The sequence below is a fragment of the Mesoplodon mirus genome, assembly GCF_964341445.2.
Source record: "Mesoplodon mirus genome assembly, chromosome: 16".
Classification (NCBI taxonomy): Eukaryota; Metazoa; Chordata; class Mammalia; order Artiodactyla; family Ziphiidae; genus Mesoplodon; species Mesoplodon mirus.
The window spans coordinates 46799903-47376618 of NC_138992.1; the positions used below are offsets into that span (position 1 = coordinate 46799903).

At 39.6% G+C, this 576716-nt stretch overlaps 3 protein-coding genes, 1 long non-coding RNA gene and 6 pseudogenes across 10 annotated transcripts; 5 read left to right on the plus strand and 5 right to left on the minus strand.

Annotated features, from left to right (window-relative positions):
• Nucleotides 1-89402: 89402 nt before the first annotated feature.
• LOC309792157 (receptor-interacting serine/threonine-protein kinase 2) lies at nt 89403-119454 on the minus strand. The gene is made up of 11 exons (XM_082601514.1): nt 118858-119454; nt 114701-114854; nt 112150-112305; nt 104131-104288; nt 103023-103072; nt 101809-101970; nt 97400-97485; nt 94374-94457; nt 92949-93042; nt 91211-91366; nt 89403-90173 (listed from the first exon to the last, which is right to left on the minus strand). Exons 1-11 carry the CDS (start codon nt 119028-119030, stop codon nt 89836-89838), a joined length of 1611 nt encoding a protein of 536 aa, XP_082457640.1. The 5' UTR covers nt 119031-119454; the 3' UTR covers nt 89403-89835.
• Nucleotides 119455-119501: 47 nt separating this feature from the next.
• Nucleotides 119502-124380, plus strand: LOC309792158. The gene is made up of 4 exons (XR_014291611.1): nt 119502-119800; nt 120023-120065; nt 121014-121201; nt 123540-124380. It is a non-coding gene; the product is annotated as an uncharacterized lncRNA (long non-coding RNA).
• A 14422-nt stretch (nt 124381-138802) lies between these two features.
• LOC309791991 (uncharacterized protein) lies at nt 138803-370823 on the plus strand (the record flags this gene model as incomplete). The annotated part of the gene is made up of 6 exons (XM_082601201.1): nt 138803-138845; nt 140382-140548; nt 142016-142274; nt 144770-145057; nt 147526-147812; nt 370262-370823. The coding sequence occupies 6 exons, from the start codon at nt 138803-138805 to the stop codon at nt 370556-370558; spliced, it is 1341 nt and encodes a 446-aa protein (XP_082457327.1). The 3' UTR covers nt 370559-370823.
• Nucleotides 152176-155517, plus strand: LOC309791803 (dipeptidase 2-like; annotated as a pseudogene). The gene is made up of 8 exons: nt 152176-152350; nt 152567-152889; nt 153216-153342; nt 153647-153776; nt 153997-154138; nt 154440-154509; nt 154630-154806; nt 155185-155517. The product of its transcript is annotated as a dipeptidase 2-like (transcript).
• Nucleotides 167776-169657, minus strand: LOC309791804 (3-hydroxyisobutyrate dehydrogenase, mitochondrial-like; annotated as a pseudogene). Its single transcript has 2 exons — nt 169544-169657; nt 167776-168812 (listed from the first exon to the last, which is right to left on the minus strand). The product of its transcript is annotated as a 3-hydroxyisobutyrate dehydrogenase, mitochondrial-like (transcript).
• On the minus strand, nt 177264-179582 carry LOC309791805 (PWWP domain-containing protein 2A-like; annotated as a pseudogene). Its single transcript has 3 exons — nt 179559-179582; nt 178341-179065; nt 177264-178219 (listed from the first exon to the last, which is right to left on the minus strand). The product of its transcript is annotated as a PWWP domain-containing protein 2A-like (transcript).
• On the minus strand, nt 268274-347826 carry LOC309791806 (uncharacterized protein; the record flags this gene model as incomplete). The annotated part of the gene is made up of 8 exons (XM_082600914.1): nt 268274-268356; nt 268523-268625; nt 269025-269059; nt 270743-270786; nt 301466-301509; nt 314201-314410; nt 317612-317694; nt 347654-347826. 7 exons carry the CDS (start codon nt 347824-347826, stop codon nt 268585-268587), a joined length of 630 nt encoding a protein of 209 aa, XP_082457040.1. The 3' UTR covers nt 268274-268356; nt 268523-268584.
• On the plus strand, nt 297115-299254 carry LOC309791807 (serine/threonine-protein kinase 35-like; annotated as a pseudogene). The gene is made up of 2 exons: nt 297115-297212; nt 297573-299254. The product of its transcript is annotated as a serine/threonine-protein kinase 35-like (transcript).
• A 28775-nt stretch (nt 370824-399598) lies between the features above and the next one.
• On the plus strand, nt 399599-403065 carry LOC309791992 (dipeptidase 2-like; annotated as a pseudogene). The gene is made up of 8 exons: nt 399599-399908; nt 400206-400447; nt 400774-400900; nt 401193-401322; nt 401544-401685; nt 401987-402056; nt 402177-402353; nt 402733-403065. The product of its transcript is annotated as a dipeptidase 2-like (transcript).
• Nucleotides 403066-415073: 12008 nt separating this feature from the next.
• LOC309791993 (3-hydroxyisobutyrate dehydrogenase, mitochondrial-like) lies at nt 415074-419212 on the minus strand (annotated as a pseudogene). Its single transcript has 2 exons — nt 419201-419212; nt 415074-416107 (listed from the first exon to the last, which is right to left on the minus strand). The product of its transcript is annotated as a 3-hydroxyisobutyrate dehydrogenase, mitochondrial-like (transcript).
• Nucleotides 419213-576716: the final 157504 nt, after the last annotated feature.

A 576716-nucleotide genomic window follows, 5' to 3' on the forward strand; every position in this document is an offset into this window, starting at 1 on the left:
AATAATGTCTACCTCAGAGGATTATTAAAAGGACTTAATATTTATGTAAAGTGGGTGATAGCACGGGGCTTGGAACATTTGAAATGTCCAATAATTGTAGTACTTTCCACAGATATCTCCCAAAGATTAGTTATTAAACTTCCAGAGCCTTGGCTTTCATGCTAAGCTCTGTGTTGCAGATATCTATATTTGTAATATCAGGAAGCAGACTCACATGATGTCTCAAGCTTTTTGAGAAAGACAATTCTGTCTCTACCCTCTTCTCAAATGGTCTATTGTAGCCACAGCTGCTTGGCTTCTTCTCCGCCTGTCAGGAGTGGCTTGGCTAATGGAATATCATGTGCACTCGACCCTGCTCTGTGGAAGGGGGGGCAAATGCCTGCCCCCAAGAGTTCTCCCCCACAACACCCATCCTGTTGTGCATGCTTACGTGAGAAACTGTTTGCTCTCCATTACAAATAAATCCTAAGTGCAAACTTCCTGCAGCACAGGTCTGGGATATTTTATTCTATGTCTTTGCTTACACTCAAAATTACCTCCCCCCCCCAACCGTTTATTCTCTGTTTCTATCCAAAATTTACACATTCCTTTAACTATGCCTTTTCTGATCAACCCATCTGACAAGAGTTCTCCCCAATTCGAAGTCCCTAACTATTCATTTAGCACATATAATATTGTGTAGCACAGTGTATTACTTTTCCATTTTTTTCCTGTTTATAGTTTATCTCCTGAGCCACTGTCTCAGCTCCAGTTCTGGCTATGTAGCACTTCTCAAGTTGGTCTCCTTAAGCCTCACTTATTGGGCTTCCCTGGTGGTGCAGTGGTTAAGAATCTGCCTGCCAATGCAGAGGACATGGGTTCAAGCCCTGATCCGGGAAGATCCCACATACCGCGGAGCAACTAAGCCCGTGAGCCACAACTACTGAGCTGGCGTGCCTAGAGCCCATGCTGAACAACAAGAGAAGCCACTGCAGTGAGAAACCCCTGCTCCCGCAACTATAGAAAGCCCGAGGGCAGCAACGAGATCCAACGCAGCCAAAATAAATAAATAAAATTTATTTTTAAAAAAAGTTAAAAAAAGAGAAAAGACTCACTTATCTCAGCTGTAAAAATCCAGGATTACCTGCTATTGCCACCTTTTGTATCCCCATTGCACTAGGCCTTGCATGTAGTAAATTCCCCCCAAATTCTTAGTAAATACTTTAGATCGATTGCAAAGATTCACTGTTATGTACTTCAGAAGCACAAATGAAGAAGACTATATAAAATGTCAACTAGTATCCTAAATTAATTTTATTCATCTGCTGAATGTGCTATCTTTTTTCCCCTTACACTGAGTTTGTTACAGTTTTGCTAAAATAAAGTAAAAGCCTCTTTTCTGGGCTTCCCTGGTGGCACAGTGGTTGAGAGTCCGCCTGCCGATGCAGGGGACACGGGTTCGTGCCCCGGTCCGGGAAGATCCCACATGCCGCGGAGCGGCTGGGCCCGTGAGCCATTGCCGCTGAGCCTGTGCGTCCGGAGCCTGTGCTCCGCAACGGTAGAGGCCACAACAGTGAGAGGCCCGAGTACCGCAAAAAAAAAAAAAAAAAAAAAAGCCTCTCTTCTGTATCCTCAGCCTATGTTAGGTCTAAAGGAAGAGATAAGAGATCATTAGACTTTTTTTTTTTCATTAGACTCTTGATGAAAGTCTCTAATATACCAGACAACTAGAGCTCACTAAAACAACAACAACCACCACATGTTATATATAAAAAGATGTTATATATAACATATATCCAGAGATTACAATGTGTCAGGCAGTGTTCTATGCTCTTTAAATATATAATTGTTATAATTTGCACAATAACCATACAAAATAGGTAGTGCTGTTATTCCTTTTTTATAGATGAAGAAACTGAGACAGTTTAGGATACGTGCCTCAGATTTAGAGCTAATGTGATAGGTTGAACAATGGCCTCCAAAAGATGTTCATGTTCTAATCCTTAGAACCTGTGACTGTTACTCTGCATCAAAGAAGGGACTTTGCAGATGTGATTAAGTTAAGGATCTTGAGATGGAAAAATGATGCTGAGATATCCAGGTAGGTCCAATGTAATCACAAGGCTTCTTTTTTTTTTGTTAATACTTGTCTTTTATTGAAAATATATAAAAGCAATAGATGAGGCACTTATTTGGGAGATCAACATCAAACTCATAACATCTCATTCCCATTTTATATATAATATATATTTTTATTGTTTTTATTTTTTACTTTTTTAACATCTTTATTGGAGCATAATTGTTTTACAATGGTGTGTTTGTTTCTGTTGTATAATATGTTTTTAAATTGAAGTATAGTACTATATTGTGTTAGTTTCAGGTATACAGCATGGTGATTCATATATATGTATATATGTATGTATACATATCCATATATATTCCTTTTCAAATTCTTTTCCCTATAGGTTATTACAAAATATTGAGTATAGTTCCCTATGCTATACAGTAGTAGTAGTTATCTATTTTATATACAGTAGTGTGTATACGTTAATCCCAAACTCCTAATTTATCTCTCCTCCAACCCCCTTTCCCCTTTGGTAGCCATAAGTTTGTTAGCTATGTCTATAATCATAAAGGTTCTTAAAAGAGGGAGGCAAAATGATCAAAAGCAGAAGAAGGAGATGGCACAATGGAAGCAGAACTTGGAGAAATGCACTTTGAAGATGGAGGAAGAGGACCATGAGCCAAGGAATATAGACCATCTCTAGAAGCTGGAAAATACAGGGAGATGGATTCTCCCCTGGAACCTCCAGAAGGAACGCAGCCCTGCCAATACCTTGAAGACTCATTTTGAACTTCTAACCTTCAGAACTGTAAGATAATAAATTTTTGTTGTTTCAAGACACTAAATTTGTTGTAATTTGTTCATCAGATAGGAAAGAAATACACCACACATATATTTAGTCCTGAGGGACTTAGTCTGGAAGTAGAAACAGGACAAAACTGAGGGAAAAAAATGTACTTCTTAGAGATGCTAAAAGAGAACGGGCTTACTAAAAAGGTATAAACTCAAAGGATTCGGTCCAAGGAAAGAGTTCCATGACAGGCATAATTTCTAGACATGGTTCTGTCGCTGGCTACCTTTCAGATGTGAACAGATCACTTTCTGAGCTTAGTTTTCTAATCTTTAAATTGAGAATATTGTACTAGTGTGACTTGATCATAAAGATATTATTAACAAGTTATTTGAATAGGTAATATATACACACTCATTGTAGAGAATTGAAGAAGTTTACAGTGAAAATTAAATCTTTCTCTCACTTCTTGTCCTTAAGGTGTCCAAGTCGCCTTCCCAGATGCAATTGTTGTTACTCATTTTCTTCAGTATCCTTTTAGAGATATTTCATGCATTTACAAACATATATATATATATATATATATATATATATATATATATATATGCATGTTCTTTTTTTATCATACAAATCATAGCATATTAAACACATTGTCCTTCACCTTGCTGTGGAGTTAATGAATCACTTGGTGATTATTCTGTAGGATTCCATATTAGTATGTAATGTGGTTCCTCTTTCCTTTTAATAGCAGTGTATTCCATTGTTTCAGTGTACCGGAATGTATTTAACCTATTTTCTGTAGAGATATTTAGATTGTTTCTAGTCTTTTGCTATAGTAAACAAAGGTGCATTGCGTATATGTGCTCCAATATATCTGTAGGATAAATACATGAAGTTTCTAGGTGATAGCATGTATTGATTAAAAGTTTGATAAATATTGTCAAATTACACTCCCAAGAGGTGTATTCTAGCTACCTATTGTTATGTATAAAACCACTCCAAACTTAGTGACTTAAAACAACTATTTATTATTATTATTTTAAATAAATAAATAAATTTATTTATTTATTTATTTATGTTGGCTGCGTTGGGTCTTCTCTCCTGCACATGGGTTTTCTTTAGTTGCATCGAGCGGGGCTACTTTTTGTTGCGGTGCATGGGTTTCTTATTGTTGTGGCTTCTCTTGTTGTGGAGCACAGGCTCTAGGCACACAGCCTTCAGTACTTGTGGCACGCAGACTCAATAGTTGTGGTACATGGGTCTAGTTGCTCTGCTGCATGTGGGATCTTCCCAGACCAGGGATCAAACCCATGTCCCCTGCATTGGCAGACGGATTCTCAACCACTGCACCACCAGGGAAGCCCTAACCATTTATTATTATCTCTCACTGTTCTGGGGTTGATGGGCTCAGCTGGGTAGTTCCTGCCTGGGGTTTCCTATATATTTGCAGATATATGGCTGTGAGGGCAGAGTTGTCTGAAGGTCTTTTCCCTTTGTCAACAAAAATATCAATAAACAATCAATAATAAGAATAGAAACGAGTTTTATGATTACTCTGAGAAACTGCTCCCAGGGAAGTGTGGTTTCCAGCAGTTTTATATCTTGTCAGAACAAAGAACATTAAACAAGTCAGGGTTACATTTCTTCAAGATTTCAAAAAACAAAAAACAGACCAGCATATACATGGCAAGTCAGTATGGCCTTGGTGCCTGGGAAGGGAGTCTTATCATCAGAGCAGTAGCAGTATTGGTGTCCCAGGGAGAGAGACATTTAATCTTTCTTCTTAACATGGACATTCTTTACTTTAGGTCAGTGTATTCTTTTGTCTAATAATTAAAGCAGATGTACAATTGATAGACCACAAACTGGCTATTTTAGTTAGCATAAATTTCAAGTTAACTCATGTATAAGCCAGAATGACTTCCCTATATCTCAGTATGTGAAATTTTCTTTTTTCAGTTCCCCCCTTTTGATCGTAAATCTTTCAATAGAAAGCACTGATGATCAAAATTTCTTCCTCGAGGCGGGGATGGAATTTTTGCTGCTCCGGCTCCATCTTGTTCCTTGGTGCTAAGTCTACCTCTTTCCTTTTTTTGAGGAATAGAGTTACCTAGTGAGTCGTGGGGGGAATTAATTTTTTTTTAATTAAAAAAAATTTTTTTATTGACTGTGCTGGGTCTTCATTGTTGTGTGCGGGCTTTCTCTAGTTGTGGCGAGCGGGGGCTTCTCTTGTTGTGGAGCACAGGCTCTAGGCTTGCGGGCTTTAGTAGTTGCAGCATGTGGGCCAGTAGTTGCGACACACGGGCCCTAGAGCACGTGGGCTTCAGTAGTTGCGGCACACGGGCTTAGTTGCTCCGCGGCATGTGGGATCTTCACGGCCCAGGGATCGAACCCATGTCCCCAGCATTGGCAGGCAGATTTTCAACCACTGCACCACCAGGGAAGTCCCAGGAATTAACTGAGTGTAATGGATAAATACAAAGATATATTGACAGGGAAGAATTTCATTAGCTATACATTTTATCAACCATATTGAATTGTCACACAAACATTGTACGTGAGCTTTTATTAGCAGTAGACTTGAAGCAAGTGGTGATACACATCATGAGTAGCTTGATAGCTGGGAAAATAATAATAATACATATTATGAAAATGATAATTATTTGTAAAGCAGAGCAAAAAAAATTGCCTCTTCCTGAAGGGAGTCACTAAACATGTCATTGAAAGGGTCAGTTTTTCTTTCACCTTGTAACCATTTTGCTTTTGAGACATTCTTTCTAGGCGTGTCTCAACTTCTCCAGAGGTATTGATATAAGTACAACAAGTAGTATGAGCAATAGCACAAACACCTCCTTGTTTATCCAGCAGAAAATTTAAGGCAATTCTATTATCTAATACTACTTGGGCTAAGGAATTTAGGGATGTCTGTTGTACTGTCATGCTTTTTTCAGTTTCTTTGGCTATTTAACCAATGGTAACTGATAGATTTCTGAGCATAATCCTGCTTACATATACTCCTGCACTAGGAATTAAGATTCCCAAAAGACTTTTCCACCAGGTATCTTGGTATCCTGATAACATAGATCTTTTAACTCTGTAATGGGGAGAACAGGAGGTTCATCTGTTTCCCTGTATATAGCTAATGAGATAACATAATGTCCCAATAACCATAAACCTCCTATTTGCCAGCTGTTAGGATATTCATGTGCCCATCCTTGGGAAGGTGGATCAATTCTAATACCATATATGAAGACAAAACCTGGGGGAGCACAAGTGATCCTTCCCAGAGTACTCTCATCGATAGCCTCATTAATTGGAAGTTTCGTTAATATGGTTAATTAAACCATGGGTCACTTCTCCTTCAGGCTTTCCAAAATCCATCTATATGGTATTTGATATAAGGGAGCTGCTGGCATAATTTACTTGCATTTTGAAATACATTTTTTAATTAAGAAAGGGATAGAGCAAGGGGGTCCTAGGGTAAGTTGTGCTAGGTCTCAAGGACTGAGGATAGTATCAGGGAAGGGCTGGACATTTTAATATGTTGAAGAATTTGAACCTGAAAGTTAGGGCAGAGGGAGGTTGGTCTAGGTAAGTGGTTGCATTAGGAACATCTGAAAAGTTGGTGACAGGGATCATAAGGGGCTTATTTTGGTCTTGTATTGATGGAGGAATTTGATGACAGATCCAACAATTGGTTAGATTGCCTCCAGTAGCTATACTCTGTGATAGCTTTACTAAGGAATTTCCTTTCCATCCTGAACACTGGGGCAAAAGTACAGTCAGGGGTAAAACAATAACTTTAAATTTTGATAGAGAGACAGACATTTGGTAAATAGTAAAGGTAGATTAGTAGGCCTGGTTCCAACTCTTGGGTTAGCTGTCTGGTACTGCTGTCATCTTCTTCCCATCCTGGCTTGATGGTGTCGATCTTAGTTTGTCGAAGCCGGTGTTAGAAGTAATAGATGAAGTCCATTCAGGTGGAGGGGTCTGCTAAGTGTCCTTCCATCTAAGTTAGAGAGTCCTTTAAATTATATTTTTCCAGTGTGCATAATCTCCTGGGTACAGGTCATGGGGCATCTGATTTTCATCCAAAGATAGATTATTGTGATCAGCTTCAGAAACAAGCTTAGAATAACCTTTTACTAATTCAGTTAAACTTTACAATAATGTGACATACAACAAAAAAGCATCTTGGATGTAGATAGTAAATACAAAACCTCAGTATATATAAAACATCAAATCCACAAAGTCATATTATTGAAACAAAATTTCTCTCTCTAAATTATCCTCGTTTTTAAAAAATAGAGTCAAATTAAGCTGATTTGTTTGCAAAATTAGTCTGGTTTCAATATACTTGGCCTGATTATTTACATAAGTGTAATTGATCATATGGGCTCTTTAGAATTTGGCTTTGCTGGAACCTTTCATAAGGGATCTCAGATTGAACTTTTAGGTAACACACTTTTTTTTTTTTTTTTTTTTTTTTGCGGTACGCGGGCCTCTCACTGTTGTGGCCTCTCCCGTTGCGGAGCACAGGCTCCGGACGCACAGGCTCAGCGGCCATGGCTCACGGGCCCAGCCCCACGGCATGTGGGATCTTCCCAGACCGGGGCACGAACCCGTGTCCCCTGCATCGGCAGACGGACACTCAACCACTGTGCCACCAGGGAAGCCCAGATTGAACTTTTAAAAAGCCTCTCTCAAGGCCAGGAAAGCCATGCCATTAGATTCTACCTGCAATACCTGCAGATTTAGGTGGATTCCTCTCTTCTTGAGTTCCAAAATATCTTGAGGTTCCTACATCTGCCAGGAAGTGGCCTTATTTACTTACCTGGAAAGGCTGTTAGGAACCTAAGAGCTTCCAAATTCTGAAGGGATCAGGCAGAGAGAAAAGAAAAATGCTTCAATTCTGTTTACAAAGGTGTAGTTTACCAAATTGCCGTAAGTCATAATGAGCTTAAGTGAAAGGTTCCCTTATCTCTGAAAAACAAAGATTAAAAGCCAGTAATATTTCAGACAAAAAGTCATAAGAAGTAGAATCACATTTATCAGTTCATTCAATCCTATGTTGTTAATTCTTGTTTCGTTTGAGTCCAGTTTTTCCATTAGTTTTGTTGACCTTGCCTGATGATTGAGGATGATAATGACTGATAATTTCAAGAAGTTTGTGAGGGTTTTTGTTAAGGTTTGTATGATTTATCCATTGAAGTGGGTGCCTTGATCACTGGAGATTGTAGAAGGTATACCCCAAGGGGAAAACACATTTTTGACCATTTCTTTTTTCATTGTAAATGCATCAGTCTTGTAGCAAGGGAAGCCTTTAACTCATCAAATAAAAAAAAATGGAGTTTGCCAGAGAGCCATCATAGATTTCCCATAGCCCTGACTGTTTAATTTACAGCTCTTTATTTACTCATCTTAATAACTCTGATTTAAGAGCAGACTGTTGCCATGCTACAAGGACATCAGGATGGCAAAAGTCTGACAATGAGGGGTTAATTTTTTTTGTAGAAGCAGAATAGACTTTACATGTGCCATAATCTTACAGATTCTGTTTTTGCTGCCTTTGAATGAAAGTAGGTTCAATCCCTTTAGTGTGAGACTCAATTTTGATGACAGATAACATTTTATGCCAGAACATATAAGAATTTCAGGAACTCCATATAATTTCTGGAACATCTATAAGATATATTTATATAGACATAACTTAAAGAGGGCTTAATGTTACCTTTTATTTGACAATGTTTCCCCTATAATTTAATCTAGCAAATAATTCTAGTTAGTTTAATACTTTTTCTGAGATGCCTCACAGGCCCTGTGAAGCATCCCAAAGTTAGCTGGATGTCAGAAGAACTTTAATTAGAATTTGACATTCAGGAGTTTGTCAAAAATTTCAAAAAATTTGGTCAAATAGAATCATGTCATTGTGAAATAATACTTATTCACTCAACCAAGGTAAGAAAAGATTTTAAAATCAAGTACAAATCACTTAAAGGCAAAGAAATTCACACGATCTGTTATTAAAAGCAGCATTCCAAGAAAATCTTGTTTCCTTAATAGCGAGAGAAAACCAAATTCTAGTCTTGCAATAGCTTACTGTTAATTACAAAATTCATATATTTAATTAACTTCAATCTAATCTTAATCAATCCTGACCACATACAAAATTCCTTTATTTCCCCAACAAGTATATTTCCATTCTTTATGTCTTCTATCACCAACAATATATATCCTACTTTCTTTACACACTGAAATGTTTCCCTTATTATTTTAGTAGCTTTAATTACATATTGTAATTTTTAACCCTTAAAAACCTTAACAAAACCAAGAAACAAGTAACTGAACTGTTTGTTATATCAGCATTTTCTGATTAACAAACTTAAGAACATATTCCATAACCTCTAAATACATTTTTCTCATAGCATAATTTCACTTTTATGTGGTACAAGATGCATGTTTAATAAACCCAAACATCTATAGTTTCCCTCTGGTAAGAAAACAAAAATAGGTAAACTTAGAATTATTCAGCAATTAATGTTCCAATATTTTATACTAATTAAAATGACCTAGACCTTCAATGAATTCTCATCATTTAATTTAGCAAAACTCTAAAGTTTTAAGTTACCAAAAATCTGGAAAAACTATTTTTAAGTAGACATTTCTAAAACATAAATATTCCCAGTGTTTACTCAAAAGCTTTTATCCCATACCAAGTTAATTTTCTTGTTGACAAATTTTCAACAGATATAGTATGAACTTACTGACTTTCAGTAAACCCAGGTATAATAAAAGTACTATACTTAAAGTTGATGATTCTAAAGATATGTCTGTATTAATTAACAAACTTAAACAACAAACTTAAACTAATTTCGATACCAGGTATTAATTTAATACTGAATATTCTCCAGATCACATGAACCTGAAATTTATTTAGCTTAGTTTCCCTGTAATTAGAAATGTTTGGTTTGTAAGCACTTACTTTTCTTTAAGCCAATTAAATAGAGCTCATTTACAGGTTAACCTCAACAGTATTTTCCAAAGACAAAGACACATACTGAGACATACATGTATCCAGACAGACAGAGATCTCATAGCTTCATCTTAAAATTTAATTTAGGGAGTATTATGACCAGGCCATATTACAAAGGAAAATAATCTTTTTACATTTCATTGCTTAGTAACTGAAAGCAGTCCAATTCTGGAGAATGTACCTCAAGGGGCTGCATTCAGGAAACGAATTTGAGTTTCCCATAGCTGGCACACTTACACACAAGACGAATGCAAACATACACACAAAGAGCAAAATCAAATTCCTATGGGACAAAAAAAAGGGTAGGATTAAAGACCTAAATGTAAGGGCAGACACCATCAAACTCTTAGAGAAAAACATAGACAGAACACTCTATGATATAAATCACAGCAAGATCCTTTCTGACTCACCTCCTAGAGAAATGGAAATAAAAACAAAAATAAACAAATGGGACCTAATGAAACTTAAGAGCTTTTGCACAGCAAAGGAAACCATAAACAAGACCAAAAGAATGGGAGAAAATATTTGCAAATGAAGCAAGTGACAAAGGATTAATCTCTAAAATTTACAAGCAGCTCATTCAGCTCAATATCAAAAAAAAAACAAACAACCCAGTTCAAAAACGGGTAGAAGACCTAAATAGACATTTCTCCAAAGAAGATATACAGATTGCCAACAAACACATGAAAGAATGCTCAACATCATTAATTATTAGAGAAATGCAAATCAAAACTACAATGAGGTATCATCTCACACCAGTCAGAATGGCTATCAACAAAAAATCTACAAACAATAAATGCTGGAGAGAGTGTGGAGAAAAGGGAACCCTCATTCACTGTTGGTGGGAATGTAAATTGATACAGCCACTATGGAGAACAGTATAGAGGTTCCTTAAAAAACTAAACATAGAACTACCATACGACCCAGCAATCCCACTACTGGGCATATACCCTGAGAAAACCAAAATTCAAAGAGTCATGTACGAAAATGTTCATTGCAGCTCTATTTACAATAGCCAGGAGATGGAAACAACCTAAGTGTCCATCATCGAATAAATGAATAAAGAAGATGTGGCACATATATACAATGGGATATTACTCAGCCATAAAAATAAATGAAACTGAGTTATTTATAGCGAGGTGGATGGACCTAGAGACTGTCATTCAGAGTGAAGTAAGTCAGAAAGAGAAAAACAAATACCGTATGCTAACACATATATATGGAATCTAAAAAAAAAAACAAAAAACTGATCATGAAGAACCTAGGGGCAAGACAGGAATAAAGAAAGATGCAGACCTACTAGAGAATGGACTTGAGGATATGGGGAGGGGGAAGGGTAAGCTGTGACAAAGTGAGAGAGTGGCATGGACATATATACACTACCAAACATAAAATAGATAGCTAGTGGGAAGCAGTCGCATAGCACAGAGAGATCACCTCGGTGCTTTGTGACCACCCAGAGGGGTGAGATAGGGAGGGTGGGAGGGAGGGAGATGCAAGAGGGAAGAGACATGGGGACATATGTATATGTATAACTGATTCATTTTGTTATAAGGCAGAAACTAACACACCATTATAAAGCAATTATACTCCAATAAAGATGTTTAAAAAAAAAGGTAAAGTACAACTATTTTTCCTTCCAATTTTTTCCAAACAAGGATCTCTCTGTTTAAAAACAAACAACATGCAAATGGAAAGATAGGGAATCATGTCTGCACGTGTCATGGCAATTCACCTGGCAAATGGAAACCCAAAAAGAACGGTTGGAATAAGTTAAATTTACTTACTTGAGTTCAAAAAGCCTCTTTCCAGTTGTTTTCCTTGGCTTGAAGTTCTACCAACTAACCCAAGGCCAAAGCCTCAGGCAACTTGGGCTATGTTTTTACTTCAAGGACATGATAAAAGTTAATGTCAAGCTTTCTCCTAGGAGTACTTTTTTCTCTCAGGGTCAGAATTTTGAAAAGATGTTCTATCAAGCCAGCTGTATTTTATTGTGCATGCAAAAATCAGTTTTGGAATGTCAAAAAAAAGTTTCATCTTGGCCAAGTTAAGGTTAGATAAGTACTTGCAATAATTGGCTCCATACCAATTGTAGAAGCTAGCCAGAGTTCCAGTGGGGGCTGACTGTCTGGGAGCTGGGAGGTTTTAGAAGCACAATCTCCCATTTTCTTTTAGTTTTATTTTATTATAAAGTATAAATCTAAATTTCAATTTCCAATTTTAAGCTACATAAAAAATCAGCCAACCCAATTCACTCCAAAGTTCCTTCCAGGCCTTCCTGCCTGGGAATTCCCTCTAGGTCCCTTGCCTAGAAATGCCTTCTAGGTCCTCTGCCTAGGATTTGTATTGGTACCCCCTTAAGACTCCAAGTCTTAAGGTAGCAGCTCAAATAAAAGTCATGGACCATCACTTAATATAAGGAGATCCAGATATCAGGGAAAACTCACTGAATTACGTGAAGAGTGCTCTGAAACCAGGGGGGGGCTCAAGAGGTCCATGCTTCCCCCCTCCGTGTGCTCCCCAACATGCAGAAAAAAAAAGGAGGTTCATTCCTGGTACCAAGTACCAATACAAAGTAGACTCCAGGTGACCTCAGGTGGTTTTTTCTGATCTCCTGCTGACTACACCCAGTAATGTCGATGAAAATAATCAATAATAAGAATAGAAAAGAGTTTTGTTTGAGCCAAACTGAAGACTGGCCCAGAAGCCTGCTTCCCAGATACTCTGAGAAACTGCTCCCAGAGAAGCATGGTTTCCAGTACAGTTTTATATCTTGTCAGAGCAGAGAACATTAAACAAGTCAGGGTTACATTTCTTCAAGGTTTCAAAAACAAACAAACAAACAAAAAACAGACCAGCATGTACACAGCAAGTCAGTATGGGCTTGGTGCCTGGGAAGGGAGTCTCATCGAAGGAGTACAAGCATTAGCATCCCAGGAAGAGAGACATTTAATCTTTATTTTTAACATGGACATTCTTTACTTTTGGTCAATGAATTCTTTTGTCTAATAATTAAAACAGATGTACAAAGTATGTTTGATAGGCCACAGACAGGCTAATTTAGTTAACATAAAATTCAAGTTAAGCCAGAATGACTTCCCTATATCTCAATATGTGAAAATTTCTTTTATCAACTTACATATGTGACACTTGGTCTAGGAGGACCTGGCAACTGGGGACAAAGAATTTTCAGACAGCTTTTATCTACCCTAATGTAGGGCCAATCTATATCTCCTCCTCACCCCCAGCAATATATTCTCTTGCATAAGACAAGAATGGCAGAGTCCATCTTGATAAGTTAAAAATGGTATCTCATAATTTTTATTTGTTTTTTATCTTATTGTGAGTGAGGTTTAACATTGTTTCATATGTTTAAGAACTATTTGTATTTACTTTTATGTGCATGTCCTCATAACTGCTCTCATAATTTTTGCCCATTTTTCTATGAGTTTTTAGTTAGTCAAGAAATAAGGTTGGTGGTTTCATGGAATAGGCTCCATTGGCTGGTGGGGAAGAGAGAGAAAGAGATGACCGTGGATCAGCTGTGCAGAAGGAATCCACTCTTCTTTGCACTGTCTGTGAAAGTGACAAGGCCTAAAAAGAAATGGCTGAATGTTTTGATTTATGGATGCAGACCTTTGTGCAGGCAGCCTTGTAAGAAGGTTCAAGTGTCCCAGACATGTTGTAGAAGCTGCGAACAGCCACAGACCTAAAGAGACCATGCAGTAAGGAACAGTGGACGGATGGCATCTGGGCACATGACCGATTCCACCCTCAGTGCTTTGGTCTTCTGTAGGATCCAGTAACTTTGGCTTAGCAGGTAGTGAGGTAGGCAAGATGTAGAAACCCCTCAATATGACTGAAATTAAATTTTCTGCCAGCCCTGTAGAATAGGGACTCAGAATATAGAAAATTAAATCATATTTCTTGCCCACATGAGATGGTGGACTTGTTAGTCCACAATCACTTAAAATCTACAAGTCTTTTCATTTATTCAAGAAGTGTTTTGAGTGCATGTTTTTTGCTAGGCATTGTGTTTGTTACTGTAGACACCATGCTGAATTAGCAGTCAGGTTTCCTGTCCTTGTGATTCCAACAGGCTAGCAGAGTTAAAAACATCCTCATACAATGAACTATATGATTACAATAATGAAAAATACCATGAAGGAGAAGTGAAAGGTGTGATGAGACATTATAATAGAGGCCTAATCTAGACCAGGGTCTCAGGAAACTACTTAGAAAAAAATGACTCTGGGGGAGGGGGCAGCTTTTCAGAAAACATGTTCAGAGGGAAGTAAATTTCTTGAATTTGAGATTGATGGGGGGGTGATGATGTACTTGGACAATGTTTCATAAAAAGTTATTGAGGATGTAAAAGAACACATTTTATTTTTGAAATAGTAAGTTTTTGAAAAGATTAAAAGGTCTTAATTTCTAAAAAATAAGAAATCAAAATGTAAGAAAAAATACAGTTGTCATGCAAAAAAATGAATCTGCAAGAATTTTTTAGCAATTTTTTAATAGCCAAAATACAAAAACTATCTAAATATCCAACAGTAGTGAGTTATTTAAATAAATATGGTACAAACACAAAATGGAATACTATTCAACTTTTAAAATGTTGATGTAGGTGATTTGTTGGTTGGTTATATGAAGAAAAATGTTTATTAAACAAAATGAATGATATCCTGTTTTTTGTCAAAATATTTAATAAAGAATATATGTTAACATAGAAAAATAGATTATTTCTGAGCAGTAAGGTGATTTTCTTCATTTGGCATGTCTGAATTTTCTAATTTTTCTACAAAGCTTTATACCAAGGGAAGAATGATAAAAGTGCATTTTGACAAAAAATGTTGTGAACAAGCTTGTAATATTTTGGATATTAAAAAGTCTTGGTGGGGGCTTCCCTGGTGGCGCAGCGGTTGAGATTCTGCCTGCCGATGCAGGGGACACGGGTTCGTGCCCCGGTCCGGGAAGAACCCACATGCCGCGTAGCGGCTGGGCCCGTGAGCCATGGCCGCTGAGCCTTCGCTTCTGGAGCCTGTGCTCCGCAACGGGAGAGGCCACAACAGTGAGAGGCCCGCGTACTGCCAAAAAAAAAAAAAAAAATCTTAGTGGGAGGTGCTTGGGGCTGGGGATGAAGGAAGTAGCCTTGGAGGATGTCACGTCCATGTTCAGATTCAATTCCTTTCATGAGAACAAGAAAAAAGACTTTTTCTGGGCTTGTGAAAAAATCAGCCTTGTGAAAAAAAATGTGTGATGTTAATATCCTTTTCATTCTTATTTACAAAGCTCGTTTAATTAAATTATTTCTATGAGGCCTTGAATTGTCTTTTATTTTTATTCAAAATCCCTCAGCTGCAGGACTTGGTAAACGTTCACTGTCTTCTAAAAGTCTCATCTAATGTTTTTCTTTTAAATAGCTTGAGCCTAAAGTTTAGTGACATTTGGCCATAAATGGAGGTGACAAAATAAAGGTCTCATTTGTTTTTAAAAAATGTATCCATCATAAGAGGTGTACTTATGAACAGTTCACACATAATAATAATACAGACTTAAAGGTGGAGCATCATCTGAGGTCCAGATCCTATTCCTGAGGTTACTGTGCTGACCACCCTGTATAGACTCTCCTCCTGAGACTGTGCTGAAGCACATTTCATGCATCATGTTCCAATCTTTACTCATCCATTCCATTTTGGACCACTGCAAAGAGCATGCGCCATTTCAGAGGGGCATTCAAAGAAGTGTATGTGTTATTTTGACAGTGACATCACGGACATGAAGGTATTTATACTTGCCCCACATACAGTGAAAAGCATGAGAGTTAATGCTTTCAGTCACTTTCATTTTCTAGGAAAAATAATTGTGTTGGTTTGTTTGGAAACCCCCTCAAACGCAGCAAAATGGGAGGCCCTGTGATTGCCCATATGCTGGACTCTTTTAGAATACAAGTTAAGTGCTGAGCTCCCTCTAGTGACAATAATATAGATACAGTTTGAGAACTGTGACACTTTTACATATTTTGCAATTAAATTCAATTATTTTTAATTTCATTAATTCAATTATTTTCTATTCCTCAGTAACAAAAGCTATGTTTTTTCCTACCTTATCCTGCTGGCTTAATGGAGTCTAAATTCCTTGGCACGTGCCTAAAATTTCTCAACAATCTTCCTGAGACCCATTTTTATAAACTTAACATGCTACTTCTTTGAATATAAATTCTCCACTGTTTCTAAACTGGTTTATTCACTGTCCTCAGACATACTCTTATCTCTTCTACCTCCTTTTTTCCTGCCTTTCTTCCTTCCCTCCCTCCCTCCCTTCCTACCTCTACCCCTCCTTCCTCCCTTCCTCTCTTCATTTCTTCCCTCCTTCCTTTCTTCCTTCCCAGACTGGCATGCATACCAACCACCCCTCTTACTATCCTTAAGGATTAGCTCGAACTCCACTTCCTTAGCGGACATTTAGCTCAAGGAAATTATTGTAGAGCATAAAGTATACTATATGAATTCTTCAGTAACTAACTTAAAAATATTGTGTTGTGCAAGATTTGGGGCATCTTAAGCAGAACACACGTAAGGTCTTGCCACTGAATGGGAGCAGATGTATTCTAGCTCTCTCACCCTCCCAATTACTCCTGTGGTGGGAAAAGAATGTTGGCTTACTGCTCACCAGAGTTTGCCTGGTTAGTGTCAAAATATTTCCCAAGTCTCTGATTTTGCCAAAAATAATAGGCCTTGATACTTCTGTGACATAAAGAAACATTTTAAATTTTTCTCATGTTTAATATAGGGAAATTTAGCATTTAAAATTAAGATTGTAAAAATCACCAATTTTTATTACTGAAGACATTAAAAGGAGAATTTGCCCTCAAAATGTAACATAATGATTTATGCCTTTTAACTTTTTAAAAGCTCTTCCACATCTGTCATCTCATTTCATATTTCCTACAAATTCACAAGAATTATTTCTCAAATAGTCTTTAAGTGACCAGGAGTGAGAACTGGAGAAGCATACTTAGCTTTCTCCTTTCTATAGGTACCAGTGAGCTACTGACTAATGGTCCTTTCATTGGGTCTCTATATGAATCATTATTCACTTTGAATGGTCTAAGGAAGGGCTTGGTTCAAAATCTGGGTTGGATTAGATATCTCTGCACCTTCTTGATTCTTTTTGCTATTGTTTAACAAAGATGTGGGGTATGGGCAGAGGAGGAAAGACATAGGAAAGAAGGGAGACAGCTCTAGATTCAGGAAAATATGATAAACACCAGAAAGTGTGGAAACTAAGGACATTTTGAAGGAAAGAAAGGGAAGTGCACAAGTGGCTGTCCTCAGTGCTGGGGGTCGGGGGGTAGTTATCTGGGTGTTGTCAAACCTCTAGGAAAGAGATGCAGTTCCTCCAATACTGCACACTCCCTCTCTTGCTGCTCTTAATAGAGGGTTGATTTCAGGGAGAAAATAATCATGTATTAGATATTAAATAAAGGGAAAATATTCTTCAGAAAATTCAAGAATATACAAGATCATATAGATATTCATCAAACACCTATTATATGCCAGATTCTGGGGATACAGTTATAATGGACACAACCCTCAAGGAGCTTATAAGTCAGTGAAAGAGCTTATAGGTCAATGAAGGACAATAATAATAATAATAACCATTTTTTAAATGCTTACCCTACGTAGAACTTGTTTACACTTGACATTACTTAATCCTCACAACTCTATGATGTGGTCAGTATTATTTTCACTTTATAGATATGGCAACTAAGGTACGAAAGGTTAAGTAGCCTGTCTAGAGTTCCACAGCTGGCAAGTGACAGAACTGGAAATTTGAATCCAGGGAGTGGAATATCAAAACCTTTGCCTTTGGTCTCTTTTTTTTTTTTTTTTTTTGCTGTACGCGGGCCTCTCACTGTTGTGGCCTCTACCGTTGCGGAGCTCCGGGCGCGCAGGGTCAGCGGCCATGGCTCACGGGCCCAGCCACTCCGCGGCATGTGGGATCTTCCTGGACCGGGGCACGAACCCGTGTCCCCTGCATCGGCAGGCCGACTCTCAACCACTGCGCCACCAAGGAAGGCCTGGTCTCTTTTTATCTCCCCAAACAGTGCTTCACTGATACGAAGGAGGAAAATATTATATTGAATGCTTTTAGTGTACCAACTTTGTAGTGAGTTCTGTGGATACCTAGTGTGTAGGATTCACCATGAAGATGGAGGCCAATAGATAGTTATGAAGCAGTTGTAATAAGTGGAAGTAGACATTGACATAGGAGCTTGGTGAAGGGGTTGGTTAGGAAAAACCTCTGTAAGAGTTGATACCTGACCTGAGGCCTGGTAGGTGAGTAGGGACCAGACAAGTAAAGAGCAGAGGAAAGTGCCTTCCAGGCAGAAGAAGCTGGATGTTTGAATGCTTCAAAGAGCACAGTTTGCTGAGAGAATGCAAGTAATCAATATAATATGAGGCAGGGGCTAAAGTACAGACTAGGAGACTAGAGAGGAGAGATGGCAAAGCTGAATAGGCCAAGGCCAGATAATGAAGAATCTCTTTATTTAATATTTAATATTTAATGTTTTACTGTTTCTATAAAAGTGAAACATTTATTTTTTGAAAAGGATTTCAATATTGTACTTATTATAATAATACATCAAAGTACAAAGAGGTAAGTAAAAATCACCTGAAATCTTCGCAATCTGAGATTACAACTGTTGACATTTTATTGAACACCCAGCATCTTTCTATACTGTGTATATATATATATATATATATATATATATATGTAATTTTACGTAAGTAGAATTATACTATGCACATTGTTCTGTAACTTCCCTCCTTTTTTTTTTTTTTTTGTGGTACACGAGCCTCTCACTGTTGTGGCCTCTCCCCGTTGCGGAGCACAAGCTCCGGATGCTCAGGCTCAACGGCCATGGCTCATGGGCCCCGCCGCTCCGTGGCATGTGGAATCTTCCCGGACCAGGGCACAAACCCGTGACCCCTGCATCGGCAGGTGGACTCTCAACCACTGCGCCACCAGGGAAGCCCACTTCCCTCCATTTTTATGTCAATGATGAGACTTGGACTTTATTCTAAAGGGTATACGTGAACGATTTTCAACAAAAAGATAGCATAATAATATTTGTAAATTGAAAAAACATAACAGTATTGTATAATGTGAATATGAGGCAATATGATGGCAGGAATACCATAGAACCCAGGGAAGAAATGATGATGATATGAACCAGGCAATGGCGGTGGACTAGATAAAGGGATGAATTCAGATGGTACAGGAGTAGGCTCAGCAGTCTCTGTGACTGTGGGGATAGACTTGTGAAGTGTGGGAGGTGCTGAGAGAGAGAGAGAGAGAGAGAGAGAGAGATATCTCCAGTGAGTCCCAGGTTGCTGGCTAAGGACAATGTATAGGTATTAGCACCAGTAACTAGCAGTTTGGAGTGCCTGTGGCATGTTCAATTCAAGAGAACAGATAAGCATTTAAATATACAGGACTGAAGCTCAAGGTACAATTCAAAACTGAAGATAGAATTCTGGGCCTATTATCAATGGTTAAAACCAAGACAACTGAGGACTGAACACTAGGTGACACCAAAATACACAAGCTCTGCAGGGAACTTTGAGTAGAAACTTTGTTTCACTCAGTGTTATATTCTCAGAACTGCCCCTAGCACACAGCACGCTCAAAAATGTTTCTTGAATGAGTAAATGAATAATAATAAACATTTATTTCTATTTCAATTGGGAAGCTTCTTATTGTGGCAGCATAATGTTCCACTGAGTAAATATATTATACCTTGCATATCCATTTTCTTATTTTTCCAGTTATTGATAGCTGTATAACAACCCATCCCAAATTTAGTGGCACAGGAAACTTCTTTGTTATGCCCACAGATTCTGTAGGCCAGGGATTTGAAAAAGGCACAGAAGAAGGCTTGTGTATTCTCCAAAACATAGGGAACCTCAGTTTGGAAGATCTGAAGGCTGGGAGCATCTCAAAACTTGTTCACTCATTTGTTTGGCAGTTCATGCTGGCTGTTAACTGAGACCTCACTGGGGCTGTCCAAGTAGCATCTTGGGTTTCAAGAGTGAGTGTCCCAAAAGAACCAGACAGAAACTGTATTGCCTTTTATGACCTAGCCTAGGAAGTCACAAGGTGGCATTTCTGCCATAGCAACAAACCAACTCAGTTTTAAAGGGAGGGAACATAGACCCTACTCCTCAGTGGGAGGAGTGTCAAAAGTCAAAGTGACATTATAAAAAGACCTTGTGGGATAAGAGCTATTGTCATGGTCATCTTTGGAAAACACAATCTGCCACAACTCTCCTGTGTTCCTCACTATTTGTCTATTACTATAGCCTTTTCTCTATAGCTCTCCTGTCAGCCATGTCATAATGTCACCAACACTAAGCAGGTAATAAACTAAAACCTCCACTTTGTTCCCCAATGAACAGAGAAGCTAGTTATTCCCCTTTCATCTCATAATTTTAAATATAGGCTTTGTATTAATTACCATTAATTTTAATTACCATTCAATAAATATTTATTGAGAATCTGTCATTTTCAAAATATCCTCTAGGCAATTGGGATAGACTGAATGCAGTACAGAAAAATGGTTCTTTCTCTCAAGAAGTTCACAATCTAGAGGAAAAAATAATTAAAGATTTCTATAATAGGTGAACACAAACTTCTAATAGCTTTTTGTTCTATCAATCACTGGTAGGATATAATTTGTTTTCAGGGTACTGAATCTAGAAAAATTTTATTTACTAGCTTGCTAGACTCCAGACAGACACACTGCTGGCACTCCCAATCTACCAGTCTCATGATGACCTCTGAAAAAAGGAAATGAACTGACGGAAGCATGACTTGTGCTTCATGAGTTCATGCTGGCTTGGAGTGATCACTGCTTCCCTTTTTTCCCTCTTTTTAAAAAAAATTATTCTAATTTGCATAATCTTAAATACCTTCTTAAATGCTTAGTAGTCATCTGTATTTCATTTTTTTGATAGGTTCAGAATTCCCTAGAATCTCCCTGAAGATACTAATATGCTTATTTTAGCATTTTATTCTGTGTTCCTATATTGTGTTTCCTCAGGGGTTAGACCTGTTTATTGAATTCAGTGCTTTTCTTTCTGCCTTCTTGGTTGTTGATGATTCTTGGTTGTTTGGTCATATCTGTAGGCAAGATCCTACCTTGATGGTTGGGGAATAAGAATTCCTGTTTGCCTGGCTGGAAGCTCAAGTTTGGATTAAATCAGCTTCGACTTAAGTAGTTGTGTGTGACAGAGGGAGGGTGGGCTTTCTTTAAGATGTGAATATGGTTTGTTCCAAGGATATGAAGCTCTCTTTTGCCTGCAACAAGGTGCTGATTCTCTGGATCTGTTGTTCATTTTGAGTCTCTCATGTAAAAACTTTCACAATTCACTGCCTAGGGCATAAGAGTTCTGCCTTTGTTAGTTACCTGGCCCCTGCCGAGGGCTCACTTCTTCCTGTCAGCTTCTGCTTATTATGATTATAAGGATTTTGCAGAATTCTGCTGGGACAACTTGCATTTTTGAAGTTCTCTTTCATGGGTCTGGACTTGTGGATTGCTTATCTCTGTTGTATTTTAGCATCAATATATCCCAGGACCAGGAATTCCTTATTGTTCTGGTTGACTATCAGTAACCCCCTTCTGAATTTCCTAAAACTTTTTTTAAAATTTAATTTTACTCTTCTTTTAGATTTCTATGGGTTTTTGGAAGAGAGGTAATTGCATGTACTCAGCCAGCTTTGGTGGGAAGCCACTGATTCCCTTCTATGGTAACCAGTAGAGAGTTCTACTGGGAATCACAGCAACCTCTCCCAGCATGTGGTTTCTAGAAGACAGTTTTTTCTTTGTTCTAAAATTAGCACATGCTTATATCCATGTATCTTACATCTTTCTCATTCTCTGCAGGTTTTCAAAGATTACCACCAGCAGTCCTTTGCCGACACTGACAGCTCCTTTTAGTGCTCTGGAAAGTATTTCATGGGAACATTGAAAATGCTAAATGGTCTTATCATTCCTCACCTATTCAAATGGACATCAGCTCTCTCTTAGATGTGCTTGTTTTGTCTTTTTAAGTGTTGGAACTTTTCATTGAAAATCTTTTTCTTGATTGGAAAGAAGAAAGTCGTACAGAAGCTGTATAGTTCTTTTTTTCCATGCCTGCTAAATATTACACCATCATCACTAAGAATAAGGAATCCCCTTTGTCTTTATTATCTCTGACCTTTAATTTTTTCTCAAGGATAAACTCATTTAAAGCTTTGGCATTTCTGGCATTATTAATAGAGGACTGGTCATAACTCTAAATTTGTTCTTGATTTTGTAACTCTGCTACTATTTTTTGTACCTGTTCTTTTAAAGTCTGAGTGTTTGAAATGATTCCCTGCACCATGTCAGCAGCTCAGGGGCAATAAAAGTAGAGGGAGAAACTAAAGGTCGGAGAATAAGAAGTAGGAGTTAATTATTGGTGATGAAATACAGGCAGCGTGAATAACAAATTCTGAAGAATTTGCTGGTAAAATATCCCATATATAATAGCTCCCCTGCTGAGGTTGTGGATTCCATCTGTCACCTCTGACCTGTGTTGTAATAACTCTTTTCCACTGACAAGACATGAATGAGTCATCTAGATGAGTCTTTTCATCTGACTTTCATCATGTACACAGTGTTTTACAGATTCCAAAGCTCTGTCACGTATGCTATTGCATTTAAATTTCCTTTCTATTTTTATAACAATTCTTTGAAAGGAAGGAGGGGGCTAGTAGCCAGGGGAGAACTGACTGTATTTTCAGGCCCAGAAGAAAGAGCTGAGAAGGAGAGGTGAAGTCATCAGGTAAGAATGTGCAGCACGTGCCCTCTTTCCTGGCTCTTCTTCTGTTGTCTATAACCACTCTTTCCCCTCTTTGAAACTCTGTCCTTGGTTTCATTAATACTATACTCTCTTGATTTTCATCTTACCTTTTGGGCCCATCACAGTGTCCTTTGCTTGCTCCTTTTCTTTTCATCCATTAAAATTTGAAATCCTTTTGAAAAAGCAAAAGCTTGAAACAGCCAAAATGTTATTTTTTAATGGAACTTAATTAACTCAGAACATTATTTTTGCCATGTGAGAATTACTTGTAGATTATTCAAAATGAAAGCTGGAATTGGAAAGAAAACAAAAGGAACCAAAGGTCTAGAAGGGTTAAAAATGTTCTGAGATAGTCCTTGACAATTTCAAAATAAAAGTGGTTTCTTAACAAATGGTAGAAATACTTTGGTGCTTTTATTAATTCATTTAGAATCTGTTGGGAGGAGACAAGATAGCAGAGTAGAAGGACTTGAGCTCACCTCCTCACAGAAACACCAAAACCACAGCTAACTGCTGAATAACCATTGACAAAAATGACTGGAATCTACCAAAAAAGATATTCTACATCCAAAGACAAAGAAGAAGTCACAATGGGATGGTAAGAGGGGCGTTTTCATGATATAATCAAATCCCATACCTGCTGGGTGGGCAACCCACAAATTGACAATAGTTATATCACAGAGGTTCTACCATAGGAGTGAGAATACTGAGCTCCATGTCAGGCTCTCCATTGTGGGGGTCTGGCATTGGGAGGAGAAGCCCCAGAGAATTTGGCTTTGAAACCCAGCAGGGCTTGAGCACAAGACCTGCACAGGACTAGGGGAAACAGAGATCATATTCTTGGAGGGTGCACACAAGGTTTCATGTGCACTAGGACTCAGGGCAAAGCAGTGACTCCATAGGAGGCTGAGCCAGACCTATCTGCAGGTCTTGGAGGTTCTCCTGGGGAGGCAGGGGTCAGCTATGGCTCACTGTGGGGGCAAGGACACTGTTGGTGGAGGCTCCAGGGAATACTCATAAGTGTGAGTTCTCTCAGAGGTTGCCATTTTGGCACTGAGACCTGACCCTACCCGAAATACTGCAGGCTCCAGTGCTGGGATAGCACAGGCCAAACAACCAACAGGGTGGGAACACAGCCCCACCCATCAGCAGACAGGCTGCCTAAAGTCGTCCTGAGTCACAGCTACCTCTAAACACACCTATTGACAGGGCCATGCCTACCAGAGGGACAAGTCCTGGTTCCACCCACTGGTAGGCAGGCATCAGTCCCTCCCACCAGGAAGCCTGCAAAAGCCCCTAGACGAAACTCACTCACCAGGTGGCAGACACCAGAAGCAAGAGGAACTACAAACCTGCAGCCTAAGAAACAGAGACCACAAACACAGAAAGTTAGACAAATGAGACAGGAGAGAAATATGTTCCAGATGAAGGAACAAGATAAAGCCTCAGAAGAAAAATTAAGTGAGGGGAAGATAAGCAATCTGCCTAAAAAAGAATTCAGAGTAATGATAGTAAAGATAATCCAAGATCTCAGAAAAAAATGGAGACACAGATGGAGAAGATGCAATAAATATTTACCAAAGAGCTAGAATATTTAAAGAACAAACAAAGAGAGAGGAATAATACAATAATGAAATAGAAAAACACTAGAAGGAATCAATAGCAGAATAAATGAGGCAGAAGAGCAAATAAGTGAGTTGGAAGACAGAGTGGTGGAAATCACTGCTGTGGAACAGAATAAAGAAAAAAGAACAGAAAGAAATGAGGACATTCTAAGAGACCTCTGAGACAACATTAAATGCACCAACATTTGGATTATAAGAGTCCCAGGAGAAGAGAGAGAGAAAGGACCTGAGAAAATATGAAGAGATAATAGCTGAAAACTTCCCTAACATAGGAATGGAAGCATCCACTCAAGTCTAGGAAGCACAGAGTGTTCCATACAAGATAAACCCAAGGAGGAACATGCCAAGACACATTTTATTCAAACTGACAAAAATTAAAGACAAAGAGAAAATATTAAAAGCAACAAGAGAAAAGCAACAAATAACAAACAAGGGAATCCCCATAAGGTTATCAGTTGATTTTTCAGCAGAAACTCTTCAGGCCAGAAGGGAGTGACACCATATATTTAAAGTGATTAAAGGGGAAAACCTACAACCAAGAATACTCTACCCAGCAAGGGTCTGGTTCAGATTCAGTGGAGAAATCAAAAGCTTTACAGACAAGCAAAAGCTAAGAGAATTCAGCACCACCAAACTAGCTTTACAAAAAATGCTAAAGGAACTTATCTAGGTAGAAAAGAAAAGGCCACAACTGGAAACAAGAAACTATGAATGGAAAAGCTCACTGTAAAGGCAAAGATGCAGTAAAGGTAGAAAATTGCCCACACAAATATGATATCGAAACCAGCAACTGTCAAAAAAGGAGAGTACAAATGTAGGATATTGGAAATGCATTTGAAATTAAGAGACTAGAAACTTAAAACAGTCATGTTTATATATAGACTGCTATATCAAAACCTCATGATAACTGCAAATCAAAAATCTACAAAAAAGGGCTTCCCTGGTGGCGCAGTGGTTGAGAGCCTGCCTGCCGATGTAGGGGACGCGGGTTCATGTCCTGGTCCAGGAGGATCCCACGTGCCGCGGAGTGGCTGGGCCCATGAGCCATGGCCGCTGAGCCCGCGCGTCCGGAGCCTGTGCTCCACAATGGGAGAGTCCACAACAGTGAGAGGCCCGTGTACTGCAAAAAAAAAAAAAAAAAAAAAAAAAAAAAAAAAAAAATCTACAAAAAATATAAAGCAAACCAAACACAACTCTAAAGATAGTTATCAAATCAAAAGAGAAGGGAACCAATAGGAAGGGAAGAAAAAACACCTGTAAAAACAAATCCAAAACAATTAACAAAATGGCAGTAAGAATATACATATTGATAATTACCTTAAATGTAAATGGATTAAATGCTCCAACCAAAAGATATAGACTAGATGAATGGATACAAAAACAAGACCTGTATACATGCTGTCTACAAGAAATCCATGTCAGATCTAGGGACACATACAGACTGAAAGTGAGGGGATGAAAAATGTTATTCCATGCAAATGGAAATCAAATGAAAGCTGGAGTAACAATACTCATATCAGATAAAATAGACTTTAAAATAAAGACTGTTACAAGAGACAAAGAATGACACTACATAATGATCAAGGGATCAATCCAAGAAGAAGATATAACAATCATAAATATATATACACCAAACATAGGAGCACCACAATATATAAGGCAAATGCTAACAGCCATAAAAGGAGAAATTGACAGTAGCACAATAATAGTGGGGGACTTTAACACCCCACTTTCATCAATGGACAGATCATCCAGACAGAAAATCAATAAGGAAACACAAGCCTTCAGTGACACACTAGACCAGATGGACTTAATTTATATTTATAGAACATTCCATCTGAAAGCACCAGAATACACATTTTTCTCAAGTGCACATGGAACATTCTCCAGGATAAATGCTGGGCCACAAAGCAAACCTTGATAAATTTAAGAGAATTGAAATCGTATCAAGCATCTTTTCTGACCACAGTGTTATGAGATTAGAAATAAATTACAAGAAAAAAACTGTAAAAAACACAAACTCTAGAGGCTAAACAATATGTTACTAAACAACAAATAGATAATTGAAGAAATCAGAAAGAACTAAAAAAATACCCAGAGGCAAAAGAAAATGAAAACATGATGATCCAACACCTTTGGGACACAACAAAAGCAGTTCTAAGAGGGAAGTTTATAGTAATACAATCTTACCTCAGGAAACAAGAAAAATCTCAAATAAACAACCTAACCTCACACCTAAATCAGCTAGAGAAAGAAAAACAAACAAAACCCAAAGTTAGTGGAAGGAAGGAAATCATAAAGATCAGAGCAAAAATAAATGAAATAGAGATAAAGAAAACAATAGGTAAGATCAATGAAACTAAAAGCTGGTTCTTTGAAAAGATAAACAAAATTGATAAACCCTTAGCCCGACTCATCAAAAAAAGACGGAAAGGGCTCAAATCACTAAAATTAGAAATAGAAAAGAAGTTGCAACTGATACCACAGAAATACAAAGGATCAAAAGAGACTACTACAGCAACTATATGACAATAAAATGGACAACCGGGAAGAAATGGACAAATTCTTAGAAAGGTGCAATCTTCCAAGTCTGAACCAGGAAGAAATAGAAAATATGAACAGACTAATCAAAAGTACTGAAATTGGAACTGTGATGAATAAACTTCCAACAGAACAAATGGGACTTAATTATACTTAAAAGCTTTTGCACAGCAAAGGAAACCATAAACAAAATGAAAATAGAATGGGAGAAAATATTTGCAAATGAAGTGACCAACAAGAGATTAATCTCCAAAATATACAAACAGCTCATGCAGTTCAATATAAAAAAAAGAAACCCAAATCCCCCAAAAACAACAACTCCCCCCCAAAACCAAAATAACCCAATCAAAAAATGGGCAGAAGATCTAAATAGACATTTCTCTAAAGAAGACATACAAATGGCCAAAAGCACATGAAAATTTGCTCAACATCACTAATTATCAGAGAAATACAAATCAAAATTACGATGAGGTATCACCTCAAACAGGTCATAATGGCCATCATCAAAAAGTCTACAAACAATCCTGGAGAGGGTGTGGAGAAAAGAGAAGCCTCCTATTCTGTTGGTGGTACAACAAATATGGAGAACAGTATGAAGGTTCCTTAAAAAGTTAAAAATAGAACTATCATATGATCCATCAATCCCACACCTGGGCATATATCCAGAGAAAACCATAATTCAAAAAGACACATGCACACACCACAATATTCATTACAACACTATTTACAATAGCCAAGACATGGAAGCAACCTAAATGTCCATTGACAGAGGAATGAATAAAGAAGATGTGGTACATATATACAATAGAATATTACTCAACTATATAAAAGAACAAAATAATGTCATTTGCAGCTACCTGGATGGACCTAGAGATTATTATCTTAATTGAAATAAGTCAGACAGAGAAAGACAAATATCATATGATATCACTCATATGTAGAATCTAATTTTTAAAATGATATAAATGAACTTATTTACAAAACAGAAACAGACTCACAGATTTCAAAAACAAACATATGGTTACCAAAGGGGGAACATGGGACAAAGTGATAAATTAGGAGGTTGGGATTAACATACACACTCTACTATATATAAAATAGATAACCAATAAGGACTTACTGTATAACACAGGGAACTCTACTCAATTTTCTTTAATAATCTATATGGGAAAACAATCTGAAAAAGAATGGATATATATCTATATCTATATCTATATCTATATCTATATATATCTATATCTATATCTATATCTGATTTACTTTGTTGTATACCTGAAACTAACTCAACATTGTAAATCACCTATACCCTAATATAAAATAAAAATTAAATTAAAAAAATTAAAAGGCCAAGAGACATAATAAAATTTGTGTTTTAAAACAGCAGTATGCTGTTAGCAGTAAAAACATTAATATATTGTCATGTTTCTAGTATATCTGATTTGGGGAAAAATATATGACAGTGTATGTGAAAAATCTAGAATATATAAACCTTAATACAATCTACGAAAATACCATTTCATAATATTACTGTACCTCATTTTCATTAAAATGATGAAAATGTGAATTAAGAAAATCACTTAGCTAAAAGTAGGTCAATTATCAAAACCTAATATCATTTTAACTCAAATTAGTGTTTGTTCAGTGAATGTTCTATATCATAATGAGATGTACAAAGGAAAACTCAAATTTGTGGAAGAAGATGAAGCGATTTTTAAAAATAAGGAAATTTAGCTAATTCCATTATGTTTTTGACTCTTCCCAAACTGAAGTAATAGTTTGTTGTCTTGAAACATTTACTATGAATAAAGAATAAACAGATTCCCCCCAAAAAAGTTTAAAATCTGTTTAAACATATTTTTAATTGTATCTTAAAACATTTTTGTTACATTGAATTACTGAATACAATTCAGAATAATAATAGCCATTTGTAAATAAAATTAGGGAGTCTAATTGGAAATTCCAAGAACTACCTGGATATGTGTAAACAGTCGACAATTATCTCCCTACCACGTCTTGTATATCCATCTTATTATTGACATAAAGGGGTCAGATCTGGAAGGTCTAATGTTTGTATCTTTGCTAACTCTTAAAATTTCATTTGAAATAAATTTTATTGTTTACTTTCCATGGGCCATTTAGCCACTCTGGTTAACTTTTTAGAGTGAGTGTAGGGATGGGAGATCGGAGCAGATGTGTGCGTGTATGTGTATAGGGGGAAGGTCTGGGCAGGCAGTGGTTGTAGTTTCAGCCTCTTTCCAAATCTTGACCAGTTCTTTCAAAAAAAGATGTTATTGTTTCATCAGGAAGAGGGGAAATAGTATAAATAACTTAGGGAATCCTAATCAATACTTCAAAAAAATTAGAACACATCTTTGTAATTGTGTGTTTTTTTATAATTAAAAGTAACAATTTTTTCTCATGATGAAAGTTATCCATAATCACTTATTTAATTTAGAAAATATAGACAAGCAAATGGAAGAAATAACACCTGTAATCCCATTACCCACAAATATCCTTTGTATATCCTTCCATCTGTTCTGTACCAAAATGTATCATATTATATATCCTATTTGTAACTTGTTTCTTTCACTTAGTGGTATTGTTAATATCCTTTGATATCAGTAGATATTTATCTAAAACATAAAATTTGGTAATCCTCAAAATTCTAGCTTTCATTACCTTGTGACTGATAAAATAACCTTCAAGGTCATTCATATACCCTTGAATAGGCTATGAATGTGTTCACATGGTCATAGTAAGTTTTTTGTAAAATTTGCAGAAATAAGATATTTTAAATTCTTTTTCGTAAAGAGAGGCCTCCCCAATTTTATAAGCTTCAGGTCTTACAAAATCTGCATCTAGTGGCGAGTCCTTTTCTTCTTCTGTCAGGTCTCACAGAGAGGAGGATATTTATGCTGAGACTTGGGACCCATTTTTTTCAAGAACATTTACACATCCTTTTAATTAGATTAGCTTTGCAAGAAATTGAGAGTTCTTCATAATGAAACACTACTTTTCAAACTATATAACTTTGTAGGCTATCTGTGTATAAATCCTGAAATTCTTTGCCTGCTATGGATAAAAGTCTGTGTTTTACTGCTGGTTAATATGATGAATAAAACAGCATTATGAAGCTTTATCTCTAACCAGGATTAAATACATAGAAACTTTATCTAGAACCAGGATTAAATACTTGTGTAAATATATACATGTACATATACATACAAATACTTTAAAATTTTGTTTAAAGGCATTTTTGCTTGGTAACACTCTAATAGTTCCATTAACTTAAAGTTCATAGATTTTACATGGAAATTAGAGAAACAGCTATCCTGATTTCTTGACCCTTTCACAATGATCTATAAGAAATTATATAACACTGATTTTAAAAATATGCAATTTAAGACTTGTCTAGCAAGCACAACCCACAGATAGTAAAACTGATACTTTTCACAACTGCAGAAGTACACATTTGAATGACACAGAAGTTACCAAATTTAAAGGTCATTGGTGTACATCTTGAAAAACTAATGAACCTTTCATCAACATAATGCAATTTTTACTAAGCTTCAATATTAATGGCACTTTTGAATAAGCCTAATTTTTAAGAGGTATATGTGTGTATATATATATATATATATATATATATATACACACACACACACACACACACACGTATATATATAAAACTTGAAATGATGTGCAGCAAAATAACAGTACTTATTTTTGTGCTTATCTGTAGTGAGCTTATTCTGTAGTTATCTGTACCTGTCCCACAGTATGAATGTGCTACTTAAATAAAGATATAATTTTTATGTTTTCCATACTTTCTTATTTAACCTTCCTTTTTCCTAGGCAACCTCGGATATAATACTCCAGAACTTTATTGAAAATATCAGGGCATTGTCTTTCTCATAGTTTCTTGGTGAGACTTCCGAGCAATTGTACTTCTCCCATGTCCTCATGTCACTTCCAGTTCTCTCAGTCAACTCTGGCCTTGGGGAAAAGAAGCAAGCATGAGAACACTGGGATAAGCCGTGACATTTCTCCTTTCATTGAAACACTCAACCTCAATCAGCTGTGTCTTCTTTGTTTTCACACCTCACCATGGAGCTTTCTCTGTCTTTCTTATTCAAAAAAGCAACCCAAGCTGACACATGAGAGTCCAGAGCAGGCAGGTTTTCTCCTTTTCCTTCTAGGTGATAAGTTTGGACTTATGAATTATTGTTAAATGTAACATTCCCTAGTCTCTAAGAGTACAAATTTTAGTCAACTTCAAAGAGTTAAGTAAAGCCTATTAATTAAGGAAGTGTCTAAGGTCACATTACTGGACAAAGTCAGGAATAGAATCCATACTCCAGTTATAGTGCTCCTTCCTCTAAATCATAATGTCATGGATGTAAAGCCTAATTGAAGAACAATAGCCATGACATACTCTTGGTTTACTCAGAGAAGTAAGGAAAAATGATAAAGCATGTGCCATTTAGTTCTATCTAAATGTTCAATATCCTCGTCTTAAAAGATTTCCTGAATGACAGCTAACACTCCAAGTTGGATGATTCACAAAGATTGGTAAACAGCGGTGTTTTTAAAAAATGCCCTAGGGGTTTTCATAGAAATTTCTACTTTCCTGAAAGGCTTTTATTTCCTCATTTTTCTCTTTCTGCCTGTATATACATGCAAATTCTTCTCTTCCTACTCTCTGCACAGAAACAGGATATCTTGAAAGAGATAACCTAAGTGGAAAGGGTCACAGTTGCTATAAATCAAGACTAGATCAGTGAAGTGGAAACCGGCAATGTCATTTTTGTTAGTATTAAGAAAACATTAGCAAAAGAAACTGATGTTAGTTTACTGTGAGCTAATAAAGCAATAACTACTTGAGGGTAGACCTGTAGTTTCATTTACTTATTTACTTTTATGATTGTAGTACAACTTATTAACTTTTTGTTAATGAATTCTTTAAGATCATAAATATATGCCCTTGATATAGGACATCTTTCTGCCCAAATTATAGATATTGAGTGAATTTTCATGTAAAAATAAAGAAAAAAGGTATAGATCCAAAGTATCTAGTAAAATATTTTTAAAATTCCACCAGTAAAATAAACCAACCACAGCAGAGAAAGGATAATCACAGTATTAAAAAAAGAAACTGATGAACAAACTAGGAAAGTTCAAGCCATTTTAGAAAATGGCACATGATTGTAAATATCCATTGAGTTCTACTTAGATTTTTCTTCTCTTTTTTCTTGTGCACCATCCAAATCCCTTAGGCAACAGTAGCACAGTAAATGAATGTATTTTTTTTGTTGGAGCTACAACATACACAGAAAAACAAAACATGGGAAATCACAATAATGACACACAATTTGGGGAAATATTTACTCTAAATATTGTTAACTATGACTCCAAGAGGCATTCCAATGGAGGTTTTCCCCATCGTACTTTAGAATATGGCAGACCTTTTATTAAAAATTCCAAGGAAAAAATTCCATTATTTTTCTTTGGGGAAAAAAATCCATTATCATAGTAAACTTATTGTACATAAGTTATTCCATCTCCCATCTTACATGGTAAAATTTCCTCCTTTCTCTTTGGAAGCAGAAAGAATCTGGTTATCACCTTCTGTAAATATTTAAGTTTGTCTTTAGATAAAGGCAGAAAAATGAATAGAATCACATTCCTGAGCCATAGTTCAAGACAATCATTTGCCCTGAAAGACGTTAAACTATTTCCTTGTTTTAAGTAAGAACATATGACTTATCACTTGAAATGCACAGGAGTAAGTTGTCACATTTTCACTCTGATTATAAGAATCATCCCACAGTTCCCTGTATTGAATTAATATTGACATTCATAAATAAGATTAACAGTAGATATCAAAACAACAAACGATTAACTCTATGAATAGGCATGTAGAACTTATTTATTGTTATTCCCTGTTGTGGTCATTAGCTAGAGTTTGCTTAGCTGTAAAAATCACAGGTAAAATGTGTATTGTATTTCATGGGATAAAAAGAATGTTTCAAAAAGAGTATCTTGGGTTAACTCTCCCAGCACCCTGTTAGAAAAGTATTATCAGTCCCATTTTTACTGATGAACAAAGCCATTCCCAGGGAAGGTAAGCAAGTAGTGGAAAGAGGATTTCAACTCATCATCTGGACTTCAAACTATAGGCTTTTTCTACAATTCTTCTTCCTTCCCTCCTTTCCAAAGTTTTGTTTCTATCCTCTCAACCCTTGTCATTTCCAATTTTGAGGCAAATAAATTATACAAATACATTCCATGATGGTTATTTCTAGTTTCCTCTTTTGAATATCCTCAAAGCCCAGGGGGAAAAGATGTTTCTGATCAGCTTTTTCTATGTTACACAACCTTTCCTTTCCCCCTAACCTCAAGGAACCCCACAAACAGACTTTAAGAGATGAAAGTCTTTTTTTCCCCTCATCTATCTTTTCTCCTCCCCTTTCTCTGTTCTGGTGTTGGAGAAGAACCTGAGAGCACATCCTTACAAACACTTTTCTTTTAGTATGCCATTTTATTTTAATTTGGTAAAAAACAAGTAATATAAAATGTACCCTTAGCCATTTTTAAGTGTACAGTAGTGTTAACTATATTCACATTGTTGTGTAAAAGATGTCTAGAGCTTTTTCTTCTTCCAAAACTGAAACCTATTCCCATTGAACAATTCCCCATTTTACCCTCCCCCTCAAGCCCCTGGCAACTGTTTCATCACTTTGACTACTCAGCATTATGTCCTTAGGGTTTATCCATGTTATAGCACGTGATAGAATTTCCTTATTTCTTAAGGCTAAATAGTTTTCCATCATATGTATATAACATTTCATTATTCATCTATCAATGGACATTTGGCTGCTTCCACCTCTTGGCTATTGTGAATAATGCTGCAGTGAACATGGGTGTGCAAATATCTTTTTGAGATCCTGCTTCAACTTTTTTTGGGAGGGACTTCCCAGGCGGTCCAGTGGTTAAGACACCACACTTCCACTGCGGGGGTGTGGGTTAGGTCTCTGGTCAGGAAGTGAAGATCCCACATGCCGTGCTGCCCGGCCAAAAATAAAAATTAAAATAATAATAAATTAATAAATAAATAAATTCTTTTGGATATATACCCAGAAGTGGAATTGTTGGATCATAAGGCAATTCTATTTTTAGTTTTTTGAGGAAACTCCATACTGTTTTCCATAGTGGCTGCACAGTTTTACATTCCTACCAGCAGTGCCCAAGGGTTCAATTTTTCTACATCCTTGCCAATACTTATTTTCTGTTTTTATGATAGTGGCCATCCTACTGGTTCATTGTGATTTTGTTTTGCATTTCTCTAATGATTAGTGAGAATGCCCTATTTTTTTAAATTTAAAACATTTTTTTAAATTGAGTTATGTATTATGTGTTAGGCACTGTGTTAAGTGTTTTGTATACAAGAGCTCATTGTTTTTAAAAGCCATCCTATGGCCTAAGTGGTATTATCTTTACTTGATAGATGTGAGGAAACTGAGAATTAGAGTTTAAGTAATTTTCCAAAAGACAGAGAGCTGCTAAATGATGAAGCCAGAATTCAAAACCAGGTCTGGCACCAAATGTCATATTTCTAACCACTGAGCTGTTCTCTCTCTATCTGCCTTTTGCTTTACCCATTAATTCCCTAAGGTAATGTTTGGTAATTAGCACACAGTCCTACACAAAAGAAAGGGAAGGTAACATTCATTAAGTGCCCATTTTGTGCTGGAAACATTGTATTTATGCTTTCAGATGTGTATGTGTGCATGTGTTTCAGAGGGAAGTGAAAGAGGGAAGTCCTTGCATTTAACACGTAGGAGCATTTACTCCATTATGCGGTTAACACTGTAAGCCAAATAGTTCAATGGGAAGAAAATTGATTTGGATTTCTTACCATAGTCTTTGTAAACTTGAAGGTCTTTTTTTTTTTTTTTTTCTTGGTAAAATATACTCACTGGTAAATATACTCCAAGAAGTTCCAGAAAGGGAAATTCCAATCCCGATTAAGTTTTTTGTTGGTTTGTTTGCTTGTTTTATGAGGATATATTTGCTTTACAATGTTGTGTTAGTTTCTGCTGTACAACGAAGTGTATCATCTATATGTATACCTATGTCCCCTCCCTCTCGGACCTCCCTCCCACTCCCGCATCCCACCCATCTAGGTCACCACAGAGTGCCCAGCTGAGCTCCCTACACTATACACCAGATTCCCACTAGATATCTGTTTTACACATGGTAGTGTACATATGTCAATCCCAATCTCCCAGTTCATCCTGTTCCCCCCTCCATGTCCACATGTTCATTCTCTACATCTGTGTCTCTATTCCTGCCCAGAAAATAGGTTCATCTGCACCGTTTTTCTAGATTCCACATATAGGCGTTAATATACAATGTTTGTTTTTCACTTTCTGACTTACTTCACTCCGTATGACAGACTCTAGGTCCACCAACGTCTCTACAAATGACCCAATGTATAGAGAGGGAATATCACCAGGAAGAGGGTACATAAATAATAAACTAAAGGAAAGAAAACTTAGCTAGAGATAAAAGGAGAAAAAAAAAAGATTATGTAAATATAGGAGCTATGAGTTGCCCTGTTTTCACTGACACTTACTCTTTATTCCACTAGCTCTATTTTCCCAGTGTAAAATGCTTACAACTGTTCCCATATATAGTCTACCTGTTGTACTCCACTGCAAGGCTGCATATCATATTAGTGATAAAAACAATGGGTCAAGAATTATAGATTTGGGGGCTTCCCTGGTGGCGCAGTGGTTGAGAGTCCGCCTGCCGATGCAGGAGACGCAGGTTCGCGCCCCGGTCTGGGAAGATCCCACATGCCGCGGAGCGGTTGGGCCCGTGAGCCATGGCCGCTGAGCCTGTGCATCCAGAGCTTGTGCTCCGCAACAGGGAGAGGCCACAACCGTGGGAGGCCCGCGTACCGCAAAAAAAAAAAAAAAAAAAAAGAATTATAGATTTAGTTTCGCTTGTGTAGTGACAAATTCAGAGCTGACTGTGACATTAAAGATGACCCTAAACCCAGGAAAATTGGGCCATATAAAGGTTTGACTCTTAACTGTCTAACCCTCAATACTGAAATCTTTAGTGCAATCTTCATTTGGTCATGAATAGCATCAAGAGAATGGGAAACTAAAATGATTTTATCTGTGCCTACATTTTTTTTTTTTTTCAGTACGCGGGCCTCTCACTGTTGTGGCCTCTCCCGATGCAGAGCACAGGCTCCGGACGCGCAGGCTCAGCGGCCATGGCTTACGGGCCCAGCTGCTCCACGGTATGTGGGATCTTCCCGGACCAGGGCACGAACCCGTGTCCCCTGCATCAGCAGGCAGACTCTCAACCACTGAGCCACCAGGGAAGCCCTGTGCCTTACATTTAAGGGACACATTGCCTCCCACCCTCAGTTATCTGGATTGAAATAGATTAAGATATATTACTGCAATGTTATAAATTTGTAACACCAATTATAAACAAAAACATCTTTAAGACAATCTCCCAATAAACTTATAAAAGAGGAAATAAAAATGACTGTTGGTATTTATAATATTCACTGAGTGCTGCCAATGATGCAGGAACAAATAACCTAGTTACTGCTTGTAGCCAAACATGGTATCATCCACAGCCTTCTATCACTAAAGCAAGGGGCAGTGTAGTAACTTGGTAATATATTTTGTATCGCAGCCTTCAGTGTAAATTTGAAAGACAGAAACAACAAGCCATGTTATCTTAGCATTTCTAAATTTTATACATTTAGAATGACTGAATTGAAATGAAACTACTGAGTATTTTAAATGCTGCTTATATATTCCATATCACATCATCCAGAATCATAGCCATCTGTGAAAATTATACATAGATTTATTATTCCATGTCATTGATCGATTTCATCTGTTCTCTCTACAAATATTTTTTCACTCATTTTCTTTCTTTTCCTCTTCTATATGATTTATTATTTCCTTCTTTCATACTCTACCTCTCTTAATTAAATTTCTGAATGAAACTTCATTATACTTTTTTAAAAAGAAAAATGGCTTATGATAGCAAATAAGAATGCAGTGCCAGAAAACAAAATGAGAGCCGTGGCTTCTCTAAGCACTTGATTTCTATTACTTAGTCTTTTAGTTAATTTTTATGTATCATTTGCCAGGAAGAATGTATAGTTATCAAGTCCTGCAAAGCACTTAACAACACAGTAGCAGGTTCTGTTGGTTATTTCAATGATGAGATGTAAAAGTTAAATCTAAAATATAAAGTGTGTTGCAAAGAAGGTGACAATTTTTTGAGAGTTACTGACTTTCACATGAGTCAGAAATTGCAATAGAATTTTTATAACAAATGAATTTCAGTAAACAAAAAATTGTTCCTATGAGATAGAATTGGCACTACTGGTATTTCTAGTTCACAAATGAGAAAACCTTAGTAAGGTTAAAGGACACGCCCAAAGTCATATGGTTCATTAGCAACTAAATGTGACTGGAAACAGTATTTTCATATTCCAAAGTCTATATTTGACCCAACATACTGTGTAATTAATGCTATATTGTATTATGTTATTTTCATTTAAATATTTTGTCATAAATTATTTCTCTTATGTGGCTATCATTTTTATATGGATATCATTTTTATTAGCTATATAATTCTCCATCAAATTGATGAATATTTTCTTTTGTTTGATTTTGCTCTTATAATAAAGATATAGTGATATTGTCACATACATCTTTACCTTTCTGTTAAATTTTATCCTTAGGATAAATTCCTAGATATGTAAGTGTTAAGTAAAGAATGATTTTTTAAAATTGTCTTTGCTTCTGATAAGTTATTTCTTTTATTTAAATGATTTTCACAAGAAACCATATAAGTAATGCATAAATATATACTAGTTGAAAAATCCTTGAACAACATAGTGAGACACCTCCTAATAGTGTATATTTTACTTATTCTGGTTGGCTGTGGTCTTTCAGGCTGTGTTTTCCTTATGTAAGTACATTAATCCTATAATGGAGAACCTGACATGGAACCAGTCAGGTTCTGACTGAACCTGAAGGAATAATAGTTAATGAGTTGAAAGATGCCTTCTACCAAAGATACATCATAGCTACCTTACCCCACCAAAAGAAAGAGTATATTACACTTTATACATTATAATGTTACACAGAAGAAATTTTAAATTATTTGGTATAATTTTCTAGGATTTCACAATGAATACATTTGCAATGAATGTAGTCATGTTTACTATGTTAAGATCCTTTCTTAAGGACATTTAATAATGTAGTTCCTCATGGAGATCTTCATCAGCTCAGCCTTTAAGTTTTCTACTCTGGAAAACCCTTTAAATCTCATTTCTCCTGATCATGAACACTCCTCAGCATACTCACTCTCATAATGGTTATTCATTCATTTATCCAACAGATAATGCCAAGTCTTCTAGATGCTGAGAATGGAGCAGTATCTAAGAGACAGATAAGGTCTCTGTTTCCAAAGGGCTTACAGTATTGTTGAAGGAGAGATAGGACAAAGCAGATAAATAGACATTGTTAGGTTGTAATAAATACTATGAGATAGTAAAACAGGAAGACAGAAATGGTCTTGGGCAGTAGGTTGGGGAAAGAGGGCTGCTACCTTAAGGTAAAAGATCTGTCCAAGCTTTTGAGCTAAGACCTAAAAGCTGAGAAATAAGCAGTCTAGGGAGCAATAGATGCAAATTCCTGGGTAAGCAAAATATTTGTCCTGTAAAATAGAAAGATGGTCAGAGGGACTGGAGTATAGTAAATGTGGCAGGAGAAGGGCTTGTAGAAATCGTCAAGGCCTGATCAGGTTGGGCATAGTGGGCTGTGCTAAGAAATTTGGATTTTATTTTGTTTGCAAAATCAACCTTACTTTGGAGGTTGTTAAATAAGAGAGTGAAATGATGTGCTTTATTTTTTCAAAAGACCATCTGGCTGCTGTATGTCTAGTCCAAAGTCAATCTTCACCCCATCTCGTGATGACATCCAGTGTCTAGCACATACTAAACGCTGAACAACTAAGTTCAAATTATTCACTCTAAGTCCAATATCTTCTCATACATAATTTCTCCTTGTTAACTGTCTCTTTTCCCCACTCCACTGACCATAAGGAAGATTACTATTCATTAAAGCTCATCTAGAGCATTACTGTTCTGGGAAGCCTTCCTAACCTGCAGAGTTGAGTGAAGTGCCCTCCTCCATGCAGCTTTTGGATTCTGTGCTCACTTTGTTATAATACGATCATGCCTTTTTGTAATTGTTAGTTGTTGGATGTCTCTCCTTCTATACAATGCTTAGCAATGCTTGTTTCTTTTTCTCACTTAATCTTCAGGGACTTTTTCAGATGACATGCAAATATTCTGTTCTATCTACACTGCCTTTAACTGTCAGTGTATTTCATCATTTACCGAACTTTGAAGCTGAATCTAGGGAAGGTGGTCTCTCTAAAGAATCTTCCTAGGTCACCCCAAGCCCTGTACCCCTTTTACACTATTATAGCTACTCTCTAGACAATTCTTATTTTGCACTGATAGTTGGCTTCTAAATACCTCCAAATTAAAATTGTTTTTTTTTTATTAGACATGAGTTCTTTGAGGAAAGAATTGCATCTTACCTATCTCTGAAATCCCGGCCTCTACTGCTATGTCTGCCCCATAGTAAGTACCCAATAAGTGGTAACTATTATGAATCTGAGATTCTTAAAGCAGTGATCACTGATGTTTTCCATAAAGACAAACTACATCAGCATAAAAGATATTAAAATCCTCCATTCATAGTGTTTCCAAGAAACAAATATTTTTCAATCAGAAAATATATTTTTATCTTTGCAATGATTCATAGAAATCAATCTTCCTATGTGAAAAACTGGATAGGATAGAAACTTTAGTTTTATATATTGGAAAAAACATATAACCTCTTTTTAATAGTTGCTAAGAGCAATATATCTAACTTTCACCTAATCGGTAATGATTTTTGTAATGATGTTCAAATGTAAATGCAAAGAGATGAGTTTTCCTAACTGTGAGAGGGATTTTTGTAATGATGTTCAAATGTAAATGCAAAGAGATGAGTTTTCCTAACTGTGATAGAGGGTCCATCCCTAAGACTTGGAAGGGCAAGAAGGGCCAAAGAGACTGAAATGAAAATTAGAATGCTCACACGAAGATAGGTCTTTGTGTTTTTTATTTTTATTTTTGAACACATGGACAGCGATAATAGGAAAGTAGGAATTCAGCCAAATGAATGTCTGAACTGTCCCCTGTTTTGGTTAGAAGAGAACTAGCTGAATGGTCCCCTGGGCAAGAGATCAGCATCCTTATACCCACTTCCCTTTCCCTCACTCTTGCATTCTTAAAGCAACAACAACAACAACAGCAAAACAAGTAGAACCGGAAAGGATAATGTTACTGTAATCGGTGCGCAGGCAGAGGAGGATGAGAGTTCCAATCGTAGTTATTCAGTGGAGGAAAAACAATGCTGGTCTGACCATACTATAATTAAGGTTACAAACTCAAAACTCTTGAAACCCTAAAAAGAACACAAGAAGATCAGAGGTGACCTTGCTGCCGACCTGACTGTTCCATCGAAGGGGAGCGCAGAGGACTTGAGGAAAGCACGTGTTGGTCCAGAATCCACATCCTGTTTGTCTCTGGTAAGTCTCTGGTCCAGAGTCTTAGGTCCTTCATAGATTAAGGAGCTTTAAGATGCTGCTCTCCTCTGGAACTCAGCAGGACATAGGCCCCTGCACTGCTTATATTAAAACTGGGTGGACATGTGTTACTTTTGCCAGTAACGGTTTCTGTAAGATACACGTAAGACTTAATTACGATGAAGAGAAGAACAGGGACCAGTGTGAATCATTCCGTGATCATGTTTAAACTGCAGGGGAGATGCCCTTATTGTAAGACCACATAAAAGAGCCTGAAAAATGGGTGTGAGGGATGACAGGCTCCAGCTGTCATTGGCTAGATGTTCTGCAAACACAAAAACTGGTATTTCTAATGTAAATATGCATGGCAAGAAAGAAAGAGAAATTTTTAGGTGGAACACATAATGAGGTACTTCTTCTTCTTCTTTTTTTTTTTTTTTTTCTGATTACTCCAGAAAAACCAAAGACCACACAGGAACAAGATAGTAGAACAGGAAATCCCCTGTACCTGCAATTTTGTTTAGTCACTTATTAATAGGAGTAAGGAGAAGGGTGGCAGACAGGAGCAAGTGCTGCCAGCTAAGATTTAATGCAACCACTAAACAAGAAAACCAAGAGAAGATGAAAAATTGGAGCATAGTTATCTTTCACTGGACAGAAGCGGATCTCATTCACCACTAGCAAAAGGAAGCATGATGAGGTGGAAAGACCATGGAAGCTGGAGACAGAAGACATGACTTTGAGTCCTGAGCTCTGCTACTTACTATGATCTTGGATAAATCTGGTAGGTCACTTTGAGCTGGTTTACTCAACTCAAAGAAAATAATGATGTTATCAGCAGCAACAGTTTTACAGCATGTGCTATAGTAAATGAGATAAGATTAGCAAAACTAAATTGTTATTACCATTTCAATAAAAATAGACTAAACTCAAGTGATCATGGGAACTGCTCCATCCTTACAACTCACTCTCAAGTTAGAAACATTTACCAAAAATCTTCTTCCAAGCACACCCACACTCTAATCTCCTCTTCTCTCTTTGTAATTAGTTTACAGAACAGCTTTCTGATTGCCCACCATTATTCTAGTCATTATTCTAGTCAGCTGTAGGCCAGCTAAGGTGGCCAATTAGGGAACTGAAGTAGACAGACAGATGGGAATTTCAAGTACTTTGGGGAAGTGGGTGTGTATTACTATAGATTTTTTTTTTCCCTGGTACGCGGGCCTCTCACTGTTGTGGCCTCTCCCATTGTGGAGCACAGGCTCCAGACATGCAGGCTCAGCGGCCATGGCTCACAGGCCCAGCCGCTCCGCAACATGTGGGATCCTCCCGGACCGGGGCACGAACCCGTGTCCCCTGCATCGGCAGGAGGACTCTCAACCACTGCGCCACCAGGGAAGCCCTACTATAGATTTTTCCCAGCCTGTTTTGCTGTGCTCATTAGTTGGCTTCTTTCCCTTTGGATTCATTTGTATAGCACTTTCCACATTTGTACTTGCCTTTGCAGTTATCCTGACCAACAACTATGTGCAGTATGTGATATTACTGAGCTGCTTTCCTACAACCTGGAAAAGATTGACTCTTATTAGAGTCCATTTCAAAAGGGCCACATTCATGCATAACTAGTGAAAGACAAACTTGGCTAAACAGAGTCCCTATTTTACATTTGAAATCCCTGAACTAGGTTTATGGTAAAAACAAGACCAAGAGGTAATCAAAAAGGCTTGGCTGTTGTTCATTAGTGCCACTGAATATAAGAAGCTATTAACTTCCCTTAGCTCTGAAAACATCAACAGACCACAGCGATTTGATTTCTAACCTGGATGTCATAATGAATGATGAGTTCAGTTCACTGAAACAAGACAAGGACACTATAATAAAGATTAGCCCTGAACATGGCCAAGGACCTTATTACTAAATGTCTAGGGTAGGGAAGTGGAGGTCAGGGAGAAAAAGAAAAAAAAATGACTTTTAACACTAATCTTGAGGTACAGAGATTTGGAATAAAATGGAATGGACCTGGTGGTACCTAAGAAACTGCTAATTTGTACAGATTATATCAAACTTTGTCCTGTGATTAAGATCCCTGTGGTTTGTGTAGAGAATTACCCATGAACTCTTAAGTTAGCTAATAAAACCTAAAAAAAAATTAATATATTCATCATACATGTTTACAAACATTTCTCTAGATTCAGTTCCCCTTAAATACCTAATGCTAAATTTGTAAAGGCTGATTCGGCCAACTGTACTGAGGCCTAATATTAGGCCTCAAAATATTTTTCTTCCTTCTTTTTTTCTTGTTTTTACAGGGAGTTAGAGTATCTAGAAATGTGTGGCAGTTTGGGAATCAGACCTAGGGATATCTAATCTGGAGTGTTACCAAAGGTGGAAATAAAAGGTTAAAAAAGAATAAAAGAGTAAAATCAGATTATATATTAGGATATTGTGGACACAATTAATCCCAACACAAGTCTTACTAGACAAACTTCTCAGATGAATTTGTTGTAGACACAATCTTAGCTTGTGGGGCACATATTAGAGCAGTCAACTCAGGCCCCTTGAAAACCATTTACGTTACAGATATAGTTACATAAACATAACTGAAAATTTTCTGTCTGGTCCCTAACCTTGGCTATGAGCAGGTTAGACCAGGAAATCCTATACCTATTTTTGTGGCTCCATCTTAACTTGCCATAGGGAATGAGAACCACTACTATTGATGTTGCCTGGTCTGCACTGTGTGCTCTTTAACTGATAAGTATGACAGTAATTAGTATTTCCTTCTGATCTGTAGTTAGTGCAACAACAATAGTGGAGAATGAACTTTGATTATGATGACAAACTTTGTTGTAAACTTTCATGTATTAATTTTCTTAATTCTCACAATGCTCCCATATTATTTTCCTCATTTTTTTCTAGCAATGAATCTGGCACAGAGAGGTGCAAATTGATCATAGTTATCCTTAGGAAAAATATCTCAATGAAGGCAAAGAGCAGTGGACCATTTCAAATTTACCACAGCAACAGCCTCACTAGCTAGGAAAGAAGGCATACCTAGAATGACAAAATAAGCCACATTTGTCAGCAAATAAATGATGGTCATGATAGGCACAGACACAGAAATAGCCAATGATAGATTCCTAAAAAAAAAATGTAAAAGACATTTTACTGTTTGAACATTCAAAAAAGAACCCAGGATTATAAGAATTGCATTCAAATAGAAGATTTTCTTTTTGGTAGAGATGGTGATTCTCCTCAGAGTTTAGAACAGCTTCTCCAAGATATCTTTTCTCTCTCTTTCTCTATAATCCATTAAGAAACTGTCATCCTGAAATAAACTGATGTGGTCCTTCTTTTGAAAAAGTCAAGTATATTCACTTTTCCTATAGCATGTTTACAGCTACAGAAAAGTCATTTAGCTTCCCATCATAGAAAATACATTCCATATCCTTGCTAAGTGATGAAAGAAGAAATTCTGAGGCATGAACATGCACCAGGCAAGATTTTTGCCCTCATAATCTGAACCCAATGTTATGGCTGTGAACATGTCTCATAGGTGGCAAAAAGGAATTAAGGTTGCTAATCAGGTGAGTTTCAGAAAAAGATATTACCTTGGATTATTTGGAGGAGAGTCAGGAGAGAATGAATGTATGAGAGGGATTCTACTTGTCCTTGCTGGCTTTGAACATGAAAGAAGGGGACCATGAACCGAGGAGGTAGGCAGATCTTAGAAGCTGGGAACAACCCTTAGCTGACAGCAGCACAAAATGGGGACTTCAGTCCTACAGCTTCTAGGAACTGCATTCTGGTAATAAGCTAAATGGGCAAGTAAGTGAATTCTTCCCTAGAAGCTCTAGAAAGGAATACATTTGCTAGATTTTAACCTCATGAGATCTGTGTCAGGTTTCTAACCTACAAACATATAATAAATAAGCAAGCAAACAAACAAATAAATAAAAATATATATTAAATAAAATAAATAACATATAAAGTTTGCTTTTCTATAGTATGCTATGCCCAAGTAGTGCCATAGAAATTGTTGAGGAGGAAGAAATTTTCCTCTACCCTTGTAGGTTCTTCTGGCTGGTCTAAGAATTAAACTGACCTGAGACAGATTAGCAGGAAAAATCAAACAAAATTTTAATAACATGTTTATGTGGGAGAGACCCAGGAAAACTGAGTGAATCACCCATATTGCCAAAGCTCTCAACTTAAATACTATCTTCAGCTAAAGACAAAAGAGGATTTTGGGGGTAGTGGTTTGGAACTTCAAAGGAGAAGAAGGCAATTGACATGGAGGTGGAAAAGTAAATCCTTGGTAAATAAATATTTGCTGGGCCATGCAGAGAAAATGGGACACAGAATACATGCTGATCTCTAGGCCTTGCCTACTCTCTCCCACCAAATCTAGTTCTGTTCTGGGAACAGAACCTCTACCTAGAACTTCAGGCAGCTAATGAGGGAGGTTAAAAAAAAAAAAAAAAAAAAGACTCCCCAAGTCTTCTGTTTCTTTAAAAAAAAAAATCAGCCTAAAGTAATCCATTTTGGGGTAGGAAATTTTGCTTTTCTACAAAATCAGCATGGTTATATCTCAAATAATGTATGTTGAGAGAAAGCCTCAAATTGCAAATGTATATATTATGAAATGATACGTCTATGGATATACTCTATATGGATATATCCATATGTCTATGGATATATATGGATATATGGAATAATATTTTTTTAAAAATGCACGGGACAATTAATATTTGCCTCAGGGTACTTTTTTACTCTGGGAAGAAAAAGGTGGAGGTGATGGGAGGGAGATAAAGAGATGGGGATTTAGTTCTATTTATAGTATTTTATTTCTTTAAAAATGTCTGAAACAAATATGGTGCCTGGTATGTGTGGTACATGGAGTCTTTATTATATTCTGTACATTTTAGATATATCATAATTTGAAAAACAGCAAGTTTTCTGGGAGATATTAACAGATCTAAAGAATAAACCAATTAGAATGGTGACAGAGGGTCAGAGAAGCAACTGTTGCAGTCTCCACTCTGGTATTTCTTGGATGAGACAGTACTCAAGTCTAAAGCCTTGATTATGTTTTCTCTGTTGGATCAGAAACCCTTTATTCTGTGTTCTTTTGTTTATAATTCATGTTTCGGCACAGATCTGACTATTGGAAAAGAATATATTACTCAAAAATCATGGAAGCCCAGCGATATTTCTATTTCTCATCCTTAATGAATAAATTGGTAACGCATTCTCATTTTATTTAACAGTCTTAGAATCTGTGTGTACCCATCTGATGGATGGATCCACTCTCAGGTTAATGCCAAGATCCATGTATGATTTTATAAAACTGAACGCTAGAACCTGAAATTCAATACGGTAGTATAAGAACACCGTGTCAGGCCATTTGGGAAATAGCCAACTGGCCTTCTACTGGCCATACTCTCAGTTCAACTTGTGTCAGTTTTTTTCTAATTTCCATATCGTGTTTAGTGAAGATTTTTCACCCCACCTAAGGCCTGACTGTTTTTTTGTAGACCTGTACATTATGGACACTTGTTTATGTTTTGGTTTTTCCCTTTTATCCCTAATGTGATCTCTCCTTAAGGGCAAGAATGCTTCTTTAAATTTTTTTTTTTCTCCTTTAAGAGTTAAATATATGTTTGTTGAAAAAATAATTTTGTGAAGGTTTTGGGTTAATTTGGGTGTATCCGAGTTTTGGGTGGCACTCATTTTCATGACTTAAAAGCACATTAAGGGCTTCCATGGTGGCGCAGTTGTTGAGAGTCCGCCTGCCGATGTAGGGGACACGGGTTCGTGCCCCGGTCCGGGAGGATCCCACATGCCGTGGAGCGGCTGGGCCCGTGAGCCATGGCCGCTGAGCCTGCGCGTCCGGAGCCTGTGCTCCGCAACGGGAGAGGCCACAACAGTGAGAGGCCCGCGTACAACAACAACAACAACAACAAGTACATTAATAATAAAGAAAACAGCTAGTACAATCGGAATGTTTTTAAAAAGTGGATATCTTACAAAAGTAGCAAGCTCATAAAAAAAGGTAGATTCATTACACAATGGTATTAATATTGACTTTAGACCTATAAATACCAATTCTGAAATGCTCTTTCATTGAATTTTTGATATTGGTAGATCCTTAAAAATTCCACCTCAGGACCACTCTCATTTAATGGCTGAGAAAACTGAGACTTGGCATAGTTTCAGTAATTTTCTCAAGTGGCTCTCAACTACTAGAGTCAAATTAGAACCTAGGGCTCCTAACTTGATATTATAGTGCCTTTTCCATAGTCTGTTACTATGGTGATTTTTTCATACATATCTAAGATTTCAAAGACTTGCATTCAACATGGTGAGGCAGCTTCTCAAGGACAGGCGCATGTCCTCTTGGTCTTTGTATAGCTAATGCTTAGCGTTGTGCCAAGGCTGGAGCCAGCATTTGTCAAATGAAAGGTTTAATGAGTGTCTTTTCTGGGTAACCTTGAGAAAATCACTTCATCTTCCCAGTTCTCATTTCCTGATCTGTAATGTGTTAACAATACTTGCCTTATTTATTCCGTAGGTTGTTTATTTTTTAGCAGATATTTATGTTTGTTTATTAAGAAATTATTATAGTGTTTCAAAATGGTAACTTTATTATGATATATATACATATATATCATAATTACCATTTAGGAAAATATATTTATATACATTGAAAACATATATATGCATTGCTTTATTTAATATATTTTTCAGTTACTATTTTAAGACTTTATATGTATAAATTATTTATGTATTTATATACCTGTGTATGTCTAAATATATATGTATAAAAGTATATTGTTAAATCTTTTACTGCAAATCATTACATACAGGTACATAAGGAGTAAAGGAGTATTTTTAGATCTTGGAGTTTTTTTGTTTTCTTTTGCTTTGTTTTATTTTTCTGTAAAATGACTAAGCTATTTTATGCCCCAAATTGTAGAAATTCTTTTTGGTCACAGACAACTGTTGGTGCTTTTTGACATTCTCTAAAATCATGTTTTAACAGATTCCTTTTACTTTTGAAGGAAAATTTGTTTCTAATAATCATTGTTAATTGTGTATTTTGACAAAGTTGCCTGCAAATATTTATCTTTAAAATATTTATGACATAACTTGTCTACTTAAGTAAATATTCTTGATTTTGCCTATCCCAAATTCAGACCTTACAGTCAGAATAATTTTAAAAAAACCTGTTAACGATGTATTTTATGAATAAACTATATTTAGATTTCCTAAAATGGCCATTAGGTAACACAGGCAGATTTTGATGATTAAATGAGAAAATTATGCTGAAAAAGCTACTGAACACTGAACAGTTAGGTGAATTTACTTTCTTGTGGTCAGTACATTTCATAGTGACTACATCTGAGACTCCATAATATTTTCTTTGAACTGTGATATTAGTTAACTTAAAGCCTACAGAACATTCTAGCTTAGTCTTTAAGAATTATATAGCTGGTTAATATTCATGTAATATAGTAGTTAATATCCATTTAACTACTCCGTGGGTATTTAGTGGTTGTTTATTTACTTACATATGCCTAGCTTCTGATTTTACCTTTAAAAATGAAATAGCCACCCACAAATATAATTAAGATGAGGCTCAAGACCTTTGCATACGTGGAGATATCCTACACCGTAGGGCCCCACTTCACAGTCATGCAGTAACAAATATTAAGGTTTCTGTAGAGAAAATTAATATAGTGACTGAAATACAGCATTATCCTAATTGCCTCACAGGAAGAAGTTCTTGCAAGAATCGGTGTTCAGGAAGAACTCTCAATAAGATAAAAGTCCATTGCTTAAAAAACAAAAATCCTTTACTTAAGAAAGTGAAGCTACTTTCTACTGATAAAGAAATAGATGTTACATAGTAGTTTATACACTATTTTTATTTTTTCTACCCTTCCTTACCCTATGATTTGAGAGACTTGTTGAGTTCTGAAAATGATCCTAAAGTATGTATAGAGTTAGGTCCCAATGTCTGATCTGGATCTACCAGTCTTCTTTTCTACTTATGTGGAAAAAATGAAGTCCACCCTGTTGCACAACTCCAGGCACACCATTCACGTGGAATACATCTCTCATTTTCCTATCCTCGTACTTTTGCTTATGATGTTTTCTGCACATGAAATGCTCTATTGTATATGCTCTTATATTTCTGTTTGTCAAAATCCAAACTTGCAAAGTATGTCTTGATAGTCACCTTCTCTAAGAAACTTTTTCTGATCCCTAATTCAAATGTGAGCTCTCTCATCTTTGAAATATTATAGCACTTGTTTATACTTTTCTGATGGAATATCATTTTTGATTATGATTTTATATGTATTTTATACTCTCAGTAGAATATAAGCTAACTGAGCAAGATTTTATTTCTATGTCCCCACAGTTTTTAACATACAGAAGATTCATAACTGAATGGAACAGAACAGAATCAACTATAATTATATAGTTATAGTTTAACTATAAACTGTCAGTAGGTGATGAACCTGAAGTTACCAGTTATTTTTGATATAATTTATATGTAAAATTGATATGAAATAAATGAATGCAACTTTCAGGGAGATAAAAACCTTAAGTTAAAATTTTTAATATTGGTTATACAGCAGAAACTAACACACACTGTAAAGCAATTATACTCCAATAAAGGTGTTAAAAAATTTTAATATTATCAGATAAACAAATGGCCACTTTCCACAAATAGATTGGCCCTCGGCTAAATTTGAAACATTAGGGACTTCCCTGGTGGTCCAATGGTTAAGAATCTGCCTTCCAATGCAGGTGACATGGATTTGATCCCTGGTCAGGGAATTAAGATCCCATGTGCCGCTGGGCAAATAAGCCCGCATGCCACAACTAGAGAGAAGCCCCCGTGCCACAATGAAGAGCCCGCACACCACAACAAAAGATTACCAAAGTCAGATGAGACAGTAAATCCGTGAAATGTTTCCAAGATATATGCATAGCTTGCCCTGACTTCTGGATGGAGGATCCCAACTATGCATAACATAAAACCCCAAACAGTGAAAAAAAAAAAGGTCCAACAATGACCCAAATAATCAGAGAAAGCTCAGCAGAGGCACTATACATAAGAACCCTCTTGTGGGAATACAAATATGCCTGAACCAACCATATGCTCCACTATGAGACAGATGCCATTCTGTACAATAAAGTTCTATTTCATTTGGACTTTTTCTTCTTGGTGAGACATGTTTACCACAGCATATAGAAAAATGACCAGCCATTTTGTGCTGGAATCACACCTGTGGGTTGAAGAGGGGGAGAAAAATATGCTATTCATAAGATGGTACAAGAAGATGGCAAAAAGAGTTCTTGGCAACTGTTTTATCTCCAAAATATATCTTGACTCTGCCACTTCTCTCCATGTTCACTGCCAAGACCTTTGTCCACGTCACACAGCCCTCCACCTGAACTATTGTACTGTAATAGCCTTCTAACTAGTCTCCCTTCCTTCATTCTTAATTCCTTAAAAATCTGTATCTGCATGTAGTAGCCTGTGTGACTTTTAAAAATTCAAATCATTACATGACTACTCTTCTAAAAACTCTCCATAAAGTTCCCTTTGCATTTGAGATTATATGCACACACTCCTTCCCATGGCCTATACTGGGACCCAGAGTAGGCCACCCCAAAATATGTCTCAATGGCCTGTTGGTTATTTTGAATTAAAGTTATTTAGAAAATGGCTGATGCAGGAGGAGCACTTTGACCCTCTTCTCTGTCTCCCTGAAAGCAGGAAATAAATCTCTCATGGGAAAGGTTTTCTCCCTGCATCTGAAGGTGGAATCCCTTATCACCAGAGATCAAGGAATTCAGGGCAGAGAAGCCTGTATAAACAAATCTTTTTACTTCTTTACTAATTTGCTACCCAAGCACAAACTTTGCTTAAATTCCTTACTAATTAAGCACTTAAAGCCTAAGTTTCTTTGTTCTCATAAATTCATTGTTTCTTTTTCTAAAACATATAAATGCTGCCTGCTTTGGCCACTTCTTTTGTCCCATTTCTATGAGACCTCTGTGCACTTGATTAAAATTTGTTTCTTTTCTTATTCTTTCTTGTGTCAATTTTATTATTAGTCCTGCCACAAGAACTCAGGAGGGGTAGAGGGGGAAATTTCCACCTCCTTGACACTTGTAAAGCCCTGTATGACCTTATTCCCCACTACCCCATCTTGTATACTGTTTCAGTCACACAGACCTCCTTCCCATTGCTCAGAAAAAGCCATGCTCTGTCCATCTCAGAGATTTTGCATTTCTTGTTCTCTTAGACTAAATGGTCATATCCTAGCAAGGCTAGTTCCTGCTTCTCATTTAGGATTCAATTTTGATGACACTTCTTTATTAATTACTCTATTTAAGGTAAGTCTCCCCTGCTAACTCACTATTACTACTTCCTCTTGGTCATTAAAGCTCTTATAACAATCTGTAATTATTTAATATATTTATTTTGTTGGTTGTCTTTTTACCCCACTGAAATGTAAGCACCCTAAGGACAGATATTACACCTCTCCTTATTACCATTGATACTACAGGACCTAGTAATAAATAACTGAATAAATATCTCTTGATAAATAATACTAATACCCTCACTTCACATCAAATCTTGTGTTATTTGGCTTGATTTTTCAGCACAGTAAATTTAATCTGAATTTTCCAATATCTGCACATTTTCACCATGCTGTGCTTATATAGACAATGCATATTCATCTCTTTTGATAATGGACTAAAATATTTGTAAAATTGTCCAGAAAACTGATGATACCTGAATACAAGAACATTTTAATTTGTACTGAGGCAGGAGGTAGATGGGCCCCTGGGTGAGCAGCTGGAGTCTGTTCCTTATGGACTGATACTCCAGGATGAAGATAGGAGAGGCTGAGACCTGCCCAGATAAGAGATGAGAGACCACATATTCCTCATTCTCGAAGTCAAGGAGACCTTCCCAACTAAAAAGCTCCTTGTAGGTCAAAAGGGGAGTGATGTCAACCTACCCATAGGCCTCTTCGCCAGAATCCATCTTGGCTAAGAGATGTGGGCACTCACGGGAGTGTTACCGAGTCCAAGCTCGCTCTGCTCACCACACGACAGGCCAGTAAATCAGAGATGAGCTGTTAAGGCAAGGAATACGACTTTATTCGGAAAGACCGAGAAGATGGCAGACTAGTGTCTCAAAGTAACCATCTTACCGGGGTTTGGATGCCAGTTCCATTTATAGCACAGAGAAGGGGAGGAGATGAGGAAGTAAAGTAAAAATATCTGCAAATATCACTTGGAATGGCCAACCTAGGGGATGGGATGTGTTAATTTCTTCTTTCTTGCAGCCATCCACAGGTGGACAGAGTCCTGATGTTTCCCTGAAGAAAGCCACTTTGGTTTAACGTTCAGGCAGAGGGGCAGGGTCCCCCAAGGAAGGCCATTATGTATAGACAGTATCATTTTAGTGAACAAAAGCAGCAGAAAGCAAAGGTTAAAGTAAAAGAAACAGATCCAATATATAGTCAGATTTGGCTCTTCCCTGTAACAGGAGGGTCCTGAGATGTACCAAATACGAACTCAGAACCAGGAAAATCAAAATGATTGGCCAAAGGAAACCCGGAAGAAATGCCCCATATAAGTGATTTAAACTACCACGAGGGTGCGACTCTCTCTCTGAGTCTGCCCATGTGTCTATCCACACATACTGTACTCTTTTTACTCCTAATAAACACTTTACTTGTTTCACTAATTTTATATTTGTGGGAATTCTTTTCTGCAAAGCCAAAGGGCCAGGGCCTTGTCACTGACCACTTGTCTAGTGCCTAGGATTTGGAGCTCTCATTGCCAGGGTCCGACCTCAATCTCTGGCTAGGAACCAAAACCCTGCTTTAAGCCACTGCAGGCCAAGGCACCTGAGATCAGTACTATTGTCTGATGAGTAATATTATTTTCGGTTTGAACATACAATATGCTTTTAATTTCATGTCCTGTGCAAGTTTACATTTTTAATAATAATACTATGCTATTTACTCATGGTCAGCTTAAATAGTGTTAGAAATCTTTCTTCTTAAACACCATAGTTTTCTATTACAAAGAAAATATCTGTTCATTGTAGAAGCAAATTTAAATACAGATAATTTAGAAGCTTAAACAAAATAACCATAATCTCAACACATAGAGATTATTATTATTAATCTTTATGAATGTTCTAAGTACATATGTAATTTATAAATTTTGAATTGCAGTGTATAAATTTTAGGAAACACAATTTTCACTAACTGTATTATCTCATTGTAATGACATTAAATATTTTTCTATAATTCCATGTTAATGATATATACATATTCTATTATGAAGAAATGCCATAATTTATTTAACAGTATTCAAGAAATAGCAATTTGAGCAGGTTTGTGGCAGGCATTCTGATAGGCTCATTGAAAGCCACTGTGAATAAGACGTAATTCTTGTCCTCAAAAAGTTAAAAGTCTAGTGGAGAACACAGACCAAGAGCTAGGTAATTGCTAGACAAGGAGCTAAAACTGTGAAAGAGGTGGGTTTATTTGTTCCCTATTGATGTTATAACAATAAAAATTTATTATTTTTCAGTTCTGGAGGCCAGAAGTCCAAAATCAGTTTCACTGGGCTACAGTCAAGTTATCAGCAGAACTGGTTCCTTCTGGAGGTGCTGAGGTGAGAATCAGTTTCCTTTCCGTTTCCAATTCTAGAGCTGTATTCTTTGCATTTCCTGTCATTCTTTGAATTTCCTTCATTCTCCTTCCTCCATTTTAGAGCTAGCAGCATAGCATCTTCAAATCTGTCTCTGCTTCCTTGGTCACATATTCTCTTTCTTCTGTAGTAAAATCTCCCTCTTCTTCCCTATTTAAGGACACTTGTGATTACATTTAAGACCATCTCCAAAATCCAAGATAATCTCCCTACCTCAAGGTCCTCAATGTAATCACGTTTGCAAAGTCCTTTTTGTCATTTGAGGTAACATTCACAGGTTCTAGGTATTACGATCTGGATATCTTTGGCAGTTATTATTCAACAGTGGGTAAAGAGAGCTAGGGGAGCACATGAGAAGAGACTTACGCCTAGGGTCAGGGAAAGCTGGGTGCAGTGGTAGATGTCAAAGGTGAGACTTTTCAAAAAAGTCTAGATTAGCCAGTAAAGGGGAACAGAAGAATGTTTTTTTTTTTTAACTCCTTTATTGGAGTATAATTGCTTTAAAATGGTGTGTTAGTTTCCGCTGTATAACAAAGTGAATCAGTTATACATATACATATATCCCCATATCTCCTACCTGCTGCGTCTCCCTGACACCCTCCCTATCCCACCCCTCTAGGTGGTCACAAAGCACTGAGCCTGATATCCCTGTGCCATGTGACTGCTTCCCACTAGCTATCTATTTCACATTTGGTAGTGTAAATATGTCTTACGCCTCCACCATCTTGAAGGACCCCCCAGAATGGTCTTATTAAAGTAAAAAAAATAAGAGAAAGTTGAGGACCAGAGGACAGCTGGCATATATGGAACTGTTGATAATTTGGGTGGATCAAGTTGAACAAGAAGAATTTGGAGGGATGAGAGGAAGGAAAGGAAAGCAGAAGCCAGAATTTGAAGAGCTTGTATCCTGGGGTAATGGAAAGCCAACAAAGTGTTTTCAAAGGTGGAGGGACAGACCTAACTTGTGCTCTAGAAAGATACCTCTGGTTTCAGCTTGGAAAATGTATTGGGGAAGAAGCAATCATTCATGCATTCAATATTCAACAAATATTTTTTCAAACTACTAGGAGATGGTAGGCCCTAAAATACTTATAAGTCAGACATGGTTCCCACCTAAGCATATGAAATCTATTTAGTGGAGGCAAAGCAAAAGATAATAAATAGTTAAACCAAATGTTTACAGTTTGAGAAATGGTTCAAAAGGAATACATGCGGTGATGTAAGAGAGCCTAACTGGGAACCATATTTTATATATGGTGCTTAGGGAAGGCCTTTCTGAGGAGATGAGAGATGAGCTAAGATTGAAAGAGTGAGAAGATGCCAGAAGATTGCTGTCAAGAAAGGCACTATTTGTGAAAGAAAGAGAAAGGATGCCAGTGAACCCCAGTAGAGCCAGCAAGAAGGCTGTGTTAAATGAGCGCAGAGAGATCAGCAGACTCAGACCTTGTAGATTTTTTTTCTAAGCATAATGAAAAGTCATTGTGTGTTTTAAGTCAGAGGGTGACTTGGATGGGTTTACTTTTTAAATATCAGATGAGTATATAAAGAGATGCATTTGATCTGAAGTATGATAATTAAACGGGGATGGAAAAAGTTGTCAGATTGAAAATATATCTTTGGAAATAGAGTAGACAAGACATGATTAGTTGGATATGAATGATAGGGAGTTCAAGAGTAGAGGGAGGAGAAGGCAAGGGAGAGAAGAATAAAGCTTAACGTGATAGATGGTGGTATTATTTGCTGAGATATGAAACATAAGAAGGAAAGCAAGCTTGGGGTATGTGTTGTAGTGAGGAATGAAAAGATCAGTTTGGGAATGTGGAGTTTTCTGAGGAACATTCAAGTGGGCGGGCCTAGTATGAAGCAAATCTGGAGTTTAGGAGAAAGGGCTGACTTTGGGAGTCATTGAGGTCTAGATGACAATTAAGACCATAGAAGGGGATGAGGTAGAACAGAGAAAGGATATAGAATAAGAAGATAACAAGGCCCAGACTGAATTGAGTAAGAACTTGACAAGGAGAGGACCAAATGTAGCAGAAAAACTAGGGACATGTGGTGTCACAAAAGGGAAGAGAACCATTCATAAAGGAGAGAATGGTCAGCCACAGCAAATAGAAGAAGGACTGAAAAACTTCCCCTGGATTTAGAAACTCAGAGGATGTGTTAGTGTTTTTTGGCAACAGAAATTTCAGGGGAGTGGTTCAGACAGAAACCAGATTAACTGGGCTGAGGAGTGAATAGAGAATGGCTAGGGAGGTGCAAAAATGAGAATTGCTATAGACAGTTCTTTTAAGAATTCTGGCCATAATTAACTTAAGCTGTTGGTGGGAGTGTTAATTGATACAAACTCTTAGGAGCGAATTTGCCAATATTTACTAACACTTAAAATGTTCATATTCTTTGATCCAAATAGTTCAATTTCTGGACATAATATTTACTTATAAAAGTACAAAAGTAAATATACCTTTTCACATTGTTTCCAAGAGCAGAAAGTTGGAAAAATTAAAATGTCCTTCAATAGGGAATAGAATAAATATTGGTACATTACATAATGGAATATCATATAGTGGTTTAAAATAATGATGTAAATTTATAAGTACTGATATAAAAATGTTTAAGAAGTAAGTTTCAGAACAGGATATGTAGGTTTATGGAAAAACAAAATCTGGAAACCTAATACTAGACTGTGAATTGTGGTTATTTTGGTGGGGGTTAGTGATCATGTGTACTTTCACTTTGTATACTGTATATAACTGTAATTTTTAATTTTTACATTATTACTTTAGAAAACAGAGGGAAAAAAAGGAAATCTGGCTGTAATGGAAAGAGGAAGGAGAAAGAGAGAGGTAGAGGGAAAGAGGTAGATTAAAAAAAATATGAGAAAGTCCTGAGCCGGTTTAGTTACTACTGGAAGGAGCCTGAAGAGGTGAGTGGTTGGAGCAGCATGAGAGGAAAAAAAGCACTCCAACAAGCTGGAGGAGAAATAGAGAAACAAAAAAATTATTCTTAGAAGGAGGAAGTGTCTCTGTTAGCATAATAAGAGAGTAAGAAGACAAAAAAAAAAAAAGAGAGAAAAAAAATTGTGGTTTCCATTCAGTAAAGAATTGTGTGAGTTCTTACCTAGTAGCATGGAGGATCATTTAATGATATCCTCTATTATTTGATATTTTTATGTTTCACACTTTTTGTTGTTTTAGGCCAGCATTTCTCAAAGTATGACAATGAGACTCCCTGTGACACTTTCAGGGGATCAGACATGTTTTCATTATAATTCTAAGATGTTATTGCATTTCTTACTCTCACAGAGGAGATTTCCAGAAGCTACATGATATGTGATTTTGCAACTGATTAAATACATATACGGGAACCCAACACATTTCTATTTATCTTCTTTAAACATTAAAACATTTGCAAAAATGTAAAACAATGTCACTCTTCTCATCAATTATTTTTCATTTTGGAAAATATAATTATTTTTCATCAAGAAGTAATGGGCATATTATTGTTATTTTAAAATGATTTTTTCCTCAGTTTTAATTTCCACTATAGCAAATACTATGGATAGATATAATGCCATATAAGCAAAAGGCCTTTGACTCCTCAATAATTTTTAGACAAAGCCTCAGTGAACATCATTGTGGCTTAATCTTCACACACACCTATGATTATTACCTTAGAGTGATTCTTGGATATTGAATTACTGGATCAAAAAATGCACAAAAGCCTAAGGAGACAGGACTAAGTGTAATGTGTTATTCTGGATGAGATAATGGAGCAGAAAAAAGACATTAGGTAAAAACTAAAGGAATCCGAATCAACTATAGACTTTAGTTAATAATAATATATCAATGTTGGTTCATTAATTGTAACAAATGTATCATACTAATATCACATGTTAATAATAGGGAAAGCTGAGTACATGGTATTTGGGATTCTATGTACTATTTTCTCATATTTTCTAGAAATCATAAACTATAGTAAAAAGTAAAGTCTATTTTTTAAAATGGAGTATATTAGGCCCCTAGGGCTGCCACTAACACATTGCCAAAAACTTGGTGGTTTAGGAACAAAACAGAAATTTATTCTTTCATAGGTCTGGAGTCCAGAAGTCCAAAATTATGTTGTCCACAAGACCACATTTCCTCCAAAGGCTATCGGGGAGAATCCTTCTTTGCTTCTCCCAGGTTTTGGTGGCTCCTGGCATCCTTGGCTTATGCATACATCACTCCAGTTTCTGCTTCTATCTTCATATAGCCTTCTCCTCTTCCATCTGTGTCTTCTCTCATCTTTTATAAGGACACCTTGTCATTGGATTTAGGGTCCATCGAGTCAATCTAGGATGGCCTCATCTCAACTTTCTTAATTTAATGACATCTTCAAAGATCTTTTTTCCAAAAAATGTCACTTGCACAGATTCCAAGGGTTAGGTATTCAACATATCTTTTTTTTTAAGTCCACCATTTGGCAAAATTCACGAAGCAATAATAATAATAAAAAAGAGCATTCTAGTCAAAAGCTGGGGAATAATGCAAAAATAATAATTTTGGTTTTAAAAGGTACAGTCTGGGTCCTTCTTTCTGAATGTACTTTGCCAGCTGGGCTCTTTGCCTCTGAAGACCACTCTGAAATCGAGATCACGCAGTGTGTGATATGCATGTAAAAGATCTGGGAAGGGTGAGTGGGCTGTCAGGGATTAAAAAGACTAAAGAGACTTGTGCATGTGTCTGTCTTGTTTCCTGATGTACCTATATGCTAAGTCCTTGAACAGTGACTGGCACACAGAGGATTTCAGCAAATTTTGTTTAATGACTCAATGATGTGTCTGCCACCCTTTGGCATATGTATCCCTACATTTATCTATCTATCTATCATCATCGTTTTTTACTGTTCTGTATATGTGTATTTTCCTCTACAACTAGAATATAGGTAACTTGAGAACACAGGTCCACATTGTAATTCTTTCTAGGCTGCATAGTCCCAACATATAAATTTCTACACAAGGGGTCCAATAAAGATGGATTAATTCTGATACCACCAATGACTGATTTGTCTGTGGGTCTTGCTCATAGTTGGTATTCCCCCTTTTGGTTGGGATGACATTTATTTTAGTGTAAAATAATACAATGTTGGGTTTCTTTATAGCAGCTGCTCAAATATGTCATCAAGGATTTTGCAAATAAAAGAAGAAGAATCTATTTAGTAATAGAAAGGGTTCAAGAGCTGATTAAGGAGGTCAGGTGGTTCTGCTGTTTGATTCAGCAGAATTCTTCCTAGAATCTGCAAATTAATATCTGGGTGACCTAGGGAAAATCACTTACACCTCCATAACCTGTCCTAATCTCAGTTTCCTCATCTATATTGTGGGGATAATCATAGTACTACCTTCCTGGTGTTTTCAGAATTAATGATATTTGCTAAAACATTTGATAATGTAAGCTTTGTACAGAGTAAGCAGTCAAAAAAATTAGCTGCTATGTTATTCTTTTTTTTTTTCTTCTTCTTTTTTTGCGTTACACGGGCCGCTCACTGCTGTGACCTCTCCCATTGTGGAGCACAGGCTCCGGACACGCAGGCTCAGTGGCCATGGCTCACGGGCCCAGCCGCTCCGTGGCATGTGGGATCTTCCCGGACTGGGGCATGAACCCGTGTCCCCTGCATCGGCAGGCGGACTCTCAACCACTGCGCCACCAGAGAAGCCCTGCTATGTTATTCTTAACCATTCCACTTGAAAAGACCATCTCTCTGCTAATCATCTCTCTCACATTTAAATCTCTGGTCTGGTGCTCTTTCATGATTTCCAGACAACTGCCTACTTGATATCTTCAAATGGCTGTCCAAAGTCTTCTCAAATTTATTATATCTGAAACAGATCTCTTTATTCCATTCCCCCAAACCAAGCATTAACCAAAACCAAATCAAATCAAAACATAATTTCTTCCTATTCTCTTTCCTATCTACTAAACTACTCAAGTTCAAAACCTAGTAGTAATCCTTAATTCTTCCCTTCCCTCATATATAATCCATCACTAAATTGTATTGGTTCTAACTCTAAAATGCATATTGAATCTATTCATCTCTCTGTCTAAACTGTCCCACTCTAGTCAAGGCCTTCTGAGGGGAGTCTCATTCTTGCCTCTCCCCTCCTCCACAATCTACTCTTCACCGGACCATCAGTGGGCATAAATTTCTCCTTAAAACTCTTCAGCCGTTTTCCATCATGTTTAGAATAAAATTAAACTCCTAAATACACTTCAGGTTCTGGACTGTATTTATCCTCTGACTATCTCATACCACCCTTCTCCATATTGCCCCCAGCTCTTCTTTTTGCCTGCAAAGCTCTTCCTCCACTCATCAGCATGGCTGGCTCATTCTCCTCCATAGTATTGCATCGTGAAGTGCCACTTGCTAAGAGATGTGTTTCCTACCATCCCAAGCAAATTAATTTTTTCCACCTCACACTCAAATTCTTTCCCACGAGACCTTGTTCATTTAATTTTTAACTCTGTTTGTAATCTGTAATTGTCTTTTGTTTGTTTGCTAGATCATTGTTTCACTCAGCCAGGAAAAAGTAATTTTTTTTGAGGTAAAGTCTTCCTCAAAATAACATTATTTGTACATCGTGAAATAAGCAGCCCAGTTTCCTTGCTTTCAAAAATGCCTAATTTTGTTTAATTAGTGTCAGGACAAATACAGATATTTTAAAAAGGCTTAATTCTCCCTGTTGAAGATATTTCCCTCCCCTCATTTTTTTTTTTTTGACTCAGAACATTTACTTTAGAAAACAGTATTGTAAACATTTTCTTGTCTCTTTCGAATGTACATAAATCCTTTTGGAGACTAAATAGGCCTTTGGTAACTATATAACCCAGAAATGTTTTTTCTGAAGACCGGGGGGCCATCTCTTAGAAATGTAATCATCAAAGAAGACTGTGCCCCATTTCTTAGTTTCTGTGAAAGGGTCAGGGCCTAACTTGGGGGAGGGGAGACACATGGCTCCAAGTTGCAAAACTATCTTGTATCATAAGATATGAAAAGTTTATTCTTCCTCTGGAAATTAGCTAACACAGCTAACAGAGAATTAGCTAACACAGAAGTTCATCCCAATTTGACCAGGTGAGTCTAGGATGAAATATGTATGACAAACAGTGCTGTCAAGTCTTCTTACTTGAGAACTAGTTATTGTTTATCTTGAGGAGGTGCATGAATAGGTTGTATCTGCTTGGCTACATAGAAGGGTAACATTTATTTTTATCTTTTAGTGAGTTGACTGTGATGCCTATCACATTGTAATTTAATGCTTATTCAATAAATAAACTTTTATTTCTCTATTTCTTTTGTGGAAGAGAACTTCTGGGCTGGGAAAATATTTTGTTTTTAATTATATTTCCCCAACATCAGTAGTAAATATACTTCAAGTTTAAAGAAAAATTTAATTGTTAAGTGCTTAACAAAGTAATATCACGATTGGCAAATAAAATTTCTAGTTAACTGATTTTTAAAAATTCTAATTGTCTTTAGTGGTCATACAATACACTCAGGGCAATTTTCAGTGTTCCAACCAATTATCTTTTCTTTTTGCATTCTTTGATGGAAAATACCTGTGCAGGTCTAGCTCCTTGATTTCATTTGTGAATCATTAAAATAAACAAAAATGATTCATAATATCATTAGCAAAAGTTGCTTTTGAATTAGTGACAAAATAAGCCTTCTAAGGTAGTTCTCTTTAAAGAGCATATTTACTAGTAAATAGATTAATACAGATATAGCTGACATTCTCCACATTTGCTTTCATCACAGAAATATGTTAGACAGTTGGTTTTCTTCATTTAAACCAGTGTAATTCTCTTTACACAATGACTGTGGCAAGAATGATAATATGACTTCTAATGGAGAAAAGGGAAGTAATCTAAAAGAAGTTTTATGTTGATCAATGCTCAGGAAAGAGCATATTTCAGATAGACATTACTTTAGGAATAAAGTAACTGGGTTATCTCATAGTACTTTGAAATACCTTGTAGGGGAGGAAGAACTTTTCCTCGATCTTCTTAGGGTCCCTGGTTGGGCCTGAACATTAGACTGACAAGACAGTTTAACAGGAGAAAAGTATATAAATTCTACTAATTTTTTACATATACATGAGAACCTTCACAAGAGAATGAATAAGTGAGCAAAACAGGGATGTTTCATACCTTTTAGACAAAAAATAAATTTGTGAAGAAGTGACAACACAAAGGGGTTTGGGCTAGGGGTAGTAAATGATGAAGAGAGATAAGGATTAGTTTAACAATATGTGTTTGTACAGATTTCTTGGCCCCAAATTCCCTGTCTCTGGTGAGAAGCTCTTCCTTCCTCCTGATACAGGGAGGATACATTTAACACGGGAGTTTTATGACCTGTTTTAGCAAAGAAGGGTGAGGAAGCCTTCAGAGTGACCTTCTGCTGTTTTCTCAAACTCCTTCAGCTTAAGATATTTTATATGCCAAGATGCTGTATTTTAGAGTAGTGTGGCCTGTACCCCATCGGCCTAAATACAGAAGGCTTTGAAGTCTGCATCTCCTGCAGGTTCAGAATCACAAAACTGGTTTTTTCCTCTAAGTACAATACTTCTGGAGCGGAAAATACTCCCTGGAATTATGCTGTCAAAGACAGAAGAACCTGTAATAGAGGACATTTCTTCTCCAGCAATTCTATTTACTCCCCAAACTGTTACCAATATGAAAGATGAAACATTTATTTCTTCAAAAAGCCTTTTCCCCAATAAACCTGTGTATCAGGAGTGACTTTGTCTATTATGCTTAGGAACAAGATACATCGATTTATGTTTCTAAATTAATTAAACCGACTCAGGCCCCTACCTGATAGGGTTGGTGGGAATTCTGAATCTTACTCTTTCTTCAGGATCCTAAAATTTATGCCCAACCTGGCAGGCAGAATAAGGAGAATGCACATGCTCCAAAGACCATACCTTTAACCTATGGTACTCACTGTCCTTCCACTTGCTCTTTCTGCTATGTGCTGGTGCTATTGGGTACTGGTCCTGCCTGACCTGGACAAGCCCAACTATCCATTCCTATCCTCTCTCCTGCCCCAAACCCCCATCCTGGTTCCTCTTGAGTGCTGCACTTGCAAGGGTCCAGTCTTTTCATCCCAAGAAAACTTCTCAAACCACCATCTACCCTCAGAGCATCAGGAAAGCTGCTGCTCAATTAGAGCTGCTTTAGGACTTTCATAGGCTTCTCCATACATAAAAATTATTTTAAAATGTATATTTTACAACTGCTTGCATTAGTTGTTGTTGTATTCATTTTTTTTCTCCTAATTTTAAAAGAAATTAAATTTAAAACATTTTCATGGACCTTAGGCTCTGAGCCTTTTTCGCTTAACAGATAAGTGGGCCAGGTTCCCAGGACTAGTTTCCACCTTCCTCCCTTAGGGTAGATTCAGCTCCATTGCTCATAATGAGCCTAAAATTCTAAACTGTTAACTCACTTCTGGGAATAGAAGAAATTTAGAATTTTGAGTCATTTAACCTTTGTAGAGGGCCTGGGTGAAATATCTCTCCTTTGATTGTGATAAGGCTACCTCTCAATAATAGAGACAATTTTTCAACCTTTTATCCCCCTTACCCCTTTAAACTTTGTGCCATTCTACTAAGGGGCAGAGGTGGAAACAAAGGTGGTGGTCATCCTGCCAGTTAGAGCCCTTCTTAGTGAGTGCATCCTTTTTTTCAACACTTTGAGTGTTGTAAACTACTTGGAGAATGCTTCAGAAACAAATATGAGAGAGGGAAGGTAAGGTGAGAGAGCTCAGTGATCTTAGTGAGGGGAAGAGACTTCAAACAGGAAATGAAAAGTACTTGCAGCTATTCTGTTGATAAGTTCTCTCAGGGTTTCTGAATATCTGCAAAATAGAATCAACCAAAGGTGATGGAAGTTGGAACTTTGGACTGGTTATCGACCATAACAAACTACCTAGGTCAGTAGTTGAATAAGAAGTGGTACAGTTTTCAAGAATGAACAGTCTCTGGATTATTATTTTGAGGATCCTAGTTTAAAAATTTTCTAGTTTTTCTATTTCATAGTAAATTCTAGTTTTAAAGATATATCCACTCAAATCTCTCTAAGAGTATTATTTATACTTATTTTAAAATTGTCTTCTGTTTAGTCTTTAATTTTCTTAATTTTTTAAAGATAAATTAAATTAAACTTGGGGATTCTTTATACAATTTGTATCCTTAAACTGTGAGATTTTGGTGGCCGTAATGTCTTGCACCTAGATTTTATAAGCAGGGCCTGAGCAATACCATATTGTTTCTATGAAAGGAGAGGAGACATGTCTCTTTTAATATTTTAATGTACTCCTTGCAAAAAAAAAAGTTTGCTTACATTGAAATACACATTTATTTATTTAGTTTTGGCTGCTTTGGGTCTTCATTGTTGTGCACGGGCTTTCTCTAGTTGCGGCGAGCGGGGGTTACCCTTCGTTGCAGTGCGCAGGCTTCTCACTGCGGTGGCTTCTCTTGTTGCAGAGCACAGGCTCTAGGTGTGTGGGCTTCAGTAGTTGTGGTGATCTTGGAGATGCAGCAATAAGTGGTCGCATGAAGTGACATCTTAATTCCCTGCCCTGGAACTGAAACTGGTTAGCCTGGATGAAAACCAGGAGTCCTAGCCACCACACCCCCTGGCTTTTGTCCACAGTGAAAAATGCATTATTCACAGAGGCAAAGCTGTAGAAACAGGTACAAAGTTTATTATTAGAGACATAGCACAACAACAAGTGGGAGAGCACACAAAGAAACTGTTTGTTTAGTTAAGATAGAAGCAAGGCAGAGATGCACACCCGGAGAGAAAGGGTGTGGGCATCCTCCCTAATGAGGAGGCATGCAGTAAACAGGTGGTTAAGTCATTTATATAGGGCAGTTTTTCCCGGTCTTTGTTTACCTTTGGCCAATTATCTGGTTTCTTTTTCCACACCTGATCTACCTTAGGACCCTCCCCAACATGTGTGTGCAACTTTTTTCCAAGATGGATTACAACCCAGAGGCGTATGGGACGGCCTTAGCATCACATATTATGGGGTGGTGCCCCCTCCTTTTTGGCCCCCAAGGAAAATTTCTGCACATGTGCAATGTTTCCCTTGCCCCAAGGATGGGAAATGTATGACCTCTTGATCTTTTAACAGCGTTTACCCCCTCTCTGTCCCTGCCATAAAAGTGTCCAATGTCCAGTTATCTACCCTATTTCTGTTGTTGTTTCTTATATCAAAGTGCAGATCTCGAAATATAGACAGGAGTCTGGTCATAAATATGTAGTCTGGAGCCCGTTTGTCTCTTTCTTCAGGACATGTAAACAGGGAGCTGGTAATGAAGGTCCAGCCTGGAGCTCATCTTCTTCTCACCCCAGGAGGTGTGAACAGGAGGAGGCCAGATGTAAATACCTAGCTTGGAGCCCATCTATCTCTTGCCTCAGTGACATGTGGTCTCAGTAGTTGTGGCTTGCGGGCTCTAGAGTGCAGGCTCAGTAGTTGTGGTGCATGGGCTTAGTTGATCCGTGGCATGTGGGATCTTCCTGGACCAGGGCTTGAACCCGTGTCCCCTCCATTGGCAGGTGGATTCTTAACCACTGCACCACCAGGGAAGTCCCTAAATACACATTTTAGATTGAAAAAACAAGCCAATACTTTAAAACTGACCTGGACATAGAAATTATTTTGATTAAACTTGTAGATTTCATATTCTTTATGATAAATAATATGTAAACACTAAATATATTTCAATTAGGTTCATTAGTGACTAGATGAATGGGTGTACCTAAATAGTGATGATTAATTGAGCTTTGTCAAGTTAATGGGAGGAAGCCTGTGGCATTTTCCAGACTTTGGCCCAGAATCACTCAACATTTTATTTAGTAAAATGAAAAGTTGATGGATAAAATTACCAAGAGCAACTTTGTGAAATTTGTGGATGAAAAGCTGGGAGATTCCAGATTTAGGAATCAAAACTATATTGAATGACTGGAACTAGGGATGAAGTTAGAAAAATTAATTTAAGAGAGATAAAGGCAAATTGTTATATATGGGCCTAAAAACCCAAGCAGAAATAAGGCAAAATAGCATAGATATAAAAAGACAAAGGATTTTTATGTAATATTTAAAAATCAATTCAGCAATGAAATGTGACTGCTAAAAATAGGTTTTTAACTATAAGGGAAGAGATATCCTAACTGTGCCGGTAAAACCTAACTAGATTAGGAGCATTGTGTGCAGTTATGGGTACCACACTTTAAGAGGAATAGAGATCATGCCTCTTCTTAAATAGCCATTGAAGGAAAGAGGGATTATGTTGAAGCAGGAAAAAAAAAGTCTTCAGGAACAGGAGTTGCTTGGAAACATATAAAGGGCTGTCATATGGAAGAGAGATTAGATTTATTCCATAATCTTTTTTTTTTTTTTTTTTTTTTTTTTGCGGAACGCGGGCCTCTCACTGTTGCGGCCTCTCCCGTTGCAGAGCACAGGCTCCGGACGCACAGGCTCAGCTGCCATGGCTCACGGGCCCCGCCGCTCTGCGGCATGTGCGATCTTCCCAGACCAGGGCACGAACCCGTGTCCCCTACATCGGCAGGCGGACTCTCAACCACTGCGCCACCAGGGAAGCCCCTCCATAATCTTCAATAACAAAATTCAACTGAGTAAATTTTAAAGATCTAATTGGTTTTATTAAATGATTCATAAGTCAGGCAGCATCTCATCTAGTGACTAGAGAGGGGCTCCGAAGGGCTACAGAAAGGGAAAGGTTTTTAAAGGTAGGACAAGGAAGTCATAAACAAACAAACAAAACGATTGTTTTGGGTGAGGTCATTTTCCTTTGGGGAACAAAAAGGGTCTACGTAGCAGATTACCTCACTGGTGCTGAACAGATAATTCCATACTGACCAGTTAAGATTACATTCCTAGAGAAGGCTGAAACTGCAGTTAGTTTAGGTATTAAGCCCCAGTTTGCTGATGTGAGCCTGGGTCAAGTGACTCCATTTTGGGCCTGTGGTTTTCCTTTTAACAATACTGTTCCAAGGTTTGGACCAATAGATACATACAACAGGGAAATAGATTTTTAAAATCAGTATAGGTGTTGGTGTCATCGAAAAAACAATTAATCAATAGTCAATCTAAGAAAGAAATAGATAACTTTATTCTAGTCAAGCTGAAGATTATAACCTGGGAGACAGTCTTTCAGAAAGCTCTGAGGATTGTTCTGTCCATTAGAGGTGAAAGCACAGTTATATAAGCTTTTGAGACAACAAAGCAACATACTGACAGTTTACATAGTCCAACAAGGCAAAAAGTGGATCATCATGACCCCTTACAGGATTGAGAAAGGAATGTTATCTTCTAAGGATAACATTCCTATCCTTCTAAGGATATCTTCTTTGCTGGCCCCAGGAAGATATTGCTTGTTTTTGGCAAGCAGGCATCCCTGTGTCTTCTAAGGGGATCTAATAAATGTATAATGCAGATGTACAATGCACACTGCAGAGGAGGGAGTAGTGGCTTAAAAAAAGGCAGAGAGAGAATTTTATGTCAAAATTTTCTTGTCCTGCCTTAACAACAATTTTATTTCATATAGGAAAGAACTATCTGATAGAATGGTCTGGAGATGAAATACATTGCCTCGATAGGTAATAAGATCCCCCATCATTAATGAAAGTTTTTATTCATGATACATGTGTACTTAACATCTTCACTGTAGAGGAATTTGAGGCATATCTGAGGCATAATTTTTCCTTTCAACCTTAGAAAATTGTTAATTCTGAAACCAAATTTAAAATGATTAAGGACAAAATTGGTAACAAGAGTAGAGGCACTGTAGAATAATTTTTCAGGAAAAGGATTAGAAAGGAAGAACAGATCAAGTAAAGGAATTTTATTTTTAAAGAAAATCCGGGTTTTGGGGAAAAAAAAAAAAAAAGGTCCAGTGGAGAGTGAGAGAAATGGCAGGAGGTAGTTTGGGAAGTAGGCTCTATGAAAGATGGGAAGTGCAATTTTAGAGAAGAAACACATTTCTGAAACTAATGAGTTGCTTGTGAGAATGGATAAACATGGAAGTTTTCTGATTCTCCTGTTCTCCCAATTGGTCCTAATTTTTCTTCATAAATTAGGAAATTAAGTATTTGACTGAGGGGGCTGAGGGTGGGCAGAGGATTAATGACAAAGGAGGGAAATATAAACCACCCCCTACTGCTTGGTACTGTTGATTCAACAACCTAGTCTTTCATAATTATACCAATTTCTTTAGTATAACTTTCAGCATAATTTAGTCTTGCATTTTGTCTTGTCCCACATCAGCTCTGCTTTTCTGCTGTCATAATTCATTTGTCCTTTCTGAAGTTCTTCCTTAAAGGGCTGAGTTGTAGATTCTAATCCACTGATCTGATTATCATGTTTAACGTGAAGTGATCTTTCCAAAATGCAAAATATAACTAAAATTGTTTTAGGAATTCAAGTTGGGTGAAAAAGAAAGTAAAAATTTTAAATTAAACCTCAGTTCTGAGATTACATTCTGAAGACAAGTGTGGCAATCAGACATAAGGAAAACAGATCTGTGATCTAAAGAGAAATTATTTTATGCACAATTCTATCCTGTTTCTTCTAAAAATTCCTTTTTATTGAAGTATAGTTGATCTACAATATTGTGTTACTTTCAGGTTTACAGCAAAGTGATTCAGTTATATATATATATATATATATATAATATTTTTATTTATATATAAATATAAATATATTTATATATAAATACAAATAAATATATATATGTTTTTGATTATTTTCCATTATAGTTTATTACAAGATATTGAATATAGTTCCCTGTGCTATACTGTAAATCCTTGTTGTTTATTTTATGTATGGTATTGTGTATCTGTTAATCCCATACTCCTAATTTATCTCTCCTCCGCTTCCCCTTTGGTAACCATAAATTTGTTTTCTATGCCTGTGAGTCTGTTTCTGTTTTATAAATAAGTTCATTTGCACTATTTTTTAGATTCCACTTATAAGTGATATCATATACTATTATTTACGTTTTTCTGTCTGATTTACTTCACTTAGTATGATAACCTCTAGGTTCATCCATGTTGCTGCAAATGGCATTATTTCATTCTTTTTTATGAGTAATATTTCACCATATATATACCACATCTTCTTTATCCACTCATCTGTTGATGGACACTTAAGTTGTTTCCATGTCTTGGCTATTGTAAATAGTGCTGCTATGAACATTGGGGTGCATGTATCTTTTTGATTTAGAGTTCTTGTCTTTTCCAGATATATGACAAGGAGTGGGATCGCTGGATCATATGTACTCTATTTTTAGTTTTTTAAAGAACCTCCATACTGTTTTCCATAGTGGCTACACCAATTTACATTCCCACCAACAGTGTAGGAGGGTTCTCTTTTTTTCCACACCCCCTCCAGCATTTATTATTTGTAGACTTTTTGATGATGGCCATTCTGACCTGTGTGATGTGGTACCTCATTGTAGTCTTGATTTGCATTTCTTCACTAGTTAGTGATATGGTGCTTCTTTTCATGTGCCTGATGGACATCTGTACACCTTCTTTGGTGAAATGTCTATTTAGGTCTTCTGCTCATTTTTTGATTGGGTTTTTTTTTTTTTTTTATTGAGTCGTATGAGCTGTTTGCATATATTGGAAATTAAGCCCTTGTCAGTCACAAAATTTACAAATATTTTCTCCCAACCCATAGGCTTTCTCTTCATTTTGTTTATGGTTCCCTTTGCTGTGCAAAAGCTTGTAAGTTTGATTAGGTTCCATTTGTTTGTTTTTGCTTTTATTTCTTTTGCTTTGGGAGACTGACCTAAGAAAATATTGCTAAATTTATGTCACAGAATGTTTTGCCTATGTTCTCTTCTAGTAGTTTTACAGTGTCATATCTTATATTTAAGTCTTTATACCATTTAGAGTTTATTTTTGTATATGGTTTGAGGGAGTGCTCTTACTTCATTGATTTACATGTGGCTGTCCAGCATTCCCAACACCACTTGCTGCAGAAACTGTTTTTTCTTCATTGTGTATTCTTGCCTCCTTTGTCAAATATTAACTGACTGTAGGTGTGTGTGTTTATTTCTGGGCTCTCTATTCTGTTCCATTGACCCATATGTCTGTTTTTGTGCCAATACCATGCTGTTTTGATTACTGTAGTTTTGTAGTATTGTTTGAAGTCTGGAAAGGTTATGCTTTCAGGTTTGTTCTGTTTTTTTTTTAATTTAAAATCTTGTCTTTCATTTTTTAATTTATTTTATTTTATTTATTTTTATTTTTTTTATTAGTTTCTGCTTTATAACAAAGTGAATCAGTCATACATATACATTGGTTCCCATATCCCTTCCCTTTTGCTTCTCCCTCCCTCCCACCCTCCCTATCGCACCCCTCCAGGCGGTCACAAAGCACCGAGCTGATCTCCCTGTGCTATGCGGCTGCTTCCCACTAGCTATCTACCTTACGTTTGGTAGTGTATATATGTCCATGCCTCTCTCTCGCTTTCTCACAGCTTACCCTTCCCCCTCCCCATATCCTCAAGTCCATTCTCTACTAGGTCTGTGTCTTTATTCCTGTTTTACCCCTAAGTTCTTCATGACATTTTTTTTCTTAAATTCCATATATATGTGTTAGCATATGGTATTTGACTTTCTCTTTCTGACTTACTTCACTCTGTATGACAGATTCTAGGTCTATCCACCTCATTACAAATAACTCAATTTCGGTTCTTTTTATGCTGAGTAATATTCCATTGTATATATGTACCATATCTTCTTTATCGATTCGTCCGATGATGGACACTTAGGTTGTTTCCATCTCTGGGCTATTGTGATTAGAGCTGCAATGAACATTTTGGTACACGTCTCTTTTTGAATTATGGTTTTCTCAGGGTATATGCCCAGTAGTGGGATTGCTGGATCATATGGTAATTCTATTTGTAGTTTTTTAAGGAACCTCCATACTGTTCTCCATAGTGGCTGTACCAATTCACATTCCCACCAGCAGTGCAAGAGTGTTCCCTTTTCTCCACACCCTCTTCAGCATTTATTGTTTCTAGATTTTTTGATGATGGCCATTCTGACTGATATCTCATTGTAGTTTTGACTTGCATTTCTCTAATGATTAATGATGTTGAGTATTCTTTCATGTGTTTGTTGGCAGTCTGTATATCTTCTTTGGAGAAATGTCTAATTAGGTCTTCTGCCCATTTTTGGATTGGGTTGTTTGTTTTTTTGCTATTGAGCTGCATGAGCCGCTTATAAATTTTGGAGATTAATCCTTTGTCAGTTGCTTCATTTGCAAATATGTTCTCCCATTCTGAGGGTTGTCTTTTGGTCTTGTTTATGGTCTCCTTTGTTGTGCAAAAGCTTTGAAGTCTCATTAGGTCCCATTTGTTTATCTTTGTTTTTATTTCCATTTCTCTAGGAGGTGGGTCAAATAGGATCTTGCTGTGATTTATGTCATAGAGTGTTCTGCCTATGCTTTCCTCTAAGAGTTTGATAGTTTCTGGCCTTACATTTAGGTCTTTAATCCATTTTGAGCTTATTTTTGTGTATGGTGTTAGGGAATGATCTAATCTCATAGTTTTACATGTCCCTGTCCAGTTTTCCCAGCACCACTTATTGCAGAGTCTGTCCTTTCTCCACTGTACATTCCTGCCTCCTTTATCAAAGATAGGTTGACCATATGTGCGTGGGTTTATCTCTGGGCTTTCTATCCTGTTCCATTGATCTATCTTTCTGTTTTTGTGCCAGTACCACACTGTCTTGATTAATGTAGCTTTGTAGTATAGTCTGAAGTCAGGGAGACTGATTCCTCTAGCTCCGTTTTTCATTCTCAAGATTGCTTTGGCTATTCAGGGTCTTTTGTTTTTCCAGACAAATTTTGAAATTTTTTGTTCTAGTTCTGTGAAAAATGCCAGTGGTAGTTTGATAGGGATTGCATTGAATCTGTAGATTGCTTTGGGTAGTAGAGTCATTTTCACAATATTGAGTCTTCCAATCCAGGAATATGGTATATCTCTCCATCTATTTGTATCATCTTTAATTTCTTTCATCAGTGTCTTATAATTTTCTGCATACAGGTCTTTTGTCTCCTTAGGTAGGTTTATTCCTAGATATTTTATTCTTTTTGTTGCAATGGTAAATGGTAGTGTTTTCTTGATTTCACTTTCAGATTTTTCATCATTAGTATATAGGAATGCCAAAGATTTCTGTGCATTAGTTTTGTATCCTGCTACTTTACCAAATTCATTGATTAGCTCTAGTAGTTTTCTGGTAGCATCTTTAGGATTCTCTATGTATAGTATCATGTCATCTGCAAACAGTGAAGCTTTACTTCTTCTTTTCCAATTTAGATTCCTTTTATTTCCTTTTCTTCTCTGATTGCTTTGGCTAAAACTTCCAAAACTAGGTTGAATAAGAGTGGTGAGAGTGAGCAGCCTTGTCTTGTTCCTGATCTTAGTGGAAATGGTTTCAGTTTTTCACCATTGAGGACGATGCTGGCTGTGGGTTTGTCATATATGGCCTTTATTATGTTGAGGAAAGTTCCCTCTATGCCTACTTTCTGCAGGGTTTTTATCATAAATGGTTGTTGAATTTTGTCGAAAGCTTTCTCTGCATCTATTGAGATGATCATATGGTTTTTCCCCTTCAATTTGTTAATATGGTGTATCACGTTGATTGATTTGCTTATATTGAAGAATCCTTACATTTCTGAAATAAACCCCACTTGATCATGGTGTATGATCCTTTTAATGTGCTGTTGGATTCTGTTTGTGAGTATTCTGTTGAGGATTTTTGCATCTATGTTCATCAGCGATATTGGCCTCTAGATTTCTTTCTTTGTGACATCCTCGTCTGGTTTTGATATCAAGGTGATGGTGGCCTCGTAGAATGAGTTTGGGAGTGTTCCTCCCTCTGCTATATGTTCGAAGAGTTTGAGAAGGATAGGTGTTAGCTCTTCTCTAAATGTTTGACAGAATTCGCCTGTGAAGCCATCTGGTCCTGGGCTTTTGTTTGTTGGAAGATTTTTAATCACAGTTTCAATTTCAGTGCTTGTGATTGGTCTATTCATATTTTCTATTTCTTCCTGAGTCAGTCTTGGCAGGTTGTGCATTTCTAAGAATTTGTCCATTTCTTCCAGGTTGTCCATTTTCTTGGCATAGAGTTTCTTGTAGTAATCTCTCATAATCTTTTGTATTTCTGCAGTGTCATTTGTTACTTCTCCTTTTTCATTTCTAGTTCTGTTGATTTGAGTCTTCTCCCTTTTTTTCTTGATGAGTCTGGCTAATGGTTTATCAATTGTGTTTATCTTCTCAAAGAACCAGCTTTTAGTTTTATTGATCTTTGCTATCATTTCCTTCATTTCTTTTTCATTTATTTCTGATCTGATCTTTATAATTTCTTCCTTCTTCTAACTTTGGGGGATTTTTGTTCTTCTTTCTTTAATTGCTTTAGGTGCAGGGTCAGGTTGTTTACTTGAGATGTTTCCTGTTTCTTAAGTTGGGATTGTATTGCTATAAACTTCCCTCTTAGAACTGCTTTTGCTGCATCCCATAGGTTTTGGGTTGTCGTGTCTCCATTGTCATTTGTTTCCAAGTATTTTTTGATTTCCTCTTTGATTTCTTCAGTGATCACTTCATTATTAAGTAGTGTATTGTTTAGCCTCCATGTGTTTGTATTTTTTACAGTTCTTTTCCTCTAATTGATGTCTAGTCTCATAGCATTGTGGTCAGAAAAGATACTTGATACAATTTCAATTTTCTTAAATTTATGAAGGCTTGATTTGTGACCTAAGATATGATCTATCCTGGAGAATGTTCCATGAACACTTGAGAAAAATGTGTATTCTGTTGTTTTTGGATGGAATGTCCTATAAATATCAATTAAGTCCATCTTGTTTAATGTGTCATCTAAAGCTTGTGCTTCCTTATTTATTTTCATTTTGGATGATCTGTCCATTGGTGAAAGTGGGGTGTTAACGTCCCCTACTGTGAGTGTGTTACTGTTGATTTCCCCCTTTATGGCTGTTAGTATTTGCCTTATGTATTGGGGTGCTCCTATGTTGGGTGCATAAATATTTACAATTGTTATATCTTTTTCTTGGATCGATCCCTTGATCATTATGTAGTGTCCTTCTTTGTTTCTTGTGATACTCTTTATTTTAAAGTCTATTTTGTCTGATATAAGAATTACTACTCCAGCTTTCTTTTGATTTCCATTTGCATGGAATATCTTTTTCCATCCCCTTACTTCCAATCTGTATGTGTCTCTAGGTCTGAAGTGGGTCTCTTGTAGACAGCATATATATGGGTCTTGTTTTTGTATCCATTCAGCCAATCTGTGTCTTTTGGTGGGAGCATTTAGTCCATTTACATTTAAGGTAATTATTGATATGTATGTTCCTGTTCCCATTTTCTTAATTGTTTTGGGTTCGTTATTGTAGGTCTTTTACTTCTGTTGTGTTTCTTGCCTAGAGAAGTTCCATTAGTATTTGTTGCAAAGCTGGTTTTGTGGTGCTGAACTCTCTCAGCTTTTGCTTGTCTGTAAACGTTTTAATTTTTCCATCAAATCTGAATGAGATCCTTGCTGGGTAGAGTAATCTTGGTTGCAGGCTTTTCTCCTTTTCACTTTAAATATGTCCTGCCAGGCCCTTCTGGATTGTAGAGTTTCTGCTGAGAGATCAGCTGTTAACCTGATGGGGATTCCCTTGTGTGTTATTTGTTGTTTTTCCCTTGCTGCTTTTAATATATTTTCTTTGTATTTAATTTTTAACAGTTTGATTAATATGTGTCTTGGCGTATTTCTCCTTGGATTTATTCTGTATGGGACTCTCTGTGCTTCCTGGACTTGATTAACTATTTCCTTTCCCACATTAGGGACGTTTTCAACTATAATCCCTTCAAATATTTTCTCAGTCCCTTTCTTTTTCTCTTCTTCTTCTGGAACTCCTATAATTCGAATGTTGGTGCAACTTAATGTTGTCCCAGAGGTCTCTGAGACTGTCCTCAGTTCTTTTCATTCTTTTTTCTTTATTCTGCTCTGCAGCAGTTATTTCCACTATTTTATCTTCCACGTCACTTATCCATACTTCTGCCTCAGTTATTCTGCTATTGATCCCACCTAGAGTATTTTTAATTTTATTTATTTTGTTGTTCATCCTTGCTTGTTTCATCTTTAGTTCTTCTAGGTCCTTGTTAACTGTTTCTTTCGTTTTGTCTGTTCTATTTCCAAGATTTTGGATCATCTTTACTATCATTATTCTGAATTCTTTTTCAGGTAGACTGCCTATTTCCTTGTCAGTTGTTAGGTCTGGTGGGGTTTTGCCTTGCTCCTTCATCTGCTATGTATTTCTCGGTCTTCTCATTTTGCTTAACTTACTGTGTTTGGGGTCTCCTTTTCACAGGCTGCAGGTTCGTAGTTCCCATTGTTTTTGGTGTCTGTCCCCAGTGGCTAAGGTTGGTTCAGTGGGTTGTGTAGGCTTCCTGGTGGAGGGGACTAGTGCCTGTGTTCTGGTGGATGAGTCTGGATCTTGTCTTTCTGGTGGACAGGTCCACGTCTGGTGGTGTGTTTTCGGGTGTCTGTGGCCTTATTATGTTTTTAGGCAGCCTCTCTGCTAATGGGTGGGGTTGTGTTCCTGTCTTGCTAGTTGCTTGGCATAGGGTGGCCAGTACTGTAGCTTGCTGGCCGTTGAGTGAAGCTGGGTGCTGGTTTTGAGATGGAGATCTCTGGGAGATTTTCGCCGTTTGATATTAAGTGGAGCTGGGAGGTCTCTTGTGGACCAGTGTCCTGAAGTTGGCTCTCCCACCTCAGAGGCACAGCACTGACTCCTGGCTGCAGCACCAGAAGCCTTTCATCCACCCGGCTCAGAATAAAAGGGAGAAAAAGTAGAAAGGAAGAATTAGTAGAAGAAAGAAAGAAAGAAAGAAAGAAAGAAAAGAGGGAGGGAAGGAGAGAGGGAGGGAGGAAAGAAAGAAAGAAAGAAAGAAAGGAGGGAGGGAGGGGGGAGGGAGGGAGGGAGGAAGGAGGGAAGGTAGGAAAAAGAGAAAGAGAGAAGATAAAGTAAAATAGAATAAAGTATGATAAAATATAATAGAATTATTAAAATAAAAAATAATTATTAAAAAAACTAAAAACTAAAAAAAAAACAACGGGCGGATAGAACCCCTAGACAAATGGTGGAAGCAAAGCTATATAGACAAAATCTCACACAGAAGCATACACATACACTTTCACAAAAAGAGAACAAGGGGAAAAATATCGTAAATCTTGCTCTCAAAGTCCACCTCCTCAATTTGGGATAATTCGTTGTAAAAAGAGGAAAAGAGGAAAAAATCTTAAATCTTGTTCTCAAAGTCCACCTCCTCAATTTGGGATGATTCGTTGTCTATTCATGTATTCCACAGATGCAGGGTACATCAAGTTGATTGTGGAGCGTTAATCTGCTGCTTCTGAGGCTGCACAGAGAGTTTTCCCTGTCTCTTTGTTCTCACAGCTCCCAGGTCTCAGCTTTGGATTTGGCCCCGCCTTTCCATGTAGGTCGCCGGAGGGCGTCTGTTCTTCACTCAGACAGGACGGGGTTAAAGGAGCAGCTGCTTCGGGGGATCTGGCTTACTCAGGCCGTGGGGAGGGAGGGGTACAGAGTGCGGGGCGAGCCTGCGGCGGCAGAGGCCGACGTGACGTTGCACCAGCCCGAGGCGCGCCGTGCGTTCTCCTGGGGAAGTTGTCCCTGGATCCTGGGACCCCGGCAGTGGCGGGCTGCACAGGCTCCCCGGAAAGGGGGTGTGGACAGTGACCTTCGCTCGCACACAGGCCTCTTGACGGCGGCAACAGCAGCCCCAGCGTCCCACGCCAGTCTCTGGGGTCCGCGCTTTTAGCCGCGGCTCGCGCCCATCTCCGGAGCTCCTTTAAGCAGCACTCTGAATCCCCTCTCCTCGCGCACCAGGAAACAAAGAGGGAAGAAAAAGTCTCCTGCCTCTTCGGCAGCTCCAGACTTTTTCCCAGTCTCCCTCCCGGCTAGCCGTGGTGCACTAACCCCTTCAGGCTCTCTTCCCACCACCAACCCCAGTCCTCTCCTTGCGCTCCGACTGAAACCAGAGACTCAGCTCCCAGCCCCGCCCGCCCCGGCGGCCGAGCAGACAAGCCTCTCGGGCTGGTGAGTGCTGGTCGGCACCGATCCTCTGTGTGGGAATCTCTCCGCTTTGCCCTCCGCACCCCTGTTGCTGTGCTCTCCTCCGCGGCACTGAAGCTCCGCCCCTCCACCACCCGCAGTCCCTGCCCGCGAAGGGGCTTCCTAGTGTGTGGAAACCTTTCCTCCTTCACGGCTCCCTCCCACTGGTGCGGGTCCCATCCCTATCATTTTGTCTCTGTTTATTCTTGTTTCTTTTGCCCTACCCAGGTACGTGGGGAGTTTCTTGCCTTTTGTGAGGTCTGAGGTCTTCTGCCAGCGTTCAGTAGGTGTTCTGTAGGAGTTGTTCCACGTGTAGATGAATTTCTTGTGTATCTGTGGGGAGGAAGGTGATCTCCGCGTCTTACTCTTACGCCGTCTTCCCCCAGCTCCCAGCTTTGTTCTTTTTCCTCAAAATTACTTTTGCAATTCTGGGTCTTTTGTGGTTCCATATAAGTTCTAGTATAATTTGTTCTAGTTCTGTGAAAAATGTCAGGGGTAATTTGATAGGGATCACATTAAATCTGTATATTGCTTTGGGCAGTATGGCCATTTAAACTATATTAATTCTTCCAATCCAAGAACATGGTGTATCTTTCCATTTGCTTGAATCATCTTTAATTTCCTTTATCAATGTTTTATAGTTCTCAGTGTATAAGCCTTTCACCTCCTTGGTTAGGTTTATTCTTAGGTATTTTATTTTTTGATGAATTGCTGAGATTTTCCCCTTTCCTGTAGATTCTTGCTTTTTTTCTATTTAGAGAAGACCATTCAATATTTCCTTTAGGATAGGTTTAGTATTGCTTTATTCTTTTAGTTTTTGTCTCTCTGAGAAAGTCTTTATGTCTCCTTCTATCCTAAATGATAATCTTGCTGGATAGAGTACAGTATTTTAGGTTGCAGATTTTTCCCTTTCAAGACTTTGAATATATTTTGCCACTCCCTTCTGGCCCACCAAGTTTCTGTAGAGAAATCAGCTGATAGCCTTATGGGGGCTCCCTTGTAACTGACTCTTTGTTTTTCCATTGCTGCCTTCAGAATCCTCTTTTTCATCTTTAACTTTTGCCATTTTAATTATGATATGTCTTAGAGTACGTCTGTTTGGGTTCATCTTGTTTGGGACACTCTGTGTTTTCTTTACCTGAATATCTGTTTCCTTTTTTAGGTTTGAGAAGTTTTCAGCCATAATTTCTTCAAATACAGTTTTGACCCCCTTTTCTCTCTGTTCTCCTTCTGGGATTCCTATTATGTGTAGATTGACATGCTTTACTTATCCCATAGATCTCATATGTTGCTTTCATTTTTAAAATGTCTTTCTGTCTGCTGTTCTGATTGGGTGGTTTCCCTTATCCTATCTTCCAGATCACTTACTCATTCTTCTGCATTATTTAGTTTGCTATTTATTGCCTTCAGCTCAGTTTTCATCTCAGCAATTGAGTTGTTTAATTTTGATTAGCTCCTCTTTCATATTTCTAATTCCTTGTTACAGTGATCTGCATTTCTATTGATAGTCTTTCTTAATTCCTTCAGCATTTTTATTACCTCCTATTTGAACTTGGGGTCTGGTAGACTGGAGAGGTCTGTTTCACTGTTCTTTCAGAGGATTTCTCTTGTTCTTTTAATTGGGAGTAGTTCCTCTGCTTTTTCATTTTACTTATATTGCTCTGACTCTATGAATTTAAGAGATGTTGAAGGGCTGTTTTTATGTGGGAGCAACCTCTGTAGACTGTATGAGTCCAATATTTTGGTGTGAGGGCTGTTTTTAGTGTGGATGCTTGTCACATCTTTCCTCAGGGTGTGCTGGCCCTTGTCCCCTTGATAGAGGGTGTGACTGGTGTCATGGTGACCAGTGCCTGCAATGGATGTTGCGCAGGACCTCCTCTTTGCTTTGTGGCTGTCACAAACCTGTTGGGGGCAGTGTCTGCTCCCCAGTTGTTGGAGTAGAAGCCTCCAGATAGAGTTCTAAGCTGTGGTGTGATGTAGACAGGACTGGAGGGCTCCCTCTGGGAAAGGAGCTGCTGTGTGTTCTCTCCAGGAGCTGTTTGCTAGTAAGTGTGACTCTGCGATGCTGCCTGCCACCTGGTGTGCACACCAACAAAGATCACCATTGCTGGTGCTGCTGTCCGTGGCCACCTCCACTGGGGGAGGGCCAGTAATTGGCTTGGAGGTTCTTTAGGCAGGCGTGTGCACTCACAGAGCCACTGGCATGAAAACCTGCAGAAGCTGGTCCCTGTGCCCACTGTGGGAGTGCCAGTAATCAGCTCAGATTTCAACCTGCCTCCATGTGTTCACACCCACAAAGTTGGCAAAACCTTCTGTGACTGGCACCCCGCTTCACTGTGAGCAAGCTAATGAGGCTGCTATGGTGAACCCATGCCCCACCCCTCCCTTCCTGTGTTGACAATGGGGCTTCTATAGCAGACCTATGCTCTGTCCTGTGCACAACCCAGGTTGCAGCTGGGCCACACTCCAGGCCCTTAGGCTGTTTCTGTGCAGCCAAACTGAGTCCCCTCCCTGGGTCTGTCTGCTGAAGCCTGAATATCAGCACTGAGTAGCTGTGCACGCCAGCAGGTGTGCCTCTGGGGCAGGGAAGTGTGGCGATGTGTCACGGACTGTCTGTGCTGGTCTCTCTTTATCTTGCAGCGCTGTAAGCCAACTTCTGCACTCTCCTCCTGAGCTTCTGAAGCTCCCTGTCTGTCCTACCAGACTTCCCAGCCAGTGAAGGAGGTTCCCAGGGTGAGGGAATCTTTCTTCTTTCACAGTTCCCTCCCAGGTCTCATCCTGATTCCTCTTCCTCTCCCTTTTCCCTTCATTCTGCCTGGTTATGTGGCAGTCTTACTTGTAGCTTAGGTTGTATGAGATTTTCTGCAAGCTTTCAGTAGGTATTCTGTGGGAATTGTTCCACATGTAGATGTATTTTTGAGGTATTTGTGGGAGGAGGCAAGTTCCATATCACTCTACTCTGCCATCTTGATCCCCTCCTCTATGTGTTTCTTAAAACAAACTATAGCATGCATAATGGCCTGGAGAGTTTGTTAAAACAGATTCCTGGACTCACTACCAGAGATTGATTCAAAAGGTCTGTTAGGGGCCATGAGTTTGCATTTCTAACAAGCTCCAGGTGATGCTAATGCAGCTGCTCTGTGGACTACTCCTCTGGGTAGCACTGCCTTAACATACAGTGCAAAGAATGCATTAGCATTACCTATTACTATCTAGTTAAAAAGTAGATTATTATAAAATTTTAGGCCCCTTCTTAGAGTGATTGAACCTTAGTCATTTTCTTATTAATTCTATTGTTCGTATTCATGTATACCACCTATAATTTAGTACTTCATACTTTAGTCTTTTTATTTGAATATTATAAAATGAAAATTTTATATAAGTAGAAAACCAGTACCACTTGTTATATGTAATTTTCAAATGAAATATTTTAAAAATTATAAAAATTCCTACTATTTTTCCTGAAGCCTAGTCTCTTTTTCTTAACAATAAAGGATGGTAGCACAACTGTAACATTCTGTTTACTTAACTAGATGACTCGATAAAGAATTACAAAGAACTTCCTTTGTGACTCAAATGTTAATTTAGTGCTGTTTGTCTGGATACTACCTAAAACAATCCCATCTACTACCAGCTGTATTCACATTACATCCTGGGAAATGTGATTTCAAGGAAACATCTTCCTCCTCCCTTCTCCAGCTTTCATTCCACTGAACCATTCATTAAAGAGATATTTAGAAACTGTCTACACCAGGCCCTGTTCTATACAGACAGGTCATACTCAGAATACCTTGTTGCACCTTCCCCTAAACATCACTGTGTTATCAATTACTGGTATAATGAACATTGGTTGCTGAGACTGTAACAATTCTACTAATGGCTGAGAGCTCATTGTAGATTCATCTTGATCCTTGTCATCATCTTCTTCATTGTACATTGTTGTTATTTGTGCAGAAAAATTTTGCAGAGCTGCAATGACGGATGACTGCACCTGTGCCTCCCTAAGTTATGGAAGAAAGTGGCTGGTATGCATGGAGCCATAAGCATACAGACTGATTGGTAATCTTGAGTTTTTAGATCTATGCAGAAAATGAAAAAAAAGGGGCAAAGTTCACTTTATCAATCCAGATACCACATCATCAAATGATAAAAGTCAATTTCAAACCATCAAGATTCAAAACACTTAAAAAATTGTATAGAGAAATGGGTAAAGCCTCCAAAAGATTTTTCCTCCCATTTCCCAAATTAAATCTTTATCCAAACACTTTAAAAAATAAGACATAATAAAAGATAACTCACAAGCTTAGTTTCCAACTTTCCCTAGAAATTTCCATATTTCTCAGAGACACAGTAATGAGGCACCACAAGTCCAGCTCCAAAATGGAGATTAAAATACTTATTTTAATAAAATATTTAATTGCCTGAATGCCATCTAGTCATTTTACTAATTTTTTCTTTTTTCAAACTGTGGGTCATACTGTATATCCCAACTTGAAAACTTGTACTTTCAAATTTATCTTGTATCACACTTTTTGCTGACACTGCTAATAAACATTTTCAGAAAAGGGCTATTATTATTTGTAAGTTTTCACATTAGTGACATAACACACTAAACAAATAAAGAACTCACACTGTATATTATTGGTGTGAAAGAGTTAAGAAAATGAAAAAAGTATCTCTGATAATATTATGTGGCAATTAAAATGAATGAGTTAAGCTTATATGTGATCTAGAAGGCTGCACATGATGTACTATTAAGCGCAAAAATCAGGTTGCAGTACGATGTGTTATAAGGATGATAATATTAAGAAAAGATGCATCCCCAAATGGGCATATATTTATTTATTTATTTTTAACCTTAATTTTTTTAAATTGAACTATAGTTGATTTACAATGTTGTGTTCATTTCTGCTGCACAGCAAAGTGACTCAGTCATACATATATATACATTCTCTTTTTTAAATATTCTTTTCCATTATGGTTTATCATAGGATATGTTTTTTTTTTCTTTTTAACATCTTTATTGGAGTATAATTGTACAATGGTGTGTTAGTTTCTGCTGTATAACAAAGTGAATCATCTGTATATACAATTATCCGGATTTCTCCTCCCACTTGTGTCTCCTTCCCGCTCTCCCTATCTCACCCCTCTAGGTGGTCACAAAGCACCGAGCTGATCTCCCTGTGCCATGTGGCTGCTTCCCACTACCTATTTATTTTACATTTGTGAGTATATATAAGTCCATGCCACTCTCACTTTGTCCTAGCTTACCCTTCACCCTCCTGTGTCCTCAAGTCCATTCTCTACATCTGTCTCTTTATTCCTGTCTTCCCCTAGATGTTTTAGAACCCCTGATTTTTTTTTTTTTTTTTAGATTTCATATATATGTGTTGGCATATGGTATTTGTTTTTCTCTTTCTGACTTACTTCACTCTGTATGTCAGTCTCTAGGTCCACCCACCACACTGCAAATAACTCAATTTCGTTTCTTTTTATGGCTGAGTAATATTCCATTGTATATATGTGCCACATCTTTTTTATCCATTCATCTGTCGATGGACACTTAGGTTGCTTCCATGTCCTGGCTACTGTATATAGTGATGCAATAAACATTGTGGTACATGACTCTTTTTGAATGATGGTTTTCTCAGGGCTTATACCCAGTAGTGGGATTGCTGGGTCATATGGTAGTTCTATTTTTAGTTTTTAAAGGAACCTCCATACTGCTCTCCATCATGGCTGTATGAATTTACATTCCCACCAACAAGAGGGTTCCCATTTCTCCACACCCTCTCCAGCATTTACTGTTTGTAGATTTTTTGATGATGGCCATTCTGATTGGTGTGAGGTGATACCTCATTATAGTTTTGATTTGCATGTCTCTAATGATTAGTGATGTTCAGCATCCTTTCATGTGTTTGTTGGCAATCTGTATATCTTCTTTGGAGAAATGCCTATTTAGGTCTTCTGCCCATTTTTGGACTGGGTTATTTGTTTTTTTGATATTGAGCTGCATGAGCTGCGTGTATATTTTGGAGATTAACCCTTTGTCAGTTGCTTCGCTTGCAAATATTTTTTCCCATTCTGAGAGTTTTCTTTTTGTCTTGTTTATGGTTTTATTTGCTGTTCTAAATCTTTCAAGTTTCATTAGGTTCCGTTTATTTTTGTTTTTATTTCCATTTCTCTAGGACGTGGGTCAAAAAGGATCTTGCTGTGATTTATGTCATAGAGTGTTCTGCCTATGTTTTCCTCTAAGAGTTTTTTAGTGTCTGGCCTTACATTTACATCTTGAATCCATTTTGAGTTTATATTTATGTATGGTGTTAGGAAGTGTTCTAATTTCATTCTTTTACATGTAGCTGTTCAGTTTTCCCAGCACCACTTACTGAAGAGGTTGTCTTTTCTCCATTGTATATTCTTGCCTCCTTAATCAAAGATAAGGTGACCATATGTGTGTGGGTTTATTTCTGGGCTTTCTATCATGTTCCATTGATCTATCTTTCTGTTTTTGTGCCACCAGTACCATATTGCCTTGATTAGTGTAGCTTTGTAATACAGTCTGAAGTCAGGGAGCCTGATTCCTCCAGCTCCGTTTTTCTTTCTCAAGATTGCTTTGGCTGTTCGGGGTCTTTAGTGTTTCCATACAAATTGTGAATTTTTTTGTTCTATTTCTGTGAAAAATGCCAGTGTTAGTTTGATAGGGATTGCACTGAATCTGTAGATTGCTTTGAGTAGTATAGTCATTTTCACAATGTTGGTTCTTCCAGTCCAAGAACATGGTATATCTCTGCATCTGTTTGTATCTTTAATTTCTTTCATCAGTGTATTATAGTTTTCTGCATGCAGGTCTTTTGCCTCCCTAGGTAGGTTTATTCATAGGTATTTTAATTCTTTTCTTGCAATGGTAAAAGGGAGTGTTTCCTTAATTCCTCTTTGAGATTTTTCATCATTAGTGAATAGGAATGTAAGAGATTTCTGTGCATTAATTTTGTATCCTGCAACTTTATCAAATTCATTGATTAGCTCTAGTAGTTTTCTGGTAGCATCTTTAGGATTCTCTATATATAGTAGCATGTCATCTGCAAACAGTGACAGTTTTACTACTTCTTTTCCCATTTGGATTCCTTTTATCTCTTTTTCTTCTCTGATTGCTGTGGCTAAAACTTCCAAAACTATGTGGAATAATAGTGTTGAGAGTGGGCCACCCGCCTTGCTCCTGATCTTAGAGGAAACGGTTTCAGTTTTTCACCATTGAGAATGATGCTGGCTGTGGGTTTGTCATATATGGCCTTTATTATATTAAGGTGAATTCCCTCTATGCATACATTCTGGAGGGTTTTTATCATAAATGGGTGTCGAATTTTGTTGAAAGCTTTTTCTGCGATTGATATCATCATATGGTTTTTATCCTTCAGTTTGTTAACATGCTGTATGACATTGATTGATTTGCATATATTGAAGATTCCTTGCATTTCTGGGATAAACCCCATTGATCATGGTGTATGATCCCTGTAATGTGCTGTTGGATTCTGTTTGCTAGTATTAGGTTGAGGATTTTTGTATCTATGTTCATCAGTGATATTGGCCTGTAGTTTTCTTCTGATTTGACATGTTTGTCTGGTTTTGGTATCAGGCTGATGCTGGCCTTGTAGAATGAGTTTGGGACTGTTCCTCCCTCTGCTATATTTTGGAAGAGTTTGAGAAGGATACGTGCTAGCTCTTCTGTAAATCTTTGATAGAATTTGCCTGTGAATCCATCTGGTCCTGGGCTTTTGTATGTTGGAAGATTTCTTCTTTTTTTTTTTGCAGTATGCAGGCCTCTCAACTGCTGTGGCCTCTCCCGTTGCGGAGCACAAGCTCCGGACGCACAGGCTCAGCGGCCATGGCTCACGGGCCCAGACGCTCCTCGGCATGTGGGATCTTCCCAGACCGGGGCACAAACCCGTGTCCCCTGCATCGGCAGGCGGACTCTCAACCACTGCGCCACCAGGGAAGCCCTGTTGGAAGATTTTTAATCACAGTCTCAATTTCAGTGCTTGTGATTGTTCTCTTTATATTTTCTATTTTTTCCTGGCTTAGTCTCGGAAGGTTGTGCTTTTCTAAGAATTTGTCCATTTCTTCCAGGCTGCTCATTTTATTGGCAGGTAGTTGCTTGTAGTAATCTCTCACGATTCTTTGTATTTCTGCAGTGTCAGTTGTCACTTCTTTTTTTTTTTTTTTTTCTTTTTGCGGTATGCGGGCCTCTCACTGTTGTGGCCTCTCCCGTTGCGGAGCACAGGCTCCGGATGCGCAGGCCCAGCGGCCATGGCTCACGGGCCCAGCCGCTCCGCGGCATATGGGATCCTCCCAGACCGGGGCACGAACCCGTATCCTCTGCATCGGCAGGCGGACTCTCAACCACTGCACCACCAGGGAGGCCCTGTCACTTCTTTTTCATTTCTAATTCTGTTGATTTGAGTCTTCTCCCTTTTCCTCTTGATGAGTCTGGCTAATGGTTTATCAATTTTGTTTTTCTTCTCAAAGAACCAGCTTTAAGATTTAATGGTCTTTGCTATCGCTTCCTTCATTTTGTATTCATTTTTTTTTTTCATTCTTCTTTGTCTACTTGCTTTAGGTGTAAGGTTAGGTTGTTAATTTTAGATTTTTCTTGTTTCTTGAGGTACGATTATATTGCTATAAACTCCCCTCTTAGAACTGCTTTGGCTGCATCCCATAGGTTTTGGGTCGCCATGTTTTCATTATTTGTTTCTAGGTATCTTTTGATTTCCTCATTGACTTCTTCAGTGACCTCTTGGTTATTTAGTAGTGTATTGCTTTGCCTCCATGTGTTTGTATTTTGTACAGATTTTTTTTCCTGTAGTTCATATCTAGCCTCATAGCATTGTGGTCGGAAAAGATACTTGATACGATTTCAATTTTCTTAAATTTACCAAGGCTTGATTTGTGACCCAAGATATGATCTATCCTGGAGAATGAGCACTTGAGAAGAAAGTGTATTCTGTTGTTTATGGATAGAATGTCCTATAAAAGTCAATTAAGTCCATGTTGTTTAATGTATCATTTAAAGCTTGTGTTTCCTTATTTAATTTCATTTTGGATGATCTGTACATTGGTGAAAGTGGGGTGTTAAAGTCCCCTACTATGACTGTGTTACTGTCTATTTCCCCTTTTATGGTTAGCATTTGCCTTATGTATTGAGGTGCTCCTATGTTGGGTACATAAATATTCACAATTGTTATATCTTCTTCTTGGATTGATCCCTTGGTCATTATGTAGGGTCCTTCGTTGTCTCTTGTGATACTCTTTACTTTAAAGTCTATTTTGTCTGATGTGAGAATTGCTACTCCAGCTTTCTTTTGATTTCCACTTGCATGGAATACCTTTTTCCATCCCCTCACTTTCACTCTGTATGTGTCCCTAGATCTGAAGTGGGTCTCTTGTAGATAGCCTATATATGGGTCTTCCTTTTGTATACATTCAGCCAGTCTATGTCTTTTGGTGGGAGCATTTAATTCATTTACATTTAAGGTAGATATTGATATGTATGTTCCTATAACCATTTTCTTAATTGCTTTGGGTTTGTTATTGTAGGTCTTTTCCTTCTCTTGTGTTTCCTGCCTAGAGAAGTTCCTTTAGCATTTGTTGTAAAGCTGGTTCAGTGGTGCTGAATTCTCTTAGCTTTTACCTCTCTGTAAAGGTGTTAATTTCTCTGTTGAATCAGAATGAGATCCTTGCTGGGTAATCTTGGTTGTAGGTTTTTCCCTTTCATCACTTTAATTATGTCCTGCCACTCCCTTCTGGCTTGCAGAGATTCTGCTGAAAGATAAGCTGTTAACCTTATGGGGATTCTCTTGTATGTTATTTGTTGCTTTTCCCTTGCTGCTTTTAATATTTGTCCTTTGTATTTAATTTTTGATAGTTTGATTATTATGTGTCTTGGAGTGTTTCTCCTTGGATTTATCCTGTATGGGACTCACTGTGCATTCTGGACTTTGATTATTTCATTTCCCACATTAGGGAAGTTTTCAACTATAATCTCTTCAAATATTTTCTAAATCCCTTTTTTAAATCTTTTTCTTCTTCTGGGATCCCTATAATTCGAATGTTAGTGCGTCTAATGTTGTCCGAGACCTCTCTGAGACTGTCCTCAATTCTTTTTATTCTTTATTCTTTATTCTGCTCTGTGGTAGTTATTTCCACTATTTTATCTTCTAGGTCACTTATCTGTTCTTCTGCCTCAGTTATTCTGCTATTAATTCCTTCTAGAGAATTGTTAATTTTATTTATTTTTGTTCATCAGTGTTTGTTTGCTCTTTAGTTCTTCTAAGTCCTTGTTAAGTGTTTCTTGTATTTTCTCCATTCTATTTCCAAGATTTTGGATCACCTTTACTATCATTACTCTGAATTGTTTTTCGAGTAGGCTGCCTGTTTCCTCTTCAGTTGTTCGGTCTGGTGCGTTTTTACCTTGCTCCTTCATCTGCTGTGTATTTCTCTGTTTTCTCACTTTGCTTAACTTACTGTGTTTGGGGTCTCCTTTTCGCAGGCTGAAGGTTTGTAGTTCCCGTTGCTTTTGTTTCTTCTCCCAGTGGCTAAGGTTGGTTCAGTGGGTTGTGTAGGCTTCCTGCTGGAGGCAACTAGTGCCTGTGTTCTGGTGGATGAGACTGGATCTTGTCTTTGGTGGGCAGGACCGCGTCCAGTGGTGTGTTTTGGAATGTCTGTGAACTATGATTTTAGGCAGCCTCTCTGCTAATGGGTGGACTTGTGTTCTTGTCTTGCTAGTTGTTTGGCATAGGGTGTGCAGCACTGTAGCTTGCTGGTTGTTGAGTGGAGCTGGGTCTTAGCATTGCGATGGAGATCTCTGTGAGAGCTTTTGCCGTTTGGTACGACGTGGGGCTGGGAGGCCTCTGGTGGGCCAATGTCCTGAACTCGGCTCTCCCACCTCAGAGGTTCAGGCCTGACACACGGCCAGAGGACCAAGACCCTGTCAGCCACTCGACTCAGGAGAAAAGGGAGAATAAAAAATAAATAAAGAAAGAAAAAAATAAAATAAAGTAAAATAAAAAAATTAGAAAAAATTTTTAAAAATTCAAATAAAGTAATTAAAAAAAACGGACAACCAAACCAAAAAACAAATCCACCAATGATAAAAGCTGTAAAAAGTATTCAAAAACAAAACAAAACAAAACAAACCAAAAAAATGGACAGACAGAACCCTAGGACAAATGGTAAAAGTAAAGGTATACAGACAAAATCACACAAAGAAGCATACACATACACACTCACAAAAAGAGAAAAAGGAAAAAAAATATATATATATATATATAAAGGAAGAGAACCAAATCAATAAACAAATCTACCAATGATAATAAGCTCTAACTACTAAACTAAAATAAACATAAAACCAGAAACAAATTAGAGGCAGAAAGCAAACACCATGTCTACAGTTGCTTCCAAAGCCCACTGCCTCAATTTTGGGATGATTTGTTGTCTGTTGAGGTATTCCACAGATGCAGGGTACATCAAGTAGATTGTGGGGATTTAATCCACTGCTCCTGAGGCTGCTGGGACAGAGTTCCCTTTCTCTTCTTTGTTTGCATGGCTCCTGAGGTTCAGCTTTGGATTTGGCCCCGCCTCTGCATGTAGGTCACCTGAGGGCATCTGTTCCCCGCCCAGACAGGGAGGGGTTAAAGGAGCAGCTGATCAGGGGGCTCTGGCTCACTCAGGCCGGGAGGGAGGGATAGGTATAGAATGCGGGGCGAGCCTGACTGGCACAGGCTGGTGTGACATTGCAACAGCCTGAGGTGCGCCGTGTGTTCTCCCAGGGAAGTTGTCCCTGGATCACGGGACCCTGTCAGTGGTGGGCTGCACAGGCTCCAGGAGGGGAGGTATGGATAGTGACCTGTGCTTGCACACAGGCTTCTTGGTGGCTGCAGCAGCAACCTTAGTGTCTCATGCCCGCCTTTGGTGTACACACTGATAGCCGTGGCTTGCGCCTGTCTCTGGAGCTCGTTTAGATGGTGCTCTGAATACCCTCTCCTTGTGCACCCTGAAACAATGGTCTCTTGCCTCTTAGGCAGGTCCATACTTTTTCCTGGACTCCCTCCCAGATAGTTGTGGATCACTAGCCCCCCTCAGGCTGTGTTCACACAAGCAACCCCAGTCCTCTCCCTGGGATCTGACCTCTGAAGCCTGAGCCTCAGTTCCCAGCCCCCACCCACCCCGGCAGGTGAGCAGACAAGCCTCTCTGGCTGGTGAGTGCTGGTAGGCAACAATCCTCTGTGTGGGAATATCTCCACTTTGCCCTCTACACTCCTGCTGCTGTGCTCTCTTCCATGGCCCTGAAGCTTCCCCACTGCCCACCCCATCTCCACCAGTGAAGGGGCTTCCTAGTGTGTGGAAACTTTTCCTCCTTCACAGCTCCCTCCCAGAGGGGCAGGTCCTGTCCCTATTCTTTTGTCTCCGTTTTTCCTTTTTCCCTACCCACGTACGTGGGGAGTTTCTTGCCTTTTGGGAAGTGCGAGGTCTTCCGCCAGTGTTCAGTAGGTGTTCTGCAGGAGTTGTTCCACGTGTAGATGTATTTTTGATGTATTTGTGGGGAGGAAGGTGATCTCCACATCTTACTCCTCTGCCATCTTGAAGGTCCCCCCCGGGCATATACTTTAAATATGAGCAGGAAGAAAGGGATAGAATGATACACATCATGCTGTTAACTTTGATTGTTACCTTGGTTGTTACTTGAGGCTAGAAATAGAAGTAGAAACACATGCTCAAGGATTAATTTTTTCTTTATACACTTTGTATTGCTTATCTTTGAAACAATTTTCTAAATAACTCAATAAATAACATTTAAAAGTTTCTTTAAGTCTTCAGAAAGTCAAGCATCTTAAACAAGTAATAAATAATCCACAAAGAAAGTATATGTGAAAATAGTTCCCATGAGAAACACATGAAACCTGAAGACGCTGTTTTGTACAATAAAAATATAATTATTATGTTGAAAAAATAGTTTCAATTAACCAAAGAGACAATAAGAACTATGCAGCAAAAATCAAACTTTCTACTGTATTAATTTTAAAAATACTGTAATGTCATGGAAGGAGACTTTTATCTGAAGAAGAAACTTCATTAAAGTTTCTAATATTCATATGAATCTCATAAAAACATTATCAAGGCAAAAGAAATATAAAATACCCTTTTATGAACTGACTTTTCTTCTTGAAAAAGAGTTACTTATAGGTTTTTCTTGTGAAATAAATTTAAAGATGGAGATTGAGAAACCACAAGTATTTCTGGGTAAGGTTGAAGACCCATTTGCTTGTTATCTTTCAATTTTTGTACTATAACTTTGGCAAATTCTTCTCCTTGGATGTCACTAGTATCCAATAATTGTCTGACTTTTGAGGTCCTTGTAGGTTTGGTACTAATGAGTTCATAGTCCTCCTTCATGATCAAATCCCTGGATAGGAGGGCATCTAGAGATTGGTTAAGGCAGGCTTCAGTCATTTGGTTCACAATATCTTCCCTTTTACTCTGGATCCACTGTTGGGTTATACCAGGCTGAAATTGCTCTGTAGAAAAGCAAGGGATGACAAGTAAGAAGGTGGGGACAGATTTATAGCTATGAGTAAAATTAGATGAAAAACAAAATAATAAGGCATAAAGCCTAATTTTACTATGATTGTGCTCATATGGAACACCTGTATTTTGAGGGATGCTATTTATTTTCAGGAAACATTCAGATATTTGGGTTATCTCTTCCCTTTCCCTGCAAGAAAAAGCAGTGCATTTTTTTTTTTTTTTTTTTTTTTTTTTTGCAGTACACGGGCCTCTCACTGTTGTGGCCTCTCCCGTTGCGGTGCACAGGCTCCGGACGCGCAGGCTCAGCGGCCACGGCTCACGGGCCCAGCCGCTCTGCGGCATATGGGATCTTCCCGGACTGGGGCACAAAAATGTGTCCCCTGCATTGGCAGGTGGACGCTCAACCACTGCGCCACCAGGGAAGCCCAAAGCACTGCATTTTTTTTTTTTTTTTTTTTTTTTTTTTTTCCGTACGCGGGCCTCTCACTGTTGTGGCCTCTCCCGTTGCGGAGCACAGGCTCCGGATGCGCAGGCTCAGTGGCCATGGCTCACAGGCCCAGCCGCTCCGCGGCATATGGGATCCTCCCAGACCGGGGCACGAACCCGTATCCCCTGCATCGGCAGGCGGACTCTCAACCACTGCGCCACCAGGGAGGCCCCCAGCACTGCATTTTTATACACTATAAATCATGGGGGCAAATGTCACTTTTTCTCAGGTTTTTTTTTTAAACATAAAGAATACCTGCATATTTGATAAACAAAAATATATTTACCTTTAGTAACATATTAAGTCACACTTCCTCTTAGCAATCCCTCCCTAGATAGATGTTCATGGAATACCATTTTGGCCTATTATTACATATCAACACTCATGTCTTCAGGGATTGGAAGTGCTTTCCTACTTATGGTATGTATATATCATACTGAAGAAATAAAGACAAATAAAACATCGTATAGCAAATCTACTGAACATATGGTTGTGAGATAAATGGCATCATTTACAAAGTGTCTCATAGTATATATTTACCTGAATTTCCCTCCGCTGAGAGTGGATTTATTATTGCTAAAGAGCATGGAGCAGCCCTGTGATCACAGGATATTGCTCTTTGAGCCACAGAAATGTTACTGTCACAACTGTGATTTACTGGACATTGACGCATCACAGAAAAGTCTTGAGTTTTTCCTATAAAACACAACATCTTCATTAGGGGTAGAATATTCCTTAGCTATTCCTATTAGCTAAAATATGAACATTCGGTGTCTCTTAATTTTTCACTGCATAAGCTGGTTCATAAACCTAATTCCACAAGTAAATATTTTTTAGAAAAAAAAGGTTTATGCTTAATGTTTTTACCATATTTCTGTCTGTCCTATGTAAATTATAAATCATAGAATTTTACTTCTTCATGTGGTACCATATTTTTTCTTCTGTGTCATCTTCCTCCTTCTGCACTTCAAATGTGTCCTCTGAATTTACATATGATGTTCTACACTCTCCTTTGGTAAACTTATTCAACCTCAGGGCCTCAGTTGTCACCTCCCTTCCCAAATCCATGTAATTAAATTTTCTGTCTTCAGTGAACCTCACATTTTCAACAGCTCAAATTAAAAAGAAATTAAAAACTTAATTATTAATCTTAACTTTAAAACCTGTTTCAACTCCTATTTCTGTTAATAGCACCAATGTTCTTCCAGCTAAACTTGTTCAGCTTTAGCTTTTTTTCTCTCTTCCTTCCTGCAAGTGAAAAGTGTGTCCTCTGTAACATCTCTCACACTATTCTCTCCTTCACACTCTGGAGCAGGTCTCATAATCTCCCACCTGTAGTACAATAATAGACCAATAGTCTCCTAACTGGTCTCCCCACCTTGAATCTCCTTTTCCCTTCCAAAATATCCTACATATTCCAGCCAGGATAAATACTCCTAAAGCAAAAAATTTTATCATGTCACACTCTTGTTCAAAAATTTGCAGTAATTGTTCCCTACCCAAGCAAAAGAACCTGAATGGCTTAGCCTAGTATTAGAATTCATCATGATATGAGCCTGAATGGCTTAGCCTAGTATTAGAATTCATCATGATATGACTCCACCCTCCTGATCTTTTATTACCTTTCATTCACCCTCTTCACCAGCTAAACCCAACTACTCACTGTTCTCTGTTTTCTTGCTTCTTTGCCTCTATGCTGTTCCTTTTGCCTGGAATTCCCATCCTTTATAACTATAGGTCCAACCTTCAGCCAGAAATAATTTCTTCATGATGATAACATGGTGTAGTTGTGACATGAAAATATTTATCAAAAAGACCTGGCTTCGAATCTTGATTTGCCAGCTACTAACTATGTGATCCAGAAGTCTTGATCTTAAGAATCTGTAAAATGAGGAATATCTCCCTCACAAGGTTGTTGTGACAGTGTTTTGTAAAAAATGTTACTCTTCCACTATACTACCATAGTTCTACATCCCTATATCTTTTACAGTGCATTGCTCTTTGTCTAATATTATGGTGACTTAGAAACATTTCTCCTCCTTACAAGAGATTTTTAAAAATATCTTTCTGTAGTGTCTAACATAATGCTTTTAATACTTAAATATATTTGTTTAACATCCCACTACTATCTTCACATCTTTAGACTGTCACTTTTAAAAAATGAGTTATAAATGCAAATGAAAGACATGTTCCATACAAACCATGACTGCTTGCAAGAATATGATCTTGAAAGAAAATTGAAAACTTGCAAGTAATACTGACTGAAAAATTTACATACTAGATAAAAAATCATTGTCTTGAGGAGCTGACAGGGACCTTGAGGTTCCAGGAGAAACACTAGTTTTATAGAGCTGAGAGGATCCACACGATTCCTAAAATAAATAGAAGATAAATGATTTAGGTTAATGAAAAATCATTTTAAAAGTTATACAGCTTTAATTTCTAAACAGTTCCTGCTTTTGGCTTATTATAAACAAAGAATCAAAACTAATACAAATTACACTTTACAAAATTAAACACATATGTGAAGTAACAAAAAAGTGAACTTGATTTCTTTATCAGGTCAATTGGATGGGTGGGGCAATAGTTAAATATATTAGAAATCTTTTTTTTTTTTTTTTTTTTTTTTTTTGCGGTATGCGGGCCTCTCACTGTTGTGGCCTCTCCCGTTGTGGAGCACAGGCTCCGGACGCACAGCTTCAGCGGCCATGGCTCACAGGCCATGGCTCCACGGCATGTGGGATCCTCCCGGACCGGGGCATGAACCCATGTCCCCTGCATCGGCTGGCGGACTCTCAACCACTGCGCCACCAGGGAAGCCCCAGAAATCATTATTTTTTCAATATTTTGTACAAAATCTGAGAGACTCTGTCCAGCTTATGAGAAATTTGAGATCTGCAGCTCTGATTACCTACTGATTTAGAGCACATGCCTATTCTCAATGCCTCAGGTTCCTTCAACATGGAGGAGTGGGAATACATGGAAAAAGTAATATAGAAGTTGGATCCAATCCTAGCTCTGTCACAGAATTATTACCTGAACTTCAACAAGGCATTTAAATAATTTGGCTCTCAGGTTCTTTTTCTGTGTATTTATCTAAAAATGAGCATGTATGGGCTCAAAGATCCAATGATGAGATAGTGAATATAAAGGTGATTCAAAGACTACATACTGTGTTTTAAGATTCATTTTGAAGGTATTATTACTTTTCTGAATCTGTAAAGAGAACATATCTTATATATTCTTAAAAGAAATCATTAATATGAAATAATTCTGAATGAATGCTACTAAAGAAATCCTTCTTTTTGGATAGTCACACAAATGGCATTTTTTAAAATTAATCATTGTAAGAGGTTAAGAACAAGGCAGGTATTATAGCTTTTTTACATTTGAATAAGAAGGTATAAATATAGTGGCAGAAGTGTACCAATGATTTGTCTATGTACTACCCTGGAACACCATCCATTACATAAAACAAGGACAGGGACAGAAGTCAATGCCCAAGAAAGAAAGGACTGTTGATTTGATGAGATGAACAATGAACTAAGAATCAGAAGAGCTGGATTTAAAATTAGAGATTCCCATTCTAAAATCCTAAAACCTCCCTGGACTTTAGCTTCCCATCTATAAAAGAGTGAGATAGACTAAATGATTTCTCATATTCTTCTCACATTTTGAGTTTAATCAATGTAGTTATTTTTACCTCCTGTGGACAATAATTTACAGGTATGTTCGGAGATAACTCCATTTTCTTCTTGTCACATAAGTGAACGGCACTTAAAGCACTCTGTAATAAGAATGAATATATGTACTTGAATTAGAGATAAGTAGAAAATTATATGAGTAAAATACAATCTACTTAACATATTTTATATGTTTATACAAAATCAATAGAAAGAAAATCTCAATCAGTTGAGAATATAATATCTAACTTAAAGGTAGAGATAGTGTAGAATAGGGGAAATAACTTTAGAGACACAGGCTTTGAATCCTGCCTCATATTAACTGGTTACCTTGAGCAAATTCATCCTTTAAAATGGAATATCTACATGCAGGATCATTCTAGAGATTGAGATAATGAATATAAAGTATCTGGTTCAAACTAGGTACTTAATATATTTCAATTTGTGTGTGTATCTATCTATCCATAATTATTAAGCATTTACTATAATTTAGGCACCATGATTCTAAGTACTATTATTATTTTTATTTTATAGATAAGAAATTGAGGGCTGGACTAAGTAAAGGAGGCAGAGTGCCCTAATGGAATGATGGGGGCCAATGAGATCTGGTTTAGATCCCAGGATACCTGTTTGACTTTAGGCATGAGACTTAAACTTAGTTTACTTATCTGTAAACTGGGGATGAGAATACCTATTTTGCAGGATTACTGTAAGAAGGATTAGAAGTAGTATATGCAGAGGCCCTAAGATTACTTTGTAAGCATTCAATAAATGGTAGCTATTAAACAGATAATTTATTTAAACGCTATGCCTTTGTACTAAAATTGTTTAGTGATCCACTCCTGTCTCTTTAAGCCAGACTTGGATTAGCTGCCATCACTATTGAGTGATTTAAAAGCAAAACCATTAGTCTGCTTTTCTTCCCCAAACCAACATAACATCAAATGCTATACAGAACTTTAGAAATTGGTGGGATCCACACCCAGCCCTTCATTATTCATACTTAACAACTGTCTGCTCCATAACATGTCTAAGAAGTTTTAGGAGAAAAAAACTACTATTCATCTATGTATATAATCTATGGGGCATAGTACTTTACACACAGCAGTCCAGTGGACATTTGTTAAATACATTTTTATATGAACCTTTAAAATTCATCTTTGGATCCATTTCTGTTATGTAAATTGCTTTTGTTCTTTTAAATTTATTAAAATATTTCTTGTTATACAGTATCATTAATTACTAACATCACTTTTCATAACCAAGTTAATGATAATTCAAATTATTTATGAACTAGTGAGTCAGTCCCTAGAAAGAAATAAAACGACATATCAAATAAAACTTTTTTTGATTCAGTTTTACTGCTCAAGACATAAGCGATACTATCTGTGAAAACAGGAATTATAGGAGCCAGTTCAAAGAACTGAAAAAAATGTAGGAAACTCAAACAAAACAAGTCACCCTAAATTGTGATCTTTGTTTTCAGAAATTTATGAAAAATCTTATTATCTTAATAAATTTGTATTCTACCCTTGGCCCTGCCATTAGTTAGCTCTGTAGAGTGTTATGTGACTTACCCTATACCTCAGTTATCTCATCTATAAAATGGAGATGATATTCTTTCCCTAACAGTTTTACAGAATTAATACAAGGATTTAAAAAAAAAGAAAAAAATAATGACAACTCTGAGTGAAAACAATACAGCAACTTAAAACAGTGACCAAAGAAAGTAATGCTATTAAATGATACTCAAGTATTTAAAAATATACACTAAATTACTTTATTTAAGAAGCAAAAATTTCTCCCCCAAATTAACAGTTTTAAATATAGATCCTAGTATTTAAGTTGGTTGGGGACAAAAAAGGAACTGAATTGGTTCTCTTCCAGTTCAGTTTCTTATAACCAAGAAAACAGACCCTTCTATCCACCTCTGCTTGGCAGAAGAGGAGAAAGTTGTGAAGAGAGAAAAGGGAACTGAAAAGACAAAGCAAAAATAAATGTTAACAGAAGTTTGTATCTACTAAGAAGCAGAGAGATTGGAATGTTCTGAAAAAGACTACCTACTCAGAAGCAGAGAAGTCAATGAAAACTTATCAAAAGATTAAAGCACAGTTCCTCCTTAGTTCCTTAAAAAAACTCAGGTACTAATACTGCCACCATCAATTTTAAGTTTGGTTAAGGGCAGTTGTTTCCTTTATGCACTTCCCTTTTAAACCAAAGATTATGTTAACAGATCCAGCAAACTGCAAGAGGCAAGCAATGTCATTTAGTGATAAATCAATTGTAGATTATGCCTGTTCACAGCCTAAGACATTGGCTAATAAATGATGGTTTTTATTATCATATCTCAAATGCAACTTAATGAAACCCAGAAAGTGTTAAACTAGGCTAACTTTGTCCCTAAAGGACTGTAGTTGCTTTCTAAACAATTTTTCATAGCAGCAAGAAAACCTTGCAGTAATGGGTCCCTTCAATTGTTTTTCTGAGCTACAAGAGCAGAATGAGTAAATAAGACAATTGTTCTAGGTAATTCATATCAACAGCTACTTTGGTCTATGCAACATGGAGTGTTTGAGTGGGAAAACGAAAAGATATAAACAAGCCATAGAAAATACACATTTGGGCCTCAATTATTAATAAAAATTCTACAGCTTAACTTGGCAATAAAGTGCCAATAACCCAGACATCTTTTACTCTCTATATATCGAAACTTTAGAGAAATAAACATAGATTTAAAACAACAACAACAACTGTAGTAATTTAGGGCATTAACTGTATACAACTGGCACGCATTACACGTTTTAAATTTACATTTGCTATATGAGAGGTCTGAAAATCCCTTTGAAATCTGGAGGCAGCTGTTTGAAAGAAATGGAAAAGTTCTTTGGTGACAGATTCAAGACAGCACTCATACTCTCTGATAACTACTGCCCCAGGACTGTAGCTAGTATCTGTGGAAGGTATGTAGAAAAAAACTAAATTAAACTAAACTAAAACTCTCCATGATTTAACATTCTAATTTCCAGTATTACATTTAACAATTTACCTTTGTTTTCTTTAGTTGAAGAACAGCTTCAAGAAAAGTTATCTCTTCAAATGTTCGCAGAACTGGTTCAAGTTCTATTAAACATTCTAAATAAGAAAAATAAAATGAGTTCAGGTTGCTTATAACCATTAAAATGAAAAACATAAATGCTAATATTTAACTGATAAGACCCTAAGTAAATTTTCCCCCAAACCGATGACATTCAACTGTCTTAAGAGCATTTAGTACAGGCATAAAGATAGACATATCTAAAGATAGATCAATGGAACATAATTCAGAGTCTAAAGCCCTTACAAGTATTGGCAATTGTTTTTTGACAACTTGCTAAGGCAATTCAATGAGGAAAGGATAGTCTTTTCGACAAATGGTACTAGGACAGTTGGATATCCACACAAAAACAGAAAAATTTAGATTCTTACCTCACAACATACATAGAATTAACTTGAAATGGACTATGCACCTAAACGTAAATATAGGTGAAAATCTTCATGACCTTGAGTTGGGCAAATAATTCCTAGATATGGCATCAGAAACAGGATCCATAAAAAATTTTTGATAATGGGACTTCAAAAAAATTGAAACCTTTGGCATTTAAAGAGATGCTATTAAGAAAAACAAAAAGACAAGCCCCAGAATAGAACACTTTTACCTATCATGTATCTGCTAAAGAACTTATATCTAGAATATAAAAAGAACTCTAACAACTTAAGACAAACAACCCAATTTAACAATGGGTAAAAGATTGAATTTCACCAAAGGAGACACACAAATAGCTAAAAAGCATATGAAAATATGCTTAAACGCCTTTTGTCATTAGGAAATGCAAATTAACACTACAATGATGCATCACTCCATACCCACTAAAATAGGTATAATTAAAAAGACAGAAAATAACAAGTATTGACAATGATGTAGAGAAACAGAAAACCTCACACATTGCTGGTGGGAATGTATCATGATGCAGCCACTCTGGAAAACAGCTTCGCAGTTTCTTAAAAATGAAAGATAAATTTACCATACGACCAAGCAATTCCACTCAGGTAGTTACCTGAGAGAAATGAAAACATATACGTTCACACACAGACTTGCACATGAACAGTCATAGCATCATGATTCATAATAGTCAACGAGTACAAACAATCATAATTACCACTATTACTACAATAATATATGGACCTGTTGCTTAAGGGAGAGGCCAGGGCTCTAGATATAAAACCGAGCACCACTAACATATAGATGGTATAAAAGCCATGGTCTGGTCTGGATCATCTAGGGGGAAAGTACAGATGGCAAACAGTAAAGGACCCGTATTAGAGCTCTGAGGCATTCCAACAGTTAGAAATTGAGCAGAGGAAGAAAAAAAGAGATAGAGGAAGAAAGGATAATAGGGAGTATGGTCTCTTGTGTCTTGGAAGCTATCAGAGGGAAAGTTTCAAGGAGGGAAGAGTCAGCCATATCTAATCTGCTGAGAGGCCAAGTAAGATAAGCAGTATTTTCCAAAATTGCCATCCTTGGTAACGAACAAATGCAGCTTTAGTGGAGATATGAAAACAGAAGACTGATGTAAGTTTGTTAAAAACTGAATTAGAGATGAAGAAGTAGAGACAATAAGTATGGACAATTCCTACAAGGTGTTTAGATCTAAATGGGAGTAGAAAAATGAGGTGGTAGCTGAAGGATGATATGGGGTCAAGAATTTTTTCCTATATAAAGATAGGATATAATAATAGCATAGATCTGTATGACAGATGAACGATCCAGTAGACAGGCAGAGATTGGCAATGCAAGAGCAGAGAGAGAATATAAGGAACAGAATGCTGGAGAGAGTAAGGGAATGGCATCCAGAGCACAAGTAATACTGTTTACAATTGCATAAGAACACTTTTTTCCCTCTGTAAAAGAGATAAAGCAGGAAAGACAGGTCAAGTACAACTAAACTTATAGATATGGTAGTGGAACAATGAGGGAGTTCTCTCTCATGGTTTCTACTTTCTCAATGCTCAAAAGAAATACAGAACATAGGGTGTAGGAGGTTTAAGAAGGGAACATAAGGTACAATATGCATTACCCCTGTCTTCTCTTCCTAAGTTCAGAATCTATTAAGAAAAGCCACACAATAATGATAGATGATGATCAAAACATCACCTCTATTACTGATAAAGCTAATTGGAATATGTCCCTTTTTAGATCTGTAGCATATGGGCTTAGTAATACTTTGTCCCTTCAGTTGACAGTTTTACTCACTCAGCTACAGGCCTCACCTGCTTCCATATGGGGAAGCACAAAATGTGTGCATCCTTTAGGCAAGCTTACTGCTAAAAGGAGGAGAAAACTGAGAAGGGACTAGATAAGTACACTTGCTTTTTCTCTAAAACTAACAAATGAGGAGGAGGAGTGCTTAGGGGCAGATAGGACCTAGAAATGTTCCTCCCATGCTTTCCTTCTTGGGGATTGAAATGGAATTTCATCTTCACTTTGGAAACATGCAGTATGGGACTTACGCATCTCCTACAGTAGTACAAGATGATCATCTAAGTCTGTAATTCTCAAACTTTTGGGTCTCAGAAGTCTTCAAAATTATTAAGAGCTTTTGTATATGTTGGTCATATCTATTGATATTTACTACATTAGATTAAAACAGAAAATTTTAACACATCAGAGTATATGAAAACACATTCCATTATCCGTTGGAGCAATGATATCATCATACTTAATTTAGTCTCTGGAAAGATTTTTCCAGAGGATGAGAGTAAAAAGGGAAAATAATACCTTAATATTTATTATTTTGAAAAGTTTTGATTTTGTGAACCCCTTATAAAAGTCTCAGGAACCAACCCCACCTCCAGAGGTCCCTGCACCACAACTTAAGAACAGGTGATCTATGAGAATGGAATAGTAGATGTATTTGAGAAACATAACAAAATTGCTAAGTAGTGTTTAGTGCCTAGTTTTAGCCATTAATTTAAAGAGAAACCAATGAATTCCATTTCTGGCCAAGATGAAGCAACAAGGACCAATTCACCCTCCTGCCTTAAACAACCATTAGCCAGATAAAATGCATGAAACAGTGGTTTTCAAGACACTAGATATCAGGCAACAAAGGACAGTGATCTCTAAGTGATAGGAAACAACTGAGGTCAGCCTGACTACCCAAGCTTACTGCCTTGGGAGAGTTTCCAGCTATACTACAGGGTAGGGAAGTAAGGCGGGGCCCAGGGGAAGCTCAGAGTTGAAGAGACAGGGCTGGGAGTTAGGATAGACAGAGGCACATAGAGTTTATAGGACAGAGCACCAAAGAGGAGAGGTACACAGACAGAGAACTCCAGAGATCCGCAGAGCGCTCCTCTCAAATATTCAGCAGCACTGATCAATGCAGGATGTAGAAGTCAGTAAGCCAAAAGGCATTGCTCTGCAATGAACAATAGGGAAAAACCAGGAAGTTTGTAGAGAAGTACTGCCTAATGGCATGATCTTCAGAAGAGCTAGAGTCTTTAGGGAATGGAGAAGAAATTACAGTTTGGAAGTGGCACTGGGGACAAAGGAGATATATATTGGGTTGGCCAAAAAGGTCGTACAGGTTTTTGTAAGATCTTATAGAAGAAGCCAAACAAACTTTTTGGCCAAGCCAATACATACATACATATATATACATATTTATACACATACACACACACACACACACCCCCTATTACATGGCTCTGGGAGATAAGAGATAAAATGTTAATCTATTATTATAGCAACTTTTGATTTTTTTAAAATACAATGCTGATGAGCATTAGATATAAGTTTTGAATGGAAAATATATTTGTTTTTTTTTAGTTGGAAAGAAGATTCCCAGTCTACAGCTTGTCTTTTCATTTTCTATAGCATCTTTTGAAGTGTAAAATTTTTCAATTTTTTTGAAGTTCAATTATCAAAGAATTTTTTAATAGGTCTTGTTTCTGATGTCATATATAAGAGCTCTTTGCTTAACCCAAGATCATGAAGATTTTCTTCTATGTTTACATTTAGGTGATGATTCATTCTACTTCTGAAATAAATCTTAATTCTATCTGATTTTTCGATCTCCAGGATTGCTCTGGAAATTCTACTCTTGCCCTTCTCCAATCAACTTTATACATAGCAGCGAGTGATATCTCCTAAACTTAAATTTAATCGTTATTTCCCTGAAAAACTCACTTTAATGGCTTTCCATTGTACTTGGAATACATTTCTAACCTTTTTATGATAGTCAACAGCCTCTCCTTACCACTTCAATCTCACCTCATAAAATAAAAACAACTTTGAATTAGAAAAAAAAAACTTTGAGCTTGTCATCTAACTTGTGTAGTTGTTCAAGGAATATTTTATTTACAGAGTATTTGTTATTTTTGTAATTCAAAAGGTCCAGATTAAAACTGTACACTAACTTAAGAAAGACGGTCTTTCATCTGGATTTTGCGCCCATCCACTTTCTATTAGAGAGATCATAAGTGCTCGATGAGGTATATCAAATGGCAAACTTTCTTCATTAGTGTCAGGTCGATGTCCTTGTGACACACTATACATAATCTGCAAAGGATTGGTGACTTCTGTCAAAACAAATATATTTCATTCATTAGAAATATATTATGATTTAATATATTAAATACATTCTAAAGCCAACCAAATGAACATGAGGGAATCTTAAAATCTTAGGAATAATTCATGACTTCCCTTTCTGTCAAAGGAATATTTATATCCCAGCTATTGCCAGACTTGCTGCCTCTCGTGGGAGGAGTTTATATCTTCACCTCTTTTTTTTTTTTTTTTTTACGCGGGCCTCTCAACTATTGTGGCCTCTCCCGCTGCGGAGCACAGGGTCCAGACGCGCAGGCCCTGCGGCCATGGCTCACGGGCCCAGCCGTTCCGTGGCATGTGGGATCTTCCCGGACTGGGGCACGAATCCGTGTACCCTGCATCAGCAGGCGGACTCTCAACCACTGCGCCACCAGGGAAGCCCTATCTTCACCTCTTTAATTCTGGGCTTGGCCATGCGATTTTATTTGGCCAATGGAGTATGAAGAGAGCAGAGTAAAACAGAGCTCAGCAGAGCCGAGCAGAACCTAGCAGAGTCCAGAAGGGCCACAGCAACTAATAACCCAACGTGAATGAAAAATAAATGTTTAGTTTGTAAACTACTGAGATTTTGAGGTTGTTACATAGCAAACTGACCTAAATGAACCTCAAAATAAAGAGACAATATTATCAGAAAATTTGAAAAGTATTCTTCAGTGTTTGCTGGTCTTTAGAAGAAGCACTAGTTAAATTTTTATACAAACGATTTTATAGCTGGAATGAATCTTAGAAATAAGAATTCAAAATTCTTATTTTACAGATAAAAAAAATGAGGACTGAAGAGATTTAGTGGCTTATAATAGAGTTAATTACTATCAGAACAAGAAGAATCTACGTTTTTCTGATCCTTAATCCAGTAGTTTCCAACATACAGTGGATTCACATTTATAAGTTGTTGTTTTTCTAGTGTGTTTTCCACAAAATGACTGTTAGGCAGATTTAAAATAAGTGATCTTTATTCAGATAGTTCTGAGTATGACTTACCAATATGATGTCACCTAGAATAAGGAAGTCAAAGTACACTTACCTTCAAAAGGCTGTTTTCTAGATAAGACTTCCCATGTGATAACTGCATAGCTGTTTAAGATAAAAATATACATATAGTACTTTATAAACTAACTATTCATAATAAACTAAAATGGTACTGATTTTAAATGCTGACTGTGGAGATACCATTTTTTAAAGTAATAATGTAGTAAAATGCTGCTTAAAGAATCACTATATAGAACCAAGATGATGAATATTCATATAGTTTTGTTTTGAAAGGGAATTATTCAATTTGAAAAATTAGGAAATAACTGTAATAAAAACTTGAAGTTATAGGCAAGGATAACTTGTGGATGATTCTTTAACACCTAGATAAGCTATGCCCTTTAATTACATGATTCTATTATTCACACAAAATAAAAAGCAATAAAAAAGGCTGTCTCATGTAGCCCTATTCTATTGACTCTTTTTCTGGTGTAAGTACTGTCTCTTTTGGTAGTGTTAAATGTTAATTGCACTGTTTCCCTCCCCCATCAAGGTCACATATGATAAAAACCCTTGAATATTATAAATTGATAGGACAATAAGGTATGCTTTAATAATTTTTAAGGATGTAAAAGTAGCTTAAGGCAAGGCATCAGGACTTCCCTGGTGGCGCAGTGGTTAAGACTCCATGCTCGCAATGCAGGGGGGTCCGAGTTTGATCCCTGGTCAGAGAACCAGATCCCACATGCATTCTGCAACTAAGGAGCCTGCATGCCGCAACTAAGGAGCCCACCGCCGCAACCAAATAAATAAGTAAATAAATATTAAAAAAAAAAAAGCAAGTTATCTTTATTTTCATATTTTTAACTTTTAGTTTCTTTTTTGGCTGCACCACACAGCTTGTGGGATCTCAGTTCCCTGACCAGGGATTGAACCTGGGCCACGGCAGTGAAAACCAGAATCCTACCCACTAGGCTACCAGGGAACTCCCAAAGCAAGGCATCTTTTATATGAAAAACATTAACCACTGTCTCTAATTTATTTTCACCACACTTATGAGAGAAGCATAAAAATCATACTTTTAAAATGTAGCTTCAAAATTCTGATTGATTAATCTTGTTTTTTAGACAAGGTTAACTCTGAGCAAAAGTAACATGCTGTACCTATATATATCATGCTTGATAGTAGCCCTTGATTTTTGTCCAGGTTCATAGTTTTCAGGTGGCATATAGATAATTGTCCCTCCTTCCGGTGCAGATTTACTACTTCGTGATTGTGAGAGGGACATCATGCGCCATTTTGATAAACCAAAATCTGCAATCTGGAAGGGAAAAGAGTAATTGAATTTTTTAATTTTCCCTTTAAAAAAATTCAAGAATTGATTGTTTTTGTTTATATTTATTATATTTAGACATGAGACCAGAGTAAATGCTATATATATTAATGTTTTACTTCTATAATAGTCTATTAGTTTCTTAACAAATTGGATTCCATAGTGCTGAACCCAACAACTCTAAAAGCAATATAAACTGACTTGAAGTTCAGCATAATATTACAAATTTTAAAAGAGACTAAGTTTTGAAAAATTAAACAGAAGTATTTTTGCCTTTTATTCTGAATGAGTATATACACTTCACTTTTTGTGACTAGTAGCTTTATATCACGTGCTTTCAAAATTTACCTATACCTCAAAGAACTGCTAAACTACTCATATCTAGTACAATTGTCACTGGGTATTGTTTACAACTCAGGTTTATATGCTCTTATTTATAATGTGCTAAAAATAGTATCCTTAAATTTTGAAATAAGTAAAATTCCAATATAGTATAACTCATTATTATGTGATTTATGCCTACCACTAAAAGAATATCTGTTGACAATAGTATAGTTAGCATATAAAACATATTTATGTCCATGACAAGGAGTGCCTAAAGCATTATCAGTGACAAACATTCTGTATTTTTGATATGTCCTTTACAGTTTTACTTCACTTGTAAATTTTGTGCAGATACTATCAATACACAATATCTTATAACTAAGTATCTAAAACGTTCCAATGTTTTTTTTTTAAAGGGAGACAAAAATGTAAGAACAGAAACAATATTTAGTGAACAAAAGAGTATAGGAAAACTTTGAAGACATTTAATTTAAATCACTTAGACCTTCACATGGCACAATTTAGGAGTCAACAGAGTGGAATGAGCTCCATCCAGCACGCCACTTGTGGTTCAATCATTTAACTCTTAAAATGTTTACTAGTTTTAAGAGAAGAAATAATTTATTTAGTTTTAGATGAATTTGAGATTAAAACAAAATTATGGCCCCACTCCAAAAAGGGAGGGGGTAGCCTATATGACTCTTTCATACATTATCATAATAAAAGGGTAAGTCTAAGAAAAAAAATTAGAAAAGACCAAGAGGAAACATGGTGCCACTACATGAAGATAAGTTGGATTGATTTCTAAAAGCAATATAATATGTGTTCTGGAACATGGGTTCTAGAGCCTTGATTACTTAGATTTACATTCCATTTCTACCCCTTAATTAGCTGTGCAACCTTGTACAAGTTTTCTAATTTCTCTGTGCCTCAGGTTACCCATCTTTAAACTGGGGATAATAACATAACACAGGGTTGTACTGAGAAAATTAAACTAGTTATTCTAAGTGAAGCACTCAGAACAGTATCTGACACATAGTAGATGACCCCTGTGTGTTAGTATTATTAATGTTTTGTACATGGGAATAAACCTCTAAAGATTGCTCTTATTCATAAAATACTAACAAGCACAGTACATAGTTTCAGGGCCTTTAATACACTTTGAGGTGGTATTAAGACTCTGGGGAACCGTATATCCTACTTACTTCTACTTGCCACTACAAACTCTTATTCCTCCCACTCATTCTCTAAAAGCAAAAACAGTACTCCAGCTGCACATCTGCTAGGATAATAAGCATTACTATGAGAAGCAAAGTTTATTTCTGTGCCACAGTGAGAAATGTTAAAAAAAAAACTGGGATGTGGTCCATCTTATACCTGACCCACAAATTGCAAACTACTGGGCTAAATACTGGTTTGAATACAGTGCTGGAGAAAATGTATTTTGAGCTTGCTTCCTTATGTGCTCCTTTTACTTCACCTAAGGTCTTCATCTATGTTTTCAAATCTCACCTAGAAAACCTAATCAGAATTCCCTTTATCAGCTAATTTAGTTTGGCTTTCACATGGAACCATATTTCTCCCCCTTCTCTATTACAAACACCATATACCAAAGACACGATTCATTAAATCTGGATCTTCCAGAGAAGAAACAAAAGTGAAGAATATGATGAGAGGAATACAAGTTCCATGATTTCTTGAGGGTCCTGATATCATTCAGCAATGAAGACAGAGAATAGGAACTTTTCTATTCTATACAAGATCTTAACATGCATTTCAAAGGTAAAGGTCCTTTTTAGCTAAAAACGATGATAAAAGCAACAAGAATTTACTGTATTAGCACAGGAAACTATATTTAGTACCTCAAAATAACCTATAAAGGAAAATAATCTGAAAAATATATAAAACGGAATCACTTTGTTGTACACCTGAAACTAACATAATATTGTAAATCAACTATACTTCAATTTAAAAAAAGATTAAAAAACTAGAGGAAATTAAAACACACTATTCATAAAAATCATCCATAATCTTATTACCCTACCGGAATAGCTATTTTCATTTATATAATACTATCCATGTCTGTAAAATTATAAAGTTATCAGTAAGAAGCTATGAGGAATAACTTCTAAGTATTCTGGTTTCCACACATAATGGACAGAATAGTTGAGAAATCAAACATGGTACATATAAATATTTATTTCAAATAAGCCTACCACAGGTTCATTTGTATTTAAGGTGCACTAATTGATACTGACTAGCAGATAAACAAATTGAATGTATTCTTTTTAAAGTAGAAAAGTCCTGGTTGATCTTAATTGGTAGTAAATGTTTTTCTTTTAGATACTATGTTTCTGGTTAGCATTCCAGTATAAAAATTTACTTCAAAAAGCTGTAGCAAGGTGTGTTTCCATTTAATTTCATTAAGTATTTTAAAAGATTTTTTGCACTTCATTTAAAGGCCCTTCCAAGAAGATAGGTAGATCAGGTAACTGTTACTTTTTCATGAGTCACTGATAAACTTTGACTTTTAAGGGACATTTATAAAATAAAAAGTAGAGACACACAGGATGCATATAAAAGAGTGTCATAATTTATAAGAATAGTATTAGAAAGGTCACAGTTTTGTATGTGCTAAAGCTAATGAAAGTTAAAAAAAAACACACACACAAAGCCAAACTATTTTAAATTCTATTTATTTCAAAGAAAGACCATGGGTACCCTACTGATCAATGAAAAAGAGAAAGTAGGGATCATCATCACCTATTACTTTGCTTCTGTTTTCTCTATCAAGAATAGTTTCTGGACTGAGATGAAGAAAATAAAGTCCAAGGAGGTTGAAAAGTACAAATCTCAGGTCATTTTACATATATTTCAGGTTTAGTTAGAATACTTGCAAATACCTCCCTGGTGATGGAGAGGTATTACAGGATACGAGAAAAGCAAATGTCATTCTGACTTTTAAAAAGGGAAAATAATATTGATTTTGCAAATCTATATATTGGCAGAGACTATCCTTAATCCCAGGTTTAAAAATTTAATGAAAGGGTTACTTTATGAGTAATTGATAAAAGAGCCAGAAAGAACTAATGAAAAATTATATCAGCCCAGTGATCAATTTCAGACCTCATGTGACATATCCCAAGTACTTGGGATGTCTAGCACAACACTGTTGCTCCACAAATACTTAATAAAGGAATGACAGACTTCACTTCCTTTTTTGTCAGTAGTACTACTGTCAAAGAGTAAACGTTAAAACAGTTTGTATATTATAAAACATTCTGAGGTACTTTAATAGTATCCTTGACTATTAAATTATCAGGCCTATTGGGTATATATAGAAGATCTGGAATTCATTCATTTGTTCATTCAACAACTACTTATTGAATGCTTCTATACGGCATATGCTAAGCAGGTGGCAGTGAATAAAACAGACTAAATTTTAGTCTTTGTGAAGCTTATTATATTATAATTGGGGGAGACAGTCAATAAACACATTAATAAAAAATGTTTTGTAAGGTGGTGAAAAATACTGTGGAGAAGCATTAGCATTAATCAAGGTATGAGGATACAGAGGAACTAGGTGGGTTGTCAGGGAAAGCCACTCTGATAATGAGGAAGGAAAGGGAGTAAGTCATGAGCATGTAACAAGGAAGAATAAATCTGATTCCATACTGGATCTGTTTCTTTTACTTTAACCTTTGTATTCTATTGCTTTTGCTACAAGTTAAGAATGTTGCCTATAGCCTGAAATCTACAAGACAGCCCATTCTCAAGGCTCTGACCTTTAAGGGTATAACACTTTTCTATTTATACAGAGATAAAAAGTTACAGAACAAACAATTACATTTGTCTTGTTGGAGGTTTACAGGAACATCAATACCTGACCTACATGGACTGCTGCAAGAACAAAGGATTCCAAGAAATTTGCAACAACCAACCACACTCTCTCCCCTTTTAGTCTGAATTCTAGCTTGGGTAAGGTGGTTCTTTGGGACACTAGTCACCATCTTCTTGGTCTACTGGCTTTCTGAATAAAGTTGCTATTCCTTGCCCCAACACTTCGTCTGTTGATTTACTGGCCCTGTCCTGCAGTGAGCAGTATGAACTTGGACTCGGTAACAAGGACACCTGGGAAATCAGTCAAGCAAGGACTTTTGTAATATTCTAATGGAAAAAAATGGAGAAATATGGGCTGTATAACAGCTCTTTTAGGAGTATCCCAAACAAAATGAATGCTTATTCTCCAAAAGTCTTAATTATTAAAAGGATTGATATTGACCTGAAGGGAGGTTTTCAGACCATGTTGTGTAGCTCTGATTTGAGCTCTGTACTGCTTAATAGTTAATCATGACTTGAAGATACAAAAAATCAGCTAATTAAATTTGAAGGTGACACAAAGCTGGAGGACAAAGTTAAAAATCCTTGGACTACAGAAAAAACATTCAAAAAGGTCTTAAGAGCTGAAGTTATCACCCAAATCTAACAAGATAAACTTTGATGATGTCCAGAAAATATTCTGTAAAGTACATGACAAGGTGACATGACTTAAGTACCAATACATTAAAAAAAAAAAGAAAGAAAACCTCTCAGTGCTTTTTGCTGACACTGAGCCCAATTTGAATGTTGTTATAGGACTGCCCCCCAAAAGACGAATTAGTAAGGAACTATGAATATGAAGTAAAGTATTTAAGACGATTCTACATTTATCACACCACATCAAGGGTGTAACTGAGCAGGACCCTATGAGGCCTTCCTGGGATAGACCTGCCCCCACCCATATCTTCTGCTTTAGTTCCTCTCTAATGTACCTAGATAATAGTATCTGATGCATATTTCCTGAGTTTTTCAGATGCTAAAACCACCACCAAATGGAAGAAATTATCTACTTGATGATCATGGGCATGTAACCCCCAGACCTTCTAGCACCTAAGGATTGACCACCATCAACCAATCAGAGAATTTGTGCAAGAGCTGACCACATACCCAAGGTGTGCCCCTTCCTCACCTTGCCTTTAAAAATGCTTTGCTGAAACCATTTGGGTAGTTAGGGTTTTTTCAGCACGAGCTACCTCTTTTCCTTGCTTGGCCCTGCAATAAACCTTTCTCTGCTCCAAACTCTGACATTTTGGTTTGTTTGACCTCACTATGTGTTGGCCACACAAACTTGTGTTAGGTAATATGGGTATTTTGTTTAGTTCTGAGGATCAAAATTTAAGAGAGATTTAAACACAGATGCATCTAGATAGCACCTGGGATTAAAACCTATGTAATAAGGAAATTGGTTGAATAAACTAAAGATGTGTATAAGGGAGAAGCATATGTGAGAAGTAGGGGGATTATAGCTAACTTCAAATCTCAGAAGCGCTGTCAGGTGGAAATAAAATTGGACTTTGAACTCACTTTTTCACTAGGACCAATGAGTGGAAGCAACAGAGAAGGAGTTTTGACTGATCATATAAAAAAAAGTCACAGTCATTCACTTATGGATCTTAAAGACTCTCCTGTCACAGGGTAACTGCCTTGGGAGATGAGGGATTGTTGTAGTGAGGATTCAGGGGACCAGCTGGTTAGGGGACTAGAATAAGTCACTTCTACCTGTATGGTTCTATAACTGATGTAATAGATTTGTCTCTTTTTTTTAAACAGTATTGAGGCAGCAGCTTGCTTCTCTCTTCCTTTTCCTTCCATTTTATTCTAGGGAGAGGAAGTGCCTTCAATAAAGGTTTATTTTTTCACTTAACTTTTCTCACACTTTTTATATTTATTTTTCTATTGTTCCAACTTCCTTATTACTTATTTGAACATTTTTGGATACTTATAATATTCTTCAATTACGTATACTATTTGAAGGAGTGTAGCAAAATACTATGCAAAAATAAAGTGAGTTACATTTAGTATTAATTTCTCAGCAACTACTTTTTATTTGCTGTCATCAGTTACATATAGGGTAACTGAAATCACTACTCCTCTGGTGCCTTTAGGTATCTAAATCTTATGCTTTATGCAAAAAATTAATTCAAAATAGATCACAGATCACAGATTTAAATGTAAAACATAAAGCTATGGAACTTTTAGAAGATAACATAAAAGTAAATCTGCAATACCTGTGGCTTCGTGAAGAGTGCTTAGACATGACAGCAAAAGCATGATCATAAAAGAAAAAAAATTACAACTTTTGCTCTGTGAAAGACCCTTTTAAAAGGATGAAAAGAACAAACTTTGGATTGGCAGAAAATTTTTGCAAACTACATATCTGATGAAGGACTTATATCTAAAAAATATACAAAACCCTTAAAACCCAATAGTATAAAAGCAAAGAATCCAAGTAGAAAATGGTCTTAAGATATGAAGAGATGTTTCACTGAAAAGGATATAGAGATGGCAAATAAATAAATAACAATATTCCACATTATAGGAAAATGAAAATTAAGACCATGGTATATATCACTATACATCTATTAGAATGCTAGAATAAAAAAACTATGATAATACCAAATGCTGGTGAGGGTGCAGAAAAGCTGGGTCTTTCATACATTGCTGGTGGAATAAACAACGGTACAGCCACTGTGGAAAGTAGCTAGGTAGTTTCTTAAAAAGCTAAACATATGCTTACCTTATGACCAAGCAGTTACACTCTTGGGCATTCATCTAGGAGGGATAAAAACTTATGTTTGTTCAAAAAGTTGCACAGAACTGTTCATAGGATCTTTATTTTAATTGCCAAAGACTAAAATTAACCAAAATATCTCTCAGTAGGTGAATGGTTAAACAACTTTTGTACACCCATACCATGGAATACTATTCACCAATGAAAAAGAAACCAACTATTGACACAAGCAACAACTTAAATGGATCTCAAAGGCATTATGCTAATTGAACAAAGCAATCTCACAATATCACACACTGTATGATTCCATTCATATAGTATTCTCAAAATGACAAAATTATAGAGATGGAAGACAGGTTAGTGGTTGACAGTAGTTAGGTATGACGGAGGGGAGAAGGTATGACTATAAAGGGGTAGCATAAGTGATATCTTTCTTGTGATAGAGTAGTGCTATATCTTGATTGCTGTGGTGGTTACACAGATTTATACATGACAAAGTGATACAGAACTATATGCATGCATTGTACCAATGCCAAATTCCTGGTCTTGAAATAGTACTATAATTATATGTGATGTAACCACTGGCAGAAACTGAGTGAAGGGTACATAGGACTTCTTTGTATTATCTTTGCAACCATCTATGAATCTATAATAATTTCAAAATAAAAAGTTAACAAAGGTATACTTGACAATTTAAATTAAGAACACAATGACTGTATTTTGAACCATAATTTTACCAATGTCTGTAGTCTAGGAATAACTAACTCACTGCAGCAGGAAGAAGTGGCACTGAATTAGGGGCTATGGAAAAGGCAGAGATTAAATTGGCAAGATAGAAGAAATAACTAAAAAGTCTTTAAAACTATTAAACACAAGGAGGCAGATAAGCATTTTTTTTTTAAAAAAAGTAACTACCTTAACATGAAATTCATTATCCAATAAGATATTCTGAGTCTTCAGGTCATGATGAAGTAGAGGAGGATTCATATTGTGCAGGTAATTTACACCTAGTGCAATTTCATGCAGAATACGAAATCTTAATGGCCAAGGAACATCAGGATATTCATTTTTCTTCATATATATGGAAAGAAACAAAACTAAAATTAGTGGCCAAATTTATTTCCACTTAGAAAATGAAATATTCCATGAGGAAATATAGTATTAAACTAAATATCTGGTATAACTAAATTCAGGGCAAAAGATACTCATTTTGTTATATAGTATCAATTTGACGTTATTTAACATCCTTGTATCTTACCTTCCTCAAGTTTTAGAGAAAATAATGACTTTACAGTACTGATATTTCCTTTTAGTTTATACTGGTAATGCAACTACATGGTATGGGGTGTTTCTTCAGTTGAGACAGTTTTAAATTATTTTTTATCTGTATAATACCCAGACATATATTTATACTCATACCCATCTTCCCATTCTATGGCTTCTATCAAATAACTTGTGCCCATGAATGTGTACACACACACACACAATTTGTTTCTATTCAAAATTTATATTTTAAATTTCCTATTAATATAAAACCATACTTGATTATGGTGATAACCACTGCATCAATTAAAATTATGACCATAATATATTTACTTACTAAGCATTAATACTTCATATTTTTAAATCATATATTTACTTGCATTTCAGCTTGAAAAATTAGCATTTGGGAGTTTTGCTTTTGTGAAGGAGACAAAAATCATCTTCATTTCTAAGTATATATAACATAGAAACATTAAAAATGTAATGTTTTCTATTTCCTGGTACTTACAAGTGATAGTCATCTGAACTTTCTTAAATGTTTTCTGAACATAAAAGTTAATACAGCTTCCCAGGAGAATGAACATACTCAGAAAAATTAGATAATTTGGGAAAATCCAACAATGAATCATCAGGGACCATGCCACTGGGTACATTTTACTAAATAATATGAAAAAGTAGGCTTCCACTGAGCTCAAAACTGTTCTTAAGATTTTTTTTTTTTCTGCAAATGGGTCAGCTTATAGTTCACTGATTAACTTGGCAGGGGAATGGCTCAAAATACTTGTCTTTACATAGTATATTGATTTTTTTCAACAATCTTTTGTGAGGTTGGGGGAAGGTGCTTCAAGATAAATCCTGACCTAATAATACAGGACACCAAAAGAAACACAAAACACAAATGTTCAACATTACTTCCTCTTGTATATACAGATTCCCATCCCCGTGAGTAACTGAATCTTTTAATATTTAAAAAGGTAACTTTTTCTGAAAATTATATAGTTTAAAGAAGTAACGAGGCCTCTCTGCAGTATAGTGCTATATGGAAGCTTTTGATCATGGAGAGGAAGGTAGATGAGTGCTCACTATGTATTTTATGATTCCTTCCAGGAGTTAGCAATCCCCCTGTAGCAGGCTCTAGAATTTCTAATGGGCTCCAAATTTGGGTACCAGAGCATCTACTGGGGTGCTGGGGTATGGGAAGACAACACTAGAACTTATGTTTATACTCATTTAACAGAAGGAAACTGTGTTTAATTAGTATTTGTATCTTACTTGCTGTGTTGGTTACACAAATCTTATACACTGACACTAGTTACTTTACTCTGCCCTTGTTTCAGATGGTCCTGTCACAAACAGAATGTGTTGTATCCTGAAATAAAGAGGAAGCCACTCCATGAGTGGTGACAGTGGCACCTATTCTCTCTTGTTTGCTTATAGAACACTGTGATGTGTCAGAATTTAGGAGTGTTCAGTAACTAGATTTTACAGATTATGTTACTACTCAGTTTTAACTAAAGCACCCCTCACAAAATAGACCGAGTTCTTTAAAAATATTTCTTGACAGAAACTGCAGGCTAGAGATAATCTTAGTAATATGAGATCAAGCAAACAACAATAGATGAATACACATATTTTGAGAATGAGGACACCCCCGCAACCGGGCCATGTTTGTTTACCGATGGGATTCACAATTAAAGCCAGATAACTGATACCTTGAGAAAAGGGTACATGGCTCATGCCATTGTCTATTATTGGAAAAGCTCATGTATTTGATACTCAGATTTATTTGGCCTATTAATTCAGAACTTTATGAACTGGTATTATTAACATTTAATTTGAACCCTAAATTGTCTTTAACATAAAATGAAATCTGGCTTAAACTAACAATAAATTGTATGGTGTGCAGAGTTTATCTTTTCTCTCTCCTGTTCCTCTCCTACATATATATATACGTGTGGATATTAGAATTCAGTGTAAACCTCAGGAACAGTAACCTAAGCAAAATAATCTAGGTCACTTAGAATGCAGGGTCTGACTCCAAAGTATTTTTAACAACACAAAAGAAGCCATAAATGGTGAAATTTTTCATTATTCTTATTTTGATTCATCTATATATCCCCAAATAATCTGATCATTTGTAAAACCAAAGCACTATATAGGTTGAATAACAGAATTATAACCACTGAAAATGTATAATACTTACCCTATGTAGGAGTTCATTTAATGATCCATTTGGCATGTATTCAGTAACTATTCCCAAAAATTCAGGCTCATTGCAAATTCCCAAAATTGGAAGAATGTAACTAAATCTAGCTTTGTGTAAAATTTCAGCTTCTCTTAAGACATCATTTCTTTCACTAAAGAAAGAAAATGTATAATTATTTCAAAGTAATGAAAAATATACAATTATCATGCCCATAAATAGTAATTAATCCTGGATTTTTTCATTCATTAGCTTTTGATCTCATGTAAATTATGCAGCGTCTCTTAGTTTCTTCATGTTTAAAGTAGGGATAACATCTACCCTATATATTCCATAGGTCTGTTTAGAGACCAAAATACCTGTATAAGCCACTGACAGAAAAAAAGTGCTACATACAGATTATTATTGTACTCTTCCCAGAAAAGGGAAAGAATACAATGTTTAAGTTTATAAAGTCTATCTATATTAGAATGATAGGTGCTTGAACTAATTACATTAAGTTTATGTTGTATTTAAACGATCAAATTTGATTAGACTGTTATATTAAATTTTATGGTTGCATACCATGTAAAAATTTTCTAAATATCCTGAATATTAAAACACTTAACTGTTGTCAACAGTACTTTAAGGATGGATAGAATTTCAACCATTGGAAAAAGGGCATCCAAGATATGTGGTCCCTCTCCAAGATGGGAGAGATTTTGCCTTTCTTTTTCATCTGTGTAACCCCAGGATCTGGAACAGTACCTGGCACACAGAATTTGTCTAATAGATGTATATCAAATGAACTCAAGGAAGTTAAAGTACAGGATATATCTGGAAAATGTTTAATATGAATCAGGATGTGTAACAGCGTGTGTAAAGGGAGTGAAGGTGAATATAGTAGGGTAGGGCCTCATCTCAGAGCCTTAAAGCCAGGTGAGAGCATTTACACTTTATTTGGTAGTCACTGAGTTGTGACTACAGGTCATTGAGCACAGGAGTGACATGAGTGGAACAAACTTTTAGGATGATTAACTTGGCAGCAAGGTGTAGGATCAGCAGAAGGAGGTAGAGTTTGAAAGCCAGGTGTTAGAAGATTATAATACTAGTTAAGATGTGAAGCAATGAGAGTCTGAAACTATAAAGGTTGCAGTGGAAATAGAAAGAAAAACACTAACTGAATAGAATAACCAGGCTCTGGTGGCTGACTGATTGACCTGATTCACTAAGGGAGGTATATACATATATATATATATATATGTATATATGTGTGTGTATGTATGTGTGTGTGTACATATATATGAAGGGAACTGGATTTGTCATCAATTTTTACCATGGATGATTTGGTATTGGTAGCAGCAGTAATAGAAAGAGAATTGTCTCTAGGAGAAGCTTATTAGGTAAGCGATGATGATTAGTTAGTGCTTAAACCACCCAAGCTCTTGATGAATGGCTGCTGAAATAAGAAAAGCAACAGACATTCCAGACCAGACTATGAAGCCTCCTTTAAAAACAAACAATAAGCAAAATAAAGCAAAAAAATCTTAGTCATCTATGTTTTGAATAGGTAATATACTTACATGTTTCAAAATTCAAGAATTACAAGAATGCATAAAGAGTTTCTCTCCTTCTCACTGCTCTTCAGCCACTTAATATCCCAACTGTGAGGCAACCAATTATACCAGTTTGTGAGACCTGCTTTAAATTAAATTTATATTTCCTAAGCTGAAACAGGTCTGTATTCGCCTCATGAAATGTAGGTCAACAAGACAGTTATTGAGTAGCACCTTTGCCGGGAAGGTTCCTGGATACTCTGAGAAAGAATTATTGAGAGGGCATGCTAGGGGATATCTTAGTGATACTTAATATACTAATTCCTCCTCCCATTAAGAGTATGATGTATTCTTCCTTCTCTTATGATCCTATTATGTGTTGGCCACTTTACTACAGTTGGTTTCATCATCCCTACTTTATATATGAGAGCACTAAGGCTCACATAAATTAATAATTTCTAATGCTCATGCCAACAATAAGTGGCAGATTTGGAGTCAGATTTGAATTGCACTTGTGGGACTCTAAAGCCTTTGTTTTTTCCACTCACTGCTTAATCAGAGAAGGAAAATTCTTGAAGTCAGATTTCAGGAAGAATGAGTGGGAAAACAGAAAAAGCCAAAACGGTTTAAAAATAGGTTTTTATATTTTAAAAAATAAAAATGTAAAACAGCTTTTATAGACATACTACCAAAATTACCCATAGCAAATTTCAGTTACAAAACAGTTACACTGTTTACACAAGGTATTTGAACAACCTATCAGACTCAACTACTCAAAAGGAGTTGGGAGATTGTTGGGGAAGTTCCACTCATTGGGCAGAAGTCAGGTTACAGAGAATAATTCACCAATCACTAAAATAAGAACATGTTACAGCACATAAACTTATTTTTCTTTTGTGATCTCAAAGAACAATGCAAACATTATCCACACCAGAGCCCAAGAAGTCCATGTATCTGTTATTCCCACGTTATAAGTGAGGACATAAGACACCCTGTGAGTCAACTGCATAGCCCAGTCCTATGCTCAGACTACATAAACACTGCTAATGTTAACATTCTAGGTAACAAGTGGAAGAAAAAATGTGATGCAGTAATGCCAGAGTGTTGCACTGGTCCTTATGGCTTCTTTGATGGCAGAATTAATTTCCTACCCAATTTAGTGAAGAATTTTAGATTATGAAATTGTTAATGAGCACGAAAGGGAACTGTCTTCATTTCTTGGCCCCAAATGGCACAAAACGTAGATAAATTAAAATCTTGAGAAGCAGCATCCAAAATGGGAGGATCCATCTCCTTTAAAATACCTAATGAGTCCATCAGTGCTAGATTTCCATATATTTTAATAGTTGATTCTAAAATACATCTACCCTCTCTAATCAACCACCACCCTTCAAAGTGGACTACATACACATACACATAATTTCCCAGTAATTGCTCCACAGAATTCAACACCCATGGTAAATATACCCTGTATATCACTAAATCAGGGTTATGGTACACAAAAAGCGGGAACAATTTCTAGAGGTGTCTCAAACTTACTGTGAGATCTAGCCCATCCAAGCCTGATAGCAAGACAGCAAATAAAAGCCACAGGCAGATGAAAGTCAATAACATTAGCAGGGCTGAAGCTGAGGAATTTATCTGCTGTTGGATACTGACAGCCTCTGGCTAATCAGGCATCTAGCATGATGTATTTTCACTTCAGATATAGGGGGAGGAGAGGAGAATGTTGCAATCACGGATGTCAACTCACTAAGAACTGAATGCAGGGCCTAGTTTAATTCCTATTGGAAGGAAAATACACAAGATTAGTGACTAGACTCACTGATTAATATATATGGTTGAAAGGTTTTTCTGGAAACAGGAACTAATCTAGCCTTCCCTTGAAATCTGGACATTGCACTAAAATTGTTCCAGGTTGGGAGAGACATTCAAAATTTTTGGTCATTTAACAGCTTTCTGATTTCAGTTTATTCTTAGCAAAAATAATACAAGTTTCCTCTAGAGACAGGCTTCCTTCCCTGTGACGGTAAGAGGAGAAACTAAATTGAGTTTGATATCTAAACTTTCATGCCTACATGTGTAAACCAAAAACAACAAAAAGCCCAAACCAAAACGTCCCAGACTCTAGAGCAGTGCTGTTCAATAAAAATATAATGTGAACCACATATACAATTTGAAATTTTCTAATAGCCACTTTAAAAAAAAAGTAATAGCCATATGTGGCTAAGAGCTACCTATTGGGAAGTGCAGCCCTAGAATTCGACTTCAAAAAAAAAGGGGGGGGGAACAAAGCAAACAAAACCCAATTTCAATAAAGAGGACGTTTAGAGTTGGGCTGTGATTGCTGATTTGTGGTGTCTGGAGAAAGGAGGCCCAGGAGTAAGAAAAAAAGGAGAGGGCAGTGAAAAGAAGCGTGATTGCTGCATCTCCAGAGAAGCCTGCTCTCCCCACCATGTTAGCCCAAGCGTTGAACGGCTGCCTAGAGGTGACGAGGTGTGCGGCCGATCCCAAGTGGTCACCGTCGCTTGGGCTTCAGAGCCCGCTTGCCCGGGGTTAGAGCCAGTGGGGTGGGGAACGCAGATTTCGGGGCTCCGCGGTGGAGCCGCCGGGGCGCCCTACCTGTCCAGCAGCGGGGTGTGAATGTGCAGGTGTTTCACGGCCACCTGAACGCGCCAGTCTGCGTGGCGGGCAGAAGACACGGTGCCGGACGCGCCGCGGCTCAGGCAGCGCAAGTCGGCGAGCTTGTGGTACGGGATGGTGGGCAGGGCGCTGCAGATGGCCTCCTCGTTCATGGTAGCGGGTGGCGCGGGAACTCAGGCAGCCGGTCGATTCCGGAAGTGCCCGACGCTCCCGCGGCTCCACCCCCTGCGCGAGCCCAGTCGGCAGGCCCTACAGCCTGCAGGACATTAGGTCACGAGGCCGTCCATTCTCCGCGCAACCCACGCCAAGCCGCTGCTTATCCGGAGCCGGAGCGGACTCTTCTCTTCTACAGACTGGTCAACTCTGCGGCGGCGGGGCGCACAGGGGAGGAGCTTCCTCTCTCCGACCTGGCCCTCCCAGGCGCTGCCAGCCACCCGAGCCCGCCTGTCGGAGCTCCTCCCTCCCCAGACTTCTCAGGCGACGTCAGCGGCGGATGCCGAGGCGGGGATGAGGGCCGCTGGCCCGCGATCCTCCCAGCAAGGCTCCGGCCTCGGCCTGAGGCCCGAGATCTCCGCCTTGTGGCGCCCAGATGACGTGTGCCACACTGGCGGGGCTCGGGCGGGGGCTTGGGAGTGGGGAAGTGAGCCAGGGGTGCTCAATTTGTCTTCTCTCCCCCCAACCCAATAGGTTGGAAAGGTTTTCTTTTGGGGAAATTTCTTCTCCGCAGCCTCACACCCAGTCAGCGGACCCTCCCACCCAGGAGGAATCTCCTCTGGTCCCATAGGCGCGTCTTCCGGGAGTCGCCAAACACCAGAGGTAGCGGGGTGGGTGCGGCAGCTGCCTTTTCCTGACTCCGCGCGGAAAGCCCTTTGAGGGTGTGCGGTGGTGACTTACTAGAGCTCCGCACTTCTCAGCCCAGTGAGTCAGGTAGGGGTGTAGATTCACTTGCTTATCTGGACTCCAATCTAACCTCACTTGCAACTACTTCAGTCGTGTGGGGGTGGCTGATAAGCCCTGTCAGAGTTTAATCCTGTCTAAAAGTTCAGATGTTTAGTTCCTGTTGAGTGCTTCTCTACTAGGGACGTATTTTTCTGACTCTTTTTTTTTTTTCTCTCTCTCTCTCTCCTGACGTCCATAATTACAGAGATTGAAAAGTAACCTTGAGAGAGTCCCTCCCTTGATTCCAGGTACGACTGCAAACATTTCTTTCTTATAGATCTGGGAAGAATGCGGTGTTTAATGCCAACCAAAAAAGACTGCAAAGATCTTTTTACCTTAAACAAACACTTTTCTACACCTGAAATGACTCTTTTGCAAAGTGTGGTGCAAATATTATACACAATACCAAGTCCATGTTAAGCATTTAATGAATTCTAAAGCAAAAGTAATAGGGAATGCCTGACTTCAATCAGGGATTTCTGCCTACAGAAAATCAGTGCTTCCTGTATTTTTGTATTGCCTGAAATGAGAGTAGCAGTGTTACAGTTTACAATAAATGGAAGCTGTAATGAAAGAGTGTGTTTTAAAATTTGATAATTTAAAATAAAATACTTAGCTTTAAAGATATGGTCTGATAATCTGTGGTTCATTCCTTAATAAGCTTTCTGCTACAAAAAGTGCTCAGAAAACTTTTCCCATTCATTCATTCTTCCAGTTAGTTTACAAACTAAGAATTCTAGAGAAAGAGAACAAACATTAAGAAGGGAGGAAATGATCAAAATAATAATTCAAGAATTTTTGCCAGGACCAAAAGACAAAGATCTTCATATTTAAAGGGCCCACCAGCTACCCACAGTGAATGAAAAAGGACCTATGTTAAAGCACACCATTAAAACGATCAGAACACTAAGAATAAAGAGAAGATTCTAAAAGTTTTCAGAGGGAAGAAGCAGGAAAAAACGGATGGGAATTAGAATAGCTTTGGGTTTCTCAACAATAACACTTTTATGCTAAAACACTACAGTGAAATTTCAAGTTTTGTAAGACAGTAACTTCCAACCTAGAATCCTATAGTCAAACTATCCATCAAGTGTAAGAGTAGAATAAAAACATTTTCACATATACAAGAATGAAAACAGTTATTTTCCATCCATCCCCCTTTTCTTTTTCTTTTCTTTTCTTTTTTTTTTTTTTAGGGAAAGTTACTAGAGGATGTGCTCCAACAAAACATGAGAGCAAGACAAGAAAGAGAAAGACATGGGATCCAGAAAAAAGGACCAGGAGAATGTGAAGGGAAATGCCAGGGTGAAAGATATGTGGCAGAATTAGAGAGCAATCATTTTCACTGGAGAAGAAAGATGGCAGACTCCAAGAAGAAAGACTGGTTAGTGTAACTGAATTTATTTAGATTACTAATTTTGAGTATTTGGGTAGTTATATTGATAGATGTTTGATAGATCTAATGAAATACATGATAAAATTTGAGAGAGAACTTAAAAAATATAAGCAAGTAAAAAAAGGAAGCAATTATTAATTCCATGAAAACTAAAAATTTGACAAGAATGGAAACAGCGTTTCTTCAACTGTTCTGTGGTGGTGAAAATTTTAAGACTTTTTAGAGCTTCTGAAATACTAGTATATTGTAAATCTCAAAGGAGAGAACATGCAGCATAGAGCACTATAAAATTTATTTATATTTTTAATTACATTACTTTAAAATTTTTAAAAATTAGTATTCACATGGTTCAAAATTTAAAAGTGTAACAGACAGATAATTCAATACAAAATTAGGCAAAAGACCTAGATACTTCACACAACGGTATATCTAAATAGCAAATAGCAAATGAATGTGAAAAGGTTCTCGACATCATCAGTCATTAGAGAACTACAAGTTAAAACCACAGTGCAATATCACTACACAAATATAAGAAAAACTAAAATTAAAAAGAGAGAATATAGCAAGTGTGCATGAGGTTTTGTAACATTGTACATTGTAACGTACATTGTAACATTTTGTAACATCTTGTACATTGCTGGTGGGAGTGTCAATTGGTACAATCAATTTTGCAAACTGTATGGCAGTACTATTAAAATTGCAGATATGCAGATCCTCAGCAATTCCTTGCCTAGGTATATGGACATGCATATGCATATACTAGAAGGCTCATAGTAGTGCTATTTATAATAGCTTCAAACTGGAAATTACCCAAATATCCATAAACAGTAGAATGGGTAAATGATTTGTGGCCCATTTACACAGTGGAATACTAAACAGCAATGATACTGAGCAGTGTGCAATATTGATGAATTGCACAAATACAATACTGGATGAAAAAGCTGGACACAGAAGAGTATGCATTTTATGAGTCAATTCCTATTAAGTACAAAAATAAGCAAAACTAGCCTATGCTTTTAGAAATCAGGATAATGTCTACTCTTGTAGAGTGGTCATAGTGACTAGAAGGGACATGATGAGGCCTCTGGGGTGATAGAAATGTTCTGTTTCTTGATCTAGGACCTAGACTCTTGGTGCCAGTTACATTAGTATGTTCAGTTATGAAAATTCTTTGAGGTTACACAGTGTGCACTTTTCTGTATATATATATGTTATACTTCAATAAAAGGTTAATAGGTTGAAATACAAAATAAATAATATATGTGGGTGTATATTATGTCTCTTACTTTTATTTAATTAGTATTACAGTATATACCTGTTCACCTTGCTTGTCTTTCACTTAGTAGTCTATTTCAGATATCTTTCCATACAAATGCATAAAAAGCTTTCTCATCATTTTTTTTTAAATGATGGATATGCCATAATTTACCCCTCATTAGTGGACACTTAGCTGGTTTTCACATATTTACTATTACAAATTATGCTGCAATAAGTAATCATTACATATGTCATTTCATACATGTGCAAGTGTATCCATATATATGTCCTAGAAGCTGAACTGCTGGACAAAAAAGTTCTGTTCATTTGTAATTTTGGTTTGTATTGTTGAATTGACCTTCACTGAGCTTGTTCCAGTTTTCTTTTTCTGCAGACAAATGAGAGTGCTGTTTCTCCACACACCTTCTTTCATTTCTTTTCGAGATAGATAGTATAATGTTGATCTCCTGATTCCTGTATTTCAGTGCTTCTAAACTCATTTAAATGCTAAGATTCTTTTGATTGCAGACCTTCTAAATATCTGGCTTCAATTTGTTTATCACAACCTCAAAGCTTTAGCTTTCATGATAGTTTCACCATTATACAGCTTAAAATATATGTATTCTTAGTGATATGTACATTGTTTAATTAATGCCCATAATGAATGGCTAATGACAGAAAACCTAAAGAATACTGATGCTAAACTACATCAACTAAATGAGAAACAAAAGAAATGAGAATAATTATGCAAATTAGGCTAAAAAACAAGCCTCACACCTATATGTTGAATTCATCTATTCAAAACTCTGTAGAATCATATTAAGTCATATTTTCTATTTACTGAGAATAAAGGTTATTTATATCTCATGTGCTATTTTAGGGACATGGTAGCTTGAAATGGCATGCTTGAAATCTCTCATAGTCTGTTTTTTGTTTTGTTTTTTTAAGCTTCAATGCCTTTTATTCCTGTAAGTTCTTTTTATTTATTTATTTTTCTAATTTTATTTTTTAGATTAATTTTTATTGGAGTATAGTTGCTTTACAATGTGTGTTATTTTCTACTGTACAGCAAAGTGAATTAGCTATATGTATATATATAATGTCCACCGACAGAGGAATGGATAAAGAAGATGTGGTATATATATACAATGGAATATTATTCAGCCATAAAAAGGAATGAAATTCGGTCATTTGTAGAGACGTGGATGGAGCCACAGACTGTCATAAAGAGTGAAGTAAGTCAGAAGGAGAAAAACAAATATCATATATTAACGTTTATATGTGGAATCTAGAAAAATGATATAGATGATCTTATTTGCAAAGCAGAAATAGAGACACAGATGTAGAGAACAAATGTATGGACACCAAGGGAGGAAATGGGGGGGGTGGGATGAATTGGGAGATTGGGATTGACATATATACACTATTGATACTATGTATAAAATAGATAACTAATGAGGACCTACTGTATATAGCTCAAGGAACTCTACTCAATGCTCTGTGGTGACCTAAATGGGAAGGAAATCCAAAAAAAGGGGATATATTTCATAGTCTTTTAAATTAGAAACAAGACAGAAAAGTTGAAAAATAAACCACTTAAAAAGTACAAATACAAGAATTAAAAACATCTCATATTCTAATTTTTTCTATTTATTGGTCTAAAAGCATCTGGTAACCATTGGGGGTAAATGGGTAAAGGATATGTGGGACCGCTCTGTATTATTTTTACAACTTCCTGTGAGTCTATTATTATCTGCAAATAAAAAGTTTTAAAAAGTTGTATCTGGGTGTATTAGTTTCCAGGGACTGCCATAACAAAGAACCACAAGAATTATAAAAAGGTATGTAAATGAGAAGTAAGGCTTCCTGATTCTTCAGATCTCTAGTTCACCTCCCCTAAGACAACAAGTAAATTTAACAAATATTATGTGCCATAATACTAGGTGCTGAAAATACAGGGATAACAAAAGACACATGGTCTCTATTCTTAAAATGCTTTTAGTGTTCTAAGGGAGATAGAACCTAAGCATACAATTACAGTAGAGTGTGGTAAGTGTTCTGATAGGGAAGTCCAGGGCACACTCAGAAATTAGGGGAAAGAAGCATGCATGGTAATTCAATGAAGAGAGGTAAGGCAAACTGCCCAAAGTCATAGAGATTTTAAATTACAGAGACATGATTCCTGCACACGTCTATTTGAATTAAAGGTCATATTCTTTCCGGGAACTGCTTGCTGTATCACTGGGGTATTACATTTTCAGTTTCACTTTATATGATGTCTCAGGAGAGGAATTTAGTAGCAAGGGGGAATTCCCAGCTACAAAAAGATAGTGATGGACAAAAATTTATTATTAATGGGCATTTCATGGGAAATTCCATTTTCTTTTGACATTTTACTTGGCAGGTTTCCAAGAGTGTGGAAAGATATGTTACCAGTAGCTCAGTCTGCATTTAAAAATTTTAGCTCCTGGGCCTCCCTGGTGGCGCAGTGGTTGAGAGTCCGCCTGCCGATGCACGGGATACGGGTTCGTGCCCCGGTCTGGGAGGATCCCATATGCCGCGGAGCGGCTGGGCCCGTGAGCCATGGCCGCTGGGCCTGCGCGTCCGGAGCCTGTGCTCCGCAACGGGAGAGGCCACAACAGTGAGAGGCCCGCATACCGCAAAAAGGAAAAAAAAAAAAAAAAAAAAAAAAATTTTAGCTCCTGAATTAAGCAGGATATTTTGCTTTTTCAAATGTCTTCAGAACTCAAAATCATTTTCTCCAGCTGTCACTCCTAGCTTGTAAGCAAAATATACTAAGATATATTTTTTAGGCAATACACACACACAGAGAGAAACAAACACACACTTTTTTTTTTTTTTTCTGCTTTAGGCAGTGACTATATGAAAGAGATTATAAGTTCAGTACCCTTTTTAGTATCCTTTTTTGGGCAAGCATAGACAAAGTTGTGGAAGAAGGCAGAGCTTTTCTTATTGTAGTAGCCAATATAGTCTAGGTCAGGAGTCCCCAACCCCCGGGCCGCAGACTGGTACCGGTCCGCGGCCTGTTAGGAACTGGGCCGCACAGCAGGAGGTGAACGGCGGGCTGCTCCCCATCGCTCTACATCGCGCACCATCCCCCCCACCCAGTCCGTGGAAAAACTGTCTTTCACAAAACCGGTCCCTGGTGCCAAAAAGGTTGGGGACCACTGGTCTAGGTCATAACAGCGCCGGCTGGTGCAATTTGGAATCGGAAACATGACTGAAACAGGGATCCAAAGTCAGCAGCTGAACAGATTGCCAGAGAGAACTCTAAGGTTTATTGGGAACTAAGGAACACTCAGGAAGCTTCTTTGACTTAAGTTTTATAATTGTAAAAAGGAATAGAAATGTCTGCCCTGCCAGGGAAACCTTGTTGCACAACTCCTGCCAAGGACACTATTCACACTCGGGAGGTGCCGTTCACGTGGAATACGTTATGAATGGGCCCCCTAGAGTCGTGCAATATGGAGGCCCTATAGCCTACCTATCTCCCAGGATTGTTCTGAGAGACTCAAGCTGTACAATGAATATAAAAGAACTTTATAAGTTATAAACCTGTCAGTCTATGTAAGTAATAATAATAGTAGTTATTTACCTGGCCAGCTCTGCCCTTCAAGCAAAACATTCTTACCTCGTTTAAGAAAGAGAAAAGCGGGGCCTCCCTGGTGGCGCAGTGGTTGAGAGTCCGCCTGCCGATGCCGGGGATACGGGTTCGTGCCCCGGTCTGGGAGGATCCCATATGCCGCGGAGCGGCTGGGCCCGTGAGCCATGGCCGCTGGGCCTGCGCATCCGGAGCCTGTGCTCCGCAACGGGAGAGGCCACAACAGTGAGAGGCCCGCATACCGCAAAAAGAAAAAAAAAAAAAAAAAAAAAAAAAAAAGAAAGAGAAAAGCAGCCCTTATTAGCTGGGAGCTGGTCTGCACTCCCAAAGACTCTGTGGCATTCTCCTGTACAATATAAACACTTTCATAGAACACCAACCTCAGACAGGACTATTTTGTCACTGTAGTGGAGCAAGAAAAAATAAGACCACTTCATTATCATGTTTGAACAGAGAGGTAAAAACATTGCTCAAACCACAAAAATGAGCAAACATTGCCCTTTCCTGGCTAATAATGAGTGCCTGCTTCTTCTTTACCAGTTATAGCTTTATCTCAATTTCATTATTCTCACTGTCTAAATATAAACTATTAAGATACATGATCAGAGAATCACTCCTGCTTCCAGACAGCATCCAATGCAGGGAAGATACCCGTTTCCTTGAATGCTCCTCAGAATCACCTACAAGAAGTCCAAATCCTATAATAAATTATTTCTAACATCCTCTTACTGAGATGTCCTGATTCCTCGTGGTACACATAACTCCTGCTTGCAATGAGTCAGTAAATCCAGATTTATAGAACTACAGATGTGTTCCTGGTGGTCTTTGGATAGAGGACATTGGCAGATTCATAGAGCAGTTATTACCCAGCTTGGAGCCCTCACTGTCTGCATTTCAGTTAAAGAACTGGCTCCTCTAACTTCTCTAGGGACTTATCTATGGTGTAGCTTGTTTTTCATAGCCCAGAACTCCTGAGGAAGAGATTCTGGTTGGCCATAATATCACCCTTCAAGTCCTTTGTGGATTATGGGGATATGGACATGAGGTACTGAATTTCTAAAACAGCAACAACAACAACAATATCGACAACAGCAATAATAACTAAGGCTTAAAGGTTAAGAATCCGCCTGCGAATGCAGGGGGCACGGGTTCAAGCCCTGGTGCGGGAAAATCCCATATGCTGTGGAGCAACTAAGCTCGTGCACTACAACAACTGAGCCAGCTCTCTAGAGTCTGCAAGCCACAACTACTGAGCCACAACTACTGCAGCCCACGTGCCTAGACCCTGTGCTCCACAGCAAAGAGAAGCCACCGCAATTGGAAGCCCACACACCGCAACAAAGAGTAGCCCCCGCTCGCCGCAACTAGAGAAAGACCGCGCAAAGCAACGAAGACACAATGCAGCCAATAAATAAATAAATTTAAAAAAAAAACAACAAAAAAACCTAACACTTATATAATGCTTGCTACGTGTCAGGGACTCTTCTAAGCAATTTCCATAGAGTAACTCACTTAGTACACCCACACCATGCAATAGATGCTATTATCACTCTAACTTTGCAGATGTAGAAACTGAGGCACAGAGATGTTAATTACTTGTGTAAGGTCCCACAGCGATTAAGAAGCATAGGCAGCAATTGAACACAGGAAATTATATTGCTGTATTCTGAATCAGTTCAACTGTTCTCATGAAGTAATAGAGTACTGAGAGATGGAGTGTGAATGATTTGGCACCACTCAACACACTTTTATATGAAGAGTTATTTTATATGTGAGCAAGGATATCTTTTAAAGAAGTTCAGTCTAGCAATCTTAAAGTGTTGATGTGTCTCTTTAATAATAGTGTCTGTTACGAATAATTTAAACTTTATGGAACTAATTCCATTGGCTATAATTTTCTTTTTCTTTTACATATGAACATTTAAATTTGGCATTTATTGACTGTATATGATGTGAATGGCTCTTTGGGTAGTATGGGACACAAGCTCTACATTGCTACCTACAGAATAAATAAGCTCTACACTGCTATCTACAAAAATGATGACTAAAGTCTTTATATACATCATGATGATTTGTCTTTATATACATCAATTTTATCGTTTAGAAATCTTCCTTATTGTAATAACTTGGAATTGGAATATAATTGGCATTAACTGATCTGATTCTAGCAGAAAAATATGGGGCTTTGGCACCCAATGGAGTTAAAAGTCTCCTTCTTCATTAATCTATGTGCATGACCTCTTCGGTATTTTGTAATCTCAGTGAGTCTCATTTCCTTCATCTATTAAATAGTGAAAATAATACTTTTCTTAAGGGTGTTAGGAGAATTAAATAGGATAATGTGCATTAGATTATACCTAATAAGTATTAGTTTTCTTTCTCAAAGTAAAATATTTGGGCCTTGCCAATTTTAGTCTAAGTGAGAATTATCGACTTTATGATTGTCAAGATTGGCTTATGAATTAGTGAAAAATGACTTTAAAACTGTGTAGCCATGCTGTTGTTTCAAATGTGCTCTCTATGCAGACATGGGCCATATCTGTTTTGTTCAACAGTGCCTAGGACAATGAAAGTGATAATAATCCACCTACTATCACCTTAGGCTGTGGAAGGATGTTATGGCCAGTAGAAGACTGCAATTCCTGGGTGAAAAGCATGCAGAATTCTCTAGTGTGCTCACTTCAAGTTTTTGTTTTTTCAAAGTTACAAGTTCATTATAGTTCACAAAGGTAAAATTATGACAAAAGTACCAGATTTTAAAAAATCTTTGCAGCCAATATTCTGATAACTCTCTGTATCTAAACTGTATCTCTAAACTCTTAGACTGTAGTCTAAGTAGCAGTAGTATTTTCTTTCACCTATTTAGAAAATTAAAATGTTATTAAAGAAACCATGTATAACTGAATATGTTGGAAGGAAGATATTTTATTTCAAGCATAATTAGGTATTAACTTAAGTTTATTCCTTTTAGTAGATTTAGTGAAAACTTAGTCATCTGATTGAATGAATATATCAATCTTCTTTAAAAACTTATTATGAAATAAGTAGATGAAAGAAGTATTAAAATTGAAATACTAACTTCTCACACATAAAAATGTTTTACATTCTACCAAATACAATATCATTAAGACAAGCTTGTGTTGTAACTATTATCCCTATTGAGATATCATGGGGCTAATAAATGATATTATAAAGGCAGGACGATTCCAAAGAGAAAGGGAAGAAAAAAAGATGAGCTACTATGTTACCAAACCTACAAGTCAGGTAAGATACTCCTCTTCCCCTAGGAAGGAGTACTGGCCTGATGAGGGAAGGGGAATGGATGGTACAGCGAGAGCCTGGGTATGTTATTCCAGTGAAAGAACTCCTCCTGGAAGAAAATACCTGGAATGAGGGGATGGTGGTAAGTGTTCTCCCCAACAATTCCCATTTTAAAGATAGGAAAACTAAGTCTAAGGGTAGATTGACTAACTTCAAGTTTTACAAGTAAAAGGTGATAGAACTGGGAGTAAACCAGATGGTTTATTTCAGGTTTATCAGAGGGCCCTTATTAATGAGGTACACAATATAGTATCCTAGAATCACAGTAGAACCAGGACCTATACATGTAAAAGTCAGAAGCGAATATCATAAATTTGCAGCTTTCTTTATATTTGCTTTGTGATGAGGTAATGAACTTATTAGAATAAAAGCATTGTATATATTTTTATTTAGTGAGTACTCAAATGGTGCATACATCTGAATTAAATGCCTGAAATATCTCAGGTATTAAGAAGCTATCATTGGAGACGTAGCAGAGTGTACATATGTTTATGCACACAAATATTTAACAGAAACACTGTAAAGAGGTTCAATTATATTCATGCTGAAGTATGGAGGTTACCAGAGAGTTAGTGAATGAGGAATTGAATCACTATTATTTTGTAGAGTGTAAATGATTGAGAAAAACTTACAGAAAGAGGTGATCTGAAGGTAAGTTCAAAGGAGAGAATCATTTTTAGCTGTTTCCAGAGAGTTTTTGGTACATTTTAGAGAGGGCTACAAAATCCAAGAATGAGAACCATGTCCCACCAGGACAACTGGTGGGTCTGCATGTTGCAAAGAAGCAATAGCATGGTGAATGAGGTCTGTACCTCACTACACTCTGGGGCAATAAAATGTTTTAAGAGTCAGGTTCCATAATATGAGTTTGTAACATCTTATCTATAATTTGTGGGTATATGGGCAAAGGCTTGGCCTTAATCACACATATCAAAACACATTAACAAGATCATGTTTGGTTTTAACCCCAGTCTCTATTTTAGTACCTGCATTGCTTATCCTTACTGAAACTTGCTTTCCTCATCCGTAAGGGAAGTACTTTATGAACTGTGACATATTAATTAATTTTAGTTTTGAATCATGGCTCTTCTTTAAGGTTTTCTTTGTTCTAGTTTAGTGTCATTTGAGGGTGAACACTGGACAAGGCACATATAGAAAAACACAGGGTATTTCCTGCTTTCCAGGGGTTTTAGGAAAAGAGAACAGTTTTTAGAGGCTTAGCACTTATTCCACCCTTGGATGTTTCCCTACTAACATGGTTTCTAAAGTTACTCATCTGTGTGGAGCTCAATAAATATTTCTCCACTGACTAACATAAGACAGGCAGATCAAATAATTAGATGTAACACTTTCATTCATACAATATAGCATGTTATCTTACACATGAAAATTGGCAAAATGTTCAAAGAGTAACCAGACTGGCTTTTAGGATCTAGCTGTGTCAGTCAGTTTTGGTTTATTATCTCTCTCCTCTGCCTGCTGTAACTTGTATTTATTTATGTAATCTTCATGTATAACTTCTAAACTGTAAGAGCTAGACACTATGGCTTTGAATGGAATGAAGTCACAGTATGATTAAGGAATTGTTTTCTAATGCAACTCTCCCTAAACCTCAAAACATTTGAATAATTCTATAGTCCTCCATTTGTCTCAGTTACTGCTCAGAGCACTCATGCAGCAGGTTGTGTGCCTAGGCATTATGGGGTACTTGCTTTCACTGTTGAGCTTTCTGACACTACCAATAAAACATAGATTATTCAGAAAGTACAAAGGTTCAGAATCTTCCCAGAAAAACGTTGATGAAGTTATTTCATTAATTAGCTCTTAAAAACAAAACAACTGATAACAACAGGATACCTACTGATTTATGAGATAAAAAATTTCCTTTGAAAAGATAAATATTGATGCCAATACAGTGGTGATGAAGTGGAGCCTAGGGTGTGAGGATGAGGCCAGCTAGCAGGCATTGTCTGAGTCAGGACCTTGAGCTGGGTCAGGAGGTATAGACCTTATAACTCTATTATTGATCATTGATCCTGGGGGTGAATGACAGCATCCTGTGAGATTTCTGAGTCAGTTCTGAAGTAGGTTCTCATTCAAGTTGGGCAAACATGTAAGAGCAATATATAATTGCTTGGGCACCAGCCCAACCTGGAGTTGATGCTTAGGATGAGGTAGGTAGACAGAGACTAAAGGATCAATTTTTTAAACCAATGAGAAAATTGCTGAAGTTGCTCTACTCGGGGCAGGCGTTGCGCGGTGCAGAGTACAACTGAGGAGTGGTTTATCTTTAATTCTTAAGTGTGCTAAAAGTAGATGTGTAGTTTTATTATATGGTATTTTGGGTCAGTAATGATAGTCTTACATACATGTATGCTTCTATATGTTACTTATACATTATATATATATTACATATATGTATCTATATATTACATTAGTTCATACATGTACATTGTATAAAATTTAGAAGAATCAAAAGGGGTATAGTGAAAAGTTAGTCTCTACCCCTTTCTATGCCTCCCAGCCACCAATTTCCCTCCTGGAAGGTGAATTACAATTGCCAGTCTCTCACTTCCTCCTTTCATGCTCTTCGTTCTAGCCGATTAATCTCCCCAAGCCCAAGGGCTCCTGCTCAGAAAATTTCCAGCTTCTGCATTTTCCTGTCTAGTTAAACTTAACTTTATTTACCTATCTTTCAAAGCCTCAATGCTTTATTTTTTCTCCTTTAATTTCTTTTTTCCAGATCTCCTAACGAGCTCCCTATGTCTCATTCCTACATGTACTTGTTCTCACTTCTCATTCATGATCTTCTCTCTTCTCTAGTCTATCTGAAATTTCTGCTTCTTTGAGACTGAAGTCAGACCCTATTTCTTCTGACTGCTCCACCCACCCTCATTGATTTCCTTCTTCTCTGAACTCCTAGGCATCTACAAAGTGGGTTATGCTTCAGTATCCCAAAATGATGCCAAAATATGTTAAATAAAATATTAAGTTGCATTATTTGGCTGGAACTATATAAATCCAAAGAGGCAAAGAGGTTAGCTCAAAGCTATCAACTGTTACAATTATCTTTGATTAATGAAAAAAATTAACATACAGAAGTTTTCAAAATATGGTTCTTGGGGGGAAAGAGAAAAAGGAGTACTTGCTGGGGAGAAGTTGCAAACCACTAAATGTACACACATCTAGTACTTAACTATGTAGGCAAGTGGTTGAGAGCATGATCTTTGAAGTCAGGCACACCTAGGTTTGACACTATCTGATCTTTTGGAGCCTTGGTTTCTCAACAAGGAAATGAGTTAGCAAGTAAAGCACTCAGCACAATGCCTACTGTACAGTAAATGTTCAATAAATGTTATGTGTTATTGCTGTTGTTGTTAAATCTTATTTGCTATTCTTTAAGGTTTGTCTCCTGTGTTGGGCAGAATAGTTGACCCTCTTCCCCCTCCAAATGTCCACATCCTAATCACCAGAGCCTCTGAATGTTACCTTACATGGCAAAAGGGACTTTGCAGATGTGATTAAATCAAAGATATTAAAATAGGGAACTTATTCTGGATTATCAGGTAGATCCAGTATAATCACAAGGATCCTTTATAGATGGAAGACAAAGGCAGAAGATTCAGGGAAGAAGAATCAGTGTCAGAGTCGCAGTGATTTGATGTGAGAAGGAGTCAACCTGCTGTTGCAGGCTTTGAAGATGGAAGAAGAGCCAAGGAATACTGGCATCTAAAAAGAAGCTGGAAAACATAAAGAAAGGGATTGTCTCCCAGAGCCACCAGAAAGGCTTTTAGCCCAGTAAGATCTGGTTCAGATTTGTGACCCCTAGAATTGTAAGATAATAAATTTGTGTTGTTTTAAGCCACTAAGTTAGTGGTAATTAATAAAGCATCAGTAGGAAATGAGAGTACTTCCCCAGCTGAAGACCAATTTCGTAAAGCTCATAGTGTCCAGAGTAGTGTGGGATGGGAACATAAATGAATAAATTGTGTTTACTGAGGGTTCCAGAAGAGAGGCATAGCAACTTGTAAATTGCCCTTTATAGTGAAGAAGAGGAAATCAGAGTTAGCTACAAGCCAGGTCTCTTTCTTTCTTTCTTTCTTTTTTTTCCCTGGAAGGACAGTTTATTATCTATGACAGATTTCTTATTTAAACTTTTCAAAACATTCTGAACCTCAGCTTCAATCATCACAATTTGGTATATGTTGGAATGGCAGCAGAGGATAGTATTTACAAGGCAAGAGAGAGCATTATCATCACACTGGGAGGGGGCAGATAGTGTTAATTGGAGGGGTGTGGTCAAAAAAAGCCACATTCCCAAAGACTCCTGGTAGCCTGGGTGAAAAGAATCTACTGGTTTTGTCAGTTAGGAGATGACTCATGGCATACATTAATGAAAGCAGCTTCATTCCTGTGATTGGACAGAACTCTATGGTGGACAGAGGAAGTGAGGAAGTCCTTTTCCTTTCTTTTCTTTCTCTCTTTTTTTATTGGAAAGTATTTTGTCTAATGGAGTGATAGCTAGATGAGGTATTTTATAGGAGGGCTGCTTTTCTATTATAGAATAAAACAGTGTTATTGACCAACTCGGAAGAAGTTCGAGTAGGAGATACTGCAAATAGCGTGAAGAGACAGAAACAATAGATAGAGCCTGATTCTAGCCAGCTGTGAATGACTGAGCAAAAAACAATATTTGTACCCACATAAACCTCTTAATGCGTTCATTTTAAATGTTTTGGGGGGACATTTGGGTTTCCCCCTGAAGAAATGAAAAAGTGTTGGGTCTCACCCCCGCAGCCACTTCCGCCAGCCAATAAGTACCTGTTGTGAGGGCATTTCTGTTGCTCTGAAATCTTGAAATAGATAAGGAAAGAAATTGTATCAAGTGTTCACATGGAGAGATGACACGCAGTGGGCGCCAGAACCCTGTCAGGCGGGGCATCAGGGCTCCGGAGAGTCTCGCGAGACGTCGCCAGGACGACGCGAGGGCTCGTGGCTGCGGTCGATCGCCAGCGGGACGCAGTTGCTGCGCCGAGTCCCGCCTGGGCAGAGGGGCTGCGAGGCCGCCCCTAATCTGTCCTGTAAGTTGTCTGGGGTTGGGACGCCTTCCTTCAGGCCTTTGTGCTTATGTATCTCTGCGTGACCTGGCTGGGGCTGCCGGTGTGGTGGAAGGGGTCTGCCGGCAGGGTCGGCGGGGGTCAGGCACGCACAGGGCCTGGCGGCCGCTGTGGACCTCAGATTGAAGGTGAAGCCAAAGGCTTCGCGGATGGGACTTCACGACAAATATGGGGGTGCCGGCCACCGGAGCCTCCTCTAAGACATGGCCCCGCTACCTGTTCAGGACCTGGTAGATGCCACCCGGCCCGCGGTGCAGACACAGACCTCCCCAAAGAGATGGGCGCTTGGGGCAGGGCTGGTGGCTGGCGTGGTGTAGAGGTAGCGCCCTGGTGTGGGGACACTCAGGATGGATCCGCGCAGAGTCAGGTCTCTTTGTAAATGTGGATTTCCATTACAATATAAATTTAAAAAACTGGGGAAATTCCCTATCTCACTGCCCGGGAAAGATCCCAACAGGCAATAAATTCATCTGTACTCCAGTCAGGTTTTCCCCCTAAGTGTCCTTGCCTCCCTTACTTCCTGCCAATTTACATGATCAGTAATAATCACTATCATGCACTGGGTGCACAGTCTGTGTCAGGCATTGTGCTAAATGTTTGTACACATTATCATGTTTATTCCTCACAAAATTCCCATGGTGGTTAAAAGAAATGTAGTACCTTGTTTTTCAAAGTTCAGGTCATGAGTCTCAGTGGAAATTGAAATCAGTTTGGTGAGGATTGACAAGCAATTTTAAACAATAAAATACGGTAGAAAAATACCAGTGTACTGCATGAAATGAATAAGTATATTTTCATAAAATTTGGTTTCAATTATACATATAAGAAAGACTCAAGTTATAGGTGAGTCTTAATTGATAAAATATATATGTATTGGGTTGTGTTGTAGAGCATATTTATTTATTTATTTATTTTTTTCTGTGGTACGCGGGCGTCTCATTGTTGTGGCCTCTCCCGTTGCGGAGCACAGGCTCCGGACACGCAGGCTCAGCGGCCATGGCTCACGGGCCTAGGTGCTCCGCGGCATGTGGGATCTTCCCGGACCAGGGCACGAACCCGTGTCCCCTGCATCGGCAGGCGGACTCTCAACCACTGTGCAACCAGGGAAGCCCTGTAGAACACATTTCTTACTATGGGTGATAGTGAAAATATTTTATATTTTTATAAAAAATATAATATACTTTATTAAAAAATATATAATATATATATTTTATATATATAGTGGGTTACATGTAAAAAGTTTTAAATCCACCAGTAAAGTGGTTAAGAGTACAGGCTCTGGCAAAAAGGTTACCTCGGTTTAATCCTAGTTCTTTGTCTTACCAGCTCTGTGATCTTGAGTGGATTACATGTTCTCTCACTTAGTTACCTTGTCTCCTTGGGTCTCACCTCAAAGGGTCTTTTTGAGGATTAAATGGATGAATGTAAGTAAAGCAGTTTGAACGGTGCTTTAGTAGCAAACACTCAGTTACTGTTACTTTCCCAATGTTACCTGGTTAGCAAGTGGCAGAACTGGGCAGATTCCTGTTCTGTCTGATAAAGTTTAGTCTTGAGTTTGAAATCAAAGGTAATTTCAGGCTAACCTAGGTGTCCCCTCAAAACAAACAAAGAACAAAATAAGTGTCCCTTTACAAGAAGTTACCAGCAAATTAAAAATATGGGAACCCTTATCTTCTCAGAAAGTTGGCCTATGTTGGCAGAGTCTTGTCTCTGAGAGAGTACAGGTTTCCTGTCTTGTTCTGCTCTGAGTTACAGGAGAAGAATATGTGGAAGGCACTAGGTTGTTTGACATATAGAACAAACTGGTGATTCACATAAAACTTTACCATAGGATCACTGTATAAATTATTACATCTAAAAGGAATCAGGTAAAGGAGGAAATCCTGCAAGAATCTGGAGGGAGGCCTTCAGTCTAAAAGTTTGTGAGATGACTGGTTTTGTTATTGGTTGTATTTGTCTTTTGGTTTTTTCTGCTCTGTTTCCTCCCTCTGCTCCAGCAGGCAGCTGAGGCATTTTATCAATTCCTTAAAAAATTTTCTGATGCTACCTGGTGTTATGTGCTTTGAGTGTTGGTTGAAATATAGAGCCAGGCTATACTGCTTTCATAGGCTCTGAAAATTTAAGAATTTAAGAAGCTAATGAGTATCTTAAGTTATGTGTAAGCCTTAGTTGCTGAAAATTATTCTGGGCCTTTAAACTGCTGGTTTTTATATTCAGCTAACAGACAATTTAAAAATGAATTCCATACTACTTCCAATTTGCTTGATTGTAGAGTAATTTTATATCTAGTTAAGGTTTTGTTGGAATATGTCTTTCCAGATTTTACGATTTGGGAAGTGTGTAAATCCAACCTCTCTACCAGGATCTGGCAGGGAGTTAGCAGTGTTTTGAACCATCAGGGAAAGGAAGTAGATACATTCGGCACCCTGCCCCATCTCAACACATTCATTTTCTCATCTTAGTAGTGGTAATCTTTCATTTGTTATTTTGGTTTGAACGTTGTTTGTAGCATATGGCCCTAATGCCTTAGAGCTCTAAGTAGAAGGGAAAGTAGTGCTAATAATTCCCTGATGGAGACGTACCCCTTCTTCCCCCACTTGTTTGTTCTTGAAGGATATGATTTCTCTTTTATTATTTATTTATACTTTTTAAGAGAGCAGTTTGAGGATCACAGCAAAAATGTGGGGAAGGTACAGGAATTTCCCTTATACTCACTGCCCCTGCACATGCATAGCCTCCCCTATTATCAGCATCCCCCAACCAGAGTGGTTCATTTGTTACAACTGTTTAACCTACATTGACATGGCATAATCACTCAGAGTCCATAGTTTACATTAGTTTACATTACAGTTCATTCTTGGTATTGCACATCTCACACCAGTCAGAATGGCCATCATCAAAAAATCTAGAAACAATAAATGCTGGAGAGGGTGTGGAGAAAACGGAACACTCTTGCACTTCTGGTGGGAATGTGAATTGGTACAGCCACTATGGAGAACGGTATGGAGGTTCCTTAAAAAACTAAAAATAGAACTACCATATGACCCAGCAATCCCACTCCTGGGCATATACCCTGAGAAAACAATAATTCAAAAGGAGTCATGTACCAAAATGTTCATTGCAGCTCTATTTACAATAGCCAGGAGATGGAAACAACCTAAGTGTCCATCATTGGATGAATGGATAAAGAAGATGTGGCACATATATACAGTGGAATATTACTCAGCCATAAAAAGAAACGAAAGTGAGCTATTTATAATGAGGTGGATGGACCTAGAGTCTGTCATATAGAGTGAAGTAAGTCAGAAAGAGAAAGACAGATACTGTATGCTGACACATATATATGGAATTTAAGGGAAAAAATGTCATGAAGAACATAGGGGTAAGACAGGAATAAAGACACAGACCTACTAGAGAATGTACTTGAGGGTATGGGGAGGGGGAAGGGTAAGCCATGACAAAGTGAGAGAGTGGCATGGACATATATACACTACCAAACATAAAATAGATAGCTAGTGGGAAGCAGCCGCATAGCACAGGGAGATAAGCTGTGTGCTTTGTGACCACCTAGAGGGGTGGGATAGGGAGGGTGGGAGGGAGGGAGACGCAAGACTGAAGAGATATGGGAACATATATATATGTATAACTGATTCACTTTGGCATAAAGCAGAAACTAACACCCCATTGTGAAGCAATTATACTCCCATAAAGATGTAAAAAAAAACACTTGAACAATTGTGGGTTTTTTTTTATGTTTTAGTTTAAATTTTATTTCCTGCCCCCATACATCCATTAAGCCCCCAGGAGAAGGAAAAGGGGATGTGACTAGCAATGGAGAGAAACTTTCTTCACAACAATGGCCATGGCAAGCTTAGGCACTTTTGGTGAAATCTCTCTGGGAAGTACTGGCAGAGGAATAAAAGGCAAACTGACACAGAAGTATTGCTTGGTGTGCATATCCAGACTCTGCCTTCTTTCTCATCTCTTGGTGGCAGGTGGGAAGAGGAGAAAAGGTTAAACTTTTTTATAAACTGGCCGAATAAGCTTATAAAATCCTCTCACTATCTCTGCGTAGGTTCTAGTCTCTGCAGCACTACATAAGCTTTGCCCAAAGTAATGAACAGTTGAAAGTCAAATGTAATACTTCAGCAAACAACTTAAAAATGCTTGCACACTGGAAAGGATTCAGTTGTAGAGAACACAAGTGGACCCAGAGCAACTTTTGCCAAAAGAGAATATTGTGCTCAATGTACAGCCATAGCTCTTTTCCATATGAAGAAACAGAAGGATAAAAAACTTGGTCAAAATCACACAAGTAAGTAGGACAGAATCTGGTCTGTCTGTCGTAAGGGTTGTGTTCTTTAACGACCAGGCTAGCTTTTCTCAAATCTGATTCATGCATAGAATAACTATACACCTCTGTTTGCCTTGAATATTCCCTGTTTATACGTATGCCTGCTGCAGTTTTTAATATTTCCCACTTTGACTCCCAAAAGCAACCGAGAATACACAATAATTTGGTCACTCTATCCATGGACCACTGTGGTGGGACTGCCCAGCAAGCTTAAAAGTGCAGCCTCCCGAGCCCTACTCCAGATCTAGATGTTTTCTTAGGGTTGGCTCAAGAATCCAGGTACAAGTCTTTTTAATGCTTTTGTCAGTCTCTTGCTCTCGTAAGTTAATAAACCATTTATTCTGCCTTCCCCAGATGCCCAGCCAGGTCCTGTTAAGGTAGGAGTCCCCCCACCACATCAGAGGGATGCTCCCAGCCAAGTAATCTCTGGAACCTTGGAGAATCTGAATGGTCTCATGCTGGCCCACCTGCCATGATAAACCTCCTCCAGAGCATTCCGCTTCACATTTTACATTCTACCACTCCCAAAGGCAGTCTGCTCCAATGAGGCCTGACTTCCTCTGTCCTAAGGAGCACCCGCTGATTCCAGCAGTTTAGGAATAGAAGGTGCTGTGGTTCTCAACCACGGTGGTCCAACTTCTAAAATGGTAGTCGAAGCAGTCTCTATCTCCTGGGCACATCGCCTCTGCCACAGCCCCATTAAACGAATCTCCCATCTTTGCTTTTTCAAGGTCGGAAATAGGGAGTCCCCTCCTAAAGAAGGTTCTCTCACATTGGCACATTATCAAAGGCTATCCCAAATGTTCCTTCCTGTGGGCCTTATCAGGCTGAGGGCAAACTTGTCACTTTCTTTTTTGAGTCGGACCAAATGGTCTTAAAAACACCTATTCACACTGTTGACCATGTATTTCTCGAGGGCTCCTGTTCAGCATTTATCTCATCCTTTCATGGTGGAGAGCGAGAGGATTCTAAAGCTTTTTACTTCTAGGGGAGAGGGGAGTGTAGTGATTAGGTTGTCATTTTGTATTATGTCCTTTTGTCATGAATTTGTTTTCAATTTCATGTTCAAATGGGCCCATCATTCCCACTTTCTGAGGTCATTCAGCACCCTCATGTTGTACCTTTAACATCTCTCTCAGTATCACTTGGAAATGTTTGAAATGGCATGAGCTTGTCCTCACATTCTTATCAGCTGTAAATCTGGAGCACTGACATGAACCTAACCATTGAGCGGAACACCTCTCCACTACCTGTGTAACACACGGTAGGCCCCCTAACCTCTTGGTTTTTTTGTCTCCTCAGTTGTAAAATGATGAGGGTGCTATGAATTTATATTTGGGCAGGACAAGGTGGAACCGAGGTTGTCTTTTCTCTTATTCTTCCAAACTTGAATGTCTTCCCTGTCTTCCCCGTGGGTCCAAATCTCACTTGTCCTTCAGGCCCACTGCCAAGGAGCCTTCCCTATTTCCCCAGTCCACACAAATCTCTGCCTCTTAGGGTCAGTGCCCTACAACCTAGCTGTCTCTTACGTTAATCTTGCCTCTCAAGCCAACCTCAAAACGTGGGTCTCTCCTGCCAACCTGCTGCCCCTGGGGCTGGGCCAGCACACCGCCACGCCACTCGTGGGGTGTCTACTAGGCTACGGCATAGGCTGGAAGGCCCAGGTGTGAGGGGCCAGGCAGAGTACCTCTAACTCTACCCTGTTCTCCTCCACAAAACTTCCCCTTCTCCTGAAGCCTGCCGCTCAAGGAACAGGTTCCTTATATGACCTCACTGGGTAGTGATACCCTCACAGGCCTTCTCACAGTTCCATGTCAGGGTGACTATTGAAACGTGCTGCCCTCAGAGAAACTTGCCTACCAGTTATCCACCAGATACCAATCTGTTTGGTTTTCTGAGAGAGAATTTCTCAGCGGATAGTGGATATGTAGTCTAATCTGTGCTCTGTTCCCTGGGTGGACAGTGCAGCACGTGCACCCAGACCGGGCATCTCTACAGGAGGTATGGTGTACACACAACCTCACTGGGCTGGCACATGTTCCTGTGGGGCTTGCCCACCACATACACCTGAGCACTTTCCCAGCTCTAAGTAATACTAGTGACCTGGGACACCTTCAGTGACCCCCAGTGCTCACTGCTGAGGACAAGTCAAAGGTCATCCCTGGACAAATGTGCAGGACAGTTCTGAGCTTTATAAATGTAGCCTTCCCCTTTGGGCTACAGGATGCTTCCATTCAGACCCTTTCCTGATTGGCCTCTTAGCTAAAGACAAGTCCATTTTTTATTGGCAAATGGTAAATGGAGCAGTTTGAGGAAGAGGGCCACTCTTGAACTGCTCCTTCAAACCCAGGCACCTGTGTGTTGTTATGTAGACGTCTATATCGGTCCCTTCAGACACATCCCATACTGAGTTGCTGGGTACTAGGGGAGAGGGTGGTGCCATATTGATGGAAAGACGGGAAGAACGAAGGGGGAGTGATGAAGTGCTAATGAGACTGGAGGGCTGAGGAGATGGTGTCCCAGGAGGCTGGGTTGATGTGAGCCTAGACTTGGTACCCACAGCCCGGTTCTGAGTCTCCTGATCACTCTGCCTCCGTATTTGGCCTTGTTCTAATCTACATAAAAGTATCAGAAGGCTAGAGTTCATTGTGGTAGCGTCAGGCAGTATAAATGGGGCCAAAGAGGGGATGCCAAGTTGGGCGGGGTTCTTATCCAATTTATATTGGATTATGTTTTTCCAAAACTTGAAAGACATTTCTATTAAAGCGTCAGAAGTGACAGACTGCAAGAAATGTTTTGTCTGTTGTGGAAGGGAGAGATGGAGAGGATCATGAATGCACTTACTTTCGGGTTCTACTGTTTTCCCTGGAAACGGTGAAGAGACTTCCTCATCTGCTGTAGCCATAGGCTCTAGGGATTGCTTTTGCAGCCAGTGTCCCTTCTCTAGGGACTCATAGAGGTGATGGGCCAAGGCTGTGTTCTGCATGTCAGGTAGATTAAAGGTTTTCTTCAGCCAGAAACTGGGAGAGACATGAGAGAGGGAAATTCTGGCAGGAGAGTGTGCACAGCAGAAGTGACGGACCATTTCTGATTTTCTTTGCAGCAGCAGTGGCTACCGTTTCGCCTCCTAGACCTGGTCACTACCATGTCCTCTACCGAGTGTGTGGAGAAACGCAGTTGGGCCGGCATGGGGAGACATACTGCTCCGTTGGTGGCTACTGGGCCTACGGGGCTGTTCCTTTGGCCACGCCAGCCAAGGTGGAAGAAAAGAAGCCAGTCCGCAGACGTACTCCCAAGACAAAGCATGCTCCAGAAAGGGCGGACAAGACCTGGGTTGCTCCAGACCCCAAATCCGGCGATTGCAGCATTCAAGCAGCTCAGGAATACAAGGTGCTTTGATTCTCAAGCAGGGTGGCCCAACCTCTGGGCACATCCCCTCTGCAACAGCCCCAGTAAACGAATGTCCCATCTTGGGTTTTTCAAGGTCGACAACAGGGAGTCCCCTCCTAAAGAAGTTTCTCTCTCATTGGCACACTATCAAAGGCTGCCCCAAATGTGATTCCTTCCTCTGGGCCTGATCAGGCTAAGGGCAGAGTTGTCTCTTTCCTTCTCTGAGTCGGACCAACTCGTCTTAGGAACACCTCTTCACCCTGTTGACCATGTTTTTCATGGGGGCTGCTGCTGAGCCTTTATGTCATCCTTTCATGGTGGAGCGCGAGAGGATTCTAACGAATTTTACTTCTAGGGGAGAGGGGAGTGTAGTGATTAGGTTGTCATTTTGTATTTTGTCCTTTTGTCATGAATTTGTTTTCAATTTCGTGTTCAAATGGGCCCACCATTCCCACTATGTGAGGTCATTCAGCACCCTCATGTTGCACCTTTAACATCTCTCTCAGTATCACTTGGAAATGTTTAAAATGGCATGAGCTTGTCCTCACATTCCTATCCGCTGTAAATCCGGAGCCCCAACATGAACCTAACCATTGAGCAGAACACCTCTCCACTACCTGTGTAACAGTGGGTAGGCCCCGTAACCTCTTGGTTTTTTTAAGTCCTCAGTTGTAAAAATGTGAGTGTGCTATGAATTTATATTTGGGGCAGGACAAGGTCGAGACGAGGGTGTCTTTTCCCCTATTCTTCCAACTGGAATGTCTTCCCTGTCTTCCCCGTGGGTCAAAATCTCACTTGTCCTTTAGTCCCACTGCCACGGAGCCGTCTCTGATTCCCCAGTCCACACAAATCTCTGCCTCTTAGGGTCAGTGCCCTAAAACATAGCTGTGTTTTACATTAATCTTGCCTCTCAAACTAATCTCAGAATGTGGGTCTCTCTTGCCCATCTCCTGCCCCTGCGGCTGGGCCAGCACACTGGCACGCCACACGTGGGGTGTCTAATAGATGAAGGCATGGGCTGGAAGGCCCATGTGTGAGGGGCCGTGCAGAGTACCTCTGCCTGTACCCTGTACTCCTCCACAGAACTTCCCCGTCTCCTGAAACCTGCCCCTCAATTCACAGGTTCCTTATATGACCTCACGGGGTAGTGATGCCCTCACAGGCCTTCTCACAGTTTCCATGGCAGGGTGACTATGGAGATGTGCTGCTCTCAGAGAAACTTCCTGACCCTTCCGGGTAGTTCTTTCCTTGGTAAAAATTCTCCACCAGCTACCAATTTCTTGGTTTGTCTGAGAGGGAATGTCTGACCGATCTCCTATATTTACTGTAACCTGTCCTCTGTTCCGTGGGAGGGCAGGGCAACACGTGCACCAATACCAGGCATTTTACAAGAGTCATGGTGTACACACAACCTCGCCTGGCTGCCACATGCTCCTGTGGTTCTTGCCCACCAAATACACCTGAGCACTTTCCCAGCTCTAGGTAATACGAGTGACCTGGGACACCTTCAGTGACCCACAGTGCTCTCTGCTGAGGACAAGTGAAAGGTCATCCTTGGACAAGTGTGCAGGACGGTTCTGAGCTTTATAAATGGAGCCTTCCCCTTTGAGCTACAGGATGCTTCCCTTCAGACCCTTTCCTGATTGGCCTCTTAGCGAAAGACAAGTGCATTTTTGTTGGCAAATGGTAAATGGAGCGGTTTGAGGAAGAGGGCCACTCTTGAACTGCACCTTCAAACCGAGGCACCTCTGTGCTGTCATGTAGACGTCTATATCGGTCCCTTCAGACACATCCCATACTGAGTTGCTGAGTAGTAGGGGAGAGGGTGGTGCCATATTGATGGAAAGACGGGAAGAACGAAGGGGGAGTGTTGAAGTGCTAATGAGACTGGAGGGCTGAGGAGATGGTGTCCCAGGAGGCTGGGTTGATGTGAGCCTAGACTTGGTACCCAGAACCCGGTTCTGCGTCTCCTGATCACTCTGCCTCCGTATGTGGCCTTGTTCTAATCTACATAAAAGTATCAGAAGGCTAGAGTTCGTTGTGGTAGCGTCAGGCAGTATAAATGGGGCCAAAGAGGGGATGCCAAGGTGGGCGGGGTTCTTATCCAATTTATATTGGGTTATGTTTTTCCAAAACTTGAAAGAGATTTCCATTAAAGCGTCAGAAGTGACAGACTGCAAGAAATGTTTTGTCTGTTGTGGAAGGGAGAGATGGAGAGGATCATGAATGCACTTACTTTCGGGTTCTACTGTTTTCCCTGGAAACGGTGAAGAGACTTCCTCATCTGCTGTAGCCATAGGCTCTAGGGATTGCTTTTGCAGCCAGTGTCCCTTCTCTAGGGACTCATAGAGGTGATGGGCCAAGGCTGTGTTCTGCATGTCAGGTAGATTAAAGGTCTTCTTCAGCCAGAAACTGGGATACACATGAGAGAGGGAAATTCTGGCAGGAGAGTGTGCACAGCAGAAGTGACGGACCATTTCTGATTTTCTTTGCAGCAGCAGTGGCTACCGTTTCGCCTCCTAGACCTGGTCACTACCATGTCCTCTACCGAGTGTGTGGAGAAACGCAGTTGGGCCGGCATGCGGAGACATACTGCTCCGTTGGTGGCTACTGGGCCTACGGGGCTGTTCCTTTGGCCACGCCAGCCGAGGTGGAAGCAGAGAAGCCAGTCCGCAGACGTACTCCCAAGACAAAGCGGACTCCGGAATGGGCGGAGAAAGACCTGGGTTGCTCCAGACCCCAAATCCGGCGATTGCAGCATTCAAGCAGCTCAGGAATACAAGGTGCTTTGATTCTCAAGCAGGGTGGCCCAACCTCTGGGCACATCCCCTCTGCAACAGCCCCAGTAAACGAATGTCCCATCTTGGGTTTTTTAAGGTCGGCAACAGGGAGTCCCCTCCTAAGGAAGGTTCTCTCTCATTGGCACACTATCAAAGGCTGCCCCAAATGTGGTTCCTTCCTGTGGGCCTGATCAGGCTAAGGGCAGAGTTGTCTCTTTCCTTCTCTGAGTCGGACCAACTCATCTTAGGGACACGTCTTCACACTGTTGACCATGTTTTTCACGGGGGCTGCTGCTGAGGCTTTAGGTCATCCTTTCATGGTGGAGCGCGAGAGGATTCTAATGAATTTTACTTCTAGGGGAGAGGGGAGTGTAGTGATTCGGTTGTCATTTTGTATTATGTCCTTTTATCATGGATTTGTTTTCAATTTCACGTTCAGATGGGCCCACCATTCCCACTTTGTGAGGTCATTCAGCACCCTCATGTTGCACCTTTAACATCTCTCTCAGTATCACTTGGAAATGTTTGAAATGGCATGAGCTTGTCCTCACATTCCTATCAGCTGTAAATCCGAGGCTCCAACATGAACCTAACCATTGAGCAGAACACCACCCCACTACCTGTGTAACACTGGGTAGGGCCCTAACATCTTGTTTTTTTAAGTCCTCAATTGTAAAAATGTGAGGGTGTTATGAATGTATATTTGGCACAGGACAAGGTCGAGACGATGGTGTCTTTTCTCTTATTCGTCCAAAGTGGAATGTTTTCCCTGTCTTCCCCGTGGGTCCAAATCTCACTTGTCCTTCAGGCCCACCGCCAAGAAGCCTTCCGTGATTCCCCAGTCCACACAAATCTCTGCCTCTTAGGATCAGTGCCCTACAACCTAGCTGTCTCTTATGTTGAACTTGCCTCTCAAGAAAATCTCAGAATGTGGGTGTTTCTTGCCCACCTGGTGCCCCTGGGGCTGGGCCAGCACACCGGCACGCCACACGTGCGGTGTCAGTTAGACTAGGGCATGGGCTAGAAATCCCATTTGTGAAGGGCCAGGGAGAGTACCTCTGCCTCTACCCTGTACTCCTCCACAAAACTGCCCCTCCTCCTGAAGACTGCCCCTCAAGTCACAGGTTCCTTATATGACCTCACTGGGTAGTGATACCCTCACAGGCCTTCTCACAGTTCCATGGCAGGGTGACTGTTGAAATGCGCTGCTCTCAGAGAAACTTCCCTACCAGTTCTCCACCAGATAGCAATCTGTTTGGTTTTCTGAGAGAGAATTTCTCAGCGGATAGTGGATATGTAGTCTAATCTGTGCTCTGTTCCCTGGGTGGACAGTGCAGCACGTGCACCCAGACCGGGCATCTCTACAGGAGGTATGGTGTACACACAACCTCACTGGGCTGGCACATGTTCCTGTGGGGCTTGCCCACCACATACACCTGAGCACTTTCCCAGCTCTAAGTAATACTAGTGACCTGGGACACCTTCAGTGACCCCCAGTGCTCACTGCTGAGGACAAGTCAAAGGTCATCCCTGGACAAATGTGCAGGACAGTTCTGAGCTTTATAAATGTAGCCTTCCCCTTTGGGCTACAGGATGCTTCCATTCAGACCCTTTCGTGATTGGCCTCTTAGCTCAAGACGAGTCCATTTTTATTGGCAAATGGTAAATGGAGCAGTTTGAGGAAGAGGGCCACTCTTGAACCGCTCCTTCAAACCCAGGCACCTGTGTGTTGTTATGTAGACGTCTATATCGGTTCCTTCAGACACATCCCATACTGAGTTGCTGAGTAGTAGGGGAGAGGGTGGTGCCATATTGATGGAAAGACGGGAAGAACGAAGGGGGAGTGATGAAGTGCTAATGAGACTGGAGGGCTGAGGAGATGGTGTCCCAGGAGGCTGGGTTGATGTGAGCCTAGACTTGGTACCCACAGCCCAGTTCTGAGTCTCCTGATCACTCTGCCTCACTATTACGCCTTGTTCTAATCTATATACAAGTATCAGAAGGCTAGAGTTCATTGTGGTAGCGTCAGGCAGTATAAATGGGGCCAAAGAGGGGATGCCAAGTTGGGCGGGGTTCTTATCCAATTTATTTTGGATTATTTTTTTCCAAAACTTGAAAGACATTTCTATTAAAGCATCAGAAGTGACAGACTGCAAGAAATGTTTTGTCTGTTGTGGAAGGGAGAGATGGAGAGGATCATGAATGCAATTACTTTCGGGTTCTACTGTTTTCCCTGGAAACGGTGAAGAGACTTCCTCCTCTGCTGCGGCCATAGGCTCTAGGGATTGCTTTTGCAGCCAGTATCCCTTCTCTAGGGACTCATAGAGGTGATGGGCCAAGGCTGTGTTTTGCATGTCAGGTAGATTAAAGGTCTTCTTCAGCCAGTAACTGGGATACACATGAGAGAGGGAAATTCTGGCAGGAGAGTGTGCACAGCAGAAGTGACGGACCATTTCTGATTTTCTTTGCAGCAGCAGTGGCTACCGTTTCGCCTCCTAGACCTGGTCACTACCATGTCCTCTACCGAGTGTGTGGAGAAACGCAGTTGGGCCGGCATGGGGAGACATACTGCTCCGTTGGTGGCTACTGGGCCTACGGGGCTGTTCCTTTGGCCACGCCAGCCGAGGTGGAAGCAGAGAAGCCAGTCCGCAGACGTACTCCCAAGACAAAGCATGCTCCAGAAAGGGCGGACAAGACCTGGGTTTCTCCAGACTCCAAATCCGGCGATTGCAGCGTTCAAGCAGCTCAGGAATACAAGGTGCTTTGATTCTCAAGCAGGGTGGCCCAACCTCTGGGCACATCCCCTCTGCAACAGCCCCAGTAAACGAATGTCCCATCTTGGGTTTTTTAAGGTCGGCAACAGGGAGTCCCCTCCTAAAGAAGGTTCTCTCTCATTGGCACACTATCAAAGGCTGCCCCAAATGTGGTTCCTTCCTGTGGGCCTGATCAGGCTAAGGGCAGAGTTGTCTCTTTCCTTCTCTGAGTTGGACCAACTCGTCTTAGGAACACCTCTTCACCCTGTTGACCATGTTTTTCACGGGGGCTGCTGCTGAGGCTTTATGTCATCCTTTTATGGTGGAGCGCGAGAGGATTCTAATGAATTTTACTTCTAGGGGAGAGGGGAGTGTAGTGATTAGGTTGTCATTTTGTATTTTGTCCTTTTGTCATGAATTTGTTTTCAGTTTCGTGTTCAGATGGGCCCACCATTCCCACTATGTGAGGTCATTCAGCACCCTCATGTTGCACCTTTAACATCTCTCTCAGTATCACTTGGAAATGTTTGAAATGGCATGAGCTTGTCCTCACATTCCTATCAGCTGTAAATCCGGAGCCCCAACATGAACCTAACCATTGAGCAGAACACCTCTCCACTACCTGTGTAACAGTGGGTAGGCCCCGTAACCTCTTGGTTTTTTTAAGTCCTCAGTTGTAAAAATGTGAGTGTGCTATGAATTTATATTTGGGGCAGGACAAGGTCGAGACGAGGGTGTCTTTTCCCCTATTCTTCCAACTGGAATGTCTTCCCTGTCTTCCCCGTGGGTCAAAATCTCACTTGTCCTTTAGTCCCACTGCCACGGAGCCGTCTCTGATTCCCCAGTCCACACAAATCTCTGCCTCTTAGGGTCAGTGCCCTAAAACATAGCTGTGTTTTACATTAATCTTGCCTCTCAAACTAATCTCAGAATGTGGGTCTCTCTTGCCCATCTCCTGCCCCTGCGGCTGGGCCAGCACACTGGCACGCCACACGTGGGGTGTCTAATAGATGAAGGCATGGGCTGGAAGGCCCATGTGTGAGGGGCCGTGCAGAGTACCTCTGCCTGTACCCTGTACTCCTCCACAGAACTTCCCCGTCTCCTGAAACCTGCCCCTCAATTCACAGGTTCCTTATATGACCTCACGGGGTAGTGATGCCCTCACAGGCCTTCTCACAGTTTCCATGGCAGGGTGACTATGGAGATGTGCTGCTCTCAGAGAAACTTCCCGCCCCTGCCGGGTAATTCTTCCTTTGGTAAAAATTCTCCACCAGCTACCAATTTCTTGGGTTGTCTGAGAGAGAATGTCTGACCGATCTCCTATATTTACTGTAACCTGTCCTCTGTTCCATGGGACGGCAGGGCAACACGTACACCAATACCAGGCATTTTACAAGAGTCATGGTGTACACACAACCTCCCCTGGCTGCCACATGCTCCTGTGGTTCTTGCCCACCACATACACCTGAGCACTTTCCCAGCTCTAAGTAATACGAGTGACCTGGGACACCTTCAGTGACCCACAGTGCTCTCTGCTGAGGACAAGTGAAAGGTCATCCTTGGACAAGTGTGCAGGACGGTTCTGAGCTTTATAAATGGAGCCTTCCCCTTTGAGCTACAGGATGCTTCCCTTCAGACCCTTTTGTGATTGGCCTCTTAGCGAAAGACAAGTGCATTTTTGTTGGCAAATGGTAAATGGAGTGGTTTGAGGAAGAGGGCCACTCTTGAACTGCACCTTCAAACCGAGGCACCTCTGTGCTGTCATGTAGACGTCTATATCGGTCCCTTCAGACACATCCCATACTGAGTTGCTGAGTAGTAGGGGAGAGGGTGGTGCCATATTGATGGAAAGACGGGAAGAACGAAGGGGGAGTGTTGAAGTGCTAATGAGACTGGAGGGCTGAGGAGATGGTGTCCCAGGAGGCTGGGTTGATGTGAGCCTAGACTTGGTACCCAGAACCCGGTTCTGAGTCTCCTGATCACTCTGCCTCAGTCTTTGTCCATGTTCTCATCTACATAAATGTATCCGAGGGCTAGAGTTCAGTGTGGTTGCAACAGGCAGTATAAATGGGGCCCAAGAGGGGTTGCCAAGGTGGGTGGGGTTCTTCACCATTTTATATTAGATTATTTTTTTCCAAAACTTGAAAGACATTTCCACTAAAGCGTCAGAAGTGACAGACTGCCAGATATGTTTTGTCTGTTGTGGAAGGGAGAGATGGAGAGGATTATGAATGAAATTACTTTCGGGTTCTTCTGTTTTCCCTGGAAACGGTGAAGAGACTTCCTCATCTGCTGCAGCCATAGGCTCTAGGGATTGCTTTTGCTGACAGTGTCCCTTCTCTAGGGACTCTTAGAGGTGATGGGCCAAGGCTGTGTTTTGTATGTCAAGTAGATTAAAGTTCTTCAGCCAGAAACTGGGAGAGATATGAGAGAGGGAAATTCTGGCAGGAGACTGTGCACAGCAGAAGTGACTGATCAGTTCTGATTTTCTTTTCAGCAGCAGTGGCTCCCGTTTGTCCTCCTACAACTGGTCACTACCATGTCCTCTACCAAGGGTGTGGAGAAACACAGTTGGGCCGGAATGGGGAGACATACTGCTCTGTTGGTGGCTACTGGGCCTACAGGGATGTTTCTTTGGTCCCGCCAGCAATGGTGGAAGCAGAGAAGCCAGTCCCCAGATGTGCTCCCAAGAGAAAGCACCCTTCGAAATGTCCAGCAAAACCTGCTTAGCCCCAGATCCAAAATACGGCGATTGTAGCATGGTGCCAGGTGGCGGACCACACAGTGTCTTGCAGGTGATCCATCCTGAAGAGAGGGCAACGGTTTAACTACCTAAGGCAGCGAATGCCTCTTCCTGCCGTGACCCCACCCCCCAACTGCCAACTGCCACAGATTAGAACTTGAGTCGTTCTCTGTGGGCGTTTCCCAGCCAGGAGCCTCTTTCTACACTAAGTGGCCATAAGCCAGGAGCCTCAGAAAGTGAGTTTTTTATGCGCGTTTGTCCTGAACATCCCAGGGCTGAAGCTGGCCTGGAAGAAAACCTGACGTTCCTCTGCTCAATCCTCAGGTGCCCCTTTGTGAGCTGAAGAAAGAAAAGTCTACACTCTGTGAGCCAAGGAGGATGCAGCAGCAGAGACAGAGTGCAGAGAAGCCTTAGCAAACTACACATGGGCTCCTGCCCTGAGCCATTTTCAGCGGCCACCACCACAAACCAGGGGGAAGCTGGGCTTTTTGAAATGGAAAGCAGCAATCTGTGGCTTCCCAAAGAGCCTCCTGCCTGCGGTCTCAGGAGGCAGGATAGAGAGACCCAGGTAGACCTGCTCCCTGAAGCAAGAACAGGATAGAGGGTCAAGCAGCTCGCACCCTGCCCCGCGGTTCACATGCTCCTTTATTGCCAGCCCTTTCTGTCCCCAGTGGGGTCCCTTACTGCTCAATAAAATGTTTTTGTGTAACAGACTTCTAGGGTCGCCAGTGTTCAGACTTAGGTCAGTACCCTGTGCTAGGCACTCCTGCCACCCGGGAAAGTTTCCAAAGATTGAACAGCTCCAGGGGGTGCCAGGGATCAGAGCAAAAACTTGAGAGGCTGGGGATGATGGAGTTTGGGCACAGTCCCTAAAGCATCTCAGTGGTTGAGCTTCTGTGAGAAGGCCCATCCCAAGTGTGTGTGTGCGTGCGTGTGTGTGTGTGTGTGTGTGTTGCAGGGAGGTGGTCCCTAGAGGAGGGAGCTAGGGGGAGGGCCTGAGGCTGGAAATGGGGAATGGCGTGCGGCCTCTGAGCAAGCACAGGCACTTAAGCCCTTGAGGTGTCTGGGAAAGCTAGAGCCACAAGTGCCACGAGATAAGGCAAGTGTAGCAGCAGAACCCAGGTGCCAGGTCTTTCCTCAGAACTTATTCTTCTCCACGAGGCTAGGCCTTCCACACTGAGGTAGGAGGGATCCTGGCCAGAAGGTCAGCCAGCAGCTCTGGGAGGAAGGTTGCTGTGGTGGGGGCTCTGCTGCCATGGAATTGACTTCATTTCCTTCCACTCAAGTAGCCTGCTGACTGGGTTCCTGCTCTGTTGAGTAAAAGGGTCGCTGACTCTCCCCAGAAGGTTGTTCAGTTCACATCCCAGGGGTCCCTCTATTCAGGCCCTGGGGAGGTGTAGGGACTCCTGAGGGCGCTCTTTCCTGAGGCTGGCTGCCAGAAGTGGGGGAGGTTCCTGATAGTTCCCAGGCGCTGGTTGAAGTGCCCAGAGAATGGTCCTGCAGGCTGGGGAGTCAAGTAGGTGGAGAGAGCAGGTCGGGGGCAGAGGGCCCCTTCCTGAATCCAGAACTCACAAAGTTACCCCCACCCATTTCCAGAAACTCTCTCTTCCCCCACACCAGTCCCCATGGCCCAGTCCCGGGAAACCGGGAGCCCAGAGCACTTGTGGCCACAGAGGCACTGGCACGCAGCCCTCGGGGTGGGCGGGGCCGGCTACAGGCAGATGGGGACGAGGTGCGCTCCCGGGAGGCCTCGGGCTGAAGGTGGCCCTCTGAGAGAAGCACCCCAGCTTGGACAGGAAGGTTAGAGGCGGGGTGAGCAACCTAGGGCGCCCCCTCGGAGCAGTGGGAGCGGGAAGAGGGGCAGGGGCGGAGGGAACCCGCGTCGGGAGGCGAGTGGGCTCTCCGCAGAGGCCAGCTTAGCCCGCGGGAGCTGCCTCCGAGCAGGGGGCGGGAGGGCAGTGCCGCCCTGTGGCTGCCTGGCTTAGCGGATCGCGGCTCTCCGCACACGGGTCGCAGGGTTCTGTGACTCTGTATCCCCTCCGTCAACCCGTACCCCTCACGAGGCCGCGCCGCTGTGTGTCCTGTGTCGACGGAGGGAACCCCATCGCCCGCCCCTCTCAGACCCGCCTCTGCCCGCCTGCCTGGCCCTGTGCAGCTTGCGGCCAGGGGGCCTCGAAGGTCCCCGCGCACTCAGCCAGCGGCCTCTGCTGTGTCTGCTGCTCCTGCTGGGTCTGCTGCTGTGAACCGTAACCCGTGCAGACCACGCCGGGCACCTCCAGCATCCCAAGTCCATGGGAGCGCACGCGGGCCCCGATGCAGGACTTCCCACTTGTGGACGGGTGGCTGCAGTGTGTGCGGGCTGCTGGGGGCCGGTGGGGGTCTAGCCTGGCCCTGGGCAGGGGAGGAGGTCCAGAGCATGCAGCGCTAGTGGGGAGGCTCCTTCACACCACCCCTGGGTGTCCTCTCCATCATCTAGGGATGACCTTTCCCTTCTCTGTCATCCCCTCCCTGGTGGGAACCCCTCAGCCCAGGCCTCAGCTGCTCCTAGTATAGTCTGTGTGACAGTGTGAGGCGGGGGACCCCCAGGCTGGCCCAGGCCAGGCAATGTGTCCTGCCTGATCCCAAGACCTAAGGAGCCCACCCATTTGCCTTGACCTCCCTCCAGCCACAACGACATGCCCCTGGTCCCGAGGCAGTTTTACCACCACGGGCTACAGGATGTTAATCTGCGCAATTTCAGCCATGGCCAGACCAGCTTGGACAGGCTGAAAGCTGGTCTCGTGGTTGCCCAGGTACCAAAGGGACACACAAGGTGCCACCATGGCTGCTGGGGAATGTGGGGCAGTTTGGGGGTCTCAGAGACCACAGGTTAGTCACATTGGAACTAAGTTACCATAGTGACCTAGAAAGTGCTATGCCATGGATGCTGGGGCCTACAGGGGTCACAGTAAGCCAACCTGACAGGCATCCAAGCACCACAGAAAAAGCAACACATTACATGTGACTTCTGGGCACAGTGAGTGCTGTGCCAGCTGAGGAGGCTATGAGAAGCCCAAGGAGCTCCAAAGCCCAAACTAAGCCCTGGTCTTCTCTCAGTTCTGGTCAGCCTACGTCCCATGCCAGACCCACGAACGGGATGTGGTGCACCTCACCCTGGAGCAAGTTCACCTCATCCGCCTCATGTGTGCCTCCTATTCTGAGCTGGAGCTTGTGACCTCAGTTAAAGGTAGACGGGGGACTTCCCTGGCAGTCCAGAGGTTAAGACTCCACACTTCCCCTGCAGGGGGCTCGGGTTTGATCCCCGGTGGGGGGACTAAGACCCTCATGCTGCGCAGCACGGCCAAGAAAACAAAAAAAAGGTAAACAGACTGGTGGTGGGATGTGTTAGGTACTTCAGTAAGCTACCCCTGCCTCTGAAAATGATCATCTGACCTACCTGCCCCCAGCTCTCAACAATACCCGGATGTTGGCTTGCCTCACTGGTGTGGAGGGAGGCCACTCACTGGACAGTAGGCTTTTTATCTTGCGTACCTTCTATGCGCTGGGTGTGTGCTACGTGACACTCACCCACACCTGCAACACGCCCTGGTGAGCACAGTGCAGATGGTAAGGGCCCAGTGAGGCAGGGATCTGCCCAAGATCACGCTGGGGCCCAGAGCAAGTTTACCCCTGGGATCTGGCCCTGAACCTGGGGTGGGGAGGGGAATGGAGGTTTGCAGAACAAGACAGAATCCCCAGAAGGGCCCTCCTACTGCCAGGCACAGCCCAGTTTGGGTCCCTCCTCTTGCACCAGGGAGTTGCAGTTGTAGACGGTTCGACAGAACCTCTTTCTAGGCTCTTGTAGCCAAGTCACGGGCACCCGTCAGAATGCCTCCTGGCCATCCTGCAGTGCGCAGAGCTCAGCAAAGGGTATCCACCCCTTCTACAGCAATGTCAGTCGGCTGACCAGCTTTGGCGAGGTAAGGACCCGGCTTCCATACCCTGCCCCACATGAATGTACAGCCCCACCTGTTCCCTACAGATAAATGCACACAAGATAAATGCAGCCCTCATGCCCTCTCCCCATCCTGTCCCTGCAGAAGGTGGTGGCAGAAATGAACCGCCTCGGCATGATGGTGGACTTGTCCCATGTCTTGGATGCTGTGGCACAGCGAGCCCTAGAATTCTCACAGGCACCTGTCATCTTCTCCCATTCAGCTTCCCGGGGTATGTGCAAGAACACTCGGAATGTTCCTGATGATATCCTGCAGTATCTGGTGAGAGACTGCCCTGGCCCTCAAACCTAAAGCAAGAGATTCAAACCAGGAGCCCTTGAACCTGAGCCTCTTCTCTCTCAATTTCCTCAAATGCCAGGTTAAATATTTTCTGCCTCCAAAACCCACAGTCCACAGCCCCTGAACATTTGAGCACTAGGTGGGGGTCTAGTGGTAAGATACTCCTCCAAACCCGGAAATCCAGGGCCAAGACACCACCCAGACCAGGGCTGCGGCTCCTCCATTCACACAAACCCAGAGAGGAGATGAATCTGACCTCAAAGCTAGGGCTGAATACCTTCCTCACAGGGACCGAGAGAGTGAACAGGCAGGAGGCTGTGCTGGAGGCCAAGCTGACTGTCCACCGGTCTGCCCCTGCAGAAGAAGAATGGTGGCACCATGATGGTGTCCTTGTCCGTGCGGGTGCTGCAGTGCAACCCGTTAGCCAACGTGTCTACTGTGGCAGGTGAGCCTCACCCTGTGCTCTCTGAAAACTCTGATTTGGAGCTAAAGCTGGGTCCAAATTTGGGGAGGACTTCAGAAGAGCCCCAGTGGTTTGACCCACCTGTTGGCAATAGGTACAGCTCCCAAAAACCAAAGAATGGACAGTACACATCACCTTGGTGCCAGGTGGAACTGGAGCCACAGGATCAAACTGCGATACTGATGGGTATCAGGGAGGTTGTCAGACACTGCTTTATGTCAAAAACATAAAGAAAATGTCCACTATCAGAACTGTTGTTTGACTGACTTTTTTTCACATCTTTCTGACAAAATTCGTGAAGTTGTGAGTACCACAAGCGTCATTACACTTCTGTTCAAGATGTAATCTCTGGCTCACAATCATTGTTTAGCTTCTGTATATTGCAGTGTACATGAAGGTCTGTATTAGTCTGGTTGGGCTGTTATAGTGAAATACTCTAGACTGAATGACTTAAACAGCAGAAATTTATTTTCTCACAGTTCTGGAGGGTGGAAGTCCAAGATTAAGGTATTGAATACCATAAGAATTGGTTTCTGTTGAGAACAATCTTCCTGGTTTGCTGATGCCTGTCTTCTTGCGGTGTCCTCACCGGGCCTTTCCTCTATGAGCATAGGGAGAGAGATCTCTGTAATCTATTCCTCTTCTTATAAGGACACCATCAGTCCCTGTCAGATTATTTCCCCACTCTTATTACTTCAGTTAACTTCAGTTACCTCCCTAAAGGACTTAACTCCATCTTCTACAGTAAAATTGAGAGGGGCTTCAACATATATTTTTTGGGGGGACAAAATTCAGTCCATAACAACAACTTAAGATAACTTTCTCTGATTTTCAGTCTCTCACTAATACCTTCCTCTTTGTCTACGACTTATTCAAGTTTCCTTAATTAAATTTTGTTTTTAATTTTCTTACATTATCCCTTTCCTTTAAATGCTCTCTTCATTTCTTAGTTGGTATTTCTTGGAAATGAAGGCACCTTTCCTCACAACGTATTGATTACTCTCCCCACTGTAACACAGCGTCTTCTCCCATGACTTTCCTGAAATGGTTCCATTTTTGTTCATAAAAGTTTAGTCATCAAATCAGATGGTTCATTTTCAGTTCCCATAGGATTTTACCTTTGGGAAACAACTGACTCCATTAAATGGTGCTTCTTTTAAATCTACCTTCCTTTGTGTTTTATAGCTATCTTATGATTTCTGTTGGCATACCACCTAGCTTCTTTCTGATCATTTTTTTTAATTTTATTTTTTTCAGTTGTTTCTCTCCTCACTCCTTAGCACTAGATACTACATACATTTGGTCTTCTTCTCATCTCTTATATACTCTCTCTTACTCCAGCAGCTTTGTTTACCATTTAATATATTATCTGCCAGGCACCTTCCATCTGTTACCAACATCTCTCCCTCTGTCTTTGTCATTTCAGCCTTCGCTATGTTCTCTGTGCTCTCACAGGGAGATCTATTTAACACAGGAATCTCAGTGGAAAATACGAGTAACTTATTTCTCTACTAAGTAAAGCCCTTACAGATCATATGGTCCAGACCCATCTTGCAGCCATGTCATCTGGACTATGTGACCTCCAATGTCACAACAGCAGAGGACCAGACAAGAGGGACGTTGTCTCCTAATGACCTCAGCTCAGAAGTGATACACTTTATTCTGCTTCTTTGCCACTGGCCACAACTAATCAAAGGAAAACAGTCTAACTACAAAGGGGGATGAAAACTGTAGATAAGCACATAGGATATTTGATGAGCGCCATCTCGAGGGGACATCACCTACCATCAAACTTTTATTTCACAGAGAAAACACAGACTATAAAGCAAAAACACCACTAACTAACTTCTCTTTACGTACAAGGATGGCTTTTCTACATAGTTTATAAATACCTATTCTCACTTCCTCAGTATCTTCCATTCATTTTCCCATCTCATTGGTATTGTTAAGGTTTTCCTCTTTAGCGACTTTATTTTGGCCCCCTCCCATTAAAAAGCTGCCCCCTTCCCATTAAAAATTATTCTTGCTTGAATGCAAGTAATTCTCTAGCTACCTTTTCTCTCTTCCTAATTTCACAGTACACTTTATCAAAAATTGTATTTATTCTCATTGTCTGTATTTTCTTATCTTTATGTACCTCGTGACTCACACAATTTTGCTATTTTCTTTTTACTTATCTGCACTGGAATTGCATCCACCAACATTTAATTTGTGATTAAATTGAATGAATATTGTTTGGTCATTATGTCACCTTTCAGCACTATTTGATTTTGTTGATCAAACTTGTCATCTCAGAAAAATCTTTCACCTTATCAACAGTAGCATCTTAACCTGCTACTTCTTCCTCCTGCCTCTGGACATCCTTATCTTTTTCATTGGGCCCTCTCACTTTGCCCTCTGCCAAGAGATGTGTATTTCTCAGAAGCTCTCTTCTGCCCTTGATAGGTGGTCTCATCTACTCTTGTGATTCCAGCCACCATATATATCACAGATCTTGACCTAAAACTTACATATCTCTCTCCTGAGTCTCTTACAAACCTAACTAATTGCCAACTGAAAAACTCTGCCCAAATGTAACATGGACACTTAAAATTAATTATGTGATTTTACTGAACGATTAATTTTACCTTCAATACTTACTTCCACTATTCATCTCTCTACATCATTTATACCACCACTATTTGTACATTTGTCAAAGTTGGATACTGGGGAAACACTGAAGACTCTGGACTCTGACAACCCTCAGAATGGGAGAAAATATTTGCAAACGAAGCAACTGACAAGGGATTAATCTCCAAAATATGTAAACATAAATAAATTTGTAAAATACATAAGCAACTCATGCAGATCAATATCAAAAAAAAAAAAACCCAATGAAAAAGTGGATGGAAGACCTAAATAGACATTTATCCAAAGATGGCCAACAAACACATGAAAAGATGCTCAACCTCACTAATTGTGAGAGAAATGAAAATCAAAACTACAAGGAGGTATCACCTCACACCGGTCAGAATGTCCATCATCAAAAACTCTACAAACAATAAATGCTGGAGAGCATGTGGAGAAAACGGAACCCTCCTACACTGTTGGTGGGTATGTAAATTGGTACAGCCACTATGGAGAACAGTATGGAGGTTCCTTAAAAAACTAAACATAGAACTACCATGTGACCCAGCAATCCCACTCCTGGGCATATACCTGGAGAAAAGCAGAATTCAAAAAGATGCATGCACCCTAATATTCATTGCAGTACTATTTACAATAGCCAGGACATTGAAGCAACCTAAATGTCCGTCAACAGAGAAATGAATAAAGAAAATGTGGTACATATATACAGTGGAATATTACTCAGCCATAATAAGGAATGAAATAGTGCCCTTTGCAGAGACATGGATGGACCTAGAGACTGTCATACAGAGTGAGGTAAGTCAGAAAGAGAAAAACAAATATTGTATAATATCACTTATATTTGGAATCTAGAAAACTGGTACAGATGAACTTATTTGCAAAGCAGAAATAGAGACAGATGTAGAGAACAAACACATGGGGGGAGGGGGGTGGGATGAATTGGGAGATTTGGATTGACATATATACACCACTATGTATAAAATAGATAACTAATGAGAAACTATGATATAGCACAGGGAACTCTACTCAATACTCTCTGGTGACCTAAATGGGTAGAAATATAGAAAAGAGGGAATATGTGTATAGGTATAACTGATTCACTTTGCTGTACAGCAGAAACTAACACAACATTGTAAAGCAACTATACTCTAATAAAAATTAATTTAAAAAAATAATAAAACTCTGGACTCTGTATAATCATCCCTCACCTTCACAATTAATTCAGTAACCAAGTACTGTCTAACCTAAATTCCATCTATCTCTCAATATTGTCTGCTTTTATTCAAGCCTCTTGCCACTACTTGGTTCTGAGCTACATTTTCTTTTATTTATGGAACATATACAGTCTCTTAACTTTTAACAGAATAAATCTTTTAACAGTATAAGTATTCATTGAGTACCTACAACACTGGTAAGTAAGGACATCGTTCACATGGAGTTTACAATGTAGTAGGGGAAATGAACTATAAAATGTAACTATACCTCTCATAGATAACTTGACAGCCAAGTTTTATAAGAACACATAGAAAGGGAATTTAATCTCTAATGGAAGTCATGAAAAGCCAGATATTCGATGTTTATTTTGAAACTTATATGATGAGAGTGCATTCACCAAGGATTGAATGAGTAAAGAATGATGCAAATTGATGACATAACCTGGAGAAAGTTCAGCATTAAGAGAAGTCTAACCCTGAAGTCTATTGAGTATTGCTGAAAATTTATGGAAGAAGGAGATGCTAAGTAAGGAGAGAGAAACCAGATAAGGGTGGAATAGTAGGCAAGAGCACAGTGCTTGAAGCCTTTTCCCCAAAATTAAAGAGAAGCTATCAAAGAGCTCTAAGCCGTTGAGTGAAATTTAGGTTGCAATGCAGAGAATAAACGAGACAGAAATAATACTGGAGTCAGGGAAAAAGTGAACTGGGATGTTACATCCGAGTAAAAAATGTAAAATATATGACAATGGACATAGAGAAGAATGGACATATGTGTGTGTGTGTGTGTGTGTGTGTGTGTGTGTGTGTATACAGTATAATTATGACAACTCTTAGGGATTGTTCCAGAGTTTAAGGGAGGGGAGAAGAGTAAAGAATGACTCTCAGTTTCTTGCTTGGCTAATTGGGGTTAAAAGAGTTTGCAATAAAAAAGAATTAGTTTAAGTCATTTAGTCATTTTAAGTGCATTCTGAATCCTATACAAATAAGTTTGAGAAATTTAAGAAAATTGTGTTTCCTTAAGTTTTGCATATCTTTTGTTATGCCACGTAAATTCCCTTCTTTTTCATATGATTAAAGAAAAGTTATGAAAAAAATAAGAGAGATGAGAGAAAATAAAATCATATGAAAAATTATGAATGATCTTTATCTGTTTTTGTGCTTACTGTAATTTCTTATTCTTTACCTCTCTATATACATATTCTGAGGTATCTTCTCAGACTTGCTGAATCAATCTGTGAGGATTAAGTTTAACTAATCGCTCAGATGAACCTAAAATTTGTTCATCTACAGGAATAACCAACATAAGAGAGCAGTTATGGTTGTCTCAAAATTAGGGAAGACTTCCCAATTATTCCCATTATGTCAAAGAGAGAACATGAGCAGGTACTTCAAGTATCCGAACTTCATATGATTAGATTCTGTAAACGCATTTTAAATAGAAAAAATACATAGAAGAAAGGTTAAGACAGAACTTTCCTGGGATAAAATGGATGATATAGTTTCACCAGATGCCTTTACTTAGGAAAAAGAAATGTTAAAGAATTGTAACAGTATCCAACCTGGAAAACAAAATACAGAAATTTTCACGGCTAAGCCTGAGCTCAGTACAACTCTGATTTAGTGTTTTTTCAAGCCTTACACAGCAGTCTCTATTTTAAAAATATTTATAAGTAACCCACTTTGTAGGAAAACACCTATCTTTCATCATAAGAATTATTACACTTTATACTTTTATTCCAGCCTAACTTTTATACTCCATTTTCTACCATTTGGCAACTTATAACCTACACTCTAGTCAAAAAAAAATCTCATTTACAATCACCTAAATATACTGTGTTGGTTCTCAAGTCCAGGATGTTCCTTCTGCCTGGTATGCCCCTGACCTCCTCTCCACGTGGAAAATTCCTACTGACATTCAAAACCTAATTCCAAGACCCCCTTATTGTTGGCATCCTCTTCAATATCCCCTAACAGGGTTATTGACTCCAAGTTCTGTTTTACAAAGTTACATTTTTATGATCTATTTATTTAATAGCCTATCCCTATTCGATTGTAATGAGTTGTTTATGCATCTCTCACACTCTCTTTTGAGTTCCTCTGGCCTTTATTTTTTCTTTTATCTCTTACCCATAAGCACAGTGCTTGCCCCATAGTATGTGCTCAACGTGTTGGCTGAGTGAAAAAAGACACCTTTTAGCTCTAATCATTTGTGAAATTTCATTTAAAATGACATCAGATTACCCTTTGTTTCCTAACTTAATTTCTAGTACTATAGAATGTACACTCAGAACACCGTCAGTGGCCTACAGAAAGAGTGTTCTCATTGGACTTCATGCATATAGTCAACCCCTTATAACTTTCTCTGGCATACAACTGCCAGACATGTTCTTTAAAAAAAAAAAAAAAGTACCAACCCCTCACCTATTGGAAAACTTCCAGAAGCTCTCCATTCCTTATTGTATCTTTTCTACTTGATTTTTCAAATACCTCTGTCTTACTTCATCTATTCAGAACTGCCTTTTCTACCTTTGGCTTTTATTTTCAATTTCATTCATATCATTATCTGCACTTACCCATAGAACCTAAGCATATTTCAGTTTCTTATGCAAGTTTCCTCACTAGAGGTCAAAGGGGCATGGACTATTGTGATAAAATATTAAATAAATAGACGATAGGACTTTGTTCTATTGGTCTGGGAAAATTACTACCTGAAACATATAATTCTGGAAACTGAAGGGATCAGACCTGTCAACTTTGTTTACTTCAGACTCAAATCAATGTATTGTCTTTACCTGAGCTCTGGTTACATTTAGAAAAAAGTACTGTAAATACAGTGAATGAGCAAGACCACTATCTGAGATGTGTCTGGGTCCTTAGTATAGTAATTGGGGGAATGGTAAGTGTTGGTCAATGTTTGCTGATTGATGACTCAATAGATCTGGTTAAGCCTCACCCTCAGAATTCCAGATTTTTTAACAAGCTTCTCAGTCTTTTCATCCCAAGGAAGAAACTAAAGAAAACCAGATGACAAGAATTTCAAATTGTAAAATATCCTAGTTGTCAAATTTAAATAGGGGTATCCTGTGCAATGGAGAGGCTGGCTGGTGCCAATTTCACATTTTGTTCTCTAGTGGCTGTGTGAAGCCTGCTCTGCCAGTGAACTGACAGGTCGAGAGTACTCCAGCTTCCACAGACACCCGAGAACTTTCTATTTTTCATGGTGTTCCTACCTTATCTAAGAGAAGGACTATATTCACAATGAAAAGAGTTATGATTAATCGCCAGTAGAGAGATTCTTCCACTTTCTGGGTGCCCACGTTAAGAGTCTGGTATAGTCAACACTCCCTCTAACATAGATCATGCATTGAAATGAGAACACTCTCACCTAATATGGCCAGAGAGATTAAGGGAGTTGGCCCAGCTGAGCCCAGGAGACACCTCTAATTCAAAACCTCAACCATTAACATAGTGATTGTGATCAAGGAGACTTACAGCACGTAAGAGATTCAAAAAGCATATTAATCCACCTCCGGCAACACTGCCAGTTTAAAAGAGTGATTAAACTTCTCTCCCACTTGATTCAACCTAGCTATGTATTATACCACTCTAAATGCTAGCAGACTCTATGCTTATGGCTTCCTTTTGGTAGCACTTAGTATACACGAAAACTTTCTCCAAGAAGTAATTACTTTTGAAACCATAAACATTTCAGTTGGGAAAAGAGAAAAAGAAAGGAAGTGCAAGTAAAGGGAAGTAGGAAAAAATAAGAAAATACCCTCAGATATAAACATGTTGATTCAAAAAATAACTTAAAGGGGATTTAAATGATACTAGGTGAGCATTTATTCTGTTTCTGCTTTAAATAAAGCATTCTGTTCTATTTCTTAGGTGTTGTACTTGTTTATTATCTAATGATATCTGTTAAAAACCTCTTGAAAGATATGCATTCATTCTGGTATCCTAAGCACCTATCTGGATGAACAGCACAAGTAGTGGGAAGTCATGGGGCATAAAGGACCTTGCCAAGGCTCTGGAATCCATCTCTTACTTATGGTCTTTGAGACTCAGGCTCCTCCTCTATGTAATGTTCATAAAACTTAGTGGAGATAGAACACTAGGGACACAGAAGGTCAAAATAGGTATTTACTACTACTTTTCAAATATCTTCCTTTAGGAAAACAAATATATTTTATTTGCAATGAGGCTTTCTTGTGAATTTTATTCTTCTAAAGAAGAATATTTTTAGTGAACAATTTATTCATTTGTCTCCCTGTGCTACTTTCTTGACAATACTCAAGTAGGGGTGGTTTTCTCTCAAACAGTTACCTTCATGTGATTTGTATCTCAGACCTTCCTAAAAGCATGTTTTCCTGCTCTTTCTTTCCACCCCATCCCAACTCTACATAAAATATGAAAATGCACAGAACCCTGGGAAAATAAGGAGAAGCAAAATGTTTGTCACTGCCAGCTCTAGTATGCATATATCAGAGGCTAAATTATAACTGATGAAGACAGAAATGGGACCCATATCTGTCTGACATCAGAAATCAGAAGTGTAGCTACTACAAGCTGATGAATTGGAACTCAGATCAAGGCCTAGAGTTGAGAGGAGTCTTCTGATCAGAAGGGGAAAGTAAACAAAGGGCAGCATTTAATTATTTAATAATAAATAAGAGAATGACTATGGTGTTTTTACAGAACAAGATATAATATTGAAATAAAACCCCCCAAAGTGACACAGAAATATAATGCAATCCTCTTAAGCTACAACCCTTCCTAAACCAAACCGTACTATTCTCTTCACACAGCCTGGAAAGTCAAAAGAAAGGGGATACTGATCTGCATCACACTGGCATTAGAAGCAGATCTAGTTTTAATGACGTTTTATTTCATGGACTGAAGTTTCCCCCCAAAAAAGGGTAAGCTTTTTTCTCCAGAAACATCACTGTGTAATAATCAAGGAGCCAGGGATGGTGGTATTAATTGCTCTAAGTACAGGGATTTGTTTTGAAGAAAGAAGTACCAATCAGAAAGAGAATTGACCAATAATTACTTAACAAAACTGCTTCAGAAGTAGATTTCTAAATCTACTTTTAGATTAATTGATAGTTAGAAAAATCTTACTAAGTTTATTCATTTAGAGGAAATCTGTGCAAGCCTCTGAAACCAAGAGGTATTGTATCAAAAGAGATAAGGTCACTAGACACTTATGTAAGAGCCACTTCTCCTCAAATGGCCACCATATAGTCATTTCTGACTATTACATTACCAAGAAGTAACAATGCATCTTTAGGAAACTAGTATGAAAGAAAAACATAATAAAATTTTTTGCAGGTGACTCTTTGATCTCATAGGTGTGTGTTAATTTTCCAAAGTTGGGACTGGATCTTGCCTTTAGAAAATGCTCCTTGAAATATCATATTGAAAATCTTCTCTTTTACTCCTTATTGTAAACACTGTATATGTTTTTAAGAAGACCAAAAAAAGTATGGACTATGGGGTTTCCCTGGTGGCGCAGTGGTTGAGAGTCCGCCTGCTGATGCAGGGGACACGGGTTCGTGCCCTGGTCCGGGAAGATCCCACATGCCGCGGAGCGGCTGGGCCCGTGAGCCATGGCCGCTGAGCCTGCACGTGCAGAGCCTGTGTCCGCAACGGGAAAGGCCACAGCAGTGAGAGGCCCGCGTGCCGCAAAAAAAAAAAAAAAAAAAAAAAAAAATATATATATATATACATATATATATATATATATATATATATATATATATATATATATGGACTATGAAATTCTTTTTCCAGTAGTGAAATTGTGGAGAATACAACTTACATTTCTACTGTATTCCCGCAAAAAGAGGAAGTTCTTTTCCACAAAGACTCTCATCAATGTTAACTCTAGGAGAGGAGTATTTGTAGTTGTCTCATGCTTTGTGGTGACAGACTCTCACTTTTTCCCCTGTCTTTATTGTGGGAAACAGGGCACACTTTGGGCTGAGAATTCATGCTGTGGTCGGAAAAGAAAGAAACGAAAAATACCCTCATTCACACTGCTCTTTAACAAGTTCAGCGAATGGGCTTCAGGCATTCTAAACAGCAGCGATTAAAAAATAACTTTAGATTTCCTACATTTCTTCCAGTAGGATGAAAAGCTGAGGTATGTTAACTTTAATCTTATGGTTTGGGTGAATACAGAGTTCGATTACTCCCTGTCAAAGCAGAAATCAGCCTCTTACAGGGAGTAAGTGCTAATTAAGCAAAACAGAGTAAGCATGTTATATGAAGTATATTTGTTTCTTTCCTGTGCACTTTGGCTGCACAAGCTCTAACCACAGTTTTCGGAGCAACCATCAGTGCTCCCTAAGAATGCCAATGCAGTGTTCCGTCCAGTTAGTGGGGTGCAGAGACCAGTCAGAATGCTGATGCTTTCCACAAAGGAGATGGGGCTAGGGAGGCAAATGCAATCATGGAATATTATATCTGTCTTGTGTGCCTGCTACAAAACAGTGTCCTCTCAAGACTACTCCATCCCTTCTTTGCTTTAAACGTGTAAGTTTGTATATGTAAGCTTTACAAGTCTCTAATAAGAGAAAACTGAAAATGCCCAGGAAAAAGATAAAATTGCTTCAACAGAGAAAGGTCTCTCTGTTCCCGTTGAAGAGGATATAGAGTTAATAACAGGAAATATCCATCCCCTGAAATTGTATGAAACATGGATGCTTCGAAAATTTACTCAAGGTCTCACTGACCAGGCTATAAGTAATTTTAATTATTATTTCTTATGATTATGGTAGATAAAAAGTCTCAGTAGTATGCTAAAAATCTTTAACGCTCGTTGACCTTTTTTGTTGATAGCTTTCCTCCTCCCAGGCTCCAGCCAACAATAGCAGTAACAGATATCCAGATCTTAAGAGGATAGAAGTATAATGGTGCACTGAATATGGAAAGGAAGAACCAGTAAATGTTCCTATATATTCATAACGCGAATCAGCATCAAACTAAGGAATAAGCTTCCCCAAGAAGAAGTTGACAGCAAATAGTTTCTCCTCTTAATGAATTGAGGAACCAACTTTGAAGTTATCCATAGCCACCGCTTCTGAAGCAACCAATAGCTTTGTAACTATTAGTTTACTTGTATTAGATTAATTTATATTAGAGTTTATTTAATGCAATTGCTCACAAATTTTAAACCATTTTGTAGAGTAGTGTTCTCTATCTGTTTAAATGAAATGCTTTCCTAAGCTCAAGATCAGTGTTTTTATGTTGTGTAAATTATGAAATTACTGTGGAATATCTGGTAAACTTGATAGGAAACCCCAGATGTCAGCACTTTGCTGGGCAAGATTTAAAGTGGCCCACACCGTTAACCCTCATCAGGAGCAGTAGCAGTGGGCTAAGTCATAAGGGCATGCCCATCCATTACACTCACCCAGGATAATGTGAGAGAGAATCAAAGGGCAGTCAGACAGGGACCTCTACGCTCAGATTCCACTGCCAAGAAATGGCTTAAGTCAGCTCTTGTTGTTGAAGAAAATAACACTTTAGGAATCAGACTGAATCCTATTTTAAGTTTTAGAGGAGGAAGGATACTATTTAAACATTGATGAAATGTGCCTCTTTTTTTGTAAATCAGCATAGAAATTTATTTGAATTCAAAATAATATGGTTATATTTAGCATAGTGTAATAATTATCTAAAGCACATATCATCGTTGGCTCTGGAGCAGTTCTAAAGATGTCATTCTTTTGAAGTCAAAAAATATGCAGTAAAAAATGTACAAGGAAGCAAAAATATAAATAAAACAAGTTTGCTGAGTATGGGAAGTTGTTACAAGAGGGGCACACCAAGATAATGTAACAGAGTCCAAATTACATAACATACAGCAAGGAGTTCTCTTGCTTTAACAACTCCTAGAAAATAAACCAGTAATCTCAATGCAAGAATATCACCACTGGATTAACAGGACAAATTTTCTGAGGGACACAGGTAGTAATTCACTATACTTCCCTTTTCTCTCATACCTTTTCTCACACCAATTTCTTTTCTTTCCTTGAGGATAGATTTTATCCTGTTAAAAAAATTTTAGTTTTATTTGTAAAGTGGAGTAAATAATATCCTGAGTGAAGTAGGCAGCATTTTAGCTGAAGATGCTCAGGAATGAAACTTTTGAAAAAGGTCAATCAGCTAGCTAGCTAGTAGTTACCATCAGTGGCTTGCAGAAAAAAAAATTACAGATGATATGTTTGCTAAATCGATAAAAAGAATAAGCAGTTTAAAATGGGTGAAAAATCCCAGGATTTATTGTGACCTAGACCAGAGGTCCCTAAACATTTTGGAACCAGGGACCGGTTTCCTGGAAGCAAATTTTTCCAGGGATGGTGGGTGGGGTGTGTGAGGTTCAGGTGATAATGTGAGCCATAGGGAGCTGCAGATGAAGCTTAGCTGGCTTGCTTGGGACTCACCTCCTGCTGTGCAGCCCGGTTCCTAAGAGGTTGCGGACTGGTACCCGTCCAAGGTCAAGGGGTTGGGGACCCCTGACCTAGAAACTCAAAAGTAGACAGTTGACCTTTGATTAAGCCCATTTTCCTGTGGAGTGAGCCATAAGGGGCTCCAAGACAGTTTGGTTTCAACAGTGTTCACAACCAGAGGGCAAACTCAGAATGTCTCCTCCTCTTGCAGAAACTGGGCCACGGATGAGAAGTCTTTTTTTGAGTAGCCCTTCCTGCACATCATCCCTGCAGATCTGATGGGCTTGACTGTCCAGAAGGACTGGGCTCTTCGTGCTGGTAGCAGAGCCTCATGCTAATCCCAGATCCTTAGCCATGAGTGTTGCTCCGAATCCGCCCTGATAGTAATTAGCCGAGGGAACTCCATCCATCACCCCAGGTACAGGATTATAAGTGTCACTTGACCAACATCGTCCTGAGCTCGTATTTAGGATTTTAGCCAAGAGTTTTGGGTCAAGACCTAACCTGAGTCCCAGATTCATAACTTCAGCAGTTCCAATCCTACTAATAGCTAACAGCAAGTTTTGCAGATCTTTGAAGCCTGGCCAGTCCCAACAGCTCCACGATGCACCACATGGGAGCCCATGCACCACAGCAGCTTAACCCCTCCCATCCTAAATGTGAGGTTGCCAGACCGAGCCGTTCCCACACCACCAGAAACAGGGGCATCCGTGAAAACTGCTCCCATTTTCTCAACTTCTTTGGCCAATTCTCTCAAAACCATAGGATCAACAGTACTGGAATCTATTAATAGTGAGTCTTTCTTCACTTTTTTTTGAATTCCATTTGCTCCAGAATAGGCTTCTAGCGCATTGATGCATTGTAATAATTCTGTCAGCTTTTTCGGCTACATCTGCTGCGGAAGACACTACCGGGTTCACCTGCATCTAGAAGCTCTTTGCATGCATCAGGGAACACATCATCAATAATGAGTGGCTAGCCATGTTTCATGAGCTATTTTGCCATTGGATTCCCCACGTTGCCTACTCCAATGAATCCAACTGGAGTCTTAGAAGCTATTGACCTAGAACACAGCGCTGCAAGGCGGGCCACCGCCGGCTGCTGCGGACGACTCCTGTACCATAGGCCGGAGGTGGCTCCACGGAGACGGAAGGAGGCTGCCACTCTGCCCACACCCCTCTTTCCCACGGTGACCTCCTCGACTCCCGGCTCACCCACTGGCTGCTATACGGTGTGTGGTGCGGAGGGCCGGCTCGGCTGTGGCGATTCTTAATACCTCTTTGTTACTAGGCTGCACATACAATTTCACCTAGTGAGCGATTTAACAGAAGGAATTTTTTTCTACGGCATTTTTGTGGCACAGCAGATAGAAGCGAGGTCACTATTTCTTTGAAGAACTAAATTAAAAATTTATAGAAAGTCATGATTCATTCTAAAAATATGCTGAGTCAAAGAAACATGAAAATTGATGCGATGGAGGAAGAGCGTTAGACTTCCCTGATGCTCAAATGGGACCTTTCTTCTGGTGACAGAATATGGTTGTGTAACTCCTTTAATCCCAGTGGATTTTCCAAAAATTCCAGAATCTTCAGATTTTGGTAGCCCCTGTTTACTGCCTTTGCCCCCCCCCCACCCATGTCAAACCCCACTCCCACTCCACACACATTTATTTTTTACCAGTTGTCTTCCAGGGTGTTTTTCTTTATATAGCTATTGCAACAGTTTGTTAGACTATTGACCCCCAGTGCAAATGCCCCTCCCCCCCATTTTCTCACCCTGTGTAATTTTGTTCCACCTTGACCTGGGCTTGGTCACGTGACTTGCTTGGGTCCAATGGCATATCAAGAGCTGAAGCTTGGAGGGTACTCGTGCTTTAGGCCTTGTCCTCATGGAAACCTGACAAGTTAGGAAGCTTGGCTAACCTAGTGGAGACTAGGCACAGGCCACAGCCACACCAATGGCCAGACATGTGAAAGCAACCAGTCCCAGTCCAGCAACCAGATGATGGCAGCCTCAGTAGTCACCTCAGGTGAAAACAAGATAGATCCACCCAGGAGATCGCAGCCCATTCTGCTGATTCACAAATTGTGAGGAGATAAAGTCCCTGCTGTTTTAAACCACCAAGCTTAGGAGTAGTTCATCACACAGGAAGAGATATAACTATCTTCATGGTTAGATTATCTTCCCATTTTATACCATGTTTCCCCTCAAACGATTGTTCCTTTATCCAAGATTCTAGAAAAGAAATAACAACTGATGAGGCTGATAGAGCCTTAACATTTTTTAAACGTTTTATAAACTTTTTAAATAACTGTTAATAAAATCAATATTTATTTGATCACAAAATTATTTCCTTCAGTTGCCTTAAGAAGTAATGCAGAATTGTACTAAGTTTATAAATTTGGAGGCTCTAAAAATGTGTTATTCCTTGGATTCAAGTCCTAGTGTACTTTATGTGGGCATTCACGTTTGCAAAATGATTCCAGGAAATTTGCAATTTCATTTTACAACTTTGGCCTAAGGAGTCTTATGATATTTTACCTGAGAAAAATAATACATTAATTCCACTTTCAGCTATTAAACCCATGGCTTCCTGCATTTTCTAAATTCCCTATCAGTAAAGAAGACTATGTATAGCATACAAGACTGTCATGATTAGGAGGAAGGTAATACAGAAAGAACCCATCAAATTAGGCATTGCCCAGTCATGTCAGTATACTAACGTGGGGAGCCACAGGCAGCTTGAAGCCTGGAAAAGAGACAGATACAATGTAATGATTATTCTAAGGATCCGGATAATGATTCCTATGATTTTGTTTTAAATATTAATGGCAGAGGATTCTGGGGAAATGATGGTGGCTACAGAGAAGATTTTTATCCCTGAATATGCCACCCCTCCCCTAAATACACAACCCCCCAACCCCCCAAAAAAGAAAGAAAAGCATCTAGGATAGCAAGATCAAAAACCCACAGACAGCATCTACAACAAGGTGTCCACATGAACTGCAACATACAGCCAGGTAGGAACAAATCAACAACAGGAAGAAGACCTACATATGTGTATCCCAAGGTGTGTGGGAGGAAGATGAGGGAAGGACTCTCTCTCTCTTTCAGGAGAGCCAAAGGTTACTATGGTTCAAGAACTCCCTGAGATTGAAAAACTCACTGAGAACAGCGGCAGAAACCGGGAGTGAACGTTGCAGGCTCCACTTTGCAGCTGAGTGCAAGAACTTTGAAATGTTCTGAGGATGCCAAGTGTTCTGGGGTCTGTGAAACCTTGACACCTATCAAACCAAAGCACCATTCCAGAACAAATCCCCATACTCAACAAGGACAGCAAAGAGGAGGCCTGGGTTCATGGGAATAGGAGGGCCGAGGAGGAAGATTTTAGAAATTTTAAGGTCATTTTTTAAATTACGTTGTGAAAATAATAGAAGATAGTGAGACCTGGAGTTCTGAAGCTAGAAATTATATTCTGATCTATGTTCCCCTCCTAAAGTGGAAACTTAGTTCATTTAAAAATGAGTGACAGAAGAGTATTCCATTCACATCCTGTAGAAAATCAGTGAGAAAAAAAAGAAAAAATAAGGGTGAAAAGAAAGTTCCAGCAAATCCTGAAATTGTGACAGAAAAACACGTCCACAGAACAAATCAGAACAACTGAAATTTATTGCCTGACATTGTGGAAAAGTAAAAGAAATTTTAAAAGGAGTAGAAACTGGTTTTAAGAAAAACATAAAAGAAATTAGAAAAATTCAGAAATGAAGTGATTGGAGAATAGCAAGATTTGAAAAGGTGAAAGAATTCAGTAAGTAATTTGTTTAAAAAAAATCATGTCTCGAGAGAAGGTTAAACTAGAAGGAACACAAGTTTGAATAAACACAGTGGATAATGTCTCCTTGGGGAAATAGCTGATTTCAAATCCAGCATGAGAAACGAACAAGATGTTCCTGTTACATCTTGTGATACAAGAGAGCTGGGAAGACTTCAAGGACTACTGTGGTTGTGTGGAAAGACTCAGGAGCTAACTTGAACAGGTTCCGTGAACCTAAGAGTGGACAATCTCTGCATCGATATTTATAATAACCTCACTGAAAACACCAACAAAGAAAGAAAATACCTCATTAGTCATCTTCGGAAGCTACTTTGGAGTCAACCTCTCTCTCTCTCTCTCTTTTTTTTTTTTTTTTTTTTTTGTAAAACTGGTAAATAAACTAAAAGAAGGATTTATTCTTCCTTTCCTAAGTAAACTGTAACTCAGGGCAACCAAATAGTTGATGAAATAATATTCTAGCTAGTAAATGAATAATAATCTAATTAGTAGAATATCACCATTTGGTACCCTTAATAAATTAGAGGATCTAGACATTGATCATTAACGGCTGCAACGTCACAGTAAGACAGACACTTTATAGTTCCTTTTGGAATTAATCAATATTATCTATGAAGTAAACTTGCCGAAAAATCACACCTGAATTATGTCAGTGCTCTAGATCTATCTACCAACTGACAGTAAATACATGGGCCAAAGGAGCATAATAAATATATAAGCATAAAGGGGATGCAATCAGCATAATCCAGACAGTTGGGAACCCTACTGGATGAAGGCATTGAATTCAATGACAAATACTTGCAAGAAAAATGAGCAAATTGAGTTCTTGTAAACCTATACTTTAAAAGAAATTATGTTTGGATCAGCAATCAAATAAATAATGGTTATTAACATAAAAATACATTTATAGGACAATCAAAGAAACATGAACTGACTGGCTATTTGTTGATATTAAGGAATTATTATTATTTGGGGATGTGTGATAATGACATAGTTGAGCTTAAAAAGGACAGTTCTTGCATTTTAGACATATGTATACTGACATTTTCGCTGAGAAAAAGAAATCTGGAATTTGCTTTAAAATTGCTGGGGATTATGGTGGTAGTATTAAGAGAGGGTACAGAGAAAATATATTGGCCTGAAATTGATATTTGATGAGAATAATTGATGAAAGTTTCTACTTCTTTCTTTTTACTTCTGTAGATGTTTGAAATTTTCTATACTAAAACATGTTTTATAAATGTAGATGGCTTTCAATTTGCTCTTCTGAGCTCTCAGGAGGCAAAAAGCCATTCTTAAATTAGGAGCTTTCTTCTCTAGCCAAGAATTCTAATGATAATTTTGTCCCAACTGGCCAGAGCACTCAGATTGCTCTGAGATCTGTTGGTGGAAAAAAAATCAGCACAAACAATAAAGAGGCTCTTTAGTCTTAGAAGAAAACAACAAAGAGTAAAGGCTGGTGCTAGGTCTAGGGCAATAGTGTAATATCAGTATAAGACAAAATATTAGTTTCTTCCAAAATCCACTTGTTACTACTGTGTATACTTTTGCAGCAAAATATCTTTTCTACATTGTCAGCATTAAAGTAAATTTACTATTTAGGTAGCATTTAAATTATCATATACTCAAAGCCTAGAAAGAATCCCCTAGGCTGAAATGACATTAAATCTTATTTTGGCCATTGTAGTGTATTCTCCAGTCCTACTTGCTTTGTCTATAACTGTCCTAAAAAGGTGTGAGGAGATCTGCCAATATTAATGCCAGGATTCAAAATGAGTTCTTTGTAGCTTGCTTCCTTCAGGATCTTCTGCCCTCAGACCCATGTATTTACTTAATGCCTCAGATTATTGTATATGTCACATCTTTCCAACTAGAAGACAAGCTCCTTTAAGGGCAGTGACTAGTCCCATCAACATCAAATTTACCCCAACACCAGTGCTTTCAAAATGTGTGTTGCTTAGTATATGTCTGACCGTAAGAAGTTATAGAAACAATTCTATTCTAACTAAATAATAATGATACTGCTGCTACTATTTCTACTACTCCTGCTAATAAAATGTATGAAATAGAGTATAAATAGGAAAATAAAGATAACGCTGGAAATCCCAGACTACAAAGTGAATTTTCCCAAAGCCACTGGCCAATTCATCGACTGTAAACAGTTACTTGTGAGTTGGTCAACATTTAAATGCATAATTGAGAGAAGGGTTCAAACGTTTTATTACCAAAAAACAAAATTTTTATAGCTCCAATTTTTGAGCTCAACTAACCTGTAGTTTTAACAGAAATAGATGAGATTCAAAGTATTCATTCAGGTTCCTAAATGATCCATTCCTGATCTTTCCTTATGAAACAATCAATTATAACTCTAATAATTTGTCAAGGATTCACCAATCTCTACTTCTTTTATTTTCCAAGGTTTGGTATCATTACAAAATCAAGTCCTTTGGTGGAATTTAATAGTTTCAAAATCCCTCATCAATATTATTCACTGGGATAAAATAATATGAAAATTTAAAAAACACTGGCTATGTGCTGAGAAATGATCCTTCAGTGATTCACTCAAGGTGGACTAGCACTCAGGCCACACCTGAGGTAGAACTTGAATTCCAAAGTGGACCTTTAAACCACAGCTCATCTTCTCTTTTTAAAACCATTAGAAATAAGCCTGTTGCTTGACCTTTGAGATTCTGCAAAGAGACTATATTTAGATCTTTTGTCTCTTTTAACTTCCCTAGTCCCCTTCTCTACTTTCAGAATAGTGATTCCCAGATAAGTACAACGAGTTCAAACAGTGTGGCTAAAGGGGTAGTTAGTCTGCTCTGCAGCCAAGTTACTCACAGAATAAATAAGTTGGCTTTCACAGTTGTTAGTTTCTTCATGGGCTTTGCTTAGAGGGGTCTCAGCTCAAGCAAGCAGCCTGTCAGCAGCCTGAAATAACTCTGTGGAAATCTAATGGCATATATGTAAAATATGTCTGTGAAACCTTTTATTCAATCTTAGATGCATAATTTTACTACTTCTTTAGGCCTGGAAAAGTATATTCAGCTAAAAAAGGATGGAAAAGAAAATGTGTATAATACCTCATGCCTTCCTCACACCCTAGAACCTTATCTTACCCCTGTTTCATCAGAAAATGATGTATACTGTAAGAAACATTTTTTAAATTATTTGATCAAATATTTAAGTGCACTAAGTCTCTGTATTTATTAAAGCAAATATAGTTACCTTTCTGTCCCTTTCTAAAAGAAAGCAAAAGATACAGTTCTTTTTTCTTAAGACTCAGGGTTTATGGATATTAATTATTACACTATATTGACACCCAGACATGTTTATAGGAGCCTTTTGAGACATACAGAGCTATTTATTCCCATACCAAATGGCACTTCTTTTTCCTCTGCCTTCTGCTTGTATTTTTTCTGTTGCAATTATATCCTACTGAGGCTGCTACATGTCTTTGTTTGATTTGAGGTTCTAAAGGTAAGACTGTATATTCTCCTTTTTACAGAATAATAATGGGTTTTATGACTGTTTGCCTTCAGAAGCCTCCTTTTCCACTCATTCTCATTTCATATCTATGGTGAGGTGTCTAAAACAGATGAGTTAGTTCTGAACTGGTGATATATAAATCAATTATTATTTGATTCATATTCAAAGCAGCTCCTCCTAAAATAGTGGCCTTCCTGCCTGTGGGATGTATGGATGTATATCCATGCCACTCTCTCACTTTGTCACAACTTACCCTTCCCCCTTCCCATATCGTCAAGTCCATTCTCTAGTAGGTCTGTGTCTTTATTCCCATCTTACCCCTAGGTTCTTCATGACCCTTTTTTTTTTCTTAGATTCCATATATATGTGTCAGCATATGGTATTTGTTTTTCTCTTTCTGACTTACTTCACTCTGTATGACAAACTCTAGGTCCATCCACCTACTACAAATAACTCAATTTCGTTTCTTTTTAATGGCTGTGTAATATTCCATTGTATATATGTGCCACATCTTCTTTATCCATTCATCCGAAGATGGACATTTAGGTTGTATCTTGAGGCTTTTTCAGTTTCCTATTTGTCCTCTATGATAGGCACATAACACTTCTCCTAGCACAGAGAATTTGTAATGCTTAGAATCTGCACAAAGCTGTTGCTTGAATGAATGTCTTTAAATTCAACAATGTAATGATAATATTTGAATCTGCAGTAGTTTCTCATTGTCTACCTACATTTAATATTTCTGTTACTGGGAATATCAATACCTATTTTAACAGGGGTATTAGAACCTCAAAATTGCTGGCTATTTAAAACAGGCTTTTTCATAATTTTTTTGATAATGATGGTGATTATGATGCTGTTGATGAAAATGATGATCATTATCAACAATTTCATCATCACCACCACCATCTAATAAGGTACTACTGATTCAAACTGAGGGGTAAAAAAACACCACAAGAAGAAAAGAGTGGATCATAATTACAAGGACTAATAAAAGAGAATCATACATATATTATATACTGAGGTGAAAGAACATGAGATTTACCTTCTGAAGATCAGGATGCCTATTTCTGCTACTTAATGGATAAGTGATCTTGGCTCTGTAATTTAGTCTCTTTAAGTTTGTTTCATTATCTTTAAAATGGGGAAAATAATAATTTCCACCTCTATTCTAAGGATCAAACCAGACACTCTTTTTGAAAGAGTTTTGTAATCTGCATTCAATATACAAATGTCAGCTAATTCTATTACTGAAATTCCTGAAATTCCTTGTCTAAATGCATCAGTAAATATAATTTAATTGCTAGTTCTCTGGAAGCCCCATCCATCTCTTTCGCTAATCGAGGTCAATTTTCTTTTAATATCTCATTAAACCGATTGAGAGTTAATTCCTAGTATGATGTGGACCACTTAGTACCACATATTCTCCAAGAGATTATATTTATTCTTGGCATGTCTCACTCTGATTTCCTGCTTCTGATGAATTCACAGTCTTTGACGTTGACTAGTTTCCTATATCTCTATGCATCGTGTAAACATCTTTACCCTCCAGGACCCCTCACCTTGCTTCATCTCATAAAGCAACAGTAGCATAAGGCTCTTCTGTTAAACAGATTTCTGATGATGATTTGGAGTGGAATTTTAGAACACACGTTAGGTCGAAACTTTAAAATTGAATATCGATCATTACTATTCTTAAAAAAAGAACAGTCGTTAACCTTTCCTTACCCTGATGGATTTTTGGCTGTTCCCGTCTTCTTTAGCGCCCTCTGCTGTCTTCTCCCATCCTTCTCTCCACAGAGATTTTTTTCCTTCAGCTCTGACTCCTCTGCCAGTCCTCTTCTCCTGACTCTCCTGGGGAAGAAGCGCTGTACTTGTTAAACTGCTCTGCAAAGTGAATGAACTCTTTTGTCAGAACCTATTTAACCAGACTCCACACAGAAAACATTTGCTTTTCAAAACCATGTGAGCCAATTAATGTTTTTGCTTTCAGCTTTTGTCTAAAAGGTAAAAAACTTCTGTCTCGAAATAGATTGTGGCTTTTCTCTTATGTGAACTTGTACAACCTGAAGACAGCTTTTAAACTAATATTTTCATGCTTCTTTGCCTGTTTATGTGTTAAATATTTAAGACAAAAAGTACAAATGAGCCTTTCCTTCCTATTCCATAGAGCTTAATTTTGCCTTACTTTTGAAAACATAATACGAGTCAAAATTTATAATAATGTTTTAATTTATTTACTCTTTATTAAGCACTTACTCTGTTCTCTGCTGGCACTGTCGAATAGAATTCTAATGAGGAAGAGCTATGTAATTTTTCAGTGTGTAGTATCCATGTTAAAAGAATCATAAAAGTAATTTTAATAATATTTTAATTCAATATATCCAAGACTTTATCATTTAAACATGTAATCACTATAAAACAATAATGAAACATTTGACAGCCTGTTTTTTGTATTACATCTTTATAATCTCTTGTGTATTTATCACCAAATGTCTCAGTTACTTTTATAGCCAGCAATAGATGTGTGTTGCTGGTGTCTACGCTATAGCCCAACACTATTTCTAGCACAGGTGACCGCTGCATGTCGTATCTTGTATGATTCTCACAACGGTCTGATTATTGAGGCCATTGACAGATAAGGGAAAGGAAACCCAGAGAAGTTAATTAAGATGTTAAGATGTTAAGAAGTTAATTAAGATTTCTCTGCCTCTGCTGTGAGCAATATTTGAAACCTTAACCACAGCATTTCTTTTCTGGCTTTCATTTTGGTTTCTCCCATCCACCTTATGGTCAGTTTTCAGTTTTTTGTTCACAGTAATTACACTTTCATTTCTCCGTTTTTTATCTTCACATTTAGAAGAATCACTTGCACTACTACCTTTTCTCATTTCTTTTTTTTCAGCAACAACACTGTTTTTACACTTGTCACACAAGACTTTCCTGGGTCGTAGTTTAATAGCATTCATTATTGAAATAGGTTCTTCCCTGTACATTTTTCGTTTGGGTCGCTTAATTTTCCGAGGAGGTGGCTGAGGTATTGATTGGTTATATGTGTCCCTGATAAACAAAGGGGGAGGATAAGGTGCTCTTTCATGGAAGAGAGGTGGTGGTTTGGAAGTCCACAGGCTTTCGGCCAAGCTCAGCTCAGGAGGCGGGACAGGAGAAGGGTCTCGGGCACAGCACCATTCACTTCACGCTTGACATCGGTCCCTTCTTGGAATGTACTATTTTGGAGCTGCATGGCTTCAGGTTTATCCTTATATTCCCTTCTGGGAAATACTGTCACAGGGATCCCATGGGGCCCAAACTATATGTTAGTCTTTAAATTCTTTACCAATTCAATCATCCAGCACTTAATGCTGATCTCGTGCTCAACAAGATTCAAATCTGACATTCTGTGATTCCTCCCACGATGAAGTGGACTCCACTGTTGCCAGGGCCAGGCCAACCAAGGCAAAACATTTAAGACCACTACTCACTGCTTCACCAGAATGGCTGTATATTTTTCCCACCAAAAGTAGGGCTATTGCACCATACGTTTCATGATCTCTTTTGGACAGATCCATGAGGACCCCGGAGAAAAGCTTCTCCCCGAGGCGGAACGACAGGATGAGCGCGTCCTCAATGATGTGGTCCAGCGTGACCCGCACCTCCGAGCCGGGGATCAGTTGCAACACCGCGGAGTCCCCGCCCGCCGGCGGCACGAGCGCCGGGGCTGAGGGCTGGGGCAGCGGCGGTTCCTGGCGCTCCTCGGGAGCCGCGGGCTCCGCGGGCGGCGATGCAGGGGAAGGTAAAAGGCCAGGCCCTTCCGATGGCGCGGCTGCCGCCGGCTCCACCACCCGGGCGGGCAGCTTCTCCTCAGGCTGCAGCTCCGGCCCTGACGCCTCCGGGCTGCGGGCTAGCTCCCGCGGCGGCGGCGGCGGCGGCGGCAACAGTGGCTCGTCGACTGCTGCCCGTAGGCCTCGCCGTCCGGCACAGATGCTTCAGTGGCCGTGACTGGGAGGGGGTCAGTGCCGGCCTCGCTGCCGGGAATGGGCTCCATCTCCGTCTCAGCCTCGCCGGCGCCCCCCTCCCTGGGGGACGCTGCCGTCGCTGCCGCCTCTGCAGCCACGGCCGCCACTTTCTTCCTGGCTTCTCCCTCCTCCAACTCAGTCTACGGCGTTGGCGGCGGCGGCGGCGTTGGCGTTGGCGGCGGCGGCGGCGTTGGCGTTGGCGGCGGCGGCGGCGTTGGCGTTGGCGGCGGCGGCGGCGGCGCTGCTTGGTTCTCTCAGATCACGTAGCTTTATTTGCAGTCACTTTTTTTGCATATAAGGTGTCAAGAATATTTCAAACAGAAACCTCATACATTTTTACTAGCATTCTATTGAAGTGACTATCATGGAGAACCTTCTCCCCAGGCTACAAATGAGAAGTGGAGGCTGTGTGATGTTCCCCATGTTGGAGGCTCTTGATGGTGGAACTGATGGAGAACTTCAACTGGGTTCGATCAGTGGTCATTGCCTAAGCAGCCCTTTTCTAGTAAACTGTTCTCTCCGGATTTCCTGGAGTTCATTTAGTTGCATCATGCCCATGGATATGTTGTGCGCCTTTGTATATTTTCAGCGTAACACTGGGAGAGATGCTGAAAGTCAAGGTGACAGTCATACATCTCTTGCACTGACTGCCCGCATGAGGGATGTAGCAGAAAGAAAGTCCTGTGTAGTTTACAGAAGATGGAGTAAGTTCCATATGTTCCTTACGCAGGCAGTCTTTGTGTACACAGTCAGAGCTTTCCCAGTGCCTATATTTAATTTCCACACAAAGTATGGGCTTTTCTGAAACCCTCACCACATTTTACTGTGTGCATAATTCAGAATATTTTCCTTTATGAATCACACATTGAGAAAAAGTGTTCTACCTACATGAACTATTAATTTTTTTATGTACTGAGGACCAATTGTTTTTTCTTTTTTCATTCTTCTTTACTTTCTTTTTTTCTCTTTTCTTTTTTTTTAACAAATTCACATTCAAGTTTCAGCTTAAACCAATCAATAAAAAGAGTAGATTGATTCTGCCACTGCCTTCCCTCTGTCACTAGCCTCCCAACCTTGACATTCTTCTTTTGTCTGGGACTGCCACTCAACTAGTGGTAGGGGGATCCTATGTTATCTGTAGGTAACAAATATCTCTCAGGTCTCAGTGGCCCAACTCTAGAAACCCAAGAAAGTAAGATTGCCCAAATCTTCTTCTTTGGCCAGGCTTATCAGTCTAGAAATTGGTTGCATACAAATCGAGTACCCAGTACACACCCCGATCTGATGAGCTTTGGCTAAGGGGCAATTTTGTACAAGGAGTCGGGGTGAAGATGCAGACAGTTGACCTCAGACAGTGGCAGCTGGTGGACAGATACGGTTCCTGGTCTCTCTCTTTCAAACCTATAATTTGATTTATCTTCTCTCTCTGTCTCTTCCCACACAGTGAACATAACTTGTAATTTGTTCAGCAATGGCATTGCTTTAGACCTTTTCCACTGTTTGTTTTGCAAACCCTCTAAATCCCTGTGTTAAATTTAAGTAATAATAACAGTTATGAAGAAAAGTCTGAGCATGCCCACTGTCCTGGTGACCTTCACATTGTAGATGTGTGAAAAGTAAGATAATTAAGTCATAATGAATTAGTTCTTTTACAGAGAAAGGAATTACACTTATTGAGAATAATATCTATCCCAAGTATTTGCATGTAATCTCCCTTAATCCTCACCTGAAGCCACTAAGGAAGGTATTATTCATCTTTGTCTTACATTTGATTAAACAGGCTCGGAAACAAGTTACTCTGATTACAATCAAGCTGCTAGTAACGGGCAACAGGATAATTTGAGGTCAGGTCTTTCTGTTACTGCAACTCCTGCTTTTTCTGCTACATTCCTCTGTGATGTAAGCAGAAACTCAATCTACTTGAGAAACTAAGCAGACTCTCCTTTTTTGCTCAATTTAATTTTATTTGCGAACATTATCCATAACCAGAGAGTCACTGGAGAGAATATACCTCTCCTTGCACCTCAATTCCCTAAAGAGAGAGAAAAAAAAATCTGGATTAAAGTGGAGGGGGCGTGGTTTAACAGAATAATTGCACAGCCCTTCTCTACTAACAATTTCCTAAAGAGTTCATTAATGTGCTGCTAAGAAAAGAGAGTGACCTTCTCTAAAAATGATTTTCCATAATAATAATGATAACATTCTTTTTTTTTATCATGATGTGTCTATAATGGAAGTGGTGGAACTATTCTTTCCCTTAAAAATATGGTAAATAAATAGTCAGAGGAAAGGCAATAAATTCATTATTGGTGTTAGCAACCCTTCCGAATTTTCAAATATTTCTATAATAGAGATCTTTTGCTTATAATTCTTTTTTTTAATTTTTTGAATTTTATTTTATTATTTTTTTACGCAGCAGGTTCTTATTAGTTATCTATTTTATACATATTAGTGTGTGTACGTCAATCCCAATCTCCCAATTCATCCCACCCCGCTTACTCCCCTTGGTGTCCATACGTTTGTTCTCTACATCTGTGTCTCTATTTCTGCCTTGCAAACCGGTTCAATGAAAAAATTCTTTATGGAAGGTTTTCTTGCCCACACAATGGATATTTTTGCCTTTTGATATTATTTTCCTTATCTATAATGCATACAAATATAAATCAGTTATCAATATTAACATAACTTTATTTCCTAAAATACGAATGTAGTTATGTCAAATTGTCCGTTTGTATCCCAGTGTGATTTCTCCTTTTTCTCCTTTTTCTTTGCTTATCACTACTGAAAAAAAAAAAAAAAAAAAGCATTATCAAGATCCTCTTATCAGTCTCATTGATATCACTGTTTATCATTATCCTATGACTTTAAGTTTACAAAGATTTTTTAACCTTTTTTTTTGCATTTAGCATTATATTCTACAAAGCCTGTTTTGTTTTCACTTTCCATATCTTCCCCTATAAACATTTCTCCTATTTCTGTAATCACCTTAAGGGAATTTGGCAAGAAATAGTATAAAAGATATATGAATCACTTCCTAACCTCCAATTAACACATGAAGAGAGAACTTAGTGAAAACAGTAATTCCTCAGGCATATGTGGTTTTGTTTTTAAGCCAACATAGTTTCCCTCTGAGTTCATCAGCTGCCATTTTGTAAATGAATCTTTTGCCTGCAAGAATCTACTTTAAGTGTTTTAGCAAATTAAAAGTCATGCTACTCTTATCATTTAATTTAAGGGTACACTCTGCACCTGATCTGCAGGATTTTTAAAGAATCACCCTCACTGGGAAAAGTCCCAGGAAATCACTATGAAACCAGTCCTCTGCAAAAAGCAATCTTTTAATGCTTGCTATATGAATATATATATTAATATATGTATATAAATATATATATATATATATATATATATATAGTTATCAGTATTTTATAACCATACCAAAAATGAGTTCTAAATTCCACTAAGTCTGCGATTTTCAGAATTATAGGTAGGCCACTATTTAATGGGTTAGGATATCAGTTTATTAATAGTTGGTAGTGGTGACCATTGAGAAAACAATATCAGTGTGCATTGTATATAATATAGGTAAGCATTGTAAGTTGGTCACAGTAAGCATCAAATTTAAAAATATTAGTATTGATTGCTCAAAGTAAAATTAAGCACCCCGTTGTGAAACTTTTTTTTCAACTGTATATACATATGTCAGTTTATATATGGATGTGTGTGTGTATTAGGTCATTGTGTAAAATACATTTCACTGTAAAAACATTTGAAGGTCACAGAAATACATCAGCATACATTTTAAGTATAAGTAGCTTTTTCATTTTTTCTCTGTTGTTTCAGAGATTGGGGTAGTAAATTAAGACTCTGGCCAAATGTAATCAAAGGTTAGAGACTGGCAATCTTAGACGTCATATACTTGCTTAGATCTTTGATAACTGTGTTTTTAAACCATTAGTGAAAAATAGTTTTCTTCCTGATTTTGTGTTACTGAAAAATTCCTCCTGCAACACTTTTAATATTCTTTTGAAAAAATAAGTACAACAGTTTATAGAAAACCAAAGGATACAAATAAATCAAAATTGTACTACAGTGAGTCTGGTACGTATGGTAGATATATGTAAATGTGTGCGTGTGCATATACATATATGTATAAATGTGTGAACACATACATACACGCACATGCACACATGCTGTCAAAGAAAAATTGCACTGATGGAGTTAAACACTTGGATGAGCTACTGGAAAAGTAGCAGAGAACGTTAGAGGAGAGATTGCTCAACGTGATTAGGGTTTGCTCATGGCTCCTATCTAAGTTAGGCTTCTACCCTCCCACCGAAAGTAGGAGACAGGGGCTCTCTCTTTCCTGATGTGTCCCTGTTGCCCAGGTCCTTGAGAAATATAGTCCTGGAATAAAACTGGCCAGAGTTTTTTAAGGAACCTCCATACTGTTCTCCATAGTGGCTGTATCAATTTACATTCCCACCAACAGTGCAAGAGGGTTCCCTTTTCTCCACACCCTCTCCAGCATTTATTGTTTCTAGGTTTTTTGATGATGGCCATTCTGACCGGTGTGAGATGATATCTCATTGTAGTTTTGATTTGCATTTCTCTGATGATTAATGATGTTGAGTCGTCTTTCATGTGTTTGTTGGCAATCTGTATATCTACTTTGGATAAATGTCTATTTATGTCTTCTGCCCATTTTTGGACTGGGTTGTTTTTTTGTTTGTTTGTTTTTGAGCTGCATGAGCTGCTTGTAAAATTTGGAGATGAATCTTTTGTCAGTTGCTTCATTTGCAAATATTTTCTCCCATTCTGAGGTTTGTCTTTTGGTCTTGTTTATGGTTTCCTTTGCTGTGCAAAAGCGTTGAAGTTTCATTAGGTCCCATTTGTTTATTTTTGTTTTTATTTCCATTACGACCCAGCAATCCCACTACTGGGCCTATACCCTGAGAAAACCGTAATTCAAAAAGAGTCATGTACCAAAATGTTCATTGCAGCTCTATTTACAATAGCCAGGACATGGAAGCAACCTAAGTGTCCATCATCGGATGAATTGATAAAGAAAATGTGGCACATACATACAATGGAATATCACTCAGCCATGAGAAGAAATGAAATTGAGTTATTTGTAGTGAGGTGATAGACCTAGAGTCTGTCATATAGAGTGAAGTAAGTCAGAAAGAGAAAGACAAATACCGTATGCTAAAACATATATATGGAATCTAAGAAAAAAAAATGTCATGAAGAACCTAGGGGTAAGATGGGAATAAAGACACAGACCTACTAGAGCATGGACTTGAGAATATGGGGGGGGGGAAGGGTAAGCTATGACAAAGTGAGAGAGTGGCATGGACATATATACACTACCAAATGTAAAATAGATAGCTAGTGGGAAGCAGCCGCATAGCCCAGGGAGATCAGCTAGGTGCTTTGTGACCACCTAGAGGGGTGGGATAGGGAGGGTGGGAGGGAGGGAGATGCAAGAGGGAAGAGATATGGGAACATATGTATATGTATAACTGATTCACTTTGTTATAAAGCAGAAACTAACACACCACTGTAAACCAATTATACTCCAATAAAGATGTTAAAAAAAAAAAACCGGCCAGAGGCTGGGATAAAATTTACATCTGAAAGGGACAAAGAATTAACAATTGCAAGTTTTCTAAAGGAAATGTTCTAAGAAAAGGGAGGTTAGGGGGTATACAGTCAGGAAGAAACCTGTCTAAATTTAATCAAGCTGAGGGGAATATTGAGGCCTTCTTGGTCAATACACACCCACACACAAACACACACGCATACAGGATATGGGATTAAATTTTTCAACAGGTAAGAATTTATTTAAATAATAATGAATTATCATTGTAAGGTATGTATATGATCATATAAGGTATATATATATATATATATGATAATATAATAATACATATATTGATATATATTGATCCATATAATATTGCAATGATAATATAATGTATATGTAATATTGATACATAAAATAGTACAATGATAATATCAGGCATATATATATATATATCCGGCATTTTATCTTGATGTAACTTAAGTATTTCTATATATTATTCCCACATTTGGGAACAGAAATGTTGAAGTTATATCAAGATAAGAAGTTATTTATTAACAGCAATGCTTTTTCAAGAATCTATCAGGCAGCATTTGGAGGAAGAATAACCTTACACTGTTACAGTCTCCACAAATATTGCACACAATGATTTAAACGTTAAAGCCCTCATATAAGAAGAGTGGTATTCATATTTCCATTTACAGCTTGCAAACAATATAAAAGTTGCTTTTTCTGAAAAAATGTGTGGGCCATCAAAATTCTATTTTCCCAGAAGATCTCAGGGATGATCATAGTGAAAATATAAGCACCTGGAAAGAATATTAATAAAGAGTGGTTAGCAAGATTTCAATGAGACGTAGAAAAAGGTTAAGTTAAAAAAAAAAAACCTAAGGGGCTTCCCTGGTGGCGCAGGGGTTGAGAGTCCGCCTGCTGATGCAGGGGACACCGGTTCGTGCCCCGGTCTGGGAAGATCCCACATGCCGCGGAGCGGCTGGGCCCGTGGGCCATGGCCGCTGAGCCTGCGCGTCCGGAGCCTGTGCTCCGCAACGGGAGAGGCCACAACAGTGAGAGGCCCGCGTACCGCAAAAAACAAACAAACAACAACAACAACAACAACTAGGTAAATGGGGAAATATTAGTAGACATTGTGAAGTTATTGGAGAAAATACCAACTCTCTAGAAATCAGTTTATGGGAACTCTCATTTATGATCTTAACTTTTTTTTAACATATAAAGTAGAAACATCTCTCTTTTCCATTGAAACAAACAATAAACCTAAAAAAGGATCTGGGAGGAGAATAAAGAAGAGAAAATTAAGGAGGTGACTGTTAGAGAGATGATGAATATGGCAAGGATGCAGCTCTAGTTCTTGTACATGAATTATTAGCAATCATTATCAAATGCTCCATATATTGTATATAGCCTGTCACATAGAAAAAGCTGTTATGATAATATAGAATATAGTGTGATTTTTTATGATATTGATTAAGTTATTCTTAATGGATATTTTTATATTTTTCCATCAAGTCCTGTGTTTTAAAAATTCCTTTCAAATATAAGGATTTCCAACTGACAATTCTAGTCAACATTCTGGTTTTCATAATGAGCAAGACTTAGTAAGAAGCATACACAAAATATTTTCCTTCTTTACAGTTACTATTCAAAATGAAACTACAGGAAGGTGTATAAGCTGCTCTACTGTAAGAATCATTGCAATGATTGATTCCTAAATATTATTAATAAAATATTTTACATTTTTACATTTCTTTTTTTATACCAAATCTTTGAAATTAAGAGAAAACAAAGTCTAACCACAGTAAACTGAGATTCACTTACTTATGGGATAATATCAAGAGGTAAATCATGCAGGTATTTGAAAAAAAGTCAAACTTTTAAAATAATAAACTTTATTTTTTTAGAGAAGTTTTATATTCATGGCAAAATTGAGTGAAAAGGATGAGAGTTCCCGTATACTCCCAGTTTCCACAACCTCCTCCACTATTAATATCCCAGACTAGATGGTACATTTGTTACAATCCATGAACCTACACTGATACATCATCATCACCCAAAGTTCACAGTTTACATTTATGCTTGCTGTTGTACATTCTATGGATTTTGACAAATGTATAATGATATGTATCCTCCATTGTAGTATCTTACAGAATAGTTTTACTGTCCTAAAATCCTCTGTGCTCTGCCTACTCATCCATTTCTTTCTCCTCCTTGGCAACCACTAATCTTTTTTACTATCTCCACAGTTCTGCTTTTTCCAGAATGTCATTTAGTTGGAATCATACAGTTTGTAGCCTTTTAGATTGGTTTTTTTCTCTTAGTAAGATGCACTTAAAGTTCGTCCATGTGTCTTCATGGCTTGAAAGTTCATTTCTTAATAGCATTGAATAATATTCCACAGTCTGGATGTACCACAGTTTATTTATCCACTCACTTATCAAAGGGCCTCTTGATTGTTTCCAAGTTTTGCTAATTATCAATAAAGCTGTTGTAAACAGTGTGCAGGCTTTTGTGTGGACATATGTTCTCAATTCATTTGGGTAAACACCAAAGACATGATTGCTGGATCACACTATTACATATAAAATAGATAACTAATAAGAACCTACTGTATAGCGCAGGGAACTCTATTCAGTACTCTGTAATGACCTATATGGGAATAGAATCTAAAAAGCAGTGGATATATGTATCTGTATAACAGACTCACATTGCTGTACAGCAGAAACTAACACAATACTGTAAATCAACTATACTCCAAAAAAAATTAATTAAAATACTTACATATATTGTATATAACATATATATTAAGTATATATAATTTATATATATTTAGAGATTGCTCCATCAAAGATGTACAAATTACAATTATAATGAGATACCACTATATACCACTATAATGTCTAAAATATTAAAAACTGTTAATATCAAGTTTTGGTGTGGACCTAGAGAAACATGAATACATTGTTAATGGGCTTGTAGCATGAAAGCTTTAAAGTTAAATATACATTTACATATGACCAAGCAATTACCTAATAGTTCATACTTATCCAAGAGATATGAAGTCTTATGTCACACAAATTAGTTCACAAAAATTTCTAACACCATTATTCATAATAGGTAAAAGTGGATATGACCGAAATATCCAACAAGATTTTTTTTTAACATCTTTATTGGAGTATAATTGCTTTACAGTGGTGTGTTAGTTTCTGCTTTATACCAAAGTGAATCAGTTATACATATACATATGTTCCCATATCTCTTCCCTCTTGCATCTCCCTCACTCCCACCCTCCCTATCCCACCCCTCTAGGTGGTCACAAAGCACCCAGCTGATCTTCTTGTGCTATGCGGGTGCTTCCCACTAGCTATCTATTTTAAGTTTGGTAGTGTATATATGTCCATGCCACTCTCTCACATTGTCACAGCTTACCCTTCCCCCTCCGCATATCTTCAAGTCCATTCTCTAGTAGGTCTGTGTCTTTATTCCCATCTTACCCCTAGGTTCTTCATGACCTTTTTTTTTTTTCTTAGATTCCCTATATATGTGTTAGCATATGGTATTTGTCTTTCTCTTTCTGACTTACTTCACTCTGTATGACGGACTCTAGGTCGATCCACCTCACTACAAATATCTCAATTTCATTTCTTTTTATGGCTGAGTAATATTCCATTGTATATATGTGCCACATCTTCTTTATCCATTCATCTGATGAAGGACACTTAGGTTGCTTCCATGTCCTGGCTATTGTAAATAGAGCTGCAATGAATATTTTGGTACATGACTCTTTTTGAATTATGATTTTCTCAGGGTATAGGCCCAGCAGTGGGATTGCTGGGTCATATGGTAGTTCTATTTTTAGTTTTTTAAGGAACCTCCATACTGTTGTCCATAGTGGCTGTATCAATCTACATTCCCACCGACAGTGCCAGAGGGTTCCATTTTCTCCATGCCCTCTCCAGCATTTCTTGTATGGTACTGGCACAAAAAGAGAAACATAGATCAATGGAAAAGGATAGAAAGCCCAGAGATAAACCCACGCACATATGGTCCCCTTATCTTTGATAAAGGAAGCAAGAACATACAGTGGAGAAAAGACAGCCTCTTCAATAAGTGGTGCTGGGAATACTGGACAGCTACATGTAAAAGTATGAAAATAGAACACTCCCTAACACCATACACAAAAATAAACTCAAAATGGCTTAAAGACCTAAATGTAAAGCCAGACACTATCAAACTCTTAGAGGAAAACATAGGCAGAACACTCTATGACATAAATCACAGCAAGATCCTTTTTGACACACCTCCTAGAGAAATGGAAATAAAAACAAAAATAAACAAATAGGACCTAATGAAACTTAAAAGCTTTTGCACAGCAAACGAAACCATAAACAAGACCAAAAGACAAACCTCAGAATGGGACGATATATTTGCAAATGAAGCAACTGACAAAGGATTAATCTCCAAAATTTACAAGCAGTTCATGCAGCTCAGTATCAAAGAAACAAACAACCCAATCCAAAAATGGGCAGAAGACCTAAATAGACATTTCTCCAAAGAAGATATACAGATTGCCAACAAACACATGAAAGAATGCTCAACATCACTAATCATTAGAGAAATGCAAATCAAAACTACACTGAGATATCACCTCACACTGGTCAGAATGGCCATCATCAGAAAATCTCCAACAAGATTTATATGGGTGAACCAGTTGTGGTATATCCATACAATGTCATATCATACAGCAGTAGAAGGATAGAAATATGAGGAATGTAACAAAGATGAATCTCAGAAACATTATGCTGAGAAAAAAGCTAGACACACAAGAGTATGTACTTTATGTTTCTGTTTATATGACTTTCTAGAAAAGGAAAAATGAATCTATGGTGACAGAAAACATATCAGCAGTTGCCTGTATCAAATATGGAGTAGAGAGTGACTGCAAAGAGGAAAGGGAAAATTGCAAAGGGGGGTAATAGGAAAACTGCCTACCTTGATGTAAACAGAAGTTACAAAATATTCACATTTGTCAAAATTCATTAAAGTGTACATTCAAGTTAGTATATTTTTATATTATACCACAATATATTTCTTTTAATAAAAATAATTATGAAGAGTAGGTAAGGGGGCAAAAGACCTGAAAGCCAACTTTAGCTATGTTAGAGCTGTAAAATCAAAAAAAGATCAAGTTGCCCCTAATTATAAAACAAGGGCTTCCCTGGTGGTGCAGTGGTTGAGAGTCCACCTGCCGATGCAGGAGACACAGGTTCCTGTCCCGGTCCGGGAAGATCCCACATGCCGCGGAGTGGCTGGGCCCGTGAGCCATGGCCACTGAACCTGCGCGTCCGGAGCCTGTGCTCCTCAATGGGAGAGGCCACAGCAGTGAGAGGCCTGCGTACTGCAAAATAAATAAATAAATAAATAAAAATAAAAATAAATAAAAAATAAAAAACAAGAAAATGCATACAAGTTGAGGAATAGAGATTTTAACTTATTTTAAGAGTGAGTTTTCTAACAATTAGAGCTTCCTAAAAATGAAATAAACTTATCTTGAGCTGGCAATTTCTTTCTCAGTGAGGACATTCAAGTACAAAATGACGATCATTTTTCAGGTATGTTGTAGAAGTGCCTTAGAGATTGAAATTTGCATTAAGCAATATTTAAGATGATTCAATAACATCAGAAAATATGCTATATTTATATACGCTCTTTTATGGTAGAGTTCTGTCTATAATGTTTTCTAAAATATCCTTTGAATTAGTATTTCAATAGTAGTCTCCAGTACTGCAATTGTAGGCCAGAAAGTTAGATCTGTGCACAGTCTATTTTTTAAGAAGCTTGTAATCTGGAAGAGAAGATAGACAAAAGTGCTGTAGCAAAATGCAGTAAGTTTCATAATAGAGATATCCTCATGCTCTTATATGACATGGAAGCAGTGTCACATTCTTAATATGTCATCTTTTTCTGAAATACTTCAGTATTAATTTCTAACAATTATAATAATTAAGGCATGAATTATTTACAGAGAGATTCTAGTTATTCCCAAAATATTTGGAGATTGTTTTAACATGAAGGTATTTCTTAGAATACCTCCAGTAAAGTTCTAAAACATGTCTTTCAAAGCCTAAATGTGTTTGTACAATCCTGGAAAACCTCAAGGAAATATGTGAATGTTGCTGATTATCCACCATTTAAAGTTTTCTAGGCTCAGGCATTTTTCTGTAAGTATAAATAATTGACTATGAACTATGCAAAGAGTTGTTTTACCTGAATTTCTTTGAGATCCATCAGATGTGGCCATTAAAATGAGCCAATCTCCTCCATTACAACTACTCACTGTGCAGCCTTCTAGTCAAGCATTGGTGGAGATAGCGCAACTCAATTTAAATTTAAAATTCAAGGTAATGTAAATAAACAAGTTAGTCCTATCCTTTTCCCCTTACTTTCCCTTAGAGAGTTTTTGAAGTTAGGGATTCGTAAAATGAAAATATTAAACCAAATTTAATAGCAAAATGTCATTGATATCATTAGTGAAACCAAGCCCAGTTTCCATTTACCCCAAAGTATAAATTGCCTACCTGAGAAGCAGTTCAAATTTAAGTCATGTCAGATTGGTGGTCTTTCTGAGTTTCAGTTTGGAACTCTTATTTGAAGTCATTGTTTCATTCAAGGGCATCTCAATATCAATAGCTGGTTTTCTACTTCAGCAAAAGCCTTGATGTACATCAGTGCCATTGGGTCCAGAGGATAACCTCTTTGTACGTTTTTTCTCCCAGTCTCACTGCAATGTTAAAGTCACATATCACAGAGCACATTTCTATTCCTAACTATATGCCCTAATTTTGGAAGAAATCCACTCCTCCACTTTTATGCTATGTATTAACAACCAGAAATTTAATTGTATTTGTTGAGACTGTAATATCAATGCGAAGCATTCCTTTTTTGAAGCTCAAATTCTTAATATTTGCTTTCCCCTTTGCAAGAAATACTTACTCCTTTACTCCCTTGGCCCCTTAGGCTACCTACCTCATACATCAGTTAAGAAGACATTTCACAAGGGATGCCTTTCCTCATCCTTCTAGATGAGAAAAGCTCCCTGTTCCATGGCTCATAGTACCCTGTCTATATTTACTACTACTATAATTACTACCGTTAATAATTATTCTTTAGACTGCAGGCTCTAAGAAATATGGACAATGCTTGCTTTCCCCCACCTTGTATTACCAGCACCTAATGCAGTGCCTGGGACATAGTAGAAGTTCTATAAATATGTAATGATTGATGAACGAATGAATGAATGAATGTGTTAGCAACAAGATAAATGCATAAATCGTATTTGTGAAGCACAATACAAAGTAACTTCATTAGTATTCACCCACTTATTTGTACCTTTATACCCTTCTCTTCATTTATATATCTTAGAATTACTTTTAATTTTATCAGCAGGGATACAGGATTTAATGACTAAATTTTGATGAAATGTATTAGAAATATTTGTGAGTGAGTAAGCACTATGCCATGGTGAGAGAGAGAAAAAAGTAAAAGCTATTGCTATATTCTTGACTCAAGTCATACTCAATATTATTTGTTACATATTATATTACACACACAAATGCATTCTCACTGGCATGGTATCACCTACATTATTATAATTTCCATTTCCTTTCCAATCCCTTTAAAGCCCATATGTGACCCTTAGACTTATTAAATTGCATTGTTTTAAACCACTTCTCCAATTTGTCAAGGTCATATTATGGTCATGTTGAATTTTGATCTTGACAAAGTATTAATCAGTCTTATCAACTAAAGAGAACTGTAAATTACTAAATCCACATGCTTTTCTATCATCCTAGTCTTGATGAAAATATTAAATAGCCTCTGGCCCAGGACCTCTACATATAAAACTTCTGTCCACTTTGGTTGCGAAGGAACTATAAATGAGTTTAATTGTTCTACCTACTTTGTTTCCAATAAATAGGTCTCTGGTGCTGAGCTAGTTTTATAAATTTGTGAATGAATTCAATTAGTAATATTTTTATAATATTAATATTTAATGTCTGATTTCAAGTCTTGAATGAAAAAATGCTAACATCAATGAAAACTACTACTTGCCCAAATAGATTAATAATAGTAAGAACAATTAAAGTAGATTTTAAATCTATTGTCATGTTTATTTACTTTCCTGAATTGTTCCCACTGTGCCACTTCCTTACTTTCTGAATATGACAGGTTCATGCATGATGTCCTCCTCTAGATGCTGTGCCATTAAGAAATCTCTCTGATTATAATAGGTGATCATCTATGATGGATAATAAGATAAAGATGCTTGTGCATTTTCAATCACAAATCCATGTCTTGCACAATGAAATGATTTTACTTGTTGCTTGATCATGGGGACTTCTTCCTCTGAATAAATAAGACTTGACTTTGCCTCTTTATGCAGTCATCTGTTCACAGTTCAGCCTCTCTCCAGTAGACTGTGTCCCCTTAAAGACAAATGAATATTCATTCATCTTTGATCCCCATTGCTTAGCATGCATAGTAATTGTTCAACAAATATTTGTTTAATAAGTTAAACACCAATATGCCATGAAGGAGGAAAATCTGGAGATGTGAGTGGTCAAGTTGGGGGCTGTGATTAAAGGACCTCTCTGAATTCTAAGAACAACATACTTAGGATGGAATGCATTAGTAATCAAAGGGGCTGACTACTTGACAACTAATAAGTATTCAATTTTCAAATTCTATATTATAAGCATCCCTGAGTGTAATTTGAAATGGATAGACAGGAATTTTTATTTTATTTTTTCTAGTGAGGTAGCAGTGTAGTTCTCTATTCTCATGGCCTCTGTTACTTCCTATGAATATTTCTCCAATATCTTGACATAATCATTTTCAGGAAGCCAAGAGAGTCCAAAAGAAAATGACAAACAACAGAACTTGCTTTCATTTTCTAGTGTTTGGAAAAACATAAAAATATGTTTAAGTTTTACAACCGTACTTAGATTTCATGAGATTTTATTTGGTTTATAATCACTATGATAAGATGCATATATATATATATATATATATATATATATATATATATATATATAGAATCATCATTCATTTCAAGTTGGAAATAATGTGTATTCCCATGGCTGATTTGCAAACTGTCAATAATAAGAACCAAGCTTATGTCTCCTAAGTCTTTTGTAGCCCCATTTTAACACATTTTCTGAAAGTTATTTCACTTCAACCACTCTAGATACTTTCTAAAAAAACAATAGATGACTTTTTAAAATTTTCATTTCAAAATGAAAATATTAAAATATGCTAAAAATTAGTGCAATAATGGAAGCTACCACTTACCATGTAAGTTTGTTTGTAATTGAGCAAAATATGTTCCAATAATTTTTGCATTGTATTTGCCTTTCTCTCTGTAATTACTATCCCTTTTTCTTTCACTATGGAATTTGAATTTTGATTTCTCATCTCCAAATTTGCCTTAAATACATTTCTACCCTTATTTTTCTTCCATCTGGAAGCTAAGTTTTCAAGAGAAAATTTGTTTCCACAAATATTGAATGTCTTCATATTAGGAATAATTCTAATGCAACTACTTTGTATTTGGAAATGTGCCACTGTGTTTAGGAAGGCTAAACACATACTTTTGGGTAAGTTCAAAAAAGATTACTCCAATGATTCAACCAAATATATTCCAAGCATATTGATAAGAATTTTCAAACTAATTGTGTGTGATAGCCATCAATTAAAGATGTAAAATGAATGCCTGCTATTTTAAAACATAATTAAGCCAAGGAAAAGCTGTGCATAACTAGCATTTCTGTAAAGATAATTGGCTCATTAACTAAATTCTAACAGCCCATACACATTTCTAGATTTTAATTGAAGAATGGATGGAAATAGTAAGGTGAGCTCATTGTCCAATACACATAAGCATGTGACAATTTTAGTTTCTGCAGAGATGCCCATATTGTATGAAATCTTATTAATATTGTGATGGAATACCGTGAATCATGCTGTGAAAGAAGCACATATTTGACTGTTGTACATGTGTTCACACACACACACACACAAACACAGATACACACACACTTTTTCTCTCCTCTCTATTCTCATTTCAGTCCCATTTTTTCTTTTCTTAGATAACTGGTATCATGAATTTAATATAAATACTTTGAATCCATGCTTGAATTTTTTACTATATTCAAATGAATCCATGAAAAATACATGATTGCTTTGAGTTTTAAAAATTTTTATACATGTCATCATGCCAAAGATGTAATCTTGAAAATCATTTATCACGTATATAATTAATTATTTCGAGTGAAGTATGGCACTGAATCTTAAAAATAGTTTATATATGTCTTTTGTAAGCAGCATACACTGGAATTTTAAATTTTATTTTTATTGTCTCTGTGATCAAATGTATTGTGATTATTGATCTGTTTCTCCTTTATTTTTCCATGTTTTATCACTTCCTGTACTAACCTCGTTTAAACACATTTTTCATTCTCTTTTTATGGTTTGCCTTTTTATGAATCATATATGAAGTATTCATTTTTAGTGGTTTATGAAAAAGTCAACATATATTTCTAACTTTAAAAAGTCTAAAACTAATTATCTCATCTTCCTCCTAAGCGGTTCATGAACCCCTCAAATTTTAAATCTGATCTCCAGTATTTCAGTATATTATCTAGTGTTTTAGTTTTACTTTGTACATACCCCCATTGGCTATTATTTTTTACACTCAACCGTTATTCAGATTCATTCCAACATTACAAATTTCTTTGCTGGTCACTGTTCAGTGCACCCTCCTACTTCTTTTTATGCTTATTTTCTTTCTTACTGAAGAACATTCTTTGTACAATGGTCTCCAATCTTGCCTAAAACACATGAGAATTATGTGAGAAGTTTTTAAAGCTCTCATTATTGAAACACCAGCTAGATCACTTTGGTTAAAAAAAAAATTTGGAACTGAGATTTTATATCTCTGATCTCAACTGTATAAATATTTGTTTAGACTGACTATCAACATAGAACACAGACATTCTCTTCTGATGTATGGATGATAGAATAGTTCTTAACTGGGCCCCTATGGATGGGGCAGGCACAAACTAACAGAGGGCAATGAGGTAAATTTTCAATGAACTCAGATTTTATATTTTCCTTTAGGTAAAAGAGTGGTTGCTTCTATACCAAAACACTATTTCTTATAATTTGGGTTACATTAAAAATATCTCATATATACAGCCATTTATCTGAATCTATAATAATGACTTGGTTTTCTCAAATATATTATACATGGAGTCCTTTAGACTGGAATTAAATTAATCATGGTTGTATTTTTTTTTCTATTGACTTCCCAGCTATTTTCCCCTAGGAAAACTCTCTTAAATAATCAAGAGAAATATTTTAGGCAACATTATGTAAATCATCACCCTTATTAGATGAATTAATATTCTTGAAGTTATAGCTCATTTCATGGAAATCAGATTAACCTGATGTTATGGGCATTGTCATTTATCAGTAAGTTATTTGTTAATATGCTCAGTATGTGACATAAAATATGTAACTTTAATAAGAGAATGGATCACCTCAAATAATTTAGCAAATCTTGAAAATGATAAGGATTAAAATTGTGGATGGATAAAGGGCACAGAAGCTTGGAGAACTTTAAAACCATCTACTTCTATCCTGTTTCCCTCAGACAAGGAACTAAAGACTGACACTTTAGCATGGTTTGGAAATCCTTCTAAAAATTATCTGACTTTCTGTTAGAATTAACAAGTAATTTAAAGTTTTGAGAACTGCAGAAGTGATCACATTAATTACCATAATTTAGTCAACAATTTTTTTGAATACCCACCTTTTGACAAACATTGTACATATATGTACCAGGCTGTAGAGATGAATAAAATCATCCTTAGTCTCAAATAACTGAAAGAAAAATCCCCCAATATTAGTGAATACTGAGGAATTAAGGAAGATGTTATGAGAAAATTTTTATAATGTGAAATTTATTAAGTGAAATAAAATATTTTGCTTTTGAGATTAGAATGCCTTGTTTTTGTTCTAATGATACTGATGATAGATGGTGGTTGTATTTTGCAGAAGTTTTATGGGAACAAAATAAAAATTTGCTAATGTGATATAAATTTGGTCCCCCAAGGTGATTTTTATTGTTATTTCTATTGGTGTTGTTAATGAGAGAAATTTCTGTGAGCTATTAGAAAAAAAATGCGGATATCAGTATGTAATCAAAAAGAAGGACAAAATAATGGATAATTAGAGAATATATATAACCAGTAAATTAAAAATATACTCACATGCTAAGGAAGCACAGTGGTGGAAGTTTTGCTCATCATAAAGCTTTAACAGTGAGTAGAAGTTATCTTGCTGTCTTGGGTGTGGGAAGATATGCTAACAACCAGTGATAGATCCGTCGTAAAATTTGGAACTGTTTCTTTGGTATTAAATTTCACTTAAGACCTCTGCTTCTGGACAGGATGGAGTAATAGGAACTGGATTTACTCTCCTGGCTTAAACAGCTAAAAGTAAAAAAATATATATATTAAACAATAATTTTAGACATTGAACAACAAACAGCACAAGACAACGGTTGTATAAAGCTGTTCATTATAATGATAACCCATAAAAACCAGTGGCATAATGTTTTGTGTAATACAGTTAAATGTTGGTGTTTGAACAAGTCCCTGGTCACCTGTAAAAAATAAAGGTGGATTCTCTTTTCATATTTAGTCACAAAATGAATTTCATAGGGATGCAGTATTTAAATATGTTAAAATACTACAATTACTAGAAGAAAATATTTTTGTTTTATTTAACAAAAGTTAATTTTTAAATTATTTTATATTTTTCTGTGTTGCATTTATTGCTTTAAGATTATACAAAAAAGTTTTGTTATAATTTAATACATGCAGCATCAACTAGAGTATTCAATACACAGAGTATTCAATGGGTATAGTCTTAGTAGTGGGACCAAATTAGCCCTAGACTAAATTGTTTCAGTTGCAGCCTAATAAGAGTTACAAGGAAGCCTCAAAATGATCAAACTGTTTCTTAGCTACCTCTTTGAGCAAAGTTACAAATATTAAAAAAAAATACAAAAACGCCCTGCAACCAGTAAAGTAAAATTCACAATATCTGACATGCAATCTAGAATTACCAGGGATGCAAAGACGAAGGAAAATATAACCCATAACAAGGAGAAAAATTAATTAATGAAAACAGACTGAAAAATGGTACAATCAGTAAACAAAGACATTCAAACAGTTATTATAACTAATTTTCATAGGTTCAAAAAGGTTAAAGGAAAGCATCAACATCTTAAATAGACATATAGAGGATATAAAAATAACCCAAATTGAGTTCCTAGAGATGAAAAATATAGTTTCTGAGATGAAAAATAAACTGGATGGGATTAAAAGAGATGAGGCAATGCAGAAGCAAAGACTGACCTCCCTGCAAAAGCAAAATTTTGTTATTATAATATAATGTGTCCCATTGAGTAGTCCAAATATAAAGTCTGAAATGAAAAATGCCAGCTTGGTCATTTTTTTCATTTCAAATTTGCTTTACCCTTTCTGGTTTGTGCTTCCAAAAATAATTAAAGTATAAAATTATGAAAATTGTATTCAATGGTATTAAAATTAAGCATCTATCCATTTTATGGATTGTCCTGCATAAGGCAAATATCTAAAATCTAAATATTATGTGTATATATACATATATGTATATATGTATCTCACTAGCAGAATTTAAAGAAAATATGAAAGTACAACACAGGTTGTGGAGGAATATAGTAAAGGAAAGTAAATTTATAGTATTTATTTTTTAGATATAGTTGCTCTACGCAGTAGAAAAATGATATACAGATTAGCCTATTTTATTTTCTGAGAAGCATGAATCAATTTAAAAGGCGAATGGGCAGATGAATTTAAAGAATGATTAATTTAAATACATTATCAGTCTTCATTTTTTTTGTTACTGACAACATCCCCTTTAAGATTTTCAAAATGCTGAAAGGTGGGATTCCAAGATCTTTAGTTGCTATAGAAGCAATTATTAGCAAATCCTTTCTTCTAATCTCATTACAGAAAATAATGCCCTTTGTGCCCAGAGAACTCCCATTAGAACAGATAGCTAGTGGGAAGCAGCTGCATAGCACAGGGAGATCAGCTAGGTGCTTTGTGACCACTTAGAGGGGTGGGATAGGGAGGGTGGGAGGGAGGGCGACGCAAGAGGGAAGTGATATGGGAACATGTGTATATGTATAACTGATTCACTTTGTTATAAAGCAGAAACTAACACACCGCTCTAAAGCAATTATACTCCAATAAAGATGTTAAAAAAAAAAAAAAGGAACTGCATTTCGGAGCAGCTCAGAACATAGGGTGTACCACTCTGGAGCTATCCCACATTTCCTGTGTCTTATTAAATATTGTGTATATATGCTATGTATTTATATCTCCATATAAATATACATCTATATCTCCTAAAATACTGTCTTACATATAATGAAGTCACAGTTCCCAGATAGTTGTTCTTATAGTCATTAGACAAAATATAGTCTCATTTATTTAAAAAATGTGAAATGAGAGAAGTGTACGAAAAACTTGATCCATCTTCTGACTGAATTTGTGGTATTAGTACCTTCAGAAGAGGAAATAATTAATTTATTGTAAATTATTTTATTCCTCATTTATTAGAGAGGAAATTTATAAATTGAATCTGTTAGGGCTTAAAGGGTTTTTTCCAGAAGATAATATCTGTGGTTCTGACCTTACACTGAGCAGTATATCACTAGTGAACAATCAGACAAATATGTACATTATTAAAATAAGTTATTTTATTTTAACCTGGCTTTTTAATACTATCATCTGATATACATCATATTAATTGACACTGCAATTTCTTCCTTGATTTGTTTACTTTTTTCTACAAACACTTTGCATTCCAACTTCCACGTATCTGACTTACTCATCCATGTGATGGTCTTCATCTTCAGACATCTTGCTGTCTGGGCTGTTCAACCCTATGACAGTAAAAGCACACTCACTAGGGACTAGGAGTTTGAGAAGGACTTAGAAAATTGACACCTGAATAAAATGGCTCCAGAGTATGAAAAAAAAATCTGCAAAATTGACATAAAAACTTGTTTAATTAATATTTTCAACTAATATTACTACAACAGCAATGTTACTCAGCTTTCATATATAGTTATCTATAAATTATATTGGATATGTGACGGGCACATTTTAATGCATTTGATAACATTTAGGGTAAAGCTTCTAAAAGGGCAATTGCTTAGGACTGAGGAAGGTTTAAAACTGGCCCTGCACAGAATGAACTAGAAGTGACTTCAATGGGAGGCTGAGGCAGAGATGCTGGACCCGGAGAGTGACAGAGCAGGCGTACACTGGAGAGAGCTTTCCTATACAGGAGAGCCAAGAATTTGTTACTTATTGAGTGGGGAGCATGAAGGTAGTGGACCCTATAATGAGAATCCTAGGATTGCTTCTAGATTTCTAACTTGGATAAATGACAGGATGGTACTCTTTGGTGAATACTAAAGGAACAGCAACAGCAGCAGAGGTCTAAGAATGGAACTTTAACATATCACAATGCCACCTTTAAAGTAAATTTGGCATTCTTCTCCTTTTTGAATGAATGAAAATGCATTAATTAAAGACATACACATTCACACACCTGCTAATATCTGCTCTTCTGCCATCATGTGTTTTCTGTATAGTGTCTAAATATCTATTCCAGTTGAAGTAGTGCTTAAACACTTCAATATGCCTCTTTTCAGCCAAAAAGAAAAACTGTCTAGGACTGTTTCAACATATTTTAAATATATGTATAATCATTGCCAACTTATCTGCTTTGCAGATACTAGTTTCCTATACAATATTTAATATCTCCCTTTATTGAAAATGTCATTGCTCAGTATTATGATTAATGTTTTTCATTTTTATGATATGTCTGAATGTTAGAATTATTGATTAATCTCTTTATTAATGGAATGATCTTCAGCACAATGTTAACTACTCTTCTTCTCTACCATTATTATATGTTATTTTAAAGATTTTACATACAGTTACTTTAAATGGGATTTTCAGATTTTTCAGGCTTTTTGAAGTCAGTAGGATAGGCTCCAGTGAGTAAAAGAAATGCTGAAGAACAACAATATGAATTAAACAAATTTAAGTAGTTAAGAAAGCACTAATCTAGCCATTGAGAAATATATACTAATATTTACATAGTATGTATATATAAATCAATAGTTTCAAAATGAGATAATCTACTGAACAAATTATCTTAAAATGTGAATTAAAAGATGTTGTAAAATCTCTATATGATTAAAATACAAAAATTTTTATAAGCTTGGAATATAAATAATAAGTGCATTTTTGTCTGGGTAACAAGTTGTTACCTGGGAAACCTCAAAACATTTTGTAGATTATCGAAATCACTTTACTATCAATATTGAGCATTTCTCCTATCAACTCTATAATTAGTATTGGAAATTAGCATTATGACTCTATTTCACTATCAGGAACATTGAAGAAATTATTTAAAGTGCTAAACATTGGTTTTAACAAATAAAAAACAATTCATCTGAAGAAGATGTTATAATGAACTGAGGAATTAAAAGATCTCAAAGTAGAGAAATTTCACTGACTACAGTATAAACAACTTGAGGGTAGAGAGTTTCTGTTTTTCCTGTTTGCCCTCCAAATTTTGGAACAGTGTTATATGCACGGTGCAGGGTAATAAGCAAATATTTAACAAATGAAAAGTACTGAATTCATTACCTTGTGGTACAAATTAGGATTTCTTTTGTACTGTAACTAGAAGATTTTAATTTCAGCATTAAGAATTATTAATGTCTTTATCTGATTCCCAGTTCTGTGTCAACCAAACTTATTTGAGTGATAATTAGAGGACTTCATATTTATCCTATCTTCTAGTATTTCACTTTTGCATATCTGTTAATTCATAATTTTGATATTTTTAGAGCACAACCAAAGACTATAAAAACACATAGAGCAAGCACTTGCCAAAGAACTCTAAATAAAACAGGTCTCAGATATGAAATTAGAGCCATGCTTGGTTATACTTCTAAGTGCTTCATCTAAAGAGAGACCTGCAACACTGCTGCATGAATTAATCACCTAGGGTGACTTTTAAACCTACCAACAACTGGCCCCTCTATCATATTTGATTTTATTCAATAGTCTAAATGATAATAATTTTTTGATCAAGAACTTTATTTTACTGGTTGTAAAGGTGCACGTGCACACAATCCCCAGTGCTTTTAAAAATTGTGGGACAGAATTAATCATAACTATTGAGTTTAAATGTCATTTATCAACTCATTAAAGTGTAAGCATGCAGGGAAAATAAGCTAAAGTCAAGACTTTCGTTTTTCAATTTATTTTTAAGAAGTCTTGTAGAAATCTTTATGAAATTAACACAAAATGGTGGTACCAAAAATCTTTTTGTTTTGTTTATTCCCTAGTCTGTGGCAATGTAAACAGTGGAAGTTAACCCGGAATTTAAGTTAAGGAAAGCTATATTGTATTAAGTTTAGCCAAACATTGTCTAACTTGCCATCATGTTTTTTCAAATAAATAAAATTTATATCCTCTTCCCTCTCTCCTCATCTCCCTTAAGGTATGTCAACTCTAACCCCGCCCCCCCCATACACACACCTTGTTGCCTCTGACATTATCTCCTCTACTAGACGCGCTTTTGTACTTATTGCTACACAATAGTTCAACAATAAAATGTGATAAATGCCGGCAAAGGTGTTTCAAGAAAGAAGGTAAATGTCCTTACACATTTTCAACATAGAAACAGAATTTTTCAAAAATGAGTTAAAAAACAGCAAAATTTAAAAAAAAATTAGTTTTAGATAAAGTTTGCAGATAATGTTGTCATCCCTCTTAAAAGAAGAGTGATAAGGCACAGAAGAAAATAAGCAGTTATTGCAATCTATTTATGCTGCATTCAATGGATTTAGAAGACAGAGGCTTGAGTGCTGTCATTATTACTTGTTTGCCATTTGATGGTGGGCAAAATATTTAATTTCATTGGGTTTCTCTTTCTATGCCTCTAAAATGTGGATTCCAAGGCTAAGAAAATATTTCAAATCTTTTCTAGGTCTAAAAGTCACAGACCTTAGTGTCTGTGTACCTTTTATAAAGGCCACATTTTTACAAAAGATAGCATTCTTGTAAAACACCTTTATAGAAAGAAAAAGCTATATTTAGAAAGTCCACTCAGTGTCCAGGGTTTTCTGAAGTCGTACTGCTGTTTATAACCAGGTGTAGGCCAGTAGGACAACACATTTGCTTTAACTAGTAACTGTCCATATTTCTTGGAGTTAAGATAAGTTTTTCATTATTCTAAGTGTTGACCTAAGAAATTATTGAAAATAAGAATTGTTCTAATTTACATCTTGAATTGCCCAGTTCTTACATGGCCTGACATGAAAGGTGATTTAAAATATTGCATTTAAGTTTGGACATATAGCCTTCATGCTGCTGTTTCATCACAGACCTCTTACGGGATAAACACGTGCAACCATTTTGAGTTTCTGAATGGGGAGTGCTCCTTATAGTATTTTCCCCTTATAAATTTCTTGCCAACTTACCCCAATTTGAATGCAGGTAGAAATTTATAAATTTCTCCAAGAACTTATTTTTATTTTTATGAATCTTACTGATTGTGTTTTAGTACCGAGGATTTTATCAAATTCATAGACATTTGATAGAATAAAAAGCAAAAGCATAATTAGGAAAAATCCAAAAACCTCAAATAGAAAATAAGATGCTATGTTGTTAGTAACAGAAGTTAGCACAAATAGACTGAAAAACTGACCACCATTGTAAACTGAGCTTTTAACTATGGGAGTCGCCGGGAAAAGGAGGATTACCTGACTCAGAGGTCTTCTCTTCTTTCTTTGCCTTCTTTTAACAATCTCGAAAATTAAAGAAAGGTTGAAATGACAGTAAAAATAATTTATTTCCCAAACCATTTGAGAGTAGTTGCCAACACAATGCAATGTCTCCCCCAAATCCTCTAGTATTTCCTACAAACATATATCCAAATATAATCATGAAAATCAGGAAATTAACACTGACACATGACTACAGAGCTACTAATCCTCAGACCCCTTTCAAGTTTTGTCAATTATCCCAATCATGTCCTTCATAATAAAAGGATCAGCCCAGCGTCACATGTTGCATTTAGTTGTCCTGTCTCTTTAGTTTTTTAATCTGGAAAATTTTCTCAGGCTTCCCTTGAATTTCATGAACTAGAAAATTTTAAAGAATATGGATCAGTTACTTTGTAGGATTTAGCTGTTTGTCTCATGATTATTCAGGATACGTGTAGTTGGCAGGAATAACGCAGTGGGGAAGCTCTGTTCTTCTCACTGCTTCCTATCAAACAATTTCGGCAAACTTTTAACTTGTAACCTTACTGGAATATTATTTTACTCATTTGATTAAGGTGTATCACCCAGTCTTCTCCATTGTAAAGTTATTTTTTTTCTCTTTCACTATTAATAATATTTGTGGTAAGGCACTTGTAATTATGTAACTATCCTGTTCCTCATCAAACATAATTTATTCAATTTAATTATTTAAATCAGTATGAACTCATAGATTCCTATTTTATTCAATTGACTATAATATGTTTCTACCATTAATTATTTTGAGGCTTAGATTGTTCAAGATTTGTCCAGTGGAAACCCCTTCAGTTTGGCTTCTATATCCTTTGATGTTTCCCAATTATTCTTTGATATCTCCCTTCTTTTTTATTTTAACATCTTTATTGGAGTATAATTGCTTTACAATGGTGCGTTAGTTTCTGCTTTATAACAAAGTGAATCAGCTATACATATACATACATCCCCAGATCTCCTCCCTCTTGTGTCTCCCTCCTTCCCACCCCCCCACCTCACCCCTCTAGGTGTTCACAAAGCACCAAGCTGATCTCTCTGTGCTATGCGGCTGCTTCCCACTAGCTATCGGTTTTATATTTGGTAGTGTATATATGTCCATGCCACTCTCTCACAGCGTCCAGTTTACCATTCCCCCTCCCCGTGTCCTCAAGTCCATTCTCTACATCTCTGTCTTTATTCCTGTCTTGCCCCTAGGTTCTTCAGAACCATTTTTTTTCCTTTAGATTCCATATATATGTGTTAGCATGCGGTATTTGTTTTTCTCTTTCTGACTTACTTCACTGTGTATGACAGACTCTAGGTCCATCCACCTCACTACAAATAACTCAATTTCATTTCTTTTTATGGCTGATCCCTTACTTCTTGAAACAATAATATGTTCTAGGGTCATCTTATATTTTCCCTGTAGTAACTCTAGAATCAGCCATTTCTCCAAAGAGCTTTAGTTCCTTCAGTTGGAGAGCTGTATTTAGAAACCAAGATCTGGACACTAGGTGTATTCATTGCTCTTGGGAAGTAGTGGTCCCAGGTACTCTCAATAGGCAGAGCTAGAGGATTTATGTACATATATACATACACACATATGAAAACACATATTCATAACCATTTACACATATTCATAAACACATATTCACAAACATAAGCATACATATTGTCTATGTTTATTTCTATAATGTCTCTATATTGAAAATCATGTGTTCACATTAACATCCTCCATTCTCTTTCAACACCCTTTCATTCTAGTTTTTGCCCTTTTCATATTTTAACTCCCTCCACAAATATTAAAATAACACTGATTACCATATCCTTAATATCCTTACTTATTTGATCAATCTTCCTGTATTTAAGTAAATTCTTATAACTGCCACTTTCCCATCCACACATTTTCTCCACCTGGCACGGGTTATGACTATCTATACAGAGTGGTTGCCAAGGCCACTTCCTCATGTGGATGCCCTTTCACACGAATCAGACTTCAGCAGTCAACTCCAGGTTCTCTTATGCAGACATCCTCTCCCCTTTCTCAGACTCTGAGACCCAATGCCAAGTCATGTGGTTCCTTGAATGCCCACCTCCCCCATGCTGACAAAGGGTTATTTTACCTCATTTAATGGACTAACTTGTTCAAGAAGGGAAGGGATCACAACACTGTAAATCAATTATACTCCAATAAAGATAAGAAAAAGAAAAAGAAGAGAAGGGACAAGGAAGGGGATGAAGAAGAGGAGGTGGACAGGGATGAACAGGTATCTTTTTTTTCTAAACAATATTTGAAGAGGTCCTTCATTTAGAAGTTACAAAGACATTATGAAGTATCAGCTGAAGAACTGAAACAATGACATATATTTACACATCTATATCCCTATATCTATGACACACAATGTACACCTAATTTTATAGCAACCAAAATATAACTTAACAAAACTTATGATGCTTAGCCATACACTTTAATATTCAGCAACTTAAAAAAATATGCAGTGCCATTTGGCTGTTAACTATCAGTCCATTTATATGAATGGATTCGTAAAACTCCTAGCCAAGAGTGCTTGGGATAGCGTCTCTACTGGTCCTTACTGGATCCTCTTCTTCTTTTGTCACTCTTTTCAGTCATTTGTTGATTCTCGATTGTATCTCATTGGTGACTTGCATGACCATTGGTAATCATATCTGTGCAAATACCACAGCTTGGTGTCTCTCAAAGGGCTGACTGAAAACCATTTGCAACAGGATCAACTGAGGTACTTGATAAAATTCAAGTCCACAGTCCCTGTTCTGATTTCCTGCTCAGAAGCTCTTTAGAGAGTAATGAGTATTTGGAAAATAGCTAATTCTCACACATTAACACTGAAACCATGGTGTAGTCTGCATGTCTACAATTCCTCAAAGTTCACGGTTTAAAACACATAGGTCTCACCAACTGCAGTTCTTTTATTTTAGCTTCATCAATTCACATTTTTTATTTAACCAACTTGGAAATTGCTAGATGTGTGAATAGCCGCCATAGTAAAATGTATCTATCTTTTGCAAAAATGTCTTCTACCAAATGTCTCTACAAAATGAAATGTAAATACCTTCTAATATCTTGCTTGGAGGAATCTTACAGATTTTTTAAATCTTCCAGGTTTTAGGGAATAGCAAGTGCAAAGGCCCTGATGTTGGGAAAGCCACTGCAGAAAGAAAATCTGGATGTGTGTGTGAGAGAATTGTAGTAGTAAATGAGTTTAGAGAGTAGGGCAGAAGAAATATTGAATAAAACATGTAGGACAGGTAAAAAGTTTAATTTTATTCTAAAGTGATGGGAACGGGTTTTGAGAAATAATGTGATATGATTTATGGTTTTTTTTAAGATTATTCTTGCTATTGTATTGGTTATAGACTAAGGATTGGGGCAAGAGGGGAAGAAGCAAGGAGGTTGTAGAAGAGGCTGCCTATTGCATTAGATGAGGCAAGCAATGATGGCTTGGAGTAAGTAAAGATGGCAAGAGTAAGGTGAGAGGTAGGTGGATTCAGAATGTATTTTCAAGTTAGAGCTGGCAAGATTTTCTGATGGACTGGACATAGGAATTGTGAGAAAGTGAGAGTTTAAGGATGAATCTAACATTTTTGGCCTGAGCAACTGGATGAGTTATGGAGCCAGGAAAAACTGGAGTGCAATGGATAGATCAAAGCAAAATATTTAGTTTTATTTGCTAAGTTTGAAATGTGTATTATGCATAGATTGGAGATATTTAGTGGGAAATTGGAATTAGGAGTCTGGAGGTTAGGTGAGTGGTTAGGGCTAGAAGTATGAATTGGGGAGTCATAAGTCATCTCTCCATTAAAGTAATGGGACTAGATTAAAACTCATGAGTAGTTAAGGTAGGTGGAGAGTGAAGGGGGCCAGGAATGAGCCTTAGGGCATTCTAACAGACGTTGAGGGATGGGAGGCATCACCAAGGGAGACTGCCAAGGAATGGTGAGTGAGGAGGGAAGAAATCTAGGAGAGGATGGTGTCCTGGTAGCCAGTGGAACAAAATATTCATTCTGGAAATTATGAAGTTCATTTTCCAAAGTTTCTTGAATTGATGATAATTTGAAACTTGGTATTTTAAAAAGAGCTTTAGCAAACAGAAAAGAGAATAATTTTCTATCATGAGTGATTGGCTGCAGTAGCATGGGGAATGGAAAAGTTGTGAAAAGGGAATAAAGAATTTATGTAAAAGACAATTTTAAACAAAAGTATTCATTTAAAAAACAAGTACAAATATTTAGACATTATATTTTGTCTTTGTGTCAACAGCAGCTACAGCATGCTGTAAGTGAAAGATGAAGGATTACAGTTTAATATCAAATCAGGGAAAAAGGTGAAATACTTGAATTCTTTGTAGATTTTTAATAGATTTCAAACCTTTATTGGTTTTGAATAATGTCATATTTCAAACAATTTTCTAAATAATCATAACAATTTTAGAATCGGAATAAACCTTATATAACCTTATAGAAACCTTATTTAAATGCACGTATAGTTCATTTTTATGGATAAAACTAGGACTCTGGTCTTCTGATTACCAGTACTATTTCTTATTGCAACACACTGTTTAAATGTATAGATGCTTGAAAAAAAAAAGAGCATACCAGTGATCTCTTAAATGTTTTACAAAATATTAAGTAATTAAAATTAGGGGAAATAAAGCTCATGAGGATTAAATTACAGAAAGAGTTTATAAGAGGGCAAAGAAGTAGGAGATGTATTTCCACATGGATAAATATGAGATTTTAGGAGAAAATGACCAAAACTGCATTTATAAGGTCATGATACTAGCTAAATGAAATAAAGACAACCATCATGTGAATAACATATAATTTCGAAGGTGAATTTTGAATATGGAGACTGATACAGATTAACATCTGATTATAATAAAAATCAGATAGGCAGGGTAACAAGGTCTTCATCTAATCACAGCTTATCAGGAATAAGGGAACCTCTTGATACTTTGGTATGTGCCATTTTAGGACAATGAACTTGCTACAAAGTGAACACTTGATGCAAGAAATAGTTTAGAAACATAAATATGATTCAAGAAATCATGGATGGTGAAAGCTATGTTGGATTATTTCAAAAAGTTAGGGATGACTAGGTTAAGTAACTTCTCTTTTTAATAATAGAATAACTGTCACATGAAAGATCTCACTATGCCATTGACAAAGATAAAATCCCGGGATGCCATGGCTTCACGGTCTAATAGTCTAGAGCTACAATGTCCAGTATAGTGTCCATTAGTCACAAGTGGCTATTAAATACTTGAAATGTGGGCAAGTTTGACTTAGGAACTGACATTTTCATTTTATTGAATTTTACTGAACTTACATTTAAAAATTTAAAAACACATGTGACTAATGGCTATAGTTTTTGACAGCACTAAGAACATTTCCATTATCATGGAAAGTTCTATTGGCCAGAGATGACCCATAACATTTTTATTTAATTTTACATTTATTCCTCTTTGCTAAGAAAATCCTCTCTCTTACTAAAAAACAATATTAGCAAGATGGCTAGATATAAGCTCAAGATGCAAAAATCTATTGGATTTCTATAATCCAGGAAAAAAGAGAGCGCTTAAAAATTATTTAAAATGGAAGAATAACTACCTAGGAATAAATCTAAATAAAAATGTGCAAGACATTTATGGAGAAAATAAAACCTTATTGAAAGATATTAAAGAGGTCTTAAATAAATGCAGAGATACCTCTTGTTTATGGATAGAAAAGACTCATCAAAATGATGTAAATTTTCCCCAACTTAATTTATATAGTCAATACAATTACAATAAAAATACTTAATAGAGGTTTTACAGGATTGCCAATTCTGAAATTTATGTGAATGGTCAAGAACAGCTCAGACACACCTAAAAAATCCATTCATTCCAAAATGGTCCTGGAAAACTTAATTATTCATAAGAAATCAAAGAAATTGGATAATACAGACAAGTCGATTGTAAGTTCATTAATGGCTTGAATATAAAACAAAGATACACTAGAGCTTTCAGAAGAAAATATACTATATCTGGGTGGCATTAAACTAGGGAAGGACATTTTAAGTAGAACAAAAAGACACTAAGCTAAAAGATAAATTTGATTTCATTAAAATTGAGAGCTGCTATTTATCACAAGACAACATTAAAAAAGTGAGAAGGCATGAAATAACTTATTTGTGTCATATATAGCTGACCAAGGATTATTTGCTTGTATTTAAAGAACAATAGAAATAAGTAAGAAAAAGATAAACAGTAGAAAAATGGACAAAAGTTATTCTCTGGACTTTCACAGAATAGGAAACATAGGCAACTATTAAACAAATGAAAGGATTCTCAACCTATCGGTAATTAGGGAAATACAAATTAAAATTGTTATGGACTGAATTGTGTTCCCTAAAATTCGTATGTTGATGCCCCATCTCCCAATGTGGCTGTTTGGAGACAGGGACTTTAAAAACATAATTATGGGTAAATGAGGTCATAATGGTGGGGCCCTAACTGATATGACTGGTGTCCTTGTAGAAGAGGAGGAGATACGAGGCATGTATACACACTGAGAAAAGGCCACGTGAGGACATAGCAAGAAAGCAGTGGTCATCTGCAAGTCAAGGAAAGAGGCCTCAGGAGGACCCAAAACTGCCAACATCTTGATCCTGGACTTCCAGCCTCCAGAACTGGGAGAAGATAAATCTCCTGTTTTTTAAGCCACTGAATCTGAGGTAGTTTGTTAGGACAACGTGAGCAGACTAATACAAGGAACAAAAGACTAGACTGGCCATTCTAACTGGTGAAGCTATAGAGCAAAAGGACTGAAAATTGATTCCATAACTTTGGAAAACATTTTGACATGAATTTTTAAAGTTGAATATTTGAATTCCCTACAACTCAGCAATTCTACTCTTAGTATGTCTACTCTTTTACTTATGTTAAATCTTGCACATGTGTACCAGGAAACATTAAAATAAATGTTCATGGAAGTACTGTCCGTAATAGGCCCAAAACAATCCAAATATCATTAATAGAATAATAAACACATTTTCTTGTATTTATACAATAAAATATTATACAGTAGTCAAAATGAATGAACACTAGTTAAAGCAAAGTGGATGAACCTTAGAAACATAATGTTGAGTAAAAAAAGCAAGCACAGAGACTAAAGTATGATATCAATTTTATAAATCTCAATAATAAGCAAAATCAGATAAAAATTATGTGGATGTTGAACATAAAGCCAAGATCAGAGTGATTTCTTTGGTGAAAGCAGGAAGGTGGGATCAGGGTAGAGAACAGAGAGAAGACTCAGCAGTTTTGATTCTAGTTCTTAGTTTTGGTGGTGTGTTTGCAGGAGTTTTTATTATTTATCATAACACATACAATTAAATATATTCTTTTGTATATTATCTAAAATATTTAAAAAATCAAAATCCATTGTATACCAAAGATAATCCATAGACATTAATTATAGAGAGTCCACTTTGAACAACATACATAGTTACTCATAAATCTTCTGTAGTTGAAAGCTTTTAGCTATGAAATTCTTCCCCCTTCATATGAGGACTTTATGTTGCATAATGAAGGAAAATTGTTCCTACTTTGGGACAATTTGCCTTCTTTATTTAAGTGATACTAGTCCTTTGGCTGCCTAGAAATTTTAAAAACAACTGATAACTGCATCTACAGCCTGCAAGAGAATAAAGGAAAAGGAGCATAGGAGGCAATCTCATACATTATTGATAAGCACATACAAAGACAATATTGGTACAAAGCTATTTCTCCATATAGCAACTCTGAATTTTATTAATAAATAAATAAATAAATAAATATATATATATATATATATATATATCAAACATTAATAAGAGAATAAAATTATCCAATATGAGTACATTTGCTCTTTTTTTGCAATTAGTTCCAGGATTCTATTTTATATTATTACTTCATATCTGCGAGAGTTGGGTGTGTGTTTGTGTGTTTGGTTTTGTGGAAGCTGCATTGTGCTAAATTTTACATTTCTTTCTTGAATTAAATGGCTTTTGTTATCCCTTGGGAATACTGAAGACAGCAACAGCAGATTACTACCTACCGGTGGAAAAGTATAAATAACAATTTTAGCTGCTAGTGATTCTGAAATTGCCCTTAACTTTGTCCTTCTAAAAATGCTCCAAGAATTACGTTTTGCAAATCCACAGATTTACTATCCATATTCAAGTCATTTACGTGGACAAAGAATGTAGCCTGCCCTATCAGTAACAAAGGATGTTACAGCCATCAAGCCATCAGCCACTGAAGCCACCCCCAAAGCTGCACCCAGAGGGGATTCAGGATGGAGAAAACAGGATACTGGCCCTAGATAATTAAAGTGCATATCAAGGGAATGATTTCCATGAGACCAGATTCTTGCATCTCACCATATATAGAAAAGTGCTAAATTTATTAACTTAAGATGTGTAGTTTCTTTAATTAACAGTAATCTTTGTTCCAACTACCTGTTTTTTTCTTTGCAAGAACCCCTAAATATCCTGTGCCCTCCCTTACCTCTTCAGAGCAGTCCCTCAGAGCTATCTGAGAGGCTGTCTCCTGACTTAAGTCCTCAGTATGTCCTCCAAATAAAACATAATTCTCAACTTTTAGCTTGTGCATTTTTTTTCAGTCAACATTTAATTGTATGGCTCATGTAGGCACTATGCCTAAATGTAATGGGATGAGCTGTAAATTATTAAAACTAGATAAATTCTGTCAGCGCTACTACTAGCTGAGATCCAGGCTTTCATCTCTGGATACTTCTGTCATAGACCTTGGCAGATATGGGGTCTGTGTTGGTCTTAAAATTATTCTTAGAATTGTGGGGACTCATTCTTTCAACAAATTTTATTGCTTATATTCTATGTGGCAGTTACACTGCTGGGTCTTGAAATACAGAAGTCAACACAGGAAAATACAAGGATAAAACACATTTTCTACCATATTAACTTTTTTCATTCATTAATTCATCCCTAAGTCATTCAACACGCATCTTCTAATTGAATACTGATGAGGTGTCAAATGCTATGCTAAACACTGAGTATATAACTGCAAATGAGATGGATAGGCCCTGATTCTGATGTCACTACTATCTTTTGTCCTGCCATACAATGGGACAGCTTCATTATTCCCTTTACCCTAAGGTTTTTTTTTTTTTTTTTTTTTTTTTTTTTCCAGTACGCGGGCCTCTCACTGTTTGGCCTCTTCCGCTGCGGAGCACAGGCTCCTGACGCGCAGGCTCAGTGGCCATGGCTCACAGGCCCAGCCGCTCCGTGGCATGTGGGATCTTCCAGGACCGGGGCACGAACCCGTGTCCCCTGCATCGGCAGGCGGACTCTCAACCACTGCACCACCAGGGAAGCCCTACCCTAAGTTTTTATCACAAACAGCTAATGAAAATAAAACTGTTAGTGGAGTTTCACATGCATAGGTAAATGAGAACACAGAACTCCCCTTTTGCATGCCCCATTCTCCTCCTTGTAACTCCCTATGTGAACTCACTTTGTCCCAAGACCAAAAAGATGTGTCCCAAGAAGAACCAACCTGATTTCCTCACACTGACTGGGGCTATTGCTCACTTAGAAGACTTGATGCTTAATTTTGATAAGCAACTAGAAGACTATGGAGACAACCTATAAAAATGATTTGTCTTCAGAGAAAATACTAAAAAGGGTTAATGTGCTGTTCCACATGTCTAACCTCCTGGGATTAAACCACAGGCACCAAGATCACCAAGTGTACTTGGCAACAATGAGCTAAAAATGAAAAAAAAAAAAGCATCATACTGTTATTGTATTCATTTTCACCCAAGGCACTCTCTGGTAAACACCACAACCTCTAAGGGAATTGAGAACAGCTTCCTTGTGGGGTAGGTTATATATGCATCTTTTTCCAAGCAGTTAAATCATATCCAGCTATCAGCACACTTTACTTAAGGTGATTGTAATGTATGAGATTAAATGTTCCTACCTGATTGGAAACCTTCTTGTCCTCAATTCATTGGCTATACTGGATTCTTTTTCTTGGGTCAGACCTTCAGACTTCTACTGGAAATCATTCCTTTGGGGAAACCAGGCCTTCCCAGAAACTCAGGAAACTGAAATGGAGATAGCAAGAGAGAAGGAAATTATTGTCAATGCTTCTGACTCCATAGTTTTAGACAAGAAATATGCTGTCTTTGGAATTGGTGTTTCTCAATAAGTGATGCATTGTTTCTGCCTGTCCACCTTCGAGATTTTTTTTTGTCTCTACTTTTCAGAAGTTTAATTATGACGTGTCTTGGCAAGGATATCTTTGTGTTTTTCCTCTTTGGGTTTGCTCAGATTCTTGAATTTGTGTTTATGTCTTCTAAAAAATTGGGAACGTTTTAGTCATTATTTCTTTGAATACTTTGTCAATCCCGTGCTCCTTACAGAGCCATCACTGGTACAAGTACCAAGGCATGGCACATTATGTATCACTCCTCCTAAATCCTAATATTTTTAAACAGATAGGAAAGAGCATGACCTTGAAGAGAAAAATAGTTTATATGAGAATGGCCAATGGATAAAGGGAAGGAGAGACATTGCCATTTGTTTTCCATTAATGATAGTGTGAAATTTATGAGCAGATGGTCTAACAGGTGTGACTATAATTTGAAGAGCCTGCTCCCTTGGTTACAGAAGACTGCTCTTGTTATTATTATGGAACCACAACCTCATGACTTTATTGCTTCACTTGATGTAGCCTTTTCCTTTACCCTTAAATCTTTCTACATCACTGAATTGCAGCCAATAGATTTATTTTCTCCCTATGGCTCCATCACAAAAAAAGACACACATGTGCACACACACACACACACACACACAGAGTTTTGTGTATGCCAGCGCTAGAAAAGACAAGCTCATGGTGCATGTATGCAATGGATATTGTACATTACAGGTCTCTGTGAAATAGTCTTCTGAAGGTTCCTATGTTTATTTTATGAATAATTAACTTTAGTAAAGTTAATTTCCTTGATGAAGACTGAAGAAAGGCAGTAAATTTTAAAGAAAAAGACTCAGAAACTTGCCCTTTTTGCCCTCTCTTTCTGTCTTAATGAACAAAGGATAACTGGGCCTTTTTTGAAGTCTTTGCTTGAGTTGAAGACACAAAATGCAACCTGTACTCTTATCATAATATGTTCAGTTTATGAGTACACAAACTTATAAACCGTGAGTTTCCCTAAAGTTATTATACTTTGTCAGTCTTACTTGCTCTCTTTTTTCATTCTGGAACTTTGATGATATGAATGTTAGTGCTTTTGTTACTGTTTACAGGTTCTTGAGATCCTGTTCTTTCTCCCATCTCTACCCCTCAGTCTATTTTTCTCTGTACGTTTGGTACATTGTATTGATCTCTTCTAAGTTCATGATTCTATGCTTTGTAATCTCCACTCTACTCTTGAGCAAAGTTTTTTGATTGTTGTATTTTTCAGTTCTACTGTTCTCATTTGTTTTTATTGTCATAACTTCTAGTTCTTTGTTTACATTTTCTATTTTTTCCCATTTCTGTCAAGGAACACATAATTGCTAATTGAAGCATTTATGTGACAGCTTATTTAAAATCCTTGTCTGATAATTTCAATAGATGTTTTATCTCAGTGTTGGTGTATGTTTATTGTCTTTTCTCAGTTATTCTGTGATTTCCTGGTTCTTGGTGTAATGAGTATTTTTCAATTGTATTCTAAACATTGTGAGTTATTATATGACTCTGTATCCCATTTAATTTTATTATTACTGTTTAGAAGGAAGTCATCCTATTTGAGGTTTAGTATGAGGACTGGGGGGTTACGTACAGATTTCCATTGGGCCCTACTGACAATACCCCAGCAAAAGTGGGCACTTACATTGTCTCACTGCAGACAGATCAAGTAGAAGTTCAGCTATCCTACTGGCCCTTCTGACACCTTCCCCCCAAAAATGGGAACATTAATATAATTGTGTTGCCTTTTAGTAGGAGTGGAAGTTCATCTCCCCAGTAGATTTCTTGACACCAGGGGAAGGGAGAAGTGAAGTGTTTGCTTTCCTTCCTCCCACTTCATTCCTTCTTGTTGATGCCGGGTGTGGGTAGAGGGTCAGCTACCTGCTGGCCCCACTGACACCAGGGTAAGAGGAAGAGAACTGCCAACTAGCCCTGCTTGTGCCATCTCATTCTGTCTTACTGCCTCAGGATGGTTCTGGGGATTCAGCACCCCACTGGGTCTCACTGACACCATGTGCTGGGGGTTAGTGGGGTGCCTACTCCCTCCAACCTGTACCATCCTATTCTTATTGATGTCAGGGAGAGACGGAGGCTAAGTCCCACCATTGGACCCCACGACTGTGTGAGGGCAGCCCGGTGTTAACTAGCCTGTCAGGCACCACCTTTTAAAGTCTCTTTGCTAATGGAAAGGGGTGGAGGCTCAGCTCACCACTGGACCACACTGAAACAACCCTGGTGGGAAATCAGAGTGCTGCCTCTTCTGAAGGGCAGGAGTGGGGTGGTGTGGAAGATCAAATCCTAGCTTGGCCCAACTGAAACCACAGGACATAGGGGATGGGTGCAATATTCCACTGGCACTTGGCTCGAGTAGTGTGTATATTATTGCCCAAAAGGTTTTCTGTCTTTAGCAACCCCTTTCCTCATACTTTGGCTAGGGGGAAGAGGGTTTTGGTTTTTTTTTTTTTTTTTTTTTTTAAGCTTTTTTGTCTGTTGTTCTGTTGGTGGTTATTGATTGGGGGTTCCTGTAATACCCTCTCCAGGATGTATGGGAAGCAACAGGAAACACAGGGGACTCATCACCATGTTATTCCTCAAGTCCCAAAGTCCCTAGTTAAGTCTGCCTTCTCATTTCCACCTTTCAGTGTCTTCCTATGTTTGTTGTTATGTTCAGGGTTTTGGTTTTAAATGGGAGAATCTGGGAGAAATGGGCTACTTCATCTTCTTGGAAGCAGAGGTCTGGAGGCCTATTGATGTTAAAAAGTACTGCTGACTGTAAATTAAAATTTGATGATATACACCTTGCCCTTTAAGAATTATTCTTCTAGATGATGTGGCTTCCCAAAGTTGCTACAATTTGATTCTCATACTTCTAAAAGTCAAGTGTTTTGCTGGAGTTGAAATTTAAAGATAAGCAAGAGATGAGGCTAAGATGATCTATTTGGTAACAGATTAAAGTTGGAAACATCAATATACATTCATGTTTAGCTTAATATTGCTTCATATTACCTTAATACATATGATTAGGTAGAGAGATACTTATAGATATGTGCATATACGTGGGTAATGTACACACATATTATCTCTTTGCTGTGTCAGCTGAGAAGATCTAGAAGCAATGACATCCGAGCAGCAATTAGCACACCCCACACCCAGATCCTGCTGTCTAATACCGTTCTCCACTAAAAAGACCTAGTTATCCTTGAAGAAATAGCTGATTCTAGGACTGGGGCAGTAAATATACAAGATTTATATACAAGACCATCTTATAGTGCCAGAAAGTAAGGAAGTTCCAAAAAATATATAGGATGGGGATACATCAGAGTGGCACAAGAGCGAACTGAAAAGAGTTCACAAGGGTCAGGACTAGAGCAATTTGAGGAACAAAGTAACTAAAGTAGAATTAGATTATAACCCAAAGTATAAAATAAAAATCCATGAGTTCTTCTGATATAAATAAATAATTGGATACATAAATAAATGCAGGAGAATAGATAAATCTCCAGTGCAAAAGAATTCCAAATACTTTATGTAGTACTCCATCTTAAGCATAACTCCCTATTCCTTAGTTGTGGGCTGAGCATATTGACTTCCTTCAAAAAAGTACAGTATGAAAAAGGGAAAACAGTAATTTTACGATGGAGAAACCTGAAAAACACTACCTCAGCCTGGTGATCAAGGTCGACCTCAGCATTCATAATGCATATTGATACTTTGTACACTTGATGTGATCTGACAAAATAACCCTTCTAATCTGTGGTCTTCCTCCCCAAAACACATAATCCCAATATTATCATGAAAAATGCATCAAACAAATTCTAGTAGTGGGCATCCTACAAAAGCCTAACTACTCAAAATTGTGAAGGTCATCCAAGGAAAATCTGAGAAGCTATCAAACCCAGAGGAGCCTAAGGAAACATGGCAACTAAATGTAATGTTATGTTTTGGATGAAGTCCTGGAATAGAAAAAGGACATTAGGTAAAAACTAAGGAACTGGACTAATGTATGGACTATAGTAAATGATAATGTATCAATATTTGTTAATTGATTGTAACAATGTAACATACTGATATAAGTTGGTCATCAGAGAGGGAAATGGGTATAGTGTATATGGAAACACTTTATACTATCTTCTCAATTTTTCTGTAAAATTAAAACAGTTCTAAAAAATAAAATCTATAAAAACGTTGTTTTCTTGTTTTATGTGCCTGTATTTCCTAATAAATATGTAAATTTGCTTTACCTTCCTTGATACTGATATTAAAGAAAATACTGAGTAACTCTGAAAGAATTTGTAACTCCAATTCAACAAGCAATAATTCTTGGTATTAACTTTTTGGAAGAACCCACTGAATAAATCAAAGCAAATTGTCTTTAAAGGCTGAATTTCTTTTCAGTGTTTAATCTTTTATAAGATTAATGCATACCACAAGCATGATTCTGTTTCAAAGGGCAGAAAACATTGATTGTAGGCAATGTCTAAAGTACAGTGAAATATTAATGCCTGATGCTATAACAACTTTAATGTATTTTATGTTTTCAAAATGATGAATTGTTAATTCAGTCAATAAAGTATTCACTTTTATACATTTCCTACCCACCTTTTCCCAAACCACCCACAAGGAAATGATACTATCATCTGATATTAGGTTCATCAATTTAAATTGGAGTTTTTGGTAGCTGTGGTTGCCAATGGTACCGGAATGTGTGATACTTTTACAAATCCTCTCCATGGCAAAATCTGATCTTCACAAGGTAAATCACAGTAGGTGCCTAAAGCCAAATGACATATAGCTTTGTAGCTAGATTACCAAGCATTTTACTTAGAGGCACAAAAGAATGTAGAAGAGGCCATTTCTCTTTCCATCTTTTTCTGCTCAAAGGTCACTCACCATCTTACTTTTTATCAGCCATCTCAGAAGTTTTCCATGAATTTAGACTATATAATGTCACTTAATATGAATGTAGCTCAACATTCTGTTTTAGTACAGCTAATCTCACATTATTTTATTGGTGCTAAATATGTAAATCATCAGCAAATTTTTGTACTTAACTTTTTTTTTTTTGATGTGGACCACTTTTTAAAGTCTTTATTGAATTTGTTACAATACTGCTTCTGTTTTATGTTTTGGTTTTTTGGCTGCGAGGCATGTAGGACCATAGCTCCCCGGCTAGGGATTGAACCCACACTCCCTGCATTGGAAGGCGAAGTCTTAACCACTGGACCGCCAGGGAAGTCCTTGTACTTAACTTTTAAAAATAATTAAAATAAGCTATTCAACACATTTTTCCTTAAAAAAAAAAAAGCAATTCTTCTTAGGCTGGCCCTGGGCACATACGTGGCTTTGCCATTTTTTCCATGGACTATTTTCTTATCTGTTCTACTGCATCACATTTGTTCTACCTTCTCAAAAAGAAGCATCTAAAAATTCATCTACGTGTTCATGCATTCATACATTTATTAAATAAATCTATTGAACACCTACATACGGCACAGAAAAAAAGGCAGAAAACTAATCTGGGTTGCACAGAAAGTACTGAACTCAGCTAAAATTTTGGTGAAAACAGGTGTTACTCAATCGACTGGAAATTACATTTCATTATGGGGACTCACAGACTCAAGGAAAACCAAGACCTAAATAATAATAAAGTAATAAAAGAACTAGCCATTTACTGAGTGCCTCCTTGTACCTGACTCTGAAACTCTAAAATCATTACGGATGTTTTGAGGATTGTCTGATATAATTGTAATCTCCATTTTACAGATGAAAATCACAAGGTTCAGAGACATTAGGTCACTTGCCTAAAGTGAAGTGGCCCGGAAACTACAGAACTGGAAATTGAACCTTAGACTTCATAATGCCAAAGTCTGTACTTTTAATCACAATGTGTGTGTGTGTGTGTGTGTGTGAGAGAGAGAGAGAGAGAGAGAGAGAGAAAGAGAGAGAATGTGTGTGTTCAATAGAGAACTTCTGAGAAATGGCAAGAAAACTACCAGGTATCCATAAAACAATAATTTAGGAGCTTCTTACTGTACAAGTAATTGTTAATCATATGGCTGAACTAAGGATCTCTCACTTTTGAACTAAGAAATTAAAAGCTTCCAGAAGTTGAGTCTAAATTTTACACTTACATAAGATGCTTCATACAGAATGCTAAAGTATAATAACTAAAGAGCTCTGAAAATACTGGAAGCATTCATATTAGTATGATTTCATAATGTGGATAAGAGAGGATTTAAGAAATTGGCAGATGCAACTGCAGACTCATTTGTTATCATTTCTGTGAAGGGCAAGATAAATGAATAAAATTAGAAAAATGAAAAAAGAATGGCTAGCAATTTTAGGTAGTTTGCTTAATCTCCATACTAGGAAAGACTAAGCAAAAAAAAAAAAAAAAAAAATTCTCGAAATTTTATTTTGAAATCATCTACAAATGTATATGGTCTTCTTAGCCAAATAACTTGGAATTATGAACTGTCAGATAAGTCTAATCTTCTCTGATGATAAAATTGCTGACTTCATTTGAAACTATGAAATGAAAAATGAGGTAATAATCAGAAATTCTTAAGAAAAGGAGTAGAAAAAACAAAATTATAAGAGTTATGTTAAAAAATATTTTGAAACAAACATAAAATCCCTATTACTGGTACAGAGCTTTTAAAACTTTATTTTGGTTTTAAGTTTTGATAAATATTTATATGTTTACATAATTACTGTCATAAGGAAGACACAATTTTAGGTCAGCTTTCTTCATTCTTTCTTTATTAAGCATTATTCTATTTTGCCCCATCATCTTGTAATTATAATATAGTAACTGTGTAATTTTCTACTAAGTGCATATAATTTCCTAAACTGTTTTCCTATCGTTAACAATTAAAGGTGTTTCCAGTTTTTTGCTGTTACAAATGACATGACAATGAGCATCTTTATATAATAATTTTCTGGATTATAAATTATTTACTGGCATAAGCTTCCAGAATTAGAATTAATGTGTAAAAAGCTATTAACATTTTTATCTTGCTAGACATTGCCAAATTACTTGTCAAAAGATGGAACCAAATTATATTGCAAAAATCTTTGCCAACAGAAGACATTATATATAATTTTTGATTTTGCTAAATTAATAAGTTGGAAACCTATGTTCCATTTCTTTGAATTCTTTGATAACAGAGTGCTGCTGGGGGCCGGGAGGGCAGCCATGTCCGTGAAGGCTTCCCAGAGTTGGAGCGGGGAAGTGGAAAAAGGTAAAAAAAATACTAATTGTATTTTCCCTCGATTGTTATCTCTCACTCTTTTCTGCCTCTGTGTAACATATATCCAGGTAGCTGGAGAAAAATCACGTGGCAGGGCAAATTGGTATTCCAATAAATTAATAATCACCAACTTCAAATGGATTTTCAAGACTGGAAATATTGTTCTGACTTACAGTAAATTCTTTCTAATTCTCCTTAAGGACTATTTTCTTAGAGGCTTTACCTGCCCTCCTCAAATTTTCCTCCATCCTCTCTACTTCCTTCACTCTGAGCTGGTGAGGTGCTTCATAACTCATTAAGAACACAGAAGTCTGTAAATAGTCCACTGCCAAATCCATTAATTCATTAGCATTTACATTGATCTTTGTACTCCCTTTTACTACAGGAGTTAAAGTTAAAAGGCCATGTGCACTACAGACAGCATTTCATTCTCCCTCATCTTCTCAAGTACGTCACAGCCCTGCATTTTCTACAGCCCATCTACTCCTTATGAACGATTCTTGCCAAAATTCAACCTCATTCTAGACTAGTGACTCCAACTTAAAATGTTAAAAACTATACGTGTAACATGAAAGCCTCCCTCCTCCCCTAATCCCTGCATATCTTCTTTAGCCAATTAATGTCTGAACTTTTCAAAATTGTTATCTTCATATATTGTTTCCATTTCCTCACGTCCCATTTACTCTATAATTTACATCCATCTGACTTCTCTCACCGTAAGCTCTTTGCCCACTGTCCTGAAATTTTACTTATGAAGGTCACCAGCGATCTCCGTGTCAGTATAGCCAATGAATAGTTTTTGTCCTATTTCTAGGCTATTTCCTTCTTTAAAAAAGAAAAAGAAAAAGAAAAACCGTTTTTTTTTCTTCTATGCTTTCACACTCTCATCATCTTCTGTCTTGGTATATTTTACTGGCTTTCTGTGTTTAATCTGATTTCTAATATTCTATTAGTTTCCTTTATCTTCGGTGGAATAAACTACTATATGAAAGATTATTCTCAACGGTTAGTTCTCATAATAACAGTACTATTAGGAGCAGTCAATACTCTATAATGCTTATCATGTGCCAGACACTATTCTAAGACACTGTTTAAATACATATATATATAGATACACACACACACATGTATATATATATATATATATATATATATATATATATATATGAGGTTTTCCTCCTCATAGGCCTATGAAATAAGCCTATTATTATATCCATGTTCCAAATGAGAAAACTGAGGCAATGAGAGGCCAAGGTCACATGATCAGTACTTGGTGAAGCCCCGCCTGAGTTAATGCTGGAAATTTAGAGTAGACAAGTTAAATAATGTCTCACAGATTGGCCTTAAAAGTGAGCAACATTTAATTAATGACTTGTGAAGTATCAGAAAAAAATGGAACATTTTAAATTGAATGGGAACTACTAAGTCATGCATCAGTAACTAAGAATGACTCTTATTGAATGAAATTATTTTTCATTATTCTTTTGAAAGAAGAATATTCTTGTGTTAGTGTTTCAGTTTTTTTTTCATTCACATATTTATTCATTTATTAGACACACGTTTCCTACACACCTTCTATGTGCCAGTGTCTGCTGCAAGCCTTGGAAGATTCAGTGGTGAGCAAAAAATTACAAAGTCCTTGCTCTTAAGCAAATGTCCAGTGGTGGAGGAAGCCAGAGTAAACATGTAAATAAATTTTGTACAGTGACAGAAATACAACTGGACAATGGGATGGAGAGGCACTGAGGAGGCAGGTCTCTTTGGTCAAGATAGTAGTGGTGGCGTTTGAACCGAGACCTTAATGATCAGAGGGAAATTGGTCTGGGTAGAAGGATTAGCCAATCTAAAGCTGGGAGAGCAAGAAGTAGAGCTTGTTGCATCTGACGGACTGAAAAAGACAACTGTGCCTCAAACCCCATGAAGGTCAGGGAAAGATGTAGTAAGTGACCAGAGCACATGGTCCCTGTGAGCCTGGCTAAGGAGTTGAAAATTTAATCTCTTTACAATAGACAGCCTTTAGAGGTTAGAAGCAGTGCAATAATAGCATCTGATTTGTGCTTTTTGAAAGACTACTTTGACTGTTGAGTGTCCTACAAAAGCAAAATACTTGTGTCTCTATGAAGTGCAGATAGTAAATTATAAAAAGCCCAATGAGCTCATAAGCAGTTGGTTTACTAACTATAATCATTTATCTTAACTAGACTTCATTAATATAAGCTTGGTGACCTTGGGGTTCTGGGACATATTAGATTAGGGAAACCCAACTATTTTCAAATAGTGTGATTTGAAAAATTCTCGAAATTGTTGGGGTTCAGGAAGATTATTTTATTGCTGGGGCTGGATGGGAAGATTAGAATAAGAAAAGAAAGTATGATGGCCGGCTTCCATCTATTCTCCCTTTCTGTGGGAGAAATGATGGTGGGGTGACTACTTTGCTGTTGGCCCAATGCTTAAATTTCAGAGCTAGTTCAATCCAGTAAATATTCGCTGAACAACTACTATATGTTAGGCACCTAGCTGAAACTGGGAATATAAAAAGAATAATTAATAATAAAAGCAGGTATTATTAACAAGAGACAGACACTGTGCTAATGCTTAACATGCACCATCTCAAGTTACATAATTTACACACTAAATTAATGTAGGGGGTAGATGCATTTATTATACCATTTTCTGGGTGAGAAATCTAATCCCTGTAAGGGGCTTAAGTTACTTCTCCAAGGTTACACAGCTAGTTAGGGGCATAGGCAGTATTTGGACTCAGGTCTGGTATCAGCACCAATTCTCTTAGCCATTATGCTCTATAAGGACCTTACTTGAGAAGTTCAGGATTATACATATATGGGTACAACCAAACCTAAGATCATCTGGCAAAACTGGCTGCTTGAGAAGTCCTGGGTTTAGGTAAGATGCTCTTGGAATGCAGAAGATCGTGAAGGAGGGTCCCCAAAACACACTCTCTATACTAAGGGGCAAGAGAAGAGAGAAAGAATTAGCCTACAGCAGTATGATATTGAGGACCCAGAAACAGTGTTTCTCTCTTTTGTGAATAGTTAGTAAATTATTTCTACTTCAAAATATCAGAAAGAAATCACAGTACTATGGACAGTTTGCAGAGCCACCCTATCTTAGCGTGAATCCTGGCAGGTGTAGAGTTCATAGTATGACCCTGGCACCTAAGTGTAGTTAAGTAAGCTTTCATTTTTCTTTAGCCTTAAAGCAAAGTAGCTTTCTGATAGTTATAATTTAGGAAAGTCTTCAAAGAAAATATTTAAAGTCCACTATCTCAGAGAAAAGCAATTTTGTAAAAGATCTATCAGCAAAAGCAAGGCCAAACACACCAATTATTTAGTGAGACTTGTATTGTTATATCATTGCTCATGTTGTTTCTTTATGCATTTACCTGGAAGAAGGTTTTTAATGTTCAACAATTCTCAAAGAGATAAAGACCCACACTGAGGTGTCACAAAGAGCTTTGCCCTGGAATTAGATCAGTTTAGGTTTGGCTACTTACTAGAATTAGGTAACATTCTTACTCTTTCTGAGCCTGTTTCCTATCTGCAAATAGGGATAACACCATCTATTACAGAGGGATGTGGTTAAATTAAATGACACGTAAATGAAATATATCCTTCCAGACTGAGAACACACCTAGTAAATGTTAAGTGATCTGCAAATATTCTGCTTTCTTGAAATGGATGAAACCTGTTATCATGTTCTTAACCAATGGTCTAAATATCAAGACAATATTTAGCTAAAAGTTATATTTGTTCTTTCACTGTCCATCTGCATTTTAACATATTCTAACATATTCTCCTTGATCAATTGTGTCAATATTAGTAACATTTGTCATTTAAGCTATTACTGTTCATTTGTTTAAAATATTTCAATGTGTTATAAGTCATTACTCAAAGGGATGCCTAGCTGGCTTTGTCAAAGATTTATTTTAAGTAAAAATAAAAGACACATTTTTCATTTTCACCAAGTTTTATTGAACAGTGTATTCATTAACTGGATGAACTTTCTGGCCAACCCAATACAGTAGCCAAGACATGGAAACAACCTCAGTGTTTTTTTGTGGATGAATGAAGAAAATGGGGTGCATACAACCTACAATTATTCAGCCATGATAAAGAAGGAAATCTGGCTATTTGTGACCACATGGGTGGATCTGGGGGGCATTATGCTAAATGAAGTGTCAGACAGAGAAAGATAAATACTTTATGATCTCATATGTGAAATCTAAAATACTGAACTCATGATAGAAAGAATGGAATGATGGTTGCCAGAGCTGGGGGTTGGAGGTGAGGAAAATGAGTGAAGATGATCAAAAGATAAAAACTTCTAGTTATAAGATAAGTGAGTAATGGTGATGTAATGTACAGCTCAGTCACTACAGTTAACAATACCGTATTTTATGTTTGAAAGTTGCTAAGAGAGTAGATCTTGAAAGTTCTCATCACAAAAAGAAAATCTGTAACTATGTGAATTAAGGTTAACTAAACTTATTGTGGTAATCATTTCACACTCTCTCTATATATATCAATCATCATATTGTACACATTGGACAGATACAATATTATATATCAATTAAATCTCAATAAAACTGGAAAAAATTTCATTTATATTTTAGCATAAATATATCAAATTGGGCTTCTTGACAAGATTAATAATAACTATAGATAAAAGGAAATAAGATATTGTTGTTGCTGTTGTTTGCTTTTCAAGAGTGCAAAACACTAAAAAGGGGGGAGGTGAGTATGGGCTTGCAAATGCTGCTCCATGGGCCCTAATGCTGTGATACAGGCATTTAGTCCAGATCTGAAAGAGAACTTGAGTCATTTCAACAAATCTGCAAAACAGTCATGTTCAAACGTGAAGAGATGAATAGATATCAGTAAATTATTTTTCACACTGCAAGAAATCTGCCTTCAGCTTTCAGCAAAACATCAGTTTTCGGGTTATGAGGGTAACAGTTCTTAAGCAAGCAGTACAATGCTTCCACCAGTGCTTTCTCCCTACGATGAATAAGTTTTCAGTCTCCCCACCAGTGCTCATCCCTTCTCCCCTTAATGTCTTGGCCAAAATTCAACCATCAGCCCAGAAAACTCTTTCCCAGTTTCATTGCCTGTACATGACCACGTTATTTCAATCACCTTGGGACACTTACCTATATTACCTACTTCCTAAGGTAGGTATTATATTATATATATATGAGATTTTAAATAAAAGAATGCCTGTAAAGTACTTAATGCTCAACTCCTAGCACAATATGAATATTCCGTAACTGCTGACCAGCATTATTATTATATCATTTACATTAAAACTAATCTGTACTTTCTTTTCTTTTTTTTCTTCTTTCGGTACGCGGGCCTCTCATTGTTGTGGCCTCTCCCGTTGCGGAGCACAGGCTCCGGACGCGCAGGCTCAGCGGCCATGGCTCACGGGCCCAGCTGCTCTGCGGCATGTGGGATCTTCCCGGGCCGGGGCACGAACCCGTGTCCCCTGCATCGGCAGGTGGGCTCTCAACCACTGCGCCACCAGGGAAGCCCTGCACTTTCTTTCACACACCCATGTTCTTTGTCCCCAACTGGGGTAAAAGAAATAAATGAACATTTATTGATTATCTACAGTGGGAGTACAGAATGCAGTGTAGGCTATAGAATTAGTGGTGTTCAAGACTGAAACTGACCTGGATTTGAATTCCAGACCTCTCACTTACTTAGACTTTACTACGCCTCAGTTCCCTTACTGATAATTAGAGATAATAGACATTTCAGGGACCACGGTAAGGATTAAAAATATTATAATGTTTGGATTCAGAAAGGGCATTCATTACCTCATTTAATGTAAACTGTTAGATAATCTGATTGAGTTTTGAGAATCTGATAACGGCTCTGCATCGTTTTGCTAAAAATAATTAGATAGGTAGATAACTATTCATAGCATTTTGCATAGAATTCCAGGGCTTTGCTAATATGAAAATCAATCAAAGGCTTTAGTTGTCACAAAGAGCTCAGAGAAATTGTTATGGGGCAAGAATTATAATTCTCCTTGAAATATAGACTATCATCCTGGCGAAGAAAGAACAACATTTTCATGTGGTCAAATCTGGGTCAAAACTATGCACTTCCATAATGGTGTTTCTACCAGGTCTTGATTTGACTGGGATTGAAATTTCTGACATTACTGTCCCCATCACAGACTTGAAAACCTGGCAGACAATCAAGTGCAACCTATAGCTAAAGGTCGCTCATCTCAAAAAATGGGTATGTTACTACCATTCTGACAAGAGCATTATGAAGATTAAGAAAAAGCACAAATAAACTCTCCTAACACCTGACAGCCAAGTAATACACCTTTCAGCTCTTTCAATTCTTTTTCCTTCTTACCTTACTTATTTCCTTCCCTGCTCTGAGTTCTCACTGTGTTTCATGTCCCACAATGCTGAAGTCATTGTAATACTTTTACTCAGAAATCTCATTTAACATTTAGCATAGTAAATAAGAAAGCCTAAGAAGTGATTGAGGTAAACTGCCATTATTACAACATTCTGATAACCTGATTTGTCCAGAAATGTAACTATGTGATTCTCCTTTACTTCTAGTTGCTCACCATTCATGGGCACAAATTGAGTGTATATCAGATATATTAACTTCCTGGAAAAATATCTGTGGTGTGATTTGGGGTTCTATTTGTGTACTACAGCTTTCCTAAAACTAAACTATTATCATTTCTACCCCTCTTCTGTCTGAAAATCCTCAAAACATAATTTCTAATTAACAGTTATACTAATTGGCATTATAGTCATTCTTTTTTGCTTTTTCTCTGATTATAAGTATCTTCTGACTCAAGTCAATCAAATGTGTTCTCTACATGTGAGGAAGTTCAAAGAGGAAAATAGGATTAGTAGGGTAAGAAGACATTCACACATAGAATTAGTGGAAGCCTTAGCAGTAACAAAGCTAGTGAAATTAGAGCTAATTAATTAGCAGTCAGGAAAATTTTGTGATGTGTTGTCATTAATGGGTCAACTAGGGTAATTAGGCTTACAAACAATAGAAAGCAAAGAGTGGAAAATCTATTGTTTCTGCCAGCTTCTCCTGCTTGTTATCAGCCCAATTTTCTCCTAGTTTATGAAACAATAACAGTTTGGTATTAGAATTTAAATGCCATCAATATAAGATATGGAGATATGTGAAGCCTACTACATTTTCTTCGTAAACTTGTACTATAGCAACATAAATTCCACAATAGAATGATTTAGTTGAAAGATAAAATTCATGCAGAGTACACTATTTGTTTAAACTTCAAAAAAAATCAAAAAGGATTGCTGTATTTTGGCATACACTTCTTTGTAGAATATGTTAAAGCTGGCCTTTTTTTGATTAAGAGCTACTGTTCTGTAGAGAACACTTTTTTCATATTCATAATCATCAGGCAAATCAAGGATCTGACTTCCTTAGAATCAGTAAGTGTTTTTTTCCTCATTTCTTAACAAAGAACAGAACAGCTGATAAGAAAACTAAAATACTTCTTTTTTATTGATGTATAGATGATTTACGATATTATATTAGTTTCAGGTGTACAACATAGTGATTCAATATTTTTATAGATTATACTACATTTAATTATTAAAAATGATGGCTATATTTCCCTGTGCTGAACAATAAAATCCCTCTTCTGTTAAAAAAAATAGCAAATGATGGAATGTTAGAAAATTAATTTATTTCCCACGTATAATGATCAATAACTATAGGACACTGGCCCATGTAAGTTAAGAAGCTTCTTTTTCCATGTGATTCTGAATTCAAAATGTATCCATATTCAGGAATTGTTTTCAAAGTGAATTTTTTTTGGTACCTTAATAATCATAATAGGTAGTAAGATCAATTTGTTTTAACAATTATGTAGATGAGTGTTGAATATAAAATGATAAAACGTAGGGTCTTTTCACTTTTTAATTTTAACTCTGTATATGAGACAAAGAAAACTAACTGCTTTCTATCATACTGTAGGTTTTGCTCAACTTACTACGACCAAAATTCTTGAAAGAGAGTATTACCTGTTTGTGTCCTTTCAGAACAACCCCCTTGCATACCAGGGCCATAAAAATATCAATAGCCTTGAGAGACCTTTCAAGGAAATCATTGTTATTGATTCATCCCTCAAATAGGACCCAATTTAGCAACAAAATGATGCTGAAGTTTATTGTTTCTTCTCAGTGAATTAATAACTCTGGAAGATTTAAATGTCTTTTCCTTGATGACAGAGGTGGCTTCTATACACATACACACAAATAACATCCTGATATCCATTTTACATCTGTAACTGCACTCTGCATTCTCCCTGCCATTAAGCAACTCAAATGCCACATTATTCAACTCCTTTCCCTTGCTGGATGGATTGGGTTCAGGAAACAGGGAGCAATTTTAATGTCCTCTTTAGTAAACCTACACCTTATTTATGAACTAAGAAGAAATAGTTTTGGTTTCTATTTTCTGGTATCTTGAGCCTTTCATATGATTGCATCTCTCCAACTGTATAGCTTGCAGAATTAGTATTATGATTAGAGATGCAGAAAAGTTTTGCTGCCTAAAAATGTCTTCTCATCTACTAACTGATGGTTGGCACTCAACTCTCATCCCTTTATCTCTGAATCTCATTCCTTTACCTTAAATCTTTTCTTCCCATTAAAATTCAAATAATGGTTGTGCTTTAAGATCGTAGTCATTTTTACCTCAGCCTGAATGATCCAAAAGCAAGTTTGATGATGTGTAAGAGGGAAGAGAACTTGAGGGCATAAGTGTTCTGCAGAGGGTATTAGGGAATAGAGAAGACAGAGCAATAAATAGACTCACAGGGGAAACTCAGAAAGTGGAGCTTGATGAAACAAGCAAACATCACGGTTTTGCTAAGGTCTATTCTAATTAGTTGTTATTCGTGTGTAAAAGTTTGCCTAAAAAGCATAACCTATGAGTGATTTGTGCCCCTGCATATTACGGATGTATAATATAATTCAAACAGTGCAAGGAACACACAGATTACCACATGGCCTCAGCCATGCACCATTTTGTAGTGTGCCCACTTTGAGCATCAGAAAATGGATTGTAGAAATCTGGTTCATCTTAATTTAAATTTCTCATTCCCCAAATTTGAAACAGTATTTATTTAAAAACTAGCCTCTTTAAAAAGATCGCAAAAACACTATAAAGGGGCTTCCCTGGTGGCGCAGGGGTTGAGAGTCCGCCTGCCGATGCAGGGGACACGGGTTCTATAAAGTATTCATTGAAAAGAACCTAACATTTACTACTGTAGTACATTATGTACAATTTATTGACTATTTCTCCTGAATATACATTTATGCATTTCATAATCTAACATTTATATTAAGTATAACTATAATATGATTCTGGTGCCAACCTTGAAAAAGCTGGTGAAATCCTTTGCTACAAAAATATGTCTCTGCCTTATATTTTTGTTTCAGTATTAGTTTCCACATTTGCCAGCAAGATACTTTTCATCCTACTAAACTAATAAGCCACTTAGTTGAATATTGGGTAAAATACAAATTGCAGAGAACTCTCCATTTCTGTTTATAATTTTAAAAATTTCAACTAAAAGTGCAAAGCTTTTATCAATTTCTGTAGCTTGCTCTCTTCCTAAACCTACTTGCTTCTTACATCAATATTTAAGTTTCTGGTTTTAAATAACTGTGACTCTCCTTTAATGTGTTCTCTGTTAAAAGCTTTCTCTCCCTTTAGAATTGTTAGTAGGAGAAGTGGTATTTTTTGGGGAAGAAAACAGCATCTTCTCTACTACTCAGCTGTCAGGACTGACTATACAGCTACATCCTCAGTTGTATAATCAAAGTAGGATTAAAAACCACTTCTTCAATTCCTTGCAATTAAAATATTTACATCAAGTTCTCTTTGTTTTAACAATAGCATATAGAACCCAGTGTGGGTGTGGCTCATGATTCTACTTCTCTGACTCCTGATCTTAGACTTCTTGCTTCTAACTTCCTCATGAATGTGCCCTTTAGCAATTGCTGGGGGCCAGGTTTGTTTACTGCTACTGGTTTCCAACAGTTCAATGCCATGAGGCATCTCTTGAAAGTATTTCTTTGCTGCAAAGTATTTCTCTCCCCTGCCCTCAGCCCACTCTCAGGTTCTGTTGCTTATTTAAGGTGTGCATCTGTAAATAGTCCTTTGGGTTTGTTTCCTTGGTGGACTGGCTGTCTTCCAAGATTTTGTTGTTAATCTTGTCTGACATTTTAAAGATGACCTTTTGGTGTTGTTATAAAACTTCTCAAGAAAAGGAAAACAGAAGTGCTCATCTAACCCTCTTCTAAAGACTACGCAAAGAAGCCAGTTGTTTTAAAACATTATGGCTGGTGATATAAATACCTGCAGCATATTATATCTGCACCTACATGTTTTTAACTTCCAGAAACTAAAAATCAGCTCTGCGACATGCAATCAGACATGAAGAAAAAAACAAACAAAAAGCCAGTATTGAAAATTTTCTGCCTGATACGTGAATGCATTGGCGAACAAGCCTGCTACTTCTAATATTTACATAAAGACAGTAGTCAAATAACCAATGCAGTAAAACAAACAATTCTTCTATGAGTAAAAAGAGTGATGCTACTTAGAGTTGATGGACATGAACTTTAGGAATTTTAGAGCTGAAAATAATCTTGGAGGCCTCCGTTTATAGATGAGGAATATGAGATCTATGGTGGTTAAGTGAATTGTCCAAGCCAGAGATGGGACTAGTGTCAAAGCTGAGGTCTTCTGACAGGATGTTGAGCTTATTACTCTTTGAACTTGCTGGGTGTTTACATATTGCATCAAGAGAGCCCGTATGTACTGGATTTTCTTCCATTTACTAATAGAAGCAAGTTAGTGCTTTTACAGGTATTGTAGTATAAAATCAGCCCATTCATTAGTCAATCTAGGAGCCCCAAAGAGACAATGCTTTGTAGGCTTTTTCTTTTCTTTTTTTTTCCACTGGAAATGGGAATTAGATAGATAATGCATGTTTGTGTATATGTATGTATACATATATATATATATATATATATATATATATATACTTATATCTTGTTCAAATTTAAAAGAATACCATTTTTATAGTCTAATTATGTATGACATAAAAATAGAACGTCATTAATCAAATATATTTGTAGTATTTGTTTTTGTAAGTAACTTCCTTTCTTTATATATCTGTACAGTTTTAAAGATAATGGGACGACACAGAAATATTATTCATTTTCAAGCTAACACTGATAAATAATGTTTTGTAAGTGCCCTAAATTATGTAAAGACTAAAAGTTCCATTGTTCTATCTATTCTATGGAAAGTGGTTGATGTTTAGCTACGAAACAATGTATCAATCTCAGGAAACAATTCTTAGATTAAAAAACTCATTATCCACATGATGTCTTTTCACAAAGATTTAATTCAAAGAATTTGCCTTTGTAAGATCTCGATCACTTTTCACCATTGTTCCCATGCATGTTCCTGTTAAGGGTGCCTGATTATGTTGCTAAGCAACCTTGCTTGCAGTCTTGTTGGGGCATGATGATGAACTAATAATTATTTTAAATATGTCTGTTTGGATAGGGTCTTTTAAAGAATATCGTGATACTTTTGTCTAAGAGGCTGTGTAAGAGGGTTCCTTCATTTCAACGTACAGTTCTACAGGAATATAAGTGATAGAATGATGTTTTCCAGAAGAGTTGGAAGAATGCCAAGAGTACACTAGAAAAGCACTAGGTCTTACTTCCTCCCGGTATGCTTTTTTTCTAGAAAAGGGTAAAAATCAGTCAGATGACAAGTCAAGAAATTTACCAAAGGATTTCAAAGAAATATGAGGAACATCAATATTCCTTTTATTGACTAAATTATTTTTTCCTTCTCATCCCAAATTCTTAAGAAAAATTGTCAAGCCATATTATGTTGAAAAATAAGTCCCATGTAAGCGAGACATAGGTATTTGAATTTTATCAGGCTTCCAGATAAAACTAAATTGATTAAATCCTCTCCATCCTGCTTGCTCTTGTCCCAGACATCCCTCTCCAGTTCAGGAATATCCTCCTTTAAATAGCTTATTTTACTATATGGGACTGATGCCAGTAACCTTAATATTTTCTGTACGGTATACTGGGATATATAAGGGGACTACCATCATATCTCTAGCATGTAGTGAGAGTTAGTAAATAGCATTCCCAGTGTGTATCTGGAAAAACAAAAAGGTTGTTCCTTTAAACAATCTTTTTTGGTGATAAAGCAAAGAATCAAAGGTATTTCATTACTAAAGAATCAGAGAATGTCCTAACTCTAAGAGAAGAGCACTTCTAATGTCATCTCAATATCCATCCAATCCAGAAGCAGAGCTGATGGTGCTACCAAGAGACAGAGTCTCCTTGTGGTGACACCACCTTCAAAAGTTTTGGAAGGTACCCCCAAACATCACCAGTTTTCTTTACAACCTTGCTTGTCTCTAGTATTTAAAGATACATCTGATACTTATTGATTCTATTTATATTTTGAGGGTGATCCCTTCTTAGGGATATCATCTCATATGCAAAGTTAAAAGTATTGATCATTTTTCTCTCCTAAACTTAAAACTATTATAATTTATGTTTAAGGCAGACAAGTTTAATAGCTTTAGGACTTGGGGCCATAAAGGTGAGTGTTTAAATCTTGGTTCACTGCTTTGTAGGTGGTATATGGCCACTCCAGGTATCAGTTTTCTTACTTATAAAACAGGGTTTGCAGTGCTTTCTTCACAGATAAATGATTAAATTTGATATGCTAGCATAATGTCTACCATATAGTGTACGTTAAATGTGAGCCCTCTTTCCTATCTCCACTGGGTGTGGCCAACTTCTAGTTTTCTAGGATTTACTAGAAAATTTCATACCTTCTAGGAATATGTGACTTCTGATCATATTCCCTTACCATCTTCATTTTACCAAACTAAAGGTTCTTAATTTTTTTTGTAATTTCCACATTCTTATTTCCTATCTCAGCTACTTTTCTGTTAATTTTTTAGAATTCAGTTTATTTTAGCAAGCATTAATTGAGGTAAGGGGAATTACAGTAGGTCCTGTGGTTACAAATGTATACAGGTCCCTGTTCTCAGGTACCTTATAGTCTAGTGTCAAGAGTAGTAAACAGACAAAAATTTGAAATTTGACTTGATAAATTCTGTGATATTGGTAAGCCTGTGACAACACAAGTGAAATATCTAAATCAGATTAGGGAGGATGGGAGATTAAAGGTAAAGGAGCTTGCCATACTTGTAGGCTTTTCTCTAGAGTTGGCAAACATCTGTACCTGTGTTCAAGGTTTAGATTGACCAAGACAGCCTTAACATTCCTTTCAGCTTAATAAAACTTTAGACAGGTTTCTTCCTGGCTTATAGGCCCTTGACCTCCCCTTATTTAGAACATTTACTCTAAAAAACATGCAAATTCTTTTTTCACCCCTTTGACACATAAATCTTCTTCTAGTAATCTTGCCAGATTTACAACCCAGGAATGTCTTTCTCAAGGACATGGGAGCCATGTAATCATGTAAGCCATGTAACCATCAAGAAAGATAGCACCACATTCTCTGTGGGAGGGCAAGAGTCTAACTTCAATAAGCGCTGATTAGCAAACACAGATGGCCTAATCACATTAACCAGCCTCCTCCTAATGTCATCCAGTACCAGTCCACTAGCTCACTCCAGAATTGATAAACTCTCCCACCTTTTGTTTCAGCAGAGTTTAGTCCAATCTCTCTCTCCAATTGCAATAGTTTTGAATAAACTTTCTCTTGCCTGTTTAAGTCTGTCCTTGGATGGGATGCATCCAGGTTTTGTACAAGGGGAAAAAACTGATTTTTGCCCAATAATCTACTCACTGATGCCTGGCACTTGGTCAACTTTTGTAATTGCTGATTAAAATAAGTCCATCATGTCAATGTCTAGGGGGAAATGTTTTCAATGGCTCTAAACACTTTGAGCAGTGATACATGAAATCTCTGAGTTCACCATCTTCTAACTGGAACTAGAATTATTTTTCCAAAAATATATTTTTTACACTTATGCACAAAATGAGCCTCTGCCTCAAAGAGACTGTGAGTAGGCTCAAGTATCCACTCGTCCTTATAGCTTTATACTCGTTCTTTTGGTATTTCAATTATCTTAAGTGTTCAGAATCATGAATAAAGTTGGGAGCAATTCACGATGATGTTAATCAACTATAAATTACTCAACAAGGGCTCCCCTTATTATACTGTCCATGAAGCTCTCTAGAGGATCAGCTCAGGTACTGGCCTCACGTACAGTCTAGATTGAGAGAGGATTTCAAATAATTGATGGTTTTAGCCAAAATTTTGAATTCTAAAAATGGATGGAAATTTGGAAATTCTAAATCAATCATAGCAAATTACAAATTATCATCAAGAAAGACTGCATAATAAAAATTTCTAAAGGTTACTGTAGAAATTAAGCTTAAATTCAAATTTAATTCTAAGGTAAATAAAAATATGTATTCCATTTTCATTTTTTTATTATAAAATTTATAAAACCAGAATTTTCCTTCTAATGTGTGCATTTGGTGTACTTGCTTTTTCTCTCCAAAAAAAGTTTCACTAACTTAAGGACATATACAACATATGGCACCTTAGAATTAAGGAAATATGGGAGAATGATTTTGATTACCTCCTCATGCTACATGAAAATTCATTACTTCAAACTTTCTTGGACAGTTTTTAAAAAGATGCAGTTATCTAACTCATACAAACACCCATATACATATGTACATCTTTCTTGTTGGGGAACAGACTTATATTAGTGTAAATAAGTGGTCATTAAAGTTAATGTGTTCATTTTATATAGTTATAATTTAAGATATAGTAGAAATTGGTTTGAACATGATATATACCTTTTTAAAATATATTAGAGACTTATATAACCACCTCACAGTGCCTATATTTGTCCATTATGAGGTTTAGAATATATTTTACTACTTAAATGAGTATGATATTTTATAATTATACCTTTGCTTTTATCATATATTGTGGATGTAGAGTCTGTGGTCAGAAACATACCCTCTATATTATAAAAACATCATTATAGAAAAATGCAGTATTCTTTTAATATATAATTTAACATGAAACTAGGACAGATTTTCAGCAAAAGAAGGGAGCTGCATATATTTGGCTTTTCCTGGCAGGCCTGTTTCTGCCCAGTAATTACCCAGTCTTTACATACATGTTACAGTTCGGTGCTTTTAAGGAAATACAGCTTTCTTTGCTCTCTGATCTTTTCTTCTCACAAAATACTTAGCAAACACATAGCTATTAGCTCCATATGAAGTGGTTGTATACATCAGGTATTTTTCACAAGCCCACTTAACCAAGATACCAAGTAATTTGACTAGAATCCAAACCAAATCAGCTGAAGAGCTAAGTGTGCAAAAAATCCTGTAACACACTAGATTCCAATGAGCCACAGTTTTATTAACACTGCATCACTTAGCAAACTCAGATGGGGTCTTTGGGTCTTTATGTTGAGTTTCTTTAATTGACAAATGCTTAAGAGCACACTTTATTTATTTATTTATTAAAGAATCATCTTTTTTTAAAAAATTTTATTTATTTTTGGCTGCGTTGGGTCTTCGTTGCTGCACACAGACTTTCTCTAGTTGCGGGGAATGGGGGCTACTCTTCGTTGTGGTGCGCAGGCTTCTCATTGCGGTCTCTTCTCTTCTTGCAGAGCACCGTCTCTAGGCACGTGGGCTTCAGTAGTTGTGGCACACGGGCTCAGTAGCTGTGGCTCGCGGGCTCTAGAGTGCAGGCTCAGTAGTTGTGGCACACAGGCTTAGTTGCTCCGCGGCATGTGGGATCCTCCCGGACCAGGACTCGAACCCGTGTCCCCCGCGTTGGCAGGCGGATTCTTAACCACTGCACCACCAGGGAAGTTCCTAAGAGCACACTTTAAATGCAGTTACACAATGAGATCATGATAAGAAATGCTATAGGAATATAGGCATAGAAAAAAAATCAATCATCACCACATATGCCCTGAGCATTTTCTGCTGAAGAGAGAATCTGAACTCCAAAATGAGGGTACTAATATATTACATGCTTCTGATAGTAAGTTCTTTCATTTGAGAATTATCATTAAACGTTATATCTGTGCAGCTTAATCCTTCTTGAAATATACCTTTAGAAATAATACTTTAACAGTTTGAGAAAATTCAGTTATTACATAGCTATTTATCTAAATATTTATGTGAGATAATTATGAAAGCATTCTATTAATAATTTTATGAAGACATTGTAAAAACAATTTAGTCTTAGAATTAAAAAAAAAATAGACCAATAAACGTACTTCTTCTGGTTCAAACTGTACAAATGAAAATTCTGAAGCTAAGTAAATTGGGCAAAGTATGTTGCTGTTTCATAAGTTAATGAAAAGAAATGTATTTATTAAGTTTTTATTTATTTATATTTTCATGGGTTTATAACACATAAGTTCATGTGTATAATATTATATTTTGACATTTATATACACTACAGTGTGCTCACCACCAAAAGGTTAGTTGTCATCTGTCATCATATTGTTGACCCCCTTTACCCATCTTGCCCTCCCTCCACCCCCTTCTCCTCTGGTAACCACTACTCTGTTCTCTGTATCTATTTGTTTCAGTTTGGTTTGTTCATTCGTTTTGTTTTGCTTGTTCTTATATGCCACATATGAGTTAAATCATGTGGTATTGGTCTTTCTCCATCTGATTTATTTCACTTAACATAATACACACAAGGTCCATCCATGTTGTCCCAAATGCCAAGATTTCATCTTTTTATGGCTATTATTCCATTGTAAGTGTGTGTGTATCTTCCTTATCCATTCATCCATCAGTGGACACTTAGGTTGTCACCATATCTTGTCTATTCTAAATAATGTTGTGATGAATACAGGGGTGCATATATCTTTTCAGATTAGTGTTTTTGTATTCCTTGGATAAATATCCACAAGTGGAATAGCCAGATCATATGATAGTTCTATTCTTAATTTTTTGAGGAATCTCCATGTCATTTACCATGCACTAAGTTACATTCCCACCAAAAGTGCACAAGGGTTTCCTTTTCTTCACTTCTTCTCCAACACTTGTTATTTCTTGTCTTTTTGATAATAGCCATTCTAATGGGTGTCAAGTGATAGCTCCTTGTGGTTTTGATTTACATTTCCCTGATAATTAGTGATGCTGAACATTTTTCACGTGCTTGTTGGCCATCTATATACCTTCTTTGGAAAAATATCTATTCAGTTTCTCTGCTCATTTTTAATTGGATTGTTAGCTTTTTTGTTGTTGAGTTGCATGAATTCTTTATATATTTTGGATATTAGATACATGATTTGCCAATATCTTCTCCCATTTGGTAGGTTTTCATTTTGTTGATGTTTCCTTTGTTGTACAGAAGCTTTTTAGTTTGATAATAGTCCCATTTGTTTAGTTACGCTTTTGTCTCCTTGCCTGAGGAAACATATGCAGAAAGATATTGCTAAAACCAAAGTCAAAGTGAATACTGCCTATGTTTTCTTCTAGGGGTTTTATTGTTTCAGGTCTTACATTGGAATAACGTTCTTACAATAAATCCATAAAAATGAGTTTGAGATCAAAGCAAATGAACATTTTTAAGGCTCTGAGGTACCTATCTCCAAACTTCTTTCCAAAAGATTTCTGAGATTTTACACTGCCATCAGCGATGTATCACTTAGTATTGAACCTCTACTATAACTGTTGGCTTACTTCCTCACTTAGAGTGCAAGTTATTTGAAGATAGGCAGTGTATTTTATTAAGTGTTTATCCCCAGCACCTGTGCCTAACACAACGTAGATGGTCAATAAATAATTGCTTAATAAGGAAAATCCCTGCCAATACAAGATGTACGTATGTGACAGACAGACTGTGTGTTTTTCTGTAACTGGATAGATGAAAACTTGCCATATTCTTTAATGTGCAATTTTTTTTGCTTATAATTAGTAATTAAATTTCTCTTTTAGGTTATATTGTAAAAATTCAGATTCTCTGAGGCAAATGGGCCTGGCACTACCCATTAGCTATATAACTTTGGACAAGTTCTATAACTCTAGGCCTCAACTTCCTCATCTATAAAATGGAGATAAGCTCCCATATCACAGAGCTCTTGTGAGGATTACATGAGTTAAAACACATATAAAATTAGAAGAGTGGAGTGTGCACCGCGCGAGCAGTGGTAACGGTCGCATGGTGGTTGTGGAGCGCAGGCGCTTTGGCCTGTAGGCATCTCCAGCAGGCACCTCCAGTACACACAGAAGAGTCCTTGGACTTTGAGGAGGAGTCCACGGCAAGCAGAGGCTGTGCAAACCCGGAACGATTCTGCCTTCATACTTGGCATTGACTCGGAATTCCTTGAGTCCTGGTCAAACTCTGTGAGCTGATTACTGCCCCTTATACTAGATCAGTCCGAAGATAGAGGGAGCAATGGCTGTGAATCTGTTGGAGGATTGGTGCAAAGGGATGGACCTGACCCCAGGAAGGCCCTGCTCATCGTGGGCATCCCTGTGGAGTGTAGTGAAGAGGAAATTAAAGAGACCCTGAAGGCGGGCTTACAGCCCCTGGGTGCCTACAGTGTGCTGGGCAGAATGTTCAGAAGGGAAGACAACTCTAAGGCAGTTTTCACTGAATTGGCCGACACGGTCAATTATGCTTTGACGCCCAGTCAGATCCCAGGAAAGGGAGGTACCTGGGAAGTGGTGGTGAAACCCCGTATGTCAGATGATGAATTTATCAACAGACTGAAGTACTTCCTGAAACATGAGGGCCGGAGAATGGTAGATGTGGTCAAAACCATGAGGACGTCCCTTGAGGATGTAGAGCCAAAAGGCTTGGCTCAAGTCAAGCCACCAGACCTGCAGCCTCTGAAAGGAAGCGTGTGGTACCGAAAACTGAAGGTGTTTTCGGGAAACACTTTCCCAGGCCCAGGCGAAGAGAACTTTGAAGGCTGGCTAGAGCAGGTGACTGAGATGATGCAGATGTGGCAGGTGTCTGAGGTAGAGAAGCAGCGGCATTTGCTGGAAAGCTTACATGGCCCCGCCCTGTACATCATGTGGGCGCTCCGGGCCAACAGCGACTCCATGACTGTAGCGCAGTGCCTGGACGCCCTGAAGCAGATCTTCGGGAATAAAGAGGACTATAGAACCTCACAGTTAAAGTTCCTCCAGACCTTCCAGATGTCCGGAGAGAAAGTCTCTGCCTTTCCGGTACGGTTAGAGCCCGTGCTGCAGAACGCTGTGAAGCACAGCCCCGAGTCAGTGGGAAGGGCAGACGTGATTCGCTTGAAATACATCCTGGCTCAGGCCTCCATGAGCACCTCCCTCCAGGGCAAGCTCAAGCTCATGGAGCAGCGAGGGAGTGCGCCCACTTTCCTGGAGTTAATGAAGCTCATTCGAGATGAGGAGGAGTTAGAGGCCGCCATGGCACTGACCAGGGAGAAGCAGAGGCAAGTAGAAAGGGGCCGCACGGCCTCTGGCGCCCAGGTACTGGCAGAAACCAGTGTCCCCGTCTCTCCGGTCAGGGAGCAGGCAAGGCTGTTTCGTGAGAGCAGCACGCAGACCGTCCAGGAAGGGGCCACCCTGTCACTGAAGCGCACGCAGGTGCCATGCTGCTGCGGGACTGGGGAGGAAGGCCAGAGCCAGGCAGCGTGTCCTAGGGATGAGGGCCAATCCCCGGCAAAGCAGAAGCCTCAGCCTGCAGCAGGAGAGTTGGGAAACGAGATGGGGGCTGGGGCCATGAGCCACCCCAAGCCCTAGGGAGCATAGGCTCAAGATACCCAGGCACCCCCTCCCCCAGCAGGCAACACAAATATTTTAACGAGGGGAAGGGGCGGTCCACAGAAACAGGGGGGGCCTTGCCTGGGGCAGAGGGGCAGGGCAGCCAGGCCCAGGCCCAGGCCCCTCGGCACCCACCAGCTGGAAGGGACTCCACCAACCCAGCCAAAATCAGCTCAGGGAGGCACCGGCGACACAAGCGGGGAGCCACCATACGCAGCACGAGGGGTACCCGAGCCTCAGAGAGAGACCCCAACACAGCAGAGGCTGAAAAAGGTATAGTCGGGGGCTCTGGCATCAGCCCTGTCTTCTGGCCACCCTGAAACGCCCACCCTGTGGGCTCTGAGCTAATGATGCTGATGGGCCCCCAGGCCACGCGGGGCCTAGAGGCGCTTCCCCCGGCGCTGGCGAGGAAGGGCTGTGGGGCAGAGACAGGGTCCAACTTCAGGATCATCTACACCGCTCGAGGGGAGCCCCAGGAAGGTAGCACCCTGGAGCCTCTGCGCAAGTGAGGGCAGGGGCAAGTCTCCTCCCCCTGCAGCCTGAAAGGGCAGTAGGGACAAGGACAGCAAACACTGAGGAGACGATCCCAGGCGAGAGCATCAGCTCAGCTTGGCGGCAGGGCGCTGAGTAGCTGGTTGCCCAGTACCCCACAACTGGCTTTGGTGTGAGTGGGGGTGCAGGGAAGCATGTTCCAAAGGAGGAGGAGGAGGAGAGGGAGGAGACGGAGGAGGGAGATGTGGAGAAGAGGAGGGGGAGAGGCAGGAGGGGGAGGGGGCCCGGGTGGGGTCCAAGAGAATTTGTTGGAGGGAGGGAGGAGTGTTTTGTTCTCTCTAGGTTTGTGCATGGCCACTGGAGACCTGGGACTGGCCTGGAGAACCACAACTCACCAGCTGCCAATGCCAGCGCCAGCCCCAAAGCCTGCCACCCGGGAGCAGCCCTCAGTGGCCAGCCCCGGCCTAGGTGAGGGGCACCTGCAGATGGCTGCCACCCACACTGGCCTGGGAGGCGTTAGGGGCCACTTAAGGTTCCTGGGCCTTCCTCCCGAGAGGTGACCCCTATTCAGTGTCCCCCCTCTGGGACAGGCTGTTCCCTGTACTGGCAAGCCCAAATGTGTCCCTGTAGGCCCCAGAGGGACCCACGGAGCGTCCCCACTCCCCTCGCCCCAACACACACACCCTACCCATCATCCCCCCGCAGAGCCCTGAGGTGCGCCACGTGCCAGCCAAGGCTCTGGTCTCTGTGGGCCAGTGTCGTGAGCTCAACGTGTGCTTTCTGGGCATACATTCAGGCCCAGCGCTGCTTGTTATGGAAATGTGCGTGTGTTCTCCTCTGAGCTGTTCCCCCCACCCCTGCCTGGCGCGGAGACCCCGAGGCCAGTCTCAGGAGCCGGCGGGGAGGACGGCATGGACGTGGTCACAGCCAGCGCCCACCCCAGGACCTGGGAGCCCACCTGGGACCTTGGGAAGGAAGACCTGGACCGCGGGTGCAGGAAGTCTGCGGGAGGCCCCCCAGGGCTTCTGTTCTGCTGTGCCACCCCGCTGTTCCTCGGGACTCCACGTCCTCGGCACGGTGGCGCGCGCCCTGCTGTGGGACTGTCCTGTGCCCGTCATCGGGCAGGGCCAGGCCCCGGGCATGTGGGCCAGAAATAGAGGATCTGCCCTGGGGGGAGCGGGCATTGCCGGCGCCCATCTTCCTGGGGAGAGGCCACCCGTGGGGCCCTCAAGAATGGAGACTGTGGGGGGATGCAGGGCCGCCAGGTGGGGTGTATTGGGGGCACCATGTTGGGGACGCTGGGGTGGGGGTGCCGGGACCCGTTGGCTCCGGTGGCCATTAGAAGTTCCTCTGTGTGTTGTTATGCCCTCTGTTCAATGGTTTCAGTCAATGTTTCTGTTTAATAAATTTCCCTGAAAGTTAAAAAAAAAAAAAATTAGAAGAGTGCTCGGTACATAGAATATGTGCAATTAATGCTGAATGAATGAACATGCGAATGCAAACAGTAGTGAAGGGCTTAAAATGAAATGGTCTCATCCCACTACCACATCCAGCACTCAAGAAGCGACCGATTCTTTATGCAGGTTTTTAATTGTAAAATATGATATGCGAACTGAGAAGTGCACAGAACAAAACTGTCAATGTAACAAAAAGAAAGAGAACACTTACATAAACACTACTCGAATCTGAAAGTATTGATACTTGTCAGCATCTCAAAACCCCCCCCACATCCTTTTCTCATCACAAGCTCCTTCCTTCTTCCCAGTTAAACACCATCCTCACTTCTTTTCTTTTTTTTCTTTCTTTTTTTTTTTTTTTGCGGTACGCGGGCCTCTCACTGCTGTGGCCTCTCCAGTTGCGGAGCACAGGCTCCGGACACGCAGGCTCAGCGGCCATGGCTCACGGGCCCAGCCGCTCCGCGGCACGTGGGATCTTCCCGGACCAGGGCACGAACCCGTGTCCCCTGCATCGGCAGGCGGACTCTCAACCACTGCGCCACCAGGGAAGCCCCCATCCTTACTTCTTGACAATCGTTTCTTTCAACCTGCATGCATCCCTAACAAAAGAGCTTAGTTGGGTCAACAGCTAACTTTATGTAGAGGATCATAGTATATGAAGTCTTTTCTATCTTATTTCTTTCTCTCAACATTGGTTTAAAAAATTCATCCACATTGCTGCCTGTAGGAAAATGTTTAGCTCTTCATTAAAGTTGAAATAAAATAAATATATTATTTTTTAGGTGCAAAAATTTATGAAAATCAATTTTTCTTTTCTGTCCATACAACCAAAAGTATGGAATGACATTAGAGGTCAAGTTTATTTGGTAATAGAATGTGGCTTCTTGATATTTTTTATTTTAGGAAAGGAGAATATCAACACGAAAACTTTTTTCAACTTTACTTTTATTTAAAATGAGGCCTTATTTTCCTCTTGTAAAAAGAGAGTTCAACTAGAACTGTCAATTTTCTCATCGGTAAAACAAGAGCACTGAATCAGCTGACTATATTCATTCAGAACTCAATTTCTTTATCATATGATCACTAAGGTTCTCCCTAAATCTAATATACTAAAGTTCTAAGGAAAGGAAAATATAGTACTAACGACATGTTTTGATTTTTATTTCTTAGAGTTCAAATGTCCACCATTCATCTTGGTCTAAGCTTAAGGAACCATTCGAGGGGATACAATGCAGATGGGAGGAGAAAACAGAACGCTCACACAAGCTGTGCCGTGTTGCAATCGGGTTTCCAATTGAAATATAATCTTCTCTATAGCTTTAAAGTGATAACTTTGTACCAGCAATGCGTCTTGTTTCAAACAGATTTTCTCTGGCTCCTCCTGAACACTTTCTGAGGAATCATCGACCTCTTTGATTTCTGAGGAGGAAGGACTCTCTACTGTCACAGTCACAGGAAGTTCTGATGGACCTGAGTGTCTGAAGAAGATAAGAAATCACAGTTTTTACACTAAAGTGCAAAGGAAGAAGACAAGATTGTAAAAGAGATAACACAAGCCAGATCCAAATATCCAAATATTAGAGGTCATTTAACAAAAGTGATCTGAGGTATCATTATTTATAAATGTCTCTCACTGCTCCTTAGTCTAAAACAGGAAATGACTAAGTAAAATTACAGGAACTTATTTTTGCTACGTTACTGTTCAGACCTCTGTTGTACATGGTTAGGATTAGTAATGGGAATTGCCCATATTATTTTATTAAGTTTCTTTCACAGAAGCCAAGTGAAGATCCAAGGTAAACATTTTTTCTCAGATCAACTTTATACTGCAAATGAAAAATTTATTCTTCAGCATCAGACAAAAACAGTCTGGAAGAAAATGCAGTTTTTCAGAGGAAAATACATCAGAAAAGGGATTGATGAATAACCAGAAAGTCAACATATCTAAGCTGTGAATAATAGATATTAGAATTAAAAAAAGTAAATCACATACACATACACAACTAAAACTGACCCATCAAACATTTCATGTTCCCACCACCCTTAAGCCAAAACTAGGGCAACAGTAATACAATTCTCCCATCAAGCTTCACTGCCAATGCAATGTTGTTCAATTGGACATTTCCAAACATTTAAAACTGACCTGGCCACAACCCCATAAAAGTCTACAGATCATAAAGAAGTGTGCTGGGATTATTAACCACGCAGAAGACAAGTCACTAGGACATCGTTTTGACAACAAGCAGCAAACCCTGCAGCATAGGAAAATCCCAATAGGAGAACGAGGTGCACACCCCTCTCTCCGGGAACGCAAGGCCAGGACTGACACCCAAGATGCTCTTCTCTCAACCTCAGCAGTGGTGCCTTTCACAGAGCAACTATGCAGTCTCCCAGAACCACTGGGAAGGAGAATCTGATACTGACAGTATTAGCTTGTCATGAGGCCGTAAGCGAGGGAATGTGTGTGGCCTTGGTGAGAGAGCAGAGGTTTGGGAGATGTTGCTTTATATTGGCTTTCAGATCAGGAATTTGTACACATAGCCCGCAAACAACGTCTCTTGAAAGCATGTGAAAATTCTTGAGTATGACAGCTCCCTGTGAGGGGTCAGAAATGGCAGTCAAGTTCGTTTCACTGGGTAACAGCTGATTTGTGGACTGGAAAACAGGCTTCCTTGTTTACAGACATAACCACAAGGCTGCCAGTTGTGTGCCAAATCCACACAACTACACAGTTGCATTGGAAGAGCGACCAAACATGTTTTACATGGATTTATTTCAGAGAGGGAAATGCTTCTTGTAAGGCTCTGTCAGTTTAAAAAGCAAGAAGAATGACCATCCACCTTTCCCAATTCAAGCCCTATATATCATAAATATGATAGCTAAACACCAGCAACTGATTACATACATCACAAGCTTTGATGAATGCAAAGCCCCTAAAAAAATATCAACAACACGAAGTTAGATCTTCATGTAAATACATCACCAGTTAAACCCAGTTAATACAACTATTTAGTATTATGTACAGTATCCATACAGAATTGTGTATAAAAATAAATAAGCTCAAAACAAGGACCTGGAGGGCTCTGCTACTGAGAAAACGAAACAGAATTCGGCTGACTGGCTTGGTAATAACTCTCTGAACTGCTGAGAGGCCCCTTCAGTTCCTATGTTCAGGATGGTTGAGATTTCAGTCTCACTTCTTTAAATGGTGATATTAATCGTTCTCTAATTTACCACCCTGTGTGACGAGGATGGACCTGCGATTAAGTGTCTCAAGAAGAAGACAGGAAACCACAGAGCTGTTAAACTCAAGTGCAAAGACTGGGGATTCAACACTATAGTTTATGCAACAGCAATTCACATTACCATTTGCAAAAAAGTAGTCGGTAGTCCAATGGGGATTATAAACATCCATTTAACATGAGCAACTGAACAGATATATTTTACACAGTAACTACTTCAAGTACTATTTAAAATCAATTCTCTCTTTTCTTAAGCAATTGTTAATCCCCAATTTCGTGAATACTACCAAATAAGTCACTTGAAGATCATCTAGAGCAATCTATTTCACTTAGCAAGCCTAAAGCTATAGTTCAACCATTTTATTTACTGTTCTGTGACAAAAAGTACTATGAACAGGTATAACCTGGATAAGAAATCCAGGTAAGATAAGGTAAGGTAAGATATAAGATAAGGTAAATAAGATAAGGTAAAGCTAGTTTGACTCACTAAATCTGATTTACTGAGTTAATAAGCCAGTTGATTTAGAATAGATCTAATGCATATTTTTCATCCATTCTGCATTAAACTATTTCCCATGCCTAAAATGTCTTTTTTCCCATTTGTACATATCCGAATTCCTACTTCTGTGCTGTAGGGCTTTGCTCAACTACACCTGCCTTTGATGAAACTTTTCTCACATGAGCAATTGGTGATAATTTTAGTCTCCTCAAGACTCCCACGGGGTTACCTCTGTTGTGACACTTGAGAAACAACTTGAAACTCCCAATTACTTTTTGTTTTTCTTCCTTAGAGGGCTCATTAGGCAGAAGCCATGTGTGAGTTATCTTTTTTCCTCTATAGAAAGCACCAGAGACCGCCCACATAACAGAAGTTCCAAAAGAAAGAACTCCGAATGACTGAGAAAGACAGGGAATGCAAACACGTTACCTGTTGCTTTTTGCACGCTCTGCAGTATGCCACAGCCGGAAACCAGACACACCAGGTGGTAGAGGTTCAGGACCATAACATTCTTTACCAGCAGAGTGTTTCCTTCCATTACTTACAGGTTGCTTTGCGGCCAAGCCCATGCTTGACAAAGCATGAAAAGAAGGAATCAAGATGCACCAAAGTCTACAGAGCAACTGTCACACGTGTACACTTTGAAAGGAATCAAACAGGCACTTGACAATGATGCCAAGCCCATTAAAAAGAGGATCGTTTTGTACAAAGGTTTTACATAAGCCAGCCTTTTTAAAAAATATAAGTTCTCTACAGTAACAAGTTATTTTAACTAAAAAAAAGTATTAAGATGTGCAGAAATGCAAAAATAAATTTAAATAAAATCCCAAAGTATGATACATTTTACGTATCATGCAGAAACACTTAATTTTACTGAATCTTAGAACACCTTTGGCATTTATGAATCTCAAGAACACAGAAACACAGATACACCCATGACTTCTGCCAAACAGAATCTTCAGAAGTAGACCAAAATTTAAATTTAAGATGAATTCTTCTATGTAAAAACAATACAAGTTACAAGGCTGCAAGTTGCTGGGGGTAGGTGAGTCAATGTTACCCTCCTATAAGCCTGTCAACCTTCACTGCTCCTTTGATTTCATATAGAAAATACACAAAAAAACAAATGAAACCCACTGGATGAAAGAGTGAAATGTGGAGACTTAGCCTATATTTCAGTAGTAAAGAGGCAAGTATCTTTATATGAAACATTTGGTTGCAAAAACTAGACCTATGTGTTAATATTTTACTTAGAACAAGCCATATATTAAAATTCACATTTAAATATTTAATTTGAATTTACTGAAAACAAACATCATAGGTTAAAATGGTTATATTTATCCTTCAAAGCTACTATATTTTATGATATTTTATTTATTTAATTTAAATATTTAATTTGAATTTACTGAAAACAAACATCATAGGTTAAAATGGTTATATTTATCCTTCAAAGCTACTATATTTTATGGTATTTTATTTATTTATTTTAATAGATCTTGATTGGAGTATAATTCCTTCACAATTCTGTGTTAGTTTCTGTTACACAACAAAGCGAATCAGCCATATACATACACATGTCCCCATATCCCCTCCCTCTTGAGCCTCCCTCCCACCCTCCCTATCCCACCCCTCTAGGTCATAGCAAAGCACCGAGCTGATCTCCTTGTGCTATGCTGCTGCTTTCTACTATATTTTAGCAGCAATAGGATGCAGGGTAAAATGGAGTGTATGTGGTAATATAGGACAAATATTTCATAGAGTGTAGCTTATTGATAATCACCACACGATCTTGTGTGATTTACAGGCCTCTTAAAAATATATAGGAGCTCAGTTCATTTTGTGCTACTTTATTGTGTTTTTTAACTTAATTACCGTCAAAAAAAATGTTTGTATGCATGTGGTTTCTATGTGTATACCCTTCCTTTACTTTCATACAGAAACTAATGCAAATACATTTGTATTAAAAATTTTTTTAATTACACTTTTCTTGTTAGGAGATAAAAAAAATTTCTAATAAAATTTCCCATCTTTTTTTATGCATACATAATTACAATATAAATGTAACACAATTCACACCATTATTTCACCCCTATACTCACCTGGATCTAGGTATATACCCAGATACTGATTTGGCTTACCTCTATGTCTCCAAATAACTGAGGCAAATACAAAAAAAAAAGCCCAAGAAATAAAATTACTCTTAAAATAGCTCAGTGAGCTTGTATACTTCAGTTACATTTCCACTTTGTTTAAACATGCTAAATAAAAAAAAAAGTTTAACTGTTTTCTTCTCATTCCATGATGCCCTATTATATACCACGAGGTACTAATTTTACAGAATTCCTAATATGTTTTACATATACATGTTTTATTTATATATATTTCCACTTCTAATATCATAGCAAAAGTCAACTTAGCTATCTTAAGAATGCTTTACATATGATATAAATTTTTAATAATAATATCAAATTAGTGTGATATCACAAATCTTAACTTCTTTGTATGTACTATTTGATTATTAAAATATCACTCTCTTGAAATAACAATTAGCAGACAATCATAAGCTTTTTTTTGACTTCATAAACACTCTTAACTTATTTAATACACTATTGTCATAAACAGTCTTAACTTATTTAATACACTATTGTCCAAGCAAGTTGATTAATAGAGAATCAAAAACATACATATTGGGGCTTTCCCTGGTAGCGCAGTGGTTGAGAATCTGCCTGCCAATTCAGGGGACACAGGTTCGAGCCCTGGTCTGGGAAGGTCCCACATGCCACAGGGCAACTGGGCCTGTGAGCCACAACTACTGAGCCTGCGCATCTGGAGCCTGTGCTCCGCAACAAGAGAGGCCGTGACAGTGAGAGGCCCGCGCACCACGATGAAGAGTGGCCCCCGCTCACCGCAACTAGAGAAAGCCCTCGCACAGAAATGAAGACCCAACACAGCCAAAAATAAATTAAATAAATAAATTTATTTAAAAAAAATACATCTGTAAGTAGAAAAAAAAAGCTGTATTTATAAAGATGTTTACAATAATTTTAGGTTATTTCCAATTTTTCACCAATTTAAAAAATTGACCAACTCAATGAAACCTTGTGAATACAATGTTAGAAAGTATAACTATGAATCACAGAATTTAAATTTAGTATGAAAAGATAAGAATGGCAAATTATATTGAAGCTATGTGGAATTGTGTTTATAGACAGCAGGAAGAGAAAATGAAAATGTAAATATTGCTTGATAGGATAATGGGATTAGAGGTGGTCTTTTAAATTTTTCATTTTTATGCTCATACAATACCTTTATAAAACCCAAAAATGGGGGTTCCCTGGTGGCGCAGTGGTTGAGAGTCCGCCTGCCGATGCAGGGGACACGGGTTCGTGCCCCAGTCTGGGAAGATCCCACATGCCGCGGAGCGGCTAGGCCCGTGAGCCATGGCCGCTGGGCCTGCGCGTCCAGAGCCTGTGCTCCGCAACGGGAGAGGCCACAGCAGTGAGAAGCCCACGTAATGCAAAAAAAAAAAAAAAAAAAAAAAAAAAAAACCCCACAAATGTTCAAACACATTTTTAAAAAATTGTGGTAAACTACACAAAACAGAAAATTTATCATTTTAAACATTTTAAAGTGGACCGTTTAGTGATATGAAGTCAACAAATTCTTAAAACTTTCAGAGGGCACCTGAATAAAAGATGTGTTGTCCATTGGTGATTTTAATGTATCTGGTATATAACTAAAGTCACCACAAAACTCTTTCTGGGAAATTGGCAGATCATAAACATAAAAAATTTATTTTGCTTTATATTAAACCTTATTGTTTTGCTGTTTCAAAATTCAAATTTACTCACAAGAAAGAGTCAGTTTCATATTAGATTTGGTTTCACAAATGCTGCTCCTGCTATTCATTCTTATCACCAAAAAAAAAAAAAAAAAAAAGACTATTTGTGACAAATGATAATATGTTCCAGAAAATAAAAAGTTAAAAGGTTTTCAATCTGCATTTCTGGAAACCTAAATTAAAGCATCACACAACATTTTCAAAAACAGAAAATCCATTTGATTTGACTAAAAACTTAGTTTTAAGACAGCAGAAAGTACCTTGATAATTTTCTTTTAAGAAAGAAAGAAAAACAAGCCATTAAAGAGAAATTCTTCCGAGAGAAATGAAACATGTTATATACCTCTGACTTGGCACTCCTTCCATCTGGAGAACTTTTTTAATAACTGCTTTCATCACACAATGATCTAAAGTAAAATGAATTGAAATTAGAGTAATTATTTCCCAATGAGTGGCTATTTCCATTTAAAACCAAAAGTCAACTGATTATTGCTCTTCCCATAAATTTAAATATGAAATCTATATTATGTAATTATACACTTATTTCCCCCTTTGTGTATTCTAATTTCTTGCTCAGAAACCTAAGATGCCATCTTGCAGACTGCCTCCAGTGGCTACTATTTTGGCAGCAGCAAAGGTCAACTTTAAACATTTTGCATCTAAAGTGGCTTTGGATACCTTTGGATAGAAAGTACAGTCTGAGCACTGTCCAGACACTTAGATACCTAAAGGGCATCTAAGATAACAAACCAAAGTCCTGATATTCCCTCAAAAGCTACTCCTCCCATCAGCCCCCTTTTTCTAAGTGATACCACCCAGTTGCACACATAATCATCAACGACTTGTCTCCTTGTTACTATTCCCTTCATAACCCACATCTAATCTATCGGCAAGCCTTGTTAGCTACACCCTCAAAACACATCCTGAATTCAGCCACTTTTCACTTGCTCCAAACTTCCAGCCTAAGCTAAGCCATAAACATCTCTTATTTGGACCACTGTGATAGTCTCCTAACTGGTCTCCCTGTTCCTCTTCTTTATCCTCCCAAGTCCATTCTCTATACCAGGTCACCTTATTCAGATACTATTTGGATCATGACTTTTTCCAGTTCAAAACCCTCTACTCATTTAGAATAATCCAAATCTTTACTCTGGCTTTCAAGACTTTATAAGAGCAGACTGCTGGCTAGCTCCTTGACCTCATGTCATACCACATCTTCTTCACTCAGTACTCTGGCCATGTTGGCCTCCTTGCTTTTCGTTAAATACTCCACCCACCTACATGCCTGCATACTCATGGCCTCCTTGTCCTGGAATGTGCTTACCCCAGATCTTCCATGGCTTGCTCCTCTCTTCATTCAGGTCTTCATTCAAATGACACTTCTCCAGTGAAGCTGTCCCCTAACAAACCTGTCCAATGGAGTCCTACCTGCCCCCGCTCACTCTCTTTACATTAAGATATTTTTGCACTTCCTACTCTCTAAAATTATATTACTTACCTGTTTACTCATTTCTATCTGAACTCCTTCACTAGAATGTAAGCTCCATGAGGGCAAGACTTTTGTGTGTCTGCTTCACTGCTTTATCCCTAGTGCCTAAACCCGTATCTGGCACACAATAGGTATTTAAAAAATTACTTGTGAAACTGACAAATGAATAAAGTACTCCTTGCAAGAATTCAGAGGCTGCACAAGAAGGAAACAATGCTCTTGGTGGAAGAAGGCTTAGTATCTAGGTTCACCTCTATTCTGAATAGAGATAAGAACAATTTACAAGTATAACTCACTTTAATTAGTAAATTATCTGCTAAAAACATAAGGGATGAACAACATTAGAAAAGTACCGTTTTTTTTTGTTTTTTTTTTTTTGCAGTACGCGGGCCTCTCACTGTTGTGGCCTCTCCCGTTGCGGAGCACAGGCTCTGGACGTGTAGGCTCAGCGGCCATCGCTCTAGGGCCCAGCCACTCCGGGACATGTCAGATCTTCCCGGACCGGGGCACGAACCCACGTCCCCTGCATCGGCAGGAGGACTCTCAACCACTGCGCCACCAGGGAAGCCCAAAAGTACTGTTTTCCAGGATACAAATAATAACAAATTCAAACAATGTGTGAACAGAGAATACATACTAAAAACCTATCATGAAAGTATGATGGTCAAGAACTCGCAGTAAAAAGTCAGACAAAAACCAGAACAAATGATCATGAATTCTAGTAGTTCTGGGGCTGAACAACCTACTCATTTAAACAAAAGGGATCATCCCAAAAGCACAGGTATTAAAAAACATTACATGAAAGGAAACTATCATGAGTCATTTGTTTAAGTGTTGAGTGGACCATCACATTAAAATAACTGGAGTCTTTCAACACCCCATGACATACATAAATAGCAAGTCAGACGTATGGATCTGACAGGATATGATACAACCCTGACAAGCTCTCACTACAGAAGAATGGACACATGGTGTAATTAACCAACTAGCCAAATTAATACAAACAGCCAGTAAACCTCACCAGTAAATCAAATGAATACAAAATAAAACAAAATGTGGTTATTCTCCTATCAGATTAAGCCAAGATTCTGTAAGAAAAGTCTTTAAACTGTCTATACCCTTTTGTTCCAACAACTCTCTTTCTAAGAATTTAACCAAAAGAAATAGTCAGAGATATAGGTAAGGATATATATCAGAGTACTATTTGTAACTGAAAAACTGGACGTACCTTTTATAGAAGATTGGGTAAGCTATGTGTACTGTGGCATATTCATATAATGGAACACTGAAGGGTCACAAATAAAATGAGGCAGTAAGGCTTCCCTGGTGGCGCAGTGGTTGAGAGACCGCCTGCCGATGCAGGGGATACGGGTTTGTGCCCCAGTCCGGGAAGATCTCACGTGCCGCGGAGTGGCTGGGCCCGTGAGCCATGGCCGCTGAGCCTGTGCTCCGCAACGGGAGAGGCCACAACAGTGGGAGGCCCGCGTACCGCAAAAAAAAAAGAAAAAAAAAATGATGCAGTAGATGCAAATTTACTGACTTGCTAAGATGGTCATGCTGAATTAACTGAAAAAAGTTATAAAATTTGGAGTAATCCCACTTGCATAAAAAAGGGAGAGGTACAGGTACTCATTTTTGTAGTCTTACAGTTTTTTAAAAGTGCTACCAGCCAGTGTTTGTGAGAGGCAGGCTTCACATCCACTCTTGGGGTGGACTATAAATTGGCATAGCCTTTCTGGGTGGTAATTTGGCAATGTGTATCAAAGTTCTTAAAAAGATGTCACACTTAGTCATTCCACTTATAGTACCTTATTCTAGAGAAGTAATCCCGATGGACACAGAGATGTATATACAACGTATTCACATTGTCTGTGACAGGGAAAAGCGAACTGTCTAAATCTAATTGCAAGGAATTGATTAACCTGTGGGACATCAATATGGTGGAATACTACATGATACCTCATAAGTGAAAAAAGCAGGAATATGAAATAGCAAGTATACTACAATTCTATTTTTGTAATCCCTAAGTGTACAAATATATTTATAGAAAACGAGAAAAAGACTGAGAATATATACACCAAAATGAACAGTGATTATGTCTGGGTATTAAATGTATAGGTAATTGTTCTCTTGTTACTCTGTATTTTCTGTAAAGAATATATGTAACTCTTAGAGAAAGTTTAAAAGCAACATAAAAGCTCTCAGAAAAAATGAGGCCTTAAAAAAAATCCTATCACAACAGTACCATGCCAAAAGCTAAGCATATATTATATTAAAAATTCAATATTTTCAATTTTAGAATTTACCTCCAAGCCATAAATCCTCACTAAGAGATTCTGCAGAAGCACGAGCACCCAGGTCACCAATGAGCTTGTTGCAGTTCAGAGTGATGCGCCTCAAAGCAGCCATACAGTCAAGATCAGGTCTCCTGGAACGAAGACTCTCAGCCCAGGTTGCTTCATGCCTTCTGAGAGTCTGATACTTCAAAGATTTAATGGGACGAAATTAAGATGTTTCAATAAGGAAACAGGGTGTGCCTACTGAGTATGGCTTATTATGTCAGAGATTTACACACACACATATCAAGCATGTATGCCAGGAGAGTCAAGCTGAGAAATTAAACAGTCAGTTCTGCTTTACAAGTCCAGTGACCCACATTCTAGTCGGTCAGTGATTAGATTCCAGCCACTGGATGACCTGTTTTTGAACAGTTATGTAAAGTTGGACAACTCAATTACAGTCTAAGAATTATTTTCCTTAGCTTCTAAGTCAGGGAATTGGTTCTAAATTCTCTCATTGCTGAGGCTCTAAATTTCATCATTCTGTCCTCCAGTGGTCTCCAAACACCTGACTGGGAAACCCCTAAGAAAACTTTTTAATATGCATCTTATTTTTTAACAAATTATATACACAAAGTTCTATACATATAATTTATGTATACTACACAGATATTTTTTAAATGATACAAAGCTAAATAGGTTCTAATATTTTCCTTTCCTAACTCCTAAGGCATTATTTTATTTTATTTATTTAAAAAAAATATTTATTTATTTATTTGTTTGTTTGTTTGGCTGTGCCGGGTCTTTAGTTGCGGCCTGCCGGATCTTTTAGTTATTGCATGTGGGACCTAGTTCCTTGAGCAGGGATCGAACCCAGGCCCCCTGCATTGGGAGCACAGAGTATTAACTGCTGGACCACCAGGGAAGGCCCAGGCATTATTTTTAAAACTATATTTACAAAATGGATCTCACATGCTACCTAGGGTATGCACACAAACTTTAGAGGCCTGGACTATGCACAGCCAGTTTGATGTGCCTTGGGAAGATAATGGTTTGACATTTAACCACAAGTCTTGTCTTGAAGACATTCAATTCTTTATATTCATAAAATCAATTTTGGTAACAGGGAACACTGACTTTAAATGAAAAGTCTTGTTACATTCTTGAAAACATAAAAGACTCAAAGTGCCTTTGACACTCTAAAAGGAAAATCATTAGTGTCATTTTCCTATTAACAATAGCTTATAAAAGCTCCAAGCAGAAATAACAGCAATCACTTACACAGTGCTTAGTATGTGCCAAGCACTATTTATACAAATGAGTTCAATTAAACCTCACAATGAGGCATAGACCTTAAGTGATTTGTCCATGGCCACTAGTAGCTATGAAAAGGGAGAAAGGGAATTTGAACCTAGGCCATTTGGCTTAGGCACCCAAGTTCTTGACTGTTCTCTACCCCAGGGGTCCATGGACTTGCCCTGTATAGGCTCAAAGAATTTTTCAATTTCTAAAATCTAAGTTTAAACATTTCCAGCTTTGTGGGCTATACAGTTTCTGCTGCAACTACTCAACCCCACTGGCGTAGGCTGAAAGTAGCCATAGCTACCATGTAAACAATGGGTGCCACTATGTTCCAAAAAACCTCTCTTTACAAAATCAGGCGACGGGCTGGATCTGGCCCACCAGCCATAGTGTACCTATCCCTGATCCGCACCATCAAACTATTAAAAAGGCTTCATGTCAAATTATTACATAATTTAGGCCTAAATACAGTAATTATAACCACTGTAAAGTTGTTAAGGCATTAGTTTAAAAACTGTAATTACAAGTTGCTGATGTAGTGATTTCTATTAGTTTATAAACTACAGTAGCTAATAGACACTTGATTCATTTAAATCTTGAAGACTATAATGGCATAGTTTCTTCACAGCATCACAATCAATGTTTTCAGTAAGTAAAAATACATAGAAGTATTATTATGTATTATATATTAAATCTCTTATTTCTAAAATCAAGTGGACTATCTTTACTAAATGGTAGAATCCCAAACTGAAAACTGGTCTTATTCTTTCAACAAAATGAAAGATGCACTCACAGATATCAAAAGACAAAAGATTAACTGCCATCTGTGTCAATGTATTGATGTGCTTCAATCACATATGTTTTCATGAAAGTTTAAACATCAAATCACCTTTAAGATCTTGGCCATGTAATCTGCTCCCTGTCATGTCAGATTATACCCCGTGAAATTTACTGTCTTAAGAGTGATACAGTTCTTTACACCTTGCCAAATAACTAAAAGGAAACAAAAAAACACACACACGCAGTAAGATGAAGAGCCTATACATTTGTCAATCTTGACTCATTTGCTTTTCTTGAGTCAATTGGAGGTTTACAGCCACATTCTTAAATTCATTAACTACAATCTTCCCAAACAGGTAATTGATGAATTGATGCATTCTAAAACTTGTCAGTAACAAAGTGTTATTCCAGTTTACAGCAACAGTTTAATTCTATTTAGGTACTAAAACTGAATACACTGGATACTGCAAACTTTCTTCCCAACCACTCAGTAAAGTACTACATACTTTTGAGACAAAGGAAAAAAAAGAAAAACCTAAAAAGCATAAGACTCTTCCGATGTTCATTTCCAATGATACATGCCAATCTTGATGATCAATCAGCGATTTAAATGTCAACTATAAACCCAGTATTTTATTAGCTGCTATGCAGTATACTAGAGCAATAGAACAGGGAGGACCTTAAACCCTCTGTTCCCTCAAATTGAAAGGCAGGTTTCCGTACCCCTTCAGACCACTAATGGACACAGGCAACGCACACTAATGTTTCAGGACACCAATCAAGAATCACCTGCTTTTGTGATTACTTCCATCAGACACCCTCACCAACACCACTGAGTTTGCTGCTCTGACGGGACGTTACATATATTTCCTATTTTAACACATACCACAGTGCATTATAATTATGACTGCAGATAGATGTTGTAACAATTTAAAGAGAATGATGACTTCTTTGCTCTTTACATCTTGCTATTTCCCTTGCCATAATATTTCTTGAAGAGAAACCATAAAAATATAAACACAAAAAACAGAAAATATACAAAACGTGTGGTTTGTGGCTTAACACAAACTTAAGTAAGATTAATTCTGACAGTATCCAGCATGACAAACTTCCATGGTACAAATGAGAATGGACCAAGGTTTGAGCAGGTACAGGAGACAATCCACGCATGAACAACGCCAAGAAAAGGTAGACAGGAAAAGGTAGACAGACATGGTGTGTAGGAAATCATGAGACCAGTCTGATGGGAAGAGACTTAAACAAGACTGAAACTCACTTTCTAAACCTCCATCTCCAACTGGACAATTCGCAAGACACAGGTGCCCCAAAGTGGCCAAATATTCAATCCCTTTAACGGGGAGGAACACTTTAAAATTTTATTGGTTTAGTTTCCCCCAAAAGCAACTATCAAATGTTGGCAGGACACAATGAAGGCTTACTTTTGTTAACATAGTTAAGTCTCTCTCTCTCAGAACTAGCCCACTTAGCTCCAGGTTCCTTAGCGCACCCGACGCACTTACACAGCATTTAACAGCTTTACACAACCGCAAGGTCACATCTTTATTTCTTATCACAGGAACACAACTTCTGTAAACTTTATTTCTGTCACAACCTAAACCAAAATTATTGTAAAATGAGTGATTTAAACCATACATTTCATCATCATTAAAAAGCATCTAAATAAAAACAAAAGCATCTGCTCTGTGCTAAGGATAAGAAACGACTCCTGCCCTTAAAGCCTTCATTAAGGAGGAAGATGTATAAACTCAAAATTTCAATCACATGAGATAAATAAACATAACCTTTATGCACAGAGGTGCCTATGGAGGCAAAAAGTTATATCTAAGTGATGGCTTCATGATAACCCTGAAGTAGAATCTAGAAACATGAGGCTATGTAGGGTTGGAGTAGGAGGTGCATTAACTGCAGAAGGAACATCTGTGAAAAGACACTCAAGCCTGCCTCCTGCTGGGCACTGTAAATACTGCAGGTGGGGATGATTAAAGTCCAGGGGTCCAAGTGTGAGAAGAGACAGAAATGAAAATAGAGATGTTGGCCGAAGGAAGCCTGGGAGAGAGCATGGCTTGTATCCCACAGGTGATGAGGCCTGGGGCTACCACTGGCTGAGTAAGGGTGCCTCCGCTGACTAGAAAAAGGCGCCCCGCTGCTGAAGGACCAATTAGATAAAGGGAGTGATCACAGAAAGCTCCCCTTCCTCAGGGCCAAAGAGCCCCAGGAGGCTTGGCTGAGCACAGTTCAGATTGCACGCCTCTGGGCAGGGCACACGCTCGGCGGCTAGTATGCACTAACTCTGTGTGGGCAAGCCATTAGCAGCATTATTTTAAGCACATCTTTTTATGTTAGAAGATCCCTCAACCCGAGTAGGCAGGTGAACTCAGAGGAGTTCAGGAGCCCAGGAGCCGCGAAACCACCCAGGAGTTTCTGCCATAGGCCGGGCAAAATGTAATATGGTTGAAGAAGCAAATTTAGGAGGAGGCCAAAATTTACAAGCTAGCCCCACTGGATGGAAGACATAAAGAAAGTTCACTGAAGGAACTCTGAAGAGAATGGGCTCTACAATAAACTTTTCTTACATTCAATGTAAACTATTAGGCAAAATTAAGTACCGTGCCCTTTAAGGTCCCTTCCAGCTATAATTTCTTTTGATTTCTAACTTATTACTCTGGTTAAGTAAAGTCCCTTCAGAGGTACAGAACAGTTCCTACACCTGAATGGGATGCAAAGAATAATCTGACTTCTCTTCACCAGGGGATGAGTTGAACTGTCCTTGCAGAGGACATAACAGATGGTGTGAGCCCCAGATCCTAGAAAAGGGCCAGGCACGTGATAAGTTTTCAGCTTTTTGAAACAAATGAACAATCATTTCCTCTCCTAGATCTTCACACCCTTCCTCTGCTGGCTACTTTCTCACAGCTTATAAACATCCTCAAATATACCCACTTAAAAAACTCTCAGATGTATGGTTCTTTGTATCTTCTTGTGAGTAACGTAAGTCTCTCCCATGCCTTCAAACACCTGTCCTCCCAAAAAGCCCAGATCTGTACCTTGGGCCCAGACCTGTCTACCAGGCCCCTCTAAAGCACTGAAGATGAAGTAAGATCCTCTCCCCACCCCCAATCCCTACCTACTGTTCTCTGTATCTCACAAAAAGATGCAGCTGTAAACTGTCACCCACGCTTGCTGCCGTCCCTTTTCTAACTGCTCACCAGGTCCCACCCATTCTCTCTCGAATCTGCAAAATCCAGTCCAGCCTTTTATAACTTAAGTGGGACCCTTAGATTACAATTCACCCTGCATCCAATCAACTGCCTTCCACCTGGAGGTCTGAGTGAGTCTCTAAACCAGAAGTCCATCTCAGTGTTCTTTAGGGTTTCCCACAGCCTTCAGGATAAACATCTAAACTTCTGACAGGACAAACAAGGCCCCTTTCTGATGGGCCCCACTAGGTTTCCAGTATCAACTCTCATTTCTTTCCCAAACCCTGAGTTCCAGTCCTGTACCTTAGTTTTGCCATATTTTCTTGTACTTCTCCAACTTTGACACACACTGCTCCCTCCTGCTGCCCCAGGAGCTTCTACATATCCTTAGAAAGGATGGCACCTCCTCCAAGAAGCCTACCCTGAACTTTCCTTTCCAAGATTCTGTGCTCTGCAAAGGGGAAAGGTGGTGGGGAGGGATACATTAGCAGTTTGGGATTAACATAGATACACGACTCTATATAAAATAAATAATCAACAAGGACCTACTGCATAGCACAGGGAACTCTACTCCATAGCCTGGAACAGACTGTATGGGAAAAGAACCTGAAAAAGAATGGATATATGTATAACGGAATCACTTTGCTGTATACCTGAAACTAACACAATATTGTAAATCAACTATGCTCCAATATAAAATAAAAATTAAATTAAAAAAAAAAAGGTTTTGTGCTCTGTAGCACCAGAACTCACTTCTTCCAGAGCACTGACTACTGTGCTTGTGTTTACTTGCTGCCCAGCAGAAGGGGAGCTTACCTAGGGCAGAAGCATCCTCTCTAGCAGCCCTTGGTTCTGAGAACTCATTCAAGTGCCAGGATACTTTACACACATAACCTGCTTAATTAATTCTAAGAACCCACAGAAAGGGTGGTTTTTAATGTCATCTTACAATGTGGGGATTGTAGTGCAAAACAAACCTGCCCAGGCCACAGAGAGCATATGCCCTGGAATTCAAACCCTAAGCTGTCTTCACACCGGTGCATTTTCCACTATATGATACGACTATTTAAAATTTTTTTTTCTTTCCAGAGCCCTGTTTTAATGAAAAGGAAATGAAGCTGGGATATATCAATTTCCTAATCACTTCGGCGTGTACCAGGCAAAGTCATTCAACAGACCAGGTAACATCTGTGGAACAATTAACGATGCTCCAAACTGTGCTTAGTGTTCTACATTGTAGAGTCTACAAGATTAACAGAGTGCGACCTTGGAACCGCCACAGAGAGTGAGTCCTGTTCAGCCCATGCTACAGATGAGAACACTGAGACCTGGAAGCCTTAAGGCACTTGGCCGGGGTCACTGAGCTGGCAGGAGTCCTAGGCCGCACGCCCCGTCTAGTGCACGCACACCCGGGCACTGGGCACCGGTTCTAGTGCCCACCCTCCACCTTGTACCATCTAAAACTCTGCTTCCCAGCGCCCACATGAGGGCCCCTGGAAGCATAAAGTACAAACCCGTCTCGCCAAGCCGTGAGCTGGAAGAAACTCTGGATACAGATCGGGGGCAGAGGCTGCTCAGGGGCTGCGCCGAGTCCATCCCGCGGAGGCAGTTGGCGTTGAAGTCCAGCAGGCCCTCTCGCAGGGAGGCGCGCATGGCGGGCAGAGGCACCGAATCCTGCAGTGCGCACAGGTCCTCACAGCGCCAGAAAAAGTCGGCTGCGCTGTCAAGGCGCAGCTTCACTCAGTGATTATGGGTCGAGCGCGGCCTCGGGGACGCTGGCTGCAGACACGATGCCCACACATGCCTGGAGGCCCCGGCTGGCCTCCCGGCCCCTCGGGCGGCCACCACAGTCCAGGGAGTGGTAATAAGGATCAAAGTGGTAAAGGTCCTGCATTCTTCTTCTTCTTGCATTATTTCAAAACCCGCATCGCTGGCGTCAGGCAGTCCCGTAACTGGGTCCGGCGGACCGGTAATTGGGTTCATTTGCCTCTGCGTTATCTGCCTGCCATCTGCTTCCTGAAATGCAAACAGTCACACAGGGTGATTTGCTACAAGACAGTGCAGGGAGCTTAATTAAGCACCAGTTGCAGGATGTAATTTACATTGACACCTAGGGAGTGATAGGAACAGAATGTAATTTACCTTTGTGAAACAAATCTAGTTAGACACTACAGATTAGTAACAGTTTAAATAAAACTAGGATCGATTAACCCTTTCAGGCCAGTTTATGTGTCTTCTCTAGCCTGTTCACTGTTCCCTTTACTTTCCTTAATTTCAGGAGAGGAAAAACTTCATTTCTATTTTTGCTGCAACACTATTATGCTTAGTGAAATAAGTCAAACAGAGAAAGACAAATACGGTATGTTATCACTCGCATGTGGAATCTAAAAAATAAAGAATGTAACAGAAAGGAAATGAACGCACAGATGTAGACATCAAAGCAGTGGTTACCAGTGGGTAGAGGGAAGGGGGAGGGGCAAGATAGGGGTAGGGGAGGGGATGAAGAGGCACAAACTACTATGCATAAAATAAATAAGCTATAAGGAAAGCCAATGTTTTATAATAACTTTAAATGGAGTATAATCTATAAAAATATTGAATCACTGTGTTCTAACATATTGTTATTACAATATAATACTGTAAATCAGCTATACTTCAATTAAAAAAATGATCACCACAGTATGTCTAGTTAACATCCATTACCATACATGGTAGAAATCTTTTTTTCTTGTGATGAGGACTTTTAAGATCTACTCTCTCAGCAACTTTTAAATATGCAATATGGTATTATTAACTATAGTCACATCCCCAGGACTTCTTTATAACTGGCAGTTTGTAGATATTGACCACCTTTACCCACTTCTCCTACCCTCCACCCCCTGCCTCTGGTAACCACCAGTCTATGTATCTATGAGCTTTTAAAAAAATTCCATATAAAGTGAGATCATACAGGATTTTTCTTTCTCTGTCTGACATATTTTACCTAGCATAACACCCTCATGGTCCATTCATGTTGTCACAAATGTCAGGATATGCTTCTTTCTCATGGCTGAATTTTATATACATATATAAATAAATAACCTGGCATATTATGCCAAATGTCCTTTATCCATTTATCCATCGATGAACACAGGGGTTTCCAAGTGTTGGCTATTGTAAATAATGCTGCAGTGAATATGGGGGTACAGATTTCATTTTGAATTAAGAGTTTCTGTTTCCTTCATACAAATACCATATGGATCATATGATAGTTCTATTTTTAATTTTTTGAGGACCTCCATACTGTTTTCCCTACTGGCTGCAACAATTTACATTCCTACCAAGAGTGTCCAAGGCTTCCCTTTTCTCCACACCCTTGCCAACACTTGTTCCTTTTTTTTTTTTTTTTAACATCTTTATTGGAGTATAATTGCTTTACAATGGTGTGTTAGTTTCTGCTTTATACCAAAGTGAATCAGTTATACATATACATATATTCCCATATCTCTTCCCTCTTGCAGTCTCCCTTCCTCCCACCCTCCCTATCCCACCCCTCTAGGTGGTCACAAAGCACACAGCTGATCTCCCTGTGCTATGCGGCTGCACGAATTTGCGTGTCATCCTTGCGCAGGGGCCAGGCTAATCTTCTCTGTATCATTCCAATTTTAGTATATGTGCTGCCGAAGCGAGCACGTTCCTGTCTTTTTGATATGAGCCATTCCAACAGGAATGAGGTGACATCTCTTTGTGGTTTGATTTCTCTGCTGATTAGTGATTTTAGGTGCCTTTTTAACTATCTGCTGGCCATCTCTGTATCTTCTTTGTAAAAATGTCTATTCAGACCCTCTGCCCATTTTTTTAGTTGGATATTTTTTCTATTTTTTTTGCATGAGTTCTTCATATAATTTGAATACTAACCCCTTATAGGATATATGATTTGTAAAAATTTTCTCCCATTCGGTAGGTTGCCTTTTCATTTTGTTGTTGGTTTCCTTTGTTGTGATTTTTAGTTGGATGTAGCCCCACTTGTTTATTTTTGCTCTTGTTGCCTTTACTTGGATCAACGTCTTTGTATAAGTTCTGGAAACAACTCTTTCAGTTTCCATGGATCGTTTTTAGGGGAGAGGGTGAGTTGAGATGAACTACTAGTGAAAGGAGGGTCAATGGGTCGAACTATAGCCTCTGTTACTGTAGGTGGCCTCAAGGCCACAACTGATAGTCATTGTCTCCCTCCTGTGCTATCCATTCTCAATTCCCCTCATCCTTGGATAATATCTCTGCTAAAATGGATGGCTTACTTGGTGGGGTGACCCTCACCCTCGTCCCTGAGTGTTCTCAGCCCTGGTCATCATTTCTTTCTCAAACCATGGCTGCTGTACTTGACCATTTACTGTGTACTTGACCATTTACTGTCAAAATTGGGAAAGGCAGTACGAAGAAATACCCCACAGACTTCTGTTTTTAATCAATCATTTTCCAATTAGAAATTTTATTTTCCCCCAGGCATTTTTATCACCCCAAAAGGAAACTCTGTACCCATTGAGAAGATAATACTTCGCTCTGTCTACCAGGCCCTGGAGACCACCAATCTGCTTTCTTTCTCTATGGATTTACTTATTCTGGATATTTCAGATAAATGGAATCATACAATGTATGACCTTTGTGTCTGGCATCTTCAACTTAGCATGATGTTCGTGAGAGTCATCCACACTATAATACGTATTACTATTGCATTCCTTAAAAAAATGTTTTTGGCCGTGTAACTGATATTTAATTGCTCCATTCCTTTTTATGACTGAATTACTATTCCACTGTATGTATATACCACAATTTGTTTATTCATTCATTCAATGATGGGCATTTGAGTTATTTCCATGATTTTTCTATTGTGAATAGTGCTGCTATAAACGTGTGTACGTAGATTTGAGTGTTTGTTTTCAATGATTTAGGAGTGGAATTGCTGAGTCATACGGTAATTCTACGTTTATCGCAAAAAACACACCCCAAGAAACTTCCTGAAAGTCTGTCCTTGTCTCAGACGCAGCTTTTCAGGAAACATGACGTCCAACAGTATGGACAGTGTCCCATGAGAGCTTATTTGTGATGCCTGGGGGTCTGGAGTTGGAAAGGGCTTCCCTTAGGAAGTGGCAGCTGAACTGAGGGCAAATTCAATGTGTTTTCCTTCCTTCCTTTCTTCCCTCCTCCTTTCCTTCAGAGGGATGACATAGATGTTTTACACAGTATATCCTTTTAAAACTTTTGCATTTGAACCCTGAACTTATTCATAAGACAAATGAATGATTATTTTAAGCAGGGTATTAGGGCTCAAATTAATTTCATAGAACCATTACAGTGACAACTTGAATTGGAAACAATTTATTAGCAAGACACATGGAAGCGTTTTTTGTAACAATTTTGATAAATAAAAACGTTGACAAATCAGAGTGCATAGACAGAATATTGGTTATTTGGGGAATTGTATCATAACACGGATGGGCTCCACAAATTCTTCCATTTACCTGAAGAAAAGAGTGCTGGGTCAGTTTCGGCTGCTGTCACAAAGTACCATAAATGGGGTGGGGTGGGGGCTTGTAAACGACAAAAATGTATTTCTCAGTCCTGGAGGCTGGAAGTCTGAGATCTAGGTGCCGGGATCATCGCCTTCTGGTGAAGACTCTCTTCCGGGTTGCAGACTGTCCACTTCTCATCGTGTCCTCACAGGGCAGAGAGCAGAGAGAAAAAGCCAGCTCTCTCATGAGTCTCACAAGGGTAAGAATCTCACCATGAGGGCTCCATCCCGATGACCTCATCAAATCCCAAAAGACATACCTTCTAATACCATCACATTGGAGGTAGGGTGTCAACATGTGAATGCTGGGGGACCCAAATATTCAGTCTATAACAAGTACTAATGGGGAAATCAGAATTTCTCTTGAGGATGCTAAGGGCTGCTACAAAGATCAACGGTACGTGTGTTTCCAGAGAGAACTACAATATAGAATAAGTTCTATAAAGCGTTCACAGAATAGATTCATCTTTCTTCCCCAGAACAGTCCTTGGTGTCAAGGGACCCATTCCTGGAACTTCACTCTTGCTCAAGGAAATCCATCCTCTCATTAAAAAAAAATCTTAGGAAGCTGCATGAATGACACAAAAGACTTTTTCCAGCTCTAAGATTCTGTGTGTAAAACCCGTTAGTCTAAATTTATTTCCAAAAGATAGACCCTCCGTGGGGTCTGCTCCTGCGAGGAAGATGGGACCCCCGCTTGTGCCCCAGCCCCCAGGTGTGGCTTCCTCAAGTTTGGGGTGAAGCCCCCAGCCCCCTTGGGCTCTGCAGCGGGGCGGTGGGCTTGGGGGAAGGAGCATGGTCTCCGGGGTTTCTCAGCAGGAGATGCCCGGGCTGCTGCGCAGGAACCCAGCGGCCCTGGGTGGGGCGCAGGCTCGCCAGGCCTGGGTGTCCCTGCTGCTCAGGGCTGCTGAGAACAAGGTCTGCAATGAAGCTCTGCCTGGCAAACGGGAACTGTGGGCGGCTCCATCCTCCCCTTCCGTTGGCACAGTCCCATGGCAGCCCTCCCTTCCAACACTGCGGCCGGGCAGCTCCACACCCTCACGCCCCGGTGCTGGCCCCACGCCGGGAACAGGCACAACCCCTGGGCCGGCCTCTCCGGACGGCTCCAGCGGGACGGCTTCTTCGGCGCGCCCGTCACCCACCCCGAGCCCAGGGGCCGGCAGGGAGGTCTGAGGGCCCCTCGGGCCCGGGCGGGGCTGAGGCACGGGCTTCGTGGCTGGGCCGGCCCTCCTCGCTGCCTCCTGCCTCTGCGCCCCGGCCCGGGGTGGGCTTCCCGTGGCCCCGTCTCCTTCCCACCCCCGTCGCGCCTCTTGCCCCACCCCGGGCCGCGGGCTCCACCCGGAGCTGCACCGCATCGTGAGGGTGCGGGAGGGCGCCCGACCTCGGGGCTTCCCGGACACCTACTGGCTGTTTGGCCACGTCCCGGAAGGGCAGCGGCAGGTCAGTAGAGCGGAGTCGGCCCGGGTCTCCTCCCCGCTGAGGAGGGGCGACCGGCGCTGCGCACGAAGCGGCCCTGGCGGGAGGGAGACCGGGGGGAGGGGTTGGTGGGGAGCTTGACTTGCAGTCACTTCCCAGGGGACGCTGAGCCCCCAGGGCTGGGGGCTGACCGGCCTCAGCACTCCCACGAGGGGGTGGTCAGGAAGGAGGGACCCTGTCCCTGGGGCCCAGGGCGCTCCCGGGTCAGGCGGAGTCGTCAGGTGTGTCCGGTGCCCTGGAGAGCTAAGGCATGTTTCGCCCAAAGGAAAGTTCAGTGCATTGCAGAGAGCAGAGGAAATACCAGGTGGCGAAAACTCCCTGTTGCTAAGGGTTGAAAGGAACCAATTAATTCCTCCTGTTTCTCAGGGTGTTCCCTTTGGCTGTTAATGAAATGTATTTCCAAGGAATGCAAGCATGTGGCTGAAAAGGCCAGCAGTGCCTGGGGGTCACAGCGAGACCCTCCCATCTCGCCCCATCCTGTGTTCTGGAAGCAGAGCTATCAGCTACAAGTGAAACATAGTAGCTTCCATATCCGGATTCTAAGATTTTCTAAAGCCCTTTAAAGGCCCCCTTCTCTGTGTGGTGCTTTGACCTGCTGGTGTTTGGGGCGGGAGGGTGGGCTGGGTGGAGGGTCTGAGCGCCATCCCAAGGGAAGGGCTTTGGAGGCCGGTGTGAGCCTGAGACCAGGGGCCCAGTGCCCGTGTCCGAGGGGAGGCCAGAGCTGACTCCAGCCTTGCCGAACCAGACATCGCCCTCCTTCTCGACAACCCAGCAAAGCCTGTCGCTCACATTCCTGGCTGTGCTGCTTACACTTGCCCTCTGGGAAGGCCAGCCTGGCAGAGCTCTGTTCCTGCCCTCTGGGCTGCTGGTAACTGAGTACCTAGCCTGGGTGCTGGAGGGGAGGATCCATAGATGGTGGAGGCCCAGTGCCTGCCCAGGGTGCTGCCCCTCTGCTGAGCTGAAACTTCTCATCAACGTCTTAATAAAACCAAAAGGGACGTGATATTGTTCTACCGCCTGTGCCCGACCAATGTCAGCCCTTTGTCATATGGGGCAGTGCTGTTTAATGGTAAAGCTTCCAGTATCAGATCCCCAATCCCTTCTCCTACCCCCTCCCATGGGGGTTCAGTGGGTACATCTGTATTTCATAGAACCTGAAACTCTGATTTGACAAAGGAGCTGGAGGTCTGGGGAAAGAACTGGTCTGATCTCAGTTAAGAATGCAACTTTAGGGCTTCCCTGGTGGCGCAGTGGTTAAGAATCTGCCTGCCAATGCAGGGGACACGGGTTCGAGCCCTGGTCCAGGAAGATCCCACATGCCGCAGAGCAACTGGGCCTGTGCACCACAACTACTGAGCCTGAGCTCTAGGGCCCACGAGCCACAACTACTGAGCCTGCGTGCTGCAACTACTGAAGCCCGTGTGCCTAGAGCCTGTGCTCTACAACAAGAGAAGCCACTGCAATGAGAAGCCCGCGCACCACAAGGAAGAGTAACCCTCACTCTCCACAGCTAGAGAAAGCCTGCGCACAGCAATGAAGACCCAATGCAGCCAAAAATAAAATAAATGAATAAATTAATAAATTAATTAATTAATTTTAAAAAAAATAGAATGCAACTTTATGCCTGGACGATACTAGAGCACTTTAGCACCTCACGTGTTTGAAAATGAGACCTTCACAAAGACCTCATGGGCAGGAGACGCAGGCAGGAGAGGGGACAGACTGAAGCTCTGTGACTGACTGATCAAGTAGCAGAGGTCCAGCTGACTTCCAGGCCTACCGCTGATTTACTATCACCACAGCCACGTAACACACCTTCCACATAGAGAACCAGCAGAAAAATGAGTTTGAAGAGCATTTTAGCTAAATCCAAGGTCATTTTGCTCATTAGTGAAAGTCATTCTGTTCCTACACGCTCCCCACACCCTGACCCCCTTCCTAAAACCAAATGAGTTCTGAGATTAAGGTGGAAGTGACAAACCTGGAGGTGACCAGGCTTTACTTTATCATCTCTTTCTTCTTCTTCCACGTGTGCTCCTGGTCTTACTCTTCCCGGTTCTTCTGCAGGGAGCGGTCCAGCAACTCTGTCAAGCAAAATCACACACCCTAAGGATGACTTTCACAGACTCCTCCCGTGGAGGCAGTTTTCAAAAGGTCTTCCTTCCTACCCACCGCCCCCCCCAAAAAAAGTCAATCTTCATCTCAGGAGCCCTGAAAGGCACATATTACCTCAACATTTAATATTTAATACAACTTTTAGATCTAGATCTGATAACTGCCAGTTGCCTCCAATTCACTCTTTGTAAGACAATTCTATCTGAATCATAAGGTTAATAACCTGACTGCAAACCCACCATCCTTAAGCTATTTATGGTCACCCTGGCAACTCACTATAAACTTCTTCTTCTTAAAAGATTTCAGAAAAGTAATTTCAGTCACCAAGATTACATATTGCACAGAACAAAAAGGTTTATCATTCTTACCATTCTCTGGATGTAACTCTACGTCTCTTTTCCTCCTATGTGGAGAGAAGGGAAAAAGAGAAAAACAATCTTTCCAAAGAAGATCAAAACCAAAAGCATGAGTCAAAGCATTAAATAAATACATTTGATGTGGTTAAAAACAGGGGTGGGGTGTAATCTGGGTTTGGGGGAGATCTGGGCAACCTTCAGTCTGGTGTTGATATCCCACCACCCTCAAAACAAAGAGAGGCCCAGGAGCTGGCCTGGCACATGTCTGCACACTAGAGGTCAAGTAGTGATGCTACGTAAGTCAAAGATCCACCGCATGTCAGGAATTTGTTAATACTAGAAGGAAACCAAAGGAGTAACTTGGGATTCACATCAGGAAGTGATGATGACAACCTAAACTGGACACCAGATCTTCTCTGATGAAGACCTTAGTCCACTGCTTCCCGAAGTTCACAACACTTGCCATCTCCAGGATATCTGTATTTATGTATTTAAGAGGGATAAAAATATTGTGGTGATGAAACCGATCTATGTCTTGTTTGAGGTGGAGGTTACAAGAATGCATGCGTGCATACACGTGACCATACATGCACAGTGAATAAAGTCTGCAGATTATGCCGATGTCCATTTTCTAGTTTTGCTATTACAGTTATGTGAGACCTCACCGTTGGAGAAAGTTGGGTAAACTACACAGAAGCCCTCTGTACTATATTATACAGAATTAACCTGTATGTGTATATATAAAATTCTGCCTCCAGACTGCCTTCAGACTTGAGCTACAACGTCAACTCTTCCCTGGGTCTGCCTCTCTTGGCCTGTCCTGCATATTTCAGACTCGCCAGCCTGAAGTCCTGTGACTCAGTTGCTTAAATTAATCTCATATACACAGACATCACTGGATCTGTTTCTCTGGAGAACCCTAAGATAGATTTTATACTAATATACTACAGTAATGTATACATACGTATAACCTGAAACAATATAGAAGAAACTGATGAATGCTCGCCTCTCGAAGGAAGGACGGGACGGAGAGGGGGGAGCACCACCCCTGTGCACCGAACAGCCTTTAGTGCTGCTGCCAGCCCGGCCGCCCCAGGTTCAAGCAGATATAATGGCGTGTGGCCCAGGCAGTGGCTACACAGCTAAGGATTTTAAGGCACAATGCAGCGAGATGCCAGGGCCACGGTCACACACGTGGAACATTCTAAAGCCAAGAGTGGTCACAGGATTCCGCGCATGGGCCCCCGAGGGCACTCTGGAGGCCGTCGCAGACCCTCAGGTCCCATGTGAGGAGACAGCCCACTAGAAACACAGCAGGCGGCCCTCCTCCCAGATCTCGCCCGGGACAGCCTCCCGGGCACCCGGCCTCCTCTGCACAGCACGGGGCAGGCTCACAGAGGGAAGAGCGGCCCAAACCCAAAAGTCACACCAAACCCCACGGAAGAAGAGTAAAGCAAGGTGATGAGAGGAGGGGTCCCTCGGGAAGCTGGCCACTCAGGATTTCCAGCGTCTTCCACAGGAAGCGAGTTCACGAAGCACCAAGACCTGTCCTGGGTCACACTCAGAGGACCTGACCCCGTGACCCCACAGCCCGGCTTCCCAAGCCTCCTCGATGCTGAGGATGCTGACGCAGATCGGCACAGAGGAATGGGGGAGCGCACAGCTGGGGTGCTGCTGGGAACTCAGGACTGACCCACCCCGAGGCCCCCTCCAGCAGGCGCCACACTCACCGGATGGTCTTGATGATTTCGTGAGCAGCATTGTAGGGTTTGTCCTAAAAGACAACAAGACAGGGTTCAGAGCTGTCCCTCCCCACTCCGGTGATGTGGGTGACCAGAGGAGACGCGGGCTGCGGCCCCGGGACTCCCCGCCTCATTTCCCCACCCATGGGGAGAGCTCCATCCACAGCGCTGGGGCCATGTCCTGCCACGTGGGACACGCTGGCTCCGGGAGCGCCTGTTCCTGCAGCGCCCTGCCGCCCAGCGGACTGCGGGGAAGGAACCAGGACGGACTCGAAGTCCCCGACCCTCCTGCCCCAGGACTTCCCCTGGGCACTCCTGCAGCCTGGAAGCCACAGGCCTGCCTCTGAGTCCCTGAACCGCCGCAGGCCTCGGCCTCCATCTGTAAAATGGGGAAACACCACTCGTGCAACCACAGGGAGTGGGCGAGCAGAGGTCCTCCCTCCCGGCCACAGCGGCGCTCTCCTGGCCCCACTGCGCCCGGCAGGCTGGCCTCGCCGCTTTCCCCGAGGAGCACATCAGGAGTCGCTCTGGCCTTTTGCCGCGGTCTTAGCAGCCAGCTAACCCAAGACCCCGCAGAAACCAAGTGAGGACGACGCATCGTGTGGACGGTCTGTACTTCTAGACGCACCTCCGCCCCGGCGGTGAAGCTTCCTATCGCAGTGAGGAGGGGCCTCGAAGAGGATGCACAGCGAGAGGAGGGGCCGCGAAGAGCACGGGCTGAAGCCCGAGGTGAGATGGTCAGGCCCAGAGCTGCCAGCCCTGCCCCAGGACAGTGACTGTCCCTCTCAGCCCAGGCCACAATTTCCACGCTTCACAGTGGAGGACGGCAACGCGGGCAGAGCCCCTATGGGCCAGGGCAGCGATGCCCGGAAGGTCCCAGGACAGGGCCCCCTGCGGCGCGGCGGTCCTATCAGGTCAAACAACTCCGGAAACACCCTTTGTGTCCTAAGCCTCATCTTTGCAACAGCAGCCCTACTGAGCTATAATTCACACAGAATGGGCCCCCGCTTCAAGTATACAGTTCAGTGGCTTTTAATACATTCAGAGCTGGGCAACCATCCCCTCCATCTAGTTCCAGAACATCCCATCACCCCATTAGCACACGCGCCCCAATCCCCTCACCAGCCCCTGACAACACTAATCCACTCTGCGTTTCTGTGGATTTGCCCGTTCTGGACGTTTGTAAATAGAATTACGATATGTGACCTTTTGCCCAGAATCTTATTTTTTAAGGCAAAGGAAAAAAACAGTCTTCTATCGTTCTTAATAATATCCTCCAACTTACCAAGGACGGAGCAGTAAATATCCATTGAACTCATATTACTTAGACAAGGCCGGGGGCGGGGGATGGAGCACGTGCGGTCCAGCACAGGACAGCCCTGCAGACCAGTGGTTCCCAACGCGGGGGAACCGACCTGCAGCATCAGCGCCACTGCTGACCCAGAAACCCTGGGGAAGAACCACTGATGGAACAATCGGCCCCAAGGCCTCCTGGCAAACGGCAGAAAACAGTGAGGACAGCTGGGTTTGGAAAAGAGTCTGGCAGCTCCTCAAAGGTTAAACAGTTAGCAAATGACCCAGCAATTCCTCTCCTGGGTGTCTGCCCAAGAGAAATGAGAATATTTGTCCACAGAAAACCCTGAACATTGGGCTTCCCTGGTGGCGCAGTGGTTAAGAATCCACCTGCCAATGCAGGGGACACAGGTTCGAGCCCGTAAGAACAAGTCTTAGAGCCACGGGAGGACATGACAGTACCCAGGAGAGTCTCATTCCGGTCACCACTGTGGAGTTACAAAACAGTGTGTGCGCTCTGAAAGGACCCCGTGAGCACGCGCGTGTGCCTGAGCATGCGCCGCGTGGCAGCCCCCTGCCGGCTCGGATTGTGCTCCCTCCCTCGGCCCCCTCAGGAGGCTGGACGTGCCCCAGAGATGCTCCTCCTGAAGGGGCGGCAGGGGCCCTCACCGCACGCAGGCCGCAGCCCTGGTTGAGCCACTGCGTCTCAGGCTGCATCACACAGAAGACAAGGGCCTGGAATGTGGTCTCATCTGTGATAAGATGAACTCAAGCTTTCCAAAGCTTTAAAACCAGAACGAAAGGAAGGAAACAGTTTATGACGTACCTCCTGCAATCTCAGGATGCTGCTTTAGGGACTGGCCAGCTTCTAGCAACCGTCCTGAGTCGTATGATTTAAGATGGCCTGATCACCATCGATGATTCAGAAGCTCTCACAGCTTCTCGGCTGTGGCCTCTTCTTCTGCTTCACAGGCCTTCAGAACAGAGCGACGCCAGAAGCCGACCCAGAAAGGTCCGACTGAGAACAGCCCTGAGGAAGCCCACGCTTAGGAGCACCCACACCTCCTCCCCCGGGGGAGCCCTGGAACTCGGGGGTTTGAGGCCAGCCCTGGTCTCGCTGCACGGGACGCCCGGCCTCGGCGTCCCAGCCACAGCCCCGGCCCGCTGCTGGCTGCTTGCAGAGTCAGTGACTAACCCAGGCTCTTCTCACTGACAGCCTCAGAGCCTCTGCAGGAAGCCGCGCAAAGGCTTAGCGGAATGCTGCTCACCACAGAGCCGGCGGCCTCACTCCGGGGTCCTGGGAAAACAGCCGCAAAAAGCACAACCGTTCCCGCCTGTAAAAGCACCCTGGGCGGAAGCCGGAGGCTGTCATCAGGCCTGAGCCGCCACCAAGACCGTCCAGTCCGCTCCCCTCCCCTGCCCTGTCCAGCTCAGGTGAGGGTGGGGGCCTCCCACGGGGCTGGGGAGTCTGGCTGTCCCACTCGGCAGGCCCCTGCCTCCTCCTTGACCGTGAGGACAGGTGTGGGAACAGGAACTCCACCCGGACGCCCTCAGGTCTAGCTCTGCCCCCGCTCGTCCCCGCAGGCCCTGCGCCAGGCGTGAGGAGCCTGGACAGGAGGCCTCCTGGGTGCTCGCTGCCAGGAAACGGCCCACCCCTGAGCACGCAGGCTGGTTCACGGTGACAGGGGCACGACATCTGGAGACATCGTCCCTGGAGGACCCGGCAAGAAGCAGGGGGCAGAGACTAGGGAGGTGACAAGACGTGGACTCCATCATCCTCTTCCCACTTGCAGCAGGAAGACGCCGGGACCCAGGGGGCCTCCGAGGCAGGGGCATCACACGGGGACGAGCATCAGAATCCCTGGTCAGAGTGGAGTTCTGGGGCCCACCCGCAAAGTTTCAGAGTCAGCAGGTCTGGGCGCCAGGAACCCGCATTCCTAACCAGTTCCAGCAGGTGGGGAAGCTGCTGGCCCGGGGCCCTGCTCAGAGAACCACCGGCCTGAAGCAAGCAGGGACTCTTGCTCTATCACCACCTGCTGAGGGCACGAGTGCCCAGGAGGTGCCGAGGGGGAGCAACCTGGGACTCTGCCCGCGGTCCCCACTCCCCAGCAGGCTGCAGGGGGCACTGCCTGCGGGCTGGGGGTCGCTGCCTTCTTCCCCGAGGCTCTGCACACCTCCGGAGCCCTGGGGTGGGGGCCAAGGCAAGTGGGACAGAGCGGCCAGGGTGCGATGCACGCACTGCCTCCCGAAGTGGAGAAGCACAGCGGGAAGAGTCAAAGGCAGGGGAGATGGAACATGGCGGGAGGTCTGCCGGCTGTCTCTCTGCCTCTCCCAGTGGCAGGGCTTTGAGAGCAGAGATCTGGCTGGAGAAGTGGAAAATCCACAGAAGGCTCTCCGTCTGGGAGGAAAGCCAAGCGGGTGAGCAGAGGGTCCCGAGGCCCAGCGAAGGCGCTCAGCCTCACCTCTCAGCCTGCGGCCCTGCTGGGGAGCACCTCTCAGCCTGCAGCCCCGCTGGGGAGCACCCACTCGCCAGGGAGAGGAAGCAGGGCGTGAAGGGGGAGGGGGAGGGCCAGCGCCTGCAGTGGGCCTGAGTATTCAAGAAGTGAACAGGTTTTCACATGAAAATGAGTGCATTTCACATAGAGGCGGGGGTGGCAGAGAGACTGGCTGTGGAGCATCACAGGGGTCTCGTCCACAGTCAGCCCCGGACGTCCGCAGGCCCCCAGCAAGGGGATGCTGCCTGGCCCCTGGACCGTACCTGAGGACAAGCCCGGCCAAGGATGGGAACCGCCTGGTAAAGCGATGCAAAGGAGAGAGCCAGGAAGGAGGCTCTCCTCCCACCACCCACCCGGCCCTCTCCCCACAGGGCCAGGAGACAAACCAGGCTGGTCTTGGGACCCAGCCACGTCGCAAAACCCTGCCCGCGAGACCGGCACTGCAAGAACAGTCAACATGGAAAAACAGGAAGGGGCTGCCGGGACTCCATGAGGCCAAAGTCCAGCTGGAGGAGGAAGAGAGAAGAGGAAGTGGGCCAGTGGCTCCCGGGCCACGGACATGGTGCAGGACATGGTGGGCCCGTGGCCCTGACCCGGGCGGGTGGGACCTGCTGTGCACACAGGGGCCCCGATGAACAGGGTCCAAGAAAGGAGCCGCCACGAGGGAGAGGGGTCTAGAGCCTCACTGTGCCCAGAGAGGCCCGTGGCCACCTGGACGAGGGGCAACGGTGCGCGGTGGCCCACTCCAGTGGCGTGTGCTGTGAGCACAAGATGCACGTGGATTTCTAAGAGCGCGCACGCACACACACAAAGTAACACTGCCCTTCAGGAATTCTTTAAATGGCACGTGGAAAACGTCGTGTCTGGGCTACACTCGGTTACGTACAATGCTATGAAAACGTACCTCACCTCCTCCTTCTGACTCGTCACGTGGCTCCCATGAGGGCACGCGCATGGCTCGTGTGTCCCCTCACCTACCGCCGCACCTGCGTAAGCGTTTCCAGACCTGACCCTGAGCCTGAACTCCATGCCTGGGTCCGCAGCTCACAGAAGCCAGTCTGCGCAGAGCCAGGACCGGCCAGGACGTCCTGCTGTCCGGGCAGCCGTCCTTCTGCAGGACGGGCATGGGTGTGTCCACAGGAGGATGGGGCGCCACGGGGGCTTCAGGGGTGACAAGACCATTTCAGTTGCTTCAATCCAAACTAGCCCACCTGTAAGAGCCCGGGCCGCCCAGCCACCCAAGGAGCCGCTGCAAGTGCTGAGCGCCTGACGCCGGGGGTGTGCGTGGAGGGGCCGTCGTGGAGTGATCCCGGTGGGACGGGGGAATGCGACAACCAAAAGTTCACCACCAGAATTTTTCTCGCCCTCACCAAAGAAAATGCTTTACTGCCACAGAGCAGTGCGGCCTGAGGCCGAGGCCGTGACGGGAAGGGAGGGAAAGCTCAGGGATAGAGGAAGCCCTTCCTAGGGGGCACAGCTGGAGGAGGACTCGCCCGCGCTCCCCGCGACAAGCGGCAGCACGGCCTCCACCCAGCGGTCTCAAAGGCCAAGGCCAGCCGCGCCCCCAGCCTTCCAACTGTCTCCCACTCCAGCAAGGGGTCCTGTTAGCACCGTATCAGTACAACTGGCATCACCCCACCCCAGGACCAAGCCAAACGAACACCTCTCCAGGGGCCTCGAGACCCCATGACCTGGGCCACGCACACGGGAGCATCAGTCAGCCACGCAAAGGGGTGAAGCCCTGACACTCACAGCAACGTGGATGAACCCTGAGAACACGATGCTCAGTGAGAGAAGCCAGACACAGAAGGACACACAGTGTGTGATTCCATTGATGGGAAGCGTCCAGAACAGGCAGATCCACAGACACAGAGAGTGGGTTCCTAGTGGCAAGGGCTGGGGCAGGGGACTGCAGGCCCTTTGCGCTGATGGAATGTTCTGGAATTAGAAGAGGTGATGGCTGCACAGCTCTGTGAATATAGTAAAAGCCATTAAATTGCACACTTCATATGGGTGAGCTCTATGGTGTGTGAATGCTATCTCGACAAAGCTGTTATTTAAAGAGAGACAAAACCCACAAGACCCAGCGCGGCTCCTCCTCCCCTTGTCCCGCCTCTTCACCTGCTGTCTCTCCCAGACCAGGTGTGGGCCCAGCAAGTCCTGCGGGCCCAGCACCTGCTCCCCCATGGGAGCCTCACTCAGCCTGCAGGGTGAGCACAGAGCAGACGCCAGGGAGCCACCTTCACACCAGGGGAAACATGAGCCGCCACCACCACCATGCGACGTGCAAATGCTTCCCGAGAGCTCCCTGCCCCGAGCCCCACGACTCCCGCCGTCCCCGTGGGCACCACCCCGTGGCGGCCCCTGTCCCCCAGCACACAGCCTGCAAAAACCCCTTCCCCACCCGGGAAAAGATGCGTCAGGTTTTTAAAGGACCAGCGTTCTCAGAGGTAACCTCTCTCACACACCGGCTGCCCGGGCACCTGGGGTGAGTCTGACGCTCTTTCTGGACATTGGCCGCGCACCCCATGACTAACTGAGGGGATTCAAACGGAAGCCCCTCAGAGATGAGGAGGCATCGTCATCCAAGGTCAATACTCAGTGAAGCACACAGCCTCTGACCTCCCAACTGCAGCTCACGGGAACCTGTGACTCGGCAGCCCTGCCAGGTGCCCTGGACAGGAAGAGGGTCCGGTCAGACACAGGGGCGCTGAGGAACAGAGTATACAGGCGGCATGTGGATGTTAGGGACCAAAGTACGAAAGCTAACAGCCACGTACTTACGGAACACCAGGCTTTTCCCAGTGATCCCTTCCTCTTTAAAGAGGCTACTTCACCCATGGAAAGTCTTCAAAGGGTTAACCTGCCTTCCACCTGAGCTCAGATTAGGCAGGACTCACACCAGCAGAGGTCAGATCAGAAAGTATTTTGAGTCATGGGGAGGGATGGCTCACTCGGCGCCCACTTCAGCTACTACTCACTGTGCAGTGAAGGGCGTGACTGCTCAGCGGGCCTTCATCAGAGCCTCGTGGGCTCTCGGGAGGAACCCACAAGCAGGCGGGGGCAGTCACGCTGGGGCCACTCCACGCCCACAGCCTCAGTGAGTCACGGAGGGGAAGGACCACTGCCTGCACGCCCTCCTGGCTCCTGCCCTGCCATCAGGCAGCCGAAGATACCACCTGCTTCCTCCTGAGCTGAGACCCGGTTTTCCCACCAAAAGAAGGGCCATCCTGCTTTAGAAATGCCACCGTGAGCTATAAGAGGATATCTGGGAACTCTCAGGCACAGAAGGAACAAAACTCGCCCTGCACCCCGCCCTCCTATTTGTCACTTGCGCAAAAGCCCATCTTGGAGGCTGGACACTTCCGCGTACAGGCGGTTGTGGCTGTTTGCACTTGCTCCTGCGGGTGCCCCCTCCTCAGACAAGCCACCCACACCTCCCCCAGGGCAAATCTGGCAGCCCCACCCTCTGGGACCTCAGCTGATCCCATATTCGGGGCACTACACCTCAGCTGAACTTCTGTGTTTATAGATCACCTACCGTCCTTAGTTCATAAGTTTTGAGAATAATACTGTCACCTGCACAATGGGAGAAAACATTTGCAAACGAATCAACGGACAAAGGATTGATCTCCAAAATATATAAACAGCTCAATATTAAAGAAACAAACAATCCAATCCAAAAATGGACAGAAGACCTGCATAGACACTTCTCCAAAGAAGATATACAGATGACCAACAAGCACGTGAAAAGCTGCTCAACATCACTAATTATTAGAGAAATGCAAATCAAAACTACAATGAGGTATCACCTCACACCAGTTAGAATGGGCATCATCAGAAAATCTACAAACAACAAATGCTGGAGAGGGTGTGGAGAAAAGAGAACCCTCTTGAACTGCTGGTGGGAATGTAAATTGATACAGCCACTGTGGAGAACAGGTATGGAGGTTCCTTAAAAAACTAAAAATAGAATTACCATATGATCCAGCAATCCCACTACTGGGCATATACCCAGAGAAAACCATAATTCAAAAAGACACACGCACCCCAATGTTCACTGCAGCACTATTTACAATAGTCAGGTCATGGAAGCAACCTAAATGCCCATCAACAGACGAATAGATAAAGAAGTTGTGGTACATATATACAATGGAATATTACTCAGCCATAAAAAGGAATGAAATTGAGTCATTTGTTGAGATATGGATGGATCTAGAGACTGTCATACAGAGAGAAGTAAGTCAGAAAGAGAAAAACAAATATCGTATATTAACGCATGTATGTGGAACTTAGAAAAATGGTACAGATGAACCGGTTTGCAGGGCACAAGTTGAGACACAGATGTAGAGAACAAACGGATGGACACCAAGGGAGGAAAGCTGTGGTGGGGTGGGGATGGTGGTGTGCTGAACCGGGCAAGTCGGATTGACATGTATACACTGATGTGTATCAAACTGATGACTAATAAGGACGTGCTGTATATAAAAATAAAATAAAATTCAAAAATCAAAAAAAAAAAGAATACTGTCTACTGTCCTCCGTGCCCCCTGGAACACTCACTGTAAATATCCAGGAGGTGCTTGCAGAATGAATGAATCAATGAACAAACAAGCTCACTCATTTCAAACGTGAGGTCACATGTGTAAGCTGACCTTCTAAGAAGTTAAGCTTCTGGAAGGAGCCCATTTTCTTAATGTATTCAGCCTCGAGTCATCACAAAATATGAACTCTTATAAAGTACTGCCCCCTCACTTCCCATGAGAAAGCAAACTTCCTCAGCAGGGAAATGGGAGGGTAGCAGACATTACCCGCAAAGCTTTAGGAAGGCTGCGGCTCGCTGAGCACTTCACTAGGGCCCCTGACCGCCTGCCTGGTAGTAGGACAGACACACCAGGAACTGCTGCTGACCGGCAGAAAGAGCACCCGGAGCACCCGGCCAGGCAGGCAGCACACCCCGCACCCTGCCAAGCGAGGTCCGGCCAGCAAGGGAAAGATGCTCTCCACTTCAGAACCGCCCACCACTAGAAAGCCAGGTCCTGCCAGGGCCTGGACACACGAGGCCTTCCTTACAAGGGTTACAAATCTGTGGCCTCGCTCTGCCTCGAATAAAAGACAGTGACGGGGACAACGTGACCATCTCCAGATGAACTTTCAACTTCGTTTCAAGTGCCTGGGTGCCGGGTCACAGTGGATTTCTAAGCTCTTCCAATACTCAAAAATACCAATTTCTAACATGCAGAAGGGTTGTTAAACATACACTTAGCACAGACACCAGTCCCACTCCTGAGTATCTTCTCAAGTGAGGTAAAAACCCACGTTCACGTGGAAACCTGCCCTGGGATGTTTACAGCAGCTTTATTCCCGATCCCCTCAAAACTGGAAACATCCCACAAGTCCTGCCACACGCGGGCGAATGGACAAACGGAGAATGGAATACAACACAGCCAGAAAAAGGAGTGGCTTCTCATACCTGCAGCAACAGAGATGACGGACTTCCCTGGTGGCCCAGTGGCTAAGACTCCGCGCTCCCAATGCAGGGGGCCCGGGGTCCATCCCTGCTCAGGGAACTAGATCCCGCACACCGCAACTAAAACATACTGCACGCGGCAATGAAGATCCCATGTGCCGCAACTAAGACCCGGCACAGCCAAGTAAATAACTAACTAAATAAATATTTAAAACAACAACAACAAAAAACAAAACCGGGAGGAATCTCGCATAGGTTTTGCTGAGCCAAAGCAGCCAGAATCAAAAAGCTACATGCTGTTGTTCCGTTTATCTGACTTTCTGGAAAAGCCAAAATCTTAGGGACAGAGAGGAGATTAGTGGCCAAGAGGCTAGAGGCGCGCTGGCGCCCAAGGGCAGCAATGGGATGACAGGATTGCTCTGCCGCCTGATGGCGACCATCTGTCAAAACTCCTACAACTGTGCACTACAAGTGAACTATGCTTCACGGCCACTAAGGACACACAAATTATTACATTTTGAAAAATGCGCCGGCCAGCCAACCCGTGCACGACAAGTGCAGTAAGAGGGGCGGGGAGGCGAAGCAAATGGATCAGCTGGAGTTCTGAAGGTTCTCCCCGCTTTCAGTTTCCCTCCCTGGGATGTCTCCCCGACCTGCCCACTGCTCAGGCCGCCCACCCGGGCCACCCGGAGTTACCCGACCAGAAAAGCCAGAGCCCAGGCTCAGCCGCGCCTCCGGGCACAGGAAGGGCAAAATTAGAAAGCGCCAGTGCACAGTGGCGGGCTGGAAACCCTCGGACCTCAGATAACTGCGGAAAACCGGGGCTCGGAGTCAACATCCGCTCCCAGGCGGTCCCAGCGTCCCGACCCCGACCCCGACCCCGGCCGCGACAGTTTCCACAAGCTGACACACACAGAGCCCGCGCGAGGGGCGGGTCCCGTGGGCTTCCCCGCCTGGTCACCGGGAGGCCGGTTCCCCGCAAGCCGAGCGCACGAAAGGGCGCCCCAAAGGCGCAGACCCAAGGTGCCCGCTGCGCTTTCCCTCCGGAAGATGGGCTGCGGGGCCCAAGTGTAAACCCTGAGACAACGAACACGCGCACCACGCCGCCACGGGGGGACGAAAGGCCGGGCGCCCACTTGGCCGGACACCCTGCATTTCTGGAATCACCAGACGCCTGTGTAAATTTCCGTTTGGCGGGTCATTTTCCAAAGGCCACTCAAGATCAGGGGACAGAACGCCTCCTCTCCAACTGTCCTGCCAGCCCACCCACTCAAGATCAGAAGGACAAAATGCCTAAAACAAAACAAAACAGAAACACAAAAAACTGGAGAGAGGGAGGAAAGGGTGCCCTCAAAAAAAAACCCCCCCCCAAAAAAACTAAGCACGTTGACAGCGCTAAGAATAAACTACCAGGAAAAAGAAACCCTACATGTCAGATCCTAAAGTACAGAAGGGCAAGCCCGCCGGCAGTCCAGGCCCGGGGGGACTGCAGAGCCAACCGCAGACCGGCTCGGGCGCCCCTCGGAAGCGCGGGGTCCCCGCGGCCAAGTCTGCGCCCCCGGCCGGCGCCGGCTCCGCTCTGCCCACCCTGCGCGCGGGGGCTGGAAATGGCCGCGGAGAACCATGGCGGGGCAGGAAGGGGGGCTGCAAAGAGGGTCTGGCGACTCGAGTCGCTCCGTTTCTCGGTGGGCTCAGCGCGCGCCGTCTGGGAAAAGGGGCGGGGGTCCGGGAGTAGGGCACGGGCGGCACTTACGTAGACCGGCAGCGGTCACGGGTAGACGGCGGGCTCGGCGCCCACGAGCGACCCCAGCCTCAGCTCCAGCTTCTCCCCCATGTCTTCGCGCGCGGTCCCCGCACCGTGCTAGTCTGGCGGTTCGGGGAGGGGCGTGGTGCAGCCGGCGGGGGCGGGGCAGACGGACGGGCGGGCGGGCGGGAGGCTGAGGGGACGGCGCCTGGCCTGGGCCTCAGCCGCCGCCGCCGCCGCCGCGCTCCCTTCCGGCCCCCGGCTCCTTCTTTGTGATCACAGGCCGGGGACTCCAGCGCTGCTGCGAACTAGGGCCGGCATGAGGCGAGCACAATGAGCCTGGGACCAGCCTGAACCACTCGCGGCACGCGCGGCACGCCCCGTGGACTCGCCGGCTCTCACGCACGCACGCACGTCTTCGGCTGCCCCCGGCCACCCCCACCGGCCCGAAGTGGGGACCCTGGGTGACCCCTCGGGGCCTGGGGTGGCGGGTTCGACTCCCGCCCTTGACGTACCGTGACACACCCCCCTCCCCCCAGTAATAAGACTATAATGCATTAAATATGACAGCCGGAATCCCGGCTTCTGTTCACAAAAATGCCGTGTATTTAGCCTATGCTAGGCACCAGACCGCGGACGCTCAGTCCTGGCAAAAAAGGAAATGCCCTGCCCTCATGGCACTGCCATTTTAATTGGAATAGTAGTGACAATGGTCAAGGGAGAAAATAAAGTGTCATCATTGCCACGGGGATGGTTAATCTCATGTGCGCACTGCGTGGGGCCCCGGCAACCACAAACATTATTCCAGATGTGGCCAGGAAGGTATTTTTCACAAGAGATTAACACTGAAATTGGTCCACTTTGCGTAAAGGAGATTGTCAATGCCTCGGCGTGGGTGGGCCTCTCCATAAGTTGAAGGCCTGGAGAGAAAAATGAGGTTCCCTGGAAAGAGGGAACTGTTCCTCTAATGGCCTTGGGACATCAGCTCTTCCCCGTGTCTCCAGCCCAGAGTCCTGCCCTGACTTGCCTGCCTCACGGTCACATGAGTCAACTCCTTAAAACAAAACTATATATGTAAAAATACTGAATACATACAAGCCTATTAATTTGTATATGTGTGTATACATATTATGTAAATGTATACACGTTTATATGTGTGTGCGTTTGTAGTATATGTGTAAGTACTATATAAACATACAAGCCTATATATTTGTGGGTATATATTGTATACATGTATATATGAGTATATATATAGTATACATGAGAACATGCTGTATACCCATATATTGATATATGGGTGTGTATATATACAGTATATGTACACTGTATGTATACAGTGTATATTTATATATAGGTCTGTATATATGTTGTATACCTGTATGTGTATATGTTGTATAAGTATTATATGTATATATGTATATACTATATACACACTTGCATATGTATTTATATGTGTATGTACATGTGCATGTTTACATATAGGTGTGTATGTGTGTGTATACATTGTATATATGTATGTGTATATGTCATATATATATGTATATATATATACGATGAATTTATATATGCAGTACATATATATTTTTATGCTACATGTGTCTATACGTATGTACGTGTATGTATTGCATATATTATGTGTATGTATGTATACTGTATATATACACACCTAAATATCTTTGTCTGTGTGTATATGTGTATGTACCTAGGTGTGTCTATTGCATATGTTATACGTATGTGTACATACTGTATATATACAAACTATGTATTTTATATGTATGTATAGTGTATATGTATGCGTGTACTGTATATGTGTATATGTGTGTATACATACTGCATATATACAAACTATGCATTTTATATGTGTATGTATGTGTATTGTCTATACTATATGTGTATATGTCTGTATGCATACTGCATATATACACGGCTGTATATTTTTGTATGTGTGTACTTATGTATGTGTGTGTGTATATACACACATCCCCTATGGATTCTGTTTGTCTGGAGAACCCTCACTGATACGGACACATGACAATTGAGCACCTGCTCTTTGCCAGCCAGGGAGCCAAACGCTTGTTCTTTTGGTGTCTCCCTTAAGTGTCACAAGTCCCGGGAGGGAAGGTGATGCCGCTCCTACCAGTTGAGGTGCCTCAGGGTCAGAGAGGTTCACAGGGCGGGGGGCTGGAGCCTGGTGGAGCCCAGGTGGAGTTCTAGCAGCAGTACAGCCTAGCAGTCCCACTTCCCCGGGTGCTTCTCATAAAGACACCGAGGGAGAGACGGGGTCTGAACGAGGGGATGAGGAAGCTTCCGTGGGTCCGCAAGCCCAGACCAAGGCTGACTCGTCAAGGGTGTTAGAGGTCAGGACTGTGGTTACCCTGGGGGTGGGGTTACACAGAGCCATTCCCATTCTGAAAAGGTATCCATTCTGCTCTTGTTTGTAGGTTTACCCCATCCCCCCCCCCAAATCTTTTAAAAATAGATTCTCTTGGTTGCTGGGAACACACACGGGGAAGTTGTGTGTGAGGGGGTGTGATCCAGGGGACAGGGAGGATAAGCCCCCCCACTCGTAGGGCCAGGAGTGGCTCAGCTTTGTGAGTTAAGGATGGCCCGCGAGGTCCCAGAGAGAAGGGTCCCTGCTCTGTCCCTGCTCCGCACACCCCATTCCCATCCTCAGAAGCCCAGAGCCACCCCCCCTCCAAACACTCACACACACCAGGGAGGAGAGCCAGTCACCCTGGCTCCGAGGCTCCAGCTCCAAGGCTCCGGGCACTAGGGGCTATTTTCAGCTTTCATGCCCTAGGACATGGCCAAAGCTACTGTCTCCGGAAACTCTGTCTGTCTCTCGCCCGCCCGCCCTCCTTCCTCCGCCACTTCCCCTCCCGCTCCAGCTGTCCTGCCGTCCACCCTGCATTTCTACACAGGATGGCTCACAGACAGCTGCTCCCTGTGCCCACCCGCCACCATTCGATGGACGTCAAAGCAAGCCCTGGGGACTTCCCTGGAGGTCCAGCGATTAAGACTCCGAGCTTCCACTGCAGGGGGCACGGGTTCGATCCCTGGTCAGGGAAATAAGATCCCACATGCCACAGGGCACGGCCAAAAAAATAACTGAAAAAAAAATAAAGTTTAGTGACGAAACAGCCCTAGTGGTGCAGGATGGGACGTATAGCTCTATGGCATAGAATAAGGTCCAGAACAGATACATGAGAACTTGATATGACAGAAAGTGGGGAAATTAAGGAGCTTTCAATAAATGGCATTAGGACAACTGCATATCCATGTGGGAAAAAGTAAATTAGAAAAAAAAAAAAGCAAGCCCTGGTCAGGTGTGACCTTGGGCCCGGGGCCATTGGCATACCTTGTCGTGTGTAATGTTCTTCCTTATACTCCTCCCTCCCTCCTGTGTCACGGTCACTTCCTCCAGAACCTTCCTGGACTCCCCTACACAAGCCCGGGGTGAGCCCTCACCTGCCCTGCATCACCGGAATTCCAATCCCGGCCCACCCTTCCCCTCCAGGTAAAGAACTGTGCCTGGTCAGTAAGACCGTAGAGGTCCTTGGCCATCGCTATTGCAGTTGCAATTGTTACTGTGTTTACATAGGGTGACCAACACCCGCCCCCAGTTTGCCCAGGACCGCTCAGGTTTGAGCGCTGGAACTGTGAGGAAACCCTCATTCCCGGGGAACCCCAGAAGGCTGGTCAGCCTATTTAGGACGGATCTTTCACTTGATCTCCCAACCCCCGAGAGCCAGAAAGGGAATCTCCCCCCTCCCCCCATTGTAACCTTCATTCATTCATCCACTCATCCCTTTATTCAACTCCTTTATTCAGCAAGTATTTACGAAGCATCTACTACACATCAGACACTCCTAGGTGCTGGGGACAGTAAACTGAGAAGGTGTGATTTATTACATGGGGATGAAGTCTCGCAGACCACTGCAGGCCAGGGGAGGTGGGAGAGAGAAGGGGCAGTTCTAAATGCAGGCTCCGACAGGATTGGGGCAGACCTTGCCCTGGTTCTGGCTGCTTGCTTCAACACAGCTGTCCTCACCCAGGGCCATCCTGCCTCCGCCTCAGCCAGTTCTTCGGTGATGTCTGGGGAAAATCTGTGGTTATCACAACTGGGGGGGAGGGGCCCCTGGAATCAAATGGGTGGGGCCAGGGATGCTGCTGAACCCCACACAGTGTCCAGGAGGGGCCCCCAGCAGAGGATGACCCACCCCAAATAACCCCAGTGTCGTGGGGGAGACCCTGCACTAATATTATTCAGACTCGCTGGTGCCCCTAGATTCCTGCACAGGCAGGGACTCTAACCGGGTCACCTCTGTATCACAAGGTGACCTAGAGTGGGGCAGCCAGGAGGCCTGAGTATCGGGGGGTGAAATGACAAATCTCTGTGCCCACTCTCCCCGCCACACCCCAGGGTCGATGGCCTCTATCTCCTCCCTGTGAAGGTAGCTTTTCCCTAAGCCATTTCTTCTTGTCAAGGTCCCTGTCGCAGGTTGGGTTCCGCAAAGATGACGTTGCGAGCAAGGATTGGAGTGCAGGTGGTTGATATGACACGTGCAGAGAACAGATACAGCTGCCATAGTGTCCCGCAATTCCACTCCTGGGCATAGATCCGGAGAAAACTCTAATTCAAAAATATACATACACCCCTGGGACTTCCCCGGTGGTCCAGTGGTTAAGACTCCGTGCTTCCAGTGCAGGGAGCATAGGCTCCATCTCTGGCCAGGGAACTAAGATCCCACATGCCGTGTGACAAAAACAAAAAAAAAGAAAGAAAGAGAGAAAGAAAGAAAGAAAGAAAGAGAAAGAAAGAAAGAAAGAAAGAAAGAAAGAAAAGATGCATGCACCCCAATGTTCATTCCAGCACTATTTAAAACAGCCAAGACGTGGAAGCTACCTAAATGTCCACTGATGAATGAATGGAGAAAGAAGATGTGGTACATATATACAGTGGAATATTATTCAGCCATAAAAAGAATGAAATAATGACATTTGCAGCAACGTCGTGAATGGACCTATAGATTATAATACGAAGTGAAGCAAGTCAGAAGAGAAAGACAAATATATGATCTCACGTATATGTGAAGTCTAAAATATGACACAAATGAACTTGTCTACGAAACAAAAACAGACTCACAGACATAGAGAACAGACTGATACGGGTTTGGGTCTCTTGGGGCCTTGGCTGTTTTATCAGTTTATCAAACCTCTCATGAACCATGCTTTTAAAGAGTCTGAAGAGTTACTACGATACAATTTGATTTGACAGCACTATCCCCAAAATTTAAAAATAATCTCAAAAGCAAGCCAATCCCCCACTCCTAGAAGAGTGAACCTAGGCACATTTTTGTTCCCAGAATCCAGTACAGAATTTGACCAAAGAACATAGCAGAAACTCAATGTCATCTGAGAGAAAGAGAAAGTCTCTTTGGTTTTAGCTTCATTAGGATGTCCATTAGTCTATGCTATTTATGTGACATTTCTGACCTGCGAACTTCGAACCAGGAGGAATCTTTGAGCCTGACGTTGATTTGCCACTATGAATTTGCCACGTGCAGTGCACAGCCCTGAGCATCTATCACATGTGGACTCTTGAGTTATCCTTCCTCTTTGATGACCCTGTGCTTCACACTGCAGTACTGAACTGATTATGGGTTCTGTCTAGTGACATTACACCTCCAGTTCTGATGCATAGATTTGACAGTCCTATGCGGCCATGGCCATTTTCACTGCCTCCTGCTATGGAACTGCACAGACCAAAGGCAGCTGCCTTTAAGAGAACATTTCTTTCTCCAACATAATTGGCAAATCCAGTGTCAGCTTGGGTCCACATGTAAAGGGAGTCACTTGAGCCTACGGTAGACCATATGTGTCCATGCCGACAAGTTCTACAAAACATGTGTTCCTTACAACTGAGTCTTTGTCTCAGTCAAGCCTGCTTGGGAAAAACTGTATCTGAAGGGTAAGGCAAGGTGGACAGCTGCCTGAGACTTTTCTGCCCTGTAAACTCCTGCACACTCTCAAGTCAAGTGCCAGGTAAAGGTCTCTGTATACTAAAGACCCTCCAGGTGCCTTATTCATTCCGCTCCAGGTATTGCTCAGTCACCTGCAACTCCCTAACGCCCCTCTTCTTTATGTCAGACCTTTACTTAAGTGGCTCTAAAGAAACAGCCACTTTCCCACACCAGAAGCTGCAGCCATCAGCCAAAATCAAAGTATCTTACGGCTGGTATAGTGGGTTGGATGGTGGCCCCCAAAAGGATATATCCATGTCCTCCTCCTTGATGGTTACCTCATTTGAAAAAAATGTTTTTGCAAATGTCATTAAGGATCTTGACATGGGATTTCCATCCTATATTATCTGGATGGGTCCTAAATACAATGACAATTGTCCTTATTATACAAGAAGGGCAGAGGGACATTTGAGACAGACAAAAGAGAAGATACAGACACAGAAAGGGGGTGATGTGAAGACAGAGACAAAAACTGAGTGATGTGGCCTCAAGCCAAGGAAACTGGCAACCACCAGAAGCTGAAAAAGGCAAGGGATAGAATCTCCCTTAAAGCATCTGTAGGGAGAGCAGCCTTGCTGACACCTTGATATCAGACTTCTGGCCTCTACAACTGTGAAATTGTAAATTTCTATTGTGTTAAGCCTCCAAGTTTGTGGTAGTCTGTTACAACAAGCACGGGAGAATAATATAGCATGTCTTAAACCTTTTCTAGGCTTCAGCAGTTTACTGCACAAACTTAAATATTTTCAAACAGTCAAAGGTCCCAAAATTCCACCATACATTAAAGACCAAGGCACTGGACTACCTTCCTTGGCAGTACCAAAATATTTTCCACATGGACATTTTCCTCAAGTGTCTGCTCCTTTCTTTTTATTTCTCGGTGTTCCCAGGTAATGCACTAAATGTTAGGGCCTTTTAATTACCTTACAGCAAGTACAATGTCTTAATTCCATTTGGTTTGGCATAAATTAGGAACTAAGAGAAAAGATACAGGGCCCAATATTCCTGTTACTGTTGATAACCCTGGCTTCATAATCCAGTTTGAATGAAATGATCACATAACTGAACCCCAGAACTGGGCAGATTTACTAACTAGTAATACACAGAATGAGACAAACAGAAGATACTCACACTCTCAAGGGAGAGAACAGAATTAGTCAAGGCAAGCATGCTCACTTAATTCTTTTCAAGCTTTCTATATAAGTCACTTGATCACCCTGGGGCAGAGTCAGTAAAGAAGCAGCGCTGAAATGACCCTAAGAGTTCTCTTGACAGGACTGAAACATCAGGAGCAGGAAAGGAACATTCCCACACACCCCACCACCACCACCCCCAGCAGTAAAAAATGATCATCCACATTGACAATGTAAAAGAAATCAGAAACAACCCTAACTGTGATTTACTCTTAGTATACCTACAGCTAATCAGGAGCCTTGTGCAAAAACATCTTGATTGGGCTTCCCTGGTGGCGCAGTGGTTGAGAGTCCGCCTGCCAATGCAGGGGACACAGGTTCTTGCCCCGGTCCGGGAAGATCCCACATGCTGCGGAGCGGCTAGGCCCGTGAGCCATGGCCGCTGGGCCTGCGCGTCCGGAGCCTGTGCTCCGCAACGGGAGAGGCCACAACAGTGAGAGGCCTGTGTACCGCAAAAAAAAAAAAGCATCTTGATTAGTTGCTAATAAAACTCTTTAGAAGCAGAACCCTTCACATGCCTCAAAGGGAAGATGTAGACCTGTATGCTTCAGGATTTTCCCACCAAAACCCCACACAACTTCTTTACTATTCCAACCAAGTATGGCCTAGCCCTACCCTCATCCCTGTTTTTCTTGGTGTAGTAATAAAGAAACATAGATGGAAATAAAGAGATAGGTAGAAAGATATAAAATAGTGGGGAAAATAATATAAGTCAAGTCAAGTACCACCACCATTTACTAGAAGTGAACTTTCAGCACCAACATTAATATTTTTTCCTGTTATATCTGTAAATGATAATAACTAATATGTACATAACAATTTTCAACTTACTCAAATCTCATTTTTAGAACTAACTACTTCACAACAAGTAACATGCTAAGGCAACATTAATAGATGAAAAAAGGTAGTCCCTGGCCCCAAGGAATGTTGCCCAGGAGAAGACACAGATATGGAAAAAATACAATTACAATACAGGGTAGCGAGTGCAGCAATCAGGCATGCAGAAGTGCAAGGGTAGCAAAAAGGAGCGTGTGATCACAACACTAAAAAGAAGACTGCACAAAGGACAATAATATGTAAACTGAGGTTTGAAAAATGAAGTGGGTTTCTCAGGTGCCCCATAGAGAGAAAGGAATTCTTGGAGGAGGGAAAAGCATAAATGAAGACAGTGAGTTTTTCATATAATCCAGAAGTGAAGTAGGCAATGGCAGGGGAGATGACTGGACACAGGCATCATGAATACTTGCGTGTCTGCATTTTAGCAAGTCCATTCTAAAGGAAACTTTGAGGATCAACTCGGGGGTGGGGGACCACGGGGGGACAGAACTAGTCATTCCTGACAGAAACACTGGAACCACTTTCTACCAACCCACCAAAAAAAAGACTGCAAAGGCAACATGGTATCACAGAAAGGGCTTGTTTTTTGTTTCTTTGTTTTTAGTTCATTAGGCCTCACTTAAAATTCTGATTCCACAATGCACTTGCTTTGGGATCTTGAGCAACACTCACAACCTCTGCAAGTTTCAGTATAGTAAGTTTATGTGATTACCTTCATCTGTAATATCCCTGCGTTGCAATCTTAATGGAAACTCAAGTTCAGGTCAAAGACAAGTTTCTCTGTGACTTCTCCTCTGAATTGATTCAAAAGCTGTCTCTCCTGTCCTCATTTGGCTTCTCTTAAGGAATCTCATAAGAACTTCTATGACCTCTTTTTTTTGTTGTTGTTGTTGTCTGTTTGTTTTTTAATGGAAGTATAGTTGATTTACAATGTTGTGTTACTTTCAGGTGTACAGCACAGTGATTCCTTTTTCACATTCTTTTCCCTTATAAGTTATTACAAAATATTGAGTAGAGTTCCATGTGCCGTAGAGGAGATCCTTGTTGTATCTATTCTATGCCTTCTTTGAATGACCGTAGCACTTGTTGTCTGTATCATTTTTATGTCTGTGGTTGCTTTGTGACTGAAAATGAAAATTTTCTATTTGTTCAAGTCCTGGTCCTTCCTTAAAACTGGGTTCATTTATCTATTTCATATTTATTGACTACATCTTAGACACCGTGTTAACTGCTGGTTCTAGATGTTAGTAAAATATAGACCTTCCTGCTCAAAAGGTCACAGTATTTGTGGGAAAACAAAAAAATGAACCACCTATGTCTCAAAGAGCTTTGCACTTCCCAAAGAGAACACACCTAGTAGGTACGATAAATACATGTATCATAGGTAAATGTATAAATAGTTAACGGGATTAAAAACTAGACATAACTGCTTTTCAATTCCGAGGAAATGATGATTATATTTCACCAGGAGCTCGATACCACTCTGAGAATGAGGGCTTAACCCTCGACCTGACTCACTGCAGCGCTTTCCCATATAAAAATACACAAGTCTGTACACACACTCTAGAAAAAGGCTTATCTGGCATGAATTTCAGATAGCAGGAAGAAAAATTCAAGAGGTTCAGAGAAGCATCCAGAAGCTCACATAATTATCTGGCACTAATACAACTTGCTTGACAGAAAAATAAAGCTGTAAATCTCACAAAATTAGATGACTTTTGAAGAATTTCAAAACCTCTTGCTATTAATTGGAAATCCTAGAAGAAGAGCTTCTTTTAAAGTGGAATGATAATATGCTTTACAGCTTAATAGTCAGCAGCCTAGGTTTTGGCTAAGTGAGCTTCAGGAAAGAAGGAAACTTGTGATTTAGCTCCATTTTCTTTGCAACCTCTGGTTCCAAACATCTACTTCTGTGCTCAGTCATCTTATCATCTATAAAATGGAGGCAACTCTAAGAAAACAGTTACAGAGATGTTGCACAGTTTCATGTGTCATTGTCTTCATTTGTTTCAGAGTACCAATAACATCTAAGCTACTACTGAAAGAGTGCAATGTTATTTGGGGTCATCTAGTGCAGCTCTGTCAAAGTAAAGGAAAGGAAAGGGGCCTAGAATAACTATAATTTTCCCAAGAGGACACAATTATTTTATGGTAAATCTGGGACAAGAACCCTGATCTTTTTGATCCCATTCCATTGTTCTTTCATTGGGTTCTGAACAACCCAGAGAAATAAAGAGAAATAAAACTCCTCTGTGCTATGCCACTGGTACAGGACATGGCAAGATTGGAATTGGAGCACTACATATTAAGAGGTAACTGGGAAATTCTTCAAACTAATTGAGATATACACCAGGTACACAGAAAACAGCATGTTTTCTGAAGATGATTCTGTGGCATGAACAGAACTGGTAACTGAAGGTGTGTGTGGACTGCAGTTCCAAACAGGATGGGTGAATTCTTGTTTTCTGGCAGCTTGAAGACTCCACCCCAATATACACATTAAGATAAAATTAACATTTCAACTGGGTCATATTTAATTCAGCAAAATATTCCATGTATCATTTAAGTTGTCACTTACTTTTTAACTTGATTTTTAAGTCCTAAAAGTCTTTCCAAACACAAAACAGAGGTTGCAAAATGGTATATGGGAAGCTGCAGAGATGAAATAAACATATTTCATTCAGCATAAACATGAATATCCAAACAACTTCTTCATAGCTGAAAGTGTCCAAATCCACTGTCTTCATTTTGTAGTCAAGGCTTTGGGAAAAATATGCTAATGGAGTCCTAATTACCCAAATGCTCCATATCTGTTTCAGTAAGTATCATTATATATTATGGAAATTTTTCTCAGTGACAGAGAAAGATATCCTGGCTGAACATCCCCCTGCCCGTGACACACAGATGATGGCCTCCAGCTACCTTGAAGGCGTTGGAGCCCACTTTATCCGTTACTAATATTAATGGAGGACAAAACTTCATATTCCGTTTGCTCTGTATTTGTTACATCACTTCTTCCCTTCATTAAAATGGACGGCCCATAATTCAGTCTGTAGTGTGTGTATCATTGGAAACTGAACAAATTTTTGTTGGTTTTATTAATGTCATAGGTTTCTAGGGAGGGTCTACTCAATAACTAAGTCTAGTTTCACAGTTACAAATAAATTACGATGTAACTTTGAATAAATTAAGCTCATCATAAAGGAAGGATACTGAGAGTTGCTACTACCCCTTCCTTGAGGGGCTCTTCTAAAGCACTAAATAAAGTAACAGAGGTGTATATGCGTGCATATATTCTCAATGATATTTGTACACACTTGAAAAGAACTCTACAGAATGCATTATAAAACTCTTCATGCTGTGTCCCTGTTCCCAGCTCTCTCATTGAAACTACTTAAATGGTCCTTCCCTCGTGGCGTAGTGGTTGGGAGTCCACCTGCCGAGGCAGGGGACACAGGTTCGTGCCCCGGTCCGGGAAGATCCCAAATGCCGCGGAGCGGCTGGGCCCGTGAGCCATGGCCGCTTATCCTGCGCGTCCGGGGCCTGTGCTCCGCAACTGGAGAGGCCACAGCAGTGAGAGGCCCGCGCACCGCAAAAAAAAAAAAAAAAAAAAAAAAAAAAAACTACTTAAATGAACAAAATCGTATCTATTAGGATAGCTATCAGAGTACTCCAAATATTACTTCTTGCAGTACCCTGTCCCAAGCCTTTGCCTTCCTCTTCCCATTAGTCCTCAATTCAGAAACCACGGAGATTTGTTCATTAATTTATGAACATATTTCTTCATTCAGCCAAGAAAATTGATTGATCCTTTACCAATTTTCAGGCACCATTCTTCAGTATGTTTCATAGGCATGTTCAGGAAACACAGCAGTGATGAACACAGATGAATATACCCTCTCTCGAGATGAGGGGGGAGGCAAAAGTAAAGAAGCAAATATAAAATCATAAGTATAAATATGTAAATAGAAATGAAATACATGGATAGAATAACTAGTATATCAGGGAAGTGCTGGAGAAAACCAGCAAGCAGGGAAGGGAGATGGAGATTGTTAGCTGCTAGGAGGAGGCTGCGATCTGAAACTAAGTGATCACTGAGGGCTTTCTGGGGAAGATAAAATTTAGGAGGGAGCAAGGAGCATATCTGGGAAGTGAAGAGTACAAGTAGAGGGAACAGTCACATGGAAAGCCAATGAGGCAAGAGTGGGCTTGGAGTATCCAAGGAGCAGAAAGGATGTCAGTGTGTGGGAAACCGAGCGAGCAAAGTGGAGAGGAGAAGAAAACAGTCAGACACGAAACAGAGGCCCACATCTCTAGGGCTGTGGAGGCACTTTGAGGACTTTGCTTTTCCTGTGAAGAAGCCATTGAAGAGATTTGAGTGACATGATCTGACTTATGTTTTAACAGGATCTCTCTGGATGCCATGTTGATTAGAGAGTGGAGGAGAGTAAGGACAAGCCCCAGAAGACCAATAGTTGATTCAAAGAGGTGATTACTCAAACATGGTCCCCCTCCTCAGTGAGGACACAGAGCAGGAATCGGCAAATAATGGTCACAAATCAAATCAGGCTCTCAGCCTGGATCTGTGGGACTGTGAGCTAATAAGGGTTCTCACGTTTAGAAAGCTTGTTGAAGAAGAAAGAGGAGGAGAAGCTACAGAAGCTGTATATGGCCCACAGAGCCTAAGATATTTAAAATCCAGAAAATGCTTTCCAACACCTGATGTAAAGCATGTGGCTGGTAGGAGGTGCTCAACAAAATTTGGAAGAGGAATACATGTGTCAGTTAGTTCCTGAAAACACTGTAAAGTAATAGGTGTCAAGAAACATTTATCCCTTCACCCTTAACCTTCACAAATGATGCCATTTCCACTGAGGTATTGAAAAATATATTATGACTTTCAAAACAATAAAACAGAGGGCATTTTCTCACATAAGCAAGGTCATAAACAACTGTCAAGTAAAGTTGAAATAGCAACAAATCAAATAATAACAAAAACATATTTATGGATTTTTAAGCCTTAATAAGCATTTTCATGTTCATTCTCTAATTTAATCCTCAAATCAACTCCATGAGACAGTTATTATTTTCCCATTAGAAATGACCACATATTAAATCCTCAGTGATTGCTCAAGAAAAGCTGAAATCTTGAGTTTTACATCTATTAATGCCAAGGTTGGTTTTTTTCCCATGGGAACATTGGATGCTAAAATCAACAGGGATTTTCAGCTCAAGATGGCACACTAGGAAACATATTTACTTTCTGTTCCTCCTGAAACCATATTTAAATAAAACTGTAGAAATACCAAAATTAATCAACCAATAAAGGCCAAGACATTTTGGAAGCCATCAACCACAGAAAGATTTCAACACATTTCGAGAAGGCAAACAATGAAATGGAGGAACCATGAATAAAATAATGAAGAAAAGACTAATCCTAAGTAAGGTCTGCACAAAGCCAGTCAGCTTTTGCTGAGCTCTGGTTATAGTAAAGGGCAGAGGAAAGAAGACGGGCTGAAAACAAGGAGACAAAAGTCATTTTAGGAAAAAAAGGTCATTTAATGAGCTCCAGGGAACACTCAGCCTGCTGCCATACTCACTCATGAATTACAATGGATTGTTGGTAAGCAAGACAAGAAAACAGGGAAGAAACAAAACAAACAAAAATCAAGACATTGTTTCTTACTGAACTCTTCTCAAATGAGATCGAGGAATTATGCTTCAATGCCACAGCTGTAAATCATTTCTGCTCTTGGAGACATTAGAAAGGGCTGATAATATTTACCCTTTTTTTTCAGACAGAATTTAGGTCTGAGCAAAAGCTTTTGTGTCCTCCAACCCCAAAGTTTATTGGGGATGGCAGTCCAAATTTGCTGTGACATACCATAAAAAGAATCTCATGAGCAGAGGGTCCAACTAATTTTGGAATACATGAATTATGCCCAGTGTTATTTTCAATAGATTTTGAACAAAAATATAGAAATACATTTTTACTGATCTATATGATTCTGGGTTCTGAAACTTCTACATGTCACATGTGTGATACATAACACGCAATGTCAGCCCCAGGAGAGAGAAAACACTCCAATGAAGCAAGCCAAAGAAACAAGTTTTAAACAAGGTCAAGTGATGTGTAGGCCAGGATTGTTCAACTCTTTCCTGTCATGCTGAAGCTTCCAGCTCCTGAATAACAACACATGTTTCCCTTGTCCTAGACACCCAAGAGTATGTCTCCTCTTGTGGGCATAAGAATCTCTAGAGTAACATATGTGTACTAAAGAGTGGACCCAGCTGGCATACTCACAATGACCAAATTGTGTTGATCGTACTTTAAACCAATACATCGCTCCACACTGAAGTTGCAATAAATGATATACTTGCTTTCTAGACATGAATGAGATGCCTTGCTGGATATACTCCAGGAAGGCCAGAGAATCTGGCTTCTAATCCATATGGAACAATTCACTGGTGAATTTCTTTCAGGATAGCCCATGATTTATCTAGAATATAATCTTTACATATCTGGATCCTTCAAACTAGACAAAGGGAAAATCCGGGCTTCATGCCTCAATTAGAAATGTGGAATGGTGCTATGCTGACAACTGGTGGTCCCTGACCTGTATCTTCTGAGATTAGAACACAGTGTGGTGGATGACCAATTCATGCGTTGAACAAAAGAAGACCTCCTACAGGGCAGTGCAGCTGTTTGTTACAGCTATGGCACTTAGGGCTAAGTACCATAAGGACTACAAGAAAAAAAGAAAAACAAGTAACACATGAAGCATATATGATAAGGAGGCACCACAGTCCAGAGCACGAGCTCTGGAATCACACAGGTTTGCTTCGAATCCCGGCTAAGCCACTACCATCTGTATACCCTGAAGAACAGTCCAAAGTTTATATATTGTTTTAGCAAATTTCAAAAAAGAAGTGAAGAAAGAACCTACCTGCCAGGAAGGGACATTGTGGGGTGCAGCATCCAGTCGGATCAGGGCTCTGCATCTCCTGCTCACAAATCTTCGCCACCTAGCTCATGGTGATGCTGGCAGCTGAGCAGCCCTGGAGAAGGCGATCCTGTCTCCAGGCCTCGCAGAGAAGCTGGGGAGGTCCCCGGAGGACGTGGCCCACACCCTGGCAAGCTCTGGGTGCCTCCTGCCCTCAGCTCTGAGCAGGCTCTGGCCTATGGGCCCAGTGGTGGGGAAGGGCTGGCCGATACATACGCAGGGCTGAGGAGCCTGCAGAGCCGATGCCCAGGCAGGGTGAGCTCTGGAGGAGAAGGCTTCCACAGTCCCCAACAGTCTCCGCATGGTGGTCCATCCGGTGCCAAACACCTGCCACCCACAGCGAGAAGTCCCAGCCGCTATAAAGTCCAGAAGGGGTCAGGCTCTTTGCCCTTGGGCCAGGTATCTCCAGGGGCTGGGCATCTCCAGGGGCTGGGCTTGCGTGGGGCCCCCAGCCCACCCCCTGACCCACCCGCCCTTTCTCTGTGACACGTACAATGGAATGTCAAGACCCAGGTTGAGCCGTCCAGTGTCCAGTGCGTGCTAGACCTCGAGCAGTGTTAGAAGGTAGGGAGAAGCTCTCCCACTTTCACTCTCTTTTCTCAGATCAGGCAGGCAGCACAGGCGAGGAAGAGAGGAGGTTGCCGTGCGCAGGCGGCTGCGGAGACCTGAGGCCTCAGCCAGATCGCGGGAATTTGGTGCCTGTTTTTTGTTGGTTGGGTTTTCTCGCCTGTGATTGGGCCCCGGCCCCGCGTGGGTGAGCCCGGCTGTTGCTGGTCAGCCGACCTTGGCAGGACCCCGGCGGTGCCGTACTCTGCTGACCTCCCGGGGGATAGGGGCCCCCGCTGGCCCGAGTGCGGGCGGGACGTCGGCTTATAGAAAAAGGTTACCTAAAGGGCTCCGCTGGCACGAACACGTGGAGAGCCGCGGGAGCACTGACGCCCAGTTGTCCCACGAGAGCACCGCTGCCGTCACCCGTGCAGTAGCAGGCTCCATCGCACGCCCGAGCCGGGCCACGGTGTCTCGCGCGGCTAGGTACCCGAAGCAGCCCTAGCCCGGAGCGGACCATCCCCAGCTGGGGGCCTTAGGGGGGAAACGCGAGGCCCGGAAGTGGAAGGGCGCAGGCCAGGTCACAATCCAGGGTCCCCCTCCTCCGCGTCCCGGGGCCGGACGGAGGGATGAGGCAGGGGGGTCCCGGGCAGCGCCGTTGCCGCTCCCCGCGCCGCCCGCAGCCATGGACACGGGGGAAGAGGACGGCGCCCGCAGAGTTCACAAAGCCCCGAGCGAAAAAGGCGAAGCCCAGTGCCGCGGGAGCTCAGCGCGAAACTGAGGCCGGCGTTGGTGGCCCAGGCCATGGAACCGGTGGCGGCCGAGGCCCCGGGCGAGAGGCCTACCTGGCGCGGCGGCGGCCGGAGGGCGGCGGCGGGTTGGCGCGGCCGCGCTACAGCCTTTTGGTGGAGATCGGGCACGGCAACTATGGCGTGGTGTACGAGGCAATGGCCGTGAGCACCGGGGCCCGGGTGGCGGTTAAGAAGATCCGTTGCGACGCCCCCGAGAACGTGGAGCTGGCGCTGGCCGAATTCTGGGCCCTGACCAGCCTCAAGCGGGGCCACCAAAACGTCGTGCAGTTTGAGGAGTGCGTCCTGCAGCGCAACGGGCTAGCCCAGTGCATGAGCCACGGCAACAAGAGCTCACAGCTTTACCTGCGCCTGGTGGAAACCTCGCTCAAAGGAGAAAGGATCCTGCGTTATGCTGAGGAGCCCTGCTATCTCTGGTTTGTCATGGAGTTCTGTGAAGGTGGAGACCTGAATCAGTATGTCCTGTCCCGGAGGCTGGACCCAGCCACCAACAAGAGCTTCATGCTACAGCTCACGAGCGCCATTGCCTTCCTGCACAAAAACCACATCGTGCACAGGGACCTAAAGCCAGAAAACATCCTCATCACAGAGCGGTCTGGCACCCCCATCCTCAAGGTGGCAGACTTTGGACTAAGCAAGGTCTGTGCTGGGCTGGCTCCCCGAGGTAAAGAGGGCAATCAAGACAACAAAAATGTGAATGTGAATAAATACTGGCTATCCTCAGCCTGCGGCTCAGACTTCTACATGGCCCCTGAAGTCTGGGAGGGACACTACACAGCCAAGGCTGACATCTTTGCCCTGGGCATTATCATCTGGGCAATGATAGAAAGAATCACTTTCATTGACCCTGAGACCAAGAAGGAGCTCCTGGGGACCTATATCAAACAGGGGACTGAGATCGTCCCTGTTGGTCAGGCGCTGCTACAAAACCCAAAGATGGAGTTGCACATCCCCCAGAAACGCAGGACTTCCATGTCTGAGGGGATCAAGCAGCTCTTGAAAGATATGTTAGCTGCTAACCCACAGGACCGGCCTGATGCCTTTGAACTTGAAACCAGAATGGACCAAGTCACACGGGCTGCTTAAAATTCAGGGAAAAAATAAATCTTGGGTGTTTTTAAACTACGTGAGTGTACTTCTTTTTGTTCTGCATGCACACTTCCTGGACTACTGGATTCTTCAATCTGAGCCCAGGGAGGCGGGGGGTATGGACTTGGAGGCAAATGCAGGGTTGAAGAGAACTAAGTGCTGGTTACCAAAGATTCCTCCCAAGTCTCAATGAGGAGATGTGGGATTATCTGAGTACAAATGAGAAAGTCTAGGGAAGTTTTGAGTAGACATTGCATTTGAGCTGGAAAAAAAAAAAAAAAAAAAAGCCTTCCTAGGCTTTCATTTTCCATTCTGCCCCTCTTTTCCCCAAGCCCCCCGTTTACGGCTTCGGGTGTCATCGGTGCTTCAGCAGGCAGCACCTCTGACACCAAAGCTATGGACACCACACCTCCTTCTCAGGCTGTCATTTTCCAGTCTGCCCCGTCTCCAAGTAGAACCACTACCCATTTCACACAGCTGGTCTAGTTCTGGGAACACACCACTCACTGGTAGCAATGCCTCAGCCCATGCCTCGTCTCATTTACCTGCAACGCTGGCCAACAGATAGACCAACACTTCAAAGTTATGACAGAAAGTTGAGTAAGTTATATGCTTGGAATTGCATTTATTATTGTTAACAAGCACAACTGTAGTGCTTAGACTATAACAAGTAATATTCTAAGTGCTTAGCAAATATTAACTCACTTAATCCTTATAATGGCCACCCTATAGGTAGGTAATATTCATAATATTCACCTTTTTGGGGGGAAACTGAGGCCCAGAAGGGTTGAATAGCTTGTCTAATGCCACACAGTAAGTAGAGGGCAGAAACCCAGGATGAAAACCGGACAGTGTAGACTTTCATCACTTTGCTGTGTCACCTTATTAGATGTTGTGGTTAGGGAAGGGACTAAACTGACAAGACTCTGAAATAGAGAAGGGAGAAATGAGAAAATGACGGATCCTAGAAACTAGAGAGGATTTCAGCTCAGAAATTTCTGGTGATGAGACCCGGAAGAACAAGAACTTGGTTGGAATATTAACTTGGGGTAGTACCTGAATCCACTGAGAAATGGTTTTGTTTTGTTTAAAATTTAGAAAGGCCAGTTGGATGAAGATTAATTTAAAAAAAAAGGTAGAAAAGAGGAAGGTGCCTTAAGTGAGACATAACCTCTTCCCTCTAGGGGAAGGAGTCCTGTGGGAAAGGATGTGCATATATAAAATTCTGCCTCCAGACTGCCTTCAGACTTGAGCTACAACGTCAACTCTTCCCTGGGTCTGCCTCTCTTGGCCTGTCCTGCATATTTCAGACTCGCCAGCCTGAAGTCCTGTGACTCAGTTGCTTAAATTAATCTCATATACACAGACATCACTGGGTCTGTTTCTCTGGAGAACCCTAAAATAGATTTTATACTAATATACTACAGTAATGTATACATACGTATAATCTGAAACAATACAGAAGAAACTGATGAATGCTCGCCTCTCGAAGGAAGGACGGGACGGAGAGTGGGGAGCACCACCCCTGTGCACCGAACAGCCTTTAGTGCTGCTGCCAGCCCGGCCGCCCCAGGTTCAAGCAGATATAATGGCGTGTGGCCCAGGCAGTGGCTACACAGCTAAGGATTTTAAGGCACAATGCAGCGAGATGCCAGGGCCACGGTCACACACGTGGAATATTCTAAAGCCAAGAGCGGTCACAGGATTCCACGCATGGGCCCCCGAGGGCACTCTGGAGGCCGTCGCAGACCCTCAGGTCCCATGTGAGGAGACAGCCCACTAGAAACACAGCAGGTGGCCCTCCTCCCAGATCTCGCCCGGGACAGCCTCCCGGGCACCCGGCCTCCTCTGCACAGCACGGGGCAGGCTCACAGAGGGAAGAGCGGCCCAAACCCAAAAGTCACACCAAACCCCACGGAAGAAGAGTAAAGCAAGGTGATGAGAGGAGGGGTCCCTCGGGAAGCTGGCCACTCAGGATTTCCAGCGTCTTCCACAGAAAGCCAGCTCATGAAGCACCAAGACCTGTCCTGGGTCACACTCAGAGGACTTGACCCCGTGACCCCACAGCCCGGCTTCCCAAGCCTCCTCGATGCTGAGGATGCTGACGCGGATCGGCACGGAGGAATGGGGGGGCACACGGCTGGGGGGATGCTGGGAACTCAGGACTGACCCACCCCGAGGCTCCACCCCAGCAGGCGCCACACACACCAGATGGTCTTGATGATTTCGTGAGCAGCATCGTGGGGTTTGTCCTGAAAGACAACAAGACAGGGTTCAGAGCTGTCCCTCCCCGCTCTGGTGATGTGGGTGACCAGAGGAGACGGAGGCTGCGGCCCCGGGACTCCCCGCCTCATTTCCCCACCCACGGGTCCTACCAGAGAGCTCCACCCACAGCGCTGGGGCCATGTCCTGCCACGTGGGACACGCTGGCTCCGGGACCGCCTGTTCCTGTAGCGCCCTGCCGCCCAGCGGACTGCGGGGAAGGGACCGGGACGGACTCGAAGCCCCCAACCCTCCTGCCCCAGGACTTCCCCCGGGCACTCCTGCAACCTGGAAGCCACAGGCCTGCCTCTGAGTCCCTGAACTGCCGCAGGCCTCGGCCTCCATCTGTAAAATGGGGAAACACCACTCGTGCAACCACAGGGAGTGGGCGAGCAGAGGTCCTCCCTCCCGGCCACAGCGGCGCTCTCCTGGCCCCACTGCGCCCGGCAGGCTGGCCTCGCCGCTTTCCCCGAGGAGCACATCAGGAGTCGCTCTGGCCTTTCGCCGGGGTCTTGGCGGCCAGCTAACCCAAGACCCTGCAGAAACCGAGTGAGGACGACGCATCGTGTGGACGGTCTGTAACTCTAGAGGCACCTCCGCCCCGGCGGTGAAGATTCCTATCGCGGTGAGGAGGGGCCTCGAAGAGGATGCACAGCGAGAGGAGGGGCCACGAAGAGCACGGGCTGAAGCCCGAGGTGAGATGGTCAGGCCCAGAGCTGCCAGCCCTGCCCCAGGACAGCGACTGCCCCTCTCAGCCCAGGCCACAATTTCCACGCTTCACAGTGGAGGACGGCAACGCGGGCAGAGCCCCTATGGGCCAGGGCAGCGATGCCCAGAAGGTCCCAGGACAGGGCCCCCCACGGCGCAGCGGTCCTATCAGGTCAAACAACTCCGGAAACACCCTTTGTGTCCTAAGCCTCATCTTTGCAACAGCAGCCCTACTGAGCTATAATTCACACAGAATGGGCCCCCGCTTCAAGTATACAGTTCAGTGGCTTTTAATACATTCAGAGCTGGGCAACCATCCCCTCCATCTAGTTCCAGAACATCCCATCACCCCATTAGCACACGCGCCCCAATCCCCTCACCAGCCCCTGACAACACTAATCCACTCTGCGTTTCTGTGGATTTGCCCGTTCTGGACGTTTGTAAATAGAATTATGATATGTGACCTTTTGCCCAGAATCTTATTTTTTAAGGCAAAGGAAAAAAACAGTCTTCTATCGTTCTTAATAATATCCTCCAACTTACCAAGGACGGAGCAGTAAATATCCATTGAACTCATATTACTTAGACAAGGCCGGGGGCGGGAGATGGAGCACGTGCGGTCCAGCACAGGACAGCCCTGCAGACCAGTGGTTCCCAACGCAGGGGAACCGACCTGCAGCATCAGCGCCACTGCTGACCCAGAAACCCTGGGGAAGAACCACTGATGGAACAATCGGCCCCAAGGCCTCCTGGCAAACGGCAGAAAACAGTGAGGACAGCTGGGTTTGGAAAAGAGTCTGGCAGCTCCTCAAAGGTTAAACAGTTAGCAAATGACCCAGCAATTCCTCTCCTGGGTGTCTGCCCAAGAGAAATGAGAATATTTGTCCACAGAAAACCCTGAACATTGGGCTTCCCTGGTGGCGCAGTGGTTAAGAATCCACCTGCCAATGCAGGGGACACAGGTTCGAGCCCTGGTCCGGGAAGATCCCACATGCCACGGAGCAATGAAGCCCGTGCGCCAAAACTACAGAGCCCGCGTGCTGCAACTACTGAAGCCCGTGTGCCTAGAGCCTGTGCTCCGCAACAAGAGAAGCCACCGCAATGAGAAGCCCGCGCACTGCAACAAAGACTAGAGCCCACTCACCACAACTAGAGAAAGCCCGCGCGTAGCAACGAAGACCCAACGGAGCCAAAAAAAAAACCACACCAAAAACCCGAACATTAATGTTCACAGAGGCGTGATTCACAACCGCCAAAAGGTGGAAACCACCCAAATGTCCATCAACAGATGAACGAATAAACAAATGTGTCCACCAGACACTGAAATATTATCCATCCACGAAAAAGAGTGAAGCACTGACGCTTGCTCCAACGTGGATGGACCCTGAGAACACGATTGCTAAGTGAGAGAAACCAGATGGAGAAGGACACACAGGGTGTGATTCCATTGATGCGAAACGTCCAGAACAGGCAAGTGCACAGAGACAGAGAGTGGGTTCCTAGTTGTCAGGGGCTGGGGAGGGGGATGGGAGGGATGCTAATGGGGTGGGGTTTCCTCTCGGGATGATGGAATGGTCTAAAATTGGTAGTAGTGACGACTGCACTCAATGAATACAAAGCAGGGCACGGCCCGCTTTAGGTGGATGAGGTGAAGAGTGTGGGAATTACACCTCAAAACAGCTATCAGGGCCTCCCTGGTGGCGCAGTGGTTGAGAGTCCGCCTGTCAATGCAGGGGATACGGGTTCGTGCCCCGGTCTGGGAGGATCCCATATGCTGCGGAGCAACTGGGCCCGTGAGCCATGGCCACTGGGCCTGCGCGTCCGGAGCCTGTGCTCTGCAACGAGAGAGGCCACGACAGTGAGAGGCCCGCGTACCGCAAAAAAAAAAAAAACAACAAAAAAAAAACAGCTATCAAAAACACCAGCATGACCAAGAGGGACCTCCCTGGCGGCCCAGTGGTCAGGACTCTGCGCTTTCACTGCCGAGGGCCCAGGTTCAATCCCTGGTTGGGGAACTAAGATCCCACGAGCTGCACGGCACGGCGAAAAACAAACAAAAAACCACAACACAATCTATAGGAAGAAATGCGAGGTATTGTTAAAAAAGCACCTCCACCTCAGTAGGAAAATACTGAGCATCTAAGACACTCATGTGGCCGACGGACTCTGTTGCTGGTCCACAACATTCAGTGAGTCCAGACAGACAGTCCTGGCAGCCCTGAATTCCCTGGGCTCCTGTACCCACTGAAAGCAGAGAAGACGCCAGGCTGTCCCGCAGGGTCTGCTCAGAGACAAACGCACACAGCACAGTGTACAAGGCGCTGAGGTAGCCACAGGATGAGGAGGAGGGTCTAGAACTTTCCACCAACGCTCTCCCGCGTCACACTCCTCCTGAGGGGAGCTGGCCCCCGTGCACTGAGGAGCCTCAGCAGCCCTGCGGGGCCCACGGGCAGAGGAGCCACGGGAGGGGCCTCCTGGAAGCCAGGCATCCCTTCCGGTCCGGCCTTCGGATGGGACAGCCCTGGCTGAAGCACCTACTGCAGCCTCCTGAGGGACCCTCGGCCGGAATCCCCTGGCCTGCCTGCTCTGAATCCCTGCCCTCAGAAACCACGGGAGGTCATCAGTGTGCATCGTCTCAGGCTGCTAAATTCATGTCTGCGTTCAGGCCGATACCCTACCCTGCGAGCACAGCCCATAAGAACAAGTCTTAGAGCCACGGAAGGACATGACAGTACCCAGGAGAGTCTCATTCCAGTCACCACTGTGGAGTTACATAACAGCGTGGGCACTCTGAAAGGACCCCGTGAGCACGCACGTGTGCCTGAGCATGCGCCGCGTGGAAGCCCCCTGCTGGCTCGGATTGTGCTCCCTCCCTCGGGCCCCTCAGGAGGCTGGACGTGCCCCAGAGATGCTCCTCCTGCAGGGGCGGCAGGGGCCCTCACCGCACGCAGGCCGCAGCCCTGGCTGAGCCACCGCGTCTCAGGCTGCATCACACAGGCCTGGGAAGACAAGGGCCTGGAATGTGGTCTCATCTGTGATGAGATGAACTCAAGCTTTCCCAAGCTTTAAAACCAGAACGAAAGGAAGGAAACAGTTTACGACGTGCCTCCTGCAATCTCAGGATGCTGCTTTAGGGACTGGCCAGCTTCCAGCAACCGTCCTGAGTCGTATGATTTAAGATGGCCTGATCACCATCGATGATTCAGAAGCTCTCACAGCTTCTCGGCTGTGGCCTCTTCTTCTGCTTCACAGGCCTTCAGAACAGAGCGACGCCAGAAGCCGACCCAGAAAGGTCCGACTGAGAACAGTCCTGAGGAAGCCCACGCTTAGGAGCACCCACACCTCCTCCCCCGGGGGAGCCCTGGAACTCCGGGGTTTGAGGCCAGCCCTGGTCTCACTGCACAGGACGCCCGGCCTCCGCATCCCAGCCACAGCCCCGGCCCGCTGCTGGCTGCTTGCAGAGTCAGTGACTAACCCAGGCTCTTCTCACTGACAGCCTCAGAGCCTCCGCAGGAAGCTGCGCAGAGGCTTAGCGGAATGCTGCTCACCACAGAGCCAGCGGCCTCACTCCGGGGTCCTGGGAAAACAGCCGCAATAAGCACAACCGTTCCCGCCTGAAAAAGCACCCTGGGTGGAAGCCGGAGGCTGTCATCAGGCCTGAGCCGCCACCAAGCCCGTCCCGTCCACTCCCCTCCCCTGCCCTGTCCAGCTCAGGTGAGGTCGGGGGCCGCCCACGGGGCTGGGGAGTCTGGCTGTCCCACTCGGCAGGCCCCTGCCTCCTCCTTGACCGTGAGGACAGGTGTGGGAACAGGAACTCCACCCGGACGCCCTCAGGTCTGGCTGTGCCCCCGCTCGTCCCTGCAGGCCCTGCGCCAGGCGTGAGGAGCCTGGACAGGAGGCCTCCTGGGTGCTCGCTGCCAGAGAACGGCCCACCCCTGAGCACGCAGGCTGGTTCACGGTGACAGGAGCACAACATCTGGAGACATCGTCCCTGGAGGACCCGGCGAGAGGCAGGGGGCAGAGACTAGGGAGGTGACAAGACGTGGACTCCATCATCCTCTTCCCACTTGCAGCAGGAAGACGCCGGGACCCAGGGGGCCTCCGAGGCAGGGGCATCACACCGGGACGAGCATCAGAATCCCTGGTCAGAGTGGAGTTCTGGGGCCCACCCGCAAAGTTTCAGAGTCAGCAGGTCTGGGTCCCAGGAACCTGCATTCCTAACCAGTTCCAGCTGGTGGGGAAGCTGCTGGCCCGGGGACCCGCTCAGAGAACCACCGGCCTGAAGCAAGCAGGGACTCTTGCTCTATCACCACCTGCTGAGGGCACGAGTGCCCAGGAGGTGCCGAGGGGGAGCAACCTGGGACTCTGCCCGCAGTCCCCACTCCCCAGCAGGCTGCAGGGGGCACTGCCTGCGGGCTGGGGGTCGCTGCCTTCTTCCCCGAGGCTCTGCACACCTCCGGAGCCCTGGGGTGGGGGCCAAGGCAAGCGGGACAGAGCGGCCAGGGTGCAATGCACGCACTGCCTCCCGAAGTGGAGAAGCACAGCGGGAAGAGTCAAAGGCAGGGGAGATGGAACACGGCGGGAGGTCTGCCGGCTGTCTCTCTGCCTCTCCCAGTGGCAGGGCTTTGAGAGCAGAGATCTGGCTGGAGGAGTGGAAAATCCACAGAAGGCTCTCCGTCTGGGAGGAAAGCCAAGCGGGTGAGCAGAGGGTCCCGAGGCCCAGCGAAGGCGCTCAGCCTCACCTCTCAGCCTGCGGCCCTGCTGGGGAGCACCCACTCGCCAGGGAGAGGAAGCAGGGGGTGAAGGGGGAGGGGGAGGGCCAGTGCCTGCAGTGGGCCTGAGTATTCAAGAAGTGAACAGGTTTTCACTTGAAAATGAGTGCATTTCACACAGGGGCGGGGGTGGCAGAGAGACTGGCTGTGGAGCATCACAGTGGTCTCGTCCACAGTCAGCCCCGGACGTCCGCAGGCCCCCAGCAAGGGGGTGCTGCCTGGCCCCAGGACCGTACCTGAGGACAAGCCAGGCCAAGGATGGGAACTGCCTGATAAAGCGATGCAAAGGAGAGAGCCAGGAAGGAGGCTATCCTCCCACCGCCCACCCGGACCTCTCCCCACAGGGCCAGGAGACAAACCAGGCTGGTCTTGGGACCCAGCCACGTCGCAAAACCCTGCCCGCGAGACTGGCACTGCAAGAACAGTCAACATGGGAAAACAGAAAGGGGCTGCCGGGACTCCATGAGGCCAAAGTCCAGCTGGAGGAGGAAGAGAGAAGAGGGAGTGGGCCAGTGGCTCCCGGGTCACGGACATGGTGGGCCCGTGGCCCTGACCCGGGTGGGTGGGACCCGCTGTGCACACAGGGGCCCTGATGACCAGGGTCCAAGGAAGGAGCCGCCATGAGGGAAAGGGGTCTAGAGCCTCACTGTGCCCAGAGCGGCCCCTGGCCACCTGGACGAGGAGCAATGGTGCGCGGTGGCCCACTCCAGTGGCGTGTGCTGTGAGCACAAGATGCACGTGGATTTCTAAGAGCGCGCACGCACACACACAAAGTAACACTGCCCTTCAGGAATTCTTTAAATGGCACGTTGAAAATGTCGTGTCTGGGCTATACTCGGTTACGTACAATGCTATGAAAACGTACCTCGCCTCCTCCTCCTGACTCGTCACGTGGCTCCCATGAGGGCACGCGCATGGCTCGTGTGCCCCCTCACTTACCGCCGCACCTGCGTAAGCGTTTCCAGACCTGACCCTGAGCCTGAACTCCATGCCTGGGTCCGCAGCTCACAGAAGCCAGTCTGCGCAGAGCCAGGACCGGCCGGGACGTCCTGCTGTCCGGGCAGCCGTCCTTCTGCAGGACGGGCATGGGTGTGTCCACAGGAGGATGGGGCGCCACGGGGGCTTCAGGGGTGACAAGACCATTTCAGTTGCTTCAATCCAAACTAGCCCACCTGTAAGAGCCCGGGCCGCCCAGCCACCCAAGGAGCCGCTGCAAGTGCTGAGCGCCTGACGCCGGGGGTGTGTGTGGAGGGGCCGTCGTGGAGTGACCCCGGTGGGACGGGGGAATGCGACAACCAAAAGTTCACCACCAGAATTTTTCTCGCCCTCACCAAAGAAAATGCTTTACTGCCACAGAGCAGTGCGGCCTGAGGCCGAGGCCGTGACGGGAAGGGAGGGAAAGCCCAGGGATAAAGGAAGCCCTTCCTAGGGGGCACAGCTGGAGGAGGACTCGCCGCGCTCCCCGCGACAAGCGGCAGCACGGCCTCCACCCAGCGGTCTCAAAGGCCAAGGCAGGCGCGCCCCCAGCCTTCCAACTGTCTCCCACTCCAGCAAGGGGTCCTGTTAGCACCGTATCAGTACAACTGGCATCACCCCACCCCAGGACCAAGCCAAACGAACGCCTCTCCAGGGGCCTCGAGACCCCATGATCTGGGCCACGCACACGGGAGCATCACTCAGCCACGCAAAGGGGTGAAGCCCTGACACTCACAGCAACGTGGACAGACCTTGAGAACACGATGCTCAGTGAGAGAAGCCAGACACAGAAGGACACACAGTGTGTGACTCCATTGATGGGAAACGTCCAGAACAGGCAGATCCACAGACACAGTGAGTGGGTTCCTAGTGTCAGGGGCTGGGGCAGGGGACTGCAGGCCCTTTGCGCTGATGGAATGTTCTGGAATTAGAAGACGTGATGGCTGCACAGCTCTGTGAATATAGTAAAAGCCATTAAATTGCACACTTCATATGGGTGAGTTCTGTGGTGTGTGAATGCTATCTCGACAAAGCTGTTATTTAAAGAGAGACAAAACCCACAAGACCCAGCGCGGCTCTTCCTCCCCTTGTCCCGCCCCTTCACCTGGTGTCTCTCCCAGACAGGTGTGGGCCCAGAGAGTCCTGCGGGCCCAGCACCTGCTCCCTGGTGGGAGCCTCACTCAGCCTGCAGGGTGAGCACAGAGAAGACACCAGGGAGCCACCTTCACACCAGGGGAAACGTGAGCCGCCACCACCACCACGCAACGCGCAAATCCTTCCCGAGAGCTCCCTGCCCCGAGCCCCACGACTCCCGCCGTCCCCGTGGGCACCACCCCGTGGCGGCCCCCACCCCGCAGCACACAGCCTGCAAAAACCCCTTCCCCACCCGGGAAAAGACGCGTCAGGTTTTTAAAGGACCAGTGTTCTCAGAGGTAACCTCTCTCACACACCGGCTGCCCGGGCACCTGGGGTGAGTCTGACACGCTTTCCGGACATTGGCCGCGCACCCCATGACTAACTGAGGGGATTCAAACGGAAGCCCCTCAGAGATGAGGAGGCATCGTCATCCAAGGTCAATACTCAGTGAAGCACACAGCCTCTGACCTCCCAACTGCAGCTCACGGGAACCTGTGACTCGGCAGCCCTGCCAGGCGCCCTGGACAGGAAGAGGGTCCGGTCAGACACAGGGGCGCTGAGGAACAGAGTATACAGGCGGCATGTGGATGTTAGGGACCAAAGTACGAAAGCTAACAGCCACGTACTTACGGAACACCAGGCTTTTCCCGGTGATCCCTTCCTCTTTAAAGAGGCTACTTCACCCACGGAAAGTCTTCAAAGGGTTAACCTGCCTTCCACCTGAGCTCAGATTAGGCAGGACTCACACCAGCAGAGGTCAGATCAGAAAATATTTTGAGTCATGGGGAGGGATGGCTCACTCGGCGCCCACTTCAGCTACTACTCACTGTGGAGTGAAGGGTGTGACTGCTCAGCGGGCCTTCATCAGAGCCCCGTGGGCTCTCAGGAGGAACCCACAAGCAGGCGGGGGCAGTCACGCTGGGGCCGCTCCACGCCCACAGCCTCAGTGAGTCATGGAGGGGAAGGACCACTGCCCGCACGCCCTCCTGGCTCCTGCCCTGCCATCAGGCAGCCAAAGATACCACCTGCTTCCTCCTGAGCTGAGACCCGGTTTTTCCCACCAAAAGAAGTGCCATCCTGCTTTAGAAATGCCACCGTGAGCTATAAGTGGATATCTGGGAACTCTCAGTCACAGAAGGAACAAAACTCGCCCTGCACCCCGCCCTCCTATTTGTCACTTGCGCAAAAGCCCATCTTGGAGGCTGGACACTTCCGCGTACAGGCGGTTGTGGCTGTTTGCACTTGCTCCTGCGGGTGCCCCCTCCTCAGACAAGCCACCCACACCTCCCCCAGGGCAAATCTGGCAGCCGCACCCTCTGGGACCTCAGCTGATCCCATATTCGGGGCACTACACCTCAGCTGAACTTCTGTGTTTATAGATCACCTACCGTCCTTAGTTCATAAGTTTTGAGAATAATACTGTCACCTGCAGAATGGGAGAAAACATTTGCAAACGAATCAACGGACAAAGGATTGATCTCCAAAATATATAAACAGCTCATGCAGCTCAATATTAAAGAAACAAACAACCCAATCCAAAAATGGACAGAAGACCTACATAGACACTTCTCCAAAGAAGATATACAGATGACCAACAAGCACGTGAAAAGCTGCTCAACATCACTAGTTATTAGAGAAATGCAAATCAAAACTACAATGAGGTATCACCTCACACCAGTTAGAATGGGCATCATCAGAAAATCTACAAACAACAAATGCTGGAGAGGGTGTGGAGAAAAGGGAACCCTCTTGCACTGTTGGTGGAAATGTAAATTAATACAGCCACTATGGAGAACAGTATGGAGGTTCCTTAAAAAACTAAAAATAGAATTACCATATGATCCAGCAATCCCACTGCTGGGCATATACCCAGAGCAAACCATAATTCAAAAAGACACATGCACCCCAATGTTCACTGCAGCACTATTTACAATAGCCAGGTCATGGAAGCAACCTAAATGCCCATCGACAGACGAATAGATAAAGAAGTTGTGGTACATATATACAATGGAATATTACTCAGCCATAAAAAGGAACGAAATTGAGTCATTTGTTGAGACATGGATGGATCTAGAGACTGTCATACAGAGAGAAGTAAGTCAGAAAGAGAAAAACAAATATCGTATATTAATGCAGGTATGTGGAACTTAGATAAATGGTACACATGAACTGGTTTGCAGGGCACAAGTTGAGACACAGATGTAGAGAACAAACGGATGGACACCAAGGGAGGAAAGCTGTGGTGGGGTGGGGATGGTGGTGTGCTGAACCGGGCAAGTCGGATTGACATGTATACACTGACATGTATACACTGATATCAAACTGATGACTAATAAGGACGTGCTGTATATAAAAATAAAATAAAATTCAAAAATCAAAGAAAAAAAAGAATACTGTCTACTGTCCTCCGTGCCCCCTGGAACACTCACTGTAAATATCCAGGAGGTGCTTGCAGAATGAATGAATCAATGAACAAACAAGCTCACTCATTTCAAACGTGAGGTCACATGTGTAAGCTGACCTTCTAAGAAGTTAAGCTTCTGGAAGGAGCCCATTTTCTTAATGTATTCAGCCTCGAGTCATCACAAAATATGAACTCTTATAAAGTACTGCCCCCTCACTTCCCATGAGAAAGCAAACTTCCTCAGCAGGGAAATGGGAGGGTAGCAGACATTACCCGCAAAGCTTTAGGAAGGCTGCGGCTCGCTGAGCACTTCACTAGGGCCCCTGACCGCCTGCCTGGTAGTAGGACAGACACACCAGGAACTGCTGCTGACCGGCAGAAAGAGCGCCAGGCCAGGCAGACAGCACACCCCGCACCCTGCCAAGCGAGGTCCGGCCAGCAAGGGAAAGATGCTCTCCACTTCAGAACCGCCCACCACTAGAAAGCCAGGTCCTGCCAGGGCCTGGACACACGAGGCCTTCCTTACAAGGGTTACAAATCTGTGGCCTCGCTCTGCCTCGAATAAAAGACAGTGACGGGGACAACGTGACCATCTCCAGATGAACTTTCAACTTCGTTTCAAGTGCCTGGGTGCCGGGTCACAGTGGATTTCTAAGCTCTTCCAATACTCAAAAATACCAATTTCTAACATGCAGAAGGGTTGTTAAACATACACTTAGCACAGACACCAGTCCCACTCCTGAGTATCTTCTCAAGTGAGGTAAAAACCCACGTTCACGTGGAAACCTGCCCTGGGATGTTTACAGCAGCTTTATTCCCGATCCCCTCAAAACTGGAAACATCCCACAAGTCCTGCCACACGCAGGCGAATGGACAAACGGAGAATGGAATACAACACAGCCAGAAAAAGGAGTGGCTTCTCATACCTGCAGCAACAGAGATGACGGACTTCCCTGGTGGCCCAGTGGCTAAGACTCCGCGCTCCCAATGCAGGGGGCCCGGGGTCCATCCCTGCTCAGGGAACTAGATCCCGCACACCGCAACTAAAACATACTGCACGCGGCAATGAAGATCCCATGTGCCGCAACTAAGACCCGGCACAGCCAAGTAAATAACTAACTAAATAAATATTTAAAACAACAACAACAAAAAACAAAACCGGGAGGAATCTCGCATAGGTTTTGCTGAGCCAAAGCAGCCAGAATCAAAAAGCTACATGCTGTTGTTCCGTTTATCTGACTTTCTGGAAAAGCCAAAACCTTAGGGACAGAGAGGAGATTAGTGGCCAAGAGGCTAGAGGCGCGCTGGCGCCCAAGGGCAGCAATGGGATGACAGGATTGCTCTGCCGCCTGATGGCGATCATCTGTCAAAACTCCTACAACTGTGCACTACAAGTGAACTATGCTTCACGGCCACTAAGGACACACAAATTATTACATTTTGAAAAATGCGCCGGCCAGCCAGCCCGTGCATGACAAGTGCAGTAAGAGGGGCGGGGAGGCGAAGCAAATGGATCAGCTGGAGTTCTGAAGGTTCTCCCCGCTTTCAGTTTCCCTCCCTGGGATGTCTCCCCGACCTGCCCACTGCTCAGGCCGCCCACCCGGGCCACCCGGAGTTACCCGACCAGAAAAGCCAGAGCCCAGGCTCAGCCGCGCCTCCAGGCACAGGAAGGGCAAAATTAGAAAGCGCCAGTGCGCAGTGGCGGGCTGGAAACCCTCGGACCTCAGATAACTGCGGAAAACCGGGGCTCGGAGTCAACATCCGCTCCCAGGCGGTCCCAGCGTCCCGACCCCGACCCCGACCCCGGCCGCGACACAGTTTCCACAGTCGACACACACGGAGCCCGCGCGAGGGGCGGGTCGCGCGGGCTTCCCCGCCGGGTCACCTGGAGGCCGGTCCCCCACAAGCCGAGCGCACGAAAGGGCGCCCCAAAGGCGCCGGCCCAAGGTGCCCGCTGCGCTTTCCCTCCGGAAGATGGGCCGCGGGGCCCAAGCATAAACCCTGAGACAAGGAACACGCGCACCACGCCGCCACGGGGGACGAGAGGCCAGGCGCCCACCTGGCCAGACACCCTGCATTTCTGGAATCACCAGACGCCTGTGTAAATTTCTGTTTGGCGGGTCATTTTCCAAAGGCCACTCAAGATCAGGGGATAGAACGCCTCCTCTCCAACTGTCCTGCCAGCCCACCCACTCAAAATCAGAGGGACAAAATGCCTAACTAAAACAAAACAAAACAGAAACACAAAAAACTGGAGAGAGGGAGGAAAGGGTGCCCTCAAAAATAAAAAAAAACTAAGCACGTTGACAGCGCTAAGAATAAACTACCAGGAAAAAGAAACCCTACACTTCAGATCCTGAAGTACAGAAGGGCAAGCCCGCCGGCAGTCCAGGCCCGGTGGGACGGGGGTCCCCAGCCCTGCAGAGCCAACCGCAGACCGGCTAGGGCGCCCCTCGGAAGCGCGGGGTCCCCACGGCTGAGTCTGCGCCCCCGGCCGGCGCCGGCTCCGCTCTGCCCACCTTGCGCGCGGGGGCTGGAAACAGCCGCGGAGAACCACGGCGGGGCAGGAACGGGGGCTGCAAAGAGGGTCTGGCGACTCGAGTCGCTCCGTTTCTCGGTGGGCTCAGCGCGCGCCGTGGGGGAAAAGGGGCGGGGGTCCAGGAGTAGGGGACGGGCGGCACTTACGTAGACCGGCAGCGGTCACGGGTAGACGGCGGGCTCGGCCCCCACGAGCGACTCCAGCCTCAGCTCCAGCTTCTCCCCCATGTCTTCGCGCGCGGCCCCCGCACCGTGCTAGTCTGGCGGTTGGGGGAGGGGCGCGGTGCAACCGGAGGGGGCGGGGCAGACGGACGGGCGGGCGGGCGGGAGGCTGAGGGGAGGGCGCCTGGCCTGGGCCTCAGCCGCCGCTGGGCTCCTTTCCGGCCCCCGGCTCCCTCTTTGTGATCACAGGCCTGGGGCCTCCAGCGCTGCTGCGAACTAGGGCCGTCATGGGGCGAGCACAATGAGCCGGGGACCAGGCTGACCCCGCCTCAGGACTCGCCGGCTCTCACGCACGCACGCACGCACGCACGCACGCACGCACGTCTTCGGCTGCCCCCGGCCACCCCCACCGGCCCGAAGTGGAGACCCGGGAAGACCCTCGGGGCCTGGGGTGGGGGGTTCGACTCCCGCCCTTGACGTACCGTGACACACCCCCTCCCCCCAATAATAAGACTATAATTCCTCATTAAATATGACAGCCGGAATCCCGGCTTCTGTTCACAAAAATGACGTGTATTTAGCCTATGCTAGGCACCAGACCGCGGACGCTCAGTACTGGCAAAAAGGGAAATGCCCTGCCCTCATGGCACTGCCATTTTAATTGGAATAGTAGTGAAAATGGTCAAGGGAGAAAATAAAGTGTCATCATTGCCACGGGGATGGTTAATCTCATGTGCGCACTGCGTGGGGCCCCGGCAACCACAAACATTCCAGATGTGGCCAGGAAGGTATTTTTCACAAGAGATTAACACTGAAATTGGTCCACTTCGCGTAAAGGAGATTGTCAATGCCTCGGCGTGGGTGGGCCTCCTCCATCAGTTGAAGGCTTGGAGAGAAAAATGAGGTTCCCTAGAAAGAGGGAACTGTTACTCCAATGGCCTTGGGACATCAGCTCTTCCCCGTGTCTCCAGCCCAGAGTCCTGCCCTGACTTGCCTGCCTCACGGTCACATGAGTCAACTCCTTAAAACAAAACTATATATGTAAAAATACTGAATACATACAAGCCTATTAATTTGTATATGTGTGTATACATATTATATATATGTATACACATGTTTATATGTGCGTGCGTTTGTAGTATATGTGTAAGTACTATATACAGTAAACATACAAGCCTATATATTTGTGGGTATATATTGTATACATGTATGTATGTGTATATATATAGTATACATACTATAAATGTGAACATGCTGTATACCCATATATTGATATAGGGGTGTGTATATACACAGTATATGTACACTGTATGTATGTATGTATGTATGCAGTGTATATTTATATATAGGTGTGTATATATGTTGTATACCTGTATGTGTATATGTTGTATAGGTATTATATGTATATATGTATATACTATATATATACACACTTGCATATGTATTTATATGTGTATGTACATGCGCATATTTACATATAGGTGTGTATGTGTGTGTATACATTGTATATATGTATGTGTATATATCTTATATATATGTATGTATATATACGATGAATTTATATATGCAGTACATATATATTTTTATGCTACATGATTTCATATGTAGGTGTATATGTGTGTCTCTATGTATGTACGTGTATGTATTGCATATATTATATGTGTATGTATGTATATTGTATATATACACACCTAAATATCTTTGTATGTGTGTATATATGTATGTACCTAGGTGTGTCTATTGCATATGTTTTACGTATGTGTACATACTGTACATATAAAAACTATGCATTTTATATGTGTGTATGTATAGTGCATATGTATGTGTGTATTGTATATATTATGTGTATATGTGTGTATACATACTGCATATATACAAACTATGCATTTTATATATGTGTGTATGTATGTGTGTATTGTCTATACTATATGTGTATATGTCTGTACGCATACTGTGTATATACATGGCTGTATATTTTGTATGCGTGTATTTATGTACGTGTGTGTGTATATACACACATCCCCTATGGATTCGGTTTGTCTGGAGAACCCTCACTGATACGGACACATGACAATTGAGCACCTGCTCTTTGCCAGCCAGGGAGCCAAACGCTGGTCTTTTCAGTGTCTCCCTTAAGTGTCACAAGTCCCGAGAGAGAAGGTGATGCCGCTCCTACCAGTTGAGGTGCCTCAGGGTCAGAGAGGTTCACAGGGCGGGGGGCTGGAGCCTGGTGGAGCCCAGGTGGAGTTCTAGCAGCAGTACAGCCTAGCAGTCCCACTTCCCCGGGTGCTTCCCATAAAGACACCGAGGGAGAGACGGGGTCTGAAGGAGGGGATGAGGAAGCTTCCGTGGGTCCGCAAGCCCAGACCAAGGCTGACTCGTCAAGGGTGTTAGAGGTCAGGACTGTGGTTACCCTGGGGGTGGGGTTACACAGAGCCATTCCCTTTCTGAAAAGGTATCCATTCTGCTCTTGTTTGTAGGTTTACCCCCCTCCCCCAAATCTTTTAAAAATAGATTCTCTTGGTTGCTGGGAACACACACGGGGAAGTTGTGTGTGAGGGGGTGTGATCCAGGGGACAGGGAGGATAAGCCCCCCCACTCGTAGGGCCAGGAGTGGCTCAGCTTTGTGAGTTAAGGATGGCCCACGAGGTCCCAGAGAGAAGGGTCCCTGCTCTGTCCCTGCTCCGCACACCCCATTCCCATCCTCAGAAGCCCAGAGCCACCCCCCCTCCAAACACTCACACACACCAGGGAGGAGAGCCAGTCACCCTGGCTCCGAGGCTCCAGCTCCAAGGCTCCGGGCACTAGGGGCTATTTTCAGCTTTCATGCCCTAGGACATGGCCAAAGCTACTGTCTCCGGAAACTCTGTCTGTCTCTCGCCCGCCCTCCCTCCCTCCCGCCTCCGCCACTTCCCCTCCCGCTCCAGCTGTCCTGCCGTCCACCCTGCATTTCTACACAGGATGGCTCACAGACAGCTGCTCCCTGTGCCCACCCGCCACCATTCGATGGACGTCAAAGCAAGCCCTGGGGACTTCCCTGGAGGTCCAGCGATTAAGACTCCGAGCTTCCACTGCAGGGGGCACGGGTTCGATCCCTGGTCAGGGAAATAAGATCCCACATGCCACAGGGCACGGCCAAAAAAATAACTGAAAAAAAATAAAGTTTAGTGACGAAACAGCCCTAGTGGTGCAGGATGGGACGTATAGCTCTATGGCATAGAATAAGGTCCAGAACAGATACATGAGAACTTGATATGACAGAAAGTGGGGAAATTAAGGAGCTTTCAATAAATGGCATTAGGACAACTGCATATCCATGTGGGAAAAAGTAAATTAGAAAAAAAAAAAAGCAAGCCCTGGTCAGGTGTGACCTTGGGCCCGGGGCCATTGGCATACCTTGTCGTGTGTAATGTTCTTCCTTATACTCCTCCCTCCCTCCTGTGTCACGGTCACTTCCTCCAGAACCTTCCTGGACTCCCCTACACAAGCCCGGGGTGAGCCCTCACCTGCCCTGGATCACCGGAATTCCAATCCCGGCCCACCCTTCCCCTCCAGGTAAAGAACTCTGCCTGGTCAATAAGACCGTAGAGGTCCTTGGCCATTGCTATTGCAGTTGGAATTGTTACTGTGTTTACATAGGGTGACCAACACCCGCCCCCAGTTTGCCCAGGACCGCTCAGGTTTGAGCGCTGGAACTGTGGGGAAACCCTCATTCCCGGGGAACCCCAGAAGGCTGGTCAGCCTATTGAGGACGGATCTTTCACTTGATCTCCCAACACCTGAGAGCCAGAAAGGGAATCTCCCCCCTCCTTCCATTGTAACCTTCATTCATTCATCCACTCATCCCTTTATTCAACTCCTTTATTCAGCAAGTATTTACGAAGCATCTACTACACATCAGATGAGAAGGTGTGATTTATTACATGGGGATGAAGTCTCGCACACCACTTCAGGGCAGGGGAAGTGGGAGAGGGAAGGGGCAGTTTTAAATGCACGCTCCGACGGGATTGGGGCAGACCTTGCCCTGGGCCAGGCTGGTTGCTTCAACACAGCTGTCCTCACCCAGGGCCATCCTGCCCCCGCCTCAGCCAGTTCTTCGGTGATGTCTGGGGAAAATCTGTGGTTATCACAATTGGGGGGGAGGGGCCCTGGAATCAAATGGGTGGGGCCAGGGATGCTGCTGAACCCCACACAGTGTCCAGGAGGGGCCCCCAGCAGAGGATGACCCACCCCAAATAACCCCAGTGCCGTGGGGGAGACCCTGCACTAATATTATTCAGACCCGCTGGTGCCCCTAGATTCCTGCACAGGCAGGGACTCTAACCGGGTCACCTCAGTATCACAAGGTGACCTAGAGTGGGGTAGCCAGGAGGGTTGAGTAACGGGGGGTGAAATGACAAATCTCTGTGCCCACTCTCCCCGCCACACCCCAGGGTCGATGGCCTCTATCTCCTCCCTGTGCAGGTAGCTTTTCCCTGAGCCTTTTCTTCTTGTCAGGGTCCCTGTCGCAGGTTGGGTTCCCTGAAGATGACGTTGAGAACAAGGATTGGAGTGAGGGGGTTGATGTGAGACGTACAGAGAACAGATACAGCTGCCATAGGGTCCCGCAATTCCACTCCTGGGCATAGATCCGGAGAAAACTCTAATTCAAAAATATACATACACCCCTGGGACTTCCCCGGTGGTCCAGTGGTTAAGACTCCGTGCTTCCAGTGCAGGGAGCATGGGCTCCATTTCTGCAGGGGGCGCGGGTTCGATCCCTGGACAGGGAACTAAGATCCTACATGCCGTGTGACCAAAAAAAAAAGAAAGAAAGAAAGAAAGAAAGAAAGAAAGAACAAGAAAGAAAGCAAGAAAGGAAGATAGAAAGGAAGAAAGAAAGAAAGAAAGAAAAGATGCATGCATCCCAATGTTCATTGCAACACTATTTACAATAGCCAAGATGTGGAAGCTACCTAAATGTCCACTGATGGATGAATGGATAAAGAAGATGTGGTACATATATACAATGGAATATTATTCAGCCATAAAAAGAATGAAATAATGACATTTGCAGCAACGTCGTGAATGGACCTAGAGATTATAATACGAAGTGAAGTAAGTCAGAAGAGAAAGACAAATATATGATCTCACGTATATGTGAAGTCTAAACTATGACACAAATGAACATGTCTATGAAACAAAAACAGACTCACAGACATAGAGAACAGACTGATACGGGTTTGGGTCTCTCGGGGCCTTGGCTGTTTTATCAGTTTATCAAGCCTCTCATGAACCATGCTTTTAAAGAGTCTGAAGAGTTACTACGATACAATTTGATTTGACAGCACTATCCCCAAAATTTAAAAACAATCTCAAAAGCAAGCCAATCCCCCACTCCTAGAAGAGTGAACCTAGGCACATTTTTGTTCCCAGAATCCAGTACAGAATTTGACCAAAGAACATAGCAGAAACTCAATGGCATTTGAGAGAAGGAGAAAGTCTGTTTGGTTTTAGCTTCACTAGGATGTCCATTAGTCTATGCTATTTATGTGAAATTTCTGACCTGCGAACTTCGAATCAGGAGGAATCTTTGAGCCTGACGTTGATTTTTCACTATGAATTTGCCATGTGCAGTGCACAGCCCTGAGCATCTATCACATGTGGACTCTTGAGTTATCCTTCCTCTTTGATGACCTTGTGGTTCACACTGCAGTACTGAACTGATTATGGGTTCTGTCTAGTGACATTACACCTCCAGTTCTGATGCATAGATTTGACAGTCCTATGCGGCCATGGCCATTTTCACTGCCTCCTGCTATGGAACTGCACAGACCAAAGGCAGCTGCCTTTAAGAGAACATTTCTTTCTCCAACATAATTGACAAATCCAGTGTCAGCTTGGGTCCACATGTAAAGGGAGTCACTTGAGCCTACGGTAGACCATATGTGTCCATGCCGACAAGTTCTACAAAACATGTGTTCCTTACAATTGAGTCTTTGTCTCAGTCAAGCCTGCTTGGGAAAAACTGTATCTGAAGGGTAAGGCAAGGTGGACAGCTGCCTGAGACTTTTCTGCCCTGTAAACTCCTGCACACTCTCAAGTCAAGTGCCAGGTAAAGGTCTCTGTATACTAAAGACCCTCCAGGTGCCTTATTCATTCCGCTCCAGGTATTGCTCAGTCACCTGCAACTCCCTAACGCCCCTCTTCTTTATGTCAGACCTTTACTTAAGTGGCTCTAAAGAAACAGCCACTTTCCCAAACCAGAAGCTGCAGCCATCAGCCAAAATCAAAGTATCTTACGGCTGGTATAGTGGGTAGGATGGTGGCCCCCAAAAGGATATATCCATGTCCTCCTCCTTGATGGTTACCTCATTTGAAAAAACTGTTTTGCAAATGTCATTAAGGATCTTGACGGCCTCTGCCGCCGCAGGTTCACCCTGTACTCCGTACCCCTCCCTCTCCCCGGCCTGAGTGAGCCGGAACCCCCGAATCAGCGGCTCCTTTAACCACGTCCTGTCTGAGCGAAGAACACGTGTCCTCCGGCGACCTACCCGCCGAGGAGGGGCCAAATCCAAAGCTGAGCCCCAGGAGTTGTGAGAACAAAGAAGAGAAAGGGAAATCTCTCCCAGCAGCCTCCGGAGCAGCAGATTAAAGCTCCACAGTCAACTTGATGTACCCTGCATCTGTGGAATACCTGAATAGACAACGAATCAACCCAAATTGAGGAGGTGGACTTTGAGAGCAAGATTTATGATTTTTTCCGCTTTTCCTGTTTTTGTGAGTGTGTATGTGTATGTTTCTGTGTGAGATTTTGTCTGTGTAGCTTTGCTTCCGCCATTTGTCCTAGGGTTCTATCCGTCCGTCTTTTTGTTTGTTTTTGTTTTTTCTTAATAATTATTTTTTTAATAGCTTTATTTTATTTTATCTTACTTTATTTTATTTTACTTTATCTTCTTTCTTTCTTTCCTTCCTTCCCTCCTTCCTTGCATCCTCCCTCCCCCCTCTGTTCCTAATTCCTTCCTCCTTTTCTTTCTTTCTTTCTTTCTTTCTTCTTTCTTTCTTCTTTTACTAATTCTTTCTACTTTTTCTCCCTTTTATTCTGAGCTGTGTAGATGAAAGGCTCTTGGTGCTACAGCTGGGAGTCAGTGCTGAGCCTCTGAGGTGGGAGAGCCAACTTCAGGACACTGGTCCACAAGAGACCTCCCAGCTCCACATAATATCAAATGGCGAAAATCTCCCAGAGATCTCCATCTCAACACCAGCACCCAGCTTCACTCAACGACCAGCAAGCTACAGTGCTGGACACCCTACACCAAACAACTAGCAACACAGGAACACAACGCCACCCATTAGCAGAGAGATTTTATGCCTAAAATCATAATAATTCCACAGACACCCCAAAACACACCACCAGACGTGGACCTGCCCACCAGAAAGACAAGATCCAGCCTCACCCACCAGAACACAGGCACTAGTCCCCTCCACCAGGAAGCCTCCACAACCCACTGAACCAACCTTAACCACTGGGGACAGACACCAAAAACAACGGGATCTATGAACCTGCAGCCTGCAAAAAGGAGACCCCAAACACAGTAAGATAAGCAAAATGAGAAGACAGAAAAACACACAGCAGATGAAGGAGGAAGATAAAAACCCACCAGACCTAACAAGTGAAGAGGAAACAGGCAGTCTACCTGAAAAAGAATTCAGAATAATGATAGTAATGATGATCCAAAATCTTGGAAATAGAATAGACAAAATGCAGGAGACATTTAACAAGGACCTAGAAGAACAAAACAGGAAACAAGCAAGGATGAACAACACAATAAATAAAATGAAAAATACTCTAGATGGGATCAATAGCAGAATAACTGATGCAGAAGAATGGGTAAGTGACCTGGAAGATAAAATAGTGGAAATAACTGCTGCAGAGCAGAATAAAGAAAAAAGAATGAAAAGAACTGAGGACAGTCTCAGAGACCTCTGGCACAACATTAAACCCACCAACATTCGAATTATAGGGGTTCCAGAAGAAGAAGAGAAAAAGAAAGCGAATGAGAAAATATTTGAAGAGATTAGAGTTGAAAACTTCCCTAATATGGGAAAGGAAATAGTTAATCAAGTCCAGGAAGCACAGAGAGTCCCATACAGAATAAATCCAAGGAGAAATACGCCAAGACACATATTAATCAAACTATCAAAAATTAAATACAAAGAAAACATATTAAAAGCAGCAAGGGAAAAACAACAAATAACACACAAGGGAATCCCCATAAGGTTAATAGTTGATCTTTCAGCAGAAACTCTGCAAGCCAGAAGGGACTGGCAGGACATATTTAAAGTGAGGAAGGAGAAAAACCTGGAACCAAGATTACACTGTCCAGCAAGGATCTCATTCAGATTTGATGGAGAAATTAAAACCTTTACAGACAAGCAAAAGCTGAGAGAGATCAGCACCACCAAACCAGCTTTACAACAAATGCTAAAGGAACTTCTCTAGGCAAGAAACACAACAGAAGGAAAAGACCTACAATAACGAACCCAAAACAATTAAGAAAATGGCAATAGGAACATACATATTGATAACTGCCTTAAATGTAAATGGACTAAATGATCCCACTAAAAGACACAGATTGGCTGAATGGATACAAAAACAAGACACATATATATGCTTTCTACAAGAGACCCACTTCAGACCTAGAGACACATACAGACTGAAAGTAAGGGGATGAAAAAAGATATTCCATGCAAATGGAAACCAAAAGAATGCTGAAGTAGCAATTCTCCTCTCAGACAATATAGACTTTAAAATAAAGACTATTAGAAGAGACAAAGAAGGACACTACATAATGTTCAAGGGATCGATCCAAGAAGAAGATATAACAATTGTAAGTATTTATGCACCCAACATAGGAGTACCTCAATACATAAGGCAAATACTAACAGCCATAAAAGGGGAAATCGACAGTAACATATTCATAGTAGGGAACTTTAACACCCCACTTTCACCAAAGGACAGATCATCCAAAATGAAAATAAATAAGGAAACACAAGCTTTAAATGATACATTAAACAAGATGGACTTAATTGATATCTATAGGACATTCCATCCAAAAACAACAGAATACACATTTTTTTTCAAGTGCTCATGGAACATTCTCCAGGATAGATCATCTCTTGGGTCACAAATCAAGCCTTGGTAAATTTAAGGAAATTGAAATCGTATCAAGTATCTTTTCCGACCACAACGCTATGAGACTAAATATCAATGACAGGAAAAGATCTGTAAAAAATACAAACACATGGAGGCTAAACAATACACTACTTAATAACGAAGTGATCACTGAAGAAATCAAAGAGGAAATCAAAAAATACCTAGAAACAAATGACAATGGAGACATGACGACCCAAAACCTATGGGATGCAGCAAAAGCAGTTCTAAGAGGGAAGCTTATAGCAATACAATCCTACCTTAAGAAACAGGAAACATCTCGAATAAACAACCTAATGTGCACCTAAAGCAATTAGAGAAAGAAGAACAAAAAACACCCAAAGTTAGCAGAAGGAAAGAAATCATAAAAATCAGATCAGAAATAAATCAAAAAGAAATGAAAGAAATGATAGCAAAGATCAATAAAACTAAAAGCTGGTTCTTTGAGAAGATAAACACAATTGATAAACCATTAGCCAGACTCATCAAGACAAAACGGGAGAACACTCAAATCAATAGAATTAGAAATGAAAAAGAAGAAGTAACAACTGACACTGCAGAAATAGAAAAGATCATGAGAGATTATTACAGGCAACTCTATGCCAATAAAATGAACACCTGGAAGAAATGGACAAATTCTTAGAAATGCACAACCTGCCAAGACAGAATCAGGAAGAAATGGAAAATGTGAACAGACCAATCACAGCACTGAAATTAAAACTGTGATTAAAAATCTTCCAACAAACAAAAGCACAGGACCAGATGGCTTCACAGGTGAATTCGATCAAACGTTTAGAGAAGAGCCAACACCTATCCTTCTCAAACTCTTCCAAAATATAGCAGAGGGAGGAACACTCCCAAACTCATTCTATGAGGCCACCATCACCATGATACCAAAACCAGACAAGGATGTCACAGAGAAAGAAAACTACAGGCCAATATCACTGATGAACATAGATGCAAAAATCCTCAACAAAATACTAGCAAACAGAATCCAACAGCACATTAAAAGGATCATACACCATGATCAAGTGGGGTTTATTCCAGGAATTCAAGGATTCTTCAATATATGCAAATCAATCAATGTGATACACCATATTAACAAATTGAAGGAGAAAAACCATATGATCATCTCAATAGATGCAGAGAAAGCTTTCGACAAAATTCAACACCTGTTTATGATAAAAACCCTGCAGGAAGTAGGCATAGAGGGAACTTTCCTCAACATAATAAAGGCCATATATGACAAACCAACAGCCAACATCGTCCTCAATGGTGAAAAACTCAAACTATATCCAGTAAGATCAGGAACAAGACAAGGTTTCCCACTCTCACCACTCTTATTCAACATAGTTTTGGAAGTTTTAGCCACTGCAATTAGAGAAGAAAAGGAAATAAAAGGCACCTAAATCGGAAAAGAAGAAGTAAAGCTGTCACTGTTTGCAGACGACATGATACTATACAGAGAGAATTCTAATGATGCTACCAGAAAACTACTAGAGCTAATCAATGAATTTGGTAAGGTTGCAGGATACAAAATTAATGCACAGAAATCTCTGGCATTCCTATACACTAATGATGAAAAATCTGAAAGTGAAATCAAGAAAACACTCCTATTTACCATTGCAACAAAAGGAATAAAATATCTAGGAATAAACCTACCTAAGGAGACAAAAGACCTGTATGCAGAAAATTATGACACTAATGAAAGAAATTCAAGATGATACAAATAGATGGAGAGATATACCATGTTCTTGGATTGGAAGTATCAACATTGTGAAAATGACTCTACTACCCAAAGCAATCTACAGATTCAATGCAATCCCTATCAAGCTACCACTGGCATTTTTCACAGAACTAGAACAAAAAATTTCACAATTTGTATGGAAACACATAAGACCCCGAATAGCCAAAGCAATCTTGAGAACGAAAAACAGAGCTGGAGCAATCAGGCTCCCTGACTTCAGACTATACTACAAAGCTAAAGTAATCAAGACAGTATGGTATTGGCACTAAACCAGACATATAGATCAATGGAACAGAATAGAAAGCCCAGAGATAACCCACGCACATATGGTCACCTTATCTTTGATAAAGGAGGCAGGAACGTACAGTGGAGAATTGACAGCCTCTTCAATAAGTGGTGCTGGGAAAACGGGACAGGTACGTGTCAAGGTATGAGATTAGATCACTCCCTAACACCATACACAAAAATAAGCTCAAAATGGATTAAAGACCTAAATGTAAGGCCAGAAACTATCAAACTCTTAGAGGAAAACATAGGCAGAACACTCTATGACATAAATCACAGCAAGATCCTTTTGGACCCACCTCCTAGAGAAATGGAAATAAAAACAAAAATAAAGAAATGGGGCCTAATGAAACTTAAAAGCTTTTGCACAGCAAGGGAAACCATAAAGAAGACCAAAAGACAACCCTCAGAATGGGAGAAAATATTTGCAAATGAAGCAACTGACAAAGGATTAATCTCCAAAATTTACAAGCAGCTCATGCAGCTCAATAAGAAGAAAACAAACAACCCAATCCAAAAATGGGCAGAAGACCTAAATAGGCATTTCTCCAACGCAGATATACAGACTGCCAACAAACACATGAAAGAATGCTCAACATCATTAATCATTAGAGAAATGCAAATCAAAACTACAATGAGACATCATCTCACACCAGTCAGAATGGCCATCATCAAAAAATCTAAAAACAGTAAATGTTGGAGAGGGTGTGGAGAAAAGGGAACACTCTTGCACTGCTGGTGGGAATGTGAATTGGTACAGCCACTATGGAGAACTGTATGGAGGTTCCTTAAAAAACTACAAATAGAACTACCATATGATCCAGCAATCCCACTACTGGGCATATACCCTGAGTAAACCATAATTCAAAAAGAGACATGTACCAAAATGTTCATTGCAGCTCTATTTACAATAGCCCAGAGATGGAAACAACCTAAGTGTCCATCATCGGATGAATGGATAAAGATGTGGCACATATATACAATGGAATATTACTCAGCGATAAAAAGAAACAAAATTGAGCTATTTGTAATGAGGTGGATGGACCTAGAGTCTGTCATACAGAGTGAAGTAAGTCAGAAAGAGAAAGACAAATACTGTATGCCAACACATGTATATGGAATTTAAGAAAAACAGTGTCATGAAGAACCTAGGGGTAAGACAGGAATAAGGACACTGACCTACTAGAGAATGGAGTTTAGGATATGGGGAAGGGAAGGGTAAGCTTCAACAAAGCGAGAGAGTTGCATGGACATATGTACACTACCAAACGTAAAATAGATAGCTAGTGGGAAGCAGCCGCGTAACAGAGGGAGATCAGCTCGGTGCTTTGTGACCACCTAGAGGGGTGGGATAGGGAGGGTGGGAGGGAGGGAGATGCAAGAGGGAAGAGATATGGGAACATATGTATATGTATTACTGATTCACTTTGTTATAAAGCAGAAACTAACACACCATTGTAAAGCAATTGTACTCCAATTAAAAAAAAAAAAAAGAGTCACACTTAGGTGTCAAGACCCAATTGAATAAAAGAGTATGTACTGTCTCATCTTTCACTTTATTTGCCTGGTGTATTTGTGACTCTTACCCAAAGCAGAAGAATTTAGAAAACTGTTATGCAGGTTTACTAAGAGAAAGCATTTATTGTTTGATGTGCACGGAGTAATGGAAGGTTTTTTGTTTTTGTTTTTGTTTTGCGGTCTGCGGGCCTCTCACTGCTGTGGCCTCTCCCGTTGCGGATCACAGGCTCCGGACGCACAGGCTCAGCGGCCATGGCTCACGGGCCCAGCTGCTCCGCGGCATGTGGGATCTTCCCGGACCGGGGCACGAACCCGTGTCCCCTGAATCGGCAGGCGGACTCTCAACCACTGCGCCACCAGGGAAGCCCTGTCATAAGTTTTTTACAATGGAATATAACATGTTATTCTCAATATTTCTAATGTTCTTTATGCCACTGTATTAACTAAATAAAAGGGTTACTAATTTTTTAAGTCTATCTATAACTTTACAACCAACAAGAAAGTTTCTAGTGTTTTTGTCAGAAAGATTTTAAGGCCATAGAACAATAATATTTTCCCCATCGATCATCATTAAGATCAACTTTGCACAGTTCAGCTTGGATGATTATTTTTGTAGTTCCACAGTGAGGACAGCCTGTACTTTATTTACTCTATATTTTATTTCTCATATATACCTGGGTTCCTACGCTGCTTTAATAATATACTGATGTACTCTTATAGCTTATTAGATTTTTTTTAAACTACTGAAATTTGGAGTGTTTTGATATTGGATACAGACATTTCTTACCTCATTCCAACTTTCCCCTACTTTAAAAAATCTGCTTTATGGTGATAAATCCTCCTTGATCACAATGACTTTTTAAATATATGTTGCTGGAATCTATTTGCTAATATGAGGTAGAACTTAAGATCTTAAAAGAAATGTGCTTCTACTTACTTGTTAGGTAAATTTTCCATATCTCATTTTTGTATTAGGACTCTTCTAGCTTTTTTAATACATTGGAAAATAACTGATGTCTTTCTAAGGTGTATATCTTTGATTATATTTTCTAATTTCATAAAGCTACTTGTATTCTCTACTCAAAATAGGAGTAAATATTGGCTGTATATAACTTATCAATAATCAGCCATTTTGTCCAGATTTTCAAATGTGTTGGTAAAAAGCTACCATAGTATTCTTTTGTAATTAAAAAAAATTCTGTTTTATAACTAGTCCCATCTCTATCATATTTGCCAAATATTGCTTATTTTACTGTTCTTTCTAAAGGACAAGGTTTTGGTTTTACTTGTCAAGTTGTCTGCTTTTCTTCTCTATTTTTGACTTTTCTCTTGATGAATTTTGTCCTTCCACTCTTTTGCATTTACCTTGTTCTTTTTCTATGACTACTGTCCAATTCCTGTAGCTTCAAGAGCCATTTTCAACATCTCAACCAGTTCTGCTGGCTGTGTCATGGCCACTTCATCATACGCTATTAAAGCTTCATCTCCTACACTGGGTGAAGATTCAGCAGCCTTATTTTGCTTTCAAAATTGTTCTATGGCCTTGGATCCTTCTTCTTCTCCTAAATTACCAGTATCATCAGGGAAAATTCTAGTGGTCCTCACGCTGCTTACAAGGCTTGCCTTTCCTCCCGTTTCATAATAAAAGAAAAAACATTTCCACCCTTTTTTGATATTGATGGAAAATTTAGCAACACTTCCTTGCACTGTATTCAAATCCCAAAATATAAGCAAGCCTGCATGCATACAGGTTCACTGAAATGTCATAATTTTAAACTATGTATGACCATGAACAATGTCTTTTCCAAATACTCCACGCTCCCCCTTTCTTCCTAGGTGTTTGGAGTTTTTCATTCCTACAACATCTTTTACACATGGTCAATTTGTGTCATAAGCTCTTTCTCCCTCCCACTTCTGAGTCTATATCCAAAGGAAACATCAGCATTATTTGAAGAGATATCTGTACTCCCATGTTCATTGTAGCATTATTCACAAGAGCCAACGTATGGAAACAACCTAAGTGTTCACAGTAGATTAATGGATAAAGGAAATATGGTATATATATGCAATGGAATGTTATTCAACCTTAAGAAAGAAGGAAATCCTATCATTTAAGACAACATGGATAAAACTGGAGGACACTGTGCTAACTGAAATAAGACAAGGACAAACAGTGCATGATGTCACTTATATGTGGAGTCTAAAAAAATAACTAAGTAAATCAACTCTTCCTTCCCTGGACATTTTCCTCAGCAGAATCTAGCAGCCTCTACTATGAGTCTCATCTTTTTTTTACTGTTTGTACCATATCACAACCTCAGGGCACCTATGTATTTACGGATGTATATCTTGATTATAGTGCACAGTTGTTCGTTGTCTTTGTAATTCATTCCTTCCACTTCTGGCATCAGAACCTCATTTTTCCTTTGGAGAAGTCCTTGTGATTCAGGTAGGCTGTGTGTCTGCTCCCTAGGCTGTGTGACTTGGGCCTGGCTAGACACAGTGTTTTACATATACTCCATATGTCTTATGTATTTGTCTCTGTTTTCCATCCTTTCCCTCAAAATTTCAGTGTAGTTATTTTTTAATTAACATTTGTAATACTTTCTTTTGTTTGACTAAGGTACTGTTCAACTGATCTTCTGAGTGCTTAATTTCAGCTTTTTTAATTCTACAATTTTCCTTTGGTTGCATTTCACAGATAATTTTTGCTTAAATTGTATAGGTTGTCCTTTTTTTATACATTAATCATAATTTTAAATAATAGTTTCATTGAGATATAATTTACTTTCCATTTTAGTTAAAGTGTACAATTTAATGTGTTACGCATCTACCACCACAATCAATTGTAAAAGTTTCATCCACCCCCCAAAGAAAAAGAATCTATAAGTCACTCACTCCCCCACTTCTCCAAACCCTAGGCAGTCACTAATATACTTTGTCTCTACAGATCTGCCTAGTCTGGACATTGTATACAAATGGAATCATACAATTACTTAGTATGTTTTCAAGGTTTATCCATGTGTAGCATGTATCAGTACTTGATTTCTTTTTATGGCTGAATAATATTCCATGGTGTGGATATTACTGTGTTTCATTGATCATTCACACTAAATGGTCATTTGGGTTATTTCCACTTTGGGGCTCTTATGAATAATGCTGTTGTGGTTGGATTTACATGCAAGTTTTGTATGCAGGTCTAGATTTGTGTTTTAAATTAATAGACTATTTTGGAGCTGTTTCTGGTTTACAGAAAAATTAAGCAGAAAGGACAGAGTTCTCATACTTCCATACCTCTCAACCCAGTTTCCCCTATTATTAACAGCTTACATTAGCGTAATACATTTGTTATAGTTAATGAACCAATATTGATACATTATTACTAACTAATGTCCATGCTTTACTTGAGATTTCACTCTTTGTTTTGTACATTATATGATTTTTTTTGGGGGGGGGTGTATGCGGGCCTCTCACTGTTGTGGCCTCTCCTCTTGCGGATCACAGGTTCCGGATGCGCAGGCTCAGTGGCCATGGCTCACGGGCCCAGCCGCTCCGCGGCATGTGGGATCTTCCCGGACCGGGGCACGAACCCGTGTCCCGTGCTTCGGTAGGCGGACTCTCAACCACTGCGCCACCAGGGAAGCCTTACTGCCTCATTTTATTTGTGACCCTTCAGTGTTCCATTATATGAATATGCCACAGTACACATAGCTTATCCAATCTTGCATAAAAGGTATGTCCAGTTTTTCCGTTACAAATAGTACTCTGATATATATCCTTACCTATATCTCTGACTATTTCTTTTGGTTAAATTTGTAGAAAGAGAGTTGTTGGATCAAAAGGGTATAGACATTTTAAAGACTTTTCTTACAGAATCTTGGCTTAATCTGATAGGAGAATAACCACATTTTGTTTTAATTGTATTCATTTGATTTACTGGTGAGGTTTACTGGCTGTTTGTATTAATTTGGCTAGTTGGTTAATTACACCGTGTGTCCATTCTTCTGTAGTGAGAGTTTGTAAGGGTTGTATCATATCTTGTCAGATTCATACGACTGACTTGGTATTTCTGTATGTCATGGGGTCTTGAAAGACTCCAGTTATTTTACTGTGATGGTCCACTCAACACTAAAATAAATGACTCATGATAGTTTCCTTTCATGTAATATTTTTTAATACCTGTGCTTTTGCGATGATCCCTTTTGTTTAAATGAGTAGGCTGTTTAGCCCCACAACTACTAGAGTTCATGATCATTTGTTCTGGTTTTTGTCTGATGTTTTACTGCGAGAGTTCTTGACCATCATACTTTCATGATAGGTTTTTAGTATATATTGTCTATTCACACATTGTTTGAATTTGTTATTATTTGTATCCTAGAAAACGGTACTTTTGGGCTTCCCTGGTGGCACAGTGCTTGAGGGTCTGCCTGCCGATGCAGGGGACATGGGTTCGTGACCCGGTCCAGGAAGATTCCACATGCCGCGGAGCGGCTGGGCCCATGAGCCATGGCCGCTGAGCCTGCGCGTCCGGAGCCTGTGCTCCGCAACGGGAGAGGCCACAACAATGAGAGGCCCACGTACCGCAAAAAAAAAAAAAAAAAAAAAAAAAAAAAGCAGTACTTTTCTAATGTTGTACGTCCCTTATGTTTTTAGCAGATAATGTACTAATTAAATGAGTTATACTTGTAAATTGTTCTTATCTTTACTCAGAATAGAGGTGAACCTAGATACTAAGCCTACTTCCACCAAGAGCATTGCTTCCTTCTTGTGCAACCTCTGAATTCTTGCAAGGAGTACTTTATTCATTTGTCAGTTTCATGAGTAATTTTTTTAATACGTATTATGTGCCAGATACGGGTTTAGGCACTAGGGATAAAGCAGTGAAGCAGACACACAAAAGTCTTGCCCTCATGGAGCTTAAATTCTAGTGAAGGAGTTCAGATAGAAATGAGTAAACAGATAAGTAATATAATTTTAGAGAGTAGGAAGTGCAAAAATATCTTAATGTAAAGAGAGTGAGCGGGGGCAGGTAGGACTCCATTGGACTGCATTGTTAGGGGACAGCTTCACTGGAGAAGTGGCATTTGAATGGAAACCTGAATGAAGAGAGGAGCAAGCCATGGAAGATCTGGGGTAAGCACATTCCAGGACAAGGAGGCCATGAGTATGCGGGCATGTAGGTGGGTGGAGCATTTAACGAAAAGCAAGGAGGCCAACATGGCCAGAGTACTGAGTGAAGAAGATGTGGTATGACATGAGGTGAAGGAGCTAGCCAGCAGTCTGATCTTGTAAAGTCTTTAAGGCCAGAGTAAAGATTTGGATTATTCTAAATGAGTAGAGGGTTTTGAACTGGAAAAAGTCATGATCCAAATAGTATCTGAATAAGGTGACCTGGTATAGAGAATGGACTTGGGAGGATAAAGAAGAGGAACAGGGAGACCAGTTAGGAGACTATCACAGTGGTCCAAATAAGAGATGTTTATGGCTTAGCTTAGGCTGGAAGTTTGGAGCAAGTGAAAAGTGGCTGAATTCAGGATGTGTTTTGAGGGTGTAGCTAACAAGGCTTGCCGATAGATTAGATGTGGGTTATGAAGGGAATAGTAACAAGGAGACAAGTCGTTGATAATTATGTGTGCAACTGGGTGGTATCACTTAGAAAAAGGGGGCTGATGAGAGGAGTAGCTTTTGAGGGAATATCAGGACTTTGGTTTGTTATCTTAGATGCCCTTTAGGTATCTAAGTGTCTGGAGAGTGCTCAGACTGTACTTTCTATCCAAAGGTATCCAAAGCCACTTTAGATGCAAAATGTTTAAAGTTGACCTTTGCTGCTGCCAAAATAGTAGCCACTGGAGGCAGTCTGCAAGATGGCATCTTAGGTTTCTGAGCAAGAAATTAGAATACACAAAGGGGGAAATAAGTGTATAATTACATAATATAGATTTCATATTTACAATTTATGGGAAGAGCAATAATCAGTTGACTTTTGGTTTTAAATGGAAATAGCCACTCATTGGGAAATAATTACTCTAATTTCAATGCATTTTACTTTAGATCATTGTGTGATGAAAGCAGTTATTAAAAACATTCTCCAGGTGGAAGGATTACCAAGTCAAGGGTATATAACATGTTTCAGTTCTCTCGGAAGAATTTCTCTTTAATGGCTTGTTTTTCTTTCTTTCTTAAAAGAAAATTATCAAGGTACTTTCTGCCATCTTAAAAATAAGTTTTTAGTCAAATCAAATGGCTTTTCTGTTTTTGAAAATGTTGTGTGATGCTTTAATTTAGCTTCACAGAAATGCAGATTGAAAACCTTTTATTAACTTAAAGTATCTTAATTTCCAATGAAGATCAAACCCTCATAAATTACCTGTAACTTAAATGGCATATTTGTCATTTCTGTCTCAGTAACAGTGGATAACTTCTCCATCGTAAAGGAACCATCCAAAGCTGCTAGACAGAAAAAGAGAACTATAATTTTGGGAAGTGATCGAAAAGGAAAAGTTACTATTAGAGTTGGTAACTCTTTCTGAACTTATACCCCTTATGTTTTCTGATGTGCTAAAATTAAAACAGCCAATGTAAACCACATGCATATTAGGAAGTCTATGATTATTTTGATACTTATGAGAATTTATAGAATATAGATATAATAAATGAATTTAAAGAGATGTTAATATTAACCAACATTATCGTTTGGATCTCATAAAAACTTCGTTATTTTGAAAACATTTCCTGGTTGATAATTACTTCTAATACTTTGCAATTGAAATTTGGGGTGCACTTTGATGATAATTTTAGTAGTGGTGCATTTGAGGAATGACGTTTTTTAATGCAGAATTACGTTTTGCGCTATAAGAAACAAAATTTCTTCTCAGTTCCAACCGTCCCATTGTTTCCTGCTTCTTTTTTAGAAATGCTTACCTAAATTTTTGAATCAGGTAATATTTTGTTTCTCTGAATGATAAAAAAACTTGAAATATGTATTATCCTTATAAAAGACTTCTACAGACAAGTTTATTTACCTAGATTGAACATTTTCTAAATGTTTACTGTAATGTATATTTAATTTTCCAAATGGTAGTTAACCCAGGATTTTACAACTAAGCCTATTATTTTTGTTATGAAATGTAATTGTAATAAAAAGCTTTTAAAACCCTTTAACAATCAGTGGTGTAAGTTTCACATTCTCCTGAATATATAAATTTCCTCTAATTCACTTCCACTGATAGCGTTTGTATTGTTTCTAAGAGACCTTAACTTTTTATTTTCTGGAACATATTAGCGTTTGTCACAAATAGTTTTTTTTTTTGTTGGTGATAAGAATGAATAGCAGGAGCAGCATTTGTGAAACCAAATCTAATATGAAACTGGCTCTTTCTTGTGAGTAAATTTGAATTTTGAAACAGCAAAACAATAAGGTTTAATATAAAGCAAAGTAAATTTTTTATGTTTATGATCTGCCAATTTCCCAGAAAGAGTTTTGTGGTGACTTTAGTTATATATCAGATACATTAAAATCACCAATGGACAACACATCTTTTATTCAGGTGCCCTCTGAAAGTTTTAAAAATTTGTTGACTTACTATCACCGAATGGTCCACTTTAAAATGGTTAAAACGATAAATTTTCTGTTTTGTGTAGTTTACCACAATTTTTAAAAAATGTGTTGTTTGAAGATTTTGAGGTTTCATAAAGGTATTGTATTAGCATAAAAATGAAAAATTTAAAAGACCACCTCTAATCCCATTATCCTATCAAGCAATATTTACATTTTTATTTTCTCTTCCTGCTGTCTATAAACATAATTCGACATAGCTTCAATATAATTTGCCATTCTTTGCCATTTCATACTAAATTTAAATTATATGATTCATAGTTATACTTTTTAACATTGAATTCACAAGGTTTTAATTGAGTTGGTCAATTTTTTAAATTGGTGAAAAATTGGAAATAACCTAAAATAAACTATTGTAAACATCTTCAAAAATACAGCTTTTTTTTTTTCTACTTAAAGTTGTATGTTTTTGATTCTCTATTAATCAACTTGCTTGGACAATAGTGTATTAAATAGAAGTTGTTAAGAGTGTTTATGAAGTCAAAAAAAAGCTTATGATCGTCGGCCAATTGTTATTTCAAGAGAGTGATATTTTAATAATCAAATAGTACATACTAAGAAGTTAAGATTTGTGATATCACACTAATTAGATATTATTATTAAAAATTTATATCATATGTAAAGTATTCTTAAAATAGCTAAGTTGACTTTTGCTATGACATTAGAAATGGAAATATATATAAATAAAGCATGTATATGTAAAACATATTAGGAATTCTGTAAAATTAGTACCTGGTGGTATATAATAGGGCATCATGGAATGAGAAGAAAACAGTTAAACTTTTTTTTTATTTAACATGTTTAAATAAAGTGGAAATGTAACTGAAGTATACAAGCTCACTGAGCTATTTTAAGAGTAATTTTATTTCTTGGGCTTTTTTTTTGTATTTGCCTCAGTTATTTGGAGACATAGAGGTAAGCCAAATCAGTATCTGGGTATATACCTAGATCCAGGTGAGTATAGGGGTGAAATAATGGTGTGAATTGTGTCACATTTATATTGTAATTATGTGTAAAAAAGGATGGGAACTTTTATTAGAAATTTTTTTATCTCCTAACAAGAAAAGTGCTATAAAAAAAATTTTAATACAAATGTATTTGCATTAGTTTCTGAAAGTAAAGGAAGGGTATACACATACAAACCACATACATACAAACATTTTTTTGATGGTAATTAAGTTAAAAAACACAATAAAGTAGCACAAAATGAACTGAGCTCCTATATATTTTTAAGAGGCCTGTAAATCACACAGGATCGTGTGGTGATTATCAATAAGCTACACTCTATGAAATATTTGTCCTATATTACCACATACACTCCATTTTACCCTGCATCCTATTGCTGCTAAAATATAGTAGAAAGCAGCAGCATAGCACAAGGAGATCAGCTCGGTGCTTTGCTATGACCTAGAGGGGTAGGATAGGGAGGGTGGGAGGGAGGCTCAAGAGGGAGGGGATATGGGGACATGTGTATGCATATGGCTGATTCGCTTTGTTGTGTAACAGAAACTAACAAAATTGTGAAGCAATTTTACTCCAATAAAGATCTATTAAAATAAATACAATAATATAAAATATAGTAGATTTGAAAGATAAATGTAACCATTTTAACCTATGATGTTTGTTTTCAGTAAATTCAAATTAAATATTTAAATGTGAATTTTAATATATGGCTTGTTCTAAATAAAATGTTAGCACGTAGGTTTAGTTTTTGCAACCAGATATTTCATATAAAGATACTTGCCTCTTTACTACTGAAATATAGGATAAGTCTCCACATTTCACTCTTTCATCCAGTGGGTTTCATCTGTTTTTTTTTTGTGTTTTCTATATGAAATCAAAGGAGCAGTGAAGGTTGACAGGCTTATAGGAGGGTAACATTGACTCACCTACCACCCAGCAACTTGTAGCCATAAAAGTTTTATTGTTTTTACATAGAAAAATTCATTTTAAATTTAAATTTTGGTCTACTTCTGAAGATTCTGTTTGGCAGAAGTCATGGGTGTGTCTGTGTTTCTGTGTCCTTGAGATTCAGAAATGCCAAAGGTGTTCTAAGATCCAGTAAACTTGAGTGTTTCTGCATAATACATAAAATGTATCATACTTTGGGATTATTTTAAAAATTTACTTTTGCATTTCTGCACATCTCAATACTTTTATTTTAGTTAAAATAACTTGTTACTGTAGAGAACTTATATTTTTTTAAAATGCTGGCTTATGTAAAACCTTTGTGCAAAACGATCCTCTTTTTAATGTCCTTGGCATCATTGTCAAGTGCATGTTTGATTCCTTTCAAAGTGTACACGTGTGACAGTTGCTCTGTAGACTTTGGTGCATCTTGATTCCTTCTTTTCATGCTTTGTCAAGCATGGGCTTGGCCACAAAGCAACCTGTAAGTAATGGAAGGAAACACTCTGATGGTAAAGAATGTTATGGTCCTGAACCTCTACCACCTGGTGTGTCTGGTTTCCAGCCATGGCATACGGCAGAATATGCAAAAAGCAACAGGTTTGCATTCCCTGTCTTTTTCAGTCATTTAGAGTTCTTTATTTTGGAACTTCTATTATGTGGGTGGTCTCTGGTGCTTTCTATAGAGGGAAAAAGGTAACTGACACATGGTTTCTGCCTAATGAGCCCTCTAAGGAAGAAAAACAAACAGTAATGGGGAGTTTCAAGTTGTTTCTCAAGTGTCACAACAGAGGTAACCCCGTGGGAGTCTTGAGGAGACTAAAATTATCACCAATTGTACATGTGAGAAAAGTTTCATTAAAGGCAGGTGTAGTTGAGCGAAGCCCTACAGCACAGAAGTAGGAATCTGGATATGTGCAAATGGGAAAAAAGACATTTTAGGCATGGGAAATAGTTTAATGCAGAATGGATGAGAAATACGCATTAGACCTATTCTAAATCAACTGGCTTATTAACTCAGCATTTCAGATTTAGTGAGTCAAACTAGCTTTACCTGATTTCTTATCCAGCGGATAGCTGTTCATAGTAATTTTTGTCACAGAACAGTAAATAAAATGGTTCAACTATAGCTTTAGGCTTCCTAAGTGAAATAGATGGCTCTAGATGATCTTCAAGTGACTTACTTGGTAGTATTCACGAAATTGGGGATTAACAATTGCTTAAGAAAAGAAAGAGAATTGATTTATATAGTACTTGAAGTAGTTACTGTGTAAAATATCTGTTCAGTTGCTCATGTTAAATGGATGTTTATAATCTCCGTTGGACAACCGACTACTTTTTTGCAAATGGTAATGTGAATTGCTGTTGCATAAACTATAGTGTTGAATCCCCAGTCTTTGCACTTGAGTTTAACAGCTCTGTGGTTTCCTATCTTCTTCTTGAGACACTTAATCTCAGGTCCATCCTCGTCACACAGGGTGGTAAATTAGAGAACGATTGATATCACCATTTAAAGAAGTGAGATTGAAATCTCAACCATCCTGGACATAGGAACTGAAGGGGCCTCTCAGCAGTTCAGAGAGTTATTACCAAGCCAGTCGGCTGAATTCTGTTTCGTTTTCTCAGTAGCAGAGCCCTCCAGGTCCTTGTTTTGAGCTTATTTTTTTTTAAATTAGTTTCTGCTTTATAACAAAGTGAATCAATCATACATATACATCTGTTCCCATATCCCTTCCCTCCTGCGTCTCCCTCCCTCCCACCCTCCCCATCCCACCCCTCCAGGCGGTCACAAAGCACCGAGCTGATCTCCCTGTGCTCTGCGGCTGCTTCCCACTAGCTAGCTATTTTACGTTTGGTAGTGTATATATGTCCATGCCTCTCTTTTGCTTTGTCACAGCTTACCATTCCCCTTCCCCATATCCTCAAGTCCATTCTCAAGTAGGTCTGTGTCTTTATTCCTGTTTTACCCCTAGGTTCTTCATGACATTTTTTTTTTAATCCATATATATGTGTTAGCATATGGTATTTGTCTTTCTCTTTCTGACTTACTTCACTCTGTATGAGACTCTAGGTCTATCCACCTCATTACAAATAGTTCAGTTTCGTTTCTTTTTATGGGTGAGTAATATTCCATTGTATATATGTGCCACATCTTCTTTATCCATTCATCCGATGATGGACACTTAGGTTGTTTCCATCTCCGGGCTATTGTGAATAGAGCTGCAATGAACATTTTGGTACATGTCTCTTTTTGAATTATGGTTTTCTCAGGGTATATGCCCAGTAGTGGGATTGCTGGGTCATATGGTAGTTCTATTTTTAGTTTTTTAAGGAACCTCCAGACTGTTCCCCATAGTGGCTGTACCAATTCACATTCCCACCAGCAGTGCAAGAGTGTTCCCTTTTCTCCACACCCTCTCCAGCATTTATTGTTTCTAGATTTCTTGATGATGGCCATTCTGACTGGTGTGAGATGATATCTCATTGTAGTTTTGATTTGCATTTCTCTAATGATTAATGATGTTGAGCATTCTTTCATGTATTTAGAGAAAGAACAAAAAACCCCCAAAGTTAGCAGAAGGAAAGAAATCATAAAGACCAGATCAGAAATAAATGAAAAAGAAATGAAGGAAACGATAGCAAAGGTCAATAAAACTAAAAGCTGGTTCTTTGAGAAGATAAACAAAATTGATAAACCATTAGCCAGACTCATCAAGAAAAAAAGGGAGAAGACTCAAATCAATAGAATTAAAATTGAAAAAGGAGAAGTAACAACTGAGCTTATTTATTTTTATACACAACTCTGTATGGATGCTGTACATAATACTAAATAGTTGTATTAACTGGGGTTAACTGGTGATGTATTTACATGAAGATCTAACTTTGTGTTGTTGATATCTTTTTAGGGGCTTTGCATTCATCAAAGCTTGTGATGTATGCAATCAGTTGCTGGTGTTTAGCTATCATATTTATGATATATAGGGCTTGAATTGGGAAAGGTGGGTGGTCATTCTTCTTGCTTTTTAAACTGACAGAGCCTTACAAGAAGCATTTCCTTCTCTGAAATAAATCCATGTAAAACATGTTTGGTCGCTCTTCCAATGCAACTGTGTAGTTGTGTGGATTTGGCACACAACTGGCAGCCTTGTGGTTATGTCTGTAAACAAGGAAGCCTGTTTCCCAGTCTGCAAATCAGCTGTTACCCAGTGAAACGAACTTGAATGCCATTTCTGACCCCTCACAGGGAGCTGTCATACTCAAGAATGTTCACGTTTTCAAGAAACGTTGTTTGTGGGCTATGTACAAATTCCTGATCTGAAAGCCAATATAAAGCAACATCTCCCAAACCTCTGCTCTCTCACCAAGGCCACACACATTCCCTCGCTTATGGCCTCATGACAAGCTAACACTGTCAGTATCAGATTCTCCTTCCCAGTGGTTCTGGGAGACTGCATAGTTGCTCTGTGAAAGGCACCACTGCTGAGGTTGAGAGAAGAGCATCTTGGGTGTCAGTCCTGCCCTTGCATGCCCAGAGACAGGGGTGTGCACCTCGTTCTCCTCTTAGGTTTTTCCTATGCTGCAGGGTTTGCTGCTTGTTGTCAAAATGATGTCCTAGTGACTTGTCTTCTGCATAGTTACGTAATCCCAGCACACTTCTTTATGATCTGTAGACTTTTATGGGGTTGTGGCCAGGTCAGTTTTAAATGTTTGGAAATGTCCAATTGAACAACATTGCATTGGCAGTGAAGCTTGACAGGAGAATTGTACTACTGTTACCCTGATTTTGGCTTAAGGGTTATGAGAAGATGAAATTTTTGATGACTGTTTTAGTTATGTATGTGTATGTGATTTTTGTTTTTAAATTGTAACATCTATTATACACAGCTTAGATATGTTGACTTTCTGATTATTCTTCTGATTCTTTATCAGTCCCTTTACTGATGTATTTTTCTCCAAAAAACTACATTTTCTTCCAGACTGTTTTTGTCTGATGGTGAAAAATAAAGTTTTCATTTGCAGTCTAAAGTTGATCTGAGAAAAACTGGTTACCCTGGCTCTTCACTTGGCTTCTGTGAAAGAAACTTAATAAAATAATACGGGCAATTCCCATTACTAATCCTAACCATGTACAACAGAAGTCTGTACAGCAACATAGCAAAAATAGGTTCCTGTAATTTTACTTAGTCATTGCCTGTTTTAAACTAAGGAGCAGTGAGAGTCATTTATAAATAATGATACCTCAGGTCACTTTTGTTAAATGTCCTCTAATATTTGGATACTCGGTATCTGGCTTGTGTTATCTTTTATACAATCTTGTTTTCTTTCTTTGCACTTTAGTTTAACAACTCTGTGGTTTCCTATCTTCTTCTTCAGACACTCAGGTCCATCAGAACTTCCTGTGACTGTGACAGTAGAGAGTCCTTCCTCCTCAGAAATCAAAGAGGTCGATGATTCCTCAGAAAGTGTTCAGGAAGAGCAGAGAAAATCCGTTTGAAACAAGAAGCATTGCAGGTACAAAGTTATCACTTTAAAGCTATAGAGAAGATTATTTTTCAAAGGGAAGCCTGATTGCAACACGGCACAGCTTGTGTGAGCGTTCTGTTTTCCCCTCCTATCTGCATTGTATCCCCTTGAATGGTTCCTTAAGCTTAGACCAAGGTGAATGGTGGACATTTGAACTCTAAGAAATAAAAATCAAAACATGTCGTTAGTAGTATATATTCATTTCCTTAGAACTTTAGTATATTAGATTTAGGGAGAACCTTAGTGATCATATGATAAAGAAATTGAGTTCTGAATGAATATAGTCAGCTGATTCAGTGCTCTTGTTTTACCGATGAGAAAATTGACAGTTCTAGTTGAACTCTCTTTTTATAAGAGAAAAATATGGCCTCATTTTAAATAAAAGTAAAGTTGAAAAAAGTTTTGATGTTGACATTCTCCTTTCCTAAAATAAAAAATATCAAGAAGCTACATTCTATTACCAAATAAACCTGACCTCTAATGTCATTCCATACTTTTGTTTGTATGGACAGAAAAGAAAAATTGATTTTCATAAGAAATTTTTGTGCCTCAAAAATAATATATTTATTTTCTTTCAACTTTAATGCAGAGCTGAACATTTCCAGTAAATAAAGGAACACCATTTGGGGGGACCTTATCTTTGTGCTACAAAGTCCATGTTTAATTTTTTTTTTTTTCTTTTTTTTTTTGCGGTATGCGGGCCTCTCACTGTTGCGGCCTCTCCCGTTGCGGAGCACAGGCTCCGGACGCGCAGGCCCAGCAGCCATGGCTCACGGGCCCAGCCGCTCCGCGGCATATGGGATCCTCCCAGACCGGGGCACGAACCCGTATCCCCTGCATCGGCAGGTGGACTCTCAACCACTGCGCCACCAGGGAGGCCCCCATGTTTAATTTTTAAAAATTATTTAATATGATTTTCCTTTCGTATGAAACATGAAACTTCACAGGTTTCAGAACTAATTATCCCATTATTGTAGGACTATGGGAATTACTTTTTTTTTTTTTTTTTTTTTTCTTTTTGCGGTATGCAGGCCTCTCACTGTTGTGGCCTCTCCCGTTGCGGAGCACAGGCTCCGGATGCGCAGGCCCAGCGGCCATGGCTCACGGGCCCAGCCGCTCCGCGGCATATGGGATCCTCCCAGACCGGGGCACGAACCCGTATCCCCTGCATCGGCAGGCGGACTCTCAACCACTGCGCCACCAGGGAGGCCCCGGGAATTACTTTTTGATTTTCAAAAGAGAAAGTTAGATTTTTATTTTTTTTAATGAAAATTAATGACAATGTAGAGAAATTTTAAGAAAAAACTTAGTAAATTATGAAATGTTAGAGTAGGAGAAATGTATAGTTCATGTAGTGTTACCCCCTTTCATTTCATAAATGAGCACTTACAATTTGTAGCACGTAAGTGGTTTATTAGTAAATGGCAGAGTACGATAAGACCCTAGAGCATCTAACCCGCATTCCTTGTCATTTTAGATGTGATGTGTTCATTTCCTTCACGAGTAGACCAGGAGATTGTATTTCTAAAAGCAATGATAGACACTGGGGAAGACCAATAAGTTTAAACACGGGGACCACAGAATAGCAGATTCAGAATGCATGAGAATCCTTTCAGCTCTTCTCTGTTTTGACAAGACACTACAATGATGGTATCAAAGTGTTTAAGTATATAAGCCCACAACTATCAAGAGATTTCAACAGAGTTTTGAAAGACGGAAGACAAGTGGAAGAGTGTGAAACTGAAGCAGTAGAACAGAGGAGAAGCATCACCTAGAATATGCACAGGGACCACCTGCAACTGAGGAGGATTCTGACCCCATCTGCAGAAGTAGCCCCATGTGTGGGAAGCAGTCAGCCTTGAGAGCAGGCTGCAGACGTGCCAGGCATGCCGCCGCTGCTCGAAGGGACTGTCCTTACTTGTTCCCCTCCTTGTTCCATTCCATGGGAGATAAATCACCAGGGCCCAGAGATCAGAAAAAATGTAAAATGAGACAAGCAAAGCTGTCTACCCCTGCACGTGCAGGTTATTTTGGATGATTCTGGCTTTATGGGTTTTCTCCCAGGGAAGTTAACCTTGAGCCGAGACAGTCTTTAGATGATGTAAACCACCATCTGGCAGCCTTCCTTTTTCTAGTCTATATAATCTGCAACTGTAGCGCAATACAATTTGCCTTGCAACCATCAGTTGTCTTGGTCCTTCTGACCCCATTCGTCGGTGCTACTTCAGTTCCTTACCCCTTCCCTTCTGACCCTGGGCGGTGAAATCCTCTTTCTCCGGCTGGTCCATGGCAAGTTACATCTATTTACTCTCTCATGAGCAGAATCTGAGTTGTCCAGTATTGATGCCTTTGTTTACACAGTTGCTTCTGCATAGAGTGCTATCTTTATCTCTCTACACATCTGCAGATGGTACTTGTATTCAAGGTCTAATTTAAATCTTACTTCTTTCATAGATAATTTCTTGGCCAATCTCTATTGAAATGCTATCTCTTAGCTCTGAATTATATTAGGATTTATCTTTTCATTTAGTGTCCTGCATTAACTATAACCAAACAAAAATGAGATTAAGTCTTTCACATTATTTGTAAACTGAGTCTAAAGGCACACTAAATGGCTAATTTAAGAATATTTTAGCAATCATAGTATTATTATATTGCTTACCTAGATAATTCTGTAAAGAAAATCATTCATGGATGCACATATTCTGTTATATAGTTTTATAATGAACAAATTATTTTAAAAATATTCCCCTAAAGCAGTGAGCTGATTGCTCTGTGTGGAGCAGATGCCCTGTCATTCCTTAGTCAATCTCTATTGAAATGATTTATTCCTACTCTAAACTATGGTGGACTTATCATCTCTTATTTACTCGTCTATATTAGCTATAACTGTGCAAACATGAGATTGTAAAATGAGTCTAAAGACATCTCCAAACAAACGGTTCCAAAATATTTTTAGTAACAATACTATTATCAGAATAAGTATTACTTCTTGAAAAGATTCTATGAAAGGAATAACTTACAGATATATGCATTCTGTGAACATTCATGTAATTACTTGGCTATTTTAAAGGAATTTTCCCATAGCACTGTTATGTATACTTTACCAAATTAAGTCTTATGGACCCCTGCTTGCTCCCTAGCCCTGCTGAGGCCCTCTGCCTCAGTGGGGAAGGTTCTTTCTCCATTTGAGTTCATGCAGCCAAAAGAAAACCGAAGCTGAGATTGAAGCAGCTGTATTCAATGGTCAGAGAATGGAGAAGTAGAAACTTAGTTCACAAATCAACTTCTCACCTTAATGGTGAGAGGGATTTGCTTTTAAGGAATAAGGACGATGAGGGTAGGAGTGAGACTAATGATGGTGACGCACGTGCACTGGTTTTCTGGGAAAGAAGCAGGGCTTCCCTAGAAATGGGGTACCACCCCTTTTTTGTCCTTTTTTGGTTTGTGACATCCGGTCATAGTCACCTGTAGGTGTGTCATTTAGTATACTATATAGTAAAATCAGCATAGAATGAGACTCAGGGTCTGTTGGAGGTCAGATTCGTAGCCATTTTGGTTTCAGCTGATTCTATCCGGTTTTTGTTTTTCTCTTCCTATAACTTCCTTTGTGTCCAGGCCCTGTGACTTAAAGATACATGTTAGTTCCTGTTCAAAGGAGGGATTGGTGAGTTTTGAGCAAGGGTCTGGTGACAACTCTGGTAATACACAGAGCAGATGCTCTTTCTCTAAATATTAGCCAATTGACTGGTAAATTTAATAAGGGTAAGCACTAAATTGAAAGGTAAAAGACCACTTATGCCTCATCATGATAGAAGGGATTTGGGTGTAAAAAGTATTAAAACAAAGTGGTCCTTAGTACCCCTAGCAATTCACTGAATCCCAGACCTGAAAATGGTGGTTATTCTCCATTATGTGTGAAGTGTTCCAGTTGGTTTTACTGGAAGAAAGCTGAAAATTTAGACTTTGCTCTAAACAATAAGCAAACAATAAGCAAAATAAAGCAAAAAAATCTTAGTCATCTATGTTTTGAATAGGTAATATACTTACATGTTTCAAAATTCAAGAATTACAAGAATGCATAAAGAGTTTCTCTCCTTCTCACTGCTCTTCAGCCACTTAATATCCCAACTGTGAGGCAACCAATTATACCAGTTTGTGAGACCTGCTTTAATTAAATTTATATTTCCTAAGCTGAAACAGGTCTGTATTCGCCTCATGAAATGTAGGTCAACAAGACAGTTATTGAGTAGCACCTTTGCCGGGAAGGTTCCTGGATACTCTGAGAAAGAATTATTGAGAGGGCATGCTAGGGGATATCTTAGTGATACTTAATATACTAATTCCTCCTCCCATTAAGAGTATGATGTATTCTTCCTTCTCTTGTGATCCTATTATGTGTTGGCCACTTTACTACAGTTGGTTTCATCATCCCTACTTTATATATGAGAGCACTAAGGCTCACATAAATTAATAATTTCTAATGCTCATGCCAACACTAAGTGGCAGATTTGGAGTCAGATTTGAATTGCACTTGTGGGACTCTAAAGCCTTTGTTTTTTCCACTCACTGCTTAATCAGAGAAGGAAAATTCTTGAAGTCAGATTTCAGGAAGAATGAGTGGGAAAACAGAAAAAGCCAAAACGGTTTAAAAATAGGTTTTTATATTTTAAAAAATAAAAATGTAAAACAGCTTTTACAGACATACTACCAAAATTACCCATAGCAAATTTCAGTTACAAAACAGTTACACTGTTTACACAAGGTATTTGAACAACCTAGCAGACTCATCTACTCATAAGGAGTTGGGAGATTGTTGGGGAAGGTCCACTCATTGGGCAGAAGTCAGGTTACAGAGAATAATTCACCAATCACTAAAATAAGAACATGTTACAGCACATAAACTTATTTTTCTTTTGTGATCTCAAAGAACAATGCAAACAATGCAAAATTATCCACACCAGAGCCCAAGAAGTACATGTTATTCCCACGTTATAAGTGAGGACATAAGACACCCTGTGAGTCAAATGCATAGCCCAGTCCTATGCTCAGACTACATAAACACTGCTAATGTTAACATTCTAGGTAACAAGTGGAAGAAAAAATGTGATGCAGTAAAGCCAGAGTGTTGCACTGGTCCTTATGGCTTCTTTGATGGCAGAGTTAATTTCCTACCCGATTTAGTGAAGAATTTTAGATTATGAAATTGTTAATGAGCACGAAAGGGAACTGTCTTCATTTCTTGGCCCCAAATGGCACAAAACGTAGATAAATTAAAATCTTGAGAAGCAGCATCCAAAATGGGAGGATCCATCTCCTTTAAAATACCTAATGAGTCCATCAGTGCTAGATTTCCATATATTTTAATAGTTGATTCTAAAATACATCTAGCCTCTCTAATCAACCACCACCCTTCAAAGTGGACTACATACACATACACATAATTTCCCAGTAATTGCTCCACAGAATTCAAGACCCATGGTAAATATACCCTGTATATCACTAAATCAGGATTTAGTACACAAAAGCAGGAACAATTTTTAGAGGTGTCTCAAACTTACTGTGAGATCTAGCCCATCCAAGCCTGATAGCAAGACAGCAAATAAAAGCCACAGGCAGATGAAAGTCAATAACATTAGCAGGGCTGAAGCTGAGGAATTTGTCTGCTGTTGGATACTGACAGCCTCTGGCTAATCAGGCATCTAGCATGATGTATTTTCACTTCAGATATAGGGGGAGGAGAGGAGAATGTTGCAATCATGGATGTCAACTCACTAAGAACTGAATGCAGGGCCTAGTTTAACTCCTATTGGAAGGAAAATACACAAGATTAGTGACTAGACTCACTGATTAATATATATGGTTGAAAGGTTTTTCTGGAAACAGGAACTAATCTAGCCTTCCCTTGAAATCTGGACATTGCACTAAAATTGTTCCAGGTTGGGAGAGACATTCAAAATTTTTGGTCATTTAACAGCTTTCTGATTTCAGTTTATTCTTAGCAAAAATAATACAAGTTTCCTCTAGAGACAGGCTTCCTTCCCTGTGACGGTAAGAGGTGAAACTAAATTGAGTTTGATATCTAAACTTTCATGCCTACATGTATAAACCAAAAACAACAAAAAGCCCAAACCAAAACGTCCCAGACTCTAGGGCAGTGCTGTTCAATAAAAATATAATGTGAACCACATATACAATTTGAAATTTTCTAATAGCCACTTTAAAAAAAAGTAATAGCCACCTGTGGTTAAGAGCTACCTATTGGGCAGTGCAGCCCTAGAATTCGACTTCAAAAAAAAAAAAAAAAAGCAGGGAAAAACAAAGCAAACAAAACCCAATTTCAATAAAGAGGACGTTTAGAGTTGGGCTGTGATTGCTGATTTGTGGTGTCTGGAGAAAGGAGGCCCAGGAGTAAGAAAAAAAGGAGAGGGCAGTGAAAAGCGTGATTGCTGCATCTCCAGAGAAGCCTGCTCTCCCCACCATGTTAGCCCAAGCGTTGAACGGCTGCCTAGAGGTGACGAGGTGTGCGGCCGATCCCAAGTGGTCACCATCGCTTGGGCTTCAGAGCCCGCTTGCCCGGGGTTAGAGCCAGTGGGGTGGGGAACGCAGATTTCGGGGCTCCGCGGTGGAGCCGCCGGGGCGCCCTACCTGTCCAGCAGCGGGGTGTGAACGTGCAGGTGTTTCACGGCCACCTGAACGCGCCAGTCTGCGTGGCGGGCAGAAGACACGGTGCCGGACGCGCCGTGGCTCAGGCAGCGCAAGTCGGCGAGCTTGTAGTACGGGATGGTGGGCAGGGCGCTGCAGATGGCCTCCTCGTTCATGGTAGCGGGTGGCGCGGGCACTCAGGCAGCCGGTCTATTCCGGAAGAGCCCGCCGCTCCCGCGGCTCCACCCCCTGCGCGAGCCGGGTCGGCAGGCCCTACAGCCTGCCGGACATTAGGTCACGAGGCTGTCCATTCTCCGCACAGCCCACACCAAACCGCTGCTTATCCGGAGCCGGAGCGGACTCTTCTCTTCTACAGACTGGTCAACTCTGCGGCGGCGGGGCGCACAGGGGAGGAGCTTCCTCTCTCCGACCTGGCCCTCCCAGGCGCTGCCAGCCACCCGAGCCCGCCTGTCGGAGCTCCTCCCTCCCCAGACTTCTCAGGCGACGTCAGCGGCGGATGCCGAGGCGGGGATGAGGGCCGCTGGCCCGCGATCCTCCCAGCAAGGCTCCGGCCTCGGCCTGAGGCCCGAGATCTCCGCCTTGTGGCGCCCAGACGACGTGTGCCACACCGGCGGGGCTCGGGCGGGGGCTTGGGAGTGGGGAAGTGAGCCAGGGGTGCTCAATTTGTCTTCTCTTCCCCCAACCCACTAGGTTGGAAAGGTTTTCTTTTGGGGAAATTTCTTCTCCGCAGCCTCACACCCAGTCAGCGGACCCTCCCACCCAGGAGGAATCTCCTCTGGTCCCATCGGCGCGTCTTCGTGGAGTCGCCAAACACCAGACAGAGGTAGCGGGGTGGGTGTGGCAGCTGCCGTTTCCTGACTCCGCGCCTGCGCGGAAAGCCCTTTGAGGGAGTGTGGTGGTGACTTAACTAGGGCTCCGCACTTCTCAGCCCGGTGAGTCAGGTGGAGGTGAAGATTCACTTGCTTATCTGGACTCCAATCTAGCCTCACTTCCAACTACTTCAGTCGTGTGGGGGCGGCTGATAAGCCGTGTCAGAGTTTAATCCTGTCTAAAAGTTCAGATGTTTAGTTCCTGTTGAGTGCTTCTCTACTAGGGACGTATTTTTCTGACTCTTTTTTTTTCTCTCTCTCTCTCTCTCCTGACGTCCATAATTACAGAGATTGAAAAGTAACCTTGAGAGAGTCCCTCCCTTGATTCCAGGTACGACTGCAAACATTTCTTTCTTATAGATCTGGGAAGAATGCGGTGTTTAATGCCAACCAAAAAAGACTGCAAAGATCTTTTTACCTTAAACAAACACTTTTCTACACCTGAAATGACTCTTTTGCAAAGTGTGGTGCAAATATTATACACAATACCAAGTCCATGTTAAGCATTTAATGAATTCTAAAGCAAAAGTAATAGGGAATGCCTGACTTCAATCAGGGATTTCTGCCTACAGAAAATCAGTGCTTCCTGTATTTTTGTATTGCCTGAAATGAGAGTAGCAGTGTTACAGTTTACAATAAATGGAAGCTGTAATGAAAGAGTGTGTTTTAAAATTTGATAATTTAAAATAAAATACTTAGCTTTAAAGATATGGTCTGATAATCTGTGGTTCATTCCTTAATAAGCTTTCTGCTACAAAAAGTGCTCAGAAAACTTTTCCCATTCATTCATTCTTCCAGTTAGTTTACAAACTAAGAATTCTAGAGAAAGAGAACAAACATTAAGAAGGGAGGAAATGATCAAAATAATAATTCAAGAATTTTTGCCAGGACCAAAAGACAAAGATCTTCATATTTAAAGGGCCCACCAGCTACCCACAGTGAATGAAAAAGGACCTATGTTAAAGCACACCATTAAAACGATCAGAACACTAAGAATAAAGAGAAGATTCTAAAAGTTTTCAGAGGGAAGAAGCAGGAAAAAACGGATGGGAATTAGAATAGCTTTGGGTTTCTCAACAATAACACTTTTATGCTAAAACACTACAGTGAAATTTCAAGTTTTGTAAGACAGTAACTTCCAACCTAGAATCCTATAGTCAAACTATCCATCAAGTGTAAGAGTAGAATAAAAACATTTTCACATATACAAGAATGAAAACAGTTATTTTCCATCCATCCCCCTTTTCTTTTTCTTTTCTTTTCTTTTTTTTTTTTTTAGGGAAAGTTACTAGAGGATGTGCTCCAACAAAACATGAGAGCAAGACAAGAAAGAGAAAGACATGGGATCCAGAAAAAAGGACCAGGAGAATGTGAAGGGAAATGCCAGGGTGAAAGATATGTGGCAGAATTAGAGAGCAATCATTTTCACTGGAGAAGAAAGATGGCAGACTCCAAGAAGAAAGACTGGTTAGTGTAACTGAATTTATTTAGATTACTAATTTTGAGTATTTGGGTAGTTATATTGATAGATGTTTGATAGATCTAATGAAATACATGATAAAATTTGAGAGAGAACTTAAAAAATATAAGCAAGTAAAAAAAGGAAGCAATTATTAATTCCATGAAAACTAAAAATTTGACAAGAATGGAAACAGCGTTTCTTCAACTGTTCTGTGGTGGTGAAAATTTTAAGACTTTTTAGAGCTTCTGAAATACTAGTATATTGTAAATCTCAAAGGAGAGAACATGCAGCATAGAGCACTATAAAATTTATTTATATTTTTAATTACATTACTTTAAAATTTTTAAAAATTAGTATTCACATGGTTCAAAATTTAAAAGTGTAACAGACAGATAATTCAATGTAAAAGTAGGCAAAAGACCTAGATACTTCACACAAGGCTATATCTAAATAGCAAATAGCAAATGAATGTGAAAAGGTGCTCGACATCATCAGTCATTAGAGAAATACAAGTTGAAACCACAGTGCAATATCACTACACAAATACAAGAATAACTAAAATTAAAAAGACAGAATATAGCAAGTGTGGGTGAGGTTTTGTAACAATTGGAATTCTTGTACATTGCTGGTGGGAGTGTCAATTGGTACAATCAGTTTTGCAAACTGTATGGCAGTACTATTAAAATTGCAGATATGCAGATCCTCAGCAATTCCTTGCCTAGGTATATGGACATGCATATGCATATACTAGAAGGCTCATAGTAGTGCTATTTATAATAGCTTCAAACTGGAAATTACCCAAATATCCATAAACAGTAGAATGGGTAAATGATTTGTGGCCCATTTACACAGTGGAATACTAAACAGCAATGATACTGAGCAGTGTACAATATTGATGAATTGCACAAATACAATACTGGATGAAAAAGCTAGATACAGAAGAGTATACATTTTATGAGTCAATTCCTATTAAGTACAAAAATAAGCAAAACTAGCCTATGCTTTTAGAAATCAGGATAATGTCTACACTTGTAGAGTGGTCATAGTGACTAGAAGGGACATGAGGCCTCTGGGATGATAGAAATGTTCTGTTTCTTGATCTAGGACCTAGACTCTTGGTGCCAGTTACATGGGTATGTTCAGTTATGAAAATTCTTTGAGGTTACACAATGTGCACTTTTCTGTATATATATATATGTTATACTTCAATAAAAAGTTAATAGGTTTAAATACAAAATAAATAATATATGTGGGTGTATATTATGTCTCTTACTTTTATTGAATTAGTATTACAGTATATACCTGTTCACCTTGCTTGTCTTTCACTTAGTAATCTATTTTGGATATCTTTCCATACAAATGCATAAAAAGCTTTCTCATCATTTTTTTTTAAATGATGGATATGCCATAATTTACCCCTCATTAGTGGACACTTAGCTTGTTTCCACATATTTACTATTACAAATTATGCTGCAATAAGTAATCATTACATATGTCATTTCATACATGTGCAAGTGTATCCATATATATGTCCTAGAAGCTGAACTGCTGGACAAAAAAGTTCTGTTCATTTGTAATTTTGGTTTGTATTGTTGAATTGACCTTCACTGAGCTTGTTCCAGTTTTCTTTTTCTGCAGACAAATGAGAGTGCTGTTTCTCCACACACCTTCTTTCATTTCTTTTCGAGATAGATAGTATAATGTTGATCTGCTGATTCCTGTATTTCAGTGCTTCTAAACTCATTTAAATGCTAAGATTCTTTTGATTGCAGACCTTCTAAATATCTGGCTTCAATTTGTTTATCACAACCTCAAAGCTTTAGCTTTCATGATAGTTTCACCATTATACAGCTTAAAAATATGTATTCTTAGTGATATGTACATTGTTTAATTAATGCCCATAATGAATGGCTAATGACAGAAAACCTAAAGAATACTGATGCTAAACTACATCAACTAAATGAGAAACAAAAGAAATGAGAATAATTATGCAAATTAGGCTAAAAATAAGCCTCACACCTATATGTTGAATTCATCTATTCAAAACTCTGTAGAATCATATTAAGTCATATTTTCTATTTACTGAGAATAAAGGTTATTTATATCTGCATGTGCTATTTTAGGGACATGGTAGCTTGAAATGGCATGCTTGAAATCTCTCATAGTCTGTTTTTTTGTTTTGTTTGTTTTTTTAAGCTTCAGTGCCTTTTAATCCTGTAAGTTCTTTTATTTATTTATTTTTCTAATTTTATTTTTTAAATTAAGTTTTATTGGAGTATAGTTGCTTTACAATGTTGTGTTAGTTTGTACTGTACAGCAAAGTGAATCAGCTATATGTATACATAAAATGTCCATCGACAGAAGAATGGATAAAGAAGATGTGGTATATATATACAATGTAATATTATTCAGCCGTAAAAAGGAATGAAATGGGGTCATTTGTAGAGACGTGGATGGAGCCAGAGACTGTCATAAAGAGTGAAGTAAGTCAGAAAGAGAAAAACAAACATCATATATTAATGTTTATATGTGGAATCTAGAAAAATGGTATAGATGATCTTATTTGCAAAGCAGAAATAGAGACACAGAGGTAGAGAACAAATGTATGGACACCAAGGGAGGAAGTGGGGTGGTGGGATGAATTGGGAGATTGGGATTGACATATATACATTATTGATACTATGTATAAAAGAGATAACTAATGAGAAACTACTGTATATAGCTCAAGGAACTCTACTCAGTGCTCTGTGGTGACCTAAATGGGAAGGAAATCCAAAGAAAGAGGGGATATATCTCATAGTCTTTTAAATTAGAAACAAGACAGAAAAGTTGAAAAATAAACCACTTCAAAAAGTACAAATGCAAGAATTAAAAACATCTCGTATTCTAACTTTTTCTATTTTTTGGTCTAAAACATCTGGTAACCATTGGGGAAAAATGGGTAAAGGATATGTGGGACCGCTCTGTATTATTTTTACAACTTCCTGTGAGTCTATTATTATCTGCAAATAAAAAGTTTTAAAAAGTTGTATCTGGGTGTATTAGTTTCCAGGGACTGCCATAACAAAGAACCACAAGAATTATAAAAAGGTATGTAAATGAGAAGTAAGGCTTCCTGATTCTTCAGCTCTCCAGTTCACCTCCCCTAAGACAATAAATAAATTTAACAAATGTTATGTGCCATAATGCTAGGTGCTGGAAATACAGGGATAACAAAAGACACATGGTCTCTGTCCTTAAAATGCTTTTAGTGTTCTAAGGGAGATAGAACCTAAGCATACAATTACAGTAGAGTGTGATAAATGTTCTGATAGGGAAGTCCAGGGCACACTCAGAAATTAGGAGAAAGAAGCATGCATGGTAATTTAATGAAGAGAGGTAAGGCAAACTGCCCAAAGTCATAGAGATTTTAAATTACAGAGACATGATTCCTGCACACGTCTATTTGAATTAAAGGTCATATTCTTTCCGGGAACTGCTTGCTGTATCACTAGGGTATTACATTTTCAGTTTCACTTTATATGATGTCTCAGGAGAGGAATTTAGTAGCAAGAGGGAATTTCCCAGCTACAAAAAGATAGTGATGGACAAAAATTTATTATTAATGGACATTTCATGGGAAATTCCATTTTCTTTTGACATTTTACTTGGCAGGTTTCCAAGAGTGTGGAAAGATATGTTACCAGTAGCTCAGTCTGCATTTAAAAATTTTAGCTCCTGAATTAAGCAGGATATTTTGCTTTTTCAAATGTCTTCAGAACTCAAAATCATTTTCTCCAGCTGTCACTCCTAGCTTGTAAGCAAAATATACTAAGATATATTTTTTTGGTAATACACACACACAAAGACACACACAAAGACACACTTTTTTTTTTTTTTCTGCTTTAGGCAGTGGCTATATGAAAGAGATTATAAGTTCAGTACCCTTTTTAGTATCCTTTTTTGGGCAAGCATAGACAAAGTTGTGGAAGAAGGCAGAGCTTTTCTTATTGTAGTAGCCAATATAGTCTAGGTCAGGAGTCCCCAACCCCCGGGCCACAGATTGGTACCGGTCCGCGGCCTGTTAGGAACTGGGCCGCACAGCAGGAGGTGAACAGCGGGCAAGCGAGCGGAGCTTCATCTGCTGCTCCCCATCGCTCCACATGGCTCGCCATCCCCCCTACCGAGTCCGTGGAAAAATTGTCTTTCACAAAACCGGTTCCTGGTGCCAAAAAGGTTGGGGACCACTGGTCTAGGTCATAACAGCGCCGGCTGGTGCAATTTGGAATCGGAAACATGACTGAAGCAGGGATCCAAAGTCAGCAGCTGAACAGGTTGCCAGAGAGAACTCTAAGGTTTATTGGGAACTAAGGAACACTCAGGAAGCTTCTTTGACTTAAGTTTTATAATTGTAAAAAGGAATAGAAATGTCTGCCCTGCCAGGGAAACCTTGTTGCACAACTCCTGCCAAGGACACTATTCACACTCGGGAGGTGCCGTTCACGTGGAATACGTTATGAATGGGCCCCCTAGAGTCGTGCGATGTGGAGGCCCTATAGCCTGCCTATCTCCCAGGATTGTTCTGAGAGACTCAAGCTGTACAATGAATATAAAAGAACTTTATAAGTTATAAACCTGTCAGTCTATGTAAGTAATAATAATAATAGTTAGTTTCCTGGCCAGCTCTGCCCTTCAAGCAAAACATTCTTACCTCGTTTAAGAAAGAGAAAAGCAGCCCTTATTATCTGGGAGATGGCCTGCACTCCCAATGACTCTGTGGTATTCTCCTGTACAGTATAAACACTTTCATAGAACACCAACCTCAGACAGGACTATTTTGTCACTGTAGTGGAGCAAGAAAAAATAAGACCACTTCATTATCATGTTTGAACAGAGAGAGGTAAAAACATTGCTCAAACCACAAAAATGAGCAAACATTGCCCTTTCCTGGCTAATAATGAGTGCCTGCTTCTTCTTTACCAGTTATAGCTTTATCTCAATTTCATTATTCTCACTGTCTAAATATAAACTATTAAGATACATGATCAGAGAATCACTCCTGCTTCCAGACAGCATCCAATGCAGGGAAGATACCCGTTTCCTTGAATGCTCCTCAGAATCACCTACAAGAAGTCCAAATCCTATAATAAATTATTTCTAACATCCTCTTACTGAGATGTCCTGATTCCTCGTGGTACACATAACTCTTGCTTGCAATGAGTCAGTAAACCCAGATTTATAGAACTGCAGATGTGTTCCTGGTGGTCTTTGGATAGAGGACATTGGCAGATTCATAGAGCAGTTATTACCCAGCTTGGAGCCCTCACTGTCTGCATTTCAGTTAAAGAACTGGCTCCTCTAACTTCTCTAGGGACTTATCTATGGTGTAGCTTGTTTTTCATAGCCCAGAACTCCTGAGGAAGAGATTCTGGTTGGCCATAATATCACCCTTCAAGTCCTTTGTGGATTATGGGGATATGGACATGAGGTACTGAATTTCTAAAACAGCAACAACAACAACAATATCGACAACAGCAGTAATAACTAAGGCTTAAAGGTTAAGAATCCGCCTGCGAATGCAGGGGGCACGGGTTCAAGCCCTGGTGCGGGAAAATCCCATATGCTGTGGAGCAACTAAGCTCGTGCACTGCAACAACTGAGCCAGCTCTCTAGAGCCTGCAAGCCACAACTACTGAGCCACAACTACTGCAGCCCACGTGCCTAGACCCTGTGCTCCACAGCAAAGAGAAGCCACCGCAATTAGAAGCCCACACACCGCAACAAAGAGTAGCCCCCGCTCGCCGCAACTAGAGAAAGACCGCGCAAAGCAACGAAGACACAATGCAGCCAATAACTAAATAAATTAAAAAAAAAACAACAAAAAAACCTAACACTTATATAATGCTTGCTACGTGTCAGAGACTCTTCTAAGCAATATCCATAGAGTAACTCACTTAGTACACCCACACCATGCAATAGATGCTATTATCACTCTAACTTTGCAGATGTAGAAACTGAGGCACAGAGATGTTAAATACTTGTGTAAGGTCCCACAGCGATTAAGAAGCATAGGCAGCAATTGAACACAGGAAATTATATTGCTGTATTCTGAATCAGTTCAACTGTTCTCATGAAGTAATAGAGTACTGAGAGATGGAGTGTGAATGATTTGGCACCACTCAACACACTTTTATATGAAGAGTTATTTTATACGTGAGCAAGGATATCTTTTAAAGATGTTCAGTCTGGCAATCTTAAAGTGCTGATGTGTCTCTTTAATAATAGTGTCTGTTAGGAATAATTTAAACTTTATAGAACTAAATCCATTGGCTATAATTTTCTTTTTCTTTTACATATGAACATTTTAATTCGGCATTTATTGAGTGTCTATGATGTGAATGGCTCTTTGGTATGTAGTATGGGACACAAGCTCTACATTGCTATCTACAGAATAAATAAGCTCTACACTGCTATCTACAAAAGTGATGACTAAAGTCTTTATATACATCATGATGATTTAAGTCTTTATATAAATCAATTTTATCGTTTAGAAATCTTCCTTATTGTCATAACAACTTGGAATTGGAATATAATTGGCATTAACTGATCTGATTCTAGCAGAAAAATATGGGGCTTTGGCACCCAATGGAGTTAAAAGTCTCCTTCTTCATTAATCTATGTGCATGACCTCTTCGGTATTTTGTAATCTCAGTGAGTCTCATTTCCTTCATCTATTAAATAGTGAAAATAATACTGTTCTTAAGGGTGTTAGGAGAATTAAATAGGATAATGTGCATTAGATTATACCTAATAAGTATTAGTTTTCTTTCTCAAAGTAAAATATTTGGGCCTTGCCAATTTTAGTCTAAGTGAGAATTATCAACTTTATGATTGTCAAGACTGGCTTATGAATTAGTGAAAAATGACTTTAAAACTGTGTAGCCATGCTGTTGTTTCAAATGTGCTCTCTATGCAGACATGGGCCATATCTGTTTTGTTCAACAGTGCCTAGGACAATGAAAGTGATAATAATCCACCTACTATCACCTTAGGCTGTGGAAGGATGTTATGGCCAGTAGAAGACTGCAATTCTTGGGTGAAAAGCATGCAGAATTCTCTAGTGTGCTCACTTCAAGTTTTTGTTTTTTCAAAGTTACAAGTTCATTATAGTTCACAAAGGTAAAATTATGACAAAAGTACCAGATTTTAAAAAATCTTTGCAGCCAATATTCTGATAACTCTCTGAATCTAAACTGTATCTCTAAACTCTTAGACTGTAGTCTAAGTAGCAGTAGTATTTTCTTTCACCTATTTAGAAGATTAAAATGTTCTTAAAGAAACCATGTATAACTGAATATGTTGGATGGAAGATATTTTATTTCAAGCATAATTAGGTATTAACTTAAGTTTATTCCTTTTAGTAGATTTAGTGAAAACTTAGTCATCTGATTGAATGAATATATCAATCTTCTTTAAAAACTTATTATGAAATAAATAGATGAAAGAAGTATTAAAATTGAAATACTAACTTCTCACACATAAAAATGTTTTACATTCTACCAAATACAATATCATTAAGACAAGCTTGTGTTGTAACTATTATCCCTATTGAGATATCATGGGGCTAATAAATGATATTATAAAGGCAGGACGATTCCAAAGAGAAAGGGAAGAAAAAAAGATGAGCTACTATGTTACCAAACCTACAAGTCAGGTAAGATACTCCTCTTCCCCTAGGAAGGAGTACTGGCCTGATGAGGGAAGGGGAATGGATGGTACAGCGAGAGCCTGGGTATGTTATTCCAGTGAAAGAACTCCTCCTGGAAGAAAATACCTGGAATGAGGGGATGGTGGTAAGTGTTCTCCCCAACAATTCCCATTTTAAAGATAGGAAAACTAAGTCTAAGGGTAGATTGACTAACTTCAAGTTTTACAAGTAAAAGGTGATAGAACTGGGAGTAAACCAGATGGTTTATTTCAGGTTTATCAGAGGGCCCTTATTAATGAGGTACACAATATAGTATCCTAGAATCACAGTAGAACCAGGACCTATACATGTAAAAGTCAGAAGCGAATATCATAAATTTGCAGCTTTCTTTATATTTGCTTTGTGATGAGGTAATGAACTTATTAGAATAAAAGCATTGTATATATTTTTATTTAGTGAGTACTCAAATGGTGCATACATCTGAATTAAATGCCTGAAATATCTCAGGTATTAAGAAGCTATCATTGGAGACGTAGCAGAGTGTACATATGTTTATGCACACAAATATTTAACAGAAACACTGTAAAGAGGTTCAATTATATTCATGCTGTAGTATGGAGGTTACCAGAGAGTTAGTGAATGAGGAATTGAATCACTATTATTTTGTAGAGTGTAAATGATTGAGAAAAACTTACAGAAAGAGGTGATCTGAAGGTAAGTTCAAAGGAGAGAATCATTTTTAGCTGTTTCCAGAGAGTTTTTGGTACATTTTAGAGAGGGCTACAAAATCCAAGAATGAGAACCATGTCCCACCAGGACAACTGGTGGGTCTGCATGTTGCAAAGAAGCAATAGCATGGTGAATGAGGTCTGTACCTCACTACACTCTGGGGCAATAAAATGTTTTAAGAGTCAGGTTCCATAATATGAGTTTGTAACATCTCATCTATAATTTGTGGGTATATGGGCAAAGGCTTGGCCTTAATCACACATATCAAAACACATTAACAAGATCATGTTTGGTTTTAACCCCAGTCTCTATTTTAGTACCTGCATTGCTTATCCTTACTGAAACTTGCTTTCCTCATCCGTAAGGGAAGTACTTTATGAACTGTGACATATTAATTAATTTTAGTTTTGAATCATGGCTCTTCTTTAAGGTTTTCTTTGTTCTAGTTTAGTGTCATTTGAGGGTGAACACTGGACAAGGCACATATAGAAAAACACAGGGTATTTCCTGCTTTCCAGGGGTTTTAGGAAAAGAGAACAGTTTTTAGAGGCTTAGCACTTATTCCACCCTTGGATGTTTCCCTACTAACATGGTTTCTAAAGTTACTCATCTGTGTGGAGCTCAATAAATATTTCTCCACTGACTAACATAAGACAGGCAGATCAAATAATTAGATGTAACACTTTCATTCATACAATATAGCATGTTATCTTACACATGAAAATTGGCAAAATGTTCAAAGAGTAACCAGACTGGCTTTTAGGATCTAGCTGTGTCAGTCAGTTTTGGTTTATTATCTCTCTCCTCTGCCTGCTGTAACTTGTATTTATTTATGTAATCTTCATGTATAACTTCTAAACTGTAAGAGCTAGACACTATGGCTTTGAATGGAATGAAGTCACAGTATGATTAAGGAATTGTTTTCTAATGCAACTCTCCCTAAACCTCAAAACATTTGAATAATTCTATAGTCCTCCATTTGTCTCAGTTACTGCTCAGAGCACTCATGCAGCAGGTTGTGTGCCTAGGCATTATGGGGTACTTGCTTTCACTGTTGAGCTTTCTGACACTACCAATAAAACATAGATTATTCAGAAAGTACAAAGGTTCAGAATCTTCCCAGAAAAACGTTGATGAAGTTATTTCATTAATTAGCTCTTAAAAACAAAACAACTGATAACAACAGGATACCTACTGATTTATGAGATAAAAAATTTCCTTTGAAAAGATAAATATTGATGCCAATACAATGGTGATGAAGTGGAGCCTAGGGTGTGGGGATGAGGCCAGCTAGCAGGCATTGTCTGAGTCAGGACCTTGAGCTGGGTCAGGAGGTATAGACCTTATAACTCTATTATTGATCATTGATCCTGGGGGTGAATGACAGCATCCTGTGAGATTTCTGAGTCAGTTCTGAAGTAGGTTCTCATTCAAGTTGGGCAAACATGTAAGAGCAATATATAATTGCTTGGGCACCAGCCCAACCTGGAGTTGATGCTTAGGATGAGGTAGGTAGACAGAGACTAAAGGATCAATTTTTTAAACCAATGAGAAAATTGCTGAAGTTGCTCTACTCGGGGCAGGTGTTGCGGGGTGCAGAGTACAACTGAGGAGTGGTTTATCCTTAATTCTTAAGTGTGCTAAAAGTAGATGTGTAGTTTTATTATATGGTATTTTGGGTCAGTAATGATAGTCTTACATACATGTCTGCTTCTATATGTTACTTATATATTATATATATTACATATATGTATCTATACATTACATTAGTTCATACATGTACATTGTATAAAATTTAGAAGAATCAAAAGGGGTATAGTGAAAAGTTAGTCTCTACCCCTTTCTATGCCTCCCAGCCACCAATTTCCCTCCTGGAAGGTGAATTACAATTGCCAGTCTCTCACTTCCTCCTTTCATGCTCTTCGTTCTAGCCGATTAATCTCCCCAAGCCCAAGGGCTCCTGCTCAGAAATTTTCCAGCTTCTGCATTCTCCTGTCTAGTTAAATTTAACTTTATTTACCTATCTTTCAAAGCTTCAATGCTTTATTTATTCTCCTTTAATTTCTTTTTTCCAGATCTCCTAACGAGCTCCCTATGTCTCATTCCTACATGTACTTGTTCTCACTTCTCATTCATGATCTTCTCTCTTCTCTAGTCTATCTGAAATTTCTGCTTCTTTGAGACTGAAGTCAGACCCTATTTCTTCTGACTGCTCCACCCAGCCCCATTGATTTCCTTCTTCTCTGAACTCCTAGGCATCTACAAAGTGGGTTATGCTTCAGTATCCCAAAATGATGCCAAAATATGTTAAATAACATATTAAGTTGCATTATTTGGCTAGAACTATATAAGTCCAAAGAGGCAAAGAGATTAGCTCAAAGCTATCAGCTGTTACAATTATCTTTGATTAATGAAAAAAATTAATATACAGAATTTTTCAAAATATGGTTCTTGGGGGGAAAGAGAAAAAGGAGTACTTGCTGGGGAGAAGCTGCAAACCACTAAATGTACACACATCTAGTACTTAACTATGTAGGCAAGTGGTTGAGAGCATGATCTTTGAAGTCAGGCACACCTAGGTTTGACACTATCTGATCTTTTGGAGCCTTGGTTTCTCAACAAGGAAATGAGTTAGCAAGTAAAGCACTCAGCACAATGCCTACTGTACAGTAAATGTTCAATAAATATTATGTGTTATTGCTGTTGTTGTTAAATCTTATTTGCTATTCTTTAAGGTTTGTCTCCTGTGTTGGGCAGAATAGTTGACCCTCTTCCTCCTCCAAATGTCCACATCCTAATCACCAGAGCCTCTGAATGTTACCTTACATGGCAAAAGGGACTTTGAAGATGTGATTAAATCAAAGATATTAAAATAGGGAACTTATTCTGGATTATCAGGTAGATCCAGTATAATCACAAGGATCCTTTATAGATGGAAGACAAAGGCAGAAGATTCAGGGAAGAAGAATCAGTGTCAGAGTCGCAGTGATTTGATGTGAGAAGGAGTCAACCTGCTGTTGCAGGCTTTGAAGATGGAAGAAGAGCCAAGGAATACTGGCATCTAAAAAGAAGCTGGAAAACATAAAGAAAGGGATTGTCTCCCAGAGCCACCAGAAAGGCTTTTAGCCCAGTAAGATCTGGTTCAGATTTGTGACCCCTAGAATTGTAAGATAATAAATTTGTGTTGTTTTAAGCCACTAAGTTAGTGGTAATTAATAAAGCATCAGTAGGAAATGAGTGTACTTCCCCAGCTGAAGACCAATTTCGTAAAGCTCATAGTGTCCAGAGTAGTGTGGGATGGGAACATAAATGAATAAATTGTGTTTACTGAGGGTTCCAGCAGAGAGGCATAGCAACTTGTAAATTGCCCTTTATAGTGAAGAAGAGGAAATCAGAGTTAGCTACAAGCCAGGTCTCTTTCTTTCTTTCTTTCTTTTTTTTCCCTGGAAGGACAGTTTATTATCTATGACAGATTTCTTATTTAAACTTTTCAAAACATTCTGAACCTCAGCTTCAATCATCACAATTTGGTATATGTTGGAATGGCAGCAGAGGACAGTATTTACAAAGCAAGAGAGAGCATTATCATCACACTGGGAGGGGGCAGATAGTGTTAATTGGAGGGGTGTGGTCAAAAAAAGCCACATTCCCAAAGACTCCTGGTAGCCTGGGTGAAAAGAATCTACTGGTTTTGTCAGTTAGGAGATGACTCATGGCATACATTAATGAAAGCAGCTTCATTCCTGTGATTGGACAGAACTCTATGGTGGACAGAGGAAGTGAGGAAGTCCTTTTCCTTTCTTTTCTTTCTCTCTTTTTTTTTTTTTTGAAAGTATTTTGTCTAATGGAGTGATAGCTAGATGAGGTATTTTATAGGAGGGCTGCTTTTCTATTATAGAATAAAACAGTGTTATTGACCAACTCGGAAGAAGTTCGAGTAGGAGATACTGCAAATAGCGTGAAGAGACAGAAACAATAGATAGAGCCTGATTCTAGCCAGCTGTGAATGACTGAGCAAAAAACAATATTTGTACCCACATAAACCTCTTAATGCGTTCATTTTAAATGTTTTGGGGGGACATTTGAGTTTCCCCCTGAAGAAATGAAAAAGTGTCGGGTCTCACCCCCGCAGCCACTTCCGCCAGCCAATAAGTACCGCTGTGAGGGCATTTCTGTTGCTCTGAAATCTTGAAATAGATAAGGAAAGAAATTGTATCAAGTGTTCACATGGAGAGATGACACGCAGTGGGCGCCAGAACCCTGTCAGGCGGGGCATCAGGGCTCCAGAGAGTCTCGCGAGACGTCGCCAGGACGACGCGAGGGCTCGTGGGTGCGGTCGATCGCCAGCTGGACGCAGTTGCTGCGCCGAGTCCCGCCTGGGCAGAGGGGCTGCGAGGCCGCCTCTAATCTGTCCTGTAAGTTGTCTGGGGCTGGGACGCCTTCCTTCAGGCCTTTGTGCTTATGTATCTCTGCGTGACCTGGCTGGGGCTGCCGGTGTGGTGGAAGGGGTCCGCGGGCAGGGTCAGCGGGGGTCAGACACGCACAGGGCCTGGCAGCCAGTGTGGGCCTCAGATTGAAGGTGAAGCCAGAGGCTTCGCGGATGGGACTTCATGACAAATATGAGGGTGCCGGCCACCGGAGCCTCCTCTAAGACATGGCCCCGCTACCTGTTCAGGACCTGGTAGATGCCACCCGGCCCGCGGTGCAGACACAGACCTCCACAAAGAGATGGGCACTTGGGGCAGGGCTGGTGGCTGGCGTGGCGTAGAGATAGCGCCCTGGCATGGGGACGCTCAGGATGGATCCGCGCAGAGTCAGGTCTCTTTGTAAATGTGGATTTCCATTACAATATAAATTTAAAAAACTGGGGAAATTCCCTATCTCACTGCCCGGGAAAGATCCCAACAGGCCATAAATTCATCTGTACTCCAGTCAGGTTTTCCCCGTAAGTGTCCTTGCCTCCCTTACTTCCTGCTAATTTACAAGATCAGTAATAATCACTATCATGCACTGGGTGCACAGTCTGTGTCAGGCATTGTGCTAAATGTTTGTACACATTATCATATTTAATCCTCACAAAATTCCCATGGCGGTAAAAAGAAATGTAGTACCTTGTTTTTCAAAGTTCAGGTCATGAGTCTCAGTGGAAATTGAAATCAGTTTGGTGAGGATTGACAAGCAATTTTAAATAATAAAATACGGTAGAAAAATACCAGTGTACTGCATGAAATGAATAAGTATATTTTCATAAAATTTGGTTTCAATTATACATATAAGAAAGACTCAAGTTATAGGTGAGTCTTAATTGATAAAATATATATGTATTGGGTTGTGTTGTAGAACATACTTCTTTTTTTTTTTTTTTTTTTGTGGTACGCGGGCATCTCATTGTTGTGGCCTCTCCCGTTGCGGAGCACAGGCTCCGGACGCGCAGGCTCAGCGGCCCTGGCGCACGGGCCCAGCCGCTTCGCGGCATGTGGTATCTTCCCGGGGGCACGAACCCGTGTCCCCTGCATCAGCAGGCGGACTCTCAACCACTGCGCCACCAGGGAAGCCCTGTAGAACATATTTCTTACTGTCGTTCATAGTAAAAATATTTCTTATAGTGGGTTACATTAAAAAATTTTTAAACCCACGAGTAAAGTGGTTATGAGTACAGGCTCTGGCAAAAAGGTTACCTGGGTTTAATCCTAGTTCTTTGTCTTACCAGCTCTGTGATCTTGAGTGGGTTACTTGTTCTCTCACTCTGTTACCTTGTCTCCTTGGGTCTCACCTCAAAGGGTCTTTTTGAGGATTAAATGGATGAATGTAAGTAAAGCAGTTTGAACGGTGCTTTAGTAGCAAACACTCAGTTATTGTTACTTTCCCAATGTTACCTGGTTAGCAAGTGGCAGAACTGGGCAGTTTCCTGTTCTGTCTGATAAAGTTTAGTCTTGAGTTTGAAATCAAAGGTAATTTCAAGCTAACTTAGGTGTCCCCTCAAAACAAAGAACAAAATAAGTCTCCCTTTACAAGAAGTTACCAGCAAATTAAAAATATGGGAACCCTCATCTTCTCAGAAAGTTGGCCTATGTTGGCAGAGTCTTGTCTCTGAGAGAGTACAGGTTTCCTGCCTTGTTCTGCTCTGAGTTACAGGAGAAGAATATGTGGAAGGCACTAGGTTGTTTGACATATAGAACAAACAGGTGACTCACATAAAACTTTACCATAGGATCACCGTATAAATTATTACATCTAAAAGGAATCAGGTAAAGGAGGAAATCCTGCAAGAATCTGGAGGGAGGCCTTCAGTCTAAAAGTTTGTGAGATGACTGGTTTTGTTATTGGTTGTATTTGTCTTTTGTTTTTTTCTGCTTTGTTTCCTCCCTCTGCTCCAGCAGGCAGCTGAGGCATTTTATCAATTTCTTAAAAAATATTCTGATGCTACCTGGTGTTACGTGCCTTGAGTGTTGGTTGAAATATAGAGCCAGGCTATACTGCTTTTATAGGCTCAGAAAACTTAAGAATTTAAGAAGGTTATGAGTTTCTTAAGTTATGCGTAAGCCTTAGTTGCTGAAAATTATTCTGGGCCTTTAAACTGCTGATTTTTATATTCAGCCAACAGCCAATTTAAAAATGAATTCCATACTACTTCCAATTTGCTTGATTGTAGAGTAATTTTATATCTAGTTAAGGTTTTGTTGGAATATGTCTTTCTAGATTTTACGATTTGGGAAGTGTGTGAATCCAACCTCTCTACCAGGATCTGGCAGGGAGTTAGCAGTGTTTTGAACCATCAGGGAAAGGAAGTAGATACATTCGGCACCCTGCCCCATCTCAACACATTCATTTTCTCATCTTAGAAGTGGTAATCTTTCATTTGTTATTTTGGTTTGAACGTTGTTTGTAGCATATGGCCTTAATGCCTTAGAGCTCTAAGTAGAAGGGAAAGTAGTGCTAATAATTCCCTGATGGAGACGTACCCCTTCTTCCCCCACTTGTTTGTTCTTGAAGGATATGATTTCTCTTTTATTATTTATTTATACTTTTTAAGAGAGCAGTTTGAGGATCACAGCAAAAATGTGGGGAAGGTACAGGAATTTCCCTTATACTCACTGCCCCTGCACATGCATAGCCTCCCCTATTATCAGCATCCCCCAACCAGAGTGGTTCATTTGTTACAACTGTTTAACCTACATTGACATGGCATAATCACTCAGAGTCCATAGTTTACATTAGTTTACATTACAGTTCATTCTTGGTATTGCACATCTCACACCAGTCAGAATGGCCATCATCAAAAAATCTAGAAACAATAAATGCTGGAGAGGGTGTGGAGAAAACGGAACACTCTTGCACTTCTGGTGGGAATGTGAATTGGTACAGCCACTATGGAGAACGGTATGGAGGTTCCTTAAAAAACTAAAAATAGAACTACCATATGACCCAGCAATCCCACTCCTGGGCATATACCCTGAGAAAACAATAATTCAAAAGGAGTCATGTACCAAAATGTTCATTGCAGCTCTATTTACAATAGCCCGGAGATGGAAACAACCTAAGTGTCCATCATTGGATGAATGGATAAAGAAGATGTGGCACATATATACAGTGGAATATTACTCAGCCATAAAAAGAAACGAAAGTGAGCTATTTATAATGAGGTGGATGGACCTAGAGTCTGTCATATAGAGTGAAGTAAGTCAGAAAGAGAAAGACAGATACTGTATGCTGACACATATATATGGAATTTAAGGAAAAAAATGTCATGAAGAACATAGGGGTAAGACAGGAATAAAGACACAGACCTACTAGAGAATGTACTTGAGGGTATGGGGAGGGGGAAGGGTAAGCCATGACAAAGTGAGAGAGTGGCATGGACATATATACACTACCAAACATAAAATAGATAGCTAGTGGGAAGCAGCCGCATAGCACAGGGAGATAAGCTGTGTGCTTTGTGACCACCTAGAGGGGTGGGATAGGGAGGGTGGGAGGGAGGGAGACGCAAGACTGAAGAGATATGGGAACATATGTATATGTATAACTGATTCACTTTGGCATAAAGCAGAAACTAACACCCCATTGTGAAGCAATTATACTCCCATAAAGATGTAAAAAAAAACACTTGAACAATTGTGGGTTTTTTTTTTATGTTTTAGTTTAAATTTTATTTCCTGCCCCCATACATCCATTAAGCCCCCAGGAGAAGGAAAAGGGGATGTGACTAGCAATAGAGAGAAACTTTCTTCACAACAATGGCCATGGCAAGCTTAGGCACTTTTGGTGAAGTCTCTCTGGGAAGTACTGGCAGAGGAATAAAAGGCAAACTGACACAGAAGTATTGCTTGGTGTGCATATCCAGGCTCTGCCTTCTTTCTCATCTCTTGGTGGCAGGTGGGAAGAGGAGAAAAGGTTAAACTTTTTTATAAACTGGCCGAATAAGCTTATAAAATCCTCTCACTATCTCTGCGTAGGTTCTAGTCTCTGCAGCACTACATAAGCTTTGCCCAAAGTAATGAACAGTTGAAAGTCAAATGTAATACTTCAGCAAACAACTTAAAAATGCTTGCACACTGGAAAGGATTCAGTTGTAGAGAACACAAGTGGACCCAGAGCAACTTTTGCCAAAAGAGAATATTGTGCTCAATGTACAGCCATAACTCTTTTCCACATGAAGAAACAGTCAGAAGGATAAAAGAACTTGGTCAAAATCACACAAGTAAGTAGGACAGAATCTGGTCTGTCTGTCGTAAGGGTTGTGTTCTTTAACGATCAGGCTAGCTTTTCTCAAATCTGATTCATGCATAGAATAACTATACACCTCTGTTTGCCTTGAATATTCCCTGTTTATACGTATGCCTGCTGCAGTTTTCAATATTGCCCACTTTGACTCCCAAAAGCAACCGAGAATACACAATAATTTGGTCACTCTATCCATGGACCACTGTGGTGGGACTGCCCAGCAAGCTTAAAAGTGCAGCCTCCTGAGCCCTACTCCAGATCTAGATAAGTTTTCTTAGGGTTGGCTCAAGAATCCAGGTACAAGTCTTTTTAAGTGCTTTTGTGAGTCTCTCGCTCTCGTAAGTTAATAAACCATTTATTCTGCCTTCCCCAGATGCCCAGCCAGGTCCTGTTAAGGTAGGAGTCCCCCCACCACATCAGAGGGATGCTCCCAGCCAAGTAATCTCTGGAGCCTTGGAGAATCTGAATGGTCTCATGCTGGCCCACCTGCCATGACAAACCCTCCAGAGCATTCCGCTTCACATTTTACATTCTACCACTCCCAAAGGCAGTCTGCTCCAATGAGGCCTGACTTCGTCTGTCCTAAGGAGCACACGCTGATTCAAGCAGTTTAGGAATAGAAGGTGCTGTGGTTCTCAACCAGGGTGGTCCAACCTCTAAAACGGTAGTCTAAGGAGTCTCTATCTCCTGGGCACATCGCCTCTGCAACAGTCCCATTAAACGAATCTCCCATCTTTGCGTTCTCAAGTTCGGCAACAGGGAGTCCCCTCCTAAAGAAGGTTCTCTCTCATTGGCACACTATCAAAGCCTGCGCCAAGTGTTCCTTACTGTGGGCCTGATCAGGCTGAGGGCAGACTTGTCACTTTCTTTCTTTGAGTCGGAACAAATGGTCTTAGAAACACCTATTCACACTGTTGACCATGTATTTCTCGAGGGCTCCTGCTCAGCCTTTATCTCATCCTTTCATGGTGGAGAGAGAGAGGATTCTCATGATTTTTACTTCTAGGGGAGAGGGGAGTGTAGTGATTAGGTTGTCATTTTGTATTATGTCCTTTTGTCATGAATTTGTTTTCAATATAATGTTCAAAAGGGCCCACCATTGCCACTTTGTGAGGTCATTCAGCACCCTCATTTTGCACCTTTAACATCTCTCTCAGTATCACTTGGAAATGTTTGAAATGGCATTAGCTTGTCCTCACATTCTTATCAGCTGTAAATCCGAAGCACTGACATGAACCTAACCATTGAGCAGAACACCACTCCACTACCTGGGTAACACATGGTAGGCCCCCTAACATCTTGGTTTTTTAGCTCCTCAGTTGTAAAAATATGAGGGTGCTATGAATTTATATTTGAGCAGGACAAGGTCGAACCGAGGTTATCTTTTCTCTTATTCTTCCAAACTTGAATGTCTTCCCTGTCTTCCCCGTGGGTCCAAATCTCACTTGTCCTTTAGGCCCACTGCCAAGGAGCCTTCCCTGATTCCCCAGTCCATACAAATCTCTGCCTCTTAAGATCAGTTCCCTACAACTTAGCTGTCTCTTACGTTAATCTTGCCTCTCAAGCCAATCTCAAAATGTGGGTCTCTCCTGCGCACCTGGGGCGCCTGGTGATGGGCCAGCACACCGCTGCACCACTCGTGGGGTGTCTACTAGAGTAAGGCATGGGCTGTGAGGCCCACGTGTGAGGGGCCAGGCAGAGTACCTCTACCTCTACCGTGTTCTCCTCCACAAAACTTCCCCTCCTCCTGAAGCCTGCCCCTCAAGGAACAAGTTCCTTATATGACCACACTGGGATGTGATGCCCTCAAAGGCCTTCTCACAGTTCCATGGCACGATGACTATGGAAACGAGCGGCACTCAAAGAAACTTCCCTACCAGTTCAACACCAGATACCAATCTCTTTGGTTGTCTGAGAGAGAATTTCTCAGCGGATAGTGGATATGTACTCTAATCTGTGCTCTGTTTCCTGGGTGGACAGTGCAGCACGTGCACCCAGACCGGGCATCTCTACAGGAGGTATGGTGTACACACAACATCACCTGGCTGGCACATGTTCCTGTGGGGCTTGCCCACCACATACACCTGAGCACTTTCCCAGCTCTAAGTAATACCAGTAACCTGGGACACCTTCAGTGACCCCCAGTGCTCACTGCTGAGGACAAGTCAAAGGTCATCCCTGGACAAATGTGCAGGAGAGTTCTGAGCCTTATAAATGTAGCCTTCCCATTTGGGCTACAGGATGCTTCCATTCAGACCCTTTCCTGATTGGCCTCTTAGCCAAAGACAAGTACATTTTTATTGGCAAATGGTAAATGGAGCAGTTTGAGGAAGAGGGCCACTCTTGAACTGCACCTTCAAACCCAGTCACCTCTGTGCTGTCATGTAGACGTTTATATAGGTCCCTTCAGACACATCACATAGTGAGTTGCTGAGTACTAGGAGAGAGGGTGGTGCCATATTGATGGAAAAACGGGAAGAACGGAGGGGGAGTGATGAAGTGCTAATGAGACTGGAGGGCTGAGGAGATGGTGTCCCAGGAGGCTGGGTTGATGTGAGCCTAGACTTGGTACGCAGAACCCGGTTCTGAGTCTCCTGATCACTCTGCCTCCGTATGTGGCCTTGTTCTAATCTACATAAAAGTATCAGAAGGCTAGAGTTCGTTGTGGGAGCGTCAGGCAGTATAAATGGGGCCAAAGAGGGGATGCCAAGGTGGGCAGGGTTCTTATCCAATTTATATTGGATTATGTTTTTCCAAAACTTGAAAGACATTTCTATTAAAGCGTCAGAAGTGACAGACTGCAAGAAATGTTTTGTCTGTTGTGGAAGGGAGAGATGGAGAGGATCATGAATGCAATTACGTTCGGGTTCTACTGTTTTCCCTGGAAACGGTGAAGAGACTTCCTCCTCGGCTGCAGCCATAGGCTCTAGGGATTGCTTTTGCAGCCAGTGTCCCTTCTCTAGGGACTCATAGAGGTGATGGGCCAAGGCTGTGTTCTGCATGTCAGGTAGATTAAAGGTTTTCTTCAGCCAGAAACTGGGAGAGACATGAGAGAGGGAAATTCTGGCAGGAGAGTGTGCACAGCAGAAGTGACGGACCATTTCTGATTTTCTTTGCAGCAGCAGTGGCTACCGTTTCGCCTCCTAGACCTGGTCACTACCATGTCCTCTACCGAGTGTGTGGAGAAACGCAGTTGGGCCGGCATGGGGAGACATACTGCTCCGTTGGTGGCTACTGGGCCTACGGGGCTGTTCCTTTGGCCACGCCAGCAAAGGTGGAAGCAGAGAAGCCAGTCCGCAGACGTACTCCCAAGACAAAGCGGACTCCGGAATGGGCGGAGAAAGACCTGGGTTGCTCCAGACCCCAAATCCGGCGATTGCAGCGTTGTAGCAGCTCAGGAGTACAAGGTGCTTTGATTCCCAAGCAGGGTGGCCCAACCTCTGGGCACATCCCCTCTGCAGCAGCCCCAGTAAACGAATGTCCCATCTTGGGTGTTTCAAGGTCGGCAACAGGGAGTCCCCTCCTAAAGAAGGTTCTCTCTCATTGGCACAGTATCAAAGGCTGCCCCAAGTGTGGTTCCTTCCTGTGGGCCTGATCAGGCTAAGGGCAGAGTTGTCTCTTTCCTTCTCTGAGTCGGACCAACTCGTCTTCGGAACACCTCTTCACCCTGTTGACCATGTTTCTCACGGGGGCTGCTGCTGAGCCTTTATCTCATCCTTTCATGGTGGAGAGCGAGAGCATTCTCATGATTTTTACTTCTCGGGGAGAGGGGAGTGTAGTGATTAGGTTGTCCTTCTGTATTATGTCCTTTTGTCATGAATTTGTTTTCAATTTCATGTTCAAATGGGCACACCATTCCCACTTTGTGAGGTCAGTCAGCACCCTCGTTTTGCACCTTTAACTTCTCTCTCAGTATCACTTGGAAACGTTTGAAATGGCATGAGCTTGTCCTCACATTCCTATCAGCTGTAAATCCGGAGCCCCGACATGAACCTAACCATGGAGCAGAACAGCTCTCCACCACGTGTGTAACACTGGGTAGGCCCCCTAACGTCTTGTTTTTTTTAAGTCCTCAATTGTAAAAGTGTGAGGGGGTTATGAATTTATATTTGGGACAGGACAAGGTCGAGACGATGGTGTCTTTTCTCTTATTCGTCCAAACTGGAATGTCTTCCCTGTCTTCCCCGTGGGTCCAAATCTCACTTGTCCTTCAGGCCCACCGCCAAGAAGCCTTCCCTGATTGCCCCGTCCACACAAATCTCTGCCTCTTAGGATCAGTGCCCTACAACCTAGCTGTCTCTTCTGTTAATCTTGCCTGTCAAGAAAATCTCAGAATGTGGGTCTCTCTTGCCCACCTGGTGCCCCTGGGGCTGGGCCAGCACACCGGCCCGCCACACGTGCGGTGTCTATTAGACTAGGGCATGGGCTGGAAGGCCCATGTGTGAGGGGCCGTGCAGAGTTCCTCCGCCCCTACACTGTACGCCTCCACAAAACTGCCCCTGCTCCTGAAGCCTGCCCCTCAAGTCCCAGGTTCTTTATATGAGCTCACTGTGTAGTGATGCCCTTACAGGCCTTCTCACAGTTCCATGGCAGGGTGACTATTGAAATGCGCTGCTCTCAGAGAAACTTCCCTACCAGTTGTCCACCAGATAGCAATCTGTTTGGTTTTCTGAGAGAGAATTTCTCAGCGGATAGTGGATATGTACTCTAATCTGTGCTCTGTTCCCTGGGTGGACAGTGCAGCACGTGCACCCAGACCGGGCATCTCTACAGGAGGTATGGTGTACACACAACCTCACCTGGCTGGCACGTGTTCCTGTGGGGCTTGCCCACCACATACACCTGAGCACTTTCCCGGCTCTAAGTAATGCCAGTGACCTGGGACACCTTCAGTGACCCACAGTGCTCACTGCTGAGGACAAGTCAAAGGTCATCCCTGGACAAATGTGCAGGAGAGTTCTGAGCTTTATAAATGTAGCCTTCCCCTTTGGGCTACAGGATGCTTCCATTCAGACCCTTTCGTGATTGGCCTCTTAGCTCAAGACGAGTACATTTTTATTGGCAAATGGTAAATGGAGCAGTTTGAGGTAGAGGGCCACTCTTGAAGCGCTCCTGCAAACCCAGGCACCTGTGTGTTGTTATGTAGACGTCTATGTCGGTCCCTTCAGACACATCCCGTACTGAGTTGCTGAGTACTAGGGGAGAGGGTGGTGCCATGTTGATGGAAAGACGGGAAGAACGGAGGGGGAGTGATGAAGTGCTAATGAGACTGGAGGGCTGAGGAGATGGTGTCCCAGGAGGCTGGGTTGATGTGAGCCTAGACTTGGTACGCAGAACCCGGTTCTGAGTCTCCTGATCACTCTGCCTCCGTATGTGGCCTTGTTCTAATCTACATAAAAGTATCAGAAGGCTGGAGTTCGTTGTGGGAGCGTCAGGCAGTATAAATGGGGCCAAAGAGGGGATGCCAAGGTGGGCAGGGTTCTTATCCAACTTATATTGGATTATGTTTTTCCAAAACTTGAAAGACATTTCTATTAAAGCGTCAGAAGTGACAGACTGCAAGAAATGTTTTGTCTGTTGTGGAAGGGAGAGATGGAGAGGATCATGAATGCAATTACGTTCGGGTTCTACTGTTTTCCCTGGAAACGGTGAAGAGACTTCCTCCTCGGCTGCAGCCATAGGCTCTAGGGATTGCTTTTGCAGCCAGTGTCCCTTCTCTAGGGACTCATAGAGGTGATGGGCCAAGGCTGTGTTCTGCATGTCAGGTAGATTAAAGGTTTTCTTCAGCCAGAAACTGGGAGAGACATGAGAGAGGGAAATTCTGGCAGGAGAGTGTGCACAGCAGAAGTGACGGACCATTTCTGATTTTCTTTGCAGCAGCAGTGGCTACCGTTTCGCCTCCTAGACCTGGTCACTACCATGTCCTCTACCGAGTGTGTGGAGAAACGCAGTTGGGCCGGCATGGGGAGACATACTGCTCCGTTGGTGGCTACTGGGCCTACGGGGCTGTTCCTTTGGCCACGCCAGCAAAGGTGGAAGCAGAGAAGCCAGTCCGCAGACGTACTCCCAAGACAAAGCGGACTCCGGAATGGGCGGAGAAAGACCTGGGTTGCTCCAGACCCCAAATCCGGCGATTGCAGCGTTGTAGCAGCTCAGGAGTACAAGGTGCTTTGATTCCCAAGCAGGGTGGCCCAACCTCTGGGCACATCCCCTCTGCAGCAGCCCCAGTAAACGAATGTCCCATCTTGGGTGTTTCAAGGTCGGCAACAGGGAGTCCCCTCCTAAAGAAGGTTCTCTCTCATTGGCACAGTATCAAAGGCTGCCCCAAGTGTGGTTCCTTCCTGTGGGCCTGATCAGGCTAAGGGCAGAGTTGTCTCTTTCCTTCTCTGAGTCGGACCAACTCGTCTTCGGAACACCTCTTCACCCTGTTGACCATGTTTCTCACGGGGGCTGCTGCTGAGCCTTTATCTCATCCTTTCATGGTGGAGAGCGAGAGCATTCTCATGATTTTTACTTCTCGGGGAGAGGGGAGTGTAGTGATTAGGTTGTCCTTCTGTATTATGTCCTTTTGTCATGAATTTGTTTTCAATTTCATGTTCAAGTGGGCCCACCATTCCCACTTTGTGAGGTCAGTCAGCACCCTCGTTTTGCACCTTTAACTTCTCTCTCAGTATCACTTGGAAACGTTTGAAATGGCATGAGCTTGTCCTCACATTCCTATCAGCTGTAAATCCGGAGCCCCGACATGAACCTAACCATGGAGCAGAACAGCTCTCCACCACGTGTGTAACACTGGGTAGGCCCCCTAACGTCTTGTTTTTTTTAAGTCCTCAATTGTAAAAGTGTGAGGGGGTTATGAATTTATATTTGGGACAGGACAAGGTCGAGACGATGGTGTCTTTTCTCTTATTCGTCCAAACTGGAATGTCTTCCCTGTCTTCCCCGTGGGTCCAAATCTCACTTGTCCTTCAGGCCCACCGCCAAGAAGCCTTCCCTGATTGCCCCGTCCACACAAATCTCTGCCTCTTAGGATCAGTGCCCTACAACCTAGCTGTCTCTTCTGTTAATCTTGCCTGTCAAGAAAATCTCAGAATGTGGGTCTCTCTTGCCCACCTGGTGCCCCTGGGGCTGGGCCAGCACACCGGCCCGCCACACGTGCGGTGTCTATTAGACTAGGGCATGGGCTGGAAGGCCCATGTGTGAGGGGCCGTGCAGAGTTCCTCCGCCCCTACACTGTACGCCTCCACAAAACTGCCCCTGCTCCTGAAGCCTGCCCCTCAAGTCCCAGGTTCTTTATATGAGCTCACTGTGTAGTGATGCCCTTACAGGCCTTCTCACAGTTCCATGGCAGGGTGACTATTGAAATGCGCTGCTCTCAGAGAAACTTCCCTACCAGTTGTCCACCAGATAGCAATCTGTTTGGTTTTCTGAGAGAGAATTTCTCAGCGGATAGTGGATATGTACTCTAATCTGTGCTCTGTTCCCTGGGTGGACAGTGCAGCACGTGCACCCAGACCGGGCATCTCTACAGGAGGTATGGTGTACACACAACCTCACCTGGCTGGCACGTGTTCCTGTGGGGCTTGCCCACCACATACACCTGAGCACTTTCCCGGCTCTAAGTAATGCCAGTGACCTGGGACACCTTCAGTGACCCACAGTGCTCACTGCTGAGGACAAGTCAAAGGTCATCCCTGGACAAATGTGCAGGAGAGTTCTGAGCTTTATAAATGTAGCCTTCCCCTTTGGGCTACAGGATGCTTCCATTCAGACCCTTTCGTGATTGGCCTCTTAGCTCAAGACGAGTACATTTTTATTGGCAAATGGTAAATGGAGCAGTTTGAGGTAGAGGGCCACTCTTGAAGCGCTCCTGCAAACCCAGGCACCTGTGTGTTGTTATGTAGACGTCTATGTCGGTCCCTTCAGACACATCCCGTACTGAGTTGCTGAGTACTAGGGGAGAGGGTGGTGCCATGTTGATGGAAAGACGGGAAGAACGGAGGGGGAGTGATGAAGTGCTAATGAGACTGGAGGGCTGAGGAGATGGTGTCCCAGGAGGCTGGGTTGATGTGAGCCTAGACTTGGTACGCAGAACCCGGTTCTGAGTCTCCTGATCACTCTGCCTCCGTATGTGGCCTTGTTCTAATCTACATAAAAGTATCAGAAGGCTAGAGTTCGTTGTGGGAGCGTCAGGCAGTATAAATGGGGCCAAAGAGGGGATGCCAAGGTGGGCAGGGTTCTTATCCAACTTATATTGGATTATGTTTTTCCAAAACTTGAAAGACATTTCTATTAAAGCGTCAGAAGTGACAGACTGCAAGAAATGTTTTGTCTGTTGTGGAAGGGAGAGATGGAGAGGATCATGAATGCAATTACGTTCGGGTTCTACTGTTTTCCCTGGAAACGGTGAAGAGACTTCCTCCTCGGCTGCAGCCATAGGCTCTAGGGATTGCTTTTGCAGCCAGTGTCCCTTCTCTAGGGACTCATAGAGGTGATGGGCCAAGGCTGTGTTCTGCATGTCAGGTAGATTAAAGGTTTTCTTCAGCCAGAAACTGGGAGAGACATGAGAGAGGGAAATTCTGGCAGGAGAGTGTGCACAGCAGAAGTGACGGACCATTTCTGATTTTCTTTGCAGCAGCAGTGGCTACCGTTTCGCCTCCTAGACCTGGTCACTACCATGTCCTCTACCGAGTGTGTGGAGAAACGCAGTTGGGCCGGCATGGGGAGACATACTGCTCCGTTGGTGGCTACTGGGCCTACGGGGCTGTTCCTTTGGCCACGCCAGCAAAGGTGGAAGCAGAGAAGCCAGTCCGCAGACGTACTCCCAAGACAAAGCGGACTCCGGAATGGGCGGAGAAAGACCTGGGTTGCTCCAGACCCCAAATCCGGCGATTGCAGCGTTGTAGCAGCTCAGGAGTACAAGGTGCTTTGATTCCCAAGCAGGGTGGCCCAACCTCTGGGCACATCCCCTCTGCAGCAGCCCCAGTAAACGAATGTCCCATCTTGGGTGTTTCAAGGTCGGCAACAGGGAGTCCCCTCCTAAAGAAGGTTCTCTCTCATTGGCACAGTATCAAAGGCTGCCCCAAGTGTGGTTCCTTCCTGTGGGCCTGATCAGGCTAAGGGCAGAGTTGTCTCTTTCCTTCTCTGAGTCGGACCAACTCGTCTTCGGAACACCTCTTCACCCTGTTGACCATGTTTCTCACGGGGGCTGCTGCTGAGCCTTTATCTCATCCTTTCATGGTGGAGAGCGAGAGCATTCTCATGATTTTTACTTCTCGGGGAGAGGGGAGTGTAGTGATTAGGTTGTCCTTCTGTATTATGTCCTTTTGTCATGAATTTGTTTTCAATTTCATGTTCAAGTGGGCCCACCATTCCCACTTTGTGAGGTCAGTCAGCACCCTCGTTTTGCACCTTTAACTTCTCTCTCAGTATCACTTGGAAACGTTTGAAATGGCATGAGCTTGTCCTCACATTCCTATCAGCTGTAAATCCGGAGCCCCGACATGAACCTAACCATGGAGCAGAACAGCTCTCCACCACGTGTGTAACACTGGGTAGGCCCCCTAACGTCTTGTTTTTTTTAAGTCCTCAATTGTAAAAGTGTGAGGGGGTTATGAATTTATATTTGGGACAGGACAAGGTCGAGACGATGGTGTCTTTTCTCTTATTCGTCCAAACTGGAATGTCTTCCCTGTCTTCCCCGTGGGTCCAAATCTCACTTGTCCTTCAGGCCCACCGCCAAGAAGCCTTCCCTGATTGCCCCGTCCACACAAATCTCTGCCTCTTAGGATCAGTGCCCTACAACCTAGCTGTCTCTTCTGTTAATCTTGCCTGTCAAGAAAATCTCAGAATGTGGGTCTCTCTTGCCCACCTGGTGCCCCTGGGGCTGGGCCAGCACACCGGCCCGCCACACGTGCGGTGTCTATTAGACTAGGGCATGGGCTGGAAGGCCCATGTGTGAGGGGCCGTGCAGAGTTCCTCCGCCCCTACACTGTACGCCTCCACAAAACTGCCCCTGCTCCTGAAGCCTGCCCCTCAAGTCCCAGGTTCTTTATATGAGCTCACTGTGTAGTGATGCCCTTACAGGCCTTCTCACAGTTCCATGGCAGGGTGACTATTGAAATGCGCTGCTCTCAGAGAAACTTCCCTACCAGTTGTCCACCAGATAGCAATCTGTTTGGTTTTCTGAGAGAGAATTTCTCAGCGGATAGTGGATATGTACTCTAATCTGTGCTCTGTTCCCTGGGTGGACAGTGCAGCACGTGCACCCAGACCGGGCACCTCTACAGGAGGTATGGTGTACACACAACCTCACCTGGCTGGCACGTGTTCCTGTGGGGCTTGCCCACCACATACACCTGAGCACTTTCCCGGCTCTAAGTAATGCCAGTGACCTGGGACACCTTCAGTGACCCACAGTGCTCACTGCTGAGGACAAGTCAAAGGTCATCCCTGGACAAATGTGCAGGAGAGTTCTGAGCTTTATAAATGTAGCCTTCCCCTTTGGGCTACAGGATGCTTCCATTCAGACCCTTTCGTGATTGGCCTCTTAGCTCAAGACGAGTACATTTTTATTGGCAAATGGTAAATGGAGCAGTTTGAGGTAGAGGGCCACTCTTGAAGCGCTCCTGCAAACCCAGGCACCTGTGTGTTGTTATGTAGACGTCTATGTCGGTCCCTTCAGACACATCCCGTACTGAGTTGCTGAGTACTAGGGGAGAGGGTGGTGCCATGTTGATGGAAAGACGGGAAGAACGGAGGGGGAGTGATGAAGTGCTAATGAGACTGGAGGGCTGAGGAGATGGTGTCCCAGGAGGCTGGGTTGATGTGAGCCTAGACTTGGTACGCAGAACCCGGTTCTGAGTCTCCTGATCACTCTGCCTCCGTATGTGGCCTTGTTCTAATCTACATAAAAGTATCAGAAGGCTAGAGTTCGTTGTGGGAGCGTCAGGCAGTATAAATGGGGCCAAAGAGGGGATGCCAAGGTGGGCAGGGTTCTTATCCAACTTATATTGGATTATGTTTTTCCAAAACTTGAAAGACATTTCTATTAAAGCGTCAGAAGTGACAGACTGCAAGAAATGTTTTGTCTGTTGTGGAAGGGAGAGATGGAGAGGATCATGAATGCAATTACGTTCGGGTTCTACTGTTTTCCCTGGAAACGGTGAAGAGACTTCCTCCTCGGCTGCAGCCATAGGCTCTAGGGATTGCTTTTGCAGCCAGTGTCCCTTCTCTAGGGACTCATAGAGGTGATGGGCCAAGGCTGTGTTCTGCATGTCAGGTAGATTAAAGGTTTTCTTCAGCCAGAAACTGGGAGAGACATGAGAGAGGGAAATTCTGGCAGGAGAGTGTGCACAGCAGAAGTGACGGACCATTTCTGATTTTCTTTGCAGCAGCAGTGGCTACCGTTTCGCCTCCTAGACCTGGTCACTACCATGTCCTCTACCGAGTGTGTGGAGAAACGCAGTTGGGCCGGCATGGGGAGACATACTGCTCCGTTGGTGGCTACTGGGCCTACGGGGCTGTTCCTTTGGCCACGCCAGCAAAGGTGGAAGCAGAGAAGCCAGTCCGCAGACGTACTCCCAAGACAAAGCGGACTCCGGAATGGGCGGAGAAAGACCTGGGTTGCTCCAGACCCCAAATCCGGCGATTGCAGCGTTGTAGCAGCTCAGGAGTACAAGGTGCTTTGATTCCCAAGCAGGGTGGCCCAACCTCTGGGCACATCCCCTCTGCAGCAGCCCCAGTAAACGAATGTCCCATCTTGGGTGTTTCAAGGTCGGCAACAGGGAGTCCCCTCCTAAAGAAGGTTCTCTCTCATTGGCACAGTATCAAAGGCTGCCCCAAGTGTGGTTCCTTCCTGTGGGCCTGATCAGGCTAAGGGCAGAGTTGTCTCTTTCCTTCTCTGAGTCGGACCAACTCGTCTTCGGAACACCTCTTCACCCTGTTGACCATGTTTCTCACGGGGGCTGCTGCTGAGCCTTTATCTCATCCTTTCATGGTGGAGAGCGAGAGCATTCTCATGATTTTTACTTCTCGGGGAGAGGGGAGTGTAGTGATTAGGTTGTCCTTCTGTATTATGTCCTTTTGTCATGAATTTGTTTTCAATTTCATGTTCAAGTGGGCCCACCATTCCCACTTTGTGAGGTCAGTCAGCACCCTCGTTTTGCACCTTTAACTTCTCTCTCAGTATCACTTGGAAACGTTTGAAATGGCATGAGCTTGTCCTCACATTCCTATCAGCTGTAAATCCGGAGCCCCGACATGAACCTAACCATGGAGCAGAACAGCTCTCCACCACGTGTGTAACACTGGGTAGGACCCCTAACGTCTTGTTTTTTTTAAGTCCTCAATTGTAAAAGTGTGAGGGGGTTATGAATTTATATTTGGGACAGGACAAGGTCGAGACGATGGTGTCTTTTCTCTTATTCGTCCAAACTGGAATGTCTTCCCTGTCTTCCCCGTGGGTCCAAATCTCACTTGTCCTTCAGGCCCACCGCCAAGAAGCCTTCCCTGATTGCCCCGTCCACACAAATCTCTGCCTCTTAGGATCAGTGCCCTACAACCTAGCTGTCTCTTCTGTTAATCTTGCCTGTCAAGAAAATCTCAGAATGTGGGTCTCTCTTGCCCACCTGGTGCCCCTGGGGCTGGGCCAGCACACCGGCCCGCCACACGTGCGGTGTCTATTAGACTAGGGCATGGGCTGGAAGGCCCATGTGTGAGGGGCCGTGCAGAGTTCCTCCGCCCCTACACTGTACGCCTCCACAAAACTGCCCCTGCTCCTGAAGCCTGCCCCTCAAGTCCCAGGTTCTTTATATGAGCTCACTGTGTAGTGATGCCCTTACAGGCCTTCTCACAGTTCCATGGCAGGGTGACTATTGAAATGCGCTGCTCTCAGAGAAACTTCCCTACCAGTTGTCCACCAGATAGCAATCTGTTTGGTTTTCTGAGAGAGAATTTCTCAGCGGATAGTGGATATGTACTCTAATCTGTGCTCTGTTCCCTGGGTGGACAGTGCAGCACGTGCACCCAGACCGGGCATCTCTACAGGAGGTATGGTGTACACACAACCTCACCTGGCTGGCACGTGTTCCTGTGGGGCTTGCCCACCACATACACCTGAGCACTTTCCCGGCTCTAAGTAATGCCAGTGACCTGGGACACCTTCAGTGACCCACAGTGCTCACTGCTGAGGACAAGTCAAAGGTCATCCCTGGACAAATGTGCAGGAGAGTTCTGAGCTTTATAAATGTAGCCTTCCCCTTTGGGCTACAGGATGCTTCCATTCAGACCCTTTCGTGATTGGCCTCTTAGCTCAAGACGAGTACATTTTTATTGGCAAATGGTAAATGGAGCAGTTTGAGGTAGAGGGCCACTCTTGAAGCGCTCCTGCAAACCCAGGCACCTGTGTGTTGTTATGTAGACGTCTATGTCGGTCCCTTCAGACACATCCCGTACTGAGTTGCTGAGTACTAGGGGAGAGGGTGGTGCCATGTTGATGGAAAGACGGGAAGAACGGAGGGGGAGTGATGAAGTGCTAATGAGACTGGAGGGCTGAGGAGATGGTGTCCCAGGAGGCTGGGTTGATGTGAGCCTAGACTTGGTACGCAGAACCCGGTTCTGAGTCTCCTGATCACTCTGCCTCCGTATGTGGCCTTGTTCTAATCTACATAAAAGTATCAGAAGGCTAGAGTTCGTTGTGGGAGCGTCAGGCAGTATAAATGGGGCCAAAGAGGGGATGCCAAGGTGGGCAGGGTTCTTATCCAACTTATATTGGATTATGTTTTTCCAAAACTTGAAAGACATTTCTATTAAAGCGTCAGAAGTGACAGACTGCAAGAAATGTTTTGTCTGTTGTGGAAGGGAGAGATGGAGAGGATCATGAATGCAATTACGTTCGGGTTCTACTGTTTTCCCTGGAAACGGTGAAGAGACTTCCTCCTCGGCTGCAGCCATAGGCTCTAGGGATTGCTTTTGCAGCCAGTGTCCCTTCTCTAGGGACTCATAGAGGTGATGGGCCAAGGCTGTGTTCTGCATGTCAGGTAGATTAAAGGTTTTCTTCAGCCAGAAACTGGGAGAGACATGAGAGAGGGAAATTCTGGCAGGAGAGTGTGCACAGCAGAAGTGACGGACCATTTCTGATTTTCTTTGCAGCAGCAGTGGCTACCGTTTCGCCTCCTAGACCTGGTCACTACCATGTCCTCTACCGAGTGTGTGGAGAAACGCAGTTGGGCCGGCATGGGGAGACATACTGCTCCGTTGGTGGCTACTGGGCCTACGGGGCTGTTCCTTTGGCCACGCCAGCAAAGGTGGAAGCAGAGAAGCCAGTCCGCAGACGTACTCCCAAGACAAAGCGGACTCCGGAATGGGCGGAGAAAGACCTGGGTTGCTCCAGACCCCAAATCCGGCGATTGCAGCGTTGTAGCAGCTCAGGAGTACAAGGTGCTTTGATTCCCAAGCAGGGTGGCCCAACCTCTGGGCACATCCCCTCTGCAGCAGCCCCAGTAAACGAATGTCCCATCTTGGGTGTTTCAAGGTCGGCAACAGGGAGTCCCCTCCTAAAGAAGGTTCTCTCTCATTGGCACAGTATCAAAGGCTGCCCCAAGTGTGGTTCCTTCCTGTGGGCCTGATCAGGCTAAGGGCAGAGTTGTCTCTTTCCTTCTCTGAGTCGGACCAACTCGTCTTCGGAACACCTCTTCACCCTGTTGACCATGTTTCTCACGGGGGCTGCTGCTGAGCCTTTATCTCATCCTTTCATGGTGGAGAGCGAGAGCATTCTCATGATTTTTACTTCTCGGGGAGAGGGGAGTGTAGTGATTAGGTTGTCCTTCTGTATTATGTCCTTTTGTCATGAATTTGTTTTCAATTTCATGTTCAAGTGGGCCCACCATTCCCACTTTGTGAGGTCAGTCAGCACCCTCGTTTTGCACCTTTAACTTCTCTCTCAGTATCACTTGGAAACGTTTGAAATGGCATGAGCTTGTCCTCACATTCCTATCAGCTGTAAATCCGGAGCCCCGACATGAACCTAACCATGGAGCAGAACAGCTCTCCACCACGTGTGTAACACTGGGTAGGCCCCCTAACGTCTTGTTTTTTTTAAGTCCTCAATTGTAAAAGTGTGAGGGGGTTATGAATTTATATTTGGGACAGGACAAGGTCGAGACGATGGTGTCTTTTCTCTTATTCGTCCAAACTGGAATGTCTTCCCTGTCTTCCCCGTGGGTCCAAATCTCACTTGTCCTTCAGGCCCACCGCCAAGAAGCCTTCCCTGATTGCCCCGTCCACACAAATCTCTGCCTCTTAGGATCAGTGCCCTACAACCTAGCTGTCTCTTCTGTTAATCTTGCCTGTCAAGAAAATCTCAGAATGTGGGTCTCTCTTGCCCACCTGGTGCCCCTGGGGCTGGGGCAGCACACCGGCCCGCCACACGTGCGGTGTCTATTAGACTAGGGCATGGGCTGGAAGGCCCATGTGTGAGGGGCCGTGCAGAGTTCCTCCGCCCCTACACTGTACGCCTCCACAAAACTGCCCCTGCTCCTGAAGCCTGCCCCTCAAGTCCCAGGTTCTTTATATGAGCTCACTGTGTAGTGATGCCCTTACAGGCCTTCTCACAGTTCCATGGCAGGGTGACTATTGAAATGCGCTGCTCTCAGAGAAACTTCCCTACCAGTTGTCCACCAGATAGCAATCTGTTTGGTTTTCTGAGAGAGAATTTCTCAGCGGATAGTGGATATGTACTCTAATCTGTGCTCTGTTCCCTGGGTGGACAGTGCAGCACGTGCACCCAGACCGGGCATCTCTACAGGAGGTATGGTGTACACACAACCTCACCTGGCTGGCACGTGTTCCTGTGGGGCTTGCCCACCACATACACCTGAGCACTTTCCCGGCTCTAAGTAATGCCAGTGACCTGGGACACCTTCAGTGACCCACAGTGCTCACTGCTGAGGACAAGTCAAAGGTCATCCCTGGACAAATGTGCAGGAGAGTTCTGAGCTTTATAAATGTAGCCTTCCCCTTTGGGCTACAGGATGCTTCCATTCAGACCCTTTCGTGATTGGCCTCTTAGCTCAAGACGAGTACATTTTTATTGGCAAATGGTAAATGGAGCAGTTTGAGGTAGAGGGCCACTCTTGAAGCGCTCCTGCAAACCCAGGCACCTGTGTGTTGTTATGTAGACGTCTATGTCGGTCCCTTCAGACACATCCCGTACTGAGTTGCTGAGTACTAGGGGAGAGGGTGGTGCCATGTTGATGGAAAGACGGGAAGAACGGAGGGGGAGTGATGAAGTGCTAATGAGACTGGAGGGCTGAGGAGATGGTGTCCCAGGAGGCTGGGTTGATGTGAGCCTAGACTTGGTACGCAGAACCCGGTTCTGAGTCTCCTGATCACTCTGCCTCCGTATGTGGCCTTGTTCTAATCTACATAAAAGTATCAGAAGGCTAGAGTTCGTTGTGGGAGCGTCAGGCAGTATAAATGGGGCCAAAGAGGGGATGCCAAGGTGGGCAGGGTTCTTATCCAACTTATATTGGATTATGTTTTTCCAAAACTTGAAAGACATTTCTATTAAAGCGTCAGAAGTGACAGACTGCAAGAAATGTTTTGTCTGTTGTGGAAGGGAGAGATGGAGAGGATCATGAATGCAATTACGTTCGGGTTCTACTGTTTTCCCTGGAAACGGTGAAGAGACTTCCTCCTCGGCTGCAGCCATAGGCTCTAGGGATTGCTTTTGCAGCCAGTGTCCCTTCTCTAGGGACTCATAGAGGTGATGGGCCAAGGCTGTGTTCTGCATGTCAGGTAGATTAAAGGTTTTCTTCAGCCAGAAACTGGGAGAGACATGAGAGAGGGAAATTCTGGCAGGAGAGTGTGCACAGCAGAAGTGACGGACCATTTCTGATTTTCTTTGCAGCAGCAGTGGCTACCGTTTCGCCTCCTAGACCTGGTCACTACCATGTCCTCTACCGAGTGTGTGGAGAAACGCAGTTGGGCCGGCATGGGGAGACATACTGCTCCGTTGGTGGCTACTGGGCCTACGGGGCTGTTCCTTTGGCCACGCCAGCAAAGGTGGAAGCAGAGAAGCCAGTCCGCAGACGTACTCCCAAGACAAAGCGGACTCCGGAATGGGCGGAGAAAGACCTGGGTTGCTCCAGACCCCAAATCCGGCGATTGCAGCGTTGTAGCAGCTCAGGAGTACAAGGTGCTTTGATTCCCAAGCAGGGTGGCCCAACCTCTGGGCACATCCCCTCTGCAGCAGCCCCAGTAAACGAATGTCCCATCTTGGGTGTTTCAAGGTCGGCAACAGGGAGTCCCCTCCTAAAGAAGGTTCTCTCTCATTGGCACAGTATCAAAGGCTGCCCCAAGTGTGGTTCCTTCCTGTGGGCCTGATCAGGCTAAGGGCAGAGTTGTCTCTTTCCTTCTCTGAGTCGGACCAACTCGTCTTCGGAACACCTCTTCACCCTGTTGACCATGTTTCTCACGGGGGCTGCTGCTGAGCCTTTATCTCATCCTTTCATGGTGGAGAGCGAGAGCATTCTCATGATTTTTACTTCTCGGGGAGAGGGGAGTGTAGTGATTAGGTTGTCCTTCTGTATTATGTCCTTTTGTCATGAATTTGTTTTCAATTTCATGTTCAAGTGGGCCCACCATTCCCACTTTGTGAGGTCAGTCAGCACCCTCGTTTTGCACCTTTAACTTCTCTCTCAGTATCACTTGGAAACGTTTGAAATGGCATGAGCTTGTCCTCACATTCCTATCAGCTGTAAATCCGGAGCCCCGACATGAACCTAACCATGGAGCAGAACAGCTCTCCACCACGTGTGTAACACTGGGTAGGCCCCCTAACGTCTTGTTTTTTTTAAGTCCTCAATTGTAAAAGTGTGAGGGGGTTATGAATTTATATTTGGGACAGGACAAGGTCGAGACGATGGTGTCTTTTCTCTTATTCGTCCAAACTGGAATGTCTTCCCTGTCTTCCCCGTGGGTCCAAATCTCACTTGTCCTTCAGGCCCACCGCCAAGAAGCCTTCCCTGATTGCCCCGTCCACACAAATCTCTGCCTCTTAGGATCAGTGCCCTACAACCTAGCTGTCTCTTCTGTTAATCTTGCCTGTCAAGAAAATCTCAGAATGTGGGTCTCTCTTGCCCACCTGGTGCCCCTGGGGCTGGGCCAGCACACCGGCCCGCCACACGTGCGGTGTCTATTAGACTAGGGCATGGGCTGGAAGGCCCATGTGTGAGGGGCCGTGCAGAGTTCCTCCGCCCCTACACTGTACGCCTCCACAAAACTGCCCCTGCTCCTGAAGCCTGCCCCTCAAGTCCCAGGTTCTTTATATGAGCTCACTGTGTAGTGATGCCCTTACAGGCCTTCTCACAGTTCCATGGCAGGGTGACTATTGAAATGCGCTGCTCTCAGAGAAACTTCCCTACCAGTTGTCCACCAGATAGCAATCTGTTTGGTTTTCTGAGAGAGAATTTCTCAGCGGATAGTGGATATGTACTCTAATCTGTGCTCTGTTCCCTGGGTGGACAGTGCAGCACGTGCACCCAGACCGGGCATCTCTACAGGAGGTATGGTGTACACACAACCTCACCTGGCTGGCACGTGTTCCTGTGGGGCTTGCCCACCACATACACCTGAGCACTTTCCCGGCTCTAAGTAATGCCAGTGACCTGGGACACCTTCAGTGACCCACAGTGCTCACTGCTGAGGACAAGTCAAAGGTCATCCCTGGACAAATGTGCAGGAGAGTTCTGAGCTTTATAAATGTAGCCTTCCCCTTTGGGCTACAGGATGCTTCCATTCAGACCCTTTCGTGATTGGCCTCTTAGCTCAAGACGAGTACATTTTTATTGGCAAATGGTAAATGGAGCAGTTTGAGGTAGAGGGCCACTCTTGAAGCGCTCCTGCAAACCCAGGCACCTGTGTGTTGTTATGTAGACGTCTATGTCGGTCCCTTCAGACACATCCCGTACTGAGTTGCTGAGTACTAGGGGAGAGGGTGGTGCCATGTTGATGGAAAGACGGGAAGAACGGAGGGGGAGTGATGAAGTGCTAATGAGACTGGAGGGCTGAGGAGATGGTGTCCCAGGAGGCTGGGTTGATGTGAGCCTAGACTTGGTACGCAGAACCCGGTTCTGAGTCTCCTGATCACTCTGCCTCCGTATGTGGCCTTGTTCTAATCTACATAAAAGTATCAGAAGGCTAGAGTTCGTTGTGGGAGCGTCAGGCAGTATAAATGGGGCCAAAGAGGGGATGCCAAGGTGGGCAGGGTTCTTATCCAACTTATATTGGATTATGTTTTTCCAAAACTTGAAAGACATTTCTATTAAAGCGTCAGAAGTGACAGACTGCAAGAAATGTTTTGTCTGTTGTGGAAGGGAGAGATGGAGAGGATCATGAATGCAATTACGTTCGGGTTCTACTGTTTTCCCTGGAAACGGTGAAGAGACTTCCTCCTCGGCTGCAGCCATAGGCTCTAGGGATTGCTTTTGCAGCCAGTGTCCCTTCTCTAGGGACTCATAGAGGTGATGGGCCAAGGCTGTGTTCTGCATGTCAGGTAGATTAAAGGTTTTCTTCAGCCAGAAACTGGGAGAGACATGAGAGAGGGAAATTCTGGCAGGAGAGTGTGCACAGCAGAAGTGACGGACCATTTCTGATTTTCTTTGCAGCAGCAGTGGCTACCGTTTCGCCTCCTAGACCTGGTCACTACCATGTCCTCTACCGAGTGTGTGGAGAAACGCAGTTGGGCCGGCATGGGGAGACATACTGCTCCGTTGGTGGCTACTGGGCCTACGGGGCTGTTCCTTTGGCCACGCCAGCAAAGGTGGAAGCAGAGAAGCCAGTCCGCAGACGTACTCCCAAGACAAAGCGGACTCCGGAATGGGCGGAGAAAGACCTGGGTTGCTCCAGACCCCAAATCCGGCGATTGCAGCGTTGTAGCAGCTCAGGAGTACAAGGTGCTTTGATTCCCAAGCAGGGTGGCCCAACCTCTGGGCACATCCCCTCTGCAGCAGCCCCAGTAAACGAATGTCCCATCTTGGGTGTTTCAAGGTCGGCAACAGGGAGTCCCCTCCTAAAGAAGGTTCTCTCTCATTGGCACAGTATCAAAGGCTGCCCCAAGTGTGGTTCCTTCCTGTGGGCCTGATCAGGCTAAGGGCAGAGTTGTCTCTTTCCTTCTCTGAGTCGGACCAACTCGTCTTCGGAACACCTCTTCACCCTGTTGACCATGTTTCTCACGGGGGCTGCTGCTGAGCCTTTATCTCATCCTTTCATGGTGGAGAGCGAGAGCATTCTCATGATTTTTACTTCTCGGGGAGAGGGGAGTGTAGTGATTAGGTTGTCCTTCTGTATTATGTCCTTTTGTCATGAATTTGTTTTCAATTTCATGTTCAAGTGGGCCCACCATTCCCACTTTGTGAGGTCAGTCAGCACCCTCGTTTTGCACCTTTAACTTCTCTCTCAGTATCACTTGGAAACGTTTGAAATGGCATGAGCTTGTCCTCACATTCCTATCAGCTGTAAATCCGGAGCCCCGACATGAACCTAACCATGGAGCAGAACAGCTCTCCACCACGTGTGTAACACTGGGTAGGCCCCCTAACGTCTTGTTTTTTTTAAGTCCTCAATTGTAAAAGTGTGAGGGGGTTATGAATTTATATTTGGGACAGGACAAGGTCGAGACGATGGTGTCTTTTCTCTTATTCGTCCAAACTGGAATGTCTTCCCTGTCTTCCCCGTGGGTCCAAATCTCACTTGTCCTTCAGGCCCACCGCCAAGAAGCCTTCCCTGATTGCCCCGTCCACACAAATCTCTGCCTCTTAGGATCAGTGCCCTACAACCTAGCTGTCTCTTCTGTTAATCTTGCCTGTCAAGAAAATCTCAGAATGTGGGTCTCTCTTGCCCACCTGGTGCCCCTGGGGCTGGGGCAGCACACCGGCCCGCCACACGTGCGGTGTCTATTAGACTAGGGCATGGGCTGGAAGGCCCATGTGTGAGGGGCCGTGCAGAGTTCCTCCGCCCCTACACTGTACGCCTCCACAAAACTGCCCCTGCTCCTGAAGCCTGCCCCTCAAGTCCCAGGTTCTTTATATGAGCTCACTGTGTAGTGATGCCCTTACAGGCCTTCTCACAGTTCCATGGCAGGGTGACTATTGAAATGCGCTGCTCTCAGAGAAACTTCCCTACCAGTTGTCCACCAGATAGCAATCTGTTTGGTTTTCTGAGAGAGAATTTCTCAGCGGATAGTGGATATGTACTCTAATCTGTGCTCTGTTCCCTGGGTGGACAGTGCAGCACGTGCACCCAGACCGGGCATCTCTACAGGAGGTATGGTGTACACACAACCTCACCTGGCTGGCACGTGTTCCTGTGGGGCTTGCCCACCACATACACCTGAGCACTTTCCCGGCTCTAAGTAATGCCAGTGACCTGGGACACCTTCAGTGACCCACAGTGCTCACTGCTGAGGACAAGTCAAAGGTCATCCCTGGACAAATGTGCAGGAGAGTTCTGAGCTTTATAAATGTAGCCTTCCCCTTTGGGCTACAGGATGCTTCCATTCAGACCCTTTCGTGATTGGCCTCTTAGCTCAAGACGAGTACATTTTTATTGGCAAATGGTAAATGGAGCAGTTTGAGGTAGAGGGCCACTCTTGAAGCGCTCCTGCAAACCCAGGCACCTGTGTGTTGTTATGTAGACGTCTATGTCGGTCCCTTCAGACACATCCCGTACTGAGTTGCTGAGTACTAGGGGAGAGGGTGGTGCCATGTTGATGGAAAGACGGGAAGAACGGAGGGGGAGTGATGAAGTGCTAATGAGACTGGAGGGCTGAGGAGATGGTGTCCCAGGAGGCTGGGTTGATGTGAGCCTAGACTTGGTACGCAGAACCCGGTTCTGAGTCTCCTGATCACTCTGCCTCCGTATGTGGCCTTGTTCTAATCTACATAAAAGTATCAGAAGGCTAGAGTTCGTTGTGGGAGCGTCAGGCAGTATAAATGGGGCCAAAGAGGGGATGCCAAGGTGGGCAGGGTTCTTATCCAACTTATATTGGATTATGTTTTTCCAAAACTTGAAAGACATTTCTATTAAAGCGTCAGAAGTGACAGACTGCAAGAAATGTTTTGTCTGTTGTGGAAGGGAGAGATGGAGAGGATCATGAATGCAATTACGTTCGGGTTCTACTGTTTTCCCTGGAAACGGTGAAGAGACTTCCTCCTCGGCTGCAGCCATAGGCTCTAGGGATTGCTTTTGCAGCCAGTGTCCCTTCTCTAGGGACTCATAGAGGTGATGGGCCAAGGCTGTGTTCTGCATGTCAGGTAGATTAAAGGTTTTCTTCAGCCAGAAACTGGGAGAGACATGAGAGAGGGAAATTCTGGCAGGAGAGTGTGCACAGCAGAAGTGACGGACCATTTCTGATTTTCTTTGCAGCAGCAGTGGCTACCGTTTCGCCTCCTAGACCTGGTCACTACCATGTCCTCTACCGAGTGTGTGGAGAAACGCAGTTGGGCCGGCATGGGGAGACATACTGCTCCGTTGGTGGCTACTGGGCCTACGGGGCTGTTCCTTTGGCCACGCCAGCAAAGGTGGAAGCAGAGAAGCCAGTCCGCAGACGTACTCCCAAGACAAAGCGGACTCCGGAATGGGCGGAGAAAGACCTGGGTTGCTCCAGACCCCAAATCCGGCGATTGCAGCGTTGTAGCAGCTCAGGAGTACAAGGTGCTTTGATTCCCAAGCAGGGTGGCCCAACCTCTGGGCACATCCCCTCTGCAGCAGCCCCAGTAAACGAATGTCCCATCTTGGGTGTTTCAAGGTCGGCAACAGGGAGTCCCCTCCTAAAGAAGGTTCTCTCTCATTGGCACAGTATCAAAGGCTGCCCCAAGTGTGGTTCCTTCCTGTGGGCCTGATCAGGCTAAGGGCAGAGTTGTCTCTTTCCTTCTCTGAGTCGGACCAACTCGTCTTCGGAACACCTCTTCACCCTGTTGACCATGTTTCTCACGGGGGCTGCTGCTGAGCCTTTATCTCATCCTTTCATGGTGGAGAGCGAGAGCATTCTCATGATTTTTACTTCTCGGGGAGAGGGGAGTGTAGTGATTAGGTTGTCCTTCTGTATTATGTCCTTTTGTCATGAATTTGTTTTCAATTTCATGTTCAAGTGGGCCCACCATTCCCACTTTGTGAGGTCAGTCAGCACCCTCGTTTTGCACCTTTAACTTCTCTCTCAGTATCACTTGGAAACGTTTGAAATGGCATGAGCTTGTCCTCACATTCCTATCAGCTGTAAATCCGGAGCCCCGACATGAACCTAACCATGGAGCAGAACAGCTCTCCACCACGTGTGTAACACTGGGTAGGCCCCCTAACGTCTTGTTTTTTTTAAGTCCTCAATTGTAAAAGTGTGAGGGGGTTATGAATTTATATTTGGGACAGGACAAGGTCGAGACGATGGTGTCTTTTCTCTTATTCGTCCAAACTGGAATGTCTTCCCTGTCTTCCCCGTGGGTCCAAATCTCACTTGTCCTTCAGGCCCACCGCCAAGAAGCCTTCCCTGATTCCCCCGTCCACACAAATCTCTGCCTCTTAGGATCAGTGCCCTACAACCTAGCTGTCTCTTCTGTTAATCTTGCCTGTCAAGAAAATCTCAGAATGTGGGTCTCTCTTGCCCACCTGGTGCCCCTGGGGCTGGGCCAGCACACCGGCCCGCCACACGTGCGGTGTCTATTAGACTAGGGCATGGGCTGGAAGGCCCATGTGTGAGGGGCCGTGCAGAGTACCTCCGCCCCTACACTGTACGCCTCCACAAAACTGCCCCTGCTCCTGAAGCCTGCCCCTCAAGTCCCAGGTTCTTTATATGAGCTCACTGTGTAGTGATGCCCTTACAGGCCTTCTCACAGTTCCATGGCAGGGTGACTATTGAAATGCGCTGCTCTCAGAGAAACTTCCCTACCAGTTGTCCACCAGATAGCAATCTGTTTGGTTTTCTGAGAGAGAATTTCTCAGCGGATAGTGGATATGTACTCTAATCTGTGCTCTGTTCCCTGGGTGGACAGTGCAGCACGTGCACCCAGACCGGGCATCTCTACAGGAGGTATGGTGTACACACAACCTCACCTGGCTGGCACGTGTTCCTGTGGGGCTTGCCCACCACATACACCTGAGCACTTTCCCGGCTCTAAGTAATGCCAGTGACCTGGGACACCTTCAGTGACCCACAGTGCTCACTGCTGAGGACAAGTCAAAGGTCATCCCTGGACAAATGTGCAGGAGAGTTCTGAGCTTTATAAATGTAGCCTTCCCCTTTGGGCTACAGGATGCTTCCATTCAGACCCTTTCGTGATTGGCCTCTTAGCTCAAGACGAGTACATTTTTATTGGCAAATGGTAAATGGAGCAGTTTGAGGTAGAGGGCCACTCTTGAAGCGCTCCTGCAAACCCAGGCACCTGTGTGTTGTTATGTAGACGTCTATGTCGGTCCCTTCAGACACATCCCGTACTGAGTTGCTGAGTACTAGGGGAGAGGGTGGTGCCATGTTGATGGAAAGACGGGAAGAACGGAGGGGGAGTGATGAAGTGCTAATGAGACTGGAGGGCTGAGGAGATGGTGTCCCAGGAGGCTGGGTTGATGTGAGCCTAGACTTGGTACGCAGAACCCGGTTCTGAGTCTCCTGATCACTCTGCCTCCGTATGTGGCCTTGTTCTAATCTACATAAAAGTATCAGAAGGCTGGAGTTCGTTGTGGGAGCGTCAGGCAGTATAAATGGGGCCAAAGAGGGGATGCCAAGGTGGGCAGGGTTCTTATCCAACTTATATTGGATTATGTTTTTCCAAAACTTGAAAGACATTTCTATTAAAGCGTCAGAAGTGACAGACTGCAAGAAATGTTTTGTCTGTTGTGGAAGGGAGAGATGGAGAGGATCATGAATGCAATTACGTTCGGGTTCTACTGTTTTCCCTGGAAACGGTGAAGAGACTTCCTCCTCGGCTGCAGCCATAGGCTCTAGGGATTGCTTTTGCAGCCAGTGTCCCTTCTCTAGGGACTCATAGAGGTGATGGGCCAAGGCTGTGTTCTGCATGTCAGGTAGATTAAAGGTTTTCTTCAGCCAGAAACTGGGAGAGACATGAGAGAGGGAAATTCTGGCAGGAGAGTGTGCACAGCAGAAGTGACGGACCATTTCTGATTTTCTTTGCAGCAGCAGTGGCTACCGTTTCGCCTCCTAGACCTGGTCACTACCATGTCCTCTACCGAGTGTGTGGAGAAACGCAGTTGGGCCGGCATGGGGAGACATACTGCTCCGTTGGTGGCTACTGGGCCTACGGGGCTGTTCCTTTGGCCACGCCAGCAAAGGTGGAAGCAGAGAAGCCAGTCCGCAGACGTACTCCCAAGACAAAGCGGACTCCGGAATGGGCGGAGAAAGACCTGGGTTGCTCCAGACCCCAAATCCGGCGATTGCAGCGTTGTAGCAGCTCAGGAGTACAAGGTGCTTTGATTCCCAAGCAGGGTGGCCCAACCTCTGGGCACATCCCCTCTGCAGCAGCCCCAGTAAACGAATGTCCCATCTTGGGTGTTTCAAGGTCGGCAACAGGGAGTCCCCTCCTAAAGAAGGTTCTCTCTCATTGGCACAGTATCAAAGGCTGCCCCAAGTGTGGTTCCTTCCTGTGGGCCTGATCAGGCTAAGGGCAGAGTTGTCTCTTTCCTTCTCTGAGTCGGACCAACTCGTCTTCGGAACACCTCTTCACCCTGTTGACCATGTTTCTCACGGGGGCTGCTGCTGAGCCTTTATCTCATCCTTTCATGGTGGAGAGCGAGAGCATTCTCATGATTTTTACTTCTCGGGGAGAGGGGAGTGTAGTGATTAGGTTGTCCTTCTGTATTATGTCCTTTTGTCATGAATTTGTTTTCAATTTCATGTTCAAATGGGCCCACCATTCCCACTTTGTGAGGTCAGTCAGCACCCTCGTTTTGCACCTTTAACTTCTCTCTCAGTATCACTTGGAAACGTTTGAAATGGCATGAGCTTGTCCTCACATTCCTATCAGCTGTAAATCCGGAGCCCCGACATGAACCTAACCATGGAGCAGAACAGCTCTCCACCACGTGTGTAACACTGGGTAGGCCCCCTAACGTCTTGTTTCTTTTAAGTCCTCAATTGTAAAAGTGTGAGGGGGTTATGAATTTATATTTGGGACAGGACAAGGTCGAGAAGATGGTGTCTTTTCTCTTATTCGTCCAAACTGGAATGTCTTCCCTGTCTTCCCCGTGTGTCCAAATCTCACTTGTCCTTCAGGCCCACCGCCAAGAAGCCTTCCCTGATTGCCCCGTCCACACAAATCTCTGCCTCTTAGGATCAGTGCCCTACAACCTAGCTGTCTCTTCTGTTAATCTTGCCTGTCAAGAAAATCTCAGAATGTGGGTCTCTCTTGCGCACCTGGTGCCCCTGGGGCTGGGCCAGCACACCGGCCCGCCACACGTGCGGTGTCTATTAGACTAGGGCATGGGCTGGAAGGCCCATGTGTGAGGGGCCGTGCAGAGTTCCTCCGCCCCTACACTGTACGCCTCCACAAAACTGCCCCTCCTCCTGAAGCCTGCCCCTCAAGTCCCAGGTTCTTTATATGAGCTCACTGTGTAGTGATGCCCTTACAGGCCTTCTCACAGTTCCATGGCAGGGTGACTATTGAAATGCGCTGCTCTCAGAGAAACTTCCCTACCAGTTGTCCACCAGATAGCAATCTGTTTGGTTTTCTGAGAGAGAATTTCTCAGCGGATAGTGGATATGTACTCTAATCTGTGCTCTGTTCCCTGGGTGGACAGTGCAGCACGTGCACCCAGACCGGGCACCTCCACAGGAGGTATGGTGTACACACAACCTCACCTGGCTGGCACGTGTTCCTGTGGGGCTTGCCCACCACATACACCTGAGCACTTTCCCGGCTCTAAGTAATGCCAGTGACCTGGGACACCTTCAGTGACCCACAGTGCTCACTGCTGAGGACAAGTCAAAGGTCATCCCTGGACAAATGTGCAGGAGAGTTCTGAGCTTTATAAATGTAGCCTTCCCCTTTGGGCTACAGGATGCTTCCATTCAGACCCTTTCGTGATTGGCCTCTTAGCTCAAGACGAGTACATTTTTATTGGCAAATGGTAAATGGAGCAGTTTGAGGTAGAGGGCCACTCTTGAAGCGCTCCTGCAAACCCAGGCACCTGTGTGTTGTTACGTAGACGTCTATGTCGGTCCCTTCAGACACATCCCGTACTGAGTTGCTGAGTACTAGGGGAGAGGGTGGTGCCATGTTGATGGAAAGACGGGAAGAACGGAGGGGGTGTGATGAAGTGCTAATGAGACTGGAGGGCTGAGGAGATGGTGTCCCAGGAGGCTGGGTTGATGTGAGCCTAGACTTGGTACGCAGAACCCGGTTCTGAGTCTCCTGATCACTCTGCCTCCGTATGTGGCCTTGTTCTAATCTACATAAAAGTATCAGAAGGCTAGAGTTCGTTGTGGGAGCGTCAGGCAGTATAAATGGGGCCAAAGAGGGGATGCCAAGGTGGGCAGGGTTCTTATCCAACTTATATTGGATTATGTTTTTCCAAAACTTGAAAGACATTTCTATTAAAGCGTCAGAAGTGACAGACTGCAAGAAATGTTTTGTCTGTTGTGGAAGGGAGAGATGGAGAGGATCATGAATGCAATTACGTTCGGGTTCTACTGTTTTCCCTGGAAACGGTGAAGAGACTTCCTCCTCGGCTGCAGCCATAGGCTCTAGGGATTGCTTTTGCAGCCAGTGTCCCTTCTCTAGGGACTCATAGAGGTGATGGGCCAAGGCTGTGTTCTGCATGTCAGGTAGATTAAAGGTTTTCTTCAGCCAGAAACTGGGAGAGACATGAGAGAGGGAAATTCTGGCAGGAGAGTGTGCACAGCAGAAGTGACGGACCATTTCTGATTTTCTTTGCAGCAGCAGTGGCTACCGTTTCGCCTCCTAGACCTGGTCACTACCATGTCCTCTACCGAGTGTGTGGAGAAACGCAGTTGGGCCGGCATGGGGAGACATACTGCTCCGTTGGTGGCTACTGGGCCTACGGGGCTGTTCCTTTGGCCACGCCAGCAAAGGTGGAAGCAGAGAAGCCAGTCCGCAGACGTACTCCCAAGACAAAGCGGACTCCGGAATGGGCGGAGAAAGACCTGGGTTGCTCCAGACCCCAAATCCGGCGATTGCAGCGTTGTAGCAGCTCAGGAGTACAAGGTGCTTTGATTCCCAAGCAGGGTGGCCCAACCTCTGGGCACATCCCCTCTGCAGCAGCCCCAGTAAACGAATGTCCCATCTTGGGTGTTTCAAGGTCGGCAACAGGGAGTCCCCTCCTAAAGAAGGTTCTCTCTCATTGGCACAGTATCAGAGGATGCCCCAAGTGTGGTTCCTTCCTGTGGGCCTGATCAGGCTAAGGGCAGAGTTGTCTCTTTCCTTCTCTGAGTCGGACCAACTCGTCTTCGGAACACCTCTTCACCCTGTTGACCATGTTTCTCACGGGGGCTGCTGCTGAGCCTTTATCTCATCCATTCATGGTTGAGAGCGAGAGCATTCTCATGATTTTTACTTCTCGGGGAGAGGGGAGTGTAGTGATTAGGTTGTCCTTCTGTATTATGTCCTTTTGTCATGAATTTGTTTTCAATTTCATGTTCAAATTGGCTCACGATTCCCACATTGTGAGGTCAGTCAGCACCCTCATTTTGCACCTTTAACATGCTCTCAGTATCACTTGGAAATGTTTGAAATGGCATGAGCTTATCCTCATATTCCTATCAGCTGTAAATCAGGAGCTCTGACATGAACCTAACCATTGAGCGGGACACCTCTCCACTACCTGTGTAACAGTGGGTAGGCCCCCTAACGTCTTTTATTTTTAAGTCCTCAGTTGTAACAATGGTAAGGTGCTATGAATTTATATTTGGCACAGGACAAGGTCGAGACGATGGTGTCTTTTCTCTTATTCTTCCAACTGGAATGTCTTCCCTGTCTTCCCCGTGGGTCCAAATCTCACTTGTCCTTCAGTCCCACTGCCACAGAGCCTTCTCTGATTCCCCAGTTCACACAAATCTCTGCCTCTTAGGGTCAGTGCCCTAAAACATAGCTGTGTTTTACATTAATCTTGCCTCTCAAGCCAGTCTCAGAATGTGGGTCTCTCTTGCCCATCTCCTGCCCCTGGGGCTGGGCCAGCACTGTGGCACCCATATGTGGGGTGTCTAGTAGATGAAGGCATAGGCTGGAAGGCCCATGTGTGAGGGGCCAGGCAGAGTACCTCTGCCTGTACCCTGTACTCCTCCACAAAACTTCCCCTTCTCCTGAAACCTGCCCCTCATGTCACAGGTTCCTTATATGACCTCACGGGGTAGTGATGCCCTCACAGGCCTTCTCACACTTTCCATTGCAGGGTGACTATGGAAACGTGCTCCTCTCAGAGAAACTTCCCGCCCCTGCATGGTAGTTCTTTCCTTGGTAAAAATTCTCCACCAGGTACCAATTTCTTTGGTTGTCTGAGAGAGAATGTCTGACCGATCTCCTATATTTACTGTAACCTGTCCTCTGTTCCGTGGGACGGCAGTGCAACACGTACACCAATACCAGGCATTTTACAAGAGTCATGGTGTACACACAACCTCGCCTGGCTGCCACATGCTCCTGTGGTTCTTGCCCACCACATACACCTGAGCACTTTCCCAGCTCTAAGTAATACGAGTGACCTGGGACACCTTCAGTGACGCACAGTGCTCACTGCTGAGAACAAGTGAAACGTCATCCCTGGACAAGTGTGCAGGAGAGTTCTGAGCTTTATAAATGTAGCCTTCCCCTTTGAGCTACAGGATGCTTCCATTCAGACCCTTTCCTGATTGGCCTCTTAGCAAAAGACAAGTGCATTTTTGTTGGCAAATGGTAAATGGAGCAGTTTGAGGAAGAGGGCCACTCTTGAACTGCACCTTCAAACCGAGGCACCTCTGTGCTGTCATGTAGACGTCTATATCGGTCCCTTCAGGCACATCCCATAGTGAGTTGCTGAGTACTAGGGGAGAGGGTGGTGCCATGTTGATGGAAAGACGGGAAGAACGGAGGGGGAGTGATGAAGTGCTAATGAGACTGGAGGGCTGAGGAGATGGTGTCCCAGGAGGCTGGGTTGATGTGAGCCTAGACTTGGTACCCACAGCCCGGTTCTGAGTCTCCTGATCACTCTGCCTCTGTATTTACCCTTGTTCTAATCTACATAAAAGTATCTGTGGGCTAGAGTTCAGTGTGGTTGCAACAGGCAGTATAAGTGTGGCCCAAGTGTGGTTGCCAAGGTGGGCGGGGTTCTTTACCAATTTATATTAGATTATTTTTTTCCAAAACTTGAAAGACATTTCCATTAAAGCATCAGAAGTGACAGTCTGCCAGAAATGTTTTCTCTGTTGTGGAAGGGAGTGATGGAGAGGATCATGAATGCAATTAGTTTCGGGTTCTCCTGATTTTCCTGGAAACTGTGAAGACACTTCCTCATCTGCTGCAGCCGTACGCTCTAGGGATTGCTTTTGCTGACAGTGTCCCTTCTCTAGGGACTCATAGAGGTGATGGGCCAAGGCTGTGTTTTGCATGTCAAGTAGATTAAAGTTCTTCAGCCAGAAACTTGGAGAGATATGAGAGAGGGAAATTCTGGCAGGAGACTGTGCACAGCAGAAGTGACTGATCAGTTCTGATTTTCTTTTCAGCAGCAGTGGCTCCCATTTGTCCTCCTACAACTGGTCACTACCATGTCCTCTACCGAGGGTGTGCAGGAACACAGTTTGCCCGGAATGGGTAGACATACTGCTCTGTTGGTGGCTACTGGGCCTACAGGGATGTTTCTTTGTTCCCGCCAGCAATGGTGGAAGCCGAGAAGCCAGTCCCCAGATGTGCTCCCAAGAGAAAGCACTCTTCAAAATGTCCAGCAAAGACCTGGTTAGCCCCAGATCCAAAATACGGCGATTGTAGCATGGTGCCAGGTGGTGGACCACACAGTGTCTTGCAGGTGGTCCATCCTGAAGAGAGGGCAACGGTTTAACTGCCTAAGGCAGCGAATGCCTCTTCCTGCAATGGCTCCGCCCCCCAACTGCCAACTGCCACAGATTAGAACTTGAGTCGTTCTCTGTGGGCGTTTCCCAGCCAGGAACCTCTTTCTACACTAAGTGGCCATAAGCCAGGAGCCTCAGAAAGTGAGGTTTTAATGTGCGTCTCTCCTGAACATCCCAGGGCTGAAGCTGGCCTGGAAGAAAACCTGACGTTCCTCTGCTCAATCCTCAGGTGCCCCTTTGTGAGCTGAAGAAAGAAAAGTCTACACTCTGTGAGCCAAGGAGGATGCAGCAGCAGAGACAGGGTGCAGAGAAGCCTTAGCAATCTACACATGGGCTCCTGCCCTGAGCCATTTTCAGCGGCCACCACCAAAAACCAGGAGGGAGCTGGGCTTTTTGAAATGGAAAGCAGCAATCTGTGTTTTCCCAAAGAGCCTCCTGCCTGCGGTCTCAGGAGGCAGGATTGAGAGACCCAGGTAGACCTGCTCCCTGAAGCAAGAACAGGATAGAGAATCAAGCAGCTCGCACCCTGCCCCGAGGTTCACATGCTCCTTTATTGCCAGCCCTTTCTGTCCCCAGTGGGGTCCCTTACTGCTCAATAAAATGTTTTTGTGTAACAGATTTCTAGGGTCGCTAGTGCTCAGACTTAGGTCAGTACCCTGTGCTAGGCACTCCTGCCACCCGGGAAATGTTCCAAAGGTGGAACAGCTCCAGGGGGTGCCAGGGATCAGAGCAAAAACTTGAGAGGCTGGGGATGAAGGAGTTTGGGCACAGTCCCTAAAGCATCTCAGTGGTTGAGCTTCTGTGAGAAGGCCCATCCCAAGTGTGTGTGTGCGTGCGTGTGTGTGTGTGTGTGTGTGTTGCAGGGAGGTGGTCCCTAGAGGAGGGAGCTAGGGGGAGGGCCTGAGGCTGGAAATGGGGAATGGCGTGCGGCCTCTGAGCAAGCACAGGCACTTAAGCCCTTGAGGTGTCTGGGAAAGCTAGAGCCACAAGTGCCACGAGATAAGGCAAGTGTAGCAGCAGAACCCAGGTGCCAGGTCTTTCCTCAGAACTTATTCTTCTCCACGAGGCTAGGCCTTCCACACTGAGGTAGGAGGGATCCTGGCCAGAAGGTCAGCCAGCAGCTCTGGGAGGAAGGTTGCTGCGGTGGGGGCTCTGCTGCCATGGAATTGACTTCATTTCCTTCCACTCAAGTAGCCTGCTGACTGGGTTCCTGCTCTGTTGAGTAAAAGGGTCGCTGACTCTCCCCAGAAGGTTTTTCAGTTCACATCCCAAGGGTCCCTCTATTCAGGCCCTGGGGAGGTGTAGGGAATCCTGAGGGCGCTCTTTCCTGAGGCTGGCTGCCAGAAGTGGGGGAGGTTCCTGATAGTTCCCAGGCGCTGGTTGAAGTGCCCAGAGAATGGTCCTGCAGGCTGGGGAGTCAAGTAGGTGGAGAGAGCAGGTCGGGGGCAGAGGGCCCCTTCCTGAATCCAGAGCTCACAAGGTTACCCCCCCCCCATTTCCAGAAACTCTCTCTTCCCCCACGCCAGCTCCCATGGCCCAGTCCCGGGAAACCGGGAGCCCAGAGCACTTGTGGCCACAGAGGCACTGGCACGCAGCCCTCGGGGTGGGCGGGGCCGGCTGCAGGCAGATGGGGACGAGGTGCGCTCCCGGGAGGCCTCGGGCTGAAGGTGGCCCTCTGAGAGAAGCACCCCAGCTTGGACAGGAAGGTTAGAGGCGGGGTGAGCAACCTAGGGCGCCCCCTCGGAGCAGTGGGAGTGGGAAGAGGGGCAGGGGCGGAGGGAACCCGCGTCGGGAGGCGAGTGGGCTCTCCGCAGAGGCCAGCTTAGCCCGCGGGAGCTGCCTCCGAGCAGGGGGCGGGAGGGCAGTGCCGCCCTGTGGCTGCCTGGCTTAGCGGATCGCGGCTCTCCACACACGGGTCGCAGGGTCCTGTGACTCTGTATCCCCTCCCTCAAACCGTCTCCCTCGCGAGGCTGCGCTTCTGTGTGGCCTGTGTCAACGGACAGAACCCCATCGCCCGCCCCTCTCAGACCCGCCTCTGCCCGCCTGCCTGGCCCTGTGCAGCTTGTGGCCAGGGGGCCTCGAAGGTCCCCGCGCACTCAGCCAGCGGCCTCTGCTGTGTCTGCTGCTCCTGCTGGGTCTGCTGCTGTGAACCGTAACCCGTGCAGACCACGCCGGGCACCTCCAGCACCCCAAGTCCGCGGGAGCGCACGTGGGCCCTGATGTGGGACTTGCCGCTTGTGGACGGGTGGCTGAAGTGTGTGTGGGCTGCTGGGGGCCAGTGGGGGCCTAGCCTGGCCCTGGGCAGGGGAGGAGGTCTGGAGCATGCAGCGCTAGTGGGGAGGCTCCTTCACACCACCCCTGGGTGTCCTCTCCATCATCTAGGGATGACCTTTCCCTTCTCTGTCATCCCCTCCCTGTTGGGAACCCCTCAGCCCAGGCCTCAGCTGCTCCTAGTATAGTCTGTGTGACAGTGTGAGGCGGGGGACCCCCAGGCTGGCCCAGGCCAGGCAATGTGTCCTGCCTGATCCCAAGACCTAAGGAGCCCACCCATTTGCCTTGACCTCCCTCCAGCCACAACGACATGCCCCTGGTCCCGAGGCAGTTTTACCACGACGGGCTACAGGATGTTAATCTGCGCAATTTCAGCCATGGCCAGACCAGCTTGGACAGGCTGAAAGACGGTCTCATTGTTGCCCAGGTACCAAAGTGCCACCATGGCTGCTGGTGAATGTGGGGCAGTTTGGGGGCCTCAGAGAACACAGGTTAGTCACATTGGAACTAAGTTACCATAGTGACCTAGAAAGTGCCATGCCATGGATGCTGGGGCCTACAGGGGTCACAGTGAGCCAACATGACGGGCATCCAAATACCACAGAAAAAGCAACGCATTACAAGTTACTTCTGGGCACAGTGAGTGCTGTGCCAGCTGAGGAGGCTATGAGAAGCCCGAGGAGCTCCAAAGCCCAAACTAAGCCCTAGCCTTCCCTCAGTTCTGGTCAGCCTACGTCCCATGCCAGACCCACGAACGGGATGTGGTGCGCCTCACCCTGGAGCAAGTTCACCTCATCCGCCTCATGTGTGCCTCCTATTCTGAGCTGGAGCTTGTGACCTCAGTTAAAGGTAGACGGGGGACTTCCCTGGCAGTCCAGAGGTTAAGACTCCACGCTTCCCCTGCAGGGGGCTTGTGTTTGATCCCCGGTGGGGGGACTAAGACCCTCATGCTGCGCGGCACGGCCAAAAAACAAAAAAAAAATGTAAAGAGACTGGTGGTGGGATGTGTTAGGGACTTCAGTAAGCTACCCCTGCCTCTGAAAATGATAATCTGACCTACCTGCCCCCAGCTCTCAACAATACCCGGATGTTGGCTTGCCTCACTGGTGTGGAGGGAGGCCACTCACTGGACAGTAGGCTTTTTATCTTGCGTACCTTCTATGCGCTGGGTGTGTGCTACGTGACACTCACCCACACCTGCAACACGCCCTGGTGAGCACAGTGCAGATGGTAAGGGCCCAGTGAGGCAGGGATCTGCCCAAGATCACACTGGGGCCCAGAGCAAGTTTACGCCTGGGATCTGGCCCTGAACCTGGGGTGGGGAGGGGAATGGAGGTTTGCAGAACAAGACAGAATCCCCAGAAGGGCGCTCCTACTGCCAGGCACAGCCCAGTTTGGGTCCCTCCTCTTGCACCAGGGAGTTGCAGTTGTAGATGGTTCGACAGAACCTCTTTCTAGGCTCTTGTAGCCAAGTCACGGCCACCCGTCAGAATGCCTCCTGGACATCCTGCAGTGCGCAGAGTTCAGCAAAGGGTATCCACCTCTTCTACAGCAATGTCAGTCGGCTGACCAGCTTTGGCGAGGTAAGGACTCGGCTTCCATACCTTGCCCCACATGAATGTACAGCCCCGCCTTTTCCCTACAGATAAATGCACACAAGATAAATGCAGGCCTGATGCCCTCTCCCCATCCTGTCCCTGCAGAATGTGGTGGCAGAAATGAACCGCCTGGGCATGATGGTGGACTTGTCCCATGTCTTGGATGCTGTGGCATGGTGAGCCCTAGAATTCTCACAGGCACCTGTCATCTTCTCCCACTCAGCTGCCCGGGGTATGTGCAAGAACACTCGGAATGTTTCTGATGATATCCTGCAGCTTCTGGTGAGAGACTGCCCTGGCCCTCAAACCTAAAGCAAGAGATTCAAACCAGGAGCCCTTGAACCTGAGCCTCTTCTCCCTCAATTTCCTCAAATGCCAGGTTAAATATCTTCTGCCCCCAAAACCCACAGTCCACAGCCCCTGAAATTTTGAGCCCTAGGTGGGGGTCTAAGTGGTAAGATACTCCTCCAAACCTGGAAACCCAGGGCCAAGACACCACCCAGACCAGGGCTGTGGCTCCTCCATTCACACAAACCCAGAGAGGAGATGACTCTGACCTCAAAGCCAGGGCTGAATACCTTCCTCACAGGGACCGAGAGAGTGAACAGGCAGCTGGCTGTGCAGGGTGCCAAGCTGACTGTCCACCGGTCCGCCCGTGCAGAAGAAGAACAGTGGCATCATGATGGTGTCCTTGTCCGTTCAGGTGCTGCAGTGCAACCCGTTAGCCAACGTGTCTACTGTGGCAGGTGAGCCTCACCCTGTGCTCTCTGAAAACTCTGATTTGGAGCTAAAGCTGGGTCCAAATTTGGGGAGGACTTCAGAAGAGCCCCAGTGGTTTGACCCACCTGTTGGCAATAGGTACAGCTCCCAAAACCCAAAGAATGGACAGTACACATCACCTTGGTGCCAGGTGGAACTGGAACCACAGGATCAAACTGTGATACTGATGGGTATCAGGGAGGTTGTCAGACACTGCTTTATGTCAAAAACATAAAGAAAATGTCCACTATCAGAACTGTTGTTTGACTGACTTTTTTTCACATCTTTCTGACAAAATTCGTGAAGTTGTGAGTACCACAAGCGTCATTACACTTCTGTTCAAGATGTAATCTCTGGCTCACAATCATTGTTTAGCTTCTGTATATTGCAGTGTACATGAAGGTCTGTATTAGTCTGGTTGGGCTGTTATAGTGAAATACTCTAGACTGAATGACTTAAACAGCAGAAATTTATTTTCTCACAGTTCTGGAGGGTGGAAGTCCAAGATTAAGGTATTGAATACCATAAGAATTGGTTTCTGTTGAGAACAATCTTCCTGGATTGCTGATGCCTGTCTTCTTGTGGTGTCCTCACCCGGCCTTTCCTCTATGAGCATAGGAAGAGAGATCTCTGGAATCTATTCCTCTTCTTATAAGGACACCATCAGTCCCTGTCAGAGTATTACCCCACCCTTATGACTTCAGTTAACTTCAGTTACCTCCCTAAAGGATTTAACTCCCATCTTCTACAGTAAAATTGAGAGGGGCTTCAACATATAATTTTTTGGGGGACACAATTCAGTCCATAACAACAACTTCAGATAACTTTCTCTGATTTTCAGTCTCTCACTAATACCTTCCTCTTTGTCTACGACTTATTCAAGTTTCCTTAATTAAATTTTGTTTTTAATTTTCTTACATTATCCGTTTCCTTTAAATGCTCTCTTCATTTCTTAGTTGGTATTTCTTGGAAATGAAGGCACCTTTCCTCACAACGTATTGATTACTCTCCCCACTGTAACACAGCGTCTTCTCCCATGACTTTCCTGAAATGGTTCCATTTTTGTTCATAAAAGTTTAGTCATCAAATCAGATGGTTCATTTTCAGTTCCCATAGGATTTTACCTTTGGGAAACAACTGACTCCATTAAATGGTGCTTCTTTTAAAACTACCTTCCTTTATGTTTTATAGCAATCTTATGATTTCTGTTGGCATACCACCTACCTTCTTTCTGATCATTTTTTTAATTTTATTTTTTTCAGTTGTTTCTCTCCTCACTCCTTAGTGCTAGATACTACATACAGTTGGTCTTCTTCTCATCTCTTATATACTCTCTCTTACTCCAGCAGCTTTGTTTACCATTTAATATATTATCTGCCAGGCACCTTCCATCTGTTACCAACATCTCTCCCTCTGTCTTTGTCATTTCAGCCTTCGCTTCAGTCTCTCTGTGCTCTCACAGGGAGATCTATTTAACACAGGAATCTCAGTGGAAAATACGAGTAACTTATTTCTCTACTAAGTAAAGCCCTTACAGATCATATGGTCCAGACCCATCTTGCAGCCATGTCATCTGGACTATGTGACCTCTAATGTCACAATAGCAGAGGACCAGACAAGAGGGACATTGGCTCCTAATGACCTCAGCTCAGAAGTGATACACTTTATTCTGCTTCTTTGCCACTGGCCACAACTAATCAAAGGAAAACAGTCTAACTACAAAAGAGGATGAAAACTGTAGATAAGCACATAGGATATTTGATGAGCGCTATCTCAAGGGGACATCACCTCGCTTCAAACTTTTATTTCACAGAGAAAACACAGACTATAAAGCAAAAACACCGCTAACTAACTTTTTCCTTTACGTACAAGGATAGCTTTTCTACATAGTTTATAAATACCTATTCTCACTTCCTCAGTATCTTCCATTCATTTTCCCATCTCATTGGTATTGTTAAGGTTTTCCTCTTCAGCGATTTTATTTTGGCCCCCTCCCATTAAAAAGCTGCCCCACGCCCATTAAAAATTACTCTTGCTTGATGCCAAGTAATTCTCTAGCTACCTTTTCTCTCTTCTTAATTTCACAGTACAGTTTATCAAAAATTGTATTTATTCTCATTGTCTGTATTTTCTTATCTTTATATACCTTGTGACTCACACAATTTTGCTATTTTCTTTTCACTTATCTGCACTGGAATTGCATTCACCAACATTTAATTTGTGATTAAATTGAATGAATATTGTTTGGTCATTATGTCACCTTTCAGCAATATTTGATTTTGTTGATCAAACTTGTCATCTCAGAAAAATCTTTCACCTTATCAACAGTAGCATCTTAACCTGCTACTTCTTCCTCCTGCCTCTGGACATCCTTATCTCTTTCATTGGGCCCTCTCACTTTGCCCTCTGCCAAGAGATGTGTATTTCTCAGAAGTTCTCTTCTGCCCTTGATAGGTGGTCTCATCTTCTCTTGTGATTCCAGCCACCATATATATCACAGATCTTGACCTAAAACTTACATATCTCTCTCCTGAGTCTCTTACAAACCTAACTAATTGCCAACTGAAAAACTCTGCCCAAATGTAACATGGACACTTAAAATTAATTATGTGATTTTACTGAACGATTAATTTTACCTTCAATACTTACTTCCACTATTCATCTCTCTACATCATTTTACCACCACTATTTGTACAGTTGTCAAAGTTGGATACTGGGGAAACACTGAAGGCTCTGGACTCTGACAACCCTCAGAATGGGAGAAAATATTTGCAAACGAAGCAACTGACAAGGGATTAATCTCCAAAATATGTAAACATAAATAAATTTGTAAAATACATAAGCAACTCATGCAGATCAATATCAAAAAAAAAAACCCAATGAAAAAGTGGACGGAAGACCTAAATAGACATTTCTCCAAAGGTGGCCAACAAACACATGAAAAGATGCTCAACCTCACTAATTATGAGAGAAATGCAAATCAAAACTACAAGGAGGTATCACCTCACGCCGGTCAGAATGTCCATCATCAAAAACTCTACAAACAATAAATGCTGGAGAGCATGTGGAGAAAACGGAACCCTCCTACACTGTTGGTGGGTATGTAAATTGGTACAGCCACTATGGAGAACAGTATGGAGGTTCCTTAAAAAACTAAACATAGAACTACCATGTGACCCAGCAATCCCACTCCTGGGCATATACCTGGAGAAAAGCAGAATTCAAAAAGATGCATGCACCCTAATATTCATTGCAGTACTATTTACAATAGCCAGGACATTGAAGCACCCTAAATGTTCATCAACAGAGAAATGAATAAAGAAAATGTGGTACATATATACAGTGGAATATTACTCAGCCATAATAAGGAATGAAATAGTGCCCTTTGCAGAGACATGGATGGACCTAGAGACTGTCATACAGAGTGAAGTAAGAAAGAGAAAAACAAATATCGTAAAATATCACTTATATTTGGAATCTAGAAAATTGGTACAGATGAACTTATTTGCAAAGCAGAAATAGAGACAGATGTAGAGAACAAACACATGGATACCAAGGGGGGGAAGTGGGGTGGGATGAATTGGGAGATTTGGATTGACATATATACACCACTATGTATAAAATAGATAACTAATGAGAAACTATGGTATAGCACAGGGAACTCTACTCAATAGTCTCTGGTGACCTAAATGGGTAGAAATATAGAAAAGAGGGAATATATGTATAGGTATAACTGATTCACTTTGCTGTACAGCAGAAACTAACACAACATTGTAAAGCAACTATACTCTAATAAAAATTAATTTAAAAAATAAAACTCTGGACTCTGTGTAATCATCCCTCACCTTCACAATTAATTCAGTAACCAAGTACTGTCTAACCTAAATTCCATCTATCTCTCAGTATTGTCTGCTTTTATTCAAGCCTCTTGCCACTACTTGGTTCTGATCTACATTTTCTCTTATTTATGGAATATATACAGTCTCTTAACTTTTAACAGAATAAATCTATTAACAGTATAAATATTCATTGAGTACCTACAACACTGGTAAATAAGCACATTGTTCACATGGAGTTTACAATGTAGTGGGGGAAATGAACTATGAAATATAACTATACTGCTCATAGGTAACTGGACAGACAAGTTTTATAAGAACACATGGAAAGGGAATGTAATCTCTAATGTAAGTCATGAAAAGCCAGATATTTGATGTTTATTTGGAAACTTATATGATGAGAGTGCATTCACCAAGGATTGAATGAGTAAAGAATGATGCAAATTGATGACATTACCTGGAGAAAGTTCAGCATTAAGAGAAGTGTAACCCTGAAGTCTATTGAGTACTGCTGAAAATTTATGGAAGAAGGAGATGCTAAGTAAGGAGAGAGAAACCAGATAAGGGTGGAATAGTAGGCAAGAGCAGAGTGCTTGAAGCCTTTTCCCCAAAATTAAAGAGAAGCTATCGAAGAGCTCTAAGCTTTTGAGTGAAATTTAGGTTACAATGCAGAGACTAAACAAGACAGAAATAATACTGGAGTCAGGGAAAAAGTGAACTTGGATGTTACATACGAGTAAAAAATGTAAAATATATGACAATGGACATAGGGAAGAATGGACATATATGTGTGTGTGTGTGTGTGTGTGTGTGTGTGTGTGTGTGTGTATACAGTATAATTATGACAACTCTTAGGGATTGTTCCAGAGTTTAAGTGAGGGGAGAAGAGTAAAGAATGACTCTCAGTTTCTTGCTTGGTTAATTGGGTTTAAAAGAGTTTGCAATAAAAAAGAATTAGCTTAAGTCATTTAATCATTTTAAGTGCATTCTGAATCCTATACAAATAAGTTTGAGAAATTGAAAAAAAATAGTGTTTCCTTAAGTTTTGCATATCTTTTGTTATGCCATGAAAATTCCCTTCTTTTTCATATGATTAAGGAAAAGTTATGAAAAAAATGAGATGAGAGAAAGTAAGATCTTATGAAAAATTATGAATTAACTTTACCTGTTTTTGTGCTTACTGTAATTTCTTATTGTTTATCTCTCTATATACATATTCTGAGATATCTTCTCAGACCTGCTGAATCAATCTGTGAGGATTAAGTTTAACTAATCACTCAGATGAACCTAAAATTTGTTCATCTACAGGAATAACCAACATAAGAGAGCAGTCATGGTAGTCTCAAAATTAGAGAAGACTTCTCAATTATTCCCATTATGTCAAAGAGAGAACATGAGCAGGTACTTCAAGTATCCGAACTTCATATGATTAGATTCTGCAAAAGCATTTTAAATAGAAAAAATACATAGAAGAAAGGTTAAGACAGAACTTTCCTGGGATAAAATGGATGATATAGTTTCACCAGATGCCTTTACTTAGGAAAAAGAAATGTTAAAGAATTGTAACAGTATCCAACCTGGAAAACAAAATACAGAAATTTTCACCGCTAAGCCTGAGCTCAGTACAACTCTGATTTAGTGTTTTTTCAAGCCTTACACAGCAGTCTCTATTTTAAAAATATTTATAAGTAACCCACTTTGTAGGAAAACACCTATCTTTCATCATAAGAATTAAGACATTTTATTGCAGCCTAACTTTTACACTCCATTTTCTACCATTTGGCAAATTATACCCTACTCTCTAGTCCAAAAAATCTCATTTACAATCACTTAAATACACTGTGTTGGTTCTCAAGTCCAGGATGTTCCTTCTGCCTGGTATGCTCCTGACCTTCTCTCCACGTGAAAAATTCCTACTGACATTCAAAACCTAATTCCAAGATCCTCTCATTGTTGACATCCTCTTCAATATCCCCTAGCAGGGTTATTGACTCCAAGTTCTATTTTAGAAAGTTACATTTTTATGATCTATTTATTTAATAGCCTATCCCTATTAGATTGTAATGAGTTGTTTATGCATCTCTCACACTCTCTTTTGAGTTCCTCTGGCCTTTATTTTTTCTTTTATCTCTTACCCATAAGCACAGTGCTTGCCCCATAGTACGTGCTCAGTGTGTTGGCTGAGTGAAAAAAGACACATTTTAGCTCTTTAATGTCTTTAATATCTTTAAGCTCTTTAAGCTCTTCACCTTTAATCATTTGTGAAATTTCATTTAAAATGACCTCAGCTTACCCTTTGTTTCCTAACTTAATTTCTAGTACTATAGAATGTACACTCAGAACACCGTCAGTGGCCTACAGAAACAGTGTTCTCACTGGACTTCATGCATATAGTCAACCCCTTATAACTTTCTCTGGCATACAACTGCCAGACATGTTCTTAAAAAAAAAAAAAGTACCAACCCCTCACCTATTGGAAAAGTTCCAGAAGCTCTTCATTCCTTATTGTATCTTTTCTACTTGATTTTTCAAATACCTCTGTCTTACTTAATCTATTCAGAACTGCTTTTTCTACCTTTGGCTTTCATTTTCAATTTCATTCATATCATTATCTGCATTTACCCATAGAACCTAAGTATATTTCAGTTTCTTATGCAAATTTCCTCACTAGAGGTCAAAGGGGCAAGGACTATTGTGACAAAACATTAAATAAATAGACGATAGGATTTTGTTCTATTGGTCTGGGAAAATTACTACCTGAAACAAAATAATTCTGGGAACTGAAGTGATCAGAGCGGTCAGCTTTGTTTACTTCAGACTCAAATCAATGTATTGTCTTTACCTGAGCTCTGGTTACATTTAGAAAAAAGTACTGTAAATACAGTGAATGAGCAAGACCACTATCTGAGATGTGTCTGGATCTTTAGTATAGTAACTGGGGGAATGGTAAGCATAGATCAATATTTGCTGATTGATGACTCAATAGATCTGGTTAAGCCTCACCATCAGAATTCCAGATTTTTTAACAAGCTTCTCAGTCTTTTCATTTCAAAGAAGAAACTAAAGAAAACCAGATGACAAGAATTTCAAATTGTAAAATATCCTGGTTGTCAAATTTAAATAGGGATATCCTGTGCAATGGAGAGGCTGGCTGGTGCCAATTTCACATTTTGTTCTCTAGTGTCTGGGCGAAGCCTGCTCTGCCAGTGAGCTGACAGGTTGAGAACACTCCAGCTTCCACAGACACCCGAGAACTTTCTATTTTTCATGGTGTTCCTACCTTATCTAAGAGAAGGACTATATTCACAATGAAAAGAGTTATGATTAATCACCAGTAGAGAGATTCTTCCACGTTTTGGGTGCCCATGTTAAGAGTCTGGTACAGTCAACACTCCCTCTAAAATAGATCATGTATTGAAATGAGAAATCTGTCACCTATTATGGCCAGAGAGATGAAGGGAGTTGGCCCAGCTGAGCCCAGGAGACACCTCTAATTCAAAACCTCAACCATTAACATAGTGATTGTGATCAAGGAGACTTACAGCATGTAAGAGATTCAAAAAGCGTATTAATCCACCTCCGGCAACACTGCCAGTTTAAAAGAATGATTAACCTTCTCTCCCACTTGATTCAACCTAGCTATGTATTATACCACTCTAAATGCTAGCAGACTCTATGCTTATGGCTTCCATTAGGTAGCACTTAGTATACACGAAAACTTTCTCCAAGAAGTAATTACTTTTGAAACCATAAACATTTCAGTTGGGAAAAGAGAAAAAGAAAGGAGGTGCAAGTAAAGGGAACTAGGAAAAAATAAGAAAATACCCTCAGATATAAACATGTTGATTCAAAAAATAACTTAAAGGGGATTTAAATGATACTAGGTGAGCATTTATTCTGTTTCTGCTTTAAATAAAGCATTCTGTTCTATTTCTTAGGTGTTGTACTTGTTTATTATCTAATGATATCTGTTAAAAACCTCTTGAAAGATATGCATTCATTCTGGTATCCTAAGCACGTATCTGGATGAACAGCACAAGTAGTGGGAAGTCATGGGGCATAAAGGACCTTGCCAAGGCTCTGGAATCCATCTCTTACTTATGGTCTTTGAGACTCAGGCTCCTCCTCTATGTAGTGTTCATAAAACTTAGTGGAGATAGAACACTAGGGACACAGAAGGTCAAAGTAGGTATTTACTACTACTTTTCAAATATCTTCCTTTAGGAAAACAAATATATTTTATTTGCAATGAGGCTTTCTTGTGAATTTTATTCTTCTAAAGAAGAATATTTTTAGTGAACAATTTATTCATTTGCCTCCCTGTGCTACTTTCTTGACAATACTCAGGTAGGGGTGGTTTTCTCTCAAACAGTTACCTTCATGTGATTTGTATCTCAGACCTTCCTAAAAGCATGTTTTCCTGCTCTTTCTTTCCACCCCATCCCAACTCTACATAAAATATGAAAATGCACAGTACCCTGGGAAAATAAGGAGAAGCAAAATGTTTGTCACTGCCAGCTCGAGTATGCATATATCAGAGGCTAAATTATAACTGATGAAGACAAATGGGAACCTGATTTCTGTCTGATTTCAGAAATCAGAAGTGTAGCTACTACAAGCTGATGAATTGGAACTCAGATCAAGGCCTAGAATGGAGAGGAGTCTTCTGATCAGAAGGGGAAAGTAAACAAAGGGCAGCGTTTAATTATTTAATAATAAGTAAGAGAATGACTATGGTGTTTTTACAGAACAAGATATAATATTGAAATAAAACCCCGCAATGTGACACAGAAACATAATGCAATCCTCTGAAGCTACAACCCTTCCTAAACGAAACCATACCATTCTTTTCACACAACCTGGAAAGTCAAAAGAAAGGGGATACTGATCTGCATCACACTGGCATTAGACGCAGATCTAGTTTTAATGACGTTTTATTTCATGGACTGAAGTCTCCCCCCAAAAAGGGTAAGCTTTTTTCTCAAGAAACATCACTGTGTAATAATCAAGGAGCCAGGGATGGTGATATTAATTGCTCTAAGTACAGGGATTTGTTTTGAAGAAAGAAGTACCAATCAGAAAGAGAATTGACCAATAATTACTTAACAAAACTGCTTCAGAAGTAGATTTCTAAGTCTACTTTTAGACTAATTGATAGAAAAATCTTACTAAGTTTATTCATTTAGAGGAAATCTGTGCAAGCCTCTGAAACCAAGAGGTATTGTATCAAAAGAGATAAGGTCACTAGACACTTATGTAAGAGCCACTTCTTCCTCAAATGGCCACCATATAGTCATTTCTGACGATTACATTACCAAGAAGTAACAATGCATCTTTAGGAAACTAGTATGAAAGAAAAACATAATAAAATTTTTTGCAGGTGACTCTTTGATCTCATAGGTGTGTGTTAATTTTCCAAAGTTGGGACTGGATCCTGCCTTTAGAAAATGCTCCTTGAAATATCGCATTGAAAATCTTCTCTTTTACTCCTTATTGTAAACACTGTATATGTTTTTAAGAAGACCAATAAAAAACATGGACTATGAAACTATTTTTCCAGTAGTGAAATTGTGGAGAATACAGCTTGCATTTCCACTGTATTCCCGCAAAAGGAGGAAGTTCTTTTCCACAAAGACTCTCATCAATGTTAACTCTGGGAGAGAAGTATTTGTAGTTGTCTCATGCTTTGTGGTGAGAGACTCGCACTTTTTCCCCTGTCTCTATCGTGGGAAACAGGGCACACTTTGGGCTGAGAATTCACGATGTGGTCGGAAAAAAAGAAACGAAAAATACCCTCATTCACACTGCTCTTTAACAAGTTCAGTGAATGGGCTTCAGGTATTCTAAACAGCAGCGATTAAAAAATAACTTTAAATTTCCTACATTCCTTCCAGTAGGATGAAAAGCTGAAGTGTGTTAACTTTAATTTTATGGTTTGGGTGAATACTCCTTGTCAAAGCAGAAATCAGCCTCTTACAGGGAATAAGTGCTAATTAAGAAAAACAGAGTAAGCATGTTATATGAAGTATACTTGTTTCTTTCCTGTGCACTTTGGCTGCACAAGCTCTAACCACAGTTTTCGGAGCAACCATCAGTGCTCCCTAAGAATGCCAATGCAGTGTTCCTTCCAGTTAGTGGGGTGCAGAGACCAGTCAGAACGCTGATGCTTTCCACAAAGGAGATGGGGCTAGGGAGCCAAATGCAATCAGGGAATATTATATCTGTCTTGTGTGCCTGCTACAAAACAGTGTCCTCTCAAGACTACTCTATCCCTTCTTTGCTTTTTATGTGTATGTGTAAGTTTGTATATGTAAGCTTTACAAGTGTCTAATAAGAGAAAACTGAAAATGCCCAGGAAAAAGACAAAAGTGCTTCAACAGAGAAAGGTCTCCCTGTTCCCGTTGAAGAGGATATAGAGTTAATAACAGGAAATATACATCCCCTGAAACTGTATGAAACATGGATGCTTCCAAAATTTACTCAAGGTCTCACTGACCATGCTATAAGTAATTTTAATTATTATTTCTTATGATTATGGTAAATAAAAAGTCTCAGTGTTATGCTAAAAATCTTTAACACTTGTTGACTTTTTTGTTGATAGCTTTCCTCCTCCCAGGCTCCAGCCAACAGTAGCAGTAACAGATATCCAGATCTTAAGAGGATAGAAGTATAATGGTGCACTGAATATGGAAAGGAAGAATCAGTAATAGTTCCTATATATTCATAACGCAAATCAGAATCAAACTAAGGAATAAACTTCCCCAAGAAGAAGTTGACAGCAAATAGTTTCTCCTCTTAATGAATTGAGGAAACAACTTTGAAGTTATCCGTAGCCACTGCTTCTGAAGCAACCAATAGCTTTGTAACTATTAGTTAACTTGTATTAGATTAATTTATATTAGAGTTTATTTAATGCAATTGCTCACAAATTTTAAACCATTTTGTAGAGTAGTGTTCTCTATCTGTTTAAATGAAATGCTTTCCTAAGCTCAAGATCAGTGTTTTTATGTTGTGTAAATTATGAAATTACTGTGGAATATCTGGTAAACTTGATAGGAAACCCCAGATGTCAGCAGTTTGCTGGACAAGATTTAAAGTGGCCCACACCATTAAATCTCATCAGGAGGAGTATCAGTGGTCTAAGTCATAAGGGCATGCCCATCCATTACATTCACCCAGGATAATGTGAGAGAGAATCAAAGGGCAGTCAGACAGGGACCTCTACGCTCAGATTCCACTGCCAAGAAATGGCTTAAGTCAGCTCTTGTTGTTGAAGAAAATAACACTTTAGGAATCAGACTGAATCCTATTTTAAGTTTTAGAGGAGGAAGGATACTATTTAAACATTGATGAAATGTGCCTCTTTTTTTGTAAATCAGCATAGAAATTTATTTGAATTCAAAATAATATGGTTATATTTAGCATAGTGTAATAATTATCTAAAGCACATATCATCGTTGGCTCTGCAACAGTTCTAAAGATGTCATTCTTTTGAAGTCAAAAAATATGCAGTAAAAAATGTACAAGGAAGCAAAAATATGAAAAAAACAAGTTTGCTGAGTACGGGAAGTTGTTACACGACGGACACACCAAGATAATATAACAGAGTCCAAATTACATAACATGCAGCAAGGAGTTCCCTTGCTTTAACAACTTCTAGAAAATAAACCAGTAATCTCAATGCAAGAATATCACCACTGGGTTAACAGGACAAATTTTCTGAGGGACACAGGTAGTAATTCACTGTACTTCCCCTTTCTCTCATACCTTTTCTCACACCAATTTCTTTTATTTCCTCGAGGATAGATCTTATCTTGTTGAAAAAAAAATGTAGTTTTATTTGTAAAGTGGAGTAAATAATATCCTGAGTGAAGTAGGCAGCGTGTTAGCTGAAGATGCTCAGGAATCAAACTTTTGATAAAGGCCAATCAGCTAGTTAGCTAGCAGTTACCATCAGTGGCTTGCAGGAAAAAAAAAATTATAGATGATATGTTTGCTAAATCGATAAAAATAATAAGCAGTTTAAAATGGGTTAAAAATCCCAGGATTTATTGTGACCTAGACCAGAGGTCCCTGAACTTTTTGGAACCAGGGACAGGCTTCCTGGAAGCAAATTTTTCCAGGGAGGGGGGGCGGGGTGTTTGAGGTTCAGGTGGTAATGTGAGCCATAGGGAGCTGCAGATGAAGCTTAGCTGGCTTGCTTGGGACTCACCTCCTGCTCTGAAGCCCAGTTCCTAAGAGGCTGATGACTGGTACCCATCCGAGGCCAAGGGGTTGGGGACCCCTGACCTAGACACTCAAAAGCAGACAGCTGACCTTTGATTAAGCCCATTTTCCTGTGGAGTGAGCCATAAGGGGCTCCAAGACACAGTTTGGTTTCAACAGTGTTCACAACCAGAGGGCAAACTCAGAATGTCTCCTCCTCTTGCAGAAACTGGGCCACGGATGAGAAGTCTTTTTTTGAGTAGCCCTTCCTGCACATCATCCCTGCAGATCTGATGGGCTTGACTGCCCAGAAGGATTGGGCTCTTCGTGCTGGTAGCAGAGCCTCATGCTAATCCCAGATCCTTAGCCATGAGAGTTGCTCCACATCTGCCCTGATAGTAATTAGCCAAGGGAACTCCATCCATCACCCCAGGCACAGGATTATAAGTGTCACTTGACCAACATCGTCCTGAGCTCATATTTAGGATTTTAGCCAAGAGTTTTGGGTCAAGACCTAACCTGAGTCCCAGATTCATACCTTCAGCAGTTCCAATCCTACTAATAGCTAACAGCAAGTGTTTGCAGATCTTCGAAGCCTGGCCAGTCCCAACAGCTCCACGATGCACCACATGGGAGCCCATGCACCACAGCAGCTCAATCCCTCCCATCCTAAATGTGAGGTTGCCAGACCGAGCCGTTCCCACACCACCAGAAACAGGGGCATCCGTGAAAACTGCTCCCATTTTCTCAACTTCTTTGGCCAATTCTCTCAAAACCATAGGATCAACAGTACTGGAATCTATTAATAGTCTTTCTTCACTTTTTTTTGAATTCCATTTGCTCCAGAATAAGCTTCTAGCACATTGATGCATTGTAATAATTCTGTCAGCTTTTTCAGCTACATCTGCTGTGGAAAACACTACCGGGTTCACCTGCATCTAGAAGCTTTTTGCATGCATCAGGGGACACATCATCAATAATGAGTGGCTAGCCATGTTTCATGAGCTCTTTTGCCACTGGATTCCCCACGTTGCCTACTCCAATGAATCCAACTGGAGTCTTGGAAGCTATTGACCTAGAACACAACGCTGCAAGGCGGGTCACCGCCGGCTGCTGCGGACGACTCCTGTACCATAGGCCGGAGGTGGCTCCACGGAGACGGAAGGAGGCTGCCACGCTGCCCGCACCCTTCCTTCCCACGGTGACCTCCTCGACTCCTGGCTCACCCACTGGCTGCTATAGGGTGCGTGGTGCGGAGGGCCGGCTCGGCTGTGGCGATTCTTTTTTTTTTTTTGCTGTATGCGGGCCTCTCACTGTTGTGGCCTCTCCCGTTGTGGAGCACAGGCTCCGGATGCACAGGCCCAGCAGCCATGGCCCACGGGCCCAGCCGCTCCGCGGCACGTGGGATCCTCCCAGACCGGGGCACGAACCTGTGTCCCCTGCATTGGCAGGCAGACTCTCAACCACTGCGCCACCAGGGAAGCCCTGTGGCGATTCTTAATACCCCTTTGTTACTAGGTTACACATACAATTTCACCTAGTGAGCGATTTAACAGAAGGAATTTTTTTCTACGGCATTTTTGTGGCACAGAGGATAGAAGCGAGGTCACTTTTTCTTTGAAAAACTGAATTAACAATTTATAGAAAGTCATGATTCATTCTACAAATATGCTGAGTCAAAGAAACGTGAAAATTGATGGGATGGAGGAAGAGCGTTAGACTTCCCTGATGCTCAACTGGGACCTTTCTTCTGGTGTCAGAACATGGTTGTGTAACTCCTTTAACCCCAGTGGATTTTCCAAAAATTCCAGAATCTTCAGATTTTGGTAACCCCTGTTTAATGTCTTTGCCCCCCCCATGCCAAACCCCCACCCCACCCCGCACACATTTATTTTTTACCAGTTGTCTTCCGGGGTGTTTTTCTTTATATAGTTATTGCAGCAGTTTGTTAGACTATTGACCCCCAGTGCAAATGCCCCTCCCCCCCGTTTTCTCACCCTGTGTAGATTTGTTCCACCTTGACCTGGGCTTGGTCACTTGACTTGCTTTGGCCCAATGGCATATCAAGTGCTGAAGCTTGGAGAGTACTCGTGCTTTAGGGCTTGTCCTCATGGAAACCTGACATGTTAGGAAGCCTGGCTAACCTAGTGGAGACTAGGCACAGGCCACAGCCAGCACCAATGGCCAGACATGTGAAAGCAACCAGCCCCAGTCCAGCAACCAGATGATGGCAGCCTCAGTAGTCACCTCAGGTGAAAGCAAGATAGATCTGCCCAGGAGATCGTAGCCCATTCTGCTGATTCACAAATTGTGAGGAGATAAAGTGCCTGCTGTTTTAAACCACCAAGCTTAGGAGTAGTTCATCACACAGGAAGAGATATAACTATCTTCACTGTTAGATTATTTTTCCATTTTATACCATGTTTCCCCTCAAATGATTGTTCCTTTATCCAAGATTCTAGAAAAGAAATAACAACTGATGAGGCTGATAGAGCCTTAACATTTTTTAAAAGTTTTATAAACTTTTAAAATAACTATGTTAATAAAATCAATATTTATTTTATCACAAAATTATTTTCTTCAGTTACCTTAAGAAGTAATGCAGAATTGTACTAAGTTTATAAATTTGGAGGCTCTAAAAATGTGTTATTGCTTGGATTCAAGTCCTAGTGTACTTTATGTGGGCATTCACGTTTGCAAAATGATTCCAGGAAATTTGCGATTTCATTTTACAACTTTGGCCTAAGGAGTCTTATGATATTTTACCTGAGAAAAATAATACATTAATTCCACTTTCAGCTAATAAACCAATGGCTTCCTGTATTTTCTAAATTCCCTATCAGTAAAGAAGACTATGTATAGCGTACAAGACTGTCATGATTAGGAGGAATGTAGTACAGAAAGAGCCTGTCAAATTAGGCATTGCCCAGTCATGTCAGTCTACTAACATGGGGAGCCACAGGCAGCTTGAAGCCTGGAAAAAAGACAGATACAATGTAATGATTATCCTAAGGATCCGGATAATGATTCCTATGATTTTGTTTTAAATATTAATGGCAGAGGATTCTGGGGAAATGATGGTGGCTACAGAGAAGATTTTTATCCCTTGAATATGCCACCTCTCCCCTAAATACACAACCCCCAACCCCCCAAAAAAGAAAGAAGAGCATCTAGGATAGCAAGATCAAAAACCTACAGGCAACATGTACAACAAAGTGTCCACATGAAATGCAACATACAGCCAGGTAGGAACAAATCAACAACAGGAAAAAGACCTACATATGTGTATCCCAAGGTGTGTGGGAGGAAGACGAGGGAAGGACTCTCTCTCTCTTTCAGGAGAGCCAAAGGTTACTATGGTTCAAGAACTCCCTGAGATTGAAAAACTCACTGAGAACAGTGGCAGAAACCAGGAGTGAACGTTGCAGGCTCCACTTTGCAGCTGAGTGCAAGAACTTTGAAATGTTCTGAGGATGCCAAGTGTTCTGTGGTCTGTGAAACCTTGACACCTATCAAACCAAAGCACCATTCCAGAACAAATCCCCATACTCAACAAGGACAGGAAAGAGGAGGCCTGGGTAAATGGGCATAGGAGGGCCGAGGAGGAAGATTTTAGAAATTTTAACGTTGTTTTTTAAATTGTGTTGTGAAAATAATAGAAGATAGTGAGCTCTGGAGTTCTGAAGCTAGAAATTATATTCTGATCTATGTTTCTCTCCTAAAGTGGAAACTTATTTCATTTAAAAATGAGTGACAGAAGAGTATTCCATTCACATCCTGTAGAAAATCAGTGAGAAAAAAGAAGGGTGAAAAGAAAGTTCCAGCAAATCTTGAAAGCGTGACAGAAAGACACGTCCACAGAAGAAATGAAATTTATCGCTTGATATTGTGTAAAAAGTAAAAGAAATTTTAAAAGGAATAGAAACTGGTTTTAAGAAAAACATAAAATAAATTAGAAAAATTCAGAAAGGAAGTGATTGGAGAATAGCAAGATTTGAAAAGATGAAAGAATTCAGTAAGTAATTTGTTTTAAAAAAAATCATGTCTCGAGAGAAGGTTAAACTAGAAGGAACACAAGTTTGAATAAATACAGTGGATAATGTCTCCTTGGAGAAATAGCTGATTTCAAATCCAGCATGAGAAACGAACAAGATGTTCCTGTTACATCTTTTCATACAAGAGAGCTGGGAAGACTTCAAAGACTATTGTGGTTGTGTGGAAAGGACTCAGGAGCCAACTTGAACAGGATCCGTGAACCCAAGCGGGGACAATCTCTGCAACGATATTTATAACAACCTCACTGAAAACAACAGCACAGAAAGAAAATACCTCATTAGTCATCTTCGGAAGTTACTTTGGAGTCAACCTTTCTCTCTCTTTTTTTTTTTCTTTTTTTGTAAAACTGGTAAATAAAATAAAAGCAACATTTATTCTTCCTTTCCTGATTAAACTGTAACTCAGGGCAACCAAATAGTTGATGAAATAATGTTCAAGCTAGTAAATGAATAATAATCTAATTAGTAGAATATCACCATTTGGTACCCTTAATAAATAATGGATCTAGACATTGATCATTAATGGCTGCAACGTCACAGTAAGACAGACACTTTATAGTTCCTTTTGGAATTCATCAATATTATCTATGAAGTAAACTTGCCAAAAAATCACACCTGAATTATGTCAGTGCTCTAGATCTATCTACCGACTGACAGTAAATACATGGGCCAAAGGAACATAATAAATATATAATCATAAAGGGGATGCAATCAGCATAATCCAGACAGTTGGGAACCCTACTGGATGAATGTTTTGAATTCAGTGACAAATACTTGCAAGAAAAATGAGCAAATTTAGTTCTTTTAAACTTATACTTTAAAAGAAATTGTGTTTGGATCAGCAATCAAATAAATAATGGTTATTAAAATAAAAATACATTTATAGGACAATCAAGGAAACATGAACTGACCGGCTATTTGTTGATATTAAGGAATTATTATTATTTGGGGATGTGTGATAATGACATAGTTGAGCTTAAAAAGGACAGTTCTTGCATTTTAGAAATATGTATACTGACGTTTTCACTGAGAAAAAGAAATCTGGAATTTGCTTTAAAATTGCTGGGGATTATGATGGTGGTAGTAAGAGAGGGTGTAGAGAAAATATATTGACCTGCGATTGATATTTGATGAGAACAATTGAGGAAAGTTTCTACTTCTTTCTTTTTACTTCTGTAGATGTTTGAAATTTTCCATACTAAAACATGTTTTATAAATGTAGATGGCTTTCAATTTGCTCTTCTGAGCTCTCAGAAGGCAAAAAGCCATTCTTAAATTAGGAGCTTTCTTCTCTAGCCAAGAATTCTAATGATAATTTTGTCCCAAATGGCCAGTGCACTCAGATTGCTCCGAGATCTGTTGGTGAAAAAAAATCAGCACAAACAATAAAGAGGCTCTTTAGACTTAGAAGAAAACAACAAAGAGTAAAGGCTGGTGCTAGGTCTAGGGCAATAGTGTAATATCAGTATAAGACAAAATATTAGTTTCTTCCAAAATCCACTTGTTACTACTGTGTATACTTTTGCAGCAAAATATCTTTTCTGCATTGTCAGCATTAAAGTAAATTTACTATTTAGGTAGCATTTAAATTATCATATACTCAAAGCCTAGAAAGAATCCCCTAGGCTGAAATGACATTAAATCTTATTTTGGCCATTGTAGTGTATTCTCCAGTCCTACTTGCTTTGTCTATAACTGTCCTAAAAAGGTGTGAGGAGATCTGCCAATATTAATGCCAGGATTCAAAATGAGTTCTTTGTAGCTTGCTTCCTTCAGGATCTTCTGCCCTCAGACCCATGTATTTACTTAATGCCTCAGATTATTGTATATGTCACATCTTTCCAACTAGAAGACAAGCTCCTTTAAGGGCAGTGACTAATAATAGTGCCTAATAATAATAATTAGTCACTAATATTAGTGACTAATAATAATTAGTCACTGCCCTTTAAGGGCAGTGACTAATAAAGAAGAAAAGCTCCTTTAAGGGCAGTGACTAATCAACAACGAATTTACTCCAACACCAGTGCTTACAAAATGTGTGTTGCTTAGTATATGTTTGACTGTAAGAAGTTATAGAAACAATTCTACTCTAACTAAATAATAATGATATTACTACTATTATTTCTACTACTACTGCTAATACAATGTATGAAATAGAGTATAAATGGGACAACAAATATAACACTGGAAATCCCAGACTATAAAATGAATTATCCGAAAGCCACTGGCCAATCCATCGACTATAAACAGTTACTTGTGAATTGGTAAACATTTAAATGCATAATTGAGAGAAAGGTTAAAACAAATTTTCTTACCAAAAAACACAATTTTTATACCTACAATTTTTGAGCTCAACTAACCCTTATTTTTACAGAAATAGATGAGATTCAAAGTATTCATTCAGGTTCCTAAATGATCCATTCCCTATCTTTCCTTATGAAACAATCAGTTATAACTCTAATAATTTGTCAAGGACTCACCAATCTCTGCTTCTTTTATTTTCCAAGGTTTGGTATCATTACAAAATCAAGTCCTTTGGTGGAATTTGATAGTTTCAAAATCCCTCATCAATATTATTCACTGGGATAAAATAATATGAAAATTTAAAAAACACTGGCTATGTGCTGAGAAATGATCCTTCAGTGATTCACTCAAGCTGGACTAGCACTCAGGCTACACCTGAGGTAGAACTTGAATTCCAAAGTGGACCTTTAAACCACAGCTCATCTTCTCTTTTTAAAACCGTTAGAAATAAGCCTGTTGCCTGACCTTTGAGATTCTGCAAAGAGACTATATTTAGATATTTTGTCTCTTTTAACTTCCCTAGTCCCCTTCTCTACTTTCAGAATAGTGATTCCCAGATAAGTACAACGAGTTCAAACAGTGTGGCTAAAGGGGTAGTTAGTCTGCTCTGCAGCCAAGTTACTCACAGAATAAATAAGTTGGCTTTCACAGTTGTTAGTTTCTTCATGGGCTTTGCTTAGAGGGGTCTCAACCCAAGCAAGCAGCCTATCAGCAGCCTGAAATAACTCTGTGGAAATCTAATGGCATATATGTAAAATATGTCTGTGAAACCTTTTATTCAATCTTAGGTGCATAACTTTACTACTTCTTTAGGCCTGGAAAAGTATATTCAGCTACAAAAGGACGGAAAAGAAAATGTGTATAATACCTCATGCCTTCCTCACACCCTAGAACCTTATTTTACCCCTGTTTCATCAGAAAATGATGTATACTGTAAGAAACATTTTTCAAATTATTTGATCAAATATTTAAGTACACCAAGTCTCTGTATTTATTAAAGCAAATATAGTTACCTTTCTGTCCCTTTCTAAAAGAAAGCAAAAGATACAGTTCTTTTTTCTTAAGACTCAGGGTTTATGGATATTAATTATTACACTATATTGACACCCAGACATGTTTATAGGAAGCTTTTGAGACATACAGAGCTATTTATTCCCATACCAAATGGCACTTCTTTTTCCTCTGCCTTCTGCTTGTATTTTTTCTGTTGCGACTATATCCTACTGAGGCTGCTACATGTCTTTGTTTGATTTGAGGTTCTAAAGGTAAGACTGTATATTCTCCTTTTTACAGAATAATAATGGGTTTTATGACTGTTTGCCTTCAGAAGCCTCCTTTTCCACTCATTCTCATTTCATATCTATGGTGAGGTGTCTAAAACAGATGAGTTAGTTCTGAACTGGTGATATATAAATGAATTATTATTTGATTCATATTCAAAGCAGCTCCTCCTAAAATAGTGGCCTTCCTGCCTGTGGGCTGTAGTCTAATCTACTGCCTGGATCTACACCCACCAACATCCATATTTTGTCTATTGTTACCTTGGACACTTGTAGGAACTGAGTGAGTTTCTGTTTCTATAGTGTCCATTGACAGACAAATGAATAAAGAAAATATGGCACATATGTAGAATGGATTGTTATTCAGCCTTAAAAAATAAAGGAATCTTGCCATTTGCAACAACTTGGATGAACCTTGAGGGCATTATGCTAAGTGAAATAAGTCAGAGAGAGAAAGACAAATGCTGCATAATCTCACTTTTACGTGTAATCTAAAAAAGCTGCACTCACAGAAACCGAGTAGAATGGTGGCTGTCAAGGGCTGGGGAGTGGAGGAAATGGGGAGCTGTTGGTCAAAGGGTATAACCTTCCAGTTATAAGATGAATAAATCCTGGGAGTCTGATGTACAGCATGGTGACTATAGTTAACAACACTCTATTGCATACTCAAAAGCTTCTGAGATAGTAGATCTTACACATTCTCATCACACACACACACAAAAGGTAATTAATTGTGTAAGGTCATGGATGTGTTAACTAACCTTATTTTGGTAATCATTTTGCAATATATACATGTATCAAATTATGATGTTGTACACCTTAAACTTATACAGTGTTATATGTCAATAATATCTCAATAAAATTGGAAAGAAGAAAAAGATTCAAATGGAGAAGGGTGAGGCTGGTAGAAAAAAGCCACTGCATGAGCAGTACCGAGGTGGGCGGAAAGCCATGGGCCTCTATTAGCACTGCTGGGTAGGCTCTGTTCCCACGTGTGGGGAGGGGGTAGGACAGCACAGCTGTGATCCTTATCGCAGACCCTAGGCAGCCTCAGGCAACTTTTCAAAGTTAGATGCGGAAAACCAATAAATGAAATTATAAGGAAGAATTACATAAATGCCTTTATTCTACTTCTGGTCCTCTTGGCAACTTTTTCCACCTACAGGAACATGAACATGGATCAGAAGTTTCCAAACTTTTCATCATCAACCCCTACACCAAAAGAAAAGTTGAAATTTTATGACCCCTAGTATATGAAATATCTTGTGTGTTTTTAATATTTATCAAGAGAACATTTAACAGTTACCTACTATGTGCCAAGAGAAAATAAAAATAAGACACAGACTTTAAATGCAGACTTTGTTCCAGTATTATTCTTCCTTTTGACTTCAGTATAAGAGCTATTGAGCTATTTGCTGTCCCAGTAAGGGGATAAGCAGACGATTACAGAATCCTGTGATCTCTTCCCAAAGTTTGCAACTATAGGGTTGGTCCTAGAACTGCTCAATAACTTTGTATTTTGATTTAAGGGGAAAATAAAAGACCTTCCTGTCCCAAAGTAACTCTGCTTTGTGGAGACTGGAGGTGCCCTGCAATTGACTCAAGATACTGTTTATTTGTTTAAACAGTTTAAATGAGTAGTTTCTATTAAACAAGTGAGCACAACTTTTCACAACAGTACCTACCCCATGACATAGCTCAGATGAAAACTCTGAGGGAAAGGAAAACTATATGGGCAAAAAGTCCAGGTTCCATCCACTGTACATGGGATATTGAGAGGCTTGTAAAACTTACAGAGGTACCCGGGGGTACCCAGGAACCCTGGGTATTTAGTATACAGATCAGTAAATGATGGTGGCAAATAAGACGACACCAGGTCAGGGGACAAATTAAGCAGGTGAAGCTGGTCCTTTATATTCTTTTCCCTTCTGATATACCACTGCTCTTTCATGTCCAGAATATGTTCTGTATCCTCAGTAGACCTACACACACACACACACACACACACATACACACAGAGACGTGTGTAGCACACAAACATGCACGCATGCATGCATGTACACATACATGGAGTCCTCAGTCTTCTCAGTTAAAATTCAGCTTTTAGTAACTAAAGAAAATTTATAATGCCCTATATTTTATAGATTTTAAAAATACTTGCACTTTAATAGAAACCTTTTAATGTCTGAAAATCCTTTCTGACAAAGGAAGTTATTTCTGATATTGGAGGTTGACAGTTTCACAGAGAAAACTTCAGGAGCACAGAGACATGCCTGACCCTCTCCCCACACACCATCTGGGGAGAATTCACTAACACATAGGCTCAATCCCTCTGCTAAGTCAAAATCAAGTTTACCAACATCATTATTTCACAGAGAATACCCTACCTCATGTTAGGCATTCACATGTATTTTATTTGTTGAAGAGAGGAAGAAGATATAAAGGAGGGAATCATCTGAAATTACAGAGTACAGCATTTAAGTCAATATAGATATTTAAATTTAAGGTAAAATTAAATTATAATTTGAAATTATATGTGGAGTTTTATTTCCTAAAGAATATTTTGGAAGGTTCAACTCCTATTTTAACTTATATTTTCAGAGAAGGTATTTGGTCCAAATGAAGAATATCTTCAATTATTGTTCTTTTATTGCAAGCAAAAAAGGATTTATACTTCTTTTCATGAAATATGGTTGTTTGACAACAGAAGAATAAATATTTTATATTTTTAGAAACAACAGTCAAGCTACTGATATTCTTAATTAGTTTTAATAAATCTGAATGCTGCTTATCATCTACTCTTTATCTTGTACCTGAGGAGTTGTATACCTCCAGGAAGATATGTGCTCCAGACCCGTAAATATGCAGTTCACAGAGCCCACCACCAGAGGGCAATAAAGAAGTAAAATCTTGGGACCATGTAGTGAAAATAGTGGGAGTTCAAATAAAAGCAACGTTTCACAGTATGCTTTTCTGACCAATGTTATATCTAATAACTTAATGGATTATATGTACATGGATTCTGAAAATTCAGCAGCACACTTCACTGGTCAATTTCTATGATAAGGGGAACGTAATTTGATTATAGAAAAACAGTATACTTAGATCTTAAAATTCCACCCCTACACAATCTACTCACTATTGAAAAATGGTAAGAATAATAGCTTTCTGTGTCTCAGTGACCAGTTAACATTTTCAAGAGTAGAATTTATCTTCCTATGATGCTCAAATACACAGGAAAAATGCAAATCTAGGACAATGGATAAACTCTATATGACATGTGAAAATAATTATTCAAATGGAAAAAGTATAAGATCTACAAGGAACAGTTTTATAAGCATTAGTGTGGATATATACATAAAGAGGCTCTAAGAAACATAAAAATCACTTCCAGAAAGTAATTTTAGGTAGAAGAGAATTAACAGGGATGAAGAAGAAAAGAGAGTTTGTCTTAAAATAGTTTCATTTTGGGCTTCCCTGGTGGCGCAGTGGTTGAGAGTCCACCTGCCGATGCAGGGGACACAGGTTCGTGTCCCGGTCCAGGAAGATCCCACATGTCACGGAGCAGCTGGGCCCGTGAGCCATGGCCGCTGAGCCTGCGTGTCAAAGTAGTTTCATTTACTTGTTTTTTGTTTGTTTGTTTATTTATTTGGTCTTTGGAATATAAGGAAACAGTGGCTTTCAGATCAGTATCCCAGTGGAACAAAGGGACCGAGGTCTATACTGGAGCCCAGCCATTGTTTGACTATCTTGTAGTAATACTGGTGAAATACAGCCAAATCATTTGAACAACAAGTATCCTCTCTGACAATAATCTTAAGACATCAACATTATATATTAAAGAAAGTAAAGAGAGAATACTGTTTTCCTTAGAGAGAAAATACAGATTCTGGATCAAATCAATAATGTCAGCAAACCTCATGGGTATAAAATATTCTGCTGCCTATCATTTAGATCATGCCTCTAGAAGAGGGAAACTGGATGATAATTTCCCCATAATTTGAATTATATATATAATTTGAATTATATTTAATTCAAATACTTTAGATAAGAGGCATCTCTAGTAAAACATTGTATCATTGATTTTTTCCAATATGATAGCTCACAGGAGTTCCTCTTTCCTTCTCAAATACATATGGGGAAATGGAGGTGGGTGTGGGTTTGAGGAACTATCTAAATAGAGCATAGTAATCGACAGTTTGTTTTTTAAAAATAGAAATTTCTATTTAAATTGTTTCCAGAGACAGAAACACACAGAGACAATTCCACGTGACAACAGTGGAAGAGACCAGAGTGATGCAGCTGCAAATCAAAAAATGCCAACACCAGTGATTGATGGCCACCACCAGAATCTGGTTAAGACAAAGAAGGATCCTCCCCTTGAGGCGTCAGAAAGAACATGGTCCTCTCAACACTCTGAGTTTGAACTTCTGGCCTCTAGAGCTGTGATAAAATAAATTTCTGTTCTTTTAAGCTAACAAGTTTGTGGTATCTTGTTATGCTAGCCCTAGAGATGACAGTATTTGATTCCTGAGGTGGCAACTGTATTTTGACTATGTAATGACTATTCCAAGATAATCAACAGACACAAAGATAAAGGCGAAACTGAGACTAAGCCCAGTTCTTTTTATTCCCAGAATAATAAATGGTTTTTTAATTAATTTAGATCTCTTTGTCTAACCCCTCTGCTTTTCAAAAGACTGTGTGCAACCAATCAAGTATTAATATGTTATACTTTCATTTTAATTCATCTCAAATTATTTCTAATTCCCCTTATGAGTTCTTACTTGACCCATGAATTATTTAGGAATATATTGTTTAATTTCCATTTGTGATTTTCAACAAATTTCTTTCTGTTAACGATTTCTTATTGTGTTCTGTTGTCATCTGGGAGCACTCTTTGTATTGTTTATATCCTTTAAAATGTAGTGAAATTTGTTTTATAGCCTAGCATATAGTATATCCATGTGCATTTGAAAAGAATGTATATTCTGATGCTGTTGGGTGGAATGTTTTATAGATGGCTGTTAGGTCTAGTTGATTGATAATGTTGTTCAAGTTTTTTATTTTCTTGTTGATTTTCTGTCTGTTCTGCTATTGAAAGAAGGGTATTAAAGTATCCAACTATTATTGTAGAACTGTCTGTTTCTCTTTTCCGTTGTGTCAATTTTCCTTCATTATATTTTGAAGTTCTGTTGTTAGGTGCATATAAGTTTATAATTATTATACATTCTAGATGGAATAATCATTTTATCATTTTAAAATGTCTTTGTCTCTAGTAAAAATTTTCATCTTAAAATATATATTTTTATGATATTTTCTTAGCCACTCCAGTTTTCTTGTTGTTGTTTTGTTTTGTTTTGTTTTGTTGTTACTGTTATGGTATATCTATTCCAACCCTTTTACTCTTCACCTATATATTTTCTTGACACTTAAGTGGGTCACTGGCAGGCAGCGTATGTTTGGATCATGTTTTTCATTTTTTTATCCAGTCTGAAATTTCTGTCTTTAGATGGAATGTTTAACCTTTTTATATTAAATGTAATTAATATTTAATTTTGTAATTTTTATATTAAATGTAATTCATGTAGGATTTATGTCCAACATTTGTGATTTATTTTCCAATAGTCACATTATTTTTCCTAATTCCTTTTCCTCTATTACTGACTCATTTGTTGTTGTTGTTGTTAAAGAGATATTTTTTAGTGTACAATTTCAATCCCTTTATCTTTTACTATATTTTTGAATTATATTCTTAATGCTTGCTCTAAGGATTACAAATAACATCTTTAGTATAAGCATCTAGTTTTGATTAATACCAACTTAATTTCAATAGTATAAAAAACTTTTCTCCTCCTTTACATTGCCCTCCTTTGTGCTGTTACTGATATAAAAATTACATCTTTATACATTATATGCCTATAAACAGTTATAATTATTACTTTATGTTGGTGCCTTTTAAATCAGATAGAAAAAAAGTTAGAATAAAATACATTTTTATTATTTTTTATATTTACCTCTGCAGTTATCTTTCTTGATGTTCTTTATTTCTTCATATGGATTTAAGTTACTGACTTATGCTTTTATTTTTGTCTGAAGGGCTCACTTTAGTAGTTCTTATAACACAAGTCTGATAGAAAAAAATTCTCTTAAGTTTTTAATAAAAATATTGAAATTTTCATGTCATCCTTCTGCAATGGCCATGGAATCTCTGCATCATTCCAACTCTAGTAGATATGTTGTCAAAGTGAGCACTTAGTATCTACTCTTATATGGTACATAATTTAAACTGTTAAAGATTATGAAGTTATAGACACAGGTTTACTTGTTTAGAGACCATTTCAAGAGCATATTGGGCAATGCTAATATTGGCATTTCAAATTCAGTGCTACCATGTAGCAAGATAAAATAGATGAACCTCAAGTCATGATATTTTTTCCTGATAACATAAGGTTAAGGTTAATTATCAGTTGTCACAATTTTTCCAGTATTTTTTAGTTAGCTTTTAAATTAGCATAAGTGAAATGAAAGGATGGTAAGCTTTGCATTAATTCCTTACCCAAAACAGAACTTTTGAAGATGAAAGTCCATTAGCAGAACTCTGTGTTTTCTCTGAAAAATAAATCTGTCCCATCCCCTGAAAAATTCATGAATATTTTACAAATTGTATGTTCAGGAAGATATTTTAGCCTTTTATTTTTTTAAAAAATGCCCACTAATTAGAAATATTTATTTCCTTCATGTAGTAGCAATATACATGTTATTTAGAAAATTTATAGCGAATTTTAGTTTGCTCATCTTCTGAAAAACTCCTAAGAAAACACATACGTCTGAGAATTTCATCCTTATTTCTACATAAGTTATCTAATCTATAAAACATTATGCATGCTTTGGATAATCATCTAAATAATTACTATTCTAGCCTTTTAAATGGTTTCAGTGCACACATAATTTTCTCTACCCACACCCCCATTTTTTCCAGTTAAATTGATTAAGTGATATTTCTTCTTTAGTCACTTATTATATTTAGGTATGTTTAGGCCTCCTCTTCTGAACTCATTTCCTGGTAACACAGAAGTAAGGCATAGATGCTGATTCTGACTCCCAGGGAAGTTTAGGCTCTGGCATGCTGGACTAGGCAGGGCCTAGCATCACCCCGTTTATGTGGAATATGTGGAACTGGTGAGCTTCTAAACATCTCAAAGAGACATTTAACAAGACTGAAGGTTCTGGAGTCAGAATGTATTTTATTGCCATCATTTTAATTTCACCATGTGTCTAGATAATTCATGCTTTTGGTGCAAAATTCAAAAGTAACAGTAGTGAATGAAAAGTAATTCTTTTATACAGTTTTCCTGAAGCCACCCATTTCCCCCTCCTAGAGGTAATCATTTTTACCAGTTTCTTTTATATTTTTCAGGAGCAGTTTAGGCATATATTAACGTGCTATATAGAGGATAATTCCTCTTATTAGGGTAAATTTGTGTGCCTTTCTTTTTTTTTTTTCTGAATTGTACTATGCAGGAATCTGAAGTCTCTGGTAAGAGGAGAGTTAAAAAGAGAGAAGCTAGCTTCAGTATGATCTTTATTATCTCCTCATTCTCTCTTATCCAAATATCATCTTTGCATCTCATCAGTAAAAGTGAGATACATTGGTTTTGACTGTGCTGATCTGCTCATTCAGGGAAAAGGATGGTGTGTCTCTGGGGTTCTGAACTCTATGGATCTATACATTCAGGAACATGCTGAAATCCTGTCTCGGTTTTTCTATGCTTTGGGTACAGCAGTCATGCTGTTCTCTGCCTTTTAATATCATCTTGGGGATTCACTTTACCTCTCTCCTTAACTGAATCTCTTGTTTTCTGTGTCCCATATTTTCCTCATTTCATACAGTACAGTTGCTTTGTGAGAAACAGTATGTAGTAAGCATATTTTTTGAGATTGTGCACATCTCCAAGTCTTTATTCTAACTTTTGCTTAAATAATAGTTTAAGCAAGCATAGAACTCTAGGTTAGATATCATTTTCCTTCAGAATATTGAATACATGAATTCATCAATCTACTTTTCAGCATTGCTGTTGAGTATTCTGAAGCAATTATGACTCTTAATGATATATGTATGTGTCCTTTTTAAAATTTCTCTCTTATTATGAATAAATGGAACCGTATATTTGTTCCTAAGGGTTGTTCCTAACTTCACAATGATATGCTTAATTTAATCTGTTATCTTGGGTGTTTGGTAGATCCTTTCCATTAAGAAATTTATGTTCCTTGTGTTAGGAAATCCACTTCCAAAATTCCTCCTTCTAAAATTTTTCTCTGATATGTCCTTCTGGAACTCATATTATTCAGATATTACATCTCTGCGGGCCTCTCACTGTTGTGGCCTCTCCCGTTGCGGAGCACAGGCTCTGGACGTGCAGGCTCAATGGCCATGGCTCACGGGTCCAGCCGCTCCACGGCATGTGGGATCTTCCCGGACCGGGGCACGAACCTGTGTTCCCTGCATTGGCAGGCGGACTCTCAACCACTGCACCACCAGGGAAGCCCTCAGATATTGCATCTCTTGAATGGGCTTTCCAATTTTCTCTCTTTTTTCCCACCTATCTGTCTTTTTGTTCTATTCCTTATAGATTTTCCAAATTAATCTTCCAGATGTTCCATTTTTTTCTCCTTATTCTCTAGTGTGTTTATAATGCTTTCAGAAAGAAGCTTAAGGGTTGAAATAGGGATGCCTAGAAACACTAGCACATAAAGCAAAGGGCTGGGAACTGTGATGCACATTCATCTATATTTCTTTAGATTTCATGAAAGGTGCTTGGCACATAACAGACTTTCAATAAATAAATGGTTGTGGAATAAATAAGTAGATAAATAAGTAATAAATCCTTGATTCCACTCCCAACATATATTTCTTTCCCACTTCACATTGACATGGTAGTGTCCTCTCTTGGTTTCGTTTTCTAACTAGCAATTTCAGACTACATTTTCTCTCTGCCACTGACAGCATTAACATTATTTGATTCTAGCAATGTTATATATATCTATAAGTATATAGATAGATAGATAGATAGATAGATAGATATATGCACACATACAAATTTTAGTTAACTGAAATTTTTAAATCATCTCATATATAGAACTTGCTATACAGGTAAAGAGTGATTTAAGATAGGAAAAGAATTGAGCTCTTTAGTACTTGAAATCCACTAAAAATCTCTTCCAATTTATTTTATCTTTTGCTAGACCTGAATTAATTACCTTTAGTAGATAAACCAGAAAAAGCATCAGTACTACAATTGGTAAACTAAGTTATTTGAATACATTTCAAAATGATTTCTATATCATGTACTATACAGAGATCCAGCCATCCACATTGGTTCATTAAAATGTAAAACAGTTTCCTACAATTCTGCTCATTAAGCAGGGGTCACACAAAGAATCCTCCTGTGATGTGGAACAGTGCGAAAGTTTTATGTATCTTGATACTGATTAAAGGGAGGCTATCAGGCTTTGTCTTACAGTAATTTCATATTTTTAAAAAAGTTTAAAAATGAGTCTTTCAAATTCTAGACATCTATGCCTTTAAATCAGTCAGGCAACAGCTAGATCTTTTAAAATGCGAGATCCATTTGCCAATCCACTTGTTTAAAAAGCATACTTTTCATTCCTCTTTTTAAATAAAAGCGTTGTCTGCACTGATTCCATAATTACCATTGAAAATGTTTATCTGCCAAATGAAAAAGGACAGTATAAATTAGAAACACTGATACATCTTCTGACATTATTCATTTAGAAGCTAGTTCTCAAATTGTCATTTCATTTACCACATAAAAATTACAAATGATTTGTTTGGAGACCTACAGCTATTTCTAAATTCAAGATGTTTGGACAACTGTAGATAAAGTTTCATTATCAGACTGAACTAAATATGCTGTAATTATGAATAAATCAGGATGATTTCTGCTCTGTGAACTTAAGTTATTAATGTACTCAGGCCAAGCATCAGGAAACATTATTTTTCAAACTTATACAAATGTGTTTCTCAGCCAAAAATGTAAAAAATAATGCTTGAAAATCAAGGTCAAGGATTGGTTGGATGATGCTTATGTTTCTATCATCTGATTGTTTCCATCTTTATTCTGTTCTATGAAATGCAAACTAGGCTTGTACTTCCACAAGACCTGTGTTTCCCCATTTATTAGCACTTATCACACTTGAAATTATTAGTTAAATATCTAGTTTCTCCAATAAACAATATGTTCATTAGGCCAGGGACCTCTGCTGTCTTATTTTCTTCTGTAGGTCTACACTATCATATTAGGTGCCAAAGAATATTTGTTGAATGACTGAGTTAATTAATGATAAATGAATGGAGAAGCTTACTTTATCAGGCTGACAATGGAACTAGATAATGGAAGTTGGAAAATTTGAATTGAATTTCCACAATTTTTATATAGTGATAATTTGTTTAAAATTTGGTATGCAAAATGTTATATACAATAGAGTTAACAAATAGTAGAGAAAAATGATGGCAGAGGGAGCTGAAGATGTAGATTTCAAGTTACCTGAGTCCTAGGAAAAGTGAGAACCAAAAGAAATTTATATTCTCTATTTAAGTATTTAAGAAACAGAACTTAAGAATTTATTAGTAAACTGAATTATTAAGATTTCTAGACTAATCATAATTCATTAAAATGACATATGAGATGCTGCCTTCTCAGAATATTTACCATGTTAATCAAATGAAGAATTACACTGAAATTTGAGTTTACTTTTCCACTATAATAAAATTTTGTACTTAGGTAAAGATGAGATTGACAATTTGGAGAACTGTTTTCTCAGTACAGAAAACTTTTGCTTATTTTACATTTTGTGTTCTTAAAGTGATTTTCTAATATTTTCTTTTTATGTAGTGATATTTTATTTGTAAAGAATATGTAAAGTTTCCCTGTAGGCATGACGAACATGACTAGAATGCTACATAGCAGTGCTTTAGATATAATCTAAAAATTGTCCTTATGTGCAACAGCAGAGACCAATGATTCATGAAATTGCTCAGTGTTGGGCATAGTCCTTCTTATAGAACTAACAGTTTATATGAGACATTTTTCTTCAAACACTGAAATCAAAATATAAACTCTACTCAGTATGTCAGCATTTACATTAAGATGAATTTTTTACTCATGGGAAAAGCTTTAATTAAGTGTATTTAAAGTTTGGAAATCAGCAGGACGTCCATCATAATGAACAATTTAAATGTTTCTCTCCTTACTTGGTTTGGACTAAAATAAGAAATGTGGAAAAAAAATACTCAACCCAGGAGGGAGGTCCTTCTTTTGCCTACCAACAAAGGAACTAACTTATCTGCCGCTGTACCAGTATAGTCAGCTCCCCTTCTCTGAAAGGGAAGAAATGTCCATTTCCTACCAAAGACTATTGCTCTCTTTGTGTTCAGGGTCCCATCCCATTTCACCACTCAAGATTCCACTTTTGAAACTAGCTCTTTTTGTCCTGCATCATCAATTTCTTCCTTTATGCTTGATTATTCTCCAAAATACATAAGTATATCCTAATATCTCACATTTTATTTATTTTAAAGCATATATTAGTACCTTTCATTCTGCCAAAAAAGTTTCCTTTGTTTAAAATCTCTGTCCATAAAATCTATGTCTCTTCTAACAATCCCTGTGAGATACAAGAAAACCATTTCATATCTCCTTAGATGAGGTTTTCCTTGAGTACCCAAGGTAACAGCCCTCCATTGCTTTCTATAACGCCTCATTGTTAATTTATTTTATTTTACCAATTACAATCTGAACATATTATAATCATTTTATAACTTGTTCATTTAATCTTTCTCCTCAAAGTAGCATGTCGACTCTTTGAGGCAGATCCTTTAACTCTCTTGTTCATCCCTATATCTTAAACTCAAAACAAAGCTCAGAACATAGTGGTTACCTAATATGTGTGTATAGAATGAATGAAAGACTTATACCACTTCCTGGAGAAGAATTAACGGTCAACCCTAAGTAACTGTGCAAAAGAGGCAAAATGTCCTGTTGCCACTTGCATTTCTCTATCCTTCCTCCTTTCCTTCTTATACATACCTTATACCCTCTTGCTTTTTAGTGTAATATTCTACCCAGTATTTTGCCCTTTAGACAGACTTTATTCTCCAAATTAATCACTTATTTCAATAATTACTCAACTCAAGTAGTCCATGTACTTTAGAGAATGTTATTTAATTAATTCATAATGAAGCAGAAATTAAGATTTGTATTTTCTTCCCTGCCTGATTTTCCAAGTACATCTTAAGTTATTCAAAGGAGCAATCATTTTGTGGTTGGCAGGAAATCAGGCTCTGTCTGATTCTCCAAACATGTTCACTAATTCCCAGAGAAATCTGTGTAACTGTTCCCCAAACAACTTTTACTACTTCTTCCACTATCATGTAATATTGATTTGGAGAATAGATACTAAGTTTTCTAAAACTACTTTCATCATCTTTACCCTTCCAAACCTTATTTTTCTCCTGCTTTTCTCATCTTTATTAATTGGACCATCATCTATCTTGATGATATAAATGACCATCATGATATGACTTTATTGCTCAAGGCATAAAAATGTTACCAACTTCTTTCACCGCCTACATATTTAGTCACCAAGTGCAGTCAGTCGTACCCAAAAAATAACATGAAATCCATCCATGTTTTTCTTATTTACATTTCTACTTGTTCTTTCTTAGTTGAGGACGTTGAACTGTGCCAGTGAGATAAGCCCTCCTCCACACAACCCCTTCTCCAAACAGCTAGTATGATCTTGTTGAAATGCCAATTTTCAAGCTATTTCTACATATAACAAGAAAATAATTCCTTAAGGATCTAGCCCTCACCTTCCTTCTCAAAGTGAACTCTCAACTTTGCCATGTAGAGAATATGGTAATTATAACTAAAACATCAACTTTATTGAGGATTTACTCTGTTCCACATGGCATTCTAAATATTCTACCTGAATCATCTCATCTATTTCTTATAATAACACACTCAGATAAAGTACTATCATTAAAATAAATTTTAAAAGGAATAAAGTGAAGCCTAGAGAGGTTAAATAATTTTCCCACACTGGTCAAGGGAGCCAGGATTCAAATCCAGTCTGGTCTGCCTCCAGAGCTCACACTCTTGTTAAAAAAATTTTTTTAATTGAAATATATTCTACATATAACACTGTAATTTCAAGGTGTGTGACATGTTGATTTGATACATTTATATACTGCAGTATGATTGCCATTGTAACTTTAACTAGCACCCCTTTGACATCAAATAATTATCATTTCTTAACGACCACACTCTACAGTGTCTTGCTATTTCCACATTAAACAAACAAAAAGGCTGTGTTTTCTCTTGTCTCTATCATCATTGCCGTGCAAAGAATCTGAGGCTTACAGAGGGTAGATAAATTTCTCAAGTTTGCAAGTCAAGTAAAATTATAAGTTGACCCTGAACCCAGGCTACTCTGAATCCACCTTGCTGTCCCTCTTCTGCCGTTGGACTCTCTGGCCCCTAAGATGAGATGGAGAGCCCCACAAACACTCCATCTTCCAACATATTTTTGATCACAGACTGCAATTAAGGACTCTGTTAAATGCCTTGAGGCTATACATGACAATGTTCAAGAAAGGAACGATGCTGTAGGAGGATGCTGGCTATTTCCTTCTCTCCAAATGCCATCTCTATCAGCAGTTTAAAGTCAATCTGGGAGAACATGAAATCTATGCAATTTTCTTTTGAACTATGAAGAGAAAACTTTAATTTGTATAAACTAAAGCATGTGATTGAAGCATGAAATTCTTTCCAGTCGTGACGATGAGAAATGTTTGAAATGAATTAGTCTCCATACCACATTAATGCAGTCATCCCAAGGGCCAATAGCAAGGAACACTTCAATGGTTCAAGTGCACTCATGAGTGGTTACCCAAACTGCATGTAGATTCAGAAACAGCCTCTGTTTTGAGTGACTGTCAAGAGGTGCTGAAATTCGATAGGACATTGTCATTATAAGTCAGATCTGGCAAATGCTTTAGTACCCAACACAAACGACAACTCTAAAATTCTTTTACTTTTTTCCCCCAAGGCATAGAGTGTCAGAAGATATTTTAGACATCCCTTACACTGAATAAAAAGTAAACACATCTGAACATATCTGTGGGCTAAAAAATTAGCCTACAGATTTTTTGCTGTTGTTGATCACAGACAATATAATTTCAAATAAACAATAATAAAAACAGTATGCAATAGTTCTAACCCATGATCTACATTAAAAATCAGTGAATTTTGAAAGCATATTTATTACAAGAGGTATGAATCATAAATATCCTTTGACACAATAGATAAATATATACTTTTATAGTATCTAAACCTCCTCTATCTTGGTAGAAAGACAAGCTTAACTATTGTAATTGGTAGGAACAGACATTCATTTTATAAACATTTAGGCTCTGACATTCGAAGTATGTAACTGAGAAGAGCAAAACCCAGTCCTGTTGATGAACTGAGTAAACTGAGGAAGACATAAACATAAGCAAGGCAGTTTCTTTACTGTATTATGTTTTATTTACTTTTAGACACTATGTATGAATAAAGCCACAGGTGTCCTGTCTCCCACTATGCTTTCACTGGAGAGTATGTCTTTCTGGCTCTTCTGTTTCTACAATAACATTATTCAAAAGATAAACCTACTTTACTCTTATTAACTAGGAAGTAATTTAATATGGACAATTTGAATAATTCTTTATGAAAATATATCTTTTATGACAAATATGTTGCTTGAAGTGTTAGGGTCTGAGACGTGACAATCTAAACCGTTATTACTCATTGCAAAATGGTCAAAGGCAAGTTCTAGCTCTATCAAGCTGAAACCTTCCTTACTCCCAATAATTCTCCCATTAAGATACAAACATAATCATGCCAATTCCAGAGGCAGAACATATGAACAGAGCCATCTGTTTAAAGCAGTACTACTGCTGGGAAAACACAAGAACATAACAAAAAATCTCTACTGGAAGGAAAAGGCAAATAGCAAAAATAATGAACTTTGCAGTTAGAGACAGAGAAAAACTCTCTTCAAACATTATATAGAGGGCTTCCCTGGTGGTGCAGTGGTTAAGAATCTGCCTTCCAGTGCAGGGGATATGGCTTCAAGCCCTGGTCCGGGAAGATCCCACATGCGGTGGAGCAAGTAAGCCTGTGCACCACAACTACTGAGCTTGCGCTCTAGATCCCGCGAGCCACAACTCCTGAACCCGTGTGCCACAACTACCGAAGCCCATGTGCCTAGAGCCCATGCTCCGCAACAAGGGAGGCCACCACAATGAGACGTCTGCACACCACAACGAAGAGTAGCCCCTGCTAGCTGCGACTAGAGAAAGCCCACGCGCAGCAACAAAGACACAACACAGCCAAAAATAAATAAATAAAATAAATAATTTTTTTAATAATCAGTTTTAAAAAAAAGATGATATAGACAACTATGTATGTATAGCATTGGTGGAAAAGAATTCAGAATAAAACACTCAAGAAAAATCATAATTACTGTATTTACTGTCAGTGATAATAAAAAAGCCTTCTTTTCCAAAATAAAATCTTGGAACATCCGTTTACTGATATGGATGGCATGTTGTGTTTCACTGGATGTTTCTTTGTTATAAGTGTTATCAATATGATCAAAAAATAATTGGAGCAAATATAAACTTAAATGCACTAGGTTAAATGTCACGTGTGTTGGCAAGCTACTTCCATTATGACTGACAGCAGATCTGATGCTTTCTCATGCTACAGCATTCAGGGCCCAGGTTGATTCTGTCAAGCATGGTGTTTTTCTCTCACAGTTCCACATTTCCACAATTTTTTAAAAAATTTTATTTATTTATTTTTGCTGTGTTGGGTCTTCGTTTCTGCACGAGGGCTTTCTCCAGTTGCGGCGAGCAGGTGCCACTCCTCATCGCGGCGCGCCGGCCCCTCACCGTCGCTGCCTCTCTTGTTGCGGAGCACAGGCTCCAGACGCGCAGGCTCAACAGTTGTGGCTCATGGGGCCAGTTGCTCTGCTGCACGTGGGATCCTCCCAAACCAGGGCCCGAACCCGTGTCCCCCGCACTGGCAGGCAGACTCTCAGCCACTGCGCCACCAGGGAAGCCCCACATTTCCACAGTTTAACACCTTCAAGGTAGATGAGATCAAAGGATACATGAGTAACATCACCACCATCACCAACATTATTTTTCTTCTGCAGCTTTTATACTCAACTTGCGTGTAAGCATCCTGCAGGCAGGAACAGGGACTATTTTGTAGAGGTTCCCTGTTCCATGTCCATTACCTAATACAGTGCTTGGTACAGGACAGGTGCTGAATAAAGATTTGTTGAATGGTCAGATGAATGAGTGAATACTATTACAAGTTGATAACATCTAATTCCTTTCAAATACTTATAATATTGTTTCAATAAAATAATAAAAAAACAGAGAACTGAAAGCCCCTTAATAAACTTTTATTCCAATTTTTCACTCAAATGAAAATCTCCATAGCAACAGCAACCTCTTTTCTGTCAGTACTATGCTAACTGCTATGCATACAGTAGAACTGTTTTTTAAATTAATTTTTATTGGAGTATAGTTGCTTTACAATGTGTTAGTTTCTGCTGTACAGTAAAGTGAATCAGCTATATATATATATATATATATATATATATATATATATATATATATATATATATACATATATATATCCCCTCTTTTTTGGATTTCCTTCCCATTTAGAACTTTTAATACCAGTATTGAAGAGGTAGATATGATTATTTTCCTTTTACAAATGGGGAAATGAGGCATATAAAGTTTAAGACACATGTGGATGGGCCCACAGCTAGCAAGTGGTAAAGCCAAAATTCTAACCACTGGTGGAAAAGCTCAAATATCAAGTCAAATTAAGTTTGTCTGAGAGTAAAAGAAACCCAAGGCTGGTTTGGCAGCTGTGCTGTACAAAGTTTTTAGGAACCAAGATTCCAATCACATTACTGCTCTAACATACCTGGGCTCTCTCTTTTATCCTCAGATTCTGAGCAATATCTCTCTTCCAGGGAGCAAGATGGAGGAGGAATCAGGAAGAGTAGTAAGGAATACCTGACAACCACATCTTAAGGAAGACTCCTGGAAACTGACACATTTTCTTATATCTCCTTGACCAGAAGTTAGTCACTATTATGAGTTGAACTGTGTCCTTCAAAATTCATGTCGAAATCCTAATCCTAGGTACCTCAGAATATGACTTCACTTAAAAATAGAGCCATTGAAGATGTAATTAGTTAAGATGAGGTCATACTGCAGTAGGGTGGGTCCCTGATCCAATATGACTGGTGACTTTATAAAAAGAATGCCATGCACAGAGCCAGGCATGAACACAGGAAGGGCACCATGTGAAGACTGGAATTAAGCTGCATAAGCCGAGGAACTACCAGAGGCTAGGAGAGAGGCCTGGAACAGATCTTTTCCTGGCAACTTCAGTAGGAGCATGGCTCAGCTGACACCTTCATCTTGGACCGCTAGCCTCTAGAACTGTGAGACAATAGATTTCTGTTGTTTAAGCCACTCAGTTTGTAGTATTTTGTTAAGGTAACCTTAGCAAACCAATACAGTAACCTTTAAGGTGGTCTGGAAAAATTTAGTTTTTTTGCGCTATGTTTAGTTAAAATTTTGAAAAAAAAGAAAATGATTATTGTAGGACAACAGGCAGTCTCTGCCAAACTATGCAACACCCTGAGAGGTGGTCTCAGCATTTCATTGAACCTGTCACTATTAATTGTGAAAGGTATATTACTACATTATATTTTGAACTACTTAGAAATAAAAAATGCTAGCAATTTAACTATGATAGGTCACCTACTATAAGGTGCATCTTTATTTCAGAGATGTTAAATGTGAAAAAAAGAAATGGGCATCTTAGAATCAATGAAATACAGTAAATGTTCTATAGACAATTTAGTTATGACAGTAAACACAGAAAAGAAATTGTTTACATGGGCTATAATTCAATATTTTACATTCTAGCTTATATTAAACAAAATGACTTGTCTTACTACAGGAATTTTTTAAGTTTATGTAAGATAATAAGATACAAAGGATATAAAAATATCCAAATGGATATTGATATAGATATAAATATATAAAAATAAACCTGTTCTTTGATTAACTTTGTTCAAAATACTTCCACTAGATTAGTGGAATGTAGTATTAGTGGTATCATATATTCCCTTTAAATCAAAGTAACATTGGTATTAGTTATGCTTATTCTACAAAGAAAGAATAATTTGGGGTGGTGGCTTCATGAAAGAAATGCAATGCCCCTTTTTCTAGCAAATAAAAAATAATAGTACTGCTTTAATTGAGAATAATATAAAGAGGGTCTAATAAGTGAGATAAAAACTGTAAAATCAAATGCAGTAATAATTTCCTTGTTTAAACATTTTGCTTTTATTTTCCTTTTCTCTATGAAACTCAGTCCCATTTACTTGAATTATTCTTCTCATTATGTATTGGCTAAACTTCTTTAGAAGTAACTGGGATTTTTCATTTTAGTCCCAAAGGAAAATGTTAATTGCATGTCGCCATGACAAGTTGAATTATTAAGACATATATTACTAGATAATTCTATAACTCTCTAATTTTAGAGAATCTGATCAAGAAATCCACTTTCTTAGATGTAGCTGAGATCTAAAAAAAATGCAAAGCATCTGTTTCACAATTAGCAAGGAACAATGTAAGGATGAGTTAACTTGCTAAACCAGGGGCAGAGAAAAGAAACCATAGTCTCCCACTGTGCAAGCTTTGATGATTTTACATTTGTGAACCCATAACTGAGTTTAATTCAGCAACTGACCTGTGAAACAGCACCAGTTATTAATATTAATAACTATTACAGTATTTAGAATATCCCCACAGTATTACAGAACACAGTAAAACCAATTTGAGATTCAATTACATCAATAAACAGCTAAAACATTAGTGAAGATATTTGCTAACACAAAGAAGGAAATGCTTAGAGTCTAAAGAGAGCATTTGCAAGGCAAGGAGCTGGGCTGCCCATAAGGCTTGCTGGACACTGTTGCTTTAAGCAAAGCAGCCTCTGGCCAGATATATTTGGGGAGAGGTAGAGTCAAGTGGCCATAATAATTTCAATAAAGGGAGGGGACAGGGGAACAGTCAAACGTGTTTAGCAAAATGGAGGTGATAAGTAATTCATTCTAATAATTTAAATTAGGTATTTGTAAAATGAAAAGACAGGATAAAAACAAGGACACTGGAAGTATAGAACAACTTAAGAGCTCTAGACAGCAAGAGATTCACCTTCAGCAGAAATTCATTTTATATAAAAAATTTAAATCATAAAATTATTATCAAAGTGTTTGTCCTGAAGATTTTGAGTCAAGAAAAGTAAAAAAGGACTTATCTCCCATTTTAGTAAGTAAATTCAGTTCTTAAAATACCTAACAAAGAACAAATTCAGCAAAATTTCTTTTGGCACCTGGCCTGTTAGTGAATCTCTTCCTACTTTCTGAGCAGCTCAATCCTAACTCCATTTTCTTTAAAGATCATCTAAAATGTTAAATGTTTTGTGTGGTCTTTCCTGATCTCCATGAGGAAATACACGCTCTCTAGATGGTATTTTTCCATTTGTACTTCATCTCCAAGATCACTTAAATGCTTGACTTATCTACATTCTAGATCAGGAGTTGGCATAGTTTTTCTATGAAGGCTAAATATTTTAGGCTTCACTGGCCATTTGGTCTCTTTCACGGTTACTCAGCTCTGTTATTTTAAGGTGAAAGCAACCATAGACAATACACAAGTGAAGAAGCATGGCTGTGTTCCGATAAAACTTTATTTATGGGCACTGAAATCTGAATTTCATTTAATTTTCACATGCCACAAGTATTATTCTTCTTTTGATTTCATTCTCAACCATATAAAAATGTAAAAATCCTTTACTCATCGACCATACAAAAACAGGTGGCAGACAAGATTTGGCCCACAAACCGTGGCTTGATTATGGGTTTTGTAAGAAAAGGTATCTCCTAGACTCATCTTTACCACCCCTGCACTACTTAATAAGTGCTTCTGTAAGTACTTGTCAAAGTGAATACTAGCATTATAGAGACAAGTGGCAGTGAATAAAAACAAAATGTAAAGCAACTTCACCATTTTGTCTACCTCCTCAAAATGTCTTTAAGCAGATACCCTATTATTATCTTTCATACTGTCCTGTTCTTTCCCATTAAGCAGTTACCACAATAGTTAATAATGTATTTATTTGTGAGTTTTCATGTTTATTACTATATTAATTTCTGTCACTGATGTGATACATTACTATAAACGTAGTGGCTTAAAGCAATACATATTTTGATATCACAGTTTCCACAGGCCAGCAGTCAGATGGGCTTGGCTGGGTCTCTGCTTAGAGTGGCACAAGGCTAAAATCAAGATGTCTACAGGACTATGTTCCTTTATTAAAACTCTAAGGAGAGTCTGTAATGGAGAATCTGCTTCTAGGCTCATGTTAGCTGAATTGAGTTCCACGCAGTTATAGGACTTAGGTCTCCACTTCCTTGATGACTGTTGGCTGCTACCCTCAGCTTCTAAAGTCCACTGCACTCCTTGACTCATGTCACCTTTGCCTTTAAAGTCAGTAACTTCAGATCAAGTCCTTTTCATGCTTCATCTCTCCTGTCTTTTCTTCTGCTCCTCATCTCTCTCACTTAAGCCAGGAAAGATTCTCCAGCTTTTAAAGTTTCATGAGATTAGATGTTCTTACCCACATAGTCTAAGGTAATGTCCCCAAGGTCAGTAACCTTAATCACGTCTGCAAAGTCCCTTTGCCATGTAACATAACATTGTCATAGGTTTCAGGGATTAGGGCATAGACATCTTTGGAGGGAGGCATTATTCAACATACCACAATTACCATCTATCCTGTTAGATTGCTAGTTGCATGATCAAAGTCCCTATCTCTTTTATCAATGTTGTTTACCCAATGTCTGACATGCTTGCCAGACACATAACAATTGCTCAGTAAATATTTCTTGAATTAAAGAAAGAATGAGTGAGCAAATGAATGAATGACTGAATGAATAGGTGGGTCTAGGATTAAATAGAATGTTCTAACCTTGAGTCAAACATTTAGGAGCCTTGAGTGTATCTATGGAACAGTGGTTAAAAGAAGCACAGACTTTCACTTTAGGAAGACATGGAATTGGGACTTCCCTGGTGGCGCAGTGGTTGGGAATCTGCCTGCCAATGCAGGGGACACAGGTTCGTGCCCTGGTCGAGGAAGATCCCACATGCCGCGGAGCAACTAACTCCTGTGCAACAACTACTGAGCCTGTGCTCTAGAACCCGTGAGCCACAACTACTGAGCCCGCGTGCCACAACTACTGAAGCCCGCGCACCTAGAGCCTGTGCTCTGCAACAAGAGAAGCCACCACAATGAGAAGCCTGCGCACTGCAACAAGTAGCCCCCACTTGCTGCAACTAGGGAAAGCCCGCGCACAGCAAAAAACCCCCAAACAGCCAAATATAAATAAATAAGTAAATAAATGTATTAAAAAACAAACAAAAATAGATTATTAAAAAAAAAGACATGGAATCAAGTTGGAATTTTACTGTCACTTATTAACTGAGTAACCTTAGGGGATATTCACCGAGCATCTCTGTGCCATAGTTTCTTCATATGAAAAATGGGAAATCAAAATCTCTTCCTAAAAGTTATGCTGAGGATCAAACATGTATGACTATGTGTCTAGTTCCTGGATATTACAGTGCCTAGCACATAGTAAACACTTATTTTATTATAGCCATTATAAATGTTGCAGGTATTTTGAAGTCTTGGTAGTTGATGGAATTAACTTAAGTGGGAAGAAATAGAATAGAGGAGAGGAGGAAGGGAGGGGGGGAAGAAGGGTAGGGTGGGGTCCAGGAGATGGAAGAGAAGAGAGAGGTCTCAGCAGAACACTGGCACCTATCAGTATTTAAGAAACAAGTAACTGAAGAGAAAAAAGAATCAGTGACTAAAGACACAAGAGAAATAGAGAAGAGCACAGTCTTGGAAACAAAAGTGGAGGAGGAGTTCGAAGGACAGAGTCATTAACAGTTTCAAATGCAGGGCCAATAGCATGTAATGTAAAAACAGGAGTCCATTACATTATTGGATAAAGAGGTGAGTGGTGACTCAGTAAGGAAGGTTTGGGGAGGTATTGAGGAAGAGAGCCAAATGTAGTAGTTTGAAGGAGAAATGGAAGAGGAAAGAATGAGAAGGGAGAAAATGGAATGAGAAAGCATGGCCTATTCTTTCCAAAAGCTTAATTTTGAAGGAAAAAAGAAAGATGAGCCATAACTTGGGGAAAAGTCTTGACATAAAGGGGAATTTGGGTTGTGCATGTGTTTATTTTACTGTCCTTCACTCATTCCTTACCACAGCTATTTCAATCCCTTTCCTTCTTCTCATGCCCCTATCCTTTCCACCTTACCCCTGTTGATGAAAAAATTAATCAATAGTCAATCTAAGAAAGAAATGGAAAATTTTATCTGAGCTGACCTGAGAATTATGACCTGTGAGATAGTCTTTCAGAAAGCTCTGAGGCCTGTTCCAAAGAGGTAAAGGGGAAAACCAATATATATGTGATTTTAGAGAAGGGGCCCATGCAATTGAGCACATATATTGGTAGAAGGTTACTGCTATTTGCAAGGAACAGATATATTAGTGAAAGATTTTAATGTTTTCCTAAGTATAGGAAGATGCAAGAAACTGGGTTCTCAAGATTTTCTCCTGAAAATATCTGAGGGCCAGTTCTGCCAGTTTTCTCTGAGCACAAAGTGCTTCATCCTGATCTTTGCTCTGAATTCCTTTTAGGATGTATTGTAGGTACAAATTGTAGCAAATTCAGTGGCTAATGACTTGATTCTTGTAGAAATGGATGGTGGGCAACATTCTTTATTTTAAAATCCCTTCCCTTTTGGTCTTAATTTCAACCGAGGTCTGACAAGCATTTTGTGAGCAATTTGTCCCACAGCACTAGGAATGCTTATTCCCAGGTCAGGAGGGGATTTCATTAATAAGCCACTCAATGTGCTATTACAGGACTAGGCTCTGTTAACAACAGTAGCCAAAAGCCCTTGGACGGTCTGTCTTACTAGTCTATTATGCTCCAGGAAATGGTTCCCACTTATTGCTTCTTCCCAAATCTAGAGTTACACTGTTATAATCATTGATATTATTGAACTGTATATTTGGTCAATGGTCTCAATTTGCCTAGTCATCATTCTTTTTATCAGAGGCTTAGTCATACATTTGGTAATGCAAGAAACAATAATCCTGTAAAATAGGCAGACTACAAGTAATATACCTAGTAACATTAATAAGGTCATAAGTTAAGTATTCAAGGGAAAAACTTCCATTAGGTGCGGCCCAGTGTCTCCCCAGACCATCTAACCCAGTCTGCTCTACACCAATCACTATCTTTAAGAGACATGATATGTTGGAATGATACATAAATTTCACCATAAAGGCCTGAATGTACAAGGTGAGTGGTGGGTCATCATGCTCCCTTACAGGATTGAGAAAGGAATGTTATCTTCTAAGGAGTTACATGGCTGGTGTCAGAAGAAGAAAAATTTATCTTTATGGTTGAGCAGGTATTTCTGCCATTGGGGAGGTCTGGTTAATGCTCAGTGCAGATGCACAATGCACACTAGAGGGGAGGTATGAGGTCTAAATGGGCAGAGAAAAATTTTATGTTTAAATTTTTCTTGTTTTCCTTTAAAATATGAATTTTATTTCATTACTCCATCATGCTCAACAAAAAAGCTCAACCACTTCATACAACATATAGGAACCATCAGGTAGGAACTTTCTCAACTTCTCAGGATAACCTCCCTCCCACATCTCAACACCCAAAATGACTTACCTTCTGCCTTGCTAACACAGTGCAAGTGATAAACCTTCCCATACCAGAATACTTGTCTTACTTGTGGTTTGAATCACTGCCCTACTTGCCTTCTTACAATGATCTTGAATAATTATTAGCTCCTCTGTATCTCAGTTCCTTTCATTGTAAAGTGGAAGCAAAAACTCACTATGTTAATGTAGATTAAATAAGATAAGCATGTATAAAATTTTAATATAGTGCCTGGTATTTAGTAGGCACTCAATATCTCTTCTCCCTTGCTTCTAATACCAAATGGTATCGTACCTTGTTTGTTCCTTATTCTGTTATACTTTTTCCCCTAAACTTTTGTCTTCCTCTAGCTTGGCCAATTGTTAGCTTTTTACAATAGACACTTTCTATTCTCCCAGTATCCAAGGTTTACCAATTCTTTTCCATTTTTTTGTCTATTACATGCCCATTGTTCTTTCATCTTTTTTAAGCTACCTCTGCAGTTCTAATCTTTTAGTCTTACCCCACACCTTTTCAATCTCCACCTCTATTCATACTCTTATTACAACAGCAGTTCTGCAGCATTTCACTTGTGAACTCTACTCTTTCGGCCTTCCTACTTCATATAGTCCCCTTCTCTCACCACCTCCTTACTCTTTGACTTGACATCTTATAAGCAATAAATAGAATGTCACTTATTAGATATACATCCCATGAGGAAAAGAACATTATCTGTTTTGTCCATTGCTGTATCCCTGGGACATTGAACCTTGATAGTTTCTTGGATATTGAGTGAATGAATTAATGAACATGTCTCAGCCTTCAGTGTCCTCTCCTCGAAGTCACCAAACTGCTTTGCCTAGCTGCCTATCAAATTTGTATCTTTAGCTAAAACTTTGCTTTTGTGTTTCAAGCTACCTTCTTGATAGTTCCCCTTGAATGTCTCCTCTTAAATTAGACATGACCCAAACTAAATTCAAGAACCCTACTTCCATGTCTCCATTGTTTCTCCTCCACAGCCCTCTAGCTCAATGAATCCATCTGTTGTTCTAAGCAGACAGTTTGGAGTCATTTATAAGCTCATCTTATTCATTTCCCTGAACCAATCCTCACCAAATCTACAGACTTTGCAATTGCATATCTCTTGGCTCTGTACTCTTTTTTCCCTCTCCTTTGCTAACATCTAGTCGAGCAATCGCTATGTAGCCTGGACTTCTGCAATAGTTGATTAACTTCTCTCCTCATACTCATGCCTAAGCCCTGTACAAACCATTCTCCATACAGTCATAAGAATAATATGTTTAAATGTAGATTTAATCATGTCACTCTCTTATTCAAAACATTGGAACGAAATAATAAACATGACCTATAAGGCTGTACATGATTGAGCTCTTGCCTACATTACCAGCTTAATTTTTTCTACTCTGCCCAGCATTTGCATTCTCATTATTTTCTCTAGAGTTCATGCTTCTTCCTACCTTGGAATCCTCAGAGGTAGTTCTTTCATTCGTGCTTCTGCAATCAACTGCACATCAGCTAGTTGGCTCTGCTTCAGCTGCTTATTTGGTTGTCAGCTGGATATCTCAGCTCTCCTCCACAATCTCTTGAAGGCTATCTTTGTTCTATGGGCTTGTTCTGTGGCAGAGACAGGACCGAAAACAAGTCACAAGATGAACCTAAGCTCAAGGAGTGGAGAAATAGACCAACCACTGTTAGATGGGAGAAACTGCGAAATCACATTACAATCAAAGAGCACGGATATAGGTGACCATTATCTGGGGCCATCAATACAGTGAATTGACACAGCAGCCAAATAGCAGAAAGAAATGTTAATTTTTTTCTCACCTTTAGATTAAAGTATAGGATATTGGTGGATGCAAATATGAGTACATTAATATATACTTAATTGAGTATTGGAAGATATTTATATCTCAAAACTTCTCCAAAGTAGTAGAAAAGTTTCCCTAATGATAAGGATAGAGGCTGTAGGAAAGTTTGGAATTAATATTTGGGAAGTGCAAAATGACATTTGTTTTATCTTTAGGGTTACAATAGTGATGGAATTTATCTGGGCCTTGAAAAAAGTACTCTAAAAATCAGGGAAGTTTCAGGAGCAGCGCAGGAAGAATAAAACAATGAATAAAAGAGCTGATTTTTAGAGCAGGAGAAAGTCTTCAAGCCTTCCATATGTAGGTCATTTCCTCTGTGTCTTTTTTTTTTTTTTTTTTTTTTTTTGCGTTATGCGGGCCTCTCACTGTTGTGGCCTCTCCCGTTGCGGAGCACAGGCTCCGGATGCGCAGGCTCAGCGGCCATGGCTCACGGGCCCAGCCGCTCCGTGGCATGTGGGATCTTCCTGGACTGGGGCACGAACCCGTGTCCCCTGCATCGGCAGGCGAACTCTCAACCACTGCGCCACCAGGGAAGCCCCCTCTGTGTCTCTTTATGCTTCAAAATTCACACATCCCTATTTTAAATAGTAGCACCAGGTACCTATCTTAATAGTATTTATTAAGTCTGACACTTTACATTACTTTGTGTGGGTTTCTACACAGAGAGCAGAGGATTTTTGCACTTCTTTGAGTATAAATATTTTATACATGAAAAGGATATATATTTGAATATAATATATGAAAAATAAATAATCTTATCACTCTGCTTAAGAAATACAACATTACTAGTTTATTGAAGCCCTATGCACACCTCTCACTCAGTGCATCCTCTTTCTCCCACCACTTATTGTTCACAGGTATTATTTTCTACCATTGTGACTTTAGGACATACACATGTGTCAGTAAGTAAATAGTATTTAGTTTTATGTTATTGGACTTTACATAAATCACTCATTTTTTTAACATCTTTATTGGAGTATAATTGCTTTACAATGGTGTGTTAGTTTCTGCTTTATAACAAAGTGAATCAGCTATACAGATACATATATCCCCATATCTTCTCCCTCTTTCATCTCCCTCCCACCCTCCCTATCCCACCCCTCTAGATGGACACAAAGCACCGAGCTGATCTCCCTGTGCTATGCAGCTGCTTCCCACTAGCTATCTATTTTACATTTGGTAGTGTATATATGTCCATGTTACTCTCTCACTTCGTCCCAGCTTACACTTACCCCTCCCCGTGTCCTCAAGTCCATTCTCTACTTCTGCATCTTTATTCCTATCCTGCCCCTAGGTTCGTCAAAACCCCCCTTTTTTTTAATTTTTAGATTCCATATATATGTGTTAGCATATGGTATTTGTTTTTCTCTTTCTGACTTATTTCACTCTGTATGACACTCTAGGTCCATCCACCTCACTACAAATAACTCAGTTTCGTTTCTTTCTATGGCTGAGTAGTATTCCATTGTCTGTATATGCCACATCTTCTTTTTTTTTTTTTTAAACCCCATATTTGTTTATTTATGTGTTTTGTTTTTTTTTTTAATTTGGCTGTCTTGGGTCTTCGTTTCTGTGCGAGGGCTTTCTCCAGTTGTGGCAAGCGGGGGCCACTGTTCATCGCAGTGCGCGGGCCTCTCACTATCGCGGCCTCTCTTGTTGCGGAGCACAGGCTCCAGACGCGCAGGCTCAGTAGTTGTGGCTCACAGGCCTAGTTGCTCCGCGGCATGTGGGATCTTCCCAGACCAGGGCTCGAACCCGTGTCCCCTGCATTAGCAGGCAGATTCTCAACCACTGCGCCACCAGGGAAGCCCAGCCACATCTTCTTTATCCATTCATTTGCCGATGGACACTTAGGTTGCTTCCATGTCCTAGCTATTGTAAATAGAGCTGCAATGAACATTGTGGTACATGACTCTTCTTGAATTATGGTTTTCTCAGGGTATATGCCCAGTAGTGGCATTGCTGTGTTGTATGGTAGTTTTATTTTTAGTTTTTTAAGGAACCTCCATACTGTTCTCCATAGTGGCTGTATCAATTTACATTCCCACCAACAGTGCAAGAGGGTTCCCTTTCTCCACACCCTCTCCAGCATTTATTGTTTGTAAATTTTTTGATGATGGCCATTCTGACCAGTGTGAGGTGATACCTCAGTGTAGTTTTGATTTGCATTTCTCTAATGATTAGTGATGTTGAGCGTCCTTTCATGTGTTTGTTGGCAATCTGTATATCTTCTTTGGAGAAATGTCTATTTAGGTCTTCTGCCCATTTTTGGACCGGGTTGTTTGTTTTTTTGGTATTGAGCTGCATGAGCTGCTTGTATATTTTGGAAATTAATCCTTTGTCAGTTGCTTCGTTTGTAAATATTTTTCCCACTGTTTTATCTCTACCCTGTATCATTTTTTTTTGTTTTCCTATCGCATAAATTAGATTATTTTTGGTAAGGTAAGCTCTCCTAGCAATTTATTTATTTGCAAATATCTTTCTTTGATATTCTTTTAGAAAGTTTGTTGCCTGAGATACACAATTCTTTGTTGACAATTACCTCTGGTGATGGTCAATTTTATGTGTCAACTTGACTGGACCTAGATGCCTAGATAACTGGTACAACATTATTTCTGGCTGTGTTTGTGAGATTAGCATTTGAATCAGTAGACTGAGTAAAGATCACTCTCATGAATGTGAGCAAGCATAATCCGATCCTTTGAGGGCCTAAATAGAACAAAAAGTTGGAGGAAGGGTGACTTTGCTCTCTGCTTGATCTGGGACATCCAGCTTCTTCTGCCCTCAGACATATGTGTTTCCAGTTCTCATGTTTCCAGACTCAGATGGGGGCTTATACCATAGAAGTCCCAGTTTTCAGGTCTTCTGACTCAGACTGAATTACACCACTGGTTCTCTGGTTCCAGCTTGCACACAGCAAGCAGGTCATGGGACTTCTAAACTTCCGTCACTGTGTTAGTCAATTCCTATAATACATCATTTTATATACATCTCTATATATCCTATTGATTCTGTTTCTCTAGAGAATCCTGACGAAAACACTTCTCCATAACATACAGTTTCTACTGGCTTTATTTTTTTTTAATTTTTTGGATGTGGACCATTTTTACTGTCTTTATTGAATTTGTTATAATACTGCTTTTGTTTTATGTTTTGGTTTTTTGGCTACAGGTCATGTGGGATCTTAGCTCCCCGACCGGGGATTGGACCCTCACCCCATGCATTGGAAGGTGAAGTCCAACCACTGGACCACCAGGGAAGTCCCTCTACTGGCTTTTAATGTTCAATTTCAGCCTGATTGTCACTCCTTTATAAATGACATTTCTTTTATTTTTGGCGACTCTTATAGTGAGTCCTTGTCTTTGCTGTTCTGTGCTTTCACTATGTTGTGACTACGGATATCTACATATTTAACTTGTTTAGCTCATGAGATGGTCTTTGAATTTGAATTTATGCCTTTCACGAACTCACAAAAAAATGTTATCATTGTTTCTTCCCCTTTTTCTCTAGTCTCCTTTTAGAGCTCCAATTATGCACGTGTTCAGTCTTCTTATTCTCTTTTTGTATGTCACTTAAGCTGTTTTTCAAGGTTTCTACATCCTAGCATCTCTGTGCTGCATTTACTTAATTTATTATTAATTTATGCATAATAATTTATTACCATCAGTTATAATCTTTTAGCTTATGATTTATCTTTTCTGCTATATCTTATATTTAATGCATCAATTGAGGTATTGCTTTAAATTATTAAATTTTTCAGTTCTAGAAAATTATGCTCTATGTTCCCACACATTTCCCAACCCCCATGGTGTAAGTCACTTCCTAGAAGAATATCAGATGTTTGTTTGCTGCCCTTCAGCTGTCCCTTAGCCTTAGCCAAAAAGAGGACCATATATTGTGATGGCAGCACCATGACCTTTAATCCACCTGGATATCTAAGTTGCTGCATAGAAGACAGTTACCACAGAGAGCCACCTGGTCCTTGGTCAACCTAAAGGGACTAAAAGTAACAGTTGTTACCTGTGACTCATTTATTTTGCAACAGATAGTTTGTACCTCTTAATCTCCCTCACTTGTTTGTATCCTCCCCCCAACTCCCTCTCCTCTGAAAATTACAGTGTGGGAAATATAGTTAATAATTATGTAACATCTTTTTATGGTGACAGATGGTAACTAGACTAGTCCTGGTGATCATTTTGTAATGTACATAAATATTGAATTACTGTGTTATGTAACAGGAACTAATATACTATTGTAGGTAAATTATACTTCAAAACAAACAAACAAACAAAAAAACTCATAGAAAAATAGATCAGATCTGTGGTTACCAGAGTCAGGGGATGGGGGGAGGGGGAATTGGAAGAAGGCAGTCAAAAAGTACAAACTTCCATTTATACAATAAATAAGTACTAGGGGTGTAATGTGCAACATGATAAATATAATTAATACTTCTCTATGTTATATATTAAAGTTGTTAAGCTAGTAAATCCTAAGAGTTCTCATCACAAGGAAAAAATTCTTTTTTCTATTTCTTTAACTTTGTATCTATATAAGATGATGGACGTTCACTAAACTTATTGTGGTAATTATTTCATGATGTATGTAAGTTAAACCATTTTTCTGTACACCTAAACTTATACAGTGCTATATGTCAATTATATCTCAATGAACTAGAAGAAAAAATTAATAAAAATAAAATAAATTTTGAAAGTAATCTTAGTTGTCACTGTTGAATTTTGCTGTGGCACAGCCTGGCTTATCCTAATACAAATTTTGAATTAATTCTTTTTCAATTTTATTTGGTTATTTTTTATATCCTCTTATCCTTTGGAAACTTTAAAAATATATATATATATTATCCTTTCTTATTTTATATTCTGTAAGCAATAATTTCAATGCCTGATGTTCTTGGGATTTAAATTTATTGGTTGTTTTTTTTCTCTTGCATATATTTGAAAATTTGTGGGTTTTTTTGGTTGTATGTTCATATTTGATTGAATTAGTCTGTGGAAGAATATTAGGGACCTGTTCTAAGGATGATTCCATCCAGAGAGGATTTTTAAAGACTTCTGCTGCAAGTCATCTCAACAAACTAGGATTACTGTGATTTAATCTCTCAGCCTCTTCCGCTTTCCCTGACCAGTAGTATAAAACAGGTAGTATAAAGTAGAACTCTACACTGGTGTGAGGTGAGCCAAAGACACACATTCTAAAGAGCCACTTTATCCCCTGTCAGCAGCTGTGGCCAAAACAGACAGATTTTCACATCCTTTTCAATTTCTGGTCAGTAGTTTTATTTCCTCATGCTCTTTCTTTAAGTGTATATCTCTTTGGAGAAACAATTTTAAGAAAATTATTCTGCCTGACTTTCTCTACTTCCATAGGCCCAAACCTAATATCTTCATCCCACTGAAGATTTTTAACTTGCCTTTTATAGTATTTTGGGCACATGTCTCACTATGATGAGCATTTCCATTCACTAACAATTGGAAACTCTAAGGTGACACAGCCCTTCCCACAAGGTCTCCATTATTCTCATATTAAAAAACAATTTTCTGGGACTTCCCTTGTGGCGCAGTGGTTAAGAATCCTCCTGCCAGTGCAGGGGACACTGGGTTCGAGCCTTATTCAGGGAAGATCCCACATGCTGTGGAGCCCGCGTGCCACAACTACTGATCCTACGCCCTAGAGATTGCAAGCCACAACTACTGAAGCCGAAGTGCCTAGATCCTGTGCTCCACAACAAGAGAAGCCACCGCAATGAGAAGCCTGCACACCACAACGAAGAGTAGCTCCTGCTCGACGTAACTAGAGAAAGCCCATGCGCAGCAACGAAAACCCAACACAACCAAACTAAATAAATAAATAAATACCTCAATTTATTAAAATATATATATATATATTCCTTTGTTTTAAAAGTTAGTTTGACAGTGGGTCCCATCATTCTACTTCTCCCTGTTTAAACATGAATAGGAATTTCAGCAGCTATCTGAAAAGTTGAATTTTCAGGAAAAGAAGTAAACATTATTTGAGTATTTGCTATGGTCTAAGTACCTATGTTTTGTATTTTTTCATGTTAACATATTTAATCTTTCAGTATCTCAAATTTTACATTTTGAATATACTGATTCTCTTCCCTATGGGAAGTTTCTATTCTTGCCTCCTTGACCAGGACTCAGTTCTTCTCCTCATTCACTACCATTCTAAAAAATCTCTAATAGATTCTTCTCAGGAATAAGTATTTTATAAAGATTATTAAAATTATTAGTCGAAGGGCTTTCCATAACTCAGAGCATAAACCTTTACTTCCAAGTTCCTGTTTTCAAGTTAGGTCCACAGCATCCAGTTCCTCTCTCTTTTAAAGTCTCCCCTTGATACTTCTCTTACCCCATCTCCCAACATGCTCCACTTCTACTTTGGCCCCTTTACATCTTTCTTTTTTTCAGATGTGGATTAATTTATCTCCTCCAATCTATCACATCCCACAGTCATCATTTATACTCTCTTCAAGTCGACAAAAGGGCAGCAAATAAAAGATTCTCCAACTTATCTTGATCCATCCTCCTTACAAAGTGACTATAAAATTATTGCATCACATTATTTTCTATTACATATTTAACACTTTTCAAATGCCTTTTATGTGCAAGACTTCATGTGATGCATTAGGAAGATAGAAAGAACTAACATACAGTCATTAAAAAGTTGCTTTCCACCTATAAATGCACTTACAGATAAATGTATAACCAGGTAAATAGGACGTAGAAGGACATATATTCAAGTGATACAAAGAGATAATTAAGATTTAAAAGATGAGTGATGGGGGTTCAAATAAGATGCCAGTCAGCTACAGAGTTCCAAACTGAAAGTTTGGTCAATGAAGTTGCCCCAATTCTAGATAGGAATAATTTTTGAGGTCTTAAGCTCAAAGAGCATGCCTAATGGAAGGAGACAATGCTGAGTCTTGCACCATCAAGCTCACCTGTAAGGTGTTCCTTGTGTTCCACTGTAGTGCCCAGCACAATCTTGCTTGGTCTCAAATCCATGCTTTGCTCCCAAACCGTGTCCAGTCTCACTATTCCAGTTCCCTTTTGTAACTATCTCATCCTCACCACTTCCTCCATTTTAATCATCTTATCAGGTCATTCCCAATGTTTTCCATAAAAATATTTTACAGATTTCCCCCATCCAGATTTTGAAGTTTCATTTTGAAAAGGTCTGGATAAATATCTCTTGATAAAGATGCAGTTCATCTTCAGGGAAAAAAAAAAATCCCCTCTTGCAATATTTTAAGCCACGATCAAAAAGGGGCAAAATTTATGCTTCAATAAAGTATATATAACCAGTCATCTTCTCCCACATTCTCCCTTCTCTTCCAAAACCCCACTCTTTATGAGAAAGAATGGAGAAAAATGCCTCCCCAATCTCCAATTCCTTCCCTTATTTCCTGAAGTAACAGATATAACATAGACTTTAGTATCTCCTGATCCCTTACTCCCCTTACACTTTTATATGTCATAGTATTCATTCAACAAGTATTTAAACAAGTCTTTGATAGTCCAGTATTCTGGAAATACTGAATATAAAAGATAATCTCAATGAACCTGAGTCAAGTGGGAAAGGCCATGAAGTTTGATGACTAGTGTGGATAATGTTGTTCTTGGGTTGCTATAAAGTAGATGCCTAGAGAACAGGCATCTACTTCTCAGTTCTGTAGTGGAAGACGTGTGTGGAGGAAGCAGATACAGAAAAGGCCTCCAAGAGTACTTAAGACTTGAGCTACCACTATTGCAATCGGTAGTGCTATCACCTATCAAAATGTTTAAACTGGAAGCCAAGAACTCAGCCATTCCAACTTATTCCTCAACATTTCCCTCAACGAGTTCTCTTGACGCTTCCTCTTGTCTCCTTAATATCATTCAAAATTTTCCAATTTTCTCCAATTTTCCAATTATCTTAGCTACACTTCAACCTTTCTCTGGAATCTCTGCCACTATCTTAGTTATACTCCTATCTTTCTCTAGAATCTTAAAATAGCATCCTGATTGCAGAATAATTTCCCTCCAATCTTGTACTCACTCTTTCTTATTGGTTTTACTTTGCTAAAATTCAAGACCTAAAACTCTTCAGTGGTTGCCAAATGCCCTGTAAAGTACAAACTTCTCAACGTGTCTCAACTTATTCCTTTGAAGACACACAGCATAGTGAATGAAGAACATGGAGTCTAGAGCTTCAGTTTGAATTCTGTCATCTAATAGATGGGGGTGTTGGGCAGATACATAATTTCTCTAAGTCTCCAAATTCTCATTTTTGCAATGGGGATATCTCTCCATATGATTATGGTGAAGACTAAATAAGGTAAATCCTCTAATGTTCTTAGGATACCGCCTGGCACATAGTAATAGAAAAGAATACTAGCTGTAATTATTGTCTGTCCAATTTCATCTTCCCTCCTAATTCCCTTTCTATGCTTGTATATGACAAATCTCCTTCCTGTTCCTTGAGTCACCATATTTTCTCATCTACGTGTCTTTCATTTGCTTCTTTCTCTACCTAGATCTCCTTTCCAAGCCTCCTCCAAACTGTCTAATACCAACTCATCTTTCAGGTCTCATTGTTGGTGTCATTTTCTGTCTCCAATTCCCCTGTGCTGAGTTAAGTGCTTTTCCTGTTGGTTTCCACCACTCCCTCGCATACTTTATCCTAGTACTAATCACTCTGTTCTCCTTCATTGTCTTAAAAATTCCTTAAGGGCTTATTCCCCTAATACCTAACACTTCCAGTGGCTTATATAGGTATAGCAGTTTTGGGGAGCAATCCATCTAATTTTCAATTTCATATGCAAATTGATCTGATCAGGAACTACATCATTATTATAATTTCCAGAATAGTCAAGCTTTAGAAACTGTGCTTTCTATAATACTTTTTTCTTTATGTCAGGGTCTGTGTCTCATTCATTTTTACTTCCATTCCTCATTGCTAGCCACTAGAGGAGTGTCTTCTATAGAATAAATATTCAGATGTGTTAATTAAGTGTAAAGGCAGCATAATAACTTTAAATTACACAATTTAATGAAGCATGGAAAAATAAGTTTGAGACCCAATATATTTTTCTACAAATGAATGCCATTGGGTCTTATGTCTTTAATCTTGGTGGTTTATGTTATTTTAAAGTGAACAAAAACAGAAAAACCTAATGAATACAGCATTATTCAAAGAGAAATTTTGAAAGGAAGAAAATCTGAGGATTAGGGTCCTTAATATTCATTTCTGACAGTCTACATTTAAGTTTAGGTTGTCTGGTCAACATTTAGGTCTGGCTTGTCGTTTCCAAATCATGGTGTGTTGTGTTCTAAGTCAATTCCTTAGAAGAGACTTAGGGATAACTTTTCCACAGGTTTTCTCATTTAAAGATGCATCTAGCTCTTTGCCCACATCACCCACATCTGCTCATAAAAAATGAATAATGGAACACACATGTGCCAGCTTGTGATTCATTTCAGCCTTTTGCAGGTGCAAATGCAAGTTTTAAGGTGCAAAGTGGAGCCACAGACGTTGTGGGCTTGTCCAGCTGAAATTCTAGGCTTAATCACATCTAAATAACTCCTCAGGTGATGCAATCACAAGATTTTGCTCACAAAAAGGGTGTAATAAATATTGTAGATTGAACTGGTGTACATTAACAGATGAGGCTGCATTATTTAGAGAAAATGAAATCCAGCTAATTTTCACCAATCTGGTATTTGCTAAAGCATTCTTTTCCTTTATTAACCCCAAATTCACCTTGAGTATGTTTCAAAGCAACTTCGACCAAATATAATAGGAAATAAAATACTTTTATTTGTATACATAACTGATTCAGGGATTTACATTGACAGATATCTCCAATCTACTATAACTACTACATAGCCTTGCAGTTGGAGTAGTTCTAGCAGACAAACTAAGTCAACACTCTGTTACAAAGAGTAAGGGAGGGGCTCACTGGTGCAGATAATCTTAAACAGCAGAAAATCCCCAAATCATTTATTTTCAGCTCGGATATGCATTTAAGAATCTTTTTTCAGCAGACATCCTTTTTTTTTTTTTTTTTTTTTTTTTTTTTTTTTTTTTTTTTTTTTGCGGTATGCGGGCCTCTCACCGCTGCGGCCTCTTCTGCTGCGGAGCACAGGCTTCGGACGCGCAGGCTCAGTGGCCATGGCTCACAGGCCCAGCCGCTCTGCGGCACGTGGGATCCTCCCGGACTGGGGCACGAACCCGCGTCCCCTGCATCAGCAGGCGGACTCCCAACCACTGTGCCACCAGGAAAGCCCCAGACATCCATTCTTAATTTCATTTTCCTTAGGTTAAGGTTCTGTGAATTATACACCTTACTAATGAGTAAATTGTCACATACCTTTCATTAGTCAATATATACAAGAGTGTGTCCCTTGCCAGAGAAGATGATATAGGTAACAGAGCTGTTTGAAGATGGAGAATAGAGTATTGTTTTCCAAGGAGAGAAATATCTCCGTAGTCACTCTCTTGTGGCCAGATTTCCATGAAGTTTATTTTATTTTAATTTTTTAACATCTTTATCGGAGTATAATTGCTTTACAATGGTGTGTTAGTTTCTGCTTTATAACAAAGTGAGTCAGCTATACATATACATATATCCCAGTATCTCCTCCCTCTTGCACCTCCTTCCCACCCCTCTATTTACAATAGCCAGGACATGGAAGCAACCTAAGTGTCCATCGACAGATGAATGGATAAAGAAGATGTGGCACATATAGACAATGGAATATTACTCAGCCATAAAGTTTATTAAACATGGTATGCTCTGCAGCTTCTGATGCCCACCTATACTTTAACTGTTATTTTGCTTCAGTAAGGAGGATACCTTTCACTCTACTCTGACAAGAAAAAGAAGTACAGCTTCCTTGTTTCTTTATGCACTAGAGAAACCCAGGTTATAAAGAACACACACACACACACACACACACACACACTTGCTTTCATTTCAGCATTGTAAATATAAAATTGTATCATAACAATGGGAATATGTTATTTTAATAGCAACAGATATGAACATGTCATTGCCCCATGGAGTATAATAGAAAGGAGAATTTTCCAGGGATCTTTGTTTTGAAAAATATAGTGATACTGGGAGAGAGTTCAAAAGTCAGGGAAAGAGAGAAAGGAGATTTCCCCATTGGCTTCATGCTTAAATATATTTATCTCCTCTCATTAACCCTGAGGCAGAGAAGAATGAAAACTAAGCTCTGCCTTTACACTTTACTTCTGTTACAACACTTCTCAACCTAACCCTTCTTGCTCTGTTTATCCAAATCCTGCCCATTTTTCAAAGTGCAGCTCAAATCCTGCTTCTCTTGTAAAGTATTCCTTGAAAATTTCATCTGGAAGCAATTTTTCCTTCTTCTAAACTTCCACAAGACTTATTTTCCATACCAATCATTCAGTACTTATTATTTACTGACTGGTAGAGATGTAATACTTTCTGAATTGTTGCAGCTATTGTAGAGACTTTTATTACCCTTTTGTATAGACTACATCAACATAACTAAAAGGAAGCACATCTGTAATGCTTACAGTATGCCAGATACTGTTTTGAGAGCCTTAGAGATATTAAAAGCTCTAACTACTTTATGAATATTAGGTACCTAATAATAGATATTTTACGTGCGTATATGTATTTTTGTGTGTACCCAAGTACAATATATGTATGTATATGTATATGTGTGAGGTATATGTATATATGTATGTACATATATGCACGTACTATATATGTATATATGTATATGCGTGTGATTATATATGTATATATGTATGTGTGTATACTTATACATACATGTATAAAATCTTGTTTTTCTCATGTGAATATCATATTGTAAAATTGAAATAAAACAATATTTATTCAGGAGTTTATTAAAAGACACCAATAAATTGCTAATAATTACAAATTTATTATTGAATTTGTTATTTTTCTCACTTCTGTAATAGATAAGGGTACAGACTGATAAACAACAAGAACCACAGTATATCTTAGTATTTTCCATCTTTGATGAAAATTTTAGAAGGGGAAAAACCCCATATATTATGTTTAGAGTAATACAAAGTTGGATTTTGTTTCTGAAATGAGCACCCTCTTCTTTTTATTCAGCAGACAAAACATATTGGTTTTATTTTTCTGAAGGAAAAATATGTGTACACAAAAAAAACATACTTGACAATTACCTAACAGTCCTCCTAGATTCTAGTCCAGCATCACCATCAACTAGCTATAAGTATTAACCTTTCTGTTGTCTGGTTTCTTCATCTGGAGATGAGGGGTACCGGTTCAATTAACAGTATTATCTCCATTTCAAATTTCAAAATCCATGTATGATTTTGTCCATATAGAAGACAGTCTATTCAAAAGGATTTTAAACCATATCTATCATTAGTTTCTACAGTTATACAACTTAATGTAATCCGGGCAAAAAATTCCATTTCCAGAAGCTGATAAAGATGAAGTGATTAAAATAAAATTATAGGAATCTATCTATACCTACATTACCCTTTTGTAGGTATAAATATTTCCTGAACTGACATCATGCTGAAGATAATGGAAATTATTTAAAGCAGATAAGCAGGAAAATGTCTTTTAAAATGCTTGCCTCTGTGCTAGGTATATCCTTCGAAAAATCCCACATTTATTCTGGACTAATGGATACTCTACTTTTTTTAGGTGCCTTTTCAACATCCAACAGTGAATGTATTGCTTTCTGTGCAGTGCAGTCAAATACAATCATACTTATACCGCTATTATTCCATGCTTCTGGATTATGTGGCTTTGAATTTGAAAGATATTTGTAAAAAACATGTTATGAAACAAATAGATGGCAAGAACATATCTCTATATCAAAAGTCAGCCCACAGCAAAGAAGTCATCAAACTCATTTTTCTTTTTTTACATTTTTTGTTAAAGTAACAGTGACTTATGAAAAAGGAATTAATTTTTTAAATTAGTAATGTTCTGTGTTGTGCTATGAACGAATCATCTGGAACTATAGATTATTTCCAATGAAACAGAAAATCCAGAGTGAGGGTCTAAGCTAGATGAACACTGTAAGAATATATATATATATATATATATATATATATATATATATATATATATATATAATGCATACATAAATACATACATATATATTCTTAGCATAATATATATAGTAGGGTATATTATATTTCATTATATATTATATTTTTAGAATTTTGAACATATATATATATATATATATATATATATATATATATATATACATACACAGACACCCCCAGACTTAACGATGATTCAACTTAAAATTTTTTGACTACTATGGTACAAAAACAATACACATTCATTAGAAACCATAATCCGAATTTTGAATTTTGATATTTTCTTAGCTATCATGCAATATGATATTCTTCTTCTAATGCTGGGCTGCCACAGGGAACCTCAGCTGTCAGTCAGTGAGGCAATCACAAGGGTAAACAACCAATACACTTAAAAACATTCTGTACCCATACAACCATTCTATTTTTCACTTTCAGCACACTAGTCAATAAATTACATGAGATACTTAGCAATTTACTATAAAACAGGCTTTGTGTTAGATGATTTTGCCCAAGTGTAGGCTAATGTTAAGTGTTCTGAGCACATTAAAGGTAGGCTAGGCTAAGCTTTGATGGTCAGTAGGTTAGGTGTATTAAATGTATTTTCACCTTAAATATTTTCAACTTAACAATGGGTTTAACAGGATGTAAACCCATTCTAAGTTGAGGAAGACCTGTATGTGTGTGTGTGTGTGTGTGTGTGTGTGTAGAGAGAGAGAGAGAGAGTCCAAACAACCAGATATATGGGTATATATATATATATATATATATATATATATATATACACACACACACATACATACACTTTGGCAAGCTGATCCTACTAAAGATTAATTTTAAAGAGAATTGCAATAAGCCTCATGTATATGGTGATTTACAGGCTAAGAGCTAACCCACACAACCCCCCAAAATGGAGGTATTCAGGCTGTTGAGGGACAAAGCTCCTCTCTTAGCTACCTAGTCACTACAGTGAATAGAGAAGGAACTTTACTTAAAAGGAAAACTTAGTTAAGGGATAGTCTTGATCGAGAACAGTGACCCAAGGTAATGTTTCTCAGATTATCCTCTAACCCAAACTCAAGGATCTCAGGGATTTTAGGAAGTGAGAGAATATGTAAATTTACAAATGCAAGATTTGATAAGAAGCCAGGAGCAAAGAACTATTGTTTTTCACAAATTTCAGTAATGAATGTTCTATTTACTGTGGGGACTATAGGAGTAAAAAAAGGAAGAACAATACTCCTTACATAAAAGCAGAGGGAATTGTCTGAGCAAGCAGACCCAGAGGTCTTTGGGGAAGCATGGAAGTATCTCATTTTACTAAGTTTGGCTGTGGGCAGAAGACAGAGATGCTATAGATGGAAGGTAAAAAAAAAAAAAAACACTGCAAGGGGGTCCCAAATCCCACATGAACTAGAAAGAAAAGATTGGGTGCTGTGTTATAATCTATTTTTGTGATGCTTTGCACTAACCCAAAAGATTATGAAAACTGAGGAAGTAGAGTTAACATGTAAAAATCTTTATATTCCATAGATTGAAAGAGTCAATTGCAGGTTATAAATGTTGTGTAACAAAACATAATTTGCTCATCTTAAAACGTGTTTTTGTTTTACATTTAGTAAGAAGAATTCCTTATAAAACACTTTAAGTTTTTGCTTAACCAAAAGTCATTTTGTACTATTTTTATTTCCTAGTATTCAAGGCCTTCAAGTTGTTACCTACCGTTAACATTAATTATTTTTAGATATACTGATATCTTCACTTGAGCTGGGTTACAAGTTTCTTTGAAAGGAAAAGAAACATATCTTACATTTATTTTATTCCCTCTCAGTGTGTAACAGAACCTAGAGTACAGGTTTGATATATGGAGGTGCAAACATAACAGGGCATTCATTTGAACGCACACATTAACTATGTCTCATTCACCAATGAGAAATGTAAGACAACAGCTGACACTGCTGCCATTAATCTTAAGTAAGATTTATTATGGTGTCAAATTAGATTCTAAATTTCGATTATCTAAGAAATTGGAAAATGAGTGAGATATCAACTCAAAGCGTACTTTTTCCCCCCTATTTTATGATGTATATTTCCTTTACAGTAGTCTTCTTATTGGCCATTTGCGAAACATGTATCTTTCAAAGTTCCCCCTATTTTATGATGTATATTTCCTTTACAGTAGTCTTCTTATTGGCCATTTGCGAAACATGTATCTTTCAAAGTTATTCAGACACAAGTCTATTGTTATGATAAGATCTAGCAAATTTTTTTCATCAGCACCTTTTCCTGGCTGCAACTGAGGATATGAATTGGAAGAGGGGATAACGGGAAGGGGACAAAATAATTTGAGAAAAAAGAGAAAATGTCTTGCGTAGAGAAAAGTAGGAGAGTAGCTGTATACAACTATACCAAAGCGGGCATACCCAAAACTGAGACCAGCTCCCCCAACCTTCCTTATATGCAAGGTTTAGCAAACCCGTCTGTGGTTTGCTAATTTTATTCATTTTTTATTGCAATTCAGTAAGTAAATGGGAATTCAAAAAGTTATTTCCTACCCTTTGGTGCCATCATGAGGCCAAAATGACAAAGTACTGAGAAAAGTAGATCTTCAGGGTAACCCAAGGTTTTGATACTTTCTTTTCATTCAAAATGTAATTACCCAGAGAATGAAAGTTTATTTCAGAAAGAAATATAATTACCTTTACTACCAACCTTCCAACCAACAAATCATAGCTCATATGTCTACATAGGTAGTTCATTGAGTGGAATAAAAATGTACCTTAAATTTTTAAGCAACTGTAAAATTACAACTGTGAATTTAAAATTAATAAAATATTCATGTTTTGAAGTTACACAGCTATGACCCAAAGCTTTCAGAGTGTTTTAAACCAATCATAGCAATATCTTAGCTTTATGTATTTATTTTTTTTTACTCTATGGTGTTATAGGGTAGCATATAGGGTAGTATGATAAAGTACCTCAGAAGTCTCCAACACAATATTATGATACTACAAGAAGAGAATATGCTATTTTAGGAATTGGACAAATGAAAGAATATGGCAAAGCAATGCTTTAGAAAGAAGAGTTAATGAATATCTAAGAACTTCTTACCCAGATGAATCAAAGTACAAATCACTCTCAGGTGATTCAGTATTTGAAATCATCACTACAAAGTACACCTAAAATATGACAAAAAGATGTTTTATTAAAAGTCTCAACCAAATATATTTTGTTTTACTATTTGTGTTATATCTGTGTTATTATCCCTGGTTCATATTATGTCCATTCTTAGACTAATTTTACAAATACATCAATAGAGGTACAAAATATTCATTAATCATCTACTTTCTCAATACATATAATTTTGTGTGTGTGAATTGTTAAAGTTTTTTCATATGATGAAAACATCATCCCTAAATGATGCCTGATGATGCCTAAATCTGATTTCTTCCCATTGGTCCTCAAAATTCCATCCACTTCGCTCTCTTTTTGCCCTTCATGGCATTTACAAACTGAAAAGTCCCACAAATTTTAAGAGTAAGGTGTGGATTCTCTGTCTCAGGGATAGAAAGTTTCACTATGCATATGTCTTGCTTAGCTCAGCTTTTCTTATTTACAAAAAAGCCACAGACAGACAAAAAATAAAACTGCCGAACTGGCTTTTACCTGCTTTTGTTCTTACAGCGTCCTCTTCCCATCTTGTTCATACTTAACACTTTTATGCAGTATTTCTATATTTTCAGAATTACCGTCATATTTTCAGAAATACTGTCATCAATTTCAGTTATAATAAAGGCAGCCTGAATTGCCTTCTTTTCTTTCTCTTGTTTCAGAGACAGATCTTATATGTGGAAATGTAATAATTTGCTCTCATTTAAAGTAAGTGGTGATCTCCTTTTGTGACCCAGCCTCCAGCATTCTTTCAGTAAAATCACAGTGCTAATCCCAGCTTGGCTTTGGGCATATGTTGCCCTCATTTGGCCCCTGTAACATTGTTCAGGATGGATCATTATCTTTAACATTATCCCAGGGATGAAGAGAAGTTAAATCTTCCTCCACTGTAATAGCATCAAAGGCCCCTTTCACTGGCAAGAGTTACCAAAAAAGACATGGTTTCTGCCCTGATAAAATTCTGAAAGGCCCGCAATCTGAGGGAGGAAACTTGGGAGCCACTGTCATTCTATATGAAAAGGAGTACTCTGATCACCTATAACATCCTTGGTGCAGGATGAGACTATTCCTGGGTCAAATGTTATACAATGTTCAAATATTTAAATGCCATCTCATCATAATTCTATTCATCTCACATGCTGAGATGGTATCTTTCCATTCCAATGACATCATCTCTTGCTTTTACTTCATTATGTACTTTGAGGGAAGGGAAAGAAATTTAGGAAAGAACTGAGTATCTGATTCAGTTGGGATCTAAGAAAAGAGTCTAATTATAACAGAAAGTATTTAATGCATAAAATTAGTTACACAGGTTATAGAGGGAACAGTAAAGAAGCTCAGAGATTGTCAAAAACAGAGAGCCACTACTAATCCCTAAATAGAAGAGACAAATGAGTGAGACAGTGTGGGAGAAGCCCAGGGATAGTGTCACCTGGCAGAAGTTGGAACTATTTCACTCCCTTCCATAAAGAGTTGGAGCCATTTATGCTCCAGACATATATGTACACCTGAGGCTTTTCCTCCTTTTCTTCTCCTTCCTGCTGCCTTCCAATTTCTGGCAAATGTGCAAACTGACCATAACCCCTTCAACAAGGGAGCTTGAGGTACACAGCCTAAATGAGTCAGCCTGCCTGACACAGGGAGCAGAACAGAGGAACCGGGAAGAATGGGTCTGGGTCAAACTAACTCAGGACTGGCACAGAACCCTGGGTAAGGAGGAAAAAAACATGTCATTGGGTATTTGTTAGAAGAAAAATAGAAAAACCTGAGAGGCTATAAATACCTAGTACATACCTCCCCTAGTTCACATACTTCCCTTTTGTATTAGCCATTATCATTTAAAAATAATCCATGGTTGGTTTTTCCAATCAAAAGACTTCCTGTTATTACAAAAAATGACACATAAATATTTTTTATTTCTTCGACATGTTGCAATTAAGGATAATATATAATTTATTAATATTAATTTCTCTTTTTAAAAGAGAAACTATTCTTTCTCTCTGCTTAAAATGAAGTCATTATGGAAATAATTTTCAACTAAATTAGCTTTCCATTTTATTCCCTGCTGCTAATGATGAAAGCACATCTTCCAGCAGTGATGAAAGCACAGTTTCTAATGGTTCACAGCAAAGAGGGTTTTGACTTTTTGATAAATTAGGAGTAGTCAAAAGCAAAATCATAACTCTGAGGCTATTTTATTTCAATTGAATAATCTTTAAATGACATTATTCAAGAATTTTTGTCCTACCAATAATCATACTTGATTTTTTTTAATTTTAATTGATAAATTTAGTAAATGTTTAGCCTAAGAAAACAGACCCATATTTCTAGTGCACTGTTTCTATAACCTATTAACTAACTGTATAAAATATTCTGTTTTATTTCTACCATCAAAATAATCACTGATTTTGGCTATTATCTTTTGATGGAATGATACTTCACATAATGCAATGTAAAACACATATCTAGCCTTGCAAACATACATTCTAAATAGAGCCAATTCCAATTTCCTATTACAATTTTTTCAGGTTTTTTTTTTCATAATTCCTGTGACGTTTAAACTTAATATAAAGATTTAATTATTTTGGTAGTAGTCTCTCTAATTTTCCCTCTAGACTATAAATTCATTAAATAGAAACCGTAACAAAATTGTTTGCTTCCCTTTTCACAGCATGAATGAAATATCTCTTTCCTTTTAGCATGAAAAATCTGTAATATGGGCTCTCTATAATATTCATTCTCCAATATATTACTCTGTATGGCATACTTCCCTATTCTATACTTAAATTGTTTTTAACACAACCTGAGGATAGTTAAGGAAGTGGGTTATGCTCTATTCTGACACTATCCATGGTAGTTAACATTTTAAGTTATAATAGGCAAATTGTATTCTCTGATCTCAATACAGGGCAGTTTGGGATCTGTCTTCCTCCCTTCTTTAAGTCACCATCCTTTTCTTATTCTGTATAGTACCTGTGTTTTTTCACAGAGCTTCTTCATTGTTACCTAACTACCTAAGCTCCTTGTTTTTTATTGTTAACAGCCTTGATAGTAACATAAACATCAGTAATCCATTGGCTCCCCATAGACTTAAAAAACAAAATTTAATATTGTTAAAATAACATAAAAGCTCTTCATGATCTGGCTCCTATCTGACTCATCTCTACTGTTCCCCTTTCACATTTTTACTAAAACATTATCAAATTGCATACTGCCCTCAAAATATGTCATTAATTATATTGACCATGTTGTGTCTTTTACCTGAATGACTATATCTCTACTAATTCTTGTGGATAACTTCTCATTCTTCAACACATGTAAATGACCATTTCCTCTGGGAAGTCTTCTGTATACAGTTAACTCATCCCTCCTTAGACTACCAGACAGTATGATGATTACTCATTCAGATGTAAAGTTTTCCAGTGAGCAGCATAAAGACACAGACAATGTGCTCATCATTGTTCCTGCACTTCATAGGTGCTCAACAAACCTTCTCATGAATTAACTATGAAATTTCTTTTGTAAGCTCCTAAAACAGTGCATTTTAATTTGAAATGATTTAACACATATTAAATGTATTTTATAATGGTTTTTGATAGGTCTGATCCTGAAAGTTTACTAAATAAGAAATCACTGTATCAGTAGTCTAGAAAAAAATGGAGTTACAAAGTTTCAGCAATTTAGCAATAATGCCTAAGCCAAACATAAACTGCCACCTTTGATGCTATGGATTTTTATGCTCTTCTCCTAGTTGAAATTTGAATATGAGCCATTTTTAAAAGACCAGTAAATAAGCAAGGAAACACTAACCAACTTTCATCTGACATACTGGAATTATTGAGCTGATAAGAATCTGAGAGACACATGATTCTCTACAAATCAAGGAACCTTCATTACTATGATAGATCTTCATCACCCCTCACTGAATATTTCCTATAGCAGCCAGCTCACTCCTTTGTCAGTTCCAATTGTTAAAGACATTTCTTCCTTATACGTAACCTAATTCTACCCCGTATGTAGTCCCACATCTGTTTGCCCCTCAGTAACTACAAAGAGGTCAATAATTTTCGTCTGATTCTTTACATCTTTGAAGTTAGCCTCATGCATTCTTGTTTCCAGAAGAAGATTCTTCTAGAATTAGGGGGCACCCCAATTGGTTTCCAGGATCTTTTGGGGATCATCTGTGCCTTTCTTAGACACATGTAGTTTACAAATCATCACTGTTTTTTGTAAATAATTAGATCATAACTTTTGAGCATTTAATGTCTGAGCCCAGGCATAACTCTCTCCACACCCATAATCCCACTGAAATAAGCCACAGAGTATATAGCGAGCAAATTATCATCATCAAAAATTACATGATGATAAAGTACTATTAACATGCTAGAAAACTGGAGGAAATTCTAGATAAAATGTCCAAGAGACAAAAAATGAACATCGGTTCTTGATTCATTTTGCTTTGTAGATTTTGAGGAATTGCAACACACATCCGCCATCTCGACTTCATGTAAATCTACTATAGTCATTTCCCTATGGTCTTCAGCTACCCACTGGAGGGTAGAGTTTGAAAGAAGTAAGCAATCTCTTGGTTCTAAAAACTTCAACCTCACAGTTAAAACTGGAACTCCATTGAAAGTAAGCATGGTCATATATACCAATTCTAATAAAAAAAATAGCTTTCCTTTTGTGACTCTAACTGATCTTAAGAGTGAGAGACGTTTCAAAAGACTCTTGCTTTTCTTTTCATTGCTCTCCTCCACTCCCAGGAAAGCAGAACAGGAAACAGGTCATAGTATCAACCCTGTCCTTTAATATTCTAATTTCTTGAACAGTTTAGGGGTTTTGGAGCTGGAGAGGAAGTTCAAGGTCCTGGATGGGACTTTCCAGGGGCAGGCAGTACAAGTTCTGAAAGGTCTCCGAGTCTGAAACTCAGGAATGTGATTTATCTGGCTTATCTGAAGTTACCTTATATGAACACAAGGTCGGGGTATGGAAATGTAGGAGAGAAAAAGCATTTCTAAAAGGGATTTTGTGGTCCAGAGAAGTAAACCTAGGTTCTGAGATGGGGCCTATGTACACAGACAAGATATCACAAAGTAAATTTGGGAAATACAATATGTATACATGAACATATCCCCAGGATGAAGCTGAAGTGTGGCAAGGCCAGAGAATAATATGAGTACTGAGAAAATCAGACAAGGTTTTATTAGACAGGCCCCTTTCATTATCACTGTCTCTCTTCAGTGTCTGATGCTCATGTCATAGTGGATCTTAATGACATTATACTCAAGTTTTATTACTCTAGTCCTTGTTCACTCTTCCTTCAGCATCTCAGACCTAAGATTATATAACAACCATATACAGCATTGGTTTGTGCCATTTTAAATGATTCTGTTAAACTTGAAACATTTATTGAGGGCCTACTGTGTCATTGCATTCGTTTAAAATTAGACACAGGTCATCACCTTCTAGGAATATAAGCTATAATGGGGAGTTATATCATAAAATAAAAACTCTGATAGCCTGAGATAAATATTATACTATTTTTTTTAAAAAAAGGAAAAGAGCTATGGGACCATGGGAATACTATCATTGCTTAAACCTCTATGGTGATTTATAACACATTACTTACATTGTAAAATGGAGCTAGTAGGACCTCACACATCAGGATTCAATGAAATAATACTCAAGGGATTAACACTGTGCCTGGACCAAACAATCAACTAATATCGGTTTTTATAATTATTTTTTTGTGCATTTTTATTTGGAAGGGTTTTTAGAGGTGGCTCTTCTGTTTTTGGAAAGATAAGCAGATTTGGGGGCTTTCTCCTTTGTGTTTCTGTAACCCTTTGTACATGATTTCATTATAACACTTACCACACCACTGTAATTGTTTAATTGTCTGTTTCCACTGATGGAATGGGTGCTCCTGAAGGAGAGGCATCATGCTCTATTTGTTTTCAATCTCCAAAGTTTAGCACAGAGCTTGGTACACAGTAAGAGTTTAATAAATGTTAAATGAATGTTATTTAACTTCTGTAATTGTGTGCTGTTTTCATACAGAGAGGGCCAGAGTGGCATAAGTTGAAATGTGTCTCCAAAGCTTATTGGTGTTGTTTTGCTGTCATCTGTGGCAGTGTTTCAAAGATTCAGGTGTGTTTTCACACTTCATTTCACCCTGTGAACAATCTATTCTTTATTAGCTCACCATAAAGAAATAAATTTGGAATGCAGCTGTTCTCCATTAGTCTCCTATATCCCACTCACTGAGGCTGAATCTCTGTGAATGTTGTCCTCCTATCAAAGGCAGACAAATCTCTGGAGCCTGATTAGTGCAGAGATAGAGAGCAGGCAGCAGTGTCAGAGAATGGGAGGCATGAGACAGGAGAATCCAATCCTGTTCCTGGGGAGACACTATGAAGCCTCATGATTCTTGGCTTAAATGAGAAAGCCAGGCAATTCTATCACACTCATACCATACTGAATCCTTACTCATTGGTAAAACTGGAGAAGGTGACCATGCTCATTTCTATAGACTGTTTTAATAAAACAGCACATATAAAAATATTTTGTGAAATATGAAACAGTAGACAACACAATATAATATTAGTTGTTATTACTCTACCTACATATTGGTTCCAGTCAGCTCCTGAAGAAAGTGTTGTCACTTGTGAAATTTAAAACTTACTCTGATTATTTTTAAGGTCCACAGCTTTCCTGCTGACACATTATTTTTGAGGTTCTGCAGGGCAGAGTGATTGGCCTACTGGCGGCTGTTGCCCTGGTCACAGAGGCGTGGCCTCTCTGCGTGCTGTCCCGGGTGCTGTAGGTCACCTGCTGCACAGCAGATTGGTTGGTATTGGTGGCTGAGCTCTCTTGATGCCGTACTGGATAATGATGTGTGCTGGGACTGGAGAAGTGACTTTCTCCCTTTTGAGTTCCACTTTTGTTAAAGGGATTTTGAGGTGGCAGCTCGTGCCCCAATGTGTTGCAGTTTCCTAAAACACTCAGAGTCGAGATCAAAGTTCTGTGGACAGATTTACGTAAACAGAATCTTTCTGGCTCTGAATTCCACTTCCTCTTTTTTTTTTTTCCTGAGACAAGCTGTTTATCTCTGGATCGTTTTCTACTTAATGATGAATGGTTATGTCCCAAGAATCCCTTCCATCCCATGCCTAAACTTCTCCACCCTCTAAAAATATTGGAAAGAGACTTTGGTTGGACAGTGTTGACAGGTTATATCTAGGTTATATCTAGGTTATATCTGACTACTTTGCAACTTTTCTCTGGAGTCATTTCAGGAACTGTGTGGTCTTTGTAAGGCCTATCCTACCAGTTCATCTAACATATCTTAAACTTCAACCCTGGGCTTTACAAAATTGTGGCTGATGGCTGTACACTGGAGCATATAAAAATGTGTAAGGATTTCTAATATTTTAAGAAAGTGATGTTGTACATAATTATATTCATCCACACCAAAGGATGTGAGGAATAGTCATTAGAGAGAAGTCTGTATGTTAGAGGAATTGACCAACTCTATACCTTTTGAGAATCTTCAGTGCTGCTTGTCTGACTCTCTATGTATACACAAGGAAAGTAAGCAGTGGTTAGGTATGGTTAATCATCTTTATTAATGGCAGACAATCCTAAACAAAATCTCAGGACTTGGTGAAGTTAATGATGAAGCTAATCTCCCTCTGTGAGATCCTGTTGCTTCAAGAACTTGCTAATATGGCCTTTATACTAAGAATATTGCATAACTAACTTCTGATACATATGTATTGATCTTTTCTACTTGCCTTGAATATAAAGTGAAAAGAAGAATTCCATTTCCCACTTCTGTGTCTCCCAGATACATAAAGCATTCTATATAGAGTTTTGTTTACTAGAACCTGACCTGGTGAATAAAGTGTCCTAGAAAAGTATAAAAAACACCTATCGACATTTTGCTATTGATGGTGTCCTGAATACATTGAAGGTTTCTTAAAAGACCTAAACCTAAGACCACATTCTTATGGGGAGAAAAAAATGTTTTCTTGGGATTATATCATCCTACCCACAATGGTTAGAGGATATTAATATTCCAAACTCACTTGTGTTGCTATGTAGAACAGCTGCACCTGCAAATTTGCTGTTTTGGTGACACTGGTCATTTTAATGAACCTGCAGGAAGGAAAAAAAAATCATGCCAAATAGAGTACAAACTCTTATACAAAATGTACTTCAGAATTATCAGTTTGACTTTGCTGTCTTTGTTTTCAGATGAGAACAACAGCAACCCAAACAATTGAAAAGGTAGATACATTTAAAAAATTTTTTTTTTTAAGGATTTGTGTCAATCCAACTGTAAAAGTTGTGTAAGACAATATTAAATGGAGAATTTAGGGTAAATTTTATTTAAGACTGAAGGAAAACACATCTTTGTTAATTACTAACCAATGTGCAATCTATTGGGGACTGATTACCTCTGAACATTTTGTAGATCATCCCTTTCTTCTGAGCTTCTAATTAACTGCCTCTGTGGGGTAGCGACAGTGACTCACACAGTAAAGTTGTTTAGCATTGAAAGATTATGTCACATTTAGATAAGTGCCATTTGTTATAAGCATAAAAAATCACTCAAGATGAATACAACTTGCACATTCCAGTCACAATCTTTTCCCAAACAGTAAAGCTAACCCCTGAACTGGAGTTATGGTGACTTTTCTAAAATGTTCTAGAGAAAAATATATATCCTTTCTTAAAGGCAGCCTTTGCTCTTAGAGAAGCACTTTATGGGATAAAGGACATTGTTTCACACTTGAAAAGTCCTTTTAAATGTTATTAAAAATATATATAGCTGACCACTTAACAAAATTTTTCTACTTCAGTTTATGAGTGTTGATATAGTAAAAGCAAATTGTTTAAGGATGCTTCAATATTTGTATATTCAACTTCACAAGCTGTCTAGGAGGATAATATACCTTCATGCATTTAAATTATGCATTATATCATAAAAACTGGGAAAGTTCTGAAGAGATGGTAAGTGAAATGTTAGCTTCAGCTCTTGGATAATGAGGTCATTGAACAGAGAAGATAATTTGAACAAATTTTCTTGAGAGTTGAAATGATGCGAATTTGTTTTTTGTGTATGAGTCAATCCTTTTCGGGCAGAACAGAAAGTACCTATCAGAGATTTTTAAGAACCTGTCAAATAATTGTAGTGATATGATGTATAAGCCTAAAACTGTGAATCTATTATATATAGTGGACTCGGTTAATGTGGTTAACTAACCAGTAATAGTATTATTTTTCCCTTAAGCAGCATAGGTGCTTTTGGACATATTTGTTTGTGTATATATATATATATATATATATATATATATATATATATATAATTAATTATTTATTTTTTTGCAGTACACGGGCCTCTCATTGTTGTGGCCTCTCCCGTTGCAGAGCACAGGCTCCAGGTGCGCAGGCTCAGCGGCCATGGCTCACTGGCCCAGCCACTCCGCGGCATGTGAGATCTTCCCGGACCGGCACACAAACCCGTGTCTCCTGCATCGGTAGGTGGACTCTCAACCACTGTGCCATATTTTTAATGGTATTTTAGATGTCCAGCTCTACAGCAGTATTGAGTAGTACAATTCAGTAAGTTATTTGGAAAACATACTACAAGAGGCTAAGCACTGTGGTTGGTAGGTAGGTAGGAAATTTAAGGTTATCGACACAAAGAAAATATACACTTGTCCTAAAGAGATTTGTGATCTTAAATGGGAGATCTACAGCGCATTGCAAAGGAGAGTGTGCTATAGAGTACACATAGAGCACAGAGGAAGGGGGATATTATCTGAATTTTTCAGAATACTTTATCTTCCATCTTAATTTGAGTTATGCAAGGTTATCCTTTGGAAACAACTTTCATTTCCTTTGATATAATGCTGAGAACATTTTGGGCACGGAAGAAAATTCCCCCCACAATTTTCATCTAAAACATCTATTGCTAGCTTTACTGAAGACTTTATTAACTAAACTACCAAATCAGCTTTCCATTTTATTTGCCAGTGTAATCAGGTGAATCATGTATTTGCTAAAATCACTGCTCCATAAGTGTTTCATAAGAAAGCACCTAAAATAATCATGAAACATATATATAGCTTTGTACAGTTCCTAAATATACAGTTGTCAGAGTTAGTTTAACATATCACTGATCTCTTTCTTCATTTAATTCTCAACTTTTCTTCATATTCCTTCCATCTATTCCTTCCATCTCTTGACATTAAGTAAAACAAGTTTGAACACCTCCTCTCTGCCCCCATCTCCTTTTTCTGTATTTTGGTGGCTCCTCGCCAGCATCTGCAGCTCTGTCACAGTTGCGCTGGATTCCCGGCAGGTGTTGATCATAAGCTGACATGGAATTTTCTCTGAAGTGCTTGGGTTATTAGAATGTGGACCAAATGGACATCACACACCACGGTGTGGTACAAGTCCTAGTTCTCCATTTGATCTTACTTTGATACGAAGAACAGCTTCAGAGAAACATACAAAAAAGACTCTCCTGAGAAATAGGCACACAGATTGTTCAGGCTGATTCAGTACTAACAACTGTGGTTTAATTTCAGGCTTGCCATATTACCTTTAGTTTATTTGTCTTGATATGTTTTTCATGAAGCCTGAGCTGTTTTTCCATGTTATATAATAGAGTTGGTTTTAATTAAGTCACTGAACAGTATTGGTCATGTGAGAATAAGATATTTTTCTGGTCAAAGATTCATATTTCATTATCATCTGTATTATTATGAACTAGAATTTTCTTTTTAGTATGTCCTTTGTTGTAGTTTTTACAATACTACTGTTTTTAAAATTTTATTTATTTGTAATATTAAGGGCTGAGTAGGCTAAGATTGATGTGGGATGTAGCTAAAATAGTGCTTGGAGAGAAATTATAAAATATCGGTAGATGCTTTATCAGAAAAGATATGATATATATATATATATATATATATATATATATATATATATATATATATATACATACACTAGGTACCACAGTTCTTTGCATCATGTTTCTTAATTTTAATGACATTTATGAATTAAGAAGTAATATCATATCAAATTTAAAGATGAGGTACTGAGGTTTGAAGAAACTGAATAGTTTGCTTAATGTCAGTTAGTAAGTGGTAGAAATATGATTCAGACTCATCAATAACTATTAAAAATGCAATAATAGATATGGCCTAATGATTCAGGAGTCAAATGGCATCAACTTGAAAAAGCAGCATTGGAAATCACTGATTATAATGTTAGGAGAGAAAGCAGATAATATAATTCTGAGGCATGATGCAGAATAGTATTTATAAACACATCTAATTCACTAATAGTGTGTTATGTTGACATGTTCAAAGCTGTTTCTTGAGGCTTTTCTTTTCATATTTCAAAATTGTATTTGTTCTGCTTTCTTGAGCCATCACAAGGATTTAGAACACTTACAGTCCTCCATTCTACTTTCCCTATCTTCATCCATCCAACACATTTATAGCTTCAACCACAATTGTTCATAAAATTAATGTATGATGTTTATAATTTTAGGACTATGTTCCACCATTTTGTTCTGCTTTTTTTTTTGGTTTTATTTTATTTTTCTACTAAATTCTCCCTTCTACTTTTCTTATGGCTTCCCTTCATTGTAAAAACTATTTTTCCTCTCTATTTTCTCTGTTTGGAATATTCCCCCTTCCTTTTCCAACTCTGTCTCCCTACTGTTTCCTACCACCTTAACTTTATCTATGGCTTCATAGGTATCCTTCATGTCCTGACTTACATTTCATCTCAGTGAAATTTTCTCTAACACTCTGCAGTTTCCTAACCCTATTGTTAGCTGTCATTTCACCTCCTTTCTTTTCTCTATTTCTCTTATAACTGTGCTCATTTATACATATGTATATAACGATATACATCCTAGAATCTGGCACATATTTATACCTCAGGAAGAACCAATAAACTGATGAGTGAATGAACAAAGGAAAGCATGATTTAAATTGCTTGATACATTCCAAAGAACCATGGAAAGAGTAGTACATCAGAATTAAGGTGCAAGAACGCTGCAGTTGCACTGGCAGGTAAGAGTGTAATATAATGATTATAATTTGCAATATAACATGAAAAGCTGACTAAATTTTTTTTCTCAAGAAAATCTGCTTCTTATTCTCTCACCAAAACATATATTTATCTTTCCTTTGCCCCAGATCTAATGTTTTAAGTCTCTTTAAAGTTGCTGAAGTCTGAGAGAGATGATTTTCTGGCAAGACTGTGGTAAAATAAATTGAAGTTAGGCTTTGAGAATTCTCTGAACATCAATATGGTCAAAGCTCTGTCAGCTGGGGAGAATTTTTCTTTCCCTCTGAGAAGTGCTTTGGATTCTTTTGGATTTAACTTCAGCCACAATTTCATTAAGTTGCTCTTCAGCAGTTTCTGGTAAATTGTGCTGAAAATTAGCAAACGTTTCAATAAGGCAGTCTGGGAAATTCAGTACGTAACTTAAGAGTATTTTATTTCAATAATAAGGTCTTGACAATTTTGATTTTGCTTAGCCATCATATTCTTTGTTGGTTTTAATTGAACACTGACATGCTTGATTGCAGGTCAGTGCAGTAAGTCCCAGCAGCAACGGACTGAGTGATTTGGAAAATTATACCACTGGAAATAAGGAAATATAAGAAAGAAGCCACTGTAGAAATCCATTAAAGTCATATAAAAGGAAAATCTAACTGTATTAACTTTTATTGAAATACAGCATAAAAACAAATACATGTAAAAATCATACTGTATAACTCAATGAATTTTAACAGGTAAATACACCTATATAATAAGCAGGTGGTTCAAGTAGTAAAACACTACTACTACCCAGGAACCTCCTTCCTGAACTCTTCCAGTCATTATCTCCACCTAATATAGCTACCATTGTGTTTTATATCAAAATAGATTAGTTTGCTCATTTTTGATCTTTGTGTAAAAAGAAATTATAATAGGTAACGTTCTGCTGACTTGTTTCACTCAACATTATGACATTGTGCAATTTATTGCACAGTAAATGATGATAGTAGCAATTGCTACAAATTGTTATGATATAGTAGCAATTTATTTTCATTGCTATGTAGTATTTAATTGGATGAATATACCATTATTAATTTAGTCATTCTACAGTTAATGGGCATACAGGTTATATGGTTATTTCAGTTTGGGGAAATTATAAATACTGACATCAACCTTTTCATATATATCTCTTGCAGTTCACATTAGTCATATTTAGGAGGAGAATTGTTTCTTAACAGGTTACACGGACATTCAGTTTTAAGAAATTCTGCCACATAATACTTCCAAAATTATATACTATTCGGTTGGCCAAAAAGTGCCTTTGGTTTTTAAGTAAAAATAAAAGACCCATTTTTCGTTTTTACCAAGAAGTTTATTGAACAATATATTCACTGTTTTGTTCCACTACCTTCTGCCATTTTTCAGGTAACTTCATAATTCCATCTTCCCAAAACTTTTTACCTTTTTGAGCAAAGAACTGTTCCAGGTGCTTTTGCAGTCTTCCAGGGAATTGAAAATTTTCTATTAAAAATTTTTGTAAAGACAGAAATAAATGGAAATCCAAAGGTGCAATATCTGCTGAATACAGTGGATGAATTAGAACTTCCCAGCCAAGCTGTAACGGTTTTTGCCTGGTCATCAAATAAACATACAGTCTTGCATTATCCTGATGGAATATTATGCGTTTTCTGTTGACCAATTCTGGATGCTTTTCATCATTGCTGCTTTCATTTGGTCTAATTGGGAGCAGTACTTGTTGGAATTAATCGTTTGGTTTTCTGAAAGGAGCTCATAATAGAAGGCTCCCTTCCAGTTCCACCATGTACACAACATCACCTTCTTTGGATGAAGACCACCTTTGGTGTGGTTGGTGGTGGTTCATTTCGCTTGCCCCACAATCTCTTCTGTTCCACATTATTGTACAGTATCCACTTTTCATCACCTGTCACAATTTGTTTTAAAACTGGAATGTTTTCTTTACGTTTAAGTAGAGAATCTCATGTGGAAATACAGTCAAGAAGGTTTTTTTCACTTAATTTATGTGGAACCCAAACATCAAAGTGATAAACATAACCAAGCTGGTGCTTGGTTGGATATTTTCAGTATGGTTATGTTTTCAACGCTTGATTTGCATATTTTCACTATGTTGGCTATCTCCCGCCTGGCATAATGTTGATTGTTCTCAGTTAATATCCCGATTTGATTACTATCAACTTCAACTGATCTACCTGACCGTGGAGCATCGTCCAGCGAGAAATCTCCAGCACAAAACTCTGCACACCACTTTTGACATGATTGATCAGTTGCAACACCTTCTCCACACACTGCACAAATCTTTTTTTTTTTTTGCATTTCTGTTGCGTGTTTACATTTCTTGAAATAATAAAGCATATTATGCCAAAAATGTTGCTTTTTTCTTCCGTCTTTAATATTAAAATGGCAACACAAAAATTCACCAAATTTTGGTAAGTCTCTTTTTAAGTGTAACTGATATGACAGCTGTCACATTGTCATTGTTTTGAGTGAAGTTAAAGACAACTAAGTGCTTACCAGAGCCATCTTACAGAAAAAATACTGAACGAAACTTTTGGCCAACTCAATATTTATTTTTTTGCCAGCGGAGCCTGAGAGCTCCAGTTGCTTCACAGCTTTGCTGAGATTTAATAAGTTTCATAGATTTTACTTTTGCCATTTAGGTGCATGGGTAGTTATAACTCATTGTTGTTTAAATTTTGCACTGATAAATTTTTTATAAGTTTTAAAAATAGGATTGTCTGTCTCTATCTTGTTGGCTTGAGGAGTTCTTTTTATATTCTGGATCTGTGCTGTCTGATTTGGTAGACACTAACCACATGTGGCTATTGAGCAATTGAAAATGGCTTCTCTGAACTGAGGTTTCACATTATATTTCAATTGCTCAGTGCTGTTCTTAAAGAAAAATCTTCATCAGCTATATGTTCTACAGCTATTTTCTCCCACTACACGGCTTTCGTTTTCACTCTTAGTGGCTTCTTTGTTCAACAAAGATCTTTCATTTTAACAAATCTAGAGTTCCAATTTTTCCTTGGTGATTATTGCTCTTTGTGCCTGTTTAAAATTTTTTGCCTACTTCAAGAACATAAAAATATTTTGCAATTAATCTTGTGGAGGTTTTATTGTTTTACTTTTTACATTAAATCTATAATCCATCTGAAAATAACTTTTTGTTTTCATGTGATTTAGGAATCAAAATTACTTTCTTTTAAAAATTAATTTTTTTAAAGATAATTATAGATTCACATGCAGTTGTAAGAAATAAGACCTTGTGTACATGTAACTCAAACCATTTTTCAAAACTATAGTACAGTATCATAGTCAGGATATTAACAATGATGCAGGTAAGATACAGAACTTTTGTCACACCAAAGGGACCCTCGGGTTGCCCTGTTATAGCCATCCCCTGCATGTCTACCTCCATTCTCATGCTCCTAACTCTTTGCAACACTAATTAATTCTCCATTTCTATAATTTGTCACTTCAAGATTGTTATATAGATGGAATCGTATAGTATGTAACCTTTGGGATTGGGTATTCTCTCTTAGGAGACTTCTCTGGAGATTCATCCAGGTTGTTTCATGTAATTATACAGGTTTTTGCGTGAACATAATTTTCAAGCTCAACAGTGCAATTGCCAGGTTTTATGATAGTTGCAGGTTTACTGTTTTTAAGAAACACCCAAACTGTTTCAGAGTTTGACATTGTCCCAAAAATGTATGAGTGATCTAGTTTCTCCACATTATCACCAGAATTTAGTGTTATTAGTTCTTACTTTAGACATTTTGATGGGTGTGTAGTTGTACCTCACTGTGATTTTAATTTGCAATTTATTAATTGCTAATGAGTTGACATCGTTTCATGTGCTTCTTGGAAATCTGTATGTCCTCTTTGGTGAAAAGTCTGTTCATGTCTCTGTCCTTCTATTTTTTCTTTTTTTGTTGTTGTTGAGTTTGAGAGCTATTTTTAAGTTCTATATATTTGTTGCTTTAGGGTTTCCTAGAATAATAGAATGAATAGAATGTGTATATATATACATATTTGTGTTTGTTTGTTTATTTAAAGGAATCATCTCACATGGTTACAGAAGTTAACAAGTCCCAAGATCTGCAGGGTGAGACAAACAGCTGGAGACCCAGGAAAACCCATGCTGTAATTTCAGTCCTAAGGTTAGCAGTTTCTAGACCTGGGAAGAGACGATGTTTCAGCTAAAGCCCAAATGAAGATATATACAGATGTCCCATTTCAAAACCAGTCAAACGGAAGGAGTTCTCTCTTACATGGGGAAGGGGTCAGGCTTTTGGTTCTGTTCAGATCTACAACTGATTGAGTGAGGTCATCTTAGGGAAGAAAATTTGCTTTACTCATTCTACCAATTTAATGTTAATCTCATCCAAAAAAATTGTCACAGAAACACCCAGAATAATGTTTGACCAAATATCTGGGCACCCCATGGCTCAATTAAGTTGACATATAAAATTAACTATCACATTTGCCTTTCATCAGATACGTGGTTTGTAATAAATGTATACCAGTCTACAGCTTATATTTTCAATCTGTTAGTAGATTTTTTTTTCTTTTTCTTTTTTCTTTTTTTTTTCTTTTTTTTTTTTTTTTTGCAGTACGCGGGTCTCTCACTGTTTTGGCCTCTCCCGTTGCCAAGCACAGGCTCCGGACGTGCAGGCTCAGCGGCTATGGCTCACGGGCCTAGCCGCTCCGCAGCATGTGGGATCTTCCCGGACTGGGGCACGAACCCATGTCCCCTGCATCGGCAGGCGGACTCTCAACCACTGTGCCACCAGGGAAGCCCCTGTTAGTAGATGTTTTGATCACAATGTTTCCTCTTAGCATTATGCTATTGGTGTCAAGTCTTTGTTGTATGAGTTCCTTATATTTTGGATATTAACCCCTTATCAAGTATGTAGTTTGCAAATATATATCTCTTTCATTGTGCAGGTTGGCTATTCATTTGGTTGATCATTTCTTTTGCTGTTGAGAAGCTTCTTATTTTGATGTATTTCCACCAGTTTATTTTTGTCTTTGTTGCTCTTGATGTTATATCCACAAACTTACTTTCAAAATCAATGTCAAGAAGCTTTTTCTTTATTTTTTTCCTAGGAATTTTACAGTCTCATTCTTACATTTGAGTATTTAATCCATTTTGAGTTAATTTTTGTGAGTGGTGTAAGGTAGTTGTCCAATATCACTCTTTGCAAGTGAATACCCAGTTTTCCCAATGTCATTTATTAAAGAGACTATCTTTTCCCCATTAAGTAGTATTGGCTTCCTTGTTAAATATTAGCTGACTGTATAGGCATGCATTTATTTTTAGGCTGTCAATTGTGTGCTATTTGTCTATGTGTGTTTTTCTGTCCATACCATACTGTTTAGATAACTGTAGCTTTGTAGTATACTTTGAAATCTGGAAGTTTAAGGACTCCAACTTTGTTCTTTTGTAGGATTATAGCTGCTATTTGGGGTATTTGCATTCCATAAATTTTAGGATTTATAATTGAAGTATAGTTAATTTACATTATTGGCATTAGTTTCAGGTATACAACATAGTGATTCAGTTTTTTTTTTCAGATTATATTCCATTATAAGTTATTACAAGATATTGGATATAATTCCCTGTGCTATGCAGTAAATCCTTGTTGATTATCTATTTTATGTATAGTAGTTTGTACCTGTTAATCTCATACTCCGAATTTGTCCTTACCACCACCCTTTGCCCTTTGGTAACCATGAGTTTGTTTTCTATCTCTGTGAGTCTGTTTCTGTTTTGTATATAGATGTATTTTTAAAATTTTTAGATTCCATATACAAGTGTTACCATACAGTATTTGTCTTTCTCTGACTTATTTCACTAAGCATAATAGTCTCCAGGTCCATTCATGTTTATGCAATTGGAAATATTTCCTTCTTTTTATGGCCAAGTAATAGTCCATTGTGTGTGTGTGTATATATATATATATATATATATATATATATTACAATTGATATTTCTTTATCAATATTCTTAAGCCAGTTGTCTGTAGATGGGCACATGGGTTGTTTCCATGTATTGGCTAATGTAAATAGTGTTGCTATGAACACGGGGATGCGTGTATCTTTTGAATTAGTGTTTTTATTTTTTCCAAATATATACCCAGGATTAGGATTGCAGGATTATATGATAGCTCTACTTTTAGTTTTTTTTCAGGGAAACGCCATGCTGTTTTACATGGTGGCTGTACCAATTTATATTCTCACCAAGATGTAGGAGGGTCTTCTTTTCTCTCCAGAATTTAGTATCTGTAGACTTTTTGACGATACCATTTTGACAGGTGTAAAGTGATACCTCATTGTGGTTTGATTTACATTTCTCTAAAAATTAATAATACTAAGCATCTTTACATGTGTCTGTTCACCATATGCATGTCTTCTTTAAAAAATGTCTATTTAGGTCTTCTGCAGATTTTTTGATTGGGTTGTTTGGTTTTTGGATATTAAGTTTTAAGAGCCACTTGTATATTTTTAATATTAATACCCTGTTGGTCACAAATATTTTCACCCATTCCCTGGGCTGTCTTTTCAATTTGTTTTGGTTCTTTTTTTTTTTTTTTTTTTACATCTTTATTTGAGTATAATTGCTTTACAATGGTGTGCTAGTTTCTGCTTTATAACAAAGTGAATCAGTTATACATATACATATGTTCCCATATATCTTCCCACTTGCATCTCCCTCCCTCCCACCCTCTCTATCCAACCCCTCCAGGATATCACAAAGCACGGAGCTGATCTCCCTGTGCTATGAGGCTGCTTCACACTAGCTATCTATTTTACATTTGGTAGTGTTTATATGTCCATGCAACTCTTGTGCTTTGTCACAGTTTACCCTTTCCCCTCCCCATATCCTCAAGTCCATTCTCTAGTAGGTCTGTGTCTTTATTCCTGTCTTACCCCTAGGTCCCTCATGACATATTTTTTTTCTTAAATTCCATATATATGTGTTAGCATGCGGCATTTGTCTTTCTGTTTCTGACTTACTTCACTCTGTATGACAGACTCTACATCCATCTACATCACTACCAATAACTCAATTTCTTTTCTTTCCATGGCTGAGTAATATTCCATTGTATATATGTGCCACATCTTTGTCCATTCATCTGATGATGGACACTTAGGTTGTTTCCATCTCCTGGTTATTGTAAATACAGCTGAGATGAATATTTTGGTACATGAATCTTTTTGAATTATGGTTTTCTCAGGGTATATGCCCAGCAGTGAGATTGCTGGGTCATATGGTAGTTCTATTTTTAGTTTTTTAAAGAAACTCCATACAGTTCTCCATAGTGACTGTACCAATACACATTCCCACCAGCAGTGCAAGAGTATTTCCTTTTCTCCACACTCTCTCCAGCATTTATTGTTTCTAGATTTTTTGACAATGGCCATTCTGACTGGTGTGAGATGATATCTCATTGTAGTTGTGATTTGCATTTCTCTAATGATTAATGATGTTGAGCATTCTTTCATTTGTTTGCTGGCAACCTGTATATCTTCTTTGGAGAAATGTCTATTTAGGTCTTCTGCCCATTTTTGGATTGGGTTGTTTTTCTGTTATTGAAAGCATGAGCTGCTTGTAAATTTTAAGGATTAATCCTTTGTCAGTTGCTTCATTTGCAAATATTTTCTCCCATTCTGAGAGTTGTCTTTTGGTCATCTTTATGGTTTCCTTTGCTGTGCAAAAGCTTTGAAGTTTCATTAGGTCCCATTTGTTTATCTTTGTTTTTATTTCAATTTCTCTGGGAGGTGGGTCAAAAAGGATCTTGCTGTGATTTATGTCATAGAGTGTTCTGCCTATGTTTTCCTCAAGGAGTTTGATAGTTTCTGGCCTTACATTTAGGTCTTTAATCCATTTTGAGCTTGTTTTTGTGTATGGTATTAGGGAGTGATCTAATCTCATGCTTTTACATGTACCTGTCCAGTTTTCCCAGCACCACTTATTGAAGAGGCTGTCCTTTCTCCACTGTACATTCCTGCCTCCTTTATCAAAGACAAGGTGATCATATGTGTGTGGGTTCATCTCTGAGCTTTCTATACTCTTCCATTTACCTACATTTCTGTTTTTGTGCTGGTACCATACTGTCCTGATTACTGTAGCTGTGTAGTATAGTCTGAAGTCAGGAAGCCTGATTCCTCCAGCTCCGTTTTTCATTCTCAAGATTGCTTTGGCTATTCGGGGTCTTTTGTGTTTCCATACAAATTGTGACATTTTTTCTTCTAGTTTTGGGAAAAATGCCAGTGGTAGTTTGATAGGGATTGCATTGAATCTGTAGATTGCTTTGGGTAGTAGAGTCATTTTCACAATGTTGATTCTTCCAATCCAAGAACATGGTACATCTCTCCATCTATTTGTATCATCTTTAATGTCTTTCATCAGTGTCTTATAATTTTCTGCATAGAGGTCTTTTGTCTCCTTAGGTAGGTTTATTCCTACATATTTTATTCTTTTTGTTGCAGTGGTAAAGGGGAGAGTTTTCTTGATTTCACTTTCAGATTTTTCCTCATTAGTGTATAGGAATGCCAGAGATTTCTGTGCATTAATTTTGTATCCTGCTAATTTACCAAATTCATTGATTAGCTCTAGTAGTTTTCTGGTAGCATCTTTAGGATTCTCTATGTATAGTATCATGTCATCTGCAAAGAGTGAGAGCTTTACTTCTACTTTCCTGATTTGGAATCCTTTTATTTCCTTTTCTTCTTTGATTGCTGTGGCTAAAACTTCCAAAACTAGGTTGAATAAGAGTGGTGAGAGTGGGCAACCTTGTTTTGTACCTGATCTTAGTGAAAATGGTTTCAGTTTTTCACCATTGAGGATGATGTTGGCTGTGGGTTTGTCATATATGGCCTTTATTATGTTGAGGAAAGTTCCCTCTATGCTTACTTTCTGGAGGGTTTTTATCATAAATGGGTCTTGAATTTTACTGAAAGCTTTCTCTGCATCTACTGAGATGATCATATGGTTTTTCTCCTTCAAATTGTTAATATGGTGTATCATGTTGATTGATTTGCATATATTGAAGAATCCTTGCATTCCTGGAATAAACCCCACTTATCATGGTGTATGATCCTTTTAATGTGCTGTTGGATTCTGTTTGCTACTATTTTGTTGAGGATTTTTGCATCTATGTTCATCAGTGATATTGGCCTGTAGTTTCCTTTCTATGTGATATCCTTGTCTGGTTTTTGTATCAGGATGATGGTGGCCTCCTAGAATGAGTTTGGGGGTGTTCCTCCATCTGTTATATTTTGGAAGAGTTTGAGAAGGATAGGTGTTAGCTCTTTAAATGTTTTATAGAATTTGCCTGTGAAGCCATCTAGTCCTGGGCTTTTTTTGTTGGAAGATTTTTAATCACAGTTTCAATTTCAGTGCTTGTGATTTGTCTGTTCATATCTTCTATTTCTTCCCGATTCAGTTTTGGCAGGTTGTGCATTTCTAAGAATTTGTCCATTTCTTCCAGGTTGTCCATTTTATTGGCATAGAGTTGCTTGTAGTAATCTCTCATGATCTTTTGTATTTCTGCAGTGTCAGTTGTTACTTCTGTTTTTCATTTTTAATTCTATTGATTTGAGTCTTCTCCCTTTTTTTCTTGATGAGTCTGGCTAATGGTTTATCAATTTTGTTTATCTTCTCAAAGAACCAGTTTTTAGTTTTATTGATCTTTGCTATCATTTCCTTCATTTCTTTTTCATTTATTTCTGATCTGATTTTTATGATTTCTTTCTTTTTGCTAACTTTGGAGTTTTTTGTTGCTCTTTCTCTAATTGCTTTAGGTGGAAGGTTAGGTTGTTTATTCGAGATGTTTCCTGTTTCTTAAGGTAAGATTGTATTGCTATAAACTTCCCCCTTAGAACTGCTTTTGCTGCATCCCATAGGATTTGGGTTGTCGTGTCTCCATTGTCATTTCTTTCTAGGTATTTTTTTATTTCCTCTTTGATTTCTTCAGTGATCACTTCGTTATTCAGTAGTGTATTGTTTAGCCTCATGTGTTTCTATTTTTTACAGCTCTTTTCCTGTAATTGATATCTAGTCTCATAGCGTTGTGGTCGCAAAAGTCACTTGATACGATTTCAATTTTCTTACATTTACCAAGGCTTGATTTGTGACCCAATATATGATGTATCCTGCAGAAAGTTCAATGAACACTTGAGAAACAAATATATTCTGTTGTTTTTGGATGGAATGTCCTATACATATCAATTAAGTCCATCTTGTTTAATGTATCATTTAAAGCTTGTGTTTTCTTATTTATTTTCATTTCAGATGATCTGTCCATGGATGAAAGTGGAGTGTTAAAGTTCCCTAGTATGAATGTGTTACTGTCGATTTCCCCTTTTATGGCTGTTAGTATTTGCCTTATGTATTGTGTTGCTCCTATGTTGGGTGCATAACTATTTACAATTGTTATATCTTCTTCTTGGTTTGATCCCTTGATCATTATGTAGTGTCCTTCTTTGTCTCTTCTAATAGTCTTTATTTTAAAGTCTATTTTTTCTGACATGAGAATTGATACTCCAGCTGTTTTTTGGTTTCCAGTTGCATAGAATATCTTATTCCATCCCTTTACTTTCAGTCTGTATGTGCCTCTAGGTCTGAAGTAGGTCTCTGGTAGGGAGCATATATGTGGGTCTTGTTTTTGTATCCATTCAGCCAATCTGTGTCTTTTGGTGGGAGCATTTAATCCATTTACATTTAAGGTAATTATTGATATGTATGTTCTTATTCCCATTTTCTTAATTGTTTTGGGTTCATTACTGTAGGTCATTTCCTTCTCTTGTGTTTCTTTCCAACAGAAGTTCCTTTAGCATTTGTTGTAAAGCTGGTTTGGTGATACTGAACTCTCTCAGCTTTTGCTTGCCTTTAAAGGTTTTAATTTCTCCATGAAATCTGAGTGAGATCCTTGCTGGTTAGAGTAATCTTGGTTGCAGGTTTTTTTCCTTTGTCACTTTAAATATGTCCTGCCAGTCCCTTCTGGCTTGCAGAGTTTCTGCTGAAAGATCAGCTGTTAACCTTATGGGGATTCCCTTGTGTGTTACTTACTATTTTTCCCTTGCTGCTTTTAATATGTTTTCTTTGTATTTAATTTTTGACAGTTTGATTATTATGTGTCTTGGCATATTTCTTCTAGGATTTATCCTGTATGGGACTCTCTGTGCCTCCTGGACTTGATTAACTCTTTCCTTTCCCATATTAGGGAAGTTTTCAACTATAATCTCTTCAAATATTTTCTCAGTCCCTTTCTTTTTCTCTTCTTCTTCTGGGACCCCTATAATTCGAATGTTGGAGCATTTAATGTTGTCCCAGAGGTCTCTGAGACTGTTCTCAGTTCTCTTCAATCTTTGTTCTTTATTCTGCTCTGCAAGAGTTATTTCCACTATTTTATCTTCCAGGTCACTTATCCGTTCTTCTGCCTCAGTTATTCTGCTATTGATCCCATCTAGAGTATTTTTAATTTCATTTATTTTGTTGTTCATTGTTGCTTGTTTCATCTTTATTTCTTCTTGGTCCTTGTTAAATGTTTCTTGAATTTTGTCTATTCTATTTCCAAGATTTTGGATCATCTTTACTCTCATTATTCTGAATTCTTTTTCAGGTAGACTGCCTATTACCTCTTCACTTGTTAGGTCTGGTGGGTTTTTATCTTCCTCCTTCATCTGCTGTGTGTTTTTCTGTCTTCTCATTTTGCTTACCTTACTGTGTTTGGGGTCTCCTTTTTGCAGGCTGCACGTTCGTAGTTCCCGTTGTTTTTGGTGTCTGTCCCCAGTGGCTAAAGTTGGTTCAGTGGGTTGGGTAAGCTTCCTGGTGGAGGGGACTAGTGCCTGTGTTCTGGTGGGTGAGGCTGGATCTTGTCTTTCTGGTGGACAAGTCCACGTCTGGTGGTGTGTTTTGTGTCGTCTGTGGAGTTATTATGATTTTAGGCAGCCTCTCTGCTAATGGGTGGGTGGGGTTGTGTTCCTGTCTTGCTAGTTGTTTGGCATAGGGTGTCCAGCACTGTAGCCTGCTGGTTGTTGAGTGAAGGTGCGTGTTGGTGTTGAGATGGAGATCTCTGGGAGATTTTCGCCATTTGATATTATGTGGAGCTGGGAGGTCTCTTGTGGACCCCTTTCCTGAAGTTGGCTCTCCCACCTCAGAGGCTCAGCAGTGAGTCCTAGCTGCAGCACCAAGAGCGTTTCATCCACACAGCTCAGAATGAAAGGGAGAAAAAGTGGAAAGAAAGAAAGAATGAAAGAAGGAAAGAAAGAAAAAAGAAAGAAAGAAGGGAGGAAGGGAGGGAGGGAGGAAGGAAGGAAGGAAGGAAGGAGGGAAGGAAGGAAGGAAAGAAAGAAAGAAGATAAAATAAAATAAACATAAAATGAAATAAAGTTATTAAAAGAAAAAATAATAATTCAGAAAAATTTTAAAAAAAGAAAAAACCAGAAAAACAAATGTATGTAGGACAAATGGTGGAAGCAAAGCCATACAGAAAAAATCTCACACAGAAGCATACACATACACACTCACAAAAAGATGAAAAGGGGAAAAAAATCATAAATCTTGCTCTCAAAGTCCACCTCTTCAATTTGGGATGATTTGTTGTCTATTCATGTATTCCACAGATGCAGGGTACATCAAGTTGATTGTGGAGTTTTAATCCGCTGCTTCTGAGGCTGCTGGGAGAGTTTTCTCTTTCTCTTCTTTGTTTGCACAGCTCCCAGGGCTCAGCTTTGGATTTGGCTCCGCCTCTTTGTGTAGGTCGCCGGAGGGCATCTATTCTTCGCTCAGACAGGACGGGGTTAAAGGAGCAGCCGCTTAGGGGACTCTGGTTCCCTGAGGCTGGGGGGAGGGAGGGGCACAGAGTGCGGGGCGAGCCTGCGGCCACAGAGGCCATCATGACGTTGCACCAGCCTGAGGTGCGCCATGCGTTCTCCCGGGGAAGTTGTTCTTGGATCCCGGGACCCTGGCAGTGGTGGCCTCACAGGCTCCTCAGAAGGGAAGTGTGCAGAGTGACCTGTGCTCACACAGAGGCTTCTTGGTGGCGGCAGCAGCAGCCTTAGCGTCCCATGCCCGTCTCTGGGGTCCGTGTTGATAGCCGCGGCTCACGCCTGTCTCTGGAGCTCCTTTAAGTAGTGCTCTTAATCCCCTTTCTTCGCGCACCAGGAAACAAAGGGGGAAGAAAAATTCTCTTGCTTCTTCGGCAGCTCTAGACTTTCCTGGACTCCCTCCCGGCCAGCCGTGGTGCACTAACCCCCTGCTGGCTGTGTTCACGCCGCCAACCCCAGTCCTCTCCCTGCTCTCCCACTGAAAGCTGATACCCGAGCCTCAGGTCCCAGCCCCGCCCACCCCGGCGGGTGAGCAGACAAGCCTCTCGGGCTGGTGAGTGCCGGTCGGCACCGATCCTCTGTGCAGGAATCTCTCCGCTTTGGCCTCCGCACCCCTTTTGCTGTGCTCTCCTCCACGGTTCTGAAGCTTTCCGCCTCCGCCACCTGCAGTCTCCGCCTGTGAAGGGGCTTCTGGTGTGTGGAAACCTGTCCTCCTTCATGGCTCCCTCCCACTGGTGCAGGACCCATCCCTATCCTTTTGTCTCTGTTTTTTCTTTTTTCTTTTGCCCTACCCAGGTACGTGGGGACTTTCTTGCCTTTTGGGAGGTCTGAAGTCTTCTGCCAGCGTTTAGTAGGTGTTCTGTAGGAGTTGTTCCATGTGTAGATATATTTTCGCTTTCCTTGATTCTTAACTCTTATATGCTATTTTCAAAGGAGCTTATTGAGAGGTAAGGTCTCTTTCTCTTTTCTCTATTTAAGAAGCTCTACAGTAAAAGAACAAGTCAATAGTGCTCTGATTTTTCAATTACTGTTCGAATATTTATAGATATTCTCAATGTGCTAAGAACTGTGGCAGATACAAAGGCAAATCAAATAAAAACCAAAGCTGCAGAGAACTTATAGTCATGGAGGTATAAAGGAAAATATAAAATAAGACTAGAAGTGACATGTGGCACAGGAAAGACAAAGGAAAATCACTGCCCTCTAGAAGGAGTCTCTCCCTCTTTTGTGTTTCAGTGACCTGTTTGGTTGTGGCGGGAACCATCAATTGTAATTTATTGTGAAACATTCCCTCAGTTGTGAAAAAGTCACTTTATAATCTAAAGCTGGTATTGAAAATCCATTGCATTATATTTTTATTCTATTGAATATCATTAAGCCTATGTGTTTATTATACAGTGATCTTTCTCTCATACACACACACACATACACACACACACCATGGCCATTCCTGTTATATATTTCCTGAAGGTTTTAGCATTAATATCTTAATGAGTCAAAAGATGCCTATTTTATATTGAATATGTATATATTAAAAATGCAGACAGAAATTAGAGCCAAGAAAATTTACTAAGCAATGCAGGTATACACTTAAGATAATTAAGATCTATTCTTTGTTTTGTAATTACCACATGCCAAATTCTCTCTATATATTTTATTAATGCCTATATTTTATTTTATTAATCCTCTATATTTTATTAAGACCTCAGAGGAATGATCTGAGAGGTTTTGCCATCACCATTTAACATTATACAACTGAGGTAGAGAGTAACTCATACATGGGCAATAGGACATATAAGTGGTAACCAGGTCTGGGGTTCTGACCCAAGCCATTTAACTTTGTGTCTTGTGTTTTTAACCACATCAATGTACATTCGGTCATGAGCTGTACAAACCATGGTGTATGCAGTAGAGTACACCAGATTTGGATATTTCATTCTCTATTCTATTCTCCTTTTAGGAAATAACTGAATCAAATTAAAAAATATATTATATCACAGTTGCATATGTCTTATAGCTTACAAACTATTCTTATTGTCCACTTAATTTTCAAAGTAACACTAAAAAAGATACAACACTTATTTATACTCTCTTAATCCAAAGAAATGAGACTCATTATTTAGCCTTTTTAGTGGTGTGTTTTTCCAGTCTAAAATCAGAATAATATCTACTTCACAAGATATAATACAAGATACTGATTACAGATAGGTCTCAGCAAATTTTTGTCTCTCCTTTTTTTGTTGCTCATTCTTATTTGTACCATATTATATGTAATATGTACATCTCTCTCTTTTCAGAGATCCTTAGTTTTTTTTCTAATATGTTTTTTTCATAGTGGCTAACAGCAATTAGTACTTGTAAACAATGAACGTCTATAGTGAAAATAGGTTGAATCTAGAAAAATTACTTGCACTATTTAAAGTCTTTATTTGCAAAGGTTTTGTTCACCAGATAAGCAATTAAGGGTATAATATTTGTACTTACCCTTCCTGGAATATGCTCCATTGAGGTAGAAAGAATGAGCAGCTGTTTACTGCCAGAAATTTCACTATTAAAAATTCCATTCTCACTTAAAAAGTATTAAGTTTTCTAAGTTCAATGATGAATACATGTACTATCTCTGTGAAGGTAAACTAAATTATTTTTTACTGTTAAAATTTCAACATGAATTTGATTATATTTTTCTTGCAGTACTTATGATACAAGGACTTTGAACAAATATAAACAAATGTAGTAATTTCTAAGGATAACCAAGGTCAGACTCTAAGATTACAACATGATTTCTTCTCAGGGGAAAATGGTGGAGATGCCATGAAATAGAAGGGTGCTGATAAGAAAAGTGGAAGACATACACACACACACACACCTCTCAAATCTATGCCAACTGCCCAACTGTGCTTACAGCATGACGTTGCAGTTTTCAGTGGTTGGTGCTCTCATACTGTTTTCTAGATTATTTTATATTTAATAGATAACCATCAATAATTTGACTTGATGATGAACTTCATCAGCTTCAATAGTTATGAGCTATTTATTCATTCAGGACACGTTTATTTAGCAGTTTTTATATAACAAGTATTGAGAGCATAGAAATGAGTCAAAATTGTCATTGTTCTCAAACTACTCAGAGCTACTGGAAAAGAAGCACTGTGTTTTTACCTTTTGTCCATAGTGGTGACAATGGCACAATAGGAATATTCCAAAAACCAACTCAGGAAGGAACAATGAACTATTTTGGAATAGCAGATAGATTCTAACAATTTGTGATGTATGTTTAATGTCTCAGTAGCTAGAATTCATAGGGAAACTCCTGAAATAAAATTGTCAACAATTAAGACCAAGTGCATGCTATCTTCTGCAATTTTGGAAAGAAAATGATAATTGGAGATAGACCATAGAAAAGCAAAGATTTCAAATAAATTTCTTCTTGAATACATTCATCTACCAGTGAAGGAGCTGATACTGTGGTCAGAAGCCATGTAAAATATACTAGTCTACAATTATGTGTAATTGACAAAAAAATCAATTTTAATTTTGGTTGAAAGCTGTGCCTATTTTCACACTTCCAGAATCCCTATTGCCATGGAGTTGTGATTGAAGAAAACAGCTCATAAATGACATTTTGTTGAAATTTTTCTAAAAGGATTTTCATCCCCAGTGAATTTTTCTTCCAGATGTTATGCACATTTATTTTGAACAGATGTTCTGTGATCTGCTATTCTCAAATGTCAGTTTCTCTGGGCATCCTTCCCTAAAATTACTTTTTCTCTGGCCTGGGCCTCCCAGCTAGGAAGTGGTAGAGACGGGGTTCAAACCTATTTTTGGAAGGACTCTGAAGTCTTTTCACTGGAGCCTAGCGAATTTTCCAAATGATATCAATCTCTTTCCTTGCTCTTGGTAAAACTGATTCTAAGTTCTTTCTGTCCTCTTTAATGTCGGGTAATGTATTATTTCCAGGATTATTGTAAGGATCAAGTGAGGAGGAGCATGTTTATATTTATGTACATATATACACATACATGCACAAATTTATATAATACCATATAGTAGTACTCAACACATATTAAATTTTCTATAATCTTCTGGGTTATCTGGCAGTGTTTCTTGAAGTGATGGCTCCTTCTAAGAATATTGGAAGGAATTTGAGGAGCAGACTAAATTGTTCATTACCATTTTTGTTATGGAGAGAGTAACATCTCCCCAAGACACATTGAGAGTTCCATAGATAAGCACTGATTCTATCTAAATGAAGATCTGTTTCTGAGGACTTATCCAGAATTAACAGAAGTTTTTGAGTTGTAATTGGATGAGGGTAGTTTCCATTTGTATAATCGTATTATGAAAAACATTTCTTAAAAAGAAAACTATTAGAAATGATGTGTCACCCATATCACACATACTTTCACACTAGTCAGAATTTGTGAGAACTTTCTGTATTCCCTATACTTCTCCAAAAACTTTCATTATTAACTTTGTACTTAGTTACTCTCAAATAGCATACAGTCTTTTAGAATCAAGTTTTAAAAAGAATGACTCAGTGGGTTGACCAACTGGGTTAATTGTTAAACAATTATTTTGTAAATAAGCTCCTGAAGCTTTTCCAAAACTGAAAATAGGAAATAATATTAGTGAAATACCAGTTAAGAAAGAGAAAGTTTCATTTGGAATGGCATATTCGTGTAAGAAAGAAGGTGAGCTATATGTCACTATATTCATATTGCTAAATTGTATGATTCTCACTGTTTAGATATGATTAAAATTTATTATATTTATGGTAAATATTCAAAATTATTTGTACCTTAATCCCAAGTTGTATTTATATACAATTCAAAGAATTTATATATAATTCAGTTTTACTCATCCAGTGTCAAAAGATTAAACAAATTTGTCACTATTATTAAATAGTACATTACATTTAATTAAAATCACTTAATTCAGTAGTATTTTAATTTAATCAGTGTGAGATGAAGATAGTTCTATTATTAGGAAATGTACTATTTTATACTCCAAATTAATATCGAGGCAACAGTGCCAGTTGATTTCAGTCTCATGTAGAGGCAATTTAATTTCTAATAAAATTCCAACTTGATTTGCTGAAAACAGTTTATCTTCAATGCAGAAAGGTTAATTGTTGGTACCAAGGGTTCCTGTTTATCTGTGTGGATTGTGAAATCTTTGTACTCAGGGTCCTCATATGGTGAATAAAAGCCCTCTACTGGTTGGCTATGGATTAACTCCAGAAGGTATAGTTTGTCTCTACAGATGCTAATGTTATGAGCAAGGTCTTTGGGGTCAAATATCAACTCTGCCCTGACCTTCAGACAATTCAGAGACCTCAGTCTCCTAATTTATAAAATGGGGGTAATAATACGGCCTACTATATAGAATTGCTGTGAGATCATTCATGTAACGCACTTAGAATAAAACAAAAGAATACAAATGTCTGAAATTATTATGATTGAATTTATCTTAGGGCTCATTCAAGTTTCTAGTTCCTGTATATGCGTGCTGCTAATAAATGTTACCTGAAAATAAAAAGGTGTGTGTGTAGTGGTAACAAGGGTGAGAAACTCAATTCTGTGTCCAATGAACACACAGGGTCTTAGAATATTCCAATTTTTGAGAATATTTCTTCAGTTTTTTTTTCTAATCCAGTGCCAAGATAGCTTACTACCTTAGGAAATACAAATTATGTCTTAAATTTGCATAGAATGAGTTAGCACCAGCAGAAGAGATGTTTATCCTGAAGACTCTATCGTCCAAGTCCATAGTACTGAGCAGTATTGAAATCTCTAGCAGTTGCTCTGATTTTAAGACCTACATAGCCACAAGTATTTCCAGGGTCATTTTACAGATGCTAAACCCCCCACGAAATGGAAGAAATTAACTACTTTTCGAACATGAGCACAGAGCCCCCAGACCTACTGGAGCCTGTGGATTGATAATGTTAATCCCTGTGACGCTGACCTGTTAACTCTCCGTCAACCCATCAGAGAATTGTGCATGGGCTGATCACATACCCTGGGACTCCCCTCCCTCAACTGACCTTTAAAAATGCTTTGCTGAATCCCATAAGGGAGTTTGGGCTTTTTGAGTATTAGCTATCCAGGACTCCTTGTAAGGCACCTCAAAATAAACACTGCACTTTCCTTCACCACAACCCAAGGTCAGTAGTTTGGCTTTACAGCAAGTAGGCAAGTGGACCCAAGTTTTGGTGTGATAACAGTATGAGAAAGATAAACCCTACTTTTTCTCATTTCAATAATGTCAACATTTCACCATTGAAAATTAATTGCTTTGGATAAAACTGATTTCTACTCTTAAAATATGGGGGGTGGTTCCATATACAGTAGTATGGTATGTCACATCCCATGAACTTGTCTTTAAGTAGTGGTTTTACAACATTTTTTTTTAACATCAGCAGCAGCCGTAGTAGAACCACCCTCCTCTTTCCCCACCTCACCCCTCAGAAGATTATAAGTGTAGCCTCTCTATACATGGCAGATGAAAGTTGAACAGCTCTGTTTGAGTCAGGATGGAAAGCCTGGAGCCTCTTACTATTGGTTTCACTCTCATTATTCACAGTAGCCCGTGAAGTAATAAGTGGGACCTTGGGCTCTGGAAGCATTGTTTACAAATCTCTCCTTTAATGTTGATGATTCTATTATTTAGTTTTATGATAGTGACTTTAGGTACGGATGAGGCAGAGTGTGAGGGCCTGGCCAAATGAGAGAAGTTCACTGGCAGAGTAGAAAAGTGAAGTGGTTCAGAAAATGGTATGAAAGAAAATCAGGACTTTCTGTCTTAGTGATGTTTTCTTTTCTTTTCTTTTCTTTTTTCTTTCTTTCTTCTTTCTTTCTTTCTTTCTTTCTTTCTTTCTTTCTTTCTTATTTTTAACATCTTTATTGGAGTATAATTGTTTTAAAATGGTGTGTTAGTTTCTGCTGTATAACAAAGTGAATCAGCTATACATATACATATATATCCCCATATTTCCTCCCTCTTGCATCTCCATCCCACCCCTCTAGGTGAACACAAAGCACTGAGCTGATCACCCTGTGCTATGTGGCTGCTTCCCACTAACTATGTATTTTATATTTGATAGTGTATATGTGTCCATACCACTGTCTCACTTTGTCCCTGCTTAAGCTTCCCCTCCCCATATCTTCAACTCCATTTTATACGTCTGCATCTTTATTCCTGTCCTGCCCCTAGGTTCTTCAGAACCATTTTTTTTTTAAGATTCCTTATATATGTGTTAGCATACGGTATTTGTTTTTCTCTTTCTGTCTTACTTCATTCCGTATGACAGTCTCTAGGTCCATACACCTCACTGCAAATAACTCAATTTCATTTCTTTTTATGGCTGAGTAATATTCGATTGCATATGTGTGCCATATCTTCTTTAACCATTCATCTGTCGATGGACACTTAGGTTGCTTCCATGTCCTGGCTATTGCAAATAGAGCTGCAATGAACATTGTGGTACATGACTCTTCTTGAATTATGGTTTTCTCAGGGTATATGCCCAGTAGTGAGATTGTTGGGTCCTATGGTAGTTCTATTTTTAGTTTTTTAAGGAACCTCCATACTGTTCTCCATAGTGGCTGTATCAGTTTACATTCCCACTAACAGTGAAAGAGGATTCCCTTTTTTCCACATGCTCTCCAGCCTTTATTGTTTATAAATTTTCTGATGATGGCCATTGTGACTTGTGTGAGGTGATACCTCATTGTAGTTTTAATTTGCATTTCTCTAATGATTAGTGATGTTGAGCATCCTTTCATGTGTTTGTTGGCAATCTGTATATCTTCTTTGGAGAAATGTCTATTTAGGTCATCTGCCCAAATTTGTATTGAGTTGTTTTGATAATGAAAAGTAAGGTGTGATCCTAACATTTACAGCTACATAATGAATGCTTGAAACATATCTTTTGTTTAGTTTCAACAGCTACTTTTATTGCATTGTTTTCTTTGTTTATGAAGTTTCACATGATGACAATACATATAAAAAACTGTCTAAATATTTTATAATACTTCTATTAAAAGTCTGTCATTTATGTTCAGTATTCCTTATATGAATATTCTGAATCGAATTCCTCTTAAAAGTACCAGGAAAAAGGCTTTTTTTTTTGTTGTTGTTGTTTGTTTTGAGAGTTTGTTTTAGTTCATTTGTTTTGCTTAAGGAATAGGCATACTTCCTATAAGTAGACAATGAAAAGTATGAGAAATATCTGTTTCCCTTTCTGCACTAGCTGCTAGGAGACCCTGAATTAAATGTGTGATTCCATACATTTAGCCTAGGGTTTCTAGCACAATAGATCCTCTCTGACTTTTTAAATTCTCTTTACAAATCTTCGTAACCCAGATACGTTTTCACTGCATTTCTATTCTTCTTTATCTTATTTTAATATTTTTACTGCTATAGGTCTTTTTTATAAGCAGTCTCTGGAAGTAGGAAACCTATAAATAATTGATAAATAAAGGGCTGCATAAAGCTTTGTTATAAAGAGTACCTCATACTCTTTATCAGCTGTAGTTCCCAGCACAGCAGGGCAGTGCTACTTTGCTTAAAGTCATATTCAGGGTGTCTCTATGATATTTATTCCATTCACATGCTCAGTTTAATAATTTTACTTAAATCCAATTATACACAAGCATCTGTGGATATGGTCATGATTCACATGTGCCAAGACATTATTCTTTTTATCAGGACAAGATTTTTGAGGTAAGCCTTTTAGAGTACATATGATGAAGAAAGTTAAAACCTCCTATTCATCTGCTTCTAGTCCATAATGACAGAAAGTAACCCTATGTGTTGGAGATGTTTGTGAAGCAACATTTTAAACTTACCTACATTGTGTAAGGTAGGTCTAGACTTTGACCCTGGAAGAATTTAAAGGGAAAAATAAAGATGGGAGAGTAAAAATAAAAATAGAAAACAAATTTTGAGCTACTTTACTTCAGTGAGAGTGATTGAGCTACTGACTAACCTGAGCTTTTCCGGCTAAAAGTGGAGTAAATATGACAGGCAATCTCAGCTCTTAGTGCACAGGAACCTTATCAATCAACTGTGAAAATAACACAGCCTTACATTTTAGGGTCTCAAGTAAAATGAGTTTTACCTAGTAAAGATCTGATAATAGGCCAAAAGAAAAGCCTTGCAAGTAAGGTACTAAAATATATGAAAGTTGTACTGCTCTATTATTTTACTCTCTCCTTTTCTGAAAATTTAACTGGAATCTTTGCAAGAGAACTAAAGTCCATGTTTACATGAGTTCAAATGTACATTTTTGATGTGGATAAATTGTCAAAGTATTCTTGAGAACCAGTGTCTTAGTATCTGAATGGCAAGAAGCATTTCTTGAAGCCCTGCCTTGTTTTTACACTCGTGTTTAAATAACTATATGTATGATTTTTGCTCTTAGTGTTCAACCCAATATTTTAGGCCCACTTTAATTTTGCCATAAGAACCCTCAGTTCAACGTGTCATTGAAGTGGAATTCTAGTGCAATGTCAAACCAGAGATATTTATTGCTTCATGGTAGTTTCAGTGAGAAGGCTCAAATACATTTACATGATGGGGCTGAGATTATCAAAGAGAAAGAAATTAAAGGTTAAATGTAGATATATAAGGCATATTTTATAATAATAATTATTACTCATTATAACTATATTATCACCCATATTTCCATCTTACTTTTACACACCAATGAGTTCCCATATTACACATTTCTTTTTTTATATATTACATATTTCAATTCAGTCTTTATATGCTTCATCCCAGCTCTAAATTACCTTTCATGTGCAGAATTCAGTCTTTCATACAACATGTGTGAAATTGTTGATTTCAAGCTATTGTAGGCTAATGTTGCCTGCTGGCAGTGCTATAAAGGTGAGGTGTTCTCATCACCTGGCAAGTTACCATGGTCCAAATGTTGCAGAACTGTAGAAGCCACATTTAGGATTTTATAATTTTTTTAGCTCTTTGATAAATACATTTTCTAAATATTGGATCTGTTACTCAACTTTCGTAGATTTGATTTTTGCTGCTAATTTTCTGAAATAAATTATATAACAAATAGAAGGACATTGATATTTAAATGTTTTTAACATTTACTTGGCATTAATTCTAGGAGAATACAGTGAAAAGTAAAAGGGTCAATCTTTGAGAAGAGAGGTAGCATACATATGAAAAAAAAGTGGAAAACAGTTGAGCATTCAAATATATAGATGAATATGAGGCAGTGCCATTAACATTGAGTAACAGAGACAAGATATGGTTTGTGAGAATTAAGAAGTTGGTAAATGATTGGAATAAGTGATGCAGGGATTTTATTAAACAAATAAAATTACTTAGTCATTAGCACTAGTTGAAGGTGACTATTGTACATTTGGATATAACCACTTGATGAAGCTGTGGCAACTTATATTTATAGTACACCGAAATTTGAAGGCAGGAACAGAGAAAATGGATGAAAATTGATGTCTTATCCTTGGAAAAATCAAGAATCAGCAATGTACGTAAGGTTTAAAAAATCAGAGAATATTGGGGTTCCAGCTAAATGATCACTAGATTAACTGATTTTCTTCTTCTTTAAAAAATTTTTTTGACAAATTCTTTTACCTAGGGATATCAAATAAGAACTTGAGAAAATTCTGATGGAGCCCTAGTTTTGTCCAATATTAAACTGTTTTGTGAAATCATGATATTGAATATAGTTTGATATTGGTATAATAATAAAAGATAATAATCAAACAGTATAACAAACCCAAAAAAGAACATTCTAAACAATAAGTTAATATGAGATTGGCTACATCAAAGACAGTAGAGAATAGAAAAAATGTTCAGTAAATGGTGTTGGAACAATTAGGTTTGTTGTTTTAATTGTTTACCAATGTTATGCATGTATATATTTAAAAATTCAGATAGTTCTTTAAGAATTTTTACATGGAAATGAATTATCTTCTTCCTGTTCCTCATCATGATCCATTTCCTAAGTGGTTAACATTTTAAAATTTCTAAGCTCTTTTTTTTTTTTGGTATTTAACTTCAATTTCTAAATTAAATTCTATTTAGTTAGTTATATTGGAGTATAATTGCTTTATAATGTTGTGTTAGTTTCTGCTGTACAACGAAGTGAATCAGCTATATGTATACATATATCCCCTCCCTCTTGAACCTCCCTCCCATGTCTCATCTCACCCATGTAGGTAATCACAGAGCACAGGGCTGAGCTCCCTGTGCTATACAGCAGGTTCCCACTAGCTAACTATTTTACACATGATAGTGCATATATGTCAATCCTAATCTCCCAATTTGTCCCACCCTCCCCTTCACCCCTGTGTCCACACATCCATTCCCTACGTCTTAGTCTCTATCCCTGCCCGGCAAATAGGTTCATCTGTACCATTTGTCTAGATTCCACATATATGCATAAACCTATGATATTTGTTTTTCTCTTTCTGACTTACTTCACTGTGTATGACAGATTCTGGGCTATCCACACCTCTACAAATGACCCAATTTCATTCCTTTTTATGACTGAGTAATATTCATTTGTATATATGTACCACATCTTCTTAATCCATTTGTCTGTGGGTAGACATTTAGGCTGCTTTCATGTCCTGGTTATTGTAAACAGGGCTGCAATGAACATTGGGATATGTGTCTTTTTGAATTATGATTTTCTCAGTAGTACAATTGTTGGGTCATATTGTAGTTCTATTTTTAGTTTTTTAAGGAACCTCCATACTGTTCTCCATAATGGCTGTATCAATTTACATTCCCATTAACAGTGCAAGAGGTTTTCATTTTCTCCACACCCTCTTTAGCATTTACTTTTTGTAGAATTTTTGATGATAGCCATTCTGACTTGTGTGATGTGATACCTCAATGTAGTTTGATTTGCATTTTTGTAATAAATAGTGATGTTGAGCATCTTTTCATGTGCCTCTAGGCCATCAGTATGTCTTCTTTGGAGAAATGTCTATTCAGGTCTTCTGCCCATTTTGGGGTTGTGCTGTTTGTTTTTTTGATTTTGAGCAGCACGTGCTGTTTGTATATTTTGGAGATTAATCCTTTGTCAGTTGCTTTGTTTGAAAATATTTTCTCCCATTCTGACAGTTGTCTTTTCAAATTGTTTATGGTTTCCTTTGCTGTGTTGTAGCTTATAAGTTTAGTTAGGTCCCATTTGTTTATTTTTGTTTTTACTTTCATTACTCTAGGAGGTGGGTCAAAAAAGATCTTGCTCTGATTTATGTCAAAGGGTGCTTATCCTATGTTTCCCTCTAAGAGTTTTATATTGTCCAGTCTTACATTTAGGTCTTTAATCCATTTGGATTTTATGTTTGTGTATGGTGTTAGGGAGTGTTCTAATTTCATCCTTTTACATGGAGCTGTCTAGTTTGCCCAGGACCAGTTATTGAAGAGGCTGCCTTTTCTCCATTGTATATTCTTGCCTTCTTTGTCATAGATTAGGTGACCATAGGTGTGTGGGTTTATCTCTGGGCTTTCTAGGCTGTACCATTGATCTATATTTCTGTTTTTGTGCCAGTACCATACTGTCTTGATTACTGTAGCTTTGTAGTATAGTGTGAAGTCAGGGAGCCTGATTCTTCCAGGTTCATATTTCTTTCTCAAGATTGCTCTGGCTATTTGGGGTATTTTCTGTTTCCATACAAATTGTAAATTTTTTTGTTCTAGTCTTTGAAAAACGCCATTGGTGATTTCAAAGGGATTGCATTGAATCTGTAGACTGCTTTAGGTAGTATAGTTATTTTCACAATATTGATTCTTCCAATCCAAGAACATAGTATATCTCTCCATCTGTTGGTATCATCTTTAATTTCCTTCATCAGTATCTTATAGTTTTCTGAGTACAGGTCTTTTGTCTCCTTAGGTAGGTTTATTCCTCGGTATTTTATTCTTTTTGCTGCAGTGGTAAATGGGATTGCTTCCTTGGTTTCTATTTCTGATCTTTCATTGTTAGTGTACAAGAATGCAAGGGATTTCTGTGCATTAATTTTGTATCCTGCTACTTTACCAAATTCATTGATTAGTTCTAGTAGTTTTGTCGTAGCATCTTTAGGATTACCTCTGTATAGTATCATGTCATCTGCAAACAGTGACAGTTTTACTTCTCCTTTTCCAATTTGTATTCCTTTTATTTCTTTTTATTCTCTGAATGCCATGGCTAGCACTTCCAAAACTATGTTGAATAAAAGTGGTGAGAGTGGACATCCTTGTCTTGTTCCTGATCTTAGTGGAAATGCTTTCAGTTTTTCACCATTGAGAATGATGTTCGCTGTGGGTTTGTCATATATGGCCTTTATTATGTTGCAGTAGGTTCCCTCTATGCCCACTTTCTGGAGAGTATTTTTTCCTAAATGGTGTTGAATTTTGGCAAAAGATATTTCTGCATCTATTGCTATGATCATATGGTTTTTATTCTTTAATTTGTTAATATTGTTTATCACTTTGACTGATTTTGTGTATATTGGAGAATCCTTGCATCCTTGGGATAAATCCCACTTGATCATATTGTATGATCCTTTTAATGTATTGTTGGATTCAGCTTGCTAATATTTTGTTGAGTATTTCTGCCTTTGTGGTCATCAGTGATATTGGTCTGTAATTTTCCTTTTGTTGTGATATCTTTGTCTGCTTTTCATATCAAGGTGATGGTGGCCTTATAGAACGAGTTTGGAAGTGTTCCTCTCTCTGCAATTTGTTGGAAGAGTTTGAGAAGGACAGGTGTTAGCTCTTCTCTAAATATTTGATAGAATTCACCTGTGAAGCCATCTGGTCCTGGACTTTTTTTTCTTGAAGACTTTTAATTACAGTTTCATTTTCATTACTTATGATTAGTCTGTTTATATTTTCTATTTCTTCCTGGTTCAGTGTTGGTAAGTTGTACCTTCCTAAGAATTTGTCCATTTCTTCCAGGTTGTTCATTTTATTGGCATGTAGTTTCTTGTAGTAGTCTCTTAGGATCCTTGGTATTTCAGTTGTAATGTCTCCTTTTTTATTTCTAATTTTATTGATTTGAATCCTCTCCCTTTTTTTTCGTGATGAGCTAAAGGTTTATCAATTTTGTTTATCTTCTCAAAGAACCAACTTATAGTTGTATTGACCTTTGCTCTTTTTTTCTTTACTTCTATTTCATTTATTTCTACTCTGATCTTTATGATTTATCTCCTTCTACTATATTTTGTTTTGTTTTGTTTTGTTTTTCTTTCTCTAATTGCTTTAGGTGTAAGGTTAGATTGTTTATTTGAGATTTTTCTTGTTTCTTGAGGTAGGATTTTATTGCTGTAAACTTCCCTCTTAGAACTGCTTTTGCTGCATCCCATGGGTTTTGGGTCATCATGTTTTCACTGTCATTTGTTTCTAAGTATTTTTTTATTTCCTCTTTGATTTCTTCAGTGATCTCTTGGTTATTTAGCAGTGTACTGTTTAGCCTCCATGTGTTTGTGTTTTACTGCAGTATTATTTTTTCCTGTATTTGATTTCTCATCTCATAGCGTTTTGGTCAGAAAAGATGCTTGATAAGATTTCAATTATCTTCAATTTACTGAGGCTTGACTTGTGACCCAAGGTGTGATCTATCCCAGAGAATTTTCTGTTTGCACTGGAGAAGAAAGTGTATTTTTCCACTTTCAGTTGTTATCTCCTATAAATATCAATTAAGTCTATCTGGTCTATTCTGTCATTTAAAGCTTGTGTTTCATTATTAATATTCTATCTGGATGATCTGTCCATTGCTGTAAGTAGGGTGTTAAAGTCCCCCACTATCACTGTGTTACTGTCAATTTCCCATTTTATGGCTGTTAGCATTTGCCTTATGTATTTTTTAAACATCTTTATTGGAGTAAAATTGCTTTACAATGGTATGTTAGTTTCTGCTGTATAACAAAGTGAATCAGCTATACATAGACATATATCTCCATATCCCCTCCCTCTTGCGCCTTCCTCCCACCTTACCTATCCCACCCCTCTAGGTGGTCAAAATGGACCAAGCTGATCTCCCTGTGCTATGTGGCTGCTTCCCCCAACTATCTATTCTACATTTTGTACTGTATATATGTCAATGTCACTCCCTTACTTCCTCCTAGCTTGCCCTTCCCCCTCCTTGTGTCCTCAAGTCCATTCTCTATGTCTGTGTCTTTTTTCCTGACCTGCCCCTATGTTCTTCAGAAACTTTTTTTTTTAAGCTTCCATATGTATGTGTTAGCATACTGTATTTATTTTTATCTTTCTGACTTACATCACTCTGTATGACAGACTCTAGGTCCATCCACCTCACTACAAATAACTCAATTTTGTTTCTTTTTATTTGCCTTATGTATTGAGGTGCTATGTTGGATGTATAAATATTTATAATTGTCATATCTTCTTGGATTGATCCCTTGATCATTATGTAGTGACCTTTCTTGTCTCTTATAACAGTCTTTATTTTAAATATATTTTACTTGATGTGAGTATTGCTACTCCAGCTTTCCTTTGATTTCCATTCACATGCAATATCTTTTTCCATTCCCTCACTTTTAGTCTATATGTGTCCCTAGGTCCGAAGTGGGTCTCTTTCAGATATATTTATCTTGTTTTTGTATGCATTCAGCCAGTCTGTGTCTTTTGTTTGGCACATTTAATCCATTTACATTCAAGGTAATTATCGATATGTATGTTTCTATTACCATTTTCTTAATTGTTTTGGGTTTGTTTTTGTGGGTCTTTTTCTTCTTTTGTGTTTTCCACCTATAGAAGTTCCTTTAACATTTGTTGCAAAGCTGGTTTGGTGGTGCCAAATTCTCTTAGGTTTTCCTTGTCTGTAAAGTTTTTGATTTCTCAGTCAAACCTGAATGAGATCTTTGCTGGGTAGAGTAATCTTGGTTGTAGGTTTTTCCCTTTTATCACTTTAAATATATCCTGTCCCTCACTTCTGACCTGCAGAATTTCTGCTAAAAAATCAGCTGATAACCTTATAGGTATTCCCTTGTACGTTATTTGTTGTTTTTTCCCATGCTGCTTTTAATATTTTTCCTTTGTGTTTAACTTTTGTTAGTTTGATTAATATGTGTCATGGCATGTTTCTTCTTGGGTTTAAACTGTATTTGACTCTCGGCTTTCTGGACTTGGGTGGCTATTTCCTTTCCCATGCTAGGGAAGTTTTCAACTATAATCTCTTCAAATATTTTCTCAGACCCTTTCTCTTTCTCTTCTTCTTCTAATACCCCTATAATTTGAATTTTGGTGTGTTTAATGTTGTCACAGAGATCTCTGAGAGTGTACTCATTTGTTTTCTTTTTTTCCCGTTATTCTGCTCCTCAGCAGTTATTTCTACCATTGTATCTTCCAGCTCACTTATTCACTTTTCTGCTTCAGTTATTCTACTCTTAAATCCTTCTGGTGTATTTTACGTTTCAATTATTGAGTTGTTCATCACTGTTTGCTTGTTCTTTATTTTTTCTATGTCCTTGTTAAACATTTCTTACATTTTCTCAGTTGGTGCCTCCATTGTATTTCCAAGATTTAGGGTCATCTTTACTATCATTACTCCGAATGCTTTTTCAGGTAGATTACCTATTTCCTCTTCAGTTATTTGGTCTTGTAAGTTTTTACCTTGCTCCTTCATGTGTAACATTTTTTTCTTGTTGTTTTCTCAGTTTTTTGATGGTTCAGGCTGTGTTCCTGTCTTACGGATTTAGCCTGAGACATCCAGCACTGGAGTTTGCAGACAGTTGAGTATAGCTGGGTCTTGGTGCTGAGATGAGGACCTCCAGGGGAGCTCATATAAATTAATATTCCCTGGGGTCTATGGTTCTCTGTTAGTCCATTGATCTGGACTTGGCACTCCCACCACAGGAGTTCAGGGTAGACAGCTGGCCTGGGAACCAAGACCCCGCAAGCCATGTGTCACGGTAAAAAAGAAAAAAAAAAGCAACAAACTAAAAGGAGTAGAAGAATAACAAAGAATAAAAATAAAATAAAATTAGAGAAATAAAAAATATATTAAAAAAGATAAGAATAAAATTGAAACAACAAAAGCAGAACAGAACCACAAATAGCAAAAAACAACACCCCCCCAAAACAGAAAGAAAAATAAAGGCTGGAAAAGGCCTTGGCAGCAGTGGTGGCGGGGATGGAGCTCAGGCCTGGAAAAGGCCTTGGTTGGGGGGTTGCTTAGGCTCAGTACCCATGCTGCCAGAAAAGGTCTTTGGGTAGGTGGTGCTTAGACTCGGGATACTACAGCTGGAAAAGGCCTTGGCAGTGGGGAGGATGTTGGGCTTAGGCTCAGGACTTTGTACTGCCTAAGCAGTACAAAGACCCTGGGGGGAGGGGCTTATGCTTAAGACCCATGTGGCCAGAAAAGGCCTTGACTGTGTGTGGGGTCTTAGGCTCAGGGCTCGTGTGGTCAGAAAAGTCCCTTGTTGTGGGGGATGTGGGGTGCTGGAGTGCTTAAGCTCAGGACCCAAGCAGCTGGAAAAGGCCCGGGGGGCTTAGGCTCAGGACCCGTGTGGCTTGAGGGGTCCCTGGAGGGTGGAGGTTCAAGCCTGGGACCCAAGCAGGCTCACCGGGACCCAACCAGGTGGGGGAGACACTGGTGATATTTACCTCTGATCTCCTGATCCTCCTAAGGTCTGTCTCCATCCCTGCTGATCCCCTTACCATGAGTGGGCCCCTCCAAGTGTGGGAACCCCTCCACTCCTCCAGCTGCCCTTCAGGTGTGTTGGTCCCATCCCACCTCCACTAAATTAAATTCTTTATTTTCCTCAATTTTTTCAGGTTTGCATTTTGTCTGTCAGCTTCTTCTTACAGTCCATTAGAATAAGCTTTCACATGGCATCCTACCCCTAAACACAAGCAACCTTCCCCCACCCCTTCCCCTATCCTCTCAACATCTTTGTATCATAATGAGTTCTTACATGATCATGATTGTGTAAATACTATTCAGAACAGAATCATGGTCATATTTTCTTTCTTTTACAACTGATGATTTTACCTGCAGTTAATAACTGATATATTTTCATTTGTTTGGTTTTTTAATGAACTATTATCAGTTAATTTCTAAACTCTCTTCTTATAGTACAAGATCAGTTCAGTATATTCAAACCTATTAGATACTCTACTAACGTCCTCCAAATTTTCTTTTGACCTAGATTGCTTTTGTCCTAGGCCTGCTGAGAACATTTCATCCCTCATTAGCATTTGTGCAATATATTCATTTTTCTGCCATGTTTAATTCTCTACTTCCTACCTCCCACAGCTTTCTTATTCTTAGTTTACTTCTGTTTCTGATGGAGTGTCTAGTAATTTATGTATAAAAAGTGTACTGAAAGTGAATTTTTTGAGGTTTTCCACATCTAAAATATCTTTATTTTGACCACATACTTGACTACTAACTTGGATTGATAAATAATTCTTATTTAGATATCACTGTCTCTCAGATTTTAAAGGTGTTTCTTGCTTGTCTTCTTGATCCCAGTATTACATTTCAGAAGTCATGTGAAATTCTAATTCCTAATCCATCCTTTTCATGTGCTCTCACTCAGGTAGCTTTTGGAGTTTCTCTTTTATTTAAAGTGTTATGACGGTTCATGAAGTCTCTTGTCATAATCTTTTTTAAATTTTTTCATCCATAGTGTTGGCAATGGTGAATTTTTACTTTTTGTTTTTTATATTTTGTTTGCTTTCGGCCACATTGTGCAGGATGTGGGATTTTAGTTCCCCAACCAGGGATCAAACCCATGCCCCCACAGTGGAAGGATAGAGTCTTAAACACTGGACCACCAGGGAAGATCCAGCAATGGTGAATTTTTAATTTGGACATTCATATCTTTCAGATATGAGAAAATGTTCTTGAGCTAATGGTATTAGTTTTTTTAGTCTTTCCATAACAAAGTTCCACTGACTGGGTGGCCTAAACAATAGAATGTATGTTCTCACAATTCTGGGGGTCAGAAGTTCAAGATTAAGATGTCAGCAGGGTTGGTTTCCTCTAAGGCCACTCTCCTTGGTTGGCAGATGACCATATTCTTCCAGTGTCTTTATATGGTCCTTCTTCTGTGTCTTAATCTTTTCTTTTATTCTTTTTTTTCATTGAAGAATAGTTTACCTATAATATTACATTAGTTCCAGGTGTATAGCATTGTGATTCAATATTTTTATAGATTGCACACTATACAGTTATTATAAAATATTGACTGTATTCTCTGTGCTGTACATTACATCCCTGTGATTAATTTATTTTATAACTGGTAGTTTGTACCTCTTAATCCACTTTACCGATTTCACCACCCCATGCCTCTCCCCTTGGGCAACCACGAGTTGGTCTACTGTATCTGCAAGTCTGTTTTATTATATTTGTTCATTTGTTTTGTTTTTTTTTCATATATAATTGAAAACATAGAGTACTTGTCTTTTTCTGTCTAACTTATTTCTTTAATCATGATACACTTCAGGTCCATTCATGTCTACACAAATGGAAACATTTCCTCATATTTTATGGCTGAATAATATATATATATATCACATCACATTTTCTTTACCATTCTTCTGTTGATGGGCATTTAGTTTGCTTCCATATCTTGGCTATTGACATTAGGGTGCATGTGTCTTTTCAAATCAGTGTTTTCTTTTCTTCAAATAAAAACCAGAAGTGGAATTGCTAGATCATATGAAAGTTCTATTTTAAATTTTTTGATAAACCTCTATATTGTTTTTATAGTGGCTGTAACAATTTACATTGCCACCAACAGTGTACTAGAGTTCCATTTTCTCCACATTCTCACAAACACTTGTTATTTTTTGTCTTTTTGACAGTAATCATTCTGACAGCTCATTGTGGTTTTGATTTGCATTCCCTGTTGATTAGTGATGTTGAGCATCTTTCCAAGGGCGTGTTTGCCATCTGTACATCTTCTTTTCTGTTGCATTCTTATACACTAACAATGAACTATTAGAAAGAAAAATCAAGAAAACAATTCCATTTACAATTCAATGAAAAAGAATAAATACCTAGGAATAAATTTACCAAAGAGGTGAAATACCTATGTTCTGAAAACTATAAGACATTGGTGAAAGAAATTGAAGATGATACAAATAAAGGAAAATATATTTTCTGTTCATAGATTGGGATAATTTAATATTGTTAAAATTTCCATACTGCCCCAAGCAATCTACAGATTGAATGCAATCCCTATCAATATACTCATGGCATTTTTCATAGAACTAGAACAAATAATCATAAAATTTGTATGAAACTATAAAAGACTTCAACAGCCAAAGCAATCTTGACAAAAAGGAACAAAGCTCAAGATATCATGCTCCATGACTTCAAACTGTACTACAAAGTTATGATAATTAGAAAAGTATGGTACTTGCACAAAAACAAACACATAGATCAATGGAACAGGATAGAGAGGCCAGAAATAAACCTACCCACCTATGGTCAATTAAGCTACAACAAAAGAGACAAGAATATATAATGGGGAAAAGAGAGTCTCTTCAATAACTGTTGTTGGAAAAACTGGACTGCTAGCTGCACGTGAAAGAATGAAACTAGGCCATTTTCTCACACTATATACAAAAATAAACTCAAAATGGATTAGAGACTTAAATGTAAGACTTGAAAACATAAAGCTCTGGGAAGAAAACATATGTAGTACACTCTTTGACATTTGTCTTAGAATATTTCTTTAATATGTGTCCTCAGGCAAGGCAAACAAAGGCAAAAATAAACAAATGGGATCAAATCAAACTAAAAGCTTTTGCATAGGGAAGGAAACCATCAATAAAAGATAAAAGCAGCCTATTGAATAAGAGAAGGTATTTGCAAGCTCTATGCCTGATAAGATGTTAATTTCCAAAATGTATAAAGAACTTATATATATCAGTATTGAAAAAACAATCTGATTAAAAAATGTGTGAGGAACGTGAATAGATATTTTTCCAAAGAATACATAATCTTCTCTTCTTAAAAAGACATTAATCATTTCGGATTAGGGCCCACATATACAAACTCATTTTACCTTAAATACCTCTTTAAAGGCTCTTTCTCCAAATACATCACATTCTGAGGTACTAGGGGTTGGGACTTCAACATATAAATTGCGGGGGTGTGGGGGACAGCTACTATACTATTTTTTTTTGACATTTTATATTTCTGGTTTTGTTTTCTTTCTTTTTTTTTAAAAACTTCTGTTACTTAAAAGATGTAAACTCTAGACATCTTTAACTGAACTGCAATTAGTTTGACTTTTTTTTGAAAAGAATCATCATCTCATTATATAACAAAATAAATTTGAGACAAATTCTAGAGTTAAAATTAACAAATAAAGCCATATTGAGTAAAATAGGAATGTTTACTATATCTCTGGATTTGGAAACACTTTCAATACCTAAAAATCATTATATAATTAAGAAAATTATCATATAAATGTAAGGCTTTCATGTGAAAATACTCTAAAATAAAAATCAAACAAATTATAAAAATTGACAAAATATTATGTTAATATGGGCTTATACAAATTATAAATATTAAAATTTACATTGAAAAATGAGTAAAGCATAAGATCAGGCTACTGACAGAAGTAGAATTATAACTGATTATATCCTAATAAATATAAATATGTATTTATAAGTAAGATATAATTTCAAACAAAATTTAAATTAAGCATTACAAGTTAAAAATAAAAATATATTTTGAGCCTGTTAAATTATCAGAGGCTTTATAAATTTAAATATTAAATGATATTGATGATAGAGTAAGGCAGAGCCTCATATATTATTGGTGAGAAACTAAAATTCTATTCTTTTTTTAAGAAAGCAATCTGGAAATATGTATCAAAATCTTTAAGAACATTAATTTTTATAAAGCACAGTCTTAGAAATTTTTTTCTAAAGAAAATTCTAAAATAGTAAGATAGATTTTATTTAAAATATTTTTAATAACAAACAAGTAAACAACTCAAATATCTGATTGAGCAGAAATAAACTTCAGATTATTAAGCAGTCATTAAAAATATTCCATTCTAGAAGCACCTTTTGTTCTCATGATGGTTAAGTCCAGGCTGGGAGTAAAAGTTTCATAAAACAACCATAAAAATGGTGCAAAACAAGCACCAAGATATGTGCTGGGAAGGACAAACAGAAAGGTGTTATGAGGGGTGAGAGGAGAGGAGTCATAATCAGAAACTATTTTAGTAATAAAGAGACATTGGGGATCATGGGATCAATAATATGTAGAGATGGGCTCATAAACAGAAAAACATGGATGATCTGAAGTAATAAAGAAGTGCCAGTTGACTGAAGGTAATGACGTAAAGGAACAGATGGCATGAAGGAGTGGGAAGAGAGTAGAACTGAATGGAGCAAGTTTCAGAGTTCAAATCAAGGAGCTGGAAAACTAAGGCATTAAATGGTATGCTATTTATCAAACGACTATAGTGGCTCTGAGAGCTAACAGAGTGAGTGCAAATCATTAGCAGCAAGAGTGTGAGAATGATCCTGAAAACCAGTCATCTTTATAGGGATGAGAGTGAAGAAAGTCAGCTAGTGTATAATTCTCAATCTAAATATGTTTCCTGCAAGCCACTATAGGCTTTGAGCAGGAGTGATACTGTGTTAGACGTGGCAATGAATCTATTGTCCAGATGTTTTTTTCTGTGCTTAATTATTTTTATGTCATGTTGAAGGATCAAAATATATATCAGTTTTGCTATTTATTTAAATAGTGGTTAGAAATTCAAATATAGGAATTTACTCAGGTTTTCTTCTGGGTGGAAAATTTTTGTTTCCCTGTGTTGATTTTTTTTGTTTTGTTTTGTTTTTTTGGTATGTCTAGAAGAGATGAAATATTCTGTGACACTGGAGTAGAAAAAAGAAAACTGTAACTTTCTTTTTAGTTCAGTTATTACAACTTGAATTGACATTGAAAAAATAGGCAGTCTAGGCATTTAACCTTATGTCTTCAAATCTCTAAGATCTCCAAAAGTGAGCTGTGCTATTATGTTCTTTCACAATTAAATTTAATACATTTTGTCAAATAAACTATGACATATTGACAATTTTATATGAATTTCTAATTCAGTAATGTTAAAATACTAAAATGTGTACCTTTGACTTCATGAAAAATGCTAATTAAATATATTGTTGAATGGATTTATAGGGAAGATGCAATTTTGAAGTAAATGTGTGTGCATTGATAATCCTTGAAGCAGAATGGAATGGAGATCATGCTATATTACCTTTATGGGTGGTATCTTGAATCTTTTAAAAAGTGATATTAACTTTCCTGATTTGAAGTAATATTTTAAACTAAAGTCATATGTTTTAAAGTCAATTATAACTTTATCTCCATTTTTAACTTTGGTGCATATAAATAAAAGTTCAAAGCTCTATCTTCAATTTTCTTTTGATATCTTAACTATTTGTAAAGGAGGATTATTTTGCAGTTTCATAAAAGATTATTTTAAAACTGATATGCAAACTTTTATTTGGATGTTGTTTTGGGAGTGCCCTTAAACTAAAACTTTCCTTGTTCACTTAATATCAAGTCAGATAACAATCATAATTTCCTTTGAAATGAAAAGGGTAAAGAACTTGTGACTATATAAGAATTACACAAATATAAGCTTTCATCTATTTAAAAATATCATGTCACATTACCCTGACTAGTTTCTATTCCTCAAAAATATTCAAGCTCATTTGCCATCACAACTTTTCCTCTATATTGAGGGACTACATCTTGATTGATTCTGTTTCTTTTATGTAAATTCCTGGATATATTATTGGAATTCTATGATTATTCTCTTAATTATCAAACTCATTATAGATACATGTATTCATAATCATATTTTATTTATTACCTTCCTCTCTATAAAGTAAAAACCTATGCTTGTTTTGTTGTCTTTGTCAGAATAATTGTCAAAGTTACCTATATCCTTAAGGTAAAATTTACTCTAAAGGTATCCATCTATTCATTCGCATCCTGATTATGCAAATATTGGTTGAGCAACAATGATGGTGAGGCATTGGGGATACAAATAAGATCACACACACACACACATAAAACCTACACCAAGGTACTCTGAGTCTAGAGGGGAATATAACCTTAAAGACTATCATATTTAACAAAACATTTATAAAAATGGAAATATGGGTAAGACACAGTGGCTGCACAAAGGAGGAAATTATCACCTTAGCCTACAACAATCAAAGAATCCTTGGTAGATAGTGTAATGATTAATCTAAGGCTTCAAAGATGAATATACATTCTCCAAAAGGGTAATTGGTTTCTGGTAGGAAACAAGGGCAGAGCATTCCAGGTAGAGTCAAAATTTGTGCAGAGATATGGAAGTATAGGGTGTGGAGTGATTGAGTACTCCAAATATTACAAAATTCTGAAATATATTTTTTGAGAAAGGGAATGAGTAGTGATGATTCTAGAAGGAAGGAAGTCATACAGTAAGGGACACATGTGCCTTTTAACTAGTTTGGAGTTATTCTGTAGATGATAATTGATAATTGAAAATTATTATGTATATTTGCAATTTAGTCTATAGTAAGAATCAGAAAGGACAATTTAGGATAGTACCATTAAGAGGTTATTTTATAATTTTTGATTATGGCCATTCTGACTGGTGTGAGGTAATATCTCATTGTAGTTTTGATTTGCATTTCTCTAATAATTAGTGATGTTGAACATATTTTTCATGTGCTTCTTGGCCATCTGTATGTCTTCTTTAGAGAAATGTTTATTTAGGTCTTCTGCCCATTTTTTGATTGTTTTGGTTGTTTGTTTTTTTCATATTGGTACGCATGAGCTGTTTATAAATTTTGGAGATTAATCCCTTGTCAGTCACATCATTTGCAAATATTTTCTCTCACTCTGTGGGTTGTCGTTTCATTTTGTTTATGGCTTCCTTTGCTGTGCAAAAGCTTTTGAGTTTAATTAGGTCCCATTTGTTAATTTTTGTTTTTATTCCCATTACTTTAGGAAACAGATCAAAAAAGTTATTGCTTCCACTATGGAGAACAATATGGAGATTCCTTTAATAACTAAATATAGAGCTACCATATCATCCAGCAATCCAGAGAAAACAATGGTTCAAAAGGATACATGTACCCCAATGTTCATTGCACTGCCATTTACAATAACCAAGACATAGAAGCAACCTAAGTGTCCATCTACAGATGAATGGATAAAGAAGATGTGGTACATATATACAATGGGATATTACTCAGCCATTAAAATGAATGAAATTTGTAGCAGCATGGATGGACCCAGAGATTATCATACTAAGAGAAGTAAGTCAGAGAAAGACAGATATCATATGATATCACTTATATGCAGAATTTTTTAAAAAATGATACAAATGAACATATTTACAAAACAGAAACAGACTCACAGACTTAGAAATTGCACTTATGGTTACCAGAGAGTAAGGGGTGTGGAGAGGGATAGATTGGGAGTTTGAGATTGATAGATACACACTTCTATATATAAAATAGATAACCAACAAGGACCTACTGTACAGCACAGGAAACCTAGCTCAATAATCTGTAATAACCTAAATGGGAAAATAATTTGAAAAAGAATTGATACATGTATATGTATAACTGAATCACTTTGTTGTACACTTGAAACTAACACAACATTGTTAATCAACTATACTACAATATAAAAAAAAATTTAAAGAGGTTATTTCAGTAAAACCAGGTGAGAGCAAATGAGGTTCTCACCTATGAAATAAAATACATCCAACTTGGAAGGGAAGAAATAACACTGTCACTATTTGGAGATGACATGATACATTATATAGAAAACCCTAAAGTCTCCAACAAAAACCTGTTAGGTGTAATAAAAAAATTCAGTCAAGTTATGGTATACAAGATTAATAAATATAATTATGTTACATTTCTTTACACTATAACAAACTATCAGAAAGTTTAAAAATCCCATTTAAAATCACATCAAATACAACAAAATATCTAGGAATAAACTTAACCAAAGAGGTGAAAGACCTATACTCTGAAAACTATGCAACGCTATTGAAGAAAACTGAAGATGATACAAAGAAATGGAAAGATATCCTGTGCTCTTGGATTGGAAGAATTACTATTTTTGAAATTCCATACTACCCAAAGCAATCTACAACTTTAATTCAATCCTTATCAAAATGCCCATGACTTTTTCATAGAACTAGAACAAATAATATTAAAATTTATATGGAACCACAAAAGACCCTGAATTGCCAATGGAATCTTGAGAAAAAGGAGCCAAAGTGGAGGCATCACCCTCTCAGACTTCAGACTATACTACAAATCTACAGTAATCAAAGCAGTATGGTACTGGCACTAAGACAGACACATAGATCAATGGAAAAGAACAGAAGGCCCAGAAATAAATCCAGGTACCTATGGGCAATTAATGTATGTCAATTCAGTGGAAATTACATTCATTTGATTTTTTTGGGTTGTGTTGCATATTACTGCTCAATTAATCTTCTAATTCACAGGGAAACAAAGCAAAACAAGAGCAAAAAATAAGAAGAAATCCATCAGACAAAAATGCCTTCAAGTTCCTTTCTCTGCTCACCACTTTATCTACATTCTTAAATATTCTTTTCCTCTTCTTTCTTATCTTTGTGTAGGTGTTGTCCCTCCTTGGATCTAGGGTAAAATATTCTGCTGTTGTTTTGCATCTTTCCTACCTCCTCTAATGGATCTCTTCCCTAGTCCACATCTTTATCTTCTCCCTCTTTATTTGTTCTTTTCTTCAGCATATAGACATGTTTAAGTCATTCCCAACTCATATTCTTCTAAACCACATTTCTTGCATTTCTCTATATATTTCCTCTTTGTTTGTTTTAAGGTCAAGCTCTTAGAAGAGAAATGTAGACCTCTGTCCACACCACCTTCACCCCTGTGAATTCTTAAGTTATCTGTGACCTCCTGGGGTCATCTTGTATATTCCCATTTCAAAGCTTCCCAAGACCACATGCACATTCAGTAATTCACTAGAAAGACTCACAGGGCTAAGCATATACTCACTGCTGACTTTACTACCATGACAGAGTAAGGATCTACAGATGGATCAGTAGGGAGAGAAGAAACAGGTGGAGTCTGAAGGAATCCATGTGTAGGCTTCCTATGTTCTCCCCTTCTCAGAAAGGGTTACTAGAGTATACTCTCCCTCCAGCAGTGATAGAGCAGCCACATGTGTGTAGCATTCTTGCCCGGGAAAGTCCATTTGAGACTTGGGGTTTAGGAGTTTTATTGAGGACTGGTCATATAGACATTCTCTGCATAGCAGCTAGGAAAATTCCAGAGTCCCAATAGGAAAGCAGATGTTCATCATCAACACATTGTTTGTACAGTCTAGGCAGAGAGAAACAACCTAACTTATCAACTCAGCAAATGGCATCATCATTCTTACAGTTTTTATAGCAAGAAGCCTTGTTAGACATCCTAGACTGATCCATTTCCCACATCCAACACAAGTTGATCTGAATCACATAGATTCTACCTCCTTAATTTCCATATCATTTTCCTTTTCTTTACTGTTACAGCCTTCATTTGTGTTCTATGTTCTCCCATATCATTACTTGTCACCTGATTACTTTAGTAGTTCTCTAAATGTTCTGCCTGACTCCAGACCAGATCCCTGAAAATTCACACTTCATACCAGGTACCTTTCTGAATCTCATATTTCATATAGGTGAAATAGGAATGCTAGTAGTCCTGTCCTCAGAAAACTGTTGTGAAGAGTAATTGAGATAGTAAATATAAAATGCTTAGCACAGAGTAAATATAAATAAACATAAGTATTAATTATTAATGTTGTTAACATCATATTTTTAAAAATTAAAGTTTTTATAAAGACTAATTGATCTTGTTACATCACTGAATATTACCAATGGCTCAAGAAGATCATCAGGTGATAGTCATAACTCCTTATTTTGACACCTAAAAGAGGTGCACTCTTAGTTTCAGCAGCCATTTGGGAAGTTCCAAATAATCAATTTTTTCATTCTTAAGCCTTTCTACATGCTGGTCCTTTCATCTGAAATTCTCTTACCTTATTCACTTCCTTTTCTGACCCCTTTTTACCTCAATAACTTCTTCTCATGAAAAAAGATTAAACTTAAAACATTATCTCTCTAGGAAGGCTTTTCTTCTCTCCGAGGCTAGGTTATGTACATTTACCACCACAACTTATGACTATCTCTACATACATATATCACACACTATTGTAATTATCTGCTTAAAATTGTCTATTTTCATAATTAAACCTGAGGATTTTGAAGACAGGAACTCTATCTGATTCATCATTGTGTCTTCCCCTCAGTTCAGGGTCTGGTATGAAAAAAACATTTGACAAATGTGTTCTGAACCAGTAAGATCAAAGGAGTGGGATATAACTGTAGAAACAGCTGCAAAGTTTAACAGAAGATTCAGTGATTCACATTAGAAGAAACTAAAGTACAGATAAAGTATAGCTTAACTTTCTATATAGCTGAATAATCTGTTTAGCTTTTTAGAAAAGTTAAATAGGCTAGACTAAGTTAAATGGAGGTGCTTTTCTGGAGCAAGATTTTTCTGAATAGCCTAGAATGGTCTGATTTTTCTATTTCCCTCCCAAAGTCCTAAACCCTGTTTTAGTACTCACATCAGCATGGGCACAAAATATCTTACCTGTGCCAGCATCAATAAAAATAGCATTTGCATCAATTCCTGTTCCAGAGCAGGTCTGGTACTCCACAGGTCTTTTTAGGTGAGAGCAGTAGCACCAAGAATGATTTTGCATGGGGGAAGAGAGAGCATTTGGGGAAAGAGAGAGTGACTGAGTTAACCCTGGACTTTTCACCATTCTGGTGTGGAAAGAAAGATGGGGGTTATACCTTTGTGTGAGGTATGTCGATACTTCTGAAGACTGCAGTAAGTATCATGGAATTTAAGAAATACCTGCCACGTCTGGCTTTCCATTGTGACATAAACAAGAAAGGAGTAGGGATGATCTTTGAATAAGTTGTCTTATAGGCAACAAACTTTATTTTGTAGACCATAAAGTAGATCAGGTCAGTTAAAAACTGACTCGAAATCGCACAAGTAAGAGTGACATTTAGCACCCAGTTCAGTAATCCCTATGTCTGTGTTCTCTTTGCTGTACTGAACTCTAGCACCCCTGGTGGACAGGTGTAGCAGAGGTATGGTGCACCTTTCAGGACTGGGCTTCATTCCCCCAACTGCAAGGAGTGTTGGTTGGTGATGGCTCAGAGCTATTTCTTTCTGTACTTGTACTCAGATAAAGGAAACTGCCTCGCCTTTATGGCCCCTGGATGAGACCAGCCTACATCCACTATTGGTTAAGGAATTATATATAAAGACTTTGCCCCGTGTTTCAGTTTGGGACACTGAATGAATGAACATCTCAGCTCAGAGCTCCCAGTGCAATTGGCTGAAGCTTTTCTTGCAAACATAGAACTACAATTTGTAGTAGAATTTCTTCTGCATAATAATGTTTTCCTTACTTCCTTACAGCGGCTGTTCCCTTGAGTGTACTTTCACTGCACTGACCAAAGATAGGTTACTTTCTCTATGTAATATAACATCCCAGATATCTAAATTCTATGGAGAACACTTAAGGAAATGATGGAATGGAAGTTTCACGGTATTTATTGATAGTTGTTCATCTTTATCTAGGAGATTGGGTAATAAAGATGAATAAGTAATTGAACCAAAATGACTTGCACTTTAGAATATACAATGATGAAGAAACAACTTGATCTTTTGTGGATAAAATATAATATCACATGTAACAATTCCAAGGAAAGAAATATAGCAAAGCTGATTCATTTAATTTGCTAATAACAAACACATTGCATTTTCTACTGTATTTTTGTTTTATAGTTAAATCACTATTTTGATGACAGTTATTCAAAATCACAGTTACAACTGAATTTTTATTGTTTTCCCTCCCAGACACTCCATTAATCATCTTGTGTTTTCCTTGGTTTATTCTCTTATTCTTCCTAATGTATTCATGGAATTTTGCATTAATCGTGGATGTAAGAGACTTTTCGAACTCGAAGAGGTTGTGAAATCCATTTTCCCCAAACTCCTCACTTTGTGAATGAGAAAAGAGAGTTCTGGAAAGATTATGAATCCTGACGTGATCTGACTCCTGCTTTCCTTCCTTCCTTTTTCCCATTATGATCCAACTATACTGGCCACTGGAACCTGCCAGCACATTTCCTCCTTTTGGAATGCTGAACCCACAGAAGCTGTAAATGGCCACTCAATTAAAGAGCCACTTAGTTATTTGCTATTTGGATCTAATTCCCAGTTCAGTGTTCTGTTTCCTACAACTTCTTACTTAATGAGAATTCACTCAAATTTATGAAACACTGCCATGCACAAGGCATTTTGTTAGTCATTACAGGAAATTCAAATATTACAATATTATCTTTGCCATGTCTATAGTCCTTTGCTCATTGAAATTCTTCATGCTTTTAAGCACATTTGCATCTGTCCTGCTTCACTCTTTCCTGATGTTTATTCTTGTTCCTTTTTTTTTTTTTTGCTTTACTTCATTAATGAAAACGGCTATTTCATCTTTATATAACATATGCAGTCTTGCCTTTGTAAAAGTACCTTAAGGTCTTAAACCTCAGATACTCCTTGCTAAACCATTAAGTGTGGAGCACTGAGTTTATTTTTCGATGGCCATATCTTTACTGTTCTTATGGGAGGTATATGTTTAAACTGACCATCTACAAGAGAAATAGGTGAATATAACAAAACTTCCATATGTTATAAAACTCAGAAGTTACAAGGCAGAAATTTAATCAATTCTCAGCCCAGGTTCATAAATGACAAACATAAATGTAAAAATGGCAAAAATACAGAGCTCAATATCTCTCTAGCTCATTGTTCTCTCTCAACAAATTAAACCTACCAGTGTAAAAATGCTAAATGCCCATTGAACCATTTCCAAGTTAATAACACTTTGTATGAATCCATTTAGATTTTCCCCTCAATCTGGAACATTTAATATCATTTCAAACCCCATCAGTTTGATTATAAGTGAAATGTGGCATTTCCTGGGTTCAAACGCCACAAAATGGATCCAATTACCAAATTTGCAAATGGTGTTTTAGCATGAAATAACTTGAGTTTGCCTATGATAATATTGCAAATGGATTTTAAATGAGGTAGGTAATTTTTGTGCATCTGAGACCACACATCTTTTCTTTAATTATTAAGATATTTGTTTTAGGTTTTCACAGCCAGGAATGTGTCAAACAACCATGGATAAAAAGTATAAAAAGTGGTTCATTATGTTTTACATATACAAAAATTTGAGACTGCCAACATTTTACTTTGATCAGCATTTCCAAATTATGTTCTGTGTAACACAGCTTCTCCAAGGTACTTGTAGATATTCTATGAGGGGAAAAAAAAGTTTCTTTGGAGTAATAAGTTAAGGAAATGCTGCACACAATACTTCCCTCTTGGGTTATGCGAATTCCTATAGGCAAGAAACTTCCTGAGATTTCTCTTTCTAACATAGTTTTTGACTAGTTCCACCAAATTTATAGAAACAGAATAGAAAAGTGGTTGTTAGGAGCTTGGGAGTGGGGGAAATTGACAGAGTTTGGTAAAAAGGACTTTCAGTTGTAAGATGAATAAGGTTTGAAAATCTAATGTATAACATGGTCCCTGTAGTTGATAATATTGTATTTTATAACTGAAATTTGCTAATAGAGTAGTACTTAAAGGCTTAAATGTTGTCACAGTAAATAAAGTAAATGTGTTAGTGTTAATTAACTTGATGGGAGAAATCCTTTCACAATGTATACATATACCAAATCATTATGTAGTACACTTTATATAACTTCTAATTTTATTTGTCAATTTTGCCTCAAGAAATATGGAAAAAAATCAACACATTTTAATTCTTACGAATCAAATACAATCAAGAAAATAAAAAACACTTTACCGATTTTAAATGTGAGGAGTATTTTACAAAGAAATTTTTGCGTAGGTGAGAGAAAAGATAATAAGTCTAACATGAGACAATGAGGCAACCCAGAAGTTAGCAATTCAGAAAACTACTACCACCTCTAGGTGGGTGGCATAATTAGAGTCAGGATCAGAGGTCACCAGACAAAATTCAGAAGTATGGGAGACTAGCCTAGAGAACTGAGACTATGGAGAACATGTCTCTCCTGTTAAAGCCTACAACTAAAGGAAAGTTCCATTTGAGGCTGGAAATACCATGTTCACAGAGAGAGAGGGCTAGAAATACTCCAGTCTCTCCTGTCCTAACACTTTCCAATCCTTACCAGACATCTTATAGCCAGAAGCCTGTTGGCAAAGGTGCTGAGAAACGAAGTCCCTTATGTTACAAAGTAAATTATGAGGAGGACAAGGGGTGAATCTGAAAGGAAACAGGCAAAGGACTAATATATGGAGTCAGTTTTATGGAACCGAGCTGGAAAATACTGACAGGTTGTTTTAATAATCAGTAATACAATCAATTTTCCAATAAATGTTTAATGATTATAATACTACTTTTAAGTAAATTTCACGATTAAGGCACATCCAATTTTCTAATTTTTTGGACATATATTTATATGTATGTGTATCAGCCAGGGTTCTCCAGAGAAACAGATCTAATTGGATTTAACTTTGTACCCATATCTATATCTATAACTCTACTATATTTCTCTCTTTCTCTATCATCTATCTGTTTATCTATTAATCTATCATTTACTTATCTATAGAGAGAAGAGAATAAGATTTATTATATGGAATTTGCTCATATGTTTAGGAGGCTGAGAAAACCCACTATCTGCCGTCTGCCTGCTGGAGATCCAGGAAAGCCTGTGAAGTAGATCCAAGTCCTGAGAGCTGGAGAGCTAGTGGTGTGGATTCCAGTGTGAATATGAAGGACTGAAATCCAAAAGTTCTGAAGACAGACGAACATCATGTTTGAGTTCAAATAGGCAGAGAGTGAATTCAACCTTCCTCCACCTTTAAGTTCCATTCAGGCTTTCAACTATGTGGATAATGCCCACCCACATGGGAGAGGGTCATCGGCTTTACTCAGTTTACCAAGTAAGTGCTAATCTCTTCTGGAAACACACTCGCAGACACACTCAGAAATAATGTTTAACCAAATATCTGGGCATCCTATGGTCCAGTCAACCTAACATATAAAATTAGCCACCACAGTATCACATTAGTTAGAAAAGACTATAAGAGTGCTAATGGATACATATAAATTTAGGGCAAAAGTTATCAGAATCAACCAAAAAAGAATCGTGTTTATTTGCATGCCATTTTAGAAAACTTTCTGGCTGACCAAAATAGGAAGTTTATCTCTTTGGATGACATTTTATGAAGCTCACTTACCTGTTAATAAAGAGTATACATGCAAACATCCTCAACAAAATACTAGCAATCAGAATCCAACAGCACATTTAAAAGGATCATGCACCATGATCAAGTGGGGTTTACCCCAGGAATGCAAGGATTCTTCAATACATGCAAATCAAACAATGTGATACACAATGTTAACAAACTGAAGGATAAAAACCATATTATAATCTCAATAGATGCAGAAAAAGCTTTTGAAAAAATTCAACACCCATTTATGATAAAAACTCTCAAGAGAGTAGGCATAGAGGGAACTTACCTCAACATAATAAAGGCCATGTATGAGAAACCCACAGCCAACATCATTCTCAATGGTGAAAAACTGAAACTATTTTCTTTAAAATCAGGAAGAAGACAACGATGCCCACTGTCACCGTTATTATTCAACATAGTTTTGGAACTTTTAGGCACAGCAATCCGAGAAGGAAAAGAAATAAAGGAATCCAAATCAGAAAAGAAGTAAAGCTGCCATTGTTTGCAGATGACATGATATTATACATAGAGAATCCTAAAGATTCTACCAGAAAACTACTAGAGCTAATCAATGAATTTGGTAAAGTAGCAGGATACAAAATTAATGCACAGAAATCTCTGGCATTCCTATACACTAATGATGAAAAATCTGAAAGTGAAATCAAGAAAACACTCCCATTTACCATTGCAACAAAAAGAATAAAATATGTAGGAATAAACCTACCTAAGGAGACAAAAGACCTGTATGCAGAAAATTATAAGACACTGATGAAAGAAATTAAAGATGATACAAACAGGTCTCCATCTGATATACCATGTTCTTGGATTGGAAGAATCAACATTGTGAAAATGACTATAGCACCTAAAACAAACTACAGACTCAATGCAATACTTATCAAACTACCAATGGCATTTTTCACAGGACTAGAACAAAAATTTTCACAATTTGTATGGAAACACAAAAGAACCCAAACAACCAAAGCAATCTTGAGAAAGAAAAATTGAGCTGTTGGAATCAGGCTCCCGGACTTGAAACTATTCTAGAAAGCTACAGTAATCAAGACAATATGGTACTGGCACAAAAATAGAAATATAGATCAATGGAACAGGATAGAAAGCCCAGAGATAAACTCACGCATATATCTTTGATAAAGGAGGCAAGAATATACAATGGAGAAAAGACAGCCTCTTCAATAAGTGGTGCTGGGAAAACTGGACAGCTACATGTAAAAGAATGTAATTAGAACACTTACTAACACCATACACAAAAATAAATTCAAAATGGATTAAAGACCTAAATGTAAGGCCAGACACTATAAAACTCTTAGAGGAAAGCATAGGAAGCACCAGTCAGAATGGCCATCATCAAAAAATCTATAAACAATAAATGCTGGAGAGGCTGTGGAGAGAAGGAAACCCTCTTGCACTGTTGGTGGGAATGTAAATTGATACAGCCACTGTGAAGAACAGTATGGAGGTTCCTTAAAAAACTAAATATAGAACTAGCATATTACACAGCAATCCCACTACAGGGCTACTACCCTGAGAAAACCATAATTCACAGAGTCATGTACTAAAATGTTCATTGCAGCTCTATTTACATTAACCAGGACATGGAATCACCTAAGTGTCCATCTACAGATGAATGGATAAAGAAGATGTGGAACATAAATACAATGGAATGTTACTCAGCCATAAAAATAAATGAAACTGAGTTGTTTGTAGTGAGGTGGATGGACCTAGAGTCTGTCCTACAGAGTGAAGTAAGTCAGAAAGAGAAAAAAAATACTGTACGCTAACACATATATGTATGGAATCTAAAAAAAAAACAATGGTTCTTATGAACCTAAGGGCAAGACAGGAATAAAGACACAGATGTAGAAAATGGACTTGAGAACATGGGGAGGGGAAGAGTAAGCTGGTATGAAGTGAGAGAGTAGCATTGACATATATACATTACCAAATGTAAAATAGATAGCTAGTGGGAAGCAGTAGCATAGCACAGGGAGATCAGCTCAGTGCTTTGTGATCACCTAGAGAGATGGGATAGGGAGAGTGGGAGGGAGACGCAAGAGGGAGGGGATATGGGGATTTATGTATATGTATATCTGATTCACTTTGTTATATAGCAAAAACTAACAAAACTTTGTAAAGCAGTTATACTCCAATAAAGATGTTAAAAAAATAATGCTTGTTTAAACAGTGGGGTTTTTTTACATGTGTGTTTCTCTCACTTCTCACACAGAATACCTAGTTCCTGCCTTGGCTCCAAATCTTAGCCAGATGGAAAGTTATGTCTACTTGGTTAATTATGTCTGATTTACAATACCTGAAGTTGCTAAATAATTTAGACTAATGGTACCATAACCTAGAATTAAGTGACGGGACCTAAACAATCTTATTGGTAAATTGCATACAGGTTTACTTAACAAGTAACTTAGACACTTGGAGCCATTAGCAATATGGAGGTCATCTTTGTAACCTCGTTTAGATCCCAGTATATTCTTACCAGGTATTTGTAATCACCTCTCATCCTTCCTTAGTCTCAGGTATCTTTTTCTTCAATTACACCTAACCACTGACATTTACTGAAAAGTTACTATATGCCAGGCCCTATACATCCCAGATTTTCTTTACATTTTATCCTATTTAAAATGCTTGAGCTAAGAATTATTATCCCAGGTGAAGAAAATAAGACTCAAAGGAGTTGTGTTATAGCACACAACAAATATTAAATCTTATATTTAAACACATGTCCCCTTTTATACTGTGATAAATGTTGTCACTGCAGGGACTCTCAAAAATTCTCTTCATATTACTTGTATGTTATTACCCTCCATTTATTTACTTACTGAAGAAGCAATTATTAATTGCCTACTCTGTGCCTGTCTTGCTGAACTTACAATGACTTACTTTTGGCAGATACCAATGTTTTGGCTCTATTTTACTGTCTGCTTTGGACTTTTTTTAAGACTATTTTTTAGGGAAGAGTTTTAGATTCACAATAAAATTGAGAGTAAGGTAAAGAGATTTTGCAGAAATTCCCCTCCCCCATGCCTACACATACGTATGCATGTAGATAGCTTCCCCCATTATTAACATTCCCCACTAGAGTGGTATATTTGTTATAATTGATGAACATACATTGATATGTCATAATCAATAGTTTACATTAAGGTTTATTCTTGGTGTCACACATTTTGTGCATTTGGACAGATGTATAATGATATGTATCCATTGTCCTAGTATCATACAAACTAGTTTCACTGCCCTGCAAATCCTCCATGTGCCACATATTCATCACTCTTCCCTAATCCCCACTGCTTTGGATTTAAGAACATAGGCATGTTACAACATGTAGTGCTTGTGTTTGTTTTTTTTTTGTAATCAATTTCCTTTGCGGCAATTTGCATGCTATACTTAAATGTATAATTCCTATGACCATCTGTTCCTCTCCTATCCAAAATTCAAGTAACTAACTAAATACCCAATCACCTAACTAAGAGAGCTTGGATTTCCCAGTCCTCTATGGAAATCCTTTCTAAGTTTCATGGCTGAAGGATAAACACTGTCATTAGCTGCCTCTTTCTTGTTTGTATATTTTTGACCAACATGACTAGACTAGCTACATAACTAAAGTGGCACATGGTGATCATGGGTCTCATATCCAGCTTATTGATAATTTAATCTTTCAGATCTTACTGACTTCCAGTGTCTGCACTGATTGTGTCTTTCTCTGATATCTATCACTAATGCAATACTTATGAGCCAAGCTGTGTCCTAGGCACTTTCTGTATGTTATCTGGTTTAATACTCCCCACAATAATCTGATGTAGATATTATTACTATTTCAATCTTATAATAAAGAAAAAGAAGGAAATTTGTTACTGGTATATAGTGAAGTTTCTTTCATTTTTTCAGTTTAAAATCCTTGGTGTCAACCTGAAGTTCTCTCTTTCTGTCATACTTATATCTAATCAAATAACAGATACACTGGTGTTACTTTCAACATACATCCAAGTTATAAATATTTCTTACTCCCTTTAGTCTTACCTCTCTGTTCCAAACTGCTATTATTTCTCTCCTGGATTACTAAAGTAGTCTTCTAGACAGTATTTTTACATCTGCCCACTTCCTTTACCTCTCTCCTTAATCTATACCACCAACTCCAGTTCTTCACCCTAAGTATACAAAGTAAACTTTAAAAAATTTGTCAGACAATATCATTTCTCTATTCAGACTCTGCAATGCTTCATTTCATCTCATTCAAAGTAAAAGCTGAAGTTCTAACAATGGAGAAGTGGTCAAGATAGCAGAATAGAGCAAATAATGATGAGAATGACCTGAAGCCTAGCAAATAGTATTTTCCACAACTAAATATATAAAGAACTACACAACAGGGTGAAGTATAGTGAAGAAATCCCCTCCCCCCAAATGTAGGAAACCCACATATGGGAGGATAGTCACAACTGCAGAGGTTCCCCCCCAAGGAATGTGTGGTCCAAGGCCTACATTGACCTCCCCAAACTGGGGGTCATGCACCAGGTAAATAAGCCCTGATTATGTATGACTTTGAAGGCCAGTAGGCCTTGGTACAGGAGAGGTAGAGGTCTATAGAAAACAGAAATTCCACTCAAAGGCTGCATGCAAAATCTCACATGTTCCAAGACCCAGGACGGAGGCATATTTGAAAGGGTCCTGGGTCAAACCCACTCACTGATCTTGGAGAGATTCTCAGAGAAGCAGGAGGCAATTGGGATTTCCACTGGGGACACAGACACTGGTGACAGCCATTTTGGGAGACTTGTTCTACCACAAGAACACTGATGCTGACTAGTACCTTTTTGGAGTTCTCCCTCTAGCCTATTAGCACCAGGGGTTAACCTGTCCACCACCTGGTTGGTACCAGTGCCAGGACCCAGTAGACCCTGGCCTCAACCAACAGCAGAACAACACAAGCACCCTTTAGCCACTTCAGTCTGCTACCCTGGGCCCAGCCCCACCCACCAGCAGGACAGCACCAGACCTAAGACCCTACAGTCAGCAGTGCTGGTACCTGGCTCCACCTACCTATGGCCAGCACCAGCTCCAGAACCTCCCAGGTCATACACCTGGACACACTGACACCCAGGCCCACCTCTCAGTAGCTGACAGCTTCTGTGCAAAGCAGGGCCTGACGACCAACTTGGCCATGGGCCAGGCCTCCTACCAGTGTGCACATAGTAGTTGGCCCTGCCAGTGGAAGGGTCCATGTGGTCCATAGGGAGGAGACTTAGAGGATATAGCTCTGTTGACAAGAGGGGAGTGTGCTACTGGACCCCATAAGATGTCTCCTACATAAGGTCACTTCTCCAAGATCAGGAAATATAACTGACCTAATACATAGAAATAAAAACAGAAAATTAGGCAAAATGATGCAGAGATGAATATGTTTCAAACAAAATAACAACAGAAAAAAACAGAAGAAGAACTAAGTAAAGTGGAGATTAAAAATCTACCGTTTTAATCAAGGTAATGATCATAAAGATGCTCAATGCACTTGGGAGAAGAATGGATTTAAAACAGTGAGATATTTAAAAAAGAGTTAGAGGGCTCCCCTGGTGACGCAGTGGTTGAGAGTCTGCCTGCCGATGCAGGGGACATGGGTTCGTGCCCCGGTCTGGGAGGATCCCACATGCCATGGAGCGGCTGGGCCCATGAGCCATGGCCACTGAGCCTGCGCGTCTGGAGCCTGGGCTCCGCAACGGGAGAGGCCACAGCAGTGAGAGGCCTGCGTATAGCAAAAAAATTTAAAAATAAAAATAAAAAATAAAAATAAAAATAAAAAAGAGTTAGAAAATATTTTTTAATGAGGAATATAATAAATGAAATAAAAATGCAATCAAATGAATAAACAGTAGATTAAATGATACAAGGAATGAATTAGTAAAAAAGAAGACACGGTATTAGAAATCTCCCAAGCTGAACAGATAAAAGAAATAGAATTTCTAAAAGTAAGAATACTTTAAGAGACCTTTGGAACAACATCAAACATACTATAATTCTCATTACAGTGGTATCAGAAGGAGAAGACAGAAAAAAGGGAAGAGAACTTATTTGAAGAAATAATATCTGAAAACGTTCCTATCCTGGAAGAGAAAACAGATATCCAGGTCCAGGAAGCACAGAGAGTCACGAACAAGATGAACCCAAAGATGTCCACACAAAGACACCTTGTAATTAAAATGGCAAAAATTAAGGATAAAGACAGGATCCTACAAACAGAAAAAGCAGGAAAAGAAAAAGTTATGTGCAAGGGAATTCCCATAAAACAACTAGATGGCTTTTCAGCAGAAACTTAGCAGGCCAGAGGAGACTGGCATGACATATTCAAAGTGATGAAAGAAAAAAATCCTACAAACAAAAATACTCTATCCAACAAGGCTATCATTCAGATTTGAAGGAAAGATCAAGAGTTTTATAGACAAGCAAAAACTCAGAGTTCATAAACACTAAGTTGGATTTATAAGAAATGTTAAGGGAAGAGCGGATCAAGATGACAAAGAGTAGGACGTGGAGGTCACTTTCACCACACAGATACATCAAAAATACATCTAGGGCTTTGTTGGTGGTGCAGTGGTTGAGAGTCCACCTGCTGATGCAGGGGACACTGGTTCGTGCCCCGGTCTGGGAAGATCCCACATGCCATGGAGTGGCTAGGCCCGTGAGCCATGGCCACTGAGCCTGCATGTCTGGAGCCTGTGCTCCACAACAGGAGAGGCCACAACAGTGAGAGGCCTGCATACCACACACACACACACACAAACTACATGTGGAACGACTATCACAGAACATATACTGAATACTAGCAGAAGACCTCAGATCTCCAAAAAAGCAAGAAAATCTCCACATAACTGGGTAGGGCAAAAGAAAAAAAAAAGAGAGAAAAGAATTGGGACTGGACCTGCACACCTGGGAGGGAGCTGTGAGAGAGGAAAGGTTTCCACACATGAGGAAGTTCCCTCACTGTCAGGGAGCTTGGTCCAGGCAGAGGGGGAGCTTCAGAGCCTCAGAGGAGAGTGTGGCAACAGGTTTGCAGAAGGCAAAGCAGAGGAGGACTTACACAGACAACCAGTGCTCACTGGTACTCCCCAGCCTGAGCTGTTCGTTCATTGGGGTCAACAGGAGCTGGGTTCTGAGGCTAGGACTTTGTAGGTCAGACCCTGGGGAGAGAACTAGTGCTGTCTGTGTGAAGACAGCCTGAGAGGGCTAGGGTATGGTACACCACAATGCAGGGAGTCCAGGAAGAAGCCTGGGCCTGCCAGAGAGTCAAATCACCATTGTTGGGGGAGGAAGCAAGGAGAGGGGCTAGCCCATCATAGGAGCTTCTTTCTCTGCACAATCTCAGGTGGCAGGGCACCACCTATACAAGCTACAGGGGAAGGCATGAGCCGCTACTGCCATCTTGGACTCCAGAGGAAGGTGAAGTCTGCTGCTGTCACTGAAGGTCCTGTGAGTGGGTTCAGGGCACTGATCCTACCTTCCCATGAGTGTGTGGGGCTGACCAACACAAAGTGTCCATGACCTAAAGCCAAATACTGCACCTACTTCCCTGGGAGTACATGCAGCCAGTGACTTCTGCCAAGGGACCTACAATTGGGAACCAACAACTGCCCCCACCTTCCTTTGAGCATGCACATGGGGCATGTACCTGCACACCCCCATCAATGGGATAAAAGCCAGCACACACTGAGGAAAGATGCAAGCATCTAAACCAAAAACAACCCTCATGCCAAACAAAAAAAATATTAAAACCCACACAAGCTATGCAGGAATGCTCCCGCATATAAGCCCTCCAAGACTACAGTAGATAATTGTTTCTCCTAAACTCAGAGTGTAAGAGAAATATAAGCAAAATGAAGAAACAGAGGAACTGCTCTCAGTTAAAAGACCAAGAGAATTTCCCTGAAGGAACAAACAATGAAACAGACTTCTTCAGTCTAATGGTCTAATAGTCCAATAGTCCAATTTCAAAAAGGAGATACTGAAAGTACTGAAGAAATTAAGAAAGACTATTGATAGAAATGCAAATTACTTTAAAAAGGAACTAGAAACTATGAGGAGGAGCCAAGGAAAATTAGAAAATTCATTTGCTGAGAAAAAGGCTGAGCTGAAGGCAATGAATAGCTGAAAGAATAATGCAGAATAAAGAATAAGTGACCTTGAAGATAGAATAATGGAAATTACCCAATCAAAAGGAGCAGACAGAAAGTCCCCACCCACCAAAAAAATGAAGGCAGTATTAGAGACATATGGAATAATATAAAGCAGACCAATCTATGCACAATAGGGATTCCAGAAGTAGAAAAAAGAGAAAAGGGGACTGAAAATGTATTTGAAGAAATTATGGCTGAAAACTTCCCAAACCTAATGAAGGAAACAGATATCCAGATACAGGAAACACAGAGGGTCCCAAACAGGATGAACCCAAACAGACCTACACCAAGACATATTATAAGAAAAGTGGCAGATGTTAAGGATAAAGGGAGGATGCTAAAGGCAGGAGAAAAACAAAGAGTTCTTTACAAGGGCATCCCTGTAAGGCTATCAGCTGATTTCTCTACAGAAACACTGCAGACCAGAAGGGAGTGGCAAAATATTTTCAAAGTCTTGAAAGAGAAAAATCTGCAACCTAGAATACTCCACCCAGCAAGATTATTATTTAGAATAGGAGGAGAAATAAAGAATTTCTCAGACAAGGAAAAACTAAAGGAATACAGCAATACTAAACCTATGCTAAAAGAAATATAGAAATGCCATCTCTAAATAGAAAAGAAACAAAAAGATATAGGAAGGAGTAAATCACAGTTCGAAAGTAAGTCACTTAAATTAGTCAGTATACAGATAAAAAAAACTATTTGTGAAAGCAATGATAAACACAAGGAATAGCAAAAGGATAAACATAAAGATGTAAAAAGTGATATCAAAATCATAAAATGTGGAGGAGAGTAAGAAAATGCTGATTTTTATTTCTTTAGAATGTGTTTGAGCCTATATGGCTATCAGTCTAAAGCAAGCAGAAATATGAAAGTGTTAACATACTTGAAAAACAGGGCAACCACAAATCAAAAACAAACAATAGATTCAGAGAAACCAAAAAGCAAAGAACACAAACATAAAATAAGAGGAAACCATCAAACCACAAAAAGGAAAACAAAAAGCAAAGAAAATAATAAAGAAGAAACAAAGAATCAACTGGAAAACAAGGTTTGAAATGGCAATAAATACATATACATCAATAATTACCTTAAACATCAATGGACTGAATGTTTCAATCAAAAGATATAGAGTGGCAGACTGGATAAAAAACAAGAGCCTACAATATGCTGCCCATAAGAGACCCACCTTATGGCAAAGGAAACACATAGATTGAAAGTGATGGGATGAAAAAAAATATTTCAGGCAAACGGAAATGTCAAGAAAGCAAGAGTTGCAATACTCATATCAGATAAAATAGACTTTAAAGGCTATAAAGAAAGATAAAGAAGGACACTAAGTAATGATAAAAAGATCAATACAAGAAAAAGATACTACACTCAACAACTTATATTCATTTAATATAGAAGCATCCAAATACATAAAACAAATACTAACAGACAAAAAGGGAGAAATTGATAGGAGTACAATAATAGTAAGAGACTATAACACCCCACTCACATCAATGGACAGATCTAGACAGAGCATCAATCAGGCAACAAAGTTCCTGAATGATACAATAGAACAGTTAGTCTTAATTGATATGTTCAGGACATTACATCCAAAAAAAAAAAACAAAAAAACAACAAACCCAGGATATACGTTCTTTTCAAGAGCACACAGAACATTCTCTAGGATTGACCACATACTTGGGCACAAAACTAACCTCAACAAATTTAAGAGTAAAGAAATTATTTCAAGCATCTGCTCTGACCACAATGGCGTGAAACTAGATATCAACCACAGGAAAAGAAATGAGAAAAAAACAACTACGTGGAGACTAAACAACATGCTACTAAAAAAACAATGGATCAACGAGGAAGTCAAAAAGGAAATTAAAAGAGGGAGGGGATATGGGGATATATGTGTATATATATATATATATATATATATATATATATATATATATATAGCTGATTCACTTTATTATAGAGCAGAAATTAACACAACATTGTAAAGCAATTATACTACAATACAGATTAAAAAATTACCTTGAGACTAATGACAATTAAAACACAACCTTACAAAATCTATGGGATGCAGCAAAAGCAGTTCTTAGAGGGAAGTTCATAGTGATACAGGCTTTCATCAAAAACAAGGAAGATCTCAAATCAACAACCTAATCTACCACCTAAAATAATTAACAAAGAAGAACAAACAAAGCTGAAAGTCAGCAGAAGGAAGAAAATAATAAATATCAGGGAGGAAATAAATAAAATAGATATTAAAAATAGAAAAAAAATCAATAAAACCAAAAACTGGTTCTTTGAAAAGGTAAACAAAATAAGTAAAACTTAGGGCAGTCTCACCAGGAAGACAAGACAGAGAAGCCAAATGAATATAAGAAATAAAAAAGGAAAAATCTCAACTGATACTACAGGAAAGAGAAAAAAAAACAAAACTAAGAGAATAATATGAACAATTATATGCCAACAAATTTGACAACCCAGAAGAAATGGAAAATTTTCTAGAAACATACAGCCCACCAAAATTGAATCAAGAAGAAATAGATGATTTGAACAGACCAGTCAATAGAAGTGAAATAGAATCTGTAATAAAAAAAAGAAAAACTCCTTACAAACAAAAGTACAGGACCAGATGGCATCTCAGATGAATTCTACCAAGCATACAAAGAATAACTTATAGCAATCCTTCTCAAACTCTTCCAAAAGATTGAAGAGGAGAGAACATTCCCAAAGAAATTCTAGGAAGCCACCCTGACCCTTATACTAAAACCAGATAAAGACACCACCAAAAAAAGAAAATTACAGGCCAGTATCTTTGATAAATACAGATGCAAAAATTCTCAACAAAATTTTAACAAACAAAATCCAACAACACATAAAAAAGATCGTACACCATAACCAAGTGAGATTCATCCCAAGTTCACAAGGATGGTTCAACATTTGTGAATCAATCAACATAATACACCATATTAACAAAAGAAAAGTCAAAAATCAAATGGCCACCTCAATACATGCAGAAAAAGCATTTGACAAAATTCAACATCCATTCATGATAAAAACTCTTACCAAAGTGGGAATAGAGGAAACATATCTCAACATAATAAAAGCCATTTATGACAAACTCACAGACAAGATAATGCTCAATGGTGAAAGGCTAAAAGTCTTCCTGCTAAAATCTAGAACAAGACAAGGATACCCATTCTCACCACTTTTATTCAACATAATATTGGAAGTCCTAGCCACAGTAATCTGACAAGAAAAAGAAATAAAATTTATCCACATTGGAAGGGAAGAGATAAAATTGTTATTATATGCAGATGACATAATGTTATGTATAGAAAACCCTAAAGACTCCACACAAAAACTACTAGATCTAATAAATGAATTCAGCAAAAGAGAAGGATACAAAATTAACATTCAAAAATTGGTTCATTTCTTTACACTAACAATGAAATATCAGAAAGGAAATGTAAAAAACAATGCTTTTTAAAATAGCACCCCTCCCCAAAAAAAAACCTGACCAAGAAGGTGAAAGACTTATATACTGAAAGCTATAAAACATTAATAAAGGAAATTAAAGAGGATTCAATGAAATGGAAAGATATCCCATATTCTTGGATTGGAAGAATTAATATGCTTATAATGGCAATACTATTGCTTTGGCAATACCGAAAGCAATCTACAGATTTAATGTGATCCCTATCAAAATACTCAAGACATTTTTCATGGAACTAGAACAAATAATCCAAAAATTTATATGGAACCATAAAAGATCAAGAATTGCAAAAACAATCCTGAGGAAAAACAAAAAAGCAAAAAAAAAAGCAGGGAGCATAACTCTCCCAGACTTCAGACAATACTACAAAGCTACATTTTTATTAATACATTTTGATTAAAGCTATATTTTGATTAATATCAAAACAATGTGGTATTGGTACAAAAACAGACCTAGGGATCAATGGAACAGAATAGAGATCCCAGAAATAAACGCACACACCTACGGTAAATTAATCATCAACAAAGGAGGCAAGAATATACAATGGTGAAAAGACAGTTTTTTCAACAAGTTGTGCTGGGAAAGTTGGACAGTGGTATGTAAATCAATGAAGTTAGAACACACCCTCACACCACACATAAAAATAAACTAAAAATGGCTTAAAGACTTAAACATAAGACATGCCACCATAAAACTCCTAGAAGAGATCATAAGCAAAACATTCTCTGACATACATCATACCAATGTTTTCTTAGGTCAGTCTCCCTAGGTAATAGAATTAAAAACAAAAATAAACAAATGGGACCTAATCAAACTTACAAGCTTTTGCACAGCAAAGGAAACCAAAAAACAAAAACAAAAACAAAAAGACAACATATGGAATGGGAGAAAATATTTGCAGGTGATGCAACAGAAGAGGGCTTAATCTCCAAAGTATACAAACAGCTCATACAACTTAAAAACAACTAAACTAAGAAGAAAACGTCAAATCTCCACTTTACTCCTGGCTAGGCAGACACAATTTAAGAACAACTTGCAGGTAAAGATCTCATTTGCAAAGCAAGCTCTTTGCATCTCAGTCTCAAAAGCTGTATGAGCCCACTTAGAGTTGACATCACAGTACATCACCTAGGGAAATGAAGATTTTGCAATTAAACTGTGGGTAGTCCAACCAGTTAATTCAGGACATGAACTCCACAGAGAAAATACCCTGAACACTGTGCTTGCTGAATATTTGTAACTTCTCTTTGTAAACTTTATCAACACAACCCTCAACCTCTGAACTAAGTATTTTCTCTCCTTGGGAACAGAATGGATATATTTCTATCATCAGTGATATCTTAGCTGTGGAAGAAGAGGAGGAGGTAACATGTAAAGTACAGGGAATCCTGGAGGTACATGAAAATATTCATAGGCTTAAAACTTATAAAAATCTTTATTAGCTGTTCAATGTGGCATTTCTGATGTCCTGTTATAATAAACCAATTTAAGCTTCAGAAAATATTGGGAATTTGTTGTTGAAGAGTTAAAATTCTTCTAGGGTAGATAATAAAGTGAATACATTCAGTGTCTATAAAATATTGCAGAGCATGGAATGAGAAAGTAAATAACGTTAAGTAGCTCTGAATTAGTTACTTTATATACACTTCCTCAGAGTGTTCCAAAAAAAATACTACAAAGGAATTGTGATTATTCCCACATTATAGATGAAGAAATGGAGTTTAAGAAAGGTGATATAACTTGATCAGGTATGCAAGAAGTGACCAAACTGGACTTAGGTTCTTAGTAACTATTAATATTTAAATGTTAGAAACAGACATTATTCTTTGAATCTTGAAGGAAAAATGGAATAAATTACAATTGGCTTACATATCAATTTTATCTTAATATGACCAAACATGGAACATTTCTGTTCTTATCCCAAGTAAGGCTTTTAGCTTTTAATGACTGTATAATACATAAAAAAAGTTATTAGAAATTAGGAGGTGATGGCCCTTTTCCATCCCCCTGTGCCCTCAAAATAACTACATAGTATAGTTTATTGGATTATATCTACAAAATATATCATGGAATAAAAAGTAGGATAATATCTCAGTAATTTATGAAGATGGTAGTAAAAATAAGATATTTTCCCCTTAATGGAAACATTATAACTACACAACCCAACTCTTAAAAGCAGCTTGGAAACAATACTCAGATGGTTTGAATAAGCTTTATGCTTCAGTGTATTATACTTCATTAATAAAAAATATTTTATAGCTATGAGGGAATCAAAACAAACACAAAACCATTATTAAAATATTGCTATATGAAGTTCACCAGATTTAGGAAATATAGATGGATAGATAGATATATTTACACACATACATACATATATATTTACATATATATAAATAAACTGATATTTGAAAATGGAAATTATTGAATGAGGATGGAACTCCTTTCACTATTGCTGGTGTGATGGAAAGCATAAAGGAATAGAAGTATGAAAAGTAGGGCTCCAGGTGCTGCTCTGAGATATACTTGATCTAGGACCCTGAGCAATAATTCACCTTTCCATATTTCAGTTTACTAATGTAAAACCATGGATTTAAATTTTATGATCCTTACAGTTCGACTCAGATCTGTAAATCCATGAAATTTTTCCTGCTATTATGAATATTGTCCCTCTTTCCAAATCCTTATCAGCATTAGGAATAAGCTAATGTTCCAGCTGGCTGCCACAGAGGCTCAGGAAGTAAATGGAAAGAATCATAGAAGAGGATTAATTTTCAAGTCTGGATTTTCATCATGACATTCACTCTAGACACACTTATATGAATAAATGAAGCTACAAAGTTCAAATATGGCTTAGACAGTTGGATCACAGAGACTGATTATGTTTAAAAGATTTTAGACATTTTGAAATGTCTTCTTTATTTAAAAAAACACAAAAAACAAACAAAAACTAAACTGAAAGTGAATTTTAGTTTAATTTAATTAGGTTTAATAGTAAAACAGTTGATAAAATTGCCAAATGATGACATAAAAGAAGTAAATTTATCTTTTCACATATTCATCCCCCCTCAGTTTAAAACCATGGAGATCTCTCAAACAAATGCTGTGCATAATTACTTATAATAGACAGTCCCCCAATTTTTTCTACTTTATATTTTGCTGGACCAATCATTGTGGTTAATAAGGACCTCAATTACTACAACTTTTATTCATTTATTCAGTGGCATAAACTGATGTTTAAACAGACAAATTGAGCAGGCTACACAGTTAAGAATATCCCACAAATATGGTGCCATGAAAAGCTGTTCCCCAAAATGCATTGCCCTTGAAATTCTGATCTATATAGTAATTATTTTTGTACTTAATATATTTTAAGAATATATTGGGTAAACATAGGAAAAATGCAAGATTTGTAGGCATATCTGGGTATTTAAGTTTGAGGCAAAATTTTAAAAAGGTTTGTTTTCTTATATATTAGATTGGCAAAAATTTAAAAGCTTGAAAATAGAATCTGATGGTAATGTGGCAGGGAAATTGTCACTCTCAAACATTTTTGGTGTGAGTTCTGGATATTGCACCACTAATGAAGAGGGATTTAGAAATATTCAACAAAATTTCCTATTCATTTACTTTTTGACTCAGAAATCACATTTCTAGGACTCTACCCTGAAGATATTCCTCCATAAAAACAAAAATCTCTATATACAAAGTTTTCATTGTGGCATTTGTTATAGCAAAATATTGGAAATAATCCAAATATCTATTAAAGGAGGTTAATTGAATAATCTATGGAATATCCACACAAGTGATTTCCATATGACTGAAAAGAAAACATCATGAACTGATTGTAAGTTATTTATAGTTAACAAATTTTTAAAAATAGTTACAGGACTCTCTATACAGTATTCTGCCCCTAATGTAGGAAAGGACTCCTCTCTCTCTCCTCATCCATACATCTGTCATCTATCTATATCATCTATCTATATCTATATCTATCTATTTTCCTTTTTGCTTATTTTTGCAAAGTGAAATGGAGTAGGGGGTAACCCAGTAAGGACGTGTCAACCAGAAACTAATAAAAAAAAAGTCACCCCTCAGGGATGGTTGAAAAGGGAAGGAGAGAACAATTTATTGTTTAAAACAAAGACATAAAAAAGGATGTTAGAAAGAAAACCCCAAAAATGAAAAACATCAGAAACAAATTAACTTATTTATATAGCAAATTGATATTAGATACACATAGAGAAAAACTATTCAAGTAAGATAAGTAATAGTCTGACTATATATTCATGGTAGGATATATTTTAAGACTAAAAAGATGTGCAAAAAATAAAATCTTGAACTTCTAATTAGTAGGTTTATTTTTCATAGAATTTGGTATTGGTAATTTTGAAACCATTTTGTGATTATTGTAAAGATGAATAAAATAAGTAAATGTATTAGTACAAAGAGAACTGAGATTTTTTTCAGTTTAAGAGAAAACATGAAATCATATTGGAGTATGTAAGAGTGAAGTATTTTAATATACATAACTTCCTTTCAAGTTGCTCTGAAAAAAAGAGGATACTAGTTCCAGTGAAAGGTACACAGGTTTTCATTGTACATTTCTTTCAATTTTTTATTTGAATTTTTTTTATAATAGAATGTTGGAAGAAATGAAAAGTAAGAAATGTCTAAAGGTAACTTTCTTGATTTGGACATATTTTAACCAGGCCACAGAATGGCATAAACCTGGTGTCTTAAGTAAATTAGTTTTTTAAACGAAATATTTGGCAAGTATCATTTGTGTTTTGTGAAAGGAAGATGGTAGATATATGTTTTAAGAACTTTTCACAGAAAGGTGCTCAGAAATTGTATGTAATCATATCAAGATAGAATGGTAAAATAAGCCAAGCATTTCTAGATATATCCAGGTAAATCCATATAATTTTAATAGTATATTTCCCTTGCTCCTTCAAATGATTCAGGAAGTATAAATTTTCCTATATATCAGTGCCATATTTTATTTGATAGTTTAGTTTTAATTTGCAGGAATCATGCATCTCATGCTAAGCCATATTTGCATAGATGTCAGTTGAAAATAATTTTTGGAATTATTTTTATAAATTGACTTTTATAAATTGAATTCTCTTATATTAAATATAGTAACTAAATAAAACTTTTGGGGCAGTATGATCTAAATAAATAATGTCCACTAGAGATCGCCAACTTAGAATACTGTTTTGTTATTCACAATATTGATCTGAATCAAACTATCATCACTAGGTGATTGCTATCATCGCTGGGGATTTAATGTTACATGACTAGAACAACATTTGTGAAATTGGCAGTGTGATACTGTGTTTTTTTTAAAATTGAAGTATAGTTTATTTACAATGTTGTGTTAGTTTCAGGTGTACAGCAAAGTGATATGTTGTATATATATATATATATATATATATATATATATATACATATATATGTATATATATATGTATATATATATATATATATTCTTTTTCAGATTGTTCTCCATTATAGGTTATTCCGATATATAGTTCCTAGAGATTATCATACTAAGTGAAGTAAGTCAGATGTAGAAAGACAAATATCATATATCATTTATATATGTGGAATCTAAAAAAATGATACGAATTAAAATATTTACAAAACAGAAATAGACTCACAGACATAGAAGACAAACTTATGGTTACCAACTGTGATATTGTGCTTTTGCTTTATGCTGTCTGTTGGAGACAACTCTCCATGGGTGGCTCACATTTCTGCATGTTTTGCAAACAAATACTGTCAACCCTTGAATAGCACAAGGGTTGGGGCCCTAACCCCCTAGCAGTTGAAAATCTGCATATAACTTATAGTCAGCCAACTTATAATCTGCTCGCTGTATCTGTAGTTCTACAACTGTTGATTCTCCCAAGTGTGGATCATGTAGTATTATGTTATTTATTATTGAAAAAAACGCAGTGTATAAGTGGACCTTAGCAGTCCAAACCTGTGTTGTAATTAACTGTCCTTTGTTAACAAACTGTATTTTCAAGGATTTTGGTATACCTTGATAGAGAGAAACAGTGTCTCCTGTTGGAGCAAAAACAGGCATGCTTACCCTGCAGTAGGTTAAAGAGAACATCTTCCTCCAGAGCAAAGGGCAACATTCTTTCTGCCCATTCAAATATACTCAGGTTTGGTCAGCTCAGAGTTCCTCTCATGCACTAAAGCTACTGCATGGGCAGGCATTCATCTGACCTCATTCACACCACCCCTGTGGAACTTGGGGACAAGGGGAAATTACACAAACATGCCATAAAATTAGAAATGATTAACTTACTTTTAACATTACATAAAATAAATTTAATAGTGTTTCATCTGGGCTGATATAAATGTGCTAGCAATATAGATCCATCTTAATATTGAAATAGATATACATTATGTTTTTTTTTAAAGGTTAGGCTAGAAAATTTATTCTAAAATGATTCCAGACTAGATAATGAAGATCAACCTGCATTTTGTCATCCATACACTTATCTTGCACAGTAAAAGTTGTATTATAAGTAGATGTAACCATGATTGACAGGTGTTCTCACAGGTATCTAATACAAATTAAATAAATTCCTTTCTTTACATTTATAGTAAAACTCTCCACATTCATATATATCTATAACCACATCCTCATCTCATTTATATAGCCTCTTATTCACATCAGATGAGTTTCTGAAATCCAGCTCCATTCCTTGGCACTTCCTTGATTTAGGCCTTCCTCTTCCTTTGGCTGGCTTTTCACCACCAACCTCTATGCAATTTGAACAATCTTCTATACCATTTTCATAATTATCATCTAAAAATTGTATTATTAATAGCACTTTTCTTTTTTAGATATGAGTCGTTTCTAATATTTAACTTTGACTGAGGTCCAGTCTTTCTTTCCAGTTTCTCTATGGCTACCAGACACTTTCTTAATATCTTATCTTACATTTGATACATTCTGTGAAAAATTTCCCACTCATGTGCACAGAAGCAGTTGCCCCATTAGCAATGTTCCCCTTATACTTTAGTCTTAGTCCATTCCATCCTTAATGCCATAGAATTCCATGGGTATTTCCGAGTTGGTCTCTAGACTAAGGGTGGTGCCTGGATACCAGAATTTTGGTAATGGTGGTTTCATCTGGAAATGGAATGAGGTCATTTGTGGGTCAAAGGACACTCTGTTTCTTTTTTTTAAAAAGTGAATGTAGTAGCATATTTTGCCATTACCAGTGAAAATAATAATTTTTAATATCCAAAGCAACTCATGTAAATCTTCTAAAGTAGGGGGTTTAACTCAATCCACAGGTTTCCTGGTAACCAAGAAGGAGAAAAACATTGAACCCAGAGGACACCAATAAGAGATGTACCTAGGGCAGACCTGATGAGACTATTCTAAGACCACATCCTTGAATGTGCCTGCTGCTCATCTATCCCCTAAAACATTCTGAAATTATTTTTTAGAAAATATCTAACCTAGACAAAACTAAAATTTAGAAAAGAATCAACACTTATGCAGTTTGTACTATGTTCTAAGTACTATTGTAAGTCTTGACTTATATTAACTCATTTAATTTTCACAATATATCTACGAAACTGTTACTACTAACAGATTAAAAAGCCATAGAATAACCTGTCCAAGGTCACAAAAGAAGGGGCAGAGAAGAGATTTGAACTCAGATAATCTGGTTCCAAAGTAAACATCTTAGTCTCGAAACTATCTTGTTACAAGTTAGAATAAACACTGCTGAAAACAATGTTAGGGTAAGGGGGAAAAATCTTTAGAAAACTGAGCAAAATGAAATAGAAAATAAAGCAAAAGTAGCAGCATCATTTCCTTGGCAAATTTAGACATTAGCATTTAGGTATATCTTATTCTTCACAAAATATCCCATCACATGTGTGAATCATGATTAATATAATCAGTCATCTATTGATGGACACATAGTTTGGGTACTTTCATATATGCTCTATCAAATAAATTGTTGGGTGAATGGGTGTAAACATTTAAACTTAGACACATTAATAATCTTACCTTTAAAAATGAACAAATTTATACATTATAAACAGTAAGTAAAAGTCTCTTTTCCCACACTTTATCAAGAATGGGCACCATGAACCTTCAGTCTTTGTCAATAGGATGTGTGAATAATTATTTCTAATGTCTTATATTTTAAAAATTAAGAGGTTTATATGATCATCTCAATTGATGCAGAGAAAGCTTTCGAAAAAATTCAACACCCATTTATGACAAAAACCCTGCAGAAAGTAGGCATAGAGGGAACTTTCCTCAACATAATGAAGGCCATATATGACAAACCCACAGCCAACAGCTTGCTCAGTGGTGAAAAACTGAAAGCATTTCTACTAAGATCAGGAACAAGACAAGGTTGCACACACTCACCACTATTATTCAACATAGTTTTGGAAGTGTTAGCCACAACAATCAGAGAAGAAAAAGAAATAAAAAGAAACCAACTCGGAAAAGAAGAAGTAAAGCTGTCACTGTTTGCAGATGACATGATACGATACATAGAGAATACTAAAGGTGCTACCAGAAAACTACTAGAGCTAATCGATGAATTTGGTAAAGTAGCAGGATACAAAATTAAATGCACAGAAATCTCTAGCATTCCTATACACTAATGATGAAAAATCTGAAAGTGAAATTAAGAAAACAGTCCCATTTACCATTGCAACAAAAAGAATAAACTATCTAGGAATAAACTTACCTAAGGAGACAAAAGACCTGTATGCAGAAAATTATAAGACACTGATGAAAGAAATTAAAGACGATACCAAAAGATGGAGAGGTATACCATGTTCTTGGATTGGAAGAATCAACATTGTGAAAATGACTACTACCCAAAGCAATCTACAGATTCAATGCAATCTCTATCAAACTACCACTGGCATTTTTCACAAAATTAGAACAAAAAAATTTCACAATTTGTATGGAAACGCAAAAGACCCTGAACAGCCAAAGCAATCTTGAGAAAGGAAATCAGAGCTGAAGGAATCAGGCTCCCTGACTTCAGAATATACTACAAAGCTACAGTAATCAAGACAGTATGGTACTTTCACAAAAACAGAAATATAGATAAATGGAACAGGATAGAAAGCACAGAAATAAACCCACACACATATGGTCACCTTATCTTTGATAAAGGAGGCAGGAATGTACAATGGAGAAAGGAGAGTCTCTTCAATAAGTGGTGCTGGGAAAACTGGACAGGTACATGTTAAAGTATGAAATTAGAACACTCTCTAAAACCATACACAAAAATAAATTCAAATTGGATAAAATACCTAAATGTAAGGCCATACACTACCCAACTCTTAGAGGAAAACATAGGCAGAACACTCTATGATAAATCACAGCAAGGTCCTTTTTGACTCACCTCCTAGAGAAATGGAAATAAAAACAAAAATAAACAAAAGGGACCCAAAGAAATTTAAAAGCTTTTGCACGCAAAGGAAACCATAAACAAGACCAAAAGACAACCCTCAGAATGGGAGAAAATATTTGCAAATGAGGCAACTGACAAAGGACTATTCTCCAAAATATACAGTCCACTCATGCAGCTCAATATTAAAAAAACAAACAGCCCAATACAAAAATGGGCAGAAGACCTAAATAGACATTTCTCCAAAGAAGATATACAGATGGCCAATAAACACATGAAAGTGTGCTCAACATCATTAATCACTAGAGAAATGCAAGTCAAAACTACAATGAGATATCATCTCACACCAGCCAGAATGGCCATCATCAAAAGATCTAGAAACAATAAATGCTGGAGAGGGTGTGGAGAAAAAGGAACAATCTTGCACTGTTGGTTGGAATGTAAACTGATACAGCCACTATGGAGAACAGTTTGGAGGGTCCTTAAAAAACTAAAAATAGAACTACCATATGACAGAGCAATCCCACTATTGGGCATATACCTTGAGAAAAACATAATTCACAAAGAGTCATGTACCAAAATGTTCATTGCAGCTCTATTTACAATAACCAGGACATGGAAGCAACCTAAGTGTCCATCAACAGATGAATGCATAAAGAAGATATGGCACATTTATAGAATGGAATATTATTCAGCCATAAAATGAAAAGAAACTGAGTTATTTGTAGTGAGGTGGATAGACCTAGAGTCTGTCATACAGAGTGAAGTAAGACAGAAAGAGAAAAAAAAATACCATATGCTAACACATATATATGGAATCCAAGAAAAAAAAAAAAGGTCATGAAGAACCTAGGGGAAAGATGGGAATAAAGACACAGACCTACTAGAGAATGGACTTGAGGATATGGGGAGGGGAAGGGTAAGCTGTGACAAAGTGAGAGAGTGGTATGGACATATATACACTACCAAACTTAAAATAGATAGCTAGTGGGAAGCAGCCGCATAGCACAGGGAGATCGGCTTGGTGCTTTGTGACCACCTGGGGAGGGGGATAAGTAGGGTGGGAGGGAGGGAGATGCAAGAGGGAAGGGATATGGGAACATATGTATATGTATAGCTGATTCACTTTGTTATAAAGCAGAAACTAACACACTATTGTAAAGCAGTTATACTCCAATAAAGATGTTAAAAAAAAGAATTAAGAGGTTTATTAATTATCTATTCCTGTGTAACAATTAGTCTGAAAACGTTAGCAGCTTAGAACAACAGACATTTATTATCTCACAGTTTCTGTGGAAACAGGTATAGGAAAACAGGAGCAACTTAGCTGGGAGTGTCAAAGCCTCAGGCTCCGGCTCTCAGGCAGTCTGACATCAAAATATTGGCAGGGGCTACAGTCATCTCAAAGCTCAACTTGGGGAGAGTGTCCTTCCAAGATTGCTCATGTTGTTGCTGTCAGGTCTTGTTTCTTTGTCACATAGGGCTCTCCACTGGCTCCCTGAATGTCCTCATGACATGGCAGCAGTCTAAGGTGTTGAAGCCAGAGAAAGAAACATACAGTCCTTTATTATTTAATCATGAACGTAACACCCATCATTTTTGCTTTTTCTATTTGTTGGAAACTGTCACCAGATCCAGCCCACATTTAAGAGAAGGATAACACACGAGGATAAGGACCATTAGGAGCCACCTCAGGAACTGTGTATCTATGAGGGATAGAGAACAACTTTTTCTATGTATTTGACTTGGAGTGTGTGTCCCATAAAAACTCTTTAACATGTTTTTATTTTCAAATTTATCTTTTATGTTGTCTGAAGTTATTACTGTACTCAGGTCTTCCCCATTCTTAGAGTACTTTCAAAAAATTAAACCCTAGGAAGATTTCTTATGCTATTTTTATGGATTATTTTTGTATTTAAGTATTTACCCATTTGAGCAATTTGGAAGTTACAAAGAATGAGGTAGGAATTTTGCTTTATTTTATCCAAATAGTGAACTATTTGTCTCAAAAATATGTATTAAATAATTCAGCTTCCCTTTCCCTGATTTGAAATGCACAATGGCAGAATTTTACCTCATTCTACTAAAAATAAATAGATTGCTCCTCAAATCCTTGTGATTTCTTGTTATTATAAAATAGGTATAACCCGTGAGAACAAAGCTTGTTCTGAAAAACATCATCTAGCTCTTCATATCACCGAATCATTGTTCTAAATCTTAATATATATATGTGTGTGTGTGTGTGTGTGTGTGTGTGTGTGTGTGTGTATATATATATATATAGTTTATGCCATATTGTATCATATGACTTAAACTCTTAAGGACTTAGTTATATGATCCATGTAGGTGTAAACTTTATATCTATTAAATGAAGCAGTATTTTGAAACCATCAGCAATCACTTGATTTTGGCACTGTGAATATATACTCCATAGTCAAAATTAGAAATTAATATTTTCTTATGACAATTAAAATTATGTGTGTAGATTCTTACTGCTACTCATTCAAGACCTAGGACTGCTGAGGAGCTGATCTATCACGTTTTCTTGGTAGCTATCTGTTGCCAGTTACATACTTAATAATTGAGAACATAATTCACTTCTTTCAGTTTCTCAAAATCCTCCTCTATACAACCTCCCTTTGAGCTGAAAACTTTCCATTCAGTAAAGTGGGTTACTTTTGTCTATAGGAACATGGTGGGCTAATGATGGCATAACAAGTCTCATAGTTTCTTGGAAAGTCTTGCATCTACTGCCACCCTCTAAAATGGCAGGTTACTCAATACCTATTGTATTGTTCTCAGCTTCTTATGAAAATCTAAAACTTAAAGTGTTCTGTTTCTTATTCAGTTAAACTAGTTGTCTGTATGATTCTTATTGTTGTTATAGTTACCTGTTATATTTACCTTGCTTTCTGGCTATCAATACTTATGTCATTTCATCTGACTATTACCTCCTTGAGATCATACTATATTTCATAAGTTTTGTATGCTCTGCAGGGCTTAACACAGTGCCTTGCACAAGATAGATAATGAAAATATTTTTTGAATGAAGTAAATCATAATGCACTTGTTGGTGTATTTTGTCTGTGACTGAAAAAATTTTTATTTTTATAGTAAGCATATATGATGTTTGGCTGATGCCATACATTTTCACTTAATTCGTTGTCTAATTTAACTGAAAATATTTTCTGTTAGAATATAAGGGAGTTTAAACTTTTATTTTGAAAGAGACATAATTTCTTTGTAGATGAAAATGTCAAAGGTTTGCTAGTGGTTGATTATCCTTGCCCGATATAATTATCCCATGTAATTAGAGACTATACTATAAGACATTACCATACAAAAGTTCCTTGACTGTAAAGCTGTTTTCTTTCTTCACACATTTTCTATCCCATGAAATAAGGTTGTGATACACAGAAAGTTAATATTTGAGAAATGACTACATTGTAGAGCTTCATTGGTGGTGACATTGGTCAATAACATGAAATTTATTAGAATTCTAGATGAACTCAATGTCATCAAATTCCAGTTAAATCTAACATTGACTTCCAAAACTGTGCTCTTCTCTCAAATTTCATGACCACATCCATAGTGCTGCATTATAATATTTTATCATGTGGACAAGTGCAGAAATTATACATACAGTGCTCACTTGTTATAAAAATTTAGAAAATAAATCTAAATATCAATAAAAGGAGAAAATAAAATCAACTATAACTTGATCATTTAGAGATAACATTTTAGTGTTTCCATCTAGATGTGTTTATTTGCATATAATATGAATCTGTCATATAGATATTCAATTTTTCACTTAATGTGTCATGAACATTATTTTATGTCAACCATGTACCATGAACATTGTATACTAAATATGCTTTTTAGAAATCAAATTCAGTGGCTTCATTAGAGTGGAGAATAGCATATTTACTTTACCAATCCCTGATTTTTGACAATTTAAGCTATTTCCAAATATTTGTTATCATAAAAATTCTCACAATAAAAATTAATGTGCCTAGGTACTTATACACACACACTAATATAATATTTGTGATGTACAATATTGCTGTATTTCTTTCAATTACTATATTTGTTTATATTAAACCCCACTTTTCCTGACTCTACGATCTCAGTCTCCACATATCATCAGAGTAATCATTTCAAAATGACATTTATATACCATGCCTCAGTTCAATAATCTTCAGTGGGTCCCCATTGTCAGCTTGCATATCTAAAAGATCAAAGCATCCTCCTAGCCTTTGTATTCTGCCTCTTCCCAATTAGGATCTCTTGATTTTTACCTGTAGGCCTAGTTCTTCTCCAAATTCCAGGAGCAAATCCTGGTGATTTTATACTTAAAGGCATACATTCCTCAAAAGCTTCTATTAAAATTCAGAACCTTCTCCCAGTGACAAAACAAAAAATGTAGATAACTCCACAATGAAGCAGAATTTGGGTCTCACTTAGTCATAAATTCAAACTTTCATTTCGAATAGACATGATTTGGCTGATGTGAGCATTTCACAAAATAAGTGGTAAGAAACAGTTTTGTAAAGACAGTAGTACACAAAGGAAGCATTTAATATTATCTTTTAGATGTGAAAGCAGAAACTAAGGCTCAGAAGAATAAACTTACTTTTCATACTGCTTAGCTACGCAGTCTCTTTCTATGGAAAGCAGTAAATATTTATTATAGGTTAAAGACAATAAAAATAATGGACCTGTAGTTGGCAGCCATGCCAGATAGTTCTTGGCACTGACAACATTCACCACATAAGCAATGACTGTCAAATTTAAAGAGAAAACACATTTTCCAGGAAAAATCATTTAATATTCATTTGCCAAGCACAGGGTATATTCAATTTGTGGGTTAACACTTAAAAATTACAGACAAGAGGCAGAAAATATTGATTTTAGAAGAAGAAAAGGAGGAGGACATTTAAAAATCCATTTAAAATTAAAACTTTTCACAGAATCTCTAAAGTGGGTCTAATAAATCCTGTGTCTCAGTATAAGAAACAGGCTTATTTCTGCTGTCTCATAATTTTGCAGACCCTTCTTTTAAGTCATGGTAGCTTAGCCAGTCTGGCAAAGACTGAAGGAGAAAGAAAACGTTATTTATAGGCTTCTTATGGGATATGAATTGCTGTTATTTCTTCATAAAAATTATATTTAAAAAATTTATATTACTGTATTTATGTAGCCCACCATACAAGGGGCTCAAAAATACCACCACTCCACACACACATACACACCCACCAAAGTGAATTGGTATGAAACAGGGCCCATAATTTGTGAAAGAAAGCATCTGGCCTCAGCTTGGATCCAATTAGGATTAAATCCCACTCATTACCACCTGGAAATAAGAAAGCAATGAGAAGAGATGAAATGAAAATAATGAAAGTAATTAGAGAGAGAGGGGGGGGGAAAGAGAGAGAGAGAGGGAAAGAAGAAGGAGATGGGAGAAAGAGAGAGAGAGAGAGACTCTCAAGCTACAAAAATAGAAGCCATTGCCAGTCTAGTAATACCTGGATAAAGACAGTTAATAGACATTATCGTAGGAATTCATCAAACTAGACACATAATGAAGAATCTTTAAAAATGTACTGGAAAAAAATACAGATTAAGTGGAAGTCAATTTTATAAAATTACACAAAATTCTATCCCTATAATGGACAGAACACTATGGTATAAACAGAATTTAAATCAAAACTAATATTTTTGAACACTAGCTTGAAGAAAACATTACATACATTATACTTTTTAATTCTCAGAGATTAAATTTTATTTTCACTCACTCCTCACATTCAATTAAGCACAAAATCCTGTTGATTTTACCCCCATAACATCACTAGAGTATTCCCTTTCACTCCATTCCTTCTACCATATATCCAAGTCAGGGCTCTATCATCTCTCATTCAGAATATTAAAATATCTTCTTAGTGGAACTCCTTATTTCCTGTCTTGAGCACTCCTAACACATTCTCTACATTGAAGCTAGAAACATCTTCCTAAAACTTTGTATGTTTTCATGTAATATTTCTCCTTAAAATTTGTTGGTAGCATCTTTTTACCTTCAGGATGAAAGACCTCATCTATCCTACAGCATCCATGTCCTTTCACAACCCAGGCCTTGATTACACTGTCAGCCTCATTCCTCACGCCCATCTTAGATTCACTGCCCATATGCCATCTCTGCTAAGTCACCTGCAGTTCCCTCAAAATCGTCATCTCTTTCTCCTCTGAATGCTTGCTTATTCCATGCTTTCTGACAGCATTTATTTACCTCAACATTTTGCCTGGGTAGCTCCTGATTATCACTTTGGCTAACCTTAGGTTTTTCTCCACTAGGAAGCCTTGCATAATGATTTCTAGTTCAGGTTTTTATTTCCTTTAGAGAGTCCCATAATATTATCATGTCCAACCTCTCATAATACTTAGTAAAAGTGTTACAGTGATTTCACTTGAGGTCATGGACATACTGATCAGGAATGAAGAAAGGACCAAACACTGAAAGATGTTTGAAAAGTACTCACAAAGGGAATATGCCAGATAAAGGCAATACCTGCCTATATATTATAACCTGCCCTAAGCATTGCCGTGTTGACTAACATAATGGTGTAGGTGGGAGATTTTGAGGCTTTAGGACAAGTTAGTGGAATAAGAGTCAAGACAGGAATAAATAGTAAACAATGTAAAACAAGGAGAATAAAGAAGTCATACATTGTGAATTAAAGAATGAAGTATGAACTAGAAGAAAACTCCAACAGATCCGCTTTCGTGAAGAGCACGCTCGCTTTTTTTCTTTGCAAGATTATGAAATCTATGCGGTGGCCTTTCATGTGCCACTCTTGGGAAAATAAGCTACTTTTTCACATTTTAATGAGGGGAGTCACTTGTTTTTCATACCTCTCCTATTCTGATCTTCCAAAGGTCATAGGGTCTTCACCAAATATTTTAAACTATAAATATCTAACAAATAAAAATAGAAATGTTATAGGAAATAAAAAAAATATTTAATAGGAATCTTGCTTATACTCTCTAATGAAAGCAGCATAAAGACTGAAGTATTACCAAACAATGAATCCCATCAAACTGCTTATAGCAAAATAATAAAAATGGTTTTTGAATGTGGTGTATGGCTACCAGTGGCATCATGCTAATCAAAACTCATATATGCCCACTGTTCTCCATAATTTCGTATGGAGACTATTACCCTAACTATTACCCTAATTTTGTTTCTCAGTCTTCCCTTACATATTTGTTTTCAGTTACAACTATTTACTCTTTCATGAGCAGAATCTGAGTTGTCCAGTATTGATGCCTTTGTTTACACCGTTGTTTCTGCATAGAGTGCCATCTTTATCTCTCTACACATCTGCAGATGGTACTTGTATTCAAGGTCTAATTTAAATCTTACTTCTTTCATAGATAATGTCTTGGCCAATCTCTATTGAAATGCTATATCTTAGCTCTGAATTATATTAGGATTTATCTTTTCATTTAGTGTCCTGCATTAACTATAACCAAACAAAAATGAGATTAAGTCTTTCACATTACATGTAAACTGAGTCTAAAGGCACACTAAATGACTAATTTAAGAATATTTTAGCAATCATAGTATTATTATATTGCTTACCTAGATAATTCTGTAAAGAAAATCATTCATGGATGCACATATTCTGTTATATAGTTTTATAATGAACAAATTATTTTAAAAATATTCCCCTAAAGCAGTGAGCTGATTGCTCTGTGTGGAGCAGATGCCCTGTCATTCCTTAGTCAATCTCTATTGAAATGATTTATTCCTACTCTAAACTATGGTGGACTTATCATCTCTTATTTACTCGTCTATATTAGCTATAACTATGCAAACATGAGCTTGTAAATTGAGTCTAAAGACATCTCCAAACAAACGGTTCCAAAATATTTTTTAGTAACAATAGTATTATCAGAATAAGTATTACTTCTTGAAAAGATTCTATGAAAGGAATAACTTACAGATATATGCATTCTGTGAACATTCATGTAATTTCTTGACTATTTTAAAGGAATTTTCCTAAATCACTGTTATTCATACTTTACCAAATCAAGTCTTATGGACCCCTGCTTGCTCCCTAGCCCTGCTGAGGCCCTCTGCCTCAGTGGGGAAGGTTCTTTCTCCATTTGAGTTCATGCAGCCAAAAGAAAACCGAAGCTGAGATTGAAGCAGCTGTATTCAATGGTCAGAGAATGGAGAAGTAGAAACTTAGTTCACAAATCAACTTCTCACCTTAATGGTGAGAGGGATTTGCTTTTAAGGAATAAGGACGATGAGGGTAGGAGTGAGACTAATGATGGTGACACACGTGCACTGGTTTTCTGGGAAAGAAGCAGGGCTTCCCTAGAAATGGGGTACCACCCCTTTTTTGTCCTTTTTTGGTTTGTGACATCCGGTCATAGTCACCTGTAGGTGTGTCATTTAGTATACTATATAGTAAAATCAGCATAGAATGAGACTCAGGGTCTGTTGGAGGTCAGATTTGTAGCCATTATGGTTTCAGCTAATTCTATCCAGTATTTCTTTTTCTCTTCCTATAACTTCCTTTGTGTCTAGACCCTGTGACTTAAAGATATATGTTGGTTCCTGTTCAAAGGAGGGATTGGTGAGTTTTGAGCAAGGGTCTGGTGACAACTCTGGTAATACATAGAGCAGATGCTCCTTCTCTAAATATTAGCCAATTGACTGGTAAATTTAATAAGGTTAAGCACTAAATTGAAAGGCAAATGACACTTATGCCTCATCATGATAGAAGGGATTTGGGTGTAAAAAGTATTAAAACAAAATTGTCCATATACCCTTAGAGATTCACTGAATCCCAGACCTGAAAATGGTGGTTATTCTCCATTATGTGTGAAGTGTTCCAGTTGGTTTTACTGGAATAAAGCTGAAAATTTAGAGTTCAGAAACTTCTCATAGGGATGTCCAGAAATAGCCAAGATTGATACCTAGAGACCCTTCAGTTTTTTTTCAGCCAGAAATTTAGAGAAGCATGAGCTATTTACAGAGTTATGAAAGTATAAGAAGGAACAGAATGCCAGATGACTCTATCACGATACTCAAGAGGTTTGATGAGTGCTTAAGGCTTACACTAAATAAAGGCTCTTTCTTATTTCTGAAAGCAAACACCATAGAACTTTCATTCAGGAAAAGTGACAGGGAATGGAATTAAAGGACTCCATCCAGAAAAAGATGTCATTACCTGCCAAAAAAAAAGGAGAGAGAGATCACTCTACATGTTGTTTCTTCGTTTTCTTTATCTTGTTTTATTTTTAGCTGGTCTCTGAGTAGTAGTTTTTTGTTTTGTTTTGTTTTTTCCTTCTTCTTTCTTTCTTAACGTTAAAAAGGCAACATTTGGGTGACTAGTACTCTTTTAAGTCTCACCCATCTGAGATCATTAACTATCACATCATCCATCATAAGTACACCCAAGTCCATTGATATCTGAGGTAATGACAAATAGATGTCCTTACATAGACATAGACATATACCACACTGATATCTATGGTAATCCTTAGTAAACCAATGCATGGTCATAGCTTCAGTCTGGCTTATCTCCGATGTTGACAGCTCAGCATTCAAAACCATAAACTCGGTAGAAAGTATAAAAAATTGAAAATATAAATCCATGATTTTACCTCTCAACTACATTTCTCTATCCCTATTTGTTTCACTCTTGTTTCTTACAGTTGTAAAGTCCATGAAGAAACAGTTTATTTAAACACTATTAAATTTGAGCATTTTCAGCACATACATTTGAGCCTAAAAGCCCTGTATATTTTTGCCTTTGCCTACTTTTCCAGCCTCATCTCAGACAACTATCCCAATTTCTATCTTTACTGTGGTTCTAGTAGACATTTTTCTAACACTTTGAGCCATGGTGACTTTTACTTTGGGATCTCTGAACATCCTATTAGTCCTGCTTGGAACACTCAATTTATCCACACTCCCCACCCCCCCCAATAAAAAATTCTCCAAATTAACTCCTTAAGTGTCTATAATGTGCTCCTTTATATCACATTCTTCAAAACCCTTCGCTATCCTAGCTGTAAGATCTGAGAAAGTGGGAACTATGTTTAAAAATGCTCATTAATACCTGTTAATTGATAATAGATTCTGATTTTCAGTCACTATACTAACTAAAATTAGGTTCCATTTTTTGCATGCTGATCTTGCAAGAGGGCATATTTCTTTTTCTTTTTTAAGTTAGTCCAGTGATAGTAGCAACTCAAGACTACTTTGTAAGTCAGTTTCTTAATGTAGCACTTCCTAAGCTACAAGTAGTGTAAACTCAAATGTAAATTTATTTAATTGGCAACAGAATGGTCCAGGGATTGCAAATTTTCAGGGGAAATGTTTTCTTACAGAGTCCAGGATGAGAGTGAATCATCTCTGTTATGAAGTCAAGCTCTTCAAGAGTACCAAGTTTCTGGAGGAAATTTGGTTCTAATTCCCCTCCTCATCTCTCATTCTATAAAAATAGATTCTTTAAAAATCCATGGCTATTGTAATTTGTTTGAGCTAGGCATGTTACCCAGGATAGCTTCAGAGTCTCTTGGTACACACTGTCATGGTTTTAAGGCAATAAATTTGAAAATTTGTATGTAATAGCAAAATTTCCAGAAAATATAATGTATCAAATATTACAAAGACAATTATGAATTTTTGATATCTATTAAGTGAATTTAATCTATTGTCAGACAAAATTATTAGCATTTCCAGAAAAAAAACAAAAAACAAAAACAAAAATACTCCAGGTAGGAAACAAATCACTACACTTCTCTCTGTCACAAAGTTCAATCAAAGCGGATTTAATAATATGAGATACAGGTTTTTCTTACCCAAATATTATTTGTGGAATCTTAGAATTGTATCTGATTGATTTCAAAACTTTTGATTATCACATTAATGCTACTCACTTTATCTCTTTAGGAAAATTTTTTTCTGTTATTTACTAGAAATGGAGTAGAGTGGAAGGGACAAATGAGAAAATATTACCATTTTAAACCCCATATCCCAGTTAATTCTAAACCTATTACTTGTGAAGCCAAGAACAGTTGGCCCTACGTATCCATGAGGTCTGCATTCAACGATTCAACTAACCACAGGTGAAAAATATTTGGAAAAAAAATCCAGAAAGTTCCAAAAAGCAAAATTTGAGTTTGTGGTACCCAGCAAATATGTACATAGCATTTTATATTGTATTTACAACTCTTCACATATAATTTACATTAGGTATTATTAGGTATTATAAATAATCTAGAGGTGACAAAGTATACAGGATAATGGACACAGGGTATATGTAAATACTATGTCATTATTTGAGGGGCTTGAGCATCTATGGATTTTGATATCTATATCAAAAGGGATATGGAAGGGAGTGGTGGGTGGGGTCTAGAACCAATTCCTTCTGAATACCAAGGGACAATTTTAAATAGTTTTATAATCCTAAGTGTCCCAAATAATCACTTTCCCAGGTTAAAATTTTAAAATCTGTTCATTAACTGCTACTTTTCATTTTAAAGAAGTTGAGTTCTGCTTAGTTCCATCACTTAAGATTTCTGAAAATCAAAATTAAACATAGAGCTCCAAAATTTTTCTTGTTACATATATATAAACTGAAGTGACTTGACTATTAAAAACTATTAAAATATTTTCTCTAGACACAAGCTATTTTTTTCAGCTACCAAGGTGTCTGTTATAAAGATAAGTGTAAAAAATTTTTTTCCAATTATAATGAGAGCACGTACAGTACATTTGCTCTTTCTCTTTCTATTGTGTCATTACTAACAGTTTGGCAATCAACATGGGTCCCTTCCCTGGTTCAATCATTAACTGGACAATCAGCATTTTGGATATTGGTCCCATCTACCTACCATCATTTTCCAGGGTCTTGGACAATGCTATTTAATACTTGACAGGATAATATTGAACATTTTACTCAATTTGAAAATTTTAACAATAGAATTTCTGTCACTTTCCTCCTTGAATTAGATGAAATAAAAACAACAGAAATTGCAATCTAGAGAACAATTCTCCACTGGATCAAAGGAATATCTCAGTAGCTGAACATATTAGAATAGACATATGTTCTTATAGTAAATCTATTCCTTTTATCAACTTTAATCTTTTTTGGGGGGGAATCATCTTAAGATATATTTTCTTTATGAGCAATTACCTTCTAAATATATCTATAAATTAATGACAAAGCAGAAAAGGCAGGTATGTTAGGTCTCCTCATATACTTGAAGGATAAAAACATTACTGCTCAGAAAATTTGACTTGTCAAAGTCATAGAGCTAATAAGTGATAGAGCCTGGAACCATATACTTTACACTACTCTGCACTTTCTCTGTTCTCCTGGGCTCACGTTTTCTCCTGTACTCCCATTACTAATGAGAGTATTGACATAACTCTTGAAATACAATAGTTTCAGAAACAAAAATGAATGACCTTTGCAATCCTATTTATTTTCACATTTTAGACTGGAGTTTACAAACTTTAAGAAGTAATACTTAAGTTTTCTCAGCATGTTGAAGGTCACTAATTGAGGGTGGAGACACTGCTGAAAGTAAACTTTTGACTGTTGAGAAGTGGCATTATTCCATCTTTCTTCTTTTCTCTATCTCAGCTCCACCCCACACATGATGTTTGGGAATATAGAAAATAAGACCACTATCATAACAGCTAATAGTAATAAATCTGTATGGAGTTCTACAGACTGTCTCTGATTTATAAGTAATGCTACATTATCTTTGTAAATGAAAAAGACTCAATTGCTAGATTTTTTTTTCTCGGAATAACTGGAAATTTTTAGAAAATCTAGCTAGTTCAAACAATGTCCTAAATATCCATCTACAATTGTAATTTCTTAGAATCTATTTTGCTTGGATAGTTATTTTAGGTGTCTAATTATTAGCATGTTATAATACTTGGGAAAGTCAGAGAATGCTGTGTTAATAGGTACTGCATCATGTCTTTTATTTAGATCTGTATTAAAAAAATCATCCTTTTTACTAACTTCTCTAAATTCTGTAGTTATTAACTCACAAGGGGCTGAATTGGATAGATATATATTACCTGGTTATTGGTCCACAGAAATTCAACCAAAGACCAGCTATCAAACACAAAACTGTAAATGGGGCCTAAATTTCCTTGGAATATACAACTCTGATGTAGAATTCATATCTGTATATCCACAGATGGGTGTGAACTTCCTTGTTGACTACTCTGGAACCCTGACCAGATGTTGACTCTAGGTGGAGCACAGTGACAAAATCATTGCTTCTAAGATGCCTACTATCTTGGTGGAAAGAAAAAGAATAAATATACCTCATATTTAATAGAACTAGTACAAATTGCTGTTGAGGTAACCTATTTCACTGGTGTTATAAAAATGAAAAGCCTGAGAAAAAATTAGATTACTCATGGAAGGATGATCAGGGGATGGCTAATTTTGAAGAATAGGCTAGTCTATGTAGATATATAATAAAGCAGTTCATTGTCCTTTTTCCTTCAGAAACTCAAACTGATTACAGTCTCTTTCCTCCTATTTTTGTTGTTGTTGTTAGACACATTTTCAATGTCTCATTTGGTTGAAAATAGGAAATTAGTCCTGTTGGTACACTATTACCACCCTGACATCCTGAGAGTCAATACTCAGTTAAAAACTTTTATTTATCATTTGAATAGGTAATACAGGCACAAGGTACAAAATTCAAAATGTGGAAATATAAAAATTTAGCTTTCTCTCTTTCCCAATTCTAGGTTATGTAACCCAGCAGGACCCTATGGGGTCTTCCTGGGACAGACCCCTCCACCTGTGTCCTCTGTCTGCCTCATCTTTACAGAAAAGCTATAGTCTCCAAGGTCTCCCCTGAGTCACAAAAACCTGGCTCAAGAATTAATGATTGAGGTGGAGTCAAGATGGCAGCATGGGAAGATGCAGAGTTCATGTCTCCCCACAACTATGGCTTCTGCCAGAAGCTGGTGGGGGTCCTTTATGCCCAAGGAGATGGGAGGAACCCCCAAGAGACCAGGTAAAACATGGGGGAACTGAGAGAGGAGGAGAAGGGAAAGCTGGACAGGACTGGTGTCCCTGAGGGGTGGCTGGGAGGGGGGAAGTGTTCCCAGGGTCCCTCCCCTGGAGGGACCCTCAAGGGCTTGGATCAGGGTGGAGCACATTTGGCGTTTCCCCTGCCCAATTGGCCCAGGAAACCTGCCTGGCTCTCCAGCTGGGTCCTACGCCCTCAAAGGTCCTCTCCTGGTTTCATTGGTTATGGGGGCATAGAAGGGAGGCCAGGGGAGAACAGGAGAGGTGGACGGGAGAGGTCCTCCAGGACGGGAGGCACAGGAAAGGCACAGAGGGCATTTGTCCACACACTTGGGCCCAGGAAAACTGCTGGGCTCCCAGGCCAGGTCCCCCACCCTCCAAGACCAGAGGCAAGCTTGGGACCCTTCTGTTGAGTTGAGCCTAAGCCCCATTCCCACCACACCCAGGGACTTTTCCAGCCCTGTGGGTCCTAAGCATAGGCCCCACCCACCATCTAAACCCAACCTCTGCTTAAGCTCCAACCCCCACAGCAAAGGCCTTTCCTCCTTTTTTTTTCCCTCCCCATTTTACTATTCTGGTTCTGTTTTACCTTCTGGTTGCTGTTTCATTTATATTTTTATTTTTTTCTTTCTAACATATATGTAAGTTTCCTAGTCTAATTTTATTTTTGACTCTTATTGTTCTGCTCCTTTTTTCTTTTCTTTTTTTTTTTTTATTGCCATCCTGTGTGGCTTGCAGGATTTTGGTTCATGAGCCATGGATCAGGCCAAAGCTCCTGTGGTGGGAGCTCTGAATCCAAACAAGTGGACTAACAGAGAACCTCAGAACCCAGGGAATATTCATTGGACTGAGGTCTCCTGGAGGTCCTCATCTCAGCACCCAGACCCAGCTGTACCCAACAGCTTACAAATTCCAGGGCCGGAAGCCTCAGGTCAAACAACCAGTAAGACAGGAAAAAAATCCCAAATATCAAAAAAAAAAAAAAAAGAGATGGCAAAAAAATAAGTCACAGATGAAGGAGCAAGGTTAAAACCTATGAGACCAAAATAAATGAAGAGGAAATAGTCAATCTACCTGAAAAAGAATTCAGAGTAATAATAGCAAAGATGATACAGAATCTCAGAAATAGAATGGAGGCACAGACTGAGAAAATGCAAGAAATGTTTAACAAAGATCTTGAAGAATTAAAGAACAGAGATGAACAACACAATAACTGAAATGAAAAAAAACATAGGAAGGAATAACAGAATAACTGAGGCAGAAGAATGAATATGTGAGCTGGAAGACAGAATGGTGGAAATAACTGCAGAAGAGCAGAATAAAGAAAAAAGAATGAAAATAATTGAAGACAATGTCAGAGACCTCTGGGACAACACTAAATGCACCAACCTTCAAATGATATGCATCCCAGAAGAAGAAGAGTAAAAGAAAGGGTCTGAGAAAACATTTGAAGGGATTATAGTGGAAAACTTCCCTAACATGGGAAAGGAAATAATCACCAAACTCCAGGAAGCACAGAGTCCCATACAGGATAAATCCTAGGAGAAGCACACCAAGACACATATTAATCAAGCTAACAAAAACTAAATTCAAAGAAAAAAATAATAAAAGCAACAAGGGAAAAGCAAAAAATAGCATACAAAGGAATCCCCATAACATTATCAGCTGATTTTTCAGCAGAAACTCTGTAGGCCAAAAGGGATTGGCAGGATATACTTAAAGTAATGAAAGAGAAAAACCTACAACCAAGATTACTCTACCCAGCAAAGATCTCATTCAGATCTGATGGAGAAATCAAAATTTTTTCAGAGAAGCAAAAGCTAAGAGAATTCAGCACCACAAGACCAGATTTACTACAAATGCTAAAGGAACTTCTCTAAGTGGGAAACAAAAGAAAAGAAAAAAACCCACAAAAACAACCCCCAAACAATTAAGAAAATGGTAATAGGAACATACATATTGGTAATAACCCTGAATGTAAATGGTTTAAATGCTACAACCAAAAGACATAGACTGGCTGAATGGATAAAAAAAAACAGGACCCATATATATGCTGTCAATAAGAGACCGACTTCAGACCTAGGGACACATACAGACTGAAAGTGAAGGGATGGAAAAAGGTATTCCATGCAAATGGAAATCAAAAGAAACTGGAGTAGCAATATTCATATCAGATGAAATGAACTTTAAAATAAAGACTGTTAGAAGAGACAAGGAAGGACAATACATAATGATCAAATGATAAATCCAAGAAGAAGATATAACAATTATAAATATTTATGCACCCAACATAGGAGCACCTCAGTACATAAGGCAAGTGCTAACAACCATGAAAGGGGAAATTGACAGTAACACAATAATGGTAAGGGACTTTAACATCTCACTTACATGAATGGACAGATCATCCAAACACAAAATAAATAAGGGAACACAAGCTTTAATGGCACAATAGACCAGATAGATTTAATTGATATTTATAGAAAATTGCACCTGAAAGTGACAGAATACACTTTCTTCTCAAGTCTGCATGGGACATTCTCCAAGACAGATCACATCTTGGGTCACAAATCAAGCCTCAAAAAATTTAAGAAAATTGAAATCATATCAAGAATCTTTTCTCACCACAATGTTATGAGATTGGAAATCAATTACAGGAAAAAAAACTGTAAAAAACACAAACACATGGAGGCTAAACAGTGCACTACTAAATAACCAAGAGCTCACTGAAGAAATCAAAGAAGAAATAAAAAAATACATAGAAACAAATGACAACAAAAACATGATGACCCAAAATCTATGGGACACAGCAAAAGCAGTTCTAAGAGGAAAGTTTATAGCAATTCAATCTCACCTCAAGAAACAAGAAAAATCTCAAATAAACAATCTAACCCTACACCTAAAGCAGTTAGAGAAAGAAGAACATAGAAAATCCAAAGTCAGTAGAAGGAAAAAAAAAATCTTAAAGATCAGAGCAGAAATAAATAAAATAGAAATGAAGAAAAAAATAGCAAAGATGAATAAAACTAAAAGTTGGTTCTTTGAGAAGATAAACAAAATTCATAAACCCTTAGCCAGACTCATCAAGCAAAGAAGGGAGAGGATGCAAATCAATAAAATTATAAAAGAAAAAGGAGAAATCACAACTGACACTGCAGAAACACAAAGAATTACAAGAGACTACTACAAATAAGTATGTGCCAATAAAATGGACAACTATGAAGAAATGGACAAATTATTGGAAAGATACAATTTTCCAAGACTGAACCAGGAAGAATTAGAAAATATAAACAGACCTATCACAAGTATGCAATTGCAACTGTAATTTAAAATCTTCCAACAAACAAAAGTCCAGGACCAGATGGCTTCACGGGTGAACTCTAATGAATATTTAGAGAAGAGTTAACACCAATCCTTCTCAAACTCTTCCAAAAAGTTGCAGTGGGAGGAACACTACCAAATTCGCTCTACAAAGCCACCATCACCCTGGTACCAAAACCAGAAAAAGATATCACAAAAAAAGAAAAGTATAGACCAATATCACTGATGAACATAGATGCAAAAATCCTGAATAAAATATTAGCAAACAGAATCCAACAACATATTAAAAGGGTCAAACACCATGACCAAGTGGAATTTATCCCAGGAATGCAAAGATGTTTCGATATCCACAAATCAATCAATCTGATACATCATATTAACAAATTAAGGAATAAAACCCATATGATCACTTCAATAGATACAGAAAAGTTTTGACAAAATTCAACACCCATTTATGATAAAAGCTCCCCAGAAAATGGGCACAGAGGGTACCTACCTCAACATAATAAATGCCATATATGGCAAACACACAGCAAACATCATTCTCAGTGGTGAAAAACGAAAGAATTTCCACTAAGATCAGGAAGAAGACAAGGATATCCACTCTTGTCACTCTAATTCAACATAGATTTGGAAGTCCTAGCTGTGGCAATCAGAGAAGAAAAAGAAATAAAAGGAATCCAAATTAGGAAAGAAGAATTAAAACTGTCATTGTGTGCAGCTGACATGATACTATACATAGAAAAGCCTAAAGATGTCACCAGAAAACTACTAGAAATAATCAATGAATTTGTTAAGGTTGCAGGATACAAAATTAATGCACAGAAATCTCTGATATTCCTATACACTAACAATTAAAAATCAGAAAGAGAAATTAAGGAAACAATCACATTTACTATCACAACAGAAAGAATAAAATACCTTGGAGTAAACCTACCTAAGGAGGCACAAGATTTGTACTCAGAAAACTATAAAACACTGATGAAAAAATCAAACATGACATGAACATTTGGAGACATATACCATGTTCTTGGACTAGAAAAATCAATATTCTGAAAATGACTACACTACCCAAAGCAATCTACAGATTCAATGCAATCCCTATAAAACTACCAATGTCATTCTTCACAGAATTAGAACAAAAAATTTTACAATTTGTATGGAAACACAAAAGATCCCAAATAGCCAAAGAAATCTTGAGAAAGAAAAACGGAGCTGGAGGAATCAGGCTTCCCTGACTTCAAACTATACTACAAAGCTACAGTAAACAAAAGAGTATGGTACTGGCACAGAAACAGAAATATAGATCAATGGTACAGGATAGAAAACCCAGAGATAAACCTATGCATATATGGTCACCTAATTTATGACAAAAGAGGCAAGAATATACAATGGAGAAAAGACATGAGCAACAGTTTTTGAAGATTCTTTGAACTTTGTAGCATATGCATTAAAAAATGCATTAGAATATAGACGTTTGTTTTTATAATTCTATACTAGTTAAAACCCTATTTATAAAAATTCTAATGTATTCATATTTACTTGTGAACATTTTTTGTTCAATTTGAGGTGCAGTATACTTCAACTTCAAGTCACTCATTAGCAGTTATTAGGAACAGAGGCTTAGAAATGAAATTAAAAAAGATAAGGGAAGAAATAGTGAGGAGGAGTAGAGATTTTGGAGTGGAGATTGAGGAGAAATAAAATAAAATGAGGAATAAATAAACCTAGACCATAAAACAGTACTGCTGTACCTGGAAGGAAAGGAGCTGAAATACGAGGGCTTTGGCATGGGGTTTCCTTACAAATACAGTGGGTCCATTGATAATGAGCAGAGATTGAAAAAACATATACTGAGCTATGTCAGATCATTTACATAAAGGTTATCTATGGTCTTTACTCTCCATATTATTATTGTGTCTAACTCTGAAAATTGGAGATCGAAATTGCTGTATTGTAAACTCAGAGAGGTAGTAAACATAACAGGCCCATAAACAAAATGCTTACTATACTAAATAAAACAACACAAACATGTTCTTTGTTGAACCTGTAAGATGTGAGTTTGAGTAGCAAGGTATAAAAGCCTGTGATAGTTAATTTTATGTGTTGACTTGACTAGGTTAAGGGATGTGCAGGTAGCTGATAAAACATTATTGCTGAATGCATCTGTGAGGATGCCTCTGAAAGAGATTAACATTTGAATCAGTAACTGAGTAAAGAAGATTCCCCTTCACTAAATTGGCAGACATCATCCAAACCCTCCAGGGCAGGAACAGAGCAAAATGGCAGTGGAGGGGCAAATTCTCTCTCTCTCTTTCACCCTCTCTCTTTCTCTCCCCATCCTCCTTCCTCCACCCCGCCCCCTCTTTGAGCTGGGAAGTCCATCTTCTCCAGTCTTTGAACAATAGAGCCACTGGTTCTCTGTCCTCAGACTTAACACAAGTGGCTCCCTAGTTCTTAGGCTTGCAGACTCTGAATTACACCATCAGCTTTCCTGAGTCTGCAGCTTGCAGATGGCTGATTGTGATAATTTTTGACCGCTGTAGCCCCATGAGCCAACCTCCATAATAAATATCCTCTTCTATCTATCTGTCTATCTATTTATCATATATCTATATCTTAATGATTATTTTTTTTCTGTAGAACCCTGACTAATACAGAACCTATAAAGCTTTTAAGAAGGAAGAGTGACTCTTACTGAAGAGTCCCTTTTACTGGTTTACAGACCCCCAAATATATATAATGTAAAGACATTTTTTCTCTGTTGACTAGCTCCTGAATTTGTTGAAGCCTGTAGGTGATGAAATGAAGTGTCTGATGTAGCTTTCTGGATTATAACTTTTGGGAATTGGGCATGATAGCTATGTTTAACTGGGAATTTTGAGGTTGGAGGCTAGTTGGGTGATTATTCTGACTGGGGAACCCTGTTTGTTGGCAGTCTCTATTCCCAAATCATACCCTGGTCACACACCTTCTCCCCTGATTCATTTAATTAGGCTCTGCTTTCCACTTACCTGTACACTTCCATTAAGAATCATATGCTACCAGAAAACTAATAGAGCTAATCAATGAATTTGGTAAAGTTGCAGGATACAAAATTAATGCACAGAAATCTCTGGCATTCCTATATACTAATGATGAAAAATCTGAAAGTGAAATCAAGAAAACACTCCCATTTACCATTGCAACAAAAAGAATAAAATATCTAGGAATAAACCTACCTAAGGAGACAAAAGACCTGTATGCAGAAAATTATAAGACACTGATGAAAGAAATTAAAGATGATACAAATAGATGGAGAGATGTACCATGTTCTTGGAGTGGAAGAATCAACATTGTGAAAATGACTCTACTACCCAAAGCAATCTACAGATTCAATGCAATCCCTATCAAACTACCACTGGCATTTTTCACAGAACTAGAACAAAAAATTTCACAATTTGTATGGAAACACAAAAGACCCCGAATAGCCAAAGCAATCTTGAGAACGAAAAATGGAGCTGGAGGAATCAGGCTCCCTGACTTCAGACTATACTACAAAGCTACAGTAATCAAGACAGTATGGTACTGGCACAAAAACAGAAAGTTAGATCAATGGAACAGGATAGAAAGCCCAGAGATAAACCCACGGACATATGGTCACCTTATCTTTGATAAAGGAGGCAGGAATGTACAGTGGGGAAAGGACAGTCTCTTCAATAAGTGGTGCTGGGAAAACTGGATAGGGACATGTAAAAGTATGAGATTAGATCACTCCCTAACACCATACACAAAAATAAGCTCAAAATGGATTAAAGACCTAAATGTAAGGCCAGACACTATCAAACTCTTAGAGGAGAACATAGGCAGAACACTCTATGACATAAATCACAGCAAGATCCTTTTGGACCCACCTCCTAGAGAAATGGAAATAAAGACAAAAATAAACACATGGGACCTAATGAAACTGAAAAGCTTTTGCACAGTAAAGGAAACCATAAACAAGACCAAAAGACAACCCTCAGGATGGGAGAAAATATTTGTAAATGAAGCAACTGACAAAGGATTAATCTCCAAAATTTATAAGCAGCTCATGCAGCTCAATAACAAAAAAACAAACAACCCAATCCAAAAATGGGCAGAAGACCTAAATAGACATTTCTCCACAGAAGATATACAGACTGCCAACAAACACATAAAAGGATGCTCAACATCTTTGCTCATTAGAGAAATGCAAATCAAAACTACAATGAGATATCATCTCACACCAGTCAGAATGGCCATCATCAAAAAATCTAGAAACAATAAATGCTGGAGAGGGTGTGGAAAACACTCTTTCACTGCTGGTGGGAATGTGAATTGGTACAGCCACTATGGAGAACGGTATGGAGGTTCCTTAAAAAACTACAAATAGAACTACCATATGACCCAGCAATCCCACTACTGGGCATATACCCTGAGAAAACCATAATTCAAAAAGAGACATGTACCAAAATGTTCATAGCAGCCCTATTTACAATAGCCCGGAGATGGAAACAACCAGTGTCCATCATCAGATGAATGTTTAAAGAAGATGTGGCACATATATACAATGGAATATTACTCAGCCATAAAAAGAAATGAAATTGAGCTATTTGTAATGAGGTGGATGGACCTAGAGTCTGTCATACAGAGTGAAGTAAGCCAGAAAGACAAATACTGTATGCTGACACATATATATGGAATTTAAGAAAAAAAAATGTCATGAAGAACATTGGGGTAAGACAGGAATAAAGACACAGACCTACTAGAGAATGGACTTGAGGATATGGGGAGGGGGAAGGGTAAGCTGTGACAAAGTGAAAGAACGGCATGGACATATATACACTACCAAACGTAAGGTAGATAGCTAGTGGGAAGCAGCCACATAGTACATAGTACAGGGAGATCAGCTTGGTGCTTTGTGACCACCTGGAGGGGTGGGATAGGGAGGGTGGGAGGGAGACGCAAAAGGGAGGGGATATGGGAACATATGTATATGTATAACTGATTAAATTTGTTATAAAGCAAAAAATAAAAAAAAGAAGTGATCTAATAAAAGTGCTCACAAAACAGAAAAAAAAAAAAAAAAAAGAATCATACCCAGTTTGTTCCAGAGGCAGGTGTCAGGTGTGGATGAGACTTTTTCTCCCAGCTACAGCCAGAGGCTACAGGAAATGTTCTTTTCCCACTTTACTAGAATGGACTTGAAGGAAGTTCTGTCTGTCTTCTGGACCACTGCACCTGGTCAGCATTCTGATAACCTATTGTGCTCTGAGTTATGTCCTTTTCCCTTCTTTACCAACATTCACCCATCTACCAGTAGGGACTAGAACTTGTAGCACTTTGCCTTGAGCTTCTCTTCATTTGTTCTCCTTTGTGGTTTTGTAGAAAAGAAGGATGTATTATAAAATATGCCTTTGTTTTTGTCATACTCTGTGAATCTAAGTCTCTCTGTAAAGGTGAATTGAACTAAAGGGAATAGAGTTTTTTTAAACTCTAACTTTGGAACAAGAAAACTCAAATTTAATTAAACCAACATAGATGCCAAATATAGAATATCATTATTACACATTTAAACAATTATAATTGTGTAATGTTTAAGAACATATAAAACATTTTTTCTAAGGCTTTCATATATTTGTCGGGGATATCTGTGTCTCTTACTATAACTTCTTATAAGGTTTCTTTACTTTTTTTTCTTGTAGTAGAAGAATTTTCAAAAGCTTAGCTCTCTTGATTGAGGTGGGACTTTTGTTTTCATTTCTTACTGGATCAGGCCTAATGTACAAATATTAAAGACAGTGCTTACTCTGGCAGTCAATACAGTTGTGTAATTAAAAAGAACTTCAGTTAACAATTTAACGCATTTACATTAGGTCTTTAATGCACACCAAGCATTGTAGTATTGTTTAGAAATAAAATAATGACTATGGCATACCCCTCTTTTAAAATGATTTAGAGCCCATGGAGGATATAGATGTAAAAAAATACCAGCAATACTATGGATACATAGCTGGGGTATTTGATAGAATCTGGAGGAGTCAGATGTCAGGGAGTCTTTTTGGAAAGTAACATGTGCTCTTAGCCTTCCTGTCCAAGCAACAGTAGCAAGAAAGAGGTGCACATGAAGGGCATTATAGGCATAAGAAACAGCATGAGTTAGGTATTTGTATGTATTTAGAATTCCAAAAAGAGTTTGATACTGTTTGATCAAAAACAAATGAGTGAGATCTGCTCTTATAAAATCTTGAGAGATAAACCTGGGTCAGTTCATGGAAGACTTCACATTGATTTTATTATTTATATATCCCACTGGGAGAAATGAAATGAAAGTTTTATTCAGGCCAGTTTCAAAGATAGATTTGTTTGTGGACTGTCTGAACAATGGACTAAGGCTGAGGGAGGAAGTGACAGGTGCTAATGAAAACCTGTGAGTTGTGTTTACCAATAACCCATAACAGGGATCTTTAACTACAAGTAGATGTGAACATTACTAAAACCATACTTTCAGCATTAAAAGATTCATCTTAATTTCTAGAAAATGTATCAAGAGCAATTTCCACAAATGTCAACAAGATTAAACAAAGCAATGTTTTTGAAATTATTTACAGCCCTCAAGTCACTGTTTTAGAATGTAAAATATTAGTTTGAGTGTCAATATGTAACTTCAATGAAATGCCTTTTAAATGAAAGAAAAATAAACGATTTTTGTTTAAGTAGAATACCAATTGCTACCTCAAGCTCAGCTTATAGAAGAGTTTACGAAATAAAATAACACAGTAGTTTACCTAGGGATAGCATACATTTTCTAACACTGTGCAGATATAGCTGAATATAAGAGAGAGAGGCGGCATTTTGTTTAAACTGATTCATGTATATCTCTACCTAATACAGTAAACTGGAGAAAAATAGCCATTTCTGTTTTCTTCCTTCTTTATTATTCTCCTTTTTTTTCTTTTTTACTGTAACTTCATTTTCTATACTGAAAACTTTGAATATGTACTTCAAAGAAGAACTAATGTGCTTGGAAGACAGCATTATAACTAATACTGAAACTTTTCTAGGTATAATTCAAAATTTTTAATGCCACTATATATAGGACAAATATTTTAGTGATTTTTTTTGTGGAAAAGAAATAGTTATATTAAAATGTGTATACAATAGATTGTAGTTTTCTTCACTATTCTATTCAACTTTTCATTATGAAGTGATTTTGTATGAAAATAAAGCACATATTATTTAATTTTAAAATGCTTTTTGGGCAATCTGATAATAGGTTCCTGGCTTTGAATAAGAGCTGTGCAAAGAAACAGAATTATTGAGTAATTCCTATTTAAATACTACCAGGCAGTTTGTAACTATAATCAGAAACACAGTAACATTAGCATTGTTGAGAACTGTGTAGAAGCAGTAGCCAGGGAGATACGTGCATCAGTACTATACAATATAACTTGACAGATGAAAAGTAGAAAAAACCCTGCCAAGTTAAAAGAATAGGTGTATTATATGGGTCAGGATCCTATCTAGGACACTCTGAAACTATAATAAAATCATGAAATCATGATCAGATTATGAGGAAAATAACTAGATATTGTAGACCTGAAGATATACCTATTTATAAATAGAACAATTCTGCTCAAGCCACCTTTAGCCTAGTGTTATATCTAATGTGCTGTTACCATTTTAATATACCACTGGGTCTCTTAAAAGTGCTGTGCAGTTTCTGACAATTATTTGCTAAAGTGTAAATGTTCCTTTTCCACATTTAAAAGTCCAGGATTGGGCATGATTTAATTGTTCTAATTCAAATGCTTTTCTTATAAGATTACAATAAGTTAGCATAGTATATAGAACCATTACTATTCACCAGGCAACACCAAAGTGTTTCAAGGCATTACCTAATTTATTCTCCCCAATAACCCTTGCAAATAGGTACTCCTGGAGGAAGAGAAGTTATTTATACAAGGTCATAAACCTCATGGGTGACAGAATTAAGATTAAAATCAGGCCTAGCAAAACTTTAAGCAAAATAATTTAACTACCAAGATTTTGATACTCTACTAAATCTTATCCCTTAGGAAATAATATTCTGAAGTAATTTCAAGGTTTCCTTTAATTGGGATGTTTGAAATACTAAATAGGGAACAGAAAAAATTAGGGAGCCTCAAGGAGAAAACAAGCAACCCAAATTTAATAATATATGTATGGTCTTTTTATTAGTAATTACATTGTAAACACATATGGTAAACATAAATGAATTTTCAACATTTGTAACATTACCTATAAGGCAATGGGCAGGCTTCCAGTCCAAGATGGTGATCCAGTGGTTGCATTTGCTGCCTTTGATTCATTAAATCACTTTGAAATGAAATAGATGTGGGAACAAAACTATAGCAGTACTAGAAAATAGAGGAGAGATATCCATAGAAAATATTTCAAGATTTGTGTGTGTGTGTTTTACAGTAGTTATTATGGGGTTGACCTGAAAACAAAGACAAAGAACCAGCATCATAGTGCTTGTGTAGGAGCAGGCTGACACAGATGTGAGTATCAGAGGTCAACTCAAATAAAAACTGGAAAAAAGATCCAATGTCACAATCAGCAAGAGCTGGAAGTAAGGGAAGGCCTTAGAGCAAGTAACTGGATAATTAATTGAAAGACAGCTAGATCTGGGCCAGCACAGGCTCGGTGTATACAGCAAAACTTCTGAGGTATTTGCTTCAGGAAGAGCTTAGTAAACCCTGCTGTATAGTAAATGACTGGATGCATTTTACATTCAGGGCATCTTAGGATGTGCATTAGATAGGAAAGGGAAAAGACTAGAGTGTTAGGCATTTGAGGAACACACATTGGGAATGAGAAATGGAATATTTCCTGCCATATCAGTAAACAAAGGATGTCACAGTCATCAGTGCTTTCAGCCCTCCAGTGTGAGATGGTGAGCCCTGAGGGAATTCAGGAAGGAAAGAATACCTGTCATCTAACAACCATCAGACTGCAGCCACCCCCCAAGGTGAGCCCTGAGGAAACTCTGCATGTGAAAACACAGGGTACTGGCCTCAGATAACTGAAGTGCATATCAAAGGAATTATTTCAGTGAGCCCAGACTCTTGCATCTTCCCATATGTAGAAAAGTGTTAAATTCCTTAACTTGGGATATCTGGTTTTCTTTAACAATAATCTTTTGATGTTCCCAGCTACCTGCCGTTTGTTGTGAAACTTCTATATAACCTGGCAGCCCCTCGTTTCTTCAGAGCAGTTTTCTCAGGGTTACTTGAGGTGCTGCCTCCTGAGCTTGAAGTCCTAAAAATTCCCACTGAATATAATATAACTCTCAACTTTTAGGTTGTGAATAATTTTTAAGTCCACAGGATAGAGAAGGAGAGATGCAGTGAGGGAAGAGCAGTTTCACCTAATTACACTGAAAATAAAAAAAGTACACTAAAGTACTGTCTCTATGTAAGAATTTTGCTTAATAAGACAATTGTAAGAGGATCCAATTTTGCTTGGGTTATCTCAATGCATTTATTCTAAAAGAAAGCCACCCTGTTGGTACAACCTGTCTGTATATCCACAGAGCCATATGGTCAGAATCCTCACTCAGAAGAGACCTGAAGGAGAAACAGACCCTCATTACTGGTCAGTAATTACATGTTAGTTACCCATTCAAACAATTTTATCTATCTATCTATCTATCTATCTATCTATCTATCTTTGTCTATCAAATATCCCTAGGTTCCAACATTATTGAAAAACAAGCATTTACATGGATGTGTATATATAAATATAAATATATACACATATACACAGAAAAGAAAACAAAATTATCAGAAACATATGTGAATACAATATGGTGAGAGAAAAGAATCTCAGAAAAAATAATTAGTAGAAAAGTAGAGCTCATGTTAAAAAAAAAGATGAAAACTTTAAAAAATTCAAGTTAGTATCCTCAGAGAGATTTAAGGGAATGTTATTCCCATAAATATAAGGGAAAGTGCTGATCTAAAATAGAAGTCATATAATTAAATAAAATTATCAGAATTAAAAGGTTTACCAAAATCACAAATAATAATAGTAATTGAATAGCAGAATAACAAAGAAAATATGACTGAGAATTCAGTAATCCAGAACATAAACTCTTCTCTGACCTTGCTCAAAGGTTAGAAAGATGGAAATTATGATACAAAAGCAAAAAGAAAAGAAAGATTCATAATAATCAGTACTTGCTAGTAGTTAGAAATTTAAAAAATATATATGGATAGGGAGTAATAATTCCATAAAGCTATAATGTGAATTGCACAAAAAACTAATTTTTCCATGCAAAGTGACTTAGAGAAAACCAAGATAGAATACATTTTGAAAAGAAATAAATATATTCCTATGCTCTGGTGAAGACTATAAATAATAATGAAAAAAATTATTAAGATTCCAGAAAGTAACACAATAAATCTATTAAATAATAAAAATTGGATTGACAGTGGATTTCTTCTTATAACATTAATTCTAAGGTATCATGGACTGTCTGTAAAGTTTTGAAAGAAAATAAACTGAACCTGGAAATTCATACCCATTCAAACAATTATCCAAATATAAGAATATAATTAAGATATTTTTAAACATAAAAAAAAAACTTGGAAAGAATTCCACATACACACAGTTTCTTAGAAATAAATAAATAAGTGCATAGATATATCCAAGCAAGCTTGAAATACAATCCAATAAAGAAAATATACTGGTGGGATTGTGGTCAAGATGGCAGAATAGGAGGACCTGGGGTTCATCTCTCCCCACATGTACATAAAGAATACTCCTACAAGTGTAACAGTTCACACAGAGCACCTGCTGAACACTAGCAGAGGACCTCAGACACCTAAAAGAACAAGAAAAAAAAACATAACCATTTAGGATGAAAGAGAGAAAAGGAAGAAAAAGAAAAGAGGAGATGGGATGGGACCCACACCGCTGGGGATGAGCTGAAGGAAAGGAGAAGTTACAGCACCAGGAAGGCCTCCTCACTGGCAGCAAGATTCGCTGAAATTGAGGGGGGCTTTGGGGGCTATCAGAGGAAAGTGCAGTGGCCAGTCTGTGGCAGGCAGGACAGAGCAAGACTTGCACAGACTGTCTATGCCACAACACTGTGTGTCCCAGACTGAGATGTGTGACCACCAGTGCTGGTGGGGGCTGAGTGCTGAAATGTGGGGTTAGGAGAGTGGACCTGGGGAGAGGACGGCTATTGACCATGTGGAAACTGCCTGAAGGAATGGGAGTGAGGAGCTCTGCTGCACAGAGACAGCCTGAGGGGACAGGAGTGAGGAGCTCCACAGCCGGGAATGCTTCTGGAGGAAGCGTGGTCTGCCTTGGAAGTGAGGCACCATTTTTGAGTGGTGTGCATGGGTGGGGCTGCCATCATGCCTCTCTCCCCAAACACACACCCCTGCCTCCACAGGCACTGAGAGGGACTCCCACCAGAGCGAGTGTGCGCACTCCAGTCATTGGCACTTTGTCTCCCTCATGACTGAGTGAGTGCACGCACCTGACTGTTGCTGCCTTCTGCCGGCCCCTGCAACCAAGGCACTAGAAGAGGATCACATCAGAGTGAGCCCATGAGTCTGTCATTGCCACCTTATCCCTCTCCTACCTGAGAGAGCACGTGCACCCCAGTCAGTCACCACATCTTGCCCCCCCCACCTAAGCGAGCAATTGTGCCCGCTCAGTGGTGGCCTTCCCCCCACTCTTGCCTGGGCAAGGAGCAGAGGCCTGATGGTGGCCCACATGGAGAGGTGGGCCCAGAACAAAAGCTGAGCCCCAGGGTCTGTGCAACTAAGGAAGAAGAACTTAAACCTCTCTGTGCAGCTGCACAAGCCGTGAATTAAATCCCCATGATCAGATTGGTAAACCCAGCATCTGCAGAACATCAGAAAGGACAGTGAGTGCTCCCACAACTGAGATGGGTCTAGTTTTAACAGCTGTGGACTTGGGAGACAAATACACATGGGATTTGGACCAGGTAAGACTCTGAACTGCCCCACTGTGCCAACAGTGGTTCCAGAGACCCAGCTGAAGGTCTTGGAGGACCTCCTAGGGATGTGGAGGCTGGCTTGGCTCACTGTGGGGACAAGGACACTAATAACAGAGGTCTCAGGGAATTTGTTTTGTTTTTTTGTCACAGTTGATTTATTTTATTTTATTTTTAATTTTAATTAAAAAAAATTAAAACATATTTTTTACTTTGTTATTTTATTTTATTTTTTGTTTTGTTTTTGTATTTTTTCATTTTGTTATGCTTTTTCTCTTTTTTTTCTGTATCTTTTTGTTCTTATTGTCTTTCTTTGTTTTTTGTATTCTTTGCTATTTTTTGTTTGTTTTTTGTTTTTGTTAGTTTTGTTTTTATTGTTTCTTATGGTTTGGGGGATTTTCTATTTGGTTGGTTGTTTTCTTGTTTTGTTTTTTGTATTTTGTCTTTTTTTTTCTGTTTTTATTCTTTGTCTTGACTTTTGTGTGTTTGTTTTCTATTCTTTTCTTTTTCTTGACCTTGCTGCAGAGCTTGTGGGGTCTTGGTTCCCCAGCCGGGGGTTGAGCATGAGCCCCTATGGTGGGAGTGCCGAGTCCTGGGTGCTGGAACACCAGAGAATTCCTGGCCTCAGGGAATATTAATTGGCATGAACTCTCCTGGAAGTCCCCATCTCTGCACAAAAACCCAGCTTCACCCAGCAGCTTGCAAGCTCCAGTGCTGGAATGCCACAAGCTAAACAACCAACAAGAGTGGAACACAGCACCACCCAACAGCAGACAGGCTGCCTAAAGTCATATTAACCTAACAGACACCACCAAACATAAAGTTTGACATGGCCCTGCCCATCAGAGGGACCACCTTCCACCAACCAGATTTCAGGCACCAGTCCCTCCTACCAGAAACCCTAAACAAGCCTGTAGACCAACCTCACACCCCATGGGGCAGACACCAGAAGCAAGAGGAAATAACCCTGCAGCCTATGGAAAGGAGACTACAGACACACTAAGTTATATAAAATGAGGTGACAGAAACATGTTGCAGATGAAGGAGCAACATAAAAACCGCCAAGACTAACTAAATGAAGAGGAGATTGGCAATTTATCTGAAAAAGAATTCAGAGTAATGATAGTAAAGATGATCCAAGTTCTCACAAAAAGAATGGAAGCATGGACCAAGAAAACAACAACAACAAGGAATTAGAAGAACTGAAGAACAAACAAAAACTGTGATAAACAACATAGTAACTGACATGAAAAATACACTAGAAGGAATCAATAGCATAATAACTGAAGCAGAAGAATGGATAAGTGAGCTGGAAGATAGAATTATGGAAATCACTGTCACTGATCACAATAAAGAAAAAAGAATGAAAAGAAATGAGGAGAGTCTCAGAGACCTCTGAGACAACATTAAACACACCAACATTTGAATTATAGGGGTCCCAAAAGAAGAAGGGAAAGAGGAGAGTCTGAGAAAATATTCAAAGATATTATAGTCAAATAATTCCCTAACATAGGAAAGGAAATAGTCACCCAAGTCCAGGAAGCACAGGGAGTACCACTCAGAATAAACTGAAGGAGAAACACATCGAGACACATATTAATCAAACTAACAAAAATTAAATATAAAGAAAAGATGTTAAAAGAAGAAAGGGAAAAGCAACAATAGCATACAAGGGAATCCCCATAAGGTTATCAGCCGATTTTTTGGCAGAAGCTCTGCAGGCCAGAAGGGAGTGGCAGAATATATTTAAACTGGTGAAAGGGAAAAGCCTACAAACAAGAACACTCTACCCAGCAGACTTTCATTCAGATTCAATGGAGAAATCAAAAACTTTTCAGACAAACAAAAGCTAACAGAATTCAGCACCACCAAACCAGCTTTACAACAAATATTAAAAGAACTTCTGTAGGAGGGAAACAAAAGAGAAGAAAATGACCTACAAAAACAAACCAAAACAATAAAGAAGATGGCAATAGGAATATACATATCAATAATTACCTTAAATGTAAATGGATTAAATGTTCCACCCAAATACACAGACTGACTGAATGGATACAAAAACAAGACTTGTATATATGTTGTCTACAAGAGACCCACTTCAGACTTAGGGAAACATACAGACTGAAAGTGAGGAGATGGAAAAATATCTTCCATGCAAATGGAAATCAAAAGAAAGCTGGAGTAGCAATACTCATATCAAGTGAAATAGACTTTAAAATAAAGACTGTTACAAGAGGTAAGGAAAGACAATACATAATGAGCAAGGGATCAATCCAAGAAGAAGATATGACAATTATAAAAGTTTATGCACCCAACATAGGAGCACCTCAATACATAAGGCAAATGCTAACAACCATGAAAGTGGAAATTGACAGTAACACAGTAATAGTAGGAGACTTTAACACCCCACTTACAGAAATGGACAGATCACCCAAACAGAAAAGAAAAAAGAAAAAAAACCTTAAATGACACATTATATCAGATAGTCTTAATCAATATTTATAGAATATTCTATCTGAAAGAGCAGAATGCACTTTCTTGTCAAATGCAAACAGAACATTCTCAGTGATAGATCACATCTTGGGTCACAAATCAAGCCTCAGTAAATTTAAGAAAATTGAAATCATATCAAGCACATTTTCTTTTTTTTTCAGGATTTTTTTTTAATGTGGACCATTTTTAAAGTCTTTAGTAAATTTGTTACAACATTGCCTCTATTCCAAGCTTTGACCTTTTGACCATGAGACAGGTGGGATCCCAGATCCCAGACCAGGAAACAAATCCACATCCCCTGCATTAGAAAATGAGGTCCCAAAGACTGAACTGTCAGGGAAGTCTCAAGCATCTTTTTTGACCACAATGCTACGGGATTAGAAATCATTTAAAGGAAAAAAGACTGTTACAAAAAACAAACAAACAAACAAAACACATGGAGATTAAACTATATATTACTAAATAATCAATGGATCACTGAAGAAATCAAAAGGGAAATAAAAAAATACCTGGAGACAAATGACAACAAAAACATGACAATCCAAAACCTATGGGATGGAGCAAAAGCAGTTCTAAGAAGGAAGTATAGAGCAATACAATCTTACCTCAAGAAACAAGAAAAATCTCAA

What these genes read in the sequence shown, in the direction of transcription:
- LOC309792157 (XM_082601514.1), bottom strand. Translation starts at nt 119,030, where the DNA reads ATGAACGAGGAGGCCATCTGCAGCGCCCTGCCCACCATCCCGTACCAC. An exon ending in ATAATGAATTTCATGTTAAG is followed by an intron (nt 104,289 to 112,149) that starts GTAGTTACTTTT and finishes TTTCCCTTCCAG; the next exon opens with ATTGCAGATTTTGGTTTATC. An exon ending in TTCAACTAAAGAAAACAAAG is followed by an intron (nt 94,458 to 97,399) that starts GTAAATTGTTAA and finishes TTCTTATTACAG; the next exon opens with AGTGCTTTAAGTGCCGTTCA.